At 44.9% G+C, this 576,716-nt stretch overlaps 5 protein-coding genes across 17 annotated transcripts; 3 read left to right on the top strand and 2 right to left on the bottom strand.

Moving 5' to 3' along the window:
• Nucleotides 1–116,456: 116,456 nt before the first annotated feature.
• SELENOK (selenoprotein K) lies at nucleotides 116,457–125,694 on the top strand. Of its 2 annotated transcripts, XM_020970620.2 has the most exons (4): nucleotides 116,658–116,826; nucleotides 123,542–123,632; nucleotides 124,820–124,900; nucleotides 125,604–125,694. In XM_020970620.2, exons 1-4 carry the CDS (start codon nucleotides 116,808–116,810, stop codon nucleotides 125,692–125,694), a joined length of 282 nt encoding a protein of 93 aa, XP_020826279.1. In that variant the 5' UTR covers nucleotides 116,658–116,807. The 2 variants fall into 2 exon arrangements, with proteins under 2 accessions (XP_078008185.1, XP_020826279.1); XM_078152059.1 differs by lacking the exons at nucleotides 124,820–124,900; nucleotides 125,604–125,694 and adding an exon at nucleotides 121,558–121,593 and having other exon boundaries at nucleotides 116,457–116,826; nucleotides 123,542–123,628.
• Nucleotides 125,695–129,631: 3,937 nt separating this feature from the next.
• Nucleotides 129,632–142,669, top strand: ACTR8 (actin related protein 8). The gene is made up of 13 exons (XM_020970623.2): nucleotides 129,632–129,822; nucleotides 131,614–131,784; nucleotides 133,362–133,472; nucleotides 134,530–134,634; nucleotides 134,925–135,098; nucleotides 135,474–135,567; nucleotides 135,947–136,079; nucleotides 137,180–137,333; nucleotides 137,578–137,673; nucleotides 138,611–138,751; nucleotides 139,901–140,165; nucleotides 140,665–140,828; nucleotides 142,303–142,669. Exons 1-13 carry the CDS (start codon nucleotides 129,700–129,702, stop codon nucleotides 142,444–142,446), a joined length of 1,875 nt encoding a protein of 624 aa, XP_020826282.1. The 5' UTR covers nucleotides 129,632–129,699; the 3' UTR covers nucleotides 142,447–142,669.
• IL17RB (interleukin 17 receptor B) lies at nucleotides 133,568–166,510 on the bottom strand. 3 transcript variants are annotated; one of them, XM_020970632.2, is made up of 12 exons: nucleotides 166,205–166,510; nucleotides 161,631–161,655; nucleotides 161,083–161,276; nucleotides 159,932–160,069; nucleotides 159,099–159,226; nucleotides 158,351–158,477; nucleotides 155,029–155,076; nucleotides 153,661–153,803; nucleotides 152,724–152,792; nucleotides 151,658–151,751; nucleotides 151,083–151,184; nucleotides 133,568–146,179 (listed from the first exon to the last, which is right to left on the bottom strand). In XM_020970632.2, the coding sequence occupies exons 3-12, from the start codon at nucleotides 161,189–161,191 to the stop codon at nucleotides 145,680–145,682; spliced, it is 1,458 nt and encodes a 485-aa protein (XP_020826291.1). In that variant the 5' UTR covers nucleotides 161,192–161,276; nucleotides 161,631–161,655; nucleotides 166,205–166,510; the 3' UTR covers nucleotides 133,568–145,679. The 3 variants fall into 3 exon arrangements, with proteins under 3 accessions (XP_020826291.1, XP_020826295.1, XP_020826292.1); XM_020970636.2 differs by lacking the exon at nucleotides 161,083–161,276; XM_020970633.2 differs by lacking the exons at nucleotides 161,083–161,276; nucleotides 166,205–166,510 and adding an exon at nucleotides 165,895–166,060.
• A 66-nt stretch (nucleotides 166,511–166,576) lies between these two features.
• Nucleotides 166,577–203,796, top strand: CHDH (choline dehydrogenase). Of its 4 annotated transcripts, none has more exons than XM_020970625.2 (9): nucleotides 166,578–166,663; nucleotides 184,990–185,075; nucleotides 186,038–186,760; nucleotides 188,534–188,685; nucleotides 192,852–192,981; nucleotides 194,796–194,930; nucleotides 198,552–198,694; nucleotides 199,731–199,833; nucleotides 200,614–203,796. In XM_020970625.2, exons 2-9 carry the CDS (start codon nucleotides 185,072–185,074, stop codon nucleotides 201,030–201,032), a joined length of 1,809 nt encoding a protein of 602 aa, XP_020826284.1. In that variant the 5' UTR covers nucleotides 166,578–166,663; nucleotides 184,990–185,071; the 3' UTR covers nucleotides 201,033–203,796. The 4 variants fall into 4 exon arrangements, with proteins under 4 accessions (XP_020826285.1, XP_020826284.1, XP_020826286.1 ...); XM_020970627.2 differs by lacking the exon at nucleotides 184,990–185,075 and adding an exon at nucleotides 184,294–184,423 and having other exon boundaries at nucleotides 166,583–166,663; XM_078152057.1 differs by lacking the exon at nucleotides 184,990–185,075 and adding an exon at nucleotides 184,294–184,465 and having other exon boundaries at nucleotides 166,583–166,663.
• An 11,331-nt stretch (nucleotides 203,797–215,127) lies between these two features.
• CACNA1D (calcium voltage-gated channel subunit alpha1 D) lies at nucleotides 215,128–575,924 on the bottom strand. Of its 7 annotated transcripts, none has more exons than XM_020970566.2 (48): nucleotides 574,988–575,924; nucleotides 572,281–572,599; nucleotides 566,944–567,049; nucleotides 406,024–406,163; nucleotides 403,428–403,570; nucleotides 401,349–401,501; nucleotides 400,411–400,607; nucleotides 390,523–390,626; nucleotides 359,735–359,904; nucleotides 339,340–339,427; nucleotides 338,875–338,901; nucleotides 336,652–336,812; nucleotides 334,702–334,927; nucleotides 334,369–334,576; nucleotides 329,694–329,814; nucleotides 322,113–322,227; nucleotides 321,413–321,482; nucleotides 320,679–320,745; nucleotides 319,324–319,468; nucleotides 313,392–313,521; nucleotides 309,602–309,661; nucleotides 306,401–306,507; nucleotides 304,437–304,524; nucleotides 303,694–303,801; nucleotides 303,022–303,074; nucleotides 300,277–300,423; nucleotides 297,191–297,392; nucleotides 295,313–295,471; nucleotides 293,659–293,769; nucleotides 280,297–280,380; nucleotides 272,068–272,118; nucleotides 271,555–271,683; nucleotides 270,401–270,466; nucleotides 268,072–268,163; nucleotides 267,057–267,216; nucleotides 266,233–266,360; nucleotides 265,970–266,066; nucleotides 263,510–263,612; nucleotides 259,276–259,377; nucleotides 248,886–249,016; nucleotides 232,091–232,207; nucleotides 230,990–231,357; nucleotides 230,584–230,610; nucleotides 229,197–229,346; nucleotides 228,027–228,190; nucleotides 218,548–218,669; nucleotides 217,719–218,039; nucleotides 215,128–217,143 (listed from the first exon to the last, which is right to left on the bottom strand). In XM_020970566.2, the coding sequence occupies exons 1-48, from the start codon at nucleotides 575,052–575,054 to the stop codon at nucleotides 216,850–216,852; spliced, it is 6,498 nt and encodes a 2,165-aa protein (XP_020826225.1). In that variant the 5' UTR covers nucleotides 575,055–575,924; the 3' UTR covers nucleotides 215,128–216,849. The 7 variants fall into 7 exon arrangements, with proteins under 7 accessions (XP_020826225.1, XP_078008180.1, XP_078008181.1 ...); XM_078152054.1 differs by lacking the exon at nucleotides 390,523–390,626 and adding an exon at nucleotides 389,858–389,961; XM_078152055.1 differs by lacking the exon at nucleotides 390,523–390,626 and adding an exon at nucleotides 389,858–389,961 and having other exon boundaries at nucleotides 319,324–319,465.
• Nucleotides 575,925–576,716: the final 792 nt, after the last annotated feature.

Raw genomic sequence — 576,716 nt, 5'->3', positions numbered from 1 at the left:
TGCACGCTTTCCTAAGTCACCAGGCTCAACTGATGTCCCATTTACATATTTCTATGCATGCTCTATGGCCCAACTCAAATGGCACCTTTTCTGTCCTCAAGGAGCTCATTGGAGGAGATAATATATGCATGTAGACAACGTTTATACAAAAAGGGAGGACCAGTAAAAGATCCATGTAAGAGAGGGCATTTGGCTGGCTTTACTAGACTGTAAACTCCATGAGGGCAGTAATAGGACTTTATTTAGATATCATTTCTTCACCCCTACCTAAGTACAGCTTTCTGTACACAGCAGACATGTAATAAGTTGTTGTTGAATTTAGTTATGGAAGAAAGTCTAAAATCAATTTTATAATACAAACTGACATTTATATAGCACTTTAAGGTTTGCAAAGCATTTTCCCTATATTCTTTCATATTTTCCTCACAGCAACCCAGGGGGGTAGGGGCGATTATTATTTTCCTCATTTTACAGATGACGAAACTGAGGTTAAGAGACTTTAAGTGGCTTGCCCAGGGTCACACAACTAATAAGTGACTGAGGTCAGATTTGGACTCTTGTCTTCCTGACTCCAAGTCCAGTGCTCTATTATGACTTAGAGTCAGTCAATTGGCAAGCATTTAGTAAGCATTTACTTTGTACCAGTGTTAGAGAAATAAAGAAAGGCAAAGCCAGTCTGTGCCATTTGCCGCTGAAGTTTCTTCATGATCCGCTCTAAGCTACCCCCAGGCCACTCCCAGAGTGGTCAGGTGCTCATCATTCATCATACCATTAGCCCTCCTGGTGATTCACAGAAGGACAATGGATGCCACCAGAAGGAACCTAGAAACATTACTAGGGATTGTGAAGTCTCGGTAATGAACTGGCCTCGGGGCCACAGGTGGTGTTTTCATCATTGTCATCAGTCGAAGGTAAAGAATTTCAAAGAGAACCGATCTGAGACATGAACAGGTGCCTGAGGAGATGACGTCTGAGAATAAAATTTAGACTTCTGGACCAGGGAAGAAAATATATCTTGTTAAAACAATCATAGAAAAAGCTAGCCCAGTGCTGGAAGACTTCTGCACTCTGGCTCCCACTTACCTTCCCAGCATTATTTCAAATAAATTTCTTTTATGGACTCTGTTCTAGCTGCACTGAGCTTCAGGTTTCCCTTTCTCACCTCCATGCATTAGACCAGGCGGGGATGCCCTCCTTCCTTCCTCATCTGCTCCTCTCATAATCCTTGTCTGCCTTCCAGTCTCAATTCGGGGCCTTTTCCTCCATGAAGCCTTCCCTTGAATCCTCCCAGCTGTCAGTCTTCTCTCTTCTTCCAGTTGTCCTTGGACTATACTTATGTATATACTGTATCCTTTTAGTAAAATAATAACAACAGTCACAACTTTTACATAGGACTTTGAAATTTGCAATTCACTTTACATATATTAATATTTCATTTGATCCTCACAGCAATTTGTAAGGTAGGTGCTATTATTCTTCCCTTTTGACATATGGGGAAGCTAAGGCTAATAGGTTAAGAGACTTGCTCAGGGGTCACACAGCTAGTGTCTGAGGCTAGATTTCAACTCAGTTCCTCTTGCTTCCAAATCCAGCAAGCTCCTTGAAGGTAGTAACTTGGTTTTTATGTCTCTGTACACCCAAGATCTTGGATATAAGAAAAAAATTGATAAATGTTTGTTGAATTTAACTAAATTAGATTGCTGTATTATGGCTGAATAGCCGAGTCATAAACAGGAATTATTTTATCTGAGCCTAAGGGTGAGGGGAAAGAGAGTGAAGCCAGTAGCACAGAGGGCAGTCCCAAGGAGTGACATACCAAGACAAAAAATGAAATAATCCCTGTCTTTGGGAAGCTTATACTTTCAAGGTACTTATATATGATGTATCAAAACAAGCACAATATATGTCAAAACCAAACGAGAGAAGCATCTGAAGGCCTGGACAGGTGAAAAAAAGGCAAAAGGTGGTGCTCAAGCTGAGCTTTGGAGGTAATTAGGAATTCTTCCAGTTGGAGGTGAGGAGGGAATATGTTTCAAGCAGGGGGACAGCCTGTGCAAAGGTGCTTAGAAGGGAGATGTCCCACGTAAGTCAGCTTGGCTGGATCACAGAGTGTATGAAGGGGAGTGATATAAAGAGACTGGGTGGCAGCCACCTGAGGAGGGGTTTAAAATGCCAGACAGAGAAGTTTGCAATTGAACTAGAAGTAATAGGGAGCCATGGAAATTTATTGAACAGAAAGCAACACAGACCGATGGAAAAGAAAAAACTGGCAACCATGCAGAAGAGGAATTGGATAGGGGAAAGACTGGAGGCCAATGGAGAGGAAGCCTTCAGTGTGATAGGTGGACTCCCATGAGCAATTTACAGGAAGGCAGGAACGAGTGTTGCACTGGATGAGAAAACACGGTTGGCTTATGATCTGCAGTTTTGGAGGACATACTCATGGAAGAGACCACAGATCCATCAAAATAGCTACCATTTATTCTACTGGGGAATGATGCTGCTCCTTCAGGAGCGAGGCACGTCAAAGGGGTTTAAAACAATCTCAGGAACTCTGAGAAGTCCCGAAGACCAGAAGTTTCTTAGGCACAAACCATAGTAGACAAAACTGAGGATTATTTCAAGAACTCTCCAACATCTTAAATACTGAAACAAGATGTTGTCCAGTCGTTTTTCAGCTGTGTCTGATTCTGTGACCCCATTTGGGGTTTTCACGGCAAGGATACTGGAATGGTTTACCATTCCCTTCTCCAGCTCATTTTCCAGATAAGGAAACTGAGGCAAACAGGCTTAGGTGACTTGCCCAGGGTCATACAACTAGTAAATGTCTGAGGCCAAATTTGATCTCAGGAAGATGATTCTTCCTGACTCCAGTTCTGGTGCTCTATCCACTGCACCACCTAGCAAAAACAAGATAGCAAGGCCCAGGCAACCTGGACTTTAACAAAGCATTTGATAGATGTCCATGACCATTCTAGTAGATAACATGGAGAAATGCTCTGTAATATATATGTGATATACACAATTAGACTACAATACAATTAGGTGGCTTTGACTCAAAGTAGTTATTAATGGATCAGTGTAAATTTGGCTAGTGGAGTCTCCCAGGGATCAATGCTTGGCCCTATGCCATCTCACATTGTTATCAGTGACTTTGACATAGATGTCCTGATCACCAAATCTGCAGATGCCCAAAGGAATAGCAAATGCTCTGGATGCCAGAGTCAGTATCCAAAAGGACCAAGACAGGTTAGAGCTTTGGGTTCATCTAATAAGATGAAATCCAATAGGGAGAAAAGCCTCTTCCTTAAGTACCAAAAACAACTTCACAAATATAAGATGGGGATGTAGGGCTAGATTTCAATCTGCCTGAAAAGATCTGGGACATTTAGTGGCCTGAAACCTTAGTGTGAGTCACCAGGGGGATGTGGCTGCCAGAAAAGCTAATGCAACCTCAGACTGGACTGCATTAAGGGGGCAGAGCTTCCAATAACAGGGAGGTGATTGTCTGCCCTTAACAGACCTCTTCCGAATTGGTGCAGTCACCTTTAAGAAGGACATTGATAAGATGAAGAGGGTCCACAGGAGAGAACCCAGGATGGCAAGGAGCCTTGAATCCATGACAGAAGAAAGTTTAGATGTGTTCTATTTGGCAGAATCAGGAATAGAGGGGGGAGGCTTCAAAGAGAGAGATTGAGGTTCAGTGCTTAGAAAACCTTCTCGACAATGAGAGATGTCCAACAGTGGAGTTGGCTGCATGGAGGGGAGCTGGGCTCTCTGTCACTGGCTATCTTCAAGGAGAAACTGGACAGCCATTGATCAGGCATGTCATAGCAAGTGTTCTTTTTGGTTATGGGCTGGACCATGCGGGCAGTGGAGCCCTTTCCAGCTCACATTCTGTTATTGTGATTCCATTTACGTTCCAATATCTGGCAAACCACAAGTGTGGAGACAAGATGGTGGAGGGCACTCGTGCTCTCCTTCCGGAGATGAGCCCTGCACAAAAATCTATATTACACTCATGCCATGTAATTGGGCTTCACTAATCAAAGCACTCTCTCCTATCATCCTCCCAATTACCCTGTTTTCTCTGCCTCATTTGTTTCCTGCTACCAAACTATGGTGATATTAACCCACAATATGATCTCAGAGTAAATCTTTACAATTTGGACTCAATGATTTCTTTCTTAAAATTAAAGCAAACAGAAGCATCTGCCAGAAGTATCATGGAAGAAGCATTCTGGTTGGACCTAAGCTGTTTCAGGGAATCCCCATTAGCCAGTGGGGGATAGAATATTGGCGAATCTAGATAAACAGTGTAGTAAAGCAGAACAACGTCTGGATTTGGAACCAGAGGACATGAATTCAATCCTGCCCCCATCACTTACTACCTGGCTTTGGGCAAGGTATTTAAGCCCCCTTGGCCTCAGTTTCCTTATCTGCAAAATAAAGGGGTAAAGTCCCAGATCCCTTACAATTCTAAACCTTTGATCCTAATTAGAAAGTAAGACATTCAAAACATGTGCAAGGTAGCCACTGAGTGGGATCAAGCCAGATAAGTGCTGGCAGTGCCTAGGCAGGGAGGATTGTCAAAGTATGCCACCAGTATGCGGGGAGGGGTCTGTCAACCACAATAGTTCCTATCTATATAACACTTAAGGGTGGACAAGCACTTTTCTCTCCACTGTCCTGTGAGGTTGGCAGATTGCCATTTTCCAATGAAAGCTGAAGCTTTCCGGGTGCCTTTTGTATAATGTCTTCCTCTACTAGAATATAAGTTTCTTGAGGACAGCTGTCTTTCTTCCCAGAACTGAGCACTATGAGCCTGGCACACAGTAAGCACTTAACAAATGCTTATTGATTTGATGTGACCTCTTTTACCAATACTGGGGGTCAGAGAAGTAAGATGACTATCCCCTGGGCATAGGATGAGAACCCAAACCCTACATACCACACAGCCTCTGATGTGCACGAGTATACCTCAGTACCTAATTTCCACTGGAGTCACAGTTCACCACCTCACCCCCATTCCTGACTGCCCTGCTCAGATCCTCAAGATGGCTTTGACATTCAAAGGCCCCCTTTCTTAAAGGCCTCTTCAACAATCATTGGGGGGGGGCAGCTAGGTGGCACAATGGATAGAGCACTGGCCCCGGAGTCAGGAGGACCTGAGTTCAAATCTGACCTCAGACCAAACACTTGACACTTACTATCTGTGTGACCCTGGGCAAGTCACTTAACCCCAATTGCCTAAAAATTTTTTTTAAAATCATTTGGATGTCACAACCTTGGCATTAACATTTAAAGACATTCACTCTTCACCTCATTATAGAATCACAGAATGTTCAAAGTTAGGGGGAAGGAGGTAGCATGGAAATTCCAAGTCATCTAGTCTTACACAACCCCACTTTCATTTTACAGATAAGAGAACTGAGGGTCAGGGGACATTCTCAGTGTTCTGGCTCAATCTGGAATTCATGGATCACCTGTCAACTTCCATCAGACAAAGAAGAGAACCACCCCACTCCCAAGCTAACTGAAGTTAGCCATTAACTCTTTTTTTTATTTGCTAGGCAATGGGGTTAAGTGACTTTCCCAGGGTCACACAGCTAGTAAGTGTCAAGCGTCTAAGCCGGATTTGAACTCAGGTCCTCCTGACTCCAGGGCCAGTGCTCTATCCACTGTGCCACCTAGCTCCCCCAGCATTAGCTCTTATCTGTCATGACTAACCTACAAGTAAGATCTCATAGCTCCTCTCTGGGACTTGGAAGCTTAGGCAGTACTTGACTGTGGGATTGATACTGGGCTTAGAGTTAAGAAGACCTGGGTTCACATCCTGTTTAACCCTGTGCAAGTCATTCATCCTGCACATGCCTCAAGCAGCTCCTTATCTAATAAGCCATAGTTGCAAGTGATGTTGGGAAAGGGAGTTCCCACAATGGGATTTCCCCGTACTGCCCCAAAATTGGATCCTTTGCATGCTGATCATTACTATTTTGTGTTGCATTATTTTTAGGTTTTTCAAAGAACTTTCATCACAACACTGCGAAATAGGTGGTACAGGCATTATCATCTCCATTTAAGAGATAAGAAAACCGAGTCTCCAAAAAGTCACAGGGTTAGGTGACATAGATGCTAACAGTTCTGGAACCGGTATTTAGATATTGGTCTCCTGACTCCATCCTTGGGAACCCCTGCCCTTAGAAGGGGGTCAAGCTTGACAGAGCCAGAGAGAGATGACTGGGGACAGAATAAGATGAGTTAAGAAGATCATTACTCAGCTACATGGATATTCCACAAGGATGCTATAGCCAGTGCAACTTCTGCCAGTGGAGGAGGTGTATATTTTTTTTAATTCCAAAGCCACTAATGAAATTTTATGTGAAATCATCATCTCCCACCCTGCATCCCTTCCCACCCACTTACTAAATAAATGGGCATCACATGAACTTCCTGGAGCTCAAACAAAAGGGTTCCAAAAGATGAAGTTATTAAAGCATTTTGCTCGTAAACTTAGAGAACCTGCCAGGCCCAGATGGAGAACTGGTAATTGATACTTATGAACAGTCTTCTCCACAGCTGGGGAAACCTCACTACCGTGTAGTGAGTCAGACATTTCCAAAAAGACTTCTGCTCCCAATGTGACCCAGACTATCATATCACGATTTAGAGAATCTATATTTTAACCCTTGGACAATCTGTAGAATCATGGAATCTGAGAAGCAACCCTGGGCAAATCATTTAACCTTACTCTGCCTCAGTTTTCTCATCTGTAAAATGAAAGAGTTGGTTCCCTGACCTCTAGGTCCCTTGCAGTCCTGTCTGATCCTCTGATGCTCTCACTGCCTTTCAAATACTTGAACACAATTCTCATGCCCCCCAATCTTCTCTTCTAAAGTCTAAGCACCCCCAATTAGGCTTGTAGGAGTCATTATTAACTCTTCATTTAAATATGTCATTTCTCAGGAGGATGTCATGGCCTTTTAGCCCTGAGCCCTGTACTGCATTCTTGCTGTGCAGTTTTTTTTTTTATTACAGCTATCCTGTCTCTGCTAAGCCATATGTTGACCTAAGTTCAACAGGCATTGAAATGGATAGAATGCTAAGCCTGGAGTAAAGAAGACCTGAGTTCAAATTTAGCCACAGACACTGTGAGTTTGTGACCCCGGGCAAGTAATTGAACCTCTGCCTTAGCTGTCCTTCTTATAAAATAAGAATAATAATAGTAGGGATGTTGTGAGGATCAAATGAGATCATATTTGTAAAGCACTATATAAAAGCCATTTTTATTATTGTTCTCCCTGCTGTTGTTATGATGATGGTCACTATTTTCTTCAAGTCTTTCATCTGATTTTCTTCTGGCCCAATTTCTAATTGCCTCACCGTCTTGATCACCCTCTTCTGCACATATACTTCAGCTTGTCAACATCCTTGTCAATACAATTTGTCAGTCTAAGAAAAAAAGGCAGGAAAGCTCAACCATCTTCCTCAAGGGAAATAGCTTAATGATGAGGGAAATTAAAACAAAATTGAAAAAACAAACATTTGTTAAGGGTTTGCTAGTGTAACCACCAGTTTTGCTATTCAGCCAGTATTTTATTTCCTTTGAAATAAAGCTATGCCCTGTGTGATAATCAGTTGAAAGAGCAGAAATGTTGAGGGGAAGCATGATAGGCGATTTCAAATCTCTTCTGGGCTCTCATGTAGAAGAAAGATTAACCTTGTCCTGCTTGTCCCTACAGGGCAGAACTAGGGCCAGTTGGTCATGGGAAGAGGGAGGCAGATTTGGACACAACATAGGGGAAAGCTAGTTATAAGGGAGCTGTGTAGACACGTGGAATGGGCTGCCTGGGGGAGGGGGAGAATAGTAGGTCCTGATCCAATGGAGGCCTTCAGTAAGAGGCTAGATGAGCACTTGCCCAGAATGGTATAATTGGCATAATAAGAATGGGAGGGGTTGACTAAAGGGTCTCCAAGATTCCTTCTATCTCTAAAATTTTATGATTCCATGAATTTTTTAGAGGAAGTGTTCCATGCAGATGCCTTTTTTATGTGTTGATGCTGGATTTCATGTATTGATGGTGAGGTGAAAAGAGCACTGAATTGGGTTCAACTAAGTAAAAAACTAAAATTCAATTTAAAAAAGTTTGTCTCCACCTTTGCTTCCTGTGTGCCTAGCCCTCCTCCAAAGAGTGAGAGTTTGGACCCGAAGATGGCTAAAGCCTCTCCTACCTCGAATGTCCTGTAATCTTTATGAGACAGCCAATGCCTTCTTGGGTTTGTTGTGTTTCTTAGTTGCTCTGCTGGGTTCCCTTGTCCAAATTCAAAGGATCCTCCCAAAATCAGGATAATAAACATGCTAGCTCCTAGTATTTGCATGCTGGGGAAATTCTGTAGGGCATACTATTTAAAGACTAGAATGAAATGTCTTTAGAAGCCTCCAGTATCCTGGAAGTCTGTAGATTCTCTTCAAGGTTGCCCTTCACATTGTTATTGCCAGAAGCAGAGCAGCATCATGCCAATATCCGACAAAAGGCATGTGAAGAAAATGTGTGGGGTTTTATATGCAGATTCGGCTCAATAACAATTCAAAAAACTTTTATTAAGTGTCTACTATTTGCAAATCACTGTTAGAAACCATGGGGAATATAAACACGAACTAAAAAGCCAAGGATTTTAGAGCTGGGAAGTATTAAGGTCCTGTGGTATCTGACCTCCAAAGTCCCATGATTTTGGGGACAGGCAAACTAGAAAAATGAGAGATCAAAGGATTCAAGAAGGAGGGAAACTTAGAGATTATCCAAGGCAAACACCTCCTTTTACAAAAGAAGAAAAAGAATCCCACTGGGGCAAAATGATTTGCCCAAGGTCATGGATAGAGCACTGAACCTGAAGTCAAATCTGGCCTCAGATGCTACCTAGCAGTGTCATTCTGGACAAGTCACTTAGCCACTGTTTGCCTCAGTTTTCTCAACTATAAAAGGAATCATAATAGCACTTGCCTCCCAGGTGCTTTGCAAACCTTAAGACACTTACAAAGCAATAATAATAGCCACCAGCAGCAGCATTATTATTATTATTATTGTTATTATTATTATTATTATTTCTTTCTTCAGATAATAGAATGCCTAGTGACAACTCTGACACCAGGGGAAGCATGGGAGAGAGCGTGTTGAAGTGGCACATCTACCTGACTCACACAACTCGACTTCCCATGACGCTCTAAACTTAATACCCAGGGGGAAAAAATGATTTTGTTTGACCTCTAGTTATCACATTTTAGCCAATTCTATCAAATATGCCCCCAAAGTCATTTAATGTGACAAAATGGCATGAGATGAAATAAAGATCAAGTAATCTTCCAAACCCTTAACTTTAGAGAGTTCAATTACTATATAATGATATGTTTAATATGCAATGAAGGGAAAAGGATTCAACTGGTGGTTTCACTGGTTTCAGAAATTCTTGGAGGAGAATCCCTCCATGGGAACAGGTCAGTATTTTCCCCTAAATTGATCATGTTAGAGTGTTACCTAGAACACAAAAAGATTCATTGACTTCTCCAGGGTCACATAGGCTGTAGTTGTCAAAGGCGAGATTTGAAGCCCCATCTTCCTCACTCTGAGGCCGTCTTTCTCTTCACTACAACATGGCAGCCTCTAGGAGGGAAATCCACGCCCTGAAGGAAGCCAGCTAAAAAGGTTATCTTTTTATTCCTGGAAAAATATGCCTGGACACATATCTGTCTACCATTATAAAAAAGAAACTTTCTCCTTTTTGACTTCATGATAATTACTTGGGTGGTTCCATCATCCTCTAATTGGGTCACTCACCCCACAGATACAGAGTACAGCCCTTCCAAATTGCTATGGTTTAGAATCCCAGGGAAAAGCAGACAACTCTTTAGGGAAGGCCTAACAGCTGTCCTCCATCATTAATTATTTCTCCAGGTGGGGATTGAAAGTCCAGGATGTACTGCTAGAGAGATCAGGCTCGTGGGTGTGTTTCCATAAACACCAAGTGTCCTTCTGCTGCTTTTTAGATCACTTCTAATCAGTCTTCTGGGACTATGGCATGCCAACATTCACAGCTATCAAGCATCACCAGGAGAATATGGGAGTAAAGAAACTGTGCATCATGAGGAGGGCACCATGTGGCTTTCACTGCCATTCGGGTCACTTGCAAATTTAGTCTTCTGAGATTATGGTGTGAGAAAGGTGTTTTCAGGCACAGAGGAGAAGCAATGAAGAAGCCCAACCTTCTCATTAAAGCAGAAAGTAAGGTCATCTGCTAAAAGAAGGGAACCTGAGAGTAAAGACAGTGTCTTGAGAAGATTTGGAGCAACTGCCATGGAGGATGTCCGGGAGTCAGTCTCTGGGATCACAGCGCTGGAGCTGGAAAGGACCACAAGGCTAATGCAGCACTCTCATTTTACAGATGAGGGGCCAAAGCCACAAAAAATTAAGTGACTTACCCAAGGTCATACAGGTAGGAGGTGGCAGAGACAGAAGAGCTCTAAGTTCAGCACCCTTCTCACTACATTCATGATTTACTGATGAAGAGATAGTATTGCTGTTAGAAGGCCCAGTTGAAGTTAGGTAGCTTGAGGTAGTCATCAGTGACATGACTTCCTCCCACAACACTCAGTAACTGGGAAACAGGGGAGGAGAAGGCCAATAGTAAGGCTAACCCAAGCCCGAGAATTAGCCGTGCCTGATCCCACTACTGGAAAGGGCGTTTGGGGACAACCTGTGTTGGCAAATTAGCTCTTTCAGGTCACCAGAGGGCCCTGTAGTACACCAGTGCTCATCTTCAAAGATTAGGATTGAGTAATTGCTGGGATTTAAGTATGGCTCTGTCCTAAGGATGTGCCTTATACTCCTTCATCTGAATCTTGAACAAGGGAAAGGTGACATAGGATTACCTCCAAGGGAGCCAAGTCCAGGGAGAACTCTAAGTCTCTATCTGCACTTCATTAAGGAGCTACTTGAAGCCAAAACGTGAGGACTGAGGGTGATTTTTTTTTATGAAAATGTTTAAGTGGGTTAAAAATAACTTTAAAATTCACATGGGAAAAAAGAGCTCACAAGTCATTCTAGTGGGCAAAAGAATTCATTTCTAAAAGTCAGACTTAGAATTTTTTTAAACAAATCACTTTAAACTCTTCAGTTGTGCTCCCAAATCCTCCACCAAGGAAGACAATTCATTGATCCATAAGGGGAAGATGCATGGCTCTGAACAGCTGAAAAGAATCATCTGAGAGCCCTGTGATTAGGCTGTCACCCTCTCAAGGCCCTAATTAAAGGTCTGGTCAGAGCTGTCCCAGGCAAGCTCCCAGCATTCTTCCATTCCACAAATAGTGACAATTAATATGGCTGAGTGAAGCTCTCCCAATCTCTTCTAGTCCTTGGTCACATCATTTTCCAGCCACTTGAAAATTATAAAAAAGTCCACATGGAGTTCAGATCACTTGGTGTCCCCATCTGGGGGTGGGGCAGGAAAGCAATTAACTTAATATTTCCACATAATCCACATTTTGTAAGCAGCTGATTCTTGACATTAAGAGCAAATCTTAGTCAATTTTTGCTCACTCACAGGCTGGAAAGGACCTTCTACATAATCAAAGTCTGTTTTTGGCATTCAATCTTTGGTCATGTCTGACTCATTGTGGCCCCATGGACCACAGAAGGCCAGCCCCTTCTATACTCCACTACCTCTCGAAGTCTGTCCAAGCTCATGCTCATTGCTTCCATGACACTATCTATCCATCTCATCCTCTGCCATAGCCTTCTCCTTTTGCCATCAATCTTTCCCAAGATCAGGGCCTTTTCCAATGAGTTCCATCTTCTTATTATGTGGCCAAAGTATTTAAGCCTCAGCTTCAGTATTTGGCTGTCCACTGCATAGCCTGAATTAATTTCTGTAGGTATTGATTGATTTGATCACCTGACTGTCTGAGGGACTCTCAAAAGTCGTCTCCAGCACCACAATTCCAAAGCATCATTCTGTGGTGCTCGGCTTTCCTTATAGTCCAACTCTCATAGCCATACATTGCTACCAGAAAAACCCTAACTTTGACTATGTGGACCTTTGCTGGTAAGCTGATGTCTCTGCTCTTTAGTCTGCTGTCCAGATTTGCCAGAGCTTTCCTTCCAAGAGCACCCCCCCTTATTTTACAAATGAGGGAACTGAAGTCAGAAAGGACAAGTTAATTGCCCAAGGTCACAGAGCTAGAAACTACCAGAACTGGGATTTGAACCCAGGGCTTCCAACACAGGATACTCTGATCTATCTACTACACTTACTTTTCCTGGCTTAAATTACAAAACCTGTTCATCTCCCTCTTATAAATAAAAAAACTAAGGCAGAGAAAATTTCAGTGACTTCATCCATTGGCATGCAGTGCTAAAGGGATAGTTGAGACCTGGATGCATTAGGTTTTGATTGGAGCTTCCAGAACAGTGGGTACTCTCTGCCTCTCCCACCTTCTAACTTGTGTCACAGCCCAGAGAGTATGAAACAATCAAGCAGTTGATTTAATAAAGCTCCCTGACTACACAGGGCTCAGAGCCCTAAACACCTAAATTCAATTTGCAGGGTTTCTGTAGAGTAAAAAGAGATGTTACATCTCCCTGGAAAAGAATAAAAGTGCTTTGACTAAAGAGATTGTGTGTTTTAATGCAGGCGTGAGTCTAGAGTGGCTGAGAGTATGGTAACAGCAGGTCTGCTTCTAAACAAATGTGTCATCTGTTGGTTTCAGGAATACAAATCAAACCCACGTGGACAAAGGCCCCCAGCACACTCCCCTTCCTGCCTCCAACCTGGGCAACAGCCAAAGCTACTCCTTGCTCAGAGAGGCATCTGCCCTCCTGAGGAAGCGGCTGTGGAAATGAAGCTCTGACCTGGAGAGGAGAACTGTCCCATCGTTTATGGAATTTGAGTGGTTGAGGGTGACTGATTCCTTTGATCTATGTCTCTTTGGGCTCATGGGGATAGAATGGCCTTTGCTCATCTCAAGAATGATGAGACAGGTTAATATCTTGCCTTGTTCCCAGTGTCAATTATGTCATTTTAATTTTGCTTTATCCCTTCAATACCCTTCCTAAGGAACTGGCACAGAACTACAGATTTGACCTCAGAGATTGGCTAACCCAATTACTACTTGAAGCCTGACCTGAGACCCCTGAACGTTGGACTACACAGGCCAGGTGCAATCTCAGAAGCTGACCCCTAAATCAGCAGCTCTTGAACTTGTACTGCCCTCCCACCAAAAGGGTCCTTTGGAAAATTTCTGAATCTAGCTCTTGCGTAGGTAGGTCTACACAGGTGCGGATAGAATTCCCCCACAACTCACCCCCACGCCCAGACTATAAAAGCATTCAAGGTAATAAATGTATTCAGTGGGAACAAAACCGCTTTTATTTCAACTAATCAGCGAGTCTTCTTAAGTGCCAATATAAGAGTGCCGGGACCTCTGCTGGGCACTGGGGATACAAGGCACCAAGGCAATTTTACAAGAGTAAAGCAGTTTACATTTGGCCACAAATCAGCACCAAGTGAACTAGTTAATCATCGGCTGCCCTATAGTTACCTGGCCACCTTCTTGCCTTTAGGAAAGAGCCCAGCCATCCTTCACCTCCTCCTCATCTAGACGCTCTCCAGACTCCACCTCCTTCATCCACCCTCCCCATTCCACTCCCCGCCCCAACACGTGCTGTTTTCCCCCTTTGGCTTCTTAAAGGGAGAGAGAGTTTTACTTTCTTACATTTTTATCTCCAGCGCCTAGTAGTGCCTGGCACTCAGAAAAACACCTAATGAATGCTGTGTCTATCTAGCGACGGTTTGTAGAGTACATTTTCTTCCCTTTTTAAACAATTGGTATACCAACCTCCATGTCCAATCTGCTGGGAGTTCTCCATTCTCCCCTGTTCCTTAGAAATCAATAACATTAGCCCAATATCATATCTTCCAGTCCTCTCCATACCCAGGCCAAGGGATTCAAATTTTCTCCTCACTTATCTTCAAGTGGAGTTCCTTATTATTCTATCTTTTCCTCTATCTTCCCCTCTCTGGAGAGCATCCTCTTTGGTAGAGATAATTGAAGTAATATGGGAGCTGAGTTAGACTACCCTTTCTCCATTTTCTACCTTACCCAGTCTAAGCAGTGGTCTCATCCCTCTTGTCTTTCCTCCTCTGCCTTAAGCCCTTTTCATCAGCCTTGGTTTTTTTTTAATATTTTATTTTTTTCCAATTACATGTAAAAATTTTAACATTCATTTTTTAAAATTTTGAATTTTAAATTCTCCCCTCCGCTCCCAACTTGATATAGTTTATAATGTTCAGTCACACAAAGCATATTTCCATATTAGTCATATTGTAAAAGAAAATACAGAATAAAAAACAAAAAGAGAGTTTAAAAAAATCTGCTTCACTCTGCATTCAGACTCTATCAGATTCTATCTTTCTCTGGAGGTAGATAGCATTTTTCATGATAAGTCCTTCAGAACTGTCTTAAATCCTTAGTATCTTTTAAAACCCCAGCTTGTTGAAGACTGTGCTTTTCCTGATACTATTCTTACAGGCTATGATCCTTTTTTGCATTTAAACTTAGTTATCTGCTCTTATTTCCACATTTTTCATAATCTGTGCTCATTCATGAGTTCCCTATAGAATTATATCCATTTTCTTAGATTCCTCTCCCCGCCTCAGTGCTATCATGATTACATCATGAAAATTTTGTTTTGAAAGCCTCCATCCTTCTAGGGTCCATGACATCCTACCCATTTTTTTCCTTAAGTCTTTGAAGTCTGTTCTCCTAAGGTCTAGGATATGTATCAGATGATGTCTGGCACTCTGCTCTTTATCCACCATACACTCTGAGATCAAATGGTCTCTCCCTCCAAAGGTTCCTGTCATTCCCACTTCACCAACCACATCTTTCTTATTAGTAAGCATCACAACCAGTAAAGTCATTTCCCTCATCACATCCTCTGTCTTTTGAAAGCTGAAATCTTCAGCAAGGCAAGTTAGGAATCTATCAGCTGTTCTGCTCTTAGCAGACAGAGAGAGATCATTAATATTCCTCACCACAGCATTATCTTGCCTACCTGCTAACTTGTTGACATCACCATGGCATCTCCCTGATGCCTAGAGGTCATGGGCTCCTGCCATGGACTTCTATCTTTCCAAGGCTGCCATTAGCTTTTCCTGGGAATGTGGACCTTCTGTACTGATGCGTAGATTTTCTTTACCCCATCCCTGTGGGAAAACCAGGCCTCCTCCTAATTCTGCTGAGGTCTCTGGGTTGAAGGATAACTCCCCTTTTTTCACAAATGAATGGATTTGAGCCAAAAGATCCTCAGTCCCTGAGGCTTTCTTACTCATCCTCCATGAGCCTTGAATGGGTCAACAAATAGCCAGACCCAAGAGTTGTTCTGCACCCTTCCAATTAGAGTTTAACAGGCATGTTAAATGTGGCATAGCCACATCTTCCATGAAAAGATGGAATCAAAGCCCCAAACAAGATCTCAAATCCCAGGAACCTCATGAAATGTTCAGGCCTCTCCACACAGATATTGTATGTTTATCATATACAGTACACATGGAGAAGCTAGAACCCTGTCTTTGGAGCCAGAGAGACATGAGCTCAAGCACCTCCTGTGTGGTAGATTTGCTGTGTAACCCTGGGTCGGCTCCTTCCCCTCTCAGCACTCTAGGCTAGAGGTGTTAAATACATCACCTGCAACATTCACAGCATGGCCCCAACCCAATTAAATGCAATTAGGAAGCATTGAAAAAAATAAGTAAAAAAACACTAAAACATAGATAATCTAACATTTTTAAACTAAGTCCCAGCATCCCACAGAGTTCCTCATTTAGACACTAGTGGCCCCTGTTTCTGAGGCTGACCCCAACTGCTCTAGGCAATGCTCTAACACTATGAGTCACAAAAAAGGTGCTCATCTTCACTGGCAAATGAAATTTCCTCACCCTGGAGTTCCGTGTGCCAATGAAATCACAGATCTAATCCCTAACCCTATGATATCCCTACACAAATGCCGCATCCTGTCAGCTACAGTTCAGGTTATGTGAGAGAGCAGAGAAGATGGTATCATCAGCCTTGTCTTTCCTCTAGCCTTATCGTGTTGCTCTGCATAAAGCATGGTTTGAAAAATGTTTACTCAATAAAAGAATACAGTGATGGCCATTGGGGGCCAACTTTGGGGAATTTTGCTACATTTTTAAGAGCCTTAAATTCTGGATACATCCAACAGAAAACCCAAGAATACTGTCAGCTTACAGGCTCAAGATTGGAGAACACAAACACACATATGTGTATATGTTCATATGTATGTAAGTATGTATATATGCATACATATATCGTGTGTATGTATACATATACATACATGTGTATTTTTTAAACCGTACATGGCAAAAGTTCATGGTTTTTGGTGCAGCCCTCTTTCTTTTTCTTCTTTGTATATTGAAATGTTTACATTTGGTGATGATTTTAAAATTCACAATAAAAATTGTAAAGCCTAAATGAAAGCCGTGGACTCATTGAATGCTGAGGTCTTCTGAGACCAAGCAAAACAAGTTTAATCTTCCTGCAACATCATTGCCATATCGAGTGGTTGACTCATATCAAGGTGGCAGCTATCTAAACTCCTGATCCCCAGCCATGCCTCTGCCATCTTGTACTTGTGAAGTTGACTTTTTGGACCCAAGTTTAAGACCTCACATTACCTCTACTGAATGCCCTCTTATTTGATTTGGCCCAGCATTGTAATCTGAGATCTTTTTGAGTCCTGACTTTGATGTACAGTGTCAACCCACCCAACTTTGGTCCACCTGCCAATTTGAAAAGCATTCGATCTGGGGCCAAGCACAGGTCCCTAGGGCCCTCTATAGGAGACCTAATTCCAAGTTTATAGGCAATCATTAATGGCTAGTCCTTAAGACCAATCATTAAAACCCATCAGTCAACAATCAATTAATTAATGAAACAGTTTATTAAGTCCTTGCCATGTTAAATTGTGTTAAGTACTGGGGATGTGAAAAAAAAAAATCAGCCCCTGCCCACAAAGAGCTTACATTTTAATGGAGGCAGACAATATGTATACATACAGGTATATGCAAAATATATACAAAGTTAATATAAGGAAATGTTAGAGATGAAGGCACTAGCAGCTGGGAAAAAGCCTTCCTACAGAAGGGAGTGCTGGAGCTGAGGCTTGGACAAGTCAGGGATTCAAGAATTCCCTCACCTGAGAGGAATCCATTATGAGCCATCCTTGTAGACTATCCCAAAGGCATATTTTTAATAGACTTGAATAGTGGATAACAAGAAACTCAAGAATTGTGAATAAGAGATGGAAATGGGGAGGAAAACATGCCCGATGTATGCTAGCACCAATGCAAAGGGACAGAGATAGAAGAATAGCAAAAAAACAATATGGCTAGACCATAGAGTGCATGGAGGAGAGCAATGTAAGAAAACTGGAGAAATAGGAAGAGGCCAACTTGTGAATCAATCGAGAGACATAAGCACCTACTGTGTGCCCAGGGAACTGGGTTTATAGGTACAAAGAAGGAAATAATCTCTGGTCACAGGGAGTTTATATTCTACTGGGGAAGACAACAAGTACATATGTAAACATACACAGTATAGATAAAAGTGAATAAATATAAAGGAAGAAGGCCACTAGCAGTGGGGGAAAAGCTTCACGTAAAGATGTGCCTGAGCTGTTTCTTAAACAAAGAGAAGGACTCTGTGAGGTGGAGGGAAACAAGGGAGGGCGTTCCAGGTGCAGGAGACATAGCCAGTGCACCTGGACAGAGAGAGAGGCTGGAATGTTATGAGTGAGAAACAGAGAGAAGACTCCTTTGGCTGAATGGAAGAGGGTAAAATCACACTCTACACATGGGAAAAGTCAATGACTTCCCCAGGCTCTCACAGCTAATTAAATATTGGAGGCAGGCTTTGAACCCTGGTCAGACCTCAAGACCAGCCTTTTATCTACAAACCCCTTGGCTGCCTCAACTGCCCACAACATAGAGCCTCAATATTCTCTTGATTTACAATTTGGTAACTCTCTCAGAAAAAAAGGAAAGCAGATTGGTCTTGTCTGACCTATTCTGAAAGTCTAAGCCTCAGTTTCCTCTTATATAAAATGGGAATAATAATATCTCTGGTATCTACTTACCAAGGTGGTTGTAAGACTCTAATGGAGATCACTATATAAAGCCCTTTTTATATAGTTTATATAATAACAACAGTACTTTGAAAACTGTGAGAACTTTAATCAACAGCAATGACCATCCATGACTCCAGAGGACTGAAGATGAAGTATGTTACCCTCCTACAGAGAGGTGCTGGATTCAGGGGCAGAACAAGACAGAAATACTTTGGAACACAGCCAATGAGAGAATCTGTTTCACTTGACTATGCATATCTGTAACGTAGAATTCATTTTTCTTTTTTTTTCTTTTTTTCCCAATGGCTAGGGATATGAAAAGAAAAGAAAATAGATTTATCTTAATTAAACCAAATTTTTAATGTTAATAAAATAAACAAGGCACTCTGCAAACCTTAAAATAATATTTAAGATGTCTGTTATTATTAAGGATAGAATTTGTGGTGGTGCCTTGAAATAAATATGTGTGTGGAACCATATGCTATCAATCAGGCCGCAAGAGAGACAAAAGCATGGATGGCATTGGGAGGGGGTGCACAGCAGTGATCAAGACTTCACGGTGTGTTTTTCCTTTTTTTCCAGAGCCTAAAGATAGAGACTGACATTTCTGTATGTGATTACAGCCCCAACCTCCATATGTGACCAGAAAATATTTCATTGACTAAACGTCTGTATATAGTATCACTAGAGCATCACGTCTGGTATTTGATTCAGCCTCGAACATTTCTAAAATGATAATGAGCTGGTTCATGAGCATTCTCATTATGGTGATCTAGGTTCCTTCAGCAGTGTCGGAGATAAAAGCCAAAGCTGACAGAGCTTATTTGTGGCTGAGCAGTCATCCTGGCCGTGCTATTTTCTGTTTGTTGTTTTCTCCTTTGGGGTGATCCCTTCATTAGCCATGGAAAGCTGGCCCTAGGACAGCTGGGCTGTGGGCACCAAGTAGAACCTTTAGATTATTGTCAGGGAGCTAAATAAACCCCGTGTTTGTAGGGATTGGTACTCTGAACCTGTGCTTTCACTGATATGAGGAATTCCCGGATGAAGAAATTCCCTTTTATAGATAAAGGTTGGCACATAGAGCTGTCTGGATCACTGACAAGTTCCACAACTTGCCCAGGGACACAGAAGCAGGACTTGAACCCAGGTCTTCCTGGCTTCCAAGCTGGCTCTATCCACTATACCACATTGCCTCTCAGGTATATAAAATAACTGAAATCTTATTTAAATGGATACAGAAGTTTCATAGCTGTGCACTCTGTCCTAGACATTCCAACCTGTCATCCTAATTCTTGATCCACAGTAAGCCTTCCATGCTCATGGTGGCTGAGCCCATACCAGATGCTGGAAGTAGGTGGTCCAAATCAGCTCTGGGAAACAGGTTCTGGGTTGGACTCCAGTGAACCATCCTTCACCTCTAGCCTTTCCAATCCTCCACCTTGCCGTATCAGCTAGATGCCACATTGGAAACAGTGGTGGACTTGGATCAGGAAGACATGAGTTCAAATCCAGACCTTAGTCATTAGATATGTGACCCTGGATGAGTCATACAACTTCTGGCTGCCTCCATTTCCTCATCCGTGAAATGGGGATAATAGCATCTCCCTCCTAGGATTGCCACGAGGATCAAATAAAATAGTAATTGTGAAAGTGCTTTGGAAAACATCAAGAACATGGGTAAAAAAAAATCAGCTTCACAATTACAAGAGGGGGAGACAGAGGCGAAGAGCAATTGTTCTGAAAAAGATCAAGGCTCTTAGCGAACTGAAAATTCAATGAGTCATCCATGTGGGTGAATGACTACATATACAAGTGAATGAAAAAACATTTCTTGAACCCTTACTATGTGCCAAGCATCATGCTAAGCACTAGGGATATAAGAAGAAAAAGCCACCAGGTCACTGCTGTCAAGGAGCTCACACTCAATGTGAGTTGGGGGAGACAACACATGAAAACAAATTCAGCGATGAGACAACCTCTGGGGTCCCTTGCAATTCTGATTTTGTGATTCAGTAAAAGCTCACTCAGAGCTAGGAAGGAAGATGCCATCCCTTATTTCTGGTTTTGGGACAGGATGGAGAAGGGGTTGAGGTGAGGTAAGGGGTCTGTAAGAGCTTGGGATGTTTTGAATTGTCAAAAAAAAAGAAGTGAGTTGGGCTAAGTTCCACCAGGAACCCCTAGAGAAGCCACAGCTGGCGGCTGGGTGAAGTGGGCAGATGGTTGAGGTCTAAGTTGCAATCTCTGTCAAGGGAGGTGAACCTAGAGTGCCAGGGGATGGAGAGGCATAGCAACATGGCAACACCAGGTAACAGAGGAGCTCATCATTCACCAGAAGAACCAAGCCAAGGAGGGCAGCAGATCAGCCACTTGGACAACTTCTGGAGGACTCCTGGAATTTCTCTGCAAGCTCTCTTGTTTATAGCAAATTCCATCCATCCAAGGCTACATTCCCCTAATGAGGCCTACAGTGACAGCTGGCACAGACATACGCTTGAAGCCCATGGCCCCTTTTGCAATCACTTAATTGCCATCCATCTTGCATGAGCATCTTTGCAAACGCATGTACATCTTTACAGAGCTGATCAAGGTTAGCAGATGGATTCATACCTTCATCCATTTTATCATAATTAGCTATTGTTAGGCATTCAACAGTACACCAGCCACCACGTGAAACACAAACAATTACACAATCTCTCCCCAAAGGGAGGACAGTCTCCAAAGGGTACACAAAGGCACATCAAACAAAGGACACAGTTACCAGAAAATTTCTGCCTGTTCATTTGGAGTAGAGGAGATATTTGGAAATTATGAATCATGCATGTTCTTGTACTGATGGCATTGTAGAGTGTTAGAGATGAAGGAACCTTGAATATTAGCTAGTCCAAACTCACTTTGCAGCCAGGGAAAGTGAGGCCCTAAATAGAGCAGTGTCTTGAGCAAAGTTACGGAGAGGGTTGAATGAAATGAATGAAAGAATGAAAAGGCATTTATTATAAACTGACTATGTGTGAAGTGCTAGGGGCACAAAATGAGAAATCAAGATGGTCTCTGCCCTCAAGGAGCTCATATTTTAACTGTAAAAGAATATGAATATATATATACATATATATATACACATACATATATATACATACATATGTATGTATATATATGTATATGTGTGTGCATATATATGTGTGTGTATATATATGTACATATATGTATACGTGTACACACACATATATATGAGAGTTCAGCTGAAGAATGGGTAGAAAGAACTGACAATGTGGATAAGGAGGCCAGGGGAGCATAGGCAAAGGACAAATGGTAAGGCCTAAAAGATGTGAGATGCGGCAGCAGGACAGCCAGGTCTTCCACCTAACCAGAAAGACTGTAGTTTAATGTCACCCAACTCATCCAATTAAAGTGATCAGCCATGTCTACTCTACAAGATGGTGAGTCTGAGAAGGGCTCCCATTGATTGACTGCAGAATCCAGGCTAACAGCCCCATTTCTGCCTCATGGAATCTTTAGAGTTCTTCAAAGGTTGGTTTGAGTTCTACCCTGAACCATGTAGACCCATTCTGATCCTCCCAGGTGCTGGTGTTCTGGCCCCACTATCACTTTCTCCCCTTTTGTACATATTTTGCAGTGTTTTGCGTATATGTTGTTCTCCCAGACCACTAGAATGTAAACTCTTAGAGAGCAGGGCCTGTTTCATTTTTATCTTCCTAGTACACCCTTTGCTAGGATAGTGCTTGGCACAATCGCACCAGCTTCTATACAGAATTGTTGTGAAGATCAAATGAAATAATATTTGTAAAAGCATTTAACAGGAGTGCCTGGCACACAGTAGGCACTACATAAATGCTAGCTAGTATCATTATTATTAAAGACAAAGAGCTTTGAAAGACTTAGGATCTCTGACCAACCACAGTTCCAGAGGGCTCATGATGAAAGATGCTACTCACTCCTGGAGAGACAGAGAGCATGGGAGAAGTATCCCCTTTCTGAGTTCAGATGGTAGGTAGTTGCTGCCAAAATTGATGCACTATAAAGAAGAAATTATAGAGGTAAAAATCTAGGTTTTACTATGCTTAAGCAGAGATGCAGATCTCAACCACACACACACACACACACACACACACACACACACACAAAATAACCCAGACAAAGATTAGGATTCTAATAAATTCTCCTACAGAAAAAATTATGAGAAACAATCCTTTTATATTTTGCAATCTTGTATATTCCTCTTAGGCCAAATTAAAGAAAAGATAGATTTTGCTTTTTTTGCTTTCTTATTGGAGAAAGAGAGAGTAGGTAGATCTTTGTGAAAATGAAATAAAATTTAATCCTTAAATAACTATGGAGAATGACTGAATATTGTGAACATCACCCCCCACACTTGTCTTTAGCTTGAAAGCCCTGTACAGTCTGACTCCCATTTCCCTTTGCAGACTTATTTTCTATCACTCCCCTTTGGGCATTCTAGCTAGATCCAAAGTGGCTCACTAAGTATAGCCTGACCTTGACATTCTGTCAGCCCTCTCATGCCCAGGCTGTCCCCTATGCCTGCAATGCTAACCCTCTCCAGTCATTATCATCAAGACCCTGGCTTCTTTAAAGGCCACCTGTCCCTCTATCCAGTGGTGAGTACTTTCCCTCTCCTGAAATTACTTTCTTTCTACTTATCTGTCGATCTAGTGTATCCAGAGTAGAAAGTAAGTTCCTTGAAGACAAGGATTGTTTTATCGGTGTCTTTGCAAAGACACTCATGCATTAAAATTCTACAAAGCACTACTTAGTAAAACAGAGGAGGAGGAATCTCGGACAAAGAGAATTGAGGGCCCATGGCCCTCTGCTGACAAGGCAATGTTCCCTCAAGAAGGCCTTGAGTGAGTTCTAGAAAAAGGAGGCGAGAGAGAAGAGATCATGGTGCAGGATTGTGGACAGTAAGAGTTCTAACATCGGCAAAGGTTCCTACCATTTTCTATTTCAGAGACTGCTGCATCCAGTCAGTCAGGCTGACTTTCTCCCCCCTCATTCCAGTGCTTTCTCAACAAATTATTATGTCTTTGCTTCTCCAAGTACAGCTTGGATTCCCTGCCCCTCCCCTCCCAGTAGACTGTAAGTCTTCGAGGGCAGAAATCGTTTTTCATTTGGTCTTTGTCCCCTAAATTCTTTGCCTGGTGTCTGGCACAGAGTGGAACTGAAGCCAACAACAAGCATTTGCAAAGCCCCTGCTACTTGCCAGGCATTGAGTGAAGACCTGAGGGTACAAAGCAAGAAAATAGTCTTGGAGCCCAAGAAGCTTAGTCTACAGTCAGAACCCAGTGTATACATAGATAAGCAAACAATATGAGGAAGGAGAGAGCCCTGCAGACTGAGGACGTCAGAACGGAGCATCTACAAAGTCATACGTTGTCATGTTACTGGTAAGCAAATCTACCCAGAACTTCTCCATAGCCATGTTTTGCCTCCAAACCAACTTGAGTTTCAAATGGGGAGAGAGCTGATTTGTTTCATTTCTCCAAGGAGAGAGAAGGGCTTGAGGCATTACTGGTGGACAACTCAGATGCTTTGTGCTCCTGAAAATCCAAGTGAGACAAAAACTCCTCAAGGGAATCAGAAGGGTGGGAACTTTCCTGGGATCATTTGTTCCAGACTGCTTGTCACTCCAGCTATATATAGTAACCATAATGTCTGGCCAGATTAGGAGAGCATGTCAGGGGGGCGATGGCATTGGGAATTCTTAGAATTAATTGTAGAAATTGCATCTGGGAGCCATTATTCTCCCCTTGGGGCTTTTAGTCTGGTAGAAGAAAAGTGAATTTAATTTCTCTAGCTTGATAAGTCAACTCTGCACAGAGCTATAACTAGTCATTTTTTCACTTGGAACAAGTGGAAACGAATTATGGTCAAAGAGCTTGTAGTAGGCTTACCTGGGGTGTGGATGCTAGGGAAGGAAGCAAATAGTAGAAGCTACAGTGCTTATAAGATGCTGAAGGCGGAAGTGTCCCTTGGACAAGGCCACCAGAGTACTAGCGCATGGGGGTAGGTGGGGTGGATGCATGCCCAGGATGAAGCCACTACCGCCATCAGAGGTAGGACAGATGGGGAGGAAGCATGACCCAAAACACTACATCTACTCACTTCTAAATTTTCTACCCTGGTTCAAAGCCCCAGTCATCCCACACTAGTTACAACTCTGATTGCACATTCATTTGGCCAGTCCTGCTTTTCATTCTTTCTTCTCTATATGTGTTAATCTTACTTTCTTGCTATTAGACACAGATTTTTAAAAAAGAGAGAAAAAAGAAAATCTTATTAAAAGACATTTTAAAGATGTAGTTGGCTTGTAAAGGCTGGGGGGGGGGGCACTCATCATCTACCTTCTTGGATTGTAGACGAGAGCCAGATGTGCCAAGGAGCTGTAATGGCTGTAAAAAACAACAGCAAATTTTCTCTCTGCCCCATAAAGTACCAATAACAAGTCTTTAATCAGAAGCTGCTGCCATCCAATGAGAGGCAGCATGTACTTGTACAGACATCTGCAAACAAGCAGCCCCTTCTCTCATAATGAACGCTTCATTTGGCAAAAGGAATCAGGGCTTACGCAAGGTGCTTGAGTGACAGCCATGGCAAGAGTCTCTCTGGCCCAACTTTCCCCCTCCCCTCCATTCATCCAGAGCTCCCAGAAATGCCCATTCTTCCACAGAGCTTATCATTCTCAGTAATCCCTCCATCTTCCCATAATGCTCTGTAGTTTGGGAAGGAGCAGTGCCCAGACCTGTGAGCCATAATGGGGTCCACTTATCCCAATGACCTAGGAAACATTAGTCTTGAATGTGCTGACCCTTCATTTGTTCATTCAATGAGCATGTAGTAAAGCAACTTCTTTGTTCCAGGCACTATACTAGATGAGAGATAGATAGAGAGAAAGACAGAGACAGAAAGAGAGACAGAGATACAGAGAGACAAAGAAAGAGAGAAAGAGGCAGAGAGAGAGAGAGAGAGAGGACAAGGAAGGTAGGAATCCCTACCCTTGGGGAGCATGCATTCTCCTGGGGGAAATGGAGAAGGGGGTACTGGAGCTAAGTGTTGAAAAGCTCTAGGAATTCTAAGAGGCAAAGGAAAGCAGAAGTCATGGAATTGTAGACTGGGAGCTGAAAGAGACTTCTGAAGTCACTAAGCTATAAAGGAGGAAACTGGAACCCATAAAGAGAGATGGCTTCCTCAAGGCCACACAGGGTATAGATGCCGGGAACTATAGGGTCCTCTGACTTCACTTTGGGCTCTCTCCCAATTATACCCTGCAGTCTGGATCTTAAGAGTAGGAAAGAACCTTTTAAGTCTAGTCCAACTTCCAATTTACAGCAGGGATTCAAGACTTGCCTGAACAACATTCCCAATAGTTGATCATTAAACTTCTGCTTGAATTCTTTACTGGATGGGGAGCTCACTACTTACCAAGGCAGCTTATTCTCCCATAAAGAGAGAGGCTAGAACTGTGATTACACTGCTCTAAGGCATTTCTTACCATTGCAGATTGGATCCTTCTCTGCTTCCTAAAGCACCAAGAGATGTAATGACCTGCCCAAGATCCTATAGCCAGTAAATGTCAGAGGCAACCTGGTCTTCCTGGCTCTGGGAGGAACTCTCTATCTATTCATACAACACTACCAAGAGAGCTATAATCATTAAAAATGTTTGCCTTCTGTTGAGCCAAAATCCATCCATCTCCCCCTGAAATTTCTGCTGGCTCTTGCACTATACTAATAATCCACATTTTCTTCGTGCTCTAAGGCTTGCAGCTAGGTGGTGCAATGGATAGAGCACTGGGCTTGGGAACAGAAAGACCTCTCTTCCTGAGTTCAAATCTGGCCTCCAACACATGCTAGCTGTGTGACCCTGGGCAAGTCATTTAACCCCAATTGCCAAGAAAGGAAGGAAGGAAAGAAGGAAATACAGTAACTAAGGCATGCCCCCAAAGTTTAGAGAATGCCTGAGGTGGGATTCAGACACACATCTGCTGACTTGAAGTTCCAGATTCTAGCCTCTACATTAGGATGCCTCGATAATTCATTTTACTGCATATCCTTTGAGTTGGGAGTGAGGCATTGCAGAGATCATTTACCTTATACAAACTTATCTACATAAATTTTGGCAAAGTTCCATGGAATGAAAGAGACAGTGGACCACAATGGGAAGAAGGCCGGATTTGGTGTGAGAGAACCTGGGTTCAATTTCTTGCTCTGCCATCTTGAGGAAGCCAATGAAGTCTCCTTGTCCGTGTAACATGAGAAGGTTAGCCTACAGGGTCCCTGAGGTCACTTTAGGATCTAAATCTAAGCTCCCAGGATCCTTGAGCTCCCCTTGCCCCAAGGTCTTACAGCGACCCTTCCAACCCATGAACTTAGGAAGCATTTACTGCAGGGCTTGAGTGAGGGGAACCACTCACCTCCTTCCCTGGGATCCACTTGCTTCTGCTTGCACTGCAGAGCAAGCTCCCACCATTGTTTCCAAACACTATGCTTGGGGCCAGCCCCTTCCTCCTTTCCTAGTCAGTTATGGTGGATCCTCTCCACAGGAGCTTGTCTCCTGCCTGACTGGCTGTTGCCCCAAGCTGACAAAAGAGACCTCTCTTCCATGTGGCAGACCCCTCCAATCCTATGCCACAGCAGCTGCTACTTTATGGAGCTGGAGGAACCCTCTCTCCCTAACCCTTTTTTGCTGAGGGCCAAGAGGAATGGCCCATTGTTTGGGAAATTCACCCCTCTCCTCTCTACCACATGGGTATGAGGAAATTCATAGCCTCTCTAGCAAAGAAAGGGACAGGAAGATCCCAAGTCTCACCTTCACTCCAAAGAGTTTCTAATCACACGTGCAACCCAGGTGAAGAAATGAGCCAGCATCAATTTCCAAATACCTCCTCTCCAGACCTTCAATATTGTCTCCATATGAAGTCATCGTTTATTGGTGAATTTATTACTCTGAAAGCTTTGAAAAATGAGAGAAGGGACCCTGAAATAAGAATAATCACTTTAAGGTTTGCAAAGCACATAACATATTATCTTATTTGATCCTATGCAGTACTATGACTATTATCCCCATTTTACACATGAGGAAACTGAGGCTGAGATAGTTGAAGTAATTTGCCCCAAGGTCACACAGCTAGAGGCAGGATTCAAACTCAAATTTTCTTCACTGTCTAAGCCCAGCACCTCATTGACTAAGCCACCTCACCTTCCATGGAATTCTGACACAATCAATAGACTGCTCCCTTTCCATCTTCTCTTCAACCTACCCAAGCATCTCAACTGATTGACAAGTTGGTGGCCCTCTTTAGGAAGCCGAGATGGGCATCAACATTCTATCAGAACCAGCACTGTCCAAATGGTCCCTTTCCTGCTTTCTCTCCCCTCACAGAGATCTTGTCAACAAGGAAGAATCTGACTGCTCCTGACCAATTAGAGGAAAGATCGTGTCATCCTTCCCACTCAGAGCTTTCACTTGGATGCTAAAATTACTTCCTTAGGCCCCTCTCTGATAGACACAGAATAAAATTCTTATTAATCTGAAATCCAATTCCCTCTCTCTCTCTCTCTCTCTCTCTCTCTCTTTCTCTCTGTCTCACTCACCCACTTCTTGGAATGACTCACTGAAATCCATTTCATTCAAAGCAATTCAACAAGCTTTTATTAAGAATTGCAATGTTCCAGGCACTGTGCTAGGCACATAAGGGTGCTAGGCAGATAAGGATGAAACATTTACTGCCCTTATGGAGCTTACCTACTTCTATATTTTCAAAAGCGTTTCAGTCTCAAGGAACTCAAAGCATTAAAATGTGTTCTCAAAGCAGTGTGAAGTGTTCTCATAATTCTTACCCCTAAAGAAAAGTCCCTCCAAGTCAATGTTCCTTTTCCTTTACTTAAAAAAAAGCAGACCAGTGGCAGAAATGAACAGAAATGGTAAATTTGAGGGACCCTCAAACCAACTGTCTCCATATCCACTAGCCAAGAGCTTAGAGTCATAACCAGTCATTTTGACCCAAAAGATGCCCTCAAATTACCTTTCTAAGCAACATTCAATTAGATGAAAATGGGAGAGACCAGGCCACAAGGCTCCATGGGGCAGATAGAAAAGATCCTGGAACAGTGGGGCATAAATACCATCAACACTTCTTGAGCTGGCTCCAGCCCACCTGGCTAGGTTTACTGAGAATCCTTCTTCTTCATTGTCTTTCTGCATCCTAGACCTAGCCAAGCTGGCTTTCTTGCTTTCTTGTTCTGTGTTGATGACATTCTGCCTCCTTTCTCTTTAGTGTTGTATAACATACCCCCTATAATAGTAAAGTTCTCCCTCCTCATGTCTGCCTTCTAGAACCCATCAATTCAGCTCAACTGTCATTTCTTACAGGAAGTGTATTATTATGCCCCCTTTTGCTGGGATCTTCTTCCACCCCAAAAAATTAATTGTGTACAGATTTTGCATTCACTTGTCTCTATACATACAGATTCCTCTGAAAAGAGAGAGCTCATTTATTATCATTTATTAGTACCTACTGTGTGTCTCACTATAGCAAAATGAGGAAAGAAGAGGAAGGGAAGCCTTCCCCAGAAGCAATATGTCAAGCTAAGAAAAGGTTGTGACATCTGGAGAAAGACCAAGACAGATTGATGTAAAGCCTGACTGGAGTTCCTTCCTGGAAAGGTGATCCCCAGGAGAGAGTCACCAATGAGGAGAGGAAGGGCACAGGGCAGGTTTCCCAGAGTGGGGCAATGCAGCACATGAGGTAGTAGATTCTAGAGAGAGTACAATCAAACCTGCAAAAGGCAAATTCTCTGAGGGAAAGGTCTATTTTTGGTTTTTGTCTTTGTATTCCAGCACCTAGAACAGTGCTTGCTATTTAATAAATGCTTATTAATTGATGGACTGACTAATACCCAGTACTGAGAATAGTGCCTCAGATATACTTCAACAAATCTGTGATCTCAACAATGCCAATATTTTCTGCAGGGGAAGGTGGCCTAGCAATTCCAGATCTTAAATTGTATTATAAAGCAGCAATCATCAAAACTGCTTGGTACTGGCTAAGAAATAGGGAGGTGGATCAGTGGAATAGGTTAAATATGCAAGACACAGTAGTCAATGACTATAGTAATCTATTATTTGATAAACCAAAGACTCCAGCTTGTGGGATAAGAACCCACTCTTTGAAAAAAACTGCTGGGAAAACTGGAAAAGAGTATGGCAGAAACTAGGCATAGACCCAAATCTCACACCATATACCAAAATAAAGTCAAAATGGGTTCATGACTTAGATATAAAGGCTGATACCATAAGTAAACTGGGAGAACAAGGAATAGTTTACCTATCAGATCTATGGAGAACAGAAGAATTCATGACCAAACAGGAGATAGAGAACATTATGAAAAGTAAAATGGATCATTTTGATTACATTAAATTGAAAAGTTTTTGCAGAAACAAAGCCAATGCAACTAAGATTAGAAGGAAGGTAGAAAATTGGGAAAGAATTTTTACAACCAGTCTCTCTGACAAAGGCCTCATCTCTAAAATATATAGAGAATTAAGACAAATTTATAAGAACACAAGCCATTCCCCAACTGATAAATGTTCAAAGGATATGAAGACAATTCTCAGATGAATAAATTAAAGCCATCTATAGTCATATGAAAAAATGCTCTAAATCATTATTGATTAGAGAAATGCAAATCAAAACAACTCTGAGTTACCATATCACACCTATCAGATTGGCCAACACGACAAAACAGGAAAATGATAAATGTTGGAGAAGATGTGGGAAAATTGGAACACTAATACATTGTTGGTGGAGTTGTGAAATGATCCAACCATTTTGGAGAACAATTTGGAACTATGCCCAAAGGGCTACAAAAATGTGCATACCCTTTGATCCAGCAATAGCACTTCTAGGGCTATATCCCAAAGAGATCAAACAAATGGGAAAAGAACCCACATGTACAAAAATATTCATAGCAACTCTTTTTGTGGTGGCAAAGAATTGGAAATTGAGAGGATGCCCATCAATTGGGAATGGCTGAGCAAGTTGTGGTATATGAATGTAATGGAATACTATTGTGCTATAAGAAATGATGAGGCTGACTTCAGAAAAACCTGGAAAGACTTATATGGTCTGATGCTGAGTGAAGTGAGCAGAACCAAGAGGACTTTGTACACAATAACAGCCACATTATGCGATGACTAATATTGTTAAACTGAACCCTTCTCAGCATTATGAGGATCTAAGACATCTCCAGAGGCCTCGGGATGGAAAATGCTGTCCACATCCAAAGAAAGAACTATGGAAGTCGAATCGCTATCACTTATTTTTACCTTCTGTTGAGTTTTGTTTCATCTTTCTGATGGTTCCTCCTATTGGTTTTAATTTTTACTTACAACTTCACTAATGTGAAAATATGTTTAGTGGGAATGTAAATGTAAAGCTTATATCAGATTGTACGCCGTCTTGGGGAGGGTGGGGAGTGGAAGGGGGAGACAAATTTTCAACTCAAAAGAATATGGAAGTGATTGTTGATAAATCAATAAATTAATAAAATTTTTAAAAAAGCAATGCCAATATTTTCTCCACCAACACAGACATTCACTCATTCATCCCTTCTCATCCTACATATCTCTTGCCCAAATCTTCCCATAAATCCTTCACCCATCCAGCTGGATGATAGAGGATGATTTCCTCTAGATATCCTAAAATCGTAGAGACTACAATGGCATATAAAGGGTGTCTATCAACCATCCCTCATTCTCACCATGTGGTGCTGATTAAGTTTATATTTGAGTTGAGTTTAATGCACTGATTCTTATTCCAATGAATACAGAACCACCATTGACACAGAACTACCATGACATTCAGAACAAGTCAGGCCCTAAGAAATAGAGAACAAAGACTTAGGGATTTCACCATTGCAAGATGCCTTTGGCTGGGACATCATCCATTCTCTTGCTTCCAGGCACCATTTTACTACCCAGAGTTAAAGACTCAGTTGTGTACATATTATGATTTTGTATATAAACAAATATTTACATATTTGTTTATATATTTGTATATATTTTACATATACATGTAATTTACATATATATGATATGTGTGTGCATGTACACACATAGTTGCCTGCTTTCTTGGACTCACCAGTATCCTCCATTTGCCTAGCAAACTTCTACTGAAATTGATAAGACTCATCTAGATAGCCCAGGACCTCCATGCTTGTACCCCCCATATGGGCTGTTAATTTTCTATGCAAATGAGGCATTAATGATCATTGACTGCCATGTGCTTGGAATAGTTTTCTGAGTGGTGTTTGTTTACCCAACATAAGATTACGAGAACATTTAGATTAAATATCTATTAGTACTATTGCAAAAAAAAAAAAAAGGAGGTAGTTTTCATAAACATTTTCTCCAAAGTAGAGCAAATCACAACAATTGTGTCAGCCCCTTTGGTTTTCCTTCAGTCTCATCCAAGGCTCTACCATGGGTAATGGGCAGCTATAATGAGTCAAGGAGGAGTCCTGGGAAAGAAGGTGTCAGAGTAGTAACTAAAGCATTTCACATACATGTTGTTTCGAATTTGGCTGGCCATGTGACTATCTCTTCCTATGATTATCCATTCCACACCTATTCCCAGATATCTGTTACTCTTACAGGAGGGAATCTTTCCATTTTTAGCCCTTTTGAGATATCCTTTGATGGCTGTGAGAAGTCAATTCTATTTGTATAATAATTGTCATAATAGCAACTCATTCATAATGCTTCAAAGATGCCTTATAGGGAAGCCTCATAACCACTTTGTAAGGAAAGCAGCACAGTATTTTTATCCCCATTCTAAAGATAAATAACCTGAGATTTAGAGAAGTTCAGTGACTTACTTAAGGTCACCGGTAGTAAGTGTTAGAGTCCCAACTGACCCATTACATTCATTCTAAATGTCACATCTAGGAAGGACATTTACATACTAGATCATGTCCAGCAAGGGCAACCAGAATGTCAAAGGCTCTTTTTGCATAAGAGGACTTGTTGAAGAAACTTCATCCTATAATAATAAGTATTCTCATTTCTAAAGTATTAATAAGATTTATTTTACAAATTATTGTATTCTGAACGCTTAAAATGTTCATATTCACAACAAAATACAGAAGAGGACTATAATATGAGACCATGAATCTCCATTTCACACCATTATTTTAAAATTCACATCATGAATTCCACATCACTTTCATAAAAAAAAGAAAGAAAGGAAAGAAACTTCGTCCTCGCTTCCCTGGCTTTCTTCAGCTCCAGCTAAGGCCCCCCTTCTTCCAGCAGCTTTCTCTGGTCCTCCTCAATCTCAGTGCCTTGTCTCTGAGACTAGCCTGTGTATTCTGTCTATGTTTGGTTTGTACATAGTTGTTTGCATGCTGTCTTCCCCGTCAGGCTGTGAACTCCTTGAGGGCAAGGACTGTCTCTTGCCTTTCTTTGTATCCCAAGAGCTTAGCACATAGTAGGCTTAATAAATGTTAGTTGATTGACTGAAAAAGAGAAGACTAAGGGTAGGGGGGTGGCAGGATAGCTGTCTTCAAGTGTTTGAATGTCTACCCTATTGAAGAAAGATCATATTTGCTGTCCTTGGTCCTAAAGGGCTAAGAACAAGTGGAAATGATAGAAATACCAATCTAGGCTCAATATAAGAGAAAACTTCCTAATGTTCTGAGTTACCTGGAAGTTCCCCAAGCTGCCTTGAGAGGTAGGGGTATCCAGTTTGGTGCCAATTCTTGTCATTTCTTCCTTCACAACATCTCTCCTCTGACGTCACCACCTCCAGTCCATCCTCCTCTCATCTATCAACCTAATTTCCCATGTCACCCCAACCCCTTTCAATAAACTCCAATGGTTCCCTATCACATATATATGTGTGTATCTCAAATGTACATAGTTAATTACATGTTGTCTCTCTCATCTGCTCTATATATATCTTACTTTTACGTAGTTGCCCATATGTTGCCTCTCCCATTAGAATGAGAGCTCCTTGAGGGAAGGAACTGCATTTTTCCTTCTAGGTATCCCCAACATTCATAACAGTGCATGGCACACAGCTTAATAAATACATGTTGACTCTGTGCCTGGGTTCTTCTTCACTTCATACTTTTAAATAGAGGCAAACAATCCTCCATCAAGCATGTTAAGGAATTTTGTCAAGGATAGATTGGACTAAATGACCACTTTAGTCCCTCCCAACTCACATATTCTATGATTAGGAGGATTGTTGGAGATGAGAAGGAGTTTCACCTAGAAAAGAACACTAACCTGATGGAGATATGTCTAAAGATAGACAGCAATATAGCTCAACACTGGATGCCCGGTAGCTCTCTCTCTAGGCTTTAACAAATGATGTCAGGTTCCTAGGATATAAATAAGAAGTAAATAAATACCAGAAGTGCTAAACAGCACAGAATCATTTCCCTGGACTGACATCAGAAAGGGGCCAAGTGGATTTCATTCCTTCCATATTAAGGGAAACAAATCTGGGCAGCTGCTCAGCAGGATGGGGATGCCCCACTATACATTCCTCCATCTGCCTTGAGGACTAAAGCTATGTTAACAAAGTTCCACAGAACTGGAAATTGTGGTGGAAATTTGGGTAGGAAAATGACAAAGCAAAAAGGCCAGAGAGAAATCTCTGATTTCAGGCAAAAGAGAGCTTTTCCAATTTTTCTTTTTGGCATTTTCACACTTGACTGACAATGTCATATAGAAGCATCAGCCACTTGGAAATTAGCCTTAATTATCCCACTTAAAATTATGGGTTATCCTGACCAATATTCAATCTACATGCTTATGCATATCAAGTGAATAGGTTGAGGCTCTGTCTACACAACATCAAAATTGAAAAATTAGATTTTTTTTTCAATCCTTGTGCTATTCTATCTACACTGTCAAAAATGATTTGCCTGATTTGTTTTTAACTGTATTGAATGATTTTTTAAAAATTTAATTGGATTAACTGGCTGGACATCTTGACATTATGTAGGCACAGCCACTGAATTATTATGAGTACTGGTCAATTTATAATTCTGAGTAGCAGGTATTGAAAGGTTTCCATTCTCCAATGTCTCATAGTGATGTGGAAATGATTCTCAAAAGCTGGGCCAGCAGAGCTCAATCTTTGGCAGGTCTGACCAAGCGGAAAGACTTCCAGGGCAAATCCAAGGGTAGACTGTGTCTGTGGTCTGAGGCTCAGCTGAGTTTATCAGTATCAGCGTTATCACTACTCAGTCAATCCATAAACATTTATTAAATGCCTACTGTGTGGCAGGCACTGTGCTAAGCATTGGACATACAAATACAAGTTTAAGAAAGACAGACTGTGTCCTCAAGAAGCTTACAAATTAATGGGGGAAATAATACACAAAAGGAAGCTGAAAAGTATGTGTGGGGGGTTATCTAGTGGGGGAGGAGAGGAAGGGGTGAATAGGACGGAGATCCCAAAGAAGTCCACAAGCAGTGGAGCTGGTGAGGAATGGAGGAAGGCTCACTGAGTCCCTTTCTTCATTAGAGGCCCTGCAGCTTCTGGCCTTGCCCTATAGTCAGAGGGGCAGAGGGGACTGAGGAGAGGTAAGGACCAGGCAGCTTCGCTCTTGCCAGGATAATGAGATTTCCCAATGATGAGCTTCCTTGGGAAGGGAGGCATGATGGAGAGGTCCTGGTGAGGAATGGGGGCATGCTTTCAGAGGGCTTTAAGTTTGATGAAGCTCCCTGCACTAACCACCTTGGGAAATGCAATGTGCAAATAACGTCCTCAATTTACAGAGCAGAAAACTGAGGTTTCTTCAGAGATTATGTTACTATCCCATGGTCATGCATTTGTTAAGTACCTACTCTGTACCAGATACTATGATATGTGCTAGGAATGCAAAGACAAAAAAAAAATATCTGCCTTCAAGAAGCTTCCATTCTATCAGCGGAGACAATATGTAAATATTTAAGTATCAGTCAATCAGTAAGCATTAATTAGGTGTCCACTATGTGTCAAATGCTGTGCTAGGAATGGGGGTTAAAAAGCAAAAAGAAACAAAGAGCATACATTCATTAGGGAGAAGCCATATGCACATATGATAATATTTACCCACACACACACACACACACACACACACACACACACACACATACACACACATATACACACGCTTTTTTTAAGCTATTGACCTTTAATGTCTTAAAACTGCACTACAACTTTTGGAACACCTTGAATACAAATAAATCACAAGTAATTTTAGAGGAGAATGCATGAACACTAGAAGGTCAAGAAAAAGTGCATGCAGACCAGGGCTTCTTCACATTCATTATGCCTTGGGCTCCTCTGGTGGCAGTCTAGTGAAGACTGTGGGCTTTTTTTTTCAGAATGATGACTTCAAATACATAAAAGAAAATATAGAAATTATAAAGGGAATCACTTATATTTAAAAGGAGTTATTTCAAATGTTTTTTAAATTTTAAAACATTTTAAAAATATGTAATATATTTTAAAATATCTAATGTATTTAATGTACTTTAAAATATATCCTTTTTTTCATTTTAATATTTTAAGTTTTTTAAGGTCATGGAGTCCAGGTTAAGAATCCTTGATACAGAAGGTGATTCTTGACCTGAGTTTTAAAGAAGACCAGGGGTGCTAAGAGGGATAGATAATGGGAGAGAGCATTCCAAGAATGACAGACAGTCAATACAAAGGAATAGAGATGGTAGATGAAATACCATGAGCACAGAACAGCAGGTTGTGCTCATGAAGAAGCAAGAACTTTATCACTGAGATGTCTTGATCATAGTTGGCGCTGCATAGGCTGGCATGGATGGGCTGGGATGGGCAATGTTAGAGAGAACTTTCCAACTGAGAAGATCTTGGAATCCCTTGAACAACCCGATTCCCCATCCTGCGCTCATTCCACTGCTCCTTGAAGAGAGACAGTCATCATGAAATGGTCACCCACTCACTGAGGACATGTTGGGGTCACAACAGTTCACTAAAGTCATCTTCCAGCAGAGATGCTATCAGTGTGGGTGGAGAATCCCCACATTCACAAAACCACAGATCTTGAAGTTTTCAAATATTTAAATATTACACCAAGGATTGCTCCTCTGGGGAAAAAAAACCAACAACAGCTCATTTCAAAAACTGCAGACATCTCAGAAAATAATTACTCCATCTAAGGGAGTGTTTTTCATACTCAGAGGACCCACAGAATTTTTTAAATTTACTAAATACATCTAATACAAAATATGGCAGCCTCCTGGCTGCAGTGCCTTGTTGGCCACACGTACAATACTGAGGAGCCTTCTTTGGTGGCCACGCTGGCAAACGTGCTGGTCTCACATTCCACCCTTCCCATCCTAATACTGTTGGAGCTGAACCTTTACAGAACAAGGCAAATGAGGCTAAATAAATAAATTGTGTGTGTGTGTGTGTGTGTGAGAGAGTGCACACACACACACGCACACGTACATACATACATTATGTTCTAAGAAGTCAACACATTAAGAAAGCCAGCTAATCTATAGTCATATTTTTAAATGCTCTAAATCAATATTGATTAGAGAAATGCAAACTAAAACAATTCTGATTTACCACCTCATACCTATCAGATTGGTTAACATGACAGAAAAAGAAAATGACAAATGTGGAAGGGGATGTGGAAAAATTGGGACATTAATGCACTATTGGTGGAGTTGTAAACTGGTCCAACCATTCTGGAGAGCAATGTGGAGCCATGCCCAAAGGATTATAAAACCGCATGCCCTTTGACCCAGCAACACCACTACTAGCTGTGTATCCTGAAGAAATTTTAAAAAGGAAAAGGATATATACGTGCAAAAATATTCGTAGCACCTCTTTTTGGAGTGGCAAAGAATTGGAAATTGAGGGGATGTTCTTCAGCTGCGGAATGGCTGAACAAATTGTGGTATATGAATGTAATGGAATACTATTGTGCTATAAGAAATGGTGAGCAGGCAGACTTATACAAACTGATGCAAGTGAAGTGAGCAGAACCAGGAGAATATTGTGCAAAGTAACAGCAATATTGTATGATGATCAATTGTGAATTACTTAGCTATTTTCAGCAATACAATGATCCAAGAAAATTCCAAAGGCCAGATGATGAAAAATGCTATCCACCTCCAGAGAAAGAACTGAAGGAGTCTAAATATAGATCAAAGCATAATTTTTTACTTTATTTTTCTTGGGGTCTTTTTTTAATTCTGTGTATTTTTTTGCAGTATGGTTAATATGGAATGTGTTTTGTATTACTGTACATGTATAATCTATATCTAGTTGCTTGACTTCTCAGTGAGGGAAGAGGAGAAGGAGGGAGAGAATTTGGAACTCAAAAATTTTTTTACATGAATATTAAAAACTATTTTAGGTATAATTGGAAAAAATATTTGAAATGTTCAAAAATAAAATACCAGCTAATGCAACAGTCATTGGTAATTATGCAGCTATTCCCAAAAATACTCAGAAATTTGGAAGTACATTAAATACACCCAGGAGAGTATATATAAGAAGGAGACACTGATAAGTATCTGCAATAGTTTCATGTGAAAATAATAAAAATATCAGGGAAATTTTTATAAGATATTTTAAAACTAAAACAAGGATCTTTACATGTTTGTCTTGACGGTTTAACACAGAGTACCACATAATAAATTTTGCACTTCCCCTGATTTCTCATTGAAGTCTGCTCAAGGCAATCAATTTAGCTTTTGCACTAGTCCAGATAAGAGATAGTGAAAGCCTGAAAAAGGGTGGAGACTATGTGAACAAAGAGAAGGGGATGAATGAGAGAGATGGTGTGGAGGCAGAATAGACAGGACATGGCAAACAATTCAATCTGAGAATGGGAGGGATGATAGAAAGTGAAAACTGAATGTCATCATGATGTTCTCTAAGGCTCTGATGAGCCCTGTCAAATGATAAAGGCTTTAAATATGGGCCCACTGATAGATAGCATGCCTATTCTCTGAGAATCATCCCAGCGAGGCTCTGAGAGGATCATCGCCAGGTTGGCCACAGGGGCATGACTTTTTTAGCCATAATTCTTGAGGACCATCTATTAAATCCTAGAGAGGATTCATCTTGTGTTTGTGGAGGAAAATTCAGACCAATGAAACAAAGGAACTTGAAGAGGAAGAGGAGGAAGGGGGGGGGAAGAAGAGGAGGCAGAGGAGAAAGAGGAGGGAAAAAAGATTAAAGAGAAAGAAAAAACAAGAAGGGGAAGAAGAAATGAAAAGAAACAGGGAATGAGGAGAAGAGGAAAACAGAATGGAAACATACTTCAAAGAACTTAACACTTTACTGGGGAGGGGGATACAATATAATTTTACAGAGGGAGAAAGAACTCACAACTATAGAAAAATGATGCTTCACATAGGAAACTGGGATATGAAGTGAGCCATAAAGAAATGAAGTCTTCCAGGAGGTGAAGGAAGTAGTGTTGCAGGCAGGGGGAATGTCTAGGCAATGGCAAAAGGCAGGAACTCAACTGTCTTGTACTAGGAACAGTCCATAGGCCAATTTAGCCAGAACATAGACTGCACTAAGGACATGTGATAAGCCCGGAAAGTAGGCTGGAGGCAGATTGTCAATGGCTCTCCATTTCAAGCCTTGGAGTTTGTATTTCATCCTATACACAAGAGGGAGCCCCTCAAAGTTCTTTACTAAGGAAGCGGCATAGTCCAACTGGCACCTTAGGAAGCTTATTTTGGCAGCTTGATAAAGGATGGATGGGAGAAAGAAGGGACTGAACAGAGGGATTGTTTTGGGTTTTGCACTAGTCCAGATGAGAGAAGCTAAGAGCCTGAAAGAAGGTGGAGGCTGTGTGAGCAAAGAGAAGGGGATGAATGAGAGCTATCATGTGGATGCAGAATTGACAAGACTTGGCAAATGATTAAGTTTGAGAATTGGGGCAGGGGGATGGGATGATGGAAAGTGAAGACTGAAAAATGGCTCCCAGGAGGCAAATCTGAGGGACCTGAAGGTACATTCAACAGAAATAGAGAAGTTTAGAAGACAGGTGGGTTTGAGGAGGAGAGGTAGTAGTTCTTTTGGGGGCACGTTGAGTTTGAAACGCCAAAGGGTTGCTCCAACCCAACCAATTCCTCTTTGGGTCAGCACCAGCCTTTGAGACTTAATTAGGTAGCTTGAGTTTTTTCAACAAGGTCTTTAATCAAAAGTCCTAACCAAAGGCTCATGCCCTATAAGCTCATCAAATGGATCAGTTCTCTCTGTCTACAAATGAGGCAATGGACTAGATGATCTCTAGGAGCTCTAAATAGTACACTAAGCTAGGTTAAGTTCAGCCAAGCTGGGGAGGCTTTGACTAAAGGCCTGAGGACAGATGGAGTGGTTTTCCCCACAGGCCTGCCAAGCTACATGTAAGGAAGCTCAGCACCAAAGAGTTGGCCATTAGCGAATGAATATTTTAATCTTAGCAACACAGGAAATTGACAAAAGTACAAAATTGCTTGCAGTCCCGTACCCTTGGCCCCTTCTATTTCCACATCAACTGTCACTGGGTGGAATAAAAATGGTGGCAAGCGGTAAGTCTTTTGGACCAGGGGTTCTTAATCTGTGTACCCGTAGGTAGATTTCAGGGAGTGCATGAACTTGGATGAGAAAAAGAGGGAAATGAAGAGAGGAAGGAGACAGAGAAAGGGGAAATGAGGAAGGAGAAAAAGATGAGGATGTTTTCACTATCCTCTAATTGAAATTCAGCATTTCCTTCAATCGTGAATATAGGTAACAAAACAAGATTCTGAAAAAGGTCCATAGACTCCACTCAACTGCTAAGGGGGTCCATAGCACATGCACAAAAAAGTGAAGAACTCTTGTTCCAGACAATCGTTATTTTAAATGTTAATACTTTTCATGTAAGATAGTTGTCCAATGAATAAGTTGACACCCTACCAGACACACTGAAGAACACCATATTGACATCATCACTAATGCCACCTATTGCAATCAACATCAAACCCTTGACCAGTAGCCTGATGAATCTGCTGCTTGGCACTCCCTAGTGCCCATGAGGTGCTCTCTTGGCATCTTCTTCTGGTATTCCCACCAGTCAGACCAAAATAGCAACCACCTACAGAGTGGACACTGAAGTTTGGACCCCAAAAGATCAAGATGGAGAGAGGGAGTATGAGATAATAAAAATAGCTAATATTTAAATAGTATCTACTAGGTGCCAGGCATTGTGCAATGTGTTTGATGAATATTATCTCATTCAACCTTCACAAAAACAGTGAGGGGTAGGTGCTGTTATTATCCCCACTTTACAGATGAAGAAACTGAGGCAAACAGTGGTGAAGTGACTTGCCTGGGGTCACACAGCTAATGAGTATATGAGGTTGGATTTGATCTTAGGTCTTCCTGACTCCAGGCCCAGTGTTCTATTCACTGCACCACCTAGCTAGGCTCAAAAATTTGTATCATCCTTTTGGAATCCAGCAAGATTCCCTAAACTATAGCTGCCTTTTAGGATGCCAAGCCTAGAACTCTATAGTACCAACCTTCTATGTTCTCTTTGAGGCTTAAATATTTGGAAGATGCAGGGTAAGCAACAGTCACTGGCTAAAGCAGAAAGTGTTTTTGGCAGGGATTACACTGTAAATGATAACGAGCTATATGACCCTGGCCAAGTCACTTAGCCCTGTGTGCCTCAGTTTCCTAATCTATAAAATGAACTAGAGAAGGAAATGGCAAACCGCTACATTATCTTTGCCAAGAAAACCCCAAATGGGGTCACAAGAATCAGATATGACTGAAAAATAACTATAATACTATAGTATGTACTACATACATACTTCCCCTATTGCTATACATGAACATTATAAATAAAATCAGACCACAGTAAAAAGTTTCCATTGCATGGAGAAGCTCAGAGAGGCAAAGAAAGTTGCTGGCTGAGTTAGTCACACTGTTCCCCCAAGCACAACATGCTAGAAACGCCCTTGATCCTGAGCTGTGCCTGCAAGACACCTCAACTTCCTTCAAGGTATAGCTGGGCCATTAGCTGTTACCTCCTCTGTGAGGCCTCTCCTACTCCTCACACTCCTGAGTGTCCTTCCTTTGAAATTCTTCTATTTTCAAACTTTCTTAATATTTTCATACATTTTGAGTTCTAAACTGTCTCCCCTCCTTCCCCATCCCACACTAGAGAAGGCCAACATTTGACATATACACATATGTATGTGTATATATGTATGTATATAAAACGTGTGTGTGTGTGTGTGTGTGTATAAAACCATAATATGCATATTCTTTTTATAAGTTCTTTCTCTGGAGGTGGGTAGCATCTTCCTTCATAGGTACTTTGTAGCTGATTTGAATATTTGTAATACTCAGAATAGTTAGTCATTCATTCTTGAAACAACATTGCTGTTACTGTGTACAATGTTATTTTGGTTCTGCTCATTTCATTCTTCATTACTTCATTCTTTTCATATTTTTCTAAAATCAACCTGCTCATCATTTCTTATAGCATAGGTGTATTCCATCACAATTGTATACCACAACTGGTTCAGCCATTCCCCAATTGATGAGCATTCCTCTCAATCTCTGGTTCTTTGCCACCACAAAAAGAGTTGCTATAAATATTTTAGAACATAGAGAGTCTTCCTTTTTTCTTCATCACCTTGTAAAACAGACCTAATAGTGGTAGCCATCTCTAGCATGGGGAGGGAGGAGATAAAAGAGGGGGAAGAAATTTATTGTAAATAAATGTTATATAGTGAAATTTATTATATATGCAAATGGAACAACAAGTTGTACATAATGGATTTTCAGTTTCTTGTGCCCTCATTTTTTATCATACTATTTATGGAAATGCTTGTTTTATCCTATAAATAAAAAAAATTTTTGAAGAGTATATACAGTTTTATAGATGGCTTTCCAAAATGGTTGGACAGTTCACAGTTTCACCAACAGCATATTAGTGTCCCAATTTTTCTATATCCCCTCCAACATTTGTCATTTTCTCCTTCTGTCATTTTAGCCATACTGATAGGTTGAGCTGATAGGTGATATCTCAAAGTTGTTTTAATTTGTATTTCTCTAATCAACAATGATTTAGAGCATTTTTTCACATGGCTATATAGCTTTGACTTCTTCCTCTAAAAATTGCATGTTCATATCAATTGGGGAATGACTCATATTCTTACAAATTTGGCAAAGTTCTATATTTTAAATGAGAAACTGTCCAACAAATTATCTATAAATTTTTTATCAATTTTCTGCTTTTCTTCTAATCTTGATTACATTGATTTTCTTTGTACAAACCCTTTTTAATTTAATGTAATCAAAATTATCCATTTCACATCTCACAAAGCTCTCTATCACTTGTTTACTCATAAATTCTTCTCCCATCCAAAAGTCTGATAGGTAATACATTCCATGTTCTTCTAATTTTCTTATATCTAGATCATGTATCCATTTTGATCTTATCTTGGTAAATGTTTATCAGATACTGATCTATACCCCAATTCTGCCAATGTCTTTCCAGTTTTTCCAATTCTTTATGAAATGCTGATTTCTTATACCAAAAGCTTAAATCTTTAAATTTGTGAAACACAAAGTTATTATAATCATTTACTGTTGTGTAATGTATGTCTATTCTGTTCTACTGATCCACCTTTCTATTTCTTAGCCAGTACCAGATAGTTTTGATAATTATTGCCTTATAATATAGTTTAGAAACTGGTACTGCTAAGCCTCCTCCCTTTACATTTTTTTTTCATTAATTCCTTGGATATTCTTGACCCTTTGTTCTTCCAAATGAATTTTGCTATTATTTTTTCTGGCTCAATAAAATAATTTTGGGTAATTTAATTTGGATGGCATTGAATTAGTAGATTTGTTTAGGTAGAATTGTCTTTTTTATTGTATTGGCTCTGTCCACCCATGAACAATGGATACCTCTACAATTATTTAAACCTGACTTTGTGTAAAAAGTGTTTTATAATTATGTTCATGTGTAGTTCCTGGTTTTGTCTTGGCAGGTGTGCTCCCAGGTATTTTATGCTGCCAGTAATTATTTTAAGTGCATTGTCTCTTATTATCCCTTCTTGCATGGTTTTGTTGGTGATATATAGAAATACTGATGATATATGTGGATTAATTTTATATCCTGCATTTTGCAAAAAATATTGTTTCAACTAGCTTTTCAGTTTAATCTTTAGGATTTTCCAAGTGTATCATCATATCACCTGCTAAAGGAAATAATTTATTACCTTATTGACCATTCTAATTCCTTCTATTTCTTTTTCTTCTCCTATTGCTATTGCTAGCATTTTTAATACAATGTTGAACAATGTTGATGATAAGGGGAACTCCTGTTTCACTCCTAATCTTATTGGGAAGGCTTCTAGCTAACCCCCATTACAAATAATGCTTGCTGATGGTTTTAGGTAGATGTTTCTTATAATTTAAAGGAAAAATCCACTTATTCCTACCCTTTCAAGTGTTTTTTTTTATAGGAATGAGTATTATATTTTGTCAAAAAGCTTTTTTTATGCATCTACCAATATGATCATATGATTTTTGTTACTTCAATTATCAATATAATCAATTATGCTAATAGTTTTCCTTATGTTAAACCATCCCTACATCCCTAGTATAAATCCTACTTGATCGTAATGTACATCTTTGTGATACAGTGTTGTAGTCTCCTAGCTAGTATTCTATTAATGATTTTTCATCCATATTCATTAGTGAAATTGGTCTTTTTCTTTACTTTTGCTCTTCCTTCCTTAGGTATCAGCACTATATTTGTTTCATAAAAGGAGTTTGGTAGGACTCCTTCATTGCCTATTATTCCAAATAATTTAATATTGAAATTAGTTCATCTTTAAATATTTCCTGGAATTCACTTGTAAATCCATTTGGTCCTGGTATTTTTTTTTTCTTAGAAGCTCATTTATGGCCTGTTCCATTTCTTTTTCTAAAATAGGTTTATTTAGATATTCTATTTTCTATTCTGTTAATCTAGGCAGTTTATATTTTTGTAAGTATTCTTTCATTTCACTTAAATTATTAAATTTATTGGCATACAATTGGACAAAATAATTCCTAATAATTGTTTTTACTTCAACCGCATTAGTGGTATAATCACCCTTGTCATTTTTGAAAGCAGTGATTTGGTTTTTTTCTCCTTTTTTAAAAAATCATATTAATCAATGGTTTATCTATTTTATCAGTTTTTTCATAAAACCAACTCCTAGTTTTATGTGTTAATTCAATGGTTTTCTTACATTCAATTTTATTAATCTCACCTTGAATTTTTAGGATTTTTAATTTGGCATTTGATTGGGTATTTAAATGTGTTCTTTTTCTAGCTTTTTAAATTGCAATTCATTGATCTCCTCTTTCTCTATTTTATTGATGCAGGCATTTAGAGACATAAAATTTCCTCTGATTGCTGCTTTTGCTGCATCTCATAGGTTTGGTATGTTGTCTCATTATTATTGTTCTCTTTAATAAAACTGTTTATTGCTTCTATGGCTAATGAGTTCTTTAACCCACTCATTTCTTAAGATTTGGTTATTTTGCCTCCAATTAATTTTTAGTCTGTGTTTCCATGGTCCTTATTAAATATAACTTATTGCATTATGATTTTTAAATGGTACATTTAATATTTCTGCCTTTCTGCATTTAATTCTAAAGTTTTCATGCCCTAATGTATGATCATTTTTTTGTAAAGGCATATTCCTTTCTATTCCCATTCAATTCTCTCCAGATATCTATCATATCTAGCTTATCTAAGATTCTGTCCATCTCATTGACTTCTTTTTTATTTATTTTTTGGTTAGATTTATCCAGTTTTGAGAGGAAAAGGTTTAAGTCCCCATGATTATAGTTTTACATATCATTATACATATTTATATTGTATCTATTTCTACCTGTAATTCATTTAGCTTTTCCTTTAATAATTTGGATGATATAGCATTTGGTGCATAAAGGTTTCAGTAATGATATTACTTAATCATCCATGGTATCTTTTAACATAGTGTAGTTTCCCTATTTATCTCTTTTAATTGAATCTATTTTAAAATTAACTTTATTTGAGATTATGATTGCTATTCCTGCTTTTTTTGCATCTGCTGAAGCATAGTAAATTCTACTTCAGCCCCTTTATTTCTACTCTGGCCTTATTCTTAATATGTTTCTTCTAAACTACATATTGTCAGATTCTGTTTTTTAATCCATTCTGCTATCTGTTTGCATTTTATGGGTGAGTTCATCCTATTCACATTCAGTGTTATAATTACTATTAGTTTATTTCTCTCCATCCTATTTTTCCTCACTGTTTATCCTTCTCTCCCTCTCTTTTTACCTATCCCTCCTCAGGCATCTAATTTCCTTCTCACCACTGTTTCCCTAATCCACACCCCTTCTAAGAATCCCTCCCTCATCCTCTCCTCTTGCCCTCATATTCCTTAATCTACCCACTCTTCTAAGAGTCCTTCCCTTATCCGATCCCCTCACCCTCCTATTTCTCTGTAAGTTAAGAAAATTGCATACCCTTCTAAATGTATATGTTATTTCCTCTTTAACTCAGTTATGATAAGAATAAGGTTCTAGCACTATCAGCCCTCCACCCCATCCTGCCCTGCCCTGTAAGTTCTTCCATTCACACCTCATTTGTATAAGATAATTGGTCCATTTTACCTCTCCCTACCCAATTTTATTTTTTTAGGATCACTCCATCATACTCAACTCAACCCCAAGCCTTCCATTTATAATCTTTTCATGTCTTTTTTTTTTTTGGCTAGGCAACGGGGTTAACTGACTTGCCAAGGTCACACAGCTAGTAAGTGTTATGTGTCTGAGGCCAGATTTGAACTCAGGACCTCCTGACTCCAGGGCCAGTACTCTATCTACTGTGCCACTTAGCTGCCCCAATTTATAATCTTTTAAACTACCCAATTAATGATAACATTCTTAAGAGTTACAGTGTTTTCCCATACAAGAAGTAAACAGTTTGCTCTTCTTAAATCTCTTAGAATTGGTCTTTCACGTTTACCTTCTTATGTTTCTCCTGAGTCCTATAGGTCAGATTTTCTGTTCAGTTCTGGTCTTTTCCTTAAGAATACCTTAACGTCTTTAATTCATTAAATATCCATTTTTTTCTTGCAGAATTAAACTCATCTTTGCTGGGTAAGTTATTCTTGGTTGCAAACCCAGCTCCTTTGCTCTTCGGAATATTTAATGTAAAAGCTGCTCAATCTTGTGTTATCCTGACTGCAGCTCCACAATATTTAAATCGTTTCTTTCTAGTTGGTTGAAGTATTTTTTCCTTGACTTAAGAGCTTCAAAATTTAGCTATAAAGTTCCTGTGAGTTTTCATCTTGGAATTTCTTTCAGGTGGTAGTTGGTGGGTTTTTCTATTTTACCTCTAGTTCTAAAAACTTCAGGGCAATTTTCCTTAACAATTTCTTGACATGTAGTGTCTAGACTCATTTTTTATTATAACTTTCAGGTAGTCCAATAATTCTTAAATTGTCATTCCTGTATCTGTTTTCTTGGTCAGTTGTTTTTGTAATGAGATACTTCACATTCTCTTCATTTTTTTTTATTCTTTTGATTTTGTTTTATTATTTCTTGTCATCTTATGAAGTCATTAGTTTCCCTTGCTCAATTTTAATTTTTAAGGAGCTATTTTCTTCCATAAGTTTTGGGATCTCTTTTTCCAGTTGGTTGACTTTCTTTTTATAATTTTCTTACATTATTCTTTATTTTTTTTTCTAATTTTCCCTCAATCTCTCTTATTTAACTTTTAAAAGTCCTTTTTAAGCTCTTCCAAGAACTCTTTTTGAGATTGTAACTATTTTACATTTTTCTTTGAAGCTTTAGAAGTAGCTGTTTTGTCTTCATTTCTCTGAGTTTGAACTCTGATCTTCTCTATCACCATAGTATCTATCTATGGTCAGGTTCTTCCTCTTTTACTTACTGCTTACTCATTTATTCTTATTTCTTGGCTGTTAACTTTGTTAGAGTCAGACTGTAGTTCCAAGGTGTGGAGGATAATGTTTTAGGCTTTAGGTTTTTCATGCTGTTGTTTTCTGAGCTCTATCTGGGGGCCTGATCTCAGATATTCCTCTTCACCTCTGAGCTATGACCAGGGCCCCCAGCAACACTGTCACTGAAAAGGACCTTCCTGAGGTCCCTCTAGCAGCTACAAGCTTATATCAAAACTTAAATGTGTGCCTGCTGTATCTCCCACTAGAATGTAAATACCTTGAAGTCAGGCATTGTTCATTTTTGTATTAATATCCCCAGTACATAGTACAGAGCCTGGCACAAAGTTATCACCAAATAAATATTCATTGGATTATTCCATTGGACCCTTGGCCCTCTCACCTTCTAGGTATGTGTATAAACCAGTGGTGTCCAACTCAAAAATAGAAGTGAGGGGCCACTAAACCATAAAGAGAGATTGCTGCTGACTGTATGTTGACTTAGAAAACTACACTTTTATATATTTCTTTTTTATTGGTACATCAACACATTAAAATCAGATATGAATTACATTTTAATCTGGTTCCATCCTCATTTGAGAGTATTGTGGTTCTCATATTTGATACCTCAGGTCACCATGAAGATAACTCAGGGTAAGGCCTTCTTTTCTATTTATTGTTTTTTGTATCCTCAGTGCCGACTACAGTGCCTAGCATTCAGTACTTGCTTAATTAATGTTTGCTGGTTGGAAAATCAACTTTTGCAACAATGAAGATGTAAGAAATACACTTAATAATTTGAGCTGTACAAAATAAGTCAACAATTAGCTTGACACTTAGTGACTTCATTGCAAGTGGGGGTGGAATAAGGAAGGAGAGTGAAAACCACATTGGAAGATATCTTCTTTTTGGGAGCCAGATCAGTGACTCCAATGTGGAAATGAACTTTTCTGCAACTTATAGTCTTCTAGAACTTCCTAGGCCCCAGAGAAGCTAAAAGATTTATTCAAGTTCACTTAGCCAGCTTATGTCAGAAGCTGACTTGGAATTTAGGTCTTCCTGATTCCACAGTTAGCCCTTTATCAATCACTCTACAAGTTAATATTAAAAAACAAAAAATACCAAAGAATTATGGGTTGCCTACTTAAATGCTCACATCTATCTGCATGTCATAAATTTTCAAGATTAATAGCTGACAGTTTTATAGGGGTTTAAATCTGAATAGCACTTCATAGACATTATCTTAGTGGATTCTCAAAACAAGCCTAGGAGGTGAACACTATAGGTGTTATTATCCCTATCTTACAGATGAGGAAACTGAGGCTCAGAATGTGAAATGACTTGCTTATGGCATGCAGCTAGGAAGTGTCAGAGGTGGAATTTGAACCCAAATTTTTATTACTCTGAGCCTAGGACCATGTCTACCATGGCATACTATCAGCCCCTCAAATGACAGAGAATATGGGAAGGTGCTAGACTTAATGAGCACCAAACAGCCCAATCTTAGACTCTTTCCACTGCACTGTGATATCTCACCAGGCAGTCAACCATCTGCAGTCACATGGCACACTGGATTTCAAATCAAACTCCAATTCTGCTCCTTATCTTAGGGCAGGTCACGTCACACTGCCTGTGTCTCAGTTTCCTCAGTTGTAAGAGGAGAGGGTGATCTCTAGATGATCTCTTGGTTCCCTTTTAGCTTTCAAACTAGCATAAAGAAGGGAGAAGGAAGAGGAGGAGGAGGTGAGGAAGAAGAAGAAGAAGAAGAAGAAGAAGAAGAAGAAGAAGAAGAAGAAGAAAAAGAAGAAAAGGAAGAGGAAGAAGAAGAAGAAGTGGTGAAGGAGGAGGAGGAGGAAGAAGAAGAAGAAGAAGAGGAAGAAGAAGAAAAAGAAGAAGAGGAGGAAGAAGAGCTAGGACCTTATCTCTCTTCTATCCCAACCCCCTCTTTTTGATAGATGAGGAAACTGAAGCCCACAGAAGAGATGAGAAGATCTGTCCATGGGAACCCAAGTAATTCATTGCAGAGGTCTCCCTCTTGGATATTAAAGGATGATGGGATTGCATTTATTGAGCACCCACTGTATGCAGAGGCTGTAAAAACAAAGACAAAGTCTGATTCCTGCTCTTGCTGAGTTTATAATCCATTTAGGAAGAAAGGAGATATATAGAGAGAGAAACAAAAAAAAAACATAAGAAAACCTCCAGACCAACATTATCAGGTGCAAAGAATTAGAGTGTAGAGTAGAAAATGTGAAGGGAGTAAAGGGCAGCAGCAGTACTGTAGGGTATGGAGCAGATTATTCAGATTTCCTAGAAGAACACCCTTTCAAGTAGGTTTGAAGAAGACAGATAATACCCATCAAATTGGCAAAGAAATAAAAGATGGAATAGTCGATGACAGAGGGGCTAAGGGAAAGTAGGCACACTGCTAGAGAGCTGTGTTTGGTACAACTATTTTGGAAATTAATTTGAAACTGTGTGAAAAGTGAGGAAACTTAATATTCATTAAGCAAGCAATTCATCTACTGAGGATGTGCCCAAAGAGGTCAATAAAGGGAATAAAGGTCCCATGCATACAAAAACATTCATAGCAGCACTCTTGTAGCTGGAAACAGATTCTGTGCCCATTGATTGGGGAGTGACTGGACAAATTGTGGTACATGAATAGAAATGAAACATTCTTGTTCTGTAAGAAACAGTAAATATGAATAATTCAGAGAAATATAAGAAGATTTATATGAACTGATGCAGAGTGAAAGAAGAAAAACCAGGAGAACAAAATACACAATTGCTAAAGTAAAGTAAATGAAGACAACAGAAAAAGGTCAAATGAATAATCAACATCAGTTCCAGGTAACTAGCATTAGAACTACTTCTTCCTCTTGGTAAAGAGGTGCTGGACTCCATTTACAAAACATTGCATTACTCTCTTAGTCATGTTTATTATATTAGCAGGTTTCCTTAACTGTTTGGTTTGATGTTTTGTTTTGTTTGGGTTGGGTTGTGGGGTGTGCTCTTGGAAGGGATTTTATAAGCAAGCAGTTCATTGATATAATACATGAATAAACATTAAAAAGAGAATTCGAGAATTGGGCCAACACAAGAAATATGTCAGTCTAAGCTAGGGATTCTTAACCTGGGGTCTATGGCTCAATTTCAGAGGGCTTGTGGGGGGGGGGGGGGAAATTACATCTTTATCTTCCAAACCTCTAACAGAAATTTAGCATTTCCTTTGATTATGAATATAAGAACCGACATTATTCTGAAAAGTTCCCAGGCTTCACCAGACTGCCAAAGGGGTCCACGATACAAAAGAGGTTCAGAACCCCAGCTGTAAGCAAAGGGAGCAAGCCCTTGGAGATGGAGATGGGGGTAGGCTTGGTGCAGAGGTAATGGGTTGATTCAGCCAGAGCAGAAAGTCTATAGGGGGAAGATGGCAACAGAAGGTAGCTGGTGGTAGGCCTTGAACCCCTGTGGATTACTTTGGAATAGCTCCCCTATAAAGTTACTAACTGGATAATGAAAGGGATGTAATAGCCCATTAGACTCCATATGCCAAAGCAGTGCTGGAAATGATTCTGAGGAAGAAGAAAACTTGGGTTAATTACACATGGAGTGCTAGACAACTGAACCCCAAACAGAAAAGTCACAACTCCTGTTCTTTGGAGCTTCTCTCGCAAAAAGCCAGGTGATGTCCCCAGCAGAAGTCAGGGGCCCAGCCAGCAGTAGATGGCTTGATGTTCTATCACACCAATGCTGTTGTCATGGTTAAAAGACCAAAATCCTTGAGCGGAGCCAGAACTGACATGTTCGAGGAGATCGGCTTTTCCTTCAGTGACAAAACCTTCTGTGCTCATCATCCCTTGGAAGGTTGCTTTTTTCTCCAAACGTAGAAGTGACTAGGGTGTTGGTTGTGAGGGGTGAGCAGGACTTTGGTCTAGACCTGGATTTCATTGGTGTGGAGGAAGTCCAGGTATGAAACTTGTGCCACAGGAGTCAGAAGTTTTCTCTGAGCACCACTCCCCAGCGCTCCCATCCTTGGGCAGTGAGATATCAGGAGACTTGTCCAGGGCCACACAGCTGGCAAGGTTCAGGGTCAGAATATAAACATGGGCTTCCTGACCCTTCCCTGTCGAGTGTTTAGCAGTAATAAGTCATTAATAAATGTTGATTCGACTTGACATCATCCACTATGCCATACAGCTTAGCGTAATCCATCAATGGATGAATAAGCTTCGGTAAGATCATACCAGATGCTCCTAGCCAATTAGGAATACCAAGACAAAAATGGAACAGTCCCTGCCCTCAAGGAGCTTGCATTCTAAATAGAAATAACATGTACAGCTAGGTGCCATAATGCATACGGCATCAGGGCCTAGAGTCAGGAAGACTCCTCTTCATGAGTCCAAATCTCGCCTCAGACACTTACTAGCTGAGTGACCCTGGGCAAGTCATTTAACCCTGTTTGCCTCCATTTCCCTCAGGTCCTCATCTGTAAAATGAGCTGGAGACAAAATGGCAAACCACTTTAGTATCTTTGCCAAGAAAACCCCAACCGAGGTCACAAAGAGTCAGACAAGACAGATGAGGAAAATGAGGCAAACAGGATTAAGTGATTTAACCAGGTTCACACAGCTAGTAAGCATCTAAGGCTGGATTTGAACTCAGGTCCTCCTGATTCCAGGCCCAGTGTTCCATCCACTGCACCACCTAGCTGCCAGGGCTTAACCTAGTACCTGGCACATAGTAAGTATTTAACAAATGCTTATTTGTTTACTCTTTTTCAGTTCTCAAAAAATCGTCTTCTAAATGTGTTCTTTCCAGCTTCCTTCCCTTCCCTACCACCACAGCTGCTGGGGTGATCAGCCACCCCTTGCCCTAACTACCTAGAATTTACTTTACATTTTGTGATAATTTCTGGGTATATATGTTATTTTCCCCATAGGCTATGAGCTCCTTGAGTATAAAGACTGTCTATCTTTACACCTCCAGCACCTTGCACAGTTCCAGGCACATAGTAGGTTTAATAAATCCTTTTTGATTGACATTCTATAACCAACCAGCCTGCCTAATACCTAAAACTAAGGGCCTATGTGTATTTAGTTGCTCAAGGGCCACAGGAAGTAGTTCAGGAGTAAAAACCACACCAATGTGCTCATCACACTTCCCTTCCCATGCACCCCTTTGTAGCTGAGGACCCCGAGGCCCAGAAAAGCCTTAGGTGCCCTGACACCAAGCATCTCCAGCACTCTCTCCCCTGCATTAAGCCTGGGGCTTCCCAGCCAGCAGTGCTCTTCCAAGATAAGCAGCCAAAACCTCCATTTGGGGCCTCACCAGCAGCTCTAAACAAGAGATCAACAAGAAATCCCCGCCACACAGGTGGCCAACAGCCCCAAGACCTTCTTTCTCTTTCTGTTTCAGGTTTTTCTCTTCATTTCTGATTAATTTCCCTCTGTGGGGGCGGGGGTGGGGGGGTCCCCAAGCCTGCTTCTCCAGAATGCCTCATTTGATAGTAAAATGCATTCCAGGCTCAGCCACAGAACGCTGCAGTTCCATCACCAGCCAGGAGGCTAGGGCTTACAAAACCTTGTAGGTGAGAGTTTCCCCAAATCCCCTTCCTCCAACGCAGTGCCACCTGCCCTACAGCTTTCCCAGCTCAGGGAGATGCCCTTAAAATACCCATCCCCCAGATTTATTGAATTTGAATTGACAAGAACTCCACCCTGTCTTCATTACAGCCTTTGACTAGGCAGTTCTCTTTCCTATGCGTGCCTTCTCTCCTTCTTTAGTAAATTCAGCTCATCTTCGATGTCTGCTTCCTAGAGGAAGCCTTCCCTAACTTTATAGTCCGCATTCATCTCTCCCTTCCCCTCACCCTCAAACCTTGAAAGTCCTTATTGTCTGGACAACTAATCATTTCCTGTTTGTGCGTCTAAGTGACCTCAGAAGCTTCCAATGATTCCTTCCAGAAGCATTTCCCCACCACCACAATACACACACCTTGAGGACCTCTGATAGACCTTGCTTTTGCACCTCTGTGATGCCCTTATGTACTGCTGTGTATTGCAAGTGCTGAGTACATTTGTGGCTTTTTTCTCCCTTACCAAGTAATAAATACACATGTCTAAGGGTATACAGTGCAGAGATGGGAAATGGGACACTGTGGGTGCAGAATAATGCACTAAGATTGGATCATAGAGTGTATGGAGGGGACAAACATCTAAGAAGATGGGAGAAAGAGGAAGGGACCAGGTTGTGAAGATCTTTTCATGTCAAACTAAGTCATGTGTATTTAATCCTAGGGATGATATGGAATACATGTGTGTATGTATTTTTATTTGTTTGGTTTTTGTTTTTGCTTTTTGGTGAGGCAACTGGGGTTAAGTGACTTGCCCAGGGTCACACAGCTAGTAAATGTCATGTGTCTGGATTTGAACTCAGGTCCTCCTGACTCCATGGCTAGAGCTCTATCCACTGCACCACCTCCCTACTCCTGTATGTGTTTTCATAAATGTATGTGTATCTCCCCTTCATGAGCCATTTTCTTGAGCTACTAAAGGCATGGAAGTCATTGTGCCTTTGTGTTTTGTAGGCAAAAACCCAACAAGGAAGAAGATAATTCAAGTTCTTGACTCAGCATTGTCCCTAATGGCAGTTAGGCTAATGGAATCCACAGAAATTGAGCCAGAAAATCCTATTTTTTCCCTTGATAGATAAGATTAAAATGTTCCATATTTCCAAACTCATTGCTTGAAGGTCATTTCAAGAAAACATGGCCCTAGGCACTGTGTTCCATGGTGAACATTCTTCCACTGCTTCAACTTTCCTCAACATCCCTCTGTATTTTCACCTGAACTTTCCTCCTCCCCTCTTATCTTGGGGGAAGATGCACCCTTCCTGTTTTTTTTTTCCTTCCTCTTTTCAAAGGTTGATTCCACAATGTGTGTGCTAAATCCCATCCCCCTTTATCTCCTCCACAACCTTATTCCCTTAATTATCACCACTTTCTTGCTCTCTGTGTCTCTCCTTTGACTACAAATGTTATTATTTCCCTTTCCTAAAACACACACACACAATTTTTTTTTAAATTTCCTTCATTCCAGTTCGGTAACCAACTGAACCTCTGTTGTCTGGGGACCAGTCTAGAAGGATGGTGAGTTTTTAGCAATGGCAGCTCTGAATCAAAGAGAGGTGGCCAGTTATACATTAATTCAAGAGAACCTAATATCCTGATGACAGGAGATGTCACTGTGCCCATTTCACAGATAAGGAAAGTGATGCTCAGAGAGATTAAGTGGGTTGCTTATGGTCACACAAGTGTCAGAGATGGAATTTTACTCAACGTCTCTCTTGACTCTTTCAGCATCTATCCGCTTTACCACAGCGTGAGCAGCATACTGACAAAAATCACAGATTCTAGAAGATCCAGCTGTCCCAATTGACTTTGAGTATTCTTTCTCTCTCTCATTTCAGATACAAACTCAAAAAATTAGCCTACATTGACTGCTTCCATTTCTACACACACACACACACACACACACACACACACACACACACACACCCCTAGTTACCCTCAGCTCCTTTCAATCTGTTTCCAGCCATTTCTCTCTGTGTGGGGAGCTAGAAGTAGTCTCCCCTCTGAGTTTAAAAAGTCTCCCTTGCACTTCAGTCACTGTATTTTTATTTCCCCTGTGAGCTCGATAAAAGCAGAGACCATATCTTCTTTGTAATCCCCAAAGAGCCTAGCACAGTACCATGCACATAGGGATCTAGTGCTTATCAGCATTATTTGAATGAAAGTTCTCCCCTACAAGACCAGAAATGAAAGTAAGTCTGTGGTCTCTTGGATGTAGGTAGGAAACTGGTTACAGTGCTTGGGATTTTCCTCCATTGCCTAAGGCTTTGTCTGCCTGCAGGGAGGAATACTACAGAGAAAGAAGTCAGTGTTCTTGACAAAAAGCAGCTTCTTCTTCTTCTTCTTCTTGGGAGTGCCCAGACCAAAAAACTGGATGCACAGCTATAGCGGGCAAGACCTCTAACTGGCTCTTGCCCACTCTGCAATAGCCCCTTTATGGATTTCAAGCCAGTCTATGACATCAGTAAGTAACACTATAGTAACATGTGATAGGGGAAGCACTGTCCAAAACAGCAATATTACCTGTGGTATGACTTACAAGCCTCTCCTGGTTCTCAGCACCCATGCTGAGAGAAACTGAGAGTAAATGTATTTGGTCCCAAAGCATGTGTAACATGTGGCAGACTTCTCAACCTTGGATATAGATAGACTGGGTTCATCCCAGGGAACTTTTCACAAATCACTTTTTGGTTCATGTCCTCTCTCAAGGTTTTCCCTTAAAAACTCAGAATTTGACTCATTTTCTCCCAACCCAGGATCAACCCTGGGAAGATCAGAATATAGCTTTTGCCTAGATATCTATAGATGTAGTTAAACGGTCCTCAGATTCCATGGAAACATTCGAGCTAACAATTTAAATTGGGTATTATTCTTATTTCTCCTTAAGAAAGAATGCAACCTATATCAGATTGCTGTCTTGAAGGCAGGGAGGAGAGGGAAGGAGAAAGAAAAATTTGGAACTCAAAATCTTATAAAAATGTGGGCAGCTAGGTGGTGCAGTGCATAGAGCACCGGCTCCGGAGTCAGGAGGACCTGAGTTCAAGTCCGGTCTTAGACACATAACACTCACTAGCTGTGTGGCTCTGGGCAAGTCACTTAACCCCAATTGCCTCACACACTCACACACACACACACACACAAAAGAATGTTGAAAACTATCTTTACACGTAATTAGAAAAAAATAAAATGCTACTTACAAAAAGAAAGATAGAATAAAAAAAAAGATTCAGGAGCCCATGAGCCATCAAGGATAACTCTCATTCTTCCTCTGATGAGTCTTACCTTCTCTACCCTCCCTCCAAGGACGTGTACTCCAGATTCATAATACCAACCTATAATTGAACCTCCCCTGAAATGGAAGCACATTACTTTTGAGGCTGTTAGAGAGATGAACCCTCATTCTCTGATGAGCCCTATTCTTTCCTAAAGACCTATATTGTCTTCTAGACTTACTATATTCCCCCTAAGGTGTGGGGTTTTCCCAAATGGGAATTTTGACTTTGGAATTGCTAAGACTCAACAATTCACCCTTTGGTAAGTACCCCCATTCCCCAGGGAACTTATATGGCTTTCCACGCTTAAAGTATTACCTTAAGTTTTGGAAGCAACACCAAAAGAAGTTTTGTATTTAGAGTTATTGGTCATGCCTTCCTTAAGGAAAGGTCTCCAAAGATAAAACAAAGGGCTCATCTTTTAATGTCTGTCATCCATACTCAGCCAAACATCAACATGCACTCTTGACAAGGAGGGGGAAAAAAACAAAAATCACAGATTCTGAGCTGGAAGGAAACTCAAGAATCATCTAATTTTCAAGCCCTTATCTGCTCAGAGCACTTGTGTTCTTTATCAGCATCTTTGACGAAATGGTTAGTCAGTCTTTGCTTAAACACTTCCCACGTGAAAGATAACTCAGCTCATTACCTCTTGAGACAGTCCATTGCATTGTTGGTTAACTGTAATTGCTAGAAAGTTTTTCCTTATGGTGTCATATTAGTCTTCTTCTCTACAACTTCAAACCACTTTCCCTAGTTCTGTTCTTTGGATCCAGACAGAACAAATCTTATCTCTCTTCCACAGGATAGCTTTTAAATACTTCAAAATAGCTACCATGGTATCACCACTAAGTATTCTTTTTTCCCAACTAATATGCCCAGTTCCTTCAACTGATTCTCTCAGGGCAGTCTCCTCATCAACCTAATAGCCCTCCTCTGGTCTCAGTTCAGCTTCTCAACGCCCTCCCTAAAAAGTGATGCACAAGACTAGACATGACATTCCATTGTCTACACATCCGATAAGCATGGCATCGAAGCCTTTACACAACCATCTAAACAATGTTGTCAGATATTAGTCCTACCGCATCCCTCTCCCATTTGCCTCAGTTCCTCGGAAACTATTTACAATGTCTCAGCAATGAGATCCGCAAATTCTTTCATTGCCTGTAATGCATCAGGATCTAGTGGTTGAACTCATTGATGTATTAGAACACAATAAGATTATACCTTCCTTCATTCTAGGTGCTAATCTTCAGTAACACCTCCTCTGGCTAACTCCCTCTCATTGTAGATGCAGCTGGTAGAACAATGGGTGGAAGGCAGGACCTGGAGCCAGATCTGAGCTTCAATCCAGACTCAAACATTGACTAGCTATGTGACCCTGGGCAAGTCACTGAAGGATCAAATGAGATAATATTTGAAATTCACTTAACACAGTGACTGGTACATAATAGGTACTTTCTAGATGCGTGTTTCCTTCCTTTCAGTGTAGATAATTATCTTCAAACCCTGCTATTTCAGGGACATTACCACCAGCTCCTGCGGGCTTAGCTATCCACAGTGGCCACTCCAGCTCTTCCGATCTTCGAAAGTTCACAACGTGATGATTTGGTCAATAGAAGAGAGAAGATGCTCAATCAAGGTTAATCCCTTTGACCACAACTCAATTAGCCTGCTGCTAGAATGCTCAGCTTGCTGGACATGACTGATTCTCAGCTCCCAATCACTATTTTTTTCCACATGAACTGTTGTCTATACACATCTCCTCCATCTTGTACAACTGACATTTTCTTTTTAACCCAGATATAATATTTTTCCTTCACCCCTAATAAGTTCCATCTTGTTCTGTTTGGCATTTTAGATTCTGACCATTATCACTGGTCATTTTGTATCCTGCTTCATATGTGTTAGCTATACCTCGCTCCTTCACATCATCCACAAGTCTGATAAGCAGGCCATCAATGTCTTCATGCAGTCATTTGAAAAAAAAAAAAGGTTGTCAGATACTGGTCCTGTATAATCCCTCTCCTGTTTGCCCCAGTTCCTCAAAGACCGTCTACCTTGTCTCAGCAGTGGGACCCACGGGGCTCTCATACGATCTCCTCACTTATCGTAGGTGTCAGTTCCCCTGTGGACCATTTTTGCTTGGTCTTTCCCCATTTCAAGAACATTCTCTTTGACAAGGAAACATGCAAAACAGATCAGGAGTTCAATGCTTTTTCTGCCATCTTCTATCATCTTCTCACCTGTCCCAATCCCTGGACCTAGCCCTTCCTCTTCCTCCAACGTTGCTATAAATGAATGGCTCACAAATCATGACTAGGGTAACCATCATGACAACAACTGATCCGGCACTTTAAAGAGTGCAAGCCACTTCGTATTCACATTCTCATGGGACTCCCAACAACCCTCTAAGAAAAAAGAATCTGCTGGCTAGGATCCCAGGTTAGAGCTGGAAGTGACCTTGGAGACTGTCAAATCCAAACTCCTTATTGACAGATAAGGAAACTGAGGCTCAGCACGGTCACATAGCGAGTAGGTGCTACCAGTCAGTAAACGTGTATTAAGCACCTACTATGGGCCAGGCACAGTGCTAAGCCCTGGGGATTCTAACCCGGGTGCTCAGCACCTGCACCCTGCCTATCCTCTTGCCCAAGCTCACACAGCTAGTATCAAAGGCAGGCTTAGAAGTCAAATCTCCCTCTCCAGGCCCAGCACTCGTTCTCCATGCCTCACTGCCTCCTGAGCATCAGTACCTTTCAGATAAAAGTGAAGGAGTTTAGGCCAGAATGTACGTTTAATTGTTCCCATGTCCCAAGTCCAGCCGTGTTTGTTGTCTCCAATGCAGAATAAAGCGGGTCATTTTGCAATTCTGGGCAACAGGTTCACTGCGTAAAGCTTGGACAAAAGATATGGAAATGCTTATTTAGAGGAGAGGAAGTTCGAAATGGAAATGGGTCTTTGGGATCCAGCCTAAGAAGGCTGCAAGCATCCAGCTGTAGAGTTTATACAATGCACCGGGCCCAAGCCAAGCTGCGGGCAGAAGCCCTTTCCACTCCCCCCAAGTGGAGGCCATATGCAGGCCTTGTTAGTCATCTACCAAAACGGCTCTTCACCTGGATAGGGGCTGGCTTCTTTGTCCTATGGGGCATTTTTTTTTCTTTTTTGGAGGGCGAGGCAATTGGGGTTAAGTGACCTGCCCAGGATCACATAGCTAGTGTCAAGTGTCTGAGGCTGGATTTGAACTCAGGTCCTCCTGACTTCAGAGCCAGTGGTCTATCCACTGTGCCACCTAGCTGCCCCAATATGGGCATTTTTATTGACTACTGACTATCCTCTAGGCATCCAGTTACATTCTACGTCTGAGTCAATACAAACAGAAAGTTCCCCTGTTCTCACTACTTTTAGCTAGGAATTTGCTATGTCACGTTCTATGGCTAGCTATTATTTACTAATTACGTACCCTTGGACATGGGGCTTCACAATTCAGGGAATTAAAGAATTTCACTGGGAATCCAGGGGCTTGGACACCAGAGCCGGCTGAGTGGCCTTATCTAAGTCACTGACCCACTCGGAACTTTCTCAGGTTCATTTTACAGATGAGGTAACTGAGACAAACAGGGTTAAGTGACTTGCCCAGGGTCACACCGCTAGTACTGTCTGAAGCCAGATTTAGACTCAAGAAGATGAGTCTTCCTGACAAAGGGCTCAAGCTCTAAGCACTGCAGCACCTAGCTGCTCTGAGGATTTAGCACAGTGCTCGGCAAATGGATACTTAAGGATGTTAGTTTTACTCCTACTTCACACTTTTGTCCTCTAGCACAGCCTGCAAAAATCCTTAAATTAAGTGCAGGTGAGCATTTAATGCATGGCACTTGATTCAAATGATAACAGCATTTCCTCATTTCATATCACTGGCTGTGCGACCTTGCGTATGTTAGTTACGCCCAGACAGCTTGCCAAGACTGTAAATTACACATGTTAGAGCTGAATTGGTGAAGGGAGTTTTCCTCACTGGAAGCTCCCCACATATTGAAATCACAGATCTGGGCCCACCCCTCAAAAACAAAGGCCAGTTAGAATTTGTGATAAGCAAAGTTGGTCAAAGAATCCTCATTTCTATAATGAAGAAACAGGAAGGTGAGAAAGACAATGTAACAGGAGTAGCCATACAGCTTCTGAATACCAATGATGTTCCATGAATCCAGGTCTGATTCCAAGCAGGGCCGATGCTCCTTCGTTATAACAGGCTCTCAAGTAAAATTAACCTGTTTTCCCGCTTTCATAATCTTGAATCTCCCACCTCTGCCCCTTTGTCCCCATGCCAGAACGCCATCCCTCCCCAGCTTCACCTCAGAATCTCTCACTTCTGTGAAAGCCCAGCTCAGGCATTATCTGTTAAACGGCCTTTCCTGACCCTCCCAGTTATTAGAGCTTGGCTGTCTTCCTCTAGAAGACAAATGAGACGAGAAGCTTTTATTAAGCACTCAGTATCTGCAAGACACTACACTGATTACTGAGTACACAAATTCCAGCGCAAAGACAGACAGTTCCTGCCCTCAAGGAGCTTATGTTCTAATGGGAAAAGAGGAGATGAAAAGGATGGTGTCAGAGTTCAGGAAGTTCAGAGCCCTGCATGGAAGGGAACGAAAGTCTGGCAGGCCTGGGTCCATCCCCAAAGTGTATTTGAAAAGAGAAATGATTTCATAATGGTTTGCATCTACTTTGTATTTACTTCTTTGTATAGCTGTTTTATGTCCTTTCCCAGTAGAAGGTAAGCTCCCTGAGGGCAGAAATGATTTCCTTTATTTTTCTCCAGAATTTTTTTGTTACAATCTTATTTTCATTGTAATCTTGTTTGTCATCTAATTTTATTATATTTGTTACTAATTATATCTTATTTACTTGAAAAAACATTTTGGTTTCCTATGACATTCATTTGTGAATATATTAATATATCAGTTGAACATATCAATCAATAAACATTTATTAAGCACCATTTAGCATGTGCCAGGCACTGTGCTGGAGATACGAAAAGATGCAAAAGACAGTGCCTTCCCTCAAGGAGCTCACAATCTAATGGGGAGTCCACATGCAAACAAATATGTACGATGCAAGCTGTATACAGGATAAATAGGAAATAATTAAGAGGAGACAGTAAGCCATATCTTATAACAAATATTTAAAAAGAAAGAAGAAAAAAAAACAGCTCAATCAAACTGACCCATCAATCATTTGTGACAGTATATGCAACATTCCACATCTGTAGTCCCCCATTTCTGCAACGGATTTTTCCTTTTTTTGAAATTGGGTCTTCTCAGCCCCTTTGCAGCATGTGCAGTGCCCAGCACATGCTGTTGAGGTCCAGTTCTATGTGGACAATGTCCATGGGGTTTTCTTGGCAAAGATGCTGGAGTCGCTTGCCATTTCTTTCTCCAGTGTGCCCCCATTTTACAGATAAGGAAGTGAGGCACATAGCAGGTAAGCGACATACCCAAGTCACACAGCTAGTGAGTGTCTGAAGTCAAATTTGAACTCAGATCTTCCTGACTCCAGGCCAGGTGCTCTATCCACTGTGCCACCTAGCTGCCCTGCCTAGCACATGGTACATGTTTAATAAGTATCAAATTGTTGGAGTGAGTGGACTAAAGCCATAGGTGTATGTAGCACATTTCATTATAGTGTACACTTTTAGAAAATTTTTTGAAGGTGAACATTTATTAAATAATTCATAAATCACATTGTTTTTATTTATCAAAAGGAACAAACCAAAATTTAACTAAATTTCTTTTTAACAATAAAATTTGCTTAATAAATATGAATTTTTCAATGGGTTCTTTTTCATCAAATCCTTCCCCTTATCCTAAACTACAGAACAGTCTTTTCAAGATTTCTCTCTCTTGAATCAAGAACAGAAGTGCCTTCCCAACTGGAAAGTGGCTTTCCTTTAGCCCTGCACTTGGTCCTGAAGGGCCAGGGGTGAAATTGGAGAACTAATAACCTAGAGCCCAGCCCTTTAAAATTTTAAATTTTAAGCTCTTTTTAAAGGAAGTCATTCCTTTCTGGTACCAACCAGACAAAGTCCAGTGGCCACAGGAGTCAAAGGGGGAAGAAGGGGCCCCCTGATTTTCTTCCTGGCATAGCTGCAGCTGGCTGGAGCCCCAGAAATGAGCCTGGACCTTCTGGGGATGGGAAGAAAGAGGGCAGATGGCTTGTGGACCCCAGCAAGAACGGGCCCTGCCACTGAAATAAGAGAGAGAGAACCATGGAAAGAGTCTGAGAGGGGGAAAAAAGACCAAGTTGTCTGAGGTGCTACCTTTTTCCTTCCACATCAGTCTCAAGAAGCCACAGACAGAAGATGAGCAGGGAGTGGAGGAAGGAAGCAGGATTGTAGGGAGGATCCAGGCTTCGGCCAAGCTGCCCCTACCCTCTGGCAGGGAAGAAGTCCCTGGCAGCCCTGCCCACCACGGTGAGAAAGCTGCTAGGGCATTAGGCTGTGCCAGGGCACAAGGGGCACGCCATGTCCACGAGACTATAGCGGAAACATGAGCGTTATTATAATGTGCTTTGACCCTCAGGGACACATCGGGTTAGCGTCAAGCTCCCTGGACCTGCTGCCGACTTAAGCAAGTAAAATTGAGTTAATAAAACTTGAAGAAAAACCAAATTTGGATGAAAAGGCAGCCACAATGTATCCAAGGCCACTTTGTCTTCACAGGAAAGAAACAGACTCAGGTGCAACCAATCAGGGAATTCCCAGCTTCCTGCCGGCCCAGGTTACATTATGGCTGGTGGGAAGCCAGACTGGGTAGCCAGGAGGGAGATCCATCTCCAAGATGGAAAGGGGCAGACTGCTCAGAGCAGTTGCTCAATAGGGTCGGACACCAAACCCTGTTATTTATCTCTGGCCCTGCTGGGCAGCCGGAGTCAGTCACGCTCGGCCTGCCACCAGTCTCCCCTAAATTCCAGAGGCTCTTGGCCCTGTTGATAAGCTCGCCTCCGGCCAGAGGTTTGTCATGAAGAGGAAAGGAAAGGACCCGCTGGTTGGTCTGGGCAGATGAGCTCGTAGAGGCCTCCAAAGATCCCCAGCTCCTTCCCAGCTTATCGTTCTCATCTTCCTATCTCGGCTTTGCCAGAAGAGCAGCTACAAAGGAAGATCAAGGGAGAGTGAGGCTCTTAAAAGGCTTCTGGACTTGAAAAGGGCCCCTGTCTAATCCCTGGCAGCAGGCCAGCTTAGTTCTGGCGATAAAGGGATCGAGGAGTAATCCAGTCTCCCAACAAAGGGCTTTAATACCCTGTGTGATTGAGATCCACTCCGCTTGACAGGGCCATCATTTTATTCTGTCCAAGCAAGTTTCTCCAAGCAGAGCAAAGGTCATGAAGCATTTTGTTGGGGGTCTCAGGCTGGATAATAACAGTTAGCATTTATATAGGGCTTTAAGATTTTCCAAAGGCTCTACAGACATGATGTAATTGTATCCTCACAAGAACCCTGGGAGGTAAGTGCTACCTCCTCACTTTACAGATGAGGAAACTGAGGCAGAGGTTAAGAAGTGACTTGCCCAGGGTCACACAGGTAGTAAGTGTCTGAGGCAGATTTTGAATTGGGTCTTTCTAACTCTAGGCAAGGTTTTAGACAGTCTTAAGAGAATGAAAAAAGGGAGGGATAAATGAAGAGTGAATTAATGAATGAAGTTCTTCTTCCTGGGTCAGACATTGTGAGGTTTTACATTCTAAGGATAAGTTTTATTCAATAAGTCAATTATGTGCAGTTTATCAGTAACTTAAATGTAAGTCTTCCTCAAGAAGACTTCCTTTTCTGTTGAGGTCACCTCTTCATTAGGAAGTAGTACAGTGACACCTTGTGGACAGAAAGATGGAGGCATCAAAGCCAGGACTTGGAGTTTCAATGGTTCCCCTCATCCTCCATTTCAGACCTCCTCCCCTGATAAAATAGAAAGAAATGCAAAACGCCCTTTGGCCCTTTGTGGGGGCCTTCCTCGTCCGGCGAAGTGGTGGGCAAGTCCCATGTGGAACTAAGAATCCCATCGTTTGTAGACTAGCTAAAACGTTGATTTAGCTGTTGGAATTCTAAATGTGAAATTCTTGTCTACTGACCAACAAATTGAAAGTTGGTAGGGAGGAGGTTCCTAACAAATATTTAGTGCACTGATTTAGAGACAAAGTCATAGCATGCACAGAGCACTAGACTTGGGAGTCAGGAAGACCTAGGTTCGAGTCTTCCCTCTGACACTGAACAAGTCACACAGCCTCTCTGAACCTCAGTTACTAGGACCTACCTCATGGGACTTCTTTAAAGTAACTTGTGCTTGGCCCTGCCCACCAAGGCATTGCCAGGGAAACCCTGGGGGAGCTAGGTGCCAGCCTGCTGCTCTGTGTATTGGCCCAGGACTTCCCAAGTTCCAAGGGCATTGCTGTGCCCTTGGTTGGGTTTCTGGGAAGGACAATACGCTTTGCTGCAGCAGATAGAGAAGCCCTGGCACATGCCTGCTTAACAGCCATCCCAGGTGGCTGCAGGAGAAGCCAAGCAGAACTGATGAAGGCTAGCGCCAACATGGCTAGAATCATGTCCAAGAGCAGGGAAATGAGGGAGCCGTTCAGGCTTCGATATGAAGACAAAACATGACCTGCAGTCCCTGGGACAGTGAAAGACCGCCCCAGCTAACAACTCCTTCCTGCTCCTTCCCTCACGATCCACACAGGAAGAAGCACATTCTCGGCTGATAGCCCCTCTCCCCTAACTTCCTGCTTTCTCAGTTGCCCTTCTCAGTTTTAGATAAGTGTCTGGCAGAGAGGAGAGGAAGAACACTTTCCATGTCTATAATAATTTCACTTTCATATCCAAGACATCTAAAATGTTGATGTAAATCCTAGAGCCATGAATACGGATTCAACTTGGTCATTATATATGTAGCTTGAAAGGGGATGTTGGCCTATTAAAGACATGAGACATGGTTGTTTGGCCATGAGCTGATGTGAGAGAGAGAGAGAGAGAGAGAGAGAGAGAGAGAGAGAGAGAGAGAGAGAGGGAGAGGGAGAGGGAGAGGGAGAGGGAGAGGGAGAGGGAGAGGGAGAGGGAGAGGGAGAGGGAGGGAGGAAGGAGGGAAGGAAGGAGGGAGAGGGAAAGGCAGAGGGAAAGAGGGGGGAGTGGAGAAAGGAAGAAGTGTCTTATGAGGTCCACATGAACCTTATGAAGTAACATGAGCCCCGAGGTATCTGACACCTAAGCTGCAAAGCCTCACCCCAGAAGGGAGGGAGAGCTTCCTGACCACATCCTTCATCAGGGCTGGAAGGGTTCCAAGTAGCCATTAGCTCTAACAGGACTAGGGGTTCTGGGAGCTATCAGCACTTAAAGCTGGAGGGCCCCATTCCTTGCTCATGAAATTGATTACAAAACTCTATTGATCAATCCCCTTCCAATACTTCCACCTCCTTGTTTGGTCTCTCCAAAAAGGACCTGGGAGAAATCATCCTTTTAACTTCAACTTCCTTCTGTCTTCTGGTTTTGTTTACAGTGCGAATGTCAAGACTAAGATTTCCTTGGGGAGTATGTTCATTCATTGGTAATTAAGCAGCTAAGTTCATATTTGTAGAAGTTCTAACACCTCAGATTCTTAGCACACTCTGATCCTTTTTGTTCTATGTTGACACCATTACTAGAAGTGGAAGGTGCCAAATAGGACTGAGGGCATCTTTGTTTATTGGTTTGTTTGGTTTCCTATGGCCAAGGAATACATCCTGAAATGGCCAACCTCCTGGTGGCGACCTCTGTTCTCAATAAGGTTGGTCCTCAGAAAGCAGACACATTATGTTGCCAGGGCCAAACCAAGACAAAATATTTGAAGCTGTATGTTTTTTGGTAGCAGAAAAAAAAAACAACTGGAAGTAAAGTGGGTGCTCTCCAATTGAGGAATGGGAAAAGAAAAAACCTGAGGTATATGAATGCAATGGAATACCACTGTGACTTAAGGAATGGAAAATATGAAGAATTCAGGGAAATGGAAGACTTATATGAGCTGAAGTAAGCAGAAGCAAGAGAACAATCTGCACAAGGGCTACAGCGATACCAATAAAAACAGCCCTACAAGACATCCAAGCTCAAATCAATGCATCGACTGACCTTAACTCCAGAGGAGTGCAAATCAATCGACCACTAAGCATTGATTAGGTATTTCCTATGTGGTAGTCACTGGAAATCCAGAAACCAAATTGAAACAGTCCCTGACCTAAAGAAACATTCCTCTCTCCATTTACTTGAATAAGGTGGATTGAAAAAGAAAGCATACTCTTGTTAGATGTGGTCAAGATGACCATTTTGTGACTGGTCTTCTTTGTAACAATCTTTATTGTGAAGTAGAGTTCTGTGGAAGTACTGGGAAATGATAGCAACATAAATACAGCCAATAACACATTTTAATTTGAAAAAATTAAATAAGGATATTGAATTAGAAGATCTATAAGGTGCATTCCATCTCTAAGCATATGAACCAGTGAACTGTTTGCAAAAGCTTTCACATGATTGCATTGGGAGTAAATGGTTGTATTTTGGGGAGGAGAGAGAAAGAGAGAGAGAGAGAGAGAGAGAGAGAGAGAGAGAGAGAGAGAGAGAGAGACTATGAATTATCAACTTAATTCCAATTCCTTTGGCTGTTTGCCCACATTTCCTCTCATCATATTCCCAGGAGCTGTGGGTGTACGTTTCCAAAGTCAAGTGTTCAATGCCCAGTGGTTTGGCTGTGATGTGGGTCATGTTTCTTCACTATTACCATTGAAACAGCTATTGTGATCACCCCTGAGAGAGCAGTGGCTGGCATTCTTTCATAGAAGGTCTGAAACACCAACCTCTGCCTCTTATGTGGCCATTTCCATGAGTTGCAGCAAATAGGAACCAAAGAATCTTCTGATCAGCTTAATTGTTTTGTAGCCACCATGGCCAGTGTCTATTTTGCTCTCTAGATGACAGAAAAGGAAAATCTGGTCTTGAAATCAAGTATTCTGAACAGAGAAGCTTCATTCAAATTCCCTCACCTCACAATTCCTCAGTGTCCTTACACGCCTTGAACTGCTTCTCCACCCCATGTCAACTACATACAAGATGGTCGCGATCTTTATCTTGCCATCACCCGCAAATACACCATTTCCATGTTCATGAATGCTGGAACACCCTTATCTGATCAACCTATTGTCATTCTACCTCTGCCTCTACCTTGCAATCTAAACCCCTGTTCTTTGTGCTGTCTGGTACCTCTAATCCCTCACCCACTCAGTTCCTTCCCAGGTCATTACCCCTCAACTGACTATACTCTCCTCCCTTCTCCAATTTGACTCTTACTAAGCCAGCATAACTCTGTACTGTCCTCCTCTCAAGTCCTTTGTTCTATTGTCCTATTGCCAACCTTGCCTTGCCAAGTTCCAATCTTGGATTACTTCGATTTGCTGCCCTCACTCCTACTCACATGCCACTGAATGAAGATGGAAAAAATCACACTGACCAGGTCCACTATTAATTTATGCTACATAATCTCCACTGGGTCTTTACTACAGTGAGGAACTCCTTTTAAACATCTCTAATTGATTCATTATCCCATTTCCTACAGAGAATTTCCCAAACATTTTTACCCCTCCCAAACTTCCCCTCCTCTTCTCAGCTGAGAACCTTGCCTCATATTTCATCATCATCATCAATCATCAGTGACAATGAGGGGAAAAGGTTGTTCTTAACTTTTGATAACTAATGCCATATCTAGGTAATTGGGGACCACGGTTCTGTCTGTGATGATGGTCCAGTGCCGGCATGGTCTATTTGTTGAAGTCTCATTCTTTTTAAGGCTACGTTGTTTTGACACAACACTCTCAAAAATATACCCCATGATATATACGTTTCCAGAAATGCTTAAGTAAAATCATACAATAGGATCACTGTGACTGAAAGTTCAGGTCACTTTCCATGTTTAAGTTTGAAGCTTATTAATAGAAAGGAAAGGACATGTGCATTAGCAAGAATCCCTTCTAAAGAATCCCCACTCAGGGGTGACTAGGTGGCACAGTAGGTAGAGCAAGCCTGAAGTCAGGAGGACCTGAGTTCAAATCTGACCTCAGATACTTACTAGTTATGTGACCCTGGGCAAGTCACTTAATCCTAATTGCCTAAAAAGAAGAAAAGAAAAGAAAAGAAAAGAAAAGAAAAGAAAAGAAAAGAAAAGAAAAGAAAAGAAAAGAAAAGAAAAGAAAAGAAAAGAAAAGAAAAGATGAATGGTAACCCAGGCTCTGCTAGAAAACCTCCAGCGATGGGGAACTCACCACTTCCCAAGGCAACTCACTCTTGGAATCACTAGGACAGAAAATCCAAGTAAAGACATCCTCTCCAAGGCCACGAATTGGCTGCTCAGGGTTGGTGGCACAGCAGTAGAGCACTGCAATGGATAACCAGAGCTCTGAATGGAGCCATCGGGGTAAGAATCTACCACTTCCAAGCAGTAAGGGGATAGAGCACTGTGCCTGGAGTCAGGAAGACTTAAGTTCAAATCCAGCCTCAGACACTTATAAACTATGAGGCTTTGGCCAAGTCACTTAACTTCAGTTTCCTCAACTATGAATTGGGAATAATAATTGCACCCTGCCTCACAGGATTGTTGTGAAGATCAAATGAGATAATATTTGTAACATAGTACCATTAACATAGTGCCTGGCAGTACCCGAGGTATATAAATGCTAGCTTTCATAATTGTTATTCACTCTTTGCAAATGCTGTCAGTCATTGTCAAGGTTCTAGGCTAAGCATTACTGCATCCGATTTTTCTTTAAAGTACTCAACATCTTTCCCTCTCCTTTAGTTTTAATAATTCTTGACATATTCCTTCCAAATTTGAAAAAGCCAGACCTAACCTAACTTGAACCCCAAGCCCCATAAACCAAGACTGGCTCTGTATGACTGCAGCCATGTCAATACAGTGAATGGGTCTAATTTTCCATGGCCAAGCTACGTGTCTTCTTCAATGACAATAAACTCAAAAGAATTGGCCCATAAGATCTATTGCTGTCTGAGTATTAGAGAATCGCAGATTTAGGGCTGGAAGGAACCTTAGGAAACAGTGGGAAAATGACTTAGAGTCACATATTCAGAATTGGAAGGAACTTGAGAAGCCACCTAACAGTTCAATACTCTGATTTTACAGATGAAGAAACTGAGGCCCAGAGAAATTATTGCAAATCCAGATCTCCCTCCACATGAAATCAAACCACCAAATCTTCCAATCAGGCCAGTTCTCCCCGGGTCAAGAAGACCCAGCACATGTCTATTTCATGCTGGGGAACTGCTGCCATGATACAAGGTTATTGGAGGATGATTCCAGGGGACTATCGTGTATGCATGATTGAAATTCGCCAGATTATTCACCAGATTTGTATCACAGCCTTACAACTTATCTCCCCTTCCCCAGCATGTATTTGGGGCTGCTTGTCTCTTTTGAGAGTCTTCAGGGCTTAATAGCACCCACAGCCTTTGAAATCAGGCTGTTTTCAATTTAACTCCATTCAGCAACCTGTAAATCAGTGGCACCAGGGCCCTCGTCAGAAGATCTCTTTCAGACTATGAATGTTCTGCAGGTGGTTTTGCGGAGAGCTGTGTGGCACAGATGCCCCAAAACCTTTGATGAGCCATAAGTAGAAAAACATCAAAAGTCAGCTGCCTTTTGTGAGAAATATATGAAAGGCCAAATGAGCTTACAGCATCACATCAGGAAATGGATTCTAACTAATGGACAGAAACTAAGGGGGAGACAGATTTGTTTGCTCCGAGAGGGAAATCAGAGCTACACAAAGGAAAGACAGCATAATCTAGGAATCATTGGCAGAGTCTTAAACAACCCTAGAATCTTTAGGAAATGAGGGGAGGGGGAAGATGCTTCCTAAAGCTTCATAGGAAGAGCTGATGTGAATCCTAACACCATAAAGTCATCAAGCATTTCAAGATGAGATGTACTCTAAGCTTTTCCTTCATTCTTCCTCTGTTGACCCCAACATGTGTGTAGAGTTAAGCCCAGTAACCTCGTAATGCTCATCAGACAAACGGGGACTTAATAGCCCATTTTTCCCTGAGAACGTTATACAAATCTTAGCTGTGCTGTTGTAGCTATTTATTTCGGGTATGAGTTGGTTTAAAGGGCTGCTGGGATCTCTTCCAGCTCTTAAATTCTGTGATTCAGTCATCTTCATATTTTCTCATAGAGTCCCAACACCAAGGTCACCCCATTTGTGTTCATGTTTTTCCAGGCAAGCCTCTAAGAAGGTTCAGAGCAGGTATCAATCAGCTTTGGTGGCCGGAGTTTCCTCATCAAGTGTTCTCAATAGCAATGAAACCTTATGTGCTCCAAAACCCAAAGTAACAATGAGCATTTACACAGCACTTTAAGGTTTGCAAATCACTTCGTAAATATTATCTCACTTGAGGGAGGTTTTGTCGTTGTTCAGTCGCTTTAAGTTGTGTCTGACTCTTTGTGACCCCATTTGGCATTTTCTTGGCAAAGATACTGGAGTGGTTTGCCATTTCTGTCCCCAGCTCATTTTACAGATGAAGAAATTGAGGCAAACAGGGTTAAGTGACTTGCTCTGGGTCATACAGCTAGTAACCGTCCAAGGTCAGATTTTGATATGCACCTTCCTGACTCCAAGCCCAGCACTCTAGCCACTACACCATCTAAAATTCAGGCAGGCAGAGATTTAGGTGACTTTTCCCAAGGTCACACAACTGGTAAGTGACTAGGGCAGAATTTGAAATCAGGTCTTCCAGACTCTATGTACAAGGGCTGTCAAGACCCTGTGTCCTACAGCAGGACACTTGACCTGAGCTCAAATCCAGCCTCTGACCAAACACTTGACACTTACTAGCTGTGTGACCCTGGGCAAATCACTTAACCTCAATTGCCTAAAAAAAAATTGAGGCAGCTAGGTGGCCCAGTGAATAGAATGTTGTACATAGAGTCTGGAAGACCTGATTTCAAATTCTTTCCTTGATCACCAGGGAAAAAAAAAGAAAGAAAGAAAGAAAGAAAGAAAGAAAGAAAGAAAGAAAGAAAGAAAGAAAGAAAGAAAGAAAGAAAAGAAAGAAAGAAAGAAAGAAAGAAAGAAAGAAAAAAAGAAAGAAAGAAAGAAAGAAAGAAAGAAAGAAAGAAAGAAAGACCCAATTTGTCTGGTTAATGCCTATTTTTTTAAATGAACACTCATTTTTAGTAGCCAATCGAAAGTCTTTTCTTCACCACTGGCAGGGGGCAGCTGTAGTATACCTATGCATGTTCTGAAAAGGAGAAGCAGGACCCTGCATTCCATGCCATCGCACACATCTGGAAGCCATTTTCCCAATCCCCTCCCACCCATATGGGTTGGCAGCAAGCAAAGGTCTCTGCCCATGCTCCCAGGACTGGGCCTTCATTATATTATTTCTTTTTTCTTTGGGACTGGCTCGCCTCACCTCTCCCAGTCTGGAAGTGTAACAACTGCTCCTGGATCTCATCCCATTATAGACTGACATGAGAGTTTGGAGGCTGACCAAGACCAGTTTGCCCCTTCTTGGGCAGCCTGGTGACCCTCCACTCCCAAGACTTTACCATATTGGTGCCAGACTTAGTGAAGACATTTCAACAACCTAGGCCTCATTTAAAGTGATCCAGCAGCCTCCACCTCCCCAAAAGCAACATTGCAGGCCGGGCCTCTATGCTGAGCCCCTCATTACATTTCAAACACATCTCCTCTATCCCACCTCTTCCCAAGAAGGCAGCAAGGTGCCCTGGGTGAGAGCCCAATGCCAAATGAGAATATGTCTACAGTTTCATGCTTTGGAAAGAATTATAAATCTGAGCGGCAGTTTTCAGAACACTTTACAACATTAGCTAGCTTGAGGGAACTTCACCACAACCCTGTGAGGCAGGTACTTTATGACTAGTCCCATTTTGCAGATGAGAAAATGGAGTCTTGCTGCCCAAGATCATATAGTACAGTTAAAGGCAAGATTAAAACTCAAGTCTTCCTGACTTCAAAGACAGCCTCCTCTATGCTCTGACGTGCCACCAACCTAACCGGGGTGAAATGATTCTGTTACTGGTGAAAGGGAACTTCTCTTTGGAGCTGTGTCCATTTTAAAAATCTGTGAATGCAGTTAATTTCATCCAGCCTGTTGCCCGACCCATCCTTCAAGATCTGACTGGAAGACCATGTGTTCCTAGATGCCTTCCCTGAATCCTCCAGCTAGAGGTGACTTTGTTTTCCCTTACTGATCAATCCACAAGCATTCTCTAAGCAGTTACTACACCTCAGCTGAAGCAGGCACTGTGGAGTGCTTAGAGGTTGGTCAGACATTGAAGATGCCAAGGTCATGCACTGCATCCCAGGCCATCACCAAGCATCTTGACTCTTGTCTTGCCACTGGACTTTGATGACTGTGGAAGGGAGAGTGAGACTGATGCCTTTGTACAACACAGCCTCACTTAAATCCATTTCACTGGTGAATCAACACATGAGCCCGTGATGGGACTGGTCTTCTTGAAAAGGAAGGATGAACGATAACTATACCTCAGGTACTGTGTGGAGCAGGTGGACACAAAGGCACATATTCCTCTTATGAACCTGGGGACGTCACTTAGAACTTAGATACGGTCATGTCTGGGATCCCCTCTTCCATACAACACAGAGTATCCCAAAAGCCTTGGGAGAGTTCTAACATACCAAAGCTTGAAGCTGCACCGAGACTTTGGGGACATCTTGTACTTTTCTGTGTCTATAGTTTACGTTCTTCTACTTGAATATAAGTTTCTCAAGGGCAGGGACTCATGTCTTTAGACACATTAGGCTCTTAATAAGTGTTTTTTTGGATGGATAAATTAATTCGTTTATTCATTCATTTCACATGATGTAGTTTAACCCTATCACTGAATGACTGAATTGACAGGATTTCTTATAGAGGCAAGCTCTTTGTACAAGGTGGCTCAGTAGATAGAGCACCAAGCCTGAAGTCAGGAAGACCTGAGTTCAAATCCTGCTTCAGACACTTACCGGCTGAGTGATGCTGGGCAAATCACTTAAACTCTGTTTGGTTCAGTTTCCTCAGCTGTAAAATAGAGGTAGTGATAGCAGCCATCTCACAGGTTGTTGTGAGGGCAGGGCTTAGGGTTATAAATACTTGATCTGTTCCACATGTCACCTCTGAATGCAATGCTGAAGTAAAACAATATCTTACTGGATAGGGCCAAATGCTTCGGCAGTGCTTTGAAATCCAGAATAAAAATTTTAAAAAAACAAGTAAATTACCCAGAAGTCACTTTTAATCTCTTGTCAGGATCCCATAGCTTGGAGAAGGAAAAGAAAAGGAAGGAAGGAAGGAAGGAAGGAAGGAAGGAAGGAAGGAAGGAAGGAAGGAAGGAAGGAAGGAAGGAGGAAGGAGGAGGGAGGGAGGGAGGGAGGGAGGGAGGAAGGGAGGGAGGGAGAGAGAGAGAGAGAAGAAAACAAAAAGGGGGGAGGGAAAGGAGGGAAGAAGGAATGGAGTAAGGAGAAAAGAAGGGGGAGGAAAGGAGAGGAGGGGAAAGGAGAGGAGAGAGTCAAAAATATTCCGAGGTCTTTCTTCTGGCCTCTTTCATAAAAACAACCACGAACTCTCATATGGCCCTTGAATCGCTGAGAAGATCAAAGGAATCCATTTCTTTCACTTGTCTAAGATCTTTGAAATAATTCCATTATCTTAAAAGCTAAAGAGTTGCTTATTTTGGTAACATGAGCTATAGGAGAAGCTATGTTGCAGAGGGTTTTTTCCAGACAATCTCATCAAATTTCCTTGCACTTTTCTGAGGCACATATAGTTGTTCCACGTCCCCTCTCTCCATTTTGACTTAGAAAATCAGCTCAAACTGATGCTATTTTTCTTCCTTCTTTCCTTCTCTTTCTCTTTCTTTTCTCTTCCCTCCCTTTCCTCTTTGTTCTTCCTTCTTGATACTGTTTAAAAGAAAAGAAACCACTTATTTTCAGCATCAATTCCCTGGATGCTATTTCCAGAATATACTCCTGAGATGAGAAATCAGTCATTTGGGTTCTTTCTCTCTCTCTCTCTCTCTCTCTCTCTCTCTCTCTCTCTCTCTCTCTCTCTCACTTCCTTTCTCTCCCCCTACTTCCTGTCCTCTCTTCCTCCCTCCCTCTCCCCTCCTCTCTCTTTCTCTCTCCTTCTCATCTGTCTTGCACTTTTTTTCTGGCTAAAAAAAAGACTAAATTGCCAACATCTATCTTTTTATACCTTCTAAATTCTATTAAAGGAAGAGAAGCTAGACCAAACACTGTAAATTCTTTTCCTTTTTTTTCCTTTTTAGTCTTTCTGCCTCATGCATCAGAAGCCGTAAGGTTTTCTTGGTTCACGTTTCTCTTTTCAGCCTGTGCAGAGTGCTTAGGAGGAGACAACAGTCTGTAAGGTAGACTACAAACCATCCTGCTGGTTAAGAGTATCAGAAGATCTTTAAATGTCTATGTGGCCATTTCATTTAGGCCACATCTAGTTGAGGAGAAGACTAGACCCCTTGACAGCTCACATACATAAAAGACAAGCTCTCATTGAGGAACCTGCCAGAGTTCTAAATTTCTAAATTTGAATACATAGGACTTTATTCTGATCAACACTTGGGCTTTTTTGGGCCACAGTAAGGAATTTGAAACCATATTTACATGGACCCTCACAAGACTTGATTCATACTTAGGGAAAACCAAAAGGGCTTTCACACATGAATATGTATATGTGTATATGAACATGCTCATGTGCTCATGTGTCATTTGTCAAAGCCAAAGACAGCCTTGTGAGTCCAAACAGCCTTAAAAATATAACCTGAAATGTAACTATTACAGGAGCTCTCTGTGAAGGCAACTGGATTTTTAAGTTACCAATTTCTAAAAGCTTGAAGTATTGCCACAAAACTGGAAGGGAAAACTAAGCCATGGCTTACAGAGTCAGGACTCAAAAGATTCTTGCAAACTAGAATATTTCACAGAACCAAATAAGATTAATTTAATTGGGATAAATATAACATTTTAAACTTAGGTCTCCAAAAACCAACTTCGCTGGGAGAAGTGTGGCTAAACAACAGCTGCCCCAGCTCCTGAGGGAACGGTCTGAGCAGGCTGAAAATTCAATGAATCCATGGTATGATACAGCAACCAAAAAAGGTAAAGTGAGGTCCAGCTGCCCTACAGAAGGCCTGGCATCTAGGAGAAAGAAGCTCTGCCCTGCTTAGATCCTATATGAGATATGATACTCAGTTAAGGAAAGCCATTGATGAGCTGGAGAGCAATGCTACCAGAATGGTCAAAAGTCACGAGTTCATGCCATATGAAGACCATTTGGAGAGGAGGAGAACTTGAGGAGAGCAGAGCCAGAAGCAAACAGGCAGATTTAGGCCTAAAGTCAGGAAAACCTTCCTAACTTGGAGCTATCTCAAAATGGTTAAGAACTCCTGGGAGAGATTGACTCACCCCTCATTGGGAGTCTTCAGGCAAGGAGGGATGCCCACCTGATGGGTATTTTGTAGAGGGCATCCTTTTTTGGTATGGACCAGTCTGAGGTATGCTGACTCAGTTCCCTTCCAACCTGAACTTCTGTTATAACAACAGACCCACTAGTCCTAGGTGGGGTTGGGGGATACACCTTTTCCAACTAACAGACTCCTAGTTTTTGGCTTATACACATGGAGCTCAAGTTTGAGGAAATCCAAAAAGAGAAGTCAGGCTCTTTTTCACAATCTGACTCTTTATGGTCCCACCCGAGACCTGGGGGGGGAAAATCACTCAAAGCTTAAGTGCAGTCATATCTAGGATTTCCCCCGAAAAAGACAAAGAAAGTTGCTCAGTGAAGATCAGACATAGGACAGTTGTTATTTGCTCCGCACAAAATGAATGCTTAAAACACGAAAGACTCAGAAGTGTATACTGACAAAGTCTTAAAGCAAGATACAGTAACCTATAACTCCATACAGTAACCTATTAGGCCTTCCTAGGAAGTTGCTAATTAAAGCATTAAGAAATGGAGCACTTGGGGGACCTTTTAAGTGTTTTGACTTCACCTCAGCTCAGCACTGTCCAAACAAGTATCTCAAGGCCTATGTCTTCTAGCCAGCTACATCCCTTTAGAGTCATTTTCTCCAAGAAGGATGTAGTCACAAAACTCTCCCTTTGCTTCCAGGAGACTTTGACTGAGACACCGGGAAATTCCCTTTAGAGTCATTTTCTCCAAGAAGGATGTAGTCACAAAATTCTCCCTTTGCTTCCAGGAGACTGACTGAGACACCTGGAAATTCCCAACTTCTGGAACTCATAAGGCAACCAATCTTCCAGGCTAGAAACATCCACCTCAGTCAGTCAGTTAACAAGCATTTATTTAGCACCTACTATGTACCAGGCACAGAGTTAAATTATGGGGATAGAAAGAAAGGCAAAAACAGTTCCTGCTTTTACAAAGCTCAGGATTGCTAGTCTGTCTTCTATGAATAGGAAAAGAAACCCAGGGAGCCAAGATGGCAGAGTGAAAGCAGTGACTTGCTTGAGCTCTCCCCCAAACCCCTGCAAATATCTATAAAAAATGGCTCTAAACAAATTCTAAAGCAGGAAAACCCACAAAAAGACTGAGTGAAACAAATTTCCAGCCCAAGACAACCTGGATGGCTGATCAGAAAGGTATATTGCGCAGGGCTGGAAGAGGAGTACAGCATGGCATGGGCGTGCAGACCGCAGTGAACCTAGAGCAGGCCTCAGAGGACTGAAGCGAGGGCAGCTGTGGTGGTTTCCAGACCTCTCAACCCAGGAAAGCCAAAGACAACTTAGAAGGGTATTGGGAAAAGTTTGTTTCTTCGGTGAGAGAGGAGGTAGGTCTCAGAGCCAGTTCCAGAGTGCAGAGTGCTGAGCGCAGGCTCCTGGGCGGTGGCTGTGTCCTGAGCTTCTGGCCCACAGACTGAGGGGGAACTGAGTGGCTGATCAGAGGGGGACTGCAGGGATCTCTTTGCCAGTGCTGAGACAGGAATCTTTTGCTTTGCTGGTGCTTGGATCTGGGTCACAGTTCTGGGAGGGGGTCCTGGGGTGAGGAGTAGTGCTGGCATTGTGGAGTTTGTAGTAGCTGTGCACAGTAAACCCTCCTCACAGTTCCAGGACAGAAAGGAGTGCTTGTGGTCACTGATAGACTAGAGCACAGGCCAGCAAAGGAGTAAACACCTCGCCCCTTATCATACCACCTTGCAAGAACTGAAAATTTACAGGTCCCTACAAGTATCTCTGAAAACAGCTATACAAACCCCCGAAGCTTGGAACAGTACATTCTCCACATTGGAAGCAGACTCTTACCTTAACAAAGAGTTTAAAACTCAAGTAATTGGCCGGGATCATGAGCAAGCAGTGCAAAAAGAGTCAGACTATATTATCTTACTTTGGTGACAAAGAAGATCAAAACATACAACCAGAAGAAGACAACAAAGCCAAAGCTCCTATATCCAAAGCCTCCAAGAAAAATATGAATCAGTCCCAGGCCTTGGAAGAGCTCAAAAGGGATTTTGAGAAGCAAGTAAGAGAAGTAGAGGAAAAGCTGGGAAGAGAAATGAGAGTGATGCAAGAAAATCATGAAAAACAAGTCAACAGCTTGCTAAAGGAGACCTAAAAAAGTACTGAAGAAAATAACACCTTGAAAAATAGCCTAACCCAAATGGCAAAAGAGGTCCAAAAAACCAATGAGGAGAAGAATGCCCTAAAAAGAAAAATTGGCCAAATGGAAAAGGAAGTCCAAAAGATTAATGAAGAAAATACTTCCTTAAAAATTAGAATAGAGCAATTGGAAGCTAATGACTTTATGAGAAATCAAGACACTATAAAACAAACCCAAAAGAATGAAAAAATAGAAGACAATGTAAAATATCTCCTTGGGAAAACAACTGACCTGGAAAATAGATCCAGGAGAGAAGTTTTAAAAATTATTGGACTATCTGAAAGCCAAAAAAAAAGACCTAGACATCATCTTTCAGGAAATTATCAAGGAAAAGTGCCCTGATATTTCAGAACCAGAGGACAAAATATAAATTGAAAGGATCCACTGATCTCCTCCTGAAAGAGATCCCCAAAGGAAAACTCCTAGGAATATTGTAGCCAAATTCCAGAGTTCCCAGGTTAAGGAGAAAATATTACAGGAAACACAATCAGGATAACACAAGATTTAGCAGCTTTTACATTAAAGGACCGCAGGGCGTAGAATATAAAATTCCGGAGGGCAAAGGAGATAGGATTACAGCCAAGAATCACCTACCCTGCAAAATTGAGTATAATCCTTCAGGGGAAAAAATGGGCATTCAGTGAAATAGAGGACTTTCAAGTATTTTGAAAATGATGAAAAGACCCGAGCTGAGTAGAAAATTTGACTTTCAAAAACAAGACTCAAGTGGAACATGAAGAGGTAAACAGGAAAGAGAAATCATAAGAGACTTATTAAGTTGAACTGTTTACATTCCTGCATGGAAAGATGATATTTATAACTCATGAGACCTTTGTCAGTATTAGGGTAGTTGGAGGGAAAAAATTTATGTATGTAATATAGATAGATAGATAGATAGATAGATAGATAGATAGATAGATAAGTGGCACAGGGTGAGTTGAAGATTAAGGGGTCATATCTGGAGAATAAAATTAAGGGATGAGAGGATTGTACTAAGAGAAGAAGAAAGGGAGAGGTAGAATGGGGTAAATTATCTCACAAAAAAAGAAAAGAAAAGGCTCTTACAGTGGAGGGGAAACGGGGAAGTGAGAGGAATGAGTGAATCTTATTCTCATAGGATTTGGCTTAAGGAGAATAACATACACATTCAATTGGGTATGGAAATCTGTCTTACCCTACAGGAAAATAGGGGGAGAAGGGGACAAGAGAGCGGGGGATGATAGAGAGGAGGCAGATTGGGAAAGGGGTAATCAGAAGCAAATACTTCTGAGGAGGGGCACGGTCAAAAGAAAGAATAGAATAAATTTGGGGGCAGGATAGTATTAAGGGAAATAGAGTTAGTTTTTCACATGTCTACTATGGAAGTGTTTTGCATAACTGCACATGTATAACCTGTGTTGAGTTGCTTGCCTTTTCAATGAGGGTGGGTGGAGAGGGAGGAAGGGAGAAAATTTGGAACGCAAAGTTTTAAAAACACATGTTAAAAATTGTTTTCACATGCAACTGGGAAATAAGAAATACAGGAAATGAGATACAGAAATCTATCCTGCCCTACAGGAAAATAGAAGGGAAAGGGGATAAGAGAAGAGGGGGAGAGACAGAAGAGAGGGCAGACTAGGGGAAGGGGTATTCAGAATACATGCCATCTTGGGGTGAGGGAGGGGCAAGATGGGGTGAAAATTTGGAACTCAAAATCTTGTGGAAGTAAATGTTGAAAACTAAAAAGAAATAAATTTATATATATTTTAAAAAAGAAAGAAAGAAAAGAAACCCAAGGCAGAAGAGGCAGCCAGGGCTTGAGTCCTTACTTAAGCTCACCTAGAGGAGCACTTTGCTCAAGTTGCCATGTTCAAGAAGCCACAAGAGATGCTAGGCATTTAGGAGGAAAGGAGCACCTCTCTCTCTATTACATAACTGGGAAAATTCAAGTGATATTCAAAGAAGTCTTTTCTCCAAAAAGCAGCCTTTGGCTTTGACCAAATTCCTACACCCCTCAAGGACAATGGCCTCAAATGTGGTTGCCTCTATTTTTACCCAAATCATCACGTATCTGTATATAACAATCCCAACATGTCTCAATCTCAACATCAGTGTTCTTAGTCACCTCACCACCATCTAAAGAGTAACACAACTCATTCAGCAGAATAAAAAGGGATGCGCAGCCACACTTCTCGGGCTGCCAGATTCCATTTTCAGAGTCGATCTCCCCGCTTTCCATAGAAGACAATTTAAAGTCCTTATAGCGAAAGAAATGAATTCCAGATGATGGGTTTTGCTGTTGCTGTGGTTGTTTTTAAAAGAAGATGACCTTGGGTAATTTAGGCAGTCCTGTAACTGTGCAATGAGTTAGAAAAAAAGGATTGGGAATGCAGGGGCACCCATGTGCTAGGGGAGGCTCCCCCACAGCCACTCTCTTCATGGTGCAGCAACCTCGACAAGGGCCATATTGAACCCATTCAAGCACATCTAACTGCTCCTCCCCTCAATTCTGAACACGAGACAATAAAGTCTTTTCCCCCAAGAGGCTGCAAAACAAATTCATTTTTATCGAACACAACATGAAAAGGACAGAGGCTCTCAAACAGGCTTGTTTGTTTTGTTTTGTTTTTTCTTAAAAGTGGGAGATGGGGTGGGGCCACAGCAAGTGTGCACTCAGCAGTTTGTGGTTTTAGAGCATTGCCTAGGCACTGGGGAACCTTGACATATGGCTACGCTATCACCTCTTGTTTTTGGGAAAGCATTTTATTATAAATTTTTTTTATGGTTTATTGTATTTCTATTTATTTTGTTAAAGATTTCCCAATGACATTTCAACCTGGTTCAGTCTGGCCTTCGAGGCCTGTATGTCTGATGCCTCTGCTTGAGGGGTCCTTCAGGGTTCCCATCCGATTTCTCTGTTTTAGGGGTGAGCTGGTAGAAGCCCGCAGCTTGGCATCATCTGTAGATTTTGTGACATTGTGCTCACAAAGAGGGACAAAGTGTGGAAATAATTTGTCCTAATGTTGAAATAAATTTGTTGGACTGGTGACCTCTCTCATTAGCACTAGCTTTGCTCTCCTCACCCACTATGGAGGGCAGGGATCTTCTCCAAACTTTTCACCAAGAACAGTATGGCCGTGGGAGAGAGCCAGAGGAGAGCTTTAGGAATGGGATAGGGGGCTCACGATGCCAGTGGAGGCCAGCCCTCCTGCTTACTACCAGGGTGAGTCCCTTATCCCTTGGGGTCCAGCTTCCTTGTCTGGTTTGACCGGATGACCCCTGAGGTCCCTCCTATCTCTTTTCTTTACTTTAATATAAATTTATTTATTTTTAGTTTTCAACATTTACTTCCACAAGATTTTGAATTCCAAATTTTCACCCCATCTTGCCCCTCTCCCCACCCCAAGATGGCATGCATTCTGAATACCCCTTCCTCTAGTCTGCCCTCCCTTCTATCTCTTCCCCCCACTTCTCTTATCCCCTTCCACTTCTATTTTCCTGTAGGGCAGGATAGATTTCTGTACCTCATTTCCTGTATTTCTTATTTCCCAGTTACATGTGGAAACATTTTTTTTAAACATGTGTTTTTAAAACTTTGGGTTCCAAATTTTCTCCCTTCCTCCCTCCCCACCCACCCTCATTGAAAAGGCAAGCAACTCAATACAGACCATACGTGTGCAGTTATGCAAAACACTTCCATAGTAGACATGTTGTGAAAAACTAACTCTATTTCCCTTAACCCTATCCTGCTCCCTCCCCCATTTATTCTATTCTTTCTTTTGACCCTGTCCCTCCTCAGAAGTACTTCCTTCTGATTATCCCTTTCCCAATCTGCCCTCCTCTCTATCATCCCCCTGCTCTTTTGTCCCCTTCTCCCCCTATTTTCCTGTAGGGTAAGACAGATTTCCATACCCAATTGAGTGTGTATGCTATTCCCTCCTTAAGCCAAATCCTATGAGAATGAGATTCCCTCATTTCCTCTCACCTTCCCCTGTTTCCCCTCCACTGTAAGAATCTTTTCTTGTCTGTTTTGTGTGAGATAATGTACCCCATCATTTTATTATAAATTGAGCCATCAACAAGACCTTTGTTTCAGATAAAATGACTTTTACAAGGTCATAAAATATGTTGCATAGATTCTCATTTTTTAAAGTCATTGATCAATTTTTTTTAAAAAAATGGATTTGAACACTGGTCTTCCAGACTCTGAGATTCACTACACTCGATTGCTTCTCAAGAAATACATGTTTTCCTCATCACCCAGAGGTATCAAGGTAAGTTGAGGCAACGGGTAGTTATTGAACAGGCACTGTGCTAAATTCTGAGGATCAAAATGCAAGACAAAGAACAGCCCTTGCCTTTAAGGAGCTCATCAGGAAAGACAACAGGCAAACAATCTACTTACAAACAAGGAGCGCACAAGACGAACAGAAGCGAGTCGGGAGCCGGCAAGCATTAGCATCAAGAGGGCTTCCCAGCTAAGACGTTGAGTAGAAGCACAAGGTAGAGTGGGGGTGGGGGAGCTAGTTCTCACCTCCTCAACGTCTGGGTTTGAGTCCTGCCTTTGCCCCCCACTAGCTGTGTGACCCTGGACTGATCATGTCCCTTCTCGATGCTTCCGGCGACTCCTGAAGACTGGGAACATCCGAGGAGATGCTGCACCACATCCTAGTGAGATCTGCCCCCTGGGACCTCCCTCCCAACAGCAATGAAGTCCAGTCAAATATAAATCCATGGCCAGCAAGGCACACTGATAGGGTTGGGCTGCCACCGAAAAGCAGCCTTTGCTTTTTGTCAAGTACCCAGAATTTTAAAAGGAGACAAAAAGTGCAGTACTTCTGTGTAACGTACTGCTCCTTTCAGGTACTGCCCATTCATGAGGAGCAATTTAGTGCTGAAAGTGACAGGGAGAAAAGCATTTTGTGTGAAGAAAAGTAAATTTAAAACAACTGATAAGGGAAGATGTTATCGTAGATCATCAGTTCTTAATCTGGGGCCCATTAATAGATTTCAGGGGCCCATGAACTTAAATGTGAAAAAAATGACTTTTATTTTCATTAGTATTTTCATTGAAATGTAACATTTCCTTCAATTATTTTTTCACAGTGATTCTGAGACAGGGCCCATACCCACAGGCTTCTCTAGGCTGACAAACGAGTCCATGATGCAAAATATCTTGGTGCCTGAAAGTAGAGAAAGAAGAATTTTGGCATAAAAAGAACTTTGATATGACACAAACTGTTAAAATATGTGCATGAAGACATGTAGTTTTCAGATGAAAGCTGAGTGCATTCCAGGCATGGGGGATGGCCAGTGCAAAAGGACAGAGATGGGAGATAGCGTAAAGCTGTAACATGGTTGGATGGGTGCTTAAGGAAAACTACCCAGGGAGCAAGCAGCCTAGGTGATGGAATGGAGTGGGGAGGGCCATCAGGAGGATATTGGCAATAATCCAGGTGCAAGGTGACAAGGGGGCAGCTTCGGGAGTGGAGTGAAGGGTCTGACTGACCTGTTATTCTTTGCTGCCCCCCTCTGGTTTGAGAGAAAAAAGCTGAAAGAGGACAATTTTGTAGTTCCAGTGTTGATGGTGACATTTAAGAGGAGAATGTAGAATCCTGGTGAGGAAGGAGCTGGCTAGGTGTATTTACCTCCCCTTGGAGAGTCAACTTGGCTGCTCGGTCATGAGCACAACGTGACACAGTTTGGCGGAACCACACGGCATCCTGGTTAGGGAGTGGCTGGCGGAGCTGGGCTCTTGGCATCTTAATTTTGTCAGATGTAAAATTAAAGGTTTGGACTAGATATGCCTTGATAGAGAACACTCTGCAACTGTGAGATCTTAGAAAAGACTTCTTAATGAGATTTTTTTTAGAACCTGTGATTTGAAAAACTTACTCTACCAATCAAATCAGGAACTTTGTTTGTAATCTAGTCTTACAGAGTTGTGTCTGGGCACTAAAAGGCCCAGTAATTTACCCAGGGCCATGTAGCCAACATACATGAAATGTGACACTTAAACCTAGACCTTCCTATCTAGGCTGGTTCTCATCCACACTTCTGAGTAAAATCTTCAATCTTATCCACATTTCTTTAAGAAACTGATGTTGTAAGCCAGCTATGCTGAGGAGATATGGCATCCTTGACACATCTGAGGCCTTCATCAAGCCAATAGTCCTACCCAGACTGAGTCAGGTTTACAGGCCAACCAACGGCACAGAGACTCACCCAGGAAAAGCAAGAAGCAAGTCAGGCCCAGCCAGAATCCAATGCACCAGAAGGTACAGGATAAAGGGTAATCTTGCAATGGCCGGTGTGTGACAATTGTCCATTTACTACACTACTGTCCAAAGAAAAATCATGTTTTGAATGGAGGCAGACATATTAGTGAAAGAGGGATTCACCAGTGGAAAAACAGGCTGATTTTCCTGGCTTTTGAAGGAGGGAGAACAGGCAAACACCACATTACTTCCCACTTGGCTGCACCATCAGACTTCTCTACTGTATCCAGAAAATCATCTTTCTGCAAGATCAGATCAACTTGGAAACTTCCGCCTGCTCAGTTCCCCTCGTCCTTTGGGTCCTCCCTCCCTCCGATGGGTAAGAGTAGAGGGTGGACATTGGAGAGCTCCTCTCAGAGCCTCCACTTAAGGAGGGGGCTCAGGGGCCCATCTAGCTGTGTTGTTCATCCTTGCTTTACAAGAGGACCAATGAAATCATGAGGGTGATATCTTGACTTTCTCATGAATTGGATCTAAGCAAGGCAGAGTTGGGGAGTCATCAGCCTCACCCTGTCTTCCAGAGTCATCAAAGTCCAGCAGCGAGACAAAAATCAAACCATCTCACTATTTCCCACCTGGCTGCAAGACTCCATCACGCCCCAAGTTGAGTTTCCACTCCTCCTCCCTTTTCAGCTTCTTTTTATGTGCTGTCTCTCTCAATAGATTGCGAGCTCCTCCAGGCCAGGAACTGTCTTTTGCTTTTCTTTGTATCCCAGGCACTTAGCATAGTGGGCATAATAAATGTTTATTGACAGACTGACAGACTGTAGACAATGTAGCTCTTTTTTCCCCTTGGTTAGGCAATGGGGTTAAGTGACTTGCCCAGGGTCATACAGCTAGTAAGTGTTCTGTGTCTGAGGCCGGATTTGGTCCTCCTGAATCCAGGGCCAGTACTCTATTTATTCATTGTGCCTCTGACAATGAAGCTTTTTAAAAAGACAATGTAGCTATTTTTAAAAGAATCCTTTTTTAAATAAATAAACATAAATAAAATGAAATTATATTTGTAAATCACTTTTCAAATCTTAAATCATCACATAATTTCTAGCAATTACTATTATTATTCCACACACAGACTCAATTGATGCAGTCACAGGATATAATCATCTGTTATTATTATTACCTGTTAATGTGTTAACAAGAAACTAACACTTTAGGAAGTGTGAAGCCCATGATCAAATTAAAGGGGCAGATCCCCATTGGATGTTGGGAAAGTTTTACGCCCTCAGGTGGCCCTTAAAAATTGAGAATATGAGGCAGCCCAAGCTCAGCATGCTTGTGGGTTACAACCTCTAAGAACAAACAGGGGAGACAACGGATTTTTCTTTTTGTCTTCCTAATGGCAGTGGCATCTAGCAGAGAAGCTACTGACCCAGAAGGAGACACCCCATCCAACAGTTCAAGAACTTGTCATTTTGGAAGAATCCAAGAAGAAACTGGCAGTCAAGCTGAGATATACACTTTCCAAAAAGGCATTGCTACAAAAAGGCAGTCATTCTAGACTATAGCAGCTCCTGGCAGCAAAGAAGAAAATCAGCTCTGAACTCAAGAGAAAGCTAGCTTTGTAAATCAAGAAGTGAGATGCAGAAAGGACTCTGTGAGGAGGGAAAGGACCATGGGCCCTACAGAACTGAGTTATAACTTATCTTGGCCACATGCGTTTCCTGTACGTATGCCTCACTGTCATTATATTGTAAATTTAAGCCCACTCTTTCCAAAGACACTGTGTAATTGTAGGAAAGTTCACACCAAGTTCATGAAAGGAATATTCTAGCTACTGTTATTATGAGTATTCTCATTAAATGCTTTTAGGATGCATTAACTAAATCACTGGCTGACACTAGTGGGGCTTCAGATATATATATATAGATAGATAGATAGATAGATAGATATATAGATATATATATACACACACACACACATACACACACATACACACACACACACACACACACACACACACACATATATATATATATATATTCAGAGATAGGGCCCCAAAACAAGGGTAGTCTACAACCTATAAAAGCAGCAGCTACTCTTTGGGGAAGTGGCCCAGAGCAGGTGCTACATAGCAGTGTTGTGCCTTGTCACTGCCAAGGAGAACAAGACCCTGTTAATGAATACCCATTGACCAAACAAAAAAATTGCCCCAAAATCTTCCTCCTCAACCCCCTGGGGAGTTCTGGCATGACCCCATGACTGGCCAGGCCTACCTTTGACCGACAAGCTAAGCCCTTCCATCCTAAGGAGACTGTAGAGAAGGGATGCCACATGAAGGGCTAAAGAAGAGGAATTGGAAAAGCTGCCCAGATCTGGAGCCAGGAGAATGAACAGCACCTGAGTGGAGCAGGAGCGGTAAAGAAAAGTGGTGACAAAAGATAATCAACACGAGGCTCCAGGACCACGTGGGCAAAAGAAGAGCACTGTAGGCGAGGGAATGTGGGAGAGATGCTGTGTTGCTGACCCCACCCACCACTGCAGTGACCCTAAGGTCTTCTCTTCTCTTCTCTCTTTGAAAGGCTCCTCCCTGTCCCCCTCTAGAGAGGGCTGGAGACTGATGACTTTCTTCCTAGGCATGAGGAAAATCTTTTTCTTACAAATTTACTTACCTTTCTTTGTTTAAATGTTTATTTTGTCTCCTAAAACAGGAATTATGATAAACTTAACTACAGGCATTGCTAACCTGGGATTATTTATTGGGAATACATTGAGAAGGAGATGATTGGAGGATAGTGTCCTGGAAGAGAGATTTTTGAACCTCTGGTATATTTGCTAATAGCCTACTGGTTAGGGGCTTAGAGATGAAAAGAAAATTAAAGATTCACTTTCCAACTTCCCAGGGCAGAAAGGGAATATTTGTATCAGAGTCCCTCCAGAAAAAAAAAAAAGTGAGGCAGCAGTGACTAGGGTTCTGGGATTAGATTAGAAGAAAATCTCTCCCAGAAGGGAGAAGGAGGAGAGGCAGGAGAGACAGTCACACCCAAAGGGAGGAGCAGCCCTGCCCACAAAGAGAGAGGGAGAGTGAGTGATAAGCCAGCTCCTGACCAGAGCACCAGGGCGGAATTGGTCAGCCATACTCAGTCCTCGTTCCCTTCTCCCAACAGAAAAAGGAGAAAAGGCCTCTTCTTCCCGACACTCCTCTCTTCATTCACAGGGCTAGTTCCAATGAGAACTTTCTCCTCTAGTCCCCTCCTCTACTGTTCCCAATCTCCCTCAGTTTGGAAGAGTGCCCTAAACCACCTTCTTTCAAAGCAACCCAGCCCTCTAGACATAAGAAAAAAAGTGCTTCCCCCCCCCATTTTCACAAAAGCCATTAAGGTCCTTTCCTTTACCGATTTAGAAAGGTTAAAAATACAAATTCTTAACCCTGATTATTAATCAAATGTTAAAAAAAAAAAAGCCTCAGAACCCGTAGGTTAAAAGAGATCTTTTTCTCTTCTAACCACTGCCCAGAGCCTGGCATTTCTGCCCTCTCTTAGATCCCACACAAATCCCAGGTGGCCACCACGTCTCCCATTCCACTGCACAAGCCATAAACATTTCATGATTGCTGATACTTGTTTCACGTGAAGGGAAATGGAGTCACAATAAAATGGCAAAATTAAAACATAAACAAGAAACAAATCAGAGCAGACACAAAGCAGCATCCCACTAAGGGCTGGAGGCACCTAGCTAGTGGAGACAAAGACATTTTTAAAAACCTTTCGCCTGCCTTCCCCAGTTTTTAGAGGTGACTGTTTTAGAGGTGCATTCTGATTCTTAAGGGTTTTGGTTTTGGTATTCTCCCCCTGCAAAGCAGAGGCTAACAACTGAGCCAGCCTTCTATGTTCAGACCCTTGTCCTGAGAGGCAGTGAGAGATATCTTCAGGGACCTGACTACCACAGCTGTCCCTCCTGAAGCAGCTTCCCACCAGCTCTGTTTTATTGCTCTCCTTCTGTCTGTCATTTAAAATTTCCCACCATGAAGCCTTAATGTTCAGCTCAGTGATGTCTCCCAGTGCATAGACTCAAACAGCCAGTATGCACTGCTAGCCCCCAGATGCTTCTTCCTATTTGGCCTACAAAGACTCAGCTCCTTTTAAGGGCATGTTAACGTTTGCATGTTCAAAGCGTATTTTGATTGCAATGGCTTTGGAGGTGTTCAATTTTTTATGTGAAGTTAAATTCATGATAAAACATTTATAAGATGCAAGAAATAGGCATAATTGATCAAGAAAGGTCCCAGAAGAGGTAAAATGAGATGGGATAACTAGCAAAGGTGGAGGGACCATTATTGATTGTTCTTCAAAGACACTAAAGGAGAAAGGAAGAGAAGACGTGTGAAAAGAGAGAAATCTCAGGAAGAGGGAAGCTGAGAGAGGTGTCCTGCTCCCAACTCTCAGTACATCTGCTGGGTGTGAGGGCTGTGCAGGGCCGAAATGAGGCAGAATCACCACTTAGAGGAATACTGCAGGAAGCTGAAAAGAGATGGATAACAAGAGTGCTGAGCACCGGCAAGGGTTCAGCTAATGTTAGGTAAGATGCAATAGACCCAAGGTTGTGCTGGGTGAAAGTCGTTTGTTAAATTTCCAGTATGGGGGCAGCTAGGTGGCAAAGTGAATAGAGCACTGGCCCTGGAGTCAGGAGGACCTGAGTTCAAATCCAGCCTCAGACACATAACACTCACTTAACTGGGTGACTCTGGGCAAATCATTGAATCCCAATTGCTTCACCCAAAAAGAAAAAAGAAAATTTCCAATGTGGGCATTTATATCTCAGAAATCCACAAATGCTTCAAACCAGGACTGGATTTTTTCTTTTGTTGCTTGTCTAGACTTCAGAAAGTGAAGGGGAAAACATTGCAGAGCAGTTTAACCTTCAAAGTTGTCTATTGTTAAACATTTGCCAGCACAGCACCAAGTGAAACTAAAAACAAAATTTCCTAATGTTCTTCAGCAAGAAGAAGGCCAGAACAAGAAGCAGAGACTTGCAGGTACCCAGGACTGAGGACTGGCAACCTTAATATCAGTTAAAGCTGTAGGCAGCCTTCCATGGATTATATCCATTTATCTTATCTTTATCTTGTTTGTATATAATTCTTTGCATGGGCTTCACCATTAGACTTCAAGCTCTCCAAGAGCAGGAACTGCCTTTTTGCCTTTCTTTGTATATCCAGAACTGGGTACCGTGCTTGGCACCTGCTAGGTGCTTAATGAATGTTCATTGATTGTCAGTAATATGAGCATCACTATAGTGGCAGCTAGGTGTGCAGAGGACAGAGCTGGGCCTGGAGTCAGGAAGACCAGAGTTTAAATTCAGCCTCAGACATTTTCTAGACGTGTAACTCTGGGCAAGGCACTTAACCACTCAGGTTCCCCAGCTGGAAAGTGTGGGTACTACTAGCACTTGCCCTGGGGGTTGTTGTGAGGACCCAATGAGATATTAATAAAGTGCTTTAAAAACCTTAAAATACTGTATTAATACTGTTATTATTATTATTATTCACAACAACTATGATAATATACAAGAAAACAACAACATGAGATATCAAATGGGTGAAAAATGTTCCCCTTCTTGAAGAAGACAATGAATTACTGGTGCAGAAGGGGGCATACACTGTCAGACATGGACAAGGTTCTGATTGTTTTGTTTCACTATACATTACTTCTTTCTTGTGCAGAACAGTTGTACTAGTGAAAGGGAAGGAGAAGGGGTCATGTTGAAGCAACAATATTAAAAAAAGAAAAAAGAACCACTAATAGTGCATCTATTTGATTTTTAAGGAAACTATGTTGCACCTAAAATGAGGAGCTTTGCTAGGAGGCTTCCTAGTCGAATGGCTGTAAAAAATGTTTTTAAAAAGTCATTTTGTCTTTCTGATCCTCAGTTTCCTTACCTATAATATGGGGGTAATAATACATTCGCTACTTGTCTCATAAGATTGGCATTAAAAAACATAAAATGCCATCTTAATATGAATTAATAGAGCAGAAGAGGCTGAGATCAGAAAGCCTTTCTTGGCCCTCCTAGCTACTAATGACTTCCTCTCTCAGATTACCTTCCACTTCCTGTATATAACTTGTGTGTACTTGGTTATTTACATTTTCTCTCCCCCTCCCCATCAGAATGTAAGTTCCTTGAAAAAAGGGACTGCTTTTGCCTTCCTTAATATGCCTGGCACTTAGCATAGTGCCTGGCACATAGTAGGGGCTTAATAAATGCATGTAGACTGACTGGCTGTCAGGTCAAAGAACTGTGAGACTAAAGGGTTAGAAGATGAATGGTGAAATTATAGGCTGTCGAGGGACCAGCAAAGAGGAAAACAATGAGTCAGCTACAGAAGCCTGACCTCACGTGGTCACTGGAGTATACCCAAGTGCCTCTAGGACATGAAAAATGCATGATGGCAATTGCAGTTCTGTGGCTTGGATTACTATGGTGGCGCTATGGCAGATGGGAACAGATAATGGAGAGGTACAGACTAAAACTAGGATCCTAATCAATTCAGACTCTTGGGAAGAGGAGTTTGGCTGGAACGTACTGAAGCTGCTGACTTGTTATTCCTTGAGATCTGCAAAAAAAAGCCTGTGATACCCCAAGTCACCCCTGCCTGCAGATGGCAGAGATTTACTTCCAAATTTCTCTGTTTCTTTAAGCTATTCTTCATTCCTGAATTTCTATGTAAAACTATGGTAGGTTGTAACTGCTATGTGACCTGTGTTTAAGCTATAAAGAGGAGGCTGCAATGGAGGAAGCCAAAGAACGGCTTATGATACACAGAATTGAAAAGGACAGAGGTTGGAACTCCCTTTGTCTAAAGTAACCAGGTTGAGGGGTTTTTATTTTTATTTTTAATCCATCTTGGGGGCTTGGAGGTATAAATGTGAAAGAATTTCATGGCTTTGATTTTTTAAAAAGTAATAACTCATAAGCTCCTTGGAGGCAACATGGTAGAGTAGAGAGAGTTGGCCTTCGATCCAGGAAGACCTCAGCTCAGGTCCCATCTGAGACATACTGGCTGTGTGACCCTGGCCTTAGTGCTCTGGGCAACTTTCTAAGACTATTGGTTGCAGAGAGAGGGTTGATCTGCATTAGTTAAGGACAACTTTTTTAGACTAATAAAGAAACTGGTTACATTACCCCCTACCTTCTTGCAACAACTTTTATTAGTCTAGCAGTTTCCTTTTACTAATGAAATCACAATCAATATCCTCACCCTATAAGTTCCTTCATAGCTGTGGAAGTTAACCATGTGACTCAGAACAGTTTATCTGAGGCTATGCAGGCGACATGAGTAAATAGACTCAGGCAGTGTAAGCAGGCTTGTAAAACTGGGACACATTTCTCAGAAGCAAATAAACTCAGAATTCACTTCTCTTGTTTCTTTTCTCCCCCTCCTCCTTTTTCTTTCTTTCTAAAGCTGGCTTGTCCCTGAAGGTGTTGACTTAAAGAGTCGAAGGCTAAGGGATGAGTTGAGGGAAATTTAAAAGCTCAAATTCCCAAAGTGAGGGGGAAGCTCATAAAAAAGTTAGTAAACTTTATTTCCCTTTCACTTTCCACTTTAAACCTGTAAACTCTGACAGACAGTACCACTTGAATGTTATGGGAAGACAAAAGAAAATGTTAATTAAATCACTGAAGGGGGAGGAGTCAATTGATCAATATTTATTAAGTCCTTACAAGTGCCAGGCACTGGGCTAAGGGCTGGGCAGGATTTCAGTCCCAAGCCAGGACACTGCTTGGGCATCTTAGCTTGACACAGTTGACCAACACAGATGGTGATGTCAGAAACAGAGCTAGTACAAACTTTTAAAGATGGAAGGAGGGCAGAAATGGTGATAGCCACTCTTCTTGCTTCTGAATTCCAGGTCACACTGGCCTTAAGAGCCTTTCTTTCAACCACCCTTCCCAATTAATGTGGGGCTACAAGAATAGACAAATATCTGAGCCATAGAGGAGAGAAGGTTGAACTGGCCCCTGCAAAAATGAAGAGATTCTTCAAGTGACTGACAGAGAAATAAGTAGTTAAATACAGCCCAGCAACAGTGACAAGGGGCCTTTCAGACTTTGATCCACCATAACCTGCAAGTTAGGCTGTTTTCCTTTTCTTGTGCTAAAGCTGAGATATTTATGACCATATCTTGATTGCTGTGGTCCTGGGGCCCTGACCATGATCTGGGAAGGCCATGACCTGGAAAAATGGCCTAGAAATAGAGGCAGACTTTTTTCTGTCTCAGGGGAGTTGGTCTTGGAATGAAAGAAAAGCCCAGTGTGTTACAGCCAAGGAATGTTTCTGCTTTGGTCGTGCATTTACTAATCTATATAAATGGCTTGCTTAAAATGGGGCCTTTTAGCAAAGGTAATCAAGGAAGCAACATGGCCAGAAGGTGGAGGCTGAGTCACAGATATTAACATGAATATTAATATGAATATATATGCATATACATATATGTATACACATATGCTTCCATATATGTGGAGTGGGTGCATATTCTGTCTATTTATATACATGTATACATACATGCATACATACATATATACATACATACACCGACACACACAGACACACACACAAAGAGAGAGACATGCATACATACATGTGCCAGCATCCCAGGCCTAGGGAATAGTCAGAAGGCATAGAAAAGGAGAGAGAGAGTCTCCATCAGGACCATCAGGTAAGCCTATGTAACCATACAGCAGAGTGAGTAAAAAGAACGGAATTTTTAAAATCAGTCTCTAGTCTAGAACCTGATAAGGGCCCTAATAAAAAAGAGAAGACTGAATGAAGACCTTGAAGAGTAGCCCTTAGCATATAGTAGACAGCTGTGACACTGTGTCTAGCACCCTGACTTTTTGTACAACAGAGAAGCAGTCTAGAAAGTGTTGCCACTCTGCAGAGCAAAAGTACCTACCTCATGGCCTACCTGAGGTAATATTTAACATCATATGACTCATTCATTCTCAAAAGAAAATGGTAGAAGTATGGAAAAGTCATCTGTAGACAAAAAGGATTGTGATTTTTTGCTCATTTAAAGTTGACACAGAAATACAAAAAAAAAAGTTTCTTGAAATTTACAGACCACATACGCACACAGATAACCGCTGGACTGAGGGTTCAGATTCTTCATTGATTGACTAAAATGATATTTCCAGCTCAGTCATACCAAGAGGCCATTAATAAGCCCAGGAACAATAGTAAGACAGTTGGCTAAATCCTAGCAAATTGATCTTCAAGCCAAATATCCAGCTGTTTAATGTCAGTAGAATAAACTTTGTATTTTTATTTGTACTGTGAAAATGGTCTTATAAACATAACCTTATGTCAGAGGCTCTTGTGCCTCAAATGATGAGGATACACTGAGGGATTTTCATTTTCTTAACTTCTAGTCCCTACCCCTGGCAAACCTGGAAATATATATACACACAAACAGATATATATATTCCCTATGTGTATATGTACATACGTATATATACACATACACTTCCATATAAATGTTCATAGAATACATGTGTATATATGTACATATGTATATGTGTGTGTGTGTGTGTGTGTGTGTATATATATATATATGGTATGTATATATATCTATATTCTACATATTTCCAGGTGTGTGCATAGATGTGTGTAGATATATGTATGTGTATGTACATATGGGTGTATACACATACACTTCCATATTAATGTTCGTGGAAAACGTGTATGTGTATGTATATATGTGTGTGTGTGTGTATATATATATATATGGTATGTATATATATCTATATTCTACATATTTCCTGGTGTGTGCATAGATGTGTGTAGATATATGTATGTGTGTGTACATATGGGTGTATACACATACACTTCCATATTAATGTTCGTGGAAAACGTGTATGTATATATGTGTGTGTGTGTGTATATATATGTATATGGTATGTATATATATCTATATTCTACATATTTCCTGGTGTGTGCATAGATGTGTGTAGATATACGTATGTGTGTGTACATATGGGTGTATACACATACACTTCCATATTAATGTTCGTGGAAAACGTGTATGTATATATGTGTGTGTGTGTGTGTGTATATATATGGTATGTATATATATCTATATTCTACATATTTCCAGGTGTGTGCATAGATGTGTGTAGATATATGTATGTGTATGTACATATGGGTATATACACATACACTTCCATATTAATGTTCGTGGAAAACGTGTATGTGTATGTATATGTGTGTGTGTGTAGGTAGTGTATGTATACATCTATATTCCATGTATTTCCAGGTGTGTACATAGGTGTGTGTAGACATACGCATATGTGTGTGTTCATTCTAGCATCCCAGGCCTAGGGAACAGGCAGAAGAAAGGCACAGAAGAAAAGGGAGACAGAGTCCCCTCTAGGAACACCAGGTAAGCCAGCGTAAGTGACTAACAGAGTGGGTGAGAAGAGTAGAGAGCTGTTAATGGCAGACAAAAGTCTTGATCTGGTTGGTCCTGGAGGTGACAGGGAGCCACCAAGGTTACTTAACTGAGGGCTGAATCCTCTGACTCAGGACAGACTCTGGCAGCCGAGTGCAGGGCACACTGGAGCGGGAAGACTTGAGGCAGTGCAGCAAAGCAGGGGCTGTTATAGAGAGAACACATGAGAGGTGATGAAGGCCAAGGGGTGGCTATATGGGTGGAGAGAAGAGGACACACAGAAGAGCTATTGTAGGGAAAGAATGATGAGTTTGGGTGGCTGATTAGTTGGGTGATTGAGAGTTGAAGATGACACCAAGGAAGGAAGGGACGACATTTGATGCTCACCACCACTGTGGGAGGTAGGTTCTATTATTATCCTCATTTTACAGTTGAGAAAACTGAAGCAAACAGAGGTTGTGACTTATCCAGGGTCATCTGGCTAGAAAGTGTCTGAGGCAGGATTTGAACTCCGGTCTTCCTGATTCCAGGCCCAATGCTCTATCCACTGTACCACTCTGCTGGAACTGGGTAACCTCTCATAATGATAAGATGTGAGACTGGATTATTGGGATGCCCTTGACAGTTTAGGGAAGTTCAGGGAAGTGAAGAGTCTGTGGGGAAAGATTATGAGTTCTATTTTAGATACATTACATTTGAGATGCCTCCTTGACATTCCAAATCTCCGACAAGCAGTTGGTGGTACAGGACTACAGTTCAGAACAGTGATTAGGACTGGATATGTAGATCTGTGGATCATACAAGAGAGATGATAACTGAATACATGGGAGATGATGAAATCACCATGTGGGGGGAAAGGGTCCAGGACAGAGTTTGGAGGACACTGATGGTTAGAGGGCATGACATAGATGAAAGATTGTAGTAACTGTTCCCCAATGACTGACACAGAAAAGGTATATCGTAAATGTTTGTTGAATTAAATTGAATTGGTTTCAGTTCTTCATCAAAGAAATATGATCCTGGACCATAGCTTCTCCTCAGTTGTGGAATGGCTAAATAAAAGTTCTGGTACATGGATGTAAAGAAATATCAATGCACCATAAGAAATGATGAATATGAAGAATTCAGAGAAGTTTAGGAAGTTTTATATGAACTCATGTCTAATGAAGAACCAGGAAAACAATGCACAATGACCACAAACGTAAAATGGAAACAAAGTGATGACAAAAAATGGAAACTGAACATAATGACCAAGCTTGTCAACCACCAGGCTTGTCCTGGAAAGCAAGAAGAGAAGATGCCCGTCCTCCCTTCTTTGCAAAGGTAGAGGACTGTGGATGTTGAGCATTGAACATATTGCCAGACTCAGTTGATGAATTGCTTAGTTTTCCTGAATTGCTTTCCTTCCCCCACCCTGATCTTTCTTTTTTAATTATAAGGAATTTTTTTTTTATTGTAAGGATCACTCTTGAAGCAGAGAAAGGAAATATCTGGAAATGAATATAAAAAGGAGTGATTTTAGTGAACTTTAAAGGAATCAAAATGATATTCTCAGTGTTTGTGACAAAAACACAGGTGAAATCATATCCAGACTGAAGGGAACAGATGTTGATTTCAGATGTAAAAAGACTACCTAGTGCATGAATAACCTTGTCCATTACTAGTACTAATACTAGTACTAACACACAAAGAATGTGCTGTCACTGACTTCTACAGTACCAGCATGTTCTCCACTATCCCACTTACCTTAAAAGGCAAAGATGATTCTTATCCATCTAGGCTCCCCACACACCTATCACTTCCCTTCCTCATCCATACCCAAGGATATAGATTGAAACAACAAAAAGAAAATGTTTGCATCCCTAGGGCCCCTGCTGCTTCTCTGGCAAGCCAAACTCCTGCTGAAAATAAGTGGTCATTAGGTTTAGAAGAGATCAGAATCAGGTGAAAATGGAAGACAGACAGTGCTAGAAAAATCCTCCTCTCTCCTCAGCTGTCTTGGCTTAGACGGACCTGAACAACTTTACTCAGCCCCCTTTGCCCTTTCTTTGGAGCTTCCTGCTAATTGTTTCGTGGATGAAAGTCGAGTTTCTTTGCTTTGTGTTTTTCTCCACTCCTAAGCATATGTGAATGCATGCACATGAACACACAACAAGCTGCCTTTGAGAAGGATTGGTGTCATTTGGACCATCTGGCCAGATGTTCATTTTCATCCAAGACCATTTGGTAATACTTGGAATCTATTATCCTGGAGGAGGGAAGTGAGTTTGAAACTGGATGGTGTTTGGAAAGATCCGATTCAGCATAAACAATAGTGAATCTCATCGAAGAAGCTATTTTTGGTCTGGACTTTTAAGGTATCCAACAAGCCCCATCTATGAACACAGAAGATGAGCCCCTGGGTCAATGATTTTCAAATGCTCTATGTTTTGGACTCGTGCCCAAAGTGCTGCTTTTCTACTGAGCAAAGTGCTTTTCTTTCTTTATAGTACTTGTTGTCGATGACATTTTGTTCTGACATCATCTTCCTTTCCATATATCTGATGAGGCAATGTGGTAGCCAGACACAACATGGGGTAGAGGCCAGAGTGCTGGACATGAAGGCAAGAAGACAGATCTGGGTTCAAATCCCACCTCAGATACTTACCAGCTTTGTGACCCTGGGCAAGTCACTTAACTTCTGCCTGCCTGTTTCCTCACCTCTAAAAGGAAGCGTTTGGACTTGATAACTTCTAAGGTCCTTTCCAGACCTAAACTTATGATCTCACAAATACACATTTACAAAGTCCTTACTATGTGCCAGACACTGTAATTGCTTTTTAAACAAATTATCACATTTGATCTCATTGTGATCTCTCCCCACACACAAACACATAGAGCCATACTTCATAATGAAGGATAAAAATTAAAACTGATCAACACATGATCTGAGGTTGACAGCACATTCAATGTTCCACACTCATAGTTTCCCATCTCTGTATGGAATGCATTTTTTTGTCTTCTCTTCAGGGACAAGCTTGGTCATTGTAATTACCAAGGGAACAGAATTGTTTTCGTTTCTCTACTTACACTGGTGTAGTCAGTGTGTATGTTATTTTCCAGGTTTATACAATTCTGCATACATTTATATATTTATTGCTTCCTCTGTTCTAACACCAGCTCCTTCAGAACGAGGACTGTCCTAGTAGTTGTATTTGTAGCCTCAGCACCAAGGACAGTGCCTAGCACACAGGATGGGCCCTATCGATGCTCTCAGAGTGATTTTACATGAGTTGTTCTCGTGTCTTCTCATGCTTTTCTGTATTCATCATATACATCATTTCTTGCGGTATAGTAATATTCTATCATATTTATGTCCTACAAGTGCTTTAGCCATTCCCCAATCAATCAATAGACATCCACTCCATTCACAGTTCTTTGCTACTACAAGAGGGACTCTTATAAACATCTCAGTATATATGAGACCATTGTCTCCTTGGGGGATGTGCTCAGCAGTAGGAGCTCTGCTCAAAGTATGCACACATTTTGGTCACTCACTTAGCACCTTTTCAGAATATTCTTTTCATAGCCCCTCCAACACTGACTGTTCCTATCTTTTGTATTCTTTACCAATTTGCTGAGTTTGAGGTGAAAACTCAGAGCAGTTCTGAGTTGCATTTCTCTTATTATCAGTGATCTGCAGCATTCTTTCACGTGGTTGTTAACGGGTTCAGCCAACTGAGGCCTTCAGGGACTAATGTGGCTAGTTGACAGGACCTTAAATTGTTTGGAATTAAGCTAAGACCGAGGTTGACGCTTTCGTGTCAAGACATTGTGTTGAGACACTTTGTTAAGACATTTTTGTCATGGAACTCTTTAGGAGTCTGGTAATATCTGTGGATCTCTTCTTAGAATAGTGTGCTTAAATGCATAGAAATAAAACAAAATACTTAGGACTACAAAGGAAATCAGCATATAAAAATAGTTACCAAAACAGTCTTTTAAAAAAAGTTCACTGGTCTCAAGTTAGGAACCCCTGATTTAGAGGAAGGGTAGGGGCAGAACCATCACTGCATAACTGAGGAGGAAACCGCAGGCTTTGCCTACCACAGTGCCACAGTGGTAGAAGGTGCCAACAGCTCCATCGGTGGAGAATACTTCCTTCCCACCCTATACCTCCAGCCCTCTGAGCTTTGCCTCTTCTGTATATCTTTTCCTTGCCTCAGGCACAAAATTCCTAGTTACAGGGTGGGAGATGGGGGCAGTGGAGGGAGGTTGTGTGGATGTCTTAGTTAGAGCTGCTATTTCCTAATGCCAAGTCACTCATTCGTCTCCATTATGTTTTCACCCTTGGGCTCCTCCTTAAGAGGATAGACTACCACTGATATTCAAACCTTGGCTCTTTCAGGTTTTTCTGCCTAACAATGATGGTTTCAGATGTGAAGTATTTGTTTTAAGCTAGTGAGTCAGGTTTGCATTAAAAACCTGGCTAAGTTTTCCCTTGCAGCTACTTCTATGGCAACAACCATTCAAGCAAATAAGATGGCTAAAAGAGGATCCCTAACAAAAATTTTTAAAAAGGCCTAGAAATAGTTATTAGAATGAAGTTCCCCTCACCATAATGAGGCTGAAAATCTGAGATTAGAAGTGTGTATATTCATTGGAAGATAGCCATCTGGAATTAAATTATACATGTTCACTAATGCAATTATAAGGCAATTAGTATCATGACATACTTCAGAGAATAAAGATGAAATTCCAAACTGTTCCATCAAGTGAGGCCTCTAAGGAGTACAGCACTGGGAATTTCTTATGACTTTTTTTACTTTGTGTGTGCAGAAATGGCACAAATCCTGTAGGAAAGGGCCTTGGAATGTAGTAGGAGTAGTAGTAAATAAATAAAACTGGCATAGAGTATACTTACTATGTGCTACCTCTCAGGTAGATGTGAAGATCAAATGAGATCCTATTTGCAAAGCACCTAGCACAGTGCCTGGCACATTCGTAACATTCAACAGCTCAGCTACTGGTAAAGCCTGGGTTGGCTTCCTTTTTGATCATTACATCAAGCTAGAGAGTCACATTTAAAGTTACTTTTGGGCAGAATGATGCACTAGGGGAACAGCAAAGTATGTATATATTTCAGTGGGGGAGTGCGGGTGTGTGTGTGTGTGTGTGTGTGTGTGTGAACTAGACCTGTCATTTCAAAACTAAGCAAATTTCCCATCAGCGAGTGTCAGAGACAGGCTAAAGACTCTGAAAGCAGTTCTCTACACGCTATGCCGTACTTTCTCTCACTAATTACAAACTGGAAAGCAAGCCGGCTTTCAAAATGGAGTGATTTAGCTGTGAGAGAAGGAAAAGGGAAGTAGAGGGAAATGAAAGCCAACAACTCGGTATCACCCTCAAGGGAATGAAAGGTTCACTCAGAGGATAACAGAGTGTTCTCCATCTCTGACAAACCCAGAGAAATACGGGTTTAAGTTGCAGGTGAAAAAATGAAGTTAAACAGAAGAATGAACCTTAATTGCAATCAATCAACAAACATTTATTAACTACTATGTACCAGGCACTGCGATAAGAACTGCAGAAACAAAGAGAAAGCAGTTCCTGCCCTCAGGGAGTTCACACTCTAAGGAGTCCGACAATCCGTGCATAAACAAGCACGTACAAAGCGCAAGCAGAGCAGCCACAAAGCAACCTCGGAGAACAATAAACACAAGGCATTTGAACTTTTTTTTGAAACAAGAATTTTTTTATTAATTTATTTTGATTTATCAACAATCACTTCCATAAGTTTTTGAGTTTTAAGTTTTTCTCCCCCTCCCTCCTCAAGACGGTGCACAATCTGATGTAGGCTCTACACACACATTCCTATTAAACATATTTTCGCATCAGTCACATTAGTTGTAAGTAAGAATTAGAACCAATAGGAAGAGCCACCAGAAAGAGGAAACAAAACATTACAGAAGAAAAAACAATAGCAAACAGTATGCTTTGATCTGCATTCAAACTCCACAGTTCTTTCTCTGGGTGTGGATGGCATTTTCCATCATGAGACCTTTGGAGATGTCTTAGATTCTTGTATTGCTGAGAAGGGTTAAGTCCATCAACATTAGTCATTGCACAACGTGGCTGTTACCGTGTACAACGTTCTCCTGGTTCTGCTCACTTCACTCAGCATCGCACCATACAAGTCTTTCCAGGTTTTTCTGAAGTCAGCCTCTTCATCAATTCTTGTAGCACAATGGTATTTCCATTACATTCATATATCACAACTTGTTCAGCCATTCCGCAGTGGATGGGCATCCCCTCAATTCCCAATTCTTTGCCACCACGAAAAGAGCTGTTATAAATATTTTTGTACATATGGGTCCTTTTCCCATTTGTATGATCTCTTTGGGATATAGCCCTAGAAGTGCTATTGCTGGGTCAAAGGGTATGCAGAGTTTTATAGCCCTTTGGGCATAGTTACAAATTACTCTCCAAAATGGTTGGATCAGTTCACAACTCCACCAACAATGCCTTAGTGTTCCAACTTTCCCCCATCTTCTCCAACATTTATCATTTTCCTGTTTTGTCATGTTGGCCAGTCTGATAGGTGGGATGTGGCACCTCAGAGTTGTTTTGATTTGCATTTCTCTAATCAATAATGATTTAGAGCATTTTTTCACAATCTATAGATGACTTTAATTTCTTCATCTGAGAACTGCCTGTTCACATCCTTTGACCATTTATCAATTGGGGAATGACTTGTATTCTTACAAATTTGACTTAATTCTCTATATATTTTAGGGCATTTGAACATTTAACAAAATTAATTCGAGGAGTCTCTTCCAGAGCGTGGTGGGACAACCACCTAGCTAAGCTATTAGCTGAACTCCATATCGTTTAGATGCTCTTTCCTCCTAATCCTATCATCCCCTGGAAATGTTCACTTCCATCTTCATCTCCCAAGCCCTACTTGCCTCCCCACCCTGAAAAGTGTGCAGATACTTGAAAGTTAGAAAGCATGTACATTTTCAAATATATTTTCCTTCCAAACGGTATGTGAGATTGCCTGTTTAATGAAGAGGAGGAAAAAGAACTTTTAATAGGACTTTTTAGAAGCCAGCTTGTCAGTTTTATAGTCTAGCATATATCAGAGGAAAATGTCATTCATCCTAGACACCTTTCATGCAACAAATATTTACTAAGTTGTTACTGTGTATAAAACACCCTAGCAGATCCCAAAAGGGATGAATAAAACATAGCCACCTACTCTCAACCGGCTTATTATACTCACCAGAAGGGGAGGATAGACATGCTTACACAAAAGTCTTCTGGCACCTACTTTTCCCAACCTCCAATATTTTCCTTGGGCATAAGGAACCTGAGGTCCAGAGTCCCCAGGCTCTGGTTAAACATGGCCCCAATATAGAATATCAATTTTTTTTGTCTGGTTATATCCCAACTCCATTTGGACTGGGAAAATCTTGTGAACACATAGCTCATTTGAAGGCAGCTAGAGAACGTGGGTGAAGGGATTCTTTAGATGCCATATAAGAATTCAAAATAACAATTAGAGATAGGATAGTATCTCTTCATTTTACCTCACAGAAGATTCAAAGGGCTCAAAGTGTCCCAGAAATCACCAACATTAGTTCTCCTTGCCTGGGTTTCTTCCCAGGCTCCCGAATCTTCAGCGGCTATCTGTTGCCTGCTGAGTAAAGTACAACCAACTCCACCGAAAATTCAAGGCCTTTCACTTGTAACCGGCTAAGCTGTCCAGCTTTATCTCATACTATATCTTTCCTCATTGCTATACTATACTCAAACTAGTCTGCTCTGCAACTATCCCTTGTATATCCCTTGTGATTTTTCCAGGGAATGTTGATCATTTGTTGAGAGCCTGCCATACTCAGTAAGTCTAGAAAATAATGGATAAGGAGTTTCAAAAATTGATCGTAATACAAATGACAACAACTTTAACATCTAATATTTTAAGAAAGTGAAGTTAAATATCTCAAAAAGTAGAAAATAGCTATAAAATGCTAAAAGAAATTTAAAATAAGGATAACGAAATCACAAAATAAAATTCTAATACAACAAAAATTCATGAAGCAAAGCTTTTTAATATTTTGACAAATGTTAGCATTATCTGATGACTTGTTAATAACTAATTTGTAAAGGCAAGGGAAGTAATGCATCAGAAGTAAATCATGCAAAACCAGAAGAACTGTATCCACACTGACCAGTATTACCACATGAAAGGAAAAATATATTCACAAATACAGAGATGTATGAACAAACTGAGGGTACACATAGGGAGTCACTAATAAGGTGTCATGGACATAATACATTTAGAAATTTGTTTTAAGCTGTCAATTGGGAAAAAACTCCAAACCTGAAAAGGTTTTAGAAAGAATTTTATTAGGGCATTTTGACAAAGGAGAGAACCAGGAAAATGTACGTGTGTGGTGTGTGTGTGTGTGTGTGTGTGTGTATACATGTGTATCTATATATGTGTATGTGTATACACACACAAGTACTAACCCATGAATTGTACCTATAGTTTCAGAAAAAGGCAATTCTCAGGTAAGGCTGCTTGAGATGTATATCAGCAGGGAAGAATAAACATTCAAAGTAATTTGGGGAGGGGGAATGCAGCTAGGTGGCACCATGGATACAGCTCCAGCCTGGGAGTCAGGAGAACCCGAGTTCAAATCTGACCTCAGACACTTGTCACTTAACTAGCTATGTGACCCTGGGCAAGTCACTTAACCCTGACTACCTCACCAAAAAGAAAAAAAAAAATTAGGGCAGCTAGGTAGTGTAGTGGATAGAGCACAGCCCCTGGAATCAGGAGAACCTGAGTTCAGATCCAGCCTCAGACACATAACACACATAACTGTGACTCTGGGCAAGTCATTTAACCCCAATTGCCTCACCAAAAAAAAAAAAAGTAATTTGGGGAACCCAAAACACAATCTTTGGGTGACCCCAAAACAAGACCTCTGTAGGTTCTAAACATTCCCTACAGCCATCGGGCACAGCGTCTCTGATGTCAGCCTGATCCCTTCCTTAAGCTTTGGCTTAGACAATTTCTAGCCACACAAAACTAAGTGCAAACAATCTTAATAAGTAATAATGAATATTCCCCACACACACAAAAATAAATTGCCACAAACATATTTTTGGCTTTGTTGTTCATTATAGTTAAGTGCTATAATAATCCTTTTTCTAAAATAACATCAAGATTCAAGGCTTTCATCCATATGTAATTCACTTGCGGGTAATACTATTTGTATTCATTTGCATCACCTGGGAAACCCCCTCCCACATTTGTGGGCTTCTCCGAATCGCCTACCCTAGGGACGTAGCCAGTGCGCATTCACTCAGACCACTGCAGAGAGCCTCCATTAACTGACATGTTTACTTTTTCTCTTGTCATGCAGATGGTACAATTAGCTCAAAGGAAAGGCATTAATGAAATAGCATATTAACAATGATGATAATAATGACTAGCATAAGAAAAAAACAGAGCAACCCCCCATAAATGTGGGGCACATTGCCCTCTCCCACAAACACGTACACCCTCAGTGGGGAAAGTGACCAGGAAGACGCCTCTCACATGAGCCGCGCACACACAGAAGACGAGCACGGGCCAGGCACACGTGCAGAACCCTGCAGGGCCATGGGTAAACTCCCGTGATGTCACCCCACTGCTCTCACTGGGGTGGCATTCCTATCGGTCCACACGGGTCTCACAGAGGCTGCTGGCAGCCGTTGGACATGGGGTCTCTGCTCCCCAGGTCCCAGTGCTTTCACAGTGGAGACTGAAGCAGGCATTTGCTGTTGGGTCATTTGGTCCACTTGTCTCAGAAGGCCTCATGTGGACCAGTGGGCAGGTGACCTCTGCTAGGCACCACACCGCGACGCCAGACTCGGGGTTTCTTCTCTTCAGGGCCGCCTGCCAGCCTCAGCTAAAAGGGCAGAGTGACTAGAACATCTCCTGGCTCTTCAGCCGTTAGTTCCCAGGATTCACCTGTCATCTGTGTGTAAATGACTCCCAAATCCACATAGCTTCCTCTTGTCTGAGCTCTTAACTCCTGCCGGACATCTCTACTTAGATGAGCTGTAGGCATCTCAAACTTGACCCATCTGATCTCATCTTGGCTTTCTGGAAAGTCAGAGTCCTTCAGGCGCAGCTCAAGAACCACCCCTCTCCACCAAATCAACAAGCACTGATTAAGGAGCTTTGTGTAGGTGGCTAGGGACACCAGAGAGAACAACAAAAGCTCCTGTCCATTCCCACCTCTCCTTCAAGACCGATTCCTTCCCTCAATAGTCAGGCCCCACCTCAAAGCCCTTTGGACCGACTATGTCTTTATGCCGTGACCTGTTGTGTGCCTCAGTAGAAGGGACAAGAGATGGGTCTGTTGGAGAGAGAGCTCCATCTGGATTGACAGAGGCAGTGACCTGATCTGGCACCCTGATGAAAGTGATCAGGGGAGGCGCAAACGGGGAGGACGAAGACCACCAACGTCTCTGCTGGAGCTTAGCACCATTCTTCTCTTTTCTCTGACAGAGAGAACGGCCTTTGCATGGAAAGGAGCTGTAACGTATAAAAAGTTTGAGAGACTTAGTTTCGGGGTAATTAATAAATTAATTATGACTAGCGAAAAATTAATAAAAGGATGATCATTTGGCTCTCATAAACCAAAAAAAAAATCACGGAGGCCTCTCAACTTATATGCCCTTGGAAGAGTGGGTGTTCCTCACAGGTGACAATCAACTCTGATTGGTTAACATTTAATGAGAGAATATTATAATGAGAGGTGAACTCATTCTAATGAGGGGCTGGGGGGCCCTGATGTTGATTAGGTCACTCTTACTCCAGACCGTCCCCAGCCTCAGGCCATCCAGACAAAGGGCTCTTGCCAGAACGGAACACAATGGGTAGGTTTTCTCCAGATCAGCTTCTTCTGAATGAGAACTAAGCTTCTTCAGTTCAGTGGTATCTCCAGCAAGATCTAAAGCATGCAAACTCTGAGGATTTGGGCAACGTCCTTCAGATAAGATACCAGCTGAACAACCTACAAGGGGCTGATTTCTGAATGAGGAAATAGAAAAGGGAGAATCTCAATCTCAATTAAAGACAGAAATAATAACTTCTCTCACATCACTGAGACAGGCAATTCCTACATAAAGAAATTCCCTCGACAGGGGAGGTCAGCACTTTCTCTGCAACCCACAGTCTCAGGCAAAAAGGAAAACGACCATCGTTGGACTTGCTGTGGGAAAATAGCACAGCAACACGAAGAGGTCTAAGGTATGGGGGTGCTGCTGGGAACCCCAAGACTGCGATGCCAGGCCCTGCCCGAATGAATTCAACTCAAATCTTCCAGCCAGAGAAAAAGTTTATTAGTGATAAAACACATAGGCCAGGCGACACCCATGGGGACCAGCAGGCATGCAAAAGTGTCAGCCTTTTCGGGCATGAGATTCTCAGCATCTGAATGGGGGCCAGGGTGGATCTTATACACAATAAGGTAACTTTGGGTGGCCAGAGGAGGGGGCTGGGAAAAGGGTCTAAGTGAGAATTCAGATTGGAAATTCTGAGAGATTGAATAGACAATGGGAATAGATAATGAGTGAGGTCAAAAGGTGAGGCTAGGACTTTCAAAGGGAGATAATAAGGAACCTGAAAGTTTAAGGGTTTTCTGAGTCCTGTAGACAAAGGGGAGCCAGATTCTTTTTAGTGCAAGGGGCTGAAGGCACATCTGAATAAGATCAAACAGTAGGGCTAAGGCTTTCAAAGGGAGATGAGTGGCCTGTAGACAAATGGGAGTCAGATTCCCTTTAGGGCAAGAGGCCAAGATATCGGCTTGGGCCCACACCCCTGTCAGATGCAATGTTCCTGGTACTGGTCCAACCATTCCGGAAAGCAATTTGCAACTCTGCCCCTCAAATCACTAAACTATGCAAACAAGCCTTTTGACCTAAGGTATATCACTACCAGCTTATGGGATGTTTAGGAAAGACTAGCACCTCTAGCTCGAGGGCTGCGGAGCTCTTTCAGGGGCTTCCTCCTCACCCACGTCTCCAAAAAGCTACAGCATGCACAGCAGCCACACCCCCAGTAAACTACCTCAGCAGATGGGCTAAACCAGGTTGGGGGCAACTGACCCGACTAAAACTTGTCAGGTGAGTCTAGGGGTGTCAACCCCAAACATTGGTACAATAACAATGTCGTTAAAAAAAATTTCTACCTTTCTGGTTTTCTCACACCTTACCCCTCTCCACACATTCCTGAATCTAGTGACACTAGCCTCCTTTCTGCAACTTCTTGATGTGATCCCCATGCCCACCCCCCATCTACCCATGCTTGGAATTCCCTCCTCACGAGTCTTTGCATCCTGTTGCATCCTGCTTCCGGGGCTTCCAGATCTCAACTAAAATCTTCTGCAAGAAGTCTCACAGTCAGCCCTGCTAATGCTAGTCTCTTCCCTCTGGGATCACCTCCAACTTATTCTGTCTCTATCTTGTTTGTATATAGTTGTCCACACCTTTGTCTTCCCCAAAAGGAATGGGAGCTCCCTGAGGGCATGTCTTGGCCTCCCTAATGTGCTTAGCACAGTGCCTGGCACATAGTGTTCAATAAGTAATTTGTTGACTTGATAGATTTAAGAATGGTGGTCAATGAAATGATCAGCCACAATTCTAAAGTACTGATGATGACCCATACTACCTGCCTCCTCAAAGACAGGTGATGCAGAGGACCTCTATTTGGACATGGCCAGCATGGTCATTTCTTTTGTTGGACTATGAACATTTGTTACAAAATTACGAGTTTTTTTTCCTTTTCTTTTTTCCAGTTGAAAAGGGACAAAGTGAGACAAGAGGAAGGCTAGGTGGAGGGTTGAAAAAAAAAAAGAAAAAGAAAAGAGGGTCGCTGAAGCATTTATTAAAAATTCAGGGACAGCCAAGTAGCACAGTAGATAGAGCACCAGCCCTGAAGTCAGGAGGACCTGAGATCAAATCCGGCCTCAGACCAAACACTTGACACTTACTAGCTGTGTGACCCTAGGCAAGTCACTTAACCCCAGTTGTCTTAAAAAAAATATTCACAGAAGAAAACAAAAGGTAGCACAAGAGCCCAGCTATGAAAGTTATACGCTAAATGCACTGTCTTAAAAAAAGCCAACTCCACATAACAGTCACAGCCTGAGGTACAGTCCTCTTTTGTCTTGCTACGTTCATGTGAAGTCCTCCCCAAACCACTTTGAGTCCCCAATCCCTGAGAAGGGCCTAGGACCTGGACTGGCCAATCAGGAAGGGCATTGTGTCCCTACTGCTCTGTGTGCTCTGGCATGGCAGACAGCTTTGCTTTGCTTGCTGTGTTAACTCAGGGTGGCCCCTTCCTGTGTCAGCAGCTGCAGGGCCAGATGAAGCTGACCAGGGCATTCTTCTGTTTATGACTACCAAGGATGGGGTGCCTAAGACCAGACACTGTCTCGAATAGTGGGGCTTTTCTTACCTTGGCATTTTATGGACATATGCTATGTTATGTCCTGTTGATAAGGGAAACATAGATATCCTGGATCCACAATTTCAACTGACACTTTGACATTCTCCCATCTTTTTGTATTTACAATCTATCCAGTTGAGAAATTCCTTCCTTGTATCATGGTTAACACATAGTGAGACTATAATTTTGGCTGACATAGGCATCCTGAGCCAGGAAGGAAGGGAGGGTGAGAGGGAATTGCTCTGAAGATATAAGGTCTGCTTTGTCTGTCCATCTTACAGCTCATTTGCACAATGAACTCCCATGCATATCTCTATATGCATGTTCCGAAAGATTTGAAATAAACACTCACATGCAGCCTCATTTTGTTTCCCTTTCTAAGAATGACCTTAGTAATGGTTGACAATAGAAATGCTCATCTCATTTGGTATATGCTAAGTTCAGAATTTTTTAAGATTAAAATTTTAAAAAAGACTGTAACCTTAAGAGAGTTGCCTGCCCAGAGCAAAGGGAAGGCAAATGACTCTCCCAGGTGAGACATGACCAGGTCAGCCCTTGGGAGACCATCACAGCTGCAGACAGAACAGCCAGCCTCACCAGGAGTTGATACCCAGATAATGTAGACAATAATAGGAAGAAATCACTTAGCTGCCTGTAATGGCCCAGATCAACTTGACCCTCAGGTACTGAAAGAACTGGCTGATGTAACTATCTGTAACAGCTGTTAGAGTTAGATAGCTTAAGTTTGCACAGGTAGAATAGTACAGGGAGTTATGTGAACTGATGGGGTGTGAGCCCAAGCTGAGATCTTTGCCCCTGGCACCAAAGGGAATCTGGCTCCCATTTGTCTACAGGCCCCAGCTCCTCATCTCCCTTTGAAAGCCCTAGCCTCACCTTTTTGAACTCAGATGCCTTCCAGTCCCCTTCATTATCTATTCCCATTGCCTATTCAATCTCTCAGACCTTCCAATCTGAATTCTCACCTACACCCTTTTCCCAGCCCCCTCCTCTGGCCACCCAAAGTTACTTTATTGTATTTAAGATCCACCCCAGTCCCCATTCAGATGCTGAGAATCTCTCATGCCCCAAAGGCTGAGCTTTTCTCATGCCTGCTGGTCCTTACAGGCAGTCACCTGGCCTATATGATTTATAACTAATAAACTTTTTCTCTGGCTGGAAGATTTGAGTTGAATTCATTCAGGCAGGGCCTGGTGTCACAATCTCGGGGTTCCCAGCAGCACCGCAAGCTTCTAGACCTCTTCAGGAACAACTCAGGGAAGCAGGTGCACTGCAGGTGGGCTTGGACGTGGCCAGGGGCTGATGGTAACAGGAAGACCTAAAATCAAAATAAGAGCCCATCCCTGCCACAAAGTGAAATCAATACTGAGCATGCTTACTGAATCTCAGGCATAGTAACTTGGGGGTGGGGGGGGGCAACAGCACAATTCTCGGCACAATGGGGGGGGGAACAGGTGGCTATTCCAGAGGAACCTGGAAGGAACGGACCAATCCCTCTGAATTTAACTGCATAAAAGCACTCTTGCCTTTGTACTCAGAGCCCACCCCACCTGAAGAGGGTGGAGCCTGCTTCTGGCCAGAAATGTCCAAACCCTGTGGACTTTCCCTGTAATAAACCTGATACAAAATTTTTTTGGTGTCAAGGGTATTTCTAATACAGCCACCTTATGCAACATCAGAAATATGATGGAAAATAGGAAAGGCAGACAGTACTGGAAAAGGTCAAGTGCTGTCCTAATTTTCTTTACCTTTTTGGTGGGGCAATCAGGGTTAAGTGACTTACCCAGGGTCACACAGCTAGTAAGTGTCAAGTGTCTGAGACTGGCTTTGAACTCAGGTCCCTCTGACTCCAAAGCCAGAGCCCTATCCACTGTGCCATCTAGCTGCCCCTTGCTGCCCTACTTTTCAAGAGAGATAATATGTTTGACTTTGATTCCTGGTAAAGTTTAAAACGGATACCAAGAGATGGTGAATGAATCTCAAGAAAGGGCACTGTTACTTATGATGACCCAGCACAGCTTCATCAAATACAAATCCTACCAGACTAACCTTATTTCCCTTTTTTGACAGTTATCAAATAACAAGGTGAGGGGAATGCTGAAGAAAAAAAAAACCTTGTACTATTCTTAAGACAAAGACGGAGAGTCGTGGTGACAGGGTGCTTGTGTTTGGGCACTTGTACTTGGACCCCAATTTCTCCCTAGCCTCAGAAACACTGTCCCTGACAGTTTTTCCCCAGCCCAAGGACCCTGTGCTTCGCAATTACTCATGAGTGGGCCCCAGCAAGACCCTTCTCTCTCTTCCTGGTACAGTTCCAAACAGCACCTGAAGGATTTATTAATTTAAACTGGCTTTGCACTGGGTCATAAAGACATTCTTACCCACTACTATACTATCCTACCTTATCATCTACATCCTGGGCTCCTCATTAACTGTATTCTAGACTTAAGACATATGTATACTTCCTACATCTAGTTTGTCAAACAAGACATCGATTGGTGGCAGTAACTCTCAGTTACCCTGAATTCTAGTTGACTTAGTGATGTAGCAGGCCTAAAACCACACCTCCATGTGCCCCGCCTTGTGGGCTTTTCCTAGTGAACTCTGGGTAAAACGCCTGCGCAGTAGGTACGAGAAGTGCATGTTCTTTTAAGAACTGACCACTCCTTAACCACTCCCTAATCCCACCCTGAATCCCCTCATTAGCATATTTGGCACACGTTTTATTGTATTTTATCCTACATAAACTTTAACTGTACCTAAGGTTGCAGGATCCTTTAAGAACCCTTGCCCGCTGAAAAGCGTAACAATAAACTTTGCCGCCTTGACTTAAAGAATGCTTGAGTCAGTGAATTCATCCCAGATGACCCATCCTGTAATTCAGTCTTTGAGGGGTCACAACCTCTCAACCTCTCAGTCGGCAACAGTGGGCTAGATAATTAGATTAGATGGATTCTGCACTGGCCTAATGGTCAGACTCCAAGAGGAATCATTCACTGCTCAATGTCAGTGTGGCAGAAGGGCCCCAGGTCCCAGAGATCTGCGCTAAGTACAATGTGATTAGGCACCTATAAAGTACTGCAAAGTCAAATCCAAATAGTGTTTGGATTCCCTCTTTGTATTACTAGTGCCACTGATAATTAAGATTTGTCAGAGTACACTGTAGATGGAAGTTAAGGGAAAGGCTTGACAAGTTTCCATTCACTAAGAAGACATCAATAACCATGTTCTACGTCCTCACAGCTGATCACACGCTCGTTAAAAAAGAAGGGATTCTTTGCTAAGACATGTTCCACCCCAGCCCATTTGCCAGGGATCACAGAAATGCCGCTGTACAGGCATGGTAGGATCAAAGCACGTAGAAACTTGGTGAACTGGGGTGAACACCGGCACATGGCTTCCAGGTTCCAGGGCTTCTGGCCTGTGGGCAGGGGCATCTTCCCAGTGGCAACACAGAAATGAGACAGAAAAGGAAGGAGGGGCTCTCTGGGCTTTCATGTTGGCCCAACCACGGAGCAAGTAGAGCAAGGCTGGGCACAGCTTTGTCTGGCAAGGAGCAGATGCCAGGTGACAGTCAGTGTGGGAATGGACCCAGCCAAAGGCAGCACGGCAGCTTGAGCCAGGACAGGATCAGGTCAAACCACCAGAAGCAGTTGGTGAGAGCAACCAAACACAGCTTCTTTCTCCCTCAATTTCTCTGAAGTACAGTGCTGGGGACTTCTCCCCCCACCCAGGTTTGTGTCTGTTTCTTTTCCTTCTCAAACCAGCTTGGGGGGAGGATCTAAAAAGAACCGACTGCATCCTGGCTATAACCCCACTGCACCTATCCATCTCTATCTCAATTTTCTATAGTATCTGGAACTGCTAATCCCTGGGTCTCTGTGGCAAAGTGGTCAAGACTGAGGAGAGTTTACGGGGAGGAATGGAGGACTGGACTACTTTCAGGGACAGTTCTACAGGGTTTTGGTTGTTTTGGTTCTTTTATAACATCTGAGTATATTACAATCCAGATCCTATCACGAGACTGCTCTGGAACCCAGAGCCAGGGGGTGGCAGTGATAGTCCCTGGGCACATCTTTTAGTATTGCTTCTAACCTAATAACACTGACATTCTACAATGACCCACAACCCACTTTAAAAGGTAACAATGAACCCATTAATGGGCTCACTGTGAAAAGCTGCTTTGAATTTCTATTCTGCAGCCATTAGTTATCTAACATAAAAGTTATTCTTTAAAGGAAACAGAAGCATTATGGGTCATCTACAGGCAGACCAGTGTCTCACTAAATTGTCCTTGGCACTCTGTTCCTGGACTCATATTATGGAGAAACCCACAGCCCTAGGCCATTTGGCCAAATTAATACACTGAAATCTTGGAGGCTTGCATTCCTTTGAAAAAATGAATTTTTTCCAAAATAATGAGCATAGTATTCGACAAGAACAATGTGTTGTCTTGTTTTACAACCAGCTAATAACCATGCATTTCAACAAAACAGCCTCTCTAAAGCAGTGAAATCACATAAGGTAATAAGCCAAACTGGATCCCTAAATGCCTAACTTTTTCAGAATACGAATATATTTCTAGTAGGAAATTTCTAGTATTTTTAAACACCCACAGTGAAGAATGGGATTCAATGCCACCCCCCAAAAAAAGTTTAGGATGTTTTATTCTTTCCTTTGACTTAATGAATCCCCAAAACCATCATTACAAAGTTGTGGCCTGCTAAAATGAACCTCCCTCTATAGCTTGTGTGGCAAATGAACAGTTAAGAAACAAAGGCAGCTTCTGAATGCTGGTTTGCATTTTTCATTAGCAGTGCCTTCGCTTGACTTCGTGGTTTAAGGCGAGACTGATGTATGAATTGCTGCTACCTACAGCAGTGAGGCCAGGTAACGGATCCAGTCAGTATTAATGTGCTATCACTACTTACAGGAAAATACTGAAACTACTGGTGTAAACCTCATTTTGAAAGGCATCTTTTCTTTCATAAGAAGAAATTCTTTATTAAAGATGGTTTACTGCAATACTTATTGCTTGCATGTTGAATTGTTTTCTTTAGAGAACAACCTTTTAAATTTGCTTGTCAAAAGAAAAACAGGATTTCTTTTCTCTTCCCCTAAATTCTGCAAGTTTTGTCCCTTCTTGCCACTCTAAGATAACTGCATCTTCTATCAAGGTCATTCTCACAATATTTTAGTTATCTGAGCTAAGCAGATGCTCTGCTCTGGGATAACTGCTTCTTCCAGGCCCTGTCACTTTAAGGAATAAAAACTAGCCCACCATAGATCTCTTGTGGCCCCCCCCCAATGTCTATATCTAGGGCCAATGAGTGTCCAGATTATATGTCAAGGCCTAAGGCTAATCACGAGTATAGGGGGGGAAAACCTATCCATAATATAGGGGAAAAAACTGTCCATAAAGGTAGACTCTTATGTCCTGGTCAGTAAATACTCAAAAAGACTGCACAGTCTGCCAGGCCAATTAGCACTCCTAAAATATCAAGCAGTGAAGTGTGTATGTAAAGACATGTCACAAGAAGAGTTTTTCCCTAACAGTGATAGTTAGACTCATCCTGTAACCCTCACAGATACCGGTACTTGTGTCAGTGGACAGCCAAAGGAACAGAAGAAATCCTACAGGTCCATAAGAGTGCATGATTCATCTGGAAGTACTCAAGGACTTAGACACTTTTCTGCCCTTTGAATCCAGCCAAGCTTTGGTTGACTGCATTTCATCTTTTCTGTAACTCACTATTGAAATCTACATCTGTTGCGCAGCGGGCTTTGCTTTCACCTTTCAGTGGTGTGTTTGCCATATAGGTATTGTTACAGCTCAATGCTGGTAAATATGCAATCACCCCAAATGTAAAATTAGGTGCAAAACCCCAGAGCATTCTAAAAGGTGTAGCAAGGCCTAAATGGGGCTCTAAAGAAAGATCCTCAAATACCCATACTGGATATGATTTTAAAGTAAAAAGTCATTTGGGGCATGACTCCCAATGGAGATCTATGGGGCAGCAACTCAGCCCGATGACATTTTAACTATTTCTCATTCCTTAGGCAGGATTAATTCATATTGGTATCTTCCTCAGGGGTCAGTCATTTCCTCTTCAATTCAACAAGCACTGATTCCACTCCTACTGTGTGCTAGGCATCAGAGATATAAAGACCCAAAAAAGGAACCAGTCCCTGCTGTAAAACTGACATTCTACTGGAGAGATAAAATGTGTATGCAGGTAAGTAAATGCAGCCCCCTCACAAGGAACAGCACTATTCACTGATGAGATCCAAAAGGCCTCATCAGGAAGTGGCCCTCGAGCTGTGCTTTGAAAGAAGTTTGGGACCCCACAACTTGGAGTTGAGGACAGAGCCCAACCAGACATGGGAGACAAGCTGTGCAAAGGCAGAATGAAGCACAATTTAAAGGGAACAACAGAACAGCTAACTGACTCTATTTGACTGGAGCAGACAGTGTGCAGTGTTATGAAGAGAATACGAAAAATTACTGCAAAGGTAAATGAGGCCCAGAGAAGAGGGCTGGCCCAAGTTGGTGGTTTAGTTTTTTATCCTAGAGGTAATAATGCAGAGACTCAAATATGGCCCAATATTGGAGTCACTTTTTTACTGACATCTATCAACTACAAGTTATTAAGCATCTACTATGTGACAGGCATTGGCTAAGTGCTAGGGTTACAAAGAAAGGCAAAAAAATTATTTATATATATATATGTATATATATGTATATATATGTATATATATATATATATATATATATATATACACACACACACACACAAAATAACCCCAGTCCCTTACTCTCAAGGAGCTCAGTTTAAAGAGGGAGACAATATATGCAAACAATTATGTACAAACAAGATACATAAAGGATAAATTGGGAGTCAGCTAGGAGGGAATGCACTAAGATTTAGGGGGACTGGGAAAGTCTGCTCGCAGAAGAAGTTGGGACTTTGAGTAACACAAGACCGGAAGGAAGTCAGGGAGACTAGGAGGCTGAATCGAGGAGGAGAGAGCTTTGTAGGCATGGGGGACAGTTAGAGAAAATGACTGGACTTGAGAGATGAAGAATCTTGCGTAAGAAACAAGGCCAGTGACATGGTCAGATCTGAATTTTAGGAGTATCAGTTTGGTGACTGTGTGAGGACGGACGGACTAAAGAACCCTGGAAGCAGGGAGAAGAATTAGTCCAGGGGAGAGGTAATGATGGCCACCTAATGCGGAGCCTGTGCGCAGATAAAGGAGAGAAGTGAGAGACAGCTGGGAGGTAGAGTCCACAGGACTCTCCCCCTGCCTAAAATGGGAGGAAGGGGTGAGAGGAAAGAAACAAGGATTCTAAGGCTGCAGATCCGTGGCTGAAGGGCGGTGGTCCCTCGGCTTCACAGAACCAAAGACCAGGAAAGCGCTCATTAAGGGTTCCCGGTGCCAGGCAGCGCACTAAGCCTGGGGAATGGAAACTTTAAAATCACAGTCCCTGATTCTCGTTTTTTGTTGAGTTTTTTTTTTTTGCCAGGCAATAGGGTTAAGTGACTTGCCCAGGGTCACAGAGCTAGTAAGCGTTATGTGTCTGAGACCGCATTTGAACTCAGGTCCTCCTGAATCCAAGGCCGGTGCTCTATGCACTGCGCCACCTCGCTGCCCCGCAGTCCCTGATTCTCAAAGGAATTTGCATTCTAAGAGGGAGAAGCAACACAGAGGGGAAGCAGCGACCCCGGGAGGGGGCTGGGATCTGGGTCATCGGGCAGTGCCTGGGGCAGAGGTCGAGGCGGCCGGACAGAGGGAAGAGAGACTGGGGGCTCTCGGGGAGGGTCAGCGTCTGGACGGCGGGGGCGGCCGGCGGGGCGGGCAGAACAAGGCCACGTGGAAGAGGAGGGGAGACGAAGGGCGGAGAAATCTGAATGGGTCCGGGTAGATCCGCAGGCCCGGAGCGCGGGGGGCCTTTCCCTGCCTCCCCTCCCCACCTGCCCAAGGACCCCCGGGCTCTTAGGGGTCCGAGGCGGCTCGGCCTGGAAATGAGACCAGTTCGTGGGGGGGAGTGGACGCACCCCGGTGGGGCCCAAGGATCACTCGCTGGACACTCCTGGTCCCGGAGGGGGGTCGTCAGGCCTTCTGGGCCTAAGCCCCTCCGCCCTGCCCCCGCCCCGGGCCCTCTGGGCCCTCGTAATACAGCAGACGCTCCATAAGCGCTTCCCCCCCATCCCCTCATCGGCTCCCCAGGGGTCGCGGGGAGGGGGCGCAGCTCTCGGGCCGCCCCCGCCGCACGGACGCTGACCGGCTGTGGCCAAACCCCGGGCGCCAAAGCCCCAGACCGGGCTCGCTGGTTTCCTCCTGGCGCCGCCTGGAGTCGGGGAGACCCGAGTGCCAGCGTGCGGCCTCAGACGCTCAGACCCGCGCCTCGCCTCGGTGTACCCCGGTTTCCCCGACCCTAGGAAACCCCAACTTCCGGGGAAGCTGCCGGAAGCCGGGCTGCGAGGGCCAGGCGACTTTCCGGTCACGTGCCGATGCACGTTTTCCCCCTCGCGCCCTGCCTACTATTCGCGTCGTGTCGTCATGGCGGCGCATGCGCGGCTTTGGGCCGAGCCCCCACACGCTCAACCAATGAGCTTCCTCCAGATCGCTCTTGCGTGGCGCTCCGCCCTGTGACGTCAGCGGCTCCCGGGCAGAGGAGGCGGATCGCCGGCGCGGCCACTGAAGCCGGGAGGAGACCACCGGAGGCAGGGGCTGAGGCGGCGACGGTGCTAGGAGGGCGGCGGGCAGCGGGCGGAGGGCCGGAGCGGCGCCATGGTCTACATCTCGAACGGTGAGTGGGGGGCGCGATCGGGGTCCGGGAGGGGCCTGGGCCGGGAGGGCGGAGGAAGGGACCCACCCATCCTACGAGGGAAGATCGGGGCCTTCGAGGCTGCCCCGGGCAGGAGGGGGAAACTGAGGCACGGAGGAGGTGGGGGAGGAAGCCGCCCTGGACAGAGGGAGGGGGGCTTCGGAGTCCAGATTTCCAGCTGGAGGGACCCCAGGGGCCTTCGAGCAATCCCCTGGGAGCCTGTGACAGAAGAGGAAACCGAGGCTCCCCCATCTTGGGGTGCAGTTAAGGAGGTCGTGGAGGAGGGGGAGAGGGAGTTGGGGGCGGGGGCGAGACCTTTCTGAAACCAGCCTCAGGGGAGGGAGCGAATAGCGAAGGGCGGTGGTTGCGGGTGTCGTTTTACCACTTTGTCAATAGTGTCTATTAAGGGGAAATAAAAGCAGTGACAAGTTTGCAGAGTTTCTTAGATGCTCCCTTTGTGTGTATTGACGATTACTAAGCCTCAGACACTTCCTCGTCCCACCTGCACAGATAGAATCCGGCATTTGACAAGCATTTCTTAAGCATCTACTTGATGCCAGACTGTGCCGGGGGGGGGGGGGGGGGTTACGGATTCAAAGAATGCACGGCCCTGACGCACGAGTAACTTACTTTCCGGGCATCTCATCCAAAATGTCCTCATTTCACAGATGAGGAGACTGAGGCTCTCAGGGTCACACAGTCTGTTCGGTGTCATCCGACACGTCTGTTATGGGCCCGAGGCAGGATTTGCATCCTGTGTACGATACCAGGTTGCCTCTGGTTGATCGTGGGTAAGAGTACCTAAAAGTCTCAAAGCTTCAAGTTCCCAACACATAACATGAATAAAATAATGCTTGCCCCCCTCCCTCATACGGTTGCTGGGAGGAAATGGCTTTGCAAAATCTTCACTGAATCTTCGAAATGTGGTTAAAGTGGCTCACGTCTGGTTGGCTTCGTTCAGTGATGACATCTCCCATTTCTGTCGTGCAGAGTGATTATGGGTTCACAACAGCCCCCAGCGTTTCCAGTATTATCCACATTTTCCAGCTTTCCAGAAGCTGGGGATGGAAAGGCTTCTGCCAGGGCTAGTCAGGGGTGCAGGCAGGATCTGTCCCCAGGGGCTCTGACTTGGTTTCTCTTCTTGTCTCAGTTCTCTGGAGGTGGAAACAGCACCCCCTCGGCATAAGCTTCAACAGTGCATTTGTATTGGTTCATAAAGTCCTTTCTTGACAACAACTTTGTGTATATTTAAAGGCCTTATCACCATTTTACAGACAAGGAAAAGTGAGCTTTGCTTAGTTTTAAAGACTTGCTTGCCCAGAGTCTCCTAGCTAGCAAATGAAGCCAGGACTCTTCCCCTTTGCCCTTCAGTTCCAGTGTTATTGAGCACCTGCCCTGTGTTTTGCAGAGACGAGGGATAGAAGGATGAAAAACAATTACTGCTTGCAAAAACCTTCCAGTTTGCTGGGGTGAGGGTGGGGGCTGTGTCAGTATATACTGAATTAATTATAATGCCAGGTCAAGTGTGAGAGAGGAGAGGGGTGGGGAAAAAGAAGATTACACGAGAAAAAGTACATTTGATCAAAAAGTGCATTTGATCGGAGCCTTGACCTGAGGGGGAAGGAACCCAGCATGCAGAGTAGAGGGCGCTTTCAAAGCCCATGGGATGGCAGGACAGGGCAAGGCCAGCAGGTAGCCCATTTTGGCAGTCTAAAGCTGTGTGAAGTGATGTGAAATTAGGTTGGAAACAAGTTAACTGCCAGCCTGAGATGTTTGTGTTTTAGATAGTAGCAAGCCATAGAAGGCTTTGGAATGATGCACATGCCTTAGAGCGATTATTTTGGCAGCTTCTTGAGGGGTGAGTTAGAGAAAGGAGTGACTGAAAGGTACAAGACCAGTTAGGGACTCTTTTTTTTTTTTGGTGGAACTAAGGGGAACAGCCTTGTCCAGATTTCGGGATGTGAGCTAAGGTTGTGGCCATGTGTGAGTGGACCCAAAGGAAAGGTGTTGAGAACTGCTCTGGAGGCAGAATAACCTGGGCTTAAAGCACTGATTGGACCACAGAACTTATCTGATCACTCCCAGCCCCTAACCCCCAATTCTATCCTTCAGCCCCAGGAGAGTAAAGAGAAGAGACAGAGGTCTGGGGACCCATCTGGGCTTGTCCCCCCCTTCCCCTCAGTCAGTAAGATAAAGCAGCCCGAAATCACAAGTGATGGATATATTATCCAGTATATATAAGATTTGCTGTGTGTGGCCCACACACCTGGTGCTGTCCCAACACCCACCCTTAACTAGACCGCTTGTGCTCTAAAATTGTCTTTTGGCAATACGTGACTGTTGCCTATCATGATGTTTAGGTAATTGACTGGAATTCAGAGCCATTTGAGGCTCTGTCCCAGGCTCATCCAGCCTTGCAGGACAGCCCGTATCTGAAGCTGGGTGACACTGCCGAGTTCATGAAGCGGGAGATGTAGCCTGTCATGTATGGGCGGCAGGGGCCAGGCCCACCCGGCTGGGGATAGGCATAGGAAGGGGAAAGTTACTAGGTATAAAACCTAAGTCTTACAGATGGGTTCAGAAAATCCTCACCGCTAGTAGCAGGTTGGGGAAGTGTGGCCAGAGATAACTTGTCTGGAAAAAGTCTGGGGGCACAATTCTAGGGTCAGTAGAATTGGAGCCCCCAGAAAGACAAGCCCAGACACACACACACACACACACACATGAAAGGTTGTGAGAGAGGAGGAGGAGGAGAGAGAGGGTCCCTCTGCTTTCTGCCCTGGTTTGACCACACCTGGGGGCTGTGCTGTTAGATTCTGGTTCCACACGTTAGGAAGGATGTGCAGACCTGCTGCTGGGTTGGTGAAGATAAGACAGCAGTCCTTAGATCCTGCCTTAGGTGAATTAGTGGGAGGAACTGAGCATGTTTTATGTGAAGAAGAGAGAATTTGGAGCCGTGATAGCAGTCTTCAAGTGTCAAAAGGCTTGCCATGCTTCTTCTGCTTGGCCTCAGAGGGCACAACTTGGAAGTAGCTGAAAGGCAGTCTGCAGTTTAACATAAGCAAAAACTGTCCAGAGCAGGTTGGATTTGAGGCAGTGGCTTTCCTTCACTGGAGGTCTTGACTTGGTAGTTGATCTTCTCTGGTCACTCCCTTGACCAGAGGATGCTCTTGGTTAAGTAGGAGCAGGATTCTGTGGCTTCTCCATTCCCTCCTGGGGAGGGGGGTGGGGGGCGTGGGTCCTGGGTCCTGAACAAGGGTGGTAGAAGTTTGAAAGAAATAGCAGATGTCAGAGATTCCAGAGGTAGAATTGATGGGATTTGGGGAATTGTTGAATATGGGAGTAAGAGAGTGGGAAAGACAAAGGTGGCTGAGATTTCAAGCACTGAGGGATTGGGAAGATGGTTGTGTCTTTAACAGAAACAAGGAAGTCAGGAGGAGGAGGAGCTGATTTGAAGGGACAGCTGCTGAATTTGGTTCTGAAAGTACTGAGGTTTGATGCAGATGTCCATTAGTTAGAAATGGGTCCAGGAGCCTGACGGCTGCCATCTGGCTGAAAGTGATAACTTTGGTGATCATTCATTTGCCAGGTAAAGCCTACACTTGGCTTTGGAAATGGATGAAATCAGCCTAAGGGGGAGAAGATCAACTACCAAGCTTTAGGGAGCATTGATAGATAGGGGCAGGAGGAAAAAAAAAGGAAATCTGTGGAAGAGACCCAGTGAGATAGAACACTGAGAAAGCTTTCTCTGTGGAAGGCACTGGCAAAGTGTGTGCTGTAAAGACTTCCTGTAACAAGGGCAAGACTGGTCATTGGATTTAGCAGTTAAGAAGTCATTGCTGTCCTTTGAGAGATGGATCCTGGGATTGAAGAGGGAGTGACCAGTGAGCAAGTAGAAGCCAAAGGCACAGACAAGTCATTAGAGAGGTTTGGCTCTCAGTTCCAGAGGCCGGTCTCTGTGAATTTTACCAGGAATGGGCAGTCTGGTCAGCCTTGCAGTACCCCCAGAATCCAGATCCCTGGTTCCTGAGGACCCAGAAACTCCTTCACTCCTGCCCATTTGTAGTGAGTGGCAACAGGCAGGACCTACAGAATTTCACAACGAAAACACATTTCGTGGACCCTTCTGTCTCTTCTTGAAAGAGCTCTGAGGAGGGGGAGCCCCCAACTGCACTTCAGCTCAGCTCTTCTTTGGAGGACGGTTTTCCTGACATTTGAACCTAGGCTTCTCTTTGACTCCCTCCCTTCCCTTGTACCTGTTCTGGCCTCTGTGGCCAAGCAAAAACCCCCACCCCCCTTCCACATGGCAGCCTTGTCCCATGCTTGGTGAGAGATAAAGCACAGCCTTCCCAGTCTTGCCTCTTGCAGGCCAGATTCCCCCAGTTTTCTTCACCTGGTCCTCATGGCATAAACTCCAGGCTCTTAGACCATGTCTGTTTTACTGGTATCTTTCTCAAATACTTAGACTATGCCTGCTTTTTTTTTGGAATCTGCTAAGAAATCATTGTTAAGTCTTTGTGAGTCTTTTTTATTTGTACTTGTAAAATAACTAATCATTTAGTTGGGATTCCACCTTCAGGTTCACTATAGATCATATATTGAGAGTTAGTTCATCCCATTCGCCTTCCCAGTTAGGACTGTTAAGTTGATTTGTTTTTTCCCACTATCAAATCTGTTGTAATACTTCTTCTCTTTTTTCCCCCACTTCTTCAGAAGAAAAAAGAAAGGAAAAAGAGAGCGACCTCAGCCGTAGGTATCTAGTTGATATTGCATAGAACAGCCCCAGACCCTGGTCTGTTTCCTCTCCCCTCTTCTAGGCTCGACACAAACTGCTGCGTTGGACCACTTTTTTCTTTGGTTGTCAGCCTTCCCATAGCTAGTTTGTTTTGGCTTGAGTCTCCCCCTCCCCCTTCTTCCCTGCCCTGCTCCGCTCCCTGTCCCAGCCTAGTTCCCTGCTTAACTTCATCAAATTTCTACCAGGATAACCAACTTTGAACCTTACCCAACCCAGAGCAGATAAAAGTAAGATTCATGCTGTCTCTCTCCACCACCACCCCTCGATGTTTGAAAAGTTATTTTCCTATGGTGCCCCAATTACTATCTTACTGTTACGAGAAGTTAGGAAACTTCTCCTACCTTCTCCCCACACTCTAGATATTTTTCTTTGTTTTTTGAACCCCCAGGTCTCTTTGTTCTTCTCTGATACTTAAAGATTTGAGACTCAGTAGGGACAGTAGAGTCTTATCCCTTTTCTGGATATAGGCACTTTCCAGGGCTTCAAATGTTACTGATTTTTTTGTCTGTTGTGTTTGCCTTTGAAGACTTGGCCCAGGTCTTGCTTTCTCAGAAGCAATGATTGGAAATCATTGATTCTGTTAAAAGTCCTTTTTTTCCCCCCTGTAGCATCAGGTTAGGTTTATTGGAGTGATTACCATGGGCCCATTTAGCACAGCTTTTGTGGCTTTGTCCAGCAGTGGGTGGCAGCCCCACTGTCCCTTTAACTTGCCTGAGGGACCCTTAGCAGAGTGGGAATGACCTAAGTAAGGTCATACCCCAGGGTGCCCTAGGGCATATACACACATGGTGAAAATGCCCAGGTGTCAGCCTAGCCTGGGTGCCCAGTGAAGAGGTAAGGAGGTGGTGAGGCCTTGGAGTGGTAGGAAGACAGAAGGACAAGGCAGTGGTGAGGCCTTGGAGTGGTAGGAAGGCAGAAGGACGAGAGGTAAGTCATCCTAGAGGTGGAGGAGGCCACACAGACCCTCTATGACCCAATACCAGGGAGAATACAACTTTTAGAAATAGTATTTTTTCTGCCTGAAAATTTTACTATCTAGTGCACAAAGGTATTTATTTTGTTTCCACAGGAGTGAAGTCCTAATGCCTCCCACAGGCAGTGATCAGTCAACATCATAGGGCCCAATTGTCAAATTTGCTGAGAAAGCACAGATACTTTCAGCAGGCACCTGACCCAAGGGCGTTAGAGGAGTGGTAGGGAATGTAGAATCAAAGGCAAAAATGTGGAGGTGTTCAGCCATCGTGAGCTTGTATAAGGAAGGGTCTCAAGGGAGAATTCAGCTGGAACCAAGAGTTTGTGAGAGTCCAGGCCCAGACTCTAAGGCTCAGATAGAGTTGGCAGTCTGTTGACCTATAACCGTTGAGAGCCCAGTGCACCTCCATACAGGCAGGCCAGCAGGCTCTTATCTGGCCCAGGCTGGCCAAACAAGCTTGGGGCTCACTATGGAAAGACCAGTGGTATTCTCATTGTTCTGGACGTGGCCACGTATGTGCTGTAAGGGAGGTTCTGGGAGGGGCCCTCCAGGGGTGTATCTGAACAGGTAGGAGGAAAGACAGGTGGCAGGCACGTACATCTCAGTCAGGGCCTTTTGTCGCCCAAGGTGTAGGTGTTGGGTGGCTCTGTGTGTGGTGTGGTGTGTTAGTGAGGAGTTGAGAGAGGTCAGATTCTGGGACAAAGGCCTAGGATCACCACCCACTCCTGGGTCTGGGGCTTGGCTTGGCAGGGCTTCCTGAGTTTGGGGGTTTTTAGGCAAAAAGTATGCTTGAAAGCCTGAATCTCTTAGGAGTTGGTGACTAATGGAATGTTTCGTTGACATTTTACTGTCATACCTGTTATAAATTATCTTATTTCTTGATGAGGATGTTGCTGATTTTCTTGTTTGTTTTTCCATCATCGATGCAGGACAAGTTTTAGACAGCCGGCACCGGTCATTGTGGAGTCTATCATTCATAACAGATCTCTTTTGGGGAGTCGCTGACTTTGTGATTCTGTTGTGAGTATCATTGCAAATGTCTGTTAATACAGCTCCTCTCTGTGTTGAATCTGTCACCTTGTCATCATGGTTCTCCATTTCCTCCAGAGTGCAGATATTGTCCAGTCCCATCCCATCCATTTCCTCTCCTCCCCTCCCCGACTTCTCACCTACATCCTCCCATAAAATCCTCCACTGTGTCCCCATTGCAAGGATAAACTTGGGGGCCTGGGGTTCCTTCAGTGTGGTAGCCCTTCTTCCCTGAGATGAGCCTCAGAAGTTACGTGGATGTGCCCATGGCCTCAGAGCTAGTGTAGAGCGTGAATAGTAGTGATCTATCCATTGCCTCTAAAGTGGAAAAATGCCGTGATGCTTTTGTGATGGGATCTGTCAAAAACTAAGTTTTTCTTTTCCAAGTAATTTTTTGATCTAACTATATTTCATTGCTGCTTTATCATGAACGATTGGTAATTTGTGGCCATCTCTTAAACCAAAAGTCAGATCTAAAGCACTGAGCTGCAAACTCGTGTGTCAGGCACAGCCCAGTCCGTGGATGGTGGGATTCCTGACAGGTGTTGTTGACACCCAATGGCACTGTGGCCGGCTGGGATCATTTTACACTATACCAATACCTGCAGATTCAACCAGCGTATCTTCTGGTGCCAGCAAATGTGCTTGACCCTGGGGGTAGCCAGCGTGGGTGGGGGGGGGGCTTTTTTTTTTTTTAAGAAGAGGAAAAAAAGAGAGAATCCTTGTAGACCAAAGACCATGTAACTCACTGAGGTTTCCCTCCAAAGAGCTCTGTTTTGGTTTGCTTGTGTTATGCATTTTGATTTGTACAGTAGCAACAAAGAATAACTAAATTCTTATGTGAAGGTTTTGGAGGCCTTTTATGTGTCTGGAGGCTTGGGGCAGTTTGAGCTCTTAAAATCTTCATTTTGAAAGACAAATCCACTCATGGTGTTTGTGGAGTGTTTAGTTCAAAGCAGCTTTCAAAGCATTGCATATACACATCTCCTGGAGCACCATCCTGCTTAGCTCTGATTGACTTCACTCTGGAAATTAATTTTAGGCTAACCAGTTAATTCCTAACAAGCCTTAACATTATAAAATTTTCTTCAGTTTAAGATCCATTAGAAAGTATGATTGAAACTGGTACCTACTTTAAAAGTTTATTTTCTGCTTTCTCATTTCCTCTCCTTTTTCAGTTTCAAAAGCCTGCTTCAACAAGATGTGAAAAGAAAAGGCTATGTTGGTTCATCTGATTCCCGGTACGATGATGGAAGAGGGTATGTATGTTGCTTTTTGAAAGTCAAAATATCTAGATTGAGAAAAAAGATAGTTTTGCTGCTGGGGATTGCTGGATTTACAGGCTGAGGCCCTAGGTTCAAACCCCAGCTCTGCAAAGGACTTCTTCCAGTTTCCTTATTTGTAAGGTAAGGGGCTAGGTGAAGATGGTCTCCAAGGGCCTTTCCAGCTCTGATCTTTGTTAAATTTTAAGTTTTGTTGTTAAATGATGTTGACTCTTCATGACCCACTCCATTTGGGGTTTTCTTGGCAAAGATACTGGAGTGGTTTGCCATCTTCTAATTCAGCTTATTTTACAGATGAGGAAACTGAGGCAAACAGGGTTAAGTGACATACCCAGGGTCACACAGGTAGTATCTCAGAAAGAAGAGTTCCTGACTTCAGGCTCAGCCCTCTGTGCACTATGGTGCCACCTAACTGATAAACATTTTAAGTGCAAATAAACTGTTTCTCTGCATGAATACATAGTATTGTGAGCCTAAGCCCCTCTTACTTCGTGGCTTAGGACAGTTCACCCCCTGGGGGATTCACTGGTGGGAGTTCCTTTCTCCACTAAGCTTTGAGGATGGCATCCTACGCATGAAAGCAAGAAAAGGGACCCATTGGAGAGGCTCTCGTGGGAGCTGCTTCACCAAGGTGGGGACACAATCAGACTCATTGGCTGACTTTTTTCCTTCCTAACAGGCCTCCGGGGAATCCTCGCCGCAGAATGGGCCGGATAAATCACATGAAAGGCCCTAGCCCTCCTCCAATGGCTGGCGGCTGAGGAAGGTAATTAGATTTCTGTTTCATCATTTAAAGATTTCTGTTTCTAAAACAATTTCTACTTTGACTATTAAGGATGTTTTAATAGAGCACCACACTTGGAAAGATGGATCCATTTTCATCAAACCCCATTAGGTTAGTGTTTAAAGTGACAACATGCCTAAATGATTTTATTAATTTAGTTAGTATGGTAGCTTTACTACCTCAGATGGCTGGATGTAAAATGTCCTCAGTGCCCCACCTAACTGTGTTCTTCTCCTCTGATAGGTAAATGCCTGCTCTGAGAAGCAGGCAAGAAGACACATCCTCCCTTGGACAATAGAAAAGAATATCCCGTGTTGGCCTGGGAGCAGCAGAGGCCTTTGTGTCTGAAGGATTGCTCTGTGTCTATATACAGATTAATGATGTTGTACTGGGAACTCCCACCTGATGGGAACCAGTGTAACTGATTGCAATTGTATAAATGCACATGTTCACTATTTCTTATTTTGTATAGTTTGTAAAAAGCCTAATGTAGTTCTAATAGTAAATATTTTCAGCTTGCAAAGCCTTGACTTTATTCAGCCTTGTTTGATAATGCATCAGTCCCCTGAATTTGAGGGGAAAACCATTACTACAAAGACTTTATGTTTATTTCTAAAGTTCAGGAGAGACTTAGTTGTACTGTGGATGGTCATTTTTCATTTTCTTAGATGTGTTCCATTGTTTGCCTTAGTTTATAAATAAATCACATGGCACTTTTCAGTTTCCTAAGTAGCGTTGCATTATCTACTTTGCTTTTGTTATAAAGAAATCATTGTGCTTCCATATGAGATCTGCATGATTCAGGCATCTTTATGACCTTCCAACATGTTATGGAGATGCCTTCCATCTTTTTATATAGAACATGGCTTAGGGAGTATTTGAAATAGTCTATGTTCGTATCAAGTACAGACCCCCAAGGTTCTGAGGCATCTTGTACCTTAGGGGGAAATCCTGTATTCCTAAGAGATCCAAGCTGAAGCCTATCAAAATGGGAGGCTAAATGCAATCTTTATATTTTGAATAATGAAGCATTGTTCATGGGTGAGATTGTATATATATTTTTAATTTTCAGTAACAAATTGAAATCTAATTTTGGTGTACTTGGAAATCCAAAGGGAAAAAGCAATTTAAAAGAGTTTTTTTATTACTTGGGTGAGTGTTTGTTAAGGTGACTCTGCAGTACTTCTAAATAAAGAGAGACATAGGCTACGTGGAATGAAAAAAGTCCAGGCCTGAACACACCCACACCCACACCCACACACCCTTGAAGTTACCCCCAAAGCCCAGAATACATCAGCCTTATTACTGCTGCTGTGGACAACCCCTCTGAAAGGAAGCATGTTCTTCAGAGGAAGGGACTCTGTCTGTCATCTCCTCTTCCTCAGTCTAACCACTGGTCTAGGCTTCCTGCGTCTCTTTCATTTGTCCCTTTCTGGCCACTCACACAAGCTTCAGCCTTCTAGCTCATCCCTTCTTCCTCCTCCTTCTCACCTGCAATAGCCTCCTAATTCAGGGGTCCATAAACATGTTCTGGTTTTTCAGAAGATAAGTTGATAATTATAAGTGGTTTCCTTTGTAATCCTGTGTTTCAGGCATTTAAAAACAATCCTTCTGAGAAGGGCTCTATGGCACCAAAAAAATTGGGCCCCTCTCCAAATTTCCAGGTTTCCCCTCTGCCCAAATTCTAGCCTTGTTGGAACTGACCAAATAATCTGTTTAAAGCCACAGGTCAGCCCACTCCCCTGCCCCAGAAGCTTCAGTAAGTCCTCATTTCCCTTAGGACCCAGACAGACTCTTCTCTTGACAACCTTTCACTGGCAGATTGCAGGTTAGTACCCCCAGGCTCTCTGCCTCATGGGCTGTTCCTTCCCCAGGACCTTCCATCCACCAGCTCAGGTGACTTTGCTCCTGCCTGCTGCAATACTGGCCCCCCTCCTCCCCCTCCCCTTCCCTCTTCCTCACCTTTCCCCCCCTCCTCCCCTTCCTCCTCACTTTCCCCCTTGGCCTGTTGGGACCCCACGAAGCCAAGAAGACTTGTGACCCTAACTATGGGACTAGGTGAGTCACAACTTCAAGACAACTCTTCCAACTATAAAAAGGCTGCACAGAAGATGCTGACCTACATTGATTTGAGGGGGGAAGGAAGGGTTTCTTACTTGGGAATTCCCCAGACCAGTGAAGTCTCAGCTCCAGCCCCCATCCTGAGGGGCATCTCTGCTTTTAACTTGTCATCCCTCTTGGAGGGTGAGGTGGGATAGGGAAGGGGTCAATCTTCAGTTGCCTGACACACAGGAGGCAATTCATAAATGCCCACTGCTTGTTTTGCACAGGTTGCCCTCTGCCTGGCACTGCCTCCCCAGCTTCACCCAAGGCTCTGTCATGCTGCCTCCCAAGGGAATGCCTTTCTCTCGTCCCCACTCCCAATGAATAGTGCCTTCTCTGCCCCAAATGCAAAGTGGACATGGCATATTATCCCCCTTAGTGAGAAGTCAGGACTTGTTTCTGCAGCCCCAGCCTAGCATCCATGGTAGGCACTTAGAAATGTTCTTGGATTAAGTTGAATCTTTGGACATCTCTCAGCTAGAATTCAATTCCATCTAGGAGGATTCTATCTTGCTGCGGTGAGAGAGCCAACAGAGAAAAATCCTTTCTCTGATAGGAGAACAAGAAAAGTGCACTGAGGTGCTCACCTGCCCAATCAACCAGCATCGTGTGCCTCCTACTGTGTGCTGGGCACCAGGAACACACAAATCCCTCCTTGCAAGAACCCTACCCTCTGCGTGGGGAGAATTAAGTAGTAGATGCAGCTAGATAAAGGACTTAGACACAAGCAGTTTGGGCAGGAGGACAGCAGCAGCTATTGGGGGATCGAGCAGAAAAGACTTCATGCAGAAGAAGGTGGCAAGAGCTGTATCTTAAAGCAAGAGAGGGAAGGAAGAAGGGCGTTCCAGGTACAGGGCACTGCCCAGCTTGGGTGGAAGAGATTTGAAAGTACAAGTGGCAAGACTGGGCTACCAATTGGATAATGCCCAGGCTGTGAACCTAGAAGCCTGGAAGGATGGTGAAATGGGCACATTCAGAAAGACAATGACTTCAGTTTTGAACATACGGAATTTCAAGTGTCTTTGGGACATCCACCTGGAATTAGCAATGGCCCAGGGTGCAGTGGGTGACCTTGGTGTCTCTGAGCTCTGACCAAGCTCTACGTGCTCCATAGCGCCTGCTTCAGCCCCCTTCGCGGCCGCTGGAACGGTTTGCTCGTTCCGCCAAGTCTTCAGATGCTTGGGGTAGACACCCCCAACTCACCCACCTGTTCGAGGCTTGGTGTACGGGGTGTTCAAGGAGGACTGGCAAAGACAGACAGGAGGAGAACCAGGACACAGGAAGCACTTTATAACTGCTTGATTAGCATACCTCTGCCCTTGTCCCATGAATGGAAACTCCTTGAGGGCAGGGGGCTGTTTCATGCCTGGCATACTGAGCAAGAAGGCTGCATCCTCAACCATCCCCTTGCGCTCTCTAGTCTTGGACTCATCCCTGTCTACTGGTTCCTTCCCCATTGCCTCTATCCTTAAAAGACCCTCCCTGGACCCCCCGAGCTATCACTCCATCTCTTCCTTTCTCATCCAAACTGTTCAAACTCAACTGAAACTGAGTAGTGTAAAGTGGCCAGCGATTTCTTAATTGCCACATCTGATGGTCTTTTCTCAGTTTTAATCCTTGGCCCATTTGCTACGTCTGAGCCTGTTGGCCTCCACTCCTCCCACAGTCCCATAATGCTCATCGCCACGCCGCCCTGGAGGCGGCCATCTTGGTTCCTGGTAAGTGGGAGCCGCAGCGGGAACGCAAGGGGCGTCTGCGCCTGCGCTTACTCTTGCGCCTGCGTGGTCTCTGCGTCTGCGCTTGCGCCGTGAGCCCCCCCCCCCCCGCTGCCTGCCGCCCCGCTGCTCTACTGACTGAGGACCCGGCGGGCTGCCGCGGGGCGGCGACCATGACCCAGGCGGAGAAAGGAGACCCGGAGAACGGGAAGGAAAAGGGCGGCGAGAAGGAGAAGGAGCAGCGCGGCGTGAAGCGACCCATCGTGCCCGCGCTGGTGCCCGAGTCCCTGCAGGAGGTGAGGCCGCCCCCGGAGCCCCGGGAACGAGCCCGGGGGACCCTGGACCCAGACCCGGGAGCGCGCCCCGGCCCACCCCCGCGGTGTCCCGGGGGGAAACCGAGGCAGCCCGCCCGGGGCTCCGCTGGAGCCCCCGATGGTGCTTGTGGACTGACTGAGTGACCGCGGGCGGTCGTCCCAGGACCAAGCACAGGGGCCCCGACCCAGCCCCTGCCCTAGAGCCGGGGAGAGGGGGGAGGCAAGGGTGCTTGGCCACGTATTTCTGAGGACGTAAGTGGAGCCCCACTGCGTGCTGGGGTTACAGAGGCCAAAATGGAGCCCTACTGTGTCCTAGGGACTAAAAGGGAGCCCCACTGTGTGCTGGGGTTACAGAGGCCAAAATGGAGCCCTACTGTGTCCTAGGGACTAAAAGGGAGCCCCACTGTGTGCTGGGGCCCAGGGACAGAAATGGGATGGGACACAAGTTGGTCATTTCCATGCTAATTAAGCCTAATTATCCCATCCTTGCCCCCCAACCCCCCACCCACACCGTGTGGACTGCTGACTTTCTTCCATACATCCAGTCCCTCCATGTCCCATCTCCAAGCCTTTGTCTGGCAGTCCCATGTCTGGAACATGCTCCTTCTTCATTGACTGACTCCTCCCTTCACTCAGTAGATTCAGCTAGGCCTCCCTGGCACTGTCCTTGGTGCTGGGGGATTCAGCCCTTAGGAGGAATGGCCCTCCACTCTGAGAGCTTCCTCCTATTGGGTCAGGGCTCTCCTGATAACTGCCGCCTCCCTCTTGGAATTGCTTTCTGGGATTATTCCCTCACTTGAACATAAGCTCCCTGAGGGCAGGCACGGCTTTCTTTTTTACTTTATGCCCCTGTCCTGTTCCCTTGCACGTAGTAGGCCCTTTGTGAATGATTGCTGACCTGGGTAAGTACAAATTGGGCTTCCTAGGGGAGGCAGGTTCAGATCCCCCAGCTAATGGGACCCTGGGTGAGTCCCTGTGCCTTGGAGATGAGGGTGATGGTCCCTGGCAACCCTGAGTGAGGCAGGGGCACAAAACTGAGGCTGGGGGGGGGGGGTCTTAGAGATTTAATTATTTCTGCTTGACTGATTGATTGTGTGTACATCTGCCCTAACGGAGGGTCTACCATTGATTAAGCTCCTACTGTGTGCAAGGAAAGGCCACAGACAGTCCCTGCCCTCAAAGAGCTTATAGTCTAATGAGGAGAGAACCGCATGTTAATATATGCTGAGCAAGCCCTAGATAGGATCGATAGGAGACAAGTAGGAGAGGAAAGGCCCTGGAATGAAGAGGAGCTATTTCCTGTTGGGGGATTGGGGGTGGGGGGGTGAGCTGGGACTTGAAGGAAGCCAGGGAGAGCCCTCTGGGCTTGGGGCAGGGTTCAAGCCCTAGACGGCAGTGACTCCCCAATCAGTTCTCTGTGCCCAAGGGCATCCTCCTCTGCTGTCCTTTGGATCCTAAGGTAAACGGGCTGATTGGCTCATGTGCCTTTGGCTGGGGGAAGGGGCTTGCCCAAGGTCAGGAACAGGACTTTTACTGGGGTCTGAAATGCCCGTTACAGACATCAGCACCAGCTCCATCCAGGTGAACTCAGTGACCGAAGGTGGGTGGGCAAAGAAAGATTTGAAAAGAGAAGCACAGGCAATAGGTGTCTGTGAGGGACGGGGCACAGCTCCTTGGCAGGCCCTCCTCCCTGGTCACCTTCCCCATGTGGCCTGAGGCTTGGGAAGCATCACCTGTGTTTCCCCTGATCACACTCCCTATTTTGGATTGCAGCAAATACAAAGCAACTTCATCGTTGTGATCCACCCAGGCTCCAGCACGCTGAGAATGGGGCGCGCCACAGACACCCTCCCGGTCAGCGTCCCCCACGTCATTGCACGGAGGCACAGGCAGCAAGGCCAGCCCACATACAAGGACAGCTGGCTGCTCAGGGAAGGGCTCACCGTAAGTCTTCAGCCTTGCATGCATGGAGAAACCCCCCTGTTTTGTTTTTTAAATTTAAGTTAGTGGATTTTTTTTCCATTAAGTATTCTTCTCTCCCGCTGTCCTCAATTTAAAAAAAGAAAAGAAAAACAGACTCATATAAGAAATATGCTTAGTGTGTAGAAACAAATTCCCCATGGGCTATGTCCAAAAACACCTGGAGTCCATCACACCTCCGTCAGGTGCCGTGGTGGTAGCCCTGCCTTGTTAGAGCTGATGCTGCCCTGGTGGTTCCACCCTTTCACTGCTGACTCAGTTCATACAAGTCCAAAGCCATCCCTTCCGTGGCTATGGGTGGTTTTGGTGATCAGACTATTTGTTAAAAATGATTTTATGTTGAGCCCTTGATCCTCCGATAGGTCTTCCATCCCATTGCTGTGGGCATTCTCTCCAGTGTGGCAGATCTCAGCCCATCCTATGGGTCTCTGTGGTCCATGTCCTCCTGCAGATTCTTTGGAGAATCGTCGCCCACCCTGCAGGGGCCCGAAAATTCCTAGACATTTCTTGACGTTGTGGGCTGTCCACCCGTTAGCCCCTGCCCTTGCTGGTGACTGAGCCTGCTGCTGTTCTAGTCCTCCCTCTCTAGGATAGCCTCCATTCTTACTGCTTCTGCACAGTCTCTTGTGGTGTGTTGTAACCATGCACAGCTACCATGGGCCACTGCGCCACACCTTTGGGGGACCCCACCGTTTTAATCCCTTAGATACCATTTCCTATCTGTGATGCGTAGCCGTACGGCATTACCCAGATATTCTCATTAAACAAGATGGCCATGATTTGAGGGAAGAGGCCGAGGTCATTAAAAGCACTGCACAGAATCACCTGAGGACCAGAGTAACTGACGTGCTTCCAAGTCAGGAGTTCACGTTAGATCTAGTGATAGCTGATGGGTAACAGAAAAGGCAGCTGGGTCATGTAGTAATTGGTCATTCCGCTCCTACTTTTTGCTGCAGATACTTAAAGAACGATTCACCAAGAGGGAAATCGAGCTTGTATTTACAGCCTCTTAACTTATCTTTTGAAGGAGTCACTTGTTACTAAAGGAGACTTCCAGAAATCAGATCACGGTAGAAGCATACATCACTTTCAGTTTCAATTCAAAAACTCCGTCTCAGCATTCTAAAAAACAGCGTCTCAGAATTCATTCATTCATCATATAGCACAGCCATTCTAGGGCTATGGTTGGGGGTAGGGCTGCACGCCTGTAATCCTGCTGGGGGGAGGCCTGGGCTCAGGGCTTCCCAGCTCTGCCGGTCAGGGGCCCACACTAGGGCCTGCACCCATGTGGCAGGGGCAGAGTACCCACGGCCTGGGCAAGGTGAGGAGACCCTTGAGAACTAACTGACAATTGAATAAAGAAATAAATCAAACAGCACAACGTGATTCCTGTGTTTTTGACGATTAAAAAAATGAAGACTCACAGAATATTCTGACCCTATCTCCTGCTTCTGGATTGTGTCTCTGCCCGGGCAGTTATGTGTTTATAGAGTGGTTTACTCTTTTGCTCTTTATTCTTATTCATCCTTATTTCTGTCCAGAAGCCTGAAAGTACTGAGCAGAGACAAAATGGCCTTAAAATGGTGGACCAGGCGATATGGTCCAAAAAGATGTCCAACGGTGCGAGAAGGATCCCGGTGTCCCCTGACCAGGTGAGGCATTTGCTCATTTCTGTGGCTAGTTTGCCCACACCTAGTGCCCAGTACCTCGAGGCTTGTGTGAATGAGTGAGTGAGCAAATGAACTGATGAATGAATAAGAAAGGCATTTATTAGGCATTTACCACATGCACTGGGGATACCATCAGCACAAGAAGTTAAGCCCTGCTCCCAAGGGGCTCACACTCTAATCGAGGGAAGCAGCACACGACAGGCAGCTCGGGCAAAGGGAACAGGGAAGGGTATAGGTAGGTAGGACCTCCTTCTCCATTGGTGGGAGAGGATTGCTGCTGGGCCTGCCCTGAGCAGACTCCAGTGGTGTTTCTTTACTAGCTTCTATTGCAGCTTCTCCATTCTTAGTGGAGGGTCTTCTTTGGCTACCAAGGTCCGTCAGCTGGTGGGCAGCCATCAGGCAGTGAACCCTCCAGGCAGGCTTGCACAAAATAGCCACGTTTACTCATTCCTCTGTGTTATTGTGGAAGGCAGAAAAGGCATATCTCCAGAAGGAATCACACCTGTGCTAGCTACCTGTTATGTTCCTGAGCTGGCATCACTAGTATTTTAAAACCCCAGGATTTTAGAGGGGCAAAGCACCTTTGAGCTCCTCTGGCTGGCCCATCTTTGTTTCTGACTTATGAGATAACCAGGCCAAGAGAATGTTCCATTGGCAAGGCCACCTTGTCATTGCCCTAATTTCAGGTGCCTGGACAAAGGTCTTACTGGAGTCTTTGAAAGAATATGATGTAGCCCTTGCAGAAACTGTTAAGAGTGGTTATTATGTGCACCACATAAAGACATGATCTCCTCTCTCAGCAGAGTGAAGCATTATTCTCAGATCAGTGCTGAGTTACTGCTTAGATGAGAAAGTCCTGGGAAGGGGAAATCACATTTATGAGCAGAGAAAACACTCTTTTTTTCTGGACGCTTGGGGTTCTTCCCCCTTGTCCAGGATCTTTGGTCAGGACTGCCACCCTTCCTAGGCCATGGGAGAGGAGAGAAAAGGATGGTCTGAATTTCATGTATAAATTCAAGTTATTTTCTGGAACTTTCAGGCTCGATCCTACAACAAGCAGATGCGGCCTGCGATTCTAGATCACTGTTCTGGAAATAAGTGGACAAACACTTCTCATCACCCCGAGTATTTAGTGGGAGAAGAGGTGGGTGATGTTCTTCTCATTGTTGTAAAAAGTGGGGGAGGGAGCACTGGGGTTTCAGGGTGGAATAGAGGCAGAGGCCTCTTCCTTTTCTCTTTGTGGCTCATTCACTCGGTGGCCTGATGCTGATGTTTATCTTGCTGTCCCTAACCCCGCTTTTGGTCCCTGAACATTCAGACTGGCTTTGTACTCCAGATATGGGACCACTCAGTAAATGTTGGCAAAAATCTCTGGCCTTGATCTTTTGGTACAAACCAGCAAAACCTGAGACAGATTTTGGTTTTTATCCCCAGGCTTTGTATGTTAATCCACTGGACTGTTACAATATTCACTGGCCTATCCGCAGAGGTCAGTTAAATATTCACCCTGGACCTGGGGGCTCCCTTACTGCCATCCTAGCAGATCTAGAAGCAATATGGTCACATGTAATACAGAAATATTTGGAAATCCCCCTGAAAGACCTAAAGGTGAGTCAAGAACCCCTGAGCATTCTGCCTGCCCTCCCCTTGGTACTGAGCAGCTGTTATCCAGACAAATGGAGCCAGCCTGCCCCTTTCCCTCTGCCCTCACTGGAGCTGCCAGCTCACGCTCTTTTAGTTTCATTAATCCCAACGCACACTTCCTCTTCACCTATTTTTTGAGTTTTGTAATCAAATTCTTATTATTCAAATAAAGACATGCCAACTGATTTCCATCTAAACAAAAAGCCAGTAAGTAGCAGAGAAATAGGAGATGTAAAGTCCTGACTTGTGACCATGGAACATGGAAGGGCTGTCTCTGACCCCATTCAGAGACGTCCTGATCTTTCTTTGGATGAGAATGGAATCGTCTCTTCTTGTTAGTATTACAGGTGCATCTTGTTAATTCCTGATATTTACAACAAGCAGCATGTGAAGGAAGTGGTGAATATGACCCTCCTGAAGATGGGTTTCTCAGGTAAAAGGCGTTTCAGTCTGTCAGTAAGCACTTCTTGTGGGCCGTCTGTGCAGAAAGCAGTTTCACGGAGTGTGTGGGGTGATTTACGGGATTAAACAAAAAAAAAGAATCTAAGGGAGAACTTAGTATGGACCAAGCCCTGGGACCCAAGAGGAGAGGGAGGCAGCCCCTCTTCTCAAGGCCTCATACCCCAAGTCAGGGAACAGACAACATGTGGAGCAGGCCTCGGCTGCCCAGTGGATGGAAAGGCCCAGGATTTTCTTGGGGGGCACAGTCAGTCTCATTCAATGATCTACCTTCAACACTGAGCACTCAGGGCCTGGCTTGTGAGCTCTGGTAGTGTGCCAGGTCCAAGTCTGATGGTGAGCCCTCTTTGCAGGTATTGTGGTCCATCAGGAGTCTGTGTGTGCTACTTTTGGGAGTGGCCTGGGCAGCGCGTGCATTGTAGATGTTGGGGACCAGAAGACCAGTGTGTGCTGTGTGGAGGATGGAGTTTCCCATCGGAACACTCGGTAAGGGCCGGGGAGGTGAGCATGCATGTTTTTCCTTGTGAAGCTGGTTTGCAGGGGTCTGTGGGCTCATCAGAGCAGGTCATCCTTCCACCAGTTCACTGACTCCTCGAGCTTTAGGGACGGTCTTTGTGAGGTGCTGAGCTTAGCGCTTCATCTCTTGAACTTGGTTAGCTTGGTTCTCTGGTGAGAGATGGGTAATCTCTCTCTGGGCCCTGGCCCGAACATCCTTTTAGCTTGGTGGAACCCGGAAGAGCCTGCCCTCAGCTGCCTCTCAATGAGAGTGCAAGGTCACCCAGGTGCTACCATAATGAGGCACTGGAGGTGGAACTCAGTGATCATGGATTGGCTGTGCCAGCATGCTCCATTTGCCCAGGTCAGCTCTGAAAGAGCCAAAGCTGCCCCTGGTTAGGCCTGAGTCGGAAGGTGAGCCAACCCCCTCAGTTTGGTCAGGCTAAGAAGTTTGAATGGTGACAGAGTGTGCCATGCTCTAGCCCTCACCCACCAGCTGGGCGTGGAATGGAGGTGCCCACTGCAGAAGTCCAGCAAAAATGATCCATGTTGAAGCATGTCCTGTCAGAGAAGCTGGATTTAGACCTGAGTTACAAAGCCAGTGATCTCCCTTCTGGCTCGCCTTGGCCCTGGAGGCTCAGTACATGACTACTCCTAGCAGTTAAATGACATCCCTGCAGCTGGCCTGGAGCCTGCCGAGCTCCTCATCCTGATGGCGTTAACCACAGGAGCTGTCTGGGGAGCCTGCTGGTTTCCACTCCAGGGGAGGGCCTTGATTTCCTGAGATGCCTTCGCCATGGTGTTCCGCAACTGTTCCTTCCCTTCCCTTCCCCTTTGCTTCTGCCCCCCTCGTCACCTTCAAGGGATATCGACCCAAGGAATACAAGTGAATTTTCACAAGGGCCTAAGCGAAGAAAACTGCTGACGATAAGTCCTCTGGGGCCGAGCTGGGGAAAGGAACGGTGTCTGTTGTTTTTGTGTGTTATCCCCAGTAACCTCCCTCCCCTCCTCGTCGATGAAGTTATTGGAGCATGTTCTGCGTAGTCTCTGTCTCGGGGGAACCTCCAGACCCTTTCTTCTCTTGGTTTTAGGCTTTGTCTCGCTTATGGAGGATCCGACGTCTCGCGGTGTTTTTACTGGCTCATGCAGCGAGCTGGGTTCCCTTATAGAGACTGCCAGTTAACAAACAAGATGGACTGCCTCCTCCTGCAGCACCTCAAGGAAACCTTTTGTCATCTGGACCAGGTAGGCACAAAGTCACGATGACCAAGAACAGAGAAATCCCGAGATGGCCACAGAAATCAGGCACCTTGGGGACAGTCCGGAGCTTCTCCAAGTGACGCCTCGGCCCTTCATGGGCCCTGCCCAAGCACTGTCGACCGATTGGCATTATAATGAATGGGCAGGAAAAGGTAAAAACCTGCCTTGTTTTGGAACCTTTCATGCACCTTTACAAATGTTATGGTTCTCTGTTTTCCTGAAAACTTAGGACATCTCTGGCCTCCAAGATCACGAGTTTCAGATTCGACACCCTGATTCCCCGGCTTTGCTTTACCAGTTTCGGCTCGGGGATGAGAAGCTACAGGTAACATCAGCCAAGAGGGTGGCCTCCGGCTCTGGGGACACCTGCCACCCCACCTGGACTCAGAGCTCGGTCTCAGGGCAGGCACAGAGCAGGGCCTTCTCCCGGGGGCTGGGCCATCCTGGGCACCTGAGGGGGGCTGTTGTACCCCATCCAGCGAACTCTGTCCTGTCCTCACTCATGTAGTGAGAGGAAGAGCAGAGTCATGGATCTGGGCTCTGGCCCTCAGTTTCCTCATTTGTAAAGTCAGGCTCTTAGCATCTTGTGTCACTGAACCAGTGGTGATCTGAGGAAGCCTATGGGCCTTTTTCCAAAAAATGCTTTTAAAAACATGAAATGAAATGCATAGGATTACAAGTGAAAGTAGTCACGTTGAAACCCAGTAATGTATAAAAGGAAAAGCTCCCAGCGCCCCTCCCCTGAGATCTGTCAGTGGAGCCTTGGCGGTCCATGGAACCCTGGCTAAGAACCCCTTGACCAGACACTCACTGAGGCCTCATGATATGAATAGCAGAGAACACATAGTGCTGGTGCTCTGTGCACCCTGCTAAGTGATTCACACATCTTACCTCCTTAGATCCTCAAAGCCCGAGAGGCAGGTGCCGGGATTATCCTCATTTTATAGATGGGGAAACTGAGGCATCTGGGTTTCAGTGACTTGCCCATGGTCACAAAGGTAGGAAGCATCTGGGGCCAGGTTTGAACTGAGGGCCTTCTGCCTCCAGGCTTGGCTCCAGCTGCTGTCCTCAGCCCTGGAGTCTCCCTTGCACTGACATCAGATGTTGCCCTCTCTGTTTCTCAGTTTTACAATGACATGTTCAATTGTGCTGGAACAGGAGCAGCCTGTGGGGGTGCAGAGTCCCCAGGGGCCTGGCAGGTCAGTGTGGCCAGAAAGCAGCTCCAGGAGCACATGGCTCTTCCTTCTCTTCTTCACACTTAGGCTCCGATGGCTCTGTTTTACCCTGCAACTTTTGGCATCGTCGGCCAGAAGATGACAACGCTGCCCCAGAGATCGCAGGGGGACCCCGAGGACCCTCATGACGAGCATTACCTGTTAGCCACACAGAGCAAGCAGGAGCAGGTCAGTCTACCGTGGTTGCTGTATCTGCGGGGCTTGGGATCCCCCGGTGTAGAGAGATGGCATCTCCACATCTTTGTAAACGTTCTCAGTGAGTCTGCCTGGACACGGATGGGAGAAGGGGCTGCGAGGCAGCAGGTGGTCTGAAGATGATCTGGAGGTTTGAGAGGACCACAAACAGAGTCTGCCTCCACAGTGTGGTGGCATGGTGTCCATGGCTGTGGCTGAGGAGGACTTAGGCGCCCCTCCTCCCCCTGGACAGACCATGGCTTCAGCCTCGTTTACACCAGGGGCTGCACTATCCCGGGCAGAGACCTCAGTAAGCTAGATGTTATTCAGAGCAAGGCGGCCAGGATGGGGATGGGCCTCCAGCGCATGCCGTGGCAAAGTCAGCTGAAGGCAGAGGCGAAGAGAAGGCTCAGGGAGACAGGAGCTGTGTTTGAGGACCAGGTGGTCTGTTTGGGGAGGGGATAGCTCAGGCCTGCCAGAGGGCCCAGAATCAGCCCCAGACTCTTACTCATTGTGGGACCCTGGGCCTCTGCTCACTGAAATGGGAAGAAAGGAAGGAAAGGAGGGATGGATGGACGGGCTTAGCACCCACTATGTGCCAGGCACTGGGCTAAGCATATCTCTCATAATCCTCACAGCAGCCCTATGAAGCAGTTGCCATTAAGTTTCCTATTTTACTGAGGAGGAAACTGAGGCAAACAGATTAAAGTGCCTTGCTCAGAGTCACCCAGCTAGGAGGTATCTGAGGCTGGATTTGAACTCAGGTCTTCCTGACTCCAGGTCCTATTGTCTGGGCTGCTTGGTGTCCCAGGCTGGGTGAAGCCGGGCGAGTCACCTCAGGCCTTGTGCCCCAGGCATCTTTCTAGGAGTATAACTCACAGAGGGAGTACCTAGCACCAGTGGAGTCACAAGTGTGGCCCAAAATCCCTTCCTATGACTTGTGGGAGGAGCCCTGTCCCCACACTCCTCCTGCCCTGGTCTCCCACAGTCCTCTTGGGAAATGCCTCCCCAGGAGGGCTCATCTCCTTCTGGTCTCAGCCCACCCTTGGCCCTTGGACGATGGAGGCCAAGGTCAGGCCCTGATAAGGTGTAGCCTGGAGGGCAATGGGCAACACTCACCCATCTCTCCCGGTCTTATTTAAGTCGGCCAAAGCAACTGCTGACCGCAAGTCCATGGCCAAACCTGGCGGATTTGACGGTGACCTGCGGGCTCAGTCTTCAGACATGCCAGAAAGGCTCCATCCCCAGGAAGTGGAGTTGGGACCGTCCCAGAGCGACTGCCTGATGGCGGGCAATGAGTCTGAGGAAGTGCCCACCGCCATGATGTCCAGGAAAACCGCCGTCTCCCAGTTTGAAGGGAAAGCCCTGGGCTTGGACAAGGCCATCCTGCACAGCATCGACTGCTGCGGTAAGCAGGGCGTGTTGTGGGCCTCCAGCATGGGGCCCTGGGACCACGCGGGCAGCCTCCTCATGGGCTAGAAGGTCATTTAAGGACCCGCCCCCCTCACTGAGACCCTCAACTCTGGCCCAGCATGGCTCAGTCTGTTGTCCACAGTGGATCAGACACTTCTCCACTCGCTGCATCCAAGTGGGTTTTAAGCCCTTTGGAGTCATTTCGGTCAATCTCCAGGTATCTGCGGGTCATCTTTTGGGCCACGATGATAATAGCTAATATTGAGAGGGCTTTATATATAGGATCCCATTGGATCCTTTAACAAGCCTGGAAGGGAGATACTGCTCTTATCCCCATTTTACAAATGAGGAAACTGAGGCAGAGAAAGGATGAGAGACTTGCCCGGGGTCACACAGCTAGGAAGTGTCTGAGGCTGGACTCGAACTTGGGTCTTCATGTCTCCCAGCCCAGTGCCACCTGGCCTGAAAGAGTGGGCATATTACTGTCTTCACAGCTTCAGATGATACTAAAAAAAAAATGTACAGCTCCATCCTGGTGGTGGGTGGCGGCCTGATGTTCCACAAAGCCCAGGAGTTTCTGCAGCACCGAATCCTTAACAAAATGCCCCCTTCCTTCAGAAGAGTCGTCGAAAACGTGGAGGTCATCACAAGGCCGAAGGTAACGAGGGCCATGCTGGCGCATCCCGCATCCCTCATCCCTCCCCTGACCCCATCAGCCTTAGAGCGACTCCAGAGGGCAGCAATGGCGGGCATCAGGCACCTCGAGCACCAAGACCGCTGGCTGGTCATCCCCAGAAAAGACGGGGGGCTCACTCACTGTCAGTGTCTCACAGGCTCCTGTTGCTCTGAGGCGGGCCCACCTTATTTCGTCTATGGTGTCTCCCCATTAGAGGGTAAGCTCCTTCTGGGCTGGGACGTCTCTTACCTTCCCGTGTGTCCTCGGTGCGCAGCACGGGGCCTGGCTCACAGTAGGCACTTCATCAGTGTTCTTAACTTCCCATGTGTCCTTGGTGCGCAGCCCAGGGCCTGGCTCATAGTAGACGCTTCATCAGTGTTAGTAGACTGATTGACAGATCCCACTTAGGACAAGTGCCCAGGAGATGTGCGGTTGGAAGGATAAGAGCTGGCTTTAGGTCCCAGGCCTGATGTAAAAGCAGCTCGCGGCAGCCACAGAGGCTCCCAGCACAGGAGTGTGACGGGCTTTAATGGGAGTCATTCCCAGGGCATTTGCAAATCCTCATTGGATCCCCACAACATCCCCTTGGAAGCGGGAAGCATAGTGAGAGTGGTGATCTTCTCATTCAGAAGATGGAGGGAGATGTGGAGAGAAGGGAGGGGAATGAGCCGCCCCAAACTGTGGCCCTGGCACTTCCACATGTGAGCTCCCCCCTTCTCCTGCACAGCTCAATCAGGGTCTCTTCTGCAAAATGAGGGGCTGGAATTGGTGGTGATCAAGAGGGCTGCGAATGTCAGCGGGTGCAGCCCCCTCATTGTACAGATGGAGAAACTGAGGCCCAGTGACATTTTGCATTCTGATTTTGAAGGTCATTTCAGCCTGTTCCTTTGGGAATGAGTCAGCCATTGAAGTTAGGGTACCACAGGCCAGTCATGCATCCCATTGAATCTGATGGGTGTTTCCTTGGCCGCAGGATCACTCATCCATCCCTGGAGGGTGGGTTCTCTGTGCCATCAGTATTTAAAATGAGGTATCCCTTGCCCACTTTCCACAGTGTTGGATAGAAGACACTTGTCAGAAACAGGATGGTCAGACTTATCAGCCTTTGTGTCGGAGAAAAGCCTTCTGTGCTTGTCTGAACTGTGGGAGGAGAGCCACCGTCAGGCCATGGATGGGCAGTGTGGTCCTGCGCCCAGCGTGTTGGCTTCTCGTTAGGTCTTCCTGTGGTTCCTGGCAGGGTCTCAGTCCACGCCTGCCATGACAAAAACAGTTGTTCTCAAAATTAGGAACAAAAATTGTTGATGAGAAGGGTGAACATTTAATTTCACAGGTCACTTCATCCCTTATGTGGGCTGGCCTGTCGAGCTCTGGTTCATTATTTTTAAATGTCAGCAGAGCTGAGGCTCTTGCCTGAATGCACAGTTGGTTTTGCAGCATGTCTCTTGTGTGCACCCAGGACATGGATCCACGCTTAATTGCGTGGAAGGGCGGGGCCGTGCTGGCCTGTCTGGACACCACGCAGGAGCTGTGGGTCTACCAGCGGGAATGGCAGCGCTTTGGAGTCCGCATGCTGCGTGAACGAGCTGCTTTCGTGTGGTGAGCCCCGGGGGCGAAGTCCGGCTCAGCATGGCAGATGACATTGAGCCCATGCGGTATGGAAGACTTGGATCTCATTTATTTTTCTAATTTATTGGTCCTTGTATTGGGTTTTATTGGGAGATCTGTGAAATTCAGCTTTCTGTTGAGGATATAGTGGTGTTCGTTTTAGGATTGCAAACTGTACATACAATCGAGCACTTTGGAATAAACTTCGTGTTGCTCAAGCGTCTTGCCACGTTCTTTGCTGCACTTTAATCACAGAAATCCAGAGCTGTTGGCAGAGTCCTTCACTTAGGGTGGGTTCAGCCGTTGTCACAAGGATGGCAGCTTCAGGAACCCTCCCTTCTGTATGCTGGAATTTGAGGAGGGCAAACACCCTTGAATCAGAGCACAAGTAGAGGGAATCCTTAACGTGAAAGAAAAGGGAAGCAGAATCCTGCCATGCCCCGGAAGCTCTGGCCGTGTGCTTTGTCATGGCTTGGCTACAGCTATGGGCTCTCAGAGGCATGGTCCAGGGAGCCCAAGCTCTGCGAAGTTCATCTGCTCCCTCAGTGAGTGGGAGGAGGCCCCACCACAGAGATGCCCACTCCAGGAGGAAGCCACAGAAAAGCCATCCCTCCTGAGCACAGGAGGACTGAGTAGGCAAAAGGAAGGCCCTCCTTGGGGATCTGGGGGGCCTTTTCCTGTGTGTTATTAAGGAGAGCTCGGGGTGGGCTGTGCCTCGCGGCTGCCAAGACCCCTTCCTGCTCCACGATTCTGTGATATTTTTCTCTGTGTCCCAGCACTTAGCACAGTGCTGGGCACACAGTAAACACTCAGTGTTTTCTTCATTCACTCATTCATCCAATACCGAGTGGCTACAAGATTGGTACAAGTGACATGTTGACAATCTTGTCATGAATGAGCTCAGAAGACGAAGACGCTGCCGTGTATGAAGCGTGAGACTCACCAAGAACCTCTTTGGAGAAGCAGCATAGGCAAACCGACTGCGCTGGAGCTACTGGAGACCTGCGAAGGGCCAGCATTAGCATTCTGGAAAGACTGACGGGATCCTGCAAACCGAGGCAACGTTTTCCTTAGCATCCAGCGGCTTCAGTGTCGTGGCCGTGGCAGAAAATAACTTCGGTCAGTCAGTCAGCATTTACTAACTTTGTACTATTTGCCAGGCACTATGCTAAGTGCCAGGGATACAGAAAGGCAAAAGACAGCCCCTGCCCTCAGGGAGCTCCCAGTCTACTGGCAGAGACCACAGACAAACAGGCTCCGCATGGATAGACTGGGGATGGTCATAAAGGGAAGGCGCCAAAGTCAGGAGAGAGCTGGGAGGGCTTAAAGCTGGAAGATAGTACTGATTTATTTATTATGTCCCCTCCTTGGCCAAATGAATCAAGTCCAGCTACGACTGTGGAGCCCGGCTTTCTTTTCCCTCTTTTTTAAAAAAAAAAAGTATTTTTGTATTTAAGTTAAAAATGAAAATAAAATGCTTTATTGATCCTTTTAAAACATCTCCATTCCTGAATGTATCCTTCCCTGCTCTCATACCCAGAGGCCCAAATATAAGAAGTAAAGAATAACTGAAGAGCCGGACAAATCTAACCAGCCCCTCACTTCTTTGGGGCCCAGCTTGGAAGGACAGCTGTGGAGCATCTGTCACTGTCGTGCTTTCTGTCCCCGTTGCTCTGTGTTGCTTCTCGGGTTTACCATCCTGCACTCTGTATCAGCCCGTGCGAGTCTCCTGTGCTTCTCAGAATTCTTAGGGCATAGCCATGTTTCAGCACTTTCCGAGCTCCCTGGTCGTCTTGGTGAATGTTTCCACGTCCACAGGACTTTGTGTCTCTGACCCCTGCAGACTCTGCCCAGCGGCTGCATCTCCAGGTCACTCAGGGATAGACTCTCGAGTCACACTCTGAGCAGCGTCCCCAGTTGCACTTCAGAGAGATGGGACCAACTTCAAGTTAATTTTTGCCAGTTTTCTGGGCACGGGGGAAACCTGAGAGTGGCTTTGATTTATGACAGCTGGTTTGCAGCAGGCTTTCGTGTGGTTGTTAATGTTACAGTTCTTTAGAGAACTGTTGATTCTTTTTCTTTGACTCTGTGTTTGGGTTAGTTTCCTATATATCTTGGATGTCAGCTATCAGAGATAGCTGATTTTAAAGGATTCTTTCCCCCAAATCACAGCTTCCTAGTTGTCAATGCAAGAGCTTTACATGTTCATGTCCTCACAATGATCTGTTTTATCTCTTGTGGTGATTTCTATCCTTTTAGTTAAGAACTCTTCTCATAGCCTCTGAAAGGTGCCTGATCTGATTCTTTTCCAGTCTTTTCATGGCGGGAACTTTAATGTCTAAAGAGTAAGGTTCTTTATCTCTTTTGAGCATATTGTGGTATATGGTGGAAGTCAGTGATCTGAGCCCATTTACTTTCAGATGACTTTTTAGTTTTTCAGCAGTACTTGTCAGATAGGAAATTCTTCCCCCAAGTAATTTATATTCTCAGTATTGTGAACTGGGGCATAGTTATGGTCCCATTGTTTCTGATTCCACCTTGTCTAGGCTGTCGTGCCGATCTGCTGTTCTACTCCTTTATGTACTATAATTTGAGATCTAGAAGTGTTAATCCCCCTTTATTCCAATTTATTTTCCAATTTTATTCTAGTGTTTTAAAAAATCATTTCCCTTGAGATTCTAGACCTTTTGTTCTTCCAAGTGAATTATGTTGTATTTTTGTCTAACTGCAGATTATCCCCCTGGTTGGTTTCTTAGCCTGACTTTCAAGTCCATGATATTCCCTCATCTCCCTCCCTCCCATTACATGGTGTTTTGCATATAGCAGGTGTTGTTATGTTGACTTTATCAGTCACTCTTTATGTACATTTATGGAAAGGAGCAAACATAGTAATTTCTCAGTTGTGAGGGTCAGCAGAGAGAAGTTTGACGTGCTTAGCAAATGTTTCTGTGTCTAAAAATACGTGGCCGGGAGCCTGATCCTAAATGTTAGCCTTCCTCTCCCTCCCAGTTTCCCAGCACGCCCACCCTGCCCCCCCCCCGAAGCTGACCACACATTCCCCTTCCAAAAGGCCGAGGTGTTATTGAATAATGGCTCCGTTTTACTTAATGTTTGTGTGGCCACAAGAGAAGCTCTTGAACGCTTTTCCCCTCTGCTTCCTGAAGTGTGCTTTGTCCCTCCTGGTCCCTTTTGAGGATAATTAGCAGGGCTGTGAGCAGGTCACCAGGGCTAGATGGTGAGGAGGTCTTTACAGAAGGGGCTGGCGTCTTTCATGAGCCGGTACCCGGGGCAAACGCTGAGAGCACTGTGGTCCTCGGCCAAGGCAGCCTCTCCGAGCGAGACAACCAGGTACTTGTCCAGGGAGGCCTGGCTTTTCAGGTCGCTACAGAAAAGGTTAAATGCAAGAGTGAAGAGGTCTTGGGAGCTCTCTCTGTGCCTGCCCGCATTGGGGTTACAGGAGCTGTCACATGTCTCTGCCCGGCTGGAGAAGAGGAACACGATTCTGTCTGCCTCCTTCTTCTGGGTTGTGAGCCACAAGACGAGGCCCATTTCTGCTATTTTCCTCTTCTGCCACTGGTCAAGGATAACATCACTTCTGCAGTGATCCTGCAAGTACTTGGCAAAATCGCAGACGGTGTGATAGAAGCAGGCTTGGGGGTGGTACACGAGGAGCACCTTAATGGGCGGAAGGAGCGTGGGCGAATGGAGAAGACTCTTCTTGACCTTTTCTGTGAACAGAATACAGATAATGTACTCATTGCCTGGGAGATGTGGATGCGGATTAGCAGGGTGCTAGGAAGATGACTTCCCTCTGTCATCAGGCAGGGGCCTTGTGGGCTCACAGGCTCTGCACCTGCAGCACAAGGCTGGGGTAAGCTGTTGGCATAGCCCGGCCCTTCTGCCATGCCTCCTCCTCCCCTAAGGGGCCAGCCTTTATTCTTCATAAACTAACAGATGCTGTAAATAAATGCAAACCCTGAAAGGTCCTTGAGCAGTCAACATGTAACCTCCCAAAAGGTGAGGACCATCATTACATACAAAGCTGTTGCCCCTCCAATTGCCTGGACACAAAGAACATTTTGAAGAGCTCTTACTGTACAAATGCTCATCACCTGAACCCTCTGCAATGAAAAGCATCAGAATAGAGGCTGGGCAGAAAAAATCAGAACCCCCTGGGAAGAGGGTGAAGCACTTGTCATTGTCATCCGGTCATCTGCTAACAGAACTGTACTGACGGCGCTTCTGAGGGGCCCCCAGAAGAGGAACTCAGGTCTCAGAACTCTGATTCAGTTGCCGGAAGCTGTTGTTTTATTCACCTGGGCAACAGTCTGCCTCATATTAAACAAAAGAGAATTGTAGCTGGGTTCCTGACTTGGGCCAGGACCATTTCTACCTGGATTCCACCAAATATATGAGGAAGAAAACAACGATAGCTAACATTAATGTTGACTTAAAAGCTGCTTCTGGGATCAGGTGAGAGGGGCTTTTCAGCCAAGGTCTCCAGAAAAATTTTAGTAGACAGGATAGAATTTAGGTGGGAGTCAGTCACAAAGAAAATAGTATTCTGTTCTTGCTAGCATATATACACACAGAAGGACCAGCCAGTTTCTGAGTCTAAAATAAGGTAACATTCTAACTTATTTTGGACCAATTGAAATAGCAACAAACTTAACTGACTTAATTTATGGAAGAATTAAATTCAAGCTGAGGTTCTAGTTGAAACATGGCTTTTTTTATCTTCCTCACTTCCCTTTAAGGGTCTGGACGTGAAGAGAGATGTGGCATACAGTGAAGGGCCAATTCTGGGTTTGGAGGGAGAGGTGCTGATTTTGGACGGTTGGAGTCACCCTGGACAAAAAGAGGGCCTTGGCCTAAGGGTCCCCACATCGGGCCAAAGATGGGCCGAGCAGCTGGTAAAGCTCAAGGTTTGGTGGTCATCCTACTGTGGGCCAGAAGGTGGCGGCATCTCTCCGCCCTCCTCCATCTGAGTAACCCATCATCAGAATAATCCCCAGAGCTCCAGGGTGATGAGTTCTACCAGTTGTATTACAGAAGTACACAGGAGAAAGGACCATGGGCCAGACACCATCCTTTTACTGGAATAACTTCACGGATTAAGAACCCTTTACTGAGAGCAGAGCCAGGAGACATTGTACACAGTAACAGCCACACTGTGCGATGCTAACTTTGATAGACTTGGCCCTTCTCAGCCATGCAAGGATCTAAGGCATCTCCAAAAGTCTCATGATGGAAAATGCTCTCCACATCCGAAGAAAGAACTGTGGAGTCTGAATGCAGATCGAAGCACACTATTTGCTCTTTTGTTCTTCTTGTGTTTTGTTTCCTCTTTCTTGTGGTTCCTTCCATTGGTTCTAATTCTTCTTTACAACATGACTAATATGAAAATGTTTAATAGGAATGTATATGTAGAGTCTATATCAGATTGTATGCTGTCTTGGGGAGGGAAGTGGGGAGGGAGAGGGAGAAAATTTAACACTCAAGCTTATGGAAGTGATTGTTGAGAACTAAAAATTGTTTTTTAAAAAATAGAGTAAAAATAAAAACAAAAACCCTTTACTGAAACAGCCCTCAATAAAGAACACTGTAACCTTGCCCCTCCCCTTCAGGTGTCTCTCTCACACACACTTTGTATTCACTTCTCTGTGGACCACTTGTCCACTCTTCCACCCCCTAGGAAAGTGTAAAGTCCTTGAGAGCAGGGAGGATTTTATCTTTGTATTCCCTTTGCCTGGCAGATGGTAGGTGCTTAATAAATGTCTGTTGAATTGAATTCCATTTCCTAGCTGTGTAGGGCCTGCCAGTTTGTGCTTTGCTAGTATGGGCCTCGAAACCTCCGGGTCACTTCCACATTCTGAAGAGGCTTTGGGAGACTTCAGTGGAAAAGCAGTGTTAGAAAAGGCTTCTTAAATGCTTAGATGTATTTATACATTTCTTAGCTACACTTGGAGCCTGTGAGGAACTACAGTGACTGACTATACATACGTCAGTGTCAATTCATCAGTATATCAAAGACCATGTGAGAGTTTCTCCCTCCACAGAGTCTAAGCAAACCACCCAAACGCCATCATTGCGAATTCATAGAATTCATTCATCCTTGCTGAGGATGTTAGTGCTGGAAAAGAATGTGCAAACAACCTCCTCCCTGGCCCTCGACAGCTGGACTGTTCTTTTAGGCATCTGATAATCAGCAGCATCACCACAAGCTTCCCCACTTACCACACACATCCCTGGTTGGGCATTTTAGAAATGATCATGAGAGTTACTGCAGGTTACAAAATAATGAGGTGAGACACAGGTGTTGGTGCCAGATTTACAAGTATGTGTGGGTGGGAGCAGTAGGTTTATTCCCAACATCAGAAGTATCTCTGGAAGATGGGGGGTTATTCCACTTGGGAAATGTGGCTCATTCATCAATGGGAAATAATGACGGGGCCACCAAATCAGAGCCACAGAAACTATAGGCCCATCTTGGGACACAATCAGAGCTGAGGTCAGCCTTCTGCAGGAGGCGGAACTCATACTAGCCTTTCCTTTTAGGCTTTGAGCCAAGTGACCGGAATGGCCATTGTTACCTCTGGTCCATGGCATCTCTTCCCTTTCCTCTTGTGTAAGAAGGCGCAGAAGAAGAATGTTCCACTAATATCTTTGCCTTCTCATTTTTTTAAAATTTTTAAAAATTTTTTTTAATTTAAATTTTTTTATTTTTTCCATCTGTTTTTGAGTTGAAAATTTTTCTCCCCTCCCCCCCCCTTCCCAAGACGGCACACAATCTGATATAGGCTTTACATTTACATACCCATTAAACATATTTTCACATTAGTGAAGTTGTAAGTAAAAATTAAAACCAATATGAGGAACCATCAGAAATATGAAACAAAACTCAACAGAAGGTAAAAATAAGTGATAGTGATTCGACTTCCATAGTTCTTTCTTTGAATGTGAACAGCATTATCCAACCCGAGGCCTCTGGAAATGTCTTAGATCCTCATAATGCTGAGAAAGGTTCAGTTTAACAATCTTAGTCACTGCATAACATGGCTGTTATTGTGTACGAAGTCCTCTTGGTTCTGCTCACTTCACTCAGCATCAGACCATATAAGTCTTTCCAGGTTTTTCTGAAGTCAGCCTGTTCATCATTTCTTACAGCACAATAGTATTCCATTACATTCATATAGCACAACTTGCTCAGCCATTCCCCAATTGATGGGCATCCTCTCAATTTCCAATTCTTTGCCACCACAAAAAGAGCTGCTATGTATATTTTTGTACATATGGGTCCTTTTCCCATTTGTTTGATCTCTTTGGGATATAGCCCTAGAAGTGCTATTGCTGGATCAAAGGGTATGCACATTTTTTAGCCCTTTGGGCATAGTTCCAAATTGTTCTCCAAAATGATTGGATCATTTCACAACTCCACCAACAATGTATTAGCATTCCAGTTTTCCTACATCCTCTCCAACATTTATCATTTTCCTGTTTTGTCATGTTGGCCAATCCGATAGGTGTGATGTGGTGCCTCAGAGTTGTTTTGATTTGCATTTCTCTAATCAATAACGATTTAGAGCATTTTTTCATATGACTATAGATGGCTTTAATTTCTTCATCTGAGAACTGTCTGTTCATATCCTTTGACCATTTATCAATTGGGGAATGGCTTGTGTTCTTATAAATTTGTCTTAATTCCCTATATATTTTAGAAATGAGGCCTTTATCAGAAAGACTGGTTGTAAAAATTCTTTCCCAATTTTCTACCTTCTAATCTTAGTTGCATTGGCTTTGTTTCTGCAAAAACTTTTCAATTTAATGTAATCAAAATGATCCATTTTGCTTTTCATAATGTTCTCTATCTCCTGTTTGGTCATGAATTCTTCTGTTCTCCATAGATCTGATAGGTAAACTATTCCTTGTTCTCCCAGTTTACTTATGGTATCAGCCTTTATATCTACGTCCTGAACCCATTTTGACTTTATTTTGGTATATGGTGTGAGATTTGGGTCTATGCCTAGTTTCTGCCATACTCTTTTCCAGTTTTCCCAGCAGTTTTTTTCAAAGAGTGGGTTCTTATCCCAGAGGGTGGGGTCTTTGGGTTTATCAAATAATAGATTACTATAGTCATTGACTACTGTGTCTTGCATATTTAACCTATTCCACTGATCCACCACTCTATTTCTTAGCCAGTACCAAGCAGTTTTGATGACTGCTGCTTTATAATACAATTTAAGATCTGGAATGGCTAGGCCACCTTCCCCTGCATTTCTTTTCATTAGTTCCTTTGATATTCTGGACCTTTTCTTTTTCCAAATTGCCTTCTCATTTTTAAGAAACATTTTCATCACCCCAGCCACCTGAATTCATGGCTGACCCATCAAACCCGTTTCATACAGACTGAGGGACAGACAGGTTAAAGGACCTGCCCAAGGTGACAGAACCGGTGCATGGCAGGACGGGGACTCAAGCCGTCATCTCCTGACCCGAGGGGTCTATGCTGATCCCATCACATTTCAGCTGCTGCTCCCAGGTCACAAAGGGGATATGTATTTTAAGCCCTATTTTAAGCTTGGTTGCCAGCAGCACCAGGAGATCTGTAAACCTGTGAGTTTGGGCTCTTACCGTGCCTCCACATAAAATAGAATCCAACTGCTAGCGCCCATATGGCCACACTCAGAGTAGGGAGGATGAGGAACATCTGATGTGTCCGTGGTTGGCTTGTGTCTAACAAGAAAAGGCAGAACCACAGCTGAGTATAACTATGGCTTATCTCATAGTCCCTCTTCCCCTGCTGCACACCCAAGATAGAATCTCCCTATCACCAGAAGAAAGACCAGGGGGCCTTTCTGAGGAGCAGTGTCACTCTTGGATCTGCATGGTGCTGGTAGGAGCTCATCAGTTCCCATTTGGGGCCAAGAAGACCCAGGAGAAGCAAATGGAACAAGATGGAGACCGCCCTTCCTTCTCACTCCATCCCTCTCTACCAGGATGCGTCTCAGCCCTAATTAAGTTCTACCTAAGTTCTCCAAGGCCAGGGACTCAGATGGTTGGAGCCAGAAGGACTGGATAGCTCACCGAGCCCCTTCTTTTATAAAGGACCCTCCACTCTAGCCTGGTGAAGGAATTGTGATTTGGAGTTAAAAAAGCATTGTTCAATCACACCAAGTACCTGGGAAAACTGATACTTGGACACTTACTCACGTTTACCGGACTGATGATTTCTGGACAGCTGAATATAGTTCCTCTGCGCCGTATGCAGTCATTGTTGCAGGTAGGGAAATAAGGAATTATCTGAGAAAAAATCAGACTTGTGTATTTGCTTCTGGATATTTGGGCCACGTTCCACCCTTCCCTGCATCTCCACTGGCCCCTCAGCCATGGTTTTTAGGGTGCAGTGGCAAAACAGGGTAAGACCTCTCCTTTAATGTGGCCAGCACTGTGCCTTCCTGTTTCTCCCAATTTTACTTGGAGAGTCCGTATCCCTCTAGGGCTGGGGAGTCAACTCTGGAAAGATACTAAAAATCAAAATGGCTTTGTCCATCCATGGTGTCTGAGGTTTTTATCTATTAAAAGATGGATGACAGTACTTGGGCAGAGTATCTCACTAAAGGAGCTGAGTGTCAAAGTCCATTGTATCCGCTCCTGACCTGTCCTGGAATAGTGAGGCTTCACTCCCTTTCAGGACAAGGGGCTGATGGGAGGGAGCTCCTCCAGATCACCTTCTGTCTGAGCAATCAAGGTGCAAAGTTTTCAGAAAAAGTTAGGTTTATTATTATTATCTTCATTATACAGATAAGGAAGCTAAGGGACCTGCCCCAGGGCACAGAAATAAGTGGTCTGACACTTAGGCATTCACCAATTGCCTGAGTCCCAGTTAGATTACAGGTTGTTTTTCACTCTGGGACCTCCCCTCCCCCCAGGGAAAGGGCAGGTGTATCAAGACATGGAGCTGGACCCCAGTGTGTCACACGCACTCCAGCCTCTCACATTCACAAGCAAAGCCAGCAGCTTTGCTGACCCCACCAGGTAGCTGATACAGCCTGTCATGCTAGAGAGGTGGACTACAGCATGGGCCATCAGCCTCCCCCACCCATACAAGTGGGCAGCAAACAAACCGCTGCACAAATTTACTTCACAGTGGAACATAAAAGGTGATCTGGGTAAGAGAGGGAGCGTGGGATGAGTGCTGTCTACAGAGGAATTCACTGGAAGCCAAGGTATGGGGGAGGAGGGTGGGAAACAACCCAGTGAAGGGTCAGTTACCTGAACCATGGCCCCTTTCCCTTTCTCTGCCGTCACTGGGATGATCACAGAAGCCCGGCTCTGGTTCAGCTAATGGGAAGAATGACCACAATTACATGGGACATTAAGGGGCTATGAGAAGGGAGAAAGCCATGGCTCTCTATCATGCACCTCAGCTACTAACCCCTCAATCCCCCAATCACACCTCATTGACCACAGCACCTAGGCCAGGGATCCCCGGTGAATCCCAAGAGCCTTCCTGAGGCAGACCCCAGTAATCATTTGGGCCATCATGAGACCTTCAGAGAAGTCAGATCACCTGCCTACACTGTGCCTGGTGCCGTGCTACTTAGCCACTTACAGACAGAAATTTCCATAAGAATCTCTCAAGTGCCCCTATCTGACCAAAATGGGGCAGTAAATAGTCCAGGAACAAAGTTAGGTACCAGGGATCGGGATCTGACTGAAGCAAGTGAGGTATGAGAAGACTGAAATATCATCATGCCTCAAGAACCAGCAAATAGAGGAATTCAGAGAAACATGGAAGACAAAAACTATGAAGTGAAGAAAGCAGAACCAGGAGGACACTAGCACGATGGAAAGGAAGGGATGAGCTCAACCCAGTTTTAATGATTAATCTTGGTCCTAGAGAATGGATCAGGAAATATGCTTCTCTGCCCTCTGGCAAAAGGATTATGAAGTCAGTTTCTTATGCTGATAAATGGTTGGTTTTCCTCAATCCTTTGTCCTCGTCCAAGGGAGTATTCAGGAAAGTGATTGTGGCTTAAGAAACAAAAGCCTTCAACAAAACATAACCAATAAATTAAAAACCTAAGATACTCAGCCGTGGACCCTGTCCAGCCTCTCTAGGCCAGGCCTTCTCCCTTTCCTGGGATAAATAAGGAGGAGATGCTGCAAAGAGGAAAGGGCCGCGCCTGGGGAGAAGTGAAGACAGTACCTCCAGAATGTCACTGTTCCCTAGGACATCTTCATCATTCTCAACCAGGACTAGGTATTTGCACCCAAGGCTGCTGGTGCTAAAATTCACCTCCACACTCTTCTCCTTCTGACACGCGGTGATGTTTGGGGTCCACAGACTCCCTGTGGGTTATTCCAAGATGGGAAAGGGTGAGGTTACTAACTCTGCCCTCCTGGAGCTCACCTCCCTCCATGGAGGTGAGCACCCCCGTACTCATTGGCTCTGGGATCAAGCCATCATTGTTTCCCAGAAGAAGTTCTAAGTGCCCTCAGAAAGTAGCCAAGCACACTGGAAGAGGCGTTGGCTCTGCCAAGACCCATCTCATCCACTCTCCTGGATGGGCAAGTTACTTGCCTGCTTTCTCCTTAGTAAAAGAAATGGGTTTGTCAGGAGCGTCTCTAGGGATGCCCTCCATTTGGAAGCTTCTGTGATCAAAGGGACCAAAGGTCATTCTTCCCTACAGTGGCTTTCACATGGCAGGGGGGGAGTCATCAGCTCATAGACATGGAAGAGCCCTCAAAGACTGTCTAGTCCAACAGCCTCATATTACCGGGGAGGAAACTGAGGCCAGAGAAGGGAAGGAACGTGCCCTGTGTTATACAGGGAATCAGGATTCAAACCCAGGTCCTGTGACTCCTTCCACTGTACTTTGGAACCTGGTTCCCTGTCTCCTTCCCACAATACACATCGGAGGAAGAGGTGGCAGTAGGCTTTTGTATTGGAATTTTCAGGGCACAGAGAGATTAAGGAATGTGGCCAGAATCACCCTGCCAGCCGGACCCTGTCTAGCTTGCTGAGTGGACACTGTGTCGATGAGGGAATACCTCGAACCCCAAACCTCCCCTGGCACAGGCTCTGCCCTGTAAGCATCACCTGTGGCTTTATTCACATGACAGGCAAATCAAGTCCATGGTTCACTTCTGGGAACCTGAAGGGTGTGGTCACGTTAGTTCAGGCTGCCTAGTGTCCGTAGAACTAAGCATCTGGTCGTAGGCTCAGAACCAGGGTAGATGCCTTAGGAATCACTCCCATTGCTACAGCCCACAAAGGTTCTACAAGAACTTGGCTCACAACATCCCCATAAGACTGGATTATATCAGGCTTATCCCCCTTTTACAGGGGAGACTGAGGCTTGGGATGAAATGGCTAGCATTAAATACAGTGCTTTAAGGTTGGCTGAGCGCTTTACAAATATGATCTCATTTGTTATCCCCATTCTACAGATGGGCAAACTGAGGCAGGAGAGGTTAAGTGACTTTCCCAGGGTCCCAGAGCTAGTAAGGATTTGAGGTCAGATTTGAACTCGAGTCTCCAGTGTGCCACCTTCTCCAGAAGCCCCGCACTCACCGTATTCTCGACACTTTTTTGTATATTTCATCACTGGGTCTTGGCAGTCTAAGAAGGTGAAATAAAATGTTATTACATTTTAGCCAAGGGCTCATTTCTCCCTCTCCCTCATCCTCCCCCTCTCTCCCCTAACACACACGATTGCTGATGCCCCATAATGAAACAGCCCCGCACATAAAACCCAGAGCCAGGCCATTGAATTTAAATGCAGCAGTTAAATTTTAACACCAAACCAAAGAAGGAGACTAATGTGTGGCCCTGAGTGATGGCCGTGGTGCCATGCAAATTGGAAGCCTAGAATATAAATAGCTCTGAGTCCCAGGAGAAGGGCAGGATCCCAGCATGCAGGCAGGCCAGCCCTTATTTCCAAATGAGCTTTTCTGTGGCTCCAGGACAACTCAAAGCTGGCTGTCATCCCACAGCCTGTGAGACCATCCTGGCCCGGATGCTGCCTCAAACACGGGGCAATGGAAATCCTCTGCCTTGGCTCTCAATTCCTCCATGAGAATGACCCAGCCCGTTCTCTTCTCAGGCACCCCTGGCTTGTGTCTACTCAGGTGGGGAGGGGAAGTCCATCTGCAGGGCAGGGGAGAGAGAATGGAGGGTCAAGCCTCCAGGATCCAGTTTACTTGAGCCCAGCGTGCTCCAGGTAGCCCCAGGCCCCAGGCTGTATTTCTGCAGACTGTATTGATTGTTTTCCCTAAAAGAATCTAAACCGCTTAGGTCAGGAGCTGCTTCACTCTTCTTTCTGTCCACCATCATGCACTTGGCACGTGGTAAGTGCTTAGGAAATGCTTGCTGACAGATACACCTGAGATTCAACATTTCAATTTAAGAAACATTGATTAATTATCTCGTGGTTAGAGCTGCATGCTGGGGGTGTGTGTGTGTGTGGGGGGGGTAATGACCTTCGCCTGCCTCATGGAGCTTGTCAGGGGAACTGATGGACACAAGCATGACCCCATCAGATTTCTTAGGCCTGGACAGTGTGCCAGGCATTGTGCTAGGCACTGGGGACACAAAGGAAAAATGAAAACTACCCCCTGCCCTCAGGAGGCTGACACTTTGCCGTGCAGTAGAGAGGTACAAGGAAGCTCCCTAGATGAGGTGCTGGTGGGGCTGCAGAAGGGAGCTGCTTGCGGCCTCGTGAAGGAAGTGGTATTTAGGCCAGGCTTTCAGGCATGGGAAAGAATTGCCACAGGCAGACTGGGGAGAGGTAAAGAAGGGAGGGCATTCCAGGAATATGGCACAGCATAAGCAAAGGCAGGGCGCTTCTGGATATTCCTGGGGGACCACAAGGAGTCAAGTTTTGCTGGAACATAGAGCATGAACCAAGGAGTAGAATTACCTGAGGCTGGAAAGGTAGAGGGAGGCAAGGTGGGGACAAAGGTAGGGGGCAGCTAGGCGGTGCTGAAGTGGATAGAATTCTGGGCCTGCCATCAGGAAGACCCCAGGGCAAATCCTGCCTCATAAATTTCTGAGCTGTGTGGCCCTGAGCAAGTCACTTAACCTCCGCCTCAGTTTCCTCATCTGTAAAATGGAGAGAATAATAGCGCTGACCTCCCAGAGATGTTGTGAGGGTTAAATGAGATAATTCTAAAGCATTTAGCATAGTCCTTGGCACATATTGCCAGCTATTATTACTATCATTATTATCATCATTATTAAGATGGTAGAGCAGCTTTAGCTAAACAGCTGAAGATTTCATATAGAGATCTGACATGGCCAGACCTATGGATGAGGCAGGTGAGTTCTAGCAGCCAGCCCCAGGGGTGAACTAGAGGGAGAAGCAGCATCAGGAACACCAGTGGAGAGGTCACTGGAGTACTCCAAGCAGGTGACAGTGAGGGCCCCTGGGAAGGTGGAAAGAAAGATCTGAGAGGCAGCTGAGGTAGAATGGACTGCCCACCTAGGAGGAATGACAGGCAACCGTAGCGACCAAAGTAGACAAGTCAAAGAAGGAGCAGGTCTCAGAAGAAAGCGAATGAGCTCAGTCAGGAGGTGACACTGAGTCTGGGGTGTCCTGGAGGCCAACAGAGATACAAGAATTCCAGGCTGAAGGCGTAAATTTAGGAGTCTACTGATCAGTCAACCCTCTGCGTAACTGGGGTGAACTGAAATCATGGATGTGAATGGGATTGCCAAGGGAGAGAAGGGAAGGTCAAGGACAGAACCTGGGAGAACTTCCCACCTTCAGGATTTGGGAACAGGATGAAGAGCTAATGAAGAACCGAAAAGGCATAACATCTCCAAGCCAAGCAGGGCAAGACTATTCAGTGCTCCCAAGCTGGAGAGAGGCGAGGGAGGCCACTGGAATAGCTGACTAAGGCAAAGAGCAGTCACCATGGAATCCTTGAGGACAAAAAGAGGTTTCATTTGTCTTTCTCTCCCTGTCGCCATGCTAAATGCATGTGGAGTTTGGTGGTGGGGACAAGCCAGGAGAAGGGAGTAAGGAAGCACAAGTTTCCCCACAAAGGGAAGGAGGGGAAGATTTCTGCAGATTAGGGAAACTTAGACCTGGCTACAACCAGAGGGAGAGAGACAGTGGAGAATGCCAGCTTGAGGAGGCCAGAGAGAGCTGGGGCACTTAATACAGCAACGCCCCAAGACCCATGGGAAGGGGTGAAATGGAGGGATTCATCTTAGGAAGAAAGGAGGCCACTTCTACCTCTGAGGCAGAGGAACAGAGAATGGGAGGCCGTCTGGGAAACTGAGAAGTTTTAGCAGCTCTCCTTGAAGATGGATTGAAAAGCTCAGCAGGTTGGCCTCAACAACTAGATATGAGAAGCCCCCTCCCCCAACTCCTTTCTGAGTGTTTGTAGAGGGAGTGTCCACAGGTGTGGAACACTGTATACATTGCCCAGTGGTTTTATTTTATGTACTGATTGCTTTTGCTGATTTTTTTCTTTTTCTAAAAAAAAATCTGTTGTATGAGATGCTTTGGGGAGGGGGAGGGGAGCAAGGGATACAGAGGGACATTTGAAAACAAAGGAGGCTAATAAAAACTTATTTAGAAAACTAAGCCAGCAATTTTCCCGAAGCACAAATATTCCTGAAGAACAACTATATACATCACTTCCCCATGTTGTTTCTCTCATTAGACTGAGTTTCTTGATCCTTGGCAGGGACCTTGTTTTTGCCTTTTTATACCCAGTACTTTAGCACAGTGCCTGGCATACAGTAAGCACATAATTATGCTTGACTGACTGCCTGAATCAAGATAGATGATTGCCTATGATAGATGACTGGGCTTGAGGATTGCAAGTACAATGAAAGCTATCCCAAGCAAAGGCAAGAGGGAAGAATCCAAGCAGGCCCTTACCTGGTGAGGTGAATTTCACAGATATGGCGGTAATATCTTCATTCATATTTGCAGGTGGGATATTATGGGCTCTGATGAAATAAGGGGTTTCTGGCTTTATAGGGAATCCAACGTAATGAAACTCCCACTGAAAAAACAAAGCAAGTCATGACTGTGAAAGGCACAGACTCAACCATCTTTTTTGGATGCTGATTTTCAGTATCTGATCTGTGACTGAAAGTCATCAACTCCTACATCAAGTTTCTATCTATCCTGGCAATGAACAGGACAAAGAAGAAAGTCAACAGAAAATGGGGGGGGTGGAACACTGGAGAAGCAATATGGAGTAGATCATGTGTGTAGAAGATAGAGTCCTCTTCTACTTAGGACTAAACCTCACTCGAGAGCACTATGAAGCCCAGGGACACTACAGGGCCCTAGACAGGGTAAGCTTGAAGGGACTCTTGTGGGATTAAAAGTGATTTCTGCAACTTTTACTGTGTAAATAAAACCTGGTCTAAGTTTAAAGCCTTGTGAGTCAATGTACTTGTAAAAGGATCGGGTGCCACCACTGAGGAAATGTCAGCTACTGAACTTTCCAGGTTCGACCTGAGGTTGAGGCACCAAGCCAGATACATGAGAGATCCCAAGTCACAATCAGGTCCTTAGGAGGCTGCCCATAGATTCCAGCAGTTACCCCTGGAAGTGACCAAGTTATCTGACCTACTCCACTCAGTGCTAAAATACATTCTCTGAGGTTTCTTCTTACTTTGCTGCCATGGGGTGCGGTTTGACTATGAAATACTTCTGTGTAATTGCATCTCACACAGCTGTAGGATGAGAATCGACCTTTTCCATCCACACAGATCTTAGTGGCCTTTAGCATCTGGATGCTGCCTAGAAGCAATGGGGTAAGAGAAGCACGTCAAGGAAAAATCAACCAATCAACAGCCAGCCAACCAACGTTTATAAAGTGTGTGCTATGTGCCAAACGCTGCTAAGCCCCAAGAATACAAAGTAAAACTGAGAACAGTCCCTGCTCTCAAGTTTACACTGTAATGAGGGAATCAAACCATGTGAATCAGAACATAGGAGATAACTACTTGAGTGGAGGGAAGGTAACCTTACCAGGGACAGCCCTGAAAATGGATGGGACACATGCAAAGATAAGGCACACACCCCCCCACTCCACTGGATGCCTTAGAGTTTGGTGTGAGCATCTCGGAGTGTGATAGGCTGGAGGGGGCTTGGTCACCCAACTGGGCTCCAGGCACCGGCTACGACATTCCAGCACTGAGTATCAGGAATGGATCCATGAGATGAGATCCTTGGGGAATTTATACTACAGAGGGCAGGCTCAGTACTGGGGGATTAAACACCACCAGCAGCTGGGGCACCCTGGCCATCGGTCACAAGAAATCCTGAGGCCATTTGCTTACATCCTTTTGGAACCTTACAAACTTCCCAGTTGCCAGGGGTCCTTTTTTTTAAATTTTGGCTTGCTTTGGCTGATTACAGTAGACCCAATATCTTGGAGACTTCTATGCACCACAGATGTGCATTGCTGATCTTGCTTCCACCATCCCTATATCCCACACTCACCATCCTGCTTGAGTGTCCAGCTTATGTTCAGAAGGACTGTATCCGAATTGGGCTCGGGGCTGGCAACGGAATCCACACGGAGGGTCTGCAACCCTCCTGGAGTCAGTTTGTTTCTGACTATCCACTCTGTAGATGGACCTTGGAAGGACAACAGGAAAGGCTGGAATGGGGCACCATAGGCAGTGCAAGTAGCATTGGAGGTGGAGGTTCAATGGATAGAGCAGTGGATCTGGAGTCAGGAAGACTCAAGTTCTAATTGTGCTTTAGACCCTTACTAGCTGAGTGACACCTGTCAATCACATAACCTCTCCCCGCCTCAGTTTCCTCATCTGTAAAATAAGGGAGTTGGACTCAGTATTATCTCAGGTCCCTTCAAATTCCGAATTTTACAGATAAGGAAACCGAGACTCAGGAGTTTAAGCAATTTCGTTAAGGTCACAGAGATGAAGAAGAGACGGCCACCAGCCAAATACTATTTACTTCCTGGGTGACCTTAGCCAGGCAACCTGAACACGTCCGGCCTCAGTTTCCTCATCTCTAAAATGCAGAAGCTGGTCTACATGACCACAGAGGCCCCTTCCAGCTCTAAATCCTGTGATACACCTGCGTCCAGGATGTCCCATTGGGTGGGATTCAGCACTTCACCGGTCCACAGCTCAACCTAAGCACACCCTGATCCCCCCAGCTGCTAGTGCCCTCCACGTGGGCATACTCACATCCCATAAGTGTTCTCTCTTACCCTATCTAAAGTTACCTTGGAGTTCTTTTTAATTTATTCTGTCTGTATTTATCTACGTACATGGGGCAGTGGGGGGGCTCAGTGGAAAGAGTGTTGGAAGATCCAAGCTCAAATCCAGGCTCAGATGCTTACTAACTGGGTGACTCTGGGCAAGGCCCCTCACTTCTGCCTGCCTCAGTCATCTTATCTGTAAAATGGGGATAATAACAGCACCTCCCTCCCAGGGTGGGTGTGAGGATTCAATGAGGTACTCTGCGTAAAGTACTCTATAAACCTTTGCTTGTTATTGATAAGTTTTTTGAATTCAACTGAAATGAATTAACAATGAACAAAAGAGGAAAAGGCCCTTTGGAAAATCCTAGCTCAGCCTTCCGTAAATACAAAAAAGAAAAAAAGAAAAGTAGCCACCCACCTCTATGCAGAGTGACTGGGGCCCAGCAGAATAAATAGTGGCATGTGAAGACTGCTTCCACATAAACAGTGACAGATAGTAAGAACTCAAAGCAGCAGGGAAAGGCCATGGAGTGCTGAGAACCAGAGGACTCTGAGGTGCACAGGAGGGCCCGCACAGATAAGAACGCAAATAGGCGTGATAAAATCTGAACACTGAAAAAGCACAAAGGGACCGGATGCAAGCCAGTCTGTGGAGATGATTTTGTTCATGTTTCTATGTATAGTTTTCCTTTGGGCAAATTAAACTAGAGCTTGGACTTTAATCTGTTCATTCTGTGCCTTACTGGGTTTCTGTATTTAACAGGTTGTTTTGAGGATAGCTATTAAGCTTCTAATGAAAAATGATTTTTGAAAGTCATCCCAGGATGGAAACTTGTTCTCTTAATTGGCTCCTAAATTCATGCTATGGTTGTGGGATTTCTCTTTGCTCCTGAATGACCATGATCAATCACTTTGGTTTCTCTCAATGCGCCACAGCCAGGATTTTCATCAGACTTACTTACTTACCCATCTCAGGAAAACACTTTATAGACTGCAAGAAAAGAAAGAAACCATGCATCAATCACATAAAATGACAAATCCTTGTAGTCCCTGCTTTGACCCAGATCTGCTTAACACAATCCTTGGCACATGGCAGCCGCCTTTAGAATGTTTGTTGAATGAATGAATGGCTTACATAGACTGTGAGGCAAGTCCTAGGAATGCCCTTAGAGGTCAAGACATCAAGAGGTTAAGGAACCTGCCCAGATTCACACAGCTACCTGAGTGTTTGAGTGTGCCTTCTACAGGGGCCAGAACTCTTTCCACCTGACCACGAGCTTCCTGCTTCTCAATCACAGCCTCTTCCAGGCACTCAAAGGGTCTTTTACAATGAGCATATTTTTTTTTTAACACTGGAAAGTTAAGTTTTTCCCCATGACAAATTTTAGCAAAATCAGCCGGGTATCACTTGATAGCTTGGGACTAATTAAAGCCACGGGGCAGGATTGGATATCAGTTTTCAGATGGGGCTGTAGGGGAGGTAGGGGCCCCTCAGGCACTGGGGGAAAGACGAGGACCAGATCTGTGATTCCACTGAGGTAAGAACTCCCTGCAAACAAACTCCCTCTATTCACGCAGGTCAGCACCTGCTTATCATCTTGGAGGGGGAGGGGGTCTTAGAGGACAGGGAGGGGTTTAGTGACTTGTCCACAGAACAGAGGTCTGCCTCATTCTGGCTTTGACTTTGGTGCCATGACCTGCCACACAGTTAGAAGGCACCAGAGTCAGAACAGGTATGGGCAGTACCAGAGGTCCCTTTCAGCCTTGAAATGCTGTTGTCCTTCTGAGACTCGAACCTGAATCCTGTGACTCAGCTGCCGATATTTTGGGGTTGTTGGGAGAAAAGAGCTTTTTAAAGGCTATGGCATGCTGGGGAGGACTTGCCTTGACCTAATGACCTCCTCTCCCCTCCCCCCCATTCCCTGGCTTCACCCTGACACACTTGGCTGCCAGAGATGCTTCCAGGTCAGATAGCTTCATCCCAGCCATCTCTCCTTGTTTCAAAGCTACCTGTGAGCCAGGGTGAGAGAGACAGGGAGCCAAACTGCTTTCTTTCTGGGGCCCCTGGGATTTGAGCTGAGTCCCAGATTCTCACCCACCCAACTCACTTATAACTGAATATCCTGTCAGTGAAACCCCCCTCTCCCCTGGAGTCCATCCATGGCCCAGCCCTGACTGGCCACACCCTCCGGATGGCCCTTCCACAACCCTCAGAGATTTCCTGGGGGTGAACAGCTTCTCAATGAAAACTATGCCAGCCAACTCTGAAAATCACCTGCCTCTCTCCTTTCTCACTCAGCTGAGAATGTTTGCATTTGAGATAAAACTTTTAAAGATATTTTGGCATCTGGGATGTTTCTCCTCTTCCCATCTCTCTGATTTCTAAACTAAAGCATTCCCAGTTACATCAGCCAGTGAAGCTGTCACCCACCAGCAGCACTGGAATTAGGTTAGGCTTGCTCAGAGCCGTGAATCTGGAGTTAAGGGACCTGAGTTCAGGTCCTAGCTCTGCCATTTACTATGTGTGAGCTGCAGCTTCCTCCTCTCTGAAATGAGAGAAGCAGGTTCGGACCTCTGAAGTCCTTTCCCTGAGCCCTTAACAAACGTTGGTTAACCTCTGCCTTGGCCCAGTGCCCATCCCACTACACCAAGTGACCTCAATCCACCCTTCCCTAAAAGGCTGAGATACGTTAGCCTTCCAAGAATAGCTTTTAAAGAGAAATGTTGCCCCACATTCAGCTCTGGTGATGTTGTGGGCCCCTTTGAGGCCCAATGCTCATGTCTTCTGATACAGGAGAAAGGAGAATTAGATTGGGATAAAAGAAGGTGTGTGCCAGGGAGTGAGGCTTCCCTCAGGAAGCAGCCCCCCTCCCTACCTGCCACCAGCCATTTACTCAAATACAAAGGCTGCATTTTGTGAGCGCTCACCATGTGACTGGCATAAAGATGAGACTATTTATAAAGTGCTTAGCACAGTGCCTGGCACACTGCAGTAGGTGTTAGAGAAATGCTAGCTCTCCTCATCAGAAGAAGAATCGTTGTCATTGTTTTGTGCCTAGCACCGTGCCGATGAGTGCTGGAGACACAGAGAAAGGCCAAAACAACCACTGTCCTCAAGGACGAAGCTCAGTCTGAGGGAGGGACAACATGCCCCCAACCCCGCACGTTCATGATGCCTACTACCTGAATGGAGAGTAATGCCCGAGGGGAAGGCACCACCTAGCAGCTGGCTGGAAGGGGAAGTGAGAAAGACCTCTGACAAAAGGGGCATGGGGGGTTGGAGAACAATGAGCCAACAAGAACGTAGAGAGAGGGGAAAACCTAGGATTCAAACCCAGATCAGCAGAATAAATCTCCCCTCTCTCTACCAGGCCATCTCCCTGTGTCTCTGTGTCTGTACCCAAATAATACCTGCCGGGCTCAGGAGGGGCTTATTATCAAACTGAGAACCAGGGTCAAGTCTGGAAAGCTTGAGTTGCAGGGGGCTGGGTTTCTTGTGCTGTTGAGTACATCATTTTGGTCTCCCCCACAGCCAGATGAGCTCCTGGTAAGTGAGGACCTGGGCTTGGCCTTTCTTTGTGTCCTTTGTGCTGGGCACATCGTGGGTGCTTAATCAATGCTCGCTGACTGCTTTTTCCTCCTGTAACTACCCAGAAAAGTGCATCTCAAGGACTTGGGTGGGATGGGACAGGGTGGGGTGTCATTGACAGTTGAACCTCAGAACACAGACTGCTCTAGGTGGAAGGGACCATAGGATCCCTGTAGTCCCAGAGTCACAGAATTTGGGAAGGGACCCCCACCTGGCAGGGAGGGGCTTCAGGGAAGGGGATTCTGTGGCAAGGAAGAAGGGAAGCCCTCAGAGAAGGGCATGTTAGGGGCGTTCGCTGGCATAGAGGGAGGGTGCTTTGGCAGAGATTTAGTTGAACTCAGACCTGAACAAGAATCCCCTCTGAATCACATCTGACAAATGGGCAGCCCAACTCAGCCTGGCATCCCCACTTAAAGCAGAACCCACCACCTCCCCAGGCCACTTCTGGACAAGTCTACTTTGGTACAAACTTTTTCTTGATATCCAGTCCAATCCCTTCATTTCACAAATGGGGATACTTCGCCCAGAGCAGAGAAATTCCTTGGCCAAGGTATCACAGGTACATGGTACCTCATGAGACAACCCACATCAAACCCTTGGCAAACCTTACTGTGTTATATAAATGCTAGCTACTGTGGTTATGGGGCAGGTCCGGGATTGGAGGACCATGGACCTAGGACTAGAAGGGGCCTCAGAAGGCACCTACCATGAACCTCCCCTCATATTTTACAAAGAAAGCTAAGACCCTGGCACTTGAACTCAGGTCTACCAGCAGCCTACCTTGTGTCCACGTCATCTGCTATGGGGAAACAGTGCTAGCATTTTATTAAAGTGAGGAGGCCACGCCCCTGCCTGAACCTTTCTGGGGTTCAGGGGTCTGGCTCCTCTTTCTGTGCCTCAGTTTCCTCCTCTGTAACAGAGGTGGCACCAGACAACCTCTCCAGTCTCTCCCAGGTTGAAATCCGGGATGCTTCGATAAGATCCTGGGGCCCTGTGCTGTTGTGGGTGAAAGGCAAGAGAACTAGAGGTGGGGGTGGCTAGCAGTGCTCCCCCTTCATCCCCCCAACCCATTCTCTGGGGAGCTCTGAGTTCAAGGGTTCAGGGCTGGAAGGGACTTTAAAGGCTATTGAATCCCACTCCGGCATTCTTCCAGGTCCGGGGAAGGAAGGGGGCTTGCCTACGGTGGTCACACAGGGAGACAGCCGGAACGCAGGCTGGGACCCAGATCCTCCCTCACACTCACGGTCGCTTTCCACTGCCGACGACTGTACCAAAGAGTCTTCAAGGCTCCTTCCTTACCATGACCCTTCGGGTATTCTCACTCGGGGCATCCCACCCTCGGGCACTTCCAGGAACTCAGCAAAGTCTGGGCGCCGTGGGCTTCGGGGGCACGGATGGATGAGGGAATGGGCAGGGGACAAGCCCTGCCCCGCTGTACTGGTTGTGTGCCTCGAACAAGGAGCTTGACTTCTCTGGTCCGACTCTGCTCCGCGCGCTCGTAATTGCAAAGGTGACAGCATGAGAGTACGGAATGAGACTGCCCAAGCCGGGAGGCAGGCACGAGCTCGGAGGTGGGAGCGGAGGGGCTCCAGGCTCCCGCAGCCCAGAGGCAGGTGGGCGCTGGAGGAGGGCGGGACTTACCTGCTCTGAGAGGCCCTGGGGGGCGATGCTGCTCAGCCATAGCACGGACAAGCCCAGAAGGGAGGGCAGCTCTGGTAGCATCTCTGAGGATGGACGCGACAGATGGGACGCACCAGCTGGTGCGGGCTACCTGCCTGGCTGCCGAGCCTTTGGCTGCTCCCGCTTCCCGGCCCCGCCCAGGACCCCGCCCCCCAGCGGCCCCGCCCCCGGGGTTGGGCCGGACTGGGCTGGGTGGGGCAGGAGCTCTGGAACCTCTCCTGTGGCCCCCTGCCTAGGATAGGCGTGCCTGTCCCTCGCCTGCAGCCCCTACCTGGCATCCAGGTGTGCATGTCCTTCCTGGGCCTAAAGTTTACTGTTATGTAAAATGAAGGGGGTGGTTGGAGCGTACTCGACGGCGGCCGAGGGCCCTTGCAGCTCTGAGTCCGTGCCCTGCGTGGAGTCTCAACGAGCGGCTACAGGGTCGGATTCGAACCCACGGCTCGAGGCGGGGGTGGGGGGCCGCGGAGGAGTAATGGGACGGCGCATTCGGCCGTCCGCAGGCCACTCTTGGTTCTCCCTGGGCCTAAGAGACGGGGGAGGGGCGGTGCCTGGCAAGCCCCCGCGTGGGGGTGGGAGCCCGCCTGCGCTGGCGCAGCCGTTAAAGTTTAGCCGGGCTGGACCCGCCCCCTGCCCGCCCCCTCCGTGTCCGGCCTCCCGGACTGTCCTCGGGAGGGTCCAGCTGGGAGCCAGGAGCACTGGACCGAGGGAGCCTGCAGGCTGAGAGAGCGTGGTGAGGGCGGGGGGGGGGTAGGAGAGGGAGAGGAAGGGAGGGGCTGGCAGTGGGGGAGACGTTGGGAGAGGGGAACCGGAGGAGGGGGGAGAGAGGGGTGCTGAGGGAGGGGAGGACAGAGGAGGAGGGGGACCTGGCCGGGAAAGGGCTTCCCTGGCACCGTGGGAAGGGGAGGGGAGGAGAGAGGAAGAGGTGGGGCCTGGCGGGGAAAGGGGTTCTGGGGTAGGGGGGTCCCTGGCAGGGAGAGGAGAGGAGCCAGACGGGGGTGGGGCAGCGCCTCCCCAGTGTCCCCCCGGGCTCGCTGACCTGAGTCCTTTCTCTACTTGTTAATACGTGCCAGGGCCAGGCACAGGAAGGGAAGAGGAGGGGAGTCCGATGCCAGTCTTGTGGCCCAGCCTGCCTTTTGGGTCGCCAGCCCTCCTCACAGGAGATAAGATTTGTAAAGTGCTTAGCCCAGTGCCTGGCATAGTGCGGGCGATTAATAAATGCTTGTTCCCTGGGCGGGGTGAGGTGGAGAAATCGCCTCTAACTGTTCTTGTCCCCAGGCCAGCTCAGAGCGGGCAGGCACGTTTCTCTTTGGAGGAAGAAAGTGCCCATTAGAGCCCGAGCCCCAGCAATACGTCCTTGGCTCCAGGCCACAGCTAACTCTTCTCTCCCCTCCCCTCCCCATCCCCGGCCCCAAGGTGCTTGCAGATCCGAGTTATTGACATTGCTTTGAGATTTCTTTAAACTGACAAACACCTATGCTGTTGAAGGAGGTTTGTCTTTGGGACATTTAATTTGGCTGTTTCATGGGATGGGGGAGGGGGCTGGGTATCGAAGTGGAGAATGAGCAGAACTTGGAGCTAGGAAGGCTTGCCAATCAGTTGTGTCTCAGACACTGACAATTTTGTGCCTTTGAAATGGGGGCCAGAGTGTTGTTGTGAGGGTCCAAGGAGAGAGCTTGAGTGAGCACTCTAGCGAAGGGCTTTAAAGCCAGATACAACTTCAAAGTGTAACTATTAGGGTTGGAGGGGACCATCCTCCTCACTTTACAAATGAGTAAACTGAGGCCCAGAGAGATGGACTTTCACAGTTCAGCCCAAAGGAGCCATTACTGGACAGCCTGCTTCCCCCAGGCCAAGAGAGCCTCAAAGTTAGGGAAGACCCAGGTTCAAGTTCATTCTCAGCTGACCCTCCCAAGAGCCCTGTGAGATAGGGCTTCCGTTCAGTCCTTTCTTTAGTTCATGAGGAAACTGAGGCCCAGGAAGGGTCATATTTGCACACAAGTCATATACCAAGTAGTCCTGCCTAACTGCTGTGAGAACTGGAGGAAAGAGATGAGGTTCATCTGGGATACTGTGAGGTATCCGGGGAGGCTTCCTGGAGAAGGTGGTCTCTGATGTTTAAAGGACGGGAAAGATTTCAACGGTGCAAGACTGAGGAGAGTAGTGACATTTGAATGATCACAGAAAGTGGGAATGGTGCAACAGGTCTGGAGAACATCTTGTCATTTTCCCAGAGCAGAGCTGCCAGTTCCAGCCCAGTGGGCCCAGAAATGGACTCTAAAGGACAACAATTGGGCATGGAAATGAGACAGTGTTTAAGCAAAGGCCAGTCCACCCCAAAGGGCTGCATTTCCCTTTCTGCAGTTACTAAACTGACCAGTCAGGGGAGTGTGGACGTTCCAGGTTACCCAGCTTTGATCAATGATCTCATTATCCTTGAAGAAAAAAACAAAACAAAAACCAGGGGAAGCAGCAGACCAGGCAAGAAGACGGTTGTATGGATTTGGAAAATGTTGAATGGCCGGGCCCAAAGAGTTAATAGTAAAGGGTCACCTTGGCAGGGGCTCTCCATTGAGGTGCCGGGGGGAGTTTGGGCCTCAGCACAGAGAGATTTATCCCATTTGAAGATGACCCTCAGCTGGGAAGGACAGCCAATCCACTGGATGAGGCAGGATGCCCAAAGACTGGAAACACACTGTAGAGCATGGGGCTGAAAATTCACAAAGGATCCAGTCTTGCACCTGGGTTGGGAAAAAAATCAGCTTCCATGCTACAAGTTGATGAAGGCCAGATCAGGTGACAATTTGTCTTTAAAAAGATCCGGGGGTCTTAGTGGACTGCAAGCTGAGTCAGCAGGAGCTGTCATAGCTGAAAGAGAATTCTGCCTTGGGCTTCAGTGAGAGGCACAGCTTCCAGGAACAGAGAAGTCTTAGCCTTGCTGTCCTTAGCCCTGGTCGGACCTCATCTGCAGTCCTGGGCCCGCTTCTGGGGCCCGTGGCTCTGAGAAGGATCTTGAGTAGCGGGAGAGGGTTCAGAGGAGGAGAGTCGGGATGGTGAAAGGCCTGGAGTCCCTTGTCACCTGAGGACTGGCTGAAGGAGCTGGGCGTGGGTAGCTGGATTCCAAGGGCTGTCACGTGGCTGAGGGATCATTAGCCTCGTCCCCTGTGCCCTTAGGGATGAGAACCAGGAATAAGCAAATTGAGGCTGAGGTTCACAAAAACCTCTGAAGAATTGGAGAGCCATGGGCCGCCTGCCTGTGGAGAAGCTGAGCCCCTCTGCAGCAGAGGGCTTGGAGGAGAAGCCAGACGCTTGTCACTCAGTCGTCTCGAGATGCCTTCATGAGATGGGCGGCTGCTGAGATCCCTGTAGCTCTGAAGTTCTGGGACCATGTTTTTGTTCCAGGCCAGGATGGGCGACATGAACAAAGACTCGGGGACCAAAGAGGGCAGGGTGAGAATGGAGGCACAGAGTGTCTAGACTGGCCTCAGTGGCAACTTCGTGAAGAGAGGAACTCAGTGGGGTTTATAGGAGCCTTGAATGTCAAGAACAGGAGTGTGTTTCATAGGCAGAGGGATTTTGAACACAGCATTATTTATGCTTTAGGAGGACTACTCGGTGTGAAGGCTGAATTGGGGAGGGAGCCAAACTGGAGAGAGGAAGGCCATGAGGAGGACCACATAAGGACCTGAGATAAGAGATTACAAGCCTGACCTGGGAGGGCCACAAGGCAGCTGTGCTGGCCAGACTCGCCTCTTTCCAGAGCTGTTGGTGTCCTTCCTGTTCCCCCCACCCACCTACCTCTCACAGGGATTCTCAGGGTCTCCTGACGTTGGCATTTCTCAGTCTTGGCAATAGCATCTTGGCAGATTGGACCCAATGCTTCTCCATCAGTATCTTTCTTGGAAAGCAGTTTGCATTTTATCAAATTCCCAGGAGGAAAATATTTATCAATCACCCCAGGATTAGGGGGAGTGGTTGAATTTTAACCCAAGGACAAACAGGCAAGTCACTATTCTTCAGAATAGAAATTGGGTCAGTCCGGAGAGCTGTTGGCTGAGGAGAATTTGGCCTTCACATCCCAAAGGAATTCAGATGCCCCTAGCCAGGTAGAACAGACCTTCAAGAAGGGTTCAGTCAATCAACAAGCATTTATTAAGCCCCTACTGTGTGCACTGCAACAAAAGTAAGAATTCCTTGCCCTATATAGATCAGTCCACAACCCCTCATAGATCACCTACTCTGTGCCAGCACTGGGCGAACGACTAGGTGTATAAGTCAATAGTGAAAGAGTCCCTGCCTTCAAGGTGCTTGGGACAGGTAGGGGTGGGCAAGAGTAGGGAGGGAAAGGGTGAGGTAGGGCATGATCAAAGGAGTTCTGTCCTGAATTTACCCCCCATCAGTATCTGGCTTCCTCCCAGGTACATTTGAAGCAGCTAGGTGTGTCCATAGGCATCTAGCTGCTCAGACTAGTTTCTCAGAAACCCCAGGCAAGGGACTGTCCCTTGTGGACTGTCAGAGCCAGGGGCTCAGAGCTGGGGACGTGCCCTCCCTCCTGTGTTCACAGAATCACAGAGCTTGGGCTGGAAGGGACCTTGAAGGTCAGCTAAGTCTAACCCCCTTGTTTTATAGATGAGGGAATAGGGCCCTGAAAGTTCAGAGACCTGCCCAAGGCCACACAGCTAGAGTGACAGAAGGGACCAACTAGGCCGAGCTCCTTATTTAACAGAAGGGAAACTGAGGCTCAGAGAGACACAAGGTCACACAGGTAGCAAGAAGCAGAGCCAAGATGTGAACCTTAGTCCTAGAGTCAAAGCTGAAAAGGTCTACCATCCAACCCTCTCATCTTACAGATGGGGAAACTGAGGCCCAGAGAGGGGAAGTGACTTGCCAGGTCTTCCTGCCTGTGCCTGGCGCTCTGTCTACTAGCTGTTCTTCCCATTTTCCTCCTCCGCTTTATAGAAGGGAAGGTTTTCTTAGCACAACCCCTTTTGTGTTTCACAGGAAGAAACCCTGTGTCAGTCACAGCGCCAGCTTCTCTCCTTTGAGAAGGGCAGCTAAGCGTGCATGCTAGTACGTGCATGAGTCCTGCCAGCCCCCAGGGCCAAGGACACGGCCCAGGGATTATCTTTCTACCCAGGAGACACTGCTGTGGGTCAGAGCCAGGCAAACGCAAACCAGGAGAAAGGGAATTTCCCCATGGATACCTTTTTTGTTAAACTGACCGGAGACTCTGGGTCTCCACCTGGGCTCAGGCTGCCCTCCCAGGAGGAATTTTCCATTTTGTTCCTTCTACAGCTATTTCTCAGGCCATAGACTCCTGCCCAAATGCAGCCCTCAGTGGAATCATTGCCTTCTGCAGGGACTGTGTTCCAAGCTGTGAGAACACATTTTGGGAAAGACAGGCCCTAGACCAGCTGTTAATTGAGCCCCCCAATCACTGGGAGAGGGGGGCCTCTCTTTGGGGAAAGAGCATGGGGTCAGGGAAGATCCCTGGATTTGAAGGTGTCGGACTTGGGTTAGAATCACAGCTGTGCTGCACAGCCCCCGGGGGAATTTGACCGGTCCCTTCGCTGCACTGGGCCTCAGTTTCCTCATCTCTAAAATGAGGGAGCTGGACTCAATGGCCTCTGAGGTCTTTTCCAGCTCTAAAAAATATGATTCTGCCGTGATATTCTCCTGGGAGGAGAAACAAGTCACTTCATCTCTGAGCGGTCTCCTCATGACAATGACTGGAGTTGGCCTCCAAGGTGCCTGTTAGCTCTGTATGTTGCCCCCCCCCGCCACCATCCTGGTGAGGAGGGCTGTCCAGCTGGAGGCCCCCTCCCCCGCCCAGGCCCACCTCTGCAGCTGCTCCATCCCAGTCACTTCAGGGGCAGCGGGAGGATCCTGCCGTGGGTGTCAGCCCTGGCGAAGGACACAGGCGGGAGATCTGCAAAGAAACAAAGCCACTGTTGTCTGCTTTGTGAGCTGCACTATTCAGCCCCATTCCAACAGAGTTTGGGGGTGAATCCTAGCTTGTAGTATAAAGTTCTCGGGGAAAGGCTGGGACTGAAAGAGGAGAGACACAAGTGGAGAGAGAGAGAGGAAAGATAGAGGGGAGAGAAAGAGGTAGGGAGGGGAAAGAGGGAGAGAAGAAGAAGAGATGGAGTGGGAGAGGAGAGGAAAAGATGGGGGAAAGACAGAGAGAGAGGAGACAGAGGCAAGGAGTGGAAAGAGAAAGAAAGGAAGAAGAGACAGAAAGAGAAGGAGAGAAAGGGCATGCTTGGGCTGAACCTTGCAGGCAAATAAGGATGCTCAGCAGCCCAGTGGGTAAGGACAACCTTCCAGGGATGAAGGCCCATGTGATAATGTGCTGAGTCCAGAAATGGTTTAATCAAGTTCAGGGGACTTCTGTACAGGTGGGCGCTTTCTCTGTGACTGAGAGCGTTGCCAGAACATGGAGAGGTCAAGATCTCGGCCAGGGTCACACAGCCAGGATGTGTCCAAAGTGGGACTTGAACTGGGTCTTCCTGGCTCTGAGGCTGCCTCTCACAAAGGGGAAGCTTTACAGAGGAGACAGGAGAGGCAGCTTGAAGCCACATAGTGGAGAGCCTTCGATGCCAGCTGGAGGAACTGGGATCTTAGAGGCAAAATGGAGCTATTGGTGCTTTCTGAGCAGATGAGTGACGCAGTCAGACACAGCTGTGGGCAGATTGTGTGCGCACCTGCATGCGTGCGTGTACATGTGTGTGCTTGTGTATGGCACTGCTGGCTTTTAGAGCAATGCATTCCAGCACGCAAGATGTCCTTCTTCCTGGTTCCGCCTGAGTCCTTCAGCTTTCTTTAGCTCTTGGGGACGTTTGGCCTTTTCTTTCTTCTTGGCTCAATGACCACGTCCTCCATGCTGCTTCCTTTGTCTTTCTTTCTCTTTACTTTGCCCGATTCCATCAAGATCTTCTCCTACTTCTTTGTATGGCCCCTGGCTGCCATGTAGTATGCCATTCATTGACAAATTCGTTAACAATTAGTTGACGTTCCTGTGCAATTGGCCTTAGCTTGCTTGCCGTGTTTTGCAGTTATAAATAATCCTGCTATGACAATCTTTAAGCAGATCACTTTTTTTTTCCCCTTTGAGTAGCTCTTTGGGTGGCTTCCCAGCAATGGAATTGGGTCAAGGGTGTTACTTTCGTAACTTGGCTTGCCCTTCTTCACATAGGGCCACAAAAAGATGCTTTGGAAATACGTATAATTTGGGGGATTAACTTTGTGTCCTGGGGCCTTTTTCAGCTCATTCATCGTATTCATCAAATCTTGGTTGAGGCAGTTGGGATTTGCTAGATCCATTTTCATGGCATCTGCCAACAGTGAGATTTTGGCCTCTTTATTCCCAGACTTCAGCCCTCTGATAGCTTTTTCTGGTTTAACTGTGGTGGGTAGACTTTTTCAATGCTACCTCATATCAAAGAGGTGAACTTGGGGCCCCTTATCTCATACTTGATTTTCATGGGGATGCTGCTACTCTTTCTCTGATGCATGAGCTGCTGACCCTTTGCTTTCTGGCACATTATCGCTTCTCTGGAGGAGAAAACCAAGCTTCATTTCTCTCTTGTGTAAAAGGAGGGGGCTGAACTCAGTGGACACCAAGGTGCCATCCAGGTGGACGATCCTGGGAGGGATCATCCAGGGAATGCTTGATCTAAGGAAGGGGGACTGGGTGCGAATGAAGGCAGATCTATGTTGTGACAAGGAGGGATTGTCAGAGGAAGTGGACTTGTTTCACTGGTGACCACCTAGCATGGTTCAGGAGGATCTGGACAAACAGTGACACGGTCTTGGGATCTGGGCTGGAGAGGTCACCCACAGAGAGACCACGGATTCGTTGGATTCCATACACAAGAGGACACCAAGGCTCAGAGGCTTGAATGACTTTTCCATGTTCACAAAGCTAGTACATGTTGGAGCTGGAATTGAACTCAGGCTTTTCCTGACCTTAAGTCTAGCATCCTTAACACAGATAGAAAAAATACCCCTGTATTATTTCCCTCCCCTATATAGTATAAGGCAGCTAGGAGGCACAGTGGATAGCGCACTGGGTCTGGAGTCAGGGAGATCTGAGTTCAAATCTGGCCTCATACTTAACTAGCTGGGTGACACTGAACAAGTTGCTTAATCCTTTTTGCCTCCATTTCCTCATCTGTAAAATGAGTTGGAGAAGGAAATGGCAAATCACTCCAGTATTTTTGCCAAGAAAACCCCAAATGGGGCCACAAAGAGTCAGACATGACTGAAAAATGACCAGAAACAGCAAATACAATGCAAGCTTCTCAAGGACAAAGTCTATTCCCTTTTGATCTTGTAGAAGATTTCCTGGAACAAGTAGATGATTAATAAAAACCTTTGCTTCGAAGCTACATAGAACGCCGTCCACCCACTTCTTGAACCTTGCCTTGTCACAAAGAAAACGTTCCGCAGAAGTGACTCTCAAAGAGACTGTGTGACATCAGGTGTATGCACCGCTCCATTCCCATGGCACCCCGCTCCCTCCCCAGAAGAGGAAAGTTGTGCATCATTCTTTTGGTGTTGTTTACCTCACTCTGCATTAATGCCTGCAAGTTTCCCCTCTTTTAATCTAAACATTTCCCATTTGTTGTCACTTACAGCACAATAATCATCTCATCCTATCAACATGTCACCACGTGTTCATCCATTCCCCAACTGAGGGCATCCACTTTGTTTTCCACTACAAAATGTGCTGCTTTTAATGGCTTGGTTCATAATGGGACCTTTCTGCCTTTGCCTTCCTTGGGGGATGTTCTCAGTCCTGGGATTTCTGCCCCAAAGGGTCTGAGCAGTGTTCTGACCTTCCTTATGTTAACTGGATAGGTTGTGTGTGTGTGTGTGTGTGTGTGTGTACGTGCGCGCGCACGGTCCTGTAAGAGGTACAGGTTTCGATGGGCTGCCTGACACATAGATGCCTGGCTCCCTGGAGTCATAGATAGTGAGGATCTGATGGCATGTCGGAGAAGAGAAAGAGAGCCTTGGGCAGTGCCTAAATGGATGGCAGTCAGCATGCCTGGGAACGGGCACTGTTTTCTCCAGTCTCTGAGAAGGCGCCAGACTAGAACTATATCTGCCTTCTACCCTAAATATTGCTGGCATAGGGATATGTTTTGGGGATGTGTAGGGGGTTTGCCATATTCTGTTTGCAGAGGTAGAGGGCTACGGGTTTGGAATAGTGCATGTACCATAAGAGATGGTCAATGTACTGGCTGGTTTTGTTAAACAGCTTTTCTTTGCTTCTTTGAGGGGTAAAAATATATTTGGAAATGAAGGTGATCTAAAGATATAGGGGATAGTGCTAAGAACTAGACTTGGGATTTCTTTGGTATAGGGAACTCCCCCAGGGAGGAAACGCCTTCTATGAGTACAAGTTGGCCTCTTCTCTACAATGTAGTCTTAGAGAGGTGGCCACAGCACAGAGACTTGAACCCAAGACCTTCTGGCTTTGAGACGGCTTCTTTCTTGCCCCTACACCTGTGATAAAGACTGCTGTAAAAATTATATAAAAAGCCAAACTGCATGCATCTTGGATCACTTTATTTGTTAGGAAATGGCCAATTTTCTCTGTCTTAGGATCAGTTTTTTATCGAAACTCTTTCATGCAGAAAATTTCCCCATTCAGCAGTTCCTCCTCTCGCTCCAACTATGTTGATTTGGTTCACTCAAAAACCTTTGGATTTTATATCATTAGAATTGTCTGTTTTATCTCTTATGTTCCCTTTAAGGAAACTGAGGCACAAAAGTAAAGGGGCTTGCCCAGGTTCACCCAGCTTATGAAATGTCTGAGCTCAGTTCTTACCAACTCGGAATGCAGGACCCCGTCCAACAGAGACTGCTGCCTCTCTGCGTGTCCACTTAGAGCTCATTGTGAACTGTGGAGGGAAAAATGTGGCATTACCCTGTCTTCTGCCAGAGTCCTCCCCACTTTTCCTGGATCTTCCTTCAGAACAGGAAGCCCTTCTCCCAGTAATCTGTGCTAGGGTTTATCAGACCCCGGCCTCTGTTGTTTGCACTTCTGGCTAATCTGATCTGTTCCAGTGACCTACTTTTCTGTTTTCTAACTGGCGCCGAGAAGGTCGTTGTCAGGGCCTTTTCTCCTTTGTACTCTACTGAGTCCACGCCCGCTTTGCTCTTGTATCTTCTTTTTGGATCCCTGTTCCTTTTTTCCTCCAAGTAAATTGTATTATTGTTTTATCCAGTTGTATAAAGCAAGCCCCTCGGCAGCTTGGTTGGCACAGTGCCAAATCCATAAATTAATCTGTGTAGCATAGGCGTTTTTTATCCTGATGGGGCAGTTCAATCATGAACAATGATTATATTTCCAATTATTTTCCCCCCTTAATCTCCATAAAGAGTATTTTATAGTTGTATGTTAGTCCTGGTGTATCTTGGTAGGTTAACTCCTCAAAGGCATTTTGTAGTTATCGTGAATGGAATTTCTCGTTTCTGTCACTTTTCTCTGATTTTAGAAGTACTCTACAGATAGTGATGATTTTTGTAGATTGGTTTTGTATCCTGCTACTTTACTGAATCTATTAGTTGTCTTTTTTTGTTGTTCTGGTTGTTTTTGTTTTCATTTAACTAATTCCCTAGGGTTGTCTAAGTAAATCATTATGCCAACCTCGTATAAGGATAATTTCATCTTTTTTCCCATTCATTGTATTTTTAATTTTCTCTCATCTTATTACTATCGACAGTATTTCTAGAATTGCCAAGTAGTAGTGAGGAGAGGGAACATTCCTACTGTGCCACTATATTCACTGGAAAGGCATCCAGTGTTTTACAAATATTACTAATTCTGGGTTTTGTACATGTTCTTTTGAGCGTATTAAATAAGGGCCTTTTCACGACTGTTTGTTTCAAGGTAATCCCAAACATGAAGTGCTGCATTTTGTCATGAGTTGTCTGTGTGTCTAATAACCTTACTTATGTTTGTTTATGTGACAAATTATGCTAATTATTTTCTAAAGGTTGAACCATCCTTGTAGCCCTGGCATAAATCCATCTTGGTCAAAGTAAATACTTTTTTGGATATGTTGATGAAGTTATTTTGCTAAGATTTTACTTAAATCTTTGCATCCATGTGTATGGGGGAGATTGGCATATAGCTCTCTTGCTCCCATCACGTCCTTGTTTGGGTGTTAGGATGATAATAGCCTTGGAAGAACAGTTTGGTCGTCTCTCGATTCTTTTTTTTTTTAAGGCAATTGGGGTTAAGTGACTTGCCCAGGGTCACACAACTTACCAGTAAGTGTTTGAGGCTGGATTTAAATGCAGGCCTTGTTGACTCTAGCCTTAGCACTTTGCTTACTATGGCATCTGGTCGTGGCCTTGTACCCACAGACTTGGATTCTAATTCTAGCTCTTTGACTTTTGTAACCTTGGGTAAATCATCCCATCTTTCTGGGGTCATCTTCGAAAATGAGTGGTTGGGATGAGGGTCTCTCTAAGGTCCTTTCCAGCTACAGATAACGTGATAGGACAGTATCCTTGTCCTCACCAAGGCTGTTGGGTGGTAGCACAGTGCCTGGCACATAGTGGGCACTTAAATGCTTGTTTCCTTCTTCCCCTCTTTCATCAAGCATACAGGTGAACAGGGCAAATGTAGAATATATATCAATATTTTGTACTTCGTTCAGTCATTTTAGCTATGTTCGACTCTTCATGACTCCATTTGGGGGTTTTCTTGCAAAGATAGTAGAGTGGTTTGCCATTTCCTTCTCCAGCTTATCTTACAGATGAGGAAACTGAGGCAAACAGAGTGAAGTGACTTGCCCAGGGTCACATAGCTACTAAGTGTCTGAGGCCAGATTTGAACTCAGGTTCTTTTGATTCCAGGCCCAGTACTCTATCCACAGTGTCACCTAGCTGCCCATACATCAATAACTATGACATAAAATGGTTTATGATAAGTTTGTGTTAGGGCTGAGGAAGAAGGAATGATAACTGCCATCTGGAGGAGTTGACATTTGAGCTAGTTCTTGAAGGCTATGAGGATTAGGCAAGGCTCAGTTTCCAACTTCTGTCAAAGTGTCAGAACAGCTACAATACAGAGATATCTTTCTATTCAGCAAGAATTCCCTGAGTGTATCGAGTGTCATAGAGTGCAGCAAAAAGACTTGTTGGGTCAGTCATTCAGTCAATAGGTGGTTATTAGGTACTTGCTGTGTGCCAGCCACTGTGCTGAGTTCTGGGGATGCAAAAAGAAGCAAAAGACAAGCTTATGATCAGTCAGGAAGCTTACAATCTAATGATGTTGGGTAAGAGGCAGGATTGCAGAGTGTAGTTGGAGTGATAGGCTTGGAGTCAGGGACAGCCTGGCTTTGAATTCCCCCTCTGAAAATGAAGTGCATATCAGTTAAGTGTTCTGAGCCTCACTTTCCTCATCTGTAAAATGAGGATAATAACACTTATAGGACCTTTGGGGTAGTTGTGAAGCTCGACCAAGATAATGTGTGTAAAGGATGTTGCAAGTTATTTTTAGTTTTAATTTCTTTTGTCTTTATAGCACCTTCATTTCCAAATATATCCTTCCTCCCTTCCCTACCCAGAAAGCCTTCCTGGGCAACAAATCAATTTAAAAGAGAAGAAAAATTGCAGTCCATAAAACCAATCAACAGAGTCTGACAGCATATGTGGTATTACTTACCTGTCATCTGTCTACAAAAAAAAAGGAAGAGAAAGATACACTTTCTCTTCTTTTAAGGCCAAACATGGTTATCATAGCTTTTAAAAGCTCAGTTTCTTTTGTGTTGTTCTTTCTCTGACTCCATTGTTGTTCTGTCCTAAGTATTATTTTCCAAGCTGATTCATAGCATTAATAAAATTCTGTTCAGATAATCCTTTTTCATTCTTTCTGTTTTCTAGAATGGTTGGACCAATTGGCAGCTCTACCCCAAGTATATTAGTGGGCCTGGCTTTCCACAGCCCTAACATGGATTATTTCCATCTTTGATCATCTTTGCCAACTTGCTGGGTGGGAAGTGAAATGTCAGAGCTGCTGTCGTTTGCATTTCTTTTACCATTAGTGACTTGGATCAATATTTCATAAGGTTATTTATAGGCTGTAATGCTTCTTTTGAAAACCTGGCCATCTGTCCATTAGGGGATGGCTCTTTGTCTTATGTATTCCCAAGTCCCCTATATATCTTAGATATCAGACCCTCGTCAGAGGCATTTGATGTACAGATTCCCCTCACCAACCCTGAAATAAACACTTTCTTATCCTAGTTGCATTGATTTTGTTAGTGCAAACTTCTATTTCAATTTCATGTGGTTGGACTTAAAGGTTTTCTTTTTCATGATCCCCTCTCATTCTTGTTTGGTCAAGAGCTCTTTCCATCACATCATTGTAAAAAGTACCTGATGCAGTTCTTCTTCCATCATGTGACTCTTTGTATTCAGGTTTCCTTTTGAGTTGATTGTGATCTATGGTATGAGGTAGTTTAAACCTAATTTCTGCCACATTGCTTTCCAATTTTCCTGGCTGTTCTCATCAACTAGGGAGTGCCTTCCCCAGCATTTACATTCTCTGCTTTATTGAACGTTCAATTGGTTATTAAGCCCCATTCATCCTGATTCTTCCTCTTCTAGTCTTTTCTGCTGGTCAGCCTCATTTTTTTAACTGGCACTGAAGAATTTTGATGATTGTTAACTTTGTAGCATGATTGAAATCAGGAAATACTATTTTCCAAATACTCTTCCTCTTTTATTATTTCCCCTGAAATTCTTGACCTTATGTTCTTTGAGATGGAAGAATCTCCATATTTTAAAATATCCTCTAGATAGTTTGATTGGTATAGCACCAAATCTGTACTTTGCTTTCAATAGTATGGTCATCTTTTTAAAAAAAATTTTGCATGGACTAGCTGTGAACACAGCTAGGTGTCACAGTGAACAGAGTGTCAGGAAGACCTGAGAAGTTCAGAAATTTGCCCAGGGTCACACAGCCAGGATATGCCAGAGGCTGGCCTTGAGGCTAGGTTCTCTTGGCTCTGTAGCTGGCTCTCTGCCACTCCTGATTAGGGGGAGGGGCGCATTTTTCCTGTTTCTTTCCTGAGGCTATGAATTGTCTCGGTTTGTTTTCTTAGACGGCCATTATATAATCAGCAAAGAACAGTTTTACCTGCCTGTTCCTAGCTCTTTAATTTTTCTTTTATTTCTATTGCTAGTATTTCTTACATCAAATAACATCAGGGAGAAAGAGATATCCACACTTTAGGTATTTATTGGGGAAACTTCTCATGTTCCCCTATTGCAACTCAAGCTTTTGATTTTCGATATATGGTTTTTATCCTATTAAAAATAGCCAATATATGGATAGGCTTTTTTTTTGAGGGGGATGGATTTTAGCATAGGTAAGCACTGTACCTGGTAAAAAGTGTTCTCTGCATCTGTTGATAGAATCATGTAGCTTTGTGTTGCTTTGTCAATCCTAAAGCATTTTATCAGTGTCAGATATTAAATGATGATGCTGACAATGCCTCTTCTCCCTCTTTTTTTTTCTTCCCCCCCCCTTTCCTCTCCCTCTGCCTCCGGCTCTCTCTCAGATCTGACTTGTTTCACCCTTCTTAGACATTGCAATGACCATTTCTTAACCAGTGAATGGATAGATAAAGAGACTGGGTGCAGATGATGGGTATAGACAGAAATGATAGGAGATAGGCAGGTGCTGCTATTTATGCACAGGGCCTATAGGCTGGAAGTGGATTTGAAACAAAAGACTTTGAAAACAAGTTAAATTCTTACTTGGGAGAACCTCGGATCTCTTTGAATCCAAGGCTCACAAGACTTCCAGAAAGACTTATCTCAAATATCTGCTCTGTGAAGATATTTCCTTCCATCATCTATTAACCTGAGGGTGATTAGATGGGAAGACCCCTTTCCAGCTCTTTGTATCATAAAAAGAATTTGGTAAGACTCCTTCTTTGGCTATTTTCCCAAATAGTCTATATAGTATTGGAATTAATTGTTCTTTAAATGTTTGATAGAATTTGCTTATAAATTCATCTGGCCCTGGAGATTTTTTACTAGGGAGTTCATCAATGGCTTGTTCAATTTCTTTTTCTGAGATGGGGTTATTTAAGTATTTTACTTTCTCTTTTGTTAATCTGGGAAATTTATAATTTTGTAAATATTCTTCTATTTCACTAAGATTGTCAAATTTATTGGCATACACTTAAGCAAAATAGTATCTAATTATTGTTTTAATTTCCTCTTCCTTGGTGGTGGATTCACCCTTTTCATTTTTGATACTGGTAATTTGGTTTTCTTCTTTATTTTTTTTTTAATTAAATTAACCAAAGGTTTATCTATTTTATTGGTTTTTTCATAAAACCGGCTCTTAGTTTTATTTACTAGTTCAATAGTTTTCTTAATTTCAATTTTCTTAATTTCTCCTTTGGTTTTCAGTATTTCTAAGTTAGTGTTTAATTGAGGATTTTTAATTTGTTCTTTTTCTAGGTTTTTTTTAGTTGTATGCCCAATTCATTGATCTTCTCTTTCTCTATTTTATTCACGTAAGCATTTAGAGATATAAAACTTCCCCCTGAGAATTGCTTTTACTACATCCCGTAAGTTTTGGTACATTGTCTCATCATTGTCTTTCCTTTGAATGATGTTATTGATTGTTTCTATGATTTTTTGTTTTACCCATTCATTTTTTAGGATTAGATTATTTAGTTTCCAATTGGCCCTTTATTACATATAATTTTTATTGCATCATAATCTGAAAAGGATGCATTTAATAGTTCTGCCCTTCTGCATTGGATTGTCAGGGTTTTATGCCCTAGTACATGGTCAATTTTTGTGCATGTGCCATGTACTGCCAAGAAAAAAGTATATTCCTTTCAATTTTCTCCAGAGGTCTGCCATACATAACTTTTCTAATATTCTATTCACCTCCTTAACTTCTTTCTTGTTTATTTTGTGGTTAGATTTATCTAGTTCACAGAGGGGGGAGATTGAGGTACTCCGCTAGTATAGTTTTGCTAACTCTGAGCTTCTGCTTTAAGAATTTGGATGCTTTACCATTTGGTGCATATATGTTTAGTAATGATATTACTTCATTGTCTATGGTGCCTTTTACCAGGATGTAGTTTCCTTCCTTATCTCTTTTGATAAGATCCGTTTTTGCTTTTGCTTTGTCTGAGATCAGGATTGCTATCTCTGCTTTTTTTACTTCAGCTGAAGCATAATATATTCTGCTCCAACCTTTGACCTTTACCCTGTGTGTGTCCCTCTGTTTCAAATGTGTTTCCTGTAAACAACGTATTGTAGATTATGGTTTTTAATCCATTCTGCTGTCTGCTTCTGTTTTGTGGGAGAGTTCATCCCATTCATATTCACTGTTATGATTACTATCTGTGTCTTTCTCTTCATCCTATTTCCACCCCCTTCCCCCGTTTCTTTCTCCTTTCTGCCTTTCCCTCCTCACTAGTGTTTTGTTTTTGACCACTGCCTTCCTCAGTTCCGCTTCCCTTCTATTAGCCCCCCTCCCTTTTTCTCCCTTTACTCTTACTACTTATTCCCTCCCTTCTATCTTCCCTCCCTTTTCTTTCCCCTTTTCCCTCCTACTGCAAGTTAGATTTCCATACCTAACTGATTATGTTATTCCCTCCTTGAGCCAAATCTGATGAGAGTAAGGTTCAAACAATGCTCATCTCCCTCCCTTCTTTCCCTCTACTGTAATAGGTTTTTGTGCCTTTTCTTGTAACTAATTTACCCTTGTCTGCCTCCTCCTTTCCTTTTCTCGAGTACATTTCCTTAGTTAGATCAGATTAATCCACTTAGTTAGATCAGATTAATCTGCTTACTTAGATCTATTTAACCCACCTGATTAGATTTTTTTTATCATTACATCAAAGCCAACTTACACCCACTTCCTTTATGTATACCCCTTTGAAATGGTGTAATAACAATACAGTTCTCAAGTGTTATCTTCCCTTGTAGGGATATAAACAGTTTGCCCTTATTAATAACATTTTTTTTCTGTCCTGTTTACTTTTTTTATGTCTCTCTTGAGTCTTGTATTTGAAGATCAAATTTTCTGTTGAGCTTTGGTCTTTTTATCAGGAAGATTTGGAAGTCCCTTATTTCATTGAATGCCCATCTCCTCCCCCTGAAAGATTATGCTCATTTTCACTGGGTAGTTGATCCTTGGTTGTAATCTAAGCTCCTTTGCCTTACGGAGTATCATATTCCATGCCCTGACTGTAGTTCCATATTTAAATTGTTTCTTTCTGGCTGCTTGCAGTCTTTTCTCTTTGACCTGGTAATCTTGGAATTTGGCTACTATATTCCTTGGAGTTTTCAATTTGGGATCTCTATCAGGAGGTGATTGGTGGATTCTTTCTATGGCTATTTTACCCTCTGGTTCTAGGACCTCAGGGCAGTTTTCCTTGATGATTTCCTGAAAGATGCTGTCCAGGCTCTTTTTTTGATCATGGCTTTCAGGTAGACCAATAATTTTTAAATTGCCTCTCCTGGATCTGTTTTCCAGGTCAATTGTTTTACCAGTGAGGTATTTTACATTTTCATCTATTTTTTCATTCTTTTGTTTCTGTTTGACTGATTCTTGCTCTCTCATAAAGTCATTAGCTTTCATTTGTTCAATTCTAATTTTTAACAAATTGTTTTCTTCTATTAGATTTTATATCTCCTTTTCCATTTGGCCCATTTCAATTTTTTAAGGAATTCTTCTTAGAGAGTTTTTGTGTCTCCTTTTCTGTTTGGCCAATTCTGCTTTTTAAAGAGTTGTTTTCTTCAGTTAATTTTTGTCCTTACTTTTCCAAGCTATTGACTCTGTCTTTCATACCTCTCATTTCTTTTCCCAATTTTTCTTCTACCTCTCTCATTTGACATTTAAAGTCCTTCTTGAGCTCTTCTAAGAAGGCTTTCTGGGCTTCAGACCAGTTCATATTCCCTTTTGAGGTTGCAGATGTGGGTTTGTTGACAATGTTGTCCTCTTCAAAATTTCTGCCTTGATCTTCACTGTTCCCATAATAAGAATCTATTGTACATTTCTTTTTGCTCATGGTGTTTGCTTACTTCCTGACCTTTAAAAAGATTGAGCTCTCCTGCTGGGGAGCAGAGGGCACTGACCCAAGCTTCTTGTGTGGGGAACATGGGGCCTGGTCACTGGCTTTGTGAGCTGGGGCCTCAATTGCTGGCAGTTGGAGGCTTTAGGGTTCTGGTGGCTTACCTGGTGTTGGGCTGGAATCAGCAACACTGGAACTCTAGGGGTAGGATTGGGTAGTCTGGCCCCTGGAGGTTGCCTGCTCACCTGGGCCTTTCCTTCCTTTTGCTTTCTTTGGCTCCTTTCAGGTGAATGTCTTGCTGCTGTGGGATGTTCCTCTGCCTGGGGCTTTCCCCCTTGGAGCACTTCCCAGAGTTTCGCTGAGGCACTGGGAGACTTGGCTGCCATAGAAGACTGAGGCACATGGTGGTTTTCCAAGTCAGTTTCCACTGGTTCCCCTGCCCATACTGAGGCGCTCAGGTATCCTGATGTTGGTATTTGCCTGCTCCATCACCTAGGGTTCAGGATCTCCCTTTGGTATGCTGAGATGGGGCTTTCTGCTAGTTTGCTGGGATGTCGCCCTTTCTGTACTGCATCCCTTCCCCCAGGGCAAGAGGGACCTGTCCAGTTAATCCCTCAAGCTACCTAGGCCACTGGAGTGCTGCGTCCCGTCTTTCTTCTGGTTCAGCTGTTCCAAGGTTTTTTCCTGGAATGATATTTTCTGGGATTTCAGAGGTTAATAAGGGATGGTAAGAGCAACTTACTTCTTACTCCGCCATCTTGGTTCTTGAAAGTGGAACTCTCCAGCTCTTTGTAAATTGGTAGTCTTCTGACCCCAAGGTTTCAGTCTGGTTTTTTCCCCAATGCAGTCAGCGTATCTTTGGTCCAGCTCCTGCTTGTGGCAGCTGGGTGACTCAGTGGATAGAGCACAAGACTTGGAAGACCTGCGATTGAAGCATCCTCAGGGAGAGCATTCTCATTCGGCCCTTCTCATTCCCTTTAAGGTGAAGGCCAATGGCAATGCTTCCTCAGGGTGTGCTGCTGGTACACCCATCTCAAATTCTGGGCAGACTCTGATGGACCACTATGGGTATGTACGAAAAAACACGAGGTAACTTGTGGGGGAGGTATCTGTCTCCAGAGATCTTCATGGAGAACAAGGAATTTGAAGTCAGAGGGGGAGGGGGAGAACATTCCAGGAGTGAGGCACAGCCACAGCAAAGACATAGAGGTGGGAGATGGAGTGTCCCATATGAAGAGCAATGAGAAGCCCAGTTTGGCTAGACTGTAGATTGTGTGAAAGGAAGTAATAAAGTTGGGAGGGAAGGGGGCCAGGAGGCAAAGGGTTTTAAATGCCAAATAGAGGTGTATGTATTTGATCCTGGAGTTAATAGAGAGGGAGCCAGTGCAGTTCAGTGACACTGTCAGATGTGCGCTTTAGGCTCGGACACGGTGGGGCTGGCCTGCTGTCCAGTATTACAGGGCAGGTGGAGGCTGGTGCACCTCCGGAGCTCTGGGGTTCTGAGCTGCCGTGGGACGTTCTATAGGGCGGCCACAATGTAGTAAATCCCCTAGGCTGCCTAAGGAGAAGCAGTTGGTTCCCCCTAAGAAAAACTGAGTGGATTAAAGCTTCCAAGCTGTTCAGTAGCAGCATTAGGCTGGTGAGAGGCCGCTGTACTTCCAGCCTGAACGAGGTGGTCAACATTTATTAACCAGTCACTGTGTGCTAGATAGCGTGTGAAATATCGAGACTCAGTCTCCAAAAAAATTAAATTAAAAAAATACAGAAAGTCACTTTGGCAACTGAGTGGAGAAAGGATTGCAGCAAGAAGAAATTTGAGGCAGAGCCCAATTCGTGCCATCTTGCAGGAAGTAGTGCTGGTGAGAGGTGATGAGGGGCCTTTCCCCGGGCTGGATCAGCCCCCTCAGGAACATTTGCCTCCGGAGCCCTGAGGCCCGATGCCAGCCGGAGGTCCTGAGTTCCAGGTGGTTTCCCGGCTGCCATATTCTCCTTACATGTTGAGCATGATGCAATTGGGTTGTGTCTTCCAGGGCAAAAGGTTTTGCTGCTCCCAGTGTGGAGGATGGCTCTGTTCCTCCGAGCCTCCTCCAAGAAGTGGGGCCTCTCTCCCACGGCGGGGCTGGTGAGGCTTGCCCATCGGGCCATTTCAAATGCTGGGAAAAGAGACACGTACAGCTATGTCATCGTCGGGGCTGGCTCCGCCGGCTGTGTGCTGAGCCACCGGCTGTCAGAAGACACTCACAGCACCGTGCTGGTCCTCGAGGCGGGGCCCAGAGACGTCTTCATGGGCAGTAAGCGCCTCATGTGGAAGATCCACATGCCCGCGGCCCTGATCGCCAACCTCTGTGATAACAAATACAACTGGTATTACCACACCACGCCTCAGAAGGGGCTGGACCAGCGAGTCCTGTACTGGCCCCGGGGCCGCGTCTGGGGCGGCTCCTCCTCTCTCAATGCCATGGTTTACGTCCGCGGACACGCCGAGGACTACAACCGCTGGAGTGAGGAGGGGGCCACAGGCTGGGACTATGAGCGCTGTCTGCCTTACTTCCGCAGGGCCCAGACTCACGAGCTGGGCGCTGACCGGTACCGGGGTGGGGAGGGCCCCCTGTACGTCTCCAGGGGCAAGAGCGACCACCCCCTGCACCACGCCTTCCTGGAGGCAGCCCAGCAGGCAGGCTACCCTTTCACTGAGGACATGAACGGTTTCCAACAGGAAGGCTTTGGCTGGATGGACATGACAATCTACAAAGGTAAAGGGGGCAGCGGGCCCAAGGCCTGGCTTTCCCCAGTCAAGGGGTACTTTGAACTTGGCCCCAGCTTTTCCCACACTCCTCTTCTCATCCTGTCTCTTCTGTGGGGGCAGAAAGGTGGGTGATTTGAGCTCCATTTTCTGCATGGCGAACTCGGGGCCAAAGAGGGGACCAGGCTCACCACACAGTGGGTTGGGTTTTTTCCCCTTTCCTAAAAATGTTACCCATTTTTTTGACCTGTTAGTTTTTCTAGAAACAGAATAAATTAAAGATGACCTCCAAAAAGAGAGATAACAAAGCTCAAAGAGAGAGGCAGCCAGCCCAGCCATTCCCCGTGCCTGGTCCCCTAATCCAGGAGCCTAAACCCCCTTCTCAGAGAGGATCCCCCAAAACTAGTCTTAGATAACAGATGAGGAGAGGAAGGGAGTGAAGGAGTGAAGGGCGAAGGGGATGGTCTCTGGTTGATGGGGAGTTATGATCGTCCACTTACACATCACTGTACTGGGGGAATTGGACCGAGGACCTCAGTATCCCAGCTCCCTCTCTGGTCCTGTTTCCCTCAGTCCCTAAGACATTGTGGTTTGGCCATGACCACGTCAAGCTGATCTTGATAACAATGAAACCCTACATTTAGAGAAGGCTTTGAGTGATACATTTTCTCATCATGCAGATAAATAAACTTCTCTCCCCCCTTCTAAGTTCCATGACTTAACCAAGGTCACACAGCTAGTGTGTGAATGGCCTGAACCCACTTGAAGTGTATGGTGGTTTAGGCTCTCCCTCCCTCTGCCTCAGGTGGGAGCACATGCTGGGGGTGGGGAGAGAGACAAGGACCGAAATTCTGAGCCTTTATTGTGTCCTGGACCCCTTGGGCCATCAGCATGGGGAGCTTGTGGACCCCTTCGCATGATCTTAAACACAAACTAAAGTAAATGGCATTACAGAGGAAATGAATTACATTGAAAAGGAGCTACTCAGATGTTCTTAGAAACAAGTTCTGGGACCCCTGGTTTAGAAGCCCTGGGGACCCATGGCCACAGAAAGCACTGGAGGGAGAATGATTTTCTCCCGGCTGGAAGCAACAACAGTAGCGATACCAGATAGCCCTTTCCCTTTTTGCCCAGACAGATAACAGAAGCACAGATCTGGGGCTGGAAAGGACTGCAGAAATCCTCTGGTCCAGCCTGATTTTACAGATGTGGAAATTAAGGCCTAAGGAGATTAAATGACTTGCTCAGACATACCAGGAGCAAGTGTCGAGGTGGGATTTGAACCCAGGCCTTCCAAGTCCAGATCTGCCCACTGCCTCAGCCTGGTGAAGAGAGGACTTGATAGGCGTTGAGTCTTTTGAGCCTCACAGCTGCCTTATGTGGTAGGCAGTTCAGGATTGCTAACCCCATTTCACAGAGAAGAAAACTGAGGTCTGAGAAGGAAAGAGTTTGGCACGCAGTCACACCATGTAGGCAGGATTTGAACCCAGGTGTTTCTATCTCCAGAGTCAGCAAGCTCCCAGCCTGTCCTCTTGCATCACTTCCCATTACTGCTGGGAAATGGGCTTTTTAGTTGGTGTGAGCACCTGGGAGCCGAGGCAGCTACGTCCTGCTAGAAATGATTTAGTGGGGGCCCAGACTGGAGCCACAGGTAGGGTCTTGCCCACTGCCTCACAGGGAAGCGATAATTTACCCATCGAATCGGGAGGTGGCATCAGGCCTGCACGTGACAGCACGGCTGAGTTCACTTCACTCAAGGCCGCCGTTCTGCTCTGTCCCCCAGGTCTTCGATGGAGCACTGCTAGTGCTTACCTCCGTCCCGCCCTGGCCCGACCCAATTTGACGGCAGAATCCAGAACCTTTGTGACCAAAATTCTGTTTGACAAGACCAGAGCTATTGGCGTGGAGTACGTGCAGAATGGCCAGAGGAAAAAGGTCAGTGTGCTCCTCAGCCTGTGTGTTGGCAGGGATCGGGGACCGGGTACTCATTCCCCAGCTTCTGGACCTTTGGTCCCAGGCTGGAATGCTGCAGAACACCGGCAAGGTCAGATGGACTCACTCTGTCCATACTACGTGCCCTGTCCGGCCCCGGCCGCTCCGTTTGGTTTCCTCGCCTGTCAGAGGAGAGGAGTTCGGAGTCTTTGGTCTCAAAGGTCCCTTCCAATGCAAACATGCGATGCTCTGGAGGGGCCTGTGGTCTTCACAGGATGGAGCGAGAAAGCTGCAAGGCCAAGGAAGGCAGGGTGGGGGGCCGGGGGTTCTTGGGAGGGCCCCAGCTCAGGGCCTTGGATGGAGGAATTGCTTAGTGAGTGTGACCGGTGGGAAAGAGGGTTAGCTTTAGAAGCAAACAGGACCCCGTTAACGCCCTTCTTGACTGTGCTGGCCCTCGGGGCTCTTGTCGTCACAGGAGGCCTTTTCTTGTACCTGTTTGCATCACAGATTCTCAGAACTGGGTGGGAGCCTCAGAGACCACCAAGTCCAAACCATACCCAAGGGGTCAATGGCGTCCCTAATGCTTCCTGGGGCACACCATTGTCATAGCTCATAGGGACCTCGTTATTCAATTAAACCCAACAAATATTGATTAAGCATCAGCTTCAGGCCACATGAGGCCTGGTCCCTAATACCACTGATCTAGGGAAGCTCAGAGACCATCTGGTTCAACTCCCCCCTCCCATTTTACAAATGAGGAAACTGAGGCCCAGAGAGATCACAGGGCCATGGCTGGAAGAGACCTCCGAAGCTATCTGGTTCCACTACCTCATTTTGCATGTGAAGAAACTGAGGCCCAGACAGATAACAGAAGCACAGATCTGGGGTGGGATTTGAACCCAGGCCTTCCAAGTCCAGATCTGCCCACTGCCTCCGCCTGGTGAAGAGAGGACTCAGGATGGGAAGGCCGTGTCCGATGGACTTGGGCTGGCATTTGTTCTTGCTCCCAGACGGCAGAACTAGGAGGGCAGAGCCATGACACAGGGAGGAGGCTTAGGCTGGACATCATGATGTCCTTCCCAAGCAGGAGAGCTGCCCCAGAGTGATAAATGGGGAGCAGCTCCCCTCCCTGTGGGCATCAAGACAAAGCTGGGTGACCACTTGGGAAGGGACTCTGGATCAGGTGGAGGTTAGATGGGGTGGCCTGTGACTTCCCCTCCTGCGTCTAAGATGCTGGGAAGTACCTCCTCTGTGCTGGGGATACAAAGACGGCACAGCCCCTGCCCTCAAGAAGCTTACGTACAATTGAGGGAACATGGTGCCAGAGAGGTCGGCACAAGGTCATTTGTGGAAAGCGGGCACCATCAGGAGCTAAGCAGGTCAGGGCAAGATGGCAGCTCAGCTAAGCCTCGAAGAAACAGTGGTCTCAGAGCTTAAGGGGCATGGACCAAGCAGAGAGGATGGCTTACGGAGTCAGTGTTTCAAATTCAGGGAACGGCAATAAGACCGGTTTGGCTGGAGCTTAGAGAATGTGAAGAAGAACCGCATTTTTAAAAAAAGGCTAGAAATGCAGATGGAGGTCAGATGGGCGAGGGCCTTGACTGCCAGGCCGGGGAACTTGTATTTTACCCTATGGGCAATAGGGAGCCACTGAAAGTTTTTAATGGGGGGTGAGCATTCCTTATGAAGGAACCTTTTTTCTTAGCAGCCACATAGAGGAGAGATTGGAGAGGGGTAAGACTAGAAGCAGAAAGGCTAGTTAGGAAAATATTGAATTAGTCCAATTAAGGAGTGATGAGGTCCCTACGCCGGACTGTTGGCTGTGTTAGTTGAAAGGAGGAGAAGGAAGCCAGAGAAGGACACAGAGATGGGATTAAAAGGCCTTGGTCACTGATTGGGTAGAAAGAATGAGGCAAGGGAGGAGGTCAAGAAGGGAGCTAGAGTTACAAGGTTGAATGGCTGGAGGGAGGGTGGTGCTTAAACAGAAGGAGGGGAGGTTGGGGAAGAGGATGAACTCATCGTCTTCATGAGCATGTTGAGTGGGAGGTACCCAGAAGATACAGATAGGGCCATGTCTGTCAGACTGGCATTCTCAGAATGGGGGAGGGCCGACTATACAGACTTGGGAATCAAAACCTTTTCAAAGACGCTGGGACTCCAGCTCTCTCGTCCAATGTATTAGTTGGGGTTTGGTCATTTTCAGTCGTGTCTGACTCTTCCTGCCCCCAATTGGGGTTTTCTTGGCAAAGATACTGGAGTAGTTTGCCATTTCCTTCTCCAGCTCACTTTATAGATGAGGAAGCTGAGTGAACAGGGTTAAGTGACTTATCCTGGGTCACACAGCTAGTAAGCATCTGAAGCCAGATTTGAACTCATGAAGATGAGTCTTCCTGGCTCAAGGACCAGTGCTGTATCCACTGCGCCACCTAGGTCAACTACCACACTGATGGTAAATTAATTAACTTGAAAAGGCTACAAGCCAGGACTAAAGTGGAGGGAGAGTTGGTGCGTGACTTTTTGTTTGCAGATGATTGTGCACTCAGTGCAGCCTCTGAGGCCAAGATGCCACAAAGTATGGATCACTTCTGAGCTATCTGTGCTCCTTGTGGCCTAACAGTTAACACCAAGAAAACACAGGTGCATCACCAGCCCGCACCACAGCATCCATACGTAAAACCATTGGTGACAGCAAATGGAGGAGTTTTGAATCCTGTGGATAAGTTCACTTACCTTGGCAGTATACTTTCCAGGGGTATACACATAGATGATGAGGCTGACACACACATTGCCAGAGCTAGCTCAGTGTTTGGGAGGCTCTGAAAGAAAGCGTGGGAAAGAAGAGATATTAGACTGACTACCAGACTGAAGGTCTACAAGAGCCATTGTGCTGACCTCACTGTTGTATGCCCATTGACCTGGACAGTCTACCAGTGCGCCATGTCAGGAAATGGAATCACTTCCATTAGAATTGTCTTAGGAAGATTCTCAAGATCACCTGTCAGGAGAAGGTCCCAGACACTGAGGTTCTTTCTCAAACTAAACTGCAAAGAGGGCAGCTCCAATGGGCTGGCCACGTTGTTCGGTACATTTGCCTAAAAGACTGTTTTGTGGAGACCTCCCACAGGGCAAACATTCACCTGGTGGTCAGAAGAAGCGCTGCAGGGACACTCAAAAGATCTCTCGGTAAGAACTCTGGAATCGATTGTGTGACGTGGGAGACACTGGCAGAGGACCGCCAGCATGGCGTGCCCACATGAGAGAAGGTGCTGTGCTCAAAAGACATGCGAGCTGCACAGATTTAGAGCATCCGCCCAAATGCTCACATGGACTGTTTGTGCCTGACCTGTGGTAGAGCATTCCAAGCTCACATTGGTCTGATCGGCTAGTCAGACCCTGAAACTTGACTCTAACGGCGATGAGAATGAAGGACAATGACCAGCTAGCGTATTAGCCACCTCTTCTAGCTTTGTGCCATCTTTAGACTTCATCAGCTTCTTTTTAGTGCCTTCATGCAAGTCACAGATGAAAAACTGCCAGTGGCTTTGGGCCAAGAGCTCTGTGGCACATCTCAGTAGAGCTGTTCCTCTAGGTTGACATGGATCCACTTAGCCAACCAGCTCCACCTCCACCTCTCCATGCTATAATTCAGTCTCCAGTATCTCCATTCTGTCTATAACATATTGTGGGAAACCCCTACATAGTGAATCTCTGGCATTCGGCACTTTTCTGTTTTACCAGCACGGGGAGCCCCGCGAGAAGAGCCATCAAGTTAATTGGCCTGATGTTCGTGAGTCCTTCCTGGCTCCTGCTGATTCCAGATTCCCCTGTTGAGGGCATGTAGGTCACTCCTCTGATGATTTGCTCTAGCATTTGTGCTAAGCGTTACGTCTGGCTCTTTGGTTTGAAGAATATGCTCTATCTTCTACTTTAAAAACAATCTAGACATTCACCCATCTACAGCTCTAGAGTCTGTGTATTCATTCCACATCCCCACTGGACTGTAAAAGCCTTGAGGGCAGGGTCCTTCTCTTCTTTGTGTCTGCCACAGGGTTTACTCCTGCTGATTGCTTCCCAAACGCTTGTTGAAATGACTGGCCAGGGCTGGGGGGGGATTTGAAATGTTCCCCTGGGGAATGTTTCCTGGCCTCACTCATGTTGTGATTTTCCAGGTTTATGCTAGCAACGAGGTGATTCTGAGTGGAGGAGCCATCAACTCACCCCAGCTGCTCATGCTGTCTGGAATTGGGAATGCAGATGACCTCCAGAAACACGGGATCCCTGTTGTTTGCAATCTTCCTGGTACGTGTCCTCTTTTCTGTAGAACGCAGGCCTGCCAGGTGGGGCTCAGAGAGGGGGATCCAAGAATTGGAGGGTCTTGTACAAGAGGGACAAGCCTTGTTGTGCCTGATCTCAGAGAGCTGAGCCAGGAACAATGGGGCAACATTTCAAAACGGAAGAATCAAGCTTGTTGTTCAGGAAAACTTCTTATCAGTCAGAGCAGTCTCATAATGGGATGGGGCTGTCTCTGGAGGTGGCAGCCACTCCTTAGATGACCCTAAGCCAGAGCTGAGTGACCACTTGTTGGGCGTGTTGTAGAGGGGGATTCTTGATCTGGACCACACTGGACACTGAGAGCCCATGATTCGTGGACAGTGGTTGGCTAAATGACCCCACCTAAGGATCAGAGGGCATTTGGGAGAATTATTCATGCCTCCACTTGGCTCCTGGTCCACTCTCAAGGAATCCCAGGGGAGCTTGGGAGATCCCACAAGCAGGAAGCGTTGACCCTGGAAAGGGGACCTGTCTCTCCTTGGGCTCTGCCCTGGTCAGGAGATTGTCCTAGTCCAAGATGAAGTGCTCCTTGATAGTATCTCTGGTACATGGCTCAGAGCATGCACTTAATAAATGCTTCTTGACATGAGTAAACACATATTGATCACCTACTGCATACAGGCACAGTACTAGAAACCAGAGATCCAAAGACAAAATAAAAGTCAGTCCCCCGACTTCAATTCATCTTAATTAAGTTCAGTCTAACAAGCAATTATTAAACACCTACTGCATACTAGGCATTGGGGATACAAAAGTGAAAATGATGCTTCCTTCCCTCAGCAAGCTTCCAGTTTATCAGAATGGCTCTAAGCTTTTCAAGTAATGGCAATAAAATTATAATAGCTAAAAATATTTCTTTGTTCAGTATTGGAGTATACAATATCAAAATAATTCATAGTAGACTCATTTAATTATTTTGATTAAGTTTAGCCTACAGTGTTTTAATTCCCAGGCACAATAGTGAAATTTTGTTCTCTAGCTGTTTTCCCATATGATGTAAATGCTCCTAGGGAGGCATCAGCGACTCACTGTGTGATTTGGGGCAACTCTAGTCCCAAGACTGTAGATGGAGGGGGTTTACAGAATCACAGGGATGGCAGCAGCCCTCCGGCCCATCCCCTACATCAGAGGACACCTAGTCAGGGGCATCCAGCCTCTCCTTTGGTCCCTTCCAGTTGGGCATGCCAGAGGAATGACCTGCCAGTGGGCTGTCTCAACAACCGGCCTCAGGCCGCCTGGTTTTTATCCCCCAGGAAGGAGGTTTCCTTTTGGGGAATAACTGCTCTGAAGTGACTGGAAGCCAGTCAGGATTTCAGAAAGAAGTAATTAGAAAGAAAGAAATAGTCACAGCTGAAGACACTTTGGAGTTAGAGGCCCTACTTCAGATTTCCAAAAGATTTTTTCTTGCTGTTTTCTAAGAAAATGTGGTGTGCACTAAGAAGTCAAAGCAAAATTAATTCCTAGAAAACAATCGACCAAGTTTCCCCCTCTAACACCTAAAGAGCCATAATCATGGCAAAGATGGTTTCATGGAATCATCCTGGTAACAGAACAAGGTGTCCCAAGAAATCTCAGTGCCCTGGGACCTGCCTGGATGGGGATGGAAATCACTGTTCTTTTTCCCACTGAAGGTGGTGAGGATCTCTAGGAGAGCACCTGGCTTTCTTTCCTTCTCTAGGTGTTGGTTGCCCCCTCTGTCCCATGAGAGCATCTTCTAAGTTCCAGAGCCAGTCCTGGATCCCGCCTCCAGTCCCCTCATACCTTTTCCCCTCCTTCCTCAGGTGTGGGCCAGAACCTGCAGGACCATTTGGAGGTGTACATCCAGCAGGACTGCACTCAGCCCATCACTCTGTACTCAACCCAGAAGCCCATTCGGAAGATGTCCATCGGGCTGGAGTGGCTCTGGAACTTTTCAGGTGGGCTTGGGGCGTGGCTCGTCTCCTCCCTGAGTTCCAGACTGGTCCTGGGACCACGCCCCAGTCATCTCTACTTTTGGTCTTCCTTGCCTCATTAGGCAGTGGGGTGGGCACTGTGCACAGGGCCAGGAAGGCCTGACAACTGAGCTATGTAACTTAGGGCAAGTCAGTGAACTTCCTGATACCCCAGGTGACTCCCAAAGACCACTGGGGCAGAGCAAGTGCAATCTGTTTAGGGGGAGGGAGTTTCCCACACCTGAATGAAATCTCTGGTTGTTCTTCTCCCCAGAAGTGCCCAATCTCACGCTGCATCTTTTTCAGAGATAAGCAGCCTACACTGAATCTGAGGTGCCCTCTTGTCACAGACTGTGTCCCCTTTTAGTGAAAGGACCACAGAGAGGGAACAGAGAACAGCCATAGGATGGGAGAAGCATGTGCTGAGAGCACCTGGACACACCCTAATCTGCCCAGCAGGAAGACCCCAGGTTACTCACTGAGGCACCGCTGCCTCCTTCCCTGTGTGCAGAAGGCTTACTTGGCTCATGAAGCAGCTGGGTGGTTCAGTGGGCAGCGCATTGGACCTGGAGTCAGGAAGACCTGAGTTCAAATTAGGCCTCAGACACTGACTAGCTGTATGACTCTAGGAAAGTCTCCGTCTGCCTCAGTTTCCTTATCTGTAAAATGGGAATGATGATAACCTGCCTCTTGGGGTAGTTGTGAGAATGAAATGAGATATTTGTAAAACTCTTTGCAAATCATAAACTGATATAGGAATAATCGTTCTTATCATCATTATTACTATTATTAACATTATCATTACCATCATTATCGCCATTCTTATCATTATCATCATCATCATCGTTATTATTGCTCTTATCATCCTTATCATCATTCTTACTATGATCAGTTGGGACCATAATCATTATCGTCACTCTTGTCATCATTCTTATCATTATCATCATCACCACCACTGTCTTCATCATTAGTATTATTATCAGCATTGTTAAGTTTGTCATTGACTATTTATCAATTGGGGAATGATTTGTCGTCTATTTGCCTCCTGTTTGTCCTTCTCTTACCTTTCCTTTCACCTGTTCATCCTCAAAAGGGTTTTGCTTCTGACTAGCACCTCCCCAAGTTTGTCTATCAGCCACCTCCTTTCCTCCCCTGTCGAGTAAGATAGATTTCTATACCTGTCTGAGTGTGCGAGTTATTCCCGTTTTGAGCCAGTTCTGGTGACAGCAAGGTTTCCATGCTCCCCACCACTTCCTCCACCTTCCCCTCCACTGTAACGCCCTTTTGTGTCTTCTATGTGAGATCATCTGCCCCATTCGACTTCTCCCTTCCCCTTCTCTCAGTGTATCCCTCTTTCTCTCCCTTTAATGTTTTTTAGATAGTATCCCATCATGGTCAACTTACTCCCATGTCCTCTGTCTATGTCCTTCTTCCTGCTGCCCTAATAATGATAAAGTTCTTTAGGAGTTACAAGTATCATCTTCCCATGTAGGAATGTAAACAGTATAACCTTTTTTAATCCCTTATGATTTCTATTTCCTGTTTACCCTCCTATGCTTCTCTTAAGTCTTGTATTTGAAAGTCAGATTTTCTATCAGGTTCTAGTCTTTTCATCAGGAATGCTTCAAAGTCCTTTTATTTCATTAAATGTCCATTTGTTTCCCCTGAAGAATTATACTCATTTTTTCTGGGGAAGTGGTTCTTGGTTGTAACCCTAGCTTTCTGATTTCTTTTTGTAATCTGAGCTTTAAGGTAGAAGCTGCTAAATCTTGTGTTATCCTGATTGTGTTTCCACAATACTTGAATTGTTTCTTTCTGGCTGCTCGAAATATTTTCCCCTTGACCTGAGAGCTCTGGAATTTGGCTACAATGTTCCTGGCAGTTTTCATTTGAGGATCTCTTTCAGGAGATGATCAGTGGATTCTTCCCATTTCTTTTTACCCTCTGGTTTTAGGATATCAGGGCAGTTTTCTGTGATACTTTCTTGAAATATGATGTCTGCTCTTTTTCTGACAATGGTTTTCAGGTAATCCAATAATTTTTAATTATCTCTTATCAATCTATTTTCCAGGTCAGTTGTTTTTCCAAAGAGATATTTCACTTTTTTTTCTATTTTTTCATTATTTTGATTTTGTTTTATTGTTTCTTGATATCTTATGGAATCATTAGCTTCCACTTGCCCAATTCCAATCTTTAAGGAATGATTTTATTCATTGAGCTTTTCACATAGCAATTCCACATAGCAATTCTACTTTTTTTTTTTTTTGCTTTTTGATGAGGCAATTGGGATTAAGTGACTTGCCTAGGGTCACATAGCTAGTAAGTGTCAAGTGTCTGAGACTGAATTTGAACTCAGGTTTTCCTGGCTCCAAGGCTGGAGCCACCTAGCAGCCCCAATTCTACTTTTTAAGGAGCTCTTCCCCGCAGTGGATTTTTTGTGCCTCTTCTACCATTTGGCCTCTTCTGTTTTTTAGAGTGCTATTTTCTTCAGCACTTTTTGTGCCTCCTTTACCAAGCTGTTGACTCTTTTTCATTACTTTTTTCATCACTCTGATTTCCCAATTTTTCTTCTACTTCTCTTATCTGATTTTTAAAATCCTTTTGAACTCTTCTAGAGCCAGCGACCACTTCACATTCTTCTTTGAGGCTTTGAGTGTTGCAGTTTTGACTTTGTTGTCTTCTTCTGAGTTTTGACCTTTGCTGATATCATAGCGAGATTTTTTTGTGCAGTTGTTTTTAGAGCTAGCTCTGGAGGTGGTCTAAGGAGAGGTGTAGTTACTGGTCTTCTAGCCTGTGCTCTGTCCTGTGAGCAACCACAAGCACTTTTTCTGTCCTGGAACTGTAACCAGGATCCCTGCTCCTGCCAGGGCTCCTCCTCGCCCTGGGACTGTGACCTGGAACCACGTATCAGCAAAGCATGCCCCCGATGCCAGCAAAGGGTCCGCTGTAAACTCCTTCTGATGAATCCCCTGACCCCTTTACTGTCTGTGGGCTGAGAGCTCTCGAAGCTGCCACTCCCAATTTGGTCATTTCCAAGGCGTGCTGCTGGCTTGCCAGGGTGTGGACTGCACGCCACTCTTACCCCAGTGAGACAGACCTCTCCAGCTTTCCATCTTTTTGTTGGTTCTGCTGCTCCAGCATTTGTTTTCAGGGGCTACTTTAATGGTTGGAGAAGAATTTGGGAGAGCTCAGACTAGGTCCTGCCTTTACTCCACCGTCTTGGCTCTACTTCCTGAGTGTTCTCAATTCCACAGGCTTAGAAGAAGACCTAGATTATGGGAAATTCTCTGGGAAGACGGGAGGTATGGAGGTAATGATCAAAGTGGTCAAGCCACCAGTGTTTTAAATTTGCTAACTCATTGAATCCAAAGAAAGAGTCTACTGGTGTACCCCAGATGGCAATAGTCATGGCCCCCTAACTTCTTTCCGAGCCACATCTGAGGTCCCCTTTCACATGAGGTGGTCGAGCAAAAGCTGAGTGTCCATCAGGGATATGGAACCCAGTTCAAGCGTGCACAAGCCAGTTTCTGAGGCCCCCCCTCCCTGTGTACTATCTCTTGAGATAGTGTGATTTTTTTTTTTAAGATTTCTCTTCTTCCTCCTCAGGGTGGGGATCTACTGCCCATCTTGAAACTGGTGGCTTCATCCGGAGCCGTCCTGGTATTCCCCATCCTGACATTCAGTTCCACTTCTTGCCTTCTCAAGTGATTGACCACGGGCGAGTCCCAAGCCAGCAGGAAGCTTATCAGGTGAGCAGTGGGGGCCCTGCCAGGTTCTCTGGCTCCTCATTACCAACAAGTGCCATTGCTGGCTGAGCACCCGACCAAACGTGGCAAAGTTTAGCAAGCTGTATCTTACCCTCAGGACACTTCTAGTCCAGTGGGGGTGGGGAGGAAAAGACTAGAGGTAGTTAATGCCCCACTCCCTGCACCATCTTGGCCATTGACAGGAGCTTCACCTTGTTACTCAGGTAGAAGAGAAGGGGGCTCCCCTTGGGGGAGCTTCTCACGCGGAAGCTGTGGGTGCTTCTCTGAAAGTCCTTAGGAAGCCTGTGACTTAAATTCCCTAAAACCCGATAGTGCCTGTCAGTTTTAAGAAGAAAAATCATGGGGGGGACATTTTTGCTTGGTTCCTGGTCCTTAGCCCTTTGTGAATGTATGAATGAATGAATGTATGAATGAATGAATGTATGAATGAATGAATGAATGAATGCATGAATGAATGAATGAATGTGGATTTACAGCAGGGGTTTTTAACCTGAGGTTGAGAGTCCATGGATATAGATTACAGGGAGTCTGTGAACTTGGGTGTGGAAAAAATAGTACCTTTATTTTTACTAACTTCTAGCTGAAACTAAACAATTAATTTAATTATTTAGGAACACAGTTCTGAGAAGAACACCACAGGCTTCCTTAGACCCCAGACAAACACTGGTTAAGAGCCTTGGGGGGGGGGGCGCATCTAGAGTGAGCATTTGTGAAAGTCGAAGTGTGTCTGTGCTGACATTTCCATAGCCTTGGGGAGGTTTAGACAAGGGCTAGGGGGTCACGTATAAGAGCAGCTACAGGTGAAAGCTGTTGAGAGTCAGATTTCAGCCTGCCGTAAGGAAGACCTTCTAGAGCTGTTCTCCCCCCAACTCCAACTGAGTTAGTGAGTGAGTTCACCACCAGGTGAAGGCACGATGGGTATGTTGTAGAGGGGATATTCATCCGTTCAACAAGTCTCTAGTGAGTGTTTATTGTGGGCAAGGATTGCTTAGCACGTGGTGTGTTTGGACTGTTCCAGGTGCACGTGGGGACCTTGCGGAGCATGAGTGTGGGCTGGCTGAAACTGAAAAGTGCCAACCCCATGGACCACCCAATTATCGAACCTAACTACATGTCAACAGGTAATTAATTGGCTGGCCCCTCAATCCTTTGCAGAATTAGGGTCTCTGGGCCTGTCTCCTGGTGCACATCAAATGACTTGGACTTGTAACCTTCTATGTTGATGAATTTTCCATGAATTGAGGTGACTAAGAGACTTCAGAAAACACCATAGTTTCTTCATTATCATCATCATTATTATTATCAGAAGAAGAAGAAGAAGAAGAAGAGGAAGAAGAGGAAGGAGGAGGAGGAGGAGGAGAAGAAGATGGTGATGATGATGATAATGATGATGGAACCATGGTGTTTTCTGATGGCTTTTAGTTTGCCTTTTAACAGTTTGCATGTTTCTTTAGTTTACAAAACGCTCTCCGTACCTTATATCGCCTGATTCTCCCTTCCCTCTGGGATGCAGCTGGGGTTGCTGATATTCTCAGCTAGGGATTCCTGGCCATTCCCAGGGTGCGAGGCTTTTATCAGCCTTGCACACAGGCAAGGCTGATATCTCTAATTAATATTCCTCAATGAAAAGTAGCAAGGAAGACTTCTGGCCTTAAAGACCAGGCTCTCACACTTAGTGGTGTGCCCTTTGGCAAATCACTTGATTCTCTGTGCCTATAATTTAATCTTTTGCCAGGGTCACTGTTTTTTGAAGTTTAGCTTTCGATGTGACATTAACTTGAGGTCTGCACTTGCACTGAGATAGGGGTTTCAGGCAAGTGGGAGTAAAGTAGAGAAGGGAAGGAATGAGGGAGCATGGGCAAGGATGAATCTTCACCAGTCTTCTTCTCCTTCCTCTGCAGAAGAAGACATTCAGGAGTTCCGTCTGTCTGTGAGGTTAGCCAGAGAAATTTTTGCCCAGAAAGCTCTGGAGCCATTCCGGGGCCGGGAGCTCCAGCCCGGAAGTCACATGCAGTCTGACCAAGACATTGATGCCTTTGTCAGGGCAAAGGCTGACAGTGCCTATCATCCCTCATGCACGTGTAAGATGGGCCAGCCCTCTGACCCCACCACAGTTGTCGATCCTCAGGCCAGAGTCATTGGTGTGGAAAACCTGAGGGTGGTGGATGCCTCTATAATGCCCAGTGTGGTCAGTGGCAACCTCAACGCACCCACCATCATGATAGCAGAGAAAGCCTCTGACATGATCCGAGGGCTTCCGGCACTCTGTGACAAGAATGTTCCCATCTACAGGCCCAGGACCTTGGAAACCCAGCGATAAGACCTCACGGGGCCCTGGCAAGGGAGTGTCCAAAGGACAGTTTATCTTTAAGAAAGCAGGCCCAACAATAGCTTGACATTACTTACTGACCCAAAGCCAAATTCTGGAATAATTTTGGACATTGCTAGATACTGACCTACATGGATGCAAACTGCTGGCTAGGCCAGCCTTCTCCAAAGCAGATTTGCGGAAGACCTGTGTATTGCCTATAAATGAGGTGACTTTTCCCCCCCAGCCAATGCTGGTTATTTATCTTTTAAAAGAAATCTGATTTCAGATGAGTGGCCTAGAAACAGACCCAAAAGGCAGGTAATTCAGGTAGCTGACAACCTCATCTTGAAGTCCGCCCCAATGACAGCCTCAACTAGGAAAAACACTCACCAGTGAAACATTTTCTTTTTCAAGCTCCCTGCCCATCTGTGGGACAAGATCAATCCAGGGACATTCTGGGTCTCCTGATGGGAGGACTCTGGGTCCTCTTTAGATCTTCCTTACCTTACTTCCCCCCTCCCACCCCAGGGATGGCCCTGCCTTTGTCCACAGGGAGATCACCCAGGGCAGGGGAGGGCAGTCGGGGCATCTGTACTCATCCCCAGGGAGCTGGCTTAGTCCTCTATGTCTCAACAGTGGCTGATGGGATCACTGCTGGCTCCTTACTCTTATGGAGCATTTATGCTAGGGACTGACCCAGGCCCCTACTCTAGTAGAATGTAAGGACCTTGAGGACAGGGAGGGCTTCACTTTATGTCATTTCTGTGACCAGGACCTGGCACATTGCAATACATATAGTAGGCACTTAATGTTCATTGAATTGGATGGAAAGATTCCACGGAAGTGATTGCCTGAAGACTGTGATATCAGATCTGAGGGGACCAATCTTCTAACTCACGTTTTACTTGGTGAGAAACAGCCTTGAAGACCTGGCTTTTACCCTTTCCTCTGTGGCCTTGGGCAGATCTCTTTTTATGAACTGGTTTCCTCATCTGCAAAAGAGGGGTTGTCACATTCTCCCCATCCCCCACCCAGTAGGACTGAAGGTGGGCTGGGGGGTGTCTGACTACCAGATGAGACCAATGGATGTGAAAGTATTTTATACAAAGCCCTACAACAGCCATCAGGTATTTTGGCTTCCTTCCAGCTAAGATTCACATAGTGCTGTGAGGTCTGGAAGACAGCCAACACATATTTCTAAACGGTGGTCTTGGTTTTTTAAAAACTCAATGGAATTGGCAGCCTTGGGAACCATGTAGACACACACACACACACACACACACACACACACACAGCCAGTGAGGTTTGAGCTGAAGCTCAGGGACCATGGGAGCCTACCCAGGCCTGAGCTGTGCTTTCCTTTTGGACACCTTCCTCCACCCATGGTCATCCAGCCTTGGCTCAAAGACCCCCCAGCAATGGAAAACCCATGCCAACCCATTCTATATCTGGAGACCTGGACTTGCTAGGAGGTTTTTCCTTATACTGAGCTGTGATTTCAACCCATCCGTGAAGTTAGCTCTTTGTCAGGCATAGGTTGGACTGGGTGACCTTGAAGGCTCCTTCCAGCTCTGAGCTGCTGTGATTCTGGAGACCTGCGCCACCATCTCTGCCAGGCATGGCACAGTCCATGGGTATCGGGCTGCTGGGACTCCTTAGCAGAAATCAGTCTTTGGACCTGAAAATACCAGGCCTGAACTCTATAATGTCTTCATTAGGAGTATCTTGGGATTTTTTTGCAGGGGGAGGAGTTGGGAAGAGTTCTCTTGCCTCAGTCAGCTGGGCTTTCTGGGATGGCTATAGTCTGGACCCTCAAGCAGCGTCCCCCTTGTTCCACAGAATCAGATGCCCCGAAAACTTCCCTTGTCTGTCGATTTCAGATGTGAATTTCATTCCAGTCTGTTAGCAATACAACATGGAGCTACTCACCATTAGTGGGTGATCCCAAGTGAGAATCTCCTAGAGTCCACAGGATATCACCATAGCATGCCATGGACTCTTAACATCTGAACAGATAAAACTGAAATTTGAATCAAATGAATAAAATAGGAATCAATAAAGATTTGGGTGCATTTTTTTAGTTTAAAAAAAGGGACAGAGTACCCGATGGTATTTTTAACCAAACTAATTTGATGATGTAATTTAATTCTTAACTTTGTGGCCAAAACTAGTCTGTTTCTACCAGGTAATAGTAAATAGACTTGGTTTTACTTATCAGAAAAAGGCCAATCTGCCTGTGATTAGGAAAGGCACTATTACTAGGGAAGAGTATGGCATTGGGGGAGGGCAGGCTGGGGCTGTAGAAGAAAAATTGGAGACCCAGGCCTTTTAGAATAAAATATAGGAGCTGAATGGAGGCCAACAGCCCACCAACTTGGGCTTCAGTTTATGAGAGAACATGGAGGTGACGACCTGCAGACAAGTTTTGTTTCTTACTGAACCAAGCATGCTTTTTGACTACCTGGGAGGCTAATCTTCATGTCAGCAAACCTCATTTAGGGGCAAGTAGGGTCTTGTTCAGGGTCAGCTTGGCTACAATCAGTGCTTAGTATGGGCCTAGCACATAGTAGGCACTTAAATGCATGTTAACTGACTGACAGATCATTGTTTACTTCTTTGGGCTATGGAGAAGTTGCCCCCGTGGCAAAGTTTATGAAAGTTGGGACTTTCATCCCTCACCAATCACCAAAATTCTTCAGCCTTTTGGGTTTTTTTTTTCCTGGGTAGAAGCTGGAATTATGTCTTGCCTTAAACAATAAACATAATAAAAATCTTTATTGTCTGATGTACCACTTTATGGACGCATCTCTCTTGCTTTCTAGAAATTTTTTGTTCCCAGAATTGAAGCTTAACTCTACTTTTCTGCCTGAGTGCCAGTGAGACAATATGTGTAAAAAAAAAGTCACTTCTCACCAATTTTCAAAAGTTAAAAGCTATGAGCTCTGCATCCCACAGATAAATAAATGCTGGGGAGATAAACATGTCAGAAATAGTTTCGACAGGGAAGAAGGATGAACAGTCTATTACCAATAGCTAGCATTTATACAAAGCAGTGAGGTGGCTCAGTGGATAGAGTGCTGGGCCTGGAGTTGGGAAGATCTGAGTTCAAATCCAGCCTCAGACACTCACTAGCTGTGTGACCCTGGGGAAGTGACTTACCTTCTGTTTGCCTTAATTTATTGGGGAAAGGAAATGGCAACCCAATCACCAATGTCTTTGCCAAGAAAATTCCCTGGACAGTACTGGCATGCTGTGGTCCACGGGGTCACGAAGAGTCAGACATGACTGAACAACAGCAAGCATTTATACGGTATTTTAAGATCTGTTAAGTGCTTACAGATGTCCCTGTGAGGGAGGTGCTATTATTATCCCCATTTTATAGATGAGGAAACTAAGGCAGACAGTGGTGATGTGACTTGGACAGGCTCGTACAGTCGGTGTTTGATGCTAGATTTGAACTCGGGTCTTGATGATTCCAGGCTCAGTGCTCTATCCATTGTGCCACCTGTTATTAATAAGGGTCCTGTTTATATCCACTGTCAAGGTTATTCACTCACCGTGTATTTTTCTTTGGTTAAAGGTGTGCCTGTCAGCTGGCATGCTTGAATTCCCATTAATCATGCTTTAATTTTGGCCCCAGCAGGACCCAGATTCAGTCCATCATTTGCTCCACTGGTGTTCATAATTCAGGCTTTTATTTAAGTAGTGTTTGTCCTTTACAGCCCAAGAATAAACTGAACCTCGCACCAGGAAGCTGCCAGTTTTTTCCCCTGCTTCAGGCGATGTGTACCAGGGGCATTCCCAAAGAACATGGGACTGACTCATGGGCATTTATGGTCCAGAAAGGCCTGATTGGTGATGCCTGTCATTCAGTTCTGATTTAGTCAGCTACAAGGTAGCTAGAGTTTGGCACACTTGCCAGTTCCTTTCCCAATTCCCTTGCTTCCTCTTTTGAGCCCTTGACCAATTCGAATTTTCAAAAATTCCCCAGCTTAGACCTGAGGACTGAGGAAACAGATAGCACCTTGACATCAGTCACCAACCTGGATCCTTCAAAGGAAGGGAGCATCCCTAACATGTCAGAGAGGAGACTTCTTGTAAGAAAGGGGGAAGCTTGCAAGGGACAGCAACATTCTCCATTTGTAGTTCTTTTTTTTTTTTAATTTTTTTAGGCATTTGGGGTTAAGTGACTTGCCCAGGGTCACACAGCTAGTAAGTGTCAAGTGTTTGGTCTGAGGCCAGATTTGAACTCAGGTCCTCCTGACTTCAGGGCCGGTGCTCTATCCGCTGGGCCACCTGGCTGACCCCATTTGTTGTTCTGAAGCTCAACTTAATTAACATCATTGGGCTTCCTGGGTTTTGTCCTCATCCACTCCCTGGCATGGATGGTGTTTTTGCCATATAACACTCATGTGGAGAAAACAGGGCAGCCACATGCAGGAATCAGAATGAGGAGAGACTGATCAACTCTTCCAAAAATTTAAAACTGTAATTCATGCAAATTATTCTCATTTCAGTGGCTTCACTGGGTAGTCCTCAGTCTGCTCACACTGCACGAGGTACGGAGGGGGCTGTGCTCAGCTCTAAGTGGCTTATTTTAGGAAGGACACTGAGAATTTGGGGAGCATCTAAAGACAGGCAACCAAGACGGAGAAACAGCTTGAGCTCATGCCACGTGAAGACTTAGGGGAGACGAATTTCTCATTAGCCCTGGACCTCTTTCACATTCCTTCCATCCCCTAGCCCTCACTGAGACCCGGCTCCCCTCTGTTGACACTGTATCCACAGCCATCCTCTCCAGTCTTGGCTGTACCTTCTTTCACACCTCACCAACACTTGCTTCCTACCATCATCTGCAATCTCTCTTTACCTTCTCTGCTCAGAAATCTTTCCCCTGAAGGAGGAAAGTCCATCACAGTTTTCTGCCCATCCACATTATGGCGGCTATAGTATGCTGACCCCAGATCATTCTCACTCCCTTCTCAAGGGGTTCAACTCACGGACAGCCATATTTCTCCCCTCCCTAATTCCTACCCTTCTAACAGTAGGCTTCAATAATCACATAGACGTTCTCTCAAATGCCTTACCGAGTTCTTTGGCCTCCTTCTGTCCGTCCCATTAGTTACTCCTTCATTTCACTTCAGCCACACATAGGGATGGCCACATGTTGCATCTCACCACTATTCTCGAGTACTCCACTTCCCTAACCAGGAGCTCTGACATAGCCCTGTCTGACCGTAAACAGTCTTTCCACTTCACCTTACATCACACCCCTCCTGAATCTATTCCCCCTCATCAAGACAATCCTTTTAGCATTCAGTCCTTTCTCAGGCCACAAACCTCGCTCCACCTTCACTGACTAACCACTCCAATTTCAACCCAGTGTTAGACATTTCACCTCAGCACCGCCTTCTGCATTTCAATCCCTTGTCTCCTTTGCCCTCTTGGTGCTTTATCAACTGCCATGTTGGACTGATGTTGGATTACCCCTGCCATGCACCTCCTCATGAGGCACTGAATGCAATTTCAGAAGTCCCACAACTGTGCAAGTTCTTGCTAGCCAACATTAGCCAGGCCATCACTATAGCAAGGTAGTGCTTTCATTTCTCTCTAAATGAGAGTCAAACAGAATCTTTTCCAAACCTCTTTCCTTCTCAAGCCTCTAGCATTTCCTCCTCACCTCTCTCAACTGAGGACCTTGCTTCTTATTAAGAGTTCAATAAATCCTTATCTACATATATGTGTGTGCATAGATGCACATATACACAAGTATGTGCACATATATGTAGGTATACACACGTCTATCTATGCACACACACACACACACACACACACAAAATCACCAGCCCTGTTTTTTACTGTTAACTTTGAGAGAAAGGAGTTTCAGTTGAATGGTGAGTGAGAATGCCAAACTGCAGAGTTTTGAAGTGAGTGGGAGGAGAGAAAGTTTACACCAGTGTAGATAGCTTTCTCTAGGATTTTAATCACGAAGGAAAGATGAGATATAGGATGATAGCTACTGGAGATGGTTGGATCAAATTAGGGTTTTATTAAAGAATAGGAGGGCAAGAGTGTGTTTATAATCAGCAGGGAAAGAGCCAATAAATAAAGAAGAACAGATTGAAGAGTACAGAGAGAATGGGAGTGATAGAGGGGTCAATCTGCTGGAAGAGACAGGAGGGGGGGACACAATCAAGGTGCATGTAGAGAGATCTCCTTGCCCTCCTTGCAAGGAGCAAGGCCATTTCACGTGAGATGGGGTGGGGAAGGAGATAGCGATGGATGGCATTTTAACGATGTGACTCCTACATATTTTGCAATGTCTATGGTAACTTTAAATGGAATTTCTCTTGCTTTTGGGCTTTGTTGGTAATATACAGAAATACCAATGATTTATGTGGGTTTATTTTAGAGCCTGCAACTTTGCTAAAGTTGTTTATGATTTCAAGTAGTTTTTTTTTACTTGATTCTCTAGGATTCTCTAAGTATATCATCATATCATCTGCATTATAAAATATTTAGGAGTCTACCTCCCGAAACAAACCCAGGAACTATATGAACACAATTACAAAATACTCTTCACACAAATAAAGTCAGATCTAAATAATTGGAAAAACATCAGTTGCTCATGGGTAGGCTGAGTTAATATAATAAAAATGACAATTCTACCTAAGCTAATTTACTTATTCAGTGCCATACCAAACTACCAAAAAATTGTTTTATAGAGCTAGATAAAATAATAACAAGATTCATTTGGAAGAACAAAAGGTCCAGAATATCAGAGGAACTAATGAAAAGAATTTCAAGGGAAGGTGGCCTAGCCATTCCAGATCTTAAATTGTATTATAAAGCAGCAATCATCAAAACTACTTGGTACTGGCTAAGAAATAGAGTGGTGGATTAGTGGAATAGGTTAGGTATGCAAGACACAGTAGTCAATGACTATAGTAATCTACTATTTGATAAACCCAAAGACACCAGCTTCTGGGATAATTACTCACTATTTGACAAAAACTGCTGGGAAAACTGGAAAACAGTATGGCAGAAACTAGGCATAGACCAACATCTTACACCATGCACCAAAATAAAGTCAAAATGGGTTCATGATTTAGATATAAAGGCTGATGGTATAAGCAAACTGGGAGAGCAAGGAATAGTTTACCTGTCAGATTTATGGAGAACAGAAGAATTCATGACCAAACAGGAGATAGGGAACATTATAAAATACAAAATGGATAATTTTGACTACATTAAGTCAAAAAGTTTTTGCACAAACAAAGCCAGTACAACCAAGATTAGGAGGAGAAGTAGAAAACTGGGAAAGAATTTTTACAACCAGTGTCTCTGATAAGGGCCTTGTTTCTAAAATACATAGTGAACTGTCAAATTTATAAGAATACAAGTCATTCCCCAGTTGATAAATGGTCAAAGGATATGAACAGGCAGTTCTCAGATGAAGAAAATAAAGCCATCTATAGTCATGTGAAAAAATATTCTAAATCTCTATTGATTAGAGGAATACAAATCAAAACAACTCTGAGGTACCACATCACACCTATCAGATTGGCCAACATGACAAAACAGGAAAATGATAAATGTTAGAGAAGATGCGGGGAAATTGGAACACTAACGCATTGTTGGTGGAGTTGTGAACTGATCCAACCACTTTGGAGAGCAATTTGGAACTATGCCCAATAGCAGCTCTTTTTGTGGTGGCAAAGAATTGGAAATTGAGGGAATGCCCATCAATTGGCGAATGGCTGAACAAGTTGTGGTATATGAATGCAATGGAATACTGTTGTGCTATAAGAAATGATGAGCAGGCTCACTTCAGAAAAACCTGGAAAGACTTGTATGGACTGATGCTGAGTGAAGTGAGCAGAACCAGGAGAATGCTGTACATAGTAAGAGCCACCTTGTGTGATGACTGACTTTGATAATCTTAGCCCTTCTCAGCAATGCAAGGACCTAAGACATCACCAAAGGCCTCATAATAGAAAATGCTATCCACATCCAAAGAAAGAACTATGGAGTTTGAATGCAGATTGAAGCATACTATTTGCCCTTTTTTTTTCCCTTCTGTTTTGTTTCCTCTTTCTTGTGGTTCCTTCTATTGGTTCTAATTCTTCCTTACAAGATGACTAATGTGAAAATATGTTTAATATAAATGTATATGTATAGCCTATATCAGATTGTGTGCCATCTTGGGGAGGGAGGAGGGGAAGGAGAGGGAGAAAAATTTAAAACTCAAAAGCTTATGGAAGTGATTGTTGATAAATCAAAATAAATTTTTTAAAACTGTGAGATGAAGAGAGAAGAGGGAGCTCTCAGAAAATGGCCAATTTTTTTAAAAGTGAAATATGAAGTAAGGTCCTCAGTTGAAAGGGCTTGGGGAGGGGATGGTATAGGATGCTTGAGGAGGAATAAAAGTTTTAGAAAAGCCACAATGGAGAATGAGATAGTGAATCAATTTTGGGAAATATGAGGATTGCCTTGCTGCAGTGAGGACCCAGTTGAGATGATATAACAAATCTGTGGTGGTGCCAGTCAGTAAAGTTTTGTGGTTTTCTCTAGTTCTATTCAGCAGCATGTGAATAGGAGCAAAGGCAATGGATGCTTGGAGTAATCCAAGGTTGGGGTTTAGAAGATGTGGTTGGCAACAGAATAGGGGGCAAAGGATTCAAGGAACAAACAGAGTTTGGAGTTGCAAGGCAGAGTTCAAGATGGCAGGATAAAAACCTAGGGTCAGATAAAGGGACTCTGGAGTTCATGAACATTAAAATGGAACAGAGATGGTCTGACCACCTCTGTGTGCAGCTGAGGCAGAGGGGTAGGTTATAGGAACTGAGAAAATGAAGGAACTACAAAGTTGGGATATTTGAGGGAGAGTATCAAGATGTATGCTACAGTCTCCTTATGCAAGTGCAGGACTTAAGAGGAAGAGAAAGACTGGGAGCTGGGTTTGAAGAAGGGAGAGTTTCATGGCGGTGGGTAGATAACTGCTACCAAACGAACCTCAGAGGAAGAGGGGTTGCTGATGTCTTCTTCAAATAGAGGTTGGATAACCATTGTTCAGGAATGCTACAGTGGGGACTCAGAAATGCTTTTGACCTTATGGCTGTTGCTTTTAAATATAAAATTCTATGATTCTGTTAATAGGGAAACTAATGCAACAAGTTATCTCAGAAACTAAACTAGCAGTGTCTACCCTCTTTGGGCTACCCCAATTCATAAGGAGAGTACCCTTCCAGGGAATGGCTACCCTAAATTCAAGGTATCTTATGAATCACCCCCCACCATCCTCTCCTTTAGTCCAGCCTCTGAGGTAGTGGTGATGCTTAAGAAATACTTATTGATGATTATCAAATGAAAAAAAAAAAGAGCCCCCACTGATGTATTTATCCTTTGATAATCAGCCAGAGCGTACTATTATTTCAATACAAAGGCATTTAATATCTAACTATAAAAATGGAGCTTTAAGGTTTACAAAGTACTTTTACATATGTGATCTTTTTTGATCCTCACAATAAATCCTGTGAAGTAGACAGGTACTATTATATTACACCTGAGGAAATTGAGATGAAGAGAAACTAAGTGACTTGCCAAGGGCCATACAGCCAGTAAGTAACTGAGGTAGGATTTAAAATCAGGTATTCCTGACTCCAAATCAGGCACTCAATCCACTACATGACCTAACTACGTAGCAAAAAGATTTATGTGCCCCCCCACAAACTCAGGGAGCAGAACATCTGCCCTCAGACTAGAGACTTTGACACACACGCTAATGTTCTTTCAAACACCCTCCCTTCCCAGTTCCCATCCCCTGTGGCTCCATTCCACATCAGTTACACGTCAGGATGGTCACACCCTTGATTTTTCCATCACCTACAATTGATCTACTTCTGTAATTGAAGAGTCTGAAATTCCTTTGCTGGATCATTACTTTTTATGATTTCATATTTTCCTATGGTTTATTTTTTCTAGATCTATGGGTGGCACCATAATGCACAGAGCACTGGGCCTGGAGTCAGGAAGACCTAAATTCAAATCCAGCTTCAGACACACACTAGCTGTGTGGCACTGGTCAAGTCACTTAACCATTGTATGCCTCAGTTTCAACTGTAAAATGGGTATAATAGCATTTCCCTCCCAGGGTTGTTGTGAGGATCAAGTGAGATTTGTTAAGTGCTTAGCACAGTGTCTGGGACATAGTAGGCACTTCATAACCCTTCCTTCCCCCTTTCCTCATGACCTGCATTCTTTCCATCCCTTAGTACTTCCCTGGGCTACCATCCTTTGCTCTGGCTTCCTTTCCTACTTTTCCAATATATCAGTTCAACTCTACACTATCCTTTATTCCTGAGTCCCTTGGCCCCCTAGTCCATCATTTCTTACAAGCTGCCAAATGCTAACCCTAGATTACAGCCACCATCTTGTCTCATCTGCACCTACGTATGTGCTGTGGAACAAAACTGGAGAATGTCATACAACTGTGTTGACTAGGTCTACTACAAATGCATGTTATTTAATCTCAACTGGGTACTCAATGCAGGAAAGGAATTCTCTTACTCCCTCCTCATTGATTCTCTATCCCACTTGCCACAGAAGTTGTTGCAAACCTTCTCATCTCTCCTCAATCTCCCCAGACTCTCCTCTGCCCTCACAGCGAGGATCTCTCCTCACATTCTATTGAGAAAATTGCAGCCATTTATTTGTGAGCTCTCTTTTTTCCTTCTCTGCATCTCACAGCATCTTGACACCATCCTGGGGACCTTTTTCCTCCCCAAGGCCAACACTTTGACATGTACTCTTGATCCCCTCCCCTTCTGCCTCTCCAGCAGACAGTCCCTGCAATCACTCTCACTCTTGCTCTCATCTCCAATCCATATCTACTGGTTCCTTCTGTGCTGCTCATAAACCATTCCAAGTCTCACCTCACCCTCATCTCTTAAAAAACACTTTCTTCAGCTAAACTCCCCCCAAAAGTCATCTACACTGGTTGCATCCACTTCCTCTCCTTTGACTTCTCGACCTTTTATCATCTCTCTCTAAAGTGCCAAAGTATATCTTTTTTTTACAAAAAATGTTTACACATTCATTTTTAAAGAAAATTTGAGTTTCAGATTCTCTCCCTTCCTCCCACCTATTGAGAAGCCAAGCAATATGATGTCAACAAAGTGTATCTTAATTGCCTAGTCTGATGGCTTTTTTCTCCACCCTCATTCTTCTTGACCTCTCTGCTACAGCAGACATCATCAGCCACGCTTTACTCTGGATGCTCTCCTGGTTCTCCTTCCTGTCCGAAGACTTGAGTCTCTTTTGTTGACTGTCAAGCATATCGTGTTTTCTCATTGTGCGTATACTCCATGGCTCTGGCCTAGGCCTCTCCTCTCCATCTTCTTCTCTCTTAGTGACACCAGTTCTCATGGGTTTAACAATTGTCTCTATGTGAATGAGTCCCGATCCTCTTCAGTTTCTGGCCCACATCTCCAGCTGCCTCACAGACATCTCAGACTCAGCCTGTCCAAAACAAGACTCTATTTCCTCCTCCCCCCCGAAAAAAAACCCCTTCTACCTTTCTCTATTTCTGTCTAGGACACCACCATCTCTCTAGTGATCCAGGTGTATGAACTTGGTTCTCCCCCTTGACCCTACACTTCACATACCTAGTCAATGACCAAATCTTGGTTCTACCTTGGCAACATCTCTTGAATCTGGCTTTTTCTGCCACTTGCGTGACCTCACCCCAGACATTCATCCCTCCCCAGGGACTACTCCAACATCTCCTGATGGGTTTCCCTGCCACAGTTTTCTCCATTCATCTACTCTCAGCACAGCTGCCTAAATGAGCTTCCTAATGTGCACATCTGACATCACTCATCTGGTCATTGAACTCCAGCGGCTACCTCAATCTGGCACTGAAAGCCCTTCACAACCTGTATTTCTTCCACCTACATTTCTAGCCTTGTGGTTCAGTTAAACTGGTCTCCTTTTTGTGTTTGATTTAATTCATTTCATATTCATATATATATATATATGTCTCCAGCTACACTGTAAGCACTTAAGAGGGAAGGGAATAAGCATTTATTAAGTGCCTACCACGTGCAAGGAGGTGTGCTAAGTGGTATATAAATATCTCATTTGACCCTCATGAACCTGGAGAGAGAGATGCTATTATTATCTCCCTTTTGGAGATAGGGAGATGGAGGCAGACAGAGTTAAATGACCAGCCACATAGCTATTAAGTGTTTGAGGTCAAATTTGAACTCGGGTCTTCTTGACTGTAGGCCCAGGGTTCTGGGCAATGTGGCACCCCTAGCCCCTAAGGGAAGTGCCAGTTTCATTCCGTCTTTCTGTTCCTAATATCTGGCATGCAGTGGGTGCTTCATAAATGTGCACTGATTGCTTATACACTGAATGGGTCCCCTTAGGGCCAGCAGGATCAATTGAATTTGAATTATGTAGAAGAAGTGATGGTCCCAGACATATCTTATCATGCAGATACTTCTGTCCCCCTCAGAATTCCTATGATGCACTTGGCCCATAGGGCATGGGAGGATGTGTACTACAAGTTTGTATCAGATTTCTCTGCCCTATAGAAAAAAGAAGAGAAAACCCCTTGCATTTAAGAAATGTGATTGTTTTCTAAGACTTTCCCTAACATTCCTCATTGCATCACTCAGTGGAGATCATTTTGAAACAGAGTTGGTAAAGTTGCTTGCACAAGCTGAAATTGCAGGTACGTCCCAGGTTTTCAGGCCTTTCTCTGGGATGCCTCAAGGTCTTCTTTTTTTTAAGCGACTCAATCTTCTTGCTTCAGAGTGAATCTCTCAGGAATCCTCCACGCTCACAACACGGCAATCCTGAGAACTCCCATTTCTGCAGCCCTTTCACGGTTAAAGAATGCTTTCTTCATGGCCGTCTGCTCAGGTAGGGAATGCTAGCCTCATTTCACCTGCAGTTCAGAGGATTCAGGAGGAATCTAACTTCCCGGGTTAAGAAACTGTGCAAAAAATACTGAAGTGAAATTGGGGTACCTGAAGAAAACAGCTAAGGGGACTCTCGCCAAATTGTCATCACCTTGGAATGAATCCTTTTTTGGGCCTGACCTGTGGTTTTGATGGTGAGGGAATTCTGGAAACACCTTCATGGATGAAGATCTGGGCCACCTGGGGCAGAAAGAGGGGAAGTGACTTCCCGTGGGTCACATGGCCAGGACAGAGCAGAGGTAAGACTTGAACCCGGGTCTTCATGACTCCCAGGCTAGCCCTCTGCCCAGCGTACCACAATTTAACACATGATTAACCACATCCACCTTATAGTCTTGCCCATCACCCGTGAAGAAATGATGGATTTTTCAGTCACTCTCATAATGACAAATTCAAATAATTTGATTAGTGGTTGAGTCAAATATAAGGAGGACAGACAGGCTACTGAGGTATCCCTTTAAAACTGTCCAGTCAGAGAACACATCTGCATCAGGGAACTCAGAAGTTGGAGTGTGTGCGTGAGTTTGCTGTAGTCTCATGGTGTGACATCATGATACCAGATAGATGATCAATGGAAAAAACCTAAAGATGCGCTTATGTATTCCCATATTTGGGTAAAACCAGGAAAGCAGCTTGGAACATCCCCATCCCCAGAGAGCGGTGTGTGTGGACCTACAGAAAATGGCTGGAAAGGAGGACTTTCCTCTGTGATGGACAGGGTGTCTCTCCCCACTAGCCCACTCCCTTTACCCACCACTTCCAAAAGAATGTCCCTTCTAAATTTATCCCTGGCAAAAGCTTTTAGTAAACTAGGCTCCCAGGTATAACAAAATTATTACACAGTTTTATTTCGGAGAATATTTTGCATTTTAATACAAAATTATGTAGGTCAAGAAATAGTCCTTTTACAAACCTTAAGGTATTTGCCTGGATTTGTAATAAGAATGCTTCAAGAAGAGGTCCGTAAGGTCTCCATTACAAAGTGTCATTATGTACAAAACATCTGACTGGTTTTCTGTGTAGGATGTAAAAAAGAGAGAGAGAGAAAGAGAGAGAGAGAGAGAGAGAGAGAGAGAGAGAGAGAGAGGAGAAGAGAGAGAGAGAGAGAGAAGAGAGAGAGAGAGAGAGAGAGAGAGAGAGAGAGAGAAGGAGAGCGAGAGCTGGAATTGCTACCCATCCTTGAGAGCAGGCACAACTGCTAAGGTACCTTGGCCACGCCTGCCATCATTTGTGAAGAAGAGAAGGAAGCCTTTGACAGTCTGAGTTTCCCCCAAACCGGCTCATAATTCAGCAATGGACTTCTACTGCAGTGTAATCCAAATTTCAGCCCTCATTCAACTGCCTAAAAACAAACCCTTTAAAGAACACCCAGACCAGTGCAAAAGGGAGAGGGGACAGAATACATACCAGGACGTGCTCAGTGGCCACATCTCCATGTGCTCCCACCCTCTCTCATCCCTGGTTTCTGTTTACAAGCAGCATAACTGGTCCCTAGGGGACATGGCTAGACATTGCGTTTGCCTCTATCATTCTTCCTGTAACAGATATGCAAAAAAGAGCCTCCGTGGTCGCCTGTAAAGACGACGACTATAAACGCTACTGGGTCATCATAACTGGCTCAACCAACTTTAATAACTGCCATTGATCAGAGGGCTACCTAAGAAATGATGGCAACCCACCGTGGATTAAAAGGGGTACAGTTTCCAATCAGATTGACCGTTTCCAAATCTAAGACTGCAAAGAGTCATCTGTGCATACCTTATTTAAAGAGAGATTTGTACCAACTCAAAATATTTTAGAAAATCTCATTGTGTCAAGTTTCTCTGAACTCGAAATTTTGCTTTCCAAAGAAATTCACATTGAAGCAAAAAGAGGTGGCTCGGTTTAAATCTTCTCCTGTAGCTCTCTACATCCTAAGTAAAAATACAGGTAAGTATTCATCCATCTCAAGGATTCCATGGAGAACTACAATAATTCGGATGCATGGATATTGCTGCAGCTCCATTATGGTACAATAATTACAAAATATAGACCATCTCTTTACAAATACAAATTATAGTATGTTACAAGTCATGTACAGGAAATTTATATGATATATTTTTTAAACAAGCGACCTCATCTAATGCTAAGTTGACCTGGTTGTGATTGCATTAGCAAGAATGCAGTTATTCCAGTGTAGATTTGCCCTTAATGTGACAGTCAGAAAATAGACTATCTCAATGGTATTTTCCTATGTAAACTGGTGTTACATAACAGAATTGGGGAGTAGGTTTTTTCCCTTTTCGTACCTCTGATAGACAGAGTCTGACATGATACATTTCAGAAGGGGATTAGAAATTAGGACACAATTTTTTGGGGAAAGTAAAGGAGGGAGAGTTAAAATGGATATGGCCAGGTGGACACAGTTACTTGATATGCTAGAGGGATGACAAGATGATGACATGGCCATCTGTGGCTGCCATCACCTTTCATCCTTTCCCATTGTGTGTATGACAGTGGCACCGACAAATGCTTTTCACAAAAACCTTTCTCAAAGACAGTGATGTAGGTCTGAAGGATAGGCAAGGTGTAACACTTAACTCCTTCCTTTCCAAAAGGGTGGTTTGAACCTGCTTTGGTTCAACGGGGCTGTTCCCCATTAGGAACACTAGCCTCTATGACAGAGGCTTTCCCGGGCTGCACCAATCAGGGCAGACTCCCTAACAGGTTTATGGCTTCCTTGAAAGGTGCCTTTGCTTGGACCAGTCAGATTAGCCGCTGACCGCCACAAGGCCCTTTTTCCTGGACCCTTTTAACCCCACCCATTATTTACATTGCAGCAAGTTTCTCTCTAAACACTATAAGGTTGTGATGCATATCATCTCATCAGCCAAGTCCTCCTCATATCTCCCAGGGTCTGCTTCTTCATCACTATAACCAGGACCAAAGTCAGGAAATTCATCATCTCGTCTATTTAAAATGGGACACATGTCCCCGCTGGGCCCATTGCTCACATTGCCATTCAGAAGGTTACTTGCTGCACTTTCCATCTCATCGATGGTCATATCACAAGCATCAGCAATTTCATGTTTTGTAGCAGACACAAATTTAGGGTCCCTGGCGTAGCGACCTAAACCTTCCGAGATCAGGACCTGCAAAGCACAGAATAAACATGATTTTGGTTCATAGGGTAGGTGGCAAATTAGAAAGAGGCTGTAAGGAGAAAAGCGTGGGCTAATTTATTACATTAAAAGAGAAACATACCACTTAAAAATATACTTTTTAACTTGGGAGAAAGCTCCAACAATCCAGAATTGCAACATGGCTAAACAAAAAAGTCCACTTACAAATCCGGTCTCAGACACCTGTGTGACCCTGGGCATGTCACCTAACTCCAATTGCCTCGCCAAAAAAAAAAAAAAAAGAAGCCCACTTACAAATGAGTTGATGAAAGAATTACTCTTTATCTAGGATGAAGCTCCAAACAGCTTCAAATGGCCTAATGAGACAATTCTTTACATCGTAATCACCTCTGCATCCCTGAGGGACAAGCAGAGAACTGATGCCCCATTTTATAGAGAAATTCTCTCTGATGGGCATCAAGAGACAGTTAAACATCATGGATGTCCTCCTGGCATTAACTAAGGCTCAGTATAGACCTCCCTGAACATTTTCCGTACCAGACTCCTTGAAAAACCCACGCTTTAAACAATTGGTTAGTACTCACCGCTTCTACCAAGCTATCCGCACTTCTCTGCTTGTCACTGTGTTTGTGCCGGAAGTCACTGGGGATGGTCAGACTGGCTGGTGTGAATGTCCGATAGGAGATATCAGGGTCATCTGTATACCAGGAGCTCCGATGTAAAGAAGGCAGGCTTCCATTCATCTGATCCAGGGAGTCTGACCGTTCTACTTGTATTAGGGGAGTATAGTAAGGAGTCCGGTCCTTATATGGAGGGGTGGCTGGTGGAGTAGCCCATGACCGGGTTGAGTGACTCGGTGAGTATTTCTGAGCTTTACTAGAATCCAGGCCTGCAACTGCCATGATCTGAGGAAAGAAGAAAAGGCAGTGGAAAGCCTCAGGGTTGCTATAATAGTTAGCCCTCATTGTAGCTAATTCAGATTCTTTTTTTGTTTTCCTTTAATGAAATGCAGTTATTTCATCACTTATAGTGAGTCACAGTTTCACTGGGGGAACACAAATATTAAGGTTTTATAAGGAAATGGGGAAAATAGGACTCAGTTAAATTAAGAAACTAAGTTCTGGGACACATGCTGAACCTCCAGCATTTTTAGCTAGTGCAGAAGAGCCCAAGTAATTGCTGAGTGCAAACATTACTAGAAATTCTAGTACCATTACTCAGTCCCCACCACTCACTGGGTACCCTCCTTTGTGCCCAGCTCCATATCGTCAGCAGCCTTGGGTAGGGACGTAGAAGAAATGACAGGAAGATGGGACTGTGCTCTAGGGAGCTGACAGGCTGGTGAGAGGGGGGCCAGGGAAGGGTGGACCACCTGCGAGGTCTCATAAGCGTACTGGGGAAGGTCCTACTCACCTGTTGCTGCATCAGGTGCAAGGGCAAAGCAGCACGATGGTGGAAGGAAGGAGACAGCGTGATCTCATCTTGACTGCTCTGCCTGCGCAGGCACTCAAAGTTGAAGGATGACCTCCGATTTGCTAGGAAAGAACAATATTTCATTTAGCTGTGAAAAAGAGCTCAAGGGGTCACGTGCCTAGCAGCCCCGAAGGAAATAACTGGATGTTATGGCAATGGAATCAAGAGGAACAAAATTTGTTTTCATAAAAATATAATAAACATTATGAACAATTATTAAATTGACACTTGAAATATTTTGAATTAAAGATGTTAAACATAAAAAATAATAAACCCTCACTAATTCAGAGGGAAGGGAGAAGAGCCTAGAATTCTAGTTTACGTAATGACAAGCCAGTGGTGGGATGTGTGCACGAATCCTCGGCTCACCACTTCTCCGTATTCGACCTGAGGAGAAGACGCGCCTCAGAGGAGGAATGATCAAAGGCAACATCGCAGGGGGCAACAACGGCTCGCAGCAACCCTCTAGACAACAAGCTAGTCTTTTCCCAGGCAGGAATCAGCTCCTGCACCTGGCGCCAAAAGCAGACTCACAAAGGCTGCGTCGGGGGGAGCGTGTGGGCTGAAATGAGCGCTCCCCACGCGGTTGTTTCTGCTTCTCGGTTTGTTTCCCTTTGGTTCTTTTACAACAGGACCTGCCTCACTGATGAAAGTTAGTACGTGGGCTGCTGGCGAACCCCGAGGAGCATGCCACCCTCAGCCCAGGGAGGACGAGAGGGCCCCGAGGAGGATGCCACCCTCAGCTCAGGGGAGGAGGAGAGGGCCCCGAGAAGCATGCCACCCTCAGCCCAGGGAGGACGAGAGGGCCCCGAGGAGGATGCCATCCTCAGCCCAGGGAGGATGAGAGGGCCCCGAGGAGGATGCCACCCTCAGCCTAGGGGAGGAGGAGATCACTCTGATGGGAGCAGGTTGGGCCAAGGTCAGTCTGGGAGCCCTAAGAGGATCTTGGTTACCCAAGCTAGCTTCATCAGGGCAAAAGGAAGACATTCAAACCAAGTGTTCAAGAGTTGCTATCATGTCCACTGCAGATAGTCTCAGCAGCAAAGCACAGCCCTGGTCACAGAACTCTCCTGCTCCAACATCTTTAGGGGCTCCCTAACGCCTACAGGATATAGTCCCACCTCAGCCCAGCATCACCATCAGCTGGCTCCGACCTTTCTTTTCAGCTACTTCACCCAGTCCTCCACCATCCCTACTCAACACTCCAAACTGGGCTCACTGCTTGGGATGACACTATAATTTAGAAGGGAAAGAGCACTGGATTTAAAGTCAGAGGACCTGGGTTCAAATCCTGCCTCTTGCCACTTAATGTCTATGTAGTCTCGGACAAATCACTGAAACTTCTCAGTTATTATCTTATTTCATTATCTCCATTTTACAGTTAAGGAAACTGAGGTGGACTGGTTAAATGACTTGCTGAGGATCATATACAGCAGGATTTGAATTCAGGTCTTCCTCACTCCAGGCTCTGAGATTTGTCTACTGCACAACCTCACTGCTTGCCTCGTCTTAAACACTAAGGTTTCTCTCTATTCATATTAAGACCCTGTTGACTCACATATAGCTTGCAGCCCACTTAAAAACTAACACTATGTTCCAGTGCTATATGGCCATGTCTGCACTGCTCTATACATGCAAAGTTGATTTTTTTAACACCCAAGTGTAAGGTTTTATGTTTATCCCTATTAAACTTCATCCTACTTGACTTGACCCCATTTTCTAGCCCATCAAGCTATTTTTGAGTCTTTACTGGCTCCTCCCAGTTTTGTGTTATTTGCAAATCTGTTGAGCATTTATTTCATTAGTTATTTCATCCAGATAAATGATTTAAAAAAAAAAATGTCCATACACAAATTCCAGATTCCTTCCAAGATAACATCAAATCAACAATTATTCTTCTGGCCTGGCCACTGGACCAGTTCCAAATCTACATAAGTGTACTAATACCTACTCCACACCTTTCCACCTTTTCTAAAATAACAGCACGGGGGATTTCTCAGTGCTTTGTAAAATCTAGGTAAAGTCAATCTCTGGCATTCCCTTCTTCTACCAGTCTGGTAGCCCTGTCAAAAATGGCCATCGTTTTGCTCTAGCATGACCTTTTCTTGATCAAGCCAAGCTGGCTCTTTGAAATCATTGCTTTCTTGTCTAAATGTTTACTAATCACCCCTTTAATGATGTATTCCAGAAGTCTGGTAGGCATTGCATCCACGTTCCCTGGTAGATAGTTGGCAAACTTCATTCTCTTCCCTTTTCTGTGGTTCAGAACAACAGTTGCTGTTTTCTGATCCCAATAACTCTCTGGTTCATCCCATTCTTACAAAGACCATGAATGATGGCAGGCACTTGTGTCTGCCAGCTTTTCCATACAGAGGATGGTGTTCATCTGAACCGGCTGCCCAGAATTCATCCAGAGCAGCTTAGCCTTCTCGCCTTCCTTACCATCCTCACTTCTCGCCTAGTTAATTATTCAATCTCGTTAATTCCAGGCCCACATCTCTCACTAGTATTGTCTCCTCTCTACTCCTACAACCACCACACTTATAGAGGCGCCTGCCACTACTGGTCTGAAATACTGCAGTCATCTTCTAACACAGCTTCTGGCCTCCCTTCTCTCCCTCCTCCAGGTCATCCTTCAGACTCTTCTTAAACTGTTCATCTCTATGCATAAGTAGGGTCATTTTACATCCCTGCTCAAATCTCTTCCTACGGCTCATGATTCTTAACCAAGTTTGAGAACATGGTTTTGGCAGTTAAGGTCCCCCATGGTTTGGGGCTGCCCTTTCTGCTTCACTTGCCTCACTGCTCTATCCTTTAGTCAACAACCGGCTGCTCCTTTGCTTGTTATTCACTTTGACTGGTGAGCACCCCCCCACCCCATTCTCCTTCAAAGCCCTCCCTTCAGTGGATCAGAGCCGCTTCTTCCTTTGACCTTGCTGATGCATCAATGTGGAGAATCCTGGAGGAGAGTTACTTCTACATGTGTCATATCTATCACAAATCAGTGAGTGCCACAAGAGTAGGGATCATGTCTTATATGGACTACATGGCTCCTCAGCCCGTCTGTGCCTACAGAGCAGCTACTCAATGTCTATGGCACTGAATGTGCTGAATCCCATTAATGGCAGCGTTTTTCTTTCATAGCTCTAGGAGCTGGAAGCCTTTACATTAATCTAAAATGCCTTTTTCATGCAACACAATTGATGCAGCTCCCATCTCTGGCTCTTCCCTCTCCTTCCCCCCAGGTCCAGGAGCCAAGGCCCGCCGATTCTATTTCTGTAACCTTCTGTACTGCAGCGTTGGCTCCATGCTGTTACCACTGCCAACCACTGCCTAGTCCAGGCCCTTCTCATCCCACGGCTGCATCGGTACAAAGTAGGAGGGGACATGAGCGATGTATCCCACATCCAAAGGGCTGTCCTGTGGGTGGTGGGTCAGACTTGTTCTTCTAAGCCCCACACAGAAGAATGAAGAACAAGAAGTGTGAGTTGTAGAGGGAGATGGGGGAGAGCTCCTTCCTGGCTGGTGGAGCTGACTGCCTTGGGCATCTCAGAAAAGGCTTCAGGACTACTTGTGGAGGGGGGAAGTCTTTTTACATTATAGCTCTGAGGTCTTTTCAATTCTGAGGCCCTGTGGGCCTCGGAGCCTTGGCCTCACCTTAGGCTCTCATGGGCTTAGACATTTCCTGGCTGTGGGAGCCTGGGTAAGTCACTTAACCTGTCTGCCTTAGTTTCCTCAACTGTAAAATGGAGATAATAACAGTACCTACCTCTCACAGTTTATATGAGGATTAAATTATATAATACTTGTAAAGTGCTTAGCACAGTGCTTGGCACAAAGTAGGTGCTTAATAAATGCTTCCTTCCTTCCTTTCTCTTTTTCTTCCTTCCTTCCTTCCTTCCTTCCTTCCTTCCTTCCTTCCTTCCTTCCTTCCTTCCTTCCTTCCTTCCTTCCTTCCTTCCTTCCTTCCTTCCTTCCTTCCTTCCTTCCTTCCTTCCTTCCTTCCTTCCTTCTTTCCTCCCTTCCTCCCTTCCAGAGGCTATTCAGTTAATAGCTGTTCCTAGGACCACTGAAGGAGTGAATGAGTCATTTCTCTGCTTCTTTTTCTAAGGGAGGGATATTTCAGCAGGGCTGCCCACCTGGGCACTGCCCCTTCCTCAGGAACCTGAGTCTTCCAAACATTAACCTGCTGCATGAGGAGAGTGACATCCTCCAGTACTGCATAGGGCACCCTTCTTCTCAGCAGTGGGGATCATAAACAACCCTTTAGAGACCCTCTCTGGTTTAATTAAGACAAAGAAAATCATCACGGCTCTAGCACAGGAAGGAGCCTCAGAACCATGGCTTTAATCCTCTCCTTCTACAAATGAGGGAATGAGACTTCTGGAGACAGTGTGAACTGCACAGGATCACACAGAGAATGAGCAGTGTGAAAGGTGGGGTTTGAGCACAGATCACTGGCTCCAGAGCAAGTGCCCTTTCCACACCCACCTGAGAAGAAGGGGGAGAAGAGCAGGGGGGTTAAGCCTGGGGCTCTAAAAAGCCAATCAATCAACGAATATTTACCAAGCACTGTGCTAAGTGTCAGGGCTACAAAGAGAGGCAAAAGGCAGCCCCTGCCCTCAGCAAGCTTACAGTTAATGGGAGAGACACCAAGCAAATATATATATGAACAAACTATAGGAAAAACAGAAAATGATTAAGAGATGGGAATCACTAGAATTAAGAGGGCTTAGGGAAGGCTTCCTATAGAAGATGCAGTTTTAGTTGGGATTTGAAGGAAGCCAGGAGACAGAGATGAGGAAGGAGAGTGTCCCATGCTTGGGGACCAGCAGAGAACATGCCCAGAGCTGAGAAATGCAGCATCTTGTTCATAGGAAGCCCGCTTCACTGGATCCAAGAGTATAGGTTGAGGAGTAAGGCATAAGAAGACTGGGAGATAGGAGGGGGGCTGCATTATGAAGGGCTTTGAATGCTCCTGGAAGTAACAGGAAGCCATTGGTGCTTACTGAGCGGGGCAGGGATTTGGGGGCATGGGCTTTAGGCAAATCACTTTAGTGGCTTGAATGGAGTATGGACTGGAGTGGAGAGAGAATTCAGGCTGTCAGACCTCCTAGCAGCCACTGCAACAGACTAGGTCTGCACCAGGGTGGGAGAGGCGTCAGAGGCCGGGAGGGAGCATACTGTAGAGATGCCTCAAAGGTGAGACGGACAGGCCTAGGCACCGAGGGACTGGGAGGGACTAGGAGGACAGCGTTGCCCTCTACAGTAACGGGAGGGAGGAGGAGGGAAGGGTTTAGGGTAAAAGATAAACATATTCCGTTTTGGACATAATGAGTTTAGGATGTCTATTGGACATCTAATTCGTTATGTTTGAAAGGCTATTAGACAAGTAAGACTAGAGGTTAGGAGAGAGACAGGGGCAGGAAAGGTGGATTTGAGAACCATCAACATGGAGATGATAATGAGCTCACCCAGTGAAGGCATACAGAAGGAGAAGAGAAGATGACCCAGGACAGGACCATGGGACACCCAAGGTTGAAAGGTATGATCAGGAAGAGGATCCAGCAAAGGAAAGAACATCACTGGAAGAGTCACAGACCCTAAGTTAAACCTCACCTGTGCTATGTCTATCCCTATCCCCCTTTAGTAAAGGAGCAGATTCCTTGCCCCCTCTACTCTTCATTACCATCCCCATGGACTGTGGGAGGCAGCTAGGTAGAATGGTGGACAGGGCACAGAGCCAAGGGTCAGAAAGACCTGAGTTCAATTCCAACCTCAGATACTTACTACCTATGTGGCCTTGGGCAAGTCTGCCTCAGTTTCCTCAACAGTAAAATGAGGATAATAATAGCACCTACTTCCAGGGGCAGTTGTGAGGATCAAATGAGATGATAATTGTAAAAGCAGGTATCATGGTGCCCAGCACACAGAAGGAGCTCTAAAAATGCTTTTTCCCTTCCTTTCCTCATGGGCTCATATCCCATCCATGGGAGTAATGACCACGTGGTGCAGTCGATGGAGAGCACTGGACTTTGGAGTCAGAAAGACAGTGAGACCCTAGGGAAGTCACTTAAACTCTGTGCCTTAGTGTCTGAGTCTGTAAAGGGGGAGGATTCAGAGGCGTCAATGGCAGAGCTCCTCCTTCCCAGCCTACGGCAAGGCATCTTCTTCCCGGCACCTCCACGAGGTTGGCAGCAAAAGCCTCATCATCTCCACTGAACAGAGAGAAAATGGAGGCTGGGGTCACAAAGGGGCCCTCCAGCCTGGATCTCTGGGCCCAAGGTCCACACAACAAGACAATCTCACCTCTTAGGATTTTGTGGTCACGGGGTGGACCAGACAGACCCTGAGCTTCAGTGACATTTGGAGAAAAATATGAAGGAGGAATAACAGAAACAGAAAGCCGTTCTCTCCACCGTAAAGAGGGGAACCATAGCTCCTAGAGAAAGCGGGGGGAGAAGCAGTGCTCCTACCAAGTCCAGCTGGACTCTCCCACCTCTCCCTAAGATCAGCTGGATTCCCCCCTCCCCCAGGGAGCCAGACTCTTGGGCAGCCTGACCCCAAGGGCTCAGAAAGCAGAGAGGGCTGGTCGGGCTCTCTCCAGGCTCCACTCCCTCACAATGACCCAATGTGAATTCCCTGCAGGAAGTCTCCTCCAAAAGACCTTCTGTGCTATTATGCAAACTGACCCCAATACTTCCACTGAATGTCAGACCTGCTTTGGTTTTTTAAAATTTCTTATTAGCCAAGTAAAAGCAGCCCAGCTTAGAAACTGCAGTGTGGGAAAGGCCCCTCTGGACTCTTCTCCATGCCTCTCCCACAGTACTGAGGAGGGCAGGAAGACACATTTGTTAACAAACGTTTAGAACTGTAGCAATTACATATTAATTGAGGAACTCTGCTTATGGGCTCAAAGGGTAGGTTTCTGCTCCAAGACTAAAATCAACAAACCTGCAACAGCTGTAATAGACAATTCCTTCCCTTCTCACCAAGCCTGGGTCTGGATCCATATGGGAAGCCAGGCTAGTTCTGTATATGTGGGGGTGGGGGGAGGGAGAGAGGCAGTGGCACATGCATGTGGGTGCAAACACATGTGGTGTGCATGCATGTATATGGTGCATGTGTGTGCATGGTGTGATGTGTGGGTATGTGCATGTACGTGTGTGTGCCAGGAACTGGAAAACTCTGTCAAAGGTCTGTTGGTGATGGCAGAAAATAGCATCAAACACCCTCCCACTGCCTGTGGCTGCCATCTTGAGCCTCAAGGGTTGCAGAAAGCTGCTCTGGGTGCCTTGAGAGCTGGATGGCCAGGGCTTAAGGCCAGGAAAGTGGACTTCAAAGAGAGACAGACTTGCACTTTGGGTCAGGAAACCCTCCAAACACCTGGATCACAGCCACTATGGAATGGGATGCCTCTGGAGGTAGTGGGATGGCCCTTGCGGAGGTCCTTTCCCCTGGGCATTGCAGGAGGGATTCTCACCTAGACACAGCTTGGACCAGATAGGAACTATTGCATCTGTGACTAACTATACAGCCTTTGATCTTTCTGAGCCCAGCAGTGAAAACTGCCATGCCTGGATGCACTGACATTGGTCGTGTCCTGTGTCCCCAGATGCTTCTCCGGTAAAGAGGGAGTTGGGCCAGGGGGCCCTTCCACCTCTCATATTTGGAGACTGTAATGTAGTGACAGAGTTTGGGGTTTTGTTTTGGGGTTGGGTTGGGGGAAGAGGAGTATTTTGTCCTTTTCATCTCAGACTAATGAGAATTCTTGATTTATTCCATGGTGACACTTCATGGTACAGGAAGAAGGCTGTTGATCTTGGGCTCAGAAAACTTGGTCTTGAGCTGAGACACTCATTTTTCCTAGTTGTGTGACCCTGGCCCACTGCCTCAACCTCACCACAGATTCAGAGCTAAAAGCATCCCCTGAGAGGCTAAGGCAGCTGCCCCCAGTAGGGGAGCGGTCAGCAACCTCCTTCACACTGAAGGTGATCATTAGGAGGGGAGAGAAGACCCCAGCAGGCTCAGGGCAAAGACATGCAAGTAGGAAACAAGTGGGGGAAGGGGGAGAGGTAAAAAAAAAAAAAACAAAGGAGAAAAAGAAAGGAGAAGAAAGAAAAGCAGGAAAAGAAGCCATGCAGGAGTGGGCGGGACAGGCCTCCCTTGGCTCCATACCACTTTGGGGGACCCTCTCTTTGTGGGCCACCAGCTCTGGGAAGAAGAGAAGCTGTCCCAGTGATGGGGTGCTTGTGTTTGAATGCTTGTGCTTGGACCTCAATTTCTCCCTAGCCTCAGAAACACTGTCCCTGACAGTTTCTCCCCAGCCCAAGGAAACTGTGCCTAGCAATTACTCATGGGTGGGCCCCAGCAAGACCCTTATCTCTCTCCCTGGTGCAGTTCCAAACAGCACCTGAAGGATTTATCAGTTTAAACTGGCTTTGCACTGGGTCATAAAGACATTCTTACCCACTACTATACTATCCTACTGCCCTACCTTATTATCTACATCCTGGGCTCCTCATTAACTGTATTCTAGACCTAAGACATATGTATACTCCATACATCCATCTTGTCAAACAAGACTGGACAACTCTCAGTTACCCCTGAACTCTAATTGACTTAGTGACATAGCAGGCCTAAAACCACACATCCCATTCCACAGTGGCTGTGATCCAGGTGTTTGGAGGGTTTCCTGACCCAAAGTGCAAGTCTGTCTCTCTTTGAAGTCCTCTTTGCTGGCCTTAAGCCCTGGCCATCCAGCTCTCAGGGCACCCAGAGCAGCTTTCTGCAACCTTTGAGGCTCAAGATGGCGGCCACAGGCAGTGGGAGGGTGTTTGATGCTACTTTCTGCCATCACCAACGGGCCTTTGACAGAGTTTTCCAGTTCCTGGCACACACACGTACATGCACATACCCACACATCACACCGTGCACACACATGCACTATATACATGCCCTTGTGGGCTTTTCCCAGTGAACTCTGGGTAAAACACCTGCGCAGTAGGTACGAGAAGTGCATTGGCCTTTTAAGAACTGACCACTCCTTAACCACTCCCTAATCCCACCCTGAATCCCCTAGTTAGCATATTTGACACATTTCATTATATTTTGTTCTTTATAAACTTTAACTGTACCCCTCTAAGATCGCAGGGTCCTTAAGAATCCTTGCCCACTGAAAAGCATAACAATAAATCTTTGCCACCTTGACTTAAAGAACGCTTGAGTCTGTGAATTCATTCCAGATGACCTTCAATCTTTGAGGGGTCTCAACCTCTCAGACCAACACCAGTAGGCTACCAAAGAGACAGGTAAGGACACTCTCACAGCTTCAATGGGCAGGGAGCCCCTCGCCCTTCCCATAAATAAAGGGACACTGTGAAGTTCCTGAGATGCCATAACCAAAGGCCTGGTCTCACATGTGGGGGTGGGAGGCAGCAGCCTTCTCCTCGGAGATCTCTTGGATTCGTAGCAGATGGGTGAGTCATCCTCCTCCAAGAAGCTGTGTGGGTGATGATAACCCTGTGGCCTCTCAAAGTCGGTGCTGTTGCCTGGGCATCTGTTGTAGAAGTCATAGGTTTGCCTGGGTGTGAAGAACACACCAAGAGTGAATGAAGGAGGGCCTTGTCAGGAGGCTGAACAACCCCGCCCTGCAGGCCCAGCCCTCTCTCAGAGCAGCAGAGGGTCCTGGGGCTCCTCTCCATGCCTTCTACCTGGCTCTTTCAGGGAGAATGCTAAGAAGAGCCTCACTTTCCTGAAAATTCAGGCACAGGAAATGGCCATGACATGCTTGCTCACTCCATTTCATGGCAATACCTGCTGTCCCATGAATGGTCTGTGGCCAGGCACACATTTTATGTTTTCTGATCATTTTCTATTTGGGAGGAATGCTATGCATGGGTTGGGCATGTCAGGCTAAATGATTCTCCTTCATCGCTCAAGAAGTGAAGGTCTTCCCGCCCTTTTCTGCCCCTTTCTGATGACAATTCCCACCCCTTATGCCTGAGTGTCAGAAGCCCTCCTGCTCCCTTTATGTGACTCTCCTGGACACGTGGCTGCCTGGCTGCCACCGTCCAAAGCCACTGACTGTTCCCTGTTTTTTTTTTTTTGGTTATGTGTGGGTAGCAATTGGGGTTAAGTGACTTGCCCAAGGTCACACAGTTAGTAAGTGTCAAGTGTTTGAGGCTGGATTTGAACTCAGGTCCTCCTGACTCCCAGGCCAGAGCTCTATCCACTGTACCACCTAGCTGCCCCTGTTCCCTGTTCTTACAAATAATCCATGAAGTCCAAAGAGTTGCTTAAGTAGCTTCAACTGTCCCTGAAAATAAGCCCTGCTGTACACCCCCAGAATCTGAAACCAAACAAAAGCCTCCAGAAAAGGGCAAGGGAAATCAGGCCCAGGGCCCAAAGGCTCCCTCCCTTAGGCCTCTTTCCCCCTCCTCCCCTTCACTGCCCCAGGGCGTGGGCATTGAGGCTGCCCACCTCTGGATGCTGCTTCCACTTAGCCAGGAGAGGTGGCAAACAAGAGGGAAAGGCACAGGGGGTATTCTGGGAGATCCCATTTTAGCCCAGGGTGGAAGTGACCTTACCTGCTCCCCACCAGCATACAATCGTCCTCATAGTACTCATCGCCACTGAAATAATCCTGCTCCCCCAAGCAATGGTCGTCCCTGAAGTAGTCATACCCCTCAGAGTCTTCCCGGCAAATAGTGGGGAGCTGCCCGTCACCAGAATCAGACCTGCAGTCAGGAAAAAGGGCAATGGGGTTGGCCTTGCATCCATATGGTAGAGGGGCCTGCTAAGCTGGTCAGCACACACACATCCCCAGTCACTGTGTAAATGCACTGATATTACCGGTTTCTCTCTCCTCCCATCATCCCCCCAGCCCTGCACCCTCTGCTCCAGCCAAAGGGTAAGTCTATCTCTGCATGCCCTAAGCCTCTTAGACAAGAGCCACTCTTGGTGTGCTAAATAATTCTGCTGAATAAGGTGGGAACTACAGAAGGAAGCACTCACGTTCATGGAGGTAGGGGAATTGAAAATAGAAGTACAGGGGCTTTTCTGGCCTCTTTGGGCTTTCTCCCATTACTTAATCTTCCTCTCTTTTCATGTGGTAGCCTTGGGCTGCCATAGAGTGTAAGTTCAAAAGTTGTATTCTCTGCCTGGTTAGCTAGATGGCACAGTGGCTAGAGTGCCAGACCAGAAGCCAGGACGACCTGAGTTCAAAAATGATCTCAGACACTTCCTAGCTGTGTGACCCTGGGCAAGTCACTTAACCCTGTTTGCCTCAGTTTCCTCATCCACAAAATAAGCTGGAGAAGGAAATGGCAAAACACTGAAGTATCTTTGCCAAGACCCCCCGACCCTGACCATATTAGCCCCTCCCAAAGGGGCCACAAAGAGCCAGATGTGACTTCTTAGATAAGCTAAATCTAAGGGGACAAACTGAACCAGGAAGACCCACACCACAAACACCTTACAGTTTTCCCAGACTGGGCACCCTTCAGCTTAGGGCTCTGCCTGCCCTTATCCATGCCACACTGATGGCTCAAGGGACCAACTTTTTCTGCCACACTCCCCACATCACCGACAGGGGAGGTCTAGTGCCCACCTTCTGACCCAAATGGTCTAGGGGCACACTTCACTTTGTTCACGCTCTGGGAGAGGCATGAGGCACACTTACTGAGCCACCTGGATGTGTGGAATGGTGAACTGGCTTTCCCACAGAACCTGTGTCTCTAAGAATTGGGTTGGGCACATGGTGGTAACCCCAGGGAGATCTAGGGCATGAAGTTCCCTTTTTTCAAAAAGGCAGCCATTTATTCCACACTTCACTATCTAAGGTCCTGAGTTACAAAAAGCTTTCTTGATAATTAGCTTAAAGGGATTTTTCCTGTTTCAGCTTTAAAATAACCCAGTTTCTGACGCTCAGACATCACAGCACCTCACACACATTTTTTGGGAACAGGAACATACCTAATGTAAGTTTCATAATAGCGGGTTCTATCCAGGAAAGGCATAAAATATAGAGGGGGGAAACAACATAATCAGATAAAATTAAATATTTCCAACAAAGATTATGAAAATGTAGGTATGCTACCTGCAAATCAAGTCAACAGAACTGGGGGAAATGGAGAGTTCTTTAGGGAAACTACAGGAGGTCACATAATGGAAGCTCTCGTTTTCTACTAAGACTCAGAATACTTACACCTTCCTAGGAAGGAGTTCCAATTTTGTTTGTAATGCTTCTCAACCCTAAATAGGAATTTGCAACAGAACGTGGGAAAAGAGAGAAAGAGGGAAAGGCTAGGGCTACTCAGTCAGATGGGACAGGCTACGGGCGGGAGGCTAGGCTACCAAATGCAAAGACATCAAAGGTTACCTGGCGATGCTTGACCTTCTTTGAGGCGCATGCTCATGCTTGTGGTGTGAATGATACCCATTTTCAGACACATGCTCAAGGTTTCCAATGCTGGGGTGCTTCCCGTTAGCAACTTTGGACATATTGGCATTATTGAGATTGGCATTTGTTGAGTTGGGAACTTGCTTTCCTATGGAATTATGGTTATGATGGTTAGGATACACCGAATTTCCTGCTGGAGGAAACATTGGGTTCTCAGTATCGCTTGCAGATGGAATTGAAGGCCTTTGGACATGCAGGGGACGGTGGGTGGTATTTGTCTGCTGAAGGGAATCTCTCCTATCACTAGTGACATGATTGACATGGTTTCCAAACAAGGCACCATTTCTCTGCAAAATAATGGGAGACAATACCAGGTAATTTAACACAGTATTTGGCGCAGGCAGGCTAGCCACGTTAGGTTTTTTTTTTCTTTTTACATGAAAAAATATTCTACTAAAATTCTACCGGATCCCTGAGATGAACAAAAGACTGTGAGTGTCTGAAAAATCCATGTGAATGTGCCAGCAGGGTGGGTGTCCTTCCCCCGGACAAGTGTGAGGTCGCCAGTGCTCAGAGATGGGAAGCAGGGGCACTCCCTGGCAATGCAGGCTGCCCTAGAGAAGCCCATCCCTAACCCAGAGAGTGTCACACCCATCTGAGGTAGGCGGCAGCCTTTGGAGAGTGGGCAATGGATGGAAGCTCTAGGCTATGAACCAGGCCGAGACCGGCTGTGTCGTGCATGGTACGGGATGGCGGGGATGCAGTGACAGAGCGAGCTGGTCACATCCAGGGCGTGGAGGCCAGAGGGGAGCTGCTCCAGCTGCTTTCAAGGTAGATGGGAGGAGAATGGAGCCAGTGGGGACAAGGCAGGGATGGTCATGGGAGTGCTGTGTGTCGAGTTCTCTGCCTAAGTCTATGTGTTTGTGCCTCAGCACCTTGTGTGTGTCACAACTGCTCTGAAATTGCACAAGCTCGAGCTGGTAGCCCAAAATGAAGTCTTAGAAGCACAGACTTTGAATCTGGAAGTCCTGCTCCACAATTTCCAAACGGACAGTATAGAGCTGTGTTTTGAATAATTACTTTGAATACATCTTCTTCTTCCTCTTGTTTTTTTTCCTCAGGTTCATCATCTTGCAAATCACATGATATAGCGCGACGGATTTCTGGCCCAATATCATGAAGGGTCCTTAATCCTGCCTAGATCAAGGAGAACAGCAGAAGAAGTTAGATAGCCCCCTCCCCCTGACTCAGGCTGGTCACTTGGGGTGACCAAAGTTTGGGGATGGGCAGCCCATAGGTTTGCCATCCTCAAGGGCCACTGCTCACACCTGGTGCTGCCAGTTCTTTGGAAGGGCAGAAGAACATTACAGCCCTTGGCCATCTCCCCAACCTCTATGCGATCTAAGGACAATGCCCTAGCTAATCTAAAAACTGGAAACTGATGGAGTCTAAGAAGAGAGAAAGAAACCAGTCAACAAGCTGGCTCTGGGGCCTGCTGCTGCAGCAAGGTCCTTTCATTAGGTAAAGGGGGAGGCATTGCATCTGCTACAAAGCAAACGAAGGTAGAGGGCCATGTGTTTAACAGGAACCAATCAGGACCCTTGAGATGATAAAGTTGGGTCTCTGCACATACACAGTCCTGGCTTACTATTCCGGCTACAAAACACTCAAGCTTGGCTTCAGCATCATCAAGGCCTCAAGCAACTAACTGAAAGTGATTCAAGATGAATAGTATTATTACACGGTGAAAAAGGCCAGTTTTGGAGTCAGGAAAGCCTGGGTTTGAGTATGTCTCAGTGACTTAGGCAGCCTCTAATCTCTACAATTAGCCAATCTGAAGGAGTTTCCCACATGGTGAGCTCTTTACGCTTATGAAATCCCAAGTCAGGACCAAAAAAGAAATCAAAGGTCCATGCAGTAATGGTTTTCCTGCGTCCCACTTCCTCCATAGCTCATCAATGCATACATAGGTGGCTCCCACAAACTCTGGCCTCTGACTCTACTTAGAAAGATGCCAGTGACCCAAATCCTGAACCTTTGTGAGAGGCCTGAGAAGCCTTCTGCTATTCACCATTGTAAGATGTCAAATAGAAGGGCTGCTGCATTATCTCTGTCAGGAGGGAGTAAGTGGGGAAATGCAGTATGTGGCAATGAACCCGATGGAAACATTTCAACCACAAGTACAGAGGCATATTTAGTGACTGTATCTGCTATTTCACAGTTTTTCCCTAGGGACACACAGAAGAGATGGTTCTTACTTGCCCCCACTCCTGAGCCCTTCTGATGCTTTGGGTCTTTACCTACTATCCCTATCATTCATCTGTCTAACAGTCTGTCTGCCACATGCCAGGGTCTTGGAGAACTCTTTAAAAATGAAGCTTGGTATATAGCACTTAAGTCTGCATTGAAAGCTTAGACAATCAGAATAGTTTGCAAGGGAGCATTAGGCCACATGGCCAATCTTCAGGGAAGAAAGTTACTTCAGTCATTGCATGAAACCCAGCCGTGTGGTGTAGGAGTGATGAGACTGGGACACAGAGAACAGTTCTAGTCACACAAGGGACATTATAGAGCAAGGTGACAGCCAATGAGGAGGTTGCTGGGATGCCACCCAGGGAGGGACTACAGCCCTTTCTCTTATTCCCTGCCTCGACCCCGATCTCTCCCACCCTGGCACCACAGCAGTGACTTTCATTTTTAATGTAAAGTTTTAGGAATTTGCCAATGGACTTTTAGTGAATCAGTTTACCCCAAAAGGACATTGAGGTCTCCAACAGAACACAGAGAGCAGTTCATCAGAACTGTTCTTGGAAGGAGGACCCCAAGTTCCTTCCATCTTAGGAGGTGACTGACAGAACTGGCAGGAATTGAAGCCTTCGGGCTCTCAGCAGTAAATATTCTGGTCTGGACAAGGATAAACAAGCTCAAACACTAAGGCCAAGATGACTGTGGTTTTCCACAGGTAGATGTTCCCTGGGCTCTGCTTCTGATCCTCCGTGTACTTTGGCCCCAGCTGGGACCCACAGACATGCTGATGATGGTCATCAAGTCATCCGACTATCAGCTTTATAACAACTTCTTTGCATATAGAAAGGTAAGGGAGTCAAATCTCATGATAAAATAATCACATTCTTATACAACAGGGCTGGAGGTATGAAAAGGACATAAAAACAAAAGGTATAAACAGTCCAAAACATTCTAAAATTCAGTTTGGAATCTTTTAGGGGGCATTTGTTTACAAAAAAAAATAATGTAAAGGAAGAGTTTGAAAGGTCTAAGTTATGTATCAAGTGAAGGAAGAAAGGCCTGCTATCCAGTGGAAGAGACACAGAAGTGTGTGCAGAGCTGGGACAGACACCTGTGCTTGTGTCTCTGCGAGAATAACCACACGTTGCAATTAACCAGCCCGGTTTGCTTTGGTGAATTATGAATGCCTTTCTGCAGCACAGGACGATGGCTCAGTGATTCCCTCCACATTTCATAACTCAACTCATTGCACTAATTTAGAAAATGATAAGAGAAATAGAAAACTATTTATTTGAACAAATTTTTGACATTGTCCTATGCTGGTTGGTTTAGCATTTCACTGAAACACACAGAGTGATTAACAACATAATTGCTTAAGAAAATCAAGACTGTCTCCAATTGTCTTCCGCCTCCCCCATTCAATAATACACAAGGTTATGAGTCAATTGACATGTTAATGCAATGCAGCCATGTTTCATGAGCTGGGACGGGCCCTACAGTTGGTTCAGGACAACACAAATCATGAGTAACGTTGGGTGGGGGACAGAGACATCACCTTCAAAGACAAATAACGATACAGTATTTGTTGAAGAGACATTAAGATGGAAAAAGGCATCTCCCTAACCAAGAAACAACAACAACAAAAATCTAGAAAACATTATCACACCCATTTTCTCCACAAGAAGTAAAATATGCTTTGAGATACTGGCATTTCTTCACGATTTGAAAAGTCATAGGTACGGACGGAGGAACACACTGAATGGAACAATGGCTCTGTCCCCAAATTTGAACTGAAATAAAGCCTAAATACCGCAATCCTGAATTTATTACATATGAGAAAAAGTGTTGGAGAATTTCATATCAGTCAGGCTAAATGGCTTAGGCTGTTCCCCAAATTCCCAACAACTTCTAACTCCAGGAAATACAGAATACTGCCTTAAAATTTGCAAGAAAATTGCTCTCTTTCTATGTCTAACCCAAAAAAGGATCATTTTTCTTTAAAATAAAAACTTTACAACCAGTGTAATTATCTTATTTTCCCATATTTTACATGTCTAATGGCAAAATATCATTGCAATAGAAAGGTTTTCAAATCTTATTAGCCATTAACCCTGCATAATTAAATGTAATTAAAAACATGACATTAACATTACAGTCATATGATTTTAAAGAAACATACAGTAGCTATAAAATATTTTATGTATAAAGACAATAGTGACTTAGTTTGAACATGTCCAATCCTATAAAATTGTAAACAGTTTCAAGCTTTGTGTTTTTTTTTAAATGCTGGATGTTTCGATAAATATTTAATAAATTATTTTTAAAAGGAGAAAAAAGCAAAGGAAAAGCTGACACTTCTAGATTCCATTTACTAGAAATGTGGGAAATTTTTTCCCACTCAATGTCAAAGAGACTTCTAAACAAGAATGTCACTACCCCTCCATAAGCAATGGCACAGAATAACACTTTTGTCCAACAAACGTGAACACTCACCTATCTCTTGGGTAGTCACTCTTGGCTAGCTTTCAGATTTTAATTTTGGCCAACCTGTGTACTTTGAATATTGAAGCTATCCCCTGGAAAACTACTGATCACCGACACTATCAAAGACATGTGCATTTGGCCACTTGCACAGCCACTAAAAATCATGCAAAAATGCTTTTAAAAGGGGCATCAGGGTAAACCTACGCCTCAGCACTGACCACAAGACAGAGTACTCAAGCTTTGGCTGGTGCAGCCCAGGAGATGGCTGCTGAGGCCCTCCAGGAAAGAGCACATGGGTGTCTGACAAAGCCACAGTTCAGTCTGTGTCCAACAGCCCAATTGAGGAGGGGACATGGCATATTTATCCTTTAGTGGGTTTCTGCCGTGTCCACTTTATAGTTAACAAGATCAAAAGGAGGAATCTGAAATTAGACTCTTGTCAAATAAACCAGCTCATCTGAAAGTCACTGTCTTCCTTCTCTTCTAGTTGGTGGAGAGTCTGTGGATACACCGTACATTTTTCAAATGTGTTTGCCTCCAAGGAAGATGTGATTTTGACTTCATTTACTTATTTATTTTATACAGAATGAGTAGGGATGAAGCTTTTCCCCATTAATCATCAGTATTAACTCCCCTGCTAAGTGCAAGCTAGCTCAAACGTCAAGACTAAATTAAGTTATTCTTCCCGTTCTCTGAGTGGGGCTCTGCTTTATAAATTGAGTAACAGTTTATCATTCTATACGGGAAGACGAGGGAGCTGCCAGAAAGTGAGTGGCTTTCTTTCCTTTCTCGGGTTCTTCAACAGCAAATCAATCTACAAGCAATCTGTGCTGGAAGAACTTAATTCTTCATTTAATTTGTGATGCTAGATTCACAGAGAGACTTATTAATTTCCTGACACCTTCAAAATGTAGGCTCTGTAGCACTAGTTGGCAATACAAAGCCAACTAAAACTAAAACTAGGTCTTTAGGTATCTGGACTCTTAGTTCTCTGCTCTTTCCACTACATTTTCATCATGCTGCTGCCTTCATCTCCCATAACCCAGGACAGGGACATACTACAAGAATCATCTGAGAAATAACTTTTGTATAATAGGAGAAAATCAAAAAAGAAAAGCTCATTCATTGGATCCTCATAATTTGGAATTCATTAACCTTTCAGCAGGGTTTTAGACGAATATTACCTCAACACTATGAATGAAAAAGTTTTCAGTGAAAATTAATTGTATAAACTATATTCAGGGATAATGTTTAATCTACTCAAGAGAACGATATTGTAACTACAATGGACTCTTACCTATTCATTAAGGCAAATCTCTTCCATGGCAATAGTACAGCTAATAAATTGACATATCTTTGAAAATATTTTATATTTTCAAATTTTTCCTAGTTTAGAGAAGTCCTTCTCTCAGTTGTTTAAAAGCAATAAAGTACGGCTGTATCAAAAGTCAGCTTTGAATGGGTTCCGTGGGACGTCAAGGTGTTTCCTAGTTACCTCAGCAACATGTGAGTGGAAGGGGGCAGGAGAAGGGGCAAAAGGCAGTTAGTAGGATGGGTTTCCTTCTAAGTAATGAATGTGAAAATCTGAGGCTGCAAGTTCCTTGCCTTAAAGGAGATCCTGTCCAACAGAAGCCTCCCTGGCACTGTCTATTCTTACAGAGGCAGAGCCCCAGCTCCAGGATTCTCCATCCCTGTCCTGGGCTATGGGAAACAAAGGCATCAACATGATGAAAATGAAGTAGAAAGAGCATGGGACAAAGAGCACGACCCCTAGAGTCCTAGTAGAGGAGGGTTCTCCATACCCAAAACACCTCGCCTTTGGAAATGGTCAGTGCTCGGGTTGTCCAGAGCTTGCCCCAGTCTGGTACTCCCTGAAACATCAGAGTAAAGTCCTCCAGTTTTCACCTTTGCTAGCACCAGGACATACAGGAAAGAGGAGAGATTTATCCAGGAAAGACACACATGGTCACGCAGAGCGTCGGGACTTGCTCTCCAGCTAAAGAAGATGGGTTCTGGCCAGACCTGAGACAAGGCATTTGTGCAAACCGGGCAAGGTTTAAAAAGGATGCCCTTCGTGTTGCCCTGACCCCTGGGGGTTTTGAGTCTTGACAGTAAAACAGGTGAATTCATAGAGTCATGGAGATTTGGAGCTGGAAGGGATGTTAGGAGCCATGGAGTCCAAACCACACTAAAAGGAATCCCTGCCACCTGGCTCTTTATGAAATAAACACTTCCATGCCATAGTGTGCCCAGTGGTTGCCACTGAAATATGGGCAGTAATATTGAAAGCTGCCCCTCACTGTGTCCTCTGAAAGGTTCTCACTTACCTTTCCCACCCTAGAGTACTAGTGCTGCCATGGACACTTTATCTAAGTTATGAGGCCATAACTATGTGTCAGGACTGATGAGACATGCTGGGTAAGCAAAAACATCATCACAAAGGAAAAACGGAGAAGAACAGGATCATCTTTTCTTTTTGGCACTAGTGTATTAGGAACTTTTTTTTCTACCATATAGGCCTGCTTCTCGACAAATTTTGAACATAACTGCTATCTTCAATGAGAAAAGGCTTCATACAACAAAAACAGTACACAGTTAAACTAGTTAATTAGAAATCAGCCGATATTCACCATTGCTTAGAGAGATACTGGCCAATGACCAGAGTTGGGGGGTGGGGACAAAGAGCTACAGAGTTTCTTAAATACTGACTATGTGCTGAAACCATGGACTTGGCCATTTTCACAGTAAAGGAGAATTTTCTTAGTTTAAACCATTTTTTTTCTACATAGGTTGTAGATGAATATGCTAACAACAAAGGCCCAGTGATACAGACCCTTCCGCTCCTGAGCTAAAGCTGAGTTTTCTCCAACCATGCTTCCCTTACAAGCCAAGGTCTGAGACAACCCTCACAATTCTCATCTGCCTTGGCTCCTGAGTATAGCTGAAGCTGTTCCCTAGAATACAACAAGATTCAAACGGAATAAGAATCTTTTGGTGTTTCCTTCAAACAATTCTCTAAGTCTCATCTAGATGGTTGCTGTTCTTTGCATGTTTTAATTAAATTTATTTATTGATTTGGAAGGACCATGAAAAACAAGCCATTCACAGATTACACAGTTCTAAGCACTTTCTTTGGAGGCTCAAAAGAGCCTGGACTACCCCTTAGCAGGACTTGGATCAGGTAGGACAAAGTCAGTGTAGGCCTCTGAGTCTGAGGCAAGGCGAGGCCCATTTCCCAGAGAGTAATGTTTCAATGAAATTCACCTGGTGAGGGTGAATACACAGGGAGGTCTACAACTGACATGCATGGCTTGGTTCTTCTTCTCTGAGTTAAGACACCAAATACCCAACAGGTATGTGCCATGAAAAGGAGGTTTCATCATCACTCTGATGGAAGAATATGAGCTTCCTTGCTCTACCAAATACAGTGCCACGTAAAGGTGCCACCGCCGCTTTCCAAGTTCACCTAATCTCGTGGCAGAACTGCAGATCTACCCCAAGCGTATCAAGGCTAAGGTATTAAAACATGGCCTGTAGCCCTGTTTGTCTCATCAGTCATGCCACCAAACCCCACACTTAGGGGAGGAGGATGTCAAGTTAAGCCAGTTCTATTTGAAGGTCTCAGGCTAGCTATATGGGAACGGGGGTCACCATCAATTGCCTTAATCCTGTGGTGAGAACGAGAAGGCTAGGCTTAATTCAGGTAACATCCATGTGAGTACTGAGGTCAGTGGACAAATATTCTACTCTGCCCTCCTATTCTCTAGGCATCTGCTGCCCAATTGGCCTGACTGTTCTTTGGAAGACTGGAATTGCTTGGGGTGAGGATTGCTGTAGGGAACTGATCCAAGGCTCAGTCTCTCTTTCCCCCTACATTAAGTGGCTGTTCTCCTTGTCACAGGGACTGCCTGCCCGGAACACAGAGGCATCTCCCCTCCACGTACACCGTCCTTCTCTGTAATGGAACTTCCTGCAAGCTCACAGTGGTCTCCCCTCAGGGCAGGGTCAACCACAACCTCACCTGCCCCAAGTTCACACTTAGGATCCCTCTCTGCTTGTTACATTGCAAGAATCACCCAGGCACGCTTATCAGATGGGGACCAGGAGGCCTGGGGGAGCTTCATTTTCTCTGCACCACACATACTCCCGCTTTTGAGAAACAAAGTTACATGACACCAGCACCTGACCTGAAACTCAGTGTGGCACCTGAACACCTCGGCCTTATCCAATGCCAGATCCATTTAGCTATGCCTCGCAATCTGCCATTATTATGAAGACCGTGTGACCCTGGGACTATATAACACCGTGTTTAATTCTCTTGTTCTTCTGCTGGAGAGGTACTAAGCCTGACAACCAACCACTTCCATGTTAGGTAGAATTCTGTGATTCTTAGAAATGGAAAAAGCACCTTTGTGGCAGTCCTCTGCTTAAATCTTTATGCCTCTTGGCTGACTCCTAAACCTAAAAAGGCGAGATGCTCCCTTACTTCATGGATGACAATGGTTTAGGACAGAAAAAAGACTTAAATAAAAACAAAGATTTCTCAAAGTTCTGGTAGTAAACAGGCATACATTATTATTAGTCTATTCTTAATAATAAGCATTTATACTTTCAAAGTGCTTTACAATCAGTTAGCTATTCCTCACAACACCCCTGTGAGGTAGGTCAATATTATCATCCCCATTTTACAGATGGGAAAAACTGAGGCACAGAGAGGTTAAATGTCTTGCCCAACATCAAGCAACAAATGAGTGCTAGAGCTGGGACCAGAACCCAGGTTTCTTGACTCCCCGACGTCCTTGAACCTAGACCACACGCCCTGAAGAGGCATCCACAGAAGTGGCTGACCCTGGACTAAAAATGAACAATGCTAAATGGCATTCATGTGTTGTGACATTTCCTATGGAAACATTAAGATGAAACCTGAGGTGTCGCCTTTATCTTTGTGGCGTGTGGGTGTGTGTGTGTGGGTGTTTGTGGGGACAACTTAGGTGCATCTGGGTTTCCTTCCCTTCAATAGTCCCCCTGGGGTCTGTACTGGATGACAGCACAGGAGGATTCCAGATGAAAGGTAGATCGTGGCAAAGAAGTCTACAAAAATAGCTTTGTCAGCTCAGGCCAGGGCGGCCTGCCAGTCCTCAGGAGTTCAAGCAAACTAGGCATGAAAGACTCGAGAATGTAGTCATCCGCCCATCCAAAGCAGACACGTGTGGGGTCATCTGTGTGTGCATGCCTGTGCGTGTGTGTGCGTGTGCATCTTTCTCCTTCCCTTTATTGGCCAGCTAGCTTCTGACACTGTGTTCATTTTTCCTCGGGCCAGCTGTCCACCCCCTGCCCCCTTTTCTCTTCTCTCCCTGGGTTTCTGCTCTGAAGGGCAAAGCTATTGAGCCTTGCATATTCCTTTTTCTTTTTTTAAAAGTAGTAGCCATGTGCATTCCTGGTGGCTGTGGCTCCCACAGACAGAGGCTGCAGCACCGTTTCCCACCTCCCGGATGAGTGGTTTTCTTGGAAGGGATCAGACTGTGGATGTGGGTGTTTTTTTTTTCCTGCGCTTCTCCTGAAATGCCGTTTCAGTAGAAATAAGCCCGCTTGAGCCTTCTCCCTTTCAAGGCCTTAGCCACAAATGCCTTCCGGCTAACGAGTGTGATGATGTAGCTCAGGCAGAAAATTCTAAAGCATCCGTTCAAGCATCTGAAACAAATGAATCAGCCAGTGAAATCTCATCTTTTAGTATTTGTTCTCCTCTTAGAGGAAAAACGACTGCTTTGTCTTTAGATGGGACCATGCTTTAAAAAAAAAAAAAGAAGAAGAAGAAAATAAAGACCCCTACATTGGAGTGCTATGATGACTAGACAGTAACGGGCAGCTGGGTGCCACAGGGGTCCCATTTCCTGTCTGTCCTGAGCAAATGCGCCTCCTTCGGGAGACATGATCAGGGTCTTCAGCTAGAGAGGCCTTTCAGGGAGAGGCACTGGCTTCTTAGGATGTCACAAATGTTCCCTCTGCCTGCCTAGCTTGCCAAGGGCCAGCCACGGTGGAGATTCCATCACACAATCTAATTTTGTATAGGCAGCAGGAAGGGTCTCCGCTTGAAACCCAACTTCAAAACAACACCCCAGTGGGGGTTCTCTCCTTTCTACTGCCTTGTGTGGGCAAGGGACAGATAGTGTCCTCAGATCCTGTGAGAAAGCACATCTTCTGCAGAAAGGAAATTCTTGGATGACGTAGGAAAATGCAACAATAACCAACCCCCCCCCCATTCCAAACTCCCAAAACCCCAACCCAAAACCTTTTACAAAAATCAAACAAAACTTTTCAGGCTTTGATAAATCTGTGTTACCCCCTCCTCTTTACTCCTTCATGATTTACTAAACTAATTCACATCTGGATATTGCATTAATGTTCTTATATGGTGGGTTTGATGGGGAGCATAAAATAACATCACTAATGCTGTGAAATGGACTGGATGTGGTTGAAATGACAACCAAGGGTCCTGACTGATGAGCTTAGTGGTTCCCCATGGAGCCCAATGGATCACAATGTAGCAGCGATGGATGCCAGGCAAAAGCGAAATAAGACTGAATGGCAAGTGGGAGGTGGGGACAGAACAAAGGTTCAGCTCATCTTCTCTCTCTCTCTCTCTCTCTCTCTCTCTCTCTCTCTCTCTCTCTCTCTCTCTCTCTCTCTCTTCTTGGTCCTAGGGACTTGAGAAAGGGGTGTTATTCATGATGATGATGATGGTGATAGTGATGATGATGACAGTGATGGTGATGATGGTGATGGCGATGATAGTGATAGTGATGACGGTGATGGTGATGATGATGGTGATGATGGTGGTGATGGTGATGATGATGATGGTGATAGTGATGACGGTGATGGTGATGGTGATGATGATGATGGTGATGGTGATGGTGATGGTGATGGTGATGGTGATGGTGCTGATGGTGATGATGATGGTGATGGTGATGGTGATGGTGATGATGGTGGTGATGGTGATGATGATGGTGATGGTGATGGTGATGATGATGGTGATGGTGATGATGATGGTGATGGTGATGATGGTGATGATGATGATGGTGATGATGATGGTGATGGTGATGATGATGGTGATGGTGATGGTGATGATGGTGATGATGATGGTGATGGTGATGATGGTGGTGATGGTGATGGTGATGATGACGGTGATGATGACGGTGATGGTGATGATGATGGTGATGGTGATGGTGATGATGATGGTGATGGTGATGATGATGGTGATGGTGATGATGGTGATGATGATGATGGTGATGATGATGGTGATGGTGATGATGATGGTGATGGTGATGATGGTGGTGATGGTGATGGTGATGATGATGGTGATGGTGATGATGATGGTGATGGCGATGATAGTGATAGTGATGATGGTGATGGTGGTGATGATGGTGATGGTGATGGTGATGATGGTGATGATGATGATGGTGATGATGGTGATGATGATGGTGATGATGATGGTGATGATGGTGATAGTGATGATGATGATGATGGTGATGATGACGGTGATGATGGTGATGATGATGGTGATGGTGATGATGGTGGTGATGGTGATGATGGTGATGGTGGTGGTGATGGTGATGATGGTGATAGTGATGATGATGATGATGGTGATGATGACAGTGATAATGGTGATGATGATGGTGGTGATGATGGTGATGATGGTGATGGTGATGATGATGGTGGTGATGGTGATGGTGATGATGATGATTGTGATGATGGTGATGGTGATGATAGTGATGGTGATGATGGTGATGATCGTGATGGTGATGATGATGGCGATGGTGGTGATGATGGTGATGGTGATGATGGTGGTGATGGCAATGGCAATGATGGTGATAGCGATGATGGTGATGGTGATGATGGTGATGATGGTGAGGAGGATCAAAAACAATGGAAACTACACATTCATCCAGGTTCAGAGATGATGCTGGGAGGCACAGCTTCTACCCAACGTGCTGATCCAGGAGACCCTCACATTGTTCCTTTTCAAGGAGGAGGAAATAGGGCAATGGGTTGGGGCAAAGAGAAATTAGATGGATATAACTGGGCTTAAACTTTGCTGTCTGGTCCCCCTCAGGAACCATCTAGCAAAGATTTGAGATCTATCCTAGAATGAAATAGTTTCAGACCAACCACGCCCATCGCCGATGTATGCTGCATTCACATATGCACACAACTACACACCTACATGCGTCCACAGACACATAGTGCACACCACCCCTCCCCCAGTGTTCACAGGATGAGCTAGGTAGGAGTGAGCCAATGGCATAAGCACTCATTCCCTGGGCATCGCCTACTTCCAATGACTACTTCCCACCACACTTCACCCACTTTCTTCCTGGACGTAGGACCTAGAGCACAGCTTTCTTGCTCCCATCTTGATTCTACCATATTCTCTAACAGCCACATCATGACCTCATAGTCCATCAAGTAATGGTAAAAATACCAATTCATGCTAATTAAATTCTAAATAACAAATAATATTTAAAGTCATTCCTAGAGCCGAGGAAGCCAGAAATAGAATATGATTTGTCAGTCTATATTTTATGGATTTTTTTCATAAGCCAAAATATATTTTCATCATTTATTTATATCATGGTCACAAGTGACTTTTGTGGCCTGTGGACATGACATAAATTAAAGGCACATCTTCTTCTTTCTAGTGGAATCATTTTGAATAGAAAATAGTTTTTTCTATAACCTTCAAGGTGTAAAATATGCAAGGAAAAAATTGCATTGCTACCTACATACGGTATAGAAATGTCTTTCGCCTATACCCTCTCTTCTGGTTCTAACTCTAGGTGCTGTCCAAACCTAGGAAACTCCTGGGCAGAATGGAGTAAGCTTAGCCAGTGTCTTCTTTTCAGTTCTGAAAAACTAGAATGACTTCATCTGTATCAGTGGGAAGTCTCACTGGGCTTCATTGAAGGCATGAACCTCCATGCTATCAGCCATGTTACCCACAGAAAATAAGACAAGACGATCATGACAGAGAGACTATTAATAGCTTCTCAGATTATTCAGAGAGTCAGGCTGCAATGGATGTGGAGTCCAATAGTCCTAGGATTGACCCTTCTTTGAAACTAGCCATGTGACCACGAACAAGTCATTTAAACTCTCCTGGCTTCCAATCCAATTCAACAAACATTAATTAATTGCCTACTATGTGAAAGGCACCAAACTGGGTACCAAGGCTACAAAGATATAATGAAAAAAGTCCCTGTCACCAGGGAGTTTACACTCTCCTTAGGGGATACCTCATATAAAAGAAGAAGTACATTTAAGATGATCTGAGGAAAGCTTAAGCAGATCAAGAAAGGCTTTCCGTAGGAACCAGCATACAACCTTCTTTGAAGGAATTTAGGGGCTCTACAAGGCAGAGATGAGAAGGGAGTACATGCTTGGCAAAGGGGCAGGAGAGGCAGGACCAAGTTTGGAGAACAGTAAGGAAGGAATATTTGAAGGGGATGATTAATAGGCAATGATTTAGAACAAGGAGTTTGCAGCCAGACTATGGAGGTCTTTAAATGCCAAGCTGAAAAGTATTTTAGTTAGAGACAAGACTAATTGAGGATTCCTGAGCAGGTGAGTGACACAGATTGCAATCATGCTCTAAGAATATTTCTTGGACAGCTATGGGGGAAATGGATTGGAGGGAAGAGAGGCCAGAAGCCAGGAGTCCAATGAGGAAGCTGCTTCAATAGTCCAGGTGGAAGATAAGTGAGGCTCTGAAGTGGCCATGAAAGATACGTAAAGGGAGGATCCATGAGACTTAACACCTCTTTGGTGTGGGAAGCAAGGGGAAGGAAAGAGTCAAGGAAGACTCTAGGGCTGAGAACCTGAATGGGTGGTAGGATGGTGGTACCCTCAATAGAAATAAGATTTGGAGGACAGAGCAACTAAAAGGAGGGGCTGATCAACAGTATCAAACATTGCACAAAGGTCAAGAAGGACAAAGATTAGAGAAGAGGTCAACATATTCAAAAATTAACAACTCACTTGTAAACCTGGAGAAAGTAGTTTCAGTTGAGTAAGAGAGTCAGAAGCTGGGTTACAGGGGCTGAGAAAGGAAGAGAAGGAGACAAAATGTAGGCAATGAGTATAACCTGCTTTATCAAGTAGTTTGGTTCAGAAAGGGAAGAGCTGGAGGGAGACTGTTGGAGGATATCGTTGCACAAATAAAGGCTTTTTTGGGGATGAAGAGGAAGCCCTCAGCAGACAGGGAGAGACTGAAATTTATAGGGAGATAATTGAGAAGGAGGGCGCATGAAATTGAGTGGCTAACCACAGTGATGACATGAGAGCCACCTCTTTGTCAGACTAGAGCAAAGAAGAGAGAATAGGGCGTGTGTGGTCTTGAGGCCAGGAGAGAAGAGGGAGTTTGAGAAGAGGGAAGGCCCTTCTGCCTGCTGAGAGGGGCAAGGAAGGTAGAAGTAAGGGAAGCTTAAAGAAAAAAGAGAAGGTCTGGAATAGCCACTCTGGGGAGTCCAAATACAGACAGCATCCTGAAAGGAAGAATAAAAGTAGCAGAGACACCTCAGTAGAGAATAAATTAAAAAGTCTGCTGAGGATTCAGGTAGCTCTGCTACATGACTTTCATGAGCAGGCATGGAGAAGGTGCATGGTGGGAATGACCAAGGCCTGGGGCTGGCAGAACATGAGTTGCAACACGACAAGGCAGCAAGGCATGTGAGCACTGAGGATGTGCAGGTTAAGCTGGCTAACCACGAAGGCCCAGCTAAGGAGGCCTCCATTCCCTCCTGTTGTTCGTTTGCCTTTTTAACCCTGGTGCTAAGCACAGGGCTGTCACATAGCAGATGGGGAATAAATGTGGATAAGGCCGATGTGACAGGGTTGTTCCAACGATGCTCCAACGACATACATGAGGTAAAATGCTTTACAAACCTCAAAGTGCTATATACATGTTAGCTATTGTTAATATAACACCAACTGTTGATGGGAAAATTTTTCTTTGAAAATCTATCACTTTCTGGACCACCTGTACTAAGAGAACAAAAGTCAACTCAGAATGTTCTCCCCTCGTCTGATGAGCCAACATTCAGATGCCACCACTGCCCCTTCTCTGAGCTGCCTTAGTATGGACTATTCCAGAAGGCCCATAAGCAGTGATGCTCTCGCTACCTCCCTCAATCCAGGACAGAAACTCCAGGTCTTTTCTTTACAGTAAAGGGCTGGAGCTTGGAGAGGCCCTTTCAGAACCCTCTCCTATCCAGCTGAGTTTAGGACCTCCCAAGGCTGGAACAGGAAACTCCCACAAGACAAGTGCTCAATTTCTGCTCTTTCTGCAGGGAAGTGTGTAAGTTTGTTGATATTTACCAAGTTCCCAAGAAGAACATTTTCTTTTAAAAAGAATGAGCATGGGCACTGAAAAAGTGCATCATTGAACCTATAATCAAACACAAGGTAAGTGAAAGGCAATGGGTAAAAACCACATATTAGATCCTTCCTTCAAGTTCCAAACATCATTCTTACCTCATTCTCCCTTAGTGTGAAATGCCCTGACATTTTCAAAACTCTCTGTGGCCCCTCCCCCTCCACCCGGCCTCTTTTACTCACCACTGGTGTGACCTTCACCTCTATACAGCCTCAGATTCCTCCTCCATAAAATGAGGGTACTGGACTACATGGCCCTTGACTCCCGGCTAAGCTCTAAAATGCTAACCGCGGGATCCTATGGAATCCACGTGTTCTCTCCCCTGGGGCCAAGGGAGGGAGGAGCGAGGGAGCAGGCCCTCTACAAGGTGCACAAGCTCCTACAAGGTGACAACCCTGCAGAGGTAGGTCAAGGCTATGTCAAAGGATTCTGATTCCCCTTGTGAGCAAGTTAGAGAAGGAAACATTAAGAGCTGCCTTCTGTGCTGCAAGACTCAGCTGAATTCACTTCTCTTCCCTCTTAGGGCATGTTCAACCTTCCTTTCCCCAAGAGAGACAGGATGCAGTCGCTACACCCACACCCACACTCACTCTCCCAATCTCTCTCTATCTCTCTCTCAAAGCATAAAGAAAAGAGAGCTGTAGGCATTTTCTCCAGGAGGAATTTAAATTCCTTTAAAGATTATTAATCTTATCCAAGAAGCTAAGTATTACCCCAAGACTACTGTGAAAAAACAGTGATTGAATGAAACAAGGAAGAAATGCTTCATTGAGTCTAGGAAATGACATGTTCTCCCATTGCTTGGGATGAGACAGGCTTAGAGTTAGAGGGACATTACCTACAGAAAACCCACCAACCTTGGAAGCAGAAGGGTATTTTCCCTGCTGCCAGCACCGCCTTGATCTACCTCCTTTCTCTTCTACCAGCCTGCCTGCCTGCCTCCAATTCACCAATTCCTGAAGCTCTTGCCTGATGTCCACCCAACAAGCCTTATGAATGTTAGCCCACCTCCATGGGCATGGAGCCAGAGGAGTACCAGGAGACTGTGGAACACACACACTCCTCAGGGACGCTGGGGGTGGGGGGCAGTGGCTGGGCCCAATGCTTGAGCTGCAGCATCACCACCAGCCTCAGACCCATCCAGATGGGGCATACACAGACAAAGACACACACACACACACACACACACACACACACACACACACAGAACACACACAGAGAGGTGATGGATGTTACCAGAATGTACCAGAAACCAAACAGACAAATAAAAGGAAAAACACCTAGTCAGATTCAGAGTTGACTTTCAGGCAGTCACCAGGAACCCCTGGTGGTGGCCATCTCTTTGGGAGAAAGCTCTCTTACAGAAGCGCCAAGGCAGCGGAATGGAAGGGCAGCTCCCTCCCCATTGCCCATGCCTCTGTCCCTCCCGTGACATTCTCATGCCAGCTTAATGAGAGCTTATGAACTGGTCTCTCACAGCTGCAGTGAGCTTGTGGACCGTGCAGCTGGGATGACCACAAGCAGCAAAGGAAAGGAATGGCACCACTTACCTCTGTGGCCCAAGGCACTCCCTGGACCACGGCAGTGTACATCTGCTCAGTATCTCAGTTTAAACAAAGTCCCGGAGGCTCTGCTGATCTGAACGGTCAGCTACCTGGTGCTTCGAAGAAGCTTGCAAAGTGGTTAGTGGGAAAAGGGGAAAAAAAGCCAATTCACCTGTAGTGCAATCGTGGTGTTCTTCGCAGGGTACTTTCCCACCAGGCCTTGTTCTTTGCGTTTCTTGAATTTCCTAAAGTAGTCCTGTATCAGGAAAGTGGCATAGAACTTCCCCACGGTTACCTCATCATCTAGATGGACAGACCAGACAGAGCTCTCCCGAGTCAGCACATGTGGACAAAAGCCTCAACACGCACACCTGGCTGAGGGGCAACGGATGGGGACGGGCCTGAGCACCCACCCGGGGCACTAACTAGCATGAAGCAGGCTCAGCAAAGCAGCTGGGGCTCCAAGTGAGAGTCATTTCAGTGAACAAGCAGGAAACAGAAGATTTTCATGATGTTAACAGAAGCAGCATCTTAGTAAAAACTGTGAAATGCTGTCTGGGTTATTTTCTTAAAGTAAAAAAATAAAAGGGAAAACAGAAGGGGATCAGTGGGCCACGTTTTCACCTCAGCACACAGGGATTTACGTGGGTAATTACAAAGAACCTTGGAGGCAATTACCCACCCAAATCTTTGTGCCTTGAGATGAAAGAGTCAACCGCTGAGAGGGGGAGAGAAAGCTCTACAAGTGTGGTTAGGTTCAGCAAAGTGACTCTGAGGGATCCTGGCACACACTATGGGTGCTTCCTCTCTGCCAATGACCTCCATTGGGCAGCGAGAGCTCCAGCAAGCCCAGAAATGGAGCAGAGCCCCCCACTTAAAGAGTTTGGAATTGGAACTTGGCTGGCAATGTCATAGGTGATGCATGAGGCAGAATGGAGCCTTGGCCTACCGCAGAGTAAAAGGACTGTGCCCCAAAGGCTCAACACTGGGGAAACCTGTGAGTGGGTGAGGATGGCCAAGCGACAAAACTGGGCTTTGAACATGAACTGAAGGACGGGCATCATAAGGATAAACTGTGACATGACACTGGAGAATGGGAGCGCCTACGTTTCACTGTTGTGATAGTAATACATATGATCCTAAATCTTGGGGTGGAAGGAACATTTAAGCCTCATTTTACAGATGAGGAATCTGAGCTTAAGGGACTTGCCCGCGGTTGGGGAGGTAGTAAGCTTCAGAGGTGGGATCTTGCTGTGGTGAATTTCATGTAGTGGGTGGTTAATAAATGTTTGTTCAATTGAACTGAATGTTTAAACAGAAAAATAAACCTCAGATCCCAGTGGGAGAGGAGCAATGTGCAGTGCAGAGATTGCGGGGCTGGAAGTCAGAGGATCAGGGTTCCAATCCTGGCTGTGCCTTTCGCCCATCTGTGTGGCCTGGGGCAGGCTGCCTCACTTGGTCTTGGGGCCTCACCTTCCTCTCCCCTAGAAAAGGGGGTTGCATTAGCTGGCCTCCACGCTCCCTCCCAGCTCCAAATTGACCTTACCACGGCACGCCTGCGGTCAGTGTCCTGACTGACATTCCATACAAAACTTGCTCCCGTATAACAGGCTGCAGTGGCCTAGGGATGCCTCATGTGGGTGCACGACACAACCACATTTTAAAAGCAGGCAGGCAGATCGGAGTCCCTCTCAGGGCTTGTGTCTTAGAAGCTAAAGCTCTGGTGGCCTCACTCTCTACAACTGCTTCCAACCTTCATGAGTCTCCTCAGAGGCTTCATTTCTTGTTAAGAGAGTCTCCCTCAGGAAGAGGGTTATGTGCATTCCTATCTCTGATTTGTGTCCTGGCTGCAATTTTTAGAGAAGAGCAAGATTTCTCCAGGCAGAAACGTCAGCCTCATTTGCCTTGGGGAAGCTTTCTAAACACAGTCTGATGCTAAAACCTTTATAGCACCTATAAAGGAGGTTTAAGATAAAAAAGACCATTGTAATTCCCGCCCTTCTTTCATCCGCATATTAAGCACATACACAAAGCAACACTCTAGGGCCTAGAGTCCAGGCCTTGGCTTGGAGGGTTTGGCAAGAGTTGTCACAACAATCGATCTGAAAGCTGACCCATAGTCTCAGCCTCAGTCCACCTCTCCCCACAATCACATGGCCCGGGCTGAGGCTGGAGCTCTCTGCCTAACCATCTGGACATGCTCACCAACTGCTGCCTGACCCAGGGAATCTCCCTATGACCTGGGACAAGGCAGCAGCTCTTGGACATTTCTGAAGCGAGCAGAGCCAAAGCTCCCAATCTTTTCAGAGACTACTGATTAACTTCAAGAGAACTATCTAGTCTGAGCTCTGTGCTCTTTGTAGAGGCTAGAATTTGATTTTACTCCTGAATTAGTCAATGTGGTCCTGGGAGAAAGAGCAGGATTAATATCCAGGCCATCGTCAGGTAGATGGTTGCTGACACTCTTCTAGACAGAGTGGTCCAGAATCATATTAGGGAACCAGGCTTTTCTTAATAGAATCCAGGTTCCCAAGCAGCAGAGCCACGCCTGGATCTCTGGAAAGCAGAATTCAAAAATCATTCTCTTATGTCAAAATAGCCAACACACATAAAGTATTTTGCAAGTTTTAAAGCATTCTGTAAATGCTGGCTATTATTATTTCACAGCCTTTTGACCTAGTAAGAGAAACACAATGGTTAGCTAGACTCCAGTAGAAGTTTTTAAGAACTGAAAAACCAAAGCACCAGCAAGGCAGGAGAGAAAGCTAGGAGAGAGAAGCAAAGATGTGGGGAGAAGAGGGTCTGGTGGCGCTCTGTTCTCTCTCTCTGGAACTCTGGCTCCATTTGGTGGCATGGTTATTTGGGTCTCTGCCATACCCTCTTTACAAAATTGTTGAGTTCTCTTAGTGCAGGAATAATGCTATATTTATCTTTGTGTCTTCCTCAGTGCCTAGATCAGTGCTCTGTACTGTCTACTGAACTGAAGCAGAGATCTGGATGTGGTAGGGAAGGAGGGAAAGAGATGAAGTTTGGATTCCAGGTCAACAGCAGAAACCTCTATTTCCCCTTTAGGGTGAAATCCAGGTCAAGGAAGAGATACAAGGCAGGGAGAGAATTTTTGATTGAGAGAATTTATTTTCCCTTGTAGGAAAGAATTCTGGAATTCATTTAAGATCTCATCCCTGCTTTCCTATAACAGGAAGAAATGGAAATGCACCTAAGAAAAAATGAGGAAGAGCAACTGGACTAAATTAAGTCTACCCAGAAGAGGTCTTCAATAAAGGCAAAACAATTTTGAAGGCACATGGGACTAACTTACAAAACTAAAAAACCACAGAGGGTATAACTGGAAAAAAAAAAACCCTGAGAGGACACACACACCTGTCCACTTAACTACGCTCCCAACTCTCTAAATTCTTGGGGAAAATTTTTTCCGCACCCATCAAGGGCACACTTGATGGAAATATCAGAAGGGAAGAAGCAGGCTGCCATGAAGGATTTTCTACAAGTTTCCATTTTGACATTCATATAAGTGACTAAAAGGTATAGTGAATATGAGAGCTCACTGGGCAGAGAAGGGGGCAAAGAGAAGTTTTGGGGGCATAGAAGGACACTTCCCAAACAATCTGCTTGCTCTCTTACTCCTAGTCACAGATTGCCGACTATCAAAAGCCACCAGATGCAGAAGAGACAAATGCGTCCTGGAAGGCTCTTCTCCAACGAGACATCTTTCTTGTAAATGTTAAGGTCATAGATAATTCTTTGGTAAATGAAAACACAAGTTTCACTTCTTCAATGATCCTTTAGTGATCAATAGTAAGCAAAGTATCACACAGGAAGATATGCACTCAGAGGCAAAACTACTACTACTGGTACTAATAGTAGCTTACATGTATATATTGCCTACTTTGTGCCAGGCCCCTGTGGTAAGCACTTTATAGATGCTATTTTATTTGATGCTCAGTGGATCACAACCACCCTGGGAGGTAGATGCTGGTATTTCCATTTTACAAATGAGAAAACTGAGGCAAAGAGCAGTTCAGTGACTTGTCCAGAATCACACAGCTAGTAAATGTCTGAGGCTGAATTTGAGGTCAGGTCTTCATAACCCTAGGCCCAAGGCTCTGTCTACTGCCACGAGTCTAACTGGAAGAGAATCAGATTCCGTGGAGATTCTTAATCTGGGCTCTAAGAGGTCACTGGACAGATTTCAGGGGTCTGTAAACTTGGAAGAAAGCAGTCTAGATTGAATGGGGAAAAAGAACTACTTTGGTGGCCAGGTGGTGATAGAAGCTGTGGAGTCAGGAAGACTTGGGTTGGAACCTGGCCTCAAAACCTCTGTGACTGCCAGGCCATCACTCAAGCATTCATTCAGACAATGCAGGTCACAAGTGCACATCCTTCCTGGGGTTGTTGGAATGAGCAATGGAGCTCAGTGTATGAGCAGGAGCTTTCACTATTATTGTCACTGTTCTTCTGCTTCAAGCTTGTGATTTCATTGGTCCAGAGAAATCTCAGGAAGAAACTCCTGCTCTCAGTGCAGACTGTAATTTGCTCCACAACTTGGAGTCACAGATATATGACTTGGGCATGAAATGACTTGCCCAGGGTCACACAGCTAGAGGTGTGAGGGGTGGGATGGGAACTCAGGTCTTTCTGGCACCAAGGCCTGCTCTCTCTCCGCTACGTGATGCTGTCACTATTATAATAAACATGAGCTTTTATGATTATTACTGTTATTAAAATGAACCCAAGATACAAGTTGTCTCCCTGACCCCAAACCCCACCCTTCTCACACCAATATTCTCATGGATCACCACAATCTTCAAGAACAAAAACAAAGTTGTGGGTACTCAAAGGGTAACAGAGATAAATAGTGGTTATAAGGAGGCCCAGGCAGTATCAATTTGTAAGCAAGCTGTGGCCACAAAGATGTGCTGGAAACGAATGATCAGGAAAGACAACTGGCTAGTTGTGCAACAAGAGCAAAGGATAAAAGGGGGCGGGTCTCAGGCCCTCCCTGGTATGCTCAATAAATGCTCAGTAAAGGACCTAGAGGAAGAAAGGACTTTGGAGCGCTGGGTAGATCGTCTGTCGAGACAAGAATCACACAGAGAAGGCTGCAATCTGCACCAATGAAGGGAGCCCCTCATTCACAAGAGGAGTAGATCATACAAGAATGTCTGAAATGTTGGGAAGGAACCTATGAAGGTTAGCAATGTCCATGAGTCCAGAGAGTGCACCAAAGCCAGGAAGAAGGAGCTTGTCTGCTCTGGGAGAGGCCTGTGGTCCCTTTCGCTTTCTGCACAGGCATCCAGAAATGTAGAAGATGAGAAGCCAATCAATTCATTTTGCATACGTTCTAGCAGAAAGGCCACAAACATTTCTCAAGCGCTCAAGTAAATGCCAGGCTCTGTGCTAAGCACCTATGACCCTCTGTGAGAACAACACACAGACGGGCCAGTTCTGCCCCTGGCCCCAGGGTTGTAGTTACATATGGCCATATAAAGCTCTCTGTCTCCACACAACATGGTTTGGGAGAGCTGGCAAATGTCTGCTCCAAATCTCCTTGCTTCAGATGACGTTGAGAAGTAAACACAGCCTTTCCCTGTTCGTAGGACTCTGTCATTTTAACAACTATTCATTTAAGATGAAGTCTGAGCTAGTTTATAAGTGTTTTTGCTGGTTTGTAACTTCAAATAAAAGAGTATCCCACCCAGAACTATTTTTCCCCTTCCTCATGACTGGGCTTTGTTTATTGCTGTGGTTTTAATATACATGAAAATGGCTTTTTGAACACTGAGACTGGGATGGGGGTTACCAAATGTCACCTGCAGCTACAAATCACTTTAAGACCTTAGGTCACTCTAATAAAGATGGGAGAGGAACAGTTTGAGCTCCTGCCCAAACAAAGCAGACCTTCAACAGAACTCTGAGAGTTCAAAAGGCATGTGTTGGGAGGAGCCTGGCTTGAAGCTCTCCCCAAAATCTCCAATGATCTCTTTATTAACAAATCCAATGGCCTTTTCTCAATCTTCTCTGCAGCCCTTGACACAGTCCATCACCTTCTCCTCAATCCAACCCTAACTCTTTTCTCCCTAGGTTTCTGCAGGCTCTTTATGGTCCCCCTACTTCTCTGACTATTCTTCCCCAGTCTCTTTTGCTGGATCTTCACCCAAGTAGCTCCCCCTAACCACTGATGTCTCCCCAAGGCTATGGCCTGGACCCTCTTCTCTTTTCTCCCTATACGATTTTGCTCAGAGATCTCATTAGTTCCCATGGATTTAATTACCATCACTAAGCAGATGATTCTCAAATCTGTATCCAGCCTCAAGACTTGAATCTCAAACTGAATGTCCCCACAGACACCTTAAATCCCAAATGCCCAGAACAACTTTTTCTCTTCCCCTCTTCCTAAACTCACCATTTCACATCTCTCTGATTCACTAACCCATTCATGACCCAGTTTTTCCAGACCCTCTGATCCCTCCTCAAACCTCTCACATCTCTCCCCCCCTAACCTTCTCAGCTGAGATCTTGGCCTCAAACTTCACTGAAGAAACTGAGGCCGTTCACCGAGAGCTTCCTCTTCTCCCCTCTTCCTCACCTCATTACTCAGAGGCCACTCTCTCCTCCCCCCCGCCCCGTCCATACAGCCAATGAGCCTACCTTCCCACTGATCTTTAGTCTCTCCTTGTTTACTGGTTGCTTCCCTCCCACCTACAAACATCCTCATGTCACCTTCATTCTTATCTGCCCATCCCCACTTGCTGTCATCTCATCTTCTCTCCTCTTTTTGTGGCTAAACCTAAAAAGCCATTCACAATCACAGGACCTCCACTTCCCTTTCTCTTCCCCCCTTCTTAACTCTCTACAGCAGCCTGGTTTCTGACCTCCTCATTTACCTAAAACTGGTCTCTTCAGAGTCACCAATGATCTCCTAATTGACAAGTCTGACGGCCTCTTCCCAACTCTAAACTTTGTGACTGTTAATCACCCTGTTCTCCGCGATTTTTCTTCTCTCTGGGTTTTCAGGACACCCTTCTTTCCTGGATCACCTCCTATCTATCTGACTGATTCTTCTCCATCTCTTTGCTGGATCTTCATCTAGTTCAGACTCACTTGCTGCGGGTGTCCCCCAGACTCTGTCCTGGGCCCTCTTGTCTCCTTTTGTACCATTTCACTTGGTGATGTCATCGTCTCTCATGGATTCTATTGTCATCTCTATGCTGATGATTCTCAGACCCAATCCTTACCTCTTTCTTAACCTCTAGCTTCACATCTTCAACTGCCTGCTGAGCATCTCAGGACGGATCGCCACAAACATCTTGAGCACAATGCATCTGAGCATGAGTCCATTATCTTTTCACCTAAACCCTCCCTTCTTCACTCTCCTAGTACTGGTGAAAGCATCACCATCTGCCCAGTCACCAGGCTCACAAATCTGGTGTCATTCTCGATTCCTTCTATCTCACTGCCCATATCCAATCTGTTGCCAAGTCTTGACTCTACCTTCATAACATCTCTTGTACGTGCCCCGCCCCTGCCACCCCCACCATCTCCTCTGACACTGCCAGCCACTTTGTTCAGGCCCTGATCTTTTTATGTCTGGATTCTTTTTTTTTTTTTTCTGGTGAGGCAATCAGGGTTAAGTGACTTGCCTAGGGTCACACAGACTATGTCTGGATTCTTGCAGTAACCTTCTGGTTGGAATCCCTGCCTTAAGTCGCTTCTTACTCCAATCCATTCTCCACTCAGGTACTAAAGTGATCTTTCTAAAGTGCATGTCTGACCACCTCACTCCCCTACTCATTCAACTTCTGTGGCTCCCTATTACCTCCAAAATCAACTATAAAATCATCTGTTTGGTGTTCAAAGCCATACCCTCCCCACCTTACCAGTCTTTTTACACCTTAAATCTCTCCCCATCCCACACACTTACTCTTCAGTCTAGTGACACTAAACTCCTTACTGTTCCATGAACAAGACACTCTATCTCTTGGTTCTGGGCATTTTCTCTGGTTGTTCTCTGTGCCTGTCTGTCTCTGTCTCTGTCTTTCTCTCTCCTCCCTCATCTCAGCCTCCTGGCTTCCCTAGCTTCCTTCAAATCCCAAATAAAACCCACCTTCCGTAAGAAGGTGCTCAACATATAGCCTGCACGGCCACGTACTCTCTATGGATAATCATGGAACATCAGAAGAAGAGGAAATCACACCGCCCCAGAGATGGCCAAGAGGGAAGCCACAGCTGAGTGGCAAGATGGGTCTCAGCTTATCTGGAAGATTCCCCAGAGCTGCTTTCTCAAGGTCCTGCAGCACCCATCTTAGCTCAAGACCCCTCACTGCTTCTCCCGAGTCCATCTGCTATCATCTCAGGGACCACACGGATCCCTTGAGGGGCCATGGGGCCACAGGGGCTATTCTCCAGGAAATCAGTCTTCTCTCTGGCCACCTCAGTAGCACCATGCTCTATACTTCTGTGTGTCTAAAGCTCTTCAGAAAGCAGAGCCAAATCCAAAGGTGTGTGACTAGCCATGGCTCAGGCACATTCTCACATGTGAGCTTCTTGGAGGGGCCTAACCTTTACTTGGGGAGACACCCTTCATGGCACAACAAAGATTTTTAGCATTCTTAACCTGGTCAATAAGGAGTTAACTCTTACTAGGCCCCTTTTAGGCAGAGAGGAGGGAGAAAATTCGAAATGCTTCCATGGCAAACCAATTTTATGAACTTTTCTGCTCCTGTCAAGTTAAAGGAAGAGAGAATCAAAGGAGGCTCATGTCACTTACAATGTGTTCAGTGTGGAAGAAAGTATTAATGTGTGAGAAACATTAGTGTGAAAGCTCCTTCTGGAGGCTGGGCCAGGTGAGCGGCCTCTCCTCCAACCTGAGGCTGGGAGCAATGTCTGTGTGTAGGCCCAGCTGGCCACTCTGACGCATGCATCTGTACAGCAGAAAACATGGGAGGGGAATAAGTTGGCAAGAGATAACACTGATTCCATGCCACCACCCTAAAACAGAATTGCTTCAGAATATTCGGAAAGACTGAGACTTGAGAGGAACAGAGGCTGCAGAGAGAGCTTAAGCACATTGTTACGACAATTAAAGAGAGCAGTTCATCGAGGCCATGCAAGCACTCGGGGGAAGCAAAAGGGATGGAACTAAAACCAAGAAGGTTGTTTTAAATGTGCAGCATCAGTTCTGTGAGGAATCTGGGTGTTTTTAAGTTGGGATTTTTCCTTTCCTTCCCATTTTGGGGGGCCACCCTCACCAGCTCTAAGCTGGCAGTTGTGCCAGGTATGAGTGGCTACCTTCAGGAGTAAAAACAAAGGCAGCTTCTGGCCAGCTTCACACAGGGAAGCAGAGCCGGCGGGTGTGTGCAGGAGGCAGAGATGGTCACCTTCTCAGAGGGTCTGGCCAGTCTGGCTTCCACCCCTGAGCCTCCTCAAAGCTGCCAGGCCAGCAACACTCTGAAAGTGAGGTCAGCTACAAGAAATACGAGGGATAATAGTGCACGCGGGTTCCCTGGGACGGCTAACAGGCTAATGAGGGAGAGGCCCTGCAGCAACAGACCCTGCACCTTTAAAACTGGAAAAAGCAGGTCAAAAATAATCACCTAGCTCTGACTCTGTGTGCCACGGAAATAAAATAGAAGCACATCTTATATATGCATATATATATATATATATATATATATATATATATATATATATACACACACACACACACACACACACACACACATATACACATTATCCAATATAAATATATATATATATATATAAAAATATGAGAAAAGATCTGGTCAGTTATTGTAAGGCAAATAACAAGAAATAAAGCATGCGAGTTAGCTCTGTTTCTATATGTTCTAAACTGAAGGGGATGTTCTGTCTACAAATGGTAAGACATTGGCTCTTGGTGAGAACATTTACCAAAATACCATTTTAATTCTGAAAGTAGTCTATTTTCTTGAGAGGAAAAAGGCAAATAGAAACACATTTTTCAGCTTCCTGAACAGAAGTGACTGTTCCTTTGGAAAATTCTCTGTCTCTGTCTCACCTCCCGCCCTCCCTGCCCATGTCTCTCATTCTCTCTCTGTGTCCCCCTCTCTGTCTTTCTCACTCTGTCTCTCCCTCCTCTCTTCCCCATCTATCTCTCATTCTCTCTCTCCCCCTGTCTCTTTTATTCTCTGTTTCTCTCAGTCTCTCTGTCTGTCTCTGTCTCTCCCTCTCTCTCCCCTTCTGTCTATCTCTGACCCTCATTCTGTCTCTCATTAGCTCATCTGCCAGAAAGAAATTCAGCTTTCCAGCTGCTTGGTCTTCATTTCCTTTCCACCTCTGAAGACCAGTGTCCCTCTCCTTTCCCCTGGCCAAAATGGTCTTCATATTTTCCCAAGACCACCCCACCTGAAGTCCCCAGTGCCCCCTTTGGAAGGCTGCTGGCCCTGACTTGTGGCTTTCATGCTAAGAATGGACATCCTGGTGTTCTACCAGCCCTGTCTTCCTGGCTACCACAATAACAAACACAGAGCTCAATCATGCTATGGAAAATTGATTACACTGACCACCAGCTGGAGGGACAACTTGGTCAAGAAGCTTCATGCTGGTTTTCTTCCAGATTTTCTTGATGACCGCTCGCAGCTCCTCATTTGCCTGTTCCAGGTTACCTGAAAGGAAACGAGACAATACCAAGCCACAGCTAAAGGTTGGCTCTTTACGGTCCCAGAGGCCCACACCTCAGGGGTGATGGACACGGCTCCCTCCTTTGGGCCCCACCCCTGGGCTCCTCTCCTGGGCTAGTGGGGATGTCCCTTCATACCTGGTCTGTTCTAGGTGCTCTTGAGAAGGCCCCTTTTCTTCCTGAGTTTCTCCTTGGCCCCCATCTTGCTTTCTAACGCACTGCCTTTATCTCACTGCTTAAGTATCTGCAAAGACTCTCCATTTCTCCCAGGATAGAATCCAGACTTCTCCAAGTCCTGCTCAGAGCCCAGCTCCCCTTTCTCATCTTCCCATCAAGGGACACTCTATACTTCCGTCAGGTCCACCACTGGACTGTCCCTGCATATGCAGGATGCACTCCCACCCTGGTGCTTGGGAGCACAGGCTAGCCAACTCTTGCCCTTTCTGATCTCATGCCTCATCCTCAGTGACTGGCCATGACCTATCGCCCTCTGGGAAAGCTTCAGCATGTGCTCATGTCTTCTCTGAGTGCCACAGCTTCTGACAGGTGATAGTATGTACTGTCACACACCCTCCCTTCTTAGTTGGGATGGTCTCTCTGTTTGTCTTCCTCTTGTCAGAGCATTGGTTTGTTGAGGGGAGTGGGCATGTCTACAAGGTCTTCTTTATCTCAGACAGGCATTGGTCTTGGATACTTTGGTCCACTGCCTCATGGCCCACTGATTCATTCTGACCCCTTCCCTCTTCCCAACTTCCCTCTTATAGTCAAGAGCACCACTGTTCTCTGGGCTGGACCCACAAGCGTTAGCCTTGACTCCTCATTGCTACGGCCTATAGTTTTTACACTCCCTTCCACATCTTCTGTCACCAGCCTGGTGCAAGTCAGGGCGAGTCATCAAGGCTTGGCCTACTGCGCTAGCTGCTGGAGGGTCTCTCCCTGCTCCAGGCCATCCTCCACTCAGCTGTCAAAGAAATCTTCCCAAAGGGCAGGTTTGAGCACGTCACCCCGCCCTGAGTCAATCAACGCCAGGACTCCTCATTACCTGCCATGTTTGGCTCTTACAGCTCTTCACCCCTTGACCCCTTCCTTCCCTCCCAGCCTTCTTGCACCCTACGTGCTTTCCCACGCTCTACAACCCGATGACACAGACCTCCTGGCTGTCCCTCCTACAAGGGGCTCTTCGCCCAACACTGGGCATTTTCTTTGCTTGTTCTCCAGTCTGGAATTCTCTGCCTCCTGGCTTCCCTGCTATCCTTCAAGTCTCAGCTCAAAGCCCACCTTCTGTGAGCCCCTTCTGACCCCTCAGTGACTCTCTCCTTCTGACCCCCCCAGTGACTCTCTCCTTCTGACCCCCCAGTGACTCTCCCCTTCTGACCCCCCAGTGACTCTCCCCTTCTGACCCCCCAGTGACTCTCCCCTTCTGACCCCACAGTGACTCTCTCCTTCTGACCCCCCAGTGACTCTCTCCTTCTGACCCCCCAGTGACTCTCTCCTTCTGACCTTCCCCAGTTTATCTCATATTTGGCTGTTTACACGTCATCTCTCCCATTAGACTGTGAGCTCTTTGAGAGCAGGGCAAGTTTTTTGTCTCTGTTTGTATCCCCAGTGCTTAGCACAGTGCCTGGCACACAGCAGGCATTTAATAAATGCACACTGACTTGACTACAGAACAAAGAATCAGGATCCCAGAGGCCGCCTTGCCCAAACCATAATGGAAAATGAAACCTGCCTATGACACTTCTGACAAAGGATCACCCAGCCTTTGCTGGAACACCTCCAATGAAGGAGAACACACCATGAGTAATGTCTCACAGGGGTGGGGAACCTACCGCCTCCAGGCCACATGTGGTCCTCTGGGTCCTCAAGCTCAGACCTTTAACTGAATCCAAACTTCACAGAACAAATCCCCTTCATAAAAAGATTTGTTCTGTAAAACTTGGACTCAGTCAAAAGGCCTCACCCAAGGTTCCTCACCCTGGTAGAAGGCTGGATGAGGCTTTTGGCCAAGGATGGTGTCAGAGGTTTTCATGGGGTCTTCGAGTTGCCCCAAGTAGTGTTCGGTTTTTTCATATCAACAACTAACATACATTAAGCACTTGCTCATTAAGTATTCAGAGCACTATTCTTGGGAGCAGAGACACCAAGATAGACAGGACAGAGTCCCTGGCCCCAAGGAACTCACAGTCCACCGTGGAGATGAGATCCCAAGATGGGGAACTGGACATCATGATATTCTATGAGAAGAGCCTTCTAGAGTCACCAGATCTAGAACACTGTGGTCCTGAAGGGAGTTACGGAAGGGTCCTTCATGGAGGACTTCACAGTTTTGAGATAGGTGAGAATTCAACAGGAGAGGAGAAAGCGAAGAGGCGGCGGGCCTAGGGGGCAGCCTGAGAGATGGCATCGGGTTGGGAAAGCACCCAGCCCATCCCAGAGGTGGAAGCAGGCTGGGCAAGACCCTGCACGCTGGGAAGATGAGCCGGAAGCCGACTCCTGAGCCAGGAGATAATCAGGGAAGTTGTTTGATCCAAGCAGTGATGTGTCTAAAACCATGCACAGCAAAGAAAAGCCTCATGCTGAGATGGAAGATGGCTGGTTCAGAGCGGGGGAAGGAGTCGGGTTATTTTTGCCCCTTAGCTTAGCCCTGGCTCATCTTGTTTCTATCTCCAGCCACATCCTTCATATCCAGCCCGTCTCTCCACTCAGCCTGGATGCTTGGACAATGGCCTCCTAACTGACCTTCTGGCCTCCAGGATCAGTGGCCACAGCGACTGTTCTAAAACCAAAATCCAGTCCCCTCACTCCCCTGCTCAACGAGTCCCAGGGCTTCCCTGTTATCTCCAGGATCCAATAAAGCATCCTTTGGCATTTGAAGTCCTTCCTGAGCTGGGCCCCTCTTACACGGCTAGTCTTCCCACACTTCCTTCTCATCCACCTACTATAACCCAGCTGCCCTGGCCTCCTGGCAAGTCTTCAGACACAAGACGCCCTCTCCCGCCTCACGCCCTTGCGGTGCTCAGGCTCCCAGATCCAGAGAGCTCTCTATCCTCACCTCCTCTAACTACCCTCTGGCTCCACTGCCCAGCCCAGGCTGCTGGTGTCCCCCCCTCTCACCAGACCTTCAGTCTACTCTTTACATACACAGGAAGAACCCTAATGATTTACATGGGGTCGTACCCATTATCAATACGTTCCTTGAGGACAGGGACTGCTTTTTGCTTTTCTCAGAAACCCCAGGATTTAGCACAAATCTTAGAAAAGAGATAAGTGCTTAACAAATGCTTGTTGACTGAATAACTGACAGCAGGAGGTGAAAGCTGCCACAGCTAGTTTCTCACAGCTTCTACTGCCTTTGAGCTCCCTTCCACTGTTAAAGTGCTGGGCTCCTCTGGACAGAATGGTCTTAGTGACAGACCCAAGCTGGTAAGTGTCTAGAGGATAATGAGACCAATGAAAGGCCTCAAATTCACACCATGTGAGGATCAGAGAGCATTCCATAAGGAGGAAAATGGCTTCCATGCATAGGAGAAGCCTTGGGCAGGGCCAGAGAGCTGTCTTCAAGTATCTTAAGGGAGTCCCTGAGACAAGGGTTCAGAGTTGTCCATCTTGGCTTGGGGAAGCAGGGGCTAGGCGTGTGCGACTGAGCACAACCAGGAAGAAAGTATGGAAGATGGAAAGGGGCAAATTGATGTTCGATGTGAAGAGAAACTTCCTAATGATTAGAGCTACCCTCAAGAATAACAGCCTGCTTCAGGAGATGGCGGGTGCCCCCTCATTAAGGGTCCTGAGAGTAGAGGAAATTCTTTCTCCACATATGAGTTGGATTAGATGGTCACTGAGGTCCCTTCTAGCTCTGAAATTCTGTGCCCAGAGAAAAGGAGGAGGAGGAAGAGAAGAAAGGAAAGGAAGAAAAGGAAGAGGAAAAGGAAAAGGAAGAGGAAGAGGAGGAAGGAGAGGTTGCTAAAAGCTAAACGCAGCCCCCTCCCCCTCCCTTCTTTTCTTCTAGTTTAGATCATTTGTATAGGAAACAGTGCTGAAAGGCCTCTAGGGGAAGGTGCCCAAATCCTAGCCATCATTTCTCATTTCATTCTACTTTTATGGATCAGGAGAGATTTTACCTTCAGTCTTGATTTTCAGAGCAGTTCGAACCAAGGCAAATAGTGTGGCATTAAACATGACTGTTCCATCGCTGTTGAGAGGCATGTTCATGGCAACTAATCTCTGTAAATAAAAAGACAACTATCTTCAGAGAAGCAATAAACACATCCCCACCATCACCCCAGATGTGGCCGTGGCCCTAGTCTCTGCCTTTTCTGCATGAGCCCTTTTAGGCTTTGGGTCTGAGCCAGTGCGTGGACCATCCCGCCTGCCATTCTATGCTGTCCCTAAGCTGCCCTGCCATACGGTGCCCCATTTTTAACCCTTATCACCTTTTAAAGGCCCATCCCCTTACAAAATTGGGAGGACAGCTCTTGGCCTGCGTCTGTCTGATGGGAGTTGGGATGCAGCAGCATTTCCATTCATGACTTCTGCAGTCTCACATTCCTACTGGTTATTCAGGAAGTAGTTGACTGGTCTCTAAGTCTATGCTTGTTCAAAAGGCTTTCCTAAATTCAACAATTTTGATTAGTTTCTCTCTGTGTCCAAGGATCACAGATTTAAGGTATCTTGGGAGAGGCTGCAAATGCCCATGGTCAACTTTCTCATTTGATAGATGAGAAAACAGAGCTCCAGAGAAAGGGCATAAGGAGCCCAAGGTCAGCAGAAGCAAAATTTGAACCCAATCCTCTGGCTCCAGCCCATACCAAAGCCCTTTCCACTGTGATCTATTGCTTCCTTCACTGTGCATACGCTCAGTTTATACTCGGTTTCATTCAGATTTTTATGCTGCGACACATTTCTACGTGTTTTCCACATTTCTTTTCTCTTGCTAGAGAGGTAACCCTGCCCAGTGGTTAGAGAACCAGCCTTGAGTTCAGTCTTGACCTACACTGCCTTTGTGTCTGAGCAAGTTATGATGCAGGTGAAAGATCCAGTGACTGTGGTCATTTCCACATGCACAGAGCAATGGAGGCCTGAGCCCAGATGGACAGATCTGTTAGCATGGGATGGAGCTTTCAGACCTGTCCTAAGGGCACACACACAATTCCTTCTGTATTTTGTAAAAAGATGCATTAAGGGCTCCTTTCTTCCTTTTTGCTTCCCTATTCCTATCGCCTCCCTCCTCCTGGAAAAATAAAGTTCATATGACAAATACAGGCTATGTCAAGCAAAACACATTTCTCCACTGGCCCGTCCGAAAACGAATCCTGGGTTCTCGGCAACTCTTTAATGGGAAGTTGCCAGCTTCGGTAAAAGGCGCCTTCTCGACCACGTGTCCCCTACACTATTGAAATCAAAGGTGCATTTCCAATCCCCTTTCTTTTCTCCAACCAGACTCTAGCCTCCTGGATGGGACAGCACATAGAATGCTGAGCTGCCCTCAGGAAGCTCCACGTTAAAATGCTGCCTTAGGTACTTCCTAGCTGTGTGACCCTGGGCAAGCCACTTAACCTCTGTCTGCCTCAGTTTCCTCATTAGTAAATGGGACTATTCATAGCACTTGCCTCAAAGGGTTGCAGTGAGGACCAATGAGAAAACATGAAACACACTTGGCCAAGCCTGAAGTGTGACATAAATGCTAGTTTTCGTTGCTGTTGTTGTTATCCTTTGTCACTGGCCTCCTGATCTCCACAGTGACTTGGGCAGATGAGCTGCTCAGTTGTGTTGAAGCTGATGGAAGGTCCCCACAGAAAGATGTGGCTCCTCCTCCTCTGGATTCCTCTTCCCAAATCCCTGAGCCCTGTTTAAGTGATGTGTCTGCTCCCTGCAGCTGTCAAGGGCAGCCAGCATGCATGGCTGGGCACTTTTCCTTTGAAGCCTTCCTAAGGGAAATTGCCCAGTTTCTTTCTGACAGCAGACAAGGACAGAACCACAGTAACCAGTAGCCATATCAACTAGAGTGTTTTTCTGCATGCAGATTTTTCTGAGAATGAGGCAAATCAGCTGCTATTTGGGATTTTACTTTAAACACAATGTCCTGTAGGGGAGGCCTTGGGCCTATACAAATTTAGCCCAATAATTCCTCCCACCTCTAGAAGAGCCTCCAACTGGCAAAGTCTCCATTTCTTTCCCTAAAGAAGGGAAGATATAAAGCAGGACCAGGTCAGAGTTCCAGAGGCAGGAGGATAACCTGGGGCCTGGTTCCAGCAATAGTCCCTGCTGTTCTCATTTCCCTCTCAGAAGCCCAGAGGGATAAGGGGCCTCAGAGGCCCTGCAGAAAGGTACTGAACAAGAGACCATCCAGACTATGAATTCCCTGGCTCCTGAGAGAGTCCCTGACTTTGGTGGGCAAGTTTCTCCTTTTGTTGAGTCCGTCCCCCTACCATCGCCACACCCTCCCTCTGGGCCACACAGAGCAAGGATAATCCAGCCTGTCCAGAAGGAGACACAGCATGGGGTTTCAATCCCGCCCAGGGAGCGGCCCTAGGGCCTGGTGAGGAAGAAGCATTACCTAAGCAGCGGGGGAGAGGCCCTACCTTGCAGGCTACTCTGTGTGGGCACAATTTGCCAAACCCCAGTGGAGGCTGGATCCTTCGAAGCAGAGTCACCACATCCAGGTGCTTAATTCTTCCTCTGAAACAAACATACAGTATGAGGGTGACAGCGGGATGACAATTTGGAGAGAGCCCTGGCTGGCAGCGAGTGTAAAGGAGGTCTTCCAACCCCATCCACCGCCAGGAACATGAGTAAAAGGCCACTTAACCCAAACCTGTTGGGCAGAAAAGCCCTGCACACTTACTTCGCTTCCGGGTCGTATTCTGACCATATCCTTTTGAATTCATCCAAATGATGTGGACCCAAAATAGACCAGTCACGAGTCAGGTAATCAAAGTTGTCCATGATGACAGCCACAAACAGATTGATGATCTAGGTGTGGGGGGGAAATAAAGCTATCTGAATCCTACAGGAGAGGCTTCAGTCGGTGTAGCATGAGGAGGCTGGGGAAGGTCTCAAGGAAATAGCTGTTTGTTTAACTACGAGTCAACTGGACCCCTCCAATCGGCCCTGATGAAGGGCCTACCATCATCTCAGGGGTAAAAGGTACAAAGAAAAGGTTATACAACCACCTTGAAAGGAGTTGGGGGGAGGGGCTAAGGAATTTGAACTCATGGTACAGGAGGCTCACTTACAAGAACCAGGTTTAGCTGAAGCCTTTCTGCACAGCACAGCCTATCCAAGTCTCAGCATGTCCTACCAGGCCCAGGCCACCTCAGAGATCCTTATTCCCCCTGAGATTCTGCAATGCCTTTGCAGGACAGCAGTGGGGGATGGGAGGAGCTGCTCCCTTATTAGTCATATTCTCACAGGTCTCAAAGATGATGGAGAAGCTTCCCCCCACACACACTCATGGCAAAAGTCAGGTGCCAGGGCAGGACTGGAAGGAGCCTACCACACCAGAGAGCTCCCCAGGGGCTCTCACCTGTTGGCAGCCGGGGCAGCGAGTGGCAGAGCCCAGCTCAGCTGGAACTAAGGCTGCCTTGCTAAGTTTGACGCCCAAGGGCTCCAACTCCCTCTGGCCCACACACCTGTGTACTAAGCCAAGATGTGGTCTTTATGACTTACCAGAAAAGCACAGAGCATATAAAAACTGATGAAATAAACAATGGCAAAATTGCTGCCACACGTGAACTCCTCCCCAGGGCTATAATCAGAATCTGGGTCACAGCGCTTCCCAGGAAGACACGCCAGCATGATTTCTTGCCAGGCCTCACCAGTTGCACATCTTTTGGGGGAAAAAGGGACAGGGAAAGGGAAGAGGAGAGAGAAGAAAGGTTACAGAAATACACACACATAAACATACATATGTATTTGTGTGTACGTATAGTATATCATCTGACCTCAAGGATTTTAGGGGACATCAATTTGAATTTTAAAAATTGATTACTTCCAAGTTTTACTGAGTAGATGTTGTTTCTAATACCTATGGTAATTAAGAGATAACTGACAAGCTGGATTCAGCACATTTGTCATTTGTATATAAGCTGGGCTTCTCTAGCACCTGGAAATCATTTGTTCTCCCAAATTGCACCAACATTCCTTCTCCCACCTCACTGATCCTCTCCAGTGGCCTCACAAACCTTGCTGCCGCTGAGGGCCACAAAGACAAGCTTCGGTCCAGTCTACTGCTGACTCAGCCTGACACTGGACGTCATCAAGCTCTTTGAGGTCCCTCAGGTGTCCGTGTTCTAGGACACGCTGTATCATGTGCTCCTCACAATGACCCAGAGTTGGAGAGAATGATTATTTACAAAGGAGGAGATGGTGCTCCAAGAGGCCATGAGCCTCTCTCTGCCCACCCCCCCACCCCTCAGCTGGTGGATGCTAGAGGGAAGGTCCTCCTGCCTCTTTCTACATCAGACTCCTAAGGCTACCTGTTCTGTCATCATGACCTCAGTTTTCACAGACCAAGGAAGAGCCTGAAAGCAGTCCCACACACAAATGCCAAAGGGGACAAGAGGAAGGGAACTGTCACTTGAATCATGGCAAACGGCTTCCACTACAGACACCCTCGCCGACGGAGGGAAGCCAGGCCCCTAGAGGTGGAGCCTGGAGAGCCGCAGGATCACCCATCAGTCACCTGAACAGAAGCAGCACAGCTTGCGGAAATGTCTGGAAGTTGTTGTTCCTATTGATCTGGTTGTTATCTTTCATGGCCACTTTCCCAAACATCTGGAAATAAAAACAATTAGGAAAGATGCTGAATGCTCTTTAAACACGGGAGCTTCTCTAGTCTAATACAACCCCAATGGAAGGAAAACCTGCTGGAGGGGTGGGCACGCTTCATGTGTGTCTCAGTGCCCTTGGGCACCTGTTCCTAACTTCATACCTCGTGGTCATTCTCTGACTAAGAGGGCCCACCACAAGACACAGACCCCCTAGGTCGAAGACAGAAAGAAAGGGCCCACACAGCCCAAGATGTCAATTGCAGCACCTTTGGTGGAAGGTGGGAAAGGGCTAAACACATTTCATAGTAAGACATAATGAAAGTGAAGAATTCAGAGAAGCAAAGAAAGACCTAAGGACTGATTCAAAGTGAAGCAAACCAGAAAACAATATGCATAAGATTAAATATATATAAATGGAAAGAACAACAACAAAAAAGAAATGGAATGCTAAGTATAATGACCAAACTAAGGCTCAGAGAAGAATTAAAAAAAAAAAAGCTGTTTCACTGCAGAGGTAGAGACCTATGGGTGTGGAATTCCCCAACTGATAAATGGTCAAAAGATATGAACAGTGCATTTTCAGATGAAGAAATCAAAGCTATTAAATAGTCACATGAAAAAATGCTCTAAATCACTACAAATTAGAGAAATGCAAGTCAAAATAACTCTGAGATTCCATCTCACACCTATGGCTAACATAACAGAAAAGGAAAATGACAAATGCTGGAGAGGATGTGGGAAAATTGTGGCACTGTGGAGTTGTAAACTGGTCCAAACATCATGGAGAACAATTTGGAACTATACTCAAAGGGTTATAAAAATGTGCCTACTCTTTGAGCCAGCAATACTACCACTAGTCTGCATCCCAAAAAGATCAAAGAAACAAGGAAAGGACTTATGCGTACAAAATAGCCGCTCTTTGTGGGGTGGCAAAGATTTGGAAACTGAAGGGATGCCCATCAATTGGGGAAGGGCTAACAAGTTGTGGTATATGAATGTAATGGAATACTATTGTGCTATAAGAAATGACAGTGGTTTCAGAAAAATCTGGGAAGACCTATATGAATGGATGCAGAGTGAAGTGAGAAGTACCAGGAGAACACCGTACACAGTAACAGCAATATTATAATGATGATCAACTGAGAATGACTTAGATACTCCGATCAAGAACCCAAGACAATTCTGAAAGACCCATGATGAAAAATGCTATCCATTCCAGAGAAAGAACTGATGAACTCTGAGTGCAGATGGAGGCAGACTTGTTAAATTTTATTTTTCTTACCTTTTCTCCCTCACAATATGGCTTAAAGTAACTTTTTTTTTTGCGTGACTTCATGTATATATAGTGAGAACCCTATTTCTTGCTTTATCAATGGGTGAAGGAGAGGATGAGGAGAAGAGGGAATTTGGAAGTGAAAATAATTTAAAAAAAAAAAGGCCATGGCGAAACAAGTCTGGCAAAGTCGCTTTTCACGAGGATCTTCACTCTGACTGAGTTACGCTCCCAACTTCTTGTTTCCTGGCTCCTTCAGAAAGCACAGACTCCCATTCAGGTGGTCTCACATGCATAAGGGAGCCTCCAGTTCTGGTAGTCCCTTGACACTGTCCTATTTTTCTAGCTAGCAAGGCAGCTCTGCTCCTCTCAAGCATGACCTCACAGAGATCAAGTTAGAAATCTCCCTATGATCACATACATCAAAGTCAAGTCTCAGAGAGCAGCCTTGTTTATCTTTTAAAAAGTATCTTTAAAAAGCTGATCTCTGAGGGAACTTCAGGGATGAAAGGATTTTACCTAAGATGCAGACACAATAATTACTATTTGTTTGTTCCAGATTCTCCAATAGTTGTGATAAAACACAATTACACAAAAATACAACAGACATTCATACTGTCTGTCATGGACCCTTCTCCGCCCCAGCCCCAGGAGGCAGCTATAGCAGGCAGGAGCAGCAGCAGCCCCATTCTATGGTTGAAGAAACTGAGCCGTAGAGAATGTGCCATTCAGCAAGTGTCAGGGGCAGGATTTCCACCCACATCCTCCTGATTTGCAGTCCAGGGCTTTACCAACAACACTGTAAGATCAGCCTTGTCAGGTGCCCTTTGACCTCCTGCTGGGCCTGCTCTAACAGAGAAAGGAAGAAGGGAGTCGATCTTATCAGCAGGGGCCAACAAGAGGTACGTGCATTTCCATGCCCTCCACACATGGACAGACTTGGAGGAAAAAGGTCTGGAATGACTTACCTGCATCCCAATGACAGCGTAGATGAAGAACAACATAGCTATGAGAAGGGCAACATATGGGAGAGCCTAAAATAAGACAAGAACCTCCATTAGTCTCTGGTTGGGTGCTAAATCACCAGCTTCCAAGGTATACTTGGACAGCCCATTTAGTGTTGTTCAGGAGAACCCACGCCCTCCCAATCCACTTTTGGATAACTCCACTGTTTTCCTTTCCAATGAGCCTACATTACCCCCTTTGTAATTCCTGATCCCTGCTCCTGTTTAATCAGCAGTGAGAATGTGCCCATGGGGCAGTCAGGAGGGAAAACAGACACTGCCTGCACTCTAGATCCACCACTACAGTGCCACGTTTTGGTTCAACACAAGTGCTACCAAATATGACAACCAGAAACTTGTAAAACAAAAACATTTGAAAGGTTTTCTTCTAAAACTAAAACACTTTGGATTATGCTGTTTCACAGAGGCCAGCAGGTGGGCAAGAGAACTCTCAACAGGTCCAGCTTTTCAAATTTGAATATAAAGTTCCCATGCCAGAGCTTGGAGAACCATGCTGAAGGCTCTGTGGTAAGGCACCCCATTACAGGCGAACTATGGGAGAACTCTGCCTTTCCACCACTTCTAGAGGACGATGGACCAGGCTCTCCGTCCCACTGAATTCAGGCTCCCTGTGAAGGGCAGGACTACTTGTGTTCTGGCCAGGATCCTGCCAACCCATCATCTCACACCTATGTGCGGCTTCAATCACGTGAAATCTCAAGGCAGCACGTGGACACAGTGAACACTCATCTCACTCGCGATGCAATTAAACAGCCAAAGCGCTTCTAACTTAAGTCCTCGGTAGAGAAGCCCAAGGTATGAGCAGATCAGCCAAAAGCATCTAGTTTCTTTCCCATGGTGAACTTCTATGTATGCCCACAAACTATCCTACGAGTATTCACTCATTAAAAATGATATAAAATTTTCTAATCCACAAACATTTACTGAACCCCTCATACTGAATCTTGGGCCAAAAAAAAGAAGACTGGAAGAATGTTCAACTGGACACTCTTTGGGCTGGGTTTCCCTAGGACAACTTCACTAAGAAGCTCAAAAGTATGGGTGACCATCTGCCCCCATGATAGGAAGATTCCAAATCAAACTGAGCCTCCCCTCACCTGAAAGGATTTAATGAAAGTCCACAGCAGCGTCCGGATTCCTTCCCCTCTGCTGAGAAGCTTCACCAGTCTCATTACTCGGAAAAGACGGAAAAATGTGATAGAGATTCTGTTGCTCTCTTCTGAGTTCTGTAGGGTGGTCATGGAGCGGTCAAACACAGTGAGAAGGAGAACATGCAACACTCTCAGAAAAAAAAACAGTAACAGATGTGACAGCGGCAAAGGTAAGAAGTGCAGATGTGTTTCTAAGGCCTTGTCATCTTGAAAAACCATGGTATGAAAGGAAAACATCCATGCTGATAACACAGGGCCACTACGTGGCTGCCACACACACACACACACACCACATGCATCTCCTAGTGTCGAGGAGCTCGGGAGACTGCACACTGACAATGACCATTCTAGAAGGACGATCATGAAAAAGACAGAAAAAACCAGTGGAAAACTAGACATGACCAGAAGAATAAACTTAAAGAAGAGGCAAAGCCACCGGGGATCAGCCACTAGTCTTACCCCAGGAGCAGCAGTTGGGACAGGGACAGGGCTATTTTCACTGTCAGTCGGCTTTAAGAAATCAAATAAAGATGAACAATATTAATGATCAGGAATCATAAGTAGAAGATCAGGAGGACATCTGACACATACACTTCTTGGCATAACACACCAGTCAGCCCCCTCCCGAGAAAATGCCAGGAGAGTTCCACGCCACACGTGCTAGTCACTACTTTTCACCTATTCTGAACCTTTCTAAAGGTCAGCTCAAAGGACAACACACCCGTGAGGCTGAAATATCCCAGGAAAGATTCAAGGCCCCAGTTTTTCCATAAAGGCAAAAGTTTCAAGTCCATTTTTTTGTCTTTCTCAGATGATGTACCCCTTCTTATTTTGAAAAGGGAACAAATGAGGGCCTGAGTCATCCTCAGTGAGGGATGCTGGAGAAGCTTTCTGCCTGAGGAATAGGACTCTGATGAAAGACAGTCTGAAGAACCCAGGGGACCACAGCAATCTGCCTCTGCAGCCCCACATCCACTTTTCACTGACTGGAGCCTGACCCTCTACAGCCACCCTCAGGTAGGCAGTGCAGCCCCGTGCCTTGGTTTTGCCCTTAGGGGACCTCAATTTCATTCGCCAATTTGGAGTTTTGAAACCATTCATGAGAATAACAAGAGGTTTGCTGCCATATAAGATTCCAGTTCACCATCATTTCATAGCACGAGAATCACAGGCAGGAAGCAGGAGGCCTATGGATTGGACTTGAAGCTTCCACGGCATTGCTCTTTTCAGGACATGCTCCATCTTCATTGAGTCCCATTTATTCAGAATTTGTGATTATTTAAGTAGGGGTTGGGCTGAAGCTTTTTGTTTGTTTGTTTGTTTTGCCATATGAACTATGAATTTGCCAAGCAAATTCTTAATATAAATTGTATAATGTAAAGTTTTAAGTTGGATGTTTAAACTTCTTATGAATAAGGATATGAGGATCTTTTTTTCCTCCACTAGTATAAAGCACCACCAATGTAAACCCTGCAATAGTCAAGGAGGAAAGTTTCAAGGGGAAAAAAAGAAAAAGAGAGAAGAAAGGGGAAGGGGAAAAGGAAGGGAAAGCAGTCTCTCAGGAGGCAGGGGAGGGTGATGGGACCTTTTGCTGTATTGTTTGGTGCTGGGGGAGGGGTGAATCTAAGGGGTAGCATCTCAAAGCTCTCCCAAAAGGTGGCAGAGGATGAGGGGAAGGGGAGGATCCTTAGGATATCACTGGAAGGAAATGTGGAAACTAAAGGGCACCTCCTACTTTAAGGAATTCTTCCCCAAAGAAAACACAGTAGAAAATGCCTACAAAAGAAAAGCCAGAAAAGAAAAAGGAAGGGGAATCAAAGAACAATAACTGCAGAAAAGTAAATTAAAACGCACCACAAGAGAGCCCAAGAGCAAGCGGCTCTGAATCGGATGAAAACAGAGGCATTCTTTGGTGACCGGTTCAGAAAACGGCCTCTGTAAATGAGCTTGTTCAGTGAAGCTCCGGGGGCTTCCTGTACTTTCCCTCTTCTGCTGACCAGCTTTTCTAAAGGCCACAGCTTTCTAACCTAAAACTGATCCTGGGAATAGGAACAAAGAGTCGCCATCTCCCCCCCAAGATCTGTGGGGTCCTTGGTCATGCCCACATGGCAGCTCTTGTCCAGGGATGCACTAATCTAGTGAGAATAAGAGGGGTATGGTCGCCTCACCTCTCTCTGTCTGATGCTCCAGGAAAGTGTAGGTGCTCACTTCCTAAATCCCTCCAGCCCTCTTGTCTGTTCACAAATATTTGAAGAGCCATTTTCTCAAGCCTCCCTCCTCCGACTGTAATTCAGCCCAGGCAGCTTCCCTTGCCTACTTTCTGGCCTGCCCTCAGTCTGACCCTCTGCAAGACTGATTTTCATATGAGGTCAAGGGAGTTAGTCAAGAAGACTTAGGAAGTACAACTCTCTTTTCAAATGAACCCTTTGAAGGATGAGAAACCAGTGGGCTGTGAACTGAAGACCAAGGCTATCCATTGGGTTATTTAAAATGAAAGAAGGATGTAATGGGTGTGGCCACACAACATTCATGGAGGGAGTAAGAACCTTGAGAGCAAAGCCAGCATAAAATCCATGAGGAAAACACCCAGACCTTCCTGATACAGCCTATCACCCCCCTCTAGCAGGGCCAGTATGCTCACTCATAGGCTCTCACAGGATTCACATGACAGAAGATACCTCTGAGATCCTCAAGCTCCACCCTCTCATTTTACAGATGAGGAAAACTGAGGCCCAGAGACCTGTAGTCACTGAGATTCAAATCCAAGCCTAGTAGCTCCAAAGCAGGATGCTGTCCACTGCCCCACAATGCTGTGTGGTGGGTGACAGCTTCACTGGCTGATGTAACTGGGAATGCTTTAGTTTAGAAATCAGAGAGATGGGAAGAGGAGAAACATCCCAGATGCCAAAATATCTTTAAAAGTTTTATCTCAAATGCAAACATTCTCAGCTGAGTGAGAAAGGAGAGAGGCAGGTGATTTTCAGGGTTGGCTGGCATAGTTTTCATTGAGAAGCTGTTCACCCCCAGGAAATCTCTGAGGGTTGCAGAAGGGCCATCTGGAAGGTGTGGCCAGTCAGGGCTGGGCCATGGATGGACTCCAGGGGAGAGGGGGGTTTCACTGACAGGATATTCAGTTATAAGTGAGTTGGGTGGGTGAGAATCTGGGACTCAGTTTAAATCCCAGGGGCCCCAGAAAGAAAGCAGTTTGGCTCCCTGTCTCTCTCACCCTGGCTCACAGGTAGCTTTGAAACAAGGAGAGATGGCTGGAATGTGGTAACCAGGCACCAGTTAACTGTTGGATTTTGGTATCACCTCCCAAGGGATATGACTTTCAACCAGAGCCAGTCCATACCAGCAGGGCTCCTCTGACTTTGCTTGCACTCATCAGGATGAGGCCAGCAAATCCTGGGAGGACCGAAGGTGCTGTCAGGCTGAGGGACTTCTTAGGCCTCGGGGCAGTGTCAGAGGGTCCAGGCCACTGCTGCTCTTTGTCCTCTCCCCTCTGCCCAACTCTAACAGGATGAACACAAGGATTCCCTGCAGCTACACTGCAGTTGTCCAGCCCTTGGTGGTGGTGGGGGGGGGGTCCCTCACCTTGAGGTCTTAAATTAGGAGGGAGTGATAATTTTCTTCTGCTTCCACCTTTATCTCACAGAGATAAACTTACACAACTTTCTAAAGAAGTCAGGAGAGAGCCCTTAGTCAAAGACCGTAAGAGGCTAGATCCCAAGCAGGGCTAAAGCCAAAGCATTTCTGCCAGAGAAAGCTACCAAGACTATGAGTGACCGGGATCCTGTAGTCTCACTCTGCTTTCTGGGTCACTCCCTTAGCTCTATCATGAGGCGCTTCTGCAGTTTCGATGACTGGATACCTGCTGAAAATCCCTCTGAGTGGCCTGAAGGACCCATCCTAAAAGGGCGAGTGTCAGACTCTTCAGGAGGTAAACTAAATGACGTCGTCAGAGATTTGAGATTATGACCGACTCTGATAATCTGGGCGATACGAGAATAAACGTTCTGAAACTCTCAACAGGAAACAAGAGGTAATGTTTGCCAAACAAGTCATCAGCCCCTGGGACAGACACTGTGAGCACTTTGATGATGAAGCTTAAATGCCAGCACCACATCTTGTTTCTAGGTTTTGTCTTTTTACCTTCCAAAAAAGAAAGAAACAGATATCAATGAAGCTCCCTCAATCAACTGAGCTCCCTATTAATTTTCTGACATTTTAGAAGGTTTTGTAATACTGTAAGCAAATGTGTTGAAAACGTGAATTTAAAAACAATTAAACTGTGAATGAAGCCAGGTGGAAAACTGGGGGGGGGGGGGAAGAAAACCAGGTGAGCATGCATGGGAGCTTTAGAAAGGGTCATCGAAAGTGTTTTAAGCAAAAAAATACAAATGCAAGTTGATCATTTCCAGACAATAATCTGCCTTTTGGAAAGCAAGAGATAGCTATTAATCCTCACAGGTTCTTTTGGCCAATCACAGAACCAGCTGTGACTGGCCCAGGGGACGCCCCCTCTCAGGGCCTGCACCTGAAACCAAGGAAAACAATTTAGATGACCACAGTCAATCTTTGGTATGTCCTGTGAAACTCTGTGAAAACCAAGCGTGAAGAAGCCAAAGAGTACATGGTCTTTAGTAGTGAGGCCAGTTTGACAATAACGTCAACAGATATAAGCTTACACATACTTGCCTCTACAATTTTCTAAAAATAAAATGAATATGAAAATCAATTAGGCAACAGAAAAGGAATGTCAACAGAAGTTGGGGAAATTATAGAATGGGTGAAGAACTAGAAACGACTGCAACAAACTGTTGATAAACTGATAAACAGGTGTCATTTCACTATTGCAAGGAAATCCCAGCCTATAATGCCTGTCAGCAAATTCCTGTGACTGACAGACTGAGGCCCTGGGAGGTTATCAGTGGGTAGGACCAGCAGGAGGATGGCCTTGGACCCCTGGTGGTCAGCTTCCAGCTCTCTCCTAGGACTCTGTGTTGGGGTTCTCCTGACAACTCGGTGACTGAGCATGGAGCCTGCTAGGGACAACAACTAGCATGATCCTCAACAACTCTTGTTGTCTCTGGGCCTCAGTGACCACATCTGTAAATGAGGGGGCTGGGCTTGAGGCCTCTCGGGTCCCCTCCAAGTTAACTCTGTAATCCTCTGATCTGCATTACAGGCTACAGAGGAAAAGTGAACAATTCATTCGCTTCTGGGAAAACTCAAGGAGACAGAACACTAGAGCAGAGGTCATTACCCTTTTCTGTCCCAAGGACCCCTTTGGCAGAACAGTGCATTAAATGAAATGCAGGGGATGACAAAGGGAATGACACCTACATTCCGCACTCTTGGAAAAGCTCTCCGGAGATCAGGTGAAGAAGCCCTGGTTTAGAGCATTCTCTGAACTGAAGTCCTTTGTGAACAAAGGGAGGATCCAGGAAACTCCTGAAAGGGGTGACCGGCCACCTGTGAGCCCAACTCCAACCAAAATGGATGACAACAAGATGGCTCCTCTCATGTTCGGACAGGGTGGGGCTACTATAGTCCAACACAGCAAAACTCCCTTTGACTAAACCTGGTTTTGTTGTGTTGACATCATTGTTGTCATCATCATCATCATCACATGCACACACGCACGCATACGTACATACAACGACATAGGAAATGTGTGCCTTTGTCCCCTCTCATGGTTGCTAGGTGGTCTTGTGGACAGAGCAGAGCTCTGGGCCTGCAGTCAGAAAGGCCTGAGTTCATATCCAGTCTCAGACACTTGTAGGGTGTCCCTGAGCAAGTCACTGCCTCAGTTTCTTCAAATGTAAATTAACAACAGTCAACTGCCTCATGGTGTCGTTGTGTGAATCAAATGAGACATCTGTAAAATGCTTATCACAGTGCCCGGCACATACTAGGCACATGACAAATGCTTGTTCTCCTTCGTCTTGTAACACAGGGAGCAGGGCTCCTGCACTTTGCCACTAGGGCACAAGGCATGGGTAATTCTGGGGGTGATGCAACATTCAGGCAGTCTTCATTCACACACGCTCAGACGGGAAGACCACCGGTATCGGCATTCCCTTGGACTCAGTCTTTCAGCAAGGTCTCACTGAAATGGCCTGGGGTGTCCTCAGGGCTGCGCTCCACTGACCTCATTCAGCAGAGGTGAATACTCTGATCAGCTAAATGCCTCCTGCCAATCATGTGGCTCAACAGACGTAGTGCCCTCCAGAGAGTCTGCTCTTGGATTTGATGGGGTGAGACATCACTGACTAAGAGAATATGATACAAAAGTATAAACAGGACAAATGAGAGAGAAGAGATTCCTGGTCAAGGCTGTTTAAGCACTTGTGGAAAGTCCCTTTCTAATGTCAAAGGCCTGCTGCTGGAAAACCAAGGTGAGAAGCCAACTCCAGAATGGGAAGGACAACCGGAGCTCAAGTGGCAAGAGTGAGGGCCTGTGGGAAGGGTCACCACCTCCCAGAGCCTCACTCATGCCCTGGGGTGAAGATCGGGCTGGTTTACACAATCCCTCAAGCTGAAGCTGATGAGATTTGATACGCTGCGACTATCAGAAATTGGGACGTGCATCCAGGGCCTACACCTGGTCCCAGGAGGGGTCTTAGGTGCCGAGCCTTCATGGTGAGTGACTCCAGCCTTTTTTACATGTCCATTACTCAAATATAATCAAACCCTTCAGAAGCCTCATGATGAGATCCTGCCCCTTGAATGCTGGGATATTACACAGTACTTCCCCTTCACTATAATGCAGCCAGTAACAACCACACTATCTCCTTTCTTTCCAGCAGTTTGACTTTCTTCAGAATGCTTTCTCATACATTTGTCACATTTTATCATCACCTGTAAGCTAGGCAGCCATGATCCTATTTGTCAGATGAGGAAACTAAAATTTAAGGGTGGCAAGAGACTTGCTCAAGGTGGCCCAGCACCTGAGCAGCAGGATGTGGATGAGGACACAGGCCTCCTGAGCCCAAGCTGGTTCCCTTTCCCCCATGCTCAGCTGTAGCACCACCTCACTCACGTACACAAGGGTCACAAGAAGGTTTTGCTGTGCATAGGGACCAGCTCATGCAGAACCCCCTGCTCTCCCCACAAGGAGTAGCAGACAGACAGAATGATGAAGATTCGGGCCCCATGCTGGGCGTCAAAGAGAAGTCTTTTTGCACCAGGAAAGCCCCCCTGCCCACAAGTCACGTCTGAATCATGCACAGAGACTGAGGCGATGTTTCAGATAACACTCCACATAACTAGAAATGATAGGGCATCAAGAAATCAAATGTGCCAAGCACACAATGGGTTTTTGATCAATGTTTGTTACATGAGCGTCACCTGATGGAAGTGTCCCCAGCCTCCTTTAATCCTGGCTCATCAGGCTTCCAGTGTGGGCAGCCATCAACAAGGGCTAACCAGAATGGGAACCGAGAGCCTTCCCCCTTTTTAGCATCTTCTGTCCTGGGAGGCTGGGGTCAGGAGGTTTCTAGGTGAGGCAGACCGACCTCTCCTTCGCTACCCTGACACCACTAGATGGGGTTTAAGAAACAAAACATACTGCGCCCTCCTTCTGAAGAGCGGCCTCCTCCCTTGCCATGCTGAGGAGCAGCAGGCTTAAGAAGACTGTGGCCTAAACCAATGTCAAACAGTGGACTCCAAGAAGATGATGATGACATCACCTGTGCAGCAACTTCATGAGGCAGGTGGGAGCAAGCATTATTATTGTCCCCCTCTAGCAAATGGAAAATTTGAGGTTCTGAGACACACGGTTACTTATTCAGGCCACATGGCTAATTAACGGTAGAGTTCAATTCTCAAATAAAAAGGTCATACCTAGTCTTCAGGAAAATGTTGCCAGGTCCTCCATACATTTAAAAAAAAATCCAAATTGGTTTTTGTCTCGTGCATTTTTTGCGAGATTTGTTTTTAAAGAGGGATAAATTACTTTTGGCTTCCAAGTCAATGCCGAACACAGGCAGGGGTTCCAGGGGCCATGTTTACATGTGTGCAAACATGACAGCATTTACTGGATAATGGGCAAGGTTTGCTACTTACATTCACTTCCGTAATAGCGATATCAACAACGCTACCAACAACAATTAAGGCATCAAAAGTGTTCCATGCATCAGTGAAATAGTGCTGCTAGAGCAAGCGGCCAGGAAGACCCCGGAGAGAGAAAGCACAGGGGACAAAAAAGAAGAGAAGGACAGTGTTAGAAGAGAGCGACCCGGTCTCCCTGGACGGAGGTGGCGAGCTCCCACCACTCCTGGGAAGAGCAGTGGAAACCCCCAAGACCCCATGCGTCCACACCACGGGAGGCCTTCTCAGAAATCAGGAGGGAGCAGCTGCCCCACCTTTCCTATCAGAGGCTAGAAGGCACAATGATCGCAAAGATGGCATTCTTCAAAAACCGGGAGGCTCGAGCATGAGCTGCAAGTGTAGAAGATGCCTAGAGAGAAAGGCTTCATGAGGAGCGCCGCTGGCAGCCTCCCCAGAGGCAGGGCTTTTGGAGCAGACTCCTTGTGCACTCTTAGGTTAAGTCAAACGGCTACCTGTGACTTGTCCAGATGATGGAAACTGAAGGGAGGGGAGAGGAGGAAGACGAAGGGAGGCAAACCAAAGAGGGAAGAAGCACAGGGCAGGCAAAGGCCAAGGCAAGGGGTGCATACTCACGTCTGCTTCGCTGAGAGCGACGTCGACAATGCTGCCGATAACGATGAGGGAGTCAAACGTATTCCAGGCATCACTAAAATATCCCTGGACAGAGCAGGCAGGGGCAGACATTTATGATCACATACCAAATGCCGTTTGACCTACATGGGGAAATTCCTACTCCTGCAAACTATTGCAGATTACTGCGGGGAGGAGAGTGGCAGGCAGGGAGAAACAGAATTCATTGAACTAGGCTGCTGGGCCAACAGGAAAACCAAAATGGAACCAACAATATTGTCTACTGAAGGAAAGGCACTCAGAGGACTGTGTGTGTGTGTGTGCGCGTGTGTGTACTATTTCATAATGACCACCAACAGGCAGCAAGTGTTCTCTGGGGGGCTTACGCTAGTGTGCTCAGCAATGACGCAGCGCTGTCTCAGCAGGCCAATGGAGTAACAAGTGGGATGGGCAGAGGTGGAAGATACCTTCCGGCCCCACTTCGCTCTTCTAACCTCAAACCCCAGGCACCAGCCATCCCAGTCTCTCCCTGCTTCAGATGATATCAAGCACCTTCTTTTTCCTCCCTATGCTGACAATGTCCAAGGCAGGAGCCCTCGCTGGGGTGGCAGCCTCTAGAGTGTACCCTGTGAGGCTTACTGGGGACAAGGGGAGAAATTAATGCTTTCATGAGTCAAGAAGGGCTTGATCTGCAACTGTCTTGCTCTGGAGGAAAAGTGAAAGCACCTGTAGAAATAAATGCCCATGGAAATGAGCAACAAGACTGAACGGCTTCTAGTTCCGGTTCACCCCCAGCCTAGGTGCCTAGGCCGATTTCAGGCCTGCAGGAAACCAGGTGCTTCCTTAGCACCTGTCTCTCGAGGTGCCCGGCATGTTTGTTTTCTTCTTCCCCACCTCCTCTTGTCTAGCAGAATCTACTCTTAGTTAAGCAGTCTAATAAACTTTTGTGCTAAAGTACAAATAACTGATAGGTCTACCACAACACATGGTAGGCACTTAATAAACACTTGAATTAATTAATCCTAATCTACTATGCTTCTCTTCCCAGAAGTATTTTGCATTTTAACAGAGGGACAATACCTTAACCCAAAGAGATTTCAGAAATCGGTGCTAAGTTAAAGAGGAAGACACATTTGTAGTTAGGAAAAGTCTTCCATTACACCATAAAGGCGGGTCTTTTTTTTTTAGGTCAGACTTTTTCTAAATAAAAAGAAAACATTAACTTATTCCCAACTTATAGGGTTGGCAATTCCCACCCCGCCCCAGCCCCTCAACTGCTGCCCTAGTTCTTGGGAGGTAGCAGGGGGAGAAGGGCTGTCTTAGTCTCTTCTTATCACTTGCTACATGAGTAGGAAGATGTCAGAGGTAGACAGCACACTTATGGCTCAGGCACCCACAACCAACACGGAACTGAGCATGGCTTAGGAAAAGCTCCGTGGCGTAGGCAGGCTGTCTCCTCTCATCTGGACCTCGGGGCCCCCTGGTTTGGCGCTCCTGAGAGCCTTCTGCTAGCTTCCTTTTGGGAAGTGGTCATGAAATAATGAGTTGGGACAAGAATGAATCACTGTCAACTTCATCCTCTCCACTCAGCCAGTGACTGACTCCTCCCCCTCTTTCCTTTTCAGACTCGTGACCCCTACCAGCCTAGTCTCAGCTGGCTCACTGCATTAAGCGACCTCCCTGCTTCAATCACTTGGCTGATCAGTCAATCAGCAAGCATTTATTAGGTGCCTACTGTGTGTCCGGCACTGTGCTGGCTGGAGATACAAATACAAAGAAGGAAACAGTCCCCGCTTGCATGGAGCTTACACTCTAACGAGGGAAACCACAAGTACACACGAAACCATGGTCCATAAAGATAACATTAACAAATATAACAGTTGTTGTATGCACACACCGAGCATTTAGACAGAAGGTAGCTAGGAGACAGGGCAGGTGGGGGGAGGGGGGTGGGCTCTGGCCTCTCTTCCCCTCCCCTCCATTCTGACTGCAGCCAGACCTATTTTGCTCAAGCCCTCATCTGCTCGTGTCTCTTCTCTACCCAGAATCTAGAAGAGGTCCTGGCTGCCTATGTAGCTACGGGGCTGACACCTCAGCCGGGCTTCCACCGGACTACGTGGCCACAGGGGGACCAACATTCAACCTTCCCAGTGACTTGTCCAGATCTTTTCCAGGCACATTCCTACCCCTGCCCAACAGATACACATCAGGCTTCCCTTTGCTTCTTCTACTCCTTGTATGTAGAATACATTCCCCCCTTCTCTGACAAGTCAATTCCTATTCAAGGCCCATCTAAAATTCCACCTCCTCAAAGAGGGCTAAGAGGGATTCTTCTCTTCTCTGAAACAAATATCATTTTGTTAACATTCATGATGTACCCATTACACAGAACGTGCTATGGTAGGCCAGGCAGCACTACCCAGGGGCAAACTCTTGGATCTGGAGTCAGAGGGCACAGATGGGACTCCCTGTTCTGCCACTTAAAACTGTGATTTGGGCAGGATATTTCAACTCACTAGGCCTCAGACTCCAGATCTATACAACAAGGGGGTTGAGTGAGATTGCCTGTCTAAGATCCATCAAAAACTATTTGAGAATAGTGCCAGTAGGCTACAAAGTGTCCGGTTTCAAGGTTTTATACCCACAGCCTGGGATTCTTTGGAAGAGACAACACAGACGCTATACAAATCTAACAAGTACACTTAGCACCAATTTGTGGGCAAAAGGGAGAAAACCAACTGGTTTAGTTAACAAAACAGAAACCAACCCAACTCATGGTATGCTCAGTACAAATAAATGAGATCTGAACTGTCACATTTCCTTATGTGGTGATGAACTGCAGAACGTTGATTTCCTTAACCTGATATTACGGAAAATCTGGCAGAGTCAGCTACTTCTAATAATTAGAACAGGGTCTTTTTCTGGTTCAGATGAAACACTCTGGGTGCGTTTGCAATAATTCGACACTGCACTGTTTTCTAATCCTATCCTTAAAGGTACAAGAACTGCTCCCCCCACTTTCTTGCTGTTCTTTTGTTCCTGAGCTTTTTGTTTGCTCCCACAGTTTACTCTACATTCAGCCATTCCCTCAATTTTCACATAGAGAAAAAAGATCAAATGCGAAAAGTTATTTATGAAGGGGCTCAAATTATCTTCTACCACTTTTTCTCTGTATATCATGTGTGATGCTAGGGCATAAGAGGCTCCATTAGGGCCCTAATCCTAGTGAAGTTTTTAAAATTTTAATTTGAAAATTCCAGTACTTTAAGTCATAGGTTATAGAGAAACATGTTGCTGATTGATGAAAAGCAATTAAAAACACTTAGGATAACTCCATCACATACCAGATATTCTTATTTTAGAGCCAAGGGCAAAAAAGAACTAGACGTCCTGGACAAGGAGAATGGTGTCCTGTGGCTTTTAGAGGACTGACGTCCCAATCAACATCCAGTTCACCTTTGAATGCCATCTGGAGAAGAAGCAGGGCCAGCGGAGAGCTTCACTCTAGGAGTCACAAAGACCCAGGTTCCCCCCTCCCGTGGACGTGTCTCTAAGCCTCAGTTGCCCCAGGTGTGAAACGTGCTGTGCCACCATGCTGTGCAAAGGATGCTCTGCAAGCATGAAGGTGCTACAGAATGTCCTCATTGTTTACAGGCTAGCTTGACTCCGTCTGTGGCCTGAGCTGTGAAAGCGTCCACCCTGAAGAGTTAGACTGAACGTGGCTTCGTGAGGCCTCAGCACATGAACAGACAACTCTTTGGGGGATGAGGAGAAGAAAAGTCACTTTCAAAGTAAGTTCACTTTCCAGTAAACTAGAAAGACAGGCTCCAAGCAACGAGTCAGCTTCTCTGCATGGAAGTGGCTGTTTGGGGCCCCTTTCCAGTGCTGGGAACACAGCAGGTTCCTCGCTGCCCTTGAGGGACTGATGGGATTCAAAGCAAAAAGGACAATGTCTAACTAGGCAGGTCATGGCTCCAAAGCAGCTTCAGTTTGACAAAGAGGCCTCTGTGCAACATCCCTGTGAAGTAGAGAGCATATTACCATTTACATTTTGCAGATAAAGAAACTGAGGCTCAGAGAGATTAACTCAGGTTATGTAGATTTATTGACAAATGGAAAAGGCTGCAGGCTCTCTTCCTTAGAGTTTTTCCTCAGGTTCTGGTTCACTTGACCTTTTAAATTTTTAATCTTCAGTAGCCAGGGTTGCAGGCATGCTAGAAACATGGCTAAAGAGCTGATAAGCATCAAAGTCAGAACTTGAAACCATGATTCCTTTTCCATGGGATCTGGCTTCCTAAAGGATAGAGGTCATCTGATCAAAACAAAGTAACTATCTACTAGGGGAAAGCCTAGCAGGATGCTTGCTCCAGGTGACTAACTCTGAGAGTTCTCTGCTGTTAGTCTCTCCTTTGGGGCTAACATGCCCTTTTGGTATATTACAAATTAGTTGCCAGCTGGTTAAAATGTTCTTCTTTATCAAGGCTTCCAAATAGAATCCGTCATCCAGAGAAGGCTCCTCTTTATGCCCTCAGCAAAGGTCACAAAGCTGTGATTCAACAGGATTGCTGAAGGCTGTATCTTGAGCCAAGGGCAGAACTGAGGGCCAGAAACTGTCACTGAACCTGATTACTTGGGAATTGGAAAGGACTTCCCAGTCATTTATTATAACACAGGACAGGGACTCCCACTATGCCATTCCTGACAAGTGGTTATCTACCATGGGGGGAGCCCAGCCCCTCTTGAGGGCCCATTGTCCGCTGGAAGATCCTCACACCTCAATGTGCCTCTTCACAACTTTGGACTCTTGGCTCCTGAAAAAGTGCTTTGGAGCCGAGTACAAATTTAACCACTCTTCCACATTCCTTAAAATCAGTGTTTCTCTCTGTCTCATCTTTTTTCTCTCTCCTTCCTCCCTCTCTCTGCTCCCCCCCCCCACTTCCCCATCCCCTTCCCTAGTGCTTTGGACTGCTTCTCCTGGCTGTCCTTCTCTGGACTCTCTCCAGCTTATGCATGGCCTTTTTAAACTGTGGTGCTCAGAACTGAACACAAGATGCCAGATGTGGTCTGACAAAGGCAAAAGACAAAAAGGTTGCCACATCCTTATTCCTAAAATCCTTGCTTGTCTTAATGGAGCCAAAGATGGAATTAATATTCTAAGCTGCCACATACCCCTGCCAACCCATACTAAGAATTCAGAACACTAAAACCCCCAGATCTGTTTCAGACAAACTGCTGTCTATTCAGGTCTTGCTCCATCCTGTACTAGTAAAATTATTTTTTCAAATGCAAGTGTAAGACTTTCTATTTACTCCTACTGAGTTCTGCCTTATTAGATTCAGTTGGAATGCTCTGGCCTGTCAAAATATTTTTGAATCCTGACTCTGCCACCCAGCATATTTATTTATCCTTTCTAAGCCTGGTGTCATCTGCACATTTCCAGGTCGGGTTAGGGTAAGGGGGGATCAGATGTAAAAAGCTGACAAGATCTCCCACAACACCTTCACAAACAAAGCCAGTTTACCCAGCATTGCTCCTGTGATAGCATCAAGGAGAGGCAGAAGTAAAAGGGAAGGTGCTGTCCCAGCAGGCGCTCATTGGCACAGACTCCTTGTTAAAGGACACCAACCTCCCCGACAGCTGATGGCCCCCTGGACAGGTCTCGCCTTGCGAGTCAACATTAAGGAGAACTGAGAATGCTTGGATTGAACCTAGATCTCCCCCTCTCTGTGGCACTGAACCAGTTCATTCTGTTCATAAAATCCATTGTGGAAACCAGCACAGAACATCCTGAAACAAGGGGCAGACAGTAGGTCGAAAAGGCCTTTACATGCTTCTGGCTCTTCCTCTTAATTTTCTTTCTGGTAGGTTTTCAGAAAAAGTTGCTTGTGCGGAAACAGTGTGAGATTCAATCAAGTAAGTAATCAATCAACAGACACTGATTGAGAGAGTCCATTATGTGTCAGGCCCTTTGCTAAATGATAAGGACACAAAGACCTTCAAGGAACTTACATGCTACCAGAGGAGACAGCACATGTGTATATAGACACATATATAGACATATACATACATACATGTAGCTACACATCCAGGTAGTTAACCAATCTGAATTGACTGCCACCCCTTGGGAACACCTCCTTTTCACAGGGTGTATAAACTGTAACCCCACTGCCATTAGGGGATCTTTGGTCTAAGAGAGACAGCCAAATGACCATCCTGTTATTAATAACTTGCTGGCCTTATTAATAAAATGATTAAATTACTCAGAAACTATGTCTCTCAAACCTTTATAATCATCACAGCCTTCTGATTCTAGATCTATGATCTAGACCATTCTACATAAAAACCAACTAGCCCACTGACCCAGCCAGTGGCTCTTCTCACTCAGCCTGGTGATTTAGCTTCGTTTGCTAGCCTCAGGTTTCAGTAACAGGATATGAAAGTCAATGGCGTATTTCCTATCAAGCTTATTGCATTATCTATTGATAGAAAATATGAAGATGACGCTGTAGCCAAAAAAAAAAAGAGTTCATTCCCACATTCTTTTTTATCTGGCTGGAAAGGATGTTTCACATTGTGCTTGGCTCTTGCGCCCAGTGTACCTTGAGACATCAGTATTCAGATTCAGGCAATCATACCGAGTAACTTTCTGGTTCAGGATTTTGGGGGTGGAGAATTGTAGATCACTTTAATTTCAGGCTATCATGTTTCTGTCCAAGGAGAGAACAGGACGTGATCGGTTAGAAAAATGAAGCTAAATGGCTACTGACCCAGAAAGGTTTCTTAATCCAGAGAATATAAGGGAGCAATAGGCCCGAATGTGTGTAGAAATATTACAGATAAATGTATCAGCTCCTTAAAGCTGAAATGATCAATGTTGACTCTGTATCATTTTCTTACCGATTCTAGGTACAGTTAATTGATTTTGTCCTATAACTGCTTTTGTCCTGTAATTGTTTGAGTTGTGAGTCTCTGTCTCTGAACCTAGCTTAGAATTCAGCTGGCCTGGAATGGGTTAAGTTTAGAAATCCAGCTCGCCTGCTAATTACCGAGCTATTCTTGCCTCAAGGAATGTAGTTGACTTTGGGGACTGGGTGGGAACGCAAGGGAGTTGGGTCTAATATCTTCACCCCACCAAGTTATCCTTCAAGGATGTCTGGTTTGCTGCTCAACAGTCTGGCCCACTATCTTGCAGCTAGACTCTTAGGAGGAAAGAAAGGGGTCATCGTTAGCCCTCATTACCAAACTTCCAGCCAATCATGTGTTACCTGTACCTCAGCTCTGTAACCAATCACATTGCCCTCCATCCCATAATGTCATCCATCCTGTTCTGTTCTTTGTTCTGTGCTCCCCAAAACCTATACAAAGGGAGCTGTCCTTTTGCTCAGTGTCCCAGGCATAAATGGAGGCAAGCCATTGACCTCTTATTGGCAGGCAGCATATCCCTGCTAATAAATGTAATCTTGTGCAGAGAATTGCCTCAGTTTACCTTTTTGTTAGATTTCATATAGGCTAAAGCCACCCACCCCAAGGAAAAGACACCCTCAGATACATATGGACAAAACTATTGCACTGCCAGTGCAATACAGTGGGGAGAACAATGTTTTCAGTGAAGAGGACCTGGATTCACATTCCAGCTCTGCCACTGGCTGCAGATGTCCCTCCCCCTCAGGGCTCGGACCCAGCCTCTATGGCGCCATTCAGCTCTCAACCGAGAGAAAGAGCTCTGGTGTAGCTGGAACAGCACTGGACTTGGAACCAGGAAATCTTCCCCCTGACATTTACCCGTCATGCAGATGCCCTAGGCAAATCACTGAGATCCAGCTTTCTTGCTTGTAAGAGCTGTACAAGAGCAGCACAGAGTTATTAATAAAGACCACTGAAAACGCATGCCGAATCCTTTGCAACCTTGCAAATGGAAGCTATTATTCCCATTATTTCATTCTTTTTAACTGTACATTTGATGGAGCTCAGAGAGAAATAGATCGGGCACAAGTTGCTATCATGCTACTGTATTATTCTTTTAAATTTAGTGTTTGACAAATTACTCGACAAAATGATTGATTTTTTTTTTTGGTAATTGAACACAAGTATTGAGCTATAAATTCATCTTGTACAGACTTGCTGAAAGCATTGCTGTGATGATTCCAGTGCAGATAGCAGGGGGGTAATGTACTGGACTCTCTGTTCTCATATGATTTTTGTTTCTTCTATCAGCTTAGATAGAAACAGCCCTGGGACAAGGTGCTATACCGCTATTACTTTTTAAAGCTTTAATAACTTAAAATGGCATCAAGGCTTTTGGGACACCCTGCATTGAATGTTCTCTATAAGGCCTGTGTAGATAAAATAACTGCTTTTTGTTAAATAGAAAAAGAATCTAGATTCATCCTGTGGTGGCTCACTGAAGCCTCCCCAGGACCATTCTAGCCACAGACAGCATATTGAGGATGGATGCCTCTCATCCTATCCCCCGGACTGTGATCTCCTCAGAGAAGACCTGACTATCTGCAAAATATCCATGATCATTTCAGTGTAGGGGAAGGAGGCATTCTCCGCTGAGGGGTCAGAAAAGGCCAGGAATAGAAGAGATCCTGAGCTGAAGTCTGAAGGAAACCAGGGATTGCAAGAGACAGAAGTGAGGACAGGGGATGTTCCAGGCTGGGGCTGGGGGGGGGGAATCAATGCCTCCTGCTCTTGGACATTCCCCATTTCTACCTGAGTAGCTGATCTTCTCAGGACTCTACTCTTCCACATTAATTTCCTTAGCTACAGGAATACATTTTTCCCCTGCAGCTGATTCTTTCAAGTGGCTGGGACAAGGCCAGACAGGAAGCTGACCAATCTATGATCCAGCCGGCCTCCCTCTGTTCATCATTCACAGGTCATACTCTAATGCTAGCCAGATAATCTGCAAACACTTGCATGTGTCACAAAGGAGACAAGGCAAAAGCAAGTGAATGAGCCAGAGAAATGGAAAGCTCCATGAGAGAAAGCCCAATACTCAGGACAACTCTGTACCTTCTGCCAGTTCCTGGCTCAGTCCTAGACACAAAGCAGATGCTTAATGTTTTTTGATTGATTTTGACATGACTATTAATTTTTAAAAAGTTACATTTCTAAATATTTTAAGGTTTGCAAAGTTATTTCCAAACTCCCCCTTTATGAGAACCATGCGAATCTCTGAGGCAAGTTCTCCTAACAGTTTCCTTCAGTATGGCTCAGTAGGGAACTTTGTCCCTCTCAATGTTCCGTGCTCTACATTCTCACAAGAAGACTGTGTGTCCCCATTAAAAATCTTCAATAGATCATTATTACCCAATAGCATCAGCCTGCCATTGAAATCCATGCATTTTCCAGTCTTATTTCCTACCCCTCACCTTCCCTGATGCCACATTCAGTCAAACTAGCCTCCGTGAAGACCCCCCATCTATGACACTCCATCTGCTGCTGTATACCAGGTCCCTCGCTGCCCTCTCTTCCACCCCTCAGCTTCTCCAGCTTCCTTCAAGGTTCAGCTCAAATCCCCTCCTTCTGCAAGAGGCCTTTCCTGATCTCCCCCCCCTCCCCAAGCCCCCTACATGCAAATGTACAGAAACACACTGTGAAGGCCTTCTCAACTGAGCTCATCTTCCACCTCCTCTGTTTATGTCTTCTATGCCCCCTTACCGCCCCCATTAGAATATAAGCTCCTTGAGGACAAGGGCGAACAGTTTATTTTCATTTCATCTCTGGCACTTAGCCCCTTCGTCAATGCTTGTTGACTGACTGGCTGCCCCTGCTGTTGTTGTCTCTGGCATGACATTCTTGCCATGACTTTGCACTTACTTGTGAACGTGTCACATTCTCCCAGGGGAGAAGAGGTGCCTTGAGACCAGGGGCTATGTTCTGTTTTTGTCTCAACAAAACCTAATACAGTGTCTTGCATATAGTAGGTGCTTCCTAAGCGTTTGTTGAATTTAAGTACATAAAATACTGCTATCTCTTAGTTAATAAACTCCTGCCTGAATAAAAGATCCTGTGACATGTCTAGGACATTCTGATGACCAAAGGAAGATACTAGGAGCTCCAATCACATTGAATTACGAATGGACAAGAAGACAGAGATACGGTGCTTTATGGCAGCAAAGCAATGCCTTATCACCTAGCCCACGTCGGTGCTGCCCCATCATCTTGGCAAGCAAGAGTTCAGATTCTGTATTCTGGGTGCTGCTCCAGAACAAGTTCAGGGTTTGTGTCTCCCAACACCAAAGCACAGACTGCTGGAGGCTACTGCTCCTAAGTACAGAATGTTGCTGAAGTCCTCTCCTGTGAGACTCTGAGCAGAGATTACAGACGTTGCCTATATCTCCAAAGAGGGATTGCACCTTAAGGCTACTCAACCCTTGTCTGGCCTATGAAAATGCTGTGTGGGTAAATGCAGTGTAATAGCCCAACCTCTGCCATGCCTCACTGCCTTAAACCATCAGTCACCACTGGACCATTTCAATGACTTTTCCATGAGAAGCCTGGGGAGTGTGACTACGGGGGTGGACTTTTCCTCTTCAAATTTCTATCATCTGGATTATGACCCCCAGTAAAAAAAAGGCAACAGGTTAATCCCAAATGGAAAGCAGAGAATGGACCTCCATCTAGCCCCCTTCCACGTTACCCTCCTTCAAATACTTCAAGACAGTTATCATGCCCCTCCAAGTCTTCCTTTCTACAGGCTACACATCCTCCCAGTTTTTTCCACAGATCCCCCTATGGCATGCTCTCAAGACCCTTCATCAGCCTGCTGGGCCTCTTCTGGCAATTTTCCTGGTGACCAATGTTTCTCCTAACATGTGGTACCCACAGCTAAGCACAAAGTTCTCATGACGGTCTGACCAGAGCTGAGAACAGCAGGGACTGTCACCTCAATAGTTCCTGGATTATGCTTCTCAATGCAGCCCAAGGTTACGTCTGCCTGACTGGCTGCCACACATCACTGAGGATTCATGTGGAGCTAACAAAGCCATTAGAACTTTCAGGTGAATTGCTTCCTTGCTGTGAAGCTGGTTATGAGATAAGCCCAGAGCTCATGGTGGCTTGGAAATGAGCCTGGGTTCTCAAGGTGAGGTGAGTGAAGCTAGGGCTCTGGTAGGTTCTACTTTAAGTGAAGGGGCTTTGAACACAGGCCTGGTGACAGACTGGAAGGCTGCTCACCAACTTACAGAGTGTTTTCCACATTTTGTAGGCTGCAGTTCATGAAAATGACTTAGATAGAGCTGAGGCAGTGGGACGTAGCTGACATTCCAGGTCTCTAGAGGAGGCAGAAATCAGAGGCAAGCCCTGCTGAGCTACTAACCCAGGTGGTCATGATTATGGCGGTGGTTGTTTTGGGGGAGGGGTTAGAAAGCCCTTCCCCCTAAGAGGCCTATCAGGGTAAGGAACCTCCCAGCTCTAGGAACAAATCTGTCCTCAAAGACCTGCATCTACAAGGTCTTTAAGTAAAATTCTGCTTCCAGTGTGGCTGCCGTATTACCAGGCCAAGAATTGAGCCTTTCTTTCCTTCTAAATTTGGGTTTGACTTAACATGGAAGAGGACAAAGGGGAAAAAAGCACCAGGATCTTTGCCGCCTTGGGTCACACAACCAATTTTGCTCAATGATATCTCACCTCTCAAAGATGCCTGCCGTAGGGGTACAGTTTAGGGACAGTTATTTCTGGCAGTAATTTGGAGTTACTTAGTGCTATTAAATGATCCAACCAGTACAATTTCTAGGGAAATCCCCTAATATAAGTATCTGATATCTTTGTACTGATCGTAAATTAGCTACTCATTACCCTCAGCATCACCTGTCTGTTCTCACACCACTAAACTCCTCTCCAGAGGAGGAAAGAGCTATCAATGTGACAGGGCAAAGGACAGCGTGTACTTCCTGAAGGGATTTGCAAACAGATAGAGGTTTCTGCTCTTTTTGTAGTCACCTTTGGGGAAAAAGCAACACTAAAAGCATAACAGCTCACTGGAACACTCTGGAAACCTTCCCACCAAATTCTAACGGCCATTTTGACATAATTAATTGGCCAACCTTTTCCATCAGCATAGACAAATATTGTTCAAAATAATAAGGGTAGGGCAGGATGAGAGGAGTGAACAAACCAAAATCTCAAAGTAAATTAAGATGAATTTGGAAAAGAAGGAAATGTGTATATATATATACATATATATATATATTTATATATGGACAAGTCACAGTACATTAATCTAGTCATGCATAAACCGCCAAATTGGGCCCACTGCAATCACCCACATTGATGAACTTACAAGTGTTCTTTCTTTTGGGTCCACAAAAATCTGATATAAGATTGCAAAGAAATTAATTCAAGGTGAAGGAAGGAATAGGTTTGAATTAGAATGTCATGTAACTGGAATCTGCAAAGTCAATTCATTTCATTACAGCCAATGCAACAATTGAGTCTCATCAGCTACATTTTCCACATGGTGAAAAACTGAGTTATCCAACTGTCACTCTGTAGTAACTCAGGCTGTCTACTGGGGTTGTTAACACAAAGAGAGGCTGCATCATCAGTATTCTAGCTACTGTTTGCTCTGCCTTGCCTCCCAGAACACAGTGAGGGGCCAGTGCCCAAGAACACATCTCTGAACGAAGAACCAGTCCCTTGTAGGGAATGTTAACGGATCCACTCCCAGGGAACTAACAACATTTCCAGTGTCTTCTAATTCACTCTAGGGCAGGATTTCATTTATTTCACTGTCTGATGTGCCTTTCTTCCATAGAACATCTTATAAATTTTTACTGTTAACAAACCAAGCCAAAAAGCAGACTTGAAGACAGTCCATTGTAATCTGGCATCTCCTCCACTGTGCCTGTAGAAGTGGGAGTCTGCCACAGTAATCAGAACAATGAGGTCACAGTGATGCTGGGACTGGTGCCTGTCCTGAGCAAGAGATAAGCCAGCCCTGTTTACATTAACCGCCTCAATGTGACATTAATCTTGAATTATTCTTGTTGGGTAACAAAGACACATTTAAACACCGAATTCATTGCTTGCAGGATAGGGTAAAATACACTGGAAACAAGGTGATAAATATTTTTTCGGGAATACAAATCAAGTTGATAGCAAAATCATCTTTCTATAGCTCCCCAAATCTTTCCTTCCTCCTCTGCCTTTTCTCAGAATTGCTTTATATATTTATCTCAAGTCTTGTTTTCTAGTAGGTAAAAAACTGCCATTATCAGATTTTAATGTTCTAAAGAGATAACACAGTTAGATACCCGAATGACTCATGATTATTCAATAGCACAACACCAGCAGGAAGCTGAGGTCATCCTCATTTGATCTGGTGATAGCCCAAAGTGACTGGGCTGAGAGCCTTACCTTCGGTTTGAATGCAATGACTTTCAAGACCATCTCCACAGTGAACACTCCTGTGAAGACCATGTTCAGGATATCCATGGCATCATTGAAAATCTTGGACTGTTCGTAATGCTGTGGGGGAAAATGTAAGCAGTTTCCTATAAAGTAATTACTGTGCTTTATTTATTCATAATAAAATCAAAGGTCAACATTGGAACACACAAACTCTCTAGACACTGTGGATGCCTGAAGCTGAGACATAGAAGTAACAGGGCCCTGGCCTCACATTTCTGAAACATCAGGAAGAAATATACACTATGCTGCTGCTGATGTCCACACTGCGCAAGCATGCAAGTCTTTGGCCTGATTTGAGCTGGGAGAGGGGTGAGATAAGCTAGTCCACTTGTTAGGAAGGCTGATGTTGGGAGCTGGGATTCTGACAATATTCAATGGTCAATTCCTCTTATCAGGATGAAAGGCATTTCTACTCCTTTTGAAAGAAGATGTTCTAAGCACCACACTTCAGGGAGAAAACAGGGACCACCCAAAAAGTCAGAACTTGGGCTTAAGTTAAGAATGAGTCTGGTATCAGGGTATGCAGGTTCTATGTCTAATAAAGACTTGTTCAAATTCCTAACTGCCTATTTTTCCTTTGGCCTCTCTTTTTCTGTAATTCCAGATATGCCAAAGCATTGTGCCTTTTCAACAGAATGCTGCACTTGGAGTCAGGATGACCTGGGTTTCAATCTGCCCTCTGACTAGCTGTGTTGAGCATGAGCCAGTCCCTTATTTCTCTGAGCCACAGATTCTCCTTCCACAAAATGGGACTAATCCTATCTCTGGTACCTCCCTCAGGGATTTGCTCTGGCAAACAAAGGAGATGGTGTATATTTGCTTTGCTAACTGGAAAGCACATGCCCTGTCAGTTCTGGGCCACCATCAAAGTTTTTTGTTTTGTTTCTGCTTAAGAACATGTCACAGAGACAGATGGTCAGGGAAGGAGGACAGAACAAATGTCATTACAGACACGATTCACAAGGCACAAGGAGGCAGTCACTTGGCCAGTTTCTTGCTCTACTTCTGGAAACGTCTGCTATGAAAATCAGACTAAATCCTGCCCCTGGTTTCAAATAACCTCAAGTTCCAGGAAATCTCTAATAATTCAGAGCACTTATTTCATCCATACATTTTGTTTCTCCATATTTCATGTAAGACACTAGTACATGCTTCATTACAAAGTATCAAAGGCCGCCTCCTCCCTTATCTCCCTAGGCAAAAGTGTAATTTGCATTCTAAAATATTCAGTGTCTTCTCTGAGCTTTGTTTTTTCCCCTTTCACTCCCTACCCCACATGTCACTCATTTCTGCTCATCCTACACCTTGTTCCTGCCCTCTGCCCTGTAGAAGTCTCCTCCTTGAAGCCAGGGAAGGCATTATCCACTGTTGTACCTACCACCCTACACAGCCCAGGGTGAGGCACACAGATATCAAAGTTTCTGGCATACACAGGCTCTGTGACAATGCTGCCTGCAGCCTCTTTCCCATGACAATCCCCACATGAGAGTCTCTGGCCAAGGGATCACCTCAGCTCCATCCCTGTTTGTTCACTCGCCCGTCATGTTCTGAGACAGAGGCAGAACCCGCTGGGCCCGGCCCTTCCCCGGGACCTCCTTACCTGCATGGCCAAGCACAGGGTGTTGAGCATGATAAGGACGAACATCATGTACTCGAAGGGGGAGGAGTTCACCACATACCAGAACTTGTACTGGTAGGGGTTTTTGGGAATATATCTCCGCAGAGGCCGGGCTTTCAAGGCATATTCAACACACTGACGCTGCAAAAGCAGGAAAGGGCAAGAATGTAATTCTGAGAGTTTCCCAGGAGAGGTGAGAGTCCTTGCAACTCTGCAGGTGATTCCAGTCTCTCCACAATGCAAGCAGGAAGCCAGTGAGGGAAGGCGAATTTGGGAACGAAGCTGGCCAGGCCTTTGGGAAGAAGGGCTACAATGCCTGGGCATGCCTGCTGGGCAAACACACCCCATGGGGGCATACTTCGTCCAGGCCATGATCACCACAACAGTTGGGATCATGGCACGTAAAATGTACATTTTAGGTACAGTCAGTGGCAGGGAAAATAGAAGAAGCCTTGGCTTCAGAGAGATGGTAGCCTGGGGCAGCCCATGCCCTGTCTCCGCTGCTTACATGCCCTCTGTCTCAGTTCAGATGCATGTACCATCTGGTCTCATTGCCTGGTCCCTGCTCTGTACATTTCCTTTATGTTCTCAGATCTTCAATATATGTTCAGTGTTTTGATGCTCCAGAACCCTTAAGGCCAAACTAACATTTTCCTAACAGGTCCCCTGTACCTCTGGGGACCACATCCTGTGTAGGCCTTGGTCTGCCTGTTTCTGACTCTCAGTCCTGGCCTCTGGTGGCATGAACAAACTTTGTAAAATAATCCCTCTGGTTTGAATCGAGGGGCTAATGCTGCTAGCAAGCACCTATAACTTGAAATAATTCAACGAAGTATGAACAACTTTTCTTAAGCTTCCCTGAGTGGCCAGAATCAATGATGCTGACAAGTATCACTGGGTAATGAATGGAAAGGGTGTTAGACACTGAATCAGGGAACCTGGGTTCTGCCACTTAGTACCCACCTGTGTGACCTTGGGTAACAATAATAATAATAATAATAATGATAATAACTAGCAATTATAGAGTTAAGGTTTGCAACGTACCTTGCAAATATTATCTCATTTTATACTCACAGCAACCCTGGGAGGTAGGTACTATTTTTATGCCCATTTTACAGAGGCTAATTTGCCCAGAGTCACACAGCTGATAAGTGTCTGAGGCTGGATTTGAACACAGGTCTTCCTGAATCTAGATGCAGTGCTCTAACCACTGGTCCACCTAGATGTATGGGTCTGTAATTTCCTCCCCTGTAAAATATGGTATTGGTCTAGGTGACCTCTAAGGTCCATTGCAGCTCTAAATATGTGATCCTATGAAAGCTCCCATTTTATTGTTTAAATCTACTCCAAGACCACAGATCTAGGGCTAGAAAGAGCTTCTGACAGCAACTCGTCCAACACTCCCATTTAGCAGATGGGAAGCCTGAGACCCCGGAAGGTGACACATGTTAGGGAAGAGTGAATATTTCTCCTTTCCCCATAAGTGGGCATAAAAATGGAGAGACACATCAATCCAAGTCGCTTCTGAACATAGCTACTGACCATGCAGCAGCAGAGGGCCCTGAAAGAGCCCAGACTCCAAGGTGGTTACATGTAGGGAGGTGTGGGCATGCCAGTGGGCTGCTAGGACTCGAAGACAGCTGTGCCTCACAGAGTCACTCCTCAAACACAGAGGAGGGATCTCCTGAACACAAAGTGCCCTCCTCCTAATTCTTGAGAGGAAGCCCTGCCTCTGCTCAATATCCCCTCTGAAGCCATGTTGTAGAAGCAGCATGGCTGGACACACGACACCCTCTTCTGTGGCTCCAGCCAGCTGGGCCCTCCCTCCCCAAAGGAACCCCCAGGGCATCTCCTTCTAACCTGGTTCTTGTCCAGCTCACAGTTCTTGTACTCTTTCTCTCCCTGCTCCTGAAAGGTGACAATCACAAAGCCCACAAAGATGTTCATCATGAAGAAGGCCACAATGATGATATAGATGATGAAGAAGATGGAAATCTCCACTCGGTAGTTATAGATTGGGCCAACATTCTCTCCATTGGAGTCGATGGCCTTATACAATAACCTGAAAGCATACACAGGTATAAAGAACGGGGTCAGGGATTCCTTCATGGTTCCAACCCCTGTTGCCAGGCACCAGGAAACCAGAAAGCTCTGTCCTCCAAATTCCTCTGGAAGTCAGCATGTACTGTTTTATTTGATGAATCCGTTAGACTTTTTTTTTTTAATTATGAACTTAACAAATTAAAATTTTAAACATAGAAAAAACAGAACAAGAGGATTATATAGGAAACTATCAACTTCTAACACATAGTTTTTATTAAGTGCATATGCAATTTAACATACTTGTTCCAACTTGTCTTTTGAACTTCTCTATTCTGTGTATTTTAAAAGTTTCCATTGAGACTCATTTCTTTCTTTTCACATCTAACTCTTCCTCCCATCCCTAAAAAAGCCCTATCTTGCAGCAAACAAGGATGGTCAAGCCAGATGAATGCATTCGTTGACAATGTCTGAAATTGGACATCTCATTTTGCGCCTCTCGTCTATCCTCTCTCTGCCAAGAGGCAGTTTTCTGGAGCTAGTATCGGTCTTGGCACAAATACAAGTTCTCAAGTTTTTTGGAGTTGTTTTCCTTCTCATTATCATGGCTACTGAATAAGTATTTTTTCTCAGTTCTCACTTTACTTTGCATGACTTAATAAATTCTTCCCAATTTCTTCCTTGTTTTCTCTGAATCCTTCACATTCGTGCTTTCTTGTGGCATGGTAATACTCTATTAACATATGATAATTTGTTCACCCATTCCTTTATTTTTTTATTTATTTTGAGTGTGTCTTGTCTCTCCAAGTAGACTGGAAACTGGCTGGGGAGAAGGACTGGAATTTCCATTACTTTGTCTCTCACAAATGCCTACTACGGCATCTTGCATTTCTGAGGTTCTAAGTAAATATCTGATCGTGGGTCAGAGTTTAGAGCCAGAAGATTCCTCAGAGAACATCTAGTCCAGTGCCCTCATTTTATGAATAAGGAAAACTGAGGTCCAATGAGGTTAAGTGACTTGCCAAAGATCATACAGACACTAACTAGGAAAGCCAGGATTCTACCTAAGCTCTTCGGCTCTTTCTCCTGCCCCACAGTATCTGGTGACATGCCAATCTGTCTTCAATGGACTACAGAGTTCCACAGAATTCTTCAACCACAATTTTAATTTTAAAAAGTGTCATGTAGCCCACATATGTGAGAGTGTGTGAGGAGGAAGGGATGTGATGGGGGACGAGCACTGTGACTCTGGACTAACAAAAGGCTCCCTGAGGTTGGCAGTTGCTGCCCTGGGCTACTGGTCAGAAATTAATAGCAGGGAAGTCCTGGCCCTCATTTGTCATTAGAGAGGTGCTTTTCAAAACCCAAGACAGCAAGCAATAAATGTAGGTGTGAAAACGTATGGATCCATGGGTCCCCTCTCCCCAAAAGGCCTAGTAGTTGCTATTCCTTTCTCCACCACAACTACTTCCTCAGTACTTATCTCCAATTCAACTGGTGAGACAAGCACTCTGCTCAGGTGGTCAAACAGCGTGCCTGACACAGCACAGTGTACATGGCCCAGCACAGGGTACGTGGCCCAGCACAGGGTACGTGGCCCAGCACAGGGTACCTGGTTCAGTGCAGTGTACAGGGCAGTCACCGTGTGAAGGCACACGAGGAAAAACAGAGAGCCTTGCCTTTGAGAAAGCAAACTGGCCCCAGACATATGGGACGTGACTGAGGCTCTCTCTAGGAAATGCCAACATCTTTACTGTCAGGGATGAACAAAGCAGCAGCTTGGACATCTTTCCAGATGTCTCTCACATATCCTTCTTCCTAGGAGGATTGGGTCCTAGAAGCCTGAGAAGCAGAGGTGGCAACAGATACATCTCTTTTTTATGGCCGAGCAGTTTTTATCACTGGAATCGTCGGGGTTTCTGTGCTCGTCACACCCTGCTACCTGTTCTTGTGCTTCTGGACGCTGCGTGCCCAATGCGCTTCACTGGTCAGCGTCTGTCTCTGCGTCTTCATCAGGACAGAAGAATCTGCAGGAGGCTCCTTGGCTTGGATGTGGCCCTGTGTGGCCAGCTGCCTTCCCCCTTTCTTCATGGTTTTTTTTTGACATTCTTGACCTTTTGTTCCTCCATAGGAATCTCATTATTTTTCTACTAGCTCTAGCAAGTAATCTTTTGGTAGTTTGATTGGCATGGCATTGAATAAGTAAATACATGTTGGCAGTACTACTATTTTATTAAATTGGCTCAGCCTACACATGAGCAATTAATATTTCTCTGATTATTTATATCTGTCCTTATTTCTGTAAGGAGTATATTGTGGTTGTGTTTCTATAGTTTTTATGTGTCTTGGTAGGTAGATTTCCACATATTCACATATTATGTAGTTTTTAATGGAATTTCTCTTTCTGTCTCTGGGGGGTTTTGTTGGCAATATATAGAAAATTTGATGATTATTTGTTTCACATCCTGAAACTTGGATAAAGTTATTAATTTTTCAATTAATTTTTTAATTGACTGTACTGTTTTCCAAGTAAACCATCCTATCATCTGCAAAAAGTGTTTATTTTATTTTCTCTTTGCCCTTGGTTATTCCCTCAATTTCATCTTCTGATCTTATTGCTAGAGCACTACTAGCACTGTACCAACAGATGGACCTCTTAATACCTACATTTTCTACCTTATGTCTTAGGTTCTAAAGGGCCAAAAAATCCTTGTCCTACAGATAAAGACCTCCAGAATATCCTGGAAGAAGGCCAGCAATGGAAGTGAAAAAACAGAGGCAATTCTTTCCAGTAAAGGGAGGTAGAGGGAGGGGCAGGCGGCTGAGTTCAGGAAAAATTTTTAAATGGATAAGTATGGATCCTGGGACCAATTTACAGAAGAAGCAACATGTCAATCAATACTTACGCAGGCCATCCTTCAAATGTGGAGACCGTGAAAAGAGCCATCATAGCTGAAAGGACATTGTCAAAGTTGAAATCACTATTCTGCCAAACTCTCTCCCGAACCATTGGGCTATTAACATCCCCATCTTTGTAAAGGATAAAGAGTCCCCTACAGGAAGACAAAAACCAAACAGCAATCTTCATGAATCCACTTGTGAAAGGTAAAGACCATATTAAATGTGGAACTTTTTATCCCCTGTTCCCATTCTCCTTAACCAGCCCATAGAGTTGAGGCCATCCTCTGGCCTACCTCTCCTGTTCCTTTCTAGAGCAGCTCTGACATCTATATAAGTATCTGTTTTACACTATGGTTCTAAGGCCTGGTCTCAATAGCTTTTGAACTTGAGGTCATTTTGCCTCTTTGGGTCTATTTCTCCACTTACAAAACACAGATAATAACATCTACCTCACAGCGTTGTGGTAAATCACAAATGAGATCCCCTATATAAAACACCTATACAAATGTTAGCTCTTAGTATGATTCATCTGGAAAATGAGCTGAGACTGGATGGCTGGATGACTTCCAACCCTAAATCTAAGATCCAATGACTTCCAAGTTTTCTGGCAGTACTTTTTAGCCCCCACTCTCAAAATGGAAACCAAACCAAATCAAAAACCACCATAACATAAACATTTCACATTTATGGATATGCGTATACTATGCAATAAAGAATAAAATAAAGCAATGTAGGGTAAACAAAAAGAATAAGAAACAGTACTTGCTCTTGAGAAGCAAAAACACCTGAAAAACAAGAGGCACAGATAAGAACACTACTTGATGCAGAATCAGGAGGATGGGTGCTCTGAGTGGTGGGGATGGGTCTGGCTCAGCCATCCCCATGCTTATTTAGCACCCTGCAGGCCAATGGCACACTTGTATGAGCTGACTGCTATGCAGAGGCAGACTGGGGCTGAGCAATTAAGGAACATTTAGCTTTGGCCTCAACAGCACAACTACCATCAACTAGCTGCTGCAAAGACCACAACAAAGCCTCACCCAGATTCTGTTCTCATGAAGGAGGAAACTGAATATTTTACCAATGGTTTTCCTCCAAAAGAGGTTACTTTGAAAACCCTCACCTAAGTCCTCTATTAAATGTTCCTTGTTTACTTTGGCATCTCTACAAAGTCAGGATGGAATTCAGAGTCATCCTCCTCTATTCAAGCTCTGGAACTGAAGGAGGAAGACATTTCTGAGTCAAAAGCCTAAATAAAGGAAGATATCTGTACTCTACCTCACGATAAAATGTTTGTTGATTAACTGAAATGTAAAATGAATCCTGTAATATGGTGATCTACTTTTTGTTCTCATACCAGATCCCTTTGGAAGGTTCACTTTGCCCTAGTAATATACCCCTCTCCCTTTTCTAGTGAAAGCTCTATTAGCACATGAAAGAACTCTTCACTGAAAAGAAAGAGAAAGGATTTCACAAAGGGACACAGTCATAAGACTCCCTTACTTGTGTTAAATTTAAATGACACTTCACAGACTCCACATAAGAATTTCAGAGTACTACATATACACTCTTTTTGAGTCTTTGCAAACTTAAATGTTCATGTTTGTAGATCTCTGTTAAGTATATAACACAACAAAAATTTTTTTAAAAAAGAGTGAACAAAGGAGTGAGTAAATTGGATGTGACTACAGAGAATAGGAGGGTATGATGATGCACAGGGAGCGCCCAAGCATTAGCCAGCGGTTGGTCTTTTCCCCCTACAACTCTGCACAACTGAAAATTTACCCCAAGCTGAACATATAGAATTCCTCCTTGCCTCTCCTGCACCCTGGAGAACACACAAGTGCCTACCAGAGAGATGGCGGAACAAAGGAAGAGTTTGGGAAAGCTGGGGAACTGTCAGAAAAGCTTCTGCTTCATTCCTCTCTGGGGTCCCCCCCCCCCTTCTCCATGGTAACTCTGCTCCCTTTGGCCCTTTCTTCTGACTGGACAGCTCCTCTCAGAACCTCTCTTTTAAGGAAAGTGCCCAGGCCAGCCGTGTTCATTCCCTGGTCCTCTTTGGACTTGACTCTGGACTGTCCAAACTGTTCTCTCCCTTTCTCTCTCTTGAACTTTCTCCCCCTCTCTTCCCCCTCCCTTCCTTTTTCCAGCTTTCTCTTAAGTACTGTCTTCTTCTTTTGTAATGTAAGCTCCTTGAGGGCAGGGAATGTCTTTCATTTAACTTCTAGAGCACCATAAGCACTTAATATACTTGCTGGCTTGACTTATTCAAATGCTTCCTGAAATTAGAGGAAATACTTCAAGAGAATCTAAAGCCTTAAAGAGGTTCTTCCCTGTTTTTTGTCTTGGACTCCTAGGGCAACTGTCTGCTGAAGCCTAAGAATGGGCCCCTTCTCCGAAACAAGTTTTTTACTGCATAAAACACAACACCATACACAGGATTACAAAGGAAACCAATTCTATTGAAGGAGTTATCAAAATATGAAAAAACAAGTCCACAAACCCAAGGTTAAGAATCCTTAATATAGTGAAAGATTTTAGTCTACCTCAATGACAGATAAATGACATCTACTAGAGCTAGTGCAAATTCATCCCACTGTGAGCAGCAACACTGGACAGCTTGTCCAGTGAATGAGACTGTTCAGCCAAACCCCCTTAGGGGGTTGTCAGTGTCTAGACAGGTCTTTGAAGCTGTCCTCAGACTCTCTCTCCCTCTTCCCCCTAAGGTTCCAGTCCCATCAGATGCTCACCTGCATTCTTCAGGGTTACTTTTGGCTTCATCTGTGCACCGGTAGAACTTCCCCTAAATGTAAAGAAAACAGGAAAATGTAGCCCCTTGAAAAGCTACAAAATGAGGGTCTGACCATCACCAGAGGCACCTTGCCCACTCCTTACTCTCTCTATCTCAAAACCAATCCAGCTTAACTGAGAGGCAGGGAGAGCTACTACTACCGAGGATGTCCTATTGTTTCTTGTCTTCCCCCTCCCCCTGGCACATCCCTGAACTCATCCTAGATAAAGTGGCCTCAGGAAATACTCTTACCACCTTCTCCTTTAGCCCAAGCCTCCTGATGGGCCATAGAACTTAGAAGAGATGGGTGTCAATAACCCCATTCCCTCTGATGAGATGGAGAACCACTAGGCCTTAACAACTATCCCTCGTACTGTCACCTTAACCACGTATCTAGGGCGCTTGGCATCCAGCCCACTACTGCACCCTCAGAACATCTTACCCTCACCAAATGTAATTCAGCTAAACTTTCCTTAAAGTGTTGGCTCCCCAATTAGTGTGAGTGTGAGAGAAGGGCCCATCTTGCTTTTTTCTGCGTATCCGCCATGCTCAGTGCCCAAGTGCTTCCGTGCTTATTTATTGATTTATTTATCCATTCCTTCCAACTCTGAGGATCTATCCCCAAGCCTACCTTAAACAGCTGGACACCAATGCAGGCAAACATGAACTGCAGCAGGGTAGTGACAATCATGATGTTGCCTATGGTTCGAATAGCAACAAAGACACACTGAACCACATGCTGGTGAGAGAAGAGAAGGGACAACAGAAAAGAACATGGATGTTTTGCTTTGATATTTCGGTCCATTATCTAAAGCCTGACTTTGTGCAAGCATGACGTATTCAGAGGGACACAGGGTTTAAGAGAGAAGAGAAAGTTGTGTTTGAATGCTATCTTTGATAGCTCTTTCCTCACAAGTAAAATGGAGATAACAGAGGGTCCAATGAGATTAGGTATATAAAATATGTGATCAGATTAAAGTAGTTTATAGTGGACAGCTATTATTATTTATTTCTGGGCTAAAACTTGGCAGATATTTTGATATTTATGAAACTTTTATATGCTTTTCCCAGTTTTCACCTGTCGTTCATTTTCAAGACTATCTAATTGACACTACAGACTCAAACTAGGCAGCACTGTGCCAACAACTTGTGGTAAATGTGTTTTTCCTTATCTTCCTGCAAAGCATCTCACTTACACAAAGGGAATGCCACTAGCAAAGAGGGTTTATCTGGAGAGAAACTGAATTAGATCACTAGCATTAGTATAGCTTACTTTAAAGTCAATGGGAATTAACACCACTCCTGGCTCAGCCAGGAACATGAGGGTAAGAAATGACAAAGAATCACACATTTTAAGAGGATATGAATAAGAACCTTAAGTCCTTTTGCTCTGTTGATGGCCCTGAGAGGCCTCAGGACTCTTAAGACTCTCAAAATCTTCACAACAGAGATAGCACTTGATCTAGAGAAAAGACAAATGAGAAGCATGATCGGTCTAATGTCATTCATTTGTTTCCATTTGTTGCCATGGAGGTGACTCATTTGTAAAAGACCCTTTATAGACAGACAAAAGTTGGCACTATTTCATTTGCTCAAGGCCAGTTAGTCAGTCAACTACCATTTTAAAGTGCCTACTATGTTCCAGGCACTGCTAAGAAAAGAAGGGTAAAAAACTGAATAAAACTCCCCAAAATATGACTTATCCCATCAAGACATTGTATTCTTTTAGGCTTATACTAGGTATTGGTTCACTGCTATAATCTCTAGGACAACAGGCAAGGCAGGAAAATAGCCTGGTATAACAGCGCAACCTGGTAACATTTCTGGTGGGTCTCTATGTCCCAGCTAAACAAAGATTCCTGGAAAATCCAGAAGCACTTGAACATTTCTGAACTGTGTTCATTTAACCTTTCATTATAATAGAGTGAACATAATTCATGAATTTGATGTTGTTCTGGGAGAGAAAATAGGTTTCTGTTCATTGAAAAAGTAAAGTTAAATAAACCCCCACCCCCTCAATTGATATTTTTCTTCCCTCAATGTGGTATTGGTCAGCATTCACTCTACAGTCATTAAAATTCATTTCTTTGAGCCTATAGTACTGGAAGAGACTAGCATCACCTAAAACACACAATGATGAGGATCTAAATTTTAAAACTGTTTAGAGCAGGGGTGGGGAACTAGAGACCATATGTGGCCCTCTAGGTCCTCAAGTGTGGTCTTTCGATTGAATCCAAACTTCACACAACAAATCCTTTTATTGAAGATTGTGGGATTAAGGACCTCACTTACATAGGTAGTCCACCAAAATGTGAGGGTACTGGGTGTCAGTGACCCCTGAGAGACTAATAAATAACTGCAAAGTCCCAAAGCAGCTTTCTCATTAGGGAAGGAGAAAGAAAGCTGGTCCTGAATTTCACTGTTGGCCACTGGCTCCACCTCCATAAGAAACCTTCATCACCTTTCTCAAAATCCTTTTATTATGGGTATTTGTTCTGTGAAGTTTGGATTCAGTCAAAGGGCTGCCCTTGAGGATCTCGAAAGCCACAGGAGGCCTCAAGGCAGCAGGTTCCCCACCTCTGGTTTAGAGTCTACAAGACAGAAGCTCTCAATCTCTAAGAAGAAGGACATACTTCCTATTTACTTGGTTCCTTGGGATCATGAGCAGGAGAAGGAATGTTAATCATCAGGCTAGTAAATAGGTACTTCAAGGCCATAGGTATTTTTGGCAGGAAGATGATGTGGCTGAAGGCCATGTGATTTCTACCCTGGGCTTCATGGCTGTTTCAAGCACTGAAGAGAGTTGGCTGAAGATCTCCAGACATACCCCTCCTTCCTGCTTCAAACACCCCCAGGTACAGAAAAAGATACCTGGCAATGGCTTTTAAGGCACATGCTCCTCTCTACTGAAAATGCCTATAGACAAAGAAGACATGATGGTGGATGATGCCTTGTAATCCACCAGGTCAGACTTCCCAATCAGCCAGTTAAGGACTCCTGGGGGTAAACCTAACTCCACAGAAGCCATCAACTAATATGCAGGAATAGAATCAAGAGAAGGCAAGGAGTAATATGAGGAAACATGAGTCATTGCCAAACAAATTGAGAAATTGGATACTTAAAGGCTGTCATCAAGAATTATCGATCCCAAAATTTCATGGATACCTACTTATGGAACTGGACTATCTCCCTCACCCTACCTCTGCAAACTTTAGCATTTCCAAAATATTAAGAAGGGCACAATGTCTCAACCTCTAAAGTGACTGTGGGTATACATGTGTGCATGCACACATTCACACGCATACATACACAAACAGAGATTTGACTGGGTTACTTACTGGATCCCAAATGATACCAGAGACACACCCACAACCAGCATATCTAGCAAGTTGAAGTAGTTCCTACAGAATGCCCCTTTGTGAAGGAATGCTCCAAAGGTTGTCATCTACAAAGAGAATTATAAGTAATTTAATGTTTCCCTCCTTCTCCAGTGGCACCTCCGCTTGAGCTGTTTACAAGACCCCTAAGGAGGATATGCACGTATCATCTAGTGAACATTATTTACATGGTGAAGATGATATAAAACCAAAGGAAGTGAGGAGCTGCTTAACTGACATCTTTAGATTGAAAGAATATGGGCACATGAATAGTTAAGGTACAACTAAAAATTTTTAAAAGAAACAATTTGTGTCTCCAACTACAGTTGATTAAATTCTCATTAGTGGCCTTATTTGACATTTGTGAATAGCGTTCCTCTTGAGAGATGACATTTTGTCTATTTTTGTTGTCCCACTTGCACAGATGGTCCACCAAAACATGAGGGTACTGGGTGTCAGTGACCCCTGAGAGACTAATAAATAACTGCAAAGTCTCAAGTTTCTCTTAGGGAAGGAGAAAGAAAGCTGGTCCTGAATTTCACTGTTGGCCACTAGTTCCACATCCATAAGAAAACTGCATCACCTTTCTCAAAATCCTTAGAAATCTCTCATGGCCTTAAAACCACCCCCTCCCTTACTCCCACAATCAAGGACATTCATATATGCTGTTTGACTCTAATAAAACAGGTTTTATATACCACACATGAAAACCGGTCTCATGACTTTAAAGTCATAACCTGTATATCAGCTGGGTATGAACACACTCCCACATACATGTTCAAAACCCTCCTTGTTCCATAATCTGACTAGTACTGTATCGATCTAGATACTAGTACTAGTACCAATCACAAGAGCTTGACTATGAAAATAACTCCAGCATGATATCTAACCCAAGCCAAGAGTAAGGATAAGTCTGATGGTCACCAAGTGCCCAGAAAAGAGGGCTTGAATTAATATAGAAGCAGCATATTTGGAAGGTAACCAGTCAGAGCCTTCCTTGGCTATTGGCCCCTTGGTATTCCTTGACGAGACACCTATCCAACATAGAGTTCCACAGACCAAGATAGCTTTTTAATTCTTGTTCAATTTCAACAGAGTATTGAAGAAGACAGATATTTTTGAGGAATAAATAGTGAAATTTCCTACAAAGAAAAGTAGTCGAGTGAGTACACTGACCACAGAGCATACACATTTACATGGATGCCAGAGTTCCAGACAAAGAAAGCAAGTACAGTGCTCCATCCTAATAGACTGCTCTCTCGCCTCAGAAAGGAGCTCTAGCTGGGATACGGTAGTGGGTCACTGACTTGTTCTATTTCACTTTGCTGTCAGGAACTAGGTGTAGACATCTACATTTCAAGTCATTGTGAAAGAACTGACGAACTATGGCAGTTTTAAAAATAACCTGGTCAAATGAGCACAGAGTAACTGTGTTTACATGATAACTAAAAAATTTGTCATATAGAAAAAATGGATTAATTGGAGTTTTTCAATCTTCAATGCTGAGATTAAAGAGGCAAATTATGGGGGAAAGAAGTTAACTTCAGTGTCTTATTTAAAAACAATTTCCAGAGTAAAATGTGGATTAGTACACATTAGGCTCACTTTCCCAAACACTTCACATTTTCATCTCCAAGTATATATAACCACTATTGTCACTCTGAATGACGAACCTAATGGACTGCTAGATTCCACGTCTTTGTAGAAAGATGTTATGGGCTCATTAGATTATCCAAAGTAAGGTGGGGAAAGGGATTCAGACCCTCACAGAAGAGTGTGAACACATGCAATACCATAAAATACATTCTCCCCCAACCAGCGCACTGTGGCACAGAACCAAGTTCTATTTTACAAGTCATCTTGTAAACAGCCCAAGTTATCAATATGATTTCATATAAATACATAATATACTTTTAAAGGGATACACACAAAAGAGACCAAAATGGCTTTGTCAAGCATGAACTGGTTAAGACTCAGAACTGCACAGTTTGTTTACTGATTCTCATGGAGGAAGAAAGGCTCCAGCACCCAGGGGTCCACTTGCCTGAGGCTCAGCTCCTTATGGAAAGCCTGCACTGTGTGGAGCTGGAAGCAGGCATGAGACACATTTCAAACCAGCTCCCAATAGCACATTGCCCTGTGCTTAACGATGTGCTGCCTGCTGTCCAGTGGGTCATGGACGACTCCCAGTTTTCCACTGGAAGTCAAAAGGGACCTGTGTGTACTCCCTCGAGGGTGTCCCTCACAATCAGTACACAAACTCTATGGGGCACTGCCAACTTTTCAGTCATGCAAAGGCCAGACATTTAAGTTGTCTTATGTATGTTTACTTCTTGATGGTTTTTTAAATGAGCCCATATTTAAAACAGATGCAGAATATATTAACACATCAATAAACCCAAGTTATCTTGCAAATCCTGTTGCAAGAAAATAGCAGTTTACTATTTTAAGTCTCCGAAAATATAATCCAAAAAGAGAAATGAGAAATGAAATGCTCCCTCCTTAAAAGAAGATGTTTTCCTTTACATGTCAGAGCGAAGTAGAAGAAAGCTCACACACAGTGAATTATATATCAGCAACTGACACAGTACAATGTTTTTTTTTTTTTGGTCTAGGCAATGGGGTTAAGTGACTTGCCCAGTGTCACACAGCTAATAAGTGTTAAGTGTCTGAGGCCGGATTTGAACTCAGGTCCTCCTGAATCCAGGGCCGGTGCTCTATCCACTGTGCCACCTAGCTGCCCCACACAGTATAATTTTTTAAAGGAGCAAAATGAATGATCTCATTAATATCATAAAGCAAAGTAGCTCCTACATGCATTCAAAATTCCAAAAAATAAAACAAAAACAAATAGAAATTGTTACAGAATATGTTCTGGGACTAAAAAAAAAAAAGCTTAGCATTAGCAGAGAAGACAAAAAACAAAACCCCAAACAGAGCAAAACACTTCAAGCGTCCTTCCTGGGCAGGTGACACCCAGGAATAAGTGTCCTCTAAACACACGGCTGGGTAAACCTGTTACCTTCAAAACGATCTCAAATGCAAAAGTACCAGTGAAGACATAATCTGCGTAACCTAGCATCTGGAAAGCAAGCACAAAATTGAAGCTATTATTGCGAAAGCTGCTTTAGCACATGCAAAGACCGATGAAAACGCCATTACCTTTAACAGGATTTCGACAGTAAAGATGGCTGTGAAAGCATAGTCAAAGTAACCCAGTATCTGCAAGGTACAACAGGCGGCAGAGTGAGGAAAACAGGCTGGAATCAGACTGAGAGTCACAGAACACCCCATGCAGCCCCTTCACACACCACCCAGCCCCTGACCACGAAGTCGTCAGTAAGACTCCAAAGCTAAGAGCCATTTGGTCTTGGGAGCACGCGGGTGAACATGCTCATGGGCAAAATGCTCATCCTTATCCGTCTCTTCTAAGCAGGTTTGAGACTGGAGCATGATGCTCCAGCCCTCACTGGGTTCAGCCTGCTAGAGCAAAGCAAACAAATGATAGTGCTACCTCGAGGAAGACCTCAACTTTCCCCTTTGTTCTTGGCTTCCCACAACAAGCGAACCTCACAAATGGGCTGGGGTTGTAAGGTCTCCCTGGAATAACTACCCTCCTCATTACCCTGCTCTCTGACAGGGCCAGCTAAGGACGAAGGGGTTCCCTCACTGGCCTCGCTGACCAGGAGATGGCAGACTGCAAGGGAGTAACATTGTCTAGCGCAGCTGTTCCATTAGGAAGAGAGACAAATGATGCAGACATATCTACTGGCTGAAGGCTGGCAGCCCTGTCTGTGTTTTCTGCTCCTCCTAAGGCTATAATGGAAGCAAGGAATGGGAAACCTATTCCTTCAGTTGGCGACCATTCCTGTATTCTTGTAGTAAGATATGGAAACCCTTTAGGACCCAAGAAAGCTCCTGCATTCAACAACACACAAGATCAGAAAATCTTCAAATACCCAAGAATCTAAATATTTCTTATTTGCCCATGGGGAATTTTATGAATTCCTTGGTCCACCAATCCCAGAAAATCACAGAGCTACCAGGGCATTAAAGATCATGTTCTCCAACCCTGCTACAACACAGAGTTGTAACTGAGGAGTGATACGGCTTGCCAAAAGTCACAAGACAAATCTGTTGTGATGAGAAACTGAGTCTCCTAGTTTGCCAGTTCAATGCTGTTTCCTTGACACAAGAAATGTGTTCACTTTGTACAGCAGGGTCACATTAAATTAAAAAATGTATATTATGATCAAACTCTGGGGCAGCTCCTTATTGTTTGTGTTAAAACAAAGCAAAGGCCAATGTTTAAAGCAAGATTTTCAATAAGAGGAGCCGACCATGGGAGTTGGGGAGGGGGGGAAAGGGTGGGAAGGCAAGAAGAAGGAGTTTGCTTTTTCTTTAACCAGTCACATTCCTGACACTGGGTTTTGTTTGTTTGTTTGTTTGTTTAGGCAATTAGTGACTTGCCTGAGGTCACACAGCTAGTAAGTGTCAAGTATTTGGTCTGAGGTCACATTTGAACTCAGGTCCTCTTGACTTCAGGGCCGGTGCTCTATCCACTGCGCCACCTAGCTGCCCATTTTTTTTTCTTTTAAGGAAGTGTAGTTTTTTGGGTTTTTGTATTTCTTTTTTTTTTTTTTTCATTAGGCAATAGTGTCAAGTGACTTGCCTAGGGTTACGTGGCTAGTTAAGTGTCAAGCTGACACTGAGTTTTTTAAATTCCCTTAGACAATTGGGAGCTTGTTTCCTTATGGGTCAGGCCACAGAAGGTACATTTAAGTGTACCTGCATGTCTTTCCCCAGGACCCCCTTTTGCTGCCTGCATCAGGGCTGTGATCGGCTCAAGCAGAATGGGGATGGCCAAGAAAAAGGGTTTGTGACTAGCTGGAGCTGAAACTCCTGAGGATGAGGATTCCTGGAGCTCTCGGATTCAATTCCAGTTCAGCTCCATTTTCTACCCTTTCATTCACTGAGATACTTCACAAGTTTTTTAAAAAGTGCATCCACAGGAGTGGTTAAGACCCAAAGAGCCAAGCAAGTCAGCAGACAGGAAAAACGTTCCCTAAGGGCAGCTTGAGAGGACGGCTGCACAGCATTCCATGGGACTCCCCAAGCTTCCCACCGTCCCCCTCGAAAGGCTGGAGTCTGGTCAGTGTGGCAAACACGACACTCTTTTGTCCACACTAGATGTGGGCACAGAGGCCATTTATTTAATTAGGGTTTGTTTTTTTGTTTGTTTGGTTTTTTTTGGCGATGCAATCAGGGTTAAGCGACTTGCCCAGGGTCACATACCTAGTAAGTATCATGTATCTGGGTCCAAATTGGAACTCAGGTCCTCCTGACTCCAGGGTCAGTGCTCTATCCACTGCGCCATCTGGCTGCCCCCTTGTTCATGTGTTTTATATGAATAAATAGGGCTCAAAAGAATTTTCTCTAAACACTACAATTCTTCTATATGATAAAGTATAATCAGGCTCAAGCCCATGACCTTTACATCAATGACAATGTACAATACTTGTTCTTTTTTTTTTTAAAGTGCCTTTTCTCTCCCTCACAGCAGACAGGGTATCCTATGAGTCTGGTAAACCGGATAATATCCCAAATATCAAAACCAGGATTGTTGGGATAGCCAGAAAAATGTTACCTAGTCACAGTGTTCTTGACTGTGGGCTCAGGGGCAACATTGCTCTGAAGCCTGTTCTAACTCCAAATTGCTAAGAATCAGATGTATTAGAACAAGCACCAACCAGGGCAGAATGGTGAGGACCCCATGATACTATGACCAGCGTAGGTGTCTATTTTCATGAAAACCAGAAAGGGAAACATAAGACTAGTGGTGGGGGTGTTCAGTGCAAAGTGGGAAGAGGATGGGTGATGGGTTATAAAATAGACTGTATACACACACCTCTTTTATATGAGGAGGTGTGTGTGTATGTATTCAAAGTCTTGGCTCAACTGAAAATCTAAAGAAGGATGAATCAGGGCAGGAATGATTTCTACTACAAAGTTCTTTCCCAGCACATAAAAAAAAAGTACCAATGGCACACCAGTTCTTGGTGTTCTAGCATAACCCAAATGTATAAGGAACACTCCCTGCAGTGGAAGAAAAGAGACTACAGACAGAAAATCTAAAGCCCCAGGGCCTGATTCCCTTGGGAATGACTAGTTGTAGAATGGATCTTCACCTTCAACAGGAAGAGCCTAAAGTCCTCATTTCCTAGTAGAGTCAATGTGCTGCCCCCCACCCCATGTCAATGGCGCCCAACGGAGCTCAGAGACCTGGAGAGCCACAGCAAGACTGCAGCTCCATGGACAACCTACAATAAGGCTTCTTGGCACAGAACACACTGAACTGAATGAAACGCATGCTGTCAACCTCTGTGGTCTGAAAGGCTTAAAGAGGGCTTATCAAAAGGCTGGAATCAGGAATGGGGAGAAAGAAAGAGAAGGCAAGGGGCCTAGAAAATTCATGATTTGGGAAAGCAGGACTTGGCTAATTCAAAATGACAAGTTGAAAAAGAAACTTTTATAGAAGTTCATAAAATGCAAACTTGATGGTACATTTGTGTCATCCACTCCCAACTTTTATGTGACATGGCATAAGATTAAATATAAATAATTTAAGGTATAAAAGGTTTCCCAAAATAACCTAATCATTTGGGAAAATTAAATCATGAATTCAGGTTTTCCCTCTGAGCTCTAAATAATAATTTGCAAAACCGCTAGTTCCAATTAGCATAAAGGTTACATTTAAATAACACTACAAATCTCAAACATATTTTAATTCATCTATATCAAAAGAGTGCATAAAAATTTAACACAAATTGTTTTAGTGTCCCTATACTGAAACAACCCCACATAGTCTGGACAAATCAACAGGAAATGACACCAGGCTGGAAGCCCCCTGGTTCGAACGTATAAGAGTTAGTCCACAAACTTGCTGGCTTACGATATTCCGGAAGGAGTGACTTCGGATGGGGTCTTCAGCGGCAAGGGAAGCGCTGCTGAGCATGATGAAGACAAGGATGAGGTTGGTAAAGATGTGGTGATTGATAAGTCTATGGCAGCCCACTCGAATTCTGAGGAAGAAAACACAATGGTCATTTCAGATACCACCTCAAAAGGAGCAAGGTGTCACAAATTAGGAGGGGCAAGGTTTTTCTAAACAGTTCTCTATGACGGGTAAATAAGCTGTTGTTCTTACTTTCAGAAAAGAGAAGAAATAAAATCCCATTACATCAAACTTAAAGCAATGATCTGAAATCCTGTACCTCACTAAAATTTAGGTGTGTCAAGTAACAGAGATTTTGCTTTAAATGTTATTTGTGGTAACAGGATTTGCCTTGCCACAGAAGTCCTAATCAAGTGTCTCCTCAGAGCATGGGGGGAACTCTGACTTCCAGATGCCCATTCCAACAGAATACATGGTAAAAAGGGTCAAGAATCGGCCTCTGCTAAAGCTTGGAGAGAGGCTCAGCCCCTACAGGATTGCCACAGAAAGATGGCTTCTTTGGTCAAGGCGATCCAGGAAAAAAAGGAAAACACAAGAAGACTCTGCATTCCGTATGGCCCCCTTCTGCTGTTGCCATAACCTGGTGGAGAGAACAAAGAATCACACGGCTGATTTAACTCTGGGAACTCTAAACCAAAGTTCCTTGTCCAATGACCAGGCAGTTGGTACATTCCTAGAGAAATGGCCCTGATTAACACTAACACATTATTCTGAACTTCCACACCAAAACAAAGGGCATTTCCAAAAGGATCTATAGGAAACCATGCATCTCCCTATCATAATACTGGCTTTAAAAAGGATATAATAAATTCTGCATTCTACTTTCAAAACTGCCTTGCTTGTCTCTCCTTCCTTTCAAACATCCTTCTTGTGCATTTAAGAAAATGTTTCAATGGCCCTCTTTTTTTTTTCCATTACTATTGTTAAGCTCTCCTTCTCTCCCTACTCCCAATCAGAAACCAAAACAAAAAGCAAGCCAAATGAATCCGCACAGTAGCCTTGTCCAGAACTGCATGATTCTTTGGGCACCATCACTTCTCTGTCAGGAAAGAGGTAAGATGCTTCATCATAGCTCCTCTAGAGACAAGGTAGGTCATTACACTATCAGTGATCTGAAGTCTTTCAAATGTTTTTCTTTACAGCATTCTTGTTTTTATGTGATTGATTCCCCTAGTTCTGCTCACTTCACCCTGCATCAGTTCCTACTACTCAAGATTCTCTAACATTTTCTTTCTTTTTTTCTTCACGCACAATATTGCATTCCATTAATGTACCACAATTTGTTTAGCCATTTGCCCTAAAAAGTAACGTAAGGTACCCCTTTCGACTCCAGTTCTTCCTCTCGCCCCCTTTAACCTCCTCTTCAGGATCAGGACATTTATTCTGTTTCTGTCTATTCCTGCTTCACTTCTCTCCTTTTCATCTCAGCTTGCCTCCATATGAGCTTGGTGTGTGGGGTACGTAAGTGTCTTTCAATGCACCTTGAAGATATTCAGGTTCTGAAGGGACAAATTTCTGTCCCCATTAGGTTAGCACTAAATCTTCATATAGTCCTCTTCCAATTGCTAAAATAAATTTGCCTTTCTAGGTGCTTCTAGACTCTTCTGTTTAAATTCTAAACTTTTTAGCTGGCTCTGTTCTTGAAAAAATCAGAAATGCTTGAAAATCATATATTCCATTAAAGATCTATTTGATACTCAGTGATGAAAGGTAAGTTTTTCTTGGTCATAAACCCATCTGGAATACTATCTTAGAAGATATCCTTTCTTCCATTGTAGAAGCTGCCTAGTCTTAGGTATTCCTGATTGTGGTTCATTGGTACCAAACCTGCTTTTTTTTTTCTGGATGTTTGCTCTTTTATATAGGAACTCTCAATTTTTTCCATGACATTCCTGGGAATTTTACTTTTGGGGTTTGAGAGGTAATCAATGGATTCTTTCTATCTTCACTGTGCCCTCTGGTTTAATACATCTGGCAGTTTTTACACACAATTCTTTGAAATACAGTGTTCAAGGTTTCTTCCTTTTTTTTTTTTTTTATCATGGTTTTACATTCTCTCTCTTTGACCAGCTTTGCAGGTCGGTTGTTTCTGGTATCAGACATCGGACATTTTCTTCTATTTTTTTTCTAATATTTCTTCCTGTCTCATTGAATTAAGGATTTGTTTGGTCTAGACTGCTTTTGAGGACTTCTATTACTTGGGTTAGATTTCCCACTTTCTCTTCTACTTAGCACAGTGCTTTGCACACAGTAAGCATGTGATAAATGCTTCATTCATTCAGTTCACTTCTAAGTTATCTCTGAAATGCCAGATCGGTGACCTTTCCTCCTCCCCATTCATTCTGATCTTGCAGCTTCCTATGCTGTTGATGCCCCTCTTCTCCTTGATATGTTCTTTTCTCCTGATTTTCTTCTCCCTGTTTAATCTCTGTTTCTCATTGTCTTTTGCTAGGTCTTTAGCCAGCCCACACTTAGGAACCATGAGTGTGCCCAAGGCTCTGCCCTAGGCCCTCTTCTCTTCTTTCTCTACACCGCTTCACCTGGTCATCTCATCAGCTCCTGTGGATCCACTTCTCATCGATCTGTGATGATTCATAGGTCTACTAATTCAACCCCAACCTGTGTGCTGACCTCCAATATCACAGGTGAGTCTGTCAGTCAATTAACTTTTATGAAGTGCCTACTATGTGGCAGATGCTGTGCAAAGCTGAGGATATAAAAAGAAGCAAAAGACAATCCCAGCTCTTGAGGACCTCAGACTAGTGGGAGAGACAGAATGCAACGACTATGGCAAACCAGCTATATACAAGATGAGATGGAAATAATCAACAGAGGGAGATTGAGAAGGGCTTCCTGTAGAAGGTGGGATTGTAGCTGGGACTTGAAGAGAACCAGGGAAGCCAGGAGGCAGAGCACTGCAGGCACATGGTACAGTCAGTGAATATGCCCGGAGCCCAGGCAGTATCTTGGGAGGCCAGTGGCGCCATGAAGGCAGAGGATGTGGGACAGCCAGGGAGGAGGAGAATGTGAGAAGCCTGGTGAGGTGAGAGGGGGCAGGTTGTGAAGGGCTTCAAATGCCATCCAAAGCATTTTGGATTTGAGCCTGGAGACCACAGGGAACAATGGGAGTTTACCGAGCTGGGGGGGTGACACGACTGTACCTGCACTTTAGAAAGATCATTGACTACAACTCAAACTGCTCACTGGACATCTCCAACTACCTCAAAGACAAAAGAAGACATCTTGTAGACATTTTTCACCGTGTCCAAAACAGAGCCTATCTATCCCCTTAAACTCTCTCCTACTCCTACCCTCCCTGTGACTGTCAAGGGCACCACCATCTTCCCACAGTCCCTTGGGCTTACACTGTAGGAGTCATCCTGGACAATCACTATCTCTCACCCCTCATATCCAATATGGTGCCAAGGCGTGTCGATTTCACCTCCCTAATATCTCTGAAATATACTCCCTTTTCTCCTTTGACACTGCCCCACCCTGGTACAGACCCTTGACACTTCATATCTGGACTACTGCAATAGCTGCTGGGGGGGGGGGTCTGCCTGCCTCCAGACTCTCCTCACTCCAATCCATCCTCCATTCAGCCACCAAAGTGATTTTCCTAAAGCCCAGGTGACTATATCACCCCCTTCCCACCTAATAAAATTCCAGTAGTTCCCTATCACCTCCAGGATTACACACAAAATGCTTTTCTTGGCATTCAAAGCCTTTCATAACCTAGCTCCCCTGCCTTGCAGTCTTCTTACACCTCACCCCTTCCCCAAACTCTTTGATACACTGACACTGGCCTCCTAGTTGCTCCATGAGCAAGAGCAGCCATCTCTCAGCTCTGCCCCCCCCCCCAACCTAGAACACTCTGCTCCAACTACTGACCTCCCAGGCTTCCTTTAAGTCCTTCCTTTAAATACAATCCACCTTTTAAGAAAAGCCCTTCCTGACTCCCTTTCCTGCCAGTGCCTCTTTTCTCAGCCAATTATGTCCAATTTAGCCTGTCTACATTTTGGGTGTCCTGTGGTTTGCTTCTTGTCTCCCCCATTAGCTTGGGAGCTCCTGGAAGGAACACTCCATCTTTTGCCTCTCTTTGTCTCTCCAATGCTTAGCACAGTGCCTGGCACACATCAATGCCTTCTGACTGTCTGGCAGTGTCAATTTAATAACTTATTGTAAGAGATACCAGAAATGACCATACACACATAAAACAACTATCACCACACTCTAAGAGTCTGAAGGTATTGAGCATCCTACAAGGTGCATCTTGTAAACCACAGCCAGAACTTACAGCCAGTCTACCAGTGAGTCACTGATTCTCCAAGCTTCTCAGTTGTGGCCTAAGTGATTGAACCTAGAGTCTGACTTGTAAATCAAATCCTCCCTCCAGCAGGAAAGGCGAAGAATCACCAGGCTCCTAGTGAACATCTTTTTGTTGCAACCTGAGGGTCACTTCAAAGAGAATGTCACTCAGGGGGAGTCCAGAGCATCCCTGAACAACATCAGCTCAGCTTCACAAGCTTCTGTCAGCAGGATGAATGAAGTAGAGGCATAGAATGAAAATGTTGCAGAGATTCCTCCCTCCAACACAAAGCGAGCTCCTAAAATTCTCATGTGCTGTTGAGGAAGCCCAACCAGGAAAATCTGTTAACCTGGTTTCTAGATGGACTGTGACCTTCACAGAGGCAGTTTGGTGCAAGGGGAAGTAAAGCTCAGGGATCCCTTCTTTACCCTTAAGTGGATCCTGGCAATCCTGTTACTTCAGGTTTGTTGTTGGGGGAGATGTAATGAAAGGCAAGGAGGTGACTAAGGGGGAAAGGGGGACAGGAGCAGAGATTAAGAGCTAGAAGGGACCTTTGAGGTCATCTAATTCTATCTTCTCAGTCAGCCAACAAGCATTTAATAAGTACCTACTGTGTGCCAGGCACTGTGCTAAGCACTGAAGATACAAAGAAAGGCACAATCATGGTCCCCACCCTCTAGGAGTTCAAATTTTAAAGGGGAAACAACATGCATGTAACTAAGTACACACAAGACATGGTGCAAATGAAAGACAATCTCAGAGGGGAAAGCATTGACATAGGGTAGAGGTCAGGGAAACGCCTCCTGCAAAATGTAATGATAAATAATAATAATAACCAGCATTTATACAGCACCTATCATGTGTCAGGTACTACGCTAAATGCTTAAAGAATATTATCTCAATTGATCCTCAAAACAACCTTGGGAGTAGATGCTTTTATTATCCCCATTGTAAAGCTGAGGAGACTGAGGCAAACAGAGTGCCTTGCCCAAGGTCATAGGCTGGATTTGAATTCAGATCTTCCTAACTCCAGGCCCAGCACTCCTTCCAAAGCTCCACCTGGCTGGTGGAGTGTGGAGTGTGATCAGAGTCCTGAAGGCAGCCAGAGAAGCCAGGATGGGGAGGGGAGAAAGGAAAGCATCCCAGGCACGGGACACAGCCAGTGCAAAGTGACAAAGTCAAAAGTGACAAAGGGTCATTTGGGGGGGGCAGCAAGTCAGGTAGTGTTTGCTGGAGGGTAGCCTATGGGGAGTGTAAGAAGTTAGGAAGGAAAGAAAAGGATCCTGTTCAACAGGGCTTTAAATGCCAAACAGAGGCTCTTTTACAATGAGGAAACTGAGGCGCAGAAGGTTAAGTGGTTTGCCTGAGATCAGGCTGTGTGCAGTGCAGCTTGGACTCCAGTCCAGGTCCTCTGACTGCTGCTCCAGCATCCTCGCTGAGGGAGCTAATGCCTCCTCCACCACAATAGGGTATCCATTTCTCCTGCAACTTTTGCCTAACTTCTAACACTGGCTTATAAATAAAGCTGGGAAATGAAGACACCAAAGAAGGTATATTTACGGATTTGTTTTGCTAAAAATGAAGAAAGCGCTCCCTTCAGGAATGGGGATGATCTTCTCCTTCATATTTAACTCTGAGATTCTACGAGGGCGGGGACCAGCAGGGACCTCTGGCTCATCTTCTTCCTCCTCTTCCTCTTCACCTACTTTGAATAAAAATGTCTTTATAGGCATGAAATAAAAGATTGTATTTTCAATCATAATAATGCAAACAAACCTGAAATTTAAAACACCTATCCATATGACACACCCAAGCCCTTACCGTCACCCTCACTACACATCAGGAACGCTTCCTAGGCTTTGGAGGGAAAGAAGGAAAGTCCTTGGGTATGAAAATGAGGCCCCTGGAGGACATTTTAGCGTTTCGTTCTGTGACACTGATTGCATCCAGCTGGACTCATGGCTTTGTTCTCCAAGGAGAAGCTGCGTATAGGGATACTACTCCCCTGCGCTACAACAAAAGCCGAGAGAGTGAGACACCCAAAGATCTCTGAAGTTGCACACCTCCCCAGGTCCCCACTGGGTACACAGAATCCTACTCTCGTGATTCCACGTGGAAAGAAGATGATGGCAGATTCTCAAAGGCCACTCCCACAGAGTGGGGTCTGGCAAGGCCCGGGGGACAAGGTTACATGTGCTGGCTGAGCCCCACTTCAGCCATGGTGGGAAAGGCTTTTTGCCCAGAAGGCCGACCGCTAGTTGTCGCCCCCTTTTTTGCCGCAGCAGCTCATGAAGCACTCTACTAGGCAGAAGGCTTCATCCCGCCATGATGGAAGGCACACCCAATGAGAATCTGAAGTCAGGAGATCAAACCACTTGACTGACCAAGAGTTTCACTTCTCCATTTAGAGGCAAGTGTATAGATACAAGAGAAAACAAGAAGAAAACCACTCCTTGCCTTCCAGACTGGAAGATTAACAGCAAATGGCAAGAAAGGGGTCAGAATCTCAAGTGGATGCTTCTTCTACTGCTGCTCTGAGTGGCCTCTTTCCTAACAGTAAAGTCCTGTGGTCAAACACAGGCTGCTCTTTGATCATGAAGATGACAACTCCCATCCAACATCAAAGGGCACCCTAACCCTAACCCTAATTGCTTCCCCAGTAAGAATTGTTCACCCTCACTGGCCACTTGCAGGATGGCTGATCTGAGCCAGGACCAAAGCTGGTGTCCCAAGGAAAAATGGGAAGTTAACTGGTCCCTAAGGGGATTGAAGCCAACAGCACCACACTATCTAGATGAAGTAAATGGCCACAGAAAATGGTATATCCACAGTAAATCTGACTGCTTCCTCAGGAATCTACCTGAACCTCAGGATCTACAAAGTCAAGCCATGCATCACTGAGGCCAGCACCATACCTGGGACATCACAAGGTGGGTAGGGGTCCTTGTCTTCATCCTCACCTCTGTAATCATCAAGTATAACCTGCAGCAATGGAAGGAGGTCTGACGTGAGGAGGGGCAGATCTACATTGAATGCATGTCACACAACAACCACATGTCCTATCTGACCTGGGTGGGAGGGAATGCCCTGAGGATACAGACAGGAAAGCCAGAACACTCTCAAGTAATTTCTGCACCCATGAGAAAAAACAGGTTGAGAACAAAAAAGGAAGAGATGTCACTCTGAAAAATTATGCTCAACTGTAACTATTTGCTCCAGCGACCAAATGAAAAGGAAGAAAATCCCTAGAATGACTGAGTATACCTGCTGCATAAAGCCACCTGAGCCCACCCATGTCTTCTTGGGAGACACCAGGCATTAGTGAGGGTCTCTTATCTCTTACCCCTTCCTCAAGCTGCTAAGGCTCTGACTCCATGATGTAATGGATCTGGGCTGGCAATCCACCCTCAGACCCTTCAGAGCGATCACGACCAGTCCCATCACCCAATGCGGGACACCATGGAAGTCACACAGTCTGCAGGGGTCTATTGCATGCCCTGACTTATCAAGGCTTCATTGCACTTTGATACTTCAACCGCAGACAATGGTTGTATGACAAAGGTGGACAATGACTGCCTTGAGGCCCTGAGGGCCAGCGACAGCACAGTCTGTCATAATGAAACATAAAGGAACACTCTGGAACAAACACCTTGTGATCACTGTTAGCCATCGGGTTGACTTCTGGCTTGTCATTCTTTTTATTCTCCAGACTCTCTTTTCTACAGAGAAGAGAACACAAACAAATGTCAAAAAGCAAGCTGCTACATGTAAAGACAAGGTTTGATTGGAAACAACATTTACCATGAAAAAATAACCCTTCTTTACCCAAGCACTTTTCATTAGTCTCTATGTGCTAGATTCATTAGGGAGATTTTAATGAAACTCTCATCCAAAGACAAATATCACCTATCACATAATTCATTTTATGATACTAAGACTAACTACATCAATTCTTTAAACACAAGAATATTTGAAATCCCAACCTAAAGTTTGAAGGTAATGGAACCAAACCATTTGGCTTCATTTTAAGAACTGGTTTTCTTAGTCCTCATTTCCAATTCTACCAAACATTTGAGACAGACACCCCTTGAACTCAGTATGCTGCAGGGCCAGTGACAGGGGTCTATCACTTCAAGGTAACTGGGGTTTTCCCGTGGCTTACGCTAGATGGTCAGACCTCCAGAGCTTTCAGCCAGGATTCGGTGGCAGTCCTTGGAGGTCACCTAGTATTCTAACCCTATCTTTGACAGATGACGAAACAACTCTACAGAGACTGGGCTGTTAGTCAGATTCACCCAGATCATCTGCCTCTCCCCTGGACCTAGAGTTCTAGGCTTGACTCCATTTACCTGGCAGTCTTCTTCCTTTCCTTTTCCTCTGCTTCTTCTTTCTGGGCAGTATTCAGACTTTCAGCATCAGCCAAATTGTCCACAGCAATAGCCAAGAACACATTCAACAGAATATCTAATCCAAATAATTTTAAGGATACAACATACAATTTTGCTCTATTTTGGTCACTGCAGAAATCAGCAATGGCAAGAGCACACCAGCTCAGTTCCCAGGTAGGTGTTACATTTGATGACTACACATGGTACTATATGGCTTTGGAAAGTTCAATAAGTCCAATGATATAGAAAAAGAGATAAAATGTCAATCTGATACTAACCTTTTTTTGGACTGAATCTGTGACTTCAACGGTGAAGAAACTTCCTATACTGTGGCAGACAAGTAAATGCTCCATAACACATTTGGTTTCAGAAAGCTGCCTGTGACACTGAGAGATTAAGGGACTCCCAAAGTGTGTGGCAAGGGCATGACCCAAGGCTAGGTCTTCCTGAATCTCGGGCCAGCTTTCCCCCCTACTGTGCCACACCGCCTGTGTAAAGGCTGCACAAGAATTGAGAATGTCCCTTTAGAAATATGTGTGTGCATAAAAATACATACATAAACAGATATGTATGTATATGAAATATAAATCATACACACATATAAGATGTAACTATCTAGTGCTGTGATTGCTTAGCAAACACAGTCAGGGTGTAGACAGATAGCCACATGAACACCACCTCTCCAAGTACATCCCTGGAAGGCTATCTGCTCATTTTATGGAGGGGCTAGGCCTATTGTTCACAACTGTAAATCTTATTTGGAAGCCACAAGTGAGTGAGCTGGGGCATTCTTTTTTTTTTTCTTCTACCTATCTGTTCTTTATTATTTTTAGTTTTCAACATTTACTTTCACAAGATTTTGAGTTCCAAATTTTCTCCCCATCTCTCCCCTCCCCCACCCTAAGACAACACGTATTCTGACTGTCCTTTCCCCCAATCTGTCCTCCCTTCTATTACCCCACCCCCTTCCCTTAACCTCTTCCCCATCTATTTTCCTGTAGGGCAATACAGATTTCTATATCCTATTGTCTGTATATCTTATTTCCTGGTTGCATGTAAAAACAATTTTTAACATTCATTTTTAAAACTTTGAGTTCCAAATTCTCTCCCTTCCTCCTTCCCCACCCACCCTCATTGAGAAGGCAAACAATTTGATATATAGGTTATACATGTGTAGTCATGCAAAACACTTCCATAATAGGCATGTTTTGAAAGACTAACGACATTTCCCTCCATCCTATCCTCCCACCCTGGTTTATTCTATTCTCTTCTTTGACCCTGTCCTTTATCAAAAGTGTTTGCTTTTGATTACCCCCCTCCCCCAATTTGCCCTCCCTTCTGTTGTCCTCCCCTCTCTTATCACCTTCCCCCTTATTTTCCTGCAGGGTAAGATGGATTTCCATACCCAATTGAGTGTGTATGGTATTCCCTTCTTAAGCCAAATCCAACGAGAGTAAGATTCACTCATTCCCTCTCACCTTCCCCCTCTTCCCCTCTACTGTAAAAGCTTTTTCTTGCTTCTTTTATGTTCTCATTTACCCCATTCTATTTCTTCCTTTCTCCTCTTCCCAGTACAATTCTCTCTCATCTCTTAATTTTATTTTTTGTGTATCATCTCTTCATATTCAACTCACCTTGTGCCCTCTGTTTATGTGTGTGTGTGTGTGTGTGTGTGTGTATATATCTTCCCTCCAACTACCTAATACTGAGAAAGGTCTCATGAGTTGCAAATATCATCTTTTCATGTAGGAATGTAAACAGTTCAACTTTAACAAGTCCTTTATGATTTCTCTTTCCTATTTAACTTTTCATAGTTGTTGAGTTTTGTATTTGAAAACCAAATTTTCTATTTAGCTCTGGTCTTTTCATCAAGAATGCTTGAAAGCCCTCTATTTTATTGAATATCCACTTTTCCCCCGAAGGATGATACTCAATTTTGCTAGTTAGGTGATTCTTGATTTTAATCCTAGCTCCTTTAACCTCCAGAATATCATATCCCAAGCCCTCCAGTTCCTTAATGTAGAAGCTGCTAAACCTTGTGTTATCCTGATTGTGTTTCCACAGTACTTGAATTGTTTCTTTCTGACTGCTTGCAATATTTTCTCCTTGACCTGGGAACTCTGGAATTTGTCTATAATATTCCTGGGAGTTTTCCTTTTGGGATCTCTTTCAGGAGGTAATGAAGGAATTCTTTCAATTTCTATTTTACTCTCTGGTTCAAGAATATCAGAGCAGTTTTTCTTGACAATTTCTTGAAATATGATATCTAGGCTCTTTTTAAAAAATTTCATTTATTTACTTATTTATTTTATTAAGGCAATTTGGGTTAAGTGACTCGCCCAGGGTCACACAGCTAGTAAGTATCAAGCGTTTGGTCTGAGGCTGCATTTGAACTCAGGTCCTCCTGACTTCAGGGCCAGTACTCTATCCACTGCGCCACCTAGCTGCCCCCAGGCTCTTTTTTTGATTATGGCTTTCAGGTAGTCCAATAATTTTTAAATTATCTCTCCTGGATCTATTTTCCAGGTTAGTTGTTTTTCCAATGAGATATTTCACACTGTCTTCTATATTTTTATTCTTTTGGTTGTTTTATAATTTCTTGATTTCTTGTAGAGTCATTAGCTTCCATTTGCTCCATTCTAATTTTTAAGAAATTATTTTCTTCAGTGAGCTTTTGGACATCCTTTTCCATTTGGCCAATTCTGCTTTTCTAGGCATTCTTCTCCTCATTGGCTTTTTGGACCCCTTTTGCCATTTGGGTTAGTCTATTTTTAAGGTGTTATTTTCTTCAGTATTTTTTTAGGTCTCCTTTAGCAAGCTGTTGACTCTTTTTTTTCCATGATTTTCTTACATCACTCTCATTTCTCTTCCCAATTTTTCCTCTACTACTCTTATTTGTTTTTCAAAATTCTTTTTGAGCTCTTCCATGGCCTTCGACCAATTCATTTTTTTCTTGGGGGCTTTGGATGTAGGAGCTTTGACCTTGTTGTCTTCTTCTGGTTGTATGTTTTGATCCGCTTTGTCACCAAAGGAAGATTCTATAGTGCGAGTTTTTTTCCTCTGTTTGCTCATGTTCCCAGCCGATTACTTGACTTTTTAACTCTTTGCTAAGGTAGGGCTCTGCTTCAAGTGTAGAAGGTGTACTGTCCAAGCTTTTGGGGTTTTGTGCAGCTGTTTTCAGAGAGACTTCTAGGGACCTGTAAATTTTCAGTTCTGCCAAGGTTGTGTGATTAAAGGAAAGGTGTTTACTCCTTTCCTGGCCTGTGCTGTGGCCGATGAGTGGCCACAAGCACTCTTTTCTGCCTTGGAACTGTGAGGAGAATTCCCTTTGTACTGCTACCACAAGCTCCGCCCCACCAGCACTCCTCCTTGCCCCAGGACCACCACCCAGGATTGCAACCCTGATCCAAGCATGGCCAAAGCAAGAGAATCCTGCCTCAGCTCCAGCAAAGAGATCCCTGCAATCCCCCTCTGATCAGCCCCTCAGTCTCCATCCCCCTTACTGACTGTGGGCTGAGAGCTCTGGAAGCAGTCACTGCCACTGTCCCAGGCCTGTGCCAGGGGGCTGGGGCTGGACCATACTCCTCTGTCACCCAGACCTTTCCCACTGACCTTCTAAGTTGTCTTTGGCATTTATGGATTGAGAAGTTTGGAAACTGCCATACCTGCCTGTGATTCAGTCCCCTGAGGCCTACTCCAGGTTTGCTGCGGCTCCGTCTTTGCCAGGGTGGTCCATGCTAAGCTGCACTCCTCTTCCAGCCTGGCACAACAGACCTTTCCCATCAACCATCCAGATTGTCTTGGGCTGGAAATTTGTTTCACTCTGCCTTTTTGTGGGTTCTGCTGCTCTAGAATTTGTTTAGAGTCATTTTTTTACAGTTATTTGGAGGAGTTTGGGGGACAGCTCAAGCAAGTCACCGTTTCTACTCTGCCATCCTGGCTCCGCCCCCTTGGTCACTCTTCTGAAAGTCATCTGTAGTGTGCTCCAAGTTTTCTCCTTTGGAGCTGCAGGTGACTTTCAGGACGAGTCAAAAGTTACAAAAGCCAAATCTAGTGAACAAGGATCACCAAACTGTGGCCACTTTTCCCTTTTCTTTCTTTTTAAAATAGCTTGATGTTTAGGAACAAGCCGCCTTTTTCTTGAAAAGCTCACAAACTGGAAATAAGGCAATCTTAAAACAACAGTCTCTACTATTTTGAGTAATGATAACTTTTTAGAATAGGTACATAAGCCTCTCCTGGGAAGGGACACCAGGGGATGGTAATCAGCCAGCTCTCAAAAGCTTCCCTTCTCTTCTTCCTCCATGTCCTCTCCATCTGTTCTCTAAGGTGGAGATGAGGAAGGAGTGGGGGGCATAGGAGATAGCCAAGGCAAGAAGGGAGATGGACTACAGTATGAGAGGAACAGAGAGAAGGCAAATTTGGCTGGACCTCTTTTGTGCATGTGTGTACATGTCGTCTCTCTTGTAGAGTGTGAGCTCTTTGAGGGTAGGGATCACTGTACTTTTTGTCTTCATATCTGAGTAGATGATGCACTGAAATGTTGCTTGATTGACTATTATGTTACAGAGACAATTCAAACGCCACGTTTCTGCACGTGACCTACATATTTGATTGCTGCAGACTACTCTTTCACGTGCTCTATGTGTCACTTATTACAAGAGGCTTGTATTTTTTACTTTATATATGCAATACTGTCATTTATGATATGATCATGCACAGTGAATTATAGTTTTGTGTACTCTGGTTAGCTACATGAAATTCTGATGTAAAAGATGTAGATTAATACATATATGTGACTACATTGTTTTAACCTCTGCTAAAGAGACCAACCATGTTAACTATATTGACCGTGCTTTCTATTAATTTCTTTAATTATTTAATTTCCAAATTCTGTATGTTGTGCTACATATGCGTAGATATGTTGGCAGACCCAGTATGATTTTCAGAGATTGCAAATTCTTCACTAGAGGAGGATGTAAGGCAGCACTTAGCATAAAGCTGGGCATCCAGTTAAGTGTTATTATGTTTGTTGATTTCACTTGACTTAAATCGCCCCATTATTGCGGCAAAAATCTTTCTAATTCTGAGTGCAAAAGCATATCAGTTTGAATTTGGTTTTGTTTGGTTGTTTTGGCTAGGCAGTGGGGTTAAGTGACTTGCCCAGGGTCACACAGCTAGCGTTATGTGTCTGAGGTCAGATTTGGGCTCTGGTCCTCCTGACTCCAGAGCTGGTGCTCTATACACTGCGCCTCCTAGCTGCCCCATCAGTATGAATTTGTAAAACACCTGTCGAATGCTTCTTTTTAAAACCAACTATTACATGTCATTCACTGCATCCCAGGCCAGGGCCAGTCGTCCTGACTTTTTTCTTGCCATTGGACTTCGATGACTCTAGAAGAGAGAATGAGGCTGATGACTTTGCAAAATTCTGCCTTGCTCTACTCCAACTCATGAGCAAGTCAAGATATCACTTTGTGATGTCACTGGTCCTCTTCAAAAATGAAGCATGAATAACATTCATGGGACTCTCATGAGAAGGGCTTCAGACAAGCTTCCAGGAGTAGAAACTTCCATAAAAAGTTGGTGAAATCTACAGTCACCAACAAGGTCACCTTCATGCATTCCTCTAGAGCACATCCCAAGCTTCCAAGAAGCTCCCTCCACACTTCCATCTCTCCTTCTTCTCTCTTTTCTTCTCAAGGCTCAGCTCAGGAATCACCTCCTGCAGAAGGCCTTCCCTCACTTCTCCAGAGGACAGTGTTTTCTCTGTCTTCCACAAATCCTGGAGTCCTTGTCTGATCACTTCTTTGTCGTCATCATTTCCTACACTGTTCTGTACTTCTCTGGGCACATATCAAAACACTCACATCCTCATCCCCAAAAGAAGGCCAGCTCCATAGGGCCTGGATGATGTCATTTTGTCCTGGGACTCTCAGGGCCTATTCAAGTGCCTTATGTACATTGGGTGACTTTGCTGCAATCATTCTTGAAGCATGCATAGTGGAGTGGAAGGAGTTCCTGCTTTGAAATAAGAGGAGCTGAGTTCAGATCCCAGCTCTCTCACTAACTAGTCTTATCATCTTGGACAAGTCATTTGAATTCTCAATACCCCAACATATAAAGTGGGAACAATAAGGACACTACTGACCCTCAGAGGCTGCTGCTAGGGTCCTAGGAGATGATGTATGAAGAGCACTTTATAAGCTGTAAACTGCCACATAAAAACAACCCATTATTTTTACTACAATTCCTTGAGGAAGTAAACCATATTTTAGTATTTATTTTGACTTTGAAAAAGTCTTTTGTTTGGCTTCACACAAAAGTTTATTTAAAATAGTGATCTGCTATGGGATTGAGAGGAATATTTTGTCTGAATAGTAAACTTGCTTAGACAGGAAACAAAAGGAAGGTTTAAACAGATATTTCTCTTGATGGAGAAGTCATAACAGTAAGCAATCAATATTGGGAACAATTTTTATTGCATTTGTATTAACAATCTAGAGGAGAAAAGCTCATGATTGAAACTTTCAAGCTATCAAATGATAGTTGCCTGGCAGGTATTCTCAAGCATGGGCCAGTGCAAGGTAATGTATTTAGAAGACAATCATTCCAACTCTACTTAGGAGATGATGGGTCTCAAGCTATCAGCTACAACCCAGGAAAAGACCTGAAGAAGCATTGTGGATAATTCTTGTCCAGTGTATCACAGTAGCCTTTTAAAGATGTCAAGAAAGTTAGGCATCATCAAGAGAGATATCAAAACCAGAAAACTATCTTTGAACAAAATTAGGGTATCTGTATACCTGGGGACTGTTCACAGTTTTGGCTACTATTATGCAAGAAATGCATAACTGGGTTACAAAAAATCCAGAGGAAAGCAACTCAAATGACCCAGAAAATGGAGGAAATTCCTTGGTAGGATGGTCCTTATTTCATCCAGGAAAGATGAAGGCTGAGAGTGGTAGGATTAAATTTACAAGGTCATTAGAAGAAAGGGAATACGTAGCTTTTCATCAAATCTCAAAATAATAGAATTCAAGGGTACCCCTTGAAGTTGGAAAGGAGTATTTGATACAGCCATTGTAGGGACTTGGAATCCATCACCAACATAGGAATTATGGGATGAAAATATAAATAGGCTTAGGAGGGACTAAGATAAATTTGAGAATGATAGAAGCTTACTAGAGTTCTCTGTAATATCAAACTTGGGTTGATGTTACAGTGAACAACCATACCCTTCTACAAACATCTTTTGATGTCTCTGATGGTCATAGAACATGGGCTAGGGAGGCATCACTGATCTTGCCCATATGGCACATGGCATGGTTCTTGTTCCTCTACCACTTCTTATACCAAGGCAGCTTTAATTCTAAAACATCTACTGGGAATTTCACTTCCTCTACAACTACATCCTTAACAAAAGGAAATTAAAATGAGTAAAGGATTTCCCAAAACAATATGAAAGAGCTGATCAAAGTAATGAGCTATTATTATACCATCACAACCCTACAATTGCTCTTGGTCAGCAATGAAGGATACAATTACCACAAATAAAGAGGATGATGAAGTATATACAGACTATCATTCCTGAAGAAGACGGGCCCCCATAAGCCATAATTCCATCATACATGACGGCATTCCAGTCTTCACCTGTAAGAATCTAAGATGCAAGTGTTAGTTGTCACTGATGGAAAGAAGAGGACCAAGATCTATTTTATTATTTTACAAATATTTTGACTCCTAAAGATATTCAGAGGCTACGTGAACATGCCCAAACTTTTTCCACTATGTTTTACATTACACGAATTCATACAATGCATAAAGTTGATGTAAAATGAAAACAGAGATTCAGCTCTACACATTTTTTATATAATGTATTCCCAATGCCCCACACATAGTTATAGAACCCTAACAGGCTAGACTACATGGCTCACCATTTCAAATTCAATCTCCTCTCACTCAGAATCCTTAGGGCTACGTCAACCCATTACAAAATGAATTCAAATAAATGTTGACAGTGATAAAAACAACATCTCTAATCTCTACTGGTTCCTTCTCTTCCACTCGGTTAACCAACTTTACCAGATAAAGAGATGCTATTTTAGCTTCTTACTACAGCTTGCTATTTAGATGACCCCTTGTTAAAGGACCTTCTAAACAAGAGAGACATTACAATCTCTACCCATACCAATGCAATCACAAGTGGGTTAAATATTGAAGTTGTTTAGATTACTACAGGCCAAGACTAAGAGAAAATAGTCAATGGTCAACAAAGAATTTCAATTAAAACATGAAAACATGACCCATGGTGGAGACAGCACATGTCTTTAGGGTATAGGTGCTCAAGAGTCATCAGGAGCATCACTGCTAACCCTCAGGCAAGCTTGTGCAAGTCTGATAACATAGTCCTTGGGTTAACAGATCTTTTAAGCTGACCTATTAGGCTTAGCCAAAGGGATTTTGCTTAGATTATATTAAGAAGGTAGTTTTGAAGGGCTCCCAAGGATCATCTTATTGAGATATACCAGGGCAGCTAGGTAGCATGGTGGATAGAGTGCTGGTCACAGAGTGTGGAAGACTCATCTTCATGAGCTCAAATCTGGCCTCAGACACTTACTAGCTGTGTGACCCTAGGCAAGTAAAGTAATCCTCTTTCCCTCAGTTTCTTCATCTGGAAAATGAGTTGGAGAAGAAAATGGCAAATCACTCCAGCATTTGCCAAAAAAACCCAACGAGATCACAAAGAGTTGGAAATGACTGAACAGCAACTCCCAATACACCTTCCCATATTTATTCAAACTAGAGAAAAATAATTTTGCTGTGGGTGTTGGATTCTTCTCTTCATAGCCAAGATGAATTTCTGAATAGTATCAAGTACTTTATAAGAATCACAGAATTTGAAGAGTTCAAAAGGACCTTACTGCTCAAAACCAATTTTCTACCCAATCTGTAGGAATGCTATCAATAACATGTTTGACAAGTGGTGATCCAGTCTCTGATTTAATACCTCTAGTGACAGGGAGCTAATTCCCTCTGGGTCAGTCCATTTGGTTTTTGGACAACTCTAATCATTGAGATCAATCTAATCATTAATACTAAATCAAAACTTGTGTCCCCATAACTTCACAGGATCATATGATCATAGATCTAAAGCTAGAAAAAAACCTCAAAGCCCACCTAAGTCCAACCTCTGCTTTTTACAGATGGGAAAACTAAGGCCTGAGTAGATGCCATAACTTCCCCAAAATCACCCATGATGCAAAAGTCCGAGTCAGAAGCTGAATCTGGGCCCTCTGACTCCAGAGTCAGTGATCTTCCCCCTGTACCATGCTGCCTTTACCCACATCCAACCATAGGTCCTCCTGCTGCCTTCTGGACCTCTTCTGTGTCAAAATCCTCAGGGTGCTGAGGATCATTACGTGCCCCAAAAATGTTCTCCAACGCACTCCTCGTCGAGCTTAGAACAAGATTTGTACGAGTTACACTACTGAAAATCAACACAGTAGAGGAGACAGAGAGCTAGTAGAGGAGTTTAGAAGACGTGGGTTCAAGACTCAGCTCCGACACATACCAGTTGCATGACTCTGGGCAAGTCGTTTAATCTCTCACTGCCTATGGCAATTCTCTAAGACTACAAATGGCAACACCGATGCCAAAGACAATTGGTAGAGAAAATTTCTTCGTTGGGAATCCTCTATACCAAGGAAATCAGAGGACCGTCATTCCCTGTAACAGATGAGAATCTAAAATAATAGAGTTCATTAAAACTCACTGCACTAGTGAGCTTTTAACAGATTCATCTAAATTTCCATTTTGTGGCAAATATGTGGTAGGCATAGGGGAACAGATTTAGTTAGAACATATGAAAACTTCTTAGCAATTAGAATTGTCTGATGTTGAAACAGCTGCCTCAGGAGGTGGTTGACTCTCTTTTGCTAGAGGGTGAGCTCCAAATAAAGGCTGGACAGCTACCATCAGAGATCTTGGCAGGGCAAGAGGTAATGTTCAGATATCCTGAAGAGATGATGTCTCACGCCCCTTCCAAGTTCTGAGGTCCTCTGATTCTACAGCGATCGAACTGCAAAGGATCTCTGCTGTCATCTAAGTACAACTATCTGATTTTTACGAATGAGGAAAAAGACTTGGAGAGATGGAATTATAAGCTTATGGTCATACAGTGAGTTAATAGCAAAGGGAAGATGAAACCCCAAATTTCCTGACTTCTGGCCTACTTTTTTATTGATTTACCCCCTTGATGCCAGCCTAAGGAGCAGAGCAGGGTGGGGTATGGATGTGACATAACCTGGCTTTCTAGCATGATCTAATGAATGCCACATATGCTCAGCCTGCAGCTGTACAGGCCAGACAAAAAGGGAGACACAGGAATCTGCGTCAGAGTCAGGATAAAAATGCAGCTCCTTCTCCTGTAGGCAAGTCTAACATTGTCCTTCTAATGGCAACATTAGAGAATGAGTGTTTTCCAGGAACGTTGCTTTCCATCATTTTACTTGAATCGGGACCATAAGACTTGCCTACTCAGAGAAATTAGCTGAGAACAGGCACCACATTTCAGGAAGATGATGTTATCCAACATTTTGGAAGGAATGAACTTTCTAGTTGTTTGTTTTGCATTAACATCCTCAGTGAACGAAATAACGCAATGACTAAAGAAAGTGTAACGATGAAAGCTAAATTTAATCATAAACATGAAAGCTGCATCTCACAGAGAAATGGAATAAGATATACAACAAATGAATGCCAGGGTATAGATGCACCAGGGCAGTAACTTATTCATAGAGTGACAATTCTAAAAGGTGCAGAACCATGGTAATTGTCTTCTGAAGAGACAAGACAGCCTCGTTGTCCATTTGGGGGCCTCATGCCCTCTTTCTCACTTGGACGGCCTCTGGAAAGGACGAGATGTCTTGCAGCTCCTGACCTAGGAGCCTATGAGACTGCTGCTCCAGATTCTTAACCAGTCTCCCTGGCTCTGCTGCTGGTCCTCTCCAATCCATTTTTCCCAGAGTTGCTAACTTGATATTCCTAAAACATAGGTCTGGCTAGTTCAGGTCCCTACTAAAACATCTCCAAGCTTCCCCTACTGCCTCTAGAATAAACTCCTCAGTCTGAAAGTCCTCCACAATTTGGCTACCACTTATGTTTCCAGTCTTAGCATCTGGTTAAATGGGCCTGACAGGCGTTCTCCTACCATGACATTCCATTCTCCTTCTTGACGGCTTTCCCTAAATGGTTCCCCCCTACCCCTGACTGTGGCTTTTCCCACAGGTTTGGTGTCCTGGACCTTCCTCTTTTTTAATTTCTTCTCTCTGTTGGTAACCTCATTGGCTCCTGTGGGTTCAGCTCTGCTGTTTAACAATGACTCCCCAAATCAGATGCAATACTCCCCTGAGCCACAGTCTTGCAACACCAATTACCTATCAGACATTTTAACCTGAGTGTCCCAGAGACGTTTCACACTTGCTTTGCCCAAAACTGAACTCATCCTCTTTCCCCCTAAAATCTCATCTTTTCCCCCCGAACTTCCCCATCTTGTTAAAGACATCTTCGTCTTCCCATTCTCCTGGCTTAGAATCTCAGAGTTCTAGACTCATTCTCCTTCCCCCCACATATCCAATTTGTTACCAGATCTTGCCCTTTCTCCCTTCACAATGTCTCTGGCCTCTGAGCTCTCTTCCCCATTCACCCAGCTGTCACCTTAGTCCAGGCCTTCCTCAGGCCTTCTCAGCACAATATTGCATCATCCTCCGAAATGAGCTCCCTGACTTAAGCCTCTCTATTCTCACAGTTCCAGCCTCTATACTACTGTCCAAGTAATTTCTCTTGTACACAGTTATACCTGACTCCCCTATTCAATCAACTCAAGTAGCTTCCTATTTCCTCTAAGATAAAATGTAAACTCCGTAATGTGGCCCCATGGGGTTTTTTCCAGCCTCAGTGGCCATTACTGCCCTCTTACTTTCTCCAATCAGTCCAGACTGGCGCATCTTCTACCTAAGGTCTCTGTGAACGCCCACATCTCTTAGCCCACTCTCCTTGCAAACCCTCATATCTGTGCAGATGCCACATCCCCTCAGAAGAAGAGAAGCCCCCGGAAGAGCCATGACTATTCGGTTGGCAGCCCTGGTCCCTAGCACGGCAACTGCAGTCAGCTGGTCCTCCATCAATGGTGAGACCAACAAGAGAGAAACTTTACCTGAAACACTGTTAAAAGAGCTTGAGGAAAATTATCGAAGGTGCTCCTCTTTGTCTGGGTCTCATCAAAGTTAAATTTGCCCCCGAACAGCTGCATTCCAAGCAACGAGAAGATGATGATGAAGAGGAAAAGTAGGAGCAACAGGGAAGCAATGGACTTCATTGAGTTTAACAAAGATGCCACCAAGTTGCTTAGAGATGTCCAATGCCTACAAATGAAAACATGAGTTAAGACAGACCCGACATGTGTGCGTGCACATGTATGTACACACATATGTGCATATTGAAATATTCAAACCCTTTCAGGGAGGGAAGGCAGCACCAGCTCTCTTACCTGGTCACTTTGAAAATGCGCAAGAGGCGCACACACCGAAACACAGAGATGCCCAGAGGAGACATGATTTCCAATTCTACCAGGATGGTCTCAGTGATCCCGCCACACACCACAAAGCAATCAAAACGATTGAAAAGGGAGACAAAATAGGCCTGGAGGCCCAGGCTATACATCTTGACTAGCATCTCACAGGTGAACATGGCCAGGAGAACCTTGTTGGCAATATCTGGAAAGGCAAATGGTTCAAAAATCTGGGTGCTCTGACTACTGGACACATTTTCAAAATGAGCACTCCCTTTTGTAGCCCATCTCTGACTACCAATATATCCTGCACCCTGGGGGGAGAACAATGTAATCTCCAGCACTTCTGGGCCCAACCACCCTGTCAAATGAGTAGGTGCCTCGTGTATCCTCGTACCAAAGGCTAGGTCCTAAATTCAGGCTAAATTTCAGCTCCTGGCATTCACAATTTTACCTCCTTTTGCTCATACTCATGATTCTGTTTTTCTGAGTCACATGAAACACGTTCTCTGACAATATTCTTCTCCTCAGTAGGATCCAGGGTTCACACCCTAGCTTTGCTACAAACTACTGATGGGTCACTGGGCAAGTCACTTTGCCTCTCTGGACCTCCGTTCCCCATCTGTAAGGTGAGGAAGTCTGGACTAGAAGACCTCTGAGAGATCCTTCAACTGTCAATGTCTGAGGACAAGGACGATGACAAGGAATGCTCCACCTTGACAAGGAGGTAACCCTGTATTGTTGGAAGCTGTGCCCTGAGAACAGAAGCTTTCTTTTTTTACCAATCTGGAAGACTTTACAAAGCCACAGAGGCAGCAGAGGAAGTAAATCTGCTTTTTCAGAGATGGCACTGCTAAGTTCAGAGAGGACCATAACCACATTTGTGATGGCAAGAGCATTTACTGGATACAAATGCTCTCCAGGACCCCCTAAGTGATGGAAGGCTACAGCCTGAGGCACCGGGAAACATTTATGCTGATGTTATTACAGACCTTTCAAAAGCTCAGGTCTTTAGAAAGTGAGTCTCTCCTCCTGTCTAGGTTCCCTTCACCTGACTCTCTGGACTCCTCCAGTATGCCGCAGAAGCCCTCTCACACCTGCAGTCCGCCCTGCCTGCCCTGACCTCTGCATTGGCTCGTTCTTCCCAGGACACCCACAGTCAGGGAAGTACCCACGCCAGCCATTCTTTCCTTCCTCACGGTCTCCAGTCCAGAGCCAGCCTCCAGCCTTTCCTGACTCCGCCTCAGAGCAGGCCCTGTTCTCACAGACCCTCACCCTTCAGTTGCTTTTATCTGACGCCCTCCTCCATTAGTGAACAAGCTCCTTGAGGCCAGGGATGGTCTGTCTTCCTGCTTTTATTTGAATTCCTGGTGCTCAGCACTTACGTCTGGCAAGTAGGAAGCCCTTAATAAATGCTAACTGACCCAAGAATAAAAAGCTCCCAACACAAGTTACCAACGGCAGCATCAGTACAGTGCGCCCTTCCTCGGCAGGCTGGAAGGTCACAGGAGAGTAGCTAAGACGGCACTAACGGGAGTACAATGAGCAGAGGCAGGACGGCCCCTTGGAGAAGGCTCAAGATTTGGTGTCAGCAGGACTTGGGTACAAATTTGGCTTCTGATGAGCTACACGGGTCACTTCTCTCTGAGTCTCAGTTTCCTGTGCTGTCAAATGGGGTTGAAAGGACTTGTGGTATCTCACTCGTGATTAAAGCATCATGTCAGTTATTCTTATTAGTCACGGATGGTTCATGTACAGCGTTCACATGATACGCATATGGATTTCTCACTGACTGGAGGCTATTTCTTAAAGTTTCATATTAGTACTCATTAGAATGTTCACTCTGAATGTCCCAGAAAACTAGACCCTGGTTCAGTGTTCTTAGTACTCCAAAATCCAAAATAAATACAAAACACTTTCTTCTCATACCTTGAATCTGGGTCAACCAATCGGGCTGATTATAATGCTCAGAGGAAATCGTCAAGGTGTTCAGGAACACTAAGACGATCACCAGCCAATAGAATGAAACCGATTTCACAGCAGCTCGACATCTTCTTCGACTGAAACGGTTCCAGCGACGCCAACGTCGGCTGAAATATAAAGACAACTTGACTCTCCATATGCAAGTCCTGTTACTGAGTGTGTGCTGACCGAGCTCTGAGGATGGCAGTGAACAGAGGAAGGGTGGATGGGAAGGAGGGGGCTGGGGGGGCATGGAGAAGGGACAAATAGCACAAATATTAATAGCTTCCACAGGCAGTGATTTTTGCTGGCCTCAAAAAACCAAGTTTTTAAATGACTGCCTTGGTTTTCATCATCCTTATCAGCTGTGTTTTAGTGGTCCTGTCTGACTTCCTTGGTACAGAACATTTTGCATGCAATTCAGATCCTCAGCACATTACTTCACCATGAAGAGTCTATGTTTATAGGTATGTAAAAGGAAACATAACACTACACATACATATAATATGTACAGAGTCTGTTTAGTACAGCTACATGCATTGGAAAATTTCTTTAGACAAAGTCATATACTAAATGTTATAACCATGCCCAGGTTTTTGAGCCGTTATTTATTGGGCATAAACATTACCCAGAAATCATGACTAAAAAATAGCTTTCAATTCCTTTCTTAAACCTTTCCATTCCTTTCTGAGCTTGGCAGAGCCATCAATTTTAGTAGGACGTGAGTCTTCCCACTGAATCATCGGCTGCCCTTAATGAGTAGCAATGCTCAAATACACCTTTGTGAGCAGAGCTAATATTGAACCATATTTTCATAAAAATACAATGAGTCCAACCAAACAGACAAGTAGTGAGTTCCTTTCACCCACGTTAGGTTCCTGTTTGTAATTATGGAAAATGTTCTCTTGCTTAGTCAGATTTACTACGAAAAACTTCTCATGCCATAGAGGATCATTTTCCTTGTTCACCTTGAACTGGTGCTCTGACATCTACCAACAAAAAAGAGCCAAGAACACTGACGTGATGGTGCAGCAGGGCCAAAGGCTCTCCTGCTGAAGACAAGATAAGGTCGAGGGAGGTTTCTAGGCTCTGAGTGACAGGACAGGGATGGACAGTCAAACTACATTAATGGTGTCCTCTGTATTTAGCTAGAGACATGAGACTCTGTGACAGTGTGGGAGGATGGCAACTATTACTCTGCCCATCAAAAGGAAAATTTGATACCCCACTCAAGTTGCTCATAGAGTTTATGAAGGTAGTAAAGGAGTAGCAGCAAATATTCTGAAGATTTGGAAAATGTCCACCTAGGAGGGCAAGGCTGCCATAATAAACCTCTGAGCTTCGTTACACATAGTCACAGGCTATACGGGAGGCGCTACTGAAAATAAGCCAGGTTTACCCAGGTTGGCCATTGTGGGAATAGTGGAATCCTCATGGGATTTTGACACTCGAGCTAAAAGGGTCCTTAGTGTTCATCAAGTCCAGGGATGGGGAACTTGCGGCCTTGAGGCCACATGTGGCCTTCTAGGTCCCTGGGTGTGGCCCTTTTCTGAGTCTAAGTTTTACAGAACAAATCCTTTTATTAAGGGGATTTGTTGTGTGAAGTTTGGATTCAGTCAAAGGGCTGCACCTGAGGACCTAGATGGCCACATGTGGCCTTGAGGCCACAGGTTCTTCAATAGATTCTAGTCTAACTCCTTTGTCTTATGATGTAGAAACTGAAGCCCAGAGAGGTTTAAGTGACTTGAGTAACCTGCAAAAGTCGTGGATAGCAGAGACAGGATTTGAACTCAAATCTGTGGACTCTAAATCCAGTGATGTTTCCTTGTCTAAGACCAAGTGACATCTATGGAGAAGAAAGATGTGGGCCTGTGCTGCCACTACTCTCAACTGGTGTGTGTAGGGGTCCTGCCTCCCCAAGAGGCTACAAACTGTACAACACCAGAGGTGGCGTCTTCTTTAGAGCTGGATTCCCTGTGATGTCAAGTTCGGGCAATGACTAGAGAATGAACTGAATAAAAAGGCAGCTGGCTGATTTTTTAAAATTAAGCCACAAACTTTTATAATGACTCAAAACTGATTTCTATTAAGGTGTCGGGGGAGGGGGAGGGGTGGAGTGGGGTGGAAGAGGAGACTGGAAAGATGAGGATAAAGAACCAAACAGAAATATGGACAAAGGAAAACACTGACCTGAGCTTGGATTTGGAGATTGCTTGACTGAAAGACACAAAAAACCAAAACATACTGTTGAGAACATTCATGTACAACATTTCCTTTGTACCTTAAAAGCAGTGCTTGGAAAGCAAAGGCCACACTGTTCAGGGGCTTCTGCTCTGCAGGGCTCAGAGTGGAATACTGAGAACCTCCCCCAGCAGCTACTTCATAGGCACAGGCAGGAGAAAGCCCATTCCTCTGTACTTCCCACAAGGCCCACCATCTCTGAAGGAGACCATGGTATCAAATACAAGGCTGGGAGTTCCCAAATGATGGGGCAGTCCTCTGCCCTTCCAGTCTATGCCCAGAGGCTCAGCATTATCATCCTTCCCACTAGCACCAGCCTGGGGGAGCACTAGTAGAGTGTTCCCTACTTCTTCCCCAGACTTCAGCCCAGGAAGCAAACGGCCCATGGTCGAGGAGTGAAATCTGCACACTTACCACAGACGGCCACAGCACCCTTGGTTCTCCCCCTCTCCGCTGATGTTTTCCGTGTTCACAGACTCTGTCTCACTTGTGGGCATACTTGCTGTGAAGAGAGAATGAACATTTCAGAGAAAGGGATGGCTAACAGCATGGGCTTAGATGGGCATCCAAAAACCTCCACTTTATCATTCCTCATGTGGGAAATTTCAAAGCAAAAAAGGAACAGTGTCTTGATGGGGCTTTTGTAGCAAAATGTTTGTAACAATTAATTTGAACATTTCCTCTTGCAAGGTTTCTCCCTTTAGTGCTTCTAGGGCATGCTGTACAATGAAAAAGCCTTTCGAAGTCCTTCACTGAAGGGAAACCTCTGCAGGCCCAATAATCTGACCTTTACCAACAACACTGTCTCATCCTGTTCACCTCTTCAAGGGCAGTTATTTGTTATTGAACAAGCTTTTAGTGTGAGGTTCTAGGCTTAGGCAAGGTACCTCTCCAGCCTCAATAGCATTTGGGTAGAGATGTGACCTGCTCTCTGCTATGGGGTTACTCCAGAACGTGTTTTGTATAAAGAATTTTTTAAAATTCACTGGAGGTAGATGTGTATGTGATACAGGCTGGGAAGGAGGGGATGGTATTTTTAAAGATCCCTTCTGTAAATCAAAGAATCCTTAAAAGAATGCAAATAATTACCCCCTGGTTGATCTGTGCCCTAAGATTTTTACTTTAGAACAGGGCCCACCTCTGCTTCTGAGATCATCACTTGAAAGGGCCCAGAAAGCTGATGAAGCATGTGAGAAGAAAGGCTACTAGGGGAAGAGGACCCCATTAGTATTTAAACTAAAGAGATATAGAGCACAACAGAGTTCACTGTGGCTACCACTGCCACCTGGTCATTAGGAAGAAGCTCCTTTTGAGAACGCTACCTACCGTGTGACCCAACAGAGCACCAAGGCTGCACAAATGAGAGGAAATGTCCCCGGAAACAGCTGTGGGTTAAAGGACACATAAAACCAGGTTCCACACTCTACAAGCTAGAACAAGACTGTAAGTTTCTGGGCTAAGAAATTTATTCATAGAAGTCAGAGAGGTTGGAAATCAACACTACGAATCAGTTTCACCTGCTACTGAAATGAGAGTTCTTGCCATAACTTACACAGAATCCTTTCTAGCAGGGACAACAGGATACCTACTGCTATCAGAATGAGTCCTGCATGCAGCCCAGGTCACTGCAGAAGAGAAGAAGGGCCCCGAGAGCAGGGACAACTTCATTTGGGTCTTTGAGCCTAGTAGATATCTAATAAATAAATGCCTGTGCTGCCTTTGGCAATAAATGCTGAAGCCTGAGGCAAAGTGCCCAGTAACTGAGGAAACCTCTTTATCTGCTATTGAAGGAGTCCCTCCTAACACAGACAGAAAAAAGGTGTCATACACAGAGCAGTTTTTATTGAATACAGCAGACATGCATATATCCATAGGCAGCTAGATAGAGCTTGGACTTCTTAACTAAAGCCCTTCTTGACACAAACACAGTGATACAAGGTCACATGACCTATGAGGTCTCTCAGATGCCTCAGTTTACAACACATACCTGATGTAGATTCAAGTGTGGGAAAAAAAAAGATGTCAACGGGGGGAATTTTCAGCTATAAATATAGCTACACACTTCAGATGAAAAACTTTTTGACAGTTTTCAATTGCAATTGTTATTATTAAGGAAACATTCAAATGACACAAATCACAATTGTGAGGCCTGTTTATTTCCCAAATTCCGAGGCCCAGATGCTGGCATAAGGAAACACTTAGGATTCAGAAACATCTGAGGCATGTTCTGAGTCAGCCATATTTACTCTCTGAGAAGTTTCAGAATTTAATTGAAGCTGATGAATTGTGGACACCTCTATGAAAGGAGGCAATTTCTCAGTATTTCTGATTCAACCAAATAAATGAGGTTCAATACCACAGATCACATGGGTTAATATCTGCAACAAGTGCTTAGCACAGCACCTAGAACACAGCAGGCATTCCATAAATGCTTATTCCCCATCTCTGACCCCTATTGAGAAAGAAAAGGGCCTGATTCTATCCCAGGGTGAAGGAAAAAAAAACACCTCAAGAAGAGATAAACCTAAAACCACCAGCCCTTGAGTAAAGACTGTTGAGCTTGAAAGTCACAATCAAATGACAGTCCTACCCTCAACCAGACTTTGATTTAAGGAGGGAGAGAAGCTCTTTGGTCTGCATGCTGACTCTCCCATCTGGCAAACAGCTCCTGACCTCTGGCCTCCTCCTTCCTGCAAGTCGCTGGTGGGGACCAGGTGATTCTGCCTCCCTGCCTCAGGCCCTATCTAGTCCCTTGTATCTCATCAAAGAGTTTCACCTGCTTCCAGGAGCTCTCTTCTTTTTATCTCTGTCTCTAAGAGGCAGCAGAAAGAAGGCTGGATCTGAAATCTGAGAATCTAGATGCGGATTCTAGATGTGCGATTTATTAGGATGCTTTCTCCCTTCTCTGGCCCTCTTCATCTGTAAAATAAAGGGGTCAACATGGTGATCTCTATAACCTATGATCCTCTAGAAGAGTGGGAACAGTGCTAGGATTAGAATCAGGATACCCAAGTGGGATCCAAGCTGGGTCATGGATTTATGTGAATGACATGAGCAAGATCTATAATATGGGAATAATTAATCACACTATCTCTGCTTCCCTCCCTCATGTGGTTCTTATGGGAGTGCAGTGAGTTTATTAGTGAACCACAAAGCACTTGGTTCAATTATTGCTATTGTGATGTTAATATTCTAGGTTTTAGGAGGCAGCCCAACTAACCTAATTAACACTCTGTACCAGTTGCCAATAACAACAGTGGGAAATGGGGAGAGCCACGGAGGATCCAGGTGATGGAGTCCTTTGGCCACAGGAAGGGCTCACAAACTAGTCTGTCACTGCCCCATTTTTCCTTCTTTCTATTTCAACAGATCATTTTCTTACTCCCCTCTAAGGAAGCACTCGGGGGCAAAGCCACAGAGAGAGACTTTTTTTTAGCCACAAAGCATTTTTTCCCTTTGTTTCCAAGAAGTAGTTCTCATATTGTGATATTTCTTCTCTTTCCTTCCTCCTTCCCCTCCAACTTTTATAAATTGACAGTAACTTTACTCCAATGAGCCCCAACAGAGGTATAGGGATAGGACTAGGGACTCGGCTTGTGATTTGGTTGGTACAGGAAATTCCCAGACGAGGAAACTCCCTCTCCCAGTGCATGTCAGCACCATCTCTGCAGGAGCAGTTCTGTGACATGGCTAGGTGCACACAGCCAGGAGGTGTTAGAAGCAGGACTCATGACTAGGCTTAAAAAACTAGCAAGGCAAACTGGAAAATATTTAGTATGAATCTCTATGTGACAGAAGGGGTCCAGAAGCAAGCAGATCACCTTCAGCAGTAGAGCAATGGATTCCCATGGGTTGACAAGACCCCATCCCCTTTAAGACAAAAGTTTGACAGGAGAGGATGCCATGAAGTGCACACTGTGGAAGGGGAAGTTACTGTGGTAACTACTATGGCTTTCACAAAAACCTAAAGAGAATGAGTTACATACGTCACAGATGCTGATGAGTAAATCAGCCTCTCTGGTGTGCTGCGGCATCCTGGCAAACACAGATCTTCTTTCAAAGTGACCATTCCCCTGCCCTGGCAATATTGACTGCCTCATCTTTGGAACTGCCCTGTTTGCTGGGTGACATGCTTTGCCCTCATTTGTAGGGATTTGACCTCGTTTTCTGAAGAGCTGCTAAACTCCCCTATGCATGCAGGCAAAGGGAGGTTTACAGAATCATAAAAATGTTGACAAGAGGAAATGGTCTCTTCTAAGACAGGAGGCTGGGACGGCAGTTTGCACATACAGGGAATTCAATCACTTTCCAAGGAAACTGATTTTAGTTTTGTTTCATAACTGCCACCACAATGCACATACACATCAGTTAGCATTTATTAGGCACATCCTATGTGGAAGTGGCATTGGTTGGGAGGCTGGGGACAGCCACAGAAACAATCCCTGCTCCGAAGGAGCTTCTACTGTACTGGAAGACAGACAGACAGACAGACACACACACACACACACACACACACACACACACACACACACACACACACACACCTACAAAATTTGGATAAAGCCAAATTCTAGGCTCCTTGGTCAGGGGAGGTGCTAGAAGCTAAGGGAACGGAGAAAGATCTTATGCCTAAGGTGGCACTTGAGCTGTATACCACAGTGGCGAAAGCTCAGCCTGTAAAATCAGAGGACCTGACAGGATAGGTGAACCTTCTGACACTGTGTGGGCAAGGCACTCACCTAACCTCCCTAGGTCTCAGTTTCCTCATGGATGAAATAAAGAGACTGCACTAAAAAGCCACTATGGATCATTCCAGCTTTACTACTTGGCATGTATCATTGATGATGTTTCCTATTAATAGCTTTCAAAGATGATTTACCTAGGGTACTCAGTTAATCATTCTTGTTCTGTTTAGTGTTGGCATAATTTAATTTGATACTATGTAATTTTAGATGTCAAGTACATGGTAGTTGATTTTGCAAAGGACTGCAAAATTCCCCTCCTTGCCACAACGTAAGGGGTTTGCTGACTGACTGATACCTCGGGGCTTGTGGATCCTCTGGAGAAACATTCCCTCTCAGCTCTGAGAAGGACTTTGTACCACAAAACCCTTGGAGCTGGAAGGTGGGCTTGAGGGAGTCCAGGGGTTCTTAAAGAAACCACTCTTTAATAGACAGAGTAAGAGGAAGCAGCTGCAGAGAAGGAGCGACATGCGCAGCCCTGCCTAGGACTTCACAGAGCAACAACTGGGAGAAAAAAGTGAAAGAGAAAGACTGAAGAGGAGACTGACTGACCTCTGACAGTGAAGGGAGTGCCCCTTTTCCTAAGCATCTCTGCATGTCAAGGCTGGGTCTAGCCAGAGAGGAGAGCCCAACCTCCCTTGTCTGAATGGCCCGACCAGCCAACTTTCTGACAATGCCCTTCTGCCTCTACCGATGCTTTTTCTTCCATGTCTTGGCTTTGAAAGTCTGCTTCCACTATTTCATGGAATGTTTCTGACTCCCCAATCTGCACCTGGTGAATGCAGGTGTTCCTAGAGTCTATTTATCTTCTCTTCTAGAAAAAAACCAGCTTCCACTAAATGTAGAAAGTGGCACCCAACCCCAGGAAAAAGACAAGTGCTGCATGCTATTCAGGTCACAGAGAAAAAAATTCTCTTTTCCTTCCATATTTGTATATGCTCATCTATGTCCATGTAATCGCTAGAATATAAGCTCCTTGAGGGCAGGCACTCTTTCAGAGACTGTCACAGTGCTTGGCAAATAGTAAGCACTTAATAAATATTTACTGATTAATTTCTAAGGCAGTATAGGTAGGAAGAGCAAAAAAAAACCACTTAGTGTCTGAATATCTTGGGTTCAAGCTGTAGCTCCAACACTAATTGGTTAAATGATCTTCAGCAAATTTCTTCCCTTCCAGGCCTCAGTTTTCTGTGATCCTGTAAAGCCCTTTCCACCATCATAAAAGGAGGAATTTCCACATGGGGTATCCATTTGACCAATACAGCAAGCCAAGGTTGTAAAGCCCTTTCCATTTCCCCACAGACTGAGACAGGGACCAGGGCGAGTAAGCAGCCAACCACTACTGAGCACTTAATGGGTTTCTGATCAATGCTTGCTGATTGATTACTTTTCTTCCTAATTAGAATTTAAGTGTGTGAGAAGTTCTAAGGCTTGCTCTGCCCCAGCTGTGTGACTCTGGGCGAGTCCAGCTACTGCCTCTCAGACCATCTCCTCTTGTGTAAAGTGTGAGAATGGGACCAGATGATCTCAGAGGCTCTTTGGCTACAAAGCTGCACCACTCAGAGGCAGCCCCCCCCCCGGTTTTATCTTCTCTAGTATGCGGCATAATCCCAGTTGCTAACCTTTTAGAAACTTGACACTGAGTGTCTGCACAGACCTCAAGGTTAACACTGGGGCTAGCAGACAGACACCCTGTCTGCCTCCGTATAGCTGTCCTCAGCAGCTGGCTCACCAAGAGATGGCCAAGGGGCACAGCATCTCCACTTGCAGCCAGGACACTGCCTGGCTCAGCTCTTGGATTCATGGGCTTGTGAGCTCCTGAGAAGCCTTAGTAACCTTCAAGGGTCTATCCAGGAACCACTTCTTCTCAGAAACTTTTCTGATGCCCTGCTCTCTCCCTTCTGAAATCATCTAAATTCAGGAAGACCTGAGTTCAGATCCAGCCTCAGACACTTCCTAGTTGTGTAACCCTGAGCAAGTCAGAACTTCTGTTCGCTTTAGTATCCTCAACTGTAAAATGGGGGTAACAGCAGCACCTACCTCCCCAGGGTTGTTGTGAAGATCAAATGCTTTGCAAATTTTTAAGGTGCTCTATACATGCTAATTATCTTCTGTGTGTATTTATCTGTCCACGTTTTGCGTCCCTCCTAGAACAGGAGCTTCTGTAGAGTGGGGAACGTTTTGTTTTTGGTCTCTGTATCTTCAGCACCTCACACAGTGCCTTGCACATAAGAGGCACTTAGTAAATGCTTACCAAATTGAAGGAAACTCCTGCTTTCAGCATTTGGGGCAAAGAATTAGAAGATGACAGATCATTTCCCTATACTCTTTTCTGTGCTAAAATTGATAGGTTTCTTGAAAAATGAAAATGGGGGAAGTAGCCTGGAGGAAAATCAGTTCACTTTCCTAGAACTGGAACACTTCGGCTCTAAAAGAAGAAAAGCGTTTTGCACTGCTATGGAAAAGGTGCCACAAAGGCTGCTCCATGAATGAGGCTGTTACAGGTCCCTTACTTCTTTAACAGCTGAACCCCAACCCTGTATTCTCAAGGGCAAGGCACTCATGTAAGGGAAAACTGGAGAGAAAAGCAAACTTACAAAGCACCGCAATCACTTACGTAAAACAAGCAATTCAATCATTGAATGGAAGTGCATGCACAAGCTAGCACACGCTGCTTCCACAGGAAGCCCCTTCAGGAAGGAAAGTCAGTCAGAGATTCCAGGGAAATCAGGTAGCAGGAAGGCACTTCAATGTCCAAACACACAGAGCTCGCTGGTTACCATGGTCTTCAGGGTGGCGGCGGCGGCGGTGGTGGCCACAGCAAAACATCCGTTTCTTTTTCTCATCCTTAAGTAAGTCAGCCACCGTAAGCTCTTCGGGTTAAATGTTGGGAGTTCCATTGTTATACAGAAGATGGCAGCAAGATCAATACAAAAAAAAAAAAAACCAAAACAACAGCAAAGTAAACGAGGCAGACACATGGGAGGGCAGGGAGCCGCGGGGAGTCCTCCCACAGCCAGGAGAGCCTTCCATCAAGACAGGGGAGAGATGGAGGTGACGGCACAGTCAGATCTATTTGGCCTCACCCATCCCACTGAGACTGGTGACTAGAAGGATACAGATACCTTACTGAAAGAACAGAAGAGAAAAAAGTGTTGTCAGAGGATATATTCCTACCACTATTCAGTAAGACAAAAGTAAAAAGTGACATTCACATTCTACAGCCCTCTTCCACGATGGTTAATGGTGCCTCATGAAGAAGCTGCCTCAATCAAATCGATGCTGCAGCAGGCGTATGATGCCCTCTGGCCTGCCAATGAAAACAGTAGGGTTCAAAGGACTTGGTCCTTCACCTGCCACTTACCAGTGACAGGAAAGGAAGTAGTGAGGTGAGCCACTTCCCCCTTCCTGTGGCTCAGTTTACTTATTTGTAAAATAGGGAAGTGGCGGGAAGCTAGGTGGCACAGTGGATAGAACACCAGACCAGAAGTCAGTCAAATCTGGCCTCAGAATACTAGCTCTGTGAACCTGGGCAAGGTGCTTAACCTCTGTCTGCCTCAGTTTCCTCACCTGTAAAATGAACTGGCAAAGACCCACTCCAGTGTCTCTGCCAAGAAAACTCTAAATGGGGTCGCCAAGAGTCAGACACAGCTGAACAACAAGAAGAAGAAGAGAAGGAGGCGGCCCAGGCTGGCCTCTAATTAACCTTTGTACTCGATGACTGCTTCCAAGGGGAGAATGCCGTCTTAACAATGTTGTCTTGGAGGAAAAGGACCATGTCTCCCAGTGATGTGAAATCTCAATGTCGGTCTAGCGGCGTGTGCAAAGAGAGATCTCAGGTTAATCAGGAGTAAGGAGAAACATGAAGCAGAGCAGGGATCAGACAAGCTGAAGAGTGAAAAAGGAAACACACCAAAACCCAACCCCCTGTTTGCCCACCCAGTACTCCTGGCTAGTAGGAGTAGGGGACAGGTTGATGGACAAACTACCTTGAAAGCAGAAAAATGGTTATGAAAATAAGATCACTTGTGCCTAGGCCACTTAGGTCATTTGGTACAGCACAGTGTGCATGAAGTCAGGAAACTCTCTCCTACTTTAACCTGCCCCAAGAAACTGGTTATCGTTCCAAACCCCATCCAGATCACTGGATTAGCCTGACTTGGATTCAATGATGATAAGTAAGATCTTTTCTCAGTTCTCACCCTTCCTAATTGCTCAACAGACTTGTTTCTCTCCTGGACCCTGTTCCCTCCTCTCTGGGTTTTCATGACACTGCTCTCTTGGTCTTCCTCCTACCTGTTGCATAGCCTGGGCCTTCTCATTCTCTTTTGTTCAATCGTCATCCTGGTCACACACCCTAAATGTTACCGGAGGTTTTGTCCTAAACCCTTTTCTTTTTTTAATCTCTGCTCTTTTCCTCATCAATTCCTGATCAATTCCAATGAGTTTAACGATCATGTCTATGCAGACGACACTGAAATCTATATATCCTCCCTCCCCAGTCTCCCCACTCAGAAGTGTCCAGTGTAGAGTAGAACTAGCTCACCAAGAGTACAGATGGACTCCAGATGGAGGAGAGTGTCACTAATGCTGTGGTGAGAGACTGGGAAAGAAGTGAGGTGGGGAGGGACTAGAGGCGCTGGTGTGGATCAAGAAAACAGGGTTTGGGCCCACAAGGCAGAGGAGGAGACAGAATGACACTAGACTATGATCAGAGAAGGGGATTTCAGTGTTCGTGAACACAGAAGTAGTGGTTTTTGTGGGCGATCGAAAGATCAGAGGGATGACTGTGTATGACTGAGGTGGAGTGGAGGAGCAGGTCATGGGAAATGAACAAACTGAGAAATGGTGAAGTTAAGTTTTTGAGGGAGTATAACCATGTTTAAATCCCCTCAAATGAGGGCAGGAGTGGAGGAAGAGAAAAAGACTGTGAGCCAGGCACTAAACTCACTGACATGGAGGAAAGGTTCTTGAGTGATGAGGCCAGGAGGAAAATCTGGATGGCAACTGGGAGCAAGGAGTATCCAACTCACCTACCTCAATAGTGAGTCAGGAGAATGAATTAACATGTAGCTGATCCTAGAAAGGAAAGTCAGGGCGCTTGCATCATCAGTGAGGGTCAGAAAGTGGAAGAAGAGAAGGGAAAATATTTAGGATGAAAATAAATGTGTTACTTAAGAATCAACATGTCTGAAGACATGAAGCAGGCCCCCCAGGGAGCCTAGTGGAAGGAGTAGGCAGCTTTAGAGAATGACGTGGGTAGGGAGGGGTTGGGCTGAGAAGCCAAAAGGGAAAAGGGGTCAGCCTTCAGGGGATGGAGAATCGAGTTTGAAGGACGGCAGCCAGGGATACAGAGTCACTGGAATGGGGAAGACATCTGCCTCCTGGAATCCTTTATTCCCGTCTTACTCATTTCCAGTGCCACCTTCTCCACAGAAGCTTTCCTGATCCCGCCAGTCACTAATGCCTTCTCCTTTCCCAGAGTTACCTTCTCTCTGGTTTGTCTGTTTTGTACGGAGCTATATAGGTGTATATTGTCTCTCTTCCATTAGACTCTAAGTTCCTGAATTTGTATCACTATCTGGATGATCTGAGATGAAGAGGGGACAAGGAGGATCTCTCAGAAACTGGAATCAGTTTTTTCATAAAATATGAGGCAAGGTCCTCAGCTGAGAGGGTGGAAGAGAGGGAGCCATGGGAAGTTTTCCATGTTTCCAACTCTAGCACTAGGCCAAGTGCACAGTAAGCACTTGCTTACTGATTAATTAATAACTGAAGACATAGGAACCCAGGAAATCAAACAGCAAACCCAAGGTTCCTTGGCTTTTCTGTAGCGATAGCAGCCGTCACCGAAAAGGAGGTACTGAGTGCTAAGAGTCTCGCTACTTTTATACTGTATGTAGATGATTTTAATTCTTGCTACTTAAAAGTGAGAATCCCTGGCCAAAGCCCAACAGGTAACATTGTACTGGAGGAATGGAATCATATCCTTAGGGGCCTACTTCCCAGGGGGTATTACTGTTCCTGGCGGACATCTCAGGAGTCCATCCATTCTGAGGTTCCCTGATTCTCTGACTGCAACTCCAAACCCAGCCTGCTATTCTTCTAAGGTCTTTAGTCATATACTGATTGTTACCTTTTGTTTTTATTATCACCTTCATTCCCAAATATATGCTGATACTCAGGAAGCCATACTTTGTAATAAAATTTTAAAAAGAGGGAAAAATAACATTTCAGAAAAACTAATGAACACCACTATGTCCAATAATATGTGCAAAATTATATTCTCATAGTCCCTCCACTCTGTGAAGGAAAGAATGTGTATTCTCTCAATTCATCTCTGGGGCCAAGCTTAGTCATCATAATGATATAACATTCCACTTGGTGAGATTTTTGTTTTTTTCCTATTTACATTATTGCAGTTCCCATATATCTTGTTTTCCTGGTTCTACTGACTTCATGCTGAGCTTGTTCATATACATTTTCCAATGTTTTTCTGAATTATTCAATTTCATTATTTCTTACAATGCAGTAATATTCCCCTAATACATGTAGGTAAATTCACTTAGCCTCTCCCAAGCTATGGGCATTTATTTTGCTTCAATCAATCAGTAAGCACTTATTAAGCACCTACTATGTGCCAGGTCTTATGCATGACACTGAGGATGCAAAGACAAAAATGAAATACTCCTTGCCCTCAAGGAGCTTACATTCTATCAAGAGAGATGGCCAGTACAGAAATGAGTATATATAAACCAAATACAGGTAAATGGGGGGGGGCATGAGAGCAGATGGGGATGATCAGGTAAGGCTTCATGCAGGAAATGTTCTTTAAGCAGTTCTGAAGTCTTTTTTTGCCATCACTAAAAATGACCCTAGGACCATTTGTGGGCACACAGCAGACTTCTGCTTCTGTTTTTCATCTTCTTGGGGTACACAGTAAGAAGAAGAACCTCTAGGTTGAAGTGTGTGACCATTTCAGACACTTTTGGGGGCATAATTCCACAGAACTTTTACCATCTAGAGTTCTAGTGTGTCCATCTTTCCATAGCCCCTCCAGCAGGGTCAAGCTCCATCTTTGATCATCTTCACCAATTTTCTGGGAGGCCAAACCTTAGAGTTGTTTTGATGTGTATTTTTCTTATCACTGTGATCTGAATCAATCTTTCATATGGCTTTTAAGACTGCAATTCTTTTGAGAACTGTTTAAATACTTTCAAAATTCACTGGATAATGTCTCTTGGTCTCATATATTTGTGCTAATTTCTTTTATATGTTAGATATCAGACCCTTAACAGAGACAGACTTTATGCAGATTTTCCCCCAATCAACATTTTATTTTATTATCCTAGTTGTTATGATTCTGTACCAAAGTTTTTTTTTTCATTTCATGTAACTGAAATGATTTCTTTTATATTTTGTGACAGCCTCTATCCCTTGTTTGGTACTGAGAAATAAAACTGAAAAAAGAAAACACATTAATATAGCAACATTTTAAAAATCTCATGAAATTTTTATCTCTGCCTCTATGAATGTCAATAGAGTGTCTTCATTTCTCTCTCCTGTCCAAAAAGTTAGGCTGCTGTATCTAGACAACGAGCTGACATTTATCTAGGAGAAGGGGCAGTTCTGGGCTGGGAGGGTAACCTTTTGGGGAAGCATTCACAGGTGAAAGGTCTGATCCCTGAGGTGCTCCAGGACTCCACTTGGAAAGACACTGGGGAGTCCCTCTTCCAAGAGTCAGGATTGTCATACAAGCTTTTCCAGAAGCTTGAAAATCTGACCAAATGTCACAAAAACTGCTCTTACTTTCCTTAAAGTTATTGACTGAATGCTTCCAATTTTTAACTAGTGCCCTGAAATAACTTGATGGTAAAGAGACCAATCTGACAAATCAAATAAAAACAAAAGTGCCTTTTCCAGAAAAGAAAGACTACCTAATTAACCACAGCAAGCTCACAAATGACAATCACAAACTCTTCACACCTCCAAAGGATATATGCACAAATTAGGGCATTCAGGTGACATGAAACTAAAGAAGGCAGACAGCAATTCTGTCCATCAAGTTCCCTCTCCATTCAATAGCACATGCTTATATGGTGGTGGCGCCATCCTTTTGTTATGCTGGCAAAGCTTCAGAAATGGGGAGGAGTTCAGAGAACTAGGTGTCACCCAAGACTTGCCAAATGAGACATCAAAGGTTACACCAAAACTTTTTTGTTCTCTTGGGCTAGGCAATGGGGTTAAGTGACTTGCCCAGGGTCACACAGCTAGTATGTGTTATGTGTCTGAGGCCGTATTTGAACTCAGGTCCTCCTGACTCCAGGGCCAGTGCTCTATCCACTGTGCCACCTCGCTGCCCCTAACACCAAGATTTTAAACCCTGGTGATTAAAAGAATGACGTTGCTACGGGCAGTAACAGAGAGGTTGGGAAGAGGGATTAGTTTGAAGTAAAGATGACATGTTGTTTGAGACATGAATTTAAGATGCCTATGAAGCATGCCAGGGCAGCTAGGTGGTGCCATGGAGCATAGAACGCCAAGCCAAAAGTCAAAAAGACTTATCTTCTTGAGTTCAAATCCAGCCTCAGACACTTAGTAGCTGTGGACCTTGGGCAAGCCACTTTTCCCTGTTTGCCTCAGTTGCTCATCTGTAAAAGGCAAATCACTCCAGTATCTTTGACAAGAAAACCCCAAGTGGCATCATGAAGAATTGGGTATGACTCAAACAACTTAGCCACAACAAATGGAACATGCCACTCAAAAGGTCCCAAGGGTAGTTGGTGATATGGGACTGGAACTCAGGAGAGAGACACTAGAACAAGATCCACAGATCCAGTGTTCATAGAAATGCTAACTCTAGCTACTGAAGCTGATGAGGCCATCAAGAGAGAGGGTAAAAATAGAAAAAAGGGGGCCCAGAACAGAGCCTTGGGGTAAAGCTACATGAGCAAGCCTCCAAACCAGAGAGGAAACATAGACTACTCAAAAAGTGTCTCTCTGTAGTCTGAGCTTCAGGTTCATCGAGTGTTTATGAATCTAGCAAAACCAAGTATCTTTGCCCTTTGACTATGACCACTTAGATAAATTATTGGTCATTATGATTTTCCACAGCAAAGCCACCCTATTTTTTTTGTTGGAATTTCAGAATGAGTTTTCTGGTAAAGTACTTCATTGCTTTCAGCCTTTTTTAAAGTACTAATCATTAACAATGTGAAAAGTTTAAAATAGACCTTCAGGCTTCCAGATTTTAATAGTCCTAGAAAATCTCCATTATTAACTCAAAAGCAGCTGCATATGTCTGAAAAACTGCTCAGAGATTTGGCAGGATTTCTAAAGCAACTTGAAGCTCAGCAAAAAGTTAAATAAATTACACTTAAAAATTTCTAAACACTCAAAAATTCACTCCGAGTCTGAACTTTAAATATATATATATATATATATATATATATATATATATATATCAATTTCACTAGACCACATATATATATATATACATATATATATATATACATATATATATATATGTGTGTGTGTGTGTGTGTGTGTGTGTGACATTTTCACTAGACCACATATATATGTGGCCTGTTTAAGGTTGGCCTGGAAACCATCACAGTTCAGCTAACTAGCTCAGAGATTTTCTCTGTTGTTTTTTTTTTCCCTTCCAGGGAAAGTGTGGTGTTGGGCAATACAAGTCAAGGGAGAGAAGGGAACAAAAAAACAAACATGCATCTGAGTGCTGACATCTGCTCTGCTAAGGAAAAAGGATTTGAGTGACTGTAAATCCTTGACTTTCCAGCTACTGTTTGATAGCAAATGCTGATGAACCAGAAACAAATGCTGAAAGCCAGAAATCTCTGTCCACAATTTCTGCTAAAAATAATACCATCATCAGGTATGATGTTCTCCAAAATCCAAGTGAATCCCGAAGTGAAACAGTGACTGTAGCTGACCTCAGAAGACTCCTGGCCCAGGACCCTGTTGACTGCCAGGGAGACAGTGACAAACAGTCCAATATGATGCAAATTAGGCTGAGGGTATCTTCTCAGTACAGCAAGGAGCCTCCAGAGGACATCTTATCCAGATAGTGCTACTTTTACCTGTTCCTGCCATGACATCTCTCCCATCACCTCTTCTGGTGGCCCTTCCAAGGCATCACAGAATCTCAGAACTTTAGAGTCAGAAGGGACCTGAGAGGTTATCTGCCCCTACATGATGGAGAATTCCCTCTGTCATATCAGTGCTGTCAAACTCAAATAGAAAGGGACCAATAATCTGTAAAGAAGGATACCTGCTGCATATGAACTTAATTTTAAATGTAATATTATCTATTTAATTTTAAATTTAATTAATTTTAAATGTAACTTTAATATAAAATGTATTTAAATACAGTATTATCTATGTTTGATTATATTTTAATTTGTTGTGTTAAATATTTCCCAACTACATTTTAATCTGGCTCGGCTGCACTCAGGAGCACCATGGGCCGTGTGCTCTACAATATCCCCAAGACTGTCATACAGCCTGACTTTGTGACCTCTCATAAAAGGGAATCCTTTAACTCCTGAGGCAGCCACTACGGGGATTCTAAGTGTTTGGAAATTCTTTCTTTATATCCAGACTAAAGCTGCCTCCTTGAAGTTTCCACCTATTGCTCCTGATGGCTTCAAGCAAAATAAAGTCAACCTCTCTTCCATGTGACAACCATTCAAATGTTTCAGGATGGGTGTCATTCTTCCCCCTCCTCCAAGTCTTCTGATTTTTCCAGGCTAAACACCCCTAATTCTTTCCACTGATCCTCACATGGTATGAACTGGAGGCCCAGCACAATGGTGGTCATCATCCTCTGGACACTCTCCAGCTTCTGTCAATATTCTTCCTAAACAGTGACCCCCCACATGGAATCTAAGTCTATCTGGACTTCTCCCCTGGAAGCCTCCTTCTAAGTCTTTAATGGCAACTCTTTGGGTCCAGTCATTCTGTAAGTTTTAAATCTAACCAATTGGAAAGAGTCAAAGGATCTGGGTTCAAATGCTAGCTCTGCTTCTGTCTATGTGACTCTGGGCAGGTCCCCTGTCCCTTTTCGTTTCCTCATCTGTAAGAGATGGGGCTGGTCGACAGTCTCAGGCAGCTTCTCACATGCTCCATAGGTGCCAACATGTTCACACATGATCCAAATTAAAACGATGACCCAAAATGAGTAACAGAATGACAGACCTGCAGGGTTGGCAGGGCCCTCACAAGGACCCTGGTTTCATGCCTGGCTGAACCAGGAACTCTTCCACAACACATACAACAAGTGCCACCCAATCCACAGTCGGCTCGAAAATCTCCAGTCAACAAATGGGGCTCAATAGCTGCTGGGCAGCCCACTCCTCTGAATAAAGACAGCTATAGGGGCAGCTAGGTGGTGTAGGGACAGAGTACCCGCCCTGAAGTCAGGAGGACGTGAGTTCAAATTGGACCTCAGACACATGACAATTACTAGCTGTGTGACCCTGAGCAAGTCACTTAACCTCGTTTGCCTCAGCAAAAAAAAAAAAAAAAAGAAAAAGAAAAGAAAAGAAAAAAAGGAAACCGAGGCAAAAAGGGTCTTGCCCAAGGTCACACAGCTAGGAAGTATCTGAGACTGGATTTGAACTCAGGTCTTCCTTTCACCAGGCCTGGTGTCCATCCATTGTACCACATCTAAAAACTTTCTTTGGAAACAGTTCCAACAGTCAATCTAGCTCTGCTGATGCAGAGAAAATTTTCACTCTAAGTCAGGGATCCTGCCCAAGGGGTTCAAGGATAGATTTCAGAGGGTCTATGAACTTTTTTTTTACATTTTGTAACTGTATTTGAATATGTTTTCCTTGGCAATCCTATGTATTTTATTTTATGCATTTAAAAACATTATTCTGAGAAGAGGTGCTGAGGTTTCACTAGACTGACACAAAAACAGGTCAGAAACTCCTGTCCTCAATCCTGGCCAGGGTAACATGAAGGCTGGGTCCCTTCTGAGCTTCAAAGAGAGGAATGAGAGGGAAAACCGCATAGATCAGTATCTCTCCAGAGGTTTCAAGCCTTCTGAGATCTCTGTTCAGAGAGGTTTTCCTCCTCCTCATCTAGGATGTGCTTACTCTTTTCTTATGGTCACATAAATAATTATATTTTTGGCAGAGTTTAGTAACTGAGTACTTACTGAAAAGCCTAATCTTCAAGGTTATAAAAATCTGAAGAGTTGCATAATATTTAACGTGTCATGCCATAATAAATCCTACCATCCAACAAAATTAGTTCAATAAAGAAAAAGGGCATATGAAAAAATATTTTCTATTTTGTACTCAACATTAAGCCAGTTAATCACTCCAAGCTCAAATCTCAGTGTAAAGCAAGAAACATGACACCCCTATATCTGAGATAGAGTCCCAGTATCTGGAACACCAATTAAAACTTTAATTCAGGTAATTTACTGTTTTTTAAATAGACTTTATTTCTTTCCCTTATTTGTGTTATTAAATAATGCATTTTTTAGGGTCATCATGGTGCTATATTGTTACTGGTCTCCTTTAAAAGATTTTTAGTTCTCAAGACACTTAAAAAAATATTGCTCTTCAGATTACTGTGGATAGGAACTAACTTCAAACTCCACAGTAGATACAAAGCCCCTGGCACCAGAGTATTTTTTTCATTTTTAATGAAATTACATAATGCTGAGATCATCATCAATGAGCCCAGAACCTGTGGGAATGTCACAGCTTCAGGGAGAGGAGCTCCTATCAGCAAACAGGGGCATTCTATTTCCTTGTCTGTATGAAAAAGGCAAATTGGGGCTCTGGAGAAGGCTAGGCAGGAGGTCCATTAATATTCATTAATTTCAAAAAGTCAGTTAAGAGTGCTACAATCTAGAAGATGGGGGCAGAGGGAAGAAAACCTTAGACCATTACTACAAAGAGAAAATAAAGAGAAAGGACATTTTACCTAAATATGAAGAGCTGTTGGATATCTACAGGGTCCCTGGCAAGCATTAAATCTGCTTTGGTTTAAACACTAAAGCCTTTTGAAGAACCAGGAGAACACAGGGTTGACTAAAATGACATTAAAAATTTTGAGTGGCATTTATAAACACAAATGCCCCATTCTTAATTTCTACCATCCAAAGAACACATCAATTTTCTTTGAATGTAAGTGAATATTCATTTATAAAGCCCTGGGCTGATATGAAACAAACATACCACTCTTCACTATGGATTCTAGGGCTTCTCTGAAACCAATGTCGAATCCCTTGCTGGTTCGTCTCTCCCTCTTTGGGGTCATTTTGACCAACAACAAGTAGGTATGTAGCTCTAGGGACAAAAATTCATGCAGAAAGGTGACATGTGCTATTAAAAAGAATGCATGCCAAAGACATGTTTTGCTGTCAGGATGCCAGGAGTATTCCTCACATGGCTTTCCCAGCAGCCCTAACCCTGTATCTTAAGGTGAAGATACCAGGGCCAACCCTGCCTCTGTTCTCTACCCTCTTCCTCCTCTCCACTTTTCCAAATCAGGACCCTGCAGGGGACTTGTCAGACCACAAACACACAGCATCCAATTTGAAAGTGCCTAGTCCTTCTGGGGAGAGAAGATTTTTCTCCTCTCTTCTCTCTTTCTTCTTTCCTCTTTTTTTAATCCCCTCATTGACTCTTTTCCAAAAGTTTATCCCACCATTTTCCCCACATTTCCCAAACTAATTTCCTCCAAAAAATCTAGAGACCCTCTCGCTGCCCTCCCTAGCCCCATACTGTACTGCAACAATTGGGACTCAGTCATAAGAGACACAACCAGCCGAGGCTGGGAAACACAGCCCCAAACAGAGGTGAATTTTGGTCTACAATTCATTCTGCCATTGTCCTCCAGGAACACATATATTCAAATCCATTAAATGCACCAACATAAGGAGGAAGATTCCATTATGGGGCACTGAAGCAAATGACCTTGACCTTCCTCAGCCAGGTTCCCAGACCACAGGCTCATGCCCTTGAAGTACATCCTCTGCCCTTGCTGCCAACTGCATAAATTACAAACGTCTCAGCCACGCTTTTCCAGGTCTTTCAGCGGGAAGAAGAAAAGCCTGTCCACTGGAAATACACAGCACTGTTTCTGTGGTCAAGAAATATCTGGGCTGATAACAGAGATTAATTTACATTGGTTGAATCATTATCAGCCCTGGCTCTCCACAAATACTTCTAAGGGGCAGCTGGGTGGCAAAGTGGGTAGAGCACTGAACCTGGCGTCAGGAAGACTCCAATTTAAATCCAACCTCAGACATTTACTGTGTGACCCTGGTCAAGTTACATGCCCTCAGTCTGCCTCAGTTTGCTCAACTGCAAAATGAGGATAATGACAGCACTTACCTCCCAAGGCTGTTATGAGATGATGAGATAATAACTGTAAAGTGCTTGGCCCCGTGGAAGCACTTCAAACAAATGTCAGTCATCATCACCATCATTAATCCAGGGATGCTGGGCATCAAAATGTGAGACCCCTGCTAGCTAAGTCCTCAAGCCTTCTTCCCTCTTTGCCTAAATCAATGGCCATTGATGGATGAGAGGAGATTTCTCAGCCTCTGATGGGCTACATCCAAGCCTCTTCCATGTGCACATCCTGGGACCTCCCAACACAACCTTGGCCCCTTAAAGGCAGGGGCTATTTCTCTATGTCTTTATGTGCCCAGGGTCCAGCCCCCAGTACACACGAGGTGCTTCATAAGTGCCTATGGGCTGACTCAGCACTTGCCTCCCACTCAAGTCACCTTCTCTGAGGCCATGGGGCGCTACTTCAAGAACGGGTCAGATTTAGGTTCCGCTCTTGCCTCTGGCTCTTATGTGAGCATTTCCTAAGTGCCAGTGCTGGGCTCAGCCCCAGGGACACAGGAAGAAAAGGCCAGACTTACCCTCCTCCTCTCCAAGAGCTCATAAGTCAGGCCTCAGGGGCCCAGCACTGGGTGGCAAGGCCTGAGGGGCATCCATTTCACCAGCAAGACTGCAGCTGGTGACCTAGGGGGCACCATAATGCATAGAGTGCTAAGCCTAAAGTCAGAAAGATTCATCTCCCTGAGTTCAAATCCAGCCTCAGACACTTACTAGCTGTGGGCAAGTCACTTAATACCCTGTTTGCCTCAGTTTTCTCATTTGAAAAACGAGCTGGAGAAGGAAATGACAAGCCACTCCAGTATCTTTGCCAGGAAAATCCCAAAATGGGTCAAAGAGAGTCGGACATGACTGAAAACAACTAAACAACAACGTGGCCCATCCACTCAGTACCATGGAGGATGCCCGGAGACCCAGCCTCACAAGGTCCTCAAACGGAATCAACTATGTTCAGCCTTTTGTAGCCCTTAGAGTACACACAAATGTCAACCCTTTTTATCATTAACCCCATTCCTCCAAGTCCACTTCAGGTGCTACAAGTGATGCTGCCTGAGGGACAGAAGCACCTGACCGTTACCTGCAGAGGAGTATCACTATCACTAACTCACAGCTGAAGGAAATTTTCTTTTCTCCAGGCCTGGCCCCAGTTGCTTTTACCCACTCAAAGGACCCAAGCTGACCAGGGTTCTGCATTCAAACTAGCCACAGCAATGATTTTGCCAGACTTCTTGACAGGAAAAAAAGAGGAAAAGTTGGGCTTAGTCACCAAGGCATCTCTCTCAAAAGTAAAGTCACATAATAATAAAAATAACTGTTTATAGGATATATGATTCTTTATAATTGTTGAAGTACTTTCACATGCATTATCTTATCTGATAATGTTATCTCCCAAAATTTAAAACAAAGGGAATTCAAAAGGTAGAACCAGAGTGAATATTGTTGTTTCTGAAATGAAGGAAGAGAAGGGACACCCTGAGGGATAATACAACAGCAGACATCTCTGGCACTGGTGAGGAAAACCATGGGGGGGGGGGGAAGGGATGTGTGTGTGGTGTGTGTGGTGGGGGGGGGTGTGTGGTGTGTGTGTGTGTGTGTGTGTGTGTGTGTGTGTGTATGTGTCTTCCTCCTGAATTCAGCATCTTCTAGATAGAGAGCAGGGAGACCAATACTCACTGCTTCGCTTGTTCTCATCTCCACCTTCATCCTCATTCTCCGGGTCAATGTCTTCTGCTTGAGTTATCCAATCCAAATAGCCCTTCAAATCCTCTTCGAGCTGTTGCTTCTCACGGAGTTTCTGGAAGTCCCCTCGGGCTTTGGCCTTTTCTCTTTCCTTGGAAAACTCTCTGGGACATAAAGAGCAGAGTCATCAATCAGGGCGTGTTTGGAATCACAAGTTAGAAAACAGCAGGACACACACACACAACATTGCAAAGTGGAGCACTGGACATGGTGCTGATTTCTTCACATTAAAGAGAAGCAGAGTAAACAGAGCACAACAAAGCACACATGCCTCATTTCTCAGAAAACGATCTCCTTGCACAAGTTAATGCCACATCTAAGTTTTAGCCAGGGTCCCAGGTATAGCCACAGAGAGCTTCCCCTCATATTCCCCTGGGGCCTCCATTTCCCCAGCATTCTCCCCTCTACCTCAGTGCATCTCACTGGAAGAGTACTCTTCAGAGAAAGGCCAATGGACGCTGACCTGTGGCTGAAAGAAGTGGAGCACAGAGTGGAGGCTCTGTGAATGCCCTCTCAGAGGGCAAGGAAATCTGGGAGCAGACTCTGCTTCAGGACTTTATAAAAGGGAAACCAATTCCTAGGAACTCAGCTCCCCAAATGCCCCTGGGCAGGGAGAGACCAGGAGAGACTCTTTTCATGCCAAAAAAGTTCTCCTAGGTTAGAGGACAATTTACTTATATGTCCTTTTAGGCCACACACTGTTGTGGCACTGACTTCACAGGGGAGCAATTATTTTTGACCACTGTGTAGTGCCAACTTTCAATTTTGTGAGGATCTCTGTGTGTAAAATTCTGCGTTTGCCTAGACAAATCAAGAGTAAGGTGGATAATTACCCAGTTTTCATACTCAAGCAGCCATCTGTATTGCCAAACAGGAAGTTTTGCAGGAGCCATGAGATAGGTTCCTGAATTTAGTGCCCACGATGTTCTAAGTGCAGCCTTCTCCTCAGGGAGCTTCAAGACAGACTGATGCCACTGTAGTGGGGAGCTCTCTGCCTTCTGTCCTTCCTCAAGCTAGTCAAATATTTCTGAGATTCTGGATACCCACCAATGACATAAATGGCTAAGAAGCAAAAACAACCTCTCCAGAAAAAAAACAAACTGATTAACCAGCTGAACTCTCAGTCTCCTAAACTGCCTGGCTGGTTGAGTGCTGCACTGCCTCAGCAGCAGCTTTCTGAGCATATCCAGGAATGAGGCTTGACTAAGAAAAGAAAAACAAAACCTGACTGGAATCCTGGAAAAAAGCAGGCCAGTGGGAAGTGGGAAGACCACTGTCTCACTCTGCTCCTGTCTCCCAGGACTGCCTGGGCATTCCCTGAAACTTCTGCATTTGCCTCCATAAAAGCTTTTCTCGTGAATATGTCTGTCACATCTTCAAGTGATGGCGAGTCCGCTTCATGACCATGAAAAGATGGTTGTAAACTGGACACTCAGCAAACTCTAAGTTCTGCTAGGCTGGAAAACCAAACCAGGAGCAACCAAGGCATAAACTGACATCTCTGTAGAAATAACACCTCCCTCTGAGATCTCAGGGGGAGCGATCTTCTAAATTGTGTGAGATTTAGTCTGGCTGTCCTAACAAACTAAAGGCTCATGATACCTGCAGTTTAGAGAGTCTTCTGTGGGCAGCTAGGTGGTGCAGCGGGTAGAGCGCTGGCCCTGGCTAAGTTCAAAGCCAGCCTCAGATGCTTACTAGCTGTGTGACCCTGGGCAAGTCACTTAATACCCTGTTCACCTCAGTTTCCTCATCTGTCAAATGAGCTGGAGAAGGAAATGGCAAACCACTCCAGGATCTCTGCCAAGAAAACCCCGAATGGGGTCACCAAGAGTCAGACATGACTGAAACAACTCAATAACAACAACATGGAGTCTTCTGGCTTCTTGAGAGTTGGCAAAAAAAAAAAAGACTGAGCCTTCCATTAATTAACCAAAATACTCACCCAAAAGAAACTACTCATTCACATTCCTGAGCAACAATATAAAGATTCCTAACCAAGTGTCAAAAACAGAAACAGCCCAGTGTATAATTTATCTCCCTGCCCCCTGAAAAAGTCATGCCCTGAACAACTAAATAACTCTTCAATCCAACTGGTTACCAGGAGACATCCCTGTATGAATCTCTGGATCGTCTAAAGAGGATCTAAAATTGGAATCTCGATATATGACCCGGATAGTTTTAGGTTATATTTAGTTTCTGTTCTCATTTTGTTATGACTAATAAACTACGTTAAAGATGGGAAATAGACACCTTCTCAAAAGAGGCTTATAAAGAAATGTTCCCCTCCCCTATTATCCTTTCCAGACAAAATGCCAACACCTTCCCCCTCCCACCCCTCCTCCCTGCCCCGATGCAAGGGGTGGGTAATTACTGCGGAAAGCTATTGTCCTAATGATGACAAAGCAAAGGAAGATAGGATACCCAACCACACACACATTTCTGTAAAGCACGAGGCACTCCAAACAGCTCATTTCAGACTGGTGCACGTCCCTTAGAATTCATTCTGACATGCTCAAAAGGCAAAGTTCACGTTTAGGAGGTGGGATATCCTGGACATATATTTGTGGGACAGGAGACAGGAGGCTCAATAGCATACTCCTCAGCTCTTTTGCGGCCCCTGGACGCAGATTATAGAGTTATATGGCCTCTGGCCCCTTAGTGTGTATGTCGGGGGGGGGGGGAGGGAAGTGGGGATGGGAAAAGAGTCTTAACCTGGCATCTTTAAATTTCAAAAAAATATTTTGATAACTATATTTCAATATAATTTATTTCCTTTGTAATTCCTATGTACTTCAATGTATTTTAAAATATTGTTCTGAGAAAGGGGTCTCAGAATAAAAGGCTGCAGCAGTCACAGGGGTCTGGGACACCAAAGAGTTTAAGAACCTCTACTTTAAAGGGCTTGAAGAAAACAATAAATAAGAAAGGAAATTGCTGGAGTTAGCTCAGATATAAAAGAGTAAAAATGTAGGGAGTACAGTAGCACTGTACTACATTCTAAGCTGCCATGATCCTATAGTCAGCAGATTCACAGAACAAAAGACTCCTAGTGTTGGAAGTATTTTGAGAGGGTCTACTCCCCTGGCTAAGATCAGGGAAATTCCTAATTTATTCCATGCAGGAAAAATAAATCCTATCAGTGAAGTGAGACACTCCTATGTTAAAATGTCTTAGAACTAGGTTCCATCTAACCTAATCGCCACCCTACAGCCCAAGCCCATTTCCTCTTGGATTCTTGATAGAAGAGCAGCCAGACCATTCCTAGCACTTCAGCCTGAAGGAACGTCAGAGGGAATCAATCTAGTCTCATTCACACCTAAAACACAAGCTGCTCAGTGTCAAAGTTCTTTTCTCACAGCCCACCGTTAAATGAATCACTACTTAGGCCTAAAAAAAACCCCCTGTTTTTAATAAGTAAACATATGTTTGATTTCAATTCAACCTATCTTAGTGAACCCAATGCAATTTTCTATACAAAAGAACATCCTTCATAAGACCACTCTCTTCATACTGAAGAATTTGGTGTCTACTTTTACTCTTGACATTGGAACAAACTCCTCCAATTCGTTTTTCCTCTCTCATGCCTCATTCCTTTTTAGAGATCTGGCAGGTTCATATTTTGGACCCTATCCAAGGAGATGAAGTTAGTACCAAAGTACTTCAAGGGGCCTGAGGACACAGTAAATATAGTGTTATTTGCATTATTTTAAAAAAAAACTATTTCAGATATATGTTGATGACAAAAGAAGGGATTTTATCAAAGGAAACCAACCTCCGATGTAGAAATCTGGCTTATTTAAACCTCAGCATGTTCTTATTCTTATCCTTCATTCCCTTTATTCAATCTGACCTCACTCCAAACGCACGTCCATTTTCTCTAGAGCCAAGATGCAGGGCTCCAGAAACCCACTGAGACTCTAGACACAGTCTCTTCAACTGATCTCCTTGTCTCCAGGCTCTCTCCACTCAAACCCATCCTGTCTGTGGCTACCAAAATAATATCCTTAAAACTCTGTCATCATTATGTTATTCTCCTACTCAAGAATCTAGATGTCTCCCTACCAGTAAAAATATCAAGTCCAGAACTTTGTCTGGCATTCAGAGATCACCATAATTAGGCCCCAGACTCCGTTCAACAAGATTCCTACTCCTCCCTCCAAGCTAATATAATTAGTGCTTCTCAGGCCTATTCCTTAAAGATTTGCCTATCTTATAGCCAGCTCGACCGTGAACTCTGGAATCCTACTCCATTATTAACAATGTCCTCTACACCTTCAAGCTTTTCAACCAACTCGCCTCTGCTTTAAAGCAAAGCCCAGTTCTCCCCCAGGACACCCAAATCCCCTGATACCTCCTTGGAGGGCACTCTCACTTTCCCCAGCTCAGTGGGCAAGTAGGGGTGGCATACTACTGCCACTTCTGGACCATTCTTCCACTGCCATCTCTCAAGGATCTTTCCTCCTGAAGGTCATAAAATCTGTGTGGACAAGACACTCTTCCTATCCTTTCTACTGTCACCTACTGACCATTTTCTGTTTCTCCCTCTGTAAAATGGAGATATCTATCTAATGAGATGATTATGAGTGACAGGTGTTGTTCTGGACCTTCCCTTGGTGATTTCATCTACATGCATGGCTTCACGTGTTATTTCTACCCAGAAGACAATCTCTTAAAATTTGTCTCCAGCACAAACTCTCCCAGGAGCTCCAGCTTTGCAGATGCCTGCTGGATGTCCTACCAGCATCTCAAACTTGGTCAGTTCAACACTGTGTTCATGGTCTTCCCACATAAGTGAACCCTCCTCTGTACTGCTGTATTTCTTGAGGAGCGATCACCATTCTCCTAGTCACTTAGCTTTGAAATCACTGTTGCCTTTAACTTCTGCTTCCCCCCAATCTCTATATCCAATCACTTACTAATACCTATCAATTCTCTGTCCCTATCATATCTCGCATCCATCCCCTCCTCTCCCCTCATGACATGACCCTAGTTTAGGACCTCAAAATCTCTTCCCTGGACTACTGCAATAGCTTAAAAGGTTTCCCTGCTCTACTGATCTTTAACTGGCTGTTCCCTCCCCCAATTATTCCTTCATCCAGCTGCCAAATTAATCTGAAAGCACAGAGATTATTCTATTATCTCCCTGCTCAACAATCTTCAGTGGCTCTCTCTCCATTCTTACTAAGAAAAAACATGGACCCCATGGCTGGGTTCTCAGAGTGCTCTAATCTGCCTTTCAGGAATTATTTCCCATAACTCCCCTTCATACACTTTCCATTCTAGGTATACACTTTCTCTGGGAAAACTTCTTAACAATGAGATCTGCCCAAAAGTGGAATGGGGGTGGGGGGTGGGGTGTTCCTCTTCCTTGGAGGTCCTAAAGCAGAGGCTGGACAACCCTTGTCAGGTACATTGCAGCAGGGCTTCCTTCAGTTCTGATGGTTCTTAAAGTGTGGTCAGGGGATCCCAGGGGATTCACAAGACACTTTCAAGGGGTCTGTAAGGTAAAAACTATCCTCAAATAATATTTAAATGTTTTTATTTCTAATATGTATCAGTAGACATAACCAAACAAAAACAAAAACTCTGAGGGGAGACATGTATGTCCTCAAAAAATCTGAGGAGTGTAAACGGGCCCTGAAACCAAGAAGTTTGAGAAATGGAGCTTTAGCGCAGAGGTCAGACTAAGTGGCTGCTGAGGTTATCTCCCAACTATCTGATTCCAGTCTTCTCCTTAGCTCAATCTTTCAAAATCCTCTGCATTGTTCCCTTGTTTCCCCAGACAGAAGGGTTTTCTCACTCCTCAATTATTCCTAGAGTGAACCTCTTTCAATTCTTTATCATCCTTATCACTGTATGAGTTGTATTCCTTTGGGACAGGGCTCATGGCATTTTAGTCTTTGTAGATGTTTAGCGAAGATTAAAGTAAATTGAGACCTATCTTCTAAGATTTAAAAAAAAAACCCTCTAAAAATGTGCGTTCTAATTATTCTGTTGGCTTGCAGTATTCTCTCCTCTCCATCCCCTGCTATCATCCTCAAGGATTCCCATGTCTCTGTTGATGAATCCCTCTTCGCACAAATTGGTCTTTTAATTCCTAACTTCCTCAATACAATGACTTCTTCCCTTGACCTCATTGTTTCCTACCTGTTCCAGGACCTAACTAACTTTCAGTCACCACCGCCCCCCACCAAGTATCTTTAGTTTCTTCTTTGCCAGTGACTCTTCCTGTGTGTCCACAAAGACGTTGAGGTTCATAGCCAGCCTGAAAAAGAACCTCCCTTTAACCTTTCTATCCCAACCAGCTCTGGTCCCATCTCTCTCCTCCCATTCACTACTAATTTTGAAAAAGGTTCTACCTGATGCCTCCCTTCATTCACTGTCTCTCAGACCTTCACATTAAGTTTCCACCTCCATCACTCTCTAAGGCCATCTTCATCTTTTTCAATGGGCTTCCTTGCAACTGTCATTCTGTGCTATTTTTGACACAGCTGTGCACTCCCTCCACTGTCCAGCTACCTTTACAATGGTTTCTCTTCTACATCCTTTACTGGCAACTTGATTATTTCTGATTTCTTCAAATGTGTTTTCTCCAAGAGTTTATCCTAAATCTCTTTTAATCCCTTCTGAGGGTGGCAGCATGATAGATGCACTAGACCAGGGGTGGCAAACCTGCGGCTTCAAGGCCACGTGCGGCCTTCTAGGTCCTCAGGTGAGTTCAAGTTTCACAGAACAAATCTTCTTATTAAGGGCATTTGCTCTGTGAAGTTTAGATTCAGTCAAAGGGCCTCATTTGAGGATCTAGAGGGCCACATGTGGCTTCCAGGCCATTGGCTGACCATCCCTGCATTAGACACTAGAAAGGGCACTGGCTCTGAAGAATGAAGTTAAAATTTGTTTGTGCCTCTTACTGTCTGGGTAACCTTGGACTAGCCATTTAACTTTGGTGGACCTCAGTTTCCTTATCTGTAAATTTTAGATTACATTGGATGGCCTCTGAGGTGCCTTCTAGTTCTGATATCTATAATTTTAAAAACCTACAGTCTTGACCAGCCCTCTGAGCCGTGCCTGGCTTCCCCACCCGGATGTCCCACTAACATCTCAAGGTCATCGTGCCTAGACTTGAGCTTCTTCTTTTCCCAAAGCCTGAGTTCTTCCTTCTGACTCTTTCTCCCTGTGGAATCATCTAGTTGGCCGGTCTGAAAGCTCACAGTCCCCTTTGATGATTTCTTCTCCTTTATTTCTTGATCTTGGTCTGTTCATAAGCACCCCTCCCCCACATCTCTCATAGCCGCTTCCTCTTCTCTACCTCCGCCGTCATGAGGCTAGCACAGGACATTACTACCGTATGCTGAAATGACTGCAATGGTCTCCTGAGAAATCCACCTCTGATCTGCTCAGAAGATTCCACTAGTCTGCCTGGTAACTATCAAGTTCATTCTCTTTGCTTCACTGTTGAAGGCCTTTCACAATATGGTGTCACCCACCTTTAGACCACAGGTTCTTAAATGGAGTCCATGAATAGATTTCTTGGATGGGAAAATATTACATCTTTATTTTCATTAATCTCTAACTAAAATTTAGTATTTCTTTCAATTATTGACAATTTTTATTTTGAGAAGGGGTCCATAGGATTCAGCAGACTGCCAAAGGGGTCCATGACAAAACAAATCAAAACAAAACCCAACCTGTTTAGAGCCCTATTATCATAATGGCCAACTCCATAAACTCTGATTCAGCCACTGGGCACTACTGACCTTCTCCTCCAAATTGACCGTGTATCCTCTGTCTCCTTGACTTTACTCATGCTTTCCTCTTTGCCCAGAATGTTTCTCTTCTCCCTGTGCCTGGTGACCTCCTACCCAACCTGTCTAACTCTATTCAAACATCCCCTCCTCTGGGAAAACTTGCCTGATCCCTCAGTTTAGGGCAGGCCTTTTTCTTTAGATCTTACCTTATACTTTGTTCTGCCACTGTCTAAAGCCCTTATCATGTAATGAGGACTGTGGGTCATTATGGTTATCTGTGCTTGTGGCACAGGAACTCTATACATAGTGGGTGCTTAATAAATGTTTTCTAAAGAAGACTTAAGGGGAAGCTAGGTGGCACAGTGGATACAGCACTGGCTCTGAAGTCAGGAGGACCTGAGTTCAAATCTGGCCTCAGACCAAACACTTGACCCTTACTAGCTGTGTGACCCTGGGCAAGTCACTTAACACCAATTGCCTAAAAATTAAAAAAAAAAAAGAAGACTTGAATAATAATTACTTCCCTGTGCTTATTAGTTCAGCCAAACTGGCAACATGTGAAAAAGTGATTCCTGTGATAAAACACACATACCTTAATAATTTTGTAAGAAAAGATGAATTTTATATTACTCACAGGAAGGGGAATCTCCGAGTTGGAAGGTAACTAAGAATTCATCTAATCTGATCTATAACTGGGCAGCAACCCTCTCTACAACATGCCCAATAAATGGCCATTTAGATCCTCCACCTGAAGACCTTCACAGATAGGGAACTCACTACCTCCCAAGGCAAGCCACTCCACCAACTGCTCATTGTTTCATCTGTTACCAAGCAGGACAAATCTAATCACTCTCCAACATGACAACCTTTCAAATACCTGAATATAGCTAGCATGGATGTTCTTCTTTTAGCTAAATAACTGCAGGTCCTCCAACCAACATACACATAGTAGTTTTGAGTTCTCTCACACTGCTGAGGACCATTTAGCTCATCAGCATCTTCAAATGTGATGCCCCAAACTGGACACAATACTCCAAATGTGTTTGGACCAAGGTGGAGCACAGTGACATCATCACTTCCCTCAATCTGAACACTGTCCTTCTATTAATTCAAACAAAGATAGGAAGCACGGGCTCTGGGCTGGGACATCATTTTGGTTACTCCTGTTGAATTTGTAGGCCACTCAACTCCCAGGTATAATCAGACACCAAGGAAGGTCCTACCATCAGGTCATGCTGCAGTGGACTGCGAGTGCTGCACCTACATGTCAGGAAGACATAGGTTTAAATCCTGCTCTTTCTGGGCCTTAGTTTCCTCATCTACAAAATAAGGATAGTCCTACCTACTGCATAGAGCTGCTGTGAAGCTCCAGTGAGGTAAGGCATACAGAATGCATTGCAAACTCTCCAGGTCTATAAGAATATCAGCTGTGCTGTTATTTTCACTTCACTGCTATTACCTTCCCTGAGGAGACCAGTAAGTGGGGCAGAGCTGGACGAGGAAGGCCAAAGTCCTGGACAGCAGGTCACCTTGCTAGGCCAATCTATAAGAGGCTCTTCCATTTTATCATCTAAAATGAAGATACTCCCTGCCCCAAGGACCTAGTAAGCCTTTGGCAGCCTGCAGAAACAGCTGTGGACTAGAAATGAGGACATCCAGATTCTTGGTCAGGCTATGCCACTAACTATGTGACTCTGAACAAATCACGTGAGTTATTTCCCCCCTCTGGGCCTTAGTTTTCTTCTCTGTGAAAAGAAGAGGTAAAATCCTGTGACCTTGAAGGAACCTTCCAAATATATAATTCTATGGTGCTGTGAGAATAGAAGTGAAAGCACCAAGAACAATTTTTCAACACTCCACAAAGTCAGACGCAGAGAACCCACTCTTTTTATGAACTAGTTGCATGTTCTTCGTGTGTTATGTCTCTAAGAGAATATAAGCTGCTTGTGGGCAAGGGCTGTGTCTGGTTTCGTTTCCATTTCATTCCATGTCTATGATTCATTTTCTCCTCGTCTCTGAGGACCTGTAGGCCAGCACGAGGATGGGCTCCACATCCTCAAAAGTATGTACTCAAATGTGTCCAGGGCAGTCATCCCTCCTGAGCTGGAAGAGCTCTCAACTACATGGAAGATAGGAGAGTGAGGAAACTGAGGCAGAGAGAAGTGAGATCACTCAGGTAATATGTGGCAGAGCAAGGGCATGAACCCAGGTCATCTGAGCTGTACTGCCTCCCCACGATGGCCCACTCCAGGGATGGCAGGATTTCTTGGCTGGACTTGAAGCGCAATCAGGATCTCCTGACATGGCCTCATGGCCTGACAACCTCTACATTAAGCCTTCTATTCTCCCTCTTTTCCTACTAGCTCAACAAAATCAATTTTTTGGTTCAAGTTGAAAAACCTTCCCTCTGGGTATTTCTTCCTTTCACTAAAGAATCTCCTTGGCAGTTTGACATAATAACAACTTGAAGTTTGTTGCCCAATAATTTGTGCATAGCTCCCCAGCAGTGGAAAGCTAGAACTGTTCGTGCAAAAGCATCTTAATAGAAGAGCTGTCTGCTTTGCATCTGTTTGTGCTAGCTTTCTGTCATGGACCTAGAAGGGAACATGCAGCAGCAATATTCAAAGACATGTGGTAGCTCACCATCACCTACAGGTTCACGTCAAACTCTTCCACCCGCTTTCAAGGCCTTCCACAATTTAATCCAATCAACACTGACTGAGTGCCTACTGGCCTTGATGGACTGGTCCCTAGCTCATCTTCCCAAACTGCACCCTCTTAAAAGAAACTTTCCCCTCAAGCCAGACTTGTCAAAACATTAAAAATACACCTTCACCCCCATTGTCCCGCTTTCACTTGGGGTTCTTTCCAGCTGGCCTGGCCTATCACTCTGTATTGCCCCTAACTCTTTTAATTCCCACTATTCTTTAAAAGACCAGGTTTTCTTGACACATTGCTTCCCTGCCCCTACTCACAATGGCTTCCTCCTCCTCTCAACTCCTAAAACCTCACAGCTCTAGGTCTCAGTCATTCATAGCAAATTGCCCTGTCTTGTAAGTTATTCTTTTATATTCATTCCCTGACTCTTTAAACTATGCCTAAGTCAGTCAGCAAGCATATCCTAAGGTCTTAATGTATACAAGATGCTATGGTATGCACTGGAGATTCAAAGAAAGGCAAAAACAGTCCCTACCCTCAGTGTAATGCAAAGCAGAAGGAAAGTGATCTCAGAGGCATACTGCTAGCAGGAAAGGCCTCTCTAGAAGATGGTTGGATTTGAGGAGTCTTAAAGGAACCCAAAGAGCCAGGAGGCAGAGGTGAGGAGGGAGAGCACTCCAGGCATCTCATAGTATCTTCTATCTCAGTATCTCTCAGAGTGCCTAGCACTAGGAATGCTCAGGAATTGGGTCAGGTTACCACTAGGCAGGAATGTTGTGGAGGAGGAGGGTAAAAGGCCAGCTTGCATGATCTCAAAGCTCCCTTTCAATTCTACCACTTCCTTATTCCATAGTTTCTCCATCTGAGGGACCTGATATCTTAGACATTCAGCCTTATACTCATTTTAAAAACATTTGTTTAGATTCACATTCACACTACCTTAGGTCCAGCTGACTTGAAATTTCATTCCAGAACTACAGGAATTGAAAATGGTTTTGGAGCTTTAAAAAGTTATAGTAATTAGTATTTTGTGAAACTCTTGGGGAAAGCTTTCCTCTTTGAGGTACTGCTCCTTGTAGGGGGGCATGCCATTTGTACAGCAGAAACCTTCAAGACTGTTTCACCTTCTGTTAGGAAAGGATTGTCAACAACCGTGGATTTCTTATTCACTAACTAGAAATATAACATTTCTTGTCTAATAAGGTCCTGGTGAACCATAATTCCATATTCCATACCCACCCTGGTTTCAAGCCATGAAAAAGGCTTTCTCAACTTTGAACTATTTAGGAACTCTATTCAGTGCAACAACCAACAACAGCTCCAGAGGGCTGGGGCAGACACCGAACTTCCTGGCAGAGAGGTGATGGACTCAGGATGGACAAGGAGGTACACATTTCTGCACTTGACCAAGACAAAATTTGTTTTGCTCAACTACGCAAATTACCACAAGGGCTTTGTTTTCTTCTTTTTTATTGGGGGGATGGGAGGGAGATTAAAAATATGCTTGTTAATTTTTAAAAGCTTTTTTTTTGCTGCATCCCATGGGCAGGGTTTATACTGCATAGTTTATTTTCAATTTCAATATTTGACATAAACCATTCTTTGGTGACTCATCTATGCTGGATTGGGAGGTCTTTGACTGGAAGATGGCCTTCACAGATGAAAAGGTCTCTATCACTCTCCCAAGCTGGAAAAACAAAGTTTTATGCTCATACCTATTTTACCATACTAAGAGAATAGTTCAGGGGTGGAAACAAGTTTGTGAGAACATAATGGAAGATAACCTATCTAAACAAAGAAAAAATGATAGTGATGATAGCTGCTGGTATTAACAGCATAGCTCAGTATGAAAAGTACTGTTCTCATTCGTTCATTTGGTCAATCAGTCAAGAAGTACTGAATAATAAGGAACAACTGTCATTTGCCAGGCGCTATGCAAAGAATACACAGAAAAGAGTGGAACACTCCTTGCAATTGAGGAACTTATAGCTGGAGAATAGAGACACACACACATACACACATGCATAGACACAGACATGCATGCATATGCACACACCCCTCCCACACACACATACACACAAACAGATACAAGAGATTTGGGGGGGAGTGGAGGGGGATACATTAGCGTATGGGGGAAGGAAACTTCATCTATAAGATGCAGCATGAGTTGAGTCCTGAAAGGAATGAGGGATCCTTTGAGTTAGGGCATCCCAGACAAGGGGTCTCCGTGCCAAAGCCCAGAGATGACAGCTGGAGCACTTTGTGTGAGGAAAACACAAAAGGTCTAGAGTCTGTGAGGGTGAAATGTAACAATGCCAGAAAGAAAGGAGGGAGCCAGGCAATGAAGAGTTTTCAATACGAAGCAGAAGAGTTAATATTAGATTGTGAAGATACAAGGAAGATACTAGAGTTCACTGAGCACAGGGATATGTTCAAACCTATACTTCAGGACAATCATTTTGGCAGAGGTGTGGTGAATGGATTAAAGTGGGAGAGACTTGGGGCAGAGAGACCAATTGGGAGGCCAAGGAAGCCCGGAGGCAAGGAAACTGATGGTCAGGAAGTCAGAGAACCTTGTCCAGGGTCAAACAGTTACTCAGTGTCAGAAGTAGGAATGGAAGGGTGCTGGTCCCTGCTTCCTTACATGACAACTCTGTCTTGGTTCTATTCATCACAGACATTCACTGCATCTCTAAACTCCTCTGTGGCACGGGGGTCTGTAGCTTGTACAGCAAAGAGTCAGATCCTAATGTGGTTGTTCTCTATGTACCGATATTTTGTAAAACAAAACAAAAAAAAAGTGGTTTTCTTAGAATGGGGGTATAAACAAAACTGTTTAGATTTCCTCCACTGGTACCACCGTTTAAGCTTCCTGGGTATGTCAAATTCAAACTAATAAGCCACATTCTCTAAGAGCCCTAGCACTATACTCCTGAGGAGGAGAAGGCAGTCATCTTTAGGTTCCGAAATACTTTAAGGTGAAGGCTGAACTAGTCCACGAATGGCATTTCCGCCTGGAAAGGCCTACCACACTGCCTTTCTGGGACGTCCCCTTCCAGGACAGAGCGAGGGGCTCCCCTCTTTCTGATACATCTGAGTCACTTCAGTTTTTCCACTTACTGGTAGTTAAATTTGTTGTTGTTGTTGTTGAATTCAATTAACAAGTGGAAATGTCAGGATTCACATCAGCTAGCATCACTTTCTAAAGCAATTACTTCAATGTAGGACAAATACCCATTTCCTATGGTAGGGGTTTTCATGGGAATGATTTGAATGGATTGCTTTTATTAAAGAATTAAGTAGCCTTCCTTTTATAAGCCTACCATCAATTAATAACTATTAATCCATAATTGGTGAATAAGGCTCCCTGCTAATCTCTCAAAGGCCATCTCAATGACAAGCATGAAACCCTAAAACCGTGGTTCTTGATGAAAAAATAGAGACTCTTCCAGGAGTGATGGGGGTAGGGAATAGGGGCTGATTATTTCACAAGGAAAAAAATGCCTCCTGGGCAAAAGGGAGAAGAATGAGATTAACTGACAGATAATTACTGATGCCTGTTGAGCACAAGGTGCTCAAAATTACAAAAAAGTGAAATTCCTAACTTCTAGGAACTTATTAGACTAATTCAAGGGATAGAACTTATACACAAATAATTCAGATTTGAGGCTGTGTAAAAGAAATACTATGGTAAAAATAATACTTATTTTAAAAATATTTGTCACTTATGTAGCACTTGAGGCTTGCAAAGTACTAGATCATCTGAGCCTGCTTTAATTGGACAAAGCAAGGTTGCTAAGTTATAATAACCATAGCTAATATGCTATAGTTCCTTAAGGCTTACAAAGAGCTTTCCATACATATGTTATTGGAACCTTACAATAACAGCACCTACTGCTTAGGATTTAATATCTGTAAAAAAAAAAAATTAAAGTGCTTAGTACAGGGCCTGGCACATAGTAAGCACTATACAAATGTTTACTCCTCCTCCCCCTCCTTCTATCAAACAGTGTTCAAGGGTAGCAGAGCAAACCTTCAGACTGGTGGCCTGACTGACTCTTTGATTATCTCTACTTTCCAGATGAGGAAACAGGAGTTAAGAGGGGAGGTGGCGCAGCTAATTAGCATCAAAGATAGGATTCTAACTCAGGTTTATCCAGACTCCAGGTCTAGATATCTATCCTCTCCACCAAGCTCCCTCTCAAGCAGAGAAAACCCTCACGACCACCATATTGCATTTGAGAAATGCTAATGTTTATTTTGATCTTTTCTGTCTCTTAACTGTCACCATCTATTAGCTATGAAGACATGACCACTGAGCAGTTGGACAAGCTCAGAAAGAATGACAGTCCTGGCTTCTTTCACCCAAACAATGTCTATTGGACCCAGATGTCTCATTGTATGTGGTCACACCATGGGCAAAGAGTTATGGACTTTGAGGATCTTGGGATACTATCTTCTTACAACCTTCTAATTGCTAAAAAAATCTGATCACCTTTTACCTAGAAAGCTCCTATGCCCATTTCTGAGGACACTGTACTCTACTCCTGATCTGTTGGCAGCAAAACCAACTATTTCTACTGTGACAGATCATTTGGTTTTTTATTTTTTCAAGTGCAAAAAATACCCCCCTTCCCCCATCAGCCTGTGCTCTGCACAGGAGAAAATAAGGCTTGTCAGAGCAGGATTATTTCTTCTTCTGAAGAAAGCAGCAGAAGGATTCATGACAGCTCAGTGTCGCATCCAAATATCTAAATGTCTCTTCATTCAACTTTTGTACAAGGGTGCACACAGGGAAACTTTCCAAGGGAAGCAATGCCCACTTGCCCCTGAGGCAGATGGACAGATGGTCATGGCTTTGGGTGCCTGCTCACAAAGGGTATTTAGGATCCCAGAGGCTCAGTGCAGGTGTGGCCTTCAGAGGACAGCTGAGCAGGAAGCATCTTGAGGGCTTCCCCAACTTCTGCTTGAAAAGCTTTAGTGATAGTGAATTTGCTATTGCTGAGAAAGTCAATAATAAAAATAGCTAATATTTATATAGTGCTTTAAGATATGAAAAGGGCTTTACATAAATTATCTCAGTAAATCCTCACAAGTCTGTGAAATGTCTAATACAAGTATCATTAACCTCATTTTACAGATGAGAAAACCAAGGCTCAGAAGGTTAAGTGACATGCCCATGGTCACAGAGCTAGAAAGTCACAGGGCTTTCAAACCTAAGTCTCTCCTCACTTCATGTCATGAGGATGAAACGAGGTAACATGGTAAAAGCATTCTGTAAATGCCCATGCTTTCCTATTACAGAACAAGCAACCAGATGTTTTATGGGGAAATTCATTAAAAGATTGGCTCGTAGAGCTACACAAAGAAAAATCTCTAGCAAAAATAAAAATTGCCTTCCAACATTAAGACACATGAAGCCTTAAAAAAGTAATGAAGCTTTATCATTTATTTTACTTGGCGGGGGGAAGTGCGGGGCACTCTTCAAAGATATTCTTCGGAAACATACAGAGGTTAATTTCTCTTATCCCAGTTCCTCTGAGCATACACTCACCATGAGTGTTTCTGAATCACTAGAACCCTGAAAACCTTACCCTAAAGAAATATCACTCAAGTCACAAACCACAAGGATATTTTCAAAGACAAAGTTTTCTAATTTTGTTTCCTGGTCCCAAAGGCAACCATAACTAAAATTTTCAGTTCTCTAGCTACAAAGAGAAAAAAGGGAAGTATGCCACTGCAGTCTGGCTCATAAAAACAGCCTGTCTGATGGAACCCCAGGGAAATGATTTTTATGTACCAACAAATTGGGATGGGTCACGCTGCTGGTTAGGAAGTCTGAAGTTCAGTGTCTTCTGAACCTTAGCTACTATGGACCTAATGGGAGCAATTGAGATGGCATGCAGAGAGGAAACATGCGCTAAAAAAAGCCAAGGAGAAAGGGAGGTTTACTTTGGTCAAATGTACCTGGAAGCCACAACAATGTACTCTTCATTTCTTCTAGGAAGTTCTCCTAAAATTCTACCATGTAAATACAAAACTATCTGATAAAAGGCACTGATAAAAGAATAAACTCCCTGGATCTCAGCACATTCATCATGGACTGAAGGATGGATAGGAAGTAGGCTATCCTTTATCAGAATCACCCAGGACCACTGTGCTTAGATTTGTGCTCATCACTCGGGTCCATCTTGGGATTTATTAGCAGTATAAAGAGGCAGGAGACACCAATATCTGGAAGACTCCAGATTTTTCTTTTGTAACCAACTGCTTTTTAGAACCAACAAAACAAAGCCAAAAACAAAGGTTAAAAAGCATGAAAAATAATGAGGCCCAAGAATGTTTTGGCCAATACACTGGCTATGGGGAGCAAGACTATCCTCAGAACTTAGGATTCCCTCTCATCCGCAATGCCTTCTTCCTGACTGAAAAGAAGAAGATATCAACTCAATGGGGGGGAAAAGAATGACTAAGATTTTGGGGGAGTGAATGGTCGTGTATTTCAAATAAGATACATCAAATACTTCTCAACAGTGCTGGAAGAAGTCATGCAATTGCATTGAATGGTCCTCTACAAATTTATGTAACCTGATTTCAACTGAGCTCTCACCCTCCCCCAGGCTCCTTCTCCCCTTAACAAGACCTTTTCTCACACTTAATTAAGTAAAGAGGCCATTCGATGTAAGCTGGGTACTCTCCTACTTTACATATTCAAACCCTTCGACATCATCCCTCATTCTCTCCTTCTCTATCATAATCTCAAATAACGAAGTAATTCTTCTCTTGACTGGTTTGCACTCGATCCTATTCTTCCCATCTCCCGTGGCAGACAGGCCCACAATCACCCTTAGTCTCTCTAACCTTCAATCTTGTCCTCATTTCTGTCTGTTTCCTGGTGCCTGCAAACCTCAGATGTCCTTCCTCCTTAAAAAACTTCACACTTGATGCTAACAGCTCTTCCAGCGGTTACCCTTTATCTGTTCTCCTTTTTAAAGCCAGAATTCTAGACAATTCTCTACGCTTGTTGCTTCCACTCACATCACTCATCTCACATTTACTTCTCAGAAACTGCTCTCTCTAGTTACCTAGGATCTCTCAATTGCATTTTCTCTTTTCTCAACCCTCATCGTTCTTGAAGTGTCCACAGGATTTGCTGCTGCTGCTTCTTCTTCTTCTTCCTCTTCCTCCTCCTCCTCCTCCTCTCCTCCTCCTCCTCCTCCTCCTCCTCCTCTCCTCCTCCTCCTCCTCCTCCTCCTCCTCCTCCTTCTTCTTCTTCTTCTTCTCTTCTTCTTCTTCTTCTTCTTCTTCTTCTTCTTCTTCTTCTTCTTCTTCTTCTTCTTCTTCTTCTTCTTCTTCTTCTTCTTCTTCTTCTTCTTCTTCTTCTTCTTCTTCTTCTTCTTCGCCTTCGCAATTGGGGTTAAGTGACTTGCCCAGAGTCACACAGCTAGTTAGTATTATGGGTCTCAGGCCAAATTTGAACTTAGGTCCTCCTGACTCTAGGGCCAGTGCTCTATCTACTGCACCACCTAGCTGCCCCAAGCCATTCTTCTTCTAAAATCCCCTCTTTCTGTCAAGGACATCACTATTCTTCCAGATCTCAGGTTCACAACCACAAAGTCATCTTTGTCTCTGCACTCTCCCTTCCTGAACACAATCATTTGCCAAGTGCTGTCTATTTTACGTCCACAACATCTCTCATATATGTTTCCTTTTCTTTATCTACACATTCACCAGCTTACTTCAGCACTTCATCCTCTCTAGCTTGGATTACTGCATATTTGCCTAAGGATTTCCCTGCCTCCAGTCCACCTTCCACACAGCTGCCAACGGGATCATTTTCAAACACAGCTTTATGTCCCTCACTAGCTCAACAAGCTCTAGAGGCTTCCTCTTACCTCTAAGATCCAGTATCAAATCTTCTGCTTTACTATCTGCTCCTGGCCTACATTTCCAGCCTTATTCGACCCTACTCTCTTTCAAGCACTATCCAGTCCAGCCAGATCAGTGTTCCTGCTGATTCTCATAGTCACCATTCCATCTCCTTCCCCTGTGCTTTCTACAGGCTTGTCCCATTGGCCTGGAATGCACTCCCTCTCACCTTCTGACTCTCAGAACCCCTAGGGTTTCCAAGGCTTAGCTCAGGAGCTGCCTTGTATGTGAAGCTTTTCCTGATCCCCAAGCTACATTTAATTTGTCTATTCTTCACATATACTTATTCTGTACCTATTTTTCTCCAGAGAAACTATCTCCTCATCTTTAAGAACAAAGGCTACTTCATTTGTGTCCTTACTTCCCCAGCACTGAGGTTCCCAGTGCTCAGAACACTGCAGACATTGAACAAATGCTTGGGAGAGTTCAGAGATTCTAGACATAGCAGCTGATAACGAATTCTCTCCTCACATCTTTCCCCTACTTTCCACCCTGGAGGCCTTCTTCTCCTCAGCCCTACGTTATGGCCAAGTCTCCTAAATGCTCTCCAGGTCTTCATCCTCAATTATCTGGCCCAACCCTATCTTCATTGCTTCTCAACATGTGCCTCTGTTTTCAAGGGACCAACCCATCCACTATCTTTTGAATATGTTATTTTTCATTCAGATTTCCATAGTTTTGTTCACGCAGTATTCCTCACTGGAAGGCCTTTCCCAGGTCCTCCTCACCTCTCCAAACCCTGCTGTTCCTCCTGCAGGGTCTAGTTCAACTCCCACTTTTTCACAAAATCTTTCTACTCTTTGAACTTACCATTAAGAGGAAGTGAGGTAGAGTGGATGGAGGGTTAAAATCCTGACTTTTACATGCAGTAGCTACGTGACCCTAGCAGAGTGATAACGTTAAAGAGCACTCAACCTCTAAAGCATCTCTGGCAGTTTTATCTAAGATCCTAAGTAACAAATGAGCTGTTTTTCTGCATCAGGTAAGAGTGCTCTATATACCAGTAAAATCATAGTACTAAGCAAAAAAAAAAAGATACTGTTCAAATTACTTTTTTTGGAATTCAGTGCTGTGCTTTTCTTATGATTACATTCTTCACAATTTGTATTTCTGACACAACTGGACTGTAGGTTTCTCAAGGGCTGGTTCCATGTCTTCTTTTGATTTCTACTCTGAATGAGCCAAATGTTGGGAATGGGTGCCTAATAAATACTTGACTATGGATTTTTTGAGAGCAAGGCATATGGGAGGAAGATGTTGCAACTGCTCAGATTTATCCAGAAACCCTTCTATGTATCTCTGAAATTCAGATTTCCAGGGACATCTTATAAGGAAAGGTCACAGAGCTCTCCCAAAAATCCAATCTCCTTGACAGGTGATTTATCATATCAAATTTTGACTGGGTCAAACCCAGGGTGATACAAGATACACTTCTGAGAATTATAAAACCTTTCTGATTTTGGTGGCTGAAAAGTCCCAGAATGCTCTAAGATTCAAAGTATTCCAGAAGGATGCCTTGGCTCATTACCAAGATTTATTTCAAAGGAGAATTGTGAAGGAATGATCTGGCTCTTTGTGGATTAAAATCTTATCCTTAAATCCTGAACCAAAATCTTATGACAATCAGACTTAAAAAAAATCAAGCTTGTCTTGGAAGGTGTGCTCACCCCAGGAGGTATTTATTAGGATTGGAGAAAAATGCCTACTAGAAGAACTTTTTAATCTTAGCATGATTTCTCTTCAAACTTGTAAAGAAACTTCACAGAGACATTCTCACAATAATTAGGAGACCTTCTTTCTCTGCTGAAGATATGGGCAAACAAGACAGCCATTATTCCAAAATGAAAATCAGAAAGGAGTGAAAGAAACCAAAATAGGTGTTATGCTTCTTCCTAGTCTATCACATCAGAACAAAGGCTTCCAGATACCATAATATTCATCCGTCAACCTTCACATGTAACTCCAATAGATCTGTCCCAAATAGATGGGAAGACTTTATTCCCTGGCAGAAAGATCTTCATGGGAGCAGCATAGCACCACTGAAGAACACTGGTTTTGGAGTAAGAGGACCTTGGAAAACTTGCTTCACCTCTGAGGACCTCGTGATCTTAAAAAGTAGTGGAGGAGGGCAGGTTAAGTTGATCTTTAAGGTACCTCCAACATGTAAATTTATCAGCGTAAGACATTATCTTTCATTACTCCCATGAAAGAAACTTAGAGGGCATTTAGTACAATCCCTTCATTTTATGGATGAAACTGTGGCCCAAGAATGTCAACCATTTGCCCAAGCTCATAAAATTTTAAGTGAAGAGATGGGACCAGAATACAGGTCTCCTAATTTCCCAACCTATATTCTTTCAATTCTACTATCACACATATGTTTAACTTGATTCCTTCTTGCCACAGGGAACTGACTTCAGTTTTCCATGAAAGCTGACTGGAGGAGCAGAAGGGAAAAGGTCTGGCATGAAATAAGAAGGAAGTTGTATAGGTAATTTGGAGCAGTCTGGATTTGTGAAGAAGGGTGAACATTGGATCTGGAGTAGGAAAATGTGGGAGAAATTGAAAAAAATGTGAAGTGAACAATTTCCAGATCCAGATTCTACTTCTGGCTTCTGTGAGAAGAGGTTAAAATAGAAGAAGTGGTATCGAATAGAATCAATGAGTCAGTACTTGAAAAGGAAGACTGGAGAAAGGAAAGGAGAAAGTGTTCGGCAAGGCAAAATGAGTAAGAGAAGGTAAATGAAATAAGGTGGTGAATAAAGCAAACTCCTAGAGTGGTTGGTGCTTGGGGCAAATGGTGAAATGGCTAGAAGCTTGGTAAGGGGGACAGCAGACAGATTGTAAAGGTAGAACTGCGTGACTGCAAAGTCTCCAAGAAGTGATAATAGGCTTACATTTTCCAATAATTTAATTGTAATACTAAAAGAAAGTTATGAATTCATTCATGGATGCTAAATTTATACCAGCAACCTGAAATGGCTATTTGTGAAGAAAGCAGCATAGTAGCTTCTAAGTCATAGATTCCGGCAGAGCAGTTATTGAGCATTTCTTGGGTGCCATTTTTTTGCAACTTATGAATGCAACATTCCTGAAGGGAATATGAGCATTTCAGGAGTCTAGATTTCCTAGATTAGTACAACGAAAATCTAGTTGCAGGGACAATGTTGAACTTTAAAACAAAGGAAATCTTCCTTTGTCCAGAAAGATAGGTTTTCTAGGGTAATACGATAGTTCTGTAAGCATTTATACTCCCTAAAACAAGATGCTGTAGTTAAATTTTATCAGAAATGATGGGTGAAATGGTTGGTGATTTTATTAAGCTAAACACCTACTACATGCATGGCACCACTTCATATTTAATAGTCCCTTTATGCAACATTGGCCAATCTGTCTTTCAAGGAATTAAATGACAAATCCCGTAAAACACTCTTCTCATCTGTGACTATATAATAGCTCTTGCAAATGCCACCTATCATGTGGGTAGTGCAGAAAAATTATGGCTTTAATTTGGATCATTCCTAGCTTAGTGGCTTTGTCAAGAGATAGAGCTGCACACATTGGTGAGAAATCATTAATTTTTAAATTTTCTCTCCAGGATTTGGGCTTAAATAATGTAGTAGCCTGACCTCCTAAAAGGATTCCTTATGCAACTTCTCCATTTCCCATCAAAGCATGAATCAGAAATACACTACGAAGAGGCCTAATGAAACTCACACGGCGACAGTTTGGAGTGAAGCTGCTGAGTGTGGTTCCAGCTATGCCAGTGGGACTAAAGTTATCTGAGATCTTGAAAGGTTCTTGCTACTCTGGTAAAATAATTTGCTAAGGGAGTTTGGAAGCTGTGTAGTGAGTGCTGAAATGAGGAAGTGAGGACTTTCTACTGGATCTGTCCACTGTTGTTGCCAGGGAAAGATATGTCAGGGAAACAAGGATCAGCAAAAACTTTCCACTTGCTCTGATTTCAGGTGCAGCTCCCAAGCCTGGGAGCTTCAGTACCATTTTACCAATGGCATTGGGTCCTGGCTATTTCCTACAGCAGACAGCTTTTAATTCAGCAACAAGAAAGTTCACTATTTTTAAAGTATATTTGTGATCTGTATATTAAAAGAGGAGATTTGTTGTATTACTTAAAAGAGATTTTAAATCTAATTTGTTTCACTTGTTCTTCTCCCAGAGGGCTGACTTAGGCGTTTCCTTCAAGGGACCCCAAGCTCCTCACAATCCCACTGTGCAGGCAACGAGAGAACCTCACTCCCAATCAGACCTCAGGCATCATATACAATTGAGAACCGAGATCTCTCAGTGCTGCAATTATCTCTGGCTTATTAGACCCGTAGGCAAACCATGGACTTCAGACAAACCAGCTAAATCTGGGAACAGACGTCTACCATTTGGTCATCATGGGAGTCTTGCTGTGACATCTGAGCAGCAGTACATCAATCCATTTGTTTCCTGGTCAGTATCAGGAAGAAGAGAGCCAGAAGGTGGGCATTCCAAAGAGGCAGAGGCAAGCTCAACGTAACAATTAGCACTGGAGTAACAAGCAGGGAGTGGCTCCAATGGTGGCAGGCTCCTCAGCCCTCATGGTTCCAGTTTTACTTCTGTGGCATCTCTAGCAGCCCTCAGCTTCTTTCCATTCTCACCTAGGTCAGGGCCTCAGCCCCTCCCCCAACAGGTTCTGAAGCAGTCTCCCTGCCTCAAAGGGAGTCCCTGAGTATAGATCTCACCAGGGTGCTCTCCTCCCTACTTGATCATATTTCAAAGCTCTCTACCATAACTCCCTAGGATAAAATATATGCTGCCCTCTTTAGTTTACACACCTTTCACAACCGGGTCCTATCCTATCTTCTCAGCACTTTTCATATTAGCAAAACATATCTGTGTGTATCATATGCATATAGACTAATTACAAGCTATTCTATCCATTAAAAGTATACTTCGGTATAATATAGCATATTTTGATAAATATTAGTTCACGTAACTCAATAACTTACAAAAGCTAAAAAGCCCTGAGATTCTAGGATCCAAAAAATTAGGAAAGTGGTAACTGCAATGAGATCCCATCTTGGAGACACTATTAGCATAGACTCACTCTATGATTCTAATTAGGATCTTTGGGCTGATTAGGCCTCTCCCTACTTAGTCTTAACTCGCTATGGCTAGCACACTGCCACCTCCTGCTGATCAAGGGTCACTACTACCTCAAGTAAAACCTGCCTTTCATCCCTAGCCAGCTCATCTCTAGGTCCTCCCCAGTGCCTCCTCTCATCTGCCATCCCCTTCTGCTGCAATCTCTGAATATTCCACTTCTATCATTAACAAACTTGCCCCCTTCATCTATGATTTCTTCATGTAATACTTTTTTCATCTTCCAACACTCACATAAACCTAGCCTTCTCCTGAAGACTCCTGACACAGAGTCTGGGCCTAATTCTCATTCCCCAGGGCTTTTTCCAACTTCTCCCAATGCCCTTAATCCTTAAGGAACTTCTGCCCCTTTGAAGCTCTCTCTAGATCTACCTAAAAATCTTATCATCTGCTGACCTCCTGATCCTTTTCCCTCCTTTCTCAAGAAAGAAAGCACTCTGAGCTTCTGTGAACACCCCAAATCCTGCATTCATCCTCAGTAACTTCCACATTCAACACACTGTCCTGTTCGGACACCAACCTCTCCAACTCACATGGCCTCTGTTTCCACTTGGCTTCAGCCATCTCTAACCACCATCACCCTCAACAGTTCTAGCCTCAGGACCCTGAACTCTGCCCCTCCCTCTTCTGACAGCCATCTCTTCTCTTCAGTCTCTCACCTCATTCTCGCTGCTTGGTGGCTCCCTGTCACTTCTACAACACACATATCCCTCCCAACCCTGACACTGAAAGCCCTTCTCATCAGGCTCCAGCCTTTAGGGCTTAGGGCCTAGCATTCCCTTTCATTACTCACCTCTGTATCATAAAATTACTAGAGTTCTCCAGGCCGACAACTACCACCTCCTACAGGAGGATTTTCTTGATCCTCCACAGCTGCCAGTGCCTCTTCCAACCCCCCAAACTACCTGTATTTAACAATGTTCATATTTATATCTATTTATATATGTCTATCTTCCCCAACAGAACATAATCTCCCTGAGGGCAAGGAGGGGGATTGGGATTTTTGGTCTCAATCCCCAGTGCCTACTATATAGTACCTGGCACACAGACCCATGGCTGACTTCATGCATCCTACGTCCCAGCCAAACTCATTCACTTGCTACCTATGGCCTTTGCTCAGGCCACCCCTAGTGCCTACAATGCACTCTCCTCACCTCCATCTCTTAGAACATTTAGCTTCCTTCACTTCAAGAAGCACCTGCCACAAGGAACCTTTATTCATCTTTCTCCTTAAATTACCTGAGACGGACTTCTCAGTTGACACTCATACTCCCCACCTTCCCCCAAGTAGCATGTAAACTATATGATGGCAGGAAATCGCTCTGATTTTGTCTCTCTTTCCCCAAAGCCTTACCCACACTAGGAGCTTACAAATGGAAATGAACTTACCTGAATTCATACTTACTACAACCACTAACCACTCAAGACTACTACTCCCTCGAAAGCCTTACGAGGTCACCGCAATGTCTCCTTATCCTGCCATTGCTTCACACCTGGGTCTTCCCTACAACCACTTTCTCCACTACAATTTCTCCAGCAATTTAATACGCCTTGAGAAAGTCATGACAAATCCTTATTAAACAACAAATCTGGGCCCATATTGCTGCCTGGCAAGCCTGAAGGCCTTTTTCTGGATTTCTCTCTTGCCTCTTTCACTCCCTCCCTCGTACTGTGATTATCTGTGTGCATGTGCCCGATGCCAAAGGCAGGGTCCACCTCATTTAAACCTCTGACGTTTACTGAGTTATATTTCTTTTAAGATATCTTACAGTTCTGCCTTTTATACACACACACACACACACACACACACACACACACACACACCCCACTCTGAATTAGGGAGATCTTCCTTATATGTGAATTCCTTCTTCTTAGTTTGACAAAAATCACAATTCACTGTACTTTTTAAGCTTTGCATAGCCAAGAGCTGGCCAACATAGTCTGCAAATGGAATTGTCTCCATTTTATAAATATGTAAAACAGATTAAGGGTCTAGTCATGCCACTGAATTAGCTGGTATTCCTAATTAGTTACAAGCTCCTTCTATTAGGTCAAACTACTAATTACGTGATGATATCTATTCAACAGTGACCCAAGGCTGTGGTTGAAAGTTAATGTGTTTCCCTGGTGTTCTGGGGCAGATGCAGGTTCAGATGGTCATCATGCTGACATTCCCAGAACACAATCAAGATGCTGATCATTGGCAAGCCACTGTCTTCTCTTACTGTTTCTACTTTAGTGTTGTCAAAAGTAATTAGAAGGAGCTAAGTCAGAATTTCATCATTCACTTTAAAAAAAGGTATGTTTGTTTTTGGGTATTTTTGTTACATGGGATACATAGGACGGGGGAGCGGAGGATAATGCAGTAAATATAGGCCACGTAAAAACAAAACACGTCAATAACATTTTTTAAGCGCAAATAAGATCTAGAATTTAAAAACAGAATAACCACAAAGCTTCCAAAAAGCTGATTTAAGAAAGTGAAACATAAACTGTCCTAGCTATCGACTAATATCCTATATGGTTTGCAATTCCTGGGTATAAGAAACATCTCTTGATGACTTGATGAAAAATTGCAATGAAAGCCCACAGCTTTGCAGCTCCTCCTAGGAACTTCTGTTCTAGCATCTCCTCAAGGCTCTCCTTGAGGCCTCAGTCAGTGTTTCTGTTTGGTTACTTGTGCAGACTCAGTCTAAGTTTTTAAGGCACGTCACTCACCTTAAAACTCAATATGATATAAAACCAAAATCCCTCCAAATCAGCAGTCTCAGGACATATCAAAAAAATCCAGATCACACCTCCAACATGCAGTGCACAAGATGAAGGCAGTTAGAGAGAGGGAGAGAGCATGGAATGGCCACTTGGCAACACAAAGAGGCAGGAAGAATAAATGCACCTTGTACAACAGGGAACAGAGGCCAAAGCACACACCCCATCCCTCAGTGTCACAACAGCCGTCACTGGAAAAAGCAGGACACCACAGTTTTGAGCCTGCTGTCTAGAAGGTCTGTGTGTGGCCACACCTGGGCTTCACCTGGGGGCCTAGTTTGTGTTCATCTGATGTGTTCCAACTGAGGCACTTGTGCAGCCATCACAGCTGGGTTCTTTTTGATAAATATCACACTAGTGATTGCCAATATTGGGTCTGAAATACCTCTAGTCGTTTCTAATTATTGAAAAATGACATAACTGTTAAAACAAAACACACTGAATTGAGGGCCACCATAGTAGAGTGGAAAGGGCTCTGCTTGGGAACCTGAGGGCTTGGTTCAAATCCAGATTCTGCAAATTACTATCTGCAAGACTGAGTATTTCACCTGTCTGGGTCTGAGTTGCCTCATCTATAAAACAAGGAGGTCATGCAAGATAATGCCTACAGCTGTATCCAGCTCTAAAGAAGTCTATGAGCTTATAATTTACGAAAAATAAATCTATGTGACAAAACACTTCCTTGGGAGAGGAGAGGAAGCATGACACCAGGTGACAATTTCACAGTGTACTTCCTAAAGGGCTTGGCACCACGACTCGGTAAAGCCTGCAGGTCTTTACTTTAGTGATGCAAAGGCTCTGTACCTTGGGAAATTTTTTATGACAAGGGTCATTTTTCTGGCAGCTGGAGTCTGCAGGCACGCCCCTTTGGGGGCTGTGCTTAGCAATGCACTGGGGAGTAGCCAAGCAGAGCAGCAAGAAAGCCCAAGGAGAAGGCTCATGGCCAACACTTGAAAATGCAGCGGTCAGTGTCCAATTTGTAGCTGCCCCCTCATCACTGTCTCTTGGAATGTGAGGGTGAACGGCTGAGTAGTTTATATTCAGAATTATCTGGCAATTATAGTTGTGAAATAAAGGTAATTTTCCCTCTCCTGAGAATCGAATTTCTTCCACAGAATGATTTAAATACACAGAGGTTCTAAAAATGTGAAGAAAAAGTAAAAGATGTTGAGCAATAATACTTCCATGAAAACTAGTTTCTTGGGGCAATTGGATGTAGTAGTGGAAACAATAATAAAATCTTGTCACTTCTACAGCACTTTAAGGTTTGCAAAGCACTTTATACATATTATCTCATTTCACCTTCATAGGAACCCTAGGAGCTAGGTGCAGCTATTATCCCCATTCTACAGATGAGGAAACTGACGCTGAGAGAAGCCAAACAGCTTGTCCACACAGCTAGTAAGTATCAAAGGCAGGATTTGAACTCAGGTCTTCCTGACTCCAGGCCCAGTGCTCCATCACTGTGGTGCCTCCTAGCTGCCAAAGAACAATGGACTCTAAGTGATACCTGGGTTTCACCTCTGTCATGCTGGGCGGAGGAACTTTCCCTTCTTGGGATTCCTGTTTCCTGTATGTAAAATTAAGACACTGGACTGTGTGAGGTCTCCAGCCCCTTCCTGCACTAGCAGTACACCGTAAAGATACAGTGCTCAAGTCAGAAAACCTGTCATAAGAATTTTTTTAAATGTTCTCCAATAACTTGAGGTAGATATGGACTACTAGGAGAGAAATGATGAAAGGAAATGATGAATTACTTGGTTTTTCTTTCTGCTGTGATTAAATACAGGAAAAGGCCAAGTTTGGGCAAATGAGCTGCTTAAGAAAAAGGAAAATTTGTTTTCTTAAGATACTGATAGGAAAACAGACTAGATAGATTAGTCAATCAAAGAGCATCTGCTGTGCACCCAGCTGGGTGTCCTCAGAGGAGACTGGATCCAGATTCTGGGACTGAGAACAGGAAGACACCTCGAGAGCTCACATCATCCAAGCCCCTCCTTTAGGGTTAACCTAAAAGGTGGAAATAACTAGCCCAAGGTCCCAGGGGCAGGATTCTAGACCCCAGGTGCTCCAAGTTCATAGCTAGCATCGTTATCTCTTCCTACAGCCTCAGGCTGCCCTCACAGTGATAACGGTAGGGAGGAAAAGCAAGGTTTGGGCTAACTGACACAGGACAGAACCATAACAGGCCACAGAGACAAGTGGGGTGTGGTCAGATACACAAACTAAGACTAAAAACAGGGAGGCATCTCTTGTCTTACCTTCTGTCCTCTAGAAAGAGAATCATATGCTATACGCCCTCTGGGTCTGACCCAGGAAGGTTCTTCTCCCTCCCCACAAATTTTCCTTCTTAGGAAGATTAATTAGTTCCACATGTGATCCTTATGGCTAAAAAAAAGCTAGTGACCTTCTAGATTGTCTATTGTGGGGGCAATGGATATTAAAGGCACTGGGCAGTCTGGGAGATCCAGAAAAATTAATGAAGGCCAGAGTTGGGAGCACTGTCAGGGACAAAGGGCTAAATGATGCTGGAGTCTTTGCCGGGAGATCCCAAGAGAAGGCTTTCAGCATGGACAGCAGCACTTGATTCTGTACGAAGGACGTTCATGTACACCAATGCTGGCACCTGCAATCCACAGTGATGATGAGTGCTGTTTTAAAGATGAGGAAACTGAGGCTCAGAAAGAAAGCAAATCTATATACTAACTACCCCAAAATGAGGGGCACCAGCTAGTAAACAACAACATGGGATGAAAACAAACCAGGCTCCCCAAGCCAGACACTACAAGGTGGATTTCCAGTTTATAGGAGTTTTTCTGCAGCTACGATAATGACTGCAAGGCAGCACAGACAGCAGCTGCCTTTAAGGACTGGGAAAGATTGTGTGGTTATTAAATATCACAGCCTTCAACACCAGTATGATAAGAAGGGAGGCTCCCCTATTTACAAAACAATGGCTGCAATATCAAAAAGTGATGATAAAGAATGGATTCCAATGTGGCCCACACTTTCAAGTCAGTGCTCTATTTAGTGGGTGGCTCCCTCTGTCTTGAAGCTCTGACAGGCAGGCTATAGAGGAGATGGCCTTAAATATCACAAAGGTAAATAGGGATACATTTCAAAAACAGAGACCTCTGATATAAAATGTTCCTTTAACAGTGCTTACACCCAGCTTCTCAAAAGAGAAAAATAAAGTGTATGTAGCTAAGAAAGAAAGGGAGTGATGAAGGTGGAAAAAGCAGAAAGAGAACTGGAGGGAAAGGGCAGGTGAGGAGCAGAAAAGAGGACAGGAAAGGGAAGGGGAAAGGGAAGGAGGAAAGGAAGGGAAGGGAAGGGGAATCAGCAGCAAGAGAAAACCAACTCATAAACTGAGGTCTGTATGGTAGCTCCACTCTAACCCAAACACATTACCCCTCTATAATAAAACCAAAAGCATTCTGGGTAATCTGTGATCCATGATAGGGTCATTTTAAAAAACCTGATTCCTCTTACCCACCTGACTTCTCAAAGGGGATAATATCCCTTTTCTCAATTGAGGAGAAAAGCCAGCTTACTTGTAGTCCATCATTCCAGGCTGTGCCTCATATAATCAATAGTGTCTGGCAAATGCTGTTAACACATAAGGTCACACAGACAGATACAGGCAGAGGAACCACATGTCAATCCCAAAGCACCACACTGGAAGAGGTGACAAAAGAACCCAAAGGGCATGCAAAGAAGCCACCGCTGAGCAGCTGGAAGACTCAAAAGGGCCACTCACACGCTGCTCAGGGGCATATGCAACAATAATCGGGCTGCTTACCCACTAAGCACACCAAGAACCAGGTTAAGGACGAAAAATGAGCCAAGGATGATCAGACTAACAAAATACACCCATGGCCATTCCCATCCTATTGCATCATTTACCTGTAAAACGTAAGGAAATCGGTTACAAGTTATCCAGTCACTAAAGAGCAGAGTCCCAGCTGCAGCTGCCACACCCCTCAGGCATTCCCTCCACCAGCCAAGGCTGGCCTGGGCCTCTCTGAATCTTTCCCAATAAAGCCACTTCTGCTCCTCAAAATGAGACTATGGGGAAACAAGAAGTTGGCACTCTCAGCCCCTTTTGAAGGGACACAATGGTTACTAAGCTGTTCATTTTATAAAGCTAGAAAGGGAAGGCAATGGATAAAACTTCAATTATGAACCACATTGTCAAAACATTTTAGTCAATTATCTTTATAACTTTGCCTTCCTAAATGTCAGAGAAAGGCAGTTTTCCTTTGAAAAAACTCAAGAGTTTAAGTCTAGATAGAATGAAAGAAGGCAGATATACCATTTACTCTATATTCATATACTGTCTAATTTGTTGAATATGGCACCTTGTCTGAAAGCTCCACTTGAAATGGCCCCCACTTAGCAATGCCTGTGTGGTCTTGGCAACTATCCTTGGGACTCTGCTTTCATGATGAAAGAGGTGTCGCTTACCCGCTCAATACACCAAGTACAAGATTTAGTACGAAAAATGACCCAAAGATGACGAGACTGACAAAATAGACCCAGGGTAACTCAAATCCCATAGCATCATTCATCTGCAAGAAATAAGATGGGCTTAGAGAAGTGGGTTATTACAGAATTTAGTAAGGAAAATTCAGAATCATTTTTTAAAAGCTAAAGCTTTATATTAGAGACAGAATTTTACACATTCTTCTAAACATTTCCCAAGATTTGAACGAGAGGCAGCAGCAATAGCAGCAAAGGCACATTCACTACAACACCCAGCACACACACAGAAATGATGAGTGCAACATTCAACTTCCCAAGAAAATCAGACTTTGGACACATGGAAGGACAGGAGAATAGGGGTTTTTTTTAACTTTCTAAAGGGGATCTGGACTAATTGGTCAGTTTCAGAAAAGGTCCTTTAACCAGACCAAGAAAAAAAACTGCAGCCTAATTTCTAAATTGCTTTTGTTAGAGGCTGAATTCATGACAATGTAATTATTGGATACAAAGATCTGACTGCCAACATCTCATCATCAGAATTTTTTTCCTCCTTCCTATCTTTGTTCTTCCCCTAGCATGCACAAATATAACCCTCTACCTGAAGGGAGGAAAAGGAAAGGGAATAAAACAAGCATTTCTATAGCATCTACTATATGTCAGGCACTGTGCCAAGGGCTTTTTACAAACACCATCTCATTTGATCCTCACAGCAATCTTGTGAGATAGCTGCTGCTATTTTCCCTATTTTACAGTTCAAGAAACTGAGGCACACAAAGGTAAGGTGACTTGCCCAGGGCACATAGCTAGTGGGTATCTGAGACTAGATTTGAACTCAGGTGTTCCTGAGGCCAGGACCAGCACTCTTGTGCACTGTGGCTGCCCCCGGCTGCCTTGGGAAAGGGACTCAGCCTGAGACGCTTAGTAATTGAGGGCCATAATACCCCATTTCTGGAGCTCCCAGATTCTAAGGAATATTCTCAAGGATATTTGTTTTAGGTAGGGCATATCTAAGTCTCTGAAGTTTGGTCAAGAGAGACAGGTATTGCTCTGCTTAGCCTCAGAGGACAGGTCAAGGAATTGTTAATGGAGAGAAGCTAAAAAATCTTAACGATGAGAGTGAATCCCAAGTGGATAGGCTGCTTCAGAAAGTAATAGGTTTTCTCTGCCTGGAGGTCTTAAAGCCAAAAGCCTGGATGATCATTTGGTGGATAGAGTGTTGAGTGAGTGTGCTTTTCCCCATACATCAGTGCTGAATCAGATGGTCACTGAGGTCCTTACCACCTCAGAGAGTCTGTGAAACTCTCCCTATCTTCTTTCTTTCTTTTTTTTTTTTTTGCTAGGCAATGGGGTCAAGTGACTTGCCCAAGGTCACACAGCTAGTAAGTGTTATGTGTCTGAGGCCGGATTTGAACTAAGGTCCTCCTGAATCCAGGGCCGGTGCTCTTTCCACTGTGCCACCTAGCTGCCCCCCAACTCTCCCTATCTTCAAGCTGGGTTACTGAAAATATTTAGATTAAACCAAAACTTAACACTGTGACAAAAATGCAACATCTCTTAAAGGCCAAGTTATGCTTGTCAGGGAACTTCCTGGGAACATTTTGGGACCTGATTTGGCCAGGCTTGAAAGAAAAGAAAGTGACAGATTCCAAACATCACAAAAAGATATTGAGAATGCTCTAGAAACATTTTTTCCTTCTTCTTCCAAAGAATTCTCTCCTACAGCTCTGCTCCTTGCACATTCTAAGCCATCTGGAATTCTTGAATGAAATATGTGAACTGTATCTACAAGGAGGGATTCTGGAGGAGAAAGGAACCCTTGAATTCCCATTGATTCTTGGATTTGGAACAGTAGAAGCTAGAGGGTCTGAGCCACTTTGAGAGAACTGGAAAGTGCTAGATATGGAGCCAAGAGGTCTGGGCTCAAATTCTAGCTCAATTAATTAAGCAGTGTGACAATGGGAAAGACACTTCACTTCTGGCGCCTTGGTTTCCTCATCTATAAAGTGAAGACACTGGACGAGATGACCTCTAAGGGCACATCTCACTCCAATCCATGATCCTGATCACAAATGGTCTGCAAAGTCAGTTCACAAGTTTTTATTAAGCTCTTATTATATTGCCAGGCAAAGTAAACGGCATCATCAATGCTAGGGGGCAGAGCAGAGTGCTACTCTCCTCTTTGTGATGCAACATTTATGCCTTTGGGACCAAATGGAGCAGCTCCTTCAGGCCAGCCTCAATCCCGTCCTGAATCCTCAGGGTGGTTCCTGGAGCTACCCTGAAGTCCAGGATACAGGCAAACGGACAATGGTACTTTGAAGCTCAAAACCAAGTGGAAAATTCCTGAAGTTGCTGATCAATGTCAAGCAAGAATAGATCCTTGCCTAATACAGGAAACATTGTAATCAAAAGAGAGGAAATAGACTTTATCAGTATATTAGGCCTGGATTTATCTAAACATCTGAATCCTCCCTCCTGAAACCAGCTTCATCTACCACTCTATACAGTGTACAGACTACCTTGCTTGTGCCTCTCTTACGATCAAACCTGAATACTTCCCCCAAAGTCTCCTACTAGGCATGTGTTTTTTTTAAACTTTCCTCTCTCCCTCAGGTTTTACCTCTACAGTATGGTGCTAATGTATTGTTCCACGTTGGCCAAATGAGGAAAATAAGAACAACCAAAACAACCCAGCATCTGTTGTTGATGTCTAGGGAAAGGGCATTAAATCCCCTATGAAACACCTGTTTGGACACATGAGAAGTGACATGCTTAATGGAACTCCTATCAGTCTGCAATATCTCACAATGGTAATTAAGGTAATGAAGGAACCAGTGCTGAGCCACAATTGTTTATCTAATTAAGCTCAATAAACTAATCTGAGCAGAAAAGTAGAGGGCAGGCCTTCCCTATAGGCTCTGCTGCTCTGTTTGGTGCAGAAACATAGAGCATCTGTGACCTGATGCAAAGGCCAGAGGCTCAATGCGAGGAAGAGGTGCCTATGCCTGGACGACTAAGCCCTAATCCTAGGATTCCAATGTTCTGGAGCTCTTGTGATTTCCCACAGCTGCCCACATTTGAGCTTTCTTCCTTTTTATCTCACATCTTCCTGGCTGGAAAGTTACCTCTAATTTTAGGTTCCCACCTTACTAGCAAGGCTCAATAAGAATTCTCTTTCAAAAGATTTTTGGGCAAAGTGCACCATGGGTTCTCCTTGTAACTATCCCCAGCACCATCCTATAAGCCACAGTTTCTGGGGGAACTGGAGGAGGCAACATGGTACAATGGAAAGAGCTCTAGGTCTTGAGTAAGAAGACCTGGGTGCAAACTCTGGCTCTGCTACCTGTAGTACCTGGGACCTAGGAGAACTCACAGAAGCTTCCTGACCCTGTCTTCTCATTAGTAAAATTAGGGGTTGCGTGCTAGATGACTTATGACACTCTGCACATTTAAAATCTGATTGAAGTGCTACCCATGTCCAGATGGAAAGACTCTGAGGGCAGATCAAGACTTTTATTTAGAGACATTGCAGATTCAGGGAATTATTTTGTTTGACTATACATGTTTGTAATGGGGGCTCTGCTTTTCTTGCTTTCTCAAGCAGTGGGAAGAAGGAGGAGCTGGTAATGTGAGTGAAAGTGTGGATCTGAAAATAAAATTGAAATCAAAAAAGATCTCATGTTAAGATTATATCACTAAGGACTCATATACCTTTTCCCCATAAGCATCTAGAACCTGGGCTCTTCTAAGAATTTAGCATTTACAAAATACTTGTTACTCAAAGAGTAGATAACCATAAATTTACCTTTTACTACCAATTGCAAATAGAGACTGTCTCTGACAATGAATCTCTGAGGCTTGTAAATAAGTATCCCAAAGACCTATCTGCCATATTCATATTTGATACTTGTTAGCATAAACGGTTGAGAGATGGGGGCCTTTTGCCCATATCTGTGGAGACAAAACTTAGACACAAAGCTATACTCTAAGGTTCCCAGGAATACTGGGGGAGGAGGGCAAAATGATCCCAAAAGAATGATTTCTGAACAGCCTCTAAGAGTGGATGTGAGTCACGTAAACCCAGAGTAGGGGATCATTGCTTATGATCAGGGCCCATGTTGTTCCCCTGAGGATAGCAGAAGGCCTTTGAATGCAGAGTCCATTTCATTTGGGCCTTCACAGGTTCAGCACCTAGAAGAGGGCCCATACAGAGAAGACACTCAGTGTCTGTTGAAGAATACAGTACAACATGTCAGACATCTGAAGAACTGTGTTTAGTTATGAGCAATACAGTTTTCCAAATAAGCTTTTGACTTTCATAAGCTGAAAAGCACTTAAAGAAGGGCAACCTCTAGAGGACTGTGAAAGGCCTTGAATTCATGGCCTCTTTAGAATGTGGATGTGTAGCCCAGAAAAGAGAAGTTTTAGGGTGGGAGGGTAGAAAGGAAAGACAAGGGAACTGCCTGCAAGCATCTGAAGTGCTGTCCCCTTGGACGGATGGGACTAGTTTGGCTTGGTTTAAGAAGGTAGAACCAAGGTAATGGGCAGAAGGTGGAAAGAAGCAAATCTGGGCTTAATGCAAGGAAAACCTTTGCTAACAATTAGAGCTAGCCAAAAGTGAAGTGGACTGCTTCAGGTGATAATGGTTCCCATACATATGTCTTCCAGCACAGGCTGGATGAGGCCCTTCTGGGAACTCTGTAGAGGAAACAGTTTCTCAGATATGGGTTGGACTAGATGGCCACTAATGCCATTTCTGATGCTAGAATTCTGCGATTCTTATTATCTCCATTTTACAGATGAGGAATCAGGCCCGGAGAGGTATATGACTTATCGGTGTTCTCCTAGCTAGTAAGTCTGGGAGGCAAGATCAGAGTTCAATTCTCTCTTGCCTCTGATTTCAGAACCCTGGACAGGTCCTGAACTACCCAATGATGGCTCACACCAAAGGTCAACTGCAGGGACTTCTTACTGATTTAAAACAATGTTGGGACTTGACATTCCAGGAGTACTTATGTGTAATGAGTGTAAGAACTGCAGGAAAAAAGAACAACTGGCTGACAAGTGGGAGATGTCACCCGTGTGCCTGAGTTGTTGGTATGTGGGGGCTTTCCATGAGCCAGGACCTCATTACTATTTTCAATGGGGAAAATCCTAGTCCTCATTAACCAACACTCCATTGTCTGCAAATATCAAAGAGGGAGCACAGTTAAGTTCTCTATAGAGCCTATGTCACTTTTGGCTCAACAGCCTTTCGGATTCTGGAGTGGTCTCCCCATATACTGGAAATGATAATTGAAGAAGAGTTTCACGCTGACCTTATCCATATGTCAAAGCAACCAAGTTTTCCCTTCTATGTTCACATGTACCTCACAGGAGTTCCTAAATATCTGAGTCAGAAAAGGCTAAAGTTGGATGAGACCAGAGAGGCCATGAAAACAGAGACCTAGAGACATTCAGTGCACTTCCTTGTGGTCACCCAGTTCATAAAGGGTCAAGCTGGAACTAAGACCAAGATCTCCTCACTCCTGATTACTGAGGTATTTCCACTTTGCCATCTTGCCTCTGAGGCTAAACCACTTTTTGTAAATAAAATTACACTTTTGAGTGCCTCAGGAACTTACTACTTAAAGAAACATATTAGTGATTTTTTTACATTGGAGAATTCTTTTGTACTGTGAATAGCCCAGCTGCCCCATCTTTGCTTTTCTTTATCACTTTCCTCCTTCCAATCTACCGCCCCACCAAAAAAACTGTTTGAAAAGCCTGGATTTGAGGACAGTACGTTTCCTCAAAGTGAACCCATCTGTATTTCATTTTTCAAAACCTATATATGACTTTCCAAGTTCTGGGAATTGAGGCACATGTGAGCTTGATAAAACACTACAGGGACATATATTATATGAAATTATTCTACTTAGTGATTATTCCCTTTATTAAAAATGGCTGAAAAATCTGCTTAAGCATTTAAATATATTGTCTACTTCTTTCAGGAAGTATCCAGAAAACTTTGCTTATAAATAAAAACCAATTGATACTACTGATATAATTAGACAAGTAGAAGTAATGCGTTGGTAATGGGACTACCCTCAGTGAGAAAACAAACATAGAAAAATAAAATTAGCTGTGTCCACACTTTCCAACTTGGCTCCTAAGAGAATATAAAATCCCCTCCGAGCTGGATGCCTCTGGGCTGCCCCAGAGTTGCAGAAATGTCTTATGTGTCATCAAATTCCTTTGACTAGCTGGACCTAAAACACATCCCAGAGCACAGAGAGCTAAGGCTCAGACAGCACCAATAACGGCTGACACTCTGGGGCCAGTGAGTTTGTACTGAGGGGAGGCTGATTTCCACCTGTTCCTGTGTATCCTTCAAAAAAAAGCTCTATCCTTAGGAGTAAAAAAAAAAAAGTAATGGGTGATATTAATAATTTTAGGAAGATAACACTGTTGATGAAATCAGACTTCCAGCTCATCATTTCAGAAGGAGTGAACACATTTATCCTGTGAGTCCAAAACGATGGCTGGAACTTTCTGTTAAATCAGGCATTTCTAAAACCTAAGTTCTTACACAAGAAGCCATGATATATAACAAGTCCTCTGGAAGAAGAGAACTGAACCTCCAGGGCTTAGTTGTCTCATCTATAAAATGGATACATAAACTAAATCAGTGGTGTTAAACTCAAACAGAAATGGGGGCCACTAAAGTGTACATAAGAATCCCTGAAGGCCACATTTTGACTTAGAAAAATACATAATATGTTTTATTGTATTTTTATTTATTTTGTTAAATATTTCCCAATTAGATATTAAACAGGTTTGGGCCACACTTAGTAGTTGTGGGAGCATGGCCCACAGCATTAATACTTCCGGACTAAATGATCTTTCTGGTCCCTAAAAACATTAAAATCTTTCAAAATTGGACAGATTTTATTACCACCACTCCTCCACAGTTGTAGGATGAGTTTAGGGAAATGAAGTAAATGAATCATAAAAATGAATACCTTCCAGTATTTGCTCATTCATTTGCAATACTCTAAAAGGTGAAAATTTCACAACACATTGGGAGCTCAGTGTGCAGTTGCATGTCCTAGTGCCCTCACTGATTTTTCTCAGAAGTATGAGACCCCACCAAAGAAAAAAGCACAGATCAGGGAACCAAGATTCTTGAATTCCAGACCTTGCTCCATGACATATCCTGATGTAGGGACAGGGCAAATCACCATTGTACTCTATATAATTTGTCCTTCCCCAAGGGATCCAGAGAAAACATGCTATGATTTCTACAATAGAACTACTCTTCCACAATAAAAATGCCATTTAAAATAGCAGGTGATACTATCATTATTGTAAAATTAGTCACCATAGAATTGTCATATTAACAATAATAATAGTAATTACCATCAATTTAGGCAACACTTTAAGGTTTTCAGAAAAGTGTCTGGAAATTCCTTCTGATGCTGCTAGCCCATGGAATTTCCTCTTATCTTCTCTAATTTTAAGACTGATTATGTTTTCACTGAGTGTTGGACAGCAGAAAGCCCACAGTGAAAGAAAGAAGCAAAGAGAGGGGCAGCTAGGTGGCACCATGGATAGAGCACCGGCCCTGAAGTCAGGAGGACCTGAGTTCAAATCCGGCCTCAGACCAAACACTTGACACTTAACTAGCTGTGTGACCCTGGGCAAGTCACTTAACCCCAATTGCCGAGAGAGAGAGAAAGAGAGAGAGAGAGAGAGAGAGAGAGAGAGAGAGAGAGAGAGAGAGAGAGAGAGAGAGAGAGAGAGAGAGAGAGAGAGAGAGAGAGAGAGAGAAAGAATCAAGGAGAAAAAAATTTAACAGAAGGGTCAAAAATCACCCTATTGGTTGAGTAATGTAGCATCAGCAATGATGATTCCCCTTGATGACAGCGGGACTTAACCAACCAGCCAACAAGCATTTGTTAACCCTATGCTAGGCACTGTGGATACAGACACAAAAGTGAGACAGTCCCTGCCCTTAAAGAGCTTACATTCTACTAGAAAATTCAGCCAAGAAAAACCATTCATTTTGTCTTTAAGCAAAATGTAAAATGAAAAGACGTGTTGTTTTCTCCCAGGGCATTGTCTGAGTAGAGCCTGGTTTGCGTGTTCGGATGGAGCGAGTCCAGCAGCAGAACATTTCGTTTCTTCCTTGTGACTTTGGGTCATGGAGTTTATTAGGAACTTCAGGAAGAGAATGTGACCAAGGCCTCAGAAGGCTGCTAACTAGAAAACAGGCCGTGCCCTGAGGAAACCTTTCTCCACTGGTTTGGCCCGATTCTTCACCCAACACACAGTCACATTCTCAGTTCAACCAACAAAAGGTAGTTTAGATTCCTCCCTAGACACAGTTCTCTACATCATGAGGAGTTTCTTTGGAAATGTAAATGACAGAAAACAAACTGACACACAAGACATACACACAACCTCAGACACGCTTCCAAGATACTGTAGGAAGACAGACAAAGAAAGATGCTGAATGATGCTTAAACCACATTTATCAAATTAGACCTAAACTTTGGAGAGAATAATTTCTTTCAGATTCACCTTCTGAGCACATACATTACCATCACTGCTGGCCATCAGGCGAGCCAAAGGGGGTACTTATCCAAATTTCTTTGCTAGCATATTAAAGAGGTCTTTTTACTGGCTCAGCAGAATCATGCCATGCTATCTTGGCTGTGACGATGCCTAGGGCTCTGTGCCTTGCTGGAAGATGCTGCTTCTTCATTTGAAGGCCTCTGATATATAGTAATGCCCCTTCACAAAGGTAACCGCCTACTAAATGCCTTCTAGTAATTGAGGATTAGGGCCCTGGCTAATTCCACTTGGACTAAGATGGAGACTCAAAATGCATCTGTGGTTTAGGCTGTTCTGTATCAAGGAATAAAATAAAATAAAAATAACAGGACTTTGATATCTCCCCGCCAATTTCAGGGAAAATTAGCTATGGAAAAGGTGAAATGCCACTGTGTTTTCTTTACTATTACTAATGATGCAGATGGTAGTAGAGGCAGTGGTGGTGATAATAAAACTGACATGTAAAGCTGGGCAAACATAGCTGGCCCAACTAAGAGCAAGAGTGAGAAAGTCTCCAAAGCCATCCAAATCTCACAGCTTACATGAGTTAGCAGGCCTTGTAGCAAACTCGGAGGCCACACTTCCTTGCCAAAGGTTTTGTAGCTTCTGAGAGAAGGGGGAGAACTGAGACTATGCTGAACTAAGTGACAGCAATCTCAAGATGCAAAAGGGAAATGTAATGAGATACCAGATCTGGAGTACAAAAAGAAACTAATGGAAAAGGAGAAAGGAAGGAGGCTCTCCTTTTCCCCTGTTTTAGTTCTGTCCCATTGAGAGAGTCTGGAGAACTGCTCTAAAGAAAGGAAGGACAAAGAATGCTTCTCCCCACCACAAGCTCTAGGCAGCTGCAGTAGGTCAGCCTTAGCAGCCCTCTGCAGTACCAGGAGAAGAGGGAGGGAGAAGGCCACAAGCCCCAACTGTGGGCCCCAAGTGGTAGCACAGCCAGGGAAGAGAAGGGCCAGTTGGCACACCTGCTCATTAAGGAATAGCCTGAACAGGTATTTCCCTGCAAACACTTTGGTTCAGAGAATTTGAAAGGAGCATCCAGAGGCCTGCAGACCTCAAAATTTAACTCTGAGTAGTAGACATTACTTCATTACCTAAAACCAAGAATCTCATGGCATGAGCAATGAAGAGCATCCATTCTTCTTCCTACTCATACTTCTCCTAGAGCCCCTTTTCCATCAATCTCTCCAACATACTTTATGTGACATGCTAACAAATTAGAAATCATCCAAGCAAAGTCAAGCAACAAATTACCCAGCTACTTACCCAGTACAAGACATCTGTCCAGCCTTCCATAGTGATACATTGGAAAACAGTAAGCATTGCAAAGGCAAAATTATCAAAGTTGGTTATGCCTCCATTTGGTCCAACCCATCCACTTCTACACTCCGTGCCATTGGCGGTGCACTGGCGCCCATTCCCTGAGAACGCACAAGGTGCTGGGTCGTCTTCAGCTAAAATATCTGCAAACAAACCCAAAGGGCATCACCATCCTGGACACAGGGTGAAAACAGTGCAATGCAGCAGCAGACAGCAAAGGCAATTCCTGAATCCCTTTGGCAGGCTCTGAATGAAATCTCAAAGGAGGCATGTCTTAGAGAGGCAGGGGAAGGAGTTTTTGTCACCTCCCCTTTACCGTCATTCAGTGCTTCACACCACCCCATCATAACCACCCAAGCAATTCCCAGACTGGGTTCCCATCATCCAAACTTACCTGTTCTGAGTCCTAGTCCTCCCAAGATCCTGTTCAACAGTAGCTGATCTGATCAACTAATCTAAGCTGTTTATAATCATTTAATGTTATTCTTCACAGATAATTCACCTCCAGTTTAAAAGAGGCATGCCTTAATCCAAAGGAACTGATGGCAGGATCAGTGAGCCATAACTGGGGGATAGACTTCACCCTCCTGATGTCAGAAGCCGGAGGCAGTGGCTGAATCTGAATATGGAAGTGTTGTGAGGCACACTCACAAAAGGGGATCACGAAAAAGGGTCACTACCAGCTCACAGTCACAGAAGAGCAATACAATAAGCCACATATTTTCGTTAGCTGAAACTAATAATGAGCTCACAAGAAGTGTGTTCAACTGGCTGACTGCTTTGGTCCCATCTTATTCTCATCCTCCAAAACAACTAAAGTTTTCTCAACCAGATGAGAGTGCCAGAATATTTTTAATAGAATAGTTGCCATTTTCATTACTTACCTGTGTCAGTGAAAAAACAAGATTTGTGCATTTTCCCAATAAAAAGTTCCAATCCTATAATAGCATAGATTATGATTACAAATAATACCAAAAGGGCAATATGGAGGAGGGGAACCATGGCTTTTATAATGGAATTCAGGACAACTTGTAAACCTAGGAAAGAAAGAGAAAAATATACTGCTTATGGGTTGAGAAGAGACTCCAACAACAATGTTCTCCAGAGGGTGTTTCACCCTTAATCATAATGTCATCATCATAAAAACCAGAGAAAATAGGCTCTTTATCCATTGATGATGACAATACGTAGAAGTTAATACGTGATGAAATATATAACACACACACACACATACACACACACACACATATATATATACACACACATATATATTTAAGCTAACTTACAGGTCAAAATTTATATATACATATATATAAAGATATGATCTATTTCATTAAATGTAAATATCTATAAAGACAGAAATTTAAATATCTAAGTCGGGGTTATAAATCTTACCCAATCCTTGTATTTTATAAGCAAATAAACAGAGATGGAGATTTTGTGCAGTTTGGCTTCCTAACACACCATCCAACTGAACCTGCTTCTCCCAGCTGTACTGAATCTGATGGCCGATTCTCAGTCTTCATCCTCTTTGCAGCATTGATGCACAACTGACTACTATCAATTCCTGCCTCCTGCTCCAGCCTTCAAGGCTCTCCCCTGGTTTTCATCCTTATCAGTCTCCTTTGCTGGGCCAACATTCACATTCTAGTCCCCTAATTATGGGCACTCCCAAGACTTGGGGCCTTCTTCCATCCTCAGTATGCTATGTGGTATAGGATGTTTACGAGGCAACCATGGGTAAGTGAGCGCACCTCCCTCAGCCTCAGCTTTCTCATGTGTAAAATGGAGGCAATACCACCTACATTACCTACTTCACAGACTTGTTGGGAGGCTCAAAAGAGTACATGTGTGTAGAACACTTTGTAAACTTTAAAAGGACATACATATAATTATCATTATTATCACAGTTAATTTTGTTAGGTTCAATTATTATCTCTATGTAAATAACATCCAGATCTATTGATCCAGCTAGATAGGCTGAGCTACAGTCCCCATCACTGGCTGGACATCTCTGGCTGTCTGAACCACAGGCATCTCAAAAATGTCTAAAATGAAGCTGCATCATCTTCCCACTCCTAAAACCAACCTTCATCTTGACTCTCCAATTTTGTGTAGCACAGCACCCTTTACACACCATTTCTGGGCAGGGCTGGAGGGTGGAGGGGAATCGAGAACAATTTCACAAATTAGATAACATAGACACGGAGTGAGGCATTCCAAGAAGCAGTGAACAATTGAAGGCTTTGAGCAGGAACAGATCATGATCAGATCTGTGGTTTTGGAAGGTTAATCTGTTCCTGTAGGATTGAGGAAGAACTAGAAATATTAAATCTGGGGGCAACTAGGAGGTTATTACAATAGTCCGGGTAAGAGGTAAGAACCTGAACTAATGTGGTAACTGTAGAAATGGAAAGAAAGAGAAGGATAGAGAAGATATTATGAAGGAAGAATCAATAAGACTTGGAAGCTGAGAGGTTATTAGGAATAAAGGACAGGGAAGAATCAGATTTCACATGCAAGTGAAAAGATGGTAGTATCATTAACAGGAAAAAGGTGGTCAAGAGGAGAAGCTGAAGGGGGAAGCAGCCCTTTGGTGGAAAGATGATGAGCTGGGTTTTTGGTATCTTGAATCTGAGGTTCTAGCAGGATATTATACCATAAAAGTGTAACAAACAACTGAGAATTCAAAGGTACTTCCTGAGAACAAGGCTGGGCACACTCTCAGTTGCTTTCAAAGAGAATGTCCTCCCACTCCTTCCCTAAGGCTGAACTGAAACTGGATTGGTTTACAAGATGTGGAGCCCCTAAAACAGCTCCTCATTCACATAACTACTTTTTGGAAGAGCCAGTCATCCTTCTTGGTACTTTCTATTCCAAATCATGACTGACAAATTTGAAACCTGACCTGAACAGCCCCACCAACCGCCAATTCTAGGATCTAGAAAAGCAAGAGAACCTACTGGGCACACCCGATACTAGCCGAAGTGGTCTCAACACTCGAAAGGCGCGAAGGGCTTTGACATCAAAACCACCTGATTTGCCACTAGAGTGGTTACCTCCTTCTGTTTCTTTGGTTAATTGTTCCAAAATTACACTAAACAATCTGAAAGAAGAGGAGAGAGAGAAACATTAAATTATATTACCTGAGGAGGTAAAACACAACGACCACAGTTATTTTCAGACAAGGGCTAATTCCACAAGACTGTAATTTAAATAAAGGTAGATGTAAGGAATATTTATAAGAGTATATACAAAAGGGTCTGGGGAGATCTGTGTGCTGTGATACTCCATTAAAAACTGCTTTCACCTCTAAAACAAGGAGAACCAAGTATGAATCCCCCTGCCCATTTTCCAGGATCCATCTTCATTTCTGTGCTTCCCCATCTAAAGCCACAACAGCACTTCATCAAAGAACCACAGGAATGCCAAGCTGAAAGAGACCTGAAGGTTCACCTAATTCAACCTCTGCATGTCAGAGCAGAGGAAACCAAGGCCCTGAGAGCTGATGTGACTCACCTCATTTCTAGAAGACTCAGTACAACTACCAACAGTAATCATCCAATTTCTCCAAGAATGATCTTGAGGATCTTATGTTAGGGAATGGCAATTTTTTTTCACATCACAAGGTGTTCATCTGAGATATCTGGACAGGAACTTAGTGGCCCCAAGGAATTCAATGTCTCTTGGAAGTTTTCCATAATTCAAGTATATTTTTGGTTGTTTAATTAATATGAGACACTGGCATGCTAGATTCTTCATCTTACGAGCTTACTTGCTGGACTATATAAACAGGGTGAGCCTAATTTCATCATGACATACAAGGCCAGGAGGGTGAAGGAGAGTGAGGGAATGGAGTTACTCATCATGGTTTGGTAGAAAAAGCACTGCAGCAGAAGTCATGAAAGCTAGTTCTAGTCATGGCTTCATTGAGTAATAACCATGGAACTCTGGTCAAGTCAATTAGCTTCTCCAAACCTTAATTAACTCAACTATAAAATGGGAATATTAACAACTGTCCTATTTCCCTGGTGGTTATAACAATAAAATGAATGGGCATTTTGAAAATTAAGCACTTTAATAGAGTAAAACACTAGTATAAATGAGTATTATTTCCATTTTCTAGCTGCCTAATGGAAGTCTAAGGAAAGAGTGAACACAGCAAAACTGGATATGTAGTAAGAGAATCCAGATCTCCATCCTTTGTGTAGAGTGCCATAGACCATCTGCCCTAACCAACTTGGGGACTTCCAAATCTACACTTGGAAGAAAATGAGGAAGACAGTTTCTTCCTGGGATGTTTTATGGTGATTTTCACTTCTTCATAGTAATATCCTATTTGCCCACATGGACATGAAGCCCTTTGACAAAAAACTTTCTCTTGTCCATCTGCCTAACAACCTCAAGAGGGCATCTGTTCACCACTGCCGGGCCTATGCAATCGTGGCTCTCTGAGAGTCCAATCTTAACCTGCTGGAAAGAGAAGGCAGTGAAAGCCTCTGAAAAAAGTACGTGTGTGTCTGTGTTTGCACACACATGTGTGAAGATGGTCATTAATTAGTCCTGCTAGTATCTCATATCTGACTGCAAAACTGATTGTTGTAATGCATGAGTCTCCTCATATGGAATAAGGTCATCAGGACTTAAAGGAAGCTTGGTTACACATCATTAGCCCACTGTAAATCTCTGGGAGATAACAATACCACGTGATCTACATCTAGACCCAGTAATGGTCAAGGACCCCTGTGCATCCTGGCAGACACAACTGACGGAGGCAGCTTTGGTGGTAAAGCTTAATTATTAGGCCCATGAAAGCACAAAGAAGAGAAAGGTATTGTCTAAGAAAGTGGCCTCAGGGCTTCAATTTCCTGCTCTGATAGAGACTACATTGCTTGTCAGAGTGGCACAAACTAATAACTGAACTGAAGACCTGTAGGCCTCTCTTAACTTGGACCTTCCTTTCACTGCCATTTGATGCTATGTAGAGCATACCTGCCTTTCTGCATTTTCTGGCTTATTTCATCTAAAGCCAGACATTTCACATTATTTAAGCATTCTTTGTTGTTATTTAATGTATGTCCAAGTCCCCCATAAGATAGGAGAAAACAATTTATAGACTAAGTGAAGTGATGGTAAAGTAGTAGAGTATCACACCAGTTGGAAGATATTTTTTTTCTTTTTATTAAATAGAAAGATAAGTATTAGGAACCGTCCTCATTACAGCCCAGTCCCCAGCAAGGCCAGCATATTGGAGATTCACAGCCAGATTAAACCTTGGATAAGGATTTCCTTCACAGAGCACTCATTGGGGGACTCATTAAAATGATATCGAATTTCAAACATGTTCCCACTAAGAGGCTAACAGGCCTGCTATTTTTTTTTAACTCATCTCAAGTCAGGCCCCTAACACAAATCTGGGAAAATAATTCAACATCTATTTCCATTCCACCTCCCCACAAAAGCCCACCTAAAAACAAACAAAAACAAAACAAAACAATTTTAAAAAATTTGACACCAATTCCTCTTTTCCATACAGTTCCCCAAACATAAATGACTTACCCTACTATTACTATTACAAAATCCAGCAAATTCCATCCATTCCTAACATAAGCATTAGGGTGTAACAATAATCCATAGGCTATAATCTTCAAAAATGTTTCAACTGTAAAAATGATCAGGAAGGCATATTCTACTTTTTCCTGTTGGGGAATAGGAAGAGAGAAGAAGAGGGAGAGAGGTGAAATAATTATCAACATAAGCCACTTAACAAGTACCCCCCACCTTTGTGTGCCAAGAAGGGATTTTTACTTAGACCACAAATATTGCTTTTATTTTGAGCAACTGAGTAGCAAACACATTCAATTCCAAATGATCTAAATGCACTTAAGCCATCTATACTGATAAGTTTATCATGAAAGGGTCTGTCTGGGACAGAATGGGCTTCCCTGGGTTTTCACATATTTATATTATAAAGATGGAAATGTTTCTTCTTTCAATTTGAGTACAGAAAAGCACAGGGGTAAATAAATTCCAGAGCCATGTTTTGTAATAATGTCCTTTAGAAAAAATAAGATCATAGTATAATAGATTTGGAGTTGGAAAGGACCTCAGAGGCCATCCAGGACAATCCTTTCATCTTTTTAAACAGATAACAAAAGTGGGAGGCCCTTGAAGGTCAAATGACTTGTCCAAGATCACACAGGGAGTAAGCAGCTGAGCCAGGACTTGAATTCAGGTCCACTGTCTCCAAAGCTAACATTTTCTCCACTGTGGCAGGCAGCCTCCGTTTCCTTTACCAGAAGGGTTAAATTACACTGACTAAGGGAAAGGCCACAATGAGCCTTCCCACCAGCAGCCCTGAGAAGCCTACAACCCTCCATGCCACTTATACACTTTCTTCCATTCTGAAGAATGTACCCTGTGCCAGCATTGTACTGGTGATAGTTAGTCCTCACCCTCCAGACACTCACATTCTACTAGAAAGATCTGGCACGATCAGGTAAATCCAATGCAATGTGATGACAGAAAAAGAGCACTAATGACTAGGAGATGAGGAGAGCCCTGAAGGAAGTCAAGGCTACTAAGGGAAACTTGGGCTTCTAGCTGAGCTGGGGCATTCTACAGGAGACTGCCCTACTTGGCAGAGAGATGCTGACACAATCACTGCTGCACGAGGACATGTTGGGAGCTCTGAGAAGACCTTTTCTTTTCTTCTTTGAGAAAAGACATATGTCATCCTAGACTCTGTCTAGGTTCAACTCCAGGCATGTGGGGGAAAAAAGAGAAAGACTTTGGAAGCCACAGACACGTAGCTGGGTGCCCAACGTGTCCCAGATTTCCGGCATGCATCCTTACAGACTTCAGAGAATTTCCCTTAGGTGAGATCAATGCCTCTCTTTTTAGGGGCAAGACCTCACTGCTGTTTAAAGAGCAAATTTACTAGTGCATCTTCTAATATGTTTGAGTCTATAGGATTCTGATTTTTGCTGACTAAATGCGTGAATAAATAAATTGTCTTGGTATTCACTATTTGTGATGATTTTTTTATGTAACCAGAATTTGGCAAGAAGGTACCAATCTGATGGGCATAACTTTGAAATAACTTCCCCCCCTTAAAAGTAATCAGGAGGGGCAGCTAGGTGGCGCAGTGGATAGAGTACCAACCCTGAAGTCAGGAGGACCTGAGTTCAAATCCAGCCTTAGACCAAATACTTGACACTTACTAGCTGTGTGACCCTGGGCATTTAAACCCAATTGCCTAAAAAACGACAACAACAAAAAGTAATCAGGAAAGAGGGTTTTTGTTCTGAGCCAGCCATGCCCTAGAGCAGCAATGTTTGGAGGAAACTGCCCCTCCAAGACTGGAAAAAAGAGAGGCCAACCCTAGGTTACATAAGAGGCAGCCATTAAGAAGGAATGGACTTTAGGCATAAGGGACAGTCTATGCAAAGGCACCAAGATGGGAGACGGCTTGCCCAGTTGGTTGAAATGGAAAGTATGTGAAGGGCAGCAATGTTAAATGAGTCTGGAAAAGCAGGCAGAAACCTGATTACAAAGGGCTTTACATACCAAGCTAAGAAGTTTGCTGTCACAGAGTCATCTAACACTGATAAAGGGGGTATGAGTTGTGCAAGAGTCTTCTACTAGAAGGAAGTTCCTTAAATCACAGTCAGAATTCAGCAGAGACTCTTCTTTGCAGAGTTTTGGCAGGGCTCGTACAGCGCCTATCCCTGACCTAGGAAAGCTTGTCTTCATTTCTCCCTGGGATACTTCTTTCTGTCTCTCCTTCCAGACACTCAGTCACCTCAATATTTCACATTATTAAACTGACTCCAATTCAGTTGAATTTAACAGACATTAACTGAGTGTATGCTACATGGGGCACTAGGAAATGGGGGGTACAAAGATACAGAAGGCTAGTCACTTCCTGCAAGGAACTTAACCTCTGACAGAGGAGATAAGACAGGCAAACATACAAATATAAGACAGAATGTGGTAAGTCCATATGAGAAATATAAACAAAGTGCTATGAGAGTTCAAAGAAGAAACTCTGAACTGTGTCTGGGGAAGGAAGAAAAGGGTTTATAGGAGAGCTTTGAGGTAGCGGTGGCATTTGAATTAAACTTTAAAAGATGGATAGCATTTTTACAGATGGGTAGGGAAAGACAGCAAAGAAGTATATTTCAAGCATAGAGGAGAGGTAGGTAAGAACAAAAGCATGAATGTGGGAAAGCAGAAGTTCGGAATACAAAATATTCCAGACAGTATACCTAAAGAATGTAAAAAGGAACAGTATGAAGAAGTCTGAAAAGGTCATATGAAACCGAATTGTGGAGAACATTAAATGGCCAGATGAAGAGTTAGGATTTTATTTGGCAAATGATGAAGAATCACCAATTTTTTTTTGATGTCACAAGGTGGTGACATGAGCGGACTTATGTATACGGGAAACTGATCTGTCCATGACATGTGACATGAATTAAAAGAAGAAAGAAAGAAGAAGCATTAAAACCAGGGTGGGAGATTAGTATGTCCATAAGAAGTCATGAGGGTAGCAGAAATAGAAAGGAAGGTCTGAATGCAAGAGCTATTTTGCAGGTAGAGCTGCAAGTACTAATATTTTTAAAAATGTATCAACCTGATCAGAAAATAAAAGGAATGGAAACCATTTAGATGAAGTGCACCCATCAAAAACGTTCACAGCTTACTTTAGAAAGGAAAGGGCAAAAGGACTCATATACCAGCTATTTATCTAGCCCTCAATTCAATTACATATACAGGTTTACACACAGAGAGCGAGAGTATAGAAATTATACTTTGGCAACTGTAACCACCAGAGAAGATACAATTTTTAAATGTTACTTTTTGTGCTTTTTAATATAATGGTAAATCTTCAGCACTATATACTGATTTTTCTTTGCAGAGTTTTGGCAGGATTTGTACATCTATCCCTATTGTCTCATAGTTCCTGTTGACTATGTCACCATATGCTTCTCCATTTCCCTTTGTGCAGCATTGATTTTCTTCATTCTTCAGAGACTGCTGCATTGCATGTATTGCATGCAAACCTTATCGTGCCACAGGCAGGAGGCTAGAAAAAGAGAAAGGCTTCCACAGTCTTCCTCTAAGGCCTCATTGTGGTATAGAGGTAACCAGGTTACAAGAGCTGAGGATAAGTTTTGGTAGATTCCCCCATGCTGGAAAGGCTTCAAGTATTGCCCCAGCAACAGATGAAGTCTACCCTCTGAGGGCCAGCCCAACTAAACAGGGAGAGGCCCATCACCAGTAGGCTGGTAACTTAGTAAGGAAATTTGTTTTGTTTTGTTTTTTTACTATAGCAGCGCAAGAAACAAAGTATATGAAATAAATACAAATTAAGTTAGTGTGAAAGACAGGTACAGATTACTTAACAGCTAGAAGAAATCAGGGAAGACTTCTTGTATAGGTGATGCTGTTTCAGCTGAGTCTCAAAACAAGCTAAGAATTCCAAAGGATAGAGCAGGGATTCTTAATCTGGGATCCATGAACTTGATATTTTGGGTTATTCTGTATTTTGATAACTGCATTTTAAGAGAGTTAGGTTCCTTTATAATTCTGTGCATTTTATTTTGAACATTTAAAAACATTATTCTGAGAAGGGGTCCACAGGCTTCACCAGAATGACTGTCAAAGGGTCCATGGGAAAAAAAAAGATTAAGAACCCCCGGAGTAGAGGTTTAAAGGCTGAATACTCTAAGCATGGGGGACAATCCGTAGAAAAAGATAGAAGAGGAAGGTGGAATGTTCTCTACATGGAACAGCAAGTAGGTCTACCTAGCTGGAACATAGAATACGTGAAGGGGAGTAATTTGAAATCACTCTAGGATGGGCTACATGAATGAATAAATGAAAAAGCATTTATTAAGCACCCATGCAGTATTTCTGTTGATAAAAATATAAAAGTGAGACTATCTCTAACTTCAAGGAGGTTGTATTATAATGGGGGTGAGATAGGAGCAAAAAGTATTGGGGTTTAGGGGTTAAGTTTAAAAGAGGTTAATAGGGGGCAGCTAGGTAGCACAGCAGATAGAGCACTGGCCTTGGAGTCAGGAGGACCTGGGTTCAAATCTGACCTCAGACACATGATACTCACTAGCTGCATGACCCTGGTCAAATCACTTAACTCCAATTGCCTCCAAAAAAAAAGAGGTTAACTGGGGGAGCGAGGTCTGGCCTAGGAAATCAGAGATTGAGTCTAATCATAAAGCAATCAACGTTCACGTCCCACATAGTATGGCAGAAGAAACACTGACATTGGAACTGGAGGACCTGGGCTCCATTCCCACCTCTAACACAAACAGAAAAGGAGGGTGAGTTGGGGAGAGAAGATATTGGGTCACCTTCATTACTTGCATTTTATTTTCTAATAGTATTTTATTCCCCCCTCCAGTTACACGGCAAGAAATTTCCTCATTTTTATAACATTTTGAGCTCCAATTTTTTCTCCCTCTCTCCTTCCCTTCCCTTCTCCTCAAAATGGTAGGCAGTTTGATATAGCCTATACATGTGCTATCATGCAAAAATATTTCCACATTAGTCACAGTTATTACTTGGATTTTAGATGACTGCGCGATCTCCCCTAGGTGGAGATGTCCAGCAGGCAAGTGAGAATGTAAGACTAGAGCAAAAGAAAGATGGTGGCTGGATATGTAGATTTGTGAGTCAGCTGTTCAAAGATAATAAGTGATCCCATAGGAGTAGATGACATCACCAAGAGAGAGCATAAAAAAAATTGGGCCCAGGAGCCTCAAAAAATGCCGGCAACTCAAAGCAGTAATGTCAGAGACCAAACTAGACCCAATTAGCAACTCCCTCTGTAACATCACTAACAAGGGATTGTCCAGACTTGAAAATCATTACTACCTTACAAGCAGCCTCTTCTACTCTTGGACATCTCTAATCACAAGGAAATTTCCTAATGATCAGTCAAAACCTGTCCCCTCCAAAAGGTAAAAGTTACTACAACAGCAATCTGCTAAAAGAAAGCCTCAATTCTGCTTGATGGCATTTCTCCATTTTCAAGATGTTTCCAGGCTAATTTCCCATTACTCTCCACCACGTACACTGTATTCTGGCCAAGCAGGCTGACTTGCTGATCCCTGTACATGACAATTCCTCTGTCTCTCTCTGCAAAGACAGATGCCTAGAGGGATGTCTGAACCCCATGGGGTGAGCATTCCTCTCGGTCAGTAAACATTTATTAAGCGTTTACTATGCGCCAGGCACTGTGCTAAGTAAGCACTGAGGATACAAAGAAGGGGGGGGCCCACACAGCCTCTGCTCTTATATTGTTAATAGGGGAGACAACATGCAAACAAATTACATACATGATAAGTTGGAGATAGTCAACAGAGGGAATATACTAGCATTAAGGGAGATCAGGAAAGGCTTCTTTTAGAAGGCTGGGAATTGAGCTGGGCCTTGAAAAGAAAGCCAGGGAAGGCAGGAAGTGGAGAATGCCAAGTGAAGGAGAATTCCAAGGACAGGGACAGCCACTGAAAAAGCATGAGAAGTGGAGGATGAGGCAGAAAGACGACGCAGGTGGCAGCAAATCGATTTATATTAATCCTGCAGGTATCTACGAATCTATAAACATGGTTCCCCCCCTCCCCCGATTAGTACATAAGTTCCTCTTAGGCAGGAGAACCCAGCACCTAGCACAGAGCCCGAAACAAGTAAGCGACTGATGGGTGTTTGTTGGGTCAAAGACAAGCTAGAGCCTTTTGGGGGCGTCAGAGTGGGGCAAGCCTCCACAAGCCCAGACACCCTGGAGTCACGTGGCGCCTCTTCCTGGCCAACCTCTTTGGGGGAAGGGCGCCTGCTGCTGACTGGGGACTTGGCTTCACACTCAGAGTCACCCACTTCGTTCTTGGGGGTTGCTCTAACTTCCGTCGCTCTGCAGGGTTGAGACCGCACCGGGCCTTCCAGGTCCTCAGGCGCGGCCCAATTTGACAGACCGAACCCGCTTATGAAGTGGGTTTGTTCTGTGAAGCCTGGATTCGGCCACACCCGAGGCCCTAGAGGGCCATGCCTGCTCCAGGCCCATGAGAAGCCTCCAGTTCTTGCCACAGGGGGCTTATAGCCTTCCCAATTAAAAAAAAAATGTTTTGGGGCTGCTTCATTGCGACCCTTACCTCAACTGATTATGTTCCTTAGGAGCTAATGGGGGAGGGGAGGCAGTGGCACCGGGGGAGAAATTCCAATGCATCCGCCCCAAACTCCAGTCGCCCCGAGAGGAAGGAGGCCTTTCGCTGGAGGGAGTGGCTGCACCTCCTGGGGGGAGGACCCCCCAAGGCCTGGCCTCCAGCCCACGGGATGCCCCAGGAGCTCAGCCGCTGTCTCTTCCCAGGTTTGAGGTCAGGCCCGCGCCCTAACCTCTCCTCAGGCGTCGTCCAACTGAAGTGGGCAGCCATCTGCCGGAAGTAAAGCCCAGGACCGGAAGCAAGCGCAGCGCGTGCATTAAGGCTCAAGGCTGATGCGCAAGCGCGCAGAGCCTCTGCAGGCCGTCAGTCACGGCACCATCACAGGCTAGAGCGCATGTGCATAGCTAGCTTCAGGGCAGCCATATGCAGCGTGCTCCTGCCCAAGGCCACTAGCCAACCCAGCTCACGGGCTAGAGCGCAGGCGCACAACATTGCCCCTCTCCTCACCCATCACCCCACCCACGCTGGCCTCTGGCAGTCATGCGCAGCATGCCCCTGCCCCAGGCTCTGAAGCAGCCCAGCTTGGGGAGCCAGAGCGCAGGCCCAGAGCATCCCTCCACCATCCCCCGCCCTGAAATCGACACACCTCTGCAGGCTGAGATGGTTAAGTACCACTTTCACAATGGACTTTTATGTGGGGCTCAGTGTTAGAACTTCCTAACTGAGAGAACTATCTCCAAGTGGGATGGGTCACTTGGGGCAGTAGTGAAAGTAGTGAAATAACTGGGGGTTGAAAACAATTAAATAACTAGTTAAATAACTAAGAGTCTTCACTCATAAGCTGGACAGCCACCTGTTAGGGAGGATTCACGCTCAGCTTCGGTTTGGAGATCGTGTTTGAATTCCATTCATATTCTGTGATACTAAATTACAAACTAACCCAAAACAAGCTTTTCAAATCCAAATCATTTTCAGGTTAGAGATGCACTATTGGTTTTATTTTTGAGTACATGGTAATTGTCAGGGAAGAAAGAAAGGAGATGGGAACGAGCATTTATTCACCATGCTAAGCACTTTACAAATCTCATTTTATCCATACAACAACCCAGGGAGATAGATGCTATTATTATTCCCGTTTTACAGATGAGGCAGGTCTTATCACATTCCCCACCCCCCCCACCGGACATACACACACACACACACACACAAACACACTCAGTAAACTCCAGTGGCTTCCTATTGCTTACAGGAACAAATACAAAATACTTTGTTTGGCATTCAAAGCCCTTCATGACCTAGCCCCTTTCTACCTTTCCAGTCTTCTAACACCTTACTTCCCACATTTACTCTTCCATCCAGTGACACTGGCTTCCTGGCTGTTCCATGAACAAGGCACTCTTGTCTCCCAGCTTCAGCCATTTTCTCTGTTTGTCCCCCAACCCTGGAAAGTTCTCCCTCCTCTGCTCTGACTACTGACCTCCTGGCTTCCTTTAAATCTCAACTAAAATCCCATCTTCTACAGGAAGCTTTTCCCCAACCCCTCTTAATCCCTCTGTCTTTCCTCTGTTAATTATCTCATGTATGTATGTATGTATATATTTACACACACACACACACACACACACACATATATATACACACACACACACATAGTTTGCTTTCTGTATATTTGTTTGCATGTTGTCTCCTCAATTAGATTGTGAACTCCTCAAGGACAAGGACTGTCTCTTGCCACTTTTTGTATACTCTGCACTTAGCACAGTGCCTAGCACACAGAAGGCACTTAATGTTTATTGACTAACTGATTGATTGAAAAAGGTTAAGTAACTTGCCCAAGGTCACACAGCTAATAAATGTCTGATGCTAGATTTGAACTCAGGTCTTCATGACTCTACATCCAGCACTCTATCTATGTGACCTCTATATGATATGGTAGAGAAAAAGCACTAGCTCTGTCTGGAGTCAGAGGACCTGGAATCTAAGCCTGCTTCAGATTCCTACTACCTGTGTGACCTTCAGGTAGTCATTTAATATTCCTGGGCTTCAGGGTCCCCATCTGTAAAATAAGGGGGTCAGAGTCAATGACCTCTAAGGTGCCTTCCGGCTCTAAGTCTATATAGCTCTCTCTAACTCAACAGTGACTCATAATGACTAGTCTCTGGTACTGGTTATTTAATTAGTTCTGAATTTACCCGGTTGTGTTATCTAGTCCCCATCTCTTCATCTTATCCACCACAATAGCAGGAGAAGTTTTGTTAAGTGCTGGGTGAAAATCTAAGCAACCAGTATCTCAAGCATTCCCCTCATCTGCCCCTTCCCTTGTGGCAATCCTGTGAATGTTTTCTTCCCAAAAAGGAAATAAGGTTAGTCTAGTGTGTCATTTTGGCTATTAATGATCCCTGCATCCTTTACTTTCTAAATGCTCATAAACCATTTCTGTAATGCTATATTCTATAGTTTTGCCAAATAAAAATCAGGGCCCTGGCCTATAATTTAAAAACTCTGCCCTCTTCACTTTTTTTTGAAAACTGAGAACATTTTCCTCTCAGTTTTTTTTTTTTAAAAGTCAAGAGGGTAAAGTTTTTAAATTCTCTGATCTTTTCTCCGATCTTGTGGCACCTCCCTAACAGCAGCTCAACAATCATATTTGCCAGTTCTTTTAGTAAAGAACTAATTTATTTAATGAAAACTAATTAATACTGCACTGTGGATTTGAAGAGTATGGTTAATGGAGATTTCCTGTTGACAAAATGTTGGATAAACTAACTTTTACTATAATGAGATTGACTGAAAATCAGAGGTTATATTAACATTTTAAAATGTGATCCTGGACAGTTTGACCTGGTACAAATGTGCCTTTCATATGAAATTAGTAAGCAGTAGCAGGCCAAACATTCAGTGGCCAGCCCAGGCTCAAAACCAGAATTGTAAAGGGCTGAGCCTCTCAAATATCCAGATATGGCAATACAACATTGCTGTATTAGATTAGATAAGCTATGTATTAAGTTCTTACTATGTGACAGACACTGTGCTAATAAAAATACAAAAGGGAAAAATACAAGCAAAAAAAAAAAAGCAAACACAAAAACCAAAATCCCATGCCCTACCTTCAAGAAGATTACATTCTAATGGAGGAACACCAAAAAGGGAGCTGAAAAGTGCTGGAGGTACCCATGTGGGGGCAAGGTGGAAAAGTAGTCCTGAGATTCAGAGCATCCTTCAAATGGAGGTTCTAGGGAGGAACTTACCAGAGGAAAAGGCTGAGGACATAAGAAGGGATGCTAGGGCAGAGATGGAAATGGAGACTGGGGAGAATCAGGAGCTGAGCCTGATTTGAGATGAGAGGGACAAAACATCAGGATCCAGTCTGCCATTCTCAACCATCCCATTCACTGAGTTGAGCACTCAGAGTACCCAAGAGAAATGAAGCTGGAAGACAGTGCTTCCTATAGTGAGTCAGGAACCTTGGGAAGTCAGAGCTGTACAGTGCCTTGTGTTGAGAGAGCCACATTTCAGCTGTGCTTCTGACATCTGTTACCTGTGGGTGAGTTTCTTTGCCTCTCTGAACCCTAGCTTCCACATCTGTAAAATGGGGACAGTAATATTTCTTCCACAAGAATGCCACAAGTGATGAGCCCTGTTCTGAGGAGCACCACCATCAGATATTTAGAGCTGAAAGGGACCATAGAGGTCATTTAATTAGTTCTCCTATTTTACAGATAAGAAAACCAAGGCCCCTGGAAGTTAAGTGATTTATCCAAGGTCCCACGGTATTTGAGGATTGGAACTCAGGTCATCTGATTCCAAACCTGGTGTTCTTTGTGCCCCTATATGCTCCCAATGAGGTACTGAGAGACTGAAAACAATGTAAGGGCAGTAGACTGTGCCACTGGAGAAAGGGCAGCTCCTGGGAGTAGCAGACTGAGGACTGGGGCAGTGCAAGCCAATTTGTAAAAGTTCTCCCAGAGAGGCCCCTGCTGGACCAGCATTCTCAGTACTGGGATTCTGAGTGACTCTGGGCTATGTTCACTGGGACTGTTGGGGCTTGGAGTCATTCTAATCTACTGGGGGGGGGTTCTTTTTCCTTTCTTGGTTTCTAATGAAACTTGTCATGCTCTATTGCGGCCAGTGCGCTTGCAAGATAGGAGTCTGTGCCAGGCTGTCTGGCAGATAGAGTCTCCCAGATAGCTGGGTGGGGGCTGAGCCAAGTAATGAGGAAAAAAGGGCAACATTGAAACTAAGGCTCTTTGTGCCACAGAACAAGATGCCCCTGACACTAAGGTTACATTGTGTACTTTAATTTTGGCATGTCTGTGCATTTAAAATCGCAATGATCTATTTCTCAAAAACTTTAAAAATAAGCAAAAGTATCAGCCACACTGATCTAATTATGTATATAGAACACACACACACACACACACACACACACACACACACACACACACACATTTATCCTTATATCCATACACCCATGATATTCTCCAGGCTCATTTGGAGACAAAATTTCTTGTTTTTGAAGATTTTCCTCAAGGTATTCCTCTGCAACACCTTGCAGAAGTTGTAATTCAGTGTAAAACATTGAAATTCACTGCCTGGCATGGAGTATAACTTTGTTCCAGAACTGTGTTCATAAAAAGGATAAGGCAGTGAGAAGAATACTGGATTTAGAGTCAGGAGACAAGGTTTGTTCTGCCCCCAACTTCATGTGTGAACTTGGGCAAGTCCCTTTGCCTCACTAAGCCTCAGTTTCCTTATCTGTAAAATGAAGGGATTGGACTTGATGGCCTCTCTCTTCCAACTCTGGATCTATAATCCTGTGGCTTGACTAAGTCCCTTCACCTCTCTGCACCTCAGTTTCCTAAACTGTAAAATGAAGATGGCCTCTGAGGTCCCTCTCATCTTAAGTCTATAAGCCTGCAGATATGAACCATCCCCATCCAGTTCACACTCTAGCCACCAATTCCTAGTTTCAGATATTATACAGCAACATGCTAAGGCAACAGGAAGAGCTAAAAAGGACAGGTTAACTTTGCGATTCTCCGTCACTTTTTTATTTCCTTTACTAGGTCACACAGAAAAGGGGCTTAACCACCGTCGATATTCACAGTATCACACACATATATCAAGAGAGCCCTCTACTTCCCAGCTAGCCCACACAGCAGAGAGCCTCATGGGCACATTTTAAACCCTGCTTGTTATCTTTAGCTTTTATTTTTGAGGAATCTTCCCACGACACTGAAAATGTCACCAATGCCTTTGGCTCTTGGCATCACTTTAGAACTTGAAATCTCTCTTCTCTCCAGAGCTTAACCAGATCAGACCATATGAGGCCTGGGTGATAAAAGAGGCAACGTTTGGCCTGTAGATGAGCAGACTTGAAGAAACATGGTGGCTGCCTTCGAGTATTTGATGGCCTGTCATATGAATAAGGAAATTCTCATCATCCGCTTGATCCCAGAGAGCAGATCTGGGGACACGGAGGGGAGATGCAGAATGCTTCGGTGTAAGAAATCCCCCTCCCCAGTTTTCTTAGTTAGAAATGCCCCCAAAAGTAGAACAGGAGGTCTTGAGAAGCAGGGAATTCTCCTTTGTTGGAGATCTTCAAAACTCCCTTGTTGGAAGACAGCCTGGGGGGGGTCATGGAAGGAATCTTCCTCAGGTACCAACTGGAGTAGCTGGCCACTGGAGTCCTTTTTCAGCTCTGTCAAGGGTGTTTCAATGGACTGCCCACCTCCCCATCCCAGTGACCTCCCAAAGCAAAGCACACTTCTCAGGTCACGGCTCCCCTATGTGTGACCTCTCCCTTTGGTCCACTCTAAAGTTTTTTGAAGGTGAGCACTGACCTCACTTTTGTGTTTGTATCCTCACCATTTAGCACAGTGCTTGGCACATAGCATGTGCTTGACCATTTTTTTCTGTATTTGCTCAAGGATTCTGGGAATTACTCACTCAACAGAGAAGAACACAACAAAGAACAATGTAGCTGAACCCAGCATTCTGGAGATGCATCCATTGCTGTAGGTCCCGCCATGTCTCTGAGCACAGCAAAGCTTGCCTGTAAGGTCAGAGCACTGCGGTGAAATGGGATTGCTATTACAAACGTGGACTCCATTTTAAGCAAATTCAACATATAACCATCTAGATTTATGAAGGATAAAAACAGTTGGTGATGTTTCCTTTTACAAAATAATTCATCAATATCCTTATAAAAACCTACTTCCCACCAAGAGCAGCTAGGTGGCACTGCAGTGGAGAGAGCACCAGGTCTGGAGTCAGAAAGACTCATCTTCCCAAGTTCAAATCTGGCCTCAGACACATACTAGCTGTGTGACCCTGGGCAAGTCACTTCACCCTGTTTGCCTCCGTTTTCTCACTTGTAAAATGAACTGGAGAAGGACACAGCAAACCACTCCAGTATCTTTGTGAAGAAAACCCTAAACAGGCTCAGAGTCAGACATGACTGAAGCGCCCGCAACAACTGAACAACAGAAAGCTCCAAATGTGACTGGAGACAAAGCCCCTCCCAACCTGCAAGGCTTTAGGATGGATCTGAAGTGCTTGCTTTCCATCATGGGATGTTCTCTGCTTATTCACTTCATGCCCTCCCCTCCTAAAAGTCTTCTCTGATTAAAAGTAGCTTAGTAGAAACTTCCCAGGTAGACAGCTACTGCTCTCCTACAGAACAAGATCTCGGAACAAATTAATCTGTTCCAGGGACTTTGCTTGCCTATGTTAGGCTACGAGCTTCTGGAGAGCCAAGATTGGGTCTCTTTTTTAATGTCATCTGAAAAGGATGAGGCAATTAAAACTATCTGCAGAGAGTCATCAGTAATGAACAATAAATAAGCCCTCCCTGACCTGTAAGCAGAATGCCTAAGCTTAGTTTCTCCATGATTACCTTCTGCAAATTTAGACTTTCCAAATGCAGGCATTAGGGTGGCAAACCATACAGGCCCCTGCCCACCACAGTCGCATTAGTCAGTCAACAAGCATTTATTAGGCACTTGCTACACGCAAGGCATTGTCACTAAGGGATGCTGCTCCTTCCTCAGCAAGCTCAGCAAGGGTCTGGCTGGGCTGTGGAGAGCCTGGCTGCTGGCTGGCGCAGTGACGCCCGAAGAGCATAGCTAGGACTGCCTTCCAAATCTCAGATCTTAGTGACCTTGGAGGACCTCAGCTGGTCCTCTAGTTCTGCTTGACTAAGTTTTAATTTAGACCTCTGGTAACCTGTCTGGCAATGAATCAGAAAGAGAGAGGAAGGACAGGCCTAGACTTACAGTTGCAATGGATGGAAATGTGAGCAAGTCCCCCTACCCCACCCTGTAGCTGCCTTTGGAATCCACTGGCTTAGCTAACACTTAAGATGGGCTTTTCAGGTTTCCACAGTTTGTCTACATGTGGGCCTTACAACATACCTGGCATGTAAGAAGCACAAGTATTAACCTCCTTGTTTTGTAGATGAGGAAACACAGCCTCAAAGAAGATTGAGTGGTCCCGTGATCAGTAAGAGGAAAAGGCAGGATTCAAATTCGGGTCTTCTGACATCAAGTGCATCACTTGAGACAAACGTTAGCTCAAAGACGGGGTGTGCATCCACATTAGTCAGCAGTCACCAGGTGGCCAGGGTCAGGAACATTCCTCTACCTACCTTTCCACACTTATCTCCCTTGACTCTTTCTCTCCTATTTGCCCAGGACATCTCAGCCCTTCCTCCTTTGACCCTTTGTCCAGTGTTCATTAAACTGGAGGCACTTGCCCCTCATCTCATCAGACTGAAATTCTCCCTATCCTTCAAGGGATGGCCTGAACCCCATCTCCTCTATGCCCCCATCCCTGAGCCCCAAGCCTCAGGCCATCAGAGATTCCCTCTGCTATTGCACATCAAAGATGTTTCTCTTACAGTTCTCCAGGCATCTTCCCACCAGCTGTCTTGCACCAGGACCGTAGATCATGCCCTAGAGGAATTAACTTTTTAGGTCCAGAAACACCCTAGCAGGGCCCTTTAGGAGTGGTGAGTGCCTTGTGTGGCCCACTATATCTGGGCTGGAGGAAGCTGGAGAGAAGAAAGTGAAGAGAAGCCTTGAGCTGGGGCCTTCCTGACATCGTGTTCCACTAATCATGGGAGTTCCTCCAGGAAATTGTCTCTAGCATAGGCAGTGACATTCGTCCTGGCCACGTGAGGGTCCATTGATGGAACTGGAGATGGGTAGTCTAGAGGATGGCAGCCCTACGCAGAATGTGAGTGATGGATGATCATGCGGAAGAGATTGGCACAGCTTGGTCCCGGAGGGCAGCACCAGGAAAAAGGAGGGGGAGCCACACATAGGCAATTTTGCTTGATGTAATTAAAAGAAAATCTTTCTAATAAACCAGCTGGTCCAAAGTGCAAAGGGCTGCCCTTTGAGAAGTGGATTCTCCCTCACTGAGGTCTCCAAACACAGGCTGGAGGCCTACTTGCCAGGGATGGTGCCCATAGGAGAGTCTGATTTAGCTGTGGGCCTACCTCTGGACAGCCTCTGAGGTCCCTTCCAGCTCTGAGATTCAGAGGAAGTGAGGGTGAGAACAATTGACTTTCATTCTAACATCATTCTGCCTGCAAGGCACTCCTCCATACAGTGCCTCTGGTGAGGGAAGCTGGGTTTCCAATTTAAGCTGCAGGGAGAGGCCTCTCAGAACTCTTAACAGCTGTGCCTCCCCCCAGAAAAGGGCCATGGGTACCAGGTAAAAGGCTTGGGCAATAGTACCTGCAGTACCGAGTTGCTCAGGGAAGGCCGATGATGTGAAATATGGCCTTGAGAAGCTCTGTCTTCTCAGGCTCCACTGCCCAGGCCTTTCAATCCGGATATAAAATTAATGCTTTTGGAGGACCAGTCCTCACAGGCATTTCTTTTAAGGGTGGGTTCTGTGCTGAGACCATGGGGGAATAGATAATTTCTTTCTGAGTACATCTATTAATTCAAGCATAAAAATATTTAAACAGCAGATTCCATAATGGGTATAAAGCACTGGATAAAGTCACTCAGGGTATTAATCATTTGGTGGCTATAATTCACAGCTGCCTCAACCATTGGGATGGGCATTTTAAAACCAAATGAATTCACTCTAGAGGTATTGGGAGATTTAAAAATAAAATTAACAAGACTGTGCCAAAAGCTTAAATCGATAAAGCCATCAGCAGCTGGGCTGAGATGATGCCTCCCAGACCTATTCCTGCTGCCCGGCTGCTGACCAGCTCCATCTACTTCAGCTGTAACTTCATTGTCAGGGATCAGACACAATTAATTATCAGAGAATCTTTGCTCTCCTTCATCTCTTTGAACTGAAAGGTTTCAGTGAAGGCATGATGAGTTCCTTCCCAGGCCTATAAGCCACATTTGCTTTCATTATGTAATTGAGTTCAAGTGAAATGTGGTTACTCCTCAAGAGCTCACTGTGATTACATTTGGCCAGATGAAGGCTGCCATCATCCATCTTTATTTTTGACTGGACCTGTCATTCCATTTATACAGGGGACTCCCAGATGGGGAAATGCTCTCTGCCACTGCAAGTGGCCACCTGCCCGACATGTGCCCTGTGGTGGCAGAGAGGTGCTAGAGTTCTGCAGGGGCAGTGTCTTGCTCAGGGTCCCAGGGCCGGCAAGACTGGGTCCAGGCCTTCCCAACCAAGAAGCCATCTCGTTACACCACACCGCCTCTTCATCATTTAAATTTATGGTATTTGTCATATTTAAATTTCCCAGAAAAAGTGGATAAGTGACTTTTTAGAAAGGTAGCACCCATCACAGGAGGCCCAAGAAGATCCTGAAGAAAATGCAGGTTTTTCCCCCCAGGATAACTGAAAGATTGGAAAACTCTTACTCATTATGACCCTACTCAGCTCGGAGATGGCTGATGGAGCTAGAGGGGAAAAAAATCGGCACTGCCTCTCTACACTCTGTGAACATGGACTTGGTTTTGTGCAAAGAGTTTGTCCTCCCCACCCCAGCCAGGAAACCAGAAGAGTCAGTTCAGAAAGTTCTTTCAACTCCTGTTTCATGTCATCTGGAATCTGACAAAGCTTACCTCCCAAGAGGCCTTTCCTGATCCGCCCAACTGCTGGAACCTCGCCAACCCTGATCCCGGCTGAAATTCCCTGGCCTCTCTTTTGTATATCCTAATAGAGGTACATCATATTCATCGCCATTATAACAGTTGTTATAACGTTGTTAACATTGTTATCAACACTGTTATTAACATTAACACACATCATGATCTTATTAACATTGTTATGAACAATGTTAATAACAGTAACACACGTTATAACGACAACAGTAATGACAGCTGGCCTTCATGATGGCACCCACTATATGCCCACACTGTGCCAAGTGCTTTATAAATATTATCCTATGTGATCCTCATAACAAACCTGGAAGGTGGGTGCGAATATCCCCATTTTACAGTTGGGAAAACTGAGGTGAAAAGAGGTTAATAACTTGTCCGAGGTCAGACAGCTAGTAAATAAGTGACTGAGGCAGTATTTGAACTCATCCTCCTGGCTCCAAGCCTGTAACTCTCTTTCCATTGCACCACCCTACCTAGCTGCCCCTGGTTACTTCTCCCTATTGAATATAAACTCCCTAAGAGCAGGAATTGTTTGGATTTCCAATGGGTGTCCCCTCCCTTTCCCCAGCACAGTGCCTGGCCCTTACATGGTAGGAGCTTAAAAAATGTTCTTTGATTATCATCTAAAACTGAGATAGAAACGATCATTCCAAGGCACACATCCACTTCAACATACGGTCAGTGAGAATGTATGGAGTACGCTTTCATCAATCAATGAGTCTCGATTAAGCACCTACTATGGGTCAGACACAGAGCCAGGTGCTTGGATACAAAGACAGAAATGACACATCTGCATCCTCAGTCAGCATACATCCCATCAGAGGAGGCTCACTCAAACATGAAGACACATGAAATATGAAGGAAAGAGCCAATATGCAGCAATTCACGGTTTGCAGAGCCCTCTCCAGATCTGCCCTCATTTGATCTTCACAACAACCCTGGGAGGAGGGTGCTATCATGATCCCCATTTTAGAGCAAGCTGATGTGACTTGCCTTGCTGTGTCCAGTGCCACTATCTCATCTGTATTCAGGACATCATATTTAGAACCACAGGTCTAGAGCTTGAAGGGCCCTGAGAGATCAGTGAGTCCACTCTCCTCCAGTTATACTGAGAAGTCAGTTGAGGTCCCACACAGGTTAACTGATTTGTTCAAGGTCACAGAGAGGTAGAATTTGAATCCAGGCTTTTGGACTCTGGAGTCTGTTCCAGTCAGTTACCCAGGTCCATGCTGTTGCCCCTGACAAATTGTAAGCTCTAAGAGGGCAGCAACAATTTTGGGTTTGTCTTTGCACGCCCCTACTACCACACCAGGCACCCAGCTTAGGATGCGCCTCTTGACAGACTGATTGATCGGTGGTGCATATGAGTGATTGGAAAGGAGGGGAAGGAAAGGGAGACAACCTTCTGGCCAGTTTGGGCGGCAAAGGGCTGGGGAACAGAAGGGTTTCCCAAAGCATCTTTGGGATGTGGATCAATTTCAAGGCAAGCCACCAGAGGTTTCCAAAAGATTGGTGATGGACAAACCTGGCTTCCGGATCCAAATCCATGTTTTCCTCTGTGTTTCTGTTCGTGGGAGGGTTTCATAAAAGCGCTCAGAGGGTAGAGAAGGGAATAGGAGAGATCAATAAACAACCTCCTTAAAACTGTAGCCCATTAAAATCTTCCTTTTTCGTTTGTCACTGAGCGCTCACAAAATCCATCAGTTCTTTTCATTGGGGTCTAGGCAGATGCATTTTTAATGGATCTGTAATTACACAGATTTATCATCATTCTAATAATGATTGGGTTAGGGAAAGGCAATAAGCTTAAACACAACTGCCTCTCTCTCACCATCATTAACCCTGTAAGACCAACTGAAATCGCAGCCGCCAAGCTCCGTACTTCTATGTAGAACTTTTTCACATGAATTAGGTACTAGTTTAAATTTCTATTTTTTATTTGTTAAAAAACATATCCTACATATTAATCCAATTGTCAGCCATCTCTTGCATGATGTCAGGCGAGCTCTCAGGCCTACAAATTCCATAAAATTCAATCTAACAAACATCTATTAGGCACATGTTACGTGCCAGACACTGCCAGTCACTGTGGAAACAAGACTTGTCTTTAAGAAGTTTACATTCTTTTTTTTGGGGGGGTAGTTAAGTGACTTGCCCAGAGTTACCCAGCTAGTGTTATGTTATGAGGCCAGATTTGAACTCAGGTACTCCTGACACTCTATCCACTGCGCCACCTAGCCACCCCAGAAGTTTACATTCTAATGGTGGACTATGCCATAGACACAGCTAAGGACAAAGTAATAGCAGGGGAGGGAGGTGAAGAAAAGTAACAAGCAGGAGGATTGAGGAAGGCCTCCCATAGAAGGTAGCACCCAGAATGAGTCTGAAATGGAAGTAGGGATTGGAAGAGTCTGAGATGAGGAAAAAGACCATTCCAAGCAGGGGGGGTGACCTGCACAAAGGCACAGCAGGTGTGCAGCACCGAGGCCAGCAAGGGGGCCAGGATGGCTACAGAGCAGTGGGAAATAAACCTAGAAAAGTAGACTGGCATCAGATTATGGATGGCTGTAAACACCAGAGAAAAAGAGTTTGTGTTTTAACCTGAAGTGAGAGAGAGCCCCTGCAGATTCTTGAGCAGGGGAATGGCATGCTCAGATCTTTGCCTATGAGAGATTATTTGGATACCTGTGAGGGGAAGGGAGGTGTCTGAATGCGAGGAGGCTAATTCCAGCAGCCTAGAAGAGAGGCCATGAGGGTCAGAACTAGGATGGTGGCCATATAGGTGGACAGACAGGGACGACTGCAAGAGAGAGAACTGATAAGAGTTGGCATCTGGAGGAGGGAGGGAGCCTAAGGGGGTGAGCATAACTAAGCCTGGCAATCTGGGCGAGTGACTGGAAGGATAATGGTGTTCTTGGCAGAAATGGAGAAGACAAGATGAGGGGAAGGTTTAAGGTAAAAGACAGTTAGTTCCACTTTGCATATGTTGGGTTTGCGATGCCTCTGGGTCCTCTAGGTCGAGATGTACAACTATGAGCAGTTGTAGGTTTGGAAGAAATACAGAGTGAGGTCTTGAGTGATATTCTTTGTGTCCCCAGCACTCAGCACAGTGCCAGGCACATACCAGGCCCTTAATAAATGCTTGCTGATTGACTGATTGAGATCACAGGAACAGAATGCATGGGGGGAGGAGACTGAACTTGTTTAGACATCTGTTGGCACGGAATCTCTCTGCAAAAAAGCAGACAATCTGATAAATGCTTCCCTGGACATAAGGAGAATTTTGTTTTTCAGAAGATGTGGGGAAAACAAGAGGAGCAGTTATCTTGAACTCTTAGGACCCTAGAATGATAGCTTTAGAGCTGGAAGAGACCTTAGAGACCATGTGATCCACTCCCTCATTTTACAGATAAGGAACACAGGCCCAGGGAAGGGAGGTGACTTGTTCAAGGTCATGGGATTAAGTAGCAAAGCCAGACTTCAAACCCAGGTGCCCTATTACAGTGTGAGCTCTGCGAGGACAGGAACTGTTTTTGTCTTTCTTTGGGTCCTTGGTGCTGAGCACAGAGCTTGCTGATTTACTGTGTTCAGACTTCAAACCCAGGGCCCTTTCTAAAGTACCCAATGATGGCCGTACAGCCACCATGCTAACTCAGAAACGGGTAGGGAAGTAGAAATGAGGGAAACCTTGGGAGAGATAAGGCGGGCAGCAGCAGGGGGAGTCTTTGTTGTGGAAAGAGAGACCCTTTGTGTAGATGACGGTGATCGCATTGGTCTTTGGGGATCTTCCAGTGACCTCTGCATAAGAAGTGAAGGTCAAGACTTCTGAGATGAGGAATGGGTGGGCATCCTCTAAGAGACGAAGGACAGCTGAGACACGTGTGGAATACCAACAGAGACCTCTGCAAACACAGAATGTTACCACCACATTTTGGCAGGAGCTTTCTTCCGGCTTCCTGTGAACACTTGAGGGCAGCTGATAGACTGTGATTGCTGGGGATTTTCAAAACACACATATGGAACCAAGTTTTCTCTGGAAGTATGTATTACAATCCTTAACTTCAAGCACACATAAAAAGTGCTAATTAAGGAATGTTTAAGAAAAAAAGCCATCCAAGTGCTGGACTTACTCCCTTCCCCCATCATTCACAGGGAAGGTTTTAGCTTTTAAAACTATATTTAACCAAAGGTTATTTATATGCACATTTATACATATCCATCCACACCCAGATCCTCTACTGAGGGATTATTTCAGATGCCTCCACTGAAGGCAAGGAGGTGAGCTGGGTCCTTGAAGGCTGTGAAACAACAGAGGGGATCAAAGGAAAGCTGGCTTCAGGCACCCTAGCTTGTTAAGGGCACAGCCACTAGTAGACAGGACTAATCCCCAGAGTAGGTCTCTTTCTGCTGCAAAGCAAACTGATGTTCTCCGCCTATGAAGAGGTGCTCCCCTGAGATCTGTGGGAAGCAGCCTTGTCCAGCGGAAAGAAAATTGTTACTCAAGTCAGCTCCCACTTCCGACACTAGGGATTTGTGTCCTTGGACTTCCTAGGCCTCCATTTCTTTAACTGTAAAAACAATGAAGGGGGTGGATGAGATGGTTCTGAGACAGATAATCCCATGAAATGGTACTGTCAAATAGCTCTGGGCCAGAAGGTTTATCCAGCACTTATGAAGTTGTAGAAGAAAAAAGAAAATGGAAAAGAAGGCAGAAGCTGATGGCTTTGCTCGGATGGACTCCTCCTCCCCCCAAAAAGGCAGCTGTAAATCACTGCCTCATTGCCATCCTCCATCACCCCTATTCTCCTTATCACTCAAATGCTTACTGAGTAGTTAGCTCTTGGTCTATTGGGGCTTATTCATTATATGAACACAGCACCCACTTATATATGCTATATACACATTCTGGCAGAATCTCAGCGAAATCCAGGCTCCAGTGAAATCCCAACTCTAGTGATTGATCTCGTCAGGGCTGGCCTCAAAGATAAAGAACCAAGTTATATAACCAAAAGCAATTGTAACATCAATCGGGGATCCATGAGATCAGCATAAAGAGGATACAGTTTGTCTTTGCAGCATGAAACTAACCCAGCTGCAGATCTTACAGCAGGACTTCAGGTGATAGGAACAGAGAGAACCCAAAACATGGGATTCTGGGATCTCCATGGATGATGGAGACAAGGGCCACTGAATAGGGGGGAAGAACCCAAGTTTCCCTGGGGTACTTTTTTATATTTCATTTTTCCTGGTAATGTAAAAGTACCACATGACTGCCGAACATTATCTCTTGTTCCTTATTGAAACCTTGTGCCCTTATTAGAATCACTGAGCCTCAGAGCTAGAAGGGACTTTCAGGATGAATCCTCTCCAGCTCAGTGAGGGAGAATCCACTTCCTCCCAAGGTAGCCTCATTTGTTTTCAGACAATTACTTTATAACTGTTACATTAAGCCTAAGTGTGCTTCCATGCAATTTCTGGGTAATGGAAGGCTCCAGGATTATAGATTTCCACCCATTGCTTAAAGCACATACTTGTTCAAGGTGGTAAATTTCAAAGACAGGATTTGAGCCCAGGTCATCTGAATCTGGAAGCAGGGTCCTTTTTTCAAACTGTGATGCCTGAAGAGAGGCCTTCAGAAATCCTCCAGCTCACCCCCTCTGCCTTTCAGGACAGGAAGCAACTATGCAAGGTTGTTCAAAGGGCATTCAACTCTGGTCTGCTCATCTAAAAACTAAGGTTGAGCCAAAAAAAAGTCACGAACAATAACTTCTCTGGATTCAAGGAAGGAAGGAAGGAAGGGAGGAGGGAGGGGGAGAGAGAGAGAGAGAGAGAGAGAGAGAGAGAGAGAGAGAGAGAGAGAGAGAGAGAGAGAGAGGGAGGGAGGGAGGGAGGGAGGGAGGGAGGGAGGGAGGGAGGGAGGAAGGAAGGAAGGAAGGAAGGAAGGAAGGAAGGAAGGAAGGAAGGAAGGAAGGAAGGAAGGAAGGAAGGAAGGAAGGAAGGAAGGAAGGAAGGAAGGAAGGAAGGAAGGAGTGTTGATCTTCTTTCTGTCCTCAGTTCACTCTGCAGGGGTCAGGGTTGTATATTCTCCTCTGCCCCCCAGAAAGCCTGGCCTGACATTGTTGAAATCTAACCAAATTCATCTGAAATTCTTGTCCCAACTCTAAAACTTAGCAGGCACAGCCATTCTTCTCAGACTCCCCCTCTAAGATCAAACATCCCTTCTATTAATTTGTAACTTTCAATGAAAAGGAAAACATGCGGGAGAGACCCCAAAGATGTTTGTTTTTGCAAATACTTTCTTTGTGGTTGAGACAGAACTTGGCCTTGTCTCTGGCACGATTAGAAACAAGTCAGTTTCCTTAGCTGCCTGCTGCTGCCGCTGTTCCCCCGCCCCAACCAAGGTAACTGGAGTTACTATTTTTGTAACAAGATATTTTCCCGATTTCGGTTTCCTTCCAAGTTCCTCTCAGTCTTTGTCCTCCCAAATCAGCAAACACACACCACCACTCACACAGCAACTGTGAGTTCTCAGCCAGGAAAGGAAAACGTTTTCTATAACACATCCCCAAAAAAAGGCAAAAAGAGAGGCACAAGTCATGATCTTGGGGACGAAAATGAACCTGAGCTTACTGACGGTGGCCTGATGTGGTGGGAGAAATGCTGGATTTGGAGTCTGCTACTTATTAGCGGTGTGACCTTGAGTAAGTCCTGTCACTTGTGTTTCCTTACCTGTAAAATGAGAAGACTGAGCTTGATCATCTCTGGGGTACCTTCCAGCTCAAAGAACACAAACCTTATCCTAAAATAGTACAGTTGTAACCAGACACAGGCCCACAGGAACTCCCCAATGCCACCACAGTTAGCCAATAAAAAAGTGTGTGTGTGTGTGTGTGTGTGTGTTTGTGTGTGTGTGTCTGGGTGTGTGTGTCTGGGTGTGTGCATCTGGGTGTGTCTAGGTGTGTCTGTGATCAATGACCAGAAAGTCCAGGGCACCAAATCCAGAAGATTCTATATCATCCACATTAAGGCTTTCAAAGGCATTTGGAAGAAGATAAATAAAATCATATGATATTTGCTATTGTTGTTCAGTCATTTCAGTTGCATCAGATTCTTCATGATACCATTTGGGGTTTCCTTGTCAGAGATACTAGAATGTTGGCCATCTCCTTCTCCAGCCCATTTTACAGATGAGGAAACTGAGGCAAACAGGGTAGAGTGACTTGCCCAGAGTCACATAGCTAGGAAGTGTCTGAGGCTGAATTTGAATTTGGGAAGATGAGTCTCCACTCTATCACTGAGCCACCTAGCTGCCCCATATAATATATAAGGGATTCCATTTCTCTTCCCCCCCCCCCCTTAAGTCTCCACTTCTACCCTGGGATTATGCTTTCTTCCCTGGATCTTTTTTATCTACTACCTCCCTGGCTGGTCAGGTCCAGTGACCCAGCTTGGGTCCCAGGGACCTGTCACAGAGCTACAGCATGAAGGCTGGTGCTGTACAAGTTGCTGCTGGGGGCAAGGCTGCTTTTGGAACCCTGGAAGGCCTCTGTGGAACCAACTGCAGCCTAAAGGGCTGTTAGGGGAATTTAGTAAGAAAAGGAGACCAAAGCTATTGGCCAGAGGAATGCCCTCGCCCTCCTCTTGTGGCAACGGGTACCAAGGGACACGCCTTGGAAGGTCAGTCATTCCTTCTTCTTTGTTGTCTCTTTTATAGACTGGACCTATGTGATCTCATCAGCACAGAGAATTCCCAGTATGGAATCTCCCTCCACTAAGATGGGTGTGCATTGGCACCTCATCTGTAACATATAGTTGAAGACAGCTGCCTAGGGTCCCAGGAGGTTAGGGACTTGCCTAGGGACATCTGGCTGTGTTAGAAGGAGGACTCGAACCTAGGTCTTCCTGACTCTAAAGAGGCCTCCTCTCATCCACCCACCATGCAGAATACACCAGTTTGGGGGCATCACCTGGAAAAAGGAACTCTTGTTAGTACATCCACTCTATGTCTGTTTCCTTCAACCCATAGAACTGTCCAGGCAACACACTTCAAACGCTTTGTATGTGCTATGTATCCAGTTGGACTCCCTTACATATGTCACCAAAGCCCATCCCTTAAGTGTCAGGGGAAGGGAGGGAAAGGAGGGCCCCAAGTCTCTACTCTGAGGGGCTTGCTGAGTACAGAATTCACCCAAGCGCCCTCGCTCAGCGGCTCCTCAGACAGAACACTGTTCAGGTCCTCACTGTTTTCCTAGCACAGATCGCCTACAGCCCGCTAGAGAAAAGGGGCCTTTGTACACAGCCCAACAGGATTCTCCTCTGCGTGTCCTCTGGCCTCCACCCCCCACGCTCAGCTGCCTTGTCGTCCTCCTGCCTCCCCTAACAGTATCCTCAAACTGAGCTGTCCTGCAGATGAAGGCTTCCTGGCTTTACATGACAGATGGGCTCTGGAAATGGTGTGGCCAAGTTCAGTTGTGGCCAGCCTGGGCATTTCAGACTCCTCGAGGGCACTCACTTGTAAAGAGACATGGCAGTTTGGGGTGCTGAAGAGAGCCCTGGCTGTCCTCTAGTCAGAGGACCTCAATCCCAATCCCAGATGCAGCCACTTGACCACCTGTGTCATCTTGGGCAAAACATTTCACCTCTGTGGTCATTGGTTTCCCCCTCTGTAAATCAAGAGGGTTGGACTAAGTGATTGCTGAGGTCCTTTTCGCCTCCGAAATTTTCTGTGAGTCTCCCATTCATTTTTACAACTAATAACAGACCATCTTTTAGATTGTACTGCATGAATGAGGTGCTTGCTTATTAAGTGCTTACTGTGTACAAGGCAGCGCTGAGGATACAAACGGAAAAGTCAGACAGACTGAAGGCGTCGTCATCTGCCCCAAGGAGCCACACAAATGCCGGCCCCCCTCCCCCCTCCCCATAAACACAGGTTTCCAGAAACACCTCTGGATATGAGAGAGAGAAGCAGAGACTGCTGACTTCCTTCAGGTCAGCTCTGGGGATGGGCTCCTTTGCACAGCCGCTCCATCCCAGGCTCGGGCCTCGGCTCCAGCAGACAGGGCCAGCCGCCCGCGCCATGCATCCCCTCAGCCTCCGCAGGAGAAAGGCACAAGAAGGAGCAGAAGGCTGCTCTCTTCATCTCCCAGAGAACAACCTCATCTCTATCTGTCTAGGGGGAAAAGAAAGTGGGAAGAAGCACAAAAGAATGGTGGGGAAGGAAGGAAGGGCCATTAAGCAGCCTTGCCCTGGGAAAGAGCAAGGAGGTCTGGCTTCTGCTGGTCACTCAGTCCACAAGCATGAGCCTACTGTGTGCAGGCACCACCAGGAAACAATTCCTGCCCTCAAGAAGCTGACATTCTAATAGGAAAGACAAGCACAAGAGAGATGTATATTACACATGCACACACACACACAATACATGCTCATACATATGTGCACATATATGTATACATCCATGCACATTCAAAGGGACCACAAGACACTTGAGGTGGGAGGGTCTCAACCCTAACACGCATTACTTGTGGGGCCATGTGCAAACTGTTTAACTTCACTGTTGACATTCAGTCGTTTTTCAGTTGTGTCCGACTCTTTATGACACCATTTGGGATTTTCTTGGCAAAGATACTGCAGTGGCTTGCCATTTCCTGCTCTAGCTCATTTTACAGATGAGGAAACTGATGCAAACAGGATGAATGACTTGCCCAGGGTCACATAGCTAGTAAGTGTCTGAAGCCAGATTTGAACTCGGGTCTTCCTAACTCCACGTCCTACTCACTGCACCAACCGTTTGCCCTCAGTTTCCCATCTGTCAGATGGGGGTTCAGACTAGAGGATTTCTAAGGTTCCTTCCAGTGCTAATGACATTGCCAGCAGCTGACATTTGGAGCATTCTAATGTCACCAAGTTCTTAGGATCATAAGATCCTGGCCCTCCTGGAGGGACCTCAGAGTCCAACATCCCCCCATTTTACAGAGGAAGAAATTGAGAGTTAGGGAGACTAAATAATCGGCCCAAGATCACCCAGGTAGAGAGCAGGTAGAATTTAAAGCCAGGTCCTTGGACTTTAGAGCTAGTACTCTATCCTGGCTCCTAGGAGCCCCATAACAACCTCTCACAGAAGTAGAAACTGTGGGCATGACTGTCCTTATTTTACTGACGAGTAAAGGGAGGCTTGAGGAGAAGTGAGGTGGCCAGGCTCCCACAGGCGATAGTTGACAAAGAAGGCAGGTGTTCCCCAGGGAATACAAATAGGGAAATGGAAGAGCTTGCACCACTTAGGGATGGAGGAGGGCAGGCCCAAACCCAGGGCATGAGCCTAGGCCACTCTGGCCTTTCCCCCCTCCTCCGGGGCCCCATCCATGTCCTGTCCTCCTTTGGCACCTTGAGAAAAGGAGCCAGGATGGTGCCCTGATCACTTGTCTTGCCCTATCAGTCATGAAAACGAGGAATAAACAGGGGGCACAGCCAGGATCTATGAGAAGAGAGCACATGGAGGCAGATTTGGGATGAACAGAAAGAGGTGCTGCCTGACAATGGGTCTGCTCTGAAAGAGAGTGAGCCCTCTGTCTCTAGAAGGATCCAAGCAGAGGTTCAGTGATGAGTTACTTCATTGTGGAGTCTCTAAATGGATTCTTTCAGTATAGAGGTTGAATGAAGCCATCAATAAGGCCCCTTCTGACTCTGAAATGCTTTCGTTCCAAATGCAGTCCGCTGAGGCACCTCATAGGGACTGAGTCTTGGCAAGACCCTCCCTTGGGTTCCCAAAGGGCCCTTTTGCTCAAGGGTCCAGGGACTTAGCACTCAAGCACTGAAGCCAGGGTAGGAAGTCGGGAGCCTGGCATGAAGAGGTAGAGATGGCAATCAAACAGCAGCAGAGATGGGGGCAGTGTAGACACCCCCTACGCAAGACTCCGCATGTGCAGCAGGCTCTCCCTTCTTAAAGCACCATGGACTGGCTGCCACTTTTGCTTTCTCTCTACTGGCTCCTCCATCAGGACAGATGCCCCTCGAGCACCGGGAGGCTTCCATTCTTGTCTTTGGGTTCCCCTTTCCTAGCATGAGGCCAGGTGCCGAGCCAGGGCTGAAGAAATGTTTCCTGACTGACTGATCACAATCAGAGCTCGTCCATCTCATCGTGCTGAGGTAGAGCCCAGGCTGTAATCCCTTTTAATCAGCAAGTAACCTGAGGCTGTGAAAGGTTCCCTCATCTTGGAGATGAAACTGAGGCCCAGAGAGGTCGTTACCTGGCTGTCCTGCCAAAACTCAAACCGATATTCAAGGCCCATCCTTGCCAGTCCATCGACAAGCATTAATTACGGGATTCCTTAATTAATACCTACAGTATGAACTCAAATTTGGTTCTGTTCCTGCCCCACTGAGGCAGCCCTATAACTGCCACATCCTAACAAGTGACAAGCAGCCTCTGTTGTGACGGACAAAATTTACAAGAATGAGTTAGTAATAATATGACCTACATCAAAGCAATTCAGCTCCATTCACAGAGGAGTCTCAGGAGATGCAGCCTGCCTTCTCAGCAGGATGGCCCACATCCAGAAAGGCCCCAGTTATGAAGTCTCACACCAATAACTCCTCCACTTTGACATCCGTTTTGTGGTTCCCTTGGAATCACCTTTCTCCAAGCATATAGTACGTGCCCTGCCTTAAAAGCGGCACTGCCCATGCAGAAGCTTCTTCTGGTGAGAGCAAGCCTCAAAGCAGGCCCAGATCTGTAGTGACCTCCAGCTCTGCTATAGCAAATCTTCAATCCCCTGGCTCGGTGGGCAGAACCTACTGGGCCCTTTGGCCTTCCCCAGTTCAGCCGCCTCTTCTCTCCTGTCTCCTCGAGGGTGATCACAGCCGCCATCTCCCACTGAGGTGTGGCAGAACAAATGGAGCTGGTTGGAGTTCACCATAATTGAAAGTAATTCATACTGTCACATTTACTATAACAAGAGGTCACATCTCCGGGGCCAAGCAGACTGCTCACATTAATCATAACTGACACCTCCTCCCTCCTTCAGGGAAATCTGGCCTCAGTGCAGGGGGTGGGTCACATTCTTTTAAAGCAACTCAACTGCTCTGCTTCCCTTTTGTCTTCCTTTTATTTAAATGAAAGAATGACAAACAGAATTAAAGTTATTTTTTTGTGTAAGAGGAGACAGACAAGGAAGGGCGGGAGAGTGCATGGAACACAGCCAGTGGGGGTTCAGGCTGATGGCAGTAAAGAAAGCCCCCCCAACCCCTTGGGAAACCCTGCTACCCTGAGGAGTGGCTGCAGGGCCTGGCCCTAGGAGAGTGCACCATCACAACCTCCAATCCCTTGGCCTCTCTGGGCTTCAGTTTTCTTTTCTGCAAAATGAGGCAATTGGAGTAGGTAGCCATAAAGGTTCTTTGCAGCTCTGAATCTATGTTCCTCCAACCTAGATCAGGAGCTCTATATACTGCCCTGGGCAGTCGTCTGGTGAAGCCTGTGGATGGGCGCCTTCTCAAAATCATGTTTTTAAATGCATAAAACAAAATACATAAGGTTACAAAGGAAACTATTTATAGCCAAATACAACTGTCAAGATATATATGTACACACACACACATAGACATAAATATAAAAAACAACCTTCTTTCTATAATCTCTGGGCCTCCTGAGCTCTGTCTGAGGACCCCTGCTTAAGACCTCTGGGTTTGAGGTTCTCTGAGGTTCTCTTCAGGCTCTAATATGCCCAATATCCTCCAACTGCCCAAGTAAACCATCAGTGAGGGAGGCTGGCTCCCTGAATTTCAGAGCCATAATTTAAGTCCTAAGTGGAATGAAATGAGGTGGTGCAGAAGCCCCTTACACCTCATAACAACACTGGGGCATGGCCCAGGGCCTCCTCTTCAGGGCCCCTTTTTGACAAGACACAGAATGGAAACAGATGGACCAAGGAACCAAGTGCCCAGGCTGCTGTGGTCAGGTAGTGTTTGAGCAGCTCAGGAATAGCAGACCTACTTCAGGGAAATCCCCCTACCTCCCAGTCAGAAACTCCTGGATTGAGAGGCCAATCTTCTCATTTTCCAGATGAGAAAACTGAGGCCCAATGAAGTCACACAACTTGTCAGTAGCAGAGCCAGGATTCAGATATCAGCACGACCCAGTGGATGTGTCATTGGACTTGGAGTCTGGAAGACCTAGGTTCATATCCCACCTGAGACAGTCACTACCTAGAGGACCCTAGGAAAGCCATTTCACTGCTCGAGTCTCAGTGCCTGTCTCTGTGAAGGAAGAGGTTGCACTCCACGCCCTCTGAGATCCTTGTAGCTCTGAACGTATATTCCTATGACCAGAAATTCCAGGATTTTTCCATTAACACTGAACTTTGGAGAGAAATGCTTCATGGCTTTATGAAAGCAGACCTATAGCTATGCACGTTCAGCAATGCTACTCAGGTGCCCAGCGTGAGGTAGATCTTATGGACATCTTTCAAGTTCCATTCTCCCCACCCACAGCAGAGTAATAGGGAGGGATTGTTTTGTTTTTGTCTTTTTATTTGCATCACCTAGTACAATGCCTGGTATATAGCAGGTGCTTAATAAATGCTTATCAACCTGACTTGACCTGAATTACCTAATTCTGAAACCCCATCTTCCACCTCTCTCCTTTTTACTATGAGAAGCCCAAAGAAGGTCACACAGGCCCAGGACTAGTCCTACGTCCCTTAGCTGTCAGCCCCGGGGTTCTATCGAGGGCACATCCTCTGCCTTCAGCTCCACCATTTCTGCTTGTGCTGAGCGTCTCACTCCTTCAGAGATTGAAGTCAACCCTCCCTCCTAGTGTTACATAATGCCTCTCCCCTGCATGGGGCTCACAGCTAGAACTCATGGAGCATCTGCTGAACAAACACATGGAGGAAGGAAGATTGACTGATCCATGGGGATGACAGACAGATAGAGGATCCCAAAGCCACAGCGCCCCAGGGACCCACGTTCCCATTCTCTGCTCCTTCCCCTTCCCCAAAGGCAATGCCAATCTACCTCTAAAGGGCTTCCTGACCTTACCCAGGGTGTGAGCCAGCCTTCAAGACAGAAGGTATAAGTAGAGAGGGAGAAGGATGGATGAATGGCAGACTTGGTCTCACTGCACGGCTCCCCTCCTGGCATTTCCCAGGGCCCCTCATATGAAGGGAGGGCAACTGAATTCTTCTGTATGAAGAGATCTGCCTACCTAAGAACAAGTAGGAACGCAGCCTGCCTGTACACACACACACACACACACACACACACACACACACACACACACACACACACACACAGAGAGGCAGCAACTAGGTGGCATAGAACTCTGGGAAGTTCTGGATTCAGGAAGACCTGAATTCAAATCTGGATTAGACAATAGCTATGTGACCCTGGACAAGTCATTTAACCTCCATTTGTCTTAATCTACTGCAGAAGGAAATGGCAAACCACTCCAGTATCTTTGCCAAGAAAACCCCAAGGACATTGTGGTCCATGGGGTCAAAAAAGTTGGACATGACCGAACAACTCAACAACTACAACATATCTGCATATGGACGTCTGTACATACATGTGTACACATACACACATGTGAACACACATCAGGCTTCAGATGGTTGTTTTCATCCATGTGGGGAATTCCCAGTGCAGTAACTCCCCACAATCAGTAAGTATATACTTCATGTGCCTGGCACTATGCTACTCAGCCAAGAAGCACTTATTAAGCACCTACTATGTGCCAGGAACTGGGGATAAAAGAAAAGGCAAAACCAGCCCTTGCCTTCAAGGAGTTACCATTCGAATGGTCAGACTGGTGGAAAGTAGCCACGGCAGGTGACCTTGGGGGACAGGACTGGACCGGAAGGGCTCCCCCCCCACAGGTTGGCCCTCCTGCGAAGGCAGCCCTTAGGCTGCTGAGTCCTGAAGGACACTAGGCAGCCAAGGGGCAGAGTGGAAGCATCCTGTAGCCCAGCTGCCAACTTCCAGTCTTAGGGAGCTGCTGGGGGCCCTGGGAAGTAAAGCAGCTCTCCCAGGGTCACACAGAGAGTGTCAGAGGCAGCACTTGAACCCAGGACTCTCCCCACTCCTGCACACACAGGGAGGTCACTTCTCCCTTCATCCTTAGGACCTCCTGGGAAATACCAGAAGCAGGGCGCTGACCAAATATTTTTAGAGATCTCGAAGTATCTGCACACAAAATAAACCTTGGCTAGACTCTAAGTCCTACTGACTTGTTGAGGGTCAGAGAGACACAGAACATCAGTAATGTTCCTGAAGGAACAATTCAAGAATTCATTTTAGTCTGCCAGACTTGTGTGTGTATATGTGTGTGTATGTGTGTGAAGCCTCCTAGCACATCAGTTTCCTCATCTGTAAAATAAGAGGCAGAACAGATGCCCTCTGCAGACCCTTCCAGCTCTAGATCTGTGGCATTATGATCTCTCTAGACCTCAGTTTACCTATCTTTGAAATGGAGTGGGGGAGGAGGTGAGGGTTAAACTTGATGGTCTCAGAGGTCTATTCTAGTTCTAAATCTATACCATGTTTTAGGCTCTAGGAGACAGAGGGGAACAGCCCAGCCCCTGCCCAAATAGGAGGAACAGCTGAAACTGCCAGCACTCTGGGAGCTGTACAGAACAGAGAAAGGTGATAGGAGAGCTCAGGAAAGGCAGAACAGAGCAGCCGAGGACAAAGATGTCCTCCATCTGGGTCAATCAGAGAAGACCTTCTGGAGGAGGAAGCACCTGACCTGGGCCTCGACAGGAGGGAAGCTGGGAAGAGAGCCTTTTGAAGAGATGAGGAAAGAGTGCCTGGCAGGATGGGCCCAGGGAAGGTCTGTGGTCCAGTCTGACTGACTGGGAAATGCATGAAAGAAAAGGAAGAGGGAGCCAAGGAGTGGAAGGCCTCCAGAGCCAATGCTAGGAGCCTGGATGTTACCTTCGCACTAGGAGGAAGCTGCTGGAGGCTCCGCGGCAGAGGCCGAGGTTATTCTGGAGGCTGTGTGAGGGCTGAAGTGGATACGGAAGAGACAAGAGGTAGGGACAGGGCCGGGAATCTAGGGCAAGAGCTCAGGTGAGAAGGGATGGGAAATCAGAACCTGCAGGAAGACTCTCTGCCCTGCCCCAACCCCACACAGCTGCTAAGTCTTGCCAACCTCTCTCCTCTACATTCTCTCCTTTCTCACGTCGCCATTACCAGCATTCAGGCCCCTCCCCCTCTTCCCTGCCCTTGTAAAAGCATCCAGGCTGTCCCCGCCTCGGGGTGCCCCCCTCCTCACTGTGCCAGGTTGATCCCATCACCCCTGCCCTGTTCCCACCCTCCACTTGATAAGTAAACTCCCAGGATCTGTTTAGCATTAAACCCTTCACAACTTGGCTCCAATCTCCCTTCCCAGGCTTATTATGCATTACTCCTTTCACCATGTGGTCAATGGTCCAGTCAGACTGGCCTCCCTGCTTTTCCTCAACATAACATTGCATCTACCGTCTCTGTGCCTTTGCCAAGGCAGTCTCCCATGCCAAGAGTGCCCTCACTCCTCTTAGGATCCTCACATTCAGTGGTGCCTCCTGCAGGAGGACTTGCCCCACCTCCAACTGCTGGAGCCTCTCACACTGAAATGACCAAGTAATTACTCTGCCCACGACTCGCAGCAAACCATGTGTACCTGCTGTCTCCCCAGCAGAATGTAAGCTCCTTGAGGGAAAGGACTAGTTCGTTTCCATCCATGTTGCCAGAACCTAGCATGGGGCCTGGCACATACATAGTTGGTCCTTAATCAATGTGTGCTGATTGACATTCATACTTCTGGCTCACCCAGACATGATAAAAAGAGAGGCTTGGGGATTCAAAGCCTGAAGGGACCCAAGAGGTGGCCTGGCCCAGTGTCCTCCTTTTACAAAGTCAAACATTTCTAAGTCCTATTAAAGTGTTTCTTGAAAGAGCTGCATCCTGAGGCAGGAGACAAGTCCTGCTGCCCCCGCAAAGAGGGATCCATTCCTCCTCCTCCTCTTCCTCTCCTTCCTCCTCGTCCTCTCCTTCCTCTTCTTTCTCTTTCCTCTTCTTCCTCTCCTTCCTCTTCCTCTTTCCCCTCTTCCTCTCCTTCCTCCTCTTCCTTTTCTTCCTCTTCCTCCTCCTCTTCCTCTCTTTCCTTCTCCTCCTCCTTCCCTTTTCCCTCCTCTCATCAGCAATGTTGGCCACCCTTCTCTTTATTCCTTCTCCCCAAACCTGACTCCTGGCTTCCAGACTAATTAGTTTAGCATTATTCTATCCTGAGCTCTGGTCCCCATCTGCCCACCAGCCAGCCAACCACACATGGCCCCCTGAGTCCTCTGACACCATGGCTTGTGCCTGAGGCTTCAACTTTTACAGCAGCAGGTACCAAGAGGGACACAGCATCTGCAGATTCAGACTGAAGTGGAAACTGGATCCTAAGAGGATTCTCTCCCTAAGCCTCAGCCCGTTGGCAAGCTCCTCTATCCTCCCACTTCCCACATAGCTAGCAGAGGGAGTCCATCACTACGTCACCCTGGACAGGAGAAGCTGAGAGCCGAGCAGGCCCTATACAGACAGTACCAAGCTTTCTGCCCCTCCTCCCGGGAAGGCCCTGGCCAGCTCCGCAGGTTCAGAATTGGATTTTCTTTCAAGCAGACCGAGGAACACTGTCTGTCTCTCCTCAGCTGAGTGTGCCAACTCAGGGATGACCTGGCCCTGTCGGGGGGCTCCTCCATGCATCACTTGGAAATTTAGTAAGGGATCAGGCATGAACTGCTTGCTACAAGGCAGTTCTGGGCATAGATCATGGAGCAGTCCTGTGAGCAAAGAAGGAATTGCCTGCGTGGCCTGGTACTATCCCTGACACAAAGGCAGACCCCATGTATGAACCCCAAGTCAATTGTTCAACACTGATCTTACACCCATATCAACACATCCCAAACCAAGCTGGCATTTGTCCCCAGTCCCAAGCCTACCCAGATCTTACTCATGGCTCATGCTCTTCATCTGGCTCCACAGGAACACATTCTTGCACAGGCAGATAATCCTGAAACTGTGTCTCAAGGTTGTACCAGTTGCCCAAGAGGCACTGGTGAGTCGAAAACACATGCTGCCCATTGGCGCCACTTTCCCACACTGCCTTCCAGGAGGCGTCCTTTACAAGCTGACCCCAATGTCTAGCGTTTCCTTATCAAAACCCACACATGCCTCAGCAAATATTCTAATGACCTGCACGTGGAAAAGAATGAGCTTCTGTTTCCTCATCTATAAAATGGGGATGATAGTAATACTCAGAATGCATAACAGGGTGGTTTCAAGAACCGGAATGACTGGGAGGGCTCTGCCAACTTCAAAGCACTTCAAATAACAGCTATTGTTACTGTCATTATTTTTGCTCATAATGCCCCCAGAAGAACTGTGGTCCCTGGCCCCATGAAGGAGATGTGAAGTTTCTGGCCCTCCATTTCTCAGGATCCTGGGGAAATGAAGGTCTCACCCTGTGACTCTGGGTGCCGATGGTGAGCTCTCACCTTGCCTCAGACCCCACCATGACACTCCCCCACCATGCTCCCCCATCTCTGTACTCCCCCAAATGCCATCAAGTGCCCTAAGTCTCCACTCGCCAGCCTGATGACTTTCCCCCTTGGCAACCACTCACCTGTATGAGTTATCTCTCAGGCAGGCAGGGCCTATCTGACTTGCTTATATTTGAATCTTCGGTACTTACCACAGTGCCTGGAACATTGAAAGTGCTGAATACTTTTTTCCCCTTCTTTCCCTCCCTCCCCTCTTTCCTTCCCTCCTTCCCCTTTTCTTCCTTCCTTCCTTCCTTCCTTCCTTCCTTCCTTCCTTCCTTCCTTCCTTCCGTCCTTCCTTCCTTCCTTCCTTCCTTCCTTCCTTCCTTCCTTCCTTCCTTCCTTCCTTCCTTCCTTCCTTCCTTCCTATATCATTACCTGTGAGGGACATCAGAGGCCATCTGGTCCAGTGCCCTCATTTTACAGATGAGGAAACTGAGGTCCAGTGAGCTTCTGCAGCTTGCCCCAAGTTGCATGGGATTTTGATGAAGGTCCTCTGACTCCAAAGCCTGTGCCTCCCCCTATACTATGCCACCTCCCTTCATCTGTAAAATGACAGCTAGATGAAATGGATCTCGAATGTCCCTTCCAGCCCCGACGCTGTGATCCTTGGGAAGTCTGGGACTGATGATAACAAGGTGCACTCACAAAGTCATCAGGGAGCAAGACAATAGCATTAGATACATGAACTCTTCCACTGACACTGTCACGATATGAAAGGCCTGAGACTTCATGTTATATGAAGCCCTTTCACCTACACAGGACACAGCCCTTCCATGTCATGACCTCAGGAAATTGCCTGAGGCTTAGAGAAATGAACCTTCCTGCTGGGGCTGCTTTTGTGCAGGGCAATTCTCCCACTCTGCCTGCCACCCAGCATCACTTGGTACCCTTGGCAGAGTTGGAACCCTGGAGCCCAGGACTGGCTTAGCACATGGTGGATTTGTTCATGCTCAGGGACGTGAGCAGTCTGTGACGTGTTCCTGGGCCCAGAGACCCTTCGGAGAGCAGGGAGCAGGACAAGAGCAAATGCTTCCATGGGGAGGCTGACAGACGAGCAAAGCTCAGAAAAGAACATCGGCTCTGTGATGAAACGGAAATTGGTGCATTTCTTCAGAGGAGCCATGCCCTGCTGATGTCACGCTGGCCCACTAGTGGGACACGTCCTTCCTAAGAGAGCATCTTCATCTTCGATGTCAGTGAGGAGGATCCTCCAGGCTACTGAGGTCCCAGGCCACAGCTCATTTCCCGAACCCCACCAAACTGTCCCCATGCGACCTTCATTTGAGCTTGGCAGCTGCAGAGTTTCTCGAAGCAGAGAAACCAATGTTTTCCATGCCTGGGTGACTCCAAAACAACCAAATGGATTCCTTCATCTGGCTGACAAATTTCAGCCTGATTAATTTGTCCAAAATCATAAATGTCTGAAAGGAGGCGCTCTGAAGTGGAATGGACAGCCAGGCTTGGGCCCTGCCTTCACTTGCTTCTCTCTTCTGCCTCATTCTGTCCCATGCAGAGAGACCCAGGTCTGGAGCAGGACAGCAGGGCTGCAGAGACGGGGCCTGTGGTCTCCGTTGTTTTGTCTTGTTGTTCTTTCCGAGGGCCGCCCACATGACCCCACCCTAGGAAACCTCAACATGTGAAAGAGAGTTTATGAAACAAAGACATTCGTTGTATAAGATGAACCTTCTTTATAGGATCCATGGCAAGAGGTCTTCAAATGGCCATGCCTTTAAAATTACATCTAATCTACACGTGGTGTTTTTCAGGAATATGTCTCTGTGACCTCAGTCAAGTCACCATAGCTGGGCCTCAGTTTCCCCATCTGAAAAATGATGATGTTGAACAAGATAACCAGCATATTCCCTTCCAGCTCTGAATCTATGATCCTACAAACTGGGGTACAAAGTGAATCACCTCTGTCGGCAGAGCCAGTGGCCAATCAGTGACTAGGATGGCATGCTGACTCGGCAGCGCCTCCCTTCCTTACTCCTCTCCCACACATATCTTGTGCCTAATGTAATTAAAATCTCTTTATGTGCACAGACCTGGGATTGGTGTGGATATTCTTGGGAATAGGGTTGTCCTTCACACAAGTGGGAAGTGGTCATAGAAAGAGGAACAGTCAGGTAAAGGGAAGGAACATGCAGGTTGGGGTGTCCCTTCTAGTATTATTAGCTGTGCAACCTCCAGCAAGTCAACGAATCTCTCTGGGTCTTAGTTGCTGCTTCATTTTGCAGAACAGAGTTAGGGGTGTTATTATCCCAGCAAGAATTCTGGGAGCTAGATGGGGGCAGAGCCAAGATGGCGGAGTGAAAGCAGTGACTTGCTTGAGCTCTCCTCCAAACCCCTCCAAATACTCATTAAAAATGGCTCTAAACAAATTCTGAAGCAGCAGAACCCACAAAAAGACAGAGTGAAACAAATTTCCAGCCCAAGACAACCTGGATGGTTGATCAGAAAGGTGTATCATGCCAGGCTGGGAGCGCAGCGCAGGGCCGCATGGGCACATAGGCTGCAGCGAACCTGGAGCCGGCCTCAGAGGACTGAATTTCGGGCAGCTGTGGAGGTTTCCAGACTCCTCAATCCACCAATGCCAAAGACGACTTAGAAGGTCAGTGGGAAAAGTCTGTTTCTGTCGGTGCTGAGATGGGAAGGTGGGGTTTCAGCTCCATTCCCCAAGAGCGTGGCCCTGGGGGGGGGGCAGCTGCTTCCTGAGCTTCCGGCTCACAGACTGAGGGGGAATCCAGTGGCTGATCAGAGAGGGACTGCAGGGATCTCTTTGCCAGTGCTGAGGCAGGAATCTCTTGCTTTGCCCATGTTTGGATCTGGGTCACAATTCTGGGTGGCAGTGCTGGGGTGAGGAGGAACGCTGGTGTGGCTGTGGAGAGAAACCCTTCCTCACAGTTACAGGACAGAAAGGAGTACTTGTGGTCACAGGCCAGGAAAGGAGTAAACACCTCTCCCCTTATCATACCACCTTGGAAGAAGTGAAAATTTACGGGCCCTACAAGTATCTCTGAAAACAGCTATACAAACCCCTGAAGCTTGGGACAGTACATTCTCCACATTGGAAGCAGACTTTACCTTAAAAAGAGTTTAAAACTCAAGTAATTGGCGGGATCATGAGCAAGCAGCACAAAAAGAGTCAGACTATATTATCTTACTTTGGTGAAAAAGAAGATCAAAATATACAACCAGAAGAAGACAACAAAGTCAAAGCTCCTACATCCAAAGCCTCCAAGAAAAATATGAATCAGTCCCAGGCCCTAGAAGAGCTCAAAAGGGATTTTGAGAAGCAAGTAAGGAAAGGAGAGGAAAAACTGGGAAGAGAAATGAGAGTGATGCAAGAAAATCATGAAAAACAAGTCAACAGCTTGCTAAAGGAGACCCAAAAAATACTGAAGAAAATAACACCTTAAAAAATAGCCTAACCCAAATGGCAAAAGAGGTCCAAAAAGCCAATGAGGAGAAAATGCCCTAAAAAGAAAAATTGGCCAAATGGAAAAGGAAGTCCAAAAGCTTACTGAAGAAAATACTTCCTTAAAAATTAGAATAGAGCAATTGGAAGATAGTGACTTTATGAGAAATCAAGACAGTAAACAAATCCAAAAGAATGAAAAATTAGAAAACAATGTGAAATATCTCATTGGAAAAAAACTGACCTGGAAAATAGATCCAGGAGACAGAATTTAAAAATTATTGGACTATCTGAAAGCTATGATCAAAAAAAGAACCTAGACATCATCTTTCAAGAAATTATCAAGGAAAACTGCCCTGATATAGTAGAACCAGAGGGCAAAATAGAAATTGAAAGAATCCAGTTCTCCTCCTGAAAGAGATGCCCAAAGGAAAACTCCTAGGAATATTATAGCCAAATTCCAGAGTTCCCAGGTCAAGGAGAAAATATTACAAGCTGCCAGAAGGAAACAGTTCAAGTACTGTGGAAACACAATCAGGATAACACAAGATTTAGCAGCTTCTACATCAAAGGACCGCAGGGCATGGAATGTAATATTCTGGAGGGCAAAGGAGATAGGATTACAACCAAGAATCACCTACCCAGCAAAACTGAGTATAATCCTTCAGGGGAAAAAATGGTCATTCAGTGAAATAGAGGACTTTCAAGCATTCTTGATGAAAAGACCAGAGCTGAATAGAAAATTTGACTTTCAAATACAGGACTCAAGTGGAACATGAAGAGGTAAACAGGAAAGAGAAATCATAAGAGACTTATTAAGATTGAACTGTTTACATTCCTGCATGGAAAGATGATATTTATAACTCATGAGACCTTTGTCAGTATTAGGGTAGTTGGAGGAAAAAAATTATATGTATGTATATGTAGATAGATAGAGGGCACAGGGTGAGTTGAAGATTAAGGGGTCATATCTGGAGAATAAAATTAAGGGATGAGAGAGGATTATACTAGGAGAAGAAGAAAGGGAGAGGTAGAATGGGGTAAATTATCTCACAAAAAAACCAGAAAAAAAAGTCTCTTGTGGAGGGGAAATGGGGAAGGTGGGAGGGAATGAGTGAATCTTATTCTCATAGGATTTGGCTTAAGGAGGGAATAACATACACATTCAATTGGGTATGGAAATCTGTCTTACCCTACAGGAAAATAGGGGGAGAAGGGGACAAGAGAGCAGGGGGATGATAGAGAGGAGGGCAGATTGGGAAAGGGGTAATCAGAAGTAAATACTTCTGAGGAGGGACAGGGTCAAAAGAAAGAATAGAATAAATGGGAGGGCAGGATAGGATTAAGGGAAATAGAGTTAGTTTTTAACAACATGTCTACTATGGAAGTGTTTTGCATAACTGCACATGTACAACCTATATTGAGTTGCTTGCCTTTTCAATGAGGGTGGGTGGGGAGGGAGGAAGGGAGAAAATTTGAAACCTAAAGTTTTAAAAAACATGTTTAAAAAAATGTTTTCACATGCTACTGGGAAATAAGAAATACAGGAAATGGGGTATAGAAGTCCATCCTGCCCTACAGGAAATAGAAGGGGAAGGGGATAAGAGAAGGGGAGAGAAATAGAAGACAGGACAGACTAGGGGAAGGGATATTCAGAATGCATGTCATCTTGGGGTGTGGGGAGGGGGGAGATGGGGTGAAAATTTGGAATTCAAAAATTTGTGGGAGTGAATGTTGAAAACTAAAAATAAATAAATTTATATAAAAAAAGAATTCTGGGAGCTGAATGAGATAATCTTCAAGCCCATTTGATAGGATCACAATTCGGAATTCTCAAATGCTGTCATCTCCCCGCTCTCACCTCTCTTCCTTTTTTAAGTGAGTTATGAACAAGCAAGATGGGCATCATGATGGATCCAAGATCTAGAGTGAGGAGGGTCATCGAGGACCACAGATACGAAGTGATTTGCCTGGGGTCCCAGAAAGAGAGAAGAAGGGGCAATGCTACCATTCAGACTCATCACATCAGACTCCACTCCCTGATCTGGTCACTTTCTCCACAGTCTGACTTGTCCCAGGTCAGGCCCAAAGTCTAATAACACAAGGGAAGGAAAAGCTTGTCCATTCTGGAGAAGGAGGAGGAACAATGAATCAAGACAGGCTCAATTCTATGAAAACTGAGGGGAGCTCAGAGTAACCTCCAGAAGAGGGAAAAGCACTCTTCCCAGAATGGATGGAGAAGACAAAGGCCCAGCATCCAAGCTTCTTCTCAACAACAAAAAAAAAGCCAACAATGACCTGACAACGAAGAGAAAGGCCGCAAAATTCTCACTCTAGGGCAGGAAGTGACCTCAGAGGCCATCGCTCCCAAACTCCTGAAGCCCAGAGAGGCTGCGGGTGACTCACCAAAGTCAGTAAGCATTATCAGAGGCAGAATTTGAATCCAGGTCCCCTGCCTCCAGAGGCAGTGCTCTTCCCAGGGTACTGTGTTAAAAGGAAAGGGGTTTCAAAGGGGAAAGGTGATCGAGGCATCCTGGTCTCTGTTACTGCCTGGCAGACTGACCTCCACTGTCTTCTCCCCCTCTTCATCTCACTAATAAGGCATCTCTTCACTTCCCTCCAGACACCAAAGGGTAACTGAGCTGAGCTCCATTTCCCATAATCACAACTTAGATTTATATGGCATTTTGCAGCAAGCAAATTACTGGTCACACAGTATCTACTGTGATCCTTCCGACAGATTTGAAAGATGAGGAATGCAGTTTACAGTCAAGAAAAATGAAGCTCTGAGAGGTTTTGACCTCCCCAAGGTCATACAGCCAAATAGTCTGGGGAACTGGAACCTGTACCCAGGATTTCAGCAGTTGGCCTAATTTCCCCCTAAAATCCCCTTTCCTCTCTAGCCTATGGTCCCTACTCCCACCCCCAGCTCTCCAGCCTTAAAATCTTTTGGATGAATTCAGTCAGTAAGTCAACAAGTTGTAGGCACTTGGCCTAGGCAAAGCTCCATGCTGTGTCAGAGATACAAAGAAAGGCTAGAGACAGTTCATGTCTCAAGGACAGAGCTCACATTCCAGTGGGAGAAGAGAACGTGAAAACAGCCGTGTTCATGCACAATTTGGGACCTAATGTGCAGCTAATCTCAGAGAGAAGGCATTTCACCGAGGCAGAAGAAACATAGGCTTTCTATAGTCAACAGAAGACAGCGAGGTAGGACTTTAGAAATAGAGGGAAAAGTGTTCTCAAACACAGCTTAGTCAGGTGCCTCTCATGAAAGAGGAGGGAAGCACAACTTGAAACATCAAAGCCGCAGTACATGGAGACCTGTGGGATCTGAGGTTCTTGCCACCTTTCAGTCCACTGGGGGTGACGATGAGGAGACATCGCTGATCTTCTAGGGAATATCATCTGGGATGCCTGCCTATTCAGCCAAGAACATTTGCCTTGAGGTCAGAAGCTGGAGGCTCAAACCCGCCTTTACTATTTCTACCGGAGTGAAGCACCCAGAGCGACCCCTCTGGGACTCAGTTTCTTCATTTGTCAAATGAGGAGGAGAGACCCTTGGGTCCCTTCCAGCAGGAGATCTATGACCCTTTCTCACAGCCATGTCAAGAACCCCCAGAATGGGTCACTGTACACTCACATGCAGATTTTATAGAGACAAGAAAGTAGAGACATGGGGCAATATGCAGTCATGATTTCTTGGTCACTGTTCCCTCTCAAGTAATAACACCAATAACTTTTCCATTCTTCTTAAATCATTAATTTCTGAAATGTCTTAAAGTCTGTGGTCCCCATGGCTTTCTTCTTCATCTATTCGGCCTCATCCAGCCCCTGGCTGCCCTCATGTCCATAGACCATCTCAGCAATGACCACGGCAAACCCATTCCTCCCCCTGTTTCTTCATCTAGCAAGTGACTGGGGTACTTCTCAGCTTGAGATCTGTGATGGTCTGAACTCTTGGGGTAATGAAATGAATGACTAAATGATAAAGCATTTTGAAGCACATAATATATCCCGAGCATTCCTAATGGGCTGCAGCTGCATCTGACTCCTGAGGAGAAACATTTCTATTTTCTATTTGCTATTTACTCCTTTTCAATCAGAATATTAGCAGAACGCCAACAGAGAGAAGAGCTGCTGAAGGCTGAGATTTCAGAGGTTTTACTTTCAAAAATGTGGGTAGCTCACCAGGAACAAAGAGAAGTGGTGTTGGTGCTCGGACAGCCAGGCTGGTGGGCCCCGAGGGACAATAGTGGTAACAGAGCAGCCACACTAACAGTCCAGCTCCACAACCCCGCTAAGAAGAAAAGCCATTTCCCCGAGGTGAGGAGTCACTTTCAGGCCTCATCTCTCTGGTTCTATGACCTGATGAGTCAGCTCTCAGATGCCCCTGAGGGGTCCCGACACACTGTATCTCCTCCGTTAATGAAATGACCTGGCCAGCCTTCTTCCTCCCTATGGCAGGAAGTGACTATGTCCTCCGAATTTTGTCACTGCGTCTGTGGAGGGGGATGCAGGGGACCCTGGAAGGTCCCTCCTGTCCAGACAGCCAGCCCAACTGGGGAAAAACACTTCCCTTTGCTGGGAAGGAGCAGGAACTCCAAAGTTCTTTCAGAAGCTCCCGTGTTTGACTTAGTTAATGTCACTTCTGAACGTGGCTCAGTGTTAACAGGTTTGCGTGTGATGGGTCACCTCCCTCCCTGCCCCCCACTCCTTCACTGCCCAGCAGTTGTCAGTTGGTGCCCCCTCACCCCCCCCCCAGAACAACACCACTACTGTGAATTCCCACATCACTTGGAATGGTAATAACAATGACTGCTTCACAAACATCTCTTCTCTTAGCTGCCTTTCCAGATGTTTTGCATTACTTCCCATACACCCTCTCTATTCCTGTCAAAGTGACCAACATTGACTGCTTCTGTTTTTTTTTTTTGTTCTAAGATGGCTTTGTCAATAAAAGCCCAACACTGCCAACTTTCATTCCACTTAGGGTTCTGTATGACTCACAGATCTTTTTCAACCATGTTTCTGCCTTCACCAGCCTTTTTTTTTTTTTCATTTTCAGCACAGGGCACAGAGTAAGGCTGTTGGAAGTAATACTTTTTCTTTGCTACATTGTTATTAGGAATGCCTAAGTACATATAGTAACTTTTGATTTCGTTTGAGTGAAATTTATTTCAATTTGGCCAGTCTATCTTCTCCCTTAGATGAAATCACTGACATTTTATCAAGATAAGATGTAGGCTAATACATAACGAAACTGACCAATCAATGTAGAGATGTTCCCATCAGTTGAGAAGTTGGCTTGACCACTGGCCTTTCTCCTCTTGGCCTCTTCTTCCAGACCAAGTATAAATATGGTTCCAATTCCTTCCCATGCAGCTCCCCAAACCAACTAGTCGTTGTCACTGGCCAAAGCTATAGGGGTCTCCTTCTTTGAACACACCCATGAAAGAGCCAGAGAGTTAGTTTTGCAAATCTATCTGAGGTTAAGTGATTTGCCAGAGGTCAGTAGTAGTATTTGAAATCAGATCCTCTGATTCTCAAGTCAGTGTTCCTGCCCATCTGTCCCATACTGCATTCTACTTTGTGATTCTGTTATAGTGAACACTGTTGTCTCTTGAAGTGGATATGGACTTCGGCTGATGGCTAATTCCTATACTGGATTTTACCAGAAGGGAACTTTATCAGCTACGGGGGGAGGGGATATGATGGCATCTGGAGCCTGGCCTATAACATCAGGCAAGAGAAACTCAAACATTTGAACTTAAGTCAGTGATGGATTGAAGCCAAATTTAAACAAATCCCCCTTATTCAACTAAGTCTAATAAATATCTGTGTCAACAAACAAATGTACCAGTTCAATGGCAATGCAATTAGTTTCATTTGAAAAAAAGGATAAAAGAGCATAAGAAATAGAAAAAAAAATGTACAGGAACCCTAAGCAAAGATATCAATCAGGAAGGAATAGAGCATTATCATTAGAAGAAAACCCTGACACCTCATTTCAGGTCAATAGAGAAATCAGAGATGATCTAATCCTCTTCATATTTAGGGGATGTGATGGAAATGCTTGGCCTGCAGTAGACAATAAATGTCAGCTGAAATGAATTGAATTACAGAACTCTGGACTTCAATTTAGATGGTACCTTAGAGGTCAATGAACCCAACTTCTTCATTGAGCCCATGAGGAAATCTGGGCCTAGAAGGATTAGTTAAGTGACATGGCTGAGGTCATATTGAGGACCAATACCCTTCTGCCTCCCCTGTGTTTAACACATAATAGGTGCTTTATACGTACTTACTGAACAGAGGAAAGGCAGAATTTGAAGCCTGCTCCTCTGACTTTAAGTCTATCTCTGAAAGCAATCTTCAAATGTGGGACGGGCATGGAGCAGTGGACTCGGAGAAAGAACTTAGATCCAGGTATTCTGACTCAGGACAAGTGTTCTTTCCAAGGAAAGTCCCTGTGAGAACACAGCCACCAGCCACCCAGCCATCCGTAGTGGATAGAGTACTGGGTTTGGACTCTAAGGACAAAGGTTCAAACCCTGGCTCCCATCTGGGTGACCTTGAGCAAGTCTTAACCTCTCTAGGTTTCCATTTCCTTCTCCCTAATATCCTCTCTACCCCACATCTGTAATCTTCAGAGCCAGTGATTCTGCCATCAGGGAAATTCTGGTCTAGCAGAGGCAGCTGCAGTGACAATACAGCGAGCGAAGGCTCACACGCCGTTCCTCCACTAAGAAAAATGAGGGACACGAGGAGGTTTGCTGACTAGCAAGAGGTTTAATGAAAAAAAAAATAACCCCAGGCAGGAGAAGAAAAATGAACGAATAAACCTTCATATAAACAACGTGCAGCATCAGTCAGCCTACTGACCTTCCAATGGCTCTTGCATGGGACTCTTCCTTTTTTTTTTTCATTTCCACAGTTGCCAATAAAGTCCAGGCTCTCCTTGCCTCTCATCCTCAGGATGACCACACCAGTCTCTCATCCTCCCTCCCCCCACTCCGCCCATGGGCAAAGGCCACACAAACATACCCACTCCCTCTTCCCCTGCTTCTCTTCAGCTCTGTCCCTCTAGTCAGAGCTTTCAAAGGCCTGGAGAGGCCTTTTACACATAAGGAAACTGATCGCCATCGAGGGCTAAGTGATATGATGGAAGTCACAGAGACAGCAAATTGGAATCAGAATCTCATCATATGAATCAAGAGAACATTGTACACAACAACAGCCATGTTGTGCGATGACTAATATTGATAAACTTAACCCTTCTCAGCAATACAAGGATCTAAGACATCTCCAGAGGCCTCATGATGGAAAATGCTATCCACATCCAAAGAAAGAACTATGGAAGTTGAATTGCTATTTTTTTCTCTTCAGTTAGTTTTGTTTCCTCTTTCTGATGGTTTCTCCTACTGGTTTTAATTTTTACTTACAATATCACTAATATGAAAATATGTTTAAAAGGAATGTAAATATATAGCCTATATCAGATCGTGCGCTGTCTTGGGGAGGGTGGTGGGGAGGAAAGGGGAGAAAAATTTTAAACTCAAAAGCATATGGAAGTGATTGTTGATAAATCAAAATGAATAAAATAAATTTAAACAAGAAAAAAAAAGAATCTCATCATATGTCCCGGACTCCAAAGCCAGAGCTCTTCCCACTCCCTAACACAAGTCCTTGAAATCTAGAGAGAACATCTTTGTCCCCTAATGTCACCAATTATAACTGGCTTCCCTGATTCTCAAATTACATCAAACTTCCTTAAATTGTAATCTACTAACTTGAAATCCCTGATAATTCAGGCAAAGTTTGGCTTAAAAACTGAGCTTTCCATTAAGTCTCAAGCATTGACTGCAATTCAGATGATAGAGGAAACAGTTCAAGCTAGGCAAGGAAATTTGAAGGCTCTAAGTACCTCTAACCAACTGACAGGGTAACGATAAATTAGTCTTCTCTGTTCATCAAAACAAACCTGCAAAGGATTCTAGGAGGATGCTTTGTTAGCCAGGTTCCAGGCAAACACCAACATCAAAGTAACAAAACTTTCTTTCTTTCAAAAAATAAACAAACACAGTTAAGTTTGGCTGAACCGTCAGTGGCCTCCTGCTCCCAGCCTTGTCCACATCAGGTGTGACTAGAAGAAAGCCACAGAGCTCCCGGTGCCCCAGCAAGAGCCAGCCAAGTTAGCTCCCCTGGAAACACTCCTCCAGGCTCACAGAACCTGGCTTATTTCTTGCTCCTGATCATTGCCTTAGGTGGGGTTTATGGTTTTGGCAAGAAGCATAATTCATTTGCCTGGGCCCCTGAAGCAATCCCCTGTGGTCCAAGCAGTTGCAGCAAAATTTCTCTGAAGGTGCAAAAGCCTTCTTACACATTCTAAGCAAAGCAGCCACCCCGAAGCACCCTTGCAGACTTCTGTGTGTCTTAATGAAGTTGTTTCAGCAGCACTGGGGACAAAACCCAGACACCTAAGCAGACAGACAGACAAAGCCCTGGAGAGAATTCTCTTCCACACTTTCTCCTGCCCATTGACTATTGGTTCAGGCTTTCTGAAAGTGGCTGGGAAAGGCAGCAAAATGAGACTCTGATAGAAGAATCCTGGTCCTTCTTCCAGCTGCCCAGAGAAGAGGCTGAGGCCCTCTCTCAACAACAGTCAGTGAATGAACTAGCATTAAGCTAGAACTAGCGTTCTGTTTTGGGCACTGTGTTTAAAGCAGCATGTCTAAAGCTACCTGTGGGACAATTCCACTGTTTAGGAACAGGTGGTCTTTACCTGCCTCCCACTACCTCAGCCCCTCCTGAACTCACCATTTTGTAAGAAAAACAAAGAACAAAGCTCCAAAGGCAAACAGACACTTTCCCAACATTTTTAGATACAGAAAGTCAAGGCAACTGTCAGTCTATTCAAAGCCATTCAAAGCCAGCACCCACTAGAAGATAGACAGTCCTCCACTTTCAGGCCATGGATTGAGAACATCCCTCTTCCCTAAATGTGCAACATTTGTTGAGAGGCCTTGAAGAGAAATAAAGGAAAGCAGGTAGAGAGAATCATTCGATGTGGAAGGGATTCATCCCATAGAGACCACTGGGACCTGGCTTCTTTCCAGAAGAGAAGGCTACGGCCTCAAAAGGTAGAGAAATGTATCCAAAGCCAGAGACAGTGGGGACAGTGCTCCATCACTGTGCATCCATCTCATCTGTGTCCTAGGATCACAGGAGCCCAGATCTAGAAGGGACCTCAGAGGCTATCTAATCTAGCACAGAGCCCTCCTCTTACAATCAAAGAAACTGAGGCCAGGGCAGGGACACAGGCTACACAGCTGGTCAGCCAATCAGTCAACAAGCAGTAAGTCAGCATCAGATGGGGGGGGTCTGAAACTGAACTGACTTAGCAGGAAATTCATCCTCATCCCCTTTGGGGGAACATACGCGTCCTGGGGGCAGGCAGCAAACTTTTTGTTTTGTTTTTGTTTCTGCATCTCTGTTGCCCAGCACAGACCTGGTAGGTAAGAGATACCAAATCAAGTCCTACAGCCTGGACAGCCCAGGTTTCTGCCTCCCAGGCCAGGGCCCTTTGCATACCAGGCATAGCTTCATTCGTTCTTCACCACCCACTTGTCTCTCTTTTTTATCCAAGACAATCTCCGCACTGATGCTCCAGACAGCATGCAGCAGGAGGTTATAGTTTTCAATTCTGCAGACTCTTTCCCCCCCTTTCATCCTCCCACACTCGCAGAAGATGAAATCCTTTGTAGCTGGAAGCTGAAAAATCCTCCTTTCTTTAATCCCTAGGCAGAGTATTTGGTTCAAAATGATCTCCAAGCTTTCTTGCTGGTCAGAAAGAAGAGGAAAAAGGGCCACATGCACATACGTGTGGTCATAGAGAACCCAGCCAGATAAGACCTGGTGATGAGCACTCAGGATATATGGGTCCTAGGATGGCCCTTTTGTGGGGTGGAAGGAGAAAAAGGCAGATATTGCACTAATGGATCACATTGCTTCTATGATCACAGTGAAGGGTTTGGAACCGGGAAAGGAGTGGCTACTGGGGTGTCTGGATGTAATAGAATCTTGGACAGAGAGTCAAGAGACCTGGGTTCCCAAACTGGCCCTGCCATGAGGCATTTAAAAAGGCAAAGAGATCAACATTAAGAGGCTCAAAGACAAATTTCAGTTTTGCTTAGGTCATTACCCTGACCTTAAAGTTAAGGTATGACCTCAAAGTACCAGTATGAAGGCCATTTCTAGATAAAAGATTATCTGGGACAAAATGAAATCCTACTTTAAGAAATGAGTGCTGACACATTCTAATTTCTCCTTTTATGTGTAAGCTCTTTGAAGGCAGTAACTGCCTTTCTTTCTGCTTGTATTTCCAGACTTTATGGCACAATGCCTGGCACACAGTAAACACGAAATAAATCCTTGTTAACAGATGAATGATTAGACCTGTCCAGCAGGGGAAGCTAGGTGGCACAGTGGATATAGTGCTGAGCCTGGAATTGGGAAGACTCTTCTTCCTGAGTTCAAATCCAGCCTCAGATACTTACTAGCTGTGTGACTCTCAGCAAGTCTGAGACTTGCTGGACTGGAAAAGGAAATGGCAAACCACTCCCGTATCTTTTCCAGCAAAATCCCAAATGGGGTCACAAAGAGTAAGACATGACTAAGATGAAAAAACAACAACCAAAGTGGAAAGAGTTGCCTTTGAAAGGTGGCCTTCAGGAAGAAGCTCTATTGAGTATTTTTCTGGGATATTGTAGAAAGGGTTACAGAGCACTGGATCTGGAGTCGAAGGCCCTGGGTTTAAATCCCAGCTTGCTCCTTACTGCCTGTGTGGCCTTGAGCAAATGCTTAAACCTCTTGGTGCCTCAGTTTCCACTTCCATATCTAACACATCCTCTGGGCTCACTCTTCCAAATTGAATTTGAACACTTGGTTTGGGGTCCCCAGAGGGTAGCTAGCTAATCCTACTCTCAAAGTTCTAGAAATAAATCTGTAAGGCTGGATTTCTAAAGCTGTAGCTTGCAAGTCCTCACTGACATACTTCCCATGAACAACTGGCCTGTTGACTTGCTTAGCTAAGATGGTACAGCAGAACAGGTGGTACAAACATTCCCCACCAAAAGTTTGGGGCTCACGTTCTCACAAATACACATAGATTCATAGGAGTGGGATTAAACTTAAGAGCACCATGATGGAGAAACATGCATGTAGGATACAACAGGAGAAAATACTGTTAATTAAAACTGCTGAATATGACTTTAGTCACTTTCATTAGTCCTTAGTTACTAGCATTCTTCCTTTGTGAAAATGTGTAAACTGAGGTATAGAAAAAGGAGGTGACTTCCCCAAAATCACACAGATAGAAAAATGGTGACAGAAATGAGGGGTACAACTTCCAGAGAAAAATCTCTGAGAAGACAGGACAGAGTAGTAAAGACATATTTCTCATGGTCTTGTTGAGACATTCTTGTTGGGCTGCACTGATGCTCCTAAGAAGGGAAAAAGAGTTTTGCAGCTTCGCAGCCCTCAAGAGAGAAATGAAAGAGAAGAAAGTGGGTAGGTATGCTTGGAAGTTCATCCCCAAATGAGAAGAAGTGGGCAGGCATTCTGGAAATGTGCCAATGTTGCTTTAAGGAAGCTGCCACAGTCTGCATATTGATATGGCCTAATCACCCGTATGATTGGTATCCCCCAGGAATGACTGGGAAGGAAAGCTGATATGGAAGAAAAACAGCAAATCAGATCTGTTCATTCAAGTAGGTAAAAATAGTATGCTTCTCACAGCATCTCATTTGCCTCTCAATTATAAGCTAACAACACAATGCCTGGAATTGTCTGAAGCCTCCATTGGGTATGGTAAGTAGAAGCAGAAGAGGTTTGTTTTTTCCTTTTCCTTCCTGTGAGTAAGGTCTTGGGGACCATCAGAAATTCTTGGGAAAATTCACAAAGATAACCCATCCTCTTGCCCCTATTTCCCACTACCCCCCCACCAATCTCCTTGATCTCTAATCCTGAAGCAACAGGTCTCTCCACTCTGGAGGTCCAACCCCATCATAAAATACATTTCTGCATCTATGGGGAGCAGCCCTATAGAAAGACAGCAACCATCCCTTCTTTTCTGGGCTAGAAGCAAGAGATGAGCAACTGAGGACTGTTAATGTGTGTTCCCCCAAGGAGATCCTGGATGAAGGATCACAAGAAGACTCAACTATAGAAAGATATCTATAGGTTCACAGAACAGAATTTTAAAAGTCAATATTAAAGAGTAAAACACCATTAGTGGATTTCCTTTAATGAGTGACATTGAAGAATCTGCATTTGATGAAAAAAATCTAAACCTCAGATGCTAAAGGGAATAAAATACAATCTTGAAAGTACATTAAACTGCCTGCAAGAAGCAATAACTATTCCTGAGAACCCCTGAGGAATATGGCTAGGATAAAAAGAGTCTAAAGACTGGAATAGAAACTCAAGTTTACTTTTTGGAAAAAGGCTTTCAGAGACTATGAGAAGGCTTTTTCCTGGCATCTTTCATCAACAAACACTTAATAAGCACTCTCTATACTGTGTACCCCACACACTACACAAGAATCTAGAAATATGAAACAACGAATCAGCAGCCCTGCACTCAAGAGGGGAATGAAAGAGAGACTGAAGAGTCAAGGATGGCTGTGAGGCTGTGAACCCAGATCACTGGAGAAAGGCCATGCCCTTGATACAAATAGGAAAGGTTACAGGAGGCATGCAGTAGGCAGAGGATGGGAAGGATGAAAAGGGAAAGGGTTCTGTTGGAGATATTTTGAGTTTGAGCTGCCTAAAGGATCTCAAACAGGCATGTAGAGTTGTAGAATAGAGCTCAAGAGAAATGAGGGTTGGATTATAAACCTGGGCATTGTCTACATGGGAAGGATCATCAAACCCAACTAGTCGGCTAAGAGAGCAAAGCTTTCAAGATCACTTGGCCATCATTTCTGCTCAAACTGGCTACTATCACTATCATTGTTCAAAGGATTTTCATTTTAAGGTGCAGCCATGCTGATCCCTCATTTTACTGAGCTCAGGAAGAAATCTATCATATTTGGGTACGAACATTTAGCACTTATCAATATGTTGTCATATACGGTTCTCTAGTTTGTGTGTTGTTTCTAGCTCCCCGATAAAACTGTAAGCTTCCTGAAGGCAGGGTTCATGTCCTGTTTCCCTCTTCTCTCTCCCATAGTACTTGGGCATAGCACCCATCAAGCACACCAAGACTCCAGAGAATATCAACCAAAGTGATGCCCATCCCTCCTCACTACTGCTGCTGCTGAGCCCTTCTTTTCTTCTAGAGCAACAGAACACCCAACCTCAGAAGAGAACCAAAGTTCTCCCTGAAAATACGTGATTTCCCTGAAACCAGAGCCACTTTCTCAACCCAGCCATCATAACAGGCCCAACTGGTGATGAACCCAAGTTAGCCATGAGCCCGTGGCCAGAGACTCCACCCCCACAACATCACCACCTTGTCACCATTTAAGAAACCTTGTGCCTGCATGCCTGCAAGGGGTTCGGCACATGCTGCCTCACAGTCTCCATCCATCGTCTCCATCAAGTTATTCCTGCTTCCAGTCTGGTGGTTTATAAATTATGCTAATGAACAGTAGATCTCACAAATAACATCAATAATGAAACACAGGACTTTTGCTAAAATATTCATTAAAGGTTTAACTAAATTCAAAAAGAAGACATGCTGGTTTCTACTTCGAGAAAACCCTCCTGACTCACAGATGAGGCTCAGAGGGCATTTGCCATGATGCTGAGATTTCCAGGAGACTGCAGTAGGAGGGGGATGAAACAAGATGGAGAGAGGCAGAAAACAGCTTCAGAAAGAGAAGAAAGGGCTCCCCCAAGACCCCAAAGGGACTGACGCATCAAGACCCTCAGGCTCTGCTTCCACTGCTCCCTGACATCTTTCCACATTAATGAAAGCTGGAGCCAGCAGAATGTGTAGAGGGCCGAGTACCCTCGACCCCAAACATGCACCAGGGGGTTAAGTGATTGCCCAGGGTCACAAAGCTAGCTGGCATCTGAAGCAGCATCCCAAACTCAGGTCTTCCTGCTTCCAAACCCAGCCCTCTATGTACTAGCCTACCTACCTGCCTCCTGGAAAAAATAGAGGATTTTTGAGCCAGAGGACTCGAGTTCAAAACTCAGCTCTGCCACTTAGCATCAGTGTGACCTTGGTCTCTCTGGCCCTCAGTTTCCTCATCTTCCAAATGAAGGGGCTGGAATCTAAGGTCCATTCTAGCTCTAATCTCATAAGCTATGACTTGGGATCAGGCTTGGCTGCTTGGTATCTATATGATCTTGGGGAAGACTCTCTCACTCATTCCCACTGCCATTTCCTCATCTAAAGGTACATACATCAAATGAAGAGGCTGCAGCTAGACCACCAGTGAGTTATTTGCCTCTCAGCTCCAAAAGTCCCCACTTCTCTGGTATGTGGTTCCAGTATGCCTTCTTTTCCCAGATTCACCAGCCTACACCATCGGGAGAGGCAGCCCTCTGCAGGTTTTGGGGGGTACTGAGTCCTGGGCTCTGCAGGAATGGAGTTATTCTCTACAAGACCTATCTGATTCCTCAGTCACTGGGATGGGAAAGGGCTTGAGGTATCCTAGAGATCTCCCAGACACTGGAGCCGGCCAGGTTGCCCACTAACTAACTCACTCACCCCACTCTTTTCCTTACACTTCACTCAAGCTGAGATGCCCAAAGCCTGTGGGCCAGCAATGCTCTGTCTTTGCTTATTCCATGACTATAATACTCCTACTGCCTCCACTTCTTCTTAAAAATAAATGTTTTATGATGTTTGTTTTTATATCCCCTGCATTTCTGATTACATTCTTCTCCTCTCCCTCCAAGGGCCATTCCTTATAACAAAAGATTTAAAAAGAGGAAAAGAGCTGAAGAAAATAAACCAAGTCATCGGCCAAGTGTAACATTACATATGTAGTGTCCCATGTCCTCAGCACTCCACCCCATGAAGAGAGTGAGGGACAGTGCCCTATAACTTCCTTGATTCCATTCCTTTTAAAGGAAATCTTGGCATATACTTTAAAAACTTTTAAATAAATTTTTACTTATGTTTGGGGAATTTCTGATAATTTGTGGCACTCAAGGATATCATGAGATATTCCCTGGAGATGCAACAATTTGTTGGGAAATCCCATCTGTGGAGAGCTGTTTTGGAGCCATGAAGACCTCGGTTCAAGTAGTGCTTCTGATGGCTACAGGCTGTGCCACCCTAAGCAAACCACTCACCTACTCAGGGTGCTAAACAGTTCTCTCAGACTAAGCTCCAAAACAGGGGCCGACTCCCTAGATCAATGATATCAAAGATCCAATGCCTAGTCTTGTTAGATCCAGACACTACATAATGTGGGGAATAGAGAGCTGGCTCAGAGTCAGGAAGACCTGGATCTGGGCCCTGCCACATCTGTGCTCTGGGATCCAGGGCAGGCCCCTTTACTTCTCAAGGTCCCCTCTCAGGCAACCCTCCCGAGACCCTGAGTTTAAAAAGAAGGGGAAAACCTATGGTACAGAATCAGGCCCTCCCAAGTGCTCCAAGACCTGGGCTCCACGAAGAAGGATGATCAGTGGTGGCCCCACCCTCAGAGGCAAGCACTGAGTCCAAACAAATTCAGTGTCTTTTTTTTTTTAGATTCCATCAATTTTGGAGTTAGAAGGGACCAACTTCAGAGACTTTCCAGCCAACCTGGAGGAGCTGGATATACCAGGGCCTTGATGAAAGTGAGGAAGATGGAGTGTGGAAAGATACACCCAACAGGCAGTCATTGAGTGGGAACCATTCAAGGTATTATAAAGAGGAGGAAAATGACACAAAAGAATATAGTCAAGGTCACACAGTGAATTACTAGAGAAACTTAGACCAGAACCCAGGACTCCCCATTTCACCTGTTGGTGCCCTCACTGTCAGACTTGAATTTAACAGAAGCCTAAAAAACATAGCCAATATTATTTTGGTTGTGTTTCACTTCATCTTTATTTAAGAATATAAATCCTTCCACCTGCTTGTTCCTGAAGTTCCCCAATCCAAATATTCTCTTTCAAAAGCTCTTCTGAAAAACTATATTTTTCCCTGAAAATTCTTTTTAAAAAGTCTTCTGGATTCTTAAATGTCACAGAAGCACAGACTCTCTGAGTTGGAAAGGAATTCCAAGGGCACCTAGCCTGACCCCTTCCTGGCCCAGAATCCCCTCAATATTATCTTGGGGTGATCCAGCCTCTGCTGGGACACTTCCAAAGAGGGGCACCCACCACTCTTGAAGGAGACCCTTCACTCACGGACAACAACAACTGGGGCCATACACAACAAATGGAATCCTTCTTCCACGACTCCCCTCCAAGGAGGGGTTTAAAAACTCTTTCTGGGCTCATGGAGCATGTTGTTTCCATTTTAAATTAACCCAATTCCAACTCCTTTCATTATTCCTGGTTTTCATAAGAAATCTGGCAGGAACACAACCAATGGTTTTGGGGGCACGTTCCAGCGACTTAGAAGGTTTCCTCCTTTTGTCATTGGCCATCTGAACTTCCATAATCATGTACTTGGGAAAGGCTGGGTTTTAATTCATCCTTATTGGAGGTCTGTGGATTCTTTATACTTGTGGTATTACTTGTTTTTGAAAATCCTGAAAAGTTTTCTTTAATGATTTCTTGATCAGAATAATAGGATTCTTTTCCTTTCTGATGTGCTGATGTCACCACAACAAATCTGGGATTTTATCTCCGTGATCTTCCCTCCAGATCCATCACCGTGCACTGCATTCCTTCCAGATCCCTGCTAGTGGCCTTATATTCTGGCCTTGTTCTTATGCTTCCATGGTCCTATTTGCCAGTTTGTCTTCTGCCCAGTTTAACCTTGCTCACAATTGATAGCTTCAGATGTTACATTTTTATCTTGCAGGTTGCTCATCTGTCATTATTTCTAACTATGGGTTTCACTGGGTTTTGTTCTAGCTGCAGTCCTTCCTGGGACTCCCTGATCACACCAAACTACAGTTCTAATCTCACCTTTTCTGGACAGCTCAGCCTCAAATTCTTGGTCTCATGCTTACCCATTTAAACATATCTTTCAGGATCTTACCCATCTCTCTCCTAATATGCATCAATTCTTGCACTTTTCTTCCTGTTTACATATGGGACGCAGTTCTCACTAACATGGGGTGGGAGAGGGAAAGCACCATTAGCAGTATGTAGAGGGAGGATTGGCTCCTGATGTCCAGAGAATGCTAAGTGTGATGAGTTTAAAATACTCCTTGGGAGAGATACATGGATAAAGGAGCACCACAATACCAACCCACCTTTCATATGAACTAATCAATCAATAAACACTTAATAAACACCTACTATGTGCCAGGCACCGTGCTAACCACTACCTTTCACACAGTCTGTGTTCCAGCCAAACCATGCCACTTACTGCTGACTATCTTTATCTGGGCATCTTCCATATTTGCCAATGATTCTCTTCCCCTACATACCTTGAATGGTTCCTACTCAATGACTGCCTATTGGGTGTATCCTTCTACACTCCATTTCCCTCACTTACATTAAGACCTTGGTATATCCAGTTCCTCCAGACCAAATGCAGAAATGACCTCTACTTCCTCAAATCTCTTGTGGAACTTAGTTATTATTATATAGAGCAGGAATGTCAAAGCAACTATTTGAGTGCAAAGTAGAGCCTTATGATTTGTAAAGTACTTTACAAATATCCTCTATTAGGTGCTGTTATTATCCCCATTTTACAGATGGAGAAACTGAGGCAGACAGAAATTTTGTTGTTGTTGTTTGTTTTTTAAGTGACTTGCCCAGGGTCACACAGCTAGTAAGTACAGGAGGCAGGATTTGAACTAGGGTCTTCCTGATTCCAAGTCTAGCACTGTAGCCACTCGGTAACACAGTTGTTTGTGACCACATCTTCCTCCTCATCTAGGCTGGAAGTTACTTGAAAACCAGTGATATCTTTGAATCACCAGTGCTAATGGTTTCTTGCAGAACAGGTGCCTAATATTTACTGAACTGAGCTAAATTCCAAGATGAACAAAGGTAGCCATAAGAGGTCTATCTATAGATTTCAGGAGGTCCAATCACAGGGATGGGGAAAAAGTGACATCTTTATTTTGACTAATCCTTCAACTATGCATAGAGGTAATAAACATGATTCTGAGAAGCAGCTCATAATCTTTCCCTGATCACCAAAGGAGTCCAGGCAACAAGATGGGTTAAACCCAGGGGTAACCTAGAGAACAGCAGAACTGGAAAGGTTTTCTTAATCTAACTCCTTCAATTTGCCAGACACTGGCTCCTGGATGGAGAGTGGGAAGGGGCCTTGGAGGCCAGCCTGCCTCTCTGTACCAATCAGGAAGTTCATATTCTTTTCCTGGGCTACATGGAAGGAAGGGCACAATCTAGAAGTGCCCATATCTTCTGACCCACAGGCAGGGCTCTTTCCATCAGGCTTTTTCCATCGTTTTTTCCTGGCCACCCAAAATCATTTATCTTCCTGTCTAGAAACAGAGCTTTTCCCTTGAAACACAAAATGTCCTCCTGTTGTCTTCTGTCCCTCTGATTTAATCAGGTGTTCAACTACAACCACCATAGCATGGGGCAGTGGAAGCACAAAGAAGGCTTTGAAAAGCAGGATAAAAGCAGGTCAGCTCAAAGATTCCAATCTGGCCTGGACCCACAGATCTGAGGGAAATCAGCTCTTGGTTCTTTTATGTAATGAAGGCCCTCCGGCATTAGCAGGGAAAGTGAGCTGGCCATAGCTGTGCAGCCAGGAGAGGAACAGAAGCACATCTCTACCCCACACTGTTGAAAACAGGCTTGATACAACAGCATCTTCCCAAATGCCGAGCAGTGGCCCCCAGAAAGACGGCAGCCACCAAGTGTAATGCAACACCAGGGACCAACTAGGACTCCTGAGTAATAACTGGGCTTTGGTGGGACGCTGGGAGAAGAGACCTATTTGGGCAGGCAGGCAGGCAGGCAATAGTGTCTCACAAGACTTGTCAGTGCAGTGCTTCTCTCCCTCATTTGCATTAATTAAGCTTAATTTATGGAGCAAGCATTTCAGCAGAAGTGCAGGTGTACTCAGACAGAAGCAGCAAAACCCGGCAGCAATGACCTACATTAAAAGTGAATTAAGCAGCTTAATTGACACATTTCTTTTCTTTTTTTCCCCCCAAAGGTATGAATCAAATCTGTGTTTTCTGCAATGAGACCTCTCACACAGATCCATTTCTGAATCCCTTATTTCTGTGAGAGGAAGTACCACCTTGTTCCCCAAGTCCTGGGCTTTCAGAATCAGGAACAAGGAGAAACAGAGGGAAAGGAGAGAGGGAAAGGAGAGGGAGAAGGGAGGGAGGGAAGGAAGGGAAGGAAAGAAGGGAGAGAGAGGAAGAAGTGAAGAAAGGGAGAAAAGGGACAGAGAGAGGGAAGGATAGTAAGAAGGAAGGATGAAGGAAAGGAGGGAGGGACAGAGGGAGGAAAGATAGAGGAAAGGAGAGAGGGAAAGAGAGAGAGGAAAAAGGAGGGAAGGGAGAGAGTTCTTTGGAAAATGAAGCCTAAGAGCTAGAGAGCCAGGCTCACCCTGCAGGGGAATACTGGATTCAGGTAAGGATGCTCTGAATGAATCAATGAAATACTACATTGTGCCAGATGCCATGTTAAGTACTTGAAATAAAAATAAAGAAGTGAGACAGTTGTGCCCTTATGAAACTGATATTCTGTTGGGGTAGGGAACACTTATAAAGTATTTACTGGCTCTGTGCTAAGAGCCAGGAAATTAAATCAAGCAGCCAATCAATTAACAAGCCTTTACTAAGCACCTACTATGTGCCAGGCACTGTACTGGGCACTTGGGATAGAAACACAAAAGAGAGACAGTCTCTGCCCTCAAGGAGCTTATATTCCAACAGAGGAAGAGGTGGCTTGCCTGCTCACTCATCAATTAGGGATGCAGGGCCCCCAGGGCAGAGTTCCCAAACTGATCAGGCAATGGCTGATTGCTGCAGATCGGAAGGGAGTCAGTGAACCAGGGTTGGAATCCCAGTTCAGATCTAAGGTAGGACTTAGCTGACTTTTAGGGCAGGGTAGGATCAAGCTAGTGTAGAAGACTGAGCTGATCCATGAAGAGGCAGAGATAAAGAGGGATACAAAGGCCATAAACAGAAGGTGGAATGTCAAGTTTAAGAAACCACAAGGGGCCAAGTTGGCTGGAACAGAGCGCATGGAGAGGAAAAGAAGGAGTCAGGTCTAGAAAGTCCAGGTGGAGCTGGATCGGGAAGGTCAGTAAATGTCCAACATGGGCATTGGTATCACATTGGTATTAGATCCTAGAAGCAGGAGGGTGTCACTGAAGCCTTTTGGGGCAGGACAGGGACATGGGGAGAAGCACGCTTTAGGAATGTGAATTTGGCAACTACATGGATAATGTACTGGAAGAGGAAAGACTGCAGATGAGGAGCCCAGTTAGGGGGCTACTACAGCAGTTTAGGCCAAGGGCTGAGCTGGGCCTGAACTGGGCTAATATCAGTGTTAAGGAGGGAAAGGGACAAGTCCCTGAAAAAAGTGGTCAGAGGAGGGAGGGAGGAAGAACATAGGATCCATGGAGCCCCAAAGGAATCCTGACCTGGCTGGCCAGGAGGTTGGAAGAGGGGAGAAACAATCAATCAACAGGTATTCATTTACTGCTTACAGAGTGTGTGGGGAGGAGGTGGGGAGCTTGAGGGAGGCCTTGGGGGCAACAAGCACAAAGAAGGAAACGATCCCTACAAGTTTTCAAGAACGTGGTGCTGAGAAGGGGAAGAAGGACCAGTCACTACTTGCAGAGCAATGGGGGCAGGATTTGGGGAGAACAGGTGTGGTTTACGTAGCGGGAGGAAAGAGACTTCTGGGCTTAGCAGGAAAGGAGAAGGACACAAGCAAAGGTGGGAGAAAGCAGGGTAAGTGTAGAGAACGGGGAGCTGACCCGATTAGCGCTGAAGATCCCTTCTGGAGAAGAGGAGGAAACAGGGCTGGACGGTGGCTGGTGCCAGTTAGCAAATGTCCTTGAAAGCCAGCCAGAGTGATTCTGTGGAGAGCAATAGGAAAGCAGTGTTTGAGGAAGATGGCTCTATGGAAGAATTCAGGATCACTGGTAGCACCAAGAGCCTGGCTGCAGGCGGCCTGCTACTAGGCCACCGTGGTCCTCTAGCTGTGAGGGGATGAGGGCCTAGGGGAGAGTAGCATCAGGTGGACCTGGGATAGAAAAGCACTGGGGAGAGGCATTTTGAAGGATGTGTAAGATGGTATAAGGTGGAAACTGCTCAGACAAAATCCTGCAAAGGGAAAGAAGGCCTTCTTCTACAATCGAGCTCTGACACTGTGGGCAGAGCCTCATCTTCCAAATCCCTGCTGCGGGATCTCAGAAGACCTCTGGTCACTGAACCAGAGAACAGCAAAGGGACCTCCAAGGCCGCCTCACCCAAACTGACAAAGAATCTTTTGTTGGGCGTCCCTGCCAAGCGTCTCTGCAGTCATTGCTTAAAGAGCACAAGTGAGAGGGAATCCACGGCCTTCCACTTTGTATTGCTCTCATCATGAGAACAGTTTTCCTTACAGCCACCAGAAATCTACTGTGGTAGACTTCCTAACACTATCTCTGCCCTTTCCAGCTGAGCAGAACAACACAAATTTATCTTTAGCCCTTCATGTACTTGGAGAGGCCTCATCATGCAGGCAGCTAACCCAGTCGCAAGGTAGACTGAGTGCCGGGGCTAAAGTCAGGAAGACCTGAACACAAATGTGACTGAAGACACTGACTAGCCATCGGTGTGACCCTAGGCAAGTCACTAAACCTTTGCCAGCCTCAGTTTCTTCAACTGCAAAATGGGGATAATAATAGCATCTACCTCCCAGGTGAGAATCAAATGAAGTACTAATTGCAAAGTGCTTTGAAACTTCTGAGCACTATAGAAGGATAAATTTGCTGGCCATGCCTTCTAGGCTTCCTCCAAGGCACTGATACAAATGTCAAAAAACAGCCCCAGAAATATAATAGATCCCTGGGCCCCTCCACTAAAGACCCACTAGCAGGCTGGCACTTCCGCGTCTACCTCCCTGTCTCGCTCCCATCTCGTCATCTCTTCCAAGAAAAGCATGAGCAACTTTGTCAAACGTGGCAAAGCAGAGTGGTAAACATCCTCTGATCTGATTCCCAGGCTAATAACCCCTGTCACAGGAGGAGAAGAGTGAGCTTGGACTGCTCTGCTCTTCACAAAGGAAGCTGTGCACCTCGGCAATCACTACTTTCTCTTCTAGAGAGAGAGGCAGTGTTCTCAACACAGCCCTTCAATAATATATTTTAGAACAAAGGCTCTTCTCTCTGTCTTTGCCTCTCTTGATTTCTCTCTGTCTCTGCCTCTCTTGATTTCTCCCCCACCCAAGGAGTCTTTGGTTGTATTTGGGGTGGGGGAGTCCATGAACCTGATTTTTTCTTTTTATAAAATTTTAATGTAATTGATTTCCTTTGAAATCCTGTGTATTTTATTTTATGCTTTTAAAAACCATGATTCTGAGAAGGGGTCCTTAGGCTTTTCCAGCCTGTCAAAGGGGTACAGGACACAGAAAAGGGTCCAGGACCTCAGTTTGTTCCTACAAATTCTGAAAGCTAAGAAAGGGAACCCACCAAAGATTACATGTCTCTAACAGCATGATATTAGGAAAGGTGGGCAAATGAAGATGCCAAGGTCATAAGACACAACGTTCCCTTAACACAGGAGGATGCTGCAGAAATGTTTTGGCTGGAAAAGAGAGAGCCAGAGGCCAAGCTCAGCCCATGATTCCAATACACAGAGAATATGGGGGGGGGGGAGAAATAACTGTTGGCCTTCTATGTTCCAACTCAAATCGTACAAACTCTACTTCCCTTTTTGACTTCTGAAGGAAAGAAGAAACACAGATGAGGAGAAAGAAGGGAAAGGTGGATGAAGAGAAAAAAGGAGTTGAGGGGCAGCTAGGTGGTACAGTGCATAGAACACCGGCCCTGAAGTCAGGAGGACCTGAGTTCAAATCTAGCCTCAGACCAAACACTTGACACTTACTAGCTGTGTGACCCTGGGCAAGTCACTTAACCCCAACTGCCTAAAAAGAAAAAAAAAAGGAGAGAGTGGGGAATTGGCTCGATAGGAAGAGCCCTGGGTTTGGACTGAGAAGAGCTGACCTTAAGTCATGGATCCGGCTCTCACTTGCTACTAGCTATGTACCTTCCCTGAGTCTCAGTTTCCTTAGCTGAGAAATGGAGACCAGTTGCATTCTGGATGGCATAGAATTGATGGGAAGATCATTACATAATTGCTATTACTGCCATTTTGTAGATGAGGAAACTGAGGGTCACAAGCTAGTAAATGTCTGGGTCAAATTCTTATCTTCCTGACTCTAACACCAGCACTTTTTGCCACGTAGCTGCGTTGGTTACAGAATGGCCTCTAGAAAAATAGCCAATTTATGAATATGAAGCTATAGGAGTCTTTATGATCTCAGCAAGAAGGTCAAAGGTTGTCAGTGAGAAGTGAGTGTGTGTGTGTGTGTGTGTGTGTGTGTGTGTGTGTGTGAAGGCACGAGCATGCTCCCATGTAATTAATGAACCAACAAGCACTTATTAGGCATCTGCTATATGCTAAATGAGATGCTCAGCTCTTGGAATTCAAAGAATGAAACAACCTTACTGTCAAGGCGTTGACATCTCGGAGGCTCTGGATGGGTTATTCAAGGGCTTCTTCCTTGCAGGGATGCTCCCAGAAGCAGCAGCAGCAGCAAGGCTGAGCTGCTCCCTTTGATCTCACTTGTGCAGATGTGCTTTGTCAGCCAGAGAGGCCTGAGCAACCCCCCAGGACCTGCAAACAGAGGCTGGTGCCTTCTGTACTACTGGGCTGGGAGGGAAGTGGTCATGTGCTGGCATCATTATCTATGAAGCATGCTGTGCTCTGAGGATGCAGTCAATGACCTGGCTCCACTTCTGTGAGTTTAAAAGTAGTTTTGGAAAACCCGTTCAGGTGCAAATTACCTTGTATAATTTCTCCCATCTCGAGGCCAATGAGATCCCCAGGGTTGGTGGAGGTGACAGCTGGATCCTGGAGTCAGAATAACCCAAAGAAATAGAACAAGTCGAAAGGACATCTGCTCCCTTTATTTAACCTGCACCCTGAACTTCCATCATGCCGACAGGAAAGTTAGCCTATAACAATGTAGCTGGCTGGCAGCGCCAGGCTTTCTTGGGCCAGATGAGATACAAGGAGGAACCTCTTTTCCCTATGTTCCTAGGGAGACAGCCAGAGAAAGGAGAAAGGCTGCTGTGGAGAGGGCTGTTACCCACCTGCTATCTGACTGGCCCATCTAGTCATTCATCTGGCACACAGTAGGCTCTTAATACATGGTTACTGATTGATTATTGATTGAATGATTCATCTCAGAAGCAGGGATGTGTCTGTGTTTCTGCTGCTGCTTTTTAGTCTTGATTTTAGTAATCAAAGTTGAAAGAGTATGGCCTGGTAGATACCAGGCTGGCCCCAGAGTCAGGAAGACCTCGGTTCAGGTTCTGCTTCTTATTACATATACTGGCTGTGTTACCCTGGACAAATCACTTCACCTCTTTATGCCCCCCCCCAGCAAGCCTCTAAGACTGCAAGTTAAGGAAGGACTGATTATGTACACTGGTAGAAGGGATTTCTACAGCACGAGGTTCCCACACTGCTGAAATCAGAGATCTGGATCAAATTCAATGCTAGTAGGAGGACTCTGCAGTAGTAGTTAAAGGGGGGGGGGATCTAGAAGTTCTAGCCAAGAGATGGTAGTGCCCATAGCAGAAACTATGCTTCCTCAGAACTGTATACAACAGAACAGATCATGTTGGCCAAACCCAACTGTCAGAGTGGCTGTTTGCCCTTCCAGTACTAATAGTCTATGAACTTATCTTGGCCTAGACCCTACATGAGTGACTCAAAGAAGCCCCACTTTGGCAAACTCTAGGCTTATGTTCCTGAATGAGGGCTTGGGGACACATGGGTAGGAGGAAGGCATAATCAGAGTGTAAGGAAAAAGGAGAGGAAAGAAGAAAAGGAGAAGGAAATGTGGAAAGGAAAAGTAAAGGCAGACATCATAGAGAGTGCATTGAGCTGCCAGAACCTTTAATGAAACTACCAGGGGGAAAGGAGCAGAGGATTTGTAGTTTAAGTTTACCTATCCAGGTTTATATGAAGGGAAAACTAGAATTCCGCCAGTTGGCTTTTCATGCTTCCCATGAAATGTTTATTAATTTTCCAGGGCATTTCAGTTATATCCATGCCACAATCTGGTTCCCAACTACCTTTCTAAGTATTCATAATTAGTATTCAACCATATTCCATTCCAGGCAAAATGACCAACATGACATTTCATCTCCCACCTCTGTACCTCTGCACAGGTTATCCTCCCATCTGTAACACCATCTCCACTCACACTCACATCCATCTCATGGAATCTCTAAATTCCTTCAAAGCATAGCTTAGGTGTTACCTCCTACAAGAAGCCTCTCTTGATTTTCTCTTTCTCCATCTCTAATTATTAGTTCTTTCTCCTTCTTGAAATTATTTTGCATTTATTTTGTATTGACATATACCTAAATGTTGTAGTTCCCTAGTAGAAAGTAAGCTCCTTGAGGGCAGGGACTGGTTTGTTTCAGTGCCTAGCACATATTAAGGATTTGCTCTGTGAAGTTTGGATTCAGTCAAAGGGAGCACTTGAGGACCTACATGGCCACATGTGGCCTTGAGGCCACAGGTTCCCCACCCCTGGCCTAGCACATATTAAGTGTTTTATAAACATTTATTAAATTAAACTGATGCTCTTCCTTTTGAAAAGAACAAACAATCATTAATAGGGGGAGGATGGGAAGCCTAAGAAAGGAATTTTCACTGTACAAGAGGAAAACATAAAGGTAAAGGTTCAATCTCCGAGTCTAAATAAAAACACATCAGTGTTGAGATAATAAAGAAGACTTCATCCAAAGCACACATAAGGCAGACTATAATAACCAGCAAGAATCCAGGTCAATAATTAAGACACTGAAACAGTAAATGTTCTCTTTGTATTCAATATACAGACTGAGGATGGCCAGATAAAATCACTTCAAGATATGGTTCTATCCCATAATAGTCTCAGAATAACAAGCGTGAAAACCAGGAAAACAGAGAGGAGTGCCCGATCTTGGGGGCCTTCAGATGGGTCAGGGAGGAGTGTGGCTGGCTCACTGACACCCTAAACTAGTTCCAGGGGTTTGTGGCTTGGAGGAAACATAACACCCTGAGTCCCCCCACCACACATATATACAACTCCTCTGATTTATGGCAGACAACCACCTGAGTATGTTATAGTGGGGACTCCTTTTGTGTAGGAGCTAGTCTCAATAGCTGCTGAGGGCCCTCCATTCCAACTCTCAAGCCTGTGGTTCTATATTTTGCTGACCTTGCTCTGTAATCCCTAACCTCCACCCCTTCACCTCATTCTTCTTTGACTTTGGGTCTATTCATTCAAGAACCCCATCATGTGCTAGACCTGTGATTCATGATTTTATTGGCCTTGGAATAGTTTATCGATTGCTTATGAATTCCTGGAACAGAGCATTCTGGTCCCTCCTGCACCTGTTCCCTCCACCTTCTCCCATGCACAACACAGATATTTTGCTATTTGAAAATTATATATCCAATTTACAAAGTGTTTTGCTTGCAGTATTCTACTTCATCCTCACAAGAGTGGTAAATAATAATGCATTATTATTTATATTTTAACAATGAGGAAACTGAGGTATAGAAAGGTTAAGGAACATCCCTGAGGTCATACAGCTGGGAAATGGCAGAGTTGGTATTCAAACCTAGGACTCCAAAACACATGCTCTTTCCACAAAGCCCTTGGCTGGATTCCCATGGTGCAGACATCACTGGGTGTTGGAAGGGGATTCTTAATCAGGTTGGAGTTGCATTAGAGAGTCACCAAAGACCCTTCTAGATGTGGGAGACTGGGTGTATGGGACATAGCTACCCAAGGGACTCAATCCATAAAGAACAAGAAACAAGAAGAATATCCCTGAGCATAAATGGCATGGTGTTATGAGAATAATACAAGTTTGTTTGAAAAAAAAAAAGCTTGGGGTTTAATGGATTAGAAGCTTTAAAAAAAAAAGGTGAATTGGCCATCAAAAGTGGATGGGATTTTTCTTCCCCATTTAGATGATCTCATTGATGGAGGTACATAATGATCCCCTGAAATTGCTTCACTCTGCCATCTTCCCAGAAATGAAGATGGAAACCTATCCATCTCTTTTTATCCTATGTATCTATTGTCCATGTGCTCCCCAAGAAAGATCCCACAAAGGGTTTACCCAACATGTGGGTACTTTCTGCTAGATTTCTTGACATTACCTAGATGCCAAGGAGGGAATCTCTCATACATGGAGCCTTCCACCAGAGACCAGAGAACTACTTGTCAGGGATGCTTTCAAGATCACTCATTCTCAGGTATAGGGGGCATGGGTAACATCTTTGGACCTTTCCAGTTCTGAGATCCACAATTCTAGGATCATAGCTATTGAGCTGAAGGGTGGGGGAGTACCTCAGAAGCCATCTAATTCAGGTCTCTCATAGCACATTGTACAGATGAGGAAACTGAGGCCCAGAGAGGGGAAGTGATCTTTCTGAGGTCACATCAAATGTCAGAAGCTATATTTGAACCCAGATCCTCAGGACAGCCATTGTTATTTCTCCTGCACAGGCTGCCTTGAAATTAAATTTAAATTTGAACTTCAAGTTGTGATTTTGTTTTAAAAATTATTTTGTCCAACTTCTCAGTTCTAAAGCTACTAAAAAGCCGGGAGGAATTTCCTGGCTATTTTTCTTTCACCAAGTTCTCTTGCTCAGTGTCTCCATTTGTTATTGCTGTCCATTAACATATCAAGGAATTTTTCTCAATGTAATTTCAGAGACTTTTCTTCCACATGAAGTTCCTTGGAGATCCATTTGAAGGTGCAGTAACAACCACTGAAAGCCTTAACCTGAAGACAACAAGGCAAGATGGACTTCAAAGGAAACAAGGGTCTCTTCAGTTGAGAAGACTAAAACTGTAGGGGCCACTAAGTTCCAAGCTTTACACATGAAATCTCTACATGGCTCATATCAGAAATGATAAAACAGAAACAAGAAAACCAAAGCTTATCAAAAAGACGATGAGCAAACTGAGGAGATCTAACACAGTGTAAAAATATTATGTAGTAAGATAAGCAAGGAAAATATTTAAAGAAAGACCAGCTCAAGCAGGGTGGGCAGTCACATTAATTACGATGCACAAAATCTCAAAAGATGAAGTTAAATGGACAAGAGAATTGTTAATAAAATTAAATGAAGAAATGAAATTAGCAAAAAAAATCACAGAAGAAACCAAGAGAGAAACTGAGCATAAAGCTAAGGCATCTCATAAGAAGATGACCAAACTCAGCAACAGCACAGAAAACAGCAAAGAGGCTTGACATGGATTCCTAAACAGAGAGAAGAACAAATGGCAGAGCAGAGATGGAGGCAACAACACTCATCAAATAATTCAACTGGAAAAAAAATAGGTAATAATGCAGATCAATGATGGATTTAGAGGACAGATCAGGGAGAGAAAACCTCAGAGGATGATTTAATTTACCAAGCTTTTATTTAGTCTCTACTATCTGCCCAACATTAGGGACATAAAGACAAAAGTGAAGAGTCCTTGCCATCCAGGAGCTGACAATCCAGGGAGAGGCAAGAGGAATAGAACACAGGCACAGGTAAGCATAACACAAGGTAGTTTGAGGAGGGGAAGGGAATACCAACAAAGGTAAATCAGGGAAACAGAGGTAAAAGCTTAAGGAAGGAGATGGTACCAGAGATGTGACTGAAGAGATTAGGATTTTGTGAAGCAGGGATGAACAAGGCAGGCCCTTCTGGGGAGGGGGATCGCCTTTGCAAATGCCCGGAGGCAGGCGGGATGGAATATCAAGTTTGAGAAATAGCTGACAGTCCAGTTTGAAGAGCGCATGAACAGGAAGCAATATGAGCAACGGCTCCAATAGCATCTCTAATATAACTGGGAAATCGTGGGGTTTCAGCCAGAAAGGGGAAGGTTCCCATGGAAATGCAAAAGTTTCCTTCTAGATAGAATCTGACAGACAGCCCTGGAACAAATAATTATAATAATTTTTCATCATCTGTTCAGCTATTTATAAGGTTAATTTATAAGTGATTGTTTTTGAACCAGTTATGGAGTCTTCCCCCTCTCTCGCCCTCCATTTTCTATAAATACATTTCAGGAGGCTCTTACACTGATTTGTGTTGATCTGAAGTTAAAGAGTGACTTCTATCAGCAGAGCAGAAATATTATGAAATGTAAAATGAAGAGGGTGGGACCTGATGATCTCTAAGATCCTGCCCACTTGAAAGTTGTACAGTTTGATGATTCCATATGTATCTGCTATCTGTCAGCTGCCGCGTACCACCTGGCTGTTAAAGACTGAGTACCAGATACGCATGGGGCTCATCCCAATGAGAGCTGCCTACAATGTACTATTATTGTGCTGATTTCATTGTAGGTGCCCATCATTACTCTTTAAGCCAGGTCAATCAATCATTCACCAAGCATATATTCAGCACAGATGTGCTAGGTGCTGGGAATACAAAGGCAAAAATGAAATAGTCCCTATCCTCAGGGAGCTTACATTTTTATCTGGGAAACAAATACATAAATAAATGCATCAATCCACCAATGAACATTTATTTAGCACCTACTATGTGCCCATCACTCTGCTAAAATACGAGATAAATTATATCGTGGAAGGCTCTAGCAGCTGGGGGAGTCAGGAAAGGCTTCACATAGATTGTGGTACTTGAACCAAGTCTGGAAGGAAAAAACAGATTGCAGGGGGAGGAAACGAGGAGATGTCCACAGTCTGCACACGGCCAGCCCCAGAGACAGGCGACAGGCCAACTGCGTATGAAGAAGGCCAAATGGGTCACCTGGCTGCACTGCAGGGAGCACAGAGGGGAGCAAGGTCTAAAAGGACTGGAAAAATGCAAAGTGCAGAGTGTGAAGAGATCCAAATGCCCAACACAGAAGGTCAAAAAAGGCACATCAGCAAAAGTGGTAAAGTATAACATTGATTTGCTTTCTAATTGCCTTAATCAGTAAAATTTACTAGTACAGAACGAATCAATTGGCAACCAGTAATACCACCAGCTAGTATGATGGCTAGGTGGCACAGTGAATAGAGTTCTGGCCTGGAATCAGGATGACCTGAGTTTCAATATGACCTCAGACACTTACCAGCTGAGTGGGCAAGTCACTTAACCCTGATTGCCTCCATTTCCTCATCTGTCAAATGAGCTGGAGAGGGAAATGGCAAACCACTCCAGTATCTTTGCCAAGAAAACCCCAAATGGAGTCACTGAATGACCATTTTTCCCCCTGAAGGATTATACTCAGTTTTGCTGGGTAGGTGATTCTTGGTTGCAATCCTATCTCCTTTGCCCTCCAGAATATTATATTCCATGCCCTGCGGTCCTCTAATGTAGAAGCTGCTAAATCTTGTGTTATCCTGATTGTGTTTCCACAGTACTTGAACTGTTTCCTTCTGGCAGCTTGTAATATTTTCTCCTTGACCTGGGAACTCTGGAATTTGGCTATAACATTCCTAGGAGTTTTCCTTTGGGCATCTCTTTCAGGAGGAGATCTGTGGATTCTTTCAATTTCTATTTTGCCCTCTGGTTCTACTATATCAGGGCAGTTTTCCTTGATAATTTCTTGAAAGATGATGTCTAGGCTCTTTTTTTGATCATGGCTTTCAGATAGTCCAATAATTTTTAAATTCTCTCTCTGCATCTATTTTCCAGGTCAGCTGTTTTTCCAATGAGATATTTCACATTGTTTCCTAATTTTTCATTCTTTTGGATTTGTTCTACTGTGTCATGATTTCTCATAAAGTCACTATCTTCCAATTGCTCTATTCTAATTGTTAAGGAAGTATTTTCTTCAGTAATCTTTTTGGACTTCCTTTTCCATTTGGCCAATTTTGCTTTTTAGGGCATTCTTCTCCTCATTGGCTTTTTGGACTCTTTTGCCATTTGGGTTAGGCTATTTTTAAGGTGTTATTTTCTTCAGTTTTTTGGGTCTCCTTTAGCAAGCTGTTGACTTGTTTTTCATGATTTTCTTGCATCACTCTCAGTTTTTCCTCTCCTTCCTTACTTGCTTCTCAAAATCCCTTTTGAGCTCTTCCAGGCCTGGGACTGATTCATATTTTTCTTGGAGGCTTTGGATGTAGGAGCTTTGACTTTTGTTGTCTTCTTCTGGTTGTATATTTTGATCTTTTTTTCACCAAAGTAAGATTCTATGGTCTGACTCTTTTTGCGCTGCTTGCTCATGATCCGGGCAATTACTTGAGTTTTAAACTCTTTGTTAAGGTAACAGTCTGCTTCCAATGTGGAGAATGTACTGTCCCAAGCTTTGGGGGTTTAGCACAGCTGTTTTCAGAGATACTTGTAGGGACCTGTAAATTTTCAGTTCTTCTTAGGTGGTATGATAAGGGGCAAGGTGTTTACTCCTTTCCTGGGCTGTGACCACAAGTATTGCTTTCTGTCCTGTAACTGTGAGGAAGGGTTCCTCTCCACAGCCACTACAAGCTCCACCACGCCAGCACTCCTCCTCACCCCAGCACCTCTGCCCAGAACTGTGACCCAGATCCAGACAGGGGCAAAGCAAGAGATTCCTGCCTCAGCACTGGCAAAGAGATCCCTGCAGTCCCTCTCTGATCAGCCACTGGATTCCCCCTCAGTCTGTGAGCCGGAAGCTCGGGAAGCAGCTGCCCCCCCACAGGGCCACGCTCTTGGGGAATGGAGCTGAGACCCCGTCTTCCTTTCTCAGCACCGACAGAAACAGACTTTTCCCACTGACCTTCTAAGTTGTCTTTGGCACTGGTGGATTGAGGAGTCTGGAAACCTCCACAGCTGCCCAAAGTTCAGTCCTCTGAGGCCTGCTCCAGGTTCACTGGGGCCTGCGCACCCACGCTGAGCTCCCAGCCCGGCATGATACACCTTTCCGATCAACCATCCAGGTTGTCTTGGGCTGGAAATTCGTTTCACTCTGTCTTTTTGTGGGTTCTGCTGCTTCAGAATTTGTTTAGAGCCATTTTTTATGAGTATTTGGAGGGGTTTGGAGGAGAGCTCAAGCAAGTCACTGCTTTCACTCCGCCATCTTGGCTCCGCCCCCCCCCCAAATGGAGTCACAAAGAGCTGGACATGACTGAAACAACTGAACAGTAACAAAAAACTGCGATGATGTCATGCCAATGGCTCAGTGAGGAGTTGAAGATTTGAGCTGGGCATGATAGAGGCATTACCAACGGAATAGTCAACAAGCATTTATTAGATACTTCCTGCGTATCAGACATTGGGATACAAAGACCAATCAGCTATCAGAATACCTGTCCCTGTTTTTGAGGAAGTATCCATCTAGTCAGGGGAGACACATATACCTATTTGGGGGGAGGGGAAGGGGGTAAGGGTACTTACTTCTACTACCCAGGGTAACTGGGCTAGGGAGGGAATCAACCAAGGCTTCATGTAGGAGGTGGCTATGCCTTGAAGAACCAGAGGAAGAAGTGCACTGGACAGGAAATGGAATGGAGGGAATAGATGGAAAATGCCACGAAGCAGGCCATTTTGACTAGCCCAGAAGAAACAGAAAGGCATAAACATTTATTAAACGCCTACTATGTGCCAGGCACTGTGCTAAGCACTTCACAGATATTATTTCATTTGATCACAAGAACCCTGGGAGGTAGGTGTCATTATTCCAGTTTTATAGTTGAAGAAATTGAGGCAGACAGAAGTGAAGTGACTTGCCCAGGGTCATGCAGCTTTTAAGTATCTAAGGCCAGACTTAAACTCAGGCCTTCCTGACTCCAGGCCCAGTATTCTTTCTATCCACTGAGCCACCCAGCTGCTTGCACACTCTGGGGTGTGTATGAAGAGGAGGAATACATAAAGAGGTTGCAAACATTCCTTCCAGCTTTAAAATTCTGTGATCTAAGTTTTCTGCACATGGTCAAGAAGCATTTATTGACACTGATTATGGGCCAGGCACTGTGCTAAGTGCTGGGGGTACAAAGGAAGGCAAAAGTAATCACTGCCCTCAAGTAGCTCCCAGTCTAATGGGGGGTAGAAGGGGGGAAACATGAAAATGACTGTGCATACACAGGGTACAGACAGGGCAGACAGAAGGTGATTTCAGAGGGAAGGCACCGAGAAAGGCTCTCATGGGAAACTGGGAGCTGAGCTGGGTCTAGAAGAGGTCCTGGGAAGTCAGAAGGCAGAGGTGAGGACAGAGAGCACTCAAGGCATGAGGTCAGTCACACAAAGGTACGTAGATAGGGAATGGAGTCATGTACAAGGAGGGAGGTCATTGTCACTGGACTGCAGCATATGAAGGAAGGATAAGGCATAAGAAGACTGGGAAGCAGGAAGAGCCTGGGTTGTGAAGGGCTTTGAAGGCCAAATGGAGGATTTTCTATTTCATCGCTGAAATAACGAGGAATCAGCAGCATTTAAGTAGGGAGGTAACCTGGTCAGACAGGGAAGCTTAACTAAAATAGAAATGTAACTAGGGTTCTATTTTTAATTCTACATGAAGCATAATCCTGTTACTTTAACTGTAGGTGCCTTAATTATAAGCAAAATGAAAACTAACCTCGTGTTCCTATAAGACAAAGAAATTTAAATATAATTAGAGAAATTAAAATGTGACAGACTTTGATGATAGCTTAATTTAAACAAACAGAAGATGAGCGTTGCTACTAGAAACTTTAAAAAGGGGATTCCTATGTGAATGTGCCGATGACAACATCATGTGATTTCAGAGTTCGAAGGGACCTCACTGACCATCTAGTCCAATACATACTCCAAAAAAGAAACACTTATGACCACCTGTGTGACAGGTAGTTAGAAGACAGCCTCTGCTAGAAGACAGCCCAGAAAGGGAGCCCACGATCTCCAAGGGCAGCCCATTCCACTTCGAAAAGAATTGACAATTATATATTATATTTATACATCATCTACATTTCCCCCCAATTCTCCCAAAGAACAACCTCTTCATAATAAAGAATTAAATAAAGAGGAAGATAAAAATACTCTGGCAAAACTAACCAACGTATCAAAATAATTCTGACATGGTATGCAGTGTTCCCCACCCACAGTCCTCCACCTCCATAATGAAGCAATCACTCAGATGCTTAAAGACAGTCCTCCTGTCCACTCCTGTCCCATGTTTTCTCGTCTGTAAGTTAAATGCCCCTGGTTCCTTCAACCAGTCTTCACATGACATAGACTTAGGCCCTTTCCCACCCTGGCTGCCCTCTTCTGGCCACTTTCCAGCTCATCAATGTCCTCCTGTGATATCTAAAACAGAACACTCTACTTCAGAGGGTCTGACCAAGCCCAAGCAAAATATTACCTCCTTATTCCTGGAAATGACACCTCCCAGTGCCTCTCAAGATCACAAGAGAACCATGCTGCTGACTCCTACAGAGCCTGGAGTCCATTAAACCCCTCGGCCCCCTAGATGGTTTTCAGAAAAATGGCTAATCACACTTCCCCATCTTGTACGTGAAGTTGAGTTTTTTAACCCAAGTTTTCATTTATCTCAATTGAATTTCATCTTCTTAGAGCCAGTGTGATTCTACGACCTGTCAGAATCTTTTTGCCACCTTGACTCCATGATGCAGTGCTTTGACTATTGGTTCTGGCTTTCTGCTGGCTACAAATTTGATGAGCATGCGTTTTCTTCCTTTACCTAAATCACTGATGAAAATAACAAACAGCCCAGAACTAGGCACAACTCTCTGAGGCACCAGAGAGAGCTCCCCCCATGTTGAGACTGATTCTTTAACAATGAACTCTTTGAGTCCCAGCACGTAAGAGTGTCAGATTATTCTCGTTGAACCACTGTATAGCCCAGGTCTCTCCATCTTTTCCACAGGAATACTATGAGATACTTTTATCAAATGATTTCCTAAAATCTAAACTCAATCACCAGCATTCCCCTGATCTACCAGCTGAGTAATCCTGACAAAAAAGGAAATAAGGTTAGCTTGACACAAACCTGTTCTTGATAAAGCCATGCTGACTCTGTGTATTCACTATTTCCTTTTATGGATGTGCATGAAACACCTCTTTGCAGAGCCATTTGGACATTTTCCCAGAAATCACAATGAAGCTCACTGACTTTAGTCTGAAGATCCCATTTCCTAGTCTTGTTTTCCCTTCTCGGGCCCTGCTGTACCTCTCCTGTTCTCCTGTAGTGGGCACTGTCTCCTTCTGGCTCTTTAGCCACACCGAAGACGTCTGCCCTAAGGATGGCCAGCATTGATGAGTTAATTATATTAAAACAGGCTAGGTCGAGATGAACACAACTCTGAAAGTCATTCTGGCTGGAACAGCACCCTGAAGTAGATGAGGGTGGACGAGATAATGCCTGCTGTTATGGAGCCACAAAAGCGTAACTCTGGGACATGTGAACAAAGGCAGCCAGTCATAGGAACAGCACTGCAAGAATAGAGTGGGGTGGGCACACACAGAGGTGGGGGCAGTTCTGTTTCACTTGTACCAGCAATTGTGAGACTGAGAAAGTATCTTCCCAAACAATCAGATGGACCCGCAGGTCCTCATTATGGTGAGCTTTAATTCACTTAGGAGGGTGGTAAAGCTCAGTGCTTAAAATGAAAAACCCAACCAAGTGTGAGGCAGGATTCGAGTGACTAGGGAAGGCTACAACCTGGGAGATCACTGGAACCTCAGGTATAGTCTTCAGTGATTTAGGAGAGAGAGGAGGAGGTCTGCAATGAATCCTTTGGAGCAGCTGGCCCCCAGATCTGGGCCATCCAACTCCACCAAGCTCTCCATCATGGTCAGTGCAGGGACACCTGAGTTCCCACTTACTTTCACAACGGGCCAGGTCACAGAGGCAGCTGAACGTCATGGGTTTCAGAGGGAGGGTGTAGGCCCAGCTGAGTCAAATAAGGAAAGCAATCCTGGGTTATGGAAGTTTCCAGAAAGATCAGCAGTGGTATCAGGCAGGATGGAAGTGTCAAGAGAACTGAGCCAGCTTGTCTTTACAAGGAAAATTCTTTTATAAATACTTATACGTATAATATAATCTATCACCTCCCTCCAGTGTTGTGGTGAGGATCAAATGAGAGAATTAATTATAAAGTGATCAGCACAGTGCCTGGCACAAAGCAAGCACAGTAGAAACAGTAGTAGTAAAAAAAAAAATAAAAATTAAAAAAAAGAAATGGTGGTAGTAGTAGTAGTAGTAGTAGTAGTAGTAGTAGTAGCACTACTACTAGCTGTAATAGTAACACTAGCAGCCAGTAGTACTAGCAGTAACTACTAGTAGTAATAGTAGTAGTACTAGTACTATTAGTGGTAGTATTAGTAGAGTAGTACTACTAGTAGTATTAGTGCCAGTAGTATTAATACTACTAGTAGCAGTGGTAGTAGAGCAGCCATAGCAGCAATATACTACTAGTAGTACTAGTAATTCATACTAGTAGTAGTACTTTTAGGCTGGCATGTGGTAGGCCCTTAATAAATGCTTGCTGATTATATGGCTCAGGAAAGCCCACAGGTTCCACGCTTTTGTACTATTAGCTCTGATCCAGAATAGTTTTGTCCTTTGTTTACAGTTTTCTTTTGTATTTTCACTTAATTTTTAAAAACTTTTCTTTACTATACTTTAAATTTCAAATGGCTAAAACGTTGTCCTTGAATTCTAATTTCTCCCCCTCACCTCAAAGTCAATTGGCAGTGGTAGCCAGGAGAAGGTGTACATGTCTGAGATTATGGTACTGGCCACCAAACTCTGTGTGTGTGTGTGTGTGTGTGTCTGTGTGTGTGTCTCCACGTAAGTGAGCGAGCATGACTTTCACATGCCAGCCTTGTATGGCCAGTGCCACATGCACAGGGAAGAGGGTGGGGGTGGTCACAGGGCATGGGCTACAAGCAGCCAGGCGTTTTCCCTGTTTCCCACAGTCTTCTCCTGGCTAAAGGGACCATGGGCTTAGAACAACCTGTACCTCTGACTAGCCCATAACATTTTGTTTTCAATGGGCTCCAGTTTACTCGGAATCAAAAATAAACAGTACTCGGCCAGTAAAAATCTCTTAAAAACAAGCTATTAATAGAGCTAACAGATGTCAGGGGTAGTGCTCACATGCCGTGAGGTGGGGAGCACCGGAGAAAAGGTGGGGTCCAGCCCTCAAGTGAGCAGTTCAAAAGGAAAAATAATTTTCTTTGGAAATAGTGTTATGTGACTCTGCTGGAAGCTATAAATATAGAGAATGTTATCGTCGAAGGCTTAAGCGGACCCAGGTTATCTGTGTCGGTGGCGTGTACTTTGAGGAGTGGGGATTCTCGTGGACCACATTTTTTTTTTTTAAGGTAGACCAACCATTTTATTTCCCTCTGATGGGTCCAGGAATGTTGATGGGCTGATGGTGTATTACAGGGGCTTTGGAGGGGTCTGGGGGGCAGCACCGGCAGGGCTGAAGCGGGGTGGGGGTGTCCATCCTTTCGTGCCTCGAGGGACTGATTCCTCCCTGCCTTGCTGTGGATCGCGCGGCTCACACGGTAATGCAGTTTCGCACACAGTTTGGGCGGCACACGGGAGTGGAAGACGCTGGCCTCGGAGACATCTTTAATGGCCGTGGCTTCCGTGATGTTGCAGATGACGGACTTCTCGACGACCTTGCCCACGGACACGCAACGGGGCGCAGCGTGTGGAGGGCCACGGGCTGTTCCTCCTCTGCTTGGTTATCTTGGAAGCCAGCGATAGAAAAAGGTGACCACCTTCATCAAGGGCCTTTACGGGCAGCCCCACATCATTCTGGGGCAGCACTTTGGATGAACTCTTCCTCTCTTGAGTTCTTCCTTCTGTCTCCAGGACAGGCATTTGGCGTTGGAGTCTTCATGTCAACTCTGTCACTTGGCTCCCTGAGTAACTTCGGGCCAGTCGCCTAACCTTGTTGGGTCTCGGTTTTCTCAGCTGTCAAATGGGAAGAAGGTGGGACTGGACTAAGGGAATTCCAGACTGAACATTCTGGGATTTGTATTTGCTCTGGGTCAGCGCCAGGGGCAGAAGAGAAAGGGGGCAGTTCTTGACCAAATTATCAGTGCTTCCCCCCATCCACTTCAAGAGTTGACCAACTTATGTGTTGGTCCCCAGAGGATGAAGCTTGTAAACAAAATTAGCTACGACACTTGTACACCTGCAAGTGACAGATTTCTAAGACACATGCATTTGTTGGGAGTCTGAGGAGCTGAGTTCAGGTCCTGCCTCTGCTATGTACCGCCTGTATGACCCAGACCAGATACTGAGATTCTCCAGGCATCCAGTTTCTTTACATGTACGAGGAGGGGATTAGACTTGTGAGCACTGGTTATGAAGGCCAGCGCCCACCTATGCCGCTTATCATCTGTGTCACCAAGGACAAAGTCGGGGCTTCTCTGGACCTCACGGCCTTATTAACTTCTATTCCCCGCATCAGCCCTCACTCTGTGACCTCAGGCAGGTCATTAGCCTGTGCCTCGGTTTCTTTGTATGTTAACTAGAGATAATAATACTTGACTACCTATCTCATATGAGTGCGAACAAATGAAAGTGTGTGCTAAAGTATTCTGAAACCTACTTGACCATAAAAGAATATGACAATTGCCATGGCTGCCATCATCATTATCATCACATATCATTGTCATTATCATTATTATTATTATTATTATTATTATTATTATTATTATCATTATCATTATCATTATTATTATTACAGCATAGAAGGCATTCCTGCATCTTGCTGGTAATGCTCGTGTCACTGTCCAACATCCAAGGGAGATGCCCCCCCCCCATGTGAGTGGATGAGGCCAACGTCATCTTTCTTCATTCAGGCTCTGTGGGTGCCTCCAGCTCTGCCCACCAGCAGCCTTCTAGGACTGGGGTTGCCTGTTCCCTGGGACTGCACCGGGGCAGGGGGCTTTCCACCTGCCTCCTGACCTTACAGTAACTGGGCCTTTTCTTTGTTGCTCCCCAGTCCCCAAAGACAGACCCATCTTTGCCTGTTGCTTTTTCCGCATTGACCAAATTCTCCATGTCCCGCCTGCTCCTACCCCTAAGATTCTGGATGAAGAGGAGGAGGAAGAGAAGGAGGAGAAGAGGAAGGGGAGGAAGAGGGAAAGAAGGGGGAGGAAAGGGATGGGGGAGGAGGAAGGGGAGGAGGAGGTGGAGGTAGATAATGGCTAATATTTACAAAGTTCTATGACAAATGAAAGATGAAATGACTGAGGACACAGACCTCGTCTTCGGGCTGGCCCCATCTGTTGGGCACTTGGCACGCATTGCTTCATAAATCCATCTGCTTCAAAACTCAAACCTTTCCTTCTTCAGTCATTTCGTCTTTCATCCACCACAGCTCTTAGGACACTTGCGAAGCACTCTACGTACGTTACATCATTTTATCTCCACAACAGCTCTGTGAGGCAGGTGCTATTACAATACCTGTTTTACAGATAGGGAAACTAAGTGTCTGAAGCAAGATTTGAACTCTGGTCTTCACAACCCCACATCCAGTGGGCTAGCCACTGGGCATCCCATCTGCCTGGAGCTCTTTGTCAGCCCCAGCAGCAGGACAAAGGGGGAGAAAGGGCCAGGCAGAGGACCCAGGTTCATACTCCAACTCTGCTGCTCCCCTGACAGAAGCTCCAGTCATGGAGCCCGAGAGCGACAGTGAGCCCCAGCAGGACAGTCCTAGGTCTCCAGTCCCCTCCCCCACCCACCCACGCCAGTCCTAATGATGACAGTAATAGCTAGTATTTACACAGCACTTTTAGGTTCACAAAGAGCCTCACAACAACCCTAGGAAGCAGGTGCTTTTATTTCCCCCCATTTTACAGACAAGGAAACTGAAGCAGAGAAAAGTTTAAAAGACTTGTCCAGGGTCACAAAGCTAGTAAGTATTATAGGACTGATTTGAGCTTGGGTCTCCCTCACTCCAGGTGCAGCGCTTGACCCACTCAGTCCGTAGCAGCCTATAAACAAATACGTAAATTCAAGGTAAATCCAGGAGCACCAGGGAAGGCCTCCCGCAGGAGGTGGTACCTGTGTTAAGCCTTAGTAGATGAAAGTCAAAAATGAGGAGGTAAATGAGGCAAGATTTGAACTCACATCTTCCTGACTTGAATGCCTCAGACACTAGCTGTGTTACCCAGAGCAAGTCACTTCACCCTATCTGCCTCAGTTTCCTCATTTGTAAAATGACCTGGAGCAGGAAGTGGCAAACTACTCCAGTATCTTTGCCAAGAAAACCCATGTGGCCCACATGGGTCACAAAAAGTCACACACAACTGAACAGCAACAACAAAGAGCAGTGTCCTGACTTCCATCAGATGTCGCGGTCTTAGATGTCAACAACAAACACGGGTTAAGTGCTTACTATGTGTCAGGACTTATGCTAAGTGCTGGGATGCAAGAAAGGCAAAAACAAGGCCTGAGCCCTCAAAGACCCTGCATTCTAGGGGAAGCCAACATTCAAACAACTGGGTGATAGAAGAAATTAGCCGATGGCCAGGATTTTGCCAAGTTAATCCTGGAGGCCAGATGTATACACTCCTATGACAGGCTATTGGACAGTCCCTGCGATCTTGGCCACTCGAGGCTTTCTACTTCATCAAACCAACCATCACCTCTGGCTGTTTCCAGTCAAGAAATCCAAGAAGGGAGGCCAGAGGGTCAGTCAGTGAGGACTCACCCAAGCCGGCCACTGTTCTGTTCTCCATGTGGCCTGTGTAACCTTATTTATGTGTTGCACTTTCTGTGGGCCTCTGAAAATGCTTTAGAGTGATGCCAAGACTCTTATGGTCAAAGAGGAGTAGCGAAGGCCCGTTATCACTCTTCCCATATGGTTTCCTGACTCACCTGACACAAACACAAAGTAAGGGCCCTTACTTCACAAGAGGAATCGTCAGTCCCAGCGAGGATACAAATGGGCAGAGCCAGCCCCACCGCTGGAGGCAGGGGGTCCTTACACCATTCTACTGAGCTTCCTTGGAGATGTTCCTCACCTTGAGTGTGGGGGCCAGCTCCAACTGGGAGACGCCATTTCGTAACTGTTAAATTTGATTGTTCAGTGATCGGGGTGAGCATTTACATTTTGGGTATTGGCCATCTACACATTGGGGCTTGAGGTGTTGTTTTGTGGATTGTCTAGACTAAGAAAAGGATGGAGAAAATGTTAATAATGTGTCATGCATGCATTTTTTTCCTTAGGGAACTGATTGTCAAACATTCACCAGCACAGCCTTGGTCCTGAGCTATAGCCCCAAAGGCATTGTATCCAAAGGAAACTATTCATAAAGCAGGTGCTTTATGCATTTATGCATTTAGCTACACTTTAAAAAATCAGCAGTGTGCATGGTACTGTGCCAGGTTCTGGGGATGCAAAAATGAAAAAAGGAACACAGGCTCTGCCCTCAAGCTACTTGTGGTCTACTGGGGAGACCATACGGAATGCAATTGTTAGTCATTTTCAGTCATTTCTGACTCTTGGTGACCGCATTTGGGGTTTTCTCTGCAAAGATGCTGGAGTGGTTTGTCATTTCCTTCTCTAGTTCATTTTGCAGTTGAGGAAACTGAGGCAAACAGGGTTAAGGGACTTGCCCAGGGTCACACAGCTAGTAAATGTCTGAGGCTGGATTTGAACTCAGGAAGATGAGTCTTCCTGACTCCAGGCCAGGTGCTCCAACCACAATGCTACCTACCTGCCTGGTACACAGTAAGCACTTAAAAAATACATTCTCATTCATATTCTCTCTCTTCTCCCTCTCTCTCCCTCTCTCCCTCTCTCCCTCTCTCTCCCTCTCTCTCCCTCTCTCTCCTCTCTCTCTCCCCTCCTCTCCCTCTCTCTTCCTCTCTCTCTCTCTTCCTCTCTCTCTCTCTCTCTCTCTCTCTCTCTCTCTCTTCTCTCTCTCTCTCCCTCTCTCTCTCCTCTCTCTCTCTCTCCCTCCTCTCTCTCTCTCTCTTCTCTCTCTCTCTCTCCCTCTCTCTCTTCTCTCTCTCTCTCTCTCTCTCTCTCTCTCTCTCTCCTCTCTCTCTCTCTCTCTCTCTCTCTCTCTCTCTCTCTTTCTCTCCCTCAATGAATGTTCACAGAAGAGCACCCCAGCAAGTTGGACACCCCCTCCCCACCTTCTTAAACATGAGACATTTTTTCAAAACTATGCTTTGGGTCAAAACCTGAGAATTTTAAAGTTTTCCCACTAAAAATTCAATCTAAGAAGACAGTTTCTTTAGCTAAAGTTCAAGATAACTGCACCCAGGGTTCCTGAAAAGACGTATCTTTTGAGCCATGGAATCCCATGGAAAAACTACTGCATCATTTCCTTCACATGACATCCTATGATCATTGCAATCTGGGTCTCCTCTGCAGGATGACTGTTTGGAAATGGGAACTACCTTTAAAAAAAAATTAAACCAAAGGACTTCTCCTATCTGGGCAGGGGGAGTGGGGGAGGTCAGTCTTCAAACATCCAAGTTTATATAGGGAGACATCCGGGACCTCTCCAGCCTGTCTCCTGTCCTGAGACAACTCACGAAATGTCTCTTTTCCCATAGATCCTGATCCTGCTTCACCCAGATCAATCCTATATGCAATACTAGACTCAGTAGAGTACTGACGTTATTGGAAAACCCATCCATTTGCCAAGGGAAATCAATTTAAGGAAGCAATGGAATTAATGAACAGATATATAAAACTTACAATTACTTTGTTTCAAGACTCAATTAGGATTTCATGATTAAAAAAAAAACCATTCCCACGAACACATGTCTTGTTTCTTCGTGTTAACACAAAGACAGAGCCCAACCCCCTAAAAAGAATTCTTTCAATCTGGGTGGCCACAGCTCCTCTTCATGTGAAGCTTGAGTGCCATGACAGTAGAGATACAATATCTTGTTTTCCTATTCAAACTTTATCTGCCTACAATCTGGAGGGTTCTGAATGCCAGTGGTTATCTCGGATGGAAAACATCTGAATTCAGAAGCTTCTCAATATGCTCTCTTGAATTAGCAGTGCCCACCAACTTAAGAGAGGATGAATATTCTGCAATTCTTTCCCTGCTGAGCCATTCTTTCTGTCCCCCCTTCTTGGCTCTAGTAATGAGATGTGCAAGTCTGCTGTAGGTACTACAGAGATCTGAGGAAATTCAGGCCCTTAGAACATGTTGAAATTTGAAAAAGCCCTAAAATTTATAGAAAACTCCACCTAACTGCAAATTAATTAACAAGCCCAGCAATAGAGATAAGTCACTTTCCAAAAGTATAACCTGCCATTGTGTGTCTTATATCCATTTTCTATTACTCTACAGGACCAGCCAGTAAAGGTGACAATTTTTGATTTGCAAGAATGCATGGTTTTCACCAAGGAGGCATCATAATATGGAGTTTGAAAATTAGTTTTAAAAAATCATTTCAACAACTTCCCCCTTTATTTCTCCATAACTACACTCCACACATTTCCTTTCTTCATTAAAGCTAAAATAGCCTCAAATCAGTGAGAAAATCAAGGTACTGCAATGTGAACTGCAGCAACTGAAATCAAAACAGCACAGCATGGTGGAGAGAGGAGCAGGCCTTCGAATCAGCAAGACATGGGTTTGAATCTTGCCTCTGACTTGTACTGGCTGTGTGACCCTGGGCAAGTCACTTAACCTATAAATGTACCAGGCAACTCTCCAAAATGTAATTTACAAAGAAGTTACCAATCTACATCAATGAGGGGGGTTTCTATGCCAGAAGTTCTTTTTCCCAATGAAAGTGCAGGTCTAGATAAAAACAAAAATCCTAAACTTCCTACCCTGTGTCATGCTTTCAGAATCTTTGCTGTTGAAAGACTAGATCTCAGGTGACTTAGGGGAATATTTCATCAAAGGCAGAGATTTCTCAATCATTTAGCATGGACTCCTCATGATAAGAGTTAAAAGAAAATGGCACCCACTGATCTGCTCACCGTGCAATTGAGCAAAAGCTGTTCTCTGAACACATTGGGCAAAGTCAGGGCAGAGACAAGGAGGGATCCAGAGCTCTAAAACTTGGGGCTGGAGGACAAGTGTGACAATTCCCCACTCCATCACCACTGACCTGTGGGACCAGTCAACAGGATTCTTCAGCACCAAAGGAGGCTTCATCTGCCTTTGACCAGTGACTCAAGGTTTATTTTTTATGCCATTTCTACTCATAAGAGACGAAGCTCCTAAGCAGTGACACCAATGACTCAATTAACAAGAATTTTTTAATCACCCACTGCATGCCAGGCAATACACTGCGTGCTGGGAATACAAAGAAGACAGACATTTCTTGCACTCAAGGGACTTGGCCTATACAACATATTCACAGAAGTGCAAATACAAAATTATTTGGGAGTGGGGTGGGACTAGCAAGTACAGGGAATCCCTTTTGAAAGCAGCTGTCCTCAAGCAGACTATTTAAGGGAGCATGGGGTCCAAAAGGCAGATCGGAGGAGGGAGAAGGCAAGGATGAGGGCAGGAGGCAACTGCAACCTTTTTAGAAGCACAGCTGTCCACCCTGCCCCCCACACTCCGTGGTTTGTGGCTCCCCAAGACCCTACCCCTGCTAAAAATACTTTGGGAATCGGTTTACTTTTCCCATTCTATAACTAGCACCTGCCATTCCCAGGTCCATAATGAGTGGAAGCAATGCCTACAGCCAACCAGCTGTGCAAGGCAAGCTCTTTCCCCACTGGAAAAGGAAAAGGAAAATGCCTTCTCTGGGTTAGCCAAACAGCCTGGTAATGGAGAGGGAGAAGGAGAAATGAGGCACGAACAGGAAGGAGTAAAGGGAGAACAGGAACACAATGGGATGGGAAAAGAGCGGCGGCCAGGGAGCGGGAAGTGACCCGGCCTCGGCCCCCCAGGGAGCAAAGTCACCAAGCCCTTCTTAATTTGCCTTTTCTCATCTTCAGTCTCCAGTGTCAGGCCTTGGGGCACTGAAAAGATAACTCAGCCGGAAGAGCAAGAAGAATAGCCAGAAAGAAATGGAGACAAATGGCAGGACGGGCAGGCATCCAGCCAATCCCGGCCACCTTCCAGCTGGGAGGGACTAACTTGCTGCAGCTGCCCTTTGTGCAGTTGGGGTCTCCTCACCCAGGGTCCCAGGGAGCTCACTATCATTGGGGAAATGCAGGCAGAAATCCCTCACCAGACTGAGCCCAAAACAGGCATCTCAGAATTAAGCTGACCTCGGGGGTCATCTTGGCCAATCCCCTCATGCTAAAGATGAGGAAACCAAGGCCCAGGAAGGTAAAATTTCTTAGGATCCCTCAGTCTAGAGCTGGGAGGATCCTCAGGGGGCTCTAGCCCAACCCCCTCACTGGGACTCGAAGGAGGTAACTGAAGCACTTCGAGGAATCAACGCATGCCCTGTGAGATTAAGGGACTTGTCCAAGGTCACACAGGCAGTGTTGTAGCAGAGCAGGGGACAGTTCAGACTTTTCACCATGTTCTCATGGGCAATGGCGGATATCAGCACCCACACAATGGGGTGGGACTTGGAGCAAGTCACTTAATTTCTTAGTGCCCTGGGCAACTTTGAGAATGATAAATTGCGGAGAGGGTTAGCTACTTGGGTTGGTAGGAGTTCCCTCAGCAGGGAATTCCCCCATCCATGAAATCACAGTTCCTGTCCCTATTCCATCTCTATATTCTGATGCCCTCCATCTACACCCAATCAATGTGCTTAAAAGTGAGGAAATACCTCATAGAAGGGAGAGTTGTGATTCTGGGTTCCAGTCCTGCTCAGTAATGGCTGTGAGACCCCTGGCTGCTCCCAGCACTCTCTAAGACCAGTCATTTATGACCATGTGCCAAACTGCATCAGTGGTGGAAGTTTCCTTACCAGAAGTTCATTCCATCAAAAAATCACAAGTCTGGTCCACAGACTAGGTCAAAGATGAAGGAAAAAATCATTGGTCCAGAGCTGGAAGGGAGCACTGAGGCCAGCCAGCGTGACCTCTCCTTTTAGATGAGAGGTCCCTGAGGTCCAGTGAGGGTAGAACACTTACCCAGGTCACCCAAGAGGCCCCCTGACCCCCAGAGCAGCAGGTTTCCCATAGTGCCAGCCTCCTGTTACTTTTATCTGTTCCTTCAAGTAGGTCTCCCAAGGACTACCATTACCCAATACATTTCTTTTGTTTAAGCAGCTCAGTGTGCTTGAAAAGCCCAAACCAGCCTGTGTTTGAATGCCTTCTCTGGTTTGGAGTTTTTGCTCACTTCCTCTGGTGGCTCTCCCCGAGACCACATCATCTGACCTGCTGAGGTTGGCTGTCCTTTCAGTGATCTGCAAGTTACATGCGGGTCACACTGGTACATGTTTCCTAATCCAGCTGCTTTTCCTCTTCTTCCCTGTTTTTCCCAAGTACTAAGCGACATGGCCATGTGTCTACCTGCCTGGCAGAGTCTGCCCACAGTGAAGCTGTGGCCTATACCTGCTCCAGAACTACTCACAGACAGAGCAACAGTGGCTTGATGGGAAATGCAAAGCTCCCAGCATCACCTCCTCCCACGTGCAGCCTTCCCTGATTCCCACTCCCCATCATCTCCCAGTGGCTCCCCCACAAAACTACTGGGCATTTGTTTGGTACATAATTATGTGTGGGTGGCATAAATACTAGCTTCTCCTATAAAATATGTCACTCGACCATCAGGTATTTATTAAGCACTTACCCTATGCCAGGTGCTGGGGACATAGGGTCAGGGGTGACCCAGTCCCTTTCCTCAGGGAATTTACATTCTAATGGGGAAGATGACATGTCCATACTTAAGTATGTACAAGACACATGCAAATCAAGTTCAAGGTAACTTGGAGAAGCCTGAACATCTGGGAGAACCAAGAAAGACCCAATGTGGTAGAGGTGGCCCTTGAATGGAGGCGTGAAGGAAGCCAGGGGATCTAAGAAGCAGAAATGAAGAAAAGTATCCTAGACATTGGGGACCACCAGTGCAAAGGAAATAGGTGCAAGAGGAAGCCTCCAGGGTATGGAACTGCAAAGAAGTTAGTAGGACGGGCAGGACAGAAGCTGCCTGGAAGAGCAGAAAGAAGCCAGACTGCAAAGTGTCTGAACTGCAAACAGAAGAGTTTCTTTTTTATTCTGGAGGTAATAGAGAGCCACTGGCATTTACCAAGTGGGGAGGTAACATGATCAGACTTGCATTTCAGGAAAATCACTTTGGTAGCTGTGGGAAGGATAAGCTAGAGAGAAACTGAGGCAGGGAGATTAGTTCGGAGGCTACTGCAATAATCAGTCAATCAGTATTTATTAAGTGCCTACTATGTACCCATAGTACATACCCATAGTATGTACAGAGAGAGGTGATGAGACGCTATAGATAAGAGATGTGACATGGACTGGATCTGGGGGGTAAGGGACAGTGACAAGTCACAGATGACACGAGGGTTATAAACATGGGTGATCAGAAGGGTGGTGGTTCCCTCAACAGTAATAGTAGAGGTCAGAGGAGGTTTGGGGGGAGAAAGGTAGTGAGTTCAGCTGGGGACATGTTGGGATTGAGATGCCAATTCCAAATGTCTCCTGGGCAGGGTGTGATGCTGGGGATCACAGCTCAGCAGAGAGATGAGGGCTCCATGCAAGCACCTAGAGGGCAGGGACTGTTCCTAGCACAGTGCCTGGTACTTGGCAAGTCCTCAATATGTGCTTTTTGATCGACACAAACATCCTCAAGGGAAGTGAGGGAACTGGCCATATAGTATCCAGGGACACAAGCATTTGCCAAGTGCCTTTGTGCCAAGCCCTGTGCTGTGTTGCTCTAGGCAATCACGTGTGTTGTTAGCAAAGGCAGACTGATCCAGATCCAGTATTGGACCAGGGTGACCTTGAGCAAGTCTCTGTACTCTCAGTTGCCTTGTTTGTACAATAAGAGGGTTGGACCGGAGGACCTCTGATGTTCTTCTGGGCCCCAGATCTACCAGCCATGATCCCAGGGGCCTTTCCCTTCAGCCAGTTCACAGAACAAACGTCAGACCATTCGTGTTTGCTCCAGTATTAATGGTGATCATAGAACTGTAGGGTAAGAGCTGTCACCTTAGAGGTCACCTAGTCCAACCTCATCATTTTACTGATAAAGAAACTGAGGCCCAGAGACATGAAGTGACTCACCCAATGTCACAAAAGTTAAAGTGTCAGAACCAGAATTTGAACTCATACCTTCTCATCCCAAAGCCAGTGGTCTTTCCCCACCACATACAGCTGATGGCTTCACGGAAAATTGTGTAGGAGGGGGACATCATCCAGAAGGCCCAGCTCTGAAAAGTAATCCAAGGCAATGGGGGAAAGGAAATTCAAAGAAAGGGGAGGGGAGAAGCTGATTTCAATCCAACTAATCCATTCCCATGGCTGTCCCAAGAACATGAGTGCAGCCCTGAAGCTTCTTATGCCCAAGATGCCCTAGAGGTTTGCAAGCATGGTTCATTCTGGCATAATAAGAGGTGCACACCCAAGTCCCCTAGACACCAACCACTGAGGGATCAGAGAAACCAAGCAGGGCCCCAAGCAGCTTCTCCGACTAAGGCTGAGAAGGTGCTGGGATTCTTCCCAGCTATCGCTCATTCCTACTGCAAAATCTGGGCCCAAACTCAACCCTGGGGCCAGGTTCCTCAGGCAGCTAACCAGGAAGAGAAGGTCAGAAGCAGGATTGTGGATTTGGGCTTGAAGGGTGAACCCTGAAGGACAGGAGAAGCTTTGGAGATGAGCAGACTGCCCACAAACTGGGGGGGGGGGGTGAAAAATTACAGGACAAAGCAATGATGTAAGCACTCTGCAAAGCTGCCCAGGCCCTCTCTTTTGGCATTTTTGAAAAAAAAAAAAGATAAACTGGAAATTGCAAGAACATATAAAAAAATACAAATGAATAAGCTAAATAATGAAAGCCACTTAAAAAATTCTCCAGAAATCGGAAATCAATGGGACTGTTTTTTAGCAAACATAGACAAATCCTCTGCCATTAAGCAAATCCTGATTGCTCAGCAAGATCCCAGCCCAGGGCCCCTGGTCTTCTACTGTCCCCCCCAACAGGAAAAGGGAAAACAGCAATAACAACTGATACCGCTCCGGTGCTTTCAAGTAGACAAAGAGCTTTCCCATACACTCTCTTCCTTGAGCCTCATGGCCAACCTGCAACGTAGCTTTTATTATCCTCATTTTACAGAAGAAAACACTGAGACTCAGAGACTTGCCTCCAGTCACAAGAGTACCAAGCAGAGGCAGGATTCATACCCAGGTCTTCCCTCACTCCAAGGGATCCACTCCACCTGCTGCCTCTCATTCCTAAGAGGCAAGAGACTGACTGAGCTTATATCCAAATGGGAGATGGCAGAGACTTCCTGCTTTTCCCTGATTGGCCTCCCTGGGGCGCTGCATCACTCCATAGCCCTCTGTCCCTCTAATTAGACCCCCCACACTGGAGGACAAGGCCAGGGGCTCCAGGGGCTCCATTTAAGGCCAGGGCTCAGCACAGCCTCTTCCCCATTTACCACCAACTCTGCTTTGGGACTTCTTTGGGACTTCAATCACAGTACCTTCCTCCCACACCCCTTTTCAGTTTCTTTTGTGTATCTTTTCCCTTCAGATTGTAAGCTCCTTGAGGGTATGTTTGTCGTTGTTTTTATGTATTTGTATCCCTAGTGCTTATCATAGTATCCGGTACATAGTAGGTGCTTAATAAATGTTTATTAACTGACATTTAACAGGAATAAATGTGTGGAATGTTACAATCAGGTTAAAAAAATCAACTTCACAGGTACAAGAGTCAGTGCTGCAGAGTAAAAAGGCCTGCACTTGGACCTGATTTCAAACCCTGTCTCTGACACTTCCTAGATATATGATTTGGGGCAATGCACACAATCTTTCTAAGCCTCAGTTTCTTCAGCCATAAAATGGGGAAGAGGATAGTAGCACATCTCCCAGGGCTGTTGTAAGGATCAGATAAGACATTGTGTGTCAAATACTCTGCTAATCTTGACACACTCCATCAGTGGTCCATGCACGTGTATATGTGTGTAATGGAGTCCTTGGGCAGAAGTCTGGTGAAGACTTTGGATAGACTCTTACTCAGAAAAAGGTTTATTGCCTACAGTCATATGTGAAAGGAATGCTCGATTTCAGCTACAAGTTAATGAAATAAAGATGTCATTTTTTCCCATCCACATTCACAGACCTCCTGAAATCTATTCATGGACTTTTTGGGGGGAGGTGTCTGTGGACCCCTTCACTATATAAATATAAGTGGTTATTATATTACAAGATATGAGAGGCAATGGATACGAACAAGTTCTGGGTTTTTTTTTCTTGGATTGGAAGCTCAAGAACAATTAGAATGTGATGTGGTAGCCAAGAAAACTGCTATGGGCATATGGTGAAGGGGATGAGCTGAACTAGATGGTTGCTGAAGACATCCTCTCAACTCTGGCATTCTGGGACCTTCTCAGCCCTCAGATTCATAATTGGTGCAACCATTTTCTACAATTAGTTGTGTCTTTTTCAGGCATGCCACACAAGTGTGTGTGTGTATGTGTGTGCATGTACATGCGCACACATGCTGTCCCTTACAAACACAGTGTCACTCACTAATGGAAGGCATGACCTTTCAACTCTTCCCCATACCTGCCAGGAGGACTCTTCCCACAGATGGTGGTCCAGAAAAGGCTACTGACTTAATAGACACATTAACAATCATGTGTGCTGTATTGGGATGGCACGAGCCCCACATAAAAATTATTTCAATTCAATAAACACTGGGCACCTATAGTATGCCAGGCACAATGCTAGGAACTGAGGAAACAAAGACATAAAGGCAAATGGGCCCTGTCCTCAAGGAGCTTACATACTACAAGGGGGCTGGAAGGAGGGTGGACCCCAACATGCATAAATATGAGTAAATGCAAAGTATGGACAGTTATGTAAAGCAAGTTCTAGAGGTAGAGGGAGGTAACAGTTGGGGAGAATCAGCAAAAGCCTTCTGCAGAGGGAGTACCAGGCCTATACCAAAAGGAAGTTAGGGAGTCTGTGAGGTGGGAATAAGATGGTGCATTTCACACATGTGGGAGCATCTGTACCATAGCTGGTGCCCTGCTGCTGGTCTCCCTCTGACCACAAAAACATAACAGAAACTAGAGATGAAACATTGAGAATGGGGAGCAAAAGGAAGAGAAAATGAAGCAAGCCCGGTGTATGCCATGAATGTGCTAGATCTGATTCTACATTTGTTGTTACAAAGAATGGCTTGCTGAAAGGGGTTGGCTTACCTTTGGTGGCGATACAAAAATCAAAATGTTTAAATCAGATGACTGAAAAGGCAGTTGAGAACCATATTATGGAGGGCTTTAAATGTCAGAATAAGGAACTTTAAGGATTCCAGAGGCGACAGAGGCACTGAACTGTTTTGAGTAGAGGAGGAACATGGTGAGATCTGTGTTTTAGGGGTGTCAATGGGACAGGAGTCTGAAGGACCCCTGGCAGAGAGGGCAACAGCAAGGACACCAGTCAGCAGCACATTGTAATATTCTAGGCAAGAGGTGCTAAGGGTCTGAACTAGGAAACAGACGATGTTAGCACTGAGAAGAATAAGGGGTGGGTGTCAAGAGTGTCCAGTCAGAGGGTAATGCCAAAGTTGGCAATCTGGCAGTGCTTTCAACAGAACTGGGAAGGCTGGGTGAAATACAATGAGATCTAGCTGAGACACATTGAGTTTGAGGTGTGGAGCTGTCCAGCCAGAATGTGGCCCTACAGATAGAAAGCTCACGAGAAAGGCGAGGGCTGCATGTATCTGTTTGAGACAACAGCATAGAGATCATCAAATGAGCCCATGAGAGCCAGAGGAAAGTGTAGACAAAGAATTCCCAGGAGAGATTTGGAGATGCCCATCCCTGGTATGTGGGGCATAGATGATGAGCTAGCAGAGGAGTCTGGGGAGGAGAGGTCAGGCAGGCAGGAGAACCCCTGAGAAAGAGTAGCAGATGAACAGAAGATGAGGTGGAAAAAAAGAGTGAGGTGAGGGTGCTGAGGGGCACATTCCTGCAGGCTTCCTCAGGCATTCAAGCTGCTCTGGTCTTTACAGCCTGCCTCCTCCGTCTAGAGGAACTACCCTGCAATACCAGTTGGAGTGGGTTCGGGACAAAACGGGCCAGTCAATCATGGCCTCCTAAGCCCTGAGCAGCCCCAACTAGCCTCTTTTTTCTCTTAGGTTTTCTCTTGGGTTTCTCTGGCCTCTTCCATTTCCCTCACCTCGCATAGCTAGCTAATCAGTAAACAAATCCTGACAAACGTCCCTCTGCAATCTCTCTACGATCCTTCCTGTCTCTCCTCATGGCCACCTCCTGAGCACAGACTCTCTGTACCACCCACCTTCACCAGGATAGCAAGAGGACGTGAAGAAGCCTCCCCACCTCCACCCTCTCCCCACTCTGGTCCATCCTCCCCACCCTCTGCCAGCTCTGCTTCCTCAGGCACAGGTGTGGTCATGGGCCATCCTCTGTTTAAAACTATTCAAACTCCCCTTCCAATAACCAGAAGACTGTCACTCTGCCCTCACCACACACCTTCTCCTGAATCGTCTCAAAGCTGAATGCTCACAGTCCCTTAACGTGCTCCTTCCAGGGCCCGGGCTCCTCCTCTGGACACACTGTGGCTTGTACCACCTCTGATTGCCTCCCTCATGTTGTTCTAAATCAGGCTGACATTCGAGGCCCTCCCACAACCTGGCACCGTCCACCCTTCCCAGGCTTTTATCTCAGCACTACTCCTCACATTGCACTGACTTTGATAGCTATACTGCACTCGTCCTCCATCATGCCCTGACACATGGCAAATGTCTACTATGTGCTTTCTTACTGAATGGCTGGTCACTCCCATGTCTCACACATTCCGGCCTCTGCACCTTTGTCTATCCTCTTCTTTAAGCCTGGAATGCCCTTCCCGGTGCCCCTCTGCCTGGTGAAACCCAACGTGCCCTACTGAATTCTCCTCCTAGACTGGACTCTCATCATCACTTTTCATCCTTCTCTCTCTAGCTCCTGCTACGTCACTTCTTGTGGCCTCAGTTTGCTCATCTGTAAAATTAGGGCATTGAAACAAATGATCCCTGGGGTCTAGAGCCTACGACGCTGCCCATTCTACCAATTAAGCAACAAAATACATACAAATGCCCTTTGAAAACTATAAAGTGCTATCTGCTTGTCCAGAAAAGGATGAGGGCTGGCCCTGCAATGCCATTGGTCTAGGGAACTCCCACATGAGGAAACTCCTTCTCCTAATGCAGGTTGGCACTTTCTCTGCACAGCAGTCTTAGAGTATTGACTATATTCAGAAGCTAGAGAAGTGACTTCCCCAGGGTCACACAGCCAGTCTCTGTCCCAGCCTCTCTGATCCCTACACTGCACTGCTTCTTAAGGTATCCAAATACATGGGACCACAATTGCATTTATTGAGCGCCTACTGCACACACAGGTGAAGCGTTCTCTCTTTGGTCAGCAATTGGCCTGGTGTAGGTGGTTCCACATCCAAGATCCTTGCTAAACAACTGCCCCCTTACTCCCCATTCCACACAGACTCCTTGGTTTTTCCTCATCCAATTTAATCCAAAGAACATTTATTAAGCCCTTGCTGTGTGCAAGGAGGAAAGCAGAGAAGACCTGGGGACCATCTTGCCTCTGACAAGTGCTGGGCAAGCCTCCCAGTGCTTCAGGTAATTAACTGTCAAAGTATTTATCATGTGAAGACCTGCACTGGTACCCGTCATTTTCTCACCAGGGGTTCCAGTGAAATCACTGTTTTGGAGATGCATGCCTATGCACACATATACACATGTGTATACACATGTGTGTTCGTATGTATGTATATATATATATGTACATGTACCAAAAGCATTGATACAAACAGAAGGGTCCCCGTTCTTAAGAAGCTGACAGTCTCGGGGGTTACAACACACATGCAAATAAATAAAGTCAAGTACTGAGGAGGAACACGAAGCCCTGCGGTGGGGGAGGAAGGGTTCACCTGAGTGAAGCTTTGGAGGAAGCTAAGGATTCTCAGAGGCACAGCTGAGGGACAGAGTGTGTTTCAGGCGAGGGCGCCAGCCTGGACAAAGACTAGGAGGTCAGAGATGGAATGCTGAGTTCAGAGAAGAGCCAGGAAGCCAGGTGGGCTGGAATATCAAGTGTCAGAAGTAGAATCATGGAAAATTAGCCCGAAAGGCAAACTGGATTCTGAGCACAAAGGGCATTAAAGACCATGCTCTGGAGTTCTTCTTTGATCCCAAAAAGCAAAATGCAGTCCTTGAAGATTCTTGAGCAGGAGTGTGATGTGACAAACCCACGCTTTAGGGAAAGTATTTTGGCACTGAGGTAGAGGGTATAAATTGGAGAGAGAAGACTAGAAGCAGCAGACAAATTAAGAGGCTGCTGCAATAATTCAAATGAAAGGTGACGTGGTAACTGAGAGCAGAAGGAAGAAGATGAATGCAGGAGATAGTACGAAGGTCAAGGTAATGGACTGATGCTTCCATCTCTTCTGGAGGCCCTAAAGGGCTATCCAACCTGGCCCTCAACCCAAGGTATGTTAGGATTATATAACAATGATGAATGGGGCAAGGGAAGAAGTTCTTTTACACTGATCCACGTAGTAGTTCATCTATTACCAAGTCCTGCTGCTCTAGCTCAGAAATATATTTCACGTCTGTCCCCTCTATTTATCTACTGCCATGGTCCTGGCACAGTCTGGTATTACCTCCTAACAGCACTCCTTCACTCTGCTCTGTCTCTGTTCACTCCCAACCTTCACACTAGCCTCATTATCTTAAACATGGATCTGGTCCCAGCCACTCATCTGGTCAAAACCCCACAAAGTCCTCCTTTTGTCCTCAGTGCTCTGAGGGCCTGTGACCTCGTTGATGTAGGGATTCTCATCCAATTGTCTACCAAGTAAAATTTGGACTTGTCAGTCTGTCAGCTAAGGCATATTGCCTCCCTCTTTGTGGGCCAAACAGGACTACTCTTACCACCCTCCCAATATGAGCAATCAGCAAGCATGTATTAAACATCTACTATGTGTTTGATGCTATCTTGGGCTACCCCAAGGATACAAAGACAAAAATGAAATCATTCCCACATGCAAGGTGCTTACATTCTAAAGGGTGAGACAACATATACACGTATAAAAACCAGATGTACAGTAAATTTGAGCAGCTGAGGGGACGGAGAGGGAGCTCTTGCAGAAAATGGTGCTTGAGATGAGTCTTGAAGGAAACTAGAATTTAAGGAGAGGTGAGGAAGGAGAGTGTTAGAGCCTGGGGAACACCCATGTAAAAGCAGAGAGATGAGAACTGGAAGGTTCTTGAGGAACAGCAAAGTCAGTGTGGCTGGATGGGAGAATGTGGTGAGGAGAGTAATGTCATGTAATGTAATAAGGCAGGAAGAACAGAAAGCAGCAAAGTTGTGAAGATTTCTCCATGCCAGCTGATCTTTGATCCTACAAATAACAGAAAGCCACTGAATTTTATTGGTGCCCCCCACAAACTTTTTCACTCCCATGTCTTCATGGATACTATTTCCTCAGCTTAGAGTGCCCTTCCCCCAACTCCACCTGTCAAATTCCCACATGCCCTTTCAAGCTCCTCTCCAATACCTCCTCTTCTACAGGCTTCTCCTCCTTCCTCTCAAGAGCACCTGTCATGCCTTTCCCATGCCTTGTTTGGCCTTATAGCTATTCCTTAAGCCCATGCCAGGCTGGAAAACTCCATAAGCACAGCCATGGGGGTCCTAGCTTGACTCTCCATCTGCCCCAGGGCCGAGGGTAGTGCCCCAAACAGAGTAAGTGCTTAAGGGATGTTGGCTGACTTACTGCTAAACTGATTTAACAGTGAAGAGAAGAGAGAACTCTGTGTAATCATTTACATTGGTCACCACTGAGTTGCCCCACAGGATTTCCAAAAGACATAGAGTACCCCCAAACCTGCTGAAACAGGAAGACACTGCTGAGCATGATCTGAGGGGCTTTGGATGAATCAAGGCAATTCTAGATTGCAGGGAGGAGGGGGAAGCCTCAAGATTATCCATAGAAAACACTAAGGACTCTCAGAGAGCTTTCACCCCAACTTCTGCCTGCACAAGAATGCTCCCTCTAACATACTGGACAAGTAATTGTCCAGCATGGGCCTGAAGGGGAGCCCATGACCTCCTGACACAGCTGGACAGCTCTGATCTCTAGGAAGTTTGGCTTTATCTCAAATCTAAATTCTTCTCTTTGAAATGACTAGCAATTGTTCCTAGTCCTGAGGCAAAGCAAAAGAAGCCTAATCTCACTTCCCCACAACATACCTTTAAATACCTGAAGACCCCCATCATACACCCCCTTAAGCCTTCTCCTCTCCAAGCTAAACACCTCAACCAATCCGCCTTTGAGAAGATATCAAGACCCACCATCATCCTTCCTGCCTTTGCCTGGACGCTCTCCAGATTATCAATGTCCTTCCTAAATTATAGCGTCCAGAACAGAATGCAGTCCCGAAGATGTCATCTGAACAGGGCAAGGCACCACAGAGCCCATCACTTTCCTAGTCTTGGGCACAGCATTTCTCTTAATAAGGCCTGAGATCACACTAGCTTTTTGGCTACCAGCACGCCGTTGACTACAAGTGAAACTGCCTTTTGGCCCTCTAGTATAAGACTGAGACTCATGAGAGCTCTTTGAATCCTGACTGTCATCCAGGATAGCTACCACTCTCGGCTTTATATCAACTAGAAATATGTTAGATATTTTCTATGGTCCCACCCAAATCATTAATTAAAACAACTCAGGACCAAGAAGAGATGTCTGGGACATCACACTAGAGACTCTCCTCCAAGGTAAGTCTACCCATTAATGACAATTTGGGGCCCAGTAACTCAACCAGTTCTGAATTCATCTAACTGTACTACTGCCATCTAGCTAGCATCTTCCCACCTTGCCCATCACAATGGTTGGAGAAGCATGGTTGGAAATTTTACACACATTCTGTTGCTATCACTGCTGTAATACAGCCAGTCTAGCATGCTACTGATCTACTCGATGTATGAAGTGAGGTTAATCCTACATAGTCTGTCCTTGATGAAGTCATGCTTTCCTTTCCAAATGCTTACAAACCATCATTAAAAATGCATTCTAGAAAGACCCCAGGACTTGAAGTCAAGTCCCCTGGATTCTAGCAGTGCAGATTCTATACTCTAGAACCTTTTTCAAAAATGAAAACAGCCTCCACCTTTTTCCAGGCCTGTGGCACCTCTCCTGGCGGCCATGATTTTTTTCAAAGATCACGGACAGCCGCTCAGTTCTTTGAGCAAAGAACTAATTTATTTAATGAAAATCAATTAATCCTTCAGTGTGGACTTGAAGGGTATAGTTCATGGAGATTTCCTTATGGCAATAGGCTGGATACAAAAGGCTGGGTAGGCCAACTTCTATCATAATGAGAGTTACCAAGAACCAGAGATTAAGTTACATTTCTCATAGAAATACTGGAGAATCTGAGCCCAGTCACATACGTTTGGGGTGCGGAGCACCGGGAAGCAGGAAACAGCCAAATGTTAACCAACTCTCTAAGGCTCAGGAGCTAAAAAATCTGACAAGTGTCAGATGTTTAGGCAGGCATTCCACTGACCCAGGATCACAGAAGCCTAGATCACCGCTCCCATTTCATAGAGAAGGAAACAGGCTCAAAGAGGCTCAGTATCTTGACCAAGGTCACACACGTGTAGGATGACCTTGTATAAATCATTTTGCTTTAGTGGGCCTCCATTTCATTTCTTCATCTGTAAAGTGGGGGGGGCGGGGTAGACTACAGAGTCTCAAAGACCCATTTTCAGTTTTGGATCTCTAACGATAGGATCCAGTAACAGAACCAGAGAAGCTTAGGACTGGAAGAGGCCTGGGAGGGCACCCAGTCCTAGGCCTAAAGCAGAACACTCTCTATAACACACTCAACCTTTATTCAAAGGGCTCTAGTGACAGGGCCAGGGTGGGGACCCACCACCTCCAAACAAGGTCCATTCCATCTTTCAAAAGCACCGATTGTTAGAAAATTGGTTTTCTGTGGCATCAAGATGAACTCTGCCACTCTGATACTTTCATCCATTCCTCTTAATTCTAACCCCTGGTTCCAAACAGAACATGTCTAATCTTGCTGCCACATGACAGACCTTCAAATATTTCAAGGATAGTCTTCTGCGTTCTCTAAGTGCAGAATTAATGATTTACTAGACCCCAAGTTATCAAATTCTGGGGGAATGATGGAAGCCATAGCTAACTCTCAATAGTAGGCTGATAAATAGAGCAATTTTGTTACAACTTTTAAAAATAAATATATACATACATATACAAATATATATATGTATGATTTTTATATAAATACTAAAAACCAAACTATAACAAATACATTGTAGCCTCTTTCTTTTTCTTCTTTATTGAAATGCCTATTTAAATTGACAGCATAAGAAAACTTAATTTAAAAAAGAAAGAACCATTTCCTAACTCGTTATCTCTTTCATAAACAAAAAACAAAAACCCTCTTTACAGTCAACAGACCAAAGCATTCAGTGCCATCTCTGTTTCCTCCTGGCCCAAGTCTGGGCACCATGACAGCTATTGTGACCTGACCCCCATTAAGGCAGCTACACTTGTTTCCGCCTAGGCAATACTCCTTTCAAGGCCCCACTTTCTGCAGTTGTTGGGAGAGGTATTTCCCACTGCATCCATGTTTTCCAGAGAATGGATGGTGATGAGTATAAAGAGTATAAAACAACACATGTTAAGTCAAACATGGCCTTGACTGGCCAAAATATAGCACCAGAACACTCAGATTTCACTACTTCACAAACATGAATAATAAATAAAGGAATTCTACTTGGGGAGTAGAGACCGTTGACCTGTTTCAAACTGATATACATCTAAAAGATTATTGGGCAAAAATCATATCTCCCGAATGCTTAGCTAGATAGGCATCTCTAACACAAAGCTGGGCTCTCTCTAGCCAGGTAGGAGTTGAAAAGGAAAGACCTGATCTTAGCCTGGGGGGACTCTGTCTGGCCTTCCTAACCAGGGTGTTGTGACTGACTAAAGAGATGTGAACCTGACCTTATCAAAGAGAGGTTTTAGCCAAGAGACTGAAGCTGAGAGGGCTGGGCTAGCTCTGCCTGAGGAGATGAGCATCACAGCAGATGATGCTAAAAGCAGAGCCCAGTACCTCAAGGTAAGTGCACACAGGTGCAAATCTAAACAAATCTAATAAGCTTTAGCATCTCAATGCACCCAGTAGAGACACCTCACCCAAAGAGGGTTGAGCCTAATCAGAACATGATGATATCACCATAAGTCAATGAGGGTCCTGTAGCCTCAGAGGTGGGAGTTGCTCTTCCATATGTGGGTTCCTAAAGGATTACCCTTATACTTGTTCACTCTCCCCACTGATGTTCTATATATTTTTGGGAGATCATGCTCTGCATTTATGGGGCAAGAGAGAGATTTCATTGCTGATCTTTTTACTATATTTTTATCAAATTCTTTGGCTTTAAACTGAATCCTCTCACTGACTAGAAAAAAGTAAATACATTGGCAGAGGTTCATGAGTTATTTTCTATGGATGCAGACCAAGATAGGACATCGTTCTTGGAGGAGCTAGCTATTCTGGGGACCCCATGGATGAGAGAGGGCACCACTGGTGCTACTCAAACAAGGAATTATGCATCATAGAAATGTATGTCCAGAAAGGGAGTTTTATTGGTCACAAGTTCAGATCAAGGAATGACCAATGCACAACCCACTGGCCACGATGTGAAGACAACATGAGAAAGGTTGGGTTTAAGACCTGTAGTAGATTTATGGGAAATCACCCAGCATAGGCCTGGATCAGTGGGCTGCAATCTGCATGGCTGGAAGGAATATCTATATTGAGATCAGAGATCCACTGGAATACTGAAGGGAGAGGAATGTCAAGGTCCATAACAGGGAAGTCAAAGGCCCTAAATTTTAAGCTGCAAGACTTCCATTACCAGCTCTACTGGTGATTCATGGTGTGACCTTGGATACGTCATTTACCTCATCAGCTTATGGTAAGAATAAATTAATATTTGTGAAGGGAAAAATACAGACACACATGCTATTTAAGTGTGCATCAGCACTAAACTTGGGAGAAAGTACTTTTCTAGATTGAAATCTGGCATCGAGATTGAAAGTCTGAGACTCTGAGCAAATTTATTTTCCCAACTATGAAAACACTTATTTTGGCTGCTTTTTAATTAGATGAGTGAGAAGAAATATGCGTTCATCACTTTAAGATGTTTCTTGGCACAAGGAATCCAAAAAAAGTTTAGGTTTCAGAAAAATCTGGCAAACAATTAGCCCCTAATCACTTTGCCTTGATACCTTCTCAGACGTCTTAAATGAGAATGACATTATCATCTTAGTTTTATTTATTTCTGAGGGGGCTGACAAAACAAAACTTAAGACATTTCCATTCCCAGCTCAAAGGTGAAGAAGAAAACACAGGGCACTTCTGTTGAAATAACTAGCTATAATAACCAAAGCAGCCACCTTGCCCCTTATCCACATTTTCTTCTCCTTCCTTCACCACCTGATGACTCACAGAGGGGTTGTGAATTCATGGGGCTCTGTGCCCTCGGCCAAAAAGCAACCCAACAAAGGCAGCTGGGAGAAGACATTCCAAGAGGCCAAAGTGACATTTGGTGAGCCCGGCTGAAATATCACTCATCAGAAAGAAGAAAGGAAAACTGATTTAAATCTCCAGAGTAGCTTCAAAACACAAATGTGTTTTCAAAGAAATGGGGGTATTATGGAGGAAAAGAGGAGGGAGTCTTGTGACTTTCTGTTCCGTTTGGGGGAAAGTCTCACTCCTTGGTAGGAGCTTCTGGATTTAGCATGGGAGACTGGCACACCCCTTGATTCAGGTGCCCCCCACACACACACTATCAGAGGAAGTGCTTGAACAGGTGGGGCATAGCCCCCTGTCAAAGATGCCAGGGAGGGCATGTCTGCACTGAGAAGAATGTTATCAAGCCCCACCCGATCCCAACCTTCCAAGGTCCTTTCCAGAGCTGACATTCTAATTCTAAAAGATCTGCAGCACTAACCCCCGAAGCTGATGCTGTTGCTAGGTCCTTCCATGACCTCCACCACACACATAATGCAATTCAACTCAACAAATCATTTATTAAATTTCTTCTTTTCTCCTCACTTCCCCCTCCCTCCCTGAACTGGTATGGGCATGTAAGGACTTGCCAAAATGTATCACTTGCTTTCACCATACAGTGAAGTTGAAGAGCAGACTTTTTGGTCCATGAGTTATTATTGACCTAGAGACTAATCTACTCAAATGAGGGCCAAGTGGAAGGACTGAGAGCCGAAGGTTGCCTGGCCCAGAGCAGAGCAGCAGCAGGGAACCACTGTGAATACACTCTCTTTCTGCTTGGAGACTCATGTTGGTTCTGCTCCTAGCTAGCTATGTGACATCTCTGAGCCTCAGTTCTCTCCATGGTAAAAAGAGTTATGACTGCCATCTTGAAGGTCCCTCCTTTCCAGCTCTGATCAACTGTGTCCCCCTGGACTCCAGACTTCAGTGGCCTGCCTCCCATAGAATTGAGAGAGAAACAAAAACAAACTGCTCCTCTTAGAACCCAGGCAACAATAGTAAACAATACTCACACAACATTCTGTATTTTACAGCATGATAGATAGCCTTGGGACTTAGGTAGCACAAGCATTAGCATCTCTATTTTACAAAACAGGAAACTGAGTCCTAGGGAGATGAGATGACTTGCTGATGCTCTGTATTCCTAGGTCATCCAATGGTTTACAAATCATCCCCTCTCAGCCTGGAAAACTCAAATCATGCAACCAATGAGCTGGAAGATCAAGGCTTAGGGATGGGGGCAGGGGCAGGAACTACATTCCATAAAATCAGGACAAGGCTGTAGATGAGCAACATGGCCTTGGGGACCAAAACCCAGATGCCAAAAGAAGAGACTCCTTGTAGCATGAGTTTTCAAACAAATGTACTACTTTGGGAGGTAGTGTGCTGCAATGGAAAGATCACTGAATGTAGAGTCAACGAGCCTGGGTTTGAATCCTGACTCTTCTATTTATTTTTTGTGTGACAGTGGGAAAGTCACTTGACTTCTCTAGGACTTGGTTTCCTCCTCTGTAAAGTCAGGAGCTGAATGAGATGATTTCTCAGTCTACCTCTGGGATCCTCCACACTCTGGCTTCCCTAGGTGAATGGCAAGGGCAGAGGCCCACAAACCCAGAGCTGCAGAGGACCTCAGAAGTCACCTAGTCCAACCCACTCACCTCAAAGATGAGGGAGCCGGACTCCTGTAAGGTTAACTAACTTGCCTAACTTCCCACAAGTCATAACAGATCCACAATCGGAAAGCAGACAGTTCTACTCCAAAGCCAGTAATCTTTCCAAAGTGCTACATGCCTTACGTAAGATCTCAAGGAGCTCCCAGGAGAGATGCAAAGATAGATCCCAAACACAAAGAGATGGCTAACACTAGACTGCATCAAAATATCATGAACACTCCAGTGCCGTGGGGTTCTGAGGAGGGAAAGGGTGGCTGTAGGTCACTTGGCAGGAGGAGCAGCTTAAGTGAAACTCTGAAACCTGGGTAGGCTAGGCTGGAAAGTGGAGGCATTCTATGTACAGGGAGGACTGTGAGCCCCAAGGTAGAAAGGTCTAGGGCATATCTAGGAGGTGGCAAGTAGAGTAATCTATTAATCTCAGAAGAAAGGGGTTCTTGTTGGGGAGGTTAGAGAGAGGCTGGGATCAGGCTGTGGAGGAATCTAAACCCAAAGCAAAGCTGTCTGGAATGTATTCTATAAACAATGGGCAGCTACAAAGGCAAAGCAGGCACACAGACATTTTATTAAATTTAACAACTATTAAGTTGTTGCAAAATATTGTAAGTTATTTGTGTGCATATAAATACATATTAATATATTTTGTAATATGATATATTTTAAAATATCATACCATAATAGTACTTAATAAGCACTATTAAGTACCTATTATGAGCAAGACACTATGAAAAGCCACATAGTTCCTGGCCTCATGAAGTTTATAATATAGGTTAAGAAGCAACATGTACATAAATAATTAGAATCCCAATTAGAAAAATGATTAAGGTGAACAGAGGTCAAACTGAGTAGCCTGAAAGACCCACTGAGGGAATGTTCCTGTCTAGCTAGAGACATCAAGCAAAAGGTCATGGGGAGATGGAAACTGAGCTAAACCTCCAAGTAGCACGGCGATCCACAGTGATTGGGAAGGGGCGAGGGACAGAGAGAGGGTGGGGCCAGAGGGGCCAGGGCAGAAAAGGGCACAACGGGATCAAGAAGAGCAAGCGGCAGAAACGAGGCTATTGAGGGAGGGAGGACACACACTACAGAAGCTCTTGAATATCAGATGAAGGAATTGGTATTTTCTTCAGCAGACTGCAAGTTCTGGAGAATGGGTGGGAAATGGTGCCTTCAGAGCCACATGGCAGCAATGGGAAGGACAGGCTGGAAAAGGGAGAAAATGGAGGCAGGCAGAGCCCTGAAAAAGTGAATCTGATATTACAGATAAGAAGTGACCTGTGGGGAGATGATTTAGGAAGATTAACCTGGGAATGGTTTACAGGAGAGGCTGAAAGGGGGACAATTTGAAGGTAGGGAGACTAGAGATGTGGCTACTGAAATGCTTTCCACAGCATGTGAACTTACAGGTCTTGATTTATGGAACTCATTATCTCAAGAGGTGGTAGAGAATGAAAATGGAGGCCCCACAAAGTTTCAGATAAATCCCTGGATGACAGAGCTATCTTGGCTCATTAAGAGAAGCTGCTGATGTTCAGCCATGCCCCTCGCTTTCCCAAGCTGAATCATTAGTCGAAGCTTCACACCCCTTGGCCATCACTGTGGTAGCCAGGCTCCTGGACTCAATGTGATGGGCTCCCCTGCGGTAATGTTTCTTGGGTTCTTAAGGATCATCTCTCAAGGCTTCATATTTCAAATTTAGATTGAACAGAAGCATGGAAAGAGTGCTGGATCTGGGGTCCGAGAATGTCATTGCCAATTTTAGCTCTTCCACTGTCTATCTGAGGAGCCTAGGGAAGGTTACTTCCCTTCTCTCAGATTCCATTTCTTCAGGTATTTTCAAATTACAGGTTGGCCCCATCACCTCCACTGCTCCTTCCAGCTCTAAATCGGTGAATCTAAATTTATACCACTTAGCTATTGGCACTGAACCTGTATTTCTTCAGGCAATGGCCAATAAGCATTTATTAAGCACTTACTATGCACCAGGCATTGTTCTAAGTACTGGGCAAAGTGAAGACAGGCAAAAGAAAGCCTGCTCAAGGATCTCACTGGCTTTCCCATAATTCCATAAGCACCAGAACAAAGGGACAAAAGGTCACGTACTATATTGTATTAGGAAGCTTGGTGGAGCAGTGGACAGGGCACTGGACCTGAAGTTAGAAAGACCTGAGTTCAAATACAGCCTCAGACACTTATGAGCTGTGTGACCCTGAGCAAATCACTTGGTCTCAACTGTAAAATGGGGATAACAATATCACCTGCCTCCCAGAGTTGTTGTGAAGCTTCAATGAGATAATATCTGCACAGTGCTCTCAGCACAGTGTCTGGAATATAGCAGAAGCTTAATAAATGTTAATTCCAATCCCCTCTCCTTCAGGAGGATTGATATTCTTGCTCCAGACTATAAGGTTCCTGTTGACAGAGACATGTCTAGGATTCCTTTTGTACCATAGAATGAATGAACGGATAAATGCTATGCATTCCATAAAGAGTTTGACCTATTCCTTCCTTCTGAACCTCTTGTCCATTGACACAAAAATACCATCATCCCAGCAGTTGCATGGAGTGAGGATGGGGGTCTAGATGCCTTCTGGTTGCAAAGTGTCAAATTATCTCTGAGTAAAAATGACAATCTACTCAACTCATGAGCTTTGACTACATACTTTACCTATAAAGTATTAAACCATCTCAGTGGCAGACCAAGCCCATTACTCTTCCATTCCCTTCTCACAAAAGAGGAAGTCTGACCACAAAATCATTAATTACTACATTTTATATTCTTCATGAAATTAACTCAATTATGGAACACTTCCCTTCTAGCCTGCTGGTCAACCAAGAGGAACCATTGTGAAAAAGACGTACTGGCTCAGTGCCTACTTTGCTTCCATTAGCTTAGAATGCTGTTTTCATTGACTTTGGGACTCAAGCATTTAATAAAATCAGTCACATAAAGAGTGATCAGGTGATGCCAAATTCAGGATTTGAATCCAGGTTCTCCTGACTCCAAGTCCATTGCTGTTCCCACTACACAAAGCTGCCTGAATAAATAACATCCAGTCTATCCTTTTTAAAAAAAAATTAGAAAGTGAAGGGGGGAAAGCTATCTTATAGCCAGGTCAGCAGCCATTTCCTTTTTAAAAAAAAAAACATAGAGAAATGGGAGAGGTGCTGGAGAATTGAACATTGGCAAATTTCATTCTAGTTTCAAAAAAAGGGAAGAAGGCAAGAGTCTCCCAAGCACAGGGTGGAGGGCTTGATTCAAATTTCTGGCAATTGAGACAGTCCGTGAATATTTTAAAAAGGAGAGCAGTGATCATAAAGAACCAGTATGGATTTTTCAAGTTCAATTCATGTCAGATTAAATTTATTTTCTTTCTTGACAGGGTTACTAGACCAATAGATCAGTGAAGTGGCATGGACGAACAGTAATAGTATATCTGGATTTCAGGAAGCCATTTGATGAACTCCATCTTGGCACAAGGTGCAGAGATGTATGCTAGATGACAGCACAGGTGACTTCATAACCGGCTGAATGACTAAGCACAAAGAAGGGTGACTGGCGGAATTACGTCAGCACGGAAGGAGGTCTCCAGGGGCTGCCGCAGGGGTCTGTCCTTCCCCCTGTTCTCGTCAACACTTTCATCAGTGACTTAGATGAAGGGAGAGATGGTATGAGCATCAAATTTGTAAGTGATGTCAAACTGGAAGTAATAATAAACATATTGGAAGACAGAAATCAGGATGCAAAAAGGTCTTAAGACCTATGCCTGTGGATCACACCCAGTGAAGTTTAGTAGGAATAAATATAAACATACACCTGGCTTCAAAAAACCAATTGCACAAATACAAAAAGTGAAAGGCATTGCTAAACGATCATTCTTGTGCACAAAGACCTGGGAGTTTCAGTCGATACAACAAGCTCAACTTGTATCAACAGTCTAACATGGCAACCAACAGAACCAATGACATCTCATACTGTGTTACTAGAAGCCAGGGTCCAAAATACAGGGAACAAGGGTCCTGCTGTGCTTTGCCTGGGCCAGGCCTCATCTACAGTATCATGCTCCATTGCAGGCACCACATTTTAGGAAGGATACTGACAAGCTGGCACCTCTCCAAAGGAAGGCAATCAGGATTACAAGGGGATTTGAAACCATGTGATTAAAAGACTGACTGAAGGAACTAGCATCTGGAGAAAAGGAGATCTGGGGGCAAGAGGAAATAAGTGACTCCCCTCAAATATTTAAAGGGCTATTATGTGGATTACACATGTATCGTTTTGCCTCAGACTGGCACAAAGCAATGGGCAGATTTTACTGAGAGCAAGATTTAAAGCATATATTGGGGTAAATGCTCTTTGTAATAATTAGATCTGCAGAAGTCAAAGATTCAGTAATCCTGAAAGTTTCCAAGTAGAGGCTGGGAATGCTTTGGGGAAAGAGAAACTGAAATAGCTATCCTGTGAGACTCTTTCCTATTCATATTCTATGGTTCTAGGACACAGAACAAAACTATAGGTAAAAATCAAGCTTCATCTCCTGAACTCTGGAGGAAGAATTAAAGAAAGAGACAAAAGAGAGAGGACAAGAATAAAAGGCAACACTTATTTACCACTCTGAGGTTTGCAAAGCACTTTGCATATGTTCATTTAATGCTCATAACAACCTTAGGAGATAGGAGCTATTATTATCCCCATTTTACAGTTGAGGAAACTGAGGTAAACAGAGGTTAAGTGACTTGCCCAGGGACACACAGCTAGTAAGTATCTGAGGCTGGATTTGAACTCAGGTCTTCTTGACTCCAAGTCCAGGGCTCTATCTACCTAGCCACCCCAGAGGAGGAAAAATGAAAGAGAAGGAAGGGGACCAGAAGAAAGACAGGAAAGGAGAGAGAAAAATCAAATCAAGAAGGATTTATCATGTGACTCCTGTGCACAAAGCCTCCACTGAAGTCTTAATCTTGGCACACAGATAAGTAACATCATGGGTGCCCAAAAGCTTTTCCAGAGCAGAGTCAAGCTGGGTTAAAGGCTTGGAAGATGCCCAGAGGAGCAGAGTCTACCTGTCATTCAAGCACTAACCTGGTTTATGCAGTGCAGCTCATTTAGTCAACGGCCCTGAGATTGGGGGTGAGGGATGTGGGTTGGTACAAGAAGCTCATGAAGCCCATTTGTGTGCTGTGTCAGTGGACAGGGCAGCTATATCAATGTGCCAGGCACAATACTAGTCACTTGCTAGAAGGGAGGAAGAGGTGGGACACAAAGGTGGAGGAGAAGGAGAGAGCAAGAATGAGAGAGGAGAGGTTGTATATGGCAACGGCTCAATTCCTTTGCTGGAAGGCAAAGAGGATTTGGTTATTTAATGAGCCCAGACCACCATTCTATCTGCTCTGCTGCACAATCTTCTGTAATCCTTCTGAGGCTGACTCACTCTCTCTGAGCTCTCCTCCGGTGCTCACACGACAGGAAGGGTGTGTGGCAGCGCCAAACAAGGAGGCAGTATTGGAACGGCAACCGTACCAGGGCAGCTTTGGGGAGAAAAGCCTGTGTGGCTCAACCCTGAGCAACCCAGGCAGAGTCACACCCTGAAATGACCCGCACTGCCAAGGAAAAGGAAATTGGGGTCAATAAAAAGGTCAAAACTCACCAAGGGCACAAGAGAAACTCATGCCACGCCTCAAGGAGGCCAGTGCCCAGCTAACCACAGATACTTCCTAAGAGGCAATTCTTCCCTGCTGCAAAACACAGTCATTTTAGATTCCTCCATCTGGGTCCATCACTGCCTTCAAGACATGCTCAAATTTCATCTTCCAGAAGCCTTCCTTGGTTAACTCCACATGGGGGTGGGGTGGGGTGGGGTAGGGGAAAGGGAGGTCTGGATCTGTGATCTCCACCAAATCCCCAGTGTGAAAATGCCCTCTCTACTGATCCACCCCAGACAACTCTGTTTAATGTATAGTATGAGAGAATTGCCTAGGGGCACTGAGAGGGCTGGTAAGTATCTGAGGCCAAACTTGAACTCAGGTCTTCCTGGCCCCAGGCCCAGTGCTTTCTGCTCCCTGGTGCTACCACCTGCCCCTAAAGGCATGAGAAATACCACTCTAGCTTATTCTAGAGAACTCTGCCACAGCTCACAGCAGTAGAATATGGTGAATGAGAAGGAAATGCCTAGAAGCAGACCCTCCTAGTCCCCTACTGTATCACACTGATTTATGCCCTCATCTCATCTCCTCTTGTCTCCCTTGTGAGGCTCAGCTGCTTGATTGATTTTATCTTGGCAGCTTGTGAAGGGTAGGATGATACTGGGCACACAGCAGGTGCTTGATAATGCTGCATGAACAAGTCATGCCAAAGGTGGTCAACTATGGAGGGCACCCTCAACCTGAGAGTGTGTGCATTTGCTTTTAGCAACTATTTTGATTGTTCTATTTCAATATAATTAGTTTCCTCTGTGATTCTTCGCATTTCATTTGATGCATTTAAAAACATGATTCTGGGAAGAGATCCACAGTCTTCACCAGAGGTAGGGAGGGATGGAGGGGGGTCTAGGATGCAAAGAAAGACAGGCCTTCCTGTTCTGTAAGCATTTAACTCCTACAATTCTTTAGAAATTGAGATCATTTGTGAAAACCCCTTTGGACTAAGGTCACCAATTCAGAGCTGGAGAAGATCATAGGACTAGAAGTTTCAAGCTGGAAGGGACCTCAGAAGTCATAAACTCCAACCTCATCATCTTTTAGATTAGAAAACTAAGGCCCAGAGAGATTAAAAGGATTTACATAGGGTCAAAGAAGTATTAAGTGGAAGTAGTAGGATTTGAATTCAGGGCTTTCAACACTAAATACAGTACTGTTTCCACCCTGCCCTGTGCTCTCCCAGGCAGAAATAACTAGGTCTATTCCTGGTCCTCCCCCTAACTTGCTGTAGAGCCTGGGCAAATCACTTATCCTCACAGGACCTCAGTTTCCCTACATATGACACATGAATAATCCCTGCTCTACTCACCTCACTACACTGTTACAAGGCTCAAAGAAAGAAAACAGTGCGGCATCATTATGCTTTTAAAAGTACAGACATATCACACAAGTAAACGACAACACTAAGTGCTTGCTGGCCAATAAACAGGCTGGAAGATCTTGCTGGGGAGATGTCCCTTCATTACAAAACCTTGGGCACTGGGGACTTTTCCACTCAGTCTAAGGATACCCTGGGGACAGAGAGAAAGAGCCAGCAAAACCAGAGCAGGCACAGACAGCCACGGATCCTTTCTTTCACTCTACTAGCCTGATGCTGTTGGAGCAAGGGACGACAGAAGCCCAGGACAAAAAGGCTTTGAATCACCTTGAAAGAGACTGGATTGTAGATTCAGAGTCACAGAGACCTAAGTGAAAAAGGCAGACCTTAAAAGAACACCAAAAAACATTGACCTCAGCTCTCCTCAGGTCCTTGGGTGTTCAGTGACCTGATCAGCATCTGTTAATTAAATTGCAAGCAAGCAAAGGGGATTTTTATTTTGCAAATAATCCAAGGCTTTAATCTACATCTGAAATCTGGCCTCCAGCTCCTAGGAACACAGGGTCAGAGATCAGGTGGACACCCCAAAGAGCCAACTCTCAAGATCTCAGAGCCAAGTCATGGAGGGCCCCCAGGCCCTTCTCTGCAGCATGATAACAAAGTACTTTTGACCTTTCATGGTTAAACAGTGACTATGGATGAATTACACGTGCCTCTCAGGGTCACAGACCAGAAGCAGTCCTCCCCAGCTGGCTGCTGGAGCAATTCTAGCCCAAGAGGCCCAATACCCAATACAAATACCTATCCCAAACCCTATAAATCAGATTCCCTTATCTCCCCATCCCCCACTCCCCCACGAGTTCCTTGCCTCCCTTCCCCCTCGACAAGCCAAGGACCATTCATTCTTCTCTTTGTCTGCATCATCCATCCACCTCAGCATATGCTATCCCTTAGAAGCCCATACCTTCCTTCCTTGATGATGGGGTAATTGCTTCATAAGAAAGATGAGTGAGACAGAATGTGATGAACTACAAAGGATAGACAGAAAAAGAACTCCAGCGGCACCCCCACCCTTCTCTATCATAGCTACACCCCCAGCCCCATCAGGGCTGACTGAACTTGTTCCCTGAATTGCAGCTACTCTTAAAAATAATCACAAGAACTAGCCTCAGATTAGCCGTGGGCAACGAACAAATTGGATTTGGAACAAATGGGGATTTCAAGGGCAGCCTTTACAAGCCTCTATCTTGCTCCTTGCTCCCAAAGTTACTGTCCCCCCATTTCTAACTAAAGAACACCATGACCTTTTCTAGTTGTCACAGGCAGTGAATTATTGCTCTGCTATGACAGGCCTAGCAGGGCTAGCTTCAGGGAGCTGTATCTGGGAAAGCCTCACTTACCTAACTCTTCCAGAAACTTGCTCCCAATTCAGTCCTGTGACAAGGACGGGACACTACCCGCATTCATTCTTATTACATAAACTTTGTCCCTTTTTTTTTTTTAAAGGAAGGCTGGCCCTTTGATTTCTAGGCAATTCTCATGGGATTTTTCCATTCTCCCCTTAAAGTAGGGGCATTATCCCACAGGAGTCTAGAGATGCCTCTGCATCGCCAGGGTCTCCCATCACTATACTTTTACCCAAACTGGAAAAGATTTTTTAAAAAAACAACCCACAGATTATCCTCCATCCCAAGTAACCAGCCAGATGAATGAGTGTTCCAAAGGAGAAGAAGGGAGCTTCCTCTTGGGTTTTTTGCTGTCATTATAGCAGGAGACAGCTAGTTCCAGAATCTTCTTTCCCCACAGGTATTTTCATGGTAAATAGAAACATCTCTCCCCTTTGTCCTGTTTCCATGTGATTAAGGCTCATCCCAGCCTACCATGATATCTGAAGTCCTAAATATTATACCACAGGATCTGGCATGGTATTAATCATATCCAGGCTCGGCTTGTCTAAGATGTCATTAATTCACATTTTGAGGGAGTCCAAGCCACTCTGACTCAAAAGGAGAAAGAGTTCCTTCCCTTGTTCAAGCCGAGGAAAGTGCAGAAGCAAAAGGGCTTCTCCTTTCAAGCAGCTGTTACTAACTCTGATGACTCGTTAGTGGGGCAGGTGAGGATGAGGTGATCCTACTGCATCCCCACACTGCCCTTCCCCAACCCCACCCAACCTCTTGACAAGTAAACGTGCCATTCTGCTGTCAGCTAGTTGGTTGCATTCTGACCTCTGCCTTTATGAGTGCCTTCAGTATATCACTAACCCCAAAGTTCTTGGGCCTAAGTAGCGTGGGAAGCCCTAAATTAGATGATCCTGGGAAGGCATCAATATTGCTTAGTGAGGCTTTGCCAGGTAAATACCACGGTGGGTTTGGAGCTCCTTGGGTGCAGAGTCCCATCCTCCAGATGGCTATAGCTCTCCCTCAAGTTCCATGCTCATGAGGGTGGGGGTAACAGCTCAGTGATTATATGCTGACCACATGAACACGGTAACCAACGAATGGTGCAGGGAGATGCAGCCCACTGCAGCAGCAAGTTGAGCAGCCTGGCATTTGTCCCTGGGATACTCACTCTCCAGCAGACGATTTCTCAAGCTGGGCTCCAGTCTGCAGAAGGCTGGAATAATGCTTTAGGAGAAGCAGCAGATTCTATCTCGTTGCCCCTCTGGACTCAGCAAAGGGCTGCCTACCTTCCCTTTATGAAACACTATTCACACACACACACTTCAGAGCTCGACCAGCAAAATTTCCCCAAGCTACAACTTGACTAATGAAGCATAAACAAGTAATTTCTTGCCATGTAACAGGGGAAAAGGCAGGTTTGGAGCAATTCAAATTAATTTAAAAAGTCATCTTATTGCAATTTTAGGCCTCAAAACCCTCAATGTCTCAGGCTCCTGGGACCTTCTCATTTGGAGTCATCATCTGGAAAGTGTACACTGTCGACTCATGAATTCAATTCAATAAGCTTGTATTCAGCATGTACTGATTATGCACCAGGTGGGAGGCAAACGTCATAGCACCGCAGTAGACAGAGGGTCAATGTTGGAGCCAGAAAGAGCTAGGGTTAAGCTGTGACACCTGAGGGCTGGTGACCACAGGCAAACCACCTAACTTCTCACTGCCCCCAGCGACTCTGAGACGGTTTAGCCTGGGGTTTGGGAAACTGAGGTTTTTTTAAAAAAATATATTCATAACTGTATTTCAATATAATTGGTGTTCATAATCTTATGTGTTTAATGCTTTTTTTTTTTTTGCTTTTTGGTGAGGCAATTGGGGTTAAGTGACTTGCCCAGGGTTACACAGCTAGTAAGTATCAAGTGTCTGAGGCCACATTTCAACTCGGGTCCTCCTGACTCTAGGGCCAGAGCTCTATCCGCTGCGCCACCTAGCCGCCCCGTGTGTTTGATGCTTTTAAAAACATCATTCTAAGAAGGGGTCCCATAGGCTGCACCAGATTGCCAATGGGCTCCATGACCCCCCAAAAGGTTAGGAACCCCTGCTATAAAACTATAAATTGAAGGGGCAGCTAGATGGTGCAGTGGATAGAGCACTGGCCCTGGAGTCAGGAGGACCTGAGTTCAAATCCCATCTCAGACATTTGACACTTACTAGCTGTGTGACCCTGGGCAACTCACTTAACCCCAATTGCCTCACTTAAAAAACAAACAAACTATAAATTGCAGAGAAGGTGCTAACTTGAATTGGTAGAGGGAGCTCCCTGTACCAATGAAATCAGAAGTCCAGTCCCAATCTCTATTACTTAAACAGTAAAGTATGTGAAGGATTGACTAAAGATGGATGGATAGGACTTTTGGAGCTAAGAAGTCCAGTTAGGAGGCTATAACTGAAGTACAAGAGAGGAGGAATGAGCTACAGAGAAGAAGCGGAAAGAGTTTCTGCACTAAGAATACCCTATGCCCATGAGATCACAAGTACACACACACACACACACACACACACACACACACACACACAGAGTAGAAGACACCATGATGGGCTCTTCAGACACAAAGATTTAATAACACACATGCCCTGCCCTCAAGGAACTGACAATCTAGTAGAAACACTGACAATCTACAGAGCCATGAACTTGGTAATCCACAAACATTTTGACAATCCAAAAAATGCTTCCATGAAAAATCAATACTACATATTTTTTAATGTTGAGAACTGTTTGCAATTAGTGCATCAGTGATAGAATCTATTTTCTCATTATTTAGAAATGTACTGATCAAGAAAACAAAGATTTGCTTCAGCCTGAGCCAAGCTCAACTGAGGGAATGGCCAACATCAGGAGGAAATTCTCTGACATTTCATCCCCCCTATTCGTTACATGGACTGAGGCTCCTAAAATGATTCGCCAAAACCCCTCAAACTTCTTTGAAGTCTCCATGCATCCTTTCAGAATTTCTGTAAGGACAATGCTGCCAGAGGCCTGAGAGCAGCAATACCAAGACAGCATAAGCACAAGGACTTGTTTAAGTCTGGATCCATGTTAAAGTAAACAACCAGGGATTTGCTTGCCCTTTTTGAGGTCCACAGAGACACAATTTCCCCTGGAACCCCACCTTACCTGATCCATAGAATAGTGTCTGTAGACGAGTGGAAGGAAGCTCAGCAGCTCTGCTGCCTTGGGTATCCTGCCCCTCCCCTGCTCCTGAGGGCTCACTTGCATTTCCCTCATTTTTAATGAGAACTAAACCCAGCTTGGTTGGCAAAATCCTAAAAAAATCTGGCCTCACTAGTGGGATACTGAGGGAAGAGGCTCCCCCTCTGGTCAGTGGTGACCAGGTCTGATGGGCACTCCCCAGATCTGGCTAACCCTAAGGTGCCTCATCTCCTGCCCACGCTCTTCCCATTCTCCAGCACCAAGGCTGCTTCACCAACCCTTCTGCTGCTGAACGCAGGTGAGAGCCACCATCTGACTGCTTTGAGGTGTGTGTGTAGGGAGGATGCCATCCTATTATCTCAAATTTTGTACTTGAAGATGAAAAACCCTAAAGGATATGCTGGGACATTATCTCGCACAGCTAATGCCACATAGTTCCAGATTCTGTGACGTCGCCACCACCATCACTGCCAGTCTGAAGCCATCTCAGATGCTTGCCTAAAGCAATGAGAGGTAAAGGAACCTGCCCACGGTCACATATCCACATGAACCCTCCTCTTTCGGCCTCCAAGGCTGGCCCTCCAGCCAATTTCCTCTTGCCTTGGGCATGGCAGATGCTTGCTGAATTGGATGAAACAGTAGGAGCAGTTGGGGGCACCAGAGAAGGCATCATGGAGGAGGTGGCTTAGGAACTGAGCCTTGAAGGAAAAGATGGATTTGTGGAGGCAGAGGGGAGGAAGGAACACGCCACAGAAGTACACGAAATAGTAATGAGGTTTGCCCAGTCACACAACTGGCGAAACTCTCCTGAGTCCAAGTGTAGCATTCTCTGGCCTGCACCCCATTACTACATTCACAGATTGCAATGTTGCCTATGGTATGGGCGAAGCAGGTAACACCATTCTCATCTTACAAGAGTAAATTGAGGAAGGTGTTATGTGACTGACCCAAGAACCGTTAATGGGGACATCAGAAGTCAAACCTTAGGCCTCTCAATTCCTAACCCAATGTCCTGCCCAAAGCAATCGCAGGCTAGCTGTGGTATTATGCTGACCACAACAGTCTATAAACAAGGTCAATCCATCAACAAACATTGATTAAATCCCTACTGTGTGCCAGACACTGCACCAGGTTCTGAAGATATAAGGAAAAGCCAAAACAATCCAGGCTGTCCAGGAGCTCAGATAAGGGAGACACCGTGCAATCCAAGACAACAGCCATCCAAGCTGTATGCAGAGTAGATGACCAGTCTTCCAGGTGAGGGCACTAACAGAAGCCTGTGTCCCAGAGCATTTACTTCCCAAGCCTGGGTGTGATGCCTGAAGGTGCCATGTGGCATCCTCCAAAGCTGCTTCCACGTCCCTGTTATCTCCTACCGCTCCTGTGGCAGCTGAATGGCATTGCCAGAAACTGCTAGAGGTGGGGGGAGTGGAGCAGGGGAGGGACCTGGGTGCTGTTTGGTTGTTTTTCTGTTTTTTACCCCAAAAGGAACATTGTGTTCTCTAGCTCCACAGAGCAGAAGTCATTAAGAAGATACATTCAGTGCTCAGCTCTAATTTACTGAGTGAAGGCTTTTTCCACATATGGGAAGCCGCCATAGAGTCAATATTCACTTTAGAGTCGGGGCAAGCTGAGAGATGGATTCTTATTTACTTTTCAGTGAAAGTGACCCATGAATACCAAATCATCTGCTTCCTGTCACTCCACACTGGAGCTGAGGGGCGCCCCTGCCCCGGGTCACCAGGGAGCTCCTTTGGGCCTCGGCTCAGCTCCCACTGTTCCATCCCCAAACACTTGCATCAGCCATTAATGACAAGGGAGGAGGCAGGAGCAAAGAAAGGGCTTAACTGGAGAGAGGCGATGGGACAGCACCTTATGCTCGAGGCTGCCTATGCAGCAGGCATTCACTCAGCGCTCACACTGTCCTGAAGACCTCCCGGGACTTCAGTGGAGATGGCAAGAGAAAGGCAGGGTGCGAAGGAGAGAGAAAGGGACAAGAGAAAGAGGCAACAACGAGCAAAAAAGCCAGCGCTCATGTCAAAGAGGGATGAGATGTAGCATTATGGACGTGGGGTGAGGTCGCCTGCTGAATGAGCTCCACAAAACTTGCTAGATCTTAGAGCTAAAGATGGAATGGACCTTAAAAATCAGAGGCAGTGCAGATTTGAACCTGAGTTCAAATCATGCCTTAGACACTGATTAGCTACATGACCTTGGACACCTCTTTCAGCCTCAGTTTCTTCAAGTAGTAAAATGCAGATCATGACAGTCCCTACCCCCCAGAGCTGTTGTGAGGATCAAAAGAAATAATCTGTGTTAAGTGTTGTGAACCAATGCCAGATGTTATTTTTACCATTAGCGATGATGGTAGTGATGATGACCTATTCCAATTCCCTCATTCTGGAGGGGGTTAGGGAAACTCAGGCCCAGAGAGATGAAGTGACTTGTCCAAAGTCACACAGTATTAAGGGTCAGAGACAAGATTTGAATCTAGGGCCTAGGACTCCAGAGCTGGGGCTCTTTCCATTGAGCAGCACTGCCTCATCTCAGGGCCACAAGCTGCTGAGTCTAAGCAAACTCCCAAAGGATGTGGTACAAAAACAGAAACTTGGAGCACACTTCTGATGCCCTGAACATAAAGAGCTAAAATGAGAAAAATTAAAGCTTAAGCCAGCAATTTGGAAATAAAAACCATTGAATCACAGAAAGGAAGAGGAGGGGAGAAAAGCCTTCCAGAAACAGGCCTCCTCGTTCCATTTCCAAGTGGCACTGAGATGAAGGGCTCAAGGTGCTTACTGTGTTGAAGCAGATATTCGGGATTATTGAAAAGAAAGAAGGATGATAGGAAAGCACCCTGAGAACTAGGAAGGCCTGGGTTGAAGTCCAGCCTCTAACGCCTGCTGGCTGGGGGACCCTGAGTGAGTCATGCGACCTCTGTTGGTGACCTAGGCAACTCCCTTTTTCTATCTCTTGCCCATGTAGAAAGGCCCATCCAGGAGGCTCCCCCAGTCTAGGACTCCAGGATCCACTCCCTTTTCTCAGAGCTTCCAGCCAGGGCTGGGCTGAGGGCAGCACCAGGATCGAGAATCTGCAGGAGAACAGAAACCTGGCCCCACATTGTCTATTCCATTTTCTGGGCATCTCTCCTGCTCCTCCATGCCCATCCCTGCCCAGAGGTGCCCAGGTCAGAGACCTGAGGAAAAGAGGGGAAGGTGAAACCATTGCCTCCTCCCCTGGTTTTTGCAGGAAGAGGCCACCATGGCTGTGGGCTACCTCTCTTGTGGAGGAGACACAATTTTTCTGAGTGTGAAGGATGAAGGTGGAACAGACAAACTCTCATAGTCATGGAATTAGACAATCAGAATGAGCAGACCCCAGGGGCGATCTTATGCAGTGAACATGTTTTCCTTTCTTTTATTCATCCTAAACAACAGTAACTTACACTCCACGATGAGATTCACAAGGATCCTAATTGTCTGTCTAGCATCTGCCAGACGACCTCAAGATTCCTTCCAGATGTAAAGCTATGATCCTACTGAACCATGATTGGGGGGAGGAGTGTCTCCCAAGGAGGACAGCCCCTCCACCAGTGCAGATGGCTCACTGACCAAGGAACTCGAGAGCTCTGGAGTCCTGAAGAGCTGTCTAGGGCAGTGAGAGGTGAGGGTCTCTGTGCTCAGGCCTACAGCGAGTGTATACAGCAGCTGGGACTTAGGCCATCCTGATTCCAAGGCCTATACTCTATGCCCTTGCTGCCTCTTGATCTACAGTGGGATTTTTCTAATTTATTTTAAAAGCATTATTGAGCTTAGTAGGAGTAGTAATCATTACTATTATTAGTACAACATGACAAAATAATTCAGAGTGCTGAGATTTTTAAAATCATTTAGTCTCAACCCCTTTATTTCCAAAAGACCGAGGCCCGATGCATGATCAGTGACCTACCAAAGTTAACAGAACAACTGGCTGGCTGAGTTGACCTTCGAAGGAAGGACTCCAGTCTTACAATCCTGTGTTCCCTGCCTGTCCTCAGATGCTCCAACAGCCACATCAGTCTAGCTCCTCTGCCAGAACATTTTTTTATTATTCTTTGATATGCTTGTACCTTTTCCCATGTAATTTTTTCCCCATTACTGTGATCAATTAAGTTCCTAAGGGCAGGGCCTGGGAAAGGGTAAATGCTACCTGTTGACAGCTTCCAGGATCCTCAGACTCCCCATCAAGGATCTGGGCCCAGCAATCAAAGGCAGGCCTTATTCTTCCCCAGGGAAAGTCTTTCACGGGTAAGAGAGCTGGGCCCAGAGAAGGCCGAGGCTGCCCCACCCAGGCAGGAGGGGTTCCCCTGCCCGCCTCAGGAATGGTGCTTCTGCTTCAGAGGTCCAGACAGACAACAGCAGGTCCCAGACCCTCACATCTGAAGACAGATAAAAGCGATCCATTGGAAAAGAAAAAAGGACACCAAGGGCAGTTAAGATATTTCAAACAAAGTATCAAAGATTTAGAGTTGGATGAATCTGAAGCCTCTGCCCACATGAAACCCTTCACTGGGGTAGCTGGTGGCCTGGGGGATAAACTGAAGGCCTGGGAGCCGAGAAGACCTGAGTTCAAATCCTTTGACTGAATCCAAACTTCACAGAACAAAAGCCCCTGAATAAAAGGATTTGTTCTGTGAAGTTTGGATTCAGTCAAAGGGCCACACTTGAGGACCCAGAAGGCCACATGTGGCCTAGGGGTTGCAGGTTCCCCACCCCTGTGACAAACTGCTTAATTACCTTACAGCTCCATCTCAAATGAAGCCAGCACACTGTTGGGATAAGGGACTTCAGATGTCATAAGTGGATTATTGCCATCACTATTACCTGTTAAAAAAAAGTGGCCACAGCAGTAAAATAACATTAACCAAGAAGCCACACAGGAGAAAGAAAAACCAAGGCAAGAAAACTGGAAGGAAAATGAAATTAGAGACCCAAAGGGAAGGCTTAAAGATTTGGTTTTGTGCCAAGACCAGCCCTTGACAAAGGGAAACAAAACAAGGCAGCCAGCAGTCCTGAGTGGGAACAAATGAAAGCTGTGTCTACACCATGCGGGGTAGCTGGGAAAAGACAATTTTGTAATAATCCAGATGGCCAGCCCAGTTGGGTCAGCCACCAATGTAGCTGCAGTAACTGTCTTCCTGGCCTACGATGCTGGGCACTGCAAAGTCTCTCCCTCTCCTCGTGCTGTGCAAGCCCCTGCCCCAAATGCTAACTTGTCTGGAAATGCCAAGAAGAAAATGGCCCTAATCTGTTCTTTATGTCATTTTTAAAAAAATGAAATTTCAGCTGTTGGCTGATAAAGGCCTTGCCTTCCAATTCCATTTCAAAACATCAGAACTGGAAGGGAGCCCACATTTATTTTTAAATACAAATTTAGCGGACTTAAACCATTCCATATTCTGAAAGCAGATATGTCAAAATTGTGATTTGTCCCCTTTTCCTGCTCACCAAATTGATTACAGGCTTGGCACAAAATGAATTTAAGATACGTGCATGAGGCAGCATGAAGGAATCATCCAACCAATCAATCACTAAGTATCTATTAAGCACCTTCTATGTGCAAAGCTCTGGGTGTCATAGAAGCAAAAGAAATGCTACCCTTAGTGTAAAGAAGACTTGGGTTCAAATGCTGGCAAGTCACACCCCCCTAGGAGCCTCAGCTCCCTTACCTGAAAAATGGGAAGAACTCAACCCTCCCCCCTTCCCAGTACACACACTCTGCCAGCCTTGTTGGAGTGTTGAAAAGAAAGGACTCTAGCATTCTTAGGAACGAGCTATGAATTAACCAGATGTTGGCTAATGTCACCATTTCTTGTGTCCACATTATTCTCTATTGGCAGAAAGGGCAGGTTCTATTCTCTATTCCAAAGGGTGAGACCAAGTCTTTCTCCACCCCTCTCCATGACCCTACTTTTCGGCCTCCTCTCCTCCCTCCCATTCACTTCCTTTTTCAAGCTCTCCAATTAAGCCTTCTTGGGCAAAGACAACCAGCTCTGCAGGAGGCTGGCCTCTTAGCTTAGAGACAGTGCTGTGAAAGCTTTGCACGCCCCAGTACAGAAGGTGCTGATGTCCTTGGAACACCCAGATCCAAATCATCTCACTTCACCCAGAACCCTGCTCCCAGAGACACAGCACTGAATGTCCTTCTCAGTTCTCAGCAGGCTTTCCTCTGCCCTTAGTCCTACTTATAGATTTTTTTAATCCATGAGTAGACAGTTGTATTTTTTACCCCAAACTCAGAAATACACATTAGCTATTACAGTCCTGGGATTTTTAGAAAACCTCAAAGTCCCCAACTTTTTCCCAAATCTTTTCCTGGTCTGATAGAGATGGACCAAACAACGTCGTCATTTGAGATCCAAGCTGTCTACCTCAAATAAATCCTCTTAACAGTGAAAAACTCACTTTTACATAAAATGCCTTCATTTCCTTTTGCCCACCTATTAAAAAGGTCAAATAACTTTAAATGGCCAATAGCTTTAAAATTTCAACTCAAAATAACACGCTTCATTCAGCTGGGCCATTTACTAATGATCGTAGTAGATTCCTCATCCACATCATTTACTGAAACAGAGTGGAGATGCAGGCTTCCCCCTTGAGGACCAGAGCTGTGCCCTCCTGCAGTGGGGGAAGGCGAGGAGGCTCAAAGCCAGGATCACTGCTCCCATGCTGTGCGGCTTCCCTGGCCCAGCACAGCCTCTGCAAGGCTGAGCAATGATCATTTTCCTTGTACTGCCAGGATCATGGCAAGTGTCTGACTGGCTCGAAAACTCACTGCAAACAAGCAGGCACTATGCAGCCCCCCAGCATTCCGCGACGCTGCTTTCAGACAGAGGGACACATTCAGAATGACAGAACTTCAGCATCGGAAGAGATTTCAGCAGCCACAAGGTCCAGCCCACCCCAAGAAAGGAATTCCAGCTACGACTTAGAAGCAGCATCCGTTTTCTGGAAGATCCCTGAGGCAGCTAGGGGTACAGTGGAAAGAGCGCTGGGCCTAGAGTCAGGAAGACCTGAGTGCAAATTGGCCTCAGACTCTTAGTAGCTCTGTGACCTTGGGCAAATCATTTCACCTCTGTTTGCCTCAGTTTCCTCATCTGTAAAATGAGGATAAAAATAGCACCTACCTCCCAGGGTTGTTGTAAGGATCAAATGAGCTAATATTTGTAAAGAACTTAGCACAGCACCTGGCACATAACATATATATACTTGTATACAAAGTACATCTATAATTATATATAGTTACACACAAAGTGCCTGGAAGGTAATGGGGGGAGCACTAACAGCTCAGGGACTCAGGAAAGATGTGATGTAGAAGGCAGACCCTGAGCTGAGAAAGAAACCAGGGATTCGGAGAGACGGAAGTGAGGGGGTATGCGGTGCACGCCAGGCATGGGACATGGCCAGTGAGAAAGTCCAGAGATTAGAAATGGAATCTCCAGTGTGAGGAACAGTAGGAAGGACAGGACAGTGCATGATGGGGATTCATGTATAATAAGGCAAGAAAGGCAAGTTGGAGCCAGGTCCAAAAAAGCTTTGAATGCCAAACAGAAGTTTAGATTTGATAGGGAGTCACAAGAGATGATGGAAGTCATGGAGCCAGACTTTCGCTTCAGATATCACTTTTGAAACTGTGGGAGGATGGGGTGGGGAAGGCGGGATGGGGAGAGAGTTAAGGGGGGAATGGGGAGAGCCTTAAGGTGGGGAGATGGCTCAGAAGGTGACTGCAATGATCCAGGCAAGAAAGAAGAGTTCTGGCCCCACTATGGTGGTGTGTGTAGAAAGAATGGGACAGGCCAGTGCTTTTTTCTCTACTAGAATTTTCGCATTCATGCCTGTGGAAAATCCCTCTCTCCATGAGGACCTTCTTTCCTAATGCAAATTCATTCGAGAAGCCCAGAGAGCTGCGGGGGTAGCTCAGAGAGCACAGATAGGTTCAGAGTCTTGCCCAGGGTCACACAGATCCTCCTGACTCTGAAGGCAGCTTTCTCCACTGCTTCTCCATGTCACAAGAGATGTTGTAGAGAAAGGAACAGCAAGACTCAGCATCTGAATAACCATGTGGGGTGAAAGATCATTTTGCTGTAAACTGCTGATTTGCTCTTCTTCATCTTATACTTATGAAGGTGATCCCCATCTTCAGCCATCTTCCTGGTGGGAGGGGCTCTGAATGGAGCTCAGCACCTATTGTCACCTGAGCCTTCTTGTAGAAAACCAGGGGAGGGCTCTCATAGTGCTGCCTGGGGCCAGGAGGAAGGATGCATCCCAGCATCTGAGAAGCAAAAGGGCTCTAACAATAAGCTGGTGCTGGCCCAATTCCTGCGTGAAGAAGACTGTCCTGGACAACATGGCCACAGAACCTGCTAACAGGGACTGTTGGAGTTCAGTCTTTGTCTCCCCCAGGGTCTGCCACAGCACTTGGGCTCCAGGTGAAAGGATCCCAATACCTCTCAAGGTGGCTTCTCCTACTTGGGGACATGCTCACTGCTAGCAAGTGTTAGCTGACCTGGAGCCTCAATGAGCTTCTTTAACCTCTGGCTCACTCCTGGTTCTGCCTTCTGTGAATTTTGCCTGGAATCAGACCATGCTGATCACTTTATTTTCAGTAGAGATGATTACTCTATGATTTCATCTGGACCTTATTGCATGGAATGGTACAGCTGTGAAGGCCCTTAGACACCATTAAATTCACGTGGGTCATTTCCTACATGAGAACAGCGAAGGCCAATGAGTGTGTGTGATCCATTCCCAGTTGGTCACAGAGGCCCAGAAATACCAGGTGTGCTCCCTTCCCACAGCACCAGTGTTCCCAAGCCTACCAACCATGCAATTCTTTCTGTCCTGCTCCTCCCCCTGGCACTAGCCCAATGACAACTTCAGATGATGGCCAGCCCCACATGAAGAACTGAATAAACATACCTGAGGGGAGGGGAATGCCCGAGAGAGGGACATGGCAGATGAGGGACATGCGGTCAAGTAGAAAGAAGATCTGGCCTCAGAGGACCTGAGTTCAAGTGTCACCTCCATCACTTATTTCCGGGGGACTTTGGGAAGTTATATCACTCCTCAGGGTCTCATTTTCCTCCTTGGTAAAATTCAGAGATTGGACCGGATAGCCTCTTGGGTCCCTTCTGGCTCTGAATCTCTAAATCCTGTCATCAAGAAGCATTTATTAACTGCTTGCTATGTGCTGGGAATATAAACACAAAGAATGAAGTGATCCTTACCTTCAATGAGTCCATATTCTTTAAAGAAAGTGAGCCCCAGGAAAGTTAAATGACTTGTCCAAGGGGACAAAGCTAAGAACATGTCAGAGGCATGACTCAAACCCAAGTCTCCCTGACTCCAAGTTCTCACTATCTCTTCTACATCCTCTCCACAGATCACTGTGGGCGGTGGGATTGACTGCAAGGCACAGAACAGTCTTGACCTAGGTCTTCAATCATTCAATTTGTGTAGGCAGAGGAAGCAAGAGGGCATTTGGAATAAAGGGAGCATGTCTCAGGAAGAGTACCCATGACAGCAGATGAGCCCAGATGAGAGGACGTGCTGAGGATGGCCCTGTGGTAGCTGAGCCACAAGCATTCCAGCGCCTATGCCCAGCCAGCCATATGGACAGCAGGAACATGGCCGGCTTCCATCCCCTGCTGCTGTTACCCAATGACAACAGCTGCAGGACAGACACATGGATCCCCGTGGATGCGAGATGCCAATTCTGAGACGATTGGCAGGAGTTAGGTCTCCTGCCTTTCTTAAGTTTAAAAAAAAGAAAGTCCCATCAAGCCTTCCAGTTGTGCTTGTAGATTACCACCCTACCCTTCCTCACTGCCCCTTCCACAGTGGCATACTGAGGCCCAGGCAGGGAAGTTATGGTCAACTCCATCACAGAGGATTTATGTTGGAACATCTGCCCAGAGGTGGAGGCTTGAAAGACCTCACCACCCCCTTACCTCTCCAGGTTACTTTCCTCTTCCCCACCAGGTTTTTCCTAGATCCCATTCCCATTGCTACATCTCTATGGAAACTGCCGTTACCACCAATCTGCTCTCCCTTCCTTACTAGAAAGCTTTAACTTCACCAATATGGATGGCCTTTCCCTCCAGCCTGGTTTCTAGGCAGATACTTCCTGTACTGAGGAGGACTGAGTGGATACCTTGTGTCATTCAATCAATTTCTCTGGTAAAAGGCAGAACCAGCTGATGCTGACATACCGAGTACGGGTTAGAGGTCTGGTTTTTATTGTTTTGGTTATGCCAAATGCCTTGCGGTCACCCTGATTCTGAAGGGATCAACAGGTAAAGTTAGATCCTGATCATGAGCATTTATTTGGAAGAATCAGAGCTCACTGCAATTCATGATGAGGAGATAATCCTGAAATCTCTAGCAACATGGTCTCAGAGAGAAAGCCAGACAGTGACAGGGCAACACACAGCTCACTCAGACTTCCTGTTTCAGATTTGGTGAGAGCTATTGAGAAACTCTGTTTCATCCATGAGTGTTTCAGCTGTGTCACCAACTAATAGGATACACAAGACTGGGGTCTGCCTTTAATCCACACACAAAAAGGTTTTTCTAGCACATGTTTCCATCTACCAGTACGCTAACTGACAGCAATTCTCATCTCTTCATTAAAGTATGTCCCTTAAGAACCAACTATACCAAGTTCACCTCACAGGAATTATTCTAAGTCCTTGAATGATATTAATTGGCATTTACATAGATTTAAAACAGGGATTCCTTTTTTAGTGTTTCCTTAATTTATTACATCTACAGACACTAGACTTTTTAGAAATATTTCTGCGGGTAATTGTTACTTTTGTGTTATGGATCCCCGGCAGTCTGGTTAAGCCTTACCTCTCTTCAGAATATTTTTAAAGGCATAAATTCAAATACATGGGTTTAACTAAGATAGCCAATTATGTTGAAACACAGTTACCGAAACATTAAAAGAAGTTTATGGTCCACACGTAAAGATTTCAGTCATGCCTCAGTCTTTGTGACCCCATTTGGGGTTGTCTTGGCAGAGATGCTAGAGTGGTTTGCCATTTCCTTCTCCAGCTCACTTTACTGATGAGGAAACTGATGCAAACCAGAGTAAAGTGACTTTCCCAGGGTCACACAGCTAGTGAGTGTCTGAGGTTGAATTTGAACTCAGGCCTTCCTGACTTCAGGTCCAGTGCCTTCTTGATTCCAGGCCTATCACTCTATCCATTGCACCATCTATATTTAATTTTTTTTTTTTGATGAGGCAGTTGGGGTTAAGTGACTTGCCCAAAGTCACAGAGCTAGTGAGTGTTTTGTGTCTGAGGTCGGATTTGAACTCAGGTCCTCTTGACTCCAGGGCCAGTGCTCTATCGACTGGGCCACCTAGCTGCCCCTTTAATTTTTTTTTTTAAAGTTCTACTATTGACTTTTGTTTCCACCATTGCTTTCCTGCCCCAGATGACACCCCCTTCACTCAATATTACCACCACTCGAGGCAAAACATTTAAGCAAAAATCAAGTTTGCAAGGCCCTTTATACACAGCACCTAATTTGACCATTACAACAACTCTATAAGGTAGGTACCATAGGCTGCTATCCCCATCTTACAGGTAGGGAAACTGGGGTTCAGCAAAGTTTAAAGTCCATGGTCCTACACCAAGTAAATGTCAGAAGCAGAATTTCACACCATGTTTTTCTGACTCCAAGTTCCACCTTGTACCCACTAAGCCACACTACTTTGAAAGTACTGAAACATTTCTTTTCAAATATTCACATTTTTTTCCACTAATTCCAACTAGCCCTCACTCTAGTTAATCCAAATTAGTGATGATTTGATCATGGGCATAAAGGAAACTTCCTAAATAAGGCCTAGTGGAAAGAAAGACTAGAGGCACATAAGAAAATTGTGTAAAAGCAGGGAAAAATAGATCCCAATATGGCTCAGCTTCGAGCTTCCTCGAGTTGAGGGACCACTGTTGTACAAAAACTGGGTTTGAGCATCTGCATCTATTCCCAAAGTCAAAACATCCAGGAAAGGTACAACAGGGAAGAGAAGACTTGGAATAAGAGGAGAATCAGAAGCCAGGCAAGGAAAGCTGAAGCCCCCTGGCAGGCTGGTCAGGTGAGGCCTTCCTAGAGTGGGAGCGGCCCAGCAGCAGCAAACCACTGGCTTGTCCTTCAGCTGCTGTGAGGACTGCCTTGTTTCTCAGGCACTGCCCACCCAATGTGTCTGAACCACCAGGAATGAGGGCCAAGTGACATTGATGGAGCATTCTAAATTTGACAAAGCCCTTTATGGATGTTGCCTTATCTGACCTCACAACAACCCTTGGAGGTAGGTACTACGAGAATGGTTATACCTCTTTTACAGCTGAGGTCACTGAGATGTTGAATGGCTTGCCCAAGGCTCTCCAGGTGTTGGAGGTAGGAATGAAACCCAAGTTTCTCCTGACACCATAGCCCTTCTTTCCAAGCTGCCAGTATTTTCTTAAGATGCCACCTTGCTTGCTAGATTTTGCTTTGACCCAGACAGAAGAGATCTAACCACAGCCAGCCAAATCTTCTAGGGCTTAATTAGAAAGCGACTAAATATTTCTTAGAAACATCGAGTGTGACTTCCATGAAACACAACCAGTCACAATTATTTTAATTCCAGCAGAAACCATTGCAAAATCATCCCCAACTTGGAATCTTCTGGGCCATGAAGGAAAGAGTCCAACAACAGCATTGTCAAAGGGAATGTGCAATTCGGGGCTAGACCATGGAATCAAAGAGTCTAGCTGGGAGGGGACCTCTCAGGCTATTGAGCCCAATGCCAAGGTGAAGCCAACTGGTCATCCATCCTCCTTCTGAAGACCTCATGGGCCTGGGAGCTCTCTCACTTACAGGACAGCTCCATCAGGATCCTCTCACATCCGTACTATTTTACCAAGAGAATTACCTTCCCTGCCCCACAGTGAAAAATACACTTCATTGTTCTTAGTAAAAAAAAAGTATAAACTTTGCCTCTCCTCCCCAGAGTGATCTATCCCTGAAGCCTGTGGGAACACTGGCTATTGCTGTGTTGGATGTAAGGTAGGAGTGGGGGACATACATGGTGCAAGTCCTTTGACTTTCCACCCCCCTGGTCTTACCCTCCCAAGAATGAAGCAGCCAGCTCTGGTGAAGGCATCTGAACCAGACTCTCTTTGCCCCTTCCTCCAGTGCAGAATGGTATTCACATTTTAAAATGGCAGCCCTTAAAGAGAAAGTTAAAACTTACGGCTGAAAAGAGGATTTGGAATACTATCTGAATTTCTCTTACCTGTGTGACATTATTCATGTATAGCTGCATATATACATATACATATATATATAGAGAGAGATGTGTGTGCATGTGTATATATGTACACACACATGTATAAGCATAAATACATACACATATATGTGTATTTTCCTTTGAGGACTGAGGCTACTTTTCATTTCTGTCTCGGTATCTCCTGTGCCTTGCACATAGCAGACACATATGTAGACTCCACGTGTATCTATAGATACAAACATATACACTAGGTATTGTCAGGGCTATTTGCCTCCTTTATATCTCCAGTGCTTAACACAGTACCTGGTACATAGTAGGAGCTTAATAAATGTTTATTCACACATGCACACATACACCTTGAGCACAAATAAGCCATATTTCTACAGGCAGGGAATAAAGAAGAACTGAAGTCATTCTTTGGATCATTGCCCCTCAAACATGCTCCCTAAACCCTCTTCCATGACAGTCCATTCATCAGCAAAGCTGAGAATATGCAGCTTTTTATTGTTCCCATCTGTGATTTCACTGGTATCAGACACTCCCTCTACAAACACCGAGGAGCAAACTTCTGCAACTTGGCAATCCCCTGTATCTTATTTTCTACTCTTAAAACCTTATTCTGAGAGTCCATAGGCTTTGATGAACAAGTTGCCTGAGGTATTAAGAGATTAAGTGACTTGCCCAAGGTCACACAACCAGGACACTCACAAAAAGCCAGACAAGAGATTTTTTGAACCTTGTCTTTTACATCTGATGCTGTCTGAAAATGTATCCCAGCCTCCTGTCAGCCTGGCCATGCCCAAGATGCCTCTTCACCAAGGGCTCCGTGACACAAGAATGCTGGGACTTGTTTTCCAGATGACTAAGCCAACCCTTTACCAAGCATAATACCCATGCTGACCCACAGCATGATCTATCAACAGAATCCTCCAGCTGGTTTCTAGGTCATCAAACTCACCTTAGAAGGAGTCTGCTCTCCTGTCTACCACCTCTCTCCATCAAGGAACAAAGGGTGTTTTATGGGGGTTTTTAAACCACCTCTGTAACTGACCTGAACTGTCCAAGTGACTCCTTTCCTTCAAAAATCTTCCCTTGACTTCGTCATCCCCTCATGCTACCATGCTATATCCCTCCTCCCTTTCACAGACAAACTCCTGGAAAGAACTATCTATACTCCCTGTCTCACATGTTTATCTCGCACTCACTTCTAAACCTACTTATAGTCACAATCTGTATCTGAAGCTAACGCTCACTAACCCAAGGATATCCAACTTTCCTCATTTTACTAAAATTCAGAAAGAAGTGAGTAGGGAGTAAAGCCAGTCCCAGAACCCAGTTCCTCTGACTCCATATCATGGTTTTCCTACTACCCCACCCTGCTTCCCTGAAAACAGGGCAGGCTCCTGCCCACTTGGCCTCTGGGCTAATGCCAGACCTTGCTGATAGCGTTTAACCCTCTGGACACGCACCATCTACCAAGCAGAAAAGTCTGCTGGGCTGGTGAGGCCACCTTGGGCCTCCTCTTTGCTCTCACTTTGTCTTTGCATACAATACAATAGAATCCTTCTTCTCTTAGATTCAGCCAAAACAAGGCCATTCTACAAGGTAACTTAGGGGAAAAGGATGGAAGAACAAAATTCAATCAATTAATCAACAATCATTTATTGTGCCTGATGGCAGAGGCAACGTAGGTAGTGGGATGGATAGAAAGGTGGCCCCAAAGCACTAATTCTCGGCTCTTCTGCAAAGATGAAATGATAGAGCTTAAGTTCACTGAACATCCAAACCTTTCCCTGACTCAGGTGACCAGACCTGCCTCTACTCTCCCGGTTAGTTTTAATGCTTTGTCCCACAGTGGCCTCCAGGGATTTTTAGGATCCCATAATGTCCATGTTACATATTAAAAGCATTCATTTTGGGACATGGCCAATATGAGAATGTATTTTGTTTGACTAAGTAAATTTGTTACAGGGATTTTCTTTTTCTTTTTCCAGTGGGGGAGAGAGAAGTGGGAAGGAGAGAAAATAAATACTTATTTAAAAAACTAAAATTTAATTAAAAAATAAACAGTTGAACCACACACAGTAATCAAATCCAACTTGTGCCTGTATTGAGAACAGGTCCTTTTGTCCCTGCCGCTCAGGTCTGGGTGGCTCAGTGGAAAGCACAGAGTCTGAGAGTCGGAGACCTGAATTCTGATCCCAGCTCTGCCACTACATCAGATGGAGCCAGGGCCTCAGAGGTTGGACCAGGCAACCTGTTGCACATCTTCCAGCTCCACAGTTCGATGATGTTACCACCAGTAGCATAGCTTCACCTTTAGCAGCAGTAGCAAAATTGACAACTGTCATGTCAATAGTGCTTTAGCTTTCACAAAGCACATTATCACATTTGATTCCCACAACTCTGTGAGGTAGGTTCTACAGGTGTTATCCCCATTTTCCAGATTGGAAAATTGATGCTGAGAGAGATTAAGGGACTCAGCTAGCTAGTAGCTGAGATCAGAGATCCTAGGTCTTCCTGAGTTGAACCCCAGTCCTCTACCCACTAAATCATGCCAACTCTTGATTAAACACAACAGAGACTGGGGTTTTCTTCCCCCTACCCCAATCCCTTCCCTTGCCTCCAGGAGTAAGGATGGATACACCCACTTTCTAGCTTCTTCTGGTCCTTCCTCTGACCAATGGTAAGTACCTGTGCCTAGGATTAGAGACAAATCCCTGCCATAAAAAGGAATTCAATGAATTGTTCATGCCTCCAATCCACTCCTGAAGTGGGAGCTCCACAGGGATGACACATGACACATGTTTTCAGACTTTTCCCATGGATTGATCACTTGTGCTGATTTTTTTTCCTCTTTAAAAAATACTTTTTGTTATGTGGGGTGGAGGAGGAATACTGGGGATAACTGTGGTGATGTAAGAAACAGAAAATGGCCACCAAAACTTATTTTAAAAAATTTAAATTAAAAAAAAATTGTCCCAAACAGACATCAAAAGCCGTGCTCTTGAATTCATCTGCACCACCTTGTAAGCCTCTAAACTGACCAGTCCCAGGCTCTGAGACGGCACTGAGGGTTACATGGCCAGCTCAGAACCACAGCTGCTTATTCCTGCAGAATTATTGTGGCCAATGTCACCTATGGAGAAGAGCCGAGAAACACTGCCCCGCCCTCTTCCTGGCAGCAGAGGTGGGAGCACATGGATATACAACATTGGCGACATGGGCAGACATGGCATGGTTTTGCTTAAGCTGATTTTTCTGTTAATTGTTGTTTCAAGATATTCAGAAATGGATGTAACAGAAAATCAAAAGGTAGCTGTACAAAAGGGATTATTTTTTAAAGTGTATATTATCTGATGCCTAAGAAAGAAGCGCCCAGGAGTTTCTAAGCAAAACTCTTACATTTCTCCAACATTTCATAAGGTCAGGAAAAATAAGAAAAAAAAACAAACTAATTAAACTAAAACACCCAAACAGCTGGAAGCAAACCTTCCAAAATGGTGACTGTAAATGCCCTGCCTTGACCAAAACTGACTTGGGGCCATGCTTTGCACAACTCATCTTATCTCCGTGACAACCCTGGGAATTGGGTGCTTTTATTAGCCCTACTTTACAGATAAAGAAACAGAGACAGACAAGTTCAGTGACTTGTCCAGGGTCACACAGCTAGTAAGTGTCTGTGGCTCTACCAGCCAAATGCAGTTGGACCATCAGGGCTCATGAAAACCTGTTCCAGACCAGATCCCAGATGAGGTCATCATCTCTGCTCCAACATCCCTTGCTCACCAGATCCTCTCCTCCTGGTTTTTCCTTCATTTATTGATGGCCTGGCCACTACCACATCTCACCAGATAGGGTTTGCAAATTCTCCAAACCAATGATCTCTGAAAGGGAAGCCTGGCACCTTCTCTCGGGGTCTCCCTTTCCCACTCACCAATGCAGTATAAAAGCCAGACCAACAGACCTCTGAGCTCCCCAACACCAAAGAGCAAGGCAATCATTTCTTATAAAAACAAAGAGAATCAGCTCCATTGGGAAATAGCAAACACATTTAGAGCATCTCTCAGCTGGATTTCTGCAAGGTAGATCCATCTCTCTCAGGAGGGGAGGGGAGGGGAGAGAAGGGGAGAGAAGAGGAGGAGAAAGCACTCTAGGCAAACAACTTCGGACCTATTCCAAGGAGGTCTTGGCACCAGCTAAAACCCTGCAAGTCATAGCAAGGGTTCTACCTCCCAAAAGAAGCCCATTCAGTACCCTGTTTGGGGTGGAAGCAACACTTAGGTGTCTACATCCCAGGGGAATACAGGCAGGGAGGAATAGGAACCCCCACTTTTAGTCGGCCTCTGCCACAAACTAGCAGGAAGGAGGCAAGTACCCTTTCTGAGCTTCAACTTACTCATCTGTAAAATGGAAAGGTGCTAACTTTCCCTCCAGCTCAAAAATCCAGTAATGCTACAAGTCTATACTCACCAAGAGTACAGAAAGAAGACAACTAGCCATTCAGGTTTGGGGCTATGGAACAAGTGCTGAACTTTTAAGTACCACGATCTGGATTCCAATCTACCTCTGCCATTTACAACCTTGGGCACTTAACTCTCCTGGGCCTCAGTATTCCCACCTGTAAAATGAAGGGATCGGATTCTACAACCTCTAAGGTAAGGCCCCTTTCAGCTCGAGATCAATGGTCCTGTGATCCCCAATGACGCTGGGTTTTTCCAGGACGGCTGTCCCCCCTCCGGAATGTCTCAGAGATGAAAGGAACATCCGAGGCTCTCTAAACGCATCCTGTTCCTAGACCAGAATCCCTTTTAGAATTTTCCAACAAGTGAGATATCGTTTACTCTTTCCTTGAAAACCTCTAGCCTGGGGGTTCTTGGCCTTTTTGTGTCTTGGAGCCCCTTGGGTAGTCAGGCTCATGAAGCCTATGGCCCTCTTTTCAGAATCATCTTCTTAAATGCATAAAATAAAATCCACAGATGACAAAGGAAACCCAAGGTCAGTAAAAATTCAAACGTCATTTTTTTCACCTGAATTCAGACTCCCCCTGAAACCTACTCCTTGAACCCTTGAAGGACTGTGAATCCCAAAGTGAGAACTCTTACTCTACAAATAGGGAACCCACCACGTACAGAAGCAAGACTTTCCATTCTGGGAGAGGCAACAGGTAACAAACATCTGTGCAGCATTAACTATATTCCCGGCACTGTGCTAAGCCCTAACTGTTCAAGTCAACAGGTATTCCTTAAAGCACCTTCTATGTGCCAGGCACCAAACTGTGTGTGCATGTGTGTATGTGTGTATATGCATGTATGTGTGTGTGTGTGTGTGTGTGTGTGTGTGTGTGTGTGTGTGTGTGTCTGGGCACTCCGAATATAGAGACAAAAATGAACAGCCCCAGCCCTCGGGGAACTCTCCTTTCCAATAGGTGTGAATATGCACAAAGAGAAGGTCGTTGCAGAGATACATGATGCAAATGCAATCTTTTTGGACTAATGTGCAAATTTGTTTTCTCATCCATATTTTCTAAAGGTTTTCTTTTTCTTGTTTTCTCAATGGGTGGGGGAGGTGGGGGGCACAGAATTCAGAATGGAAAATAAAAAGAAATTGGATTCTTAAAAAGTAAATGCAAGGTAATTGGCACAGAGAGGCACTCACCCCTGCGTAAGTGGTGAAAAAAAGGCCTGTGCAGGAGGTCTAAGAGATGTCTCTTACCTTGAGTCTAGGTGACCCCTTTGCACCTCCCCCTCCTCATTGCTCCTGGTTCTGTCCCCTGGGGGCCCCTGGGTCTGAACTAATCCAGGCTCCAATTCCTCCTCCCTGGTAGTCTTTCCAGCACTGAGGACAGCTCTCCTGTGGCTCCTTCCTGTCCTCCCCAAGCCATCTCTTTTCCAGGCTAAGCATCCCCAATTTCTTCCACCATCCTCACACGGAATGAGGTCATGACCCTTCACCAAACTGGTGGCTCTCCGTCATGACATCCTTTCTGAACCTCAGCATGGCCAGAAGCGCACCCAGTCTTCCGGCTGGGGTCCAACAGGGTAGTGAGCCATAGGACTCCTAGCTCTACAGGCTGGGCCACTTTGATTGCATTAGAGTTTTCAGCTCATTTGAGATTCTGTGTCACCCAGGGACTGCAGGATTAACATTCAGCCTGCGCTTGACAAAAACACCCAGATGTTTCTCACAGGAACTGCAATCTGGCTGCCCTCCCCCAGCTTGCACTTGTGTGACTGAATTCTTTCTACCCCAAGTGGAGGACTTGACATTTCTCTCAATTCAATTCCATCTTAACAGATTCGGCCCAGAGTTCTGGCCTGTTAAGGTCCTCTGGGATACCGACTCTGTCACTCTCCCCTCCCAGGTCCTCCTCCCCAGCTTTGTCTCATCTGAAAATGTGAAAAACACACCATGGAGGCTTTCAGCCGACTCACTGATAAAAATGCCACCCAGCACAGGGCTAAGGACGTATCCCTGGGGCATTCACTGGGGACACCTCTCCAGGATGACATCAACCCATGAATGAATGCTCTTCGGATCTCCACATTCCACTACCAGGTTCTCCTGAGTCTGGACTCCAAATCTAGCATTCTCTACTCTTTATGTCTGAGCTGCCTAGAGATAATCTATGCAAACACTCTCTAATCAAAAGTGCCATATGAATGTGCTGCATTTACTATCATTATTATTATGGGTTTGGTGACATTCTGAAGTTCCTGATTTCAGGGAAGATCCAGGTTAGGATGCCTGCTGTCTCCAGAAGGCTTCTGTTAAAATGTGCCTGCTATCATAGGAGCCTTGAAGGAATTTCTCCAGCTAGTGGGGAAGGAGTAGCAGAGGGGGAAGTCTGCATAGGACACAGGAAGAAGAAGGTCCTTAGCTGGAAGTTGTGGGCAGGGAGGTGTCGGTCATGCTAGGCAGGTTTAGCACTGTGCCCGGCACAGTGCTAAATATTTTCTGACTACAGACTGACAGGCAAGAGACGGCTTGAAGGCCTCAGCATTTGAGGGAAAGAGGTGATGCCTTCTGGCCAACTTCTCCTCTCCCAGTGCTCCCCTCCACAATCTGATTTTAGCAAGAACCGGCAAGAAAAGTGCAAAGAAGAGAAAGCAGACATGGCTGGAGGTGACAAACAAGGAGGAAGCCCCTGCACCACGGACACCAGGGTTTTCTTACTAAGACGTTGCATTCAATATAAGCTTTCAAAAACGGGCTCTATGATAGGTTCTCAGTTGCATATACAATTTTTTCTTCTATTCTTTGCATGTTGAAATGTCAATGTTTGGTGACATTTGTTATATGCATAGTAGGAAGAGGGACAGGGACTAAACCTGGGATTGCCTCCATATAAAGGACTCCCAAAGTGGGAAATGCTCTTCACCAATGCAGGCAGCATCTTCTCTGCAAGGCAGGGCCTTAAAGATCATCAAAGTCATGGCCCGGGTGACCAGTGGACTGCCACACTCCAGAGTGCCCAGGGCCTGAACCAGATGAAAAGGTACTTGGGAAATGTTGAACAAAAAAAGAAAAAGACTGTAGAAGACAGATAATGTTAATTTGCGGTTTTCCAAGTCAATGGGGGAGGGGGGCCCTTCCAGTCTCTTAACTGAGAAGTTAAGAGACTTGTTCAGGGTCACATAGAACCCAGGGCTTCCTGGCTTGGGGGCTGGTCCTCCAATCACTAGGATATGGCACCTCTGAATGCCTTGACACTGACCTTCAAGGCATGGGGGATTCTTCTCTCTGTATGTGTATCTACACACATTAACATTTATATACACATACATCTACATATATATATATGCACACATATGTGTACTGTATATAGGTATGTATTATATACGTGTGCGCATGTGTGTATATGTAGCTACACATTAACATTTCTATATACATGCACATGTGTGTTGTATGTATTATGTGTTTATATACATGCATGTGTGGGTATATATACACATACACACTTATGCATATAAAAGCAACATGTTATGGGAGAAAATCAACGTCCTCAGGGCCAAGTGACTTGGTTTCTACTTTCAAGACCCAGTTCTGTGGCTAAGGAAAGGAAATAAGCAGTTATTATGCACCTACTATGTGTCAGGCACTGTGTTAGGCACACTATGTCATTATCTCATTTGATCACAACAACCTTGGAAGGCAGGTTCTAGTATTATCTCCATCTTACAGATGAGGAAACTGAGGTGAACAGTGGTTGTGACTTGTCCAAGGTCTCACAGCTAGTAAGTGTCTGAGGCCTAATTTGAACTCAGATCCTCCTCACTCCAGACCCAGGGCACTATGGTGCCCTGGAACAGCCTCTCTGTGCACAGGGAAGGCCCTCGCTGGGGTTTGGGTGAATGAGGTGAATGAATGATCTCAAAAGTTCCCTTCTTGTAATAATAGCAAGGAATCAAAACATGTGCAAGCATCCCTGATGTTCAGTGGGGAAGAATCATTAATTTCATAAATAAATAAAATTAAAATTTAATTCTATAAATTGGCTTCTTCGTTCTAGTCCATGTCTATGTCAAGAAGTGTGCATGCGTATGTGTGTATGTGTGTCTGTATGTGCATGTGTGTCTGTGTGTATATGTGTGTGTCTGTGTGTCTGTGTGTATGTGTGTCTGTATGGGTGTCTCTGTGTGTATATGTGTGTGTCTGTATGTATGTGTGTCTCTGTGTATGTGTGTCTGCACATGTATGTGTGTGTCTATATGTGTGTGTCTGTGTGTGTGTGTACAGAGATTATACTGCACATTGTCTTTCAGCCTAATTATCAGACCAATCAACCAGCCATCATCTATTAAACACCTACTAGGTGCCAGGCCCACCCGCCGCCCAAAGGCCAAGCTGAGACAGAGAGAAGTGGACTTGGGGCCAACACACAGAAAGGCTTCCCAGGACTCTGAGCTGCCTTGACGACTCCCTGCAGGCTCGTGGGAAAGTTCCCTCCACCTCCATCAACCTCAGTTTCCCTGAATCTGTGAAATGAGGCCTCTGAGGCCACTTGTGGCTCTGACGCTACATAGGCTCTTGGGATCTTTTGATACCTCCCTAGGTAATGAACTCCACATCCCCAGAGATCTTCAAGTGGACCACATACTGTAGACAGAATGCCTAGATTGTATTCCCAGTACCTACTACGGCACCTGACACATAGTAGGTACTTCATGAATGCCCAATGACCTCTGAGGCTCCTAAGATTCCATGAAACAAAAACAGATGTGTAAGTGCTTACTCTGTGCCAGGCACTGGGCTAAGCACTAGGTAGAAAAACGCCAGCAAGGCAGACAGTCCTTGCCCTTAAGAAGCTTACATTCAAATAGGAAAAGCCAATCCACAGGGGAGAGGAAGAGCTGGGGCAAGGGGTGTCGTGTGGCTGAGGGCAAACACAGAGGCATGGGCTCTGGTGAAAATTCCCCCAAGGTCCCAGGGCTGAGCCTAGGGGAAAAAGGCCGTAGAAGGCAGTCCTGCTCAGACAGGGCCAGTGAGTGAAATCAAGGGAATCTCCTTATATGTGAGGGGGCCACAGAAGCCAGTACCTGGGAGCCAACAACCTCAGTGAGGGCTAAGCTCAAAAAGGCTTGGTTCCTAAATGGAGACAGTTTTCTCTCCCCTCCTCAGCTGTCTCATGAATGCAGTGAAAAGAAAGCTCTGGGCAGCTCTAGAATGATGGCCCTCCCCCAGGTAATGCAGGACTCTTCAGAGGGCTCCCACCCTCTTCTGAGATGTGCCAAGAAGCAGTTCTAAAATGTGAAACCATCTCAGCAGCTCTTGTCAGTCACCGGGGGGAAGCTCTGAGCAGGACAATTACATCTGTTCCCCAGGATGTCCAGACGCAGACACATGCTGGGAGCATTATCGCCTGCCAGGGAGTCATTGAAACAAAAACAGGCCTAACTGACGCAGGGGGGACAGACTGAAAACCTGAGCAGTGCAGCCTCTGCCCTTTCCCATCACCAGAAAGCTGCAGAAAAGGACCCAGGGAAAGGAATCTGAGGCCCGAGAAAGAGGCCGTCCCAGGACAGAACTGAGGAGACCAGTGCCGTGACTTGCAGGCACCAGGATGAATCCTTCTACGTGTGTTTCACACAGATACGCCACAACTGAGACGTCCCTCCAGATGAATGGTGTCCCCAGAATGGGAACCTCAGGCGGGCACACTCCTATTTCAATAACACTTGAGTCATTTTTGGAAGCCCCTGGGGAACTGTCCTTAGAGGAGGCTTCCGTGCAGCCCCTCCTGTCTCCCTGCAGCTGCCGACAGACAGCCTTCTGCTGGGAAACAGCTAGACAGTCTTTCAGAGTTAGGTCTGTCAAATAAGGCTAACAGCTAAAAATGTTCAGATTAAATACTAATTAATGCATTAATAGTTTTTAAATTCTATCTTAACTTTTTGTATTGGAAATCTTTCAACAACATATTTGCCTCGGAATCAAAGCAACTAGGACAAGTAGGAAGCATAGTACACAGAGTGCCAGGCCTGGAATCAGGAGGACCCAAGTTCAAATTCGGCCTTGGACACTTGGAGCTAGGCAAGTCACTTAACTGCCATCTGCCTCAGTTTCCTCAGTTTAAAACAGGGATAATAATAGCACCCACCTCCCAGTGCTGTCATGAGGATCAAATGGGGTAACATTTGTAAACCACTTAAGCACAGTACCTGGCACACAGCAGGCATTTAATAAATCTGCCCGCCTCTCTACCCTCCCTCTATCCTTCCTTCTTCCCTCCCTTCCTCTTTCCTCCCTCCTCTCTCCTTCTTCCATCCTTCCTCTCTGGCTCCTTCTTCCTCTCCCTCCCTCTTTCCTTCCTCCCCCTCCTTCTCTCCTCCCTTCTTCCTTCCCTTTCTTTCTTCCATCCTCTCATCCTCCCTCCCTCCCTTTCTGCCTTCCCTGCCTTTCTCCCTCCCTTCCTCCTTCCATTTCCTTCCTTCCTTCCTCCCTCCTTACCTTCCTCCCTTCTCTTCCCCTTCTCTTTCCTTCCTTCCTCCTTCCTTTCTCTCTTCTCTTCCTCCCTCCCTCCTTCTCTTCCTTCCTCCCTCCTTTCCTCCTTTCTTCCTTCCCTCTCTCCCTTCCTTTCTTCCTTCCTCCAAAGGACCTCAGAAGTCAGACCCTCCAGTCCCTACCTGAGCAAGCCCCTCCCCCCAACACATCCACCAAATAAGCTGTCTCTCAAGTTTTGCTTGAGTTGTGGGGAGGTGACCCATTCCACTTGGAGCTTCTTCTAATTGTTGAGACATTTTCCCCTGCATCAAGCCTAAATCTGCCACTCTGTGGCTTCCAGCCCAGTGCTCCCAGTGGCCCTGGGGCCACGTCTTCCACGTGGCTGCTCTTTACATCTCTGCAGCCTCGCCCCACAGTCTTGTCTTCCTCTGGCCAGACCTGCCCGGTTCCCTTCTCTCTAGTGATGTCTGCAGGCCCTTCCTTACCCTGGCTGCCCCTCTTTGGAGGCTCTCTGGATGATCCACATCCCCACCTAAACTGTGAACCCCACAGCAGAACCTAAGTACTGTGGGTCATCAAGTAGAATAATACCGTTTTCCATCACAATCAAGGTCTGTCAATAAAGTAATCATATTGTGCTCACACGTGGTGTGGAAGTAGGCTGCCAAGTCAACTAACGTTCAGCCTCGGGAACTGAGTAATAAAGAGTGCACTGATTTATGAATGCATTCTCTGTGTTTCTTGCTGGGGCAGCATCACGCCAGGCTTCCTGTGGCCTCAGCTCTTTATTCCTGCTCCACCTGGACCTTCCATCCCAGCACCACACACCTCTGCTCTCAAGAAACCCGCCTTCTACCCTGAAAACAAACTCCCCAGGAGCCAATCACCCAGTGACTGGGACACAAGAGGAACCTGACAGAAATTAGGGTCTTAGCCAGTCACTGGGCATCTCATTACCCACTGTGTCCAAGACAATACAAAGAAAATGGTCACCCTGGTCCTAGTCTCAAGGTGCTAATAACCGAACAAGGCTCCCACTCCAGGAAAGGGCCCTTATGCTATAAAGTTGCAGGGCTTCAAAGGTCACAGACAGAACAGGAAGGGTCATCAGAGGCAATCTCAGCCAACCCTCTCATTTTACAGATGAAGACACTGAGACTCAGAGAGATCACAGGATCTTAGATCTAGAGCTGGCAGGGACCTTTTAAAAAAATCTAGTCATTCCCTTCATTTTACAGATGAGGAAACTGAAGCCCAGGGAACTGCACAGGTGAGGTTCAAACTCAGGTCCTCTGACTCCACAGCCAGGACTTTTTCCCCTAGTCCTTGCTGCCCATCCCACACACTCTGCCAGGGTCAAGCCCACTTTTTCCAGGCCTCCAACTAGATGCCACTAAACATGGTCAAGACAGCATCTCTGAGCCAGGGACAGGTTACCTCCTAGTACAGTAGGACTCAGCACTGTCTATTCCCAGCCCAGCTCCTGAGGCAGCAGCAAATCCTCAGCTATTTGGGCTAATGAGTCCTTGCTGAAGAAATCATAAGGGGCCTGCTCCTCTTTCTGGCCTCCTGCACTGGGCCACAGGAAGGAGCAAATGGGCATCCAGTGCCCAGGCAAGGTTACTGGGGCTTGGGGCCAGAAGCCTTGATTTCTAGTAAAAACTGCCACAAGCAGAGAGCCAAAAGCATTTATTGAGCACTTATCATGTGTACTTTTTAAAATGATTGGCAACCCTTAAAGATGATAAGTCTCTCCAAAAGTCTAAGACCAAAGACACTGATGTTCATGGCAAGGTACAGCCAATGTCCTTCCAGTGACCACGGCTAGCAACTTTAAGAAATTAGGGGTGGGGAGGAAGGACATGGTGTTCTATTTCAAACTGGAGCGGACAGCAACCATGGAGCCAGAGGCAAATGAGGATAAACAGTCAACCCTTCTCTCCTCTGCTCTCTCTCCTCTCCATATTCTCCCAATTCCTTATTATGGCCCACCTCCTTTTCTATTAATTAAAGCAACAAAAACTTATGACAGGCTCCCTCTCCTCTGGGCCGGATGTGATGGGGGAGACAGAAGAAGAAACCACAGTCCTGCTCTCCAGAAGCTACCTTGGGGCAGCTAGGTGGCACAGTGGATAGAGCACTGGCCCTGACCAAACACTTAACACTTCCGAGTTGTGTGACCCTGGGCAAATCATTTAACCCCAATTGCCTAAAAATATAAATAAATAAATAAATAATAAATGAATGAATGAATGAATGAATAGATGGACAGATAGATAGATAGATAGATAGATAGATAGATAGATAGATAGATAGATAGATAGATAGATAGATAGATAGATAGATAAAAGAAGCTACCTGCTTATCCTCCAGATGGGGTCTGGTCATGGTGGTGCTCAGCTGAGTTATCATCTCAATTCCATAATAAACATTCATTGAAGCATCTTCCATGTACCAGGCACTGGGCTGGGCCCTTGGGATACAAAGGACCAGGCCCTGCCTTCAAAAAACCTACATTCTGTTCCTGTAACACAGAGAAGTTAAGCCATCCTAACAGGAGCCAGGAGAATTCCACTGAGATCTAGCTCTTCCTCTGAGGGCAGGGGAAGCAATGACAGGTGCCAAGATAAAATGGAGAGAGCTCTGGATTCAGAAAAGGACCTGGGTTCAGACCTTGATACTGTCACTTACTCGCTGTGTAACCATGGGCAAGTCACTAAAATTCACTGATCCTCAGTTTTCTCTTCTGTAAAATGAGAAGGCAATAGAATGGTCTCTACCTACAGGTCCCTTTCATCACTGACATCCCTTGCAGACCCTGGCTTCCAGGGCCGGAAAACCTGGCTGCATTTCCAGCTCCCCATGGCAGCCACCACGTCTCAATGGCTGGTCCTCTTCGGATGGCCAGCCAGTGTGCTCACTCCGCTTTTTCCCCGTCTTTGCTGTATTATTTACTGACCCCCCCTTGTCATCCTCCAATTTTTCCAACAACTTCAGTACTTAGTTCACGGTCTTCCTCTCTAACCCATCCCCCGTCGTTATCCTTGGGGATCTTTCAGTGGGACCGAAGACCCCTCTAACAGCACGAACACAAATTCACCCAGCTCCCTCAATCTTCCTGGGTTTCAGCCCCAAGGTTTTAGTTCACATCCAAAGGTTCTTAACCTGGGATCTATAAACTTGTTTTTGTTTTGATACTTTGGTATCACTTGGTAACTGTATTTCAGTGTAGCTGTTTTATTTTTGTAACCCTATGGATTTTATTTTATATATTTAAGAAGAGCATTCCAAGAAGTGGTCTGTAGGCTTCACCAGATAGCAAAGGGTCCCATGACAAAGAAAGCTAGATCTCTGGAAATGCCTGACCTACAACCCCCGCAATCCAGAAACTCTGAAGAGCATTCCGCCACCTCCTCTCCTGCGATTTCTCTTAAGATAAACCCTGGACTCTTCACCTTTATTGTGGTTTCTGTTCTCTTGATCTTCCCCTATTGTCCCAATCTATCCCCTCTCCTCTGGCTTCATCTGCACCCAAACCTGGTCTTGATCCAAAGGCTGCCCTATTAAAATATCTCAAGATGCTAACCTAGAATCCTTTGCCCTGGACCCCCACATTCAGAACTGATATGGTCTGGGCCAAAAAGGTAGATAATTTCATTTAACCCCACCTCCACCTCAATCCTATCTTGTTCTGTACTTTGAATTCCTCTTAATATATTCTGACAACATTTTCCTTCTTGGCAACCATGATCCACAGAAAGGATCATCATAAAATCAGCCCACACTTTCCCACTTCAATAACTTGCATTGTAGATAGGACAGGGCTAATACATAAATAGCACACAAAAAGCACATTTATTAAAGGTTAGGGCAGCAACTGTTTAATTAACAGTGGAAGACCACATTGTTACCCAACTGAACTTGGGATGGTCTTTTTTCAGGTCCTGGAATGAACAAAAGAAAGGCCTTCCGAAGACTGGCAGAGAATGGGGACTGAGGCCTCTATATCCATAATAACGGACCTCACCAGCATCAAGACTTCCTTCCTGCCCATCCCTAATGCCATTCAATGATTTCAACTGATGCCTCAGCAGTCTAAAGTCAAGAAAAGTAGTGATATTGTGAGGCTGAAGGTCATCAAGTAATTACTGCCCCACTAGGCTGTATTAGGTAGGGGTCATAATGAAGAAATAATCACTAAAAGTCAGTTTTATCTAAGAGAGAGGTCTCCTACTATCCAGCCTCCTTCTCTACTGCCTAACACCCTTCCCCCCTTAGAAGTCTGAGTTTTCCTAATTTAGAATAAATGTTAGTGATTTGAATAAAGCCCTCTTCCCTTTCTCCAGTGTCCCTCCTTCCCAGGCATCTATCTCCTAAATCTTCCCACCATCCTTGCCTTGGGCTTGGCCAATCAAGCAGTTCCCCTACTCGGTCCAGCTTCCCAAACCCTGGGCTTGGCTGGGTGCGAATGGAAAGAAAACTCCTGTCACCCTTCCTATTTTAATCATATTTGGGGGGGGAAGAAGAAATGTCACTGCTAATAACAGAGGAAGCAAAGTGTAGTGGGTCTAGGAGGAGGAAGGGAGGAAAATGCTGACTTCTATTCTTGGAATGCCCACAAATTCATTACAGAGACAGAAAAATACTGTCTCTCTCCGTCTCTCTGTCTCTCTTTCCCTCCCTCCCTCCCTTTCTCATTCTCCCTCTCTTCCATGTTATGCTTCCTTACTATCTGTTAAATGGTAGCAATCTAAAAATTCCTTTTCAACCTGCTTGGAGACAGAGCAAAGCTAGGATTAGGGCCCTACAAATTCTTGAATACACAGCTCTTCATGGTAGAAAGTTGTTGAGAGTCTGGCTTGGAGGTGTTTTCAAAAAAAACGTCTGCTTGGTTGGTTTTCCTCCAGTATTTGACATCATGCAACAAGATGGCTTTATTGTTGCTGGGCAAAATTTCCCAAGACATCAGTTGGTTTTAACATTGTAGGAAGAAGGAAAGAGGAGTCAAGGGAACGCTGATTAAACAGAAATCCATTGCAGAAGTTAAACTGGGAAGCACAACAGTGGGGAACCTGCTACGGATGGAGGAGGGGAAGTGAGGGTCCCTGCTCCCCCTCCAGAGTCACTTTTGAAAGGCTGTGTTCAAGTTCCCCTTGGGCAAATATCCCCTACCCAAGTGAGGGGTGTTCACTGGAGCTATCAAAGGTTGAGGCTAATTGTTTGCGGACCTTCATCTTTGGGAAAAGAGTTTAATTTTTAAGACCAACCAATTGACAAGCATTTATTAAGTGCCCACTATGTGCTAGAAACCGTGCTGGGCTCTGGAATACAAAGACAAAAACGATTTTGGCCCCGACCTCGAGAAGCTTTCATTGGCAGGGGAGTGAGAGGGGTGCAGAGAGAGTTCTAGCAGTCAGTTGACAAGCACTGATTTAACACCTGCAGCCTGCCAGGCCCTGAGCTGGGCACTAAGGAGATGAATGCTGAAACAAAATCATCCACACCCTCAAGGAGCTCACACTTTATCGGTGGGAACCAACTCAAATTCAGTAGGAATAGAGCAAGCCAGGAGATCCCATGCGGGGTCTGACATCATGAAAAAGGCTTTCTTTCTCGAGCTCCCATTTTGATTTTAAGAACTTGTTTGAAAGGGTTAAGACCCTGGCATCCAAATGCCCGTGTGCTGCTCCCCTGGCTGCCATTTTCTGAACCACTGTCTGAGAGGTTACCTTAAGTAACCTTCGGAGACTACACACGAACCAGTCCCTGCCCCCACAACACTTCCTGTACACTAACTTGCTGTCACACAACAGGAGAGCACCTGGCACACACCAAAAACTGTCTGTCCACAGTGGGGGCCTTCAATCTCCCAAGGATCGAGGGACAGGGCTCACACTTCTCTTGCAGTTTCTTTATTCATGCACTATCAAGCATGGAGTTACATTTCAAGGAACACGGCCTGGTCCACGCCATTTCTTTACACGAGAGGCGACGCCAGGCTGTGCTGCAGCTTGGTTTCACTATAATTATCTTGAAAGCTTGGATTTGGGGTCTCACTGTACAAAGCCAACACAACATCGCCTTCTGGCTCTGCTAGCCCATGAGCAACTCCCCCCATGGAGCCTAGCTTCCAGAACGGAAAGAGAAGGAGGAAAAGAAGACGTCCCAGAACAACCCGTGGCTCCAAGGAGCACAGGCAGACCAGCCAAAGGCCACCGCCCCCAGAGAAAGCCCTGCCGCACCCCACCTAGTGTCCAAGGACCTCGGTCTCTAGCAAATGCACACAAGACCCGAAAGCTGATCTAAGGGTGACACATTTAGAGTCGGAAGGGACCTTGGAGATCCGGGAGAACGTTTTATAGATGAGAAAAGCAAAGTCCGGAGAGGAGAGTAACTGGCCCAAGGTCCCACTGGTAGTAAGGACCAGAGGAGAGATTTGAACCCAGACCCGTTGATTCCAGAGGCAGTTTCCTTTTCATGTCCCCCACTGCCTCAGACAGGGGATTACAGGCTAAGTCTCTTGGGAAAGGCCAGAGGTAATCCCTATGCTTAGGTCCTGACCCCCACCCCAAAGAACAATAAAAGAAGAGAGTTCAATCCACGGAAGTCCTTGCCACCAGAGTACCCCTTAAGCACTGTGAAAGTGTCAGAGTGAGACTCAGAATCAATAAACATTTATTAAGTGCCTACTACACTACCAGGCACTGTATTAAGAGCTGAGGATCCAAAGAAAGGCATAAGACCGTGCCTGTCCTCAAGAAGTTCACAATCAAATGGGGGAGGGGGCAAGGACGTAAAGAGAAGCTGAAAAGGGTGGGGACGAGGAGACTTCCTGGGGCCAGAGCCTGAGGAAGTCCTGAGGCTGAGAAGGAAATCTCCGAGGAGGTGAGAGGGTGGGAGCTGATTCCATCTTCCAGAATGAAGATTTTCTGGAGGTCATGAAGTCCAGGAAAACAGCCATGCGGGGCCAGAAAAAAAAAAAAAAGGAGGCCTTTTGTGGAAATCTAGTGAGCTCCAACACAGACAAATATCTGGGCCCCAGAGCATGCAGACTTTGGCCCTTCTTCCGTCAGGCTTTCTCACACGATCAGCCCCTCCTTTTTTTTTAACGTGAAGCACCGTGGTGCCATTGAAAGGAAGCCGAAATTTGGGGAGTTGGAGGACCTGAGTTCGAATCCCAGATCTGTCACTTACCAGGTACGTGACCAGGGGTGAGTCACTTCCTAGCTCTCACCTCAATCTCTTCATCAGCAAAGGCTACATGGTAACATAGAGCTCCAAAGCTACACTCCTAGGATTGGGTGGGATCCTCATCTCTATCTTTCTGTAAATCCTCCCCAGGGTCTCCACTCAAGCAGTTAATCAACAGGTGTAATGGAGAGAGCTCCGGACCTTGAGTTAGGAAGACCTGAATTCAAATCCTGCCTCTGACACTTACAAATTAAATTGTGTGACCCTGGGCAAGTCACTTAACTTTTGTCTGCCTCAAGGCATCTGTAAAATGGGGATAATAATAGCATGCACCCCCCGGGTTATTGTGAGGATCAAGTGAGATAATAATTTTAAAGCACTTAGCAAGGTGCCAGGCTCCTAAGTGTTACATAAATGTTGACTACTACCACCCTGGACATGTGACTTACTTCTGTCTGGCTCAGCTTTATCATCTGTCAAAACAAGACAATAGCACCTACCGCCCAGGGTTGTAGTGAAGATAAAATGATATAAAGTATAAATATCACTTTGCAAACCTTAAGGTGATATATGAATGCTAGTTGTTATTATCATTAAGCACCTACTTTGTGCCAGGCACTAGGCTGGGTGATGGCGACACAAAGACTAAAGAGAAATAGTCCTTGTCCTCAAAGATCTTACATTATGAAAGGAAGATGGACAGACGGATGGATGGACAGACAGATAGATGGTAGAGAGAGAAAGAAAGATGGATATATAGATGGATGGATGGATGGGTGGATGGATGGATAGATGGTAGAGAGAGAAAGAAAGATGGATAGATGGATGGATGGATGGATGGATGGATGACAGAGATAGATGAGAAAAAGGGGGATGGATAGATGGATAGATGAATGGATAGACAGATGAGAGAGAGATGAGAGAATGGGAAAGATGGATGGATGGACAGATAGATGATAGATAGATGATAGAGATGGTAGATGGAGAAAGATGTTATATATAAATAGATGATATAGATATATAGCCATAGATAGGTGAGATACAGATACAGGTAGATGATAATAGATATAGAAAAATAGAGATAGATGGACACACATCCATACATGGCTCCCCATTCAGAACATAAGCTCACACTCAAGTATATGCACAATTTTTTCCTGTTGTTTTCACTGGCCCTCTGATGTGATCAGCATTGGGAGCTCCTGGTGAGGCACTTCCTCTCTCAATGAAAATGACACCTGCACAACTTCTAGTCTCCAAGAGAAGCTAGAGCGGTGAGAGACGGACTGCCTGGCCAGAGTCCCACAGCCAGCCCATGTCAGAGACAGGACTTGAACCATCTCCTCTTGCCGCTGAGGCCAGCCCTATCTCCATTATCCCATGTGGCCTTGTTGCATGTACAAAATACCCACAATAGAAATACAAGGTAACTCGGGGCTGAGGAGGCTCTGGCTGCCAACCCAATAGCCAGCTAGCTCTCCCAAGGCATTGTGGGTCTGAATATTGAGGCTCCACCTCTGGGCTCTGATTCTTGTAGAACCAACCTGCCTTTCTTTCTGTTCTACCATGTTCCCAGAGTGATGACTTCTGCTTTTCTCACTTAATCCTTATAACGACCCTATGAAGTAGGTGTTACTATATCCCCATTTTACAGGTTGAGACACTGAGGTTGAGAAGGGGTAAGCGATTTACCTAGGATCACACAGCTAGTAAGTAATTCTTAACCCAGGGAATTCTCTGCCATGATGTCGTCTCTTGCTATACCACTGCCTCCACTGGGAGACCAAGTCACTCAGAAGGAATGCTGGATTCACAGTTAAGGAAGTCCTGGGTTTGAATCCTGCTTCCAACCACTAATTGTATGGCTGATCAAGTCACTTAAACATCTGAGCTCTAGTTCTGTAAAATGGGGGTGCCACTATCACTGCCCAGGGCACATGTGAGGACCGAATGAGATAATTAGCCACTCCAAAAACACAGTGCAAGGGGCGTGAGGTGCCGGAAATCCAAAGGCAGAAATGCATGTCTGCCCTCCGAGCTAAGCACTATTGGGTTTGGCAACATGTGCACATACTCATATGAGTAAAATGTAGGCAACATGCTCTGCCCTTACAAAGGGGTAGGGGTGGGGAGGGCTGCCAGTTCTGCCTCTTTGACTTTGGGTCAAGGCACCAGTTTCCCAATCTAGGCTAAACCAACTCTGGGCTTAACCTTGCTCAGCACCAATGTCCTCATCTGTAAAAAGAGGGGGCTGGGCTACAGGCTCTGGGTGGTCCCTTTCAGCTATAACCTATGGAAGAGCTCATGGGCACTCAGCACCATTTAGAAAAGAAACGGGCTGTGCTGGAAGAGAAGTACAGGGGCCTTCGAGGAGATGTGGGGGCAAAGCTCACTGCTCAGGGACAAGTATGGAAGCAGGGCTGCAACATCAGGTGAGGGCGGGAACGTCCCTTCTGCTCCATTTCTAGCACTTGGTTCTCTTAGGGATCAAATGAAATCAGGGATAGAAGAATATTGGAAAAACACCAGAGGGCTCAGATAATTTAGTCTTAAAAGCCTCAGCATCACCTCATGAACATGTTGGTGTTCAGTCGGTTTTTTCAGCTTTGTCCAATTCTTCATAACTCCATTTGGGGTTTTCTTGGCAAAGATCCTGGAGTGGTTTGCCATTTCCTTCTCCAGCTCATTTTACAGATGAGGCAACTGAGATAAACAGTTACATGACTTCCCCAGGGTCCCACAGCTACCAAGAGTCTGAGGCTAGATTTGAACTCAGGAAGCTGAGTCTTCCTGATTCCAGGCCTGGCACTCTAACCACTGCTAGCTGTCCATTATGAACATACCTCTTGATTTTATATCTGTCCTGATCCTCTCAACTGTAATTTCCTGGAGGGTTGTGACCCCTAAATCTCCTTCCAAGGAGGAGACAATAATGCACCCTCCAGAGTACTTTTGGTTTTTGATGTGGATAAAAACATTTTCTTCATTTAACTAAAACCTTCAGTGTTTGCCTTTAGAACTGCCCTGAGAATTCCAAAGGAAGGGATTTTTAGAGAGAAATCAAAAGCAAATCTAACAGTACTGAGGTGAGAATTCTAAACATGAGAAGGAAGTTGTCCTTTGGGTTCACTGGTCACCAGCAAGAATTCCTAGGATTCTGAAAAGTGTAATCACTAGAAACTTCAGTGAGTAAGCTTTGCTTCCACAAAGCCCACAGTCAAGAGGCAGCCTCGACTGATTCTTTTGGAAACCAAAGGATAATTAATGTGAGCTGGGGGCAAATCACAAATGGAAAAGGAAATAAGTAGGGAACCTGTGTGGATGAGGACCAACAATGCTGACCTCTGACCCCACAGGATCACCTCAGCTCCCTCGGCCTCTTCCCACCAGATCTCTGCCTCTCTATGTTTCTCTTGAGCCTCAGCCGAATTCCTCAGCTGAGGTATAACCCCCATCCCAGAAGAGGGGATGGGCCCCACCTTCTCTCTATTAGCTAAATTTCCAAACCTAAGCTTCTTTTGGAAAGAAAGAGTCCTCCCACACCCAGTTAAAAGACTAGGAAAGAAAACCCCAGTTGTATTCTCCCTATGAGGAAAGGACTCTGTCAGTGCCATGTGCCAAGGTACGCCATGGATACATGCTCCGAAGATCCTAACTCCAGGGCCAAAGATCTTATGGAATATAGATTAGCCAGCCAGCCACAGTTCCCAGGCAGTTTCTGACCTCACTCCCTCCAGTTAGCAGAATCAACATCTCTGTCCCAAGACATTATTTGATTTAGGGTTAGAAAGTTTTCTAGAACACTCATCCATTTTGGATTACCAACCTGCACCTGTCTCAAATCATTTCAGGGACTGGCTATATCTAAGGCACCATGACTTCAGATCTCATAACCTCTAAGTCCTTTGGGTCTTGCTATGCCAATGAATCTGAATAAGCAGAAAAAACTGAGCTAAAAGGGCAAGGTCATTGTCTTCCACATGGCCAGCAACAAGCCTCCTACCCCCACCTTAAAAACTAGAGATGGCTAGCTACAAGGCAGACCCATAGTGACTCCTCCTTACCAAATAGTATGACCTTCAGAAAGTAGCTAAACCCAAAGAAGACCACAAGAGAGGTGTGGTTTACAAAAATGAATGAAACTACCTCTACAACATAAGACGTCACTTATCTTCCCAAGTACAACTTTACAAGTACAAGATAGGGGAGGCACGGCTAGACACATTCATGGGGGAAAAAAGATCTGGGATTTTTAGCAGATGGAAAGTTCACAGTGAATCAACAATGGGACGTGTCGGCTAGAACAGGTAATGAGCTACCTTTAAAAGAGCCCAGGATCCAAGACTCTGGCAGAGACTAATGCTCTAGATTTGGCTCTGCTCAGTACCCCAAAGATTCTGCATTTCATTCCAATTCTGACCTCCACTTTTCAGGAAGGACTCTGACAATTTGAAGGGTGACCAGCACATGAAGACACCTAGCACCATGCTTGTCTATGGCTATAGATGATAGGAGACCCCTTCGTCAGAGCCCACAGCTACATGGAGAAGATCCCACCACATGTTTCTTATCACAGTCTTCTACACAAAATGCATACTTTGGCCACCCATTACCATTTGAGCCCTAGACTGGGACTATGGATAGGAATGGGCTTTGCAACCTGAGGCAGGCGAGTTCTAACCAAAAACTAGGGATGTCTGAGCAATGTGAAAGGGAGATCATTCAATGGGATGACCTTGACCCCTCCAAAGCCAACCCTTTACCCATCATATTATCCTGGATCTGCTTCCCAGGAGAAGGTAAACTCTTTGTGGGCAGGGTCTATTCCATGAGATGAAGACATAGACCACTGAACTTAGAGTCAGGAAGTACAGTCAAGTCCTGACTCAGACACTCATTAGCCCTATGACCTGGAAAAGTGATTTAACCTCTCTCAGCCTCATTTTCCTCATCTATAAAATGGGGATAATAATAGCTTATTACCTCACAAGGTTGTTGTGAGGGCCAAACAAGACAATGTCTGTAAAGCACTTAACAAACTTTAAAGCGACATGCAAATGCTAGTTATCATTGTGTTGTCATGCCTCTGACAGCAGCTGTGCGACCCTGGGCAAGTCACAGCCTCTGTTGGCCTCAGTTCCCCCATCTGTAAAATGTGGATAATCATAGCACTTACCTCCTCAAACCAAATAACATATGTAAAGGGTAAGCATTAAAGCAGCTCCTGGTTATTATAATTAGCTCTAGAATGTAAGCTCACCGAGGACAGAAGACTGTTTCCTTCTGTCCTTGTATTCCCAGAACTTAGCCCAACACTTGGCACAGCAGGCCAGTGTATGAAAAAGCATTTATTAAGCACTTCAGCTCTATGCCAGGCTGTCTCTCTAGGCTAGGGATACAAGAACAAGAAGGACAGTGCCTGCCCTCCAGGAGCTTACAGTCTAAAGAAGGAAGACAATCAAGTTCTAGTGGGAGATGCCTGAATGCAAATGGCAAGGCTTGGAAGGCACTGGAGAGTGGCCTGGAGACTAGGTTCTGCCAAGAGAAAGGGAGAGCTCCCCAATCAGAGTGGAGGGCTGGGAGGTGGGGCCGGCTTAATGGAAGCTTGCTGTTTGCCTCGGGTCCCAAATGAGACAAGAAAAAGAAAATCCTTGTAACAAGTCTGCTTAATCAAGCAAAACTAATGTCCATGTTGCCATGTCCAGAAGTGGGTGCCTCCCTCCTGAGCTCCTCACTTCTCTGTGGGCTTCATCCTCCATCCTCTGGAACGCTCTGGTATGATCAGAGTAAGGCAGTACCTGCGGCTTGACCTAATCTACTTGTTTTGTGGGGGCAAGGACTAAATACGAAGCTGAAAAGTCCGACCTTGCCTTCCTCTTCCTCCACTTCCCACCCGCCATGAAAGAGTTAACCTGTGGCCATGCTGCTGTCCCAGGTTCTCCATCTAGTCACTTTGTCCCAAACTCCAGGCTCTCTGGCTGTCAGTTAGACATCTTTTCAGTCCAAGATAACTGAGCTAAAATTCCATCTCCTTCAGGAGGATTTATTTCACACAGCTTATCTCTGGGAGAAACGGCGCTGAGCAAGGAACCAGAGATCCTAGAAATTTATTTTGTGACCAATGCCTTGGTTTCCCCAATCTTCAAAGGATAGCCATATTTGCCCTAAATTCCTCAAAGCATTCATGTAATGACCAAATACCACCTCGGAAGCATCTGAAAACATAAAGATCTAAACAAAATCAGTTATTAGTAGCCAAAAAATAAAGGTCCCAGGATACCAGAGCTGGAAGGGACCTCAAAGCTCATCCATTACACACACCCTCCCAGATTTCCAGAGAAGGAAAATCAGGGCATCATGGGGGCGAGGCCACTTGCTTGTCTGCGTAGATGGTCTGTTTCTTCTCCCCACAAAATCACAAACTTCTAACACACAGGAAGCACGAAGACAGAAAATAAATTAAATCCCACTGAGACTAGAACCAGGCCGTGCAGCCACCTGGCCCTTGGTCAGGTTTTGCTAGGGCTGATAATGGTTTGTTATCATTTGACTGAAACCCTTCAAACAATCCAGGGATTTTAAAGTCACTTGGAGAATCCAAGCCCAGTCTCAGGACTCAGCAGCATTCTAAGAAAGAAGTGGAGGCTTTTAAAATCAAATTAATTATTTTTTTCAAAGGAGAAGAGGAGGCAGGGCATTAAAGCTCACAGAAGGATCCCCAGGATTCAGGCTTCAGCATTCCCAACATCTTCCTTGCTCTTGGGCGTTTTAAAAAAAACACCTGGCCCTCCTTTCCATGGACTGCCAGTGTCCTCAGCTCGCTGAGCAGCACTGGGAATTAGGCCTAAACTTTTACTGAGCACTAAACCCCCCCCCCAAACACTCACATGGGAAAAATCTCCCCCTCCCCACCAATACCATGAAGAGGAAGCCATGCCACAATGCATGACTAAGAAGACAGACAGCAGGAATTTCTGTCACTAAAAACATATATTTTCCATTAGGTAAATGATCCTAATTTCAAGAGTGAAGAAGATGCCAAAGGGAATGGTCTTGGAACCAGGAAGACATGGGCTCGAGTCCTACTTCTGACACATATTGGCTGTGTGACCTTGGGCAAATCACTTCAGTTTGGAATGTTCTAGGCATTAACTCTGAAGAGAACAAGGCAAAGAAAGAAGAGTTTCCTCATCTGGGAGTTCCCTATCTCAGTGAAATCAGGTCTAGTACCTAGTCTTATTGCCCATACCTGTGTACTGCTCCAACACACACACACACACACACACACACACACACACACACACACACAGAGTTTGTCATGCCCTGGCAAGGTGCATCCCTTGCAGATCCCTGGTCCCGCTTCTCCCCCTGCCCACAACAGATTCAGGGGCAGGGCCAGGAAAGAACTTTACCTGCAAGGAGGCCAGAGTCAGGACTCTGGGACAAGAGGCAGATGCACCCCAAACAAAGGATTTCCTTTCTCAGATTTCTGCTTGGGCTTGAGTACCAAGAACCCCTCACTGACCAAGAGTACACAGAGAATAGGGTGACCTGTTTAATTTTCTGGTTACCTTACAGTTATTTTGATCCACAATGTATTTCACCTCCATCAAAGCACCTACTGTGTTCCAGGCAGTGGGAAGGGGAAGGTAGAACTGACCCTCTTGGACTTAGAGAAGTCTATACTGAACAAATACAATTTGGGAAGCGGGAACTGGCAGAGATGGGGCTGAGGTGGCAAGGAAGGCTCATGGGCAATAGATCCTATGGAGGTAGAGATAGCCTAGCTGGGTGCTGCCAGGCTAAGGGAGGGGCTGGAGATGGAAGAGCCCAGCCTAATTTGGAGGTTATAAACCTCAGTGACTGAAAGAACACTGGAAGCCATGGCCAGAAGGAGGGAAGCGTGTCTCCTCTCCATTCGCACAGCCATCCCCCTGGTTTGGGCACTCGCCACCTCTTCTCTGGGCCAGTGCAATAGCCTCCTAGCTGGCCTCTCTCTCTCTCCAGCATCTTCCCTCCCCATCCCTCCCCCACAGAGATGCCTAAGTCTGACCATGTCATGCCCCTGCTCAAGAAAAAATATATATATATAGATATAGATATATAGATATAGATATAGATGTAGATGTAGATGTAGACGTAGACGTAGACGTAGACGTAGACGTAGAGATAGAGATAGAGATAGAGATAGAGATAGAGATAGAGATAGAGATAGAGATAGAGATAGAGATAGAGATAGAGATAGAGAGATAGAGAGATAGAGATAGAGATAGAGATAGAGATAGAGATAGAGATAGAGATAGAGAGATAGAGATAGAGAGATAGCGAGATAGCGAGATAGAGAGATAGAGAGATAGAGAGATAGAGATAGAGATAGAGATAGAGATAGAGATAGAGATAGAGATAGAGATAGAGATGTAGATATAGATATAGATATATAGAGATAGAGACAGAGACAGAGACGTAGACGTAGACGTAGAGGTAGAGGTAGAGGTAGAGGTAGAGGTAGAGGTAGAGGTAGAGGTAGAGGTAGAGGTAGAGGTAGAGGTAGAGGTAGAGGTAGAGGTAGAGGTAGAGGTAGAGGTAGAGGTAGAGGTAGAGGTAGAGGTAGAGGTAGAGGTAGAGGTAGATGTAGATGTAGATGTAGATATAGATAGATATAGATATAGATATAGATATAGATATAGATATAGATATAGATATAGATATAGATATAGATATAGATATAGATATAGATAATATAGATATAGATATAGATATAGATATTCCTCTGCTTGGCGTTTAAGTTCTTCACAATCTGGCTCCTGCTTCCCTTTCCAGTCTCCTACTTCCATGCCTCTGCCCTGGCCATCCCTCAGGCCTAGAATGTACTCCCTTCTTGCTTCTGCTCCGTAAACTCCTTCTCAGCCACCACCTTCAACAGGAGGTCTTTCCAATTGCCCATCCCCCACCTAAAATGCCCTTTCTCCCAAACTATCAAGCTTTCCTCTCTGTACTTAGATGTAAACTGAGGATCAGAGAGGGTCAGAGATGGAGGGCACCAGAGACCTCAGCCCTATTGTTTGAGCTTGCACCCAGCAGCACACAGTAGGCATTTAATGAGTGTTTGTGGAGGGATGGCTGCCCATTCTTTCCTCCCCTCACTTGTATGTTCGAGCCAAACTGACTGGCTTTCTGCACCCCCACGTTCCCATCTCCGGTCCTCGTACCTTTGCCCAGGCTGGTATCCATGCCGCAAAGGCTTTTCCTCTTCACCTCCCCCTTATGGAAGCCCTGGCTTGTTCAAAGCTCAGGCACCACTTCCTACAGGAAGCCCATCCTAATCCAGGCACTAGTGACCTCCTTGGGAAAATTACTGCGCATCTATTTCAGATTTCATTTTCTGTGTTAACCCCCAACAGCCTGTGAGGCCCCTGAGGTCAGAGACTGTTTTGTTTCTATCTCTGGCTCCCCTGCACAGTGCCTGGCATGCAGTAAGTGCTTCATAAATGCTTGTTAAATGAATGATTATGGCCCTCTTAAAAAACCAACCAATCCATCTACCCACACCCGCGCTGAGTCCCTGAATCACTCTCCGTGAGGTGACTCAGGTCCACGCAGTAACTCAGCAGTGAGGGGGCTGCCACCAGCACAGGGCTGTCAGAAACCGGGCTGACTCTGAGTGGCGGCATCCTGGAAGGGAGGCTGGGCCACGGGAAGGGGGGCTTTTAGTTGGATGTTAAATGTACCCCTAATCTGACTTCTGGACGTCATCATGCTCTTTCCACTTAAAGCTGGGCACGACACCTCCCTGCTGTCCTCTCGGCCAACTACCTGAAGCTTCTGGCACCTCAGGCTCGTCCTCCTGCCTTGTGGGGAAGAAGGTCCCTCTGCCAGCATCCACAGCAGATGTAAAAGGACACGCACCCCCGGCTTTTGTTTTGTGTGATGATGAATGGATTTCATTCTGACAGTTATTCATTGAGCCAGATTTTCACAAGACCACCCACCAATGCATAGGGAGTGCCTGCTATCTGCTACAAAATGCCCCACGGTGGGGATGATGGCAGGGTGGGAACACACAGGGACTACCCCTCTCAAGGTGGTTTTGACCTAGTTGTGGAGACAAGACCTCTGCAAAAAAAAAGATGATGAATGAATTCAAATGGATGACACTTAACCATGAGAGGGGCACAGGATTCACTGGCTGCAGGTGGGGATGGTGGAGGAAGAGGAGGAGGCAAGGCCAAAGGAATCGCAATAGGTGACCCCTCCCATCTCTCTAGCCCTTTAAGGTTCACAAAGCATCTGACATACATTACCTCACTTGATCCTCACAACTCTGTAAGGGAGTGGTATTATCATCATACCCATTTAAGAGATGAAGAAAGTGAGGTCACCCAGCTGGAAGTATCTAAGGGGGAATTTGAATGACTCTAAATCCACTGCTTTCTCCCCTGGGCCACCTGGACACCTGAGGAGGGGGAAATGGTGTGAGCAAAGGTGCAGGAAGGAGTGAGAAGGAGCAATGGATAAATCAAGATGGCCAGAAGAGAGGATGGGAGTGGGGGAAAGCACAGGAGACTGTGGAGTTCGGGTGCAAATTTCCACCTCTGTGCTGGAGGTGCTGAAGCTGGAGGCAGCAGAGCCCTGAGATCAACCGGCAGCCTGATGCTTACTAGCTCCTGTCCCCGAGCCTCCCCCAGCTTCTGAAATGGAGTTAAGAATCCAAGTTGGCCCTGATGGTTGGGACAGTCCAATGAGAGAATATCTGTGGAGAGCTTTGCAAACTTGGAAGGGCTACAGAAAGGTCAGTTATCGCTACAACCAGAGCACTCGAATGCCACACCGATGCAGGGCTTTGCTGGGCGGGCTTCTGGGAGAGGCTGAATGATTCGGAGCAGGGAGGCATCCTCGGGAGACATGGGGCCATCAGGAAAGTGGCACAGGCAGGGAAGAGACCAGAGGAGGGGAGGCCACTTAGGAAGCTACAGCAAGAAGCCAGACAAGAGGGGACAATAACCAGGGAACACTAAGGAAGTGACAGAGGGAACCCAAGGAAAGAGAAGAAGCCAGAGATGTTACCCAAGACTGAGAGAGGTGAGGAGCTGCCCAAAATCGAAGGAGAGACAGCAGCAAACTCTCTTTACCAGCAGGTGAATGTTACAGAGTCCTCCCAGCAAGAGAAAGAGGATCACCAGCCATAAAAGTGGGGAGGAAAAGGGTTGCCGGAGTCATCTAGCCCAACCCCAACCCACATCTCTAACAAGGGTCATACCCTTAAATACCTCCAGTGACAGGGAATTCACTACCTTTATAAGTCAGCTGACTCCATTTTAATTGATAGAAAGACTTTACATATATTGAGCTGAAGTTTGACAGTTTCGTAATATCTACCCTTGATTTATTATTTCGCTTCTGGGATCAAACAAAACCCTTGAAATTCCTCTTCCACTTGACATGAAGCGAGATGGGACAGTGGAAAGGACTCGGGAGCTGGCATCAGAAGACCCAAGCTGCAAACCCATCTCTGCTACCTGTATGACCACAGATAAATCGCTCTATCTCTTTTCACCTCAGCTTCCTCCCTTTTCCTATGAGGGGATAGGGGGCCTCAGTGACCTCTCCAGGTCCATTCTGGCCATGATCTAGAAGAGCCTGCGCATCATCATCAGGCCCCTCCCACTTCCCATCCTTCCCCCAAACTGCCTCTTCCCTCCATTCTTTCGGCTCCTTGCACAACGTCAGCTCTGACCAACAAAGCCAGAGGTTTCCATCACAGAGAAATACAGCAGAGTACCAGTCCCACTTGGAACCTCCCCACAGAGCACTTGCTTCTCTCTGTTTGCAAAAACAATGATAAAAATAATAAATAAGACATTAATCCCATCAGGTGGCAGAATGAGAAGAAACAAAGCTCTCTGTAAGGATGACGATGATGGTGGCCAGCATTTACAGAGACTTCAAGGTTCACAATACGCTTCACGAAGAGGATCACAACACCCTTGGGAGGGAGGTGTTATTATTATCCCCAGTCTACAGTTGGGGAAACTGAGACATTAGGTAAGACAGACATTAAGTAATTAACTAAGACAGACATTAGGTAACTTACCCAAGATCACACAACTAACAAGAGTCAGAGGTAGGATTTGAACTCAGGCCTTCCTGACTTCAGGTCTGGCACTCTACCCACTACACTACCTAGCCACCTAAGGAGCAGACAATTATATAGGGACAGTTATAGTATTGCCATGGCATTCGCCTCTATGAATTCATGCCTACACAAAATTGAAAGCAGTGAGACTATTTGAGATTTTCTTCTTCTATAAACAATTAAAACAGCAATGGGGAAAATCAGCCACCCCCAAGGTACTACCCCAAAGACTCTAATGCAGCCCACCACTCTGACTGCTTCCACTCCACCAAGAAGGCATGTGTATCTCTTCATGATCTAAGTGAAGGATTCCCCTAAAGGCTCATGTAACAGTAAAGTGTCCCTTTCACGGAAGTCATCCTTGGGTCTAGATATAAGCGCGATGCATAAATTCCCCACGACACCATCAAAGGAAGACCATAGACAGCTTCTTGACACCCAGGTCTCTGCTCTGGCCTCCACCTCTGCCCTTTGTTTCAGCATTCATAGTTACTGAAGGATATTTACTACAGATGAAAAATGAGCCCCATTTGGCAGGCCCTAAAATAGAGCAAGTCACTTTAAAATGAACTGGGTCAAATGTAAAACAAAATGAGACTCCCTGGTGGGGCGGCTGATAGAGGCTGGAGACCTGCCTGGGCAGAGAGGGAGAGGCCACAGAGAGGCCCCCTGCCCAAAGTGGGGAGAGCAGAGGAAGCCTCTCCTTGGGGCACACGCTCAATAGGCCAGCCACCGGGCCACAGGAATGGTGAACACAAGCACACACAGATGCTGTAACGTTACCTGAATGCCCTTTACAAGCAGCTTACAACGCACGGCTCTGCCCCTACAAAGGTGAGCCAGCCAAAGTCCAGTGTAAGCATTGTCCTCAAAGAATGAAGGTGGGGGATGGACAGAGGCCTCAACTGAGCCTGGGTGTTTTGACACAATGCACACAATTCAAAGGCATGAAATTCCACATCACGTGATATATTCAGCCAGACATGCCAATGATCCCCCAGCAATGGCAATGCATGCCCTAAATCTCCTCAAGAAAAATCAGAATATGAATTGGCTAACACATGCAACTGCACAAATTCTTCTATTGCCCTGGATTAATCTGCTTCTCAAAAACGTATTTATTTTCTATACTGATTTAATCACTTTCTCTTGATCAACAAAGAGGAATAAAGTGCGTCATTACATGGGGGGCTAAGCTCTGTGCCAAAGATACCACCATCTGGGGCCTCTATCCAACGGGCAATAGGCGGATGGCTCCAATGATGGAAAGCTACAACTTTCCAATTTTCTTCCAGAAATAACTTAATCATCAATTACAACTCGAAACAATTTCAAATACCACAGACATGGCCATGGCCAGTGGCATGATGCACAATGAGAGGCCTGTTCCTATCTCCACTTGTCTTGGAGTTACCCTTGATTAGACAGGTGTCTCATCCAAAATGATTGCCAACAGAGTTTTACTTTAAAGGCCAAAGTCAGCTGGGCAGCTCAAAGAGACCACTGGGGCTCCTGAAATCAAATCCCCCCAAACCCCACCCTGACGTAGATGGAAGCCCCTAAGGATCGACCAGAAGCCAAGGAAACACCAGTACTTTGTGTTTCTCACCAATTAATATGTTGGAGCAAAGGATCTGGAGTCAGGAAGATCAAAATTGGAATCCTGCCTCAGGCACTTCCTAGCTGGGTGACCTTGGGCTAGAATGATTTAATTTCCCAGAGTTTCAATTTCCTCCTCCATAAAATGGTGAAGATAACAATAGCCCTCCTTCCCAGGGCTGCTGGGAGGATCACAGGAGGTTCCATGGAGATGATGTTTGGAAAGCTCTTTGCCAATCCTTCACACACTGATTTGGGAACGAGCTGTTACCTGCTCTGGGCCCCATCTCAATGTCACAATATCATTATGGAGGTCTGATACATCATGGGCTCTTTGAGACTCAATTCACAGCCTTCCAATTGGTCCCATACTGTCTACCCCAATAGACTGAAGGGTCCCAAAGGGCAGGACTGTCTCATTTTCTTTGTATCCACAGCACCTAACACAGAAGGCATTTAACCAAATGACTGTTGATTGACTAGAGTTGGTGAGACCTTCTGGATCCTCACCAATGAAGTCTCTCCTCACAGTTAGTAGCACCTATATAATGCTTTAAGGTTTATAAAACATTTTATATGTTATCTCATTTTATCTCCTTTACAATCCTGGAAGGTAAGTGCTATTATTGGGAGCTAGGTGGCACAGTGGATAGAGTGGTGAGCCTAGAGTCAAGAAGACCTGAGTCAAATCTGGCCTGAGTCACTTACTAGCCATGTGATCCTGGGCAAGTCACTTAACCCTGTTTGCCTCAGCTTCCTCATCTATAAAAGGAGCTAAAGAAGGAAACAGCAAACCACACCAGTATCTTTACCAAGAAAATCCCCAATGGGGTCATGAAGAGTTGGAAATGACTGAACAGCAGCAGCGGGTCCTATTATTGTCTCCATTTTACAGATGAGGAAATTGAAGCACACAGAGGTTAAACGTGACTTTTCCAGGATGACACAGATAGTAAGTGCCTGAGACAGAATTTAAACTTGGATCTTCCTGACTCCAAGTCCACCACTCTCTCTAGGGTGCCATCTTGCAGGTCCAATGACGTCACTCCTCTATTCAGGTAACTCCAATGCTCCCTACTCCCTCCAGAAGCAAAGGGAAAACCCTGTTTGGCCTTTTAAGCCCTGCAGAACCTGCCCCTCCTACCTCTCCAGTCTTCGTATACCTTCCTCCCCCCAGGTACTCTGCAATCCAGGGCTACTGGCTTCCTGGCTGCTCCTCCTACACAGGCCTTCATCTCCTGACTCTGGTTATTCTCACTGACTGTCCCCCAGTCTGTAATGCTTTCCCTCCTCTTCTCTTCCTTGGACCTTCCCTGCTGGCCATCATCACCACCACCACCATCATCACCACCACCACCACCACCATCATCACCATCATCATCATCACCACCACCACCACCACCACCACGACCATCACCATCATCACCATTATCATCACCTTATGGCTAGCCTGGTTTTCCTCCAATGCTGCTTCTTGTTGGCATTAACAGCATATTGATTATTTTTTATTATTTTTCCTTAAAACAGAGATAAGGGGTAGCCCTCCAGGAAGTTTCAGAGTAGGGTTAGTACTCTTGCTGTATTTTGCTGTATTCAAGTCTCAACTGAAGTGCTACCTTTTGGAAAAAGCCCTTCTCCACTCCTCATTACCCTGGTGACTTCCCTCTGTTAATTATTTCCAATTTCTTCTTTCTGGGGCTTGTTTGTTTGCATCTTGTTTCCTCATTAGCCTGTGAGATCCTTAGGGGCAGGAACTGTCTTTTGCCTTTCTTTGATTCCCCAGCACTTAGCACACAGTAGGTACTTAATAAATGCTGTTCATGACTCAGGTCATTCACTTGGTTACAAAGGCACAGTCTAGAAACACAATTAGAACTGGAATAAGAGAACCTCAAGGACTGGATTTCCTTTTTGCCTTTAGTTCCCAATATCTAGCATAATGCCTGGTGCATAGTAGGTGCTTAACATGAATAAATCAAGAACATAGTACAGTTCCCTTTTTTCACCAAAGCCCACCTGGAGGGCTTATGATTTGTGTGACCCTGGACAAGTCACTTCACACTTCCCTAGGTCTTTGCTTTCCCCTCAGTAACATGAAGGGGCTGGCCTAGGACATCCCTTCCAGCATCAAAGATCCTATGAAGTTAAGCCCAGCTGGGTAGAAACTTGCCCCAAGTAGCCGACAGAGCAGGGCTGAGGCTGGGGAGGTGACTCACCTGCCTCCCTGGCTCTCTTCACAATCCCAGGCCCTGCCCCAACACACAATCACGTTTGAGATAAGTCTATGGTGCGATGTAGGGCTGTAAAAATTGGCAAGTCATGTATGGTAACTCTAGATTCACCACAACATCTGATTCACCAGGACACCCCATGCCCTGAGGATGCCAGATAAGTGAGAACGGGCCACATCAAAGAGGGGGCAGAGAACAGAGGCAAAAGTCCAAATAGGGACAAAAGTTATTATAAACCTTGGCAGAAATTAAGATCCAAATGTCATGCACACACACACATACTTTGACATGCACGCATACACACTCTTCCATTCAAGAGCTCTTTTCATTTCCATCCAAACTAGATTAATGATTTTAAACACTGCTCTTCGGCATAAACACAAGGAGAGACATCAAAAGCTGTGTCACTGCAAAATTCTGGGAAGAATTCATGGGCACAGCTGTAAACCCCCATTCACAGTTATTTAAAAGCCACCACATAGAGACCCAACTCAAGTTGCTGGGCAATTCATCAACAAGCATTTGAAACAGAAGAATGAAACCAAGAACACTTACCAAGTTATGATTGGTTGAGTTAGAATCATCTTCTGGGAATGGGATGTAAACAGCTAAGGCCACACAATTGGCAAAAATCGCCAATAATATAAATATGTCAAATGGTCTAGAAAGTCCGGTTAAGGATAAACATGTATGAAGTAAAGCCCACGACCCCGAGCCGCACCCCAAGAGACTTTCTGAGCAAAACAGACTCCACTCAGTTTTCTGATTGCCACTCCCAGAGACCCTGAGCTCCCAGCAGCAATGGTGGTTCTCCTTCCCAAGATGCATCAGCACGAGCTCTCAGGGTCCTCTGTCATGGTTTCAGCCTCACCTTATTCACTTTCTGAGGCTATAAATTTTATTTCAAAACCATGGTGCATTCAAGTAAGGCAAGGCCCTAACCAGGTTCCCATATTTTCTTGTCTTAAAGGATGTTTTGGAAGCCAAATTCCCTGTGGGATATCTGGTTGTCCTGAGACAAGCTACTTCCTCAGATATTTACTGTCCCTTATTAGGTTCTTGGGCAGTTAGTACAGTGGATAGAATACCAGGCCTGGAGTCAGGAAGACCTGAATTCAAATCTGGCCTCAGACACTTACTAGCTATGTGATCCTAGGCAAGTCACTTCACCCTGTCTGCCTCAGTTTCCTCATCTGTAAAATGAGTTGGAGAAGGGAATGGCAAACCACTCCAGTATCTCTTCCAGGAAAACCCCAATGGGACCACCAAGTCGGGACTTGACTGAACAACAGCACTTACACTCTTAGTTCGCCTAGGGCAACCTTGGCCTCCTCCATGAAAGTTCAGTCCCTACAATACAGAGGCAAGTTTCTCATTCAGGGTCAAACAGGTTTGAATTCCAGCCCACTATTCACTAGTTCTATCCACTATGGACAAATCACTCAGCCTCTGTGTTGGGGTTGGACCTGGTAGTCTCTGAGGTCCCCTTCGAGCTCCAGATGAGGGGTCAGCAAACTACTCCCTGTGGGCCACATGCTGGCCACCACCACAAGCTCAGAAAGATTAGATCCATGAACATGGGGTGGTAAAGGAGGATGGGGGCAAACAAGCCATGTGGCTAGCATCTTCTCTACTTTCTCTGCTCCCCAGGGGTCATCCAAAGGCTATAAAAGCCTTTCAGAACTTGGCCCCCTCCTAACTCTCCAGTTTCTTACACTTTACCCTGCTACAAATGCTCTAGAGCTTGGTGACATTAGCCTCCTTGCTGTTCCTCACCCAAGTCAATCCAGCTCTAGATTCCAGGCATGTTAGTTGTGCTCCATGCCTGGGGCTCTCTCCTCCTCACCTCGGTCTGTTGGCATCCTTCCAATCTCATCCTTCTGTAAGAAGCCTTTCCTAGTGCTAGCGTCTTCCCCCTAATGTGTCCCATTTCTCCTGTCTGTATCTTGTTTGTATCTTTTCTCTCTTATTAGATAGTGAGCTCCTTGAGGGCAAGACAGATTTTGCCTTTCTTTGTATCCCCTGTTAGCCCAGTGCCTGTGGCACATAGGGTGCTTAGCTTCTGACTTGACTTGAAGTATCAGTAGTTTGGCGTACAGCCGGGCTTCAGTTTGCTTTATCCTAGGCTGTCACTGGGTTCAGTTTACAAAGAAATGTAAGTTTAATAAGAAACCACAGGGAATCAGCAGCAGACACTTCCCCAGAGCCCCATTGGTGGTTCTCAAGCTGGGGGGTCCATTTCCAAAGGATTGCATCAAGACCAGCCTTCAATAATGACTCAGCTAAACATTCTGGTGTTAGGACGAGGCACTTGCAGACCCACCATAATGACTTGTGGGATTGTTTTGTTTTTCAGCAGCAAAGGGCTTCTTGAACAGCCAAGCTAAACTGCAGTCCTAAGGTCGAATACGCATCAGACTTTCTATCACCAGGATATGATCCCAGAAAGAGCCTTGACCAAAAGCCGTGGTCCATGTGCTGAGAGCGTGGAGGTCACAGGGACCTCCAAGGCCATCTAAGTCCATTCTCTTCTTTTTAAAGAAGGGAAAACTGAGGCCAAGAGAGGTGAAATAACTCAACCAAGGTCATGCAAGTGACAGAGCAGAGCTGGGATTTAAATTCAAATCCTCCAGCTCCACAGTCAATGCTGTGCACCTCCCTCAGAATGTCTGCCCTTAGTGAAGGAAAACCCCCTTTGCTTTCTGGGGGAATCCTAGAAAGAAATGTCCACTTTGCTTTTTTTTTTTTCCTAGACCTAAAATGTCTTCTGTAGGGGGACTTTCCAGTGTGGAAACGCCTCCCACCAACACAGATCAGTGATTCATCTGCATCTTCTCTTATAGCACCATTTAAGCACACTAAGACCTATTCATGATCACCCTGCTATTAAATGTCTGAGGCAGAATTTGAACCCAGGTCTTCCTAATTACAAGTCTAGCACTCTATGCTGCCTCTCATAAAACTGTCAATCCCTTCAGGACCCACAAGTGAGAGAAGAGAGTAAGGGCTCTAGGAAGATATGTCCCACCCCCAAGGTTCCTAACCTGTGGCTATGAATCAAGAAAGCAAAAAGGCCCCTCACACTCTGACCTTAAGTGGGATTTCTTGGAGATTCTTATCAGTTAGCTTTGACCAAGTTCAGACACTAGAATATTTGATCAGACAGGCCAGACTGGGGTCTGCCAGGATAGCCTTGACAAATCTCTGGAATGACACGTGTGAGGGAAATCCAAGCGTTGATCTGGCCACTTGGAACTTCTTTCTGCTTAAAACATACAGGGTGGCTCCAGAACCCGAGGTAGAGAGGCCTCCAGTCCCATCCCTCGTCACTGCACTGAGACAGCACACCTGGGAAACTCCAGCCTTGCTGAGGAAGTCTAAAGGCTCTCTCTCTCTGTGTTTGTCGAGTTCCCACATCCAGAGTCTTCTCTGAGCACCCTCTTCACCATCTCTGCCAGGAGATCTTGTCCAGCTAGCCAGAAGAAATTGACAGCTACTCAGTTTGGATCTAACTGCCCCTTGGGACACTTAGCACCCACCACTTTCCCACAGTTCAGGTGGACATTCTCTCCCGTCACAGAACACTGATTCCACAGTCCCCTCACTGAGGCAGAGAGCTGACCCCAAATTCACCAAGGTTTGGTCTTGAATCCCACTCATCAGGTTAATACGACCCACTATCAAAATGAAGTGACATTTGGAGAGCCAAATGGGGTTGTGGGTTAGTTAGGGATTCTCTTCTACACAGCTTCCCCTTTGGCACCTACCTCATGGGGCTGGCTTTACTCCAAATCCACAGCTATACCAGTACAGGCCAGTGTGTGTACTTAGGGGGTGGGGAAGGAAGGATGCCAAATCAAAGAAACTGCCTCATCTCTAGACACAAGAAGAAAGAGCATCTGGCCTTTTCTGCCATTCTGTAGACAGCCATTGACCCCCAAGGAGCTCCGCTTGTACCCCCTGATACAAGAGGGCCTCTCACTTGCTGATGGCTGATTGAGAGCACACAAGCAGTCAGGGCGTGTAGCTGTACCACTTCCTGTGCCTCCAAGAGAAAAATCCTCTCTAAGAGGATGCACAGCTTCTCGGGAGTTGGTCATTTTTTTCCCCAAAGGCCAAAAAACAGCTTAAGGAAAAACCTATAAGCAAAGACATATAACAGAGACTACAGCTCTTGAGAGAGAATAGGTACCTATGTTAGAAAGGTGTGGCAGAGGAAAGGGGAAGGAAGAGGGGAAGGGGAGGCAACCAGGCTGCAACAATCCCATATCCAGGATGTGGATGCTGGCTTCCCCACCTTTCTAGCCAGCTTAGCCCACTGGCTCTGCCATCTGTGGCTGCCCAGCAAAGACAGGAAGAGGAGAGCTAAGCCCCTGGCAGGTTGGGGCCCAGGCTGAACATTTCAAAAGAACTGTGTGCTCCACAACACAGTGTCAGGGGCTTGGCTCCTTAGCCTTCAACATCCTTTCATCTGAAGGTGGAAGGAAGGTAAATGAATTCTCAAGGGGCACTGCCCCTTCCCAAGACAAAAGGCTGCTCCCTTAGCTAGCTCCTCTCACTAGGAAGAGTCCTGAGCTCTGCCAGCCACACAGTATTTCTGGGAGAAGAAAATGCTACCCTCTGCTCAGGCCACTGGGTCATTGTGGCAAAGAGAAAGTGCCATCACATGCTCCTCCCTGAGCCGATGGCTGGACCAGAGGCCAGAGAAAGGAACTGAAAAGAAAAACAAGGTTACGGGGAAGGCCAAAAGATGGGAAGGAGAGCAGGAGAGCTAAATCTGGGGTCTGGGATACATCAACCATCTTGGGGCACTGGAAGTTCAATTTTAAAAATACAAAGGAGACACCCACACATGGAAGTGTGGCCCAAGGACATAGGCCGAATTTTTTCCCCCTAAAGCCAGCAACTGCAAATTCCTGAGCTCAGAGAGCAGCTCTGTAAGTCAAAGGGTGGAGGGGGGCAGGAATTAGACAGCAGTGTCAGAGAAGACAGACGACAAAGAAACACACACACACACACACACACACACACACACACACACACACACATATCCCTACTCATAGTCCCTCACAGTTCATAATACTCTGGTGGGGCCAGTCTAAGGAAATTCCAGGGAGGGATGGTATTGATGCTAAGAACAGACACAGTCTTCTGATGAGGCATGGTTCAAAGGACCATACAAGCACAGAATGAGAAATAGAAGGGGCCCTTGGAAGTCACCAAATCTAACTTTCCTCATTTTGCAGATGAGGAAACTGAGGCACAGAAAGGTTAAAATTACTTGCACAAGGTCACAAAGCTGGTTAAGGATCTAAGATGGGATTTGAACCTAGGTTCAATATTGTTTAGCACCTGAACAACGTACATTAATCAGAGTTTCAGGAACAGTTTCCAGATATCAAAATTAGAGGATTCTGCTAAAGATCAACACTGTTTCTTTCACCAGTAAAATTCCAATCAGTCTATTTTTTAAAAATCGTCTTTTAAAAAACAAGATGGGTTCCAGGCCTGGCCAAGCCTACAAGCCAAGAGAGACTGGAGATGCAGCTCAAAGTGCTCCCTGAACATGGCGCTCTCACCAGCTGCCCAACCCTCACCCCAGGCCTATTTCTTCTTGCCAGACTGACTGCTTCACCATTTCCGACGGCGTCCCCAACATGCAGCCCCCCCCCAAGAGAAGGCTAAATATAACTGCAGAGCTAACCCCTTTCCAACTTGGGGAGCCCAAATTTAAAATAAAAACAAGCTTATCCCCTGCCCCTCATGCTCCAGGCCATCATGGTCTCTAAGTGTTGTTCCAGAGAGCAAATCCTTTGAGCACACGGGATATATTTGAGGAACAGATGGTGAAAAAAACCAACCCAAGGGAGAGGCCAACTCAAAAAAGGATACTTCCATTCTACGATACTAATGCAGGCTCTTCGGATGGGGTTGTTCAGAGAGAAACAGAAAAGGGCCCGGGCTGGCCGGCTGCTTGAGGAGCTCCCCTGTTTTTTGCTCTTGGCATATTGCTGACGTTTCCTTTGGGACAGAGACCCGACAGGTTGGGGGGCGGAGGTGCTCATAGTCTGGGCGGCCTTGGCTTGTCGAGCAGCATCGATCGCAGCTTGCCAGGAGAGGACAGTCTGCTGGGAGTGCTGGGAGCTCTTCGGCCTGAACGGTGGTCTATCAGCAGAGACTGAATTCCTGGGGCCTCTTGCATAGTTCGCCTCTGAGGAGGGAGGGAGAAGGAGAGGGACAAGTAGGGAGAAGGTGAGAGACAGAGGAGGGGAGAGAAGGTGAGAGGGGGGAGGGATAGAGGGGGAGGGAGGGAGAGAGGAGAGGAGGAGGGAGAAAGTAAGAGACAGAGGAGAAGGGAAAAGGGGAGAGGGAAAGAGAGAAGAGGAGGAGAGAGGGGGAGGGAGGGAGGGAGGGAAAAAGAGAGGAAGGAGGAGGAGGGAGAGGGAGAAGGTGAGAGGGAGAGAAGGAGAGGAAGGGGGGAGAGAGGGGGAGAGGGAGAATGGGAGAAAGTGGGGGGGAGAGAACACAACATGAATAAGTTCTCTAGCTGAACAAGTATGTGTGTTATCAGCTTTTTCCCCCCTCCAAACTGTTTTTTAAAATGTAATTCCTTATTCACTCAGCAGCATATCTGCACCCAAAGCCTCATTCCTTACCTTCCAAAGCTCAGGGCTGGCTACCAGAGTGGAGGTAGAGACAATGGGTTTTCACAAAGCAGTTTTATATCCCTGTGGCTCCCCAAAACACATTTTCCTCTATTTCTTCAAATGAATGAAAAAGCCTTTAATCAGTGTTTATTACATGCCAGGCTCTGGGCTGTCACAAAAGTAAGCTCCTTGCCTGTGGCTTAGGCCTCCTGGTTAGTACTGAAATCTCCCCAAGTCCCAGGGAACCTGTCGAATATTTCTGATGGAAAGGAAAAGGAAGCCACCATTCCACATTGTGACCCATCTTCAGGGTGACAGTCCCACATCTTTCAATAGCAAGGAAAGCAACATTCTTTCCAGCTCATGCAAAGAGAGTCCTCCCCTGGCATCCGGGCAAAGCAAATAATCTGGATTATGTCCCCACGCTTCCTTCAAATGAAAATTCATGAAGCCTGGCATTCATTTCCTCTGCTGGCTTCTGAAACCATCTCTGCCTTTTGGCATTTTCAAACTGACAGCTCATGTACCAGGCCAGAGGCCTCCCAGCCAGAGATGGGACCCCACTCATCCCCTCCAAAAGCCATCCAGAGCCCTAGCAGGCCAGCCTGAAACAAGATGCATAGACATCAACAGGGCTGTTTCCCGTGAATCCATCAGCTGCTCAGCAATCTGGGCAGCCCTCCAAGGCTGCTTCTGTCTGTGAACATGGCTGAGACCGGTCCCCAGTGCAACGGAAGGCAAGACAAATACACTGGGAATCCTAAGTCATATTGGAGGGGCAAGGAGAGGGGTCAAGCAAATGAGAAGCAAGGAGATGGGGAGGGAACAAACCCTGGAAAACAGGTGGAGAGGACAAAGCACACCCCAACTCAGAAATAAAGAACGTCAAGGCAAAACGGCCAGTGCCTCTCCCACTGCCAGGGCCAGGGCTCCAAAGCTCCATCTGGGCCATACACATTTCACTGTTAGTCACTAGGTCACCTTAGGGTTGCCCTCGCCCCCTTTGGGTTTGCCCTGGCCCCAGGCTCTGGGCCATCCTGGAGTAACCTGGAGGAAGGGAACGTGTCCTCTGGTCATCCAGCTTCCAGTCCACCCATCCTGTTGGTATGGAGGTGGAAGTGAGGACACGCCTCTGGCCTTAGCTAAGAGGGGGTTGTGTGTGGTCCCCTCTTGGGGCCTGGGAGAGAGCATTCCCTTCATAGCGGCTCTTTTTCCAGGTTAAAGGCACAAGGCTGCCCTGCCAGCCAGTCTGCCCAGAAAGCCAGGAGCCATGAGCAAGAAAGCCGGAGGGAGGGCAGACAGCCGGCAGGGCGGGAGTGCACGTGTCTCTCCAGGTTCTTGTGGAAAGGAGGGGGGGACCTGCAGGAATGACTGGGGCTATTGCTAGGTTACTGGTGCCACTGGAGGCAGTGGGGAAGGGGGGGTTAGATAAAGGCCAGAAATATGCCCCCCAGGACAATGGGGGGGGGGAATGTCACACCAAGACAAGAATACGAGAGAGGAAAAGGGCAGAAGTGGATCAGGATGAGCCTCCCCCCTCGAGCCATCCACCTCAAAGAATGAGGAGAGCCAGAAAGGGCCGATCGTGCCCCCGCCGAGCACTCCAACTTGGGCAGCTGCCGGCCTCCACCTGCACCCCCTCCCAACACGCACACCTGACACGGTGGTGGAAAAGTGAAATCCAAAAGTCACCTCGGCCCACGAGGGCCTCCCCTCAAGCTCCCTCCATCTGGGTGAAAGACACCCCCCCCACCTACCGCCCAGTAAGGCACCCAGGGTCCCTCCCCCTCCAAACATGTCGCTGCCACGAAGCTCTCGAGCATCCTCAGGCCGGGGCCTTCCCTCCTTCCCTCCATCCCTCCTTCTCTCCAATCGTTCATGCCTTCTTGCCTCCATTCTCTCTATCCCTCCATCCCTCCTAGGCTCCATTCCCCCTCCCCCCAAGCCCGCACCTTTCGAGTGCTCCTCCTCCTCCTCCTCCCGCCTCGGGGGGTGCATTTTTTTCATCATCATCATCATCCTCCTCCCGGACCATTTATCGAGCGCCTGCTGTGTGCGTGTGCGTGCGCGGCGGCGGCTGCGCGGGCCGACCGGCCGCGGGGGTGCGGGAGTAGGGTGGGGGGCGCCCTTCGGCTGCGGTGCGGTGCGGTGCCTGCCCCTGCCCGGCCCTACGATAGCCCACTCGGCTCTGCCCGGCGGCGGCGGCGGCGGCTCCGGGCTCAAGGGCGGCTCGGGCCCCGCTTAGGTCTCCTCCTCGCGGCCGGGGGCGGTGCGGGGGCCGCTCGGGCCGCCCCCCATGCCCGTCCGTGCCCGTGCCCTGCGCCTGCCGCCGTGCAGAGGCTACTGCCTCCTCGCCGCCCTCCCCCGGTCCGGCCCCGCCGAAGGCAGCCGGGGCCCCGAGACCAGCTCTCGCCCGCCACCGGGCCGCTGCTCACATCCGGGCCCCCGGCAGGCGGACCGGCAGAAGGGCAGGCGGGAGGACTGCCTGGACAGGCGGCAGGATCCGGAGGGCAGGTAGGAGGGCAGGCAGAAGGGCAGGAGCTCGGCTCCGCTTCGCTCCGCGCCGCTGCCGCCTTCGCCCCGAGACGCTGCCGCCGCCGATGCTGCTGCAGATGCTGCTGCCACCTCTGCCTCTGCTGCTGCCACCGCCGCTGGCCGCTCTCCCTCCTCCCTCCGCTCGTCGCGCTCCTCCTCCTCTTCCTCCTCTAAGCCTCCTCCTGGCTCGGCCCGCTGCCAGGCCCCTCTCCTTCCCCCCACCCCCAGACGGGGCGGGGACGAGCACGGGACCGGTCTCCTTTCTCCGGGGCTCTGGCCCCAGGAGGGGAACTCGAGGAGCTAGATAGGCCCTAGCGTGGGACAGCAAGCGGGTAGCAAGCCGAGCCCTCGGCACCCCTGAGCCAACTGGCCTCTGGCCCTTGGATGTGAAAGGGTTAACTCGCCTCCCCTTCTCCTCCCCTCTCTCCCTCCCCCCAGCACTCGAGAGGTTAACTCTTTCGACACGGGCGGGGGGGGGGGAGAGAGAGAGGGGGGGGAGAGAGACGGAGAGAGAGAGAGAGAGAGAGAGAGAGAGAGAGAGAGAGAGAGAGAGAGAGAGAGAGAGAGAGAGAGAGAGAGAGAGAGAGAGAGAGAGAGGGGGGAGAGAGGGAGAGAGAGAGAGACAGAGAGACAGAGAGAGAGGCAGAGAGAGACAGAGAGAGACAGAGATATGACTCATACAGGCTGGCGGCCTGCTGGTTGAGCCTACTTCTGAGACCAGAGGAGGACGACGACGACAACGAGGAGGCGAGGATGACAGCTGCCCTCCCCGCCCCTCCACCTTCTCCAGACCAGCCACCTGATGGAGGCTCCGCCCCTGGGAGGGCTCAGGTGTACCTCGGCCCCAGCCCCGCCCTCTGAGCCCGGCCCTCGGAGAGACGACCAGGCTGATTGCACCTGACTGGTCTTGGGATCGAAAGCTGGAAAGGGCGTCACAAGCCATCTAGTCCAAGCTCCTCGTTTTACAGGTGAGGGAACTGAGGCCTGAAGCTGAAAAATGACATGCCCAAGGTCACCTAAAAATGAATTCGGAGCGCGTCTCCTAATTCCCAGAGTCAGAGTTCTTTCCATCGTAGCAACCCTTCTTTATTCAGATGAGTAAGTTGAGGACTAGAAAGATTCCCTTTACCCCCAAGCCTGCTCTTC

The sequence above is a fragment of the Phascolarctos cinereus genome, unplaced genomic scaffold (assembly GCF_003287225.1).
Source record: "Phascolarctos cinereus isolate Bilbo 61053 unplaced genomic scaffold, phaCin_HiC Scaffold_4;HRSCAF=312, whole genome shotgun sequence".
In the NCBI taxonomy this organism is placed as follows: domain Eukaryota; kingdom Metazoa; phylum Chordata; class Mammalia; order Diprotodontia; family Phascolarctidae; genus Phascolarctos; species Phascolarctos cinereus.
The sequence above is the reverse complement of the archived record's forward strand: the minus strand, read 5'-3'. Positions and strand labels throughout refer to the sequence as shown.

Coding starts and splice junctions, on each gene's coding strand:
- SELENOK (XM_078152059.1), top strand. CDS start 116,528: ATGCACGTTTTCCCCCTCGCGCCCTGCCTACTATTCGCGTCGTGTCGT. Junction 116,827..121,557: donor CATGGTCTACATCTCGAACG/GTGAGTGGGGGG, acceptor CCACTTCTTCAG/AAGAAAAAAGAAAGGAAAAA. Junction 121,594..123,541: donor AAAAGAGAGCGACCTCAGCC/GTAGGTATCTAG, acceptor TCATCGATGCAG/GACAAGTTTTAGACAGCCGG.
- CACNA1D (XM_020970566.2), bottom strand. CDS start 575,054: ATGATGATGATGATGAAAAAAATGCACCCCCCGAGGCGGGAGGAGGAG. Junction 295,472..297,190: donor GTGAGCTGGACAAGAACCAG/GTTAGAAGGAGA, acceptor CTGCTTTTGCAG/CGTCAGTGTGTTGAATATGC. Junction 232,208..248,885: donor ACACCACGATTGCACTACAG/GTGAATTGGCTT, acceptor TCCTTGATCTAG/GCAGGATTAAGGACCCTTCA.
- IL17RB (XM_020970632.2), bottom strand. CDS start 161,191: ATGGCCTTTCCCTGCTGCTTTGAGTTCTTACTATCTGTCACTGTTTAT. Junction 160,070..161,082: donor CCCAGTCACTCTGCATAGAG/GTGGGTGGCTAC, acceptor TGTCCTTCCAAG/GTCCATCTACAGAGTGGATA. Junction 158,478..159,098: donor CCGCACCCCATGGCAGCAAA/GTAAGAAGAAAC, acceptor TTGTTTTTTCAG/TGGGAGTTTCATTACGTTGG.
- CHDH (XM_020970625.2), top strand. Junction 186,761..188,533: donor GGACATGACAATCTACAAAG/GTAAAGGGGGCA, acceptor TCTGTCCCCCAG/GTCTTCGATGGAGCACTGCT. Junction 194,931..198,551: donor GTGGCTCTGGAACTTTTCAG/GTGGGCTTGGGG, acceptor CTTCCTCCTCAG/GGTGGGGATCTACTGCCCAT.
- ACTR8 (XM_020970623.2), top strand. CDS start 129,700: ATGACCCAGGCGGAGAAAGGAGACCCGGAGAACGGGAAGGAAAAGGGC. Junction 129,823..131,613: donor TGCCCGAGTCCCTGCAGGAG/GTGAGGCCGCCC, acceptor TTTGGATTGCAG/CAAATACAAAGCAACTTCAT. Junction 135,099..135,473: donor TCCCCCTGAAAGACCTAAAG/GTGAGTCAAGAA, acceptor TCTTCTTGTTAG/TATTACAGGTGCATCTTGTT.